Source organism: Dendropsophus ebraccatus, chromosome 15, assembly GCF_027789765.1.
Source record: "Dendropsophus ebraccatus isolate aDenEbr1 chromosome 15, aDenEbr1.pat, whole genome shotgun sequence".
NCBI lineage: Eukaryota > Metazoa > Chordata > Amphibia > Anura > Hylidae > Dendropsophus > Dendropsophus ebraccatus.
This window is the reverse complement of record NC_091468.1, coordinates 14,168,646-14,745,361: the sequence shown is the minus strand read 5'-3', so window position 1 is coordinate 14,745,361 and position 576,716 is coordinate 14,168,646. Positions and strand designations below refer to the sequence as shown.

The 576,716-nt window shown below is 44.0% G+C and overlaps 3 protein-coding genes and 2 long non-coding RNA genes across 15 annotated transcripts; 3 read left to right on the top strand and 2 right to left on the bottom strand.

Annotated features, from left to right (window-relative positions):
- The first annotated feature begins 33,683 nt into the window (after positions 1–33,683).
- On the top strand, positions 33,684–141,199 carry SYT14 (synaptotagmin 14). Of its 3 annotated transcripts, none has more exons than XM_069954313.1 (8): positions 33,684–33,737; positions 54,099–54,146; positions 74,124–74,276; positions 83,520–83,714; positions 108,606–108,877; positions 115,642–116,094; positions 131,697–131,886; positions 140,322–141,199. In XM_069954313.1, the coding sequence occupies exons 1-8, from the start codon at positions 33,725–33,727 to the stop codon at positions 140,633–140,635; spliced, it is 1,638 nt and encodes a 545-aa protein (XP_069810414.1). In that variant the 5' UTR covers positions 33,684–33,724; the 3' UTR covers positions 140,636–141,199. The 3 variants fall into 3 exon arrangements, with proteins under 3 accessions (XP_069810414.1, XP_069810415.1, XP_069810413.1); XM_069954314.1 differs by lacking the exon at positions 33,684–33,737 and adding an exon at positions 36,259–36,331; XM_069954312.1 differs by lacking the exons at positions 33,684–33,737; positions 54,099–54,146; positions 74,124–74,276 and adding an exon at positions 81,662–82,687.
- On the bottom strand, positions 115,581–117,698 carry LOC138773858 (uncharacterized). Its single transcript, XR_011360228.1, has 3 exons — positions 117,571–117,698; positions 116,026–116,088; positions 115,581–115,846 (listed from the first exon to the last, which is right to left on the bottom strand). It is a non-coding gene; the product is annotated as an uncharacterized lncRNA (long non-coding RNA).
- A 22,671-nt stretch (positions 141,200–163,870) lies between the features above and the next one.
- On the top strand, positions 163,871–227,705 carry SERTAD4 (SERTA domain containing 4). 3 transcript variants are annotated; one of them, XM_069954821.1, is made up of 4 exons: positions 163,871–163,978; positions 202,808–202,999; positions 212,916–213,028; positions 226,400–227,705. In XM_069954821.1, exons 2-4 carry the CDS (start codon positions 202,825–202,827, stop codon positions 227,123–227,125), a joined length of 1,014 nt encoding a protein of 337 aa, XP_069810922.1. In that variant the 5' UTR covers positions 163,871–163,978; positions 202,808–202,824; the 3' UTR covers positions 227,126–227,705. The 3 variants fall into 3 exon arrangements, with proteins under 3 accessions (XP_069810922.1, XP_069810920.1, XP_069810921.1); XM_069954819.1 differs by lacking the exon at positions 163,871–163,978 and adding an exon at positions 189,811–189,915 and having other exon boundaries at positions 226,400–227,704; XM_069954820.1 differs by lacking the exon at positions 163,871–163,978 and adding an exon at positions 198,982–199,331.
- LOC138774175 (uncharacterized) lies at positions 182,179–293,400 on the bottom strand. Its single transcript, XR_011360255.1, has 3 exons — positions 293,186–293,400; positions 271,361–271,437; positions 182,179–182,387 (listed from the first exon to the last, which is right to left on the bottom strand). It is a non-coding gene; the product is annotated as an uncharacterized lncRNA (long non-coding RNA).
- On the top strand, positions 290,321–563,192 carry HHAT (hedgehog acyltransferase). Of its 7 annotated transcripts, XM_069954815.1 has the most exons (13): positions 309,985–310,060; positions 326,351–326,471; positions 326,608–326,675; positions 331,431–331,544; positions 342,847–343,041; positions 348,599–348,811; positions 352,917–353,088; positions 364,559–364,709; positions 420,472–420,507; positions 455,405–455,606; positions 465,141–465,285; positions 532,976–533,134; positions 538,690–538,762. In XM_069954815.1, exons 2-12 carry the CDS (start codon positions 326,369–326,371, stop codon positions 533,083–533,085), a joined length of 1,509 nt encoding a protein of 502 aa, XP_069810916.1. In that variant the 5' UTR covers positions 309,985–310,060; positions 326,351–326,368; the 3' UTR covers positions 533,086–533,134; positions 538,690–538,762. The 7 variants fall into 7 exon arrangements, with proteins under 7 accessions (XP_069810913.1, XP_069810916.1, XP_069810918.1 ...); XM_069954812.1 differs by lacking the exons at positions 309,985–310,060; positions 532,976–533,134; positions 538,690–538,762 and adding exons at positions 290,321–290,364; positions 479,546–479,929; XM_069954817.1 differs by lacking the exons at positions 532,976–533,134; positions 538,690–538,762 and adding an exon at positions 563,116–563,192.
- The last annotated feature ends 13,524 nt before the right edge of the window (positions 563,193–576,716 follow it).

The following is a 576,716-nucleotide window of genomic DNA, read 5'->3' as shown; positions in this document are numbered from 1 at the left end:
AAAAAAACGCAACAGTGCCACTTTAAAGGGGTACTTTCTTACATATCAACTGGTACTAGAAAGTTATACAGATTTGTAATTTACTTCTATGTAAAAATCTCCAGTCTTCCATTTCTCATCAGGTGCTGTATGTTCTGCAGGAAATGGTGTATTATTTCTAGTCTGACACAGTGCTCTCTGCTGCCACCTCTGTCCATGTCAGGAACTGTCCAGAGCAAGTTTTCTGTAGGGATTTGCTGCTGCTCTGGACACTTCCTGACATGGACAGAGGTGGCATCAGAGAGCACTGTGTCAGACTGGAGAGAATACACCACTTCCTGCAGGACATACAGCAGCTGATACATATGGGAAGAACTGAGATTTTTAAATAGAATTAAATTACATATCTGTATAATTTTCTGACACCACCTGATTTGAAAGAAAAAGATTACACCTATAAGATCTGCTCCAAAACCTTGTCGGAACCCTGAACGTGTGAACACGGCTTTACTACGTATAACAATAAGTGACATGCACCTGCTGCTTGTTATGACTTAGAGGTAAGTTTTAGTATCCGTCCTTATACCATCATTGCTATTCTCACTTCCCTCAGCGTTCGCCTGCATCCTATTCCCCTGAGGAAGCCGCCACAGACAGGTATATTGCATTTCATAATGTCCCTGGGTTAATCCGAGGGCAGGTGAACAATTGCCCTGTATCTTTTGTTGAAGAGTAATTTCATCAAACGGCCTCTGTCTTTCCACCCAGAGCGGCTCAGTGGCTTACCTCTGATCACATTTCAGCTCTGAGGGATCGACCTCTGCTCAGCTCCTGTACTGGATGTAAGAGGTCACCTTACCTAAGAGCCGGGACTAAGCGAGATTACCTGCCGCTCAAGAAAAAGAACCTAATTGTCTGTGTCACATAGGAGAGCCGGACGGATAAGCCGTGTGATATGGAGTGAGCGGTGTGATTTGGAAGACGGTGCAAACAATTTCACTTAATGTAATTATAATAATAAAAAAATACTAATAACTATAATACAGAATTTTAAGATCTCGATGGCGGCAACTATTTAGTTCCCCCCCCCCAGAAATATTTGATTTTTCAATTGACCGGCCCATACAGCTGGCATCTTTCTTTTTACCATAAAATGTCATGTTTAAAAAAATATAATAATAATAAGAGAAATTGAAAACAACAAAAAAAATTAAGCAATTTTTGGGAGATTTTATATTTTATATTGTACGCTGCATGGTACAACCTGTTTATTCTGTGGGTCAGCACCATTAGGCTATGTTCACACAACGTTTTTTCAGCTCCATTCAAAATAACGTCCGTCATTTGGAGTCTAAAATAACGGACGTTATTTAGCTGTCTGGCCTCCCCTTAGTGCAATGACTGGTGTTTGCACATTATTCTAGTTTGGAATTACTAATTGGTCTTTGGGTGCGGCTTGAAAAGTCCATTGAATTTAATAGTAAAAACTGATAAAGAACAGTAGAAAAAGAAAAACGTCCGTTGTTTGCAAAAGACGTCCGAAAATAATGCTCATGTTCATTATTTTGACGTCCGCAGTAAAAACGTCCGTTGTTCAATGCATTGTGTGCATTGGACGTCCGTCTTCCCATTGACTTCAATGCATTGCTATTGCAGTCAGTTAAATCGTGGCACAACGGACCTTTTTTAAAATATCAAAATGGGCCGCCTTTTCTCTATTTTTGACGTTGTGTGACAATAACCTTACAGTGATGACACATTTATATTGTTTTTGTTATGTTTTACTACTTAAAATGTATTTACTTAAAAGGTTATCTCACAATTACAAGATATCAGGTCCAGAAAAAAAAAAGGCAGAATTTACGAGAACTGGATTCCACTTGAGATTCTGCCTGTCCTATTGCTTCAATGGGATTTCTCATGCTCCTCTGCTCTCCACTCAAAGAATTAACATGTTGAGGATAGGCCAACAAAAAATTTTGCCCGTTAAATCAAATATAAGGAATATGTGGTACTGCTGTAGTTATGTTACTTCCTTAAAAAAGCTGTATTCTTGCCAGTCAAGTCCCATCCCTCCTCCTTTAAAAGAGAAGTCCGGATTTTTTTTTTTTAATAAAAGTATTGTATTACCCCCCAAAAGTTATACAAATTACCAATATAAACTTATTATGGGAAATGCTTGCTCACTGCTGGGTTTGCTAACAAGTGGTTTGTATAAGTGGAGTTGAAAGAGGAGTTAAAAGAAGGAGTTACACAGTTTTTTTTGCACTGAGGATGATGGCCGGTGAGATGGGAGGTTTCATTCAGTGCGCAGTCTGCCGCATGTACGCACAACTGGAGCAGGAGTTCCAGGTTGAGTACCGCTGTGACAGATGTGAGCATGCTGCCCATCTAGAAGCTCGAGTTAGAGATCTGGAGAAGTATATTGCAACACTGAGGGAAATTGGCCACCTTCAGCAGGAAATTCTGCTCACTGAGCAGGAGGTTAGTGGGGTAGAGATGGAGGGTGGTGATATAGAGCAGGAGGCCCAAGTAAGTAGCTGGGTTAATGTAGTTAGAGGGACCAGTAAGGGATCCAAGAAAAGGAAGGCCACTTCTCCTACTATATGCCCAAGCAAAATTGCCAAGTTAGGTGATGATGCAAGGGCATCCGTGTCAGAAATGGCAGCTCTAGTGGATCCTGTTCTCCCTAACAGCCGGGGAACAGTCCAACTAGTAGTGGGCGGGATGGTATTGTAGGTAGGCCTAGACAGTTAGTGGTTGTAGGGGATTCTATAATCAGGAAGACGGATAGAATAATTTGTCGCCAAGACCGCCTCAACCGAATGGTTTGCTGTCTCCCTGGTGCCAGGGTTCGGCATGTGGTGGAAAGGGTGGATAAATTACTTGGGGGGGCTGGGGATGACCCAGCTGTCGTGGTCATGTGGGAACCAATGACAGGATACAAGGTAGGTGGAGGTCTATTAAAAATAATTTTAGAGAACTAGGTGCTAAGTTGAAGGGAAGGACCTCAAGGTTGTATTCTCTGGAATACTGCCTGTGCCATGCGCATCGCAGGAAAGACAGCGGGAAATTAGGGAGTTAAATGCATGGCTCAAGTCGTGGTGTAGAGAAGAAGGGTTTGGGTTTTTAGACCACTGGGCTGAATTTTCATTGTGGTACAAACTGTTTTCCGCAGATAATTTGCACCTTAATGGAAGGGGGTCCGCTGTGCTGGGGGAGAGAATCCTATAAGGGGTGGAGAGGTTTTTAAACTAGGGATGTGGAGGGAGGACAATGTAGTATGTAATATAGTGGCGGATAGGTTAGAGAGGGGACAGAACAATGAGGAGGGAGGAGAAGGGTCCTGTGGGGGGAGGATAAGACCAGTGCATAGGGAGATCCATATGTTGCGGATGAACAGTGGGGATGATTGTAGCCACAGTACTGTAATAAATCCTATTTCTTATAATGAAGCGGTTAAACTTGAGGGTAATATAAAGTGTATGGTTACTAATGCCAGAAGTCTAGCCAGCAAGATGGGGGAGCTAGAGGCCTTGGTTCTGGAGGAGTCCATTGATGTGGTTGGTGTGACTGAGACATGGCTGGACTCCTCACATGACTGGGCTGTCAATATTCAGGGATTGTTCAGAAGGGACCGGGAGGGCAGAAGGAGTATGTCTGTATGTCAGAAATGATATTAAAGTGAGTGTAAAAGATGCAATAGTGAGCGATGACTGTGATGATGTGGAAGCACTGTGGGTAGAACTACAGAGGGAGGTAAAGAGTGAAAAAATTATTCTTGGTGTAATCTATAGACCCCCCAACATTACTGAGGAGGTAGATGGCCAGTTGAACAGACAAATAGAGCGGGCTGCCCGGGAGGGGACAGTAGTGATAATGGGGGACCTCAACTACCCAGATATAGATTGGGGTCACGGTTCAGCTAAAACCACAAAGGGGGGGGGGGAATTTTTTAACCTCCTGCAGGATCATTTTCTTGGCCAGTTTGTGGAGGAGCCAACTAGAAGTGATGCCTTGTTGGATCTGGTTATTTCTAACAACGCTGAGCTGGTTGGGGATGTCACTGTCCATGAACACCTGGGTAATAGTGACCACAATATAGTGACTTTTAGCTTAAAATGTAGAAAAGAAAGACATGTTGGTAGGGCAAAAACTTTTAATTTTAAAAGGACCAATTTTCCTGGGTTAAGGGGACTCCCACCTAGCCAGAATCCTGCTCCATACTGATGAGGGGCAACACCCCGAAACAGCTGTATGTGGATGGTTACCTACCCTTGGTTTATCCCTTGTCATTACATTGACTTATAGGGCCACTTAATATGGTGGCTTTGGTGGTTTCCTAACAGGAGCTGCCCCTTGGCTGGGTCCTTAGCGGAGGGATATCTGGCTAGTCCTGTGTTTTGAGACTCTTCAATGAGGCTCCAAGGGCTCTTCATTTACTATAGATATGGTCCAAGATAAATTAAATAAACTCAATATAACCAAAGCTCCAGGGCCTGATGGATTACACCCCAGAGTTCTTAGGGAACTCAGTTCTGTAATTTCTCTACCCTTGTATGAAATATTCAGTGATTCTTTGCTTACTAGTATTGTGCCGAGGGACTGGTGTAAGGCAAATGTAATGCCGATTTTCAAAAAGGGCTCTCGAACTTCCCCAGGTAACTATAGACCCGTAAGCTTAACGTCCATTGTGGGGAAACTATTTGAGGGGCTACATCCAGGAATATGTAGTGGCTAATAGTATTATAAGTGATAACCAGCATGGTTTTACTAAGGATAGAAGCTGTCAAACCAACCTGATATGTTTCTATGAAGAGGTAAGTAGAAGCCTGGATGGCAGCGCGGCTGTGGATATCGTGTACCTGGATTTTGCAAAAGCGTTTGACACAGTTCCTCATGGACGTCCGATGGGTAAGTTAAAGTCGATCGGTTTGGAAAGTTTAATGTGTAACTGGATTGAAAACTGGTTAATAATCGTACCCAGAGAGTGGTGGTCAATGATTCCTACTCCGAATGGTCCCCGGTAATAAGTGGAGTACCCCAAGGGTCAGTACTGGGCCCCCTAGTGTTTAACTTGTTTATTAATGATATTGAGAATGGAATTAACAGCAATGTTTCTATCTTTGCAGATGACACCAAGCTTTGTAGTACAGTACAGTCTATGGAGGATGTGCAGATGTTACAGGATGACTTAGACACACTGAGTGTTTGGGCGTCCACTTGGCAAATGAGGTTCAATGTGGATAAATGTAAAGTTATGCACCTGGGTACTAATAACCTGCAGCATCATATGTCCTGGGGGGAGTTACTCTGGGAGAGTCGCTGATGGAGAAGGATCTGGGTGTACTTGTAGATAATAGACTACAGAACAGCACACAATGTCAGTCAGTGGCTTCTAAGGCCAGCAGGATATTGTCATGCATTAAAACAGGCATGGACTCTCGGGACAGGGATATAATGTTACCGCTTTATAAAGCTTTGGTGCGGACCCATCTGGAGTATGCCGTCCAGTTTTGGAACCCGATTAGTAAAAAGGACGTTCTAGAGCTGGAGAGGGTACAAAGACGGGCAACTAAACTAATAAGGGGAATGGAGCATCTTAGTTATGAGGAGAGATTAAAAGAATTACATTTGTTTAGTCTGGAGAAGAGACGTTTAAGGGGAGATATTATTAACTTATTTACATATATAAATGGCCCCTACAAGAAATATGAGGAACAGATGATCCGGGTAAAACCCCCTCAAAGGACAAGAGGGCACTGCCTCCGCCTGGAGAAAAAAAGGTTCAATCTCCGGAGGCGACAAGTCTTCTTTACAATGAGAACTGTGAATCTGTGGAACAGTCTACCACAGGATCTGGTCACAACAAAAACAGTAGAGGGCTTCAAAACCGGCCTAGACAAGTTCTTAGACCAAAATAACTTAAATGCATATGTATAGAACCTATCACCCCTCCCCCTTCCCTGTATCCATCCCCTCCTTGGTTGAACTTGATGGGCATGTGTCTTTTTTCAACCGTATTAACTATGTTACTATGTAAAGTGCTTTTTTCTCCGCACTTACTACTGCATCAAGGCTTCACTTCCTGGATAATATGGTGATGTCACTTCCTGGATAACATGGTGATGTCACTTCCTGGATAATATGGTGATGTCACTTCCTGGATAATATGGTGATGTCACTTCCTGGATAACATGGTGATGTCACTTCCTGGATAACATGGTGATGTTACTTCCTGGATAACATGGTGATGTCACTTCCTGGATAAAATGGTGATGTCACTACCTGGATAACATGGTGATGTCACGACCCGACTCCCAGAGCTGTGCGGGCTGTGGCTGCTGGAGAGGACATCACCATGTTATCCAGGAAGTGAAATCACCATTTTATCCAGGAAGTGACATCACCATGTTATCCAAGAAGAAACATCACAATGTTATCCAGGAAGTGACATCACCATGTTATCCAGGAAGTGACATCACCATGTTATCCAGGAAGTGACATCACCATGTTATCCAGGAAGTAACATCACCATGTTATCCAGGAAGTGAAGCCTTGGAAAAAAGCACTTTATAGGCATTTCCCGTAATAAGTGTATATTGGGGATTTGTATAACTGTTGGGGGCAATTGAATACTTTAATAAAAAAAATTTGCTAGACTTCTCCTTTAAGGCAGTTCTGATGACTGAATACAGAGAAGCAAGAGACCCACACCCATCACCCAGCGGCCTCCATAGAAATACACCAGCTTAGACATCTATGGCTAAAAAACATGAATACCTTACACTGCCAATCCATAAAGTAAAGCAAACATTGTTAGCATAAAACAATATAAAAGTCAAACAAACAGCACAGTAATGGGCAGAGAAAATGGAATAATTGCCTCTTTTCTATTCACTGTCAGTTTTCATGGCGAGAACACAACAGTACAACGATCCTCGTGCTGAAACGCTAGATACAATTGTTACAACCGTCACCGATCGCTGCGGGGTCCGCACATTGTTTTCCAATGCAGGCAATTATATTGTATCAGAATGTTAAATACTTGATCTATAGCTTTCTTTCTTATTTTTCATGTAGATGTTTTCAAAAGGAGAAGAATGCATAAAAGCATAAAAAGATGCATTGATTTTTTTTAATTATTAGCCTTGAACATGTAATATGCAAGGCCACACTAAGCGTGATGGTGGTAGCCCCCCGCCCCCACCTCTCGTGTATGAGTTTGTGAGACGCTGTATATCATGGTAGACGTGGAATCTGGTTGAAATTGTGTGGAGGCTTCTTGGCTAAATAGAAGTTGTATTGCACATAAACTAACACCGCTTTACTATATCTATTATAGGTCCTACTGGCAAGATCCTATTGGGTGTAACTAGAGCCACTGACTGACCCTCAGCTGCTTGGGTAGCTATCTGAGCCATCTGCTGTCTGTGGAGGCCCCAATAACCCTCAGCAACAGAAGAGTATATCACTACTTAAAGGCGCACTCCGGCCCATAAAAAAATTTGATATATTGCTGCCCTAGGGGAGAACATAATAAACATTCTATTCTTACCTCTCCACATGTCCTACAGTGGTGGATTCGTTGATGATGCCCAGTGATGTTGTGTCGGAGGATCGGCCGGTCACTTGCTAGATGGCTGAGTGGGACGCCACTCCGGTGGTGGTTGGCCCGAGATACATCCAGACCTTAAGATGTTACTGTGTGACGCCAGTGCCAATTGGGCACACAGATGTGGTGGCACACCTGTTTTTTCTTTTAAAAGGCCGGTTTTACCCTTTATCCCTGTGGACAGTGTCCTGCTGGGTTGCTACGGGGTCCCTTGGGTTAGTGTAGTCATGGTGGGCTGGAGTGGTGGAGCTGCCACTCACAGAAAGGGGAAACTTCCCTAGGCTGTAGTGTACACTGTGTCGGTGCAGGTTGAGGAATTACAGAGGCTCTTTATCATAAATAAGCTTGGTTTAACTTGAAAGGTACTGGTGTGCAGCAAGTTATGCAACTTCCCTTTGACAATATAAGTTACACTTGATAAAGCACTTGATAAGACACTTGACAGTACAATAACCAGATCTGCGACAGCAATACAGTGAGGCGTACAGTTGTGACTTAGTAGCGTGCTGAGAGATACAAGAACTGGAGTAGCAGAGAGGAGGATGTCGTGAAAGACCCAACCCAAGTAGTTCTGTGCTCTGCCGGGGTGTTGGAGGATGAGGTAGAAGAACACTTTAAAAGAAGAAGAGAATATTTGTGCCCATGTATTGACTTGTTAGTCTTCACACCACCTTATGCCCACTAGATTTGGGGGACCTGTCCTAGAGGGTGACACAAGGCCCAGACCTTGTTACCTGGGATGAACAGAATGCTGGATCAGTTTCTAGCTTACTGCTATCTGTGGATACTGTCCTGCTCTGTGACTCTCCTAGTCCACGGCGTAGGTTGAGGTTGTCTCTGACTTGTTCTCTCTTGAAAGGGGTTTAAAGGGGTAGTGCGGAGGTAAAGAATTATTGACAGAATAACACACATTACAAAGTTATACAACTTTGTAATGTATGTTATGTCTGTGAATGGCCCCCTTCCCCGTGTCCCACCACCCCCACCCGTGTACCCGGAAGTGTAGTGCGCTATACATACCTGTCACGTGCCGACTCGTCTCCGATCTTCAGTCTGCGATGCCGTCTTTGGACGGCCGGGCCGAATCCCTCCGAGCGTCCTGAGTGCCGGCCGCCCTCTTCAGCGTCATCAGATGCTCAGCCTTGATTGGCTGAGCACAGTTATGCTCAGCCAATTGTGGCTGAGCAGCCGATGACGCCGAAGACGACATCGCAGACTGAAGATCGGAGACGAGTCGGCACGTGACAGGTATGTATAGTGCACCACACTTCCGGGTACACGGGTGGGGGTGGTGGGACACGGGGAAGGGGGCCATTCACAGACATCAGATATCAAAAGTGCGCTGTGAGTGGGTGAAGAGTGCAATAGAAGAAGTAAAGAGAGAGGTGATAGGAGAGAAGAAGAACAGATTCCTATAGGTCCGCAGATCCATGTGACATAGAAACAAACAATAACCCTTTACACACTCCAGCCGTGCAGCATCTGAATACACATTCATCTATAACAGCGACATCTAGTGGCGAAACTTTATCACTACCTTCATCACCACTTTTGCTTTTTTGATGGGTGTAACAAATAGTAACACCCGTGGTGGGAAACCACACTACTGCAGGGCCTCCAGGTCCTTAATGCATTCAAGTGGGTGGGATAAGTTGCAATACCAGGAGCAGCCACTATCGAGGGTATGGCACTGTGCCTGGTAAGAGAGGAAAAGGACACAGAGCTAGAATAAGCACCACAGACCCTTTAATCAGCTGATCAGTGGGGCTGCCGGCCAGGAGTCAGATTCTAGTCAGGAATTTACCCAACTCAATTTTCCTCCCATAGTGGGAGGGGTAATAGTCAAGAAAGTATAGGGGGAAATAGAGTTGGACTGTATAATGACATTGTACCATATAATAGTAATCTACTATAAAATGACATTTTAATTCAAAGTGGAATGGAAAAAACTCTGCTCAATTCACTTCAATGGAACTAAGCTGCAATACTGCACACAAACCAGGGACCGAAGTGGTGCTGTTTCTGGATAAAAGCAGCTAAGTTTTTCTAATCCTGGATAACTATGCCTCATATTTGTTATAAATCTCATAAAAAATGGCATGCTCTTTATGTTCCACTGTAAAGGCTTATGAACCCACGGATCGATCGGCACCGGCACGGGGAAGCTGGTGCCGCGGTCCGTTTTTCGGACCGCTGCCCGGTTCCCGTGCACGGCGCTGTTCGATCCAGCGGTACCATTCATTCTAAGCGAGCCGCGTCATACAGGGGAGGGAATTCCCTCCCACGGGGGCGGCTGGATCGAACGGCACCGAAAAACGGACCGCAGCACCGGCTTCCCCGTGCCGGCGCCGATCGATCCGTGGGTTCAGGTTAAAGAGGATGTACCGGGTGGTACACCTCTTTACCGGGTGCTCCTATGTCAGCTTGTAATCCCCTGTAATCCCTGTAAGATCTGCTGGGGTGTAAGTTTTTTACATGTATCTTCTAAGGCCTCACAATGTTGTGCCTATAAGCCTTTACAGTGGAACATAAAGAGCATGCCATTTTTTATGAGATTTATAACCAATATGAGGCATAGTTATCCAGGATTAGAAAAACTTAGCTGCTTTTATTCAGAAACAGCACCACTTCGGTCCCTGGTTTGTGTGCAGTATTGCAGCTCAGTTCCATTGAAGTGAATGGAGCAGAGTTTTTTCCATTCTACTTTGAATTAAAATGTCATTTTATAGTAGATTACTATTATATGGTACAATGTCATTATATAGTCTAACTCTATTTCCCCCTATACTTTCTTGACTATTACCCCTCCCACTATGGGAGGAAAATTGAGTTGGGTAAATTCCTGACTAGAATCTGACTCCTGGCCGGCAGCCCCACTGATCAGCTGATTAAAGGGTCTGTGGTGTTTATTCTAGCTCTGTGTCCTTTTCCTCTCTTACCAGGCACAGTGCCATACCCTCGATAGTGGCTGCCCCTGGTATTGCAACTTATCCCACCCACTTGAATGCATTAAAGGGGTACTCCAGCGTGGGGGCACTTTTTTTTGGGGACCGGGGAGGAGGTGGCTGAAATAAAAGACGTCCACTTACCTCCCCAGTTCCAGCGGCGGGTCCCGCATCACTGCACTCCGGTGCCCTCTTCCTGGTCGCTTCCGGGTGTCTGACGTGGGCCCGAGACGTGACGTCTCAGGTCCGCTCAGCCACTCAGTGAAGGAGGCGGGATCCGTTTGAAGTCCGCTCGGATCCCGCCTCCTTCACTGAGTGGCTGAGCGGCCCTGAGACGTAGCGTCTCGGGCGGGTCAGACACCCGGAAGCGGCTGGGAACCGGGGACCGGAGCGCCGTGATGCGGGACCCGCTGCTGGAACCTGGGAGGTAAGTGGACGTCTTTTATTTCAGCCACCTCCTCCCCGGTCCCCCCAAAAAAGTGCCCCCACGCTGGAGCACCCCTTTAAGCTGCAGTACCAGGTACAGCCACTTACACAAATACAGCAATGTAGATTGGCTCTTTCTTTGCGAGGTTGACGGTCGCTGACCAGCACAGTGTTGTTTTTAGAGTAGGGAGAAAAGAGTAGTGCTCATGTGTGCCAGAAGACCTGCACGCCGTACGTGAGCGAATATGGTTTGATCAAACTATATACCAACATTCTGGCATTGGTTTTTGAATATAGCCGAGAGGCACTGATGTGAACAATGGGTGTGAGGTACAGCCACTCCTCTTTCTCTAGGTCTGTACTTCCTGGAGATTGCTGTTGAACTGAGCATGCCTGACCACCTAATGGGTCGTAGCCAAGGGAAACAGGTTATTAACCCCTAGACGACCCAGGACGTAGAGTTTCGTCATGGAAGTCTGTCACCAGACGACCCTGGACGTAACTCTACGTCCTGGGTGTTTCTCCGGCTATGAAGCGCGCTCCGGAGTGGAGCACGCCTTATAGCAGGTGGGGACGGCTGCAATCAGCAGCCGGGACCTCACCGGTAATGACACGCTGCAGCCATCGCGCTGCCGCGTGTCATTAACCACTTAAACGGCGCGACCGCGGCATTTAAGTGTAAGTGACAGGGGGAGTCCCCTGTCACTTACCGATCGGGACCCCCGCAGTGTGACTGCGGGGGTCCCGATCGGTAAAACGAACCACCGGAGGTCTCTCACCTGCCTCTGTGCGGTCCGATCGGCGATCTGCTACACTGAGCCTGCACAGGCAGGCTCAATGAGCAGATCGCCGATAACACTGATCAATGCTATGCCTATGGCATAGCAATGATCAGTGAAGGAATCAAACAAGTGTATGTAAAAGTCCCCCAAAGTTAAAAACACTAATACACTACCCCAAAACCCCTCCCCCAATAAAAGTTTAAATCACCCCCCCTTTCCCATTATATAAATAAAACATATAAAAATAAATAAATAAACATATAATATACCGTAGCGTGCGTAATTGTCCAATCTATTAAAGTATAACAAGCGTCATTGCGAACGGTGAACGGCGTACACGAAAAGAGGGAAAAAAGTGCGCGGATTACCGATTTTATGTTACATTATATATATAAAAAAATTCATAAAAAGTGATCAAAAAGTCCGATCTTCACAAATATGGTATTAATAAAAACTAGAGATCATGGCGGAAAAAATGACGCCCCATACAGCCCCATAGGGGAAAAAATAAAACTGTTATAAGCGTCACAATAGGGCCATTATATTATTAACTAATTGCCAAAAAAATAAGGATTTAATAAAAAAAATATATAACATTAGAGAATCTGTGTAACCTGCATATGGTTGTGTTCGGACTGACCTATAGAGTAATAGTATCATGTCGCTGTTACCATATAGTGCATTACGTAGACACAGGAACCCCCCAAACGTTACCATATTGCATTCTTTTTTACGATTTCACCTATTTATATCTTCATAAATAATATATTTGGAATTCCATCATACATGTTATGGTAAAATGAAAGACGCCATTACAAAGTACAACTATTCCTGTAACAAATAAGCCATTACATGGCCTTGTAGATAGAAAACTGAAAGTGCTGGAGCTCTTAGAAGGGGAGGAGGGAAAAACGAAAGCGCAATGATCAAAATTTGCGCGGTCCACTGGGTCATTTTGGGCCTGGTCCTCAAAGGGTTAAAACAACATAGATACATGGGCAAAAAGTAAATCTATATCTCATTTTCAGAAATACAGTACATTCTAAATCTAGTTCATTTCATCTAATGCATCAGTTTAGACTCAGGTTTTATAATGACACAACCCCTTTAAGTTCAGAAACCCCCCTTTAAATTTCCATTATGACAACATCAAGGTAAAAATAAAGGGAAAAGAGGCCTTAAAAAGGGTTATATATGTGTAACATAAAGCTGACTGTACTGTCATTTGCCGACGATCTTGTAAGCTCCAGCGCGGAGATGTGAGAGCTTTTTATGTGACTTTTTACCAGCTGCATTTCATCGTCTGACAAAAGAGCACAGAGTTTGGTGGAGAGAAAAAAAAAATATTTCATATTGATTGTGCAAAAGAATGAAAAATGTATTATTTCTCATGGCAGAATGACAATGGCTGATAATTTAGGCCTGGGATTATTAGGGTCTTATTATGTAAAGAATTACTTAAAATGCATGAGCCGATTTGTTCACAGAGGGGGGGGGGGGTCTTTTTCCTTTTTTTCCATTTGAAGGGAATTGCGGGAAAGCAGAGCCGATGCGGGATTTATTTATTCATTAGCCATTTATACGTGTTGGGTGTTTTGTAGGGAATGAAGATTTAATCAAATTCTCAATGACTATTTCTATGACCGACAAATTGTCTGTTGCTGATAATGTGTAAAAATAAAGGGGGATCTGAAGCGACATAATCAGGTGGTGGTATAGTCACAAAAGGGAGTGCTGGAGTCCGAACTACGTACTCTGGAACTGGACTGAGATCCAAATAACTAGAAAATCTATGATGCAGTTCCATTGATTCTAATGGAGCCGCATCATAAAGGGGAGGGGGTTTCCTCCCACTGGGGGTGGGTCAGCCCGCCTCCAGTGCTTCAGCCCGGGCCAGCGCATCGGTAATAGACCATCGTTGTGAGCGGGAAACAGGCCACAGTTCAAAAAAGGGACCGCGGCACTGGCTTCCCCGCAACAGCACTGTTCTATTCATGTGCAACACTTAAAGGACAACTCCGGCGGGACCCCCCCCCCCCCCAAAAAAAAACACAGACACACACAGACACAATACTCACCATCCCTCCGGTGACGATCGCCACTCCATTCGCCCGCCGTCCGCCTCACTGTCACCTGCGTCCGCCGTCCAGCGATGTCTCTTGCTTCCGGGTCCATGAGAGAGAAAAGGCTGCCAGTGCGCTTGCGCACCGGCAGCCTTTTCATTGGCTGGAGCGCAACACATGGCGTACAGCAAGCACAGCCAATCAGGGGTGAGCAAGCTGGAAGCCATGTGATGCGCTCCAGCCAATGAAAAGGCTGCTGGTGCGCATGTGCACCAGCAGCCTTTTCTCTCCCATTCACTCTCAATGAAGACGCCGAAGAGGAAGAAGACCCGGACCGCCCCCCCCGGCTCTGACGTCACCCGTCACCAGATGCCGCCCGGGAGAAGAGGACCGTGACGACCGTAATAGGTAATGTATACATTCTTTAACTTCCGGGGTGGGGGGTCGGGAGTCGGAAAGTGGGGGAAGGGGGCCAGACCGGATATTTAACCACATTACAAAGTTATATAACTTTGTAATGTGTGTTAAATAAGCCAAAAAAATTTTTTCGCCAGAGTTGTCCTTTAAAGCGATGATACTGATGGCACATTCCCTTTAAATAGGCCAGAGGGAAAAAAATTACAAGTGTGGTTGCAGTGTCCCAGAACGCAAGGACTACTACTCCTATCATGCTCATTTCTATCATTTAGTCCATGCTGGTTCTGGTAACTGTGCACACTGCAACTGCTGCTAGTTTTCCCCCTGATATTCCCTGGTTATGTGTATTCTCATGTATATCTTGGTATATATATACTCCTGTGTGTTATTATTACCTTGTACAGTGGTAAGCAAGGCTGCGGATCACGTGCCAGTGCCCTGTAACCATGGTTCCTCCAATGGCCGACTAGCTCTGGCCAGGAGCGACCATGTGACTTCCCACTTCCTGCTGACAAGGGAGTTCAGCCCCTGCTTTCAAGCAAGGAGGTTGTGTTGCTCTGTCCTCTCCCTCAGAAGGGGACAGAAGCGTCTCTGCAGCCTCTTCACCATAAGAAGAGTGACTGATTCTGCTGCTGCGTTCCAGTAACCGGCTGCCTGCCTATACAAGTGTCCGGAGTCATCTTCTCTCTCATCTGGGTGTCGTGCGGATATCTCTCTCATCTCTACAAGTACCCACAGCAAGTATTACTCCCAAGTTCGTCCACCCAGCAACGCTAGTTTCTTCTCATACTACTACTCCCAACATCCGGCACGTATCTCCGCAGCCTATGCAGCATCACTCCTGCACTAACTGTCTAAGCCTGCTATATACCCGGTTGCAACCAGAGGAACTCGTTACTACAAGTTACTTTAACTTTAATAAAACCGCTGTTACTGAACCCTGGCATTGGTGTCCACTAACTGGTGCCCTGACTAGGTGCAGCGAAGAATCGCATGCCCATCATCACCCGCAGATTCCACAGACCGGCCCTACAGCTGTGCCGCCCTCAGGCCTATACCGTGACAAGTATACACCCTGCAGCTGCCCCGGTCATTGCCCGTTCATAACAACAGCACTGCGGAAGTGGCCCCCAGGGGCCAGGGCATCGCATGGTGATCTCTCATATCTACAGTCAGTGCCCCATATAAGAAACAGTAAATTACACAGATTTCATAGAAATGCATGGACTGTAGGTAGCATCCCCAGTAGCAATGTCCCCCCTTCCTACGCAAGGTGGCATCCCCAGTAGCCACGTCCCCCTGCATGTAGCATCCCCAGTAGCTATGTCCCTTTGTAAGTAGCATCCCCTGTAATCAGGTCCCTCCTGTAAGTAGCAACCCCAGTAGCCAGGACCTCCATGTAGGTAGCATCCCCAGTAGCCAGGACCTCCATGTAGGTAGCATCCCCAATAGCCAGGCCCCCTGCAAGTAGCATCCCCAATAACCAGGCCCCCTGCAAGTAGCATCCCCAATAACCAGGCCCCCTGCAAGTAGCATCCCCAATAGCCAGGCCCCCTGTAAGTAGCATCCCCTATAATCAGGTCCCTCCTGTAAGTAGCCAGGACCTCCATGTAGGTAGCATCCCCAGTAGCCAGGACCTCCATGTAGGTAGCATCCCCAGTAGCCAGGACCTCCATGTAGGTAGCATCCCCAGTAGCCAGGACTTCCATGTAGGTAGCATCCCCAGTAGCCAGGACCTCCATGTAGGTAGCATCCCCAATAGCCAGGCCCCCTGCAAGTAGCATCCCCAATAACCAGGCCCCCTGCAAGTAGCATCCCCAATAACCAGGCCCCCTGCAGAGGTAGCATCCCCAGTAGCCAGGTCTCCCCTGTAGGTAGCATCCCCAATAATGTGGTTCCCTCTGTATGAAGTATCTCCTGTAGCCAGAACCCCTGTAGGTAATATTCCCAGTAGCCAGGACCCCCTGTAGATAGCATCCCCAGTAACCAGGGCCCCCTGTAGATAGCATCCCCAGTAACCAGGGCCCCCTGTAGATAGCATCCCCAGTAACCAGGGCCCCCTGTAGATAGCATCCCCAGTAACCAGGACCCCCTGTGGGTAGCAGGGGCGGGCTGGGCTGGGGGGCAGGGTGGCATCTGCCCCCCGGGCCAGTCTTCCTCAAGACAGTATGGGGCCGCACAGCTGTCACTCACTGACAGCTCGTTGAAGGTCTCAGGGCCGCCCTGCAGCTTCTAACCGCCCCAGCGCTATTTTCTCTGACACCTAAGAGTGCTGGAGGACCGGTCTGTGCTGCGGGCCGCCACTGAAGCTCCGCCCCCACCACGCCGTCAAGCCCCGCCCCCTCAGCAGACCCCTATGCTTTTAACTAAAGCCTATGAGGCTTATAGTTAAAAGCAAACTGCTGCTCTTTCTCCCTCCGGCCACTAGAGGCCGCTCTGTCCCCCCAGCTGTCACTACTACAGCCTGGATAGAGGAGCCGGAAGACAGGGAAGATGGTGGTCTGCACTCTGCAGGGAGCCAGGTAACATCTGTACAGGGGAGACCTACACAGCATCCCCTGCAGCCCCCCCATACATAGCATCCCCTGAAACCCCCCCATACACAGCATCCCCTGAAACCCCCCCATACACAGCATCCCCTGAAACCCCCCCATACACAGTATCCCCTGCAGCCCCCCATACACAGTATCCCCTGCAGCCCCCCATACACAGTATCCCCTGCAGCCCCCCTATCCCCACACACACAGTATCCCCTGAAGCTCCCCCATTCCCCCCCCCCCCCACAGCATCCCCTGCAGCCCCCCATCCCCCCCACAGCATCCCCTGCAGCCCCCAGTATCCCCTGAAGCTCCCCCATTCCCCCCCCACAGCATCCCCTACAGCCCCCCCATCCCCAAACACAGCATCCCCTGCAGCCCCCCATCCCCACACACAGCATCCCCTGCAGCCCCCCATCCCCCCCACAGCATCCCCTGCAGCCCCCATCCCCCCCACACACAGTATCCCCTGAAGCTCCCCCATTCCCCCCCCCCCACAGCATCCCCTGCAGCCCCCCCATCCCCAAACACAGCATCCCCTGCAGCCCCCCATCCCCACACACAGCATCCCCTGCAGCCTCCCCATCCCCCCACACACAGCATTCCCTGCTGGCCCCCATCCCGACACACACAGCATCCCCTGCAGCCCCCCATCCCCCACAGCATCCCCTGCAGCCCCCCATTCCCACACACACAAATAGCAGCCCCCATATCCCCCACACACACACAGAGCATCCCCTGCAGCTCCCCCATTCCCCCCACACACAGCATCCCCTGCAGCCCCCCCATCCCCCCACACACAGCATCCCCTGCAGCCTCCCCCCCACACACACAGCATCCCCTGCTGACCCCCATCCCCACACACACAGCATCCCCTGCACCCCCCCATCCCCCCCACAGCATCCCCTGCAGCCCCCATTCCCACACACACAAATAGCAGCCCCCATATCCTCCCCACACACAGAGCATCCCCTGCAGCTCCCCCATTCCCCCCACAGCATCCCCTGCAGCCCCCCCCATCCCCACTCCACAGTATCCCAGGGCCATCCACTCCCTTCCCCCCACCAACCAAGGGAAGCAGCCACACAGGATCAGAGGAGGACAAAGCAGGAACCAGGACAGATGAGAACTACAACCCCCACCATGTCCTCCTAACAGTTCATGGTGGGAGTTGTAGTTTTGCAGTCTGTGGACATTCAGGTGCAGGACTACAACCCCCATCAAGCCCTATTGGCAAAGCATAAAGGGAGTTGAAGTTCTGCAACAGATTAGAGGTTGACACAGTATAGGAGGGGGGAGCAGTGGCACAGTAGTACTACATCCCCCAGCATGGTGTATAGCAGTGCTTCTCAATTCCAGTCCTCAGGCCTCACCAACAGGTCATGTTTTGAGGATATCCCGAACAAAGGACACCTGTGATAATACCTGATGCGCCGAGTATGATTATATCACCTGTGATATACTAAGGAAATCCTCAAAACATGACCTGTTGGTGAGGCCTGAGGACTGGAATTGAGAAGCACTGGTATATAGGGTAGGCTGTACAACTACATCTCCCAGCATGATCCTCTGATGCTTTGGTAGAACTACAGTATGTGTGTATGTTGCTTTGTTTACTATGATTTTTACTAATAGGGGGTGTGCACATGAGGGGAAGGAGAATTGAACTATGGCTGGCCCAGTAGAAATTGCCCATACCCACAGGGGTATTGCTTGGGGGGAGGCATTGACAGAAAAGGTGATCATGTGGAGGGAAAAGTGAACTATGGTGAAAATACAGAAACCCCAGTTTCTCAGCATCTTGTATTGTAATCAGTATGATGGAGGTCACCCAGCTTTCTCACCATCTTATACTCAGTATGATGGAGGTCACCCAGCTTTCCCAGCATCTAGTACTTAGTATAATGAAGGTCACCCAGCTTTCCCACCACCTTATACTCAGTATGATGTGGTCACCCAGCTTTCTACCGTTCTTATACTAAGTATTATGTGGTCACCCAGTTTTCTACCCTTCTTATACTAAGTATTATGTGGTCACCTAGCTTTCCCAGCATCTTATACTTAATATGATGTGGTCACCCAGCTTTCCCACCATCTTATACTCAGTATGATGTGGTCACCCAGCTTTCCCAGCATCCTATATTCAGTATGATGGAGGTCACCCAGCTTTCCCTGGATCCTATACTCAGTATGATGAAGGTCACTCAGCTTTCTGCCCATCTTATACTCCGTATGATGTGGTCACCCAGATTTCCCTGCATCTTGTACTCAGTATGATGTGGTCACCCAGCTTTCCCACCATCCCACCATGCCTCAGGGAGCTGCACAGTAAATCTATACTGTGCAGCTGAAAACCATATTAGCACAATTGTGCTAATTGGTTCCCTTTAAAGAAGCACTCCGGCCATTACCTATTATTGCGCTTCCCATATCAGTGCACGGACGGTAAATGGCACCCCCGGCCTGTACTTCCGCCAGCAGCGATGTTCCGACAGTTCGAATAATGTCTCCAGCGCTTCTGGTCATTTGTGACCAGGGAATTCCTACTGCTCTGTGTGAAGGGGCCAGAAGTCTCTTTGTCAATGTAAGTCTATGGGACTATGGTTCCGTGTCAGTGCTGAGCCGTCCCATATACTTATACAGGAAAGTGACTTCCGACCCCTTCACAGTGAGTAGTAGGAATTCCCTGGTCACAAATGACTGGAAGGGCCGAATGTGTTATCCGAACTGTCAGAACAATTCCGCTGGAGGAAGAACAGGTCCGAGTGGCATCTACCTTCCTCGCACTGATGTAGGGAGCGTAATAATAGGTAAGGGCCAGAGTGGTACTTGAAGGATGGGCCGCTAGCCGGCTACTCATGGGCCACTGCTGTGTGCTTGCCCCCCAGGCTAAAATTTGCCAGCCAGCCCCTGGTGGGTAGCGTCCCCAGTAACCAGGACCGCCTGTGGGTAGCATCCCCAGTAACAAGGACCCCCTGTGGGTAGCATCCCCAGTAACCAGGACCGCCTGTGGGTAGCATCCCCAGTAACAAGAACCCCCTGTGGGTAGCATCCCCAGTAACCAGGACCTCCTGTGGGTAGCATCCCCAGTAGCCAAGACCGTCTGTAGGTAGCATCCCCAGTAGTCAGGTACCCTGTCCCACAGGTAGCATTTTATATCTGAAGCTCGAAGAACCTCCAGAGAAATATACATACATATGGTCGGATGACAGCAGCTCCTTTCACAAGTTTGTTATGTAAGGAACCATCAGCAGAGCTTCATTCAAGTCAATGGGACTGGCTCTTGTACAGTCAGATGGTCTGCACCCTTGTACAGTGATGAATCAGAGGTTGGACCCCCCACAATCATAAAGTGATACACATAACCGATGATGAGCAGGAGATATGTCTTTAAATAGTAGAAGAAGTAAAGCCCTTCACAGGTGTTACATTATAGCAAAGGGATGTAATGCCCCCCGCCAGGTTACCGATGCAAAGGTGTCGAGCACATTGTGGTTCATCTATTTACAGTCACACCATTCTCTTCTTACATCACCATTCACACTTGCTCTAGTTCCCATAGCTGCTGACACTTTCACAGCCAGCTATCCTGCTAATTTATGTAGCTTCACTGTAGCCAAATTACCCACCGGGTCTCAGGCAGGTTTCATTGGGTCTCACATACAAAGTCTTATATTGATGTATTATTATTATCATTATAGGGAAATCTGCCGCTCTGTTGTGTAATGTGCGCAGGCAAATGCTGTATACCCTGCAAATAAAATTTAATAATTCATTGTATCTAGGAAGCGATGCCGCTTTATGCATTTTAAGTAGAAATTATGAATGAAATATGACCTGAGACGCATCGGCCATCTCTGTTATTCAGATTACGAGGTCTCCACACTGGGTAATTCCTATAAGGTGATCATAAAGTAACTCCCATTGATCAGCTGTAATCTATGGGAAAATCTGACAGTAAGGGCCAGTTCATACTGAGCAAGTGTGGCGGAATTTCCTTGCTGAAAATTCTGCCCATAAAATTGTCACTGAGCCATTTTCCATTGAGTTCAATGGGATTTCCTCTCTGCAGTTCACCCGGTGGCATTTCTGCGGCGGATCTATTTTCCACCAGAAGGATTGACATGACAATTCTTCCCCTGACGGAATGCAATAGAAATCAATGGGACTTTGATTTTTTGCTTTGAGATTTTTCAGCGCGGAATCTTAAAGCAGAAAATCAAAGTCCCATTGATTTCTATAGGATTCCGCCAGCGGAAGAATTGTCATGTCAGTCCTTCTGGTGGAAAGTGGATCCGCTGCGGAACATTCTGTGAGCGCTGATTTCGGGTGTAACACTTTCTGCGCCAATTCCTCGCCTTTTGCGCAGTGTGAACGGGCCCTAAGTGTTCAATTTGTCTACAGTGCCACCACTGGTAAAGGTAAGCATTACAGATATTACATAAATTACACATCTAATATTGTATTTTTTTTTCCTTTATAAAATTGCCTGTCCACAGTATTAGCGGTCTCAAACGGTTGTAATGCAGAGAATTTCTGCAATGCCCATACCCAACGTTGTTCTGCTACATATAAAGCAGGTGTCAAACTTGCAGCCTTCCAACTATTGCAAAACTACAATTCCTATCATGCCTGGACAGCCAAAGTCAAAGCCCAGGCATGATGGGAATTGTTGTTTTGCAATAGGGATAGGGGATATCTAGCTGACTAGTTGGAATCTAGGGGGAACTCCGCTGAGAACAAGAATAGAGGCATGCTCGACTGCTGCTCCATTCACTTTCTATGGAATTTTCATACAATGGCTGACCACAACTTAGCAATGCTTGGGGGTCCCATAGTGAGTAGAGATGAGCGAACCGGGTTTGGGTTTGAGTCGATCCGAACCGAACGTTCGGCATTTGATAAGCGGGGGCTGCTGAACTTGGATAAAGCTCTAAGGTTGTCTGGAAAACATGGATACAGCCAATGACTATATCCATGAGTTCCACATAGCCTTAGGGCTTTATCCAACTTCAGCAGCCACCGCTAATCAAATGCCGAAAGTTCGGGTTCGGATCGACTCGAGCATGCTCCAGGTTCGCTCATCTCTAATAGTGAGTGAATGGAGTGGTGGCTAAGCATGTGCACTGCTACTCCAATAATATGAAGCATAAGGAAACTGTGGTTGCTAGCTGAGGTTGCTAGGCTTTTTGTGTGAGTGCTGGGAGGTTTGGTGAGTATATTGGAGGGACCTGGCCACTGGGGATTGTTCCTATAGGGGGGGGGGGTACAGATACTGAGGATGCCACCGGGAGAGGCCACTGGAGATGTTGCCTATAGGGGGGACCTGGTGAGTTACTACCTATGGTGGGGATCTGGCAACTAGGGATGTTACCTACAGAGGGGAACTAACTCCTGGGATTATTAACTACAGGGGGACCTAACTACTGGGGTTACTACTTATAGAGGAGAGCCTAACAAATGGGGTTTCTACCTACTGGGGGAGGACCTAACTACTGGGGATACTACCTACAGAGGAGGACCTAACTACAGGGATTACCAACTACAGAGGAGGACCTAACTACTGGGATTACTATCTACAGTAGGGTCCTAACATACTGGGATTACTAACTAGAGGGAAGGCCCTAACTACTGGGGTTACTACCTACAGAGGAGGACCTAACTACAGGGATTACCAACTACAGAGGAGGACCTAACTACTGGGATTACCCACTACAGAGGAGGACCTAACTACTGGGATTACCAACTACAGGGGAGGACCTAACTACTGGGATTACCAACTACAGAGGAGGACCTAACTACTGGGATTACCAACTACAGGGGAGGACCTAACTACTGGGATTATCAACTACAGAGGAGGACCTAACTACTGGGATTACCAACTACAGGGGAGGACCTAACTACTGGGATTACTATCTACAGGGGGGTCCTAACTACTGGGATTACTATCTACAGGGGGGTCCTAACTACTGGGATTACCAACTACAGGGGAGGACCTAACTACTGGGATTACCAACTACAGGGGAGGACCTAACTACTGGGATTACCAACTACAGGGGAGGACCTAACTACTGGGATTACTATCTACAGGGGGGTCCTAACTACTGGGATTACCAACTACAGGGGAGGACCTAACTACTGGGATTACTATCTACAGGGGGGTCCTAACTACTGGGATTACTAACTAGAGGGAAGGCCCTAACTACTGGGGTTACTACCTACAGGGGAGGACCTAGCTACTTGGTTTACTACCTACGGGGGGGGGGGGGGGGGGGGCTAACTACTGGGATTACCAACTACAGGGGAGGACCTAACTACTGGGATTACCAACTACAGGGGAGGACCTAACTACAGGGATTACTACCTACAGGATAGGACCTAACTGCTGGAATTACTTCCTACAGGACAGAACCTAACTACTGGGATTACTACCTACACAGGGTACATGGCTACTGGGATTACTACCTACAGGGGGTACATGGCTACTGGGATTACTACCTACAGGGGGTACACGGCTACTGCGATTACTACCTACAGGGGGTACACGGCTACTGGGAATGCTACATACAGGGGAAGGGGAGCCCAGGCTCGGACTGGCCCACAGGGGAGCAGGGGAATCCCCGGTGGGCCCTACCCCTTGGTGGACCCCTGGCACGAGGTGGGCCTCACTGTCTGACTTTCTACTAGAGAATGAAAACATATTCTATGCTATACAAGCACAGACAAATATATTTAAGGTACCATGTGTCTTCTTGACCTAACAGCATCTAACAGTGTCAGCAGTTTGAAACACGCATTACAGCTGACAGAAGTCTCGTAACAAATAACAGGCACTCAGGGGAGTGCGGGAAGAGAATAAAGAAACTATACTCAACAGCATAAAGAAACTATACTCACCAGACGGGTAACTATATTTTCTTTATTATTTTCCTGCACCCCCCTACCTACCTGAGATTTGTTAGTTTCATGGGACTTCTCCTTTCAAGAAACCTAAGTGGCACGTACTGCTGTTTCCATAGAGTGACTGACAAGTTACTGGCAGTGAGCGAGCATTGCTGGTCACATACACAGCTCTGTGCAAAGTTGCTATAGTAATGTGAAAGGTTTGGTGCTTGGTATATCTGGTGTAAGGAAGGTGGGCCCAAAAATCAAATTCCCAGGTGGGCCCAACGTACCCCGGTCTGGCTGGGCCAGTGCTCCCCCTAAAATCCGTAGGATAGGGGATAACAAGCTAAAAAAAATTTCGTTTAAATCAACTGGTGTCAGAAAGTTATATAGATTTGTAATTTACTTCTACTAAAAACCCTCAAGCCTTCCAGTACTTATCAACTGCTGTATGTCCTGCAGAAAGTGGTGTATTCTTTCCAGTGTGACACATTGCTCTATGCTGCCACCTCTGTCCATGTCAGGAACTTACTTTGGACAGTTCCTGACATGGACAGAGGTGGCAGCAGAGATCACTGTGTCAGACTGGAAATAATACACTACTTCAAATTACAAATTTCAAATTACAAATTTCTGGCACCAGGTTTTTTTAATAATTTCTTTTGTGGAGTATCCCATTAATACTGTGGACTATTTTACTTTTAACCCTTTGAGGACCAGGCCCAAAATGACCCAGTGGACCGCGCAAATTTTGATCTTAGTGTTTCCGTTTTTCCCTCCTCCCCTTCTAAGAGCTCTAGCACTCTCAGTTTTCTATCTACAAGCCATGTAAGTGCTTATTTGTTACAGGAATAGTTGTACTTTGTAATGGCGTCTTTCATTTTACCATAACATGTATGATGGAATTCCAAATATATTATTTATGAAGATATAAATAGGTGAAATTGTAAGAAAGAATGCAATATGGTAACGTTTGGGGGGTTCCTGTGTCTACGTAATGCACTATATGGTAAAAGCGACATGATACTATTATTCTATAGGTCAGCCCGAACACAACTATATGCAGGTTACACAGATTCTCTAATGTTATATATTTTTTTTTTATGAAATCCTTTTTTTTGGCAATTAAATATTAATAAAATGGGCCTATTGTGACGCTTATAACGGTTTTATTGTTTCACCTATGGGGCTGTATGGGGTGTCATTTTTCCGCCATGATCTCTAGTTTTTATTAATACCATATTTGTGAAGATCGGACGTTTTGATCACTTTTTATTGATTTTTTTTAATATATAATGTAACATAAAATCGGTAATCTGCGCACTTTTTCCCCTCTTTTCGTGTAAGCCGTTTACCGATCACAATGACGCTTGTTATATTTTAATAGATCGGACAATTACGCACGCTATGGTATATTATATGTTTATCTATTTATTCATTTTTATATGTTTTATTTATATAATGGGAAAGGGGGGTGATTTAGACTTTTATTGGGGGAGGGGTTTTGGGGTAGTGTGTTAGTGTTTAGAACTTTTTTTTTTTTACACTTTTGAAGTCCCTTTGGGGGACTTGTACATACATTACTTTGATTTCTACACTGATGAATGCTATGCCATAGGCATAGCATTGATCAGTGTTATCGGCGATCTGCTCATTGAGCCTGCCTGTGCAGGCTCAGTGTAGCAGATCGCCGATCGGACCGCATGGAGGCAGGTAAGAGACCTCCAGCAGTCCGTTTCAACGAACGGGACCCCCGCAGTCACACTGCGGGGGTCCCGATCGGTAAGTGACAGGGGACTCCCCCTGTCACTTACACTTAAACCATGCGGTCGCGCCGCGGCGTTTAAGGGGTTAATGACACGCGGCAGCGCGATCGCTGCAGCGTGTCATTACCGGTGAGGTCCCGGCTGCTCACTGCAGCCGGCCCCCACCTCCTATGAAGCGCGCTCCGCTCCGCTCCGGAGCGCGCTTCATAGCGGGAATAACACCCATGATGTAAGGTTACGTCATGGGTCGTCTGGGGACAGACTTCCATGACGTAACCCTACGTCCAGGGTCGTCTAGGGGTTAAACAACTCCTTTCGTACAGTAAATTCCGTTTTCCAGTGATCAACTAATCGGGTGATCACTGATTTCCTATGAAAGCCTGGGAAATGTTGGCACCTGGGAAATGGCACCCATACTGCCTGAAAGCCTAGGAATGGCACCCATACTGCTTGTCTTTACTCTGGGGGATTTCCAGGTAGGAAAACTGAGTGACAGGAAATGCTGGGAATTGTAGTGTAAAGACATTTCTGTGAACCCCAAGTGTCCCTCCAAAAAGATGGGAGATATGGAGGAAGGGCTGACTGCAAAGCATTATGGGGAAGCTTGATGTCACGTGTTTTCAGTCATCCTCATCATCATCATCAACTTTACAGCAATGGAGCAGCTTTATCATACGGCCACAGACAAAACATGGTCTGATTCGCCCATAGCAACCAATCACAGTTCACCTTTCATATCTTAACAAGCTCAAAGCTGAGCTTTTATTGGTTGCTATGGGCAAGTCAGACTGTCTAAGTTGTACATGGCAACCAATTACAGTTTAGCTTTTATTTTGCCAGAGTAATTTGAGAAACGAAAGCTGAGCTGTGATTGGTTGCTATGGGCCACATCAAACCATATTATTTAGTGTTCTTAGTGTGGCCTAACTATAAGCTGTTTGCTTGGTCACAAGTGTGTTTAGTGACCTCTGCAGTTAAGTGCATCGCCAGTCATTAATGGGTTAATGCTTCAGAGGTGTTTACCTGCAGTAACCATGGCAACCGTGCACCGTGATGACAAGAGCTTATGTCATAATGAAGGTTCAATAAAGCAATGCACCGCGCCCTGATCAGTGCCATCTTGGATGCGCCAGAGGACCTTGAGCTTGACTACTTTTCTGCCCCCTACCCTTGATGTAATTTGGAGGTTCTAGCAGGGGAAAAGGGGTGGTCTGCTTTAGACTACCCCTTCATCGATTCTACACCTAGAAGAGATACATCCGCCTGCCTAGCCATCAATAAGGTGACATATTTCAGCCAGATCTCTCTCAGATCCACTATATTATATTTATAGTATGATATTACCCTCTACGCCCAGAGGAGGGGCAACTCTCCAGCCATGGCTCCCTCGAGGTTTCCCCCACAGGGGTTTTTTCCTCGCCTGAGTGCTGAAGAGTGACTCTTCGTGAGTCGGGGGTCTGCTGTTTTCAGTGTCATGTAATTTTAAATAAAATTGGCACCCTTTGACACCTGATTACAATGTGTTGTGTCTTTATTTTGTGTTTTTGGTTGAACTTCTTATTCTTGGGAGTTGGGGATCCGTCACATATTGCAAAGTGATAGAGCTGGACCTCTGCCTGCTACACGATCTATCACCTGCACAATAAGCGCAAGTAGGATGGAGCATGTATGTGCGTATCCCTGGATTAAAGGGGCACTCAAATCTTGAAGAAAAAACATGCATTGCATTGTTTATACCTATATCTGCAAAGCTGCAAGGTCAAAAAGTAGCACATTATTGCAACATGGACACCACCATAAATATACATCATAGTGTATATACACAACCCAGTGGCTCTTGTGTGTGTGGGCAGCATCAGGGGCAAGGTAAAGTATTGCATCCGCACACACATACATCCAGGTGTGGCCTTGGTAGCTACACCCCTGCAAAATCCAGAGGATACAAAATGGAAAGTGCAGCTCTGGCCACACTCTGCATTGTGTGCTATGGTGAATTGGGATGCGGGCGCACACGGATTTCACAGCATATTTTATGTAAAAAATAGGTTAAAAAAATGTAGGTGACAAAATGCAAGAGCTATGGCCTTTTAAACATGAGGAGGGCTTGGTCCTTAAAGGGTTAAGGAAGCGCTACGAGGGGACGAGGACGGGTATGTATACTTTCGTTATTATATTCCCACACCCCCCTGCCTGCCTGAGATTTGTTAGTTTCATGGGACTTCTTCTTTCAAGATATTTATGTGGCACATTATGCTGTTTGCATAGAGTTACTAGCAGTGAGCCAGCATTGCTGGTCATATACAGTGTCGGACTGGCCCACCGGAGGATCCTCCCAGCTCAGAACTTGCAGTAACACTGACTGACATGTCATTTCTCACTGGTTCTTTATTGGTGGGCCCCAGGATAATTTCCTCTGGCAGGCCCCAGGTATCTACGTCCAACACTGGTCACATACACAGTGCTGTGCAAAGTCGCTATAGTAATGTGAAAGGTATGACGCTGGTTATATCTGGTGTAAGTAGTGTGGGCCCCAAGAATTAAATTAAATTCCCTGGTGGGCCCAAAGTACCCCAGTCCGACACTGGGGGAGCCTACATGGGAGCCACCTTCTGTGCATTGCATGAACAACCCATGCATTTCTTTATAATCTGTGTAATTCTCTAATTATCCTGTAGGGGCACTGCAGGGAAATGAAACACTTGCTACCAGTTTGCAGGTGATCACTAGATGATTTATCAGCAGGACGACTTAAGATCTTTTTATAGTCAGAGACTCTTCTAATGAAAATGGGTTATACGTAGTTGACATATTGGTGTTCAATACAAGAAACCTGGATGTTGCTGGCCTTATAGGACTAATACTGGTATCTCCACACTATGGATATCACTGCAGCACTGAAGACCCTCCCTATTATTTCATTATACATATATATATTTTTTAATATATAGAAAGGCGCACATGGGACGCATACGACTCTGGCCTGCACTGCTGCCCCCACTTCTGGGATTGCATGTGGTGACTTAATTTAATGAAGAAACATAAAAGCTTCAGTAAATATATGGAATACTGCTTACGGTGTGTTTTATTAATCACATTACAGATAGCATGTGTTGTGTGCTGTATATATGAGATTAAAACAGAGATGACACATCAATGTCTTCTGTGTAACCTTGCGGAGTGCCACCTCTAATCACATGTAGTCAGCGCTGTGAATAGATCTGCCCTTGTCTATAAGACCTGATCAATAGCGCAGATGTATAAAGGTAGAATACATAAAAGACACAGCACACATTCAGGTTTTCCATTACTGCTAAGGTTACATTCTTTAACCCTTTAGTTACTTGTACAGTACAGTGATGGCACTGGTGGTCGGCTGTGTCCATGCTATTATCAATGGCAGTCAGTTGTCCCTTATGGAAATGAGTGTGGCCGTATAGATGTCGTGTTCACATGTAGCACCTAAGGAGTTAGACAAATGAAGGGGACTCTCTTTGTCATCCCATCATCAGCCCTTGTGATATGATGCAATGTGCCAATAAGTGTTGTTAGCACATGAATTCTTAAAGTGTCATTTAAAATGTCGTTTAAATTTTTTTTTTGCAGAAATCAATAGTACAGGAAATTTTAAGAAACTTTGTAATTGGGTTTATTAGTCGAAAAATGCATTTTTATCATGAAAAAGCAGTTTGAAGCTCTCCCCCCCTGTCTTCATGGTTCTCTTATGGAGAGGGGAGGGGTGGATGGAGATGAGGCACCAAAACAGGACAACAAAGAGTTAATTTACAGATAGATCACGGGGTTATCCCCTCTGAAGTCAGCACTGTCCTCTCTGACCTCTGAATACTGGCTTTTACACAGGTCCTGCTGTGTAATCCTTTGTTCTCTGCTGGCGACTAATCTCCCTCCTCCCCCCTCCATGGGTTACACAGGGCTCGACTGATGTAAAAGAGTCGAGATTTCCTGATAATGAGCAGTGTATGAGGGGGTGGGGGAACCTGGGGAAAGTCTTTTTGAATGCAGATAGTGCCATTTTTGCCTAATAAACCCAATTACAAAGTTTCTTAAAATCGCCTGCCTGCTACACTTGCCTTTATCGAACAGGAATATCCAGAGCTAAAAACCTGATTTTATACTGATGTGCAAGCAGGCATACGTTGTACACAAAATCCACATGAGCTCCAAGCTGATATCTGAGGCTGCCGCAGGACATATGGGGAGGCGGTCATTTCATTATACAGGGATAAAAGGGTTATTGATATTACTATGAATAGGGGAAACCTTTTAGGGGAAGTCAAGCTTATTAATGGGGGTCTGAGTACCCCTTTAACATGATAGTTGTCTGTTTTATACCAGTGAATGGACACAAGCCCACTATTGCTCCATAAAGAGCACTTTATTACCCATGTTGTAGATAGGTGATAAATGTTATTAGTGTGCCAACCCCTTTCATGTCTTGCTGCTTGCAGAGTATGGAAAATACGGACATGGAGAGAAAGGAGCTGCTGCATCTCACACCTATGGCTGACAGTAATGCCTCTTGGCTACTTTAAAAGCCAACGCCAGGATTTTGATATATTATTTGATCAAACCATACTGCCCCATGTACCACGTGCACCTGGCCCACATGAATCCCTACACTAAATCAACACTGTGTCGGTCAGCGACTGCCAACCCCGCAAAGCGAGCGCAAGCAGGGAAGGGAGGCCACAGAATGGCCCTGCAACCCCAATGTCACAGGACCAAACCCCAAGGGCCTCCCCAAAACCAGCAGGCGCTGCCGGAAGAGAAAGCTGCCACCAAGCAACACAAGTGTGAACAAGGTCTTACTACTCACCACTGCACCATGTCCGTATTTAACTTTTCTTCCTTTTCTGAGTGGCTAGCACTCCTCCTGGTAAGACCCATGTGACCCCAATTAGCAGGAAGCACCTGTGCACACATGGTAAGTACCTCCTATTTTTCCCATTCTACTTGAGGTGCAGTGGTGAGCAGTAAGACCTTCTTCACACTTGTGTTGCTAGGTGGCCGCTTTCTCTGCCAGCAATGCCTGCTGGGTTTGGAGGGGGCTCTTGGGGTTTGGTCCTGTGACAGTGGGGTTGCAGGGACATTCGGTGGCCTCCCTTCCCTGCTTTGAGGGGTTGGCGGTCGCTGACCGACACAGTGTTGATTTAGTGTAGAGACCGGCACGTGGTACTGAGGCAATACGGTTTGATCAAATTATACACCAACATCCTGGCGTTGGTTTTTAAATGTAGCCGAGAGGCATTAGTGTCAGCCATCGGTGTGGGGTGCAGCAGCTCCTTCTCTCTATGTCCATATATACCGAGTATGTAAGCCAAGAAGTAGTGGTTAGCCATTATAAAGATATACACTGGGGATGGAGCCGGCTCAAAATAGCAGAGTTGCCCTATATAATATTGGGAAGATTGACCTAGGCCACTGGGCCAAGACACAGCAGTGCGGGGAAGGAGAAGTTTGGTGCACAGAGAAGTTGGGTACTAAGGAGCTAGTAATACACAGAAGGAGAGGCCTTGTATAGTATATTTATTAGCACATTGTAATTACCAGGTTACAAACCTGCAGGATTTATTTTTTTTCATAGATCTTGTTAGTAAAGGGAAAAAAAAGCCTGGGGTGTAAATGTAAATAGAGCTAGATATTGCTGATGACTCCAGACACCCGGCTCATTGTTAGGCACCACAAGGGGTGAAGAGGCAGGAAGAACAGATGGGGGACATAACACCTGCTCTTATAGCCTAGAGGCCACACACTAAGCAATGCAATGGTCTGCAGGTGAAAGATCCTGCACAGATTATTACATATGTCAAGAAGCCTAGGGGGAGAAGAGTAAAACACCTGCACATTCAGAGGCTGGAGAAAATGAAGCCTACAATAGCCCAAGATGTGGGTTGCAGATCTATGGGGTTTTTGTAAGTAGGGAATACAAATAATTGCTGTCCAGCTCCAAGTAGTAAAAAAATCTTTTCTTTATTGTAGCATATTAAAAACTGTACATGAGAGTATCATAAATGCCAACGCGTTTCGGAAAAGCTTCCTTAATCATGGCATGATTAAGAAAGCTTTTCCGAAACGCGTTGGTGTTTATGATACTGTCATGTACAGTTTTTAATATGCTACAATAAAGAAAAGATTTTTATACTACTTGGAGCCGGACAGCAACTATTTGTATTCCATATATGTATCGGGAGTCGGCCCGACTCAAGGTCTCGTGCTTCATGGTGGCTGGTGCCTGAACTTTTGGATCAAGGGTGAGCTGATATTATCCCTTTCTTCTCTACGTTTTTGTAAGTATGTGATCTTTTGGCTGGACCTTATTTAGTTAGAATACGAGGTGGCTGTATGGGAGACAATAGTGGTAAAACAATTGGAAAACAAGTCCATTTAACGGGGTTATCCAGGCTTGGAAAAACATGGCCACTTTCTTCCAATGTTCAGCTCCCGTTCACTCTGGGGGCTGAACATTGTCAGCTAGTAACTATGTTCGGGCCACTTCCCACTGGTACATGTTCATTTACTTGACCTCAATAGTTGAGATGATCGAACAGGGTCGAGGTTCGGCATCGGCATTTGACTCCCGCTGCCTTCCCGTTCCGTGTGGAAGGTGGAGACAGCCTGAGTACTGCCTGGAAACCAGCGATGGTTCGGGTTCGTACAAACCTCGGCTTTGTTCGATCATCTCTACTCAATAGTGCCTCAGACTATGCTATGCTGGCTGCAAAACCAATTCCACTTTAGGGTGGGTTCACATACAGATTTCTTGTAGATTTGTTGCAGATTGTGTCTTCCCTGTTGAAATTATTTGGAAAAATCCGCAACAAACTTCAGCGCAACTGCTATGTGTGAGCATTTCACTAGTGCCGCAAACAAGCACCGATCGGCCAGATCCACTCTCATTTGCAGAAACTTTACAAGGCTGAATCAACAGCCTATGAAGCTCATGGAAATCGCAAACACATTGCAGTTTTCAAAGGGAGATGTGCAGCTGACTAGTGATGGCTTAAATGTCCGCATCATAAAGGGGAAAATGGCAGTGATTTCTCAAAATTTGGAAAATTAGTCTTAATCCCTGGTTAGTTCAGTGGGTTTCTTGTTGGCTGAAGGATAGATATCAGATATTTGTTGTTAATGGTGTATATTCCCAGCAGAGACTGGTCACAAGTAATGGCCACAAGGATCTGTTCTGGGTCCTGTTCTTTTTAATGTTTGTAAGTGACATAGGAGAAGGTTTGGTAGGTAAGGATAGTGACATAGGAGAAGGTTTGGTAGGTAAGGATAGTGACATAGGAGAAGGTTTGGTAGGTAAGGATAGTGACATAGGGGAAGGTTTGGTAGGTAAGGATAGTGACATAGGAGAAGTTTTGGTAGGTAAGGATAGGGACATAGGAGAAGGTTTGGTAGGTGAGGATAGTGACATAGGAGAAGGTTTGGTAGGTAAGGATAGTGATATAGGAGAAGGGTTGGTAGGTAAGGTTAGTGACATAGGAGAAGGGTTGGTAGGTAAGGTTAGTGACATAGGAGAAGGTTTGGTAGGTAAGGATAGTGATATAGGAGAAGGTTCGGTAGGTAAGGATAGTGACATAGGAGAAGGTTTGGTAGGTAAGGATAGTGACATAGGAGAAGGTTTGGTAGGTAAGGTTAGTGACATAGGAGAAGGTTTGGTAGGTAAGGTTAGTGACATAGGAGAAGGTTTGGTAGGTAAGGATAGTGACATAGGAGATGGGTTGGTAGGTAAGGATAGTGACATAGGAGATGGGTTGGTGGGTAAGGATAGTGACATAGGAGAAGGTTTGGTAGGTAAGGATAGTGACATAGGAGAAGGTTTGGTAGATTAGGATAGGGACATAGGAGAAGGTTTGGTAGGTAAGGTCAGTGACATAGGAGAAGGGTTGGTAGGTAAGGATAGTGACATAGGGGAAGGGCTGGTAGGTAAGGATTGGTACCATTGATGAAGCATAGAGGTATAGTATATATATATATAGTATATACATGTTGGTGTATATACTATATATATATACTATACGGTGTGTGAATATGCATTGTTATTTTACACATAATAAAAGGTAACTAATATACAGCTCTTGTATAGAGTCACAGAGAGCTGCTACTGACAAGACTATAACCCCACTAGACACAAGACTAGAGAGACACGACAGTCAGTCAGTCAGTCAGTCAATCACATCCCTCAGCGTTCCTAGAGCCGGGCAGAGAGAGGCAGCGGCGCGTGGTTCATTCCTTATCACTCCCCCCCCCTAACGTGAGAAGTTGGTACGCTCCGAGCTGGAAGAATCATGGCGATAGATGGTAAGTAGGCCAATAACCGTCTGCTGATCGGCTCATTATCAAGTCATTAGGGGGGTTCTGAGCCCCTGCGGCCGCCACAGAGGGGGCAGCCCCGTGCCCTGTAGGCCGTGTGTGGCCCTGTGTGCCCGGCTGCTGCTGGGGCTGTACACTGTGTGCAGGGCGGCTGGGGCTGCTTCCTAGCTGTGCTCTGTGTGTGTTTACTGGGCATCCCCTAGTGCCCACTGGCTGGCTGATGTGACTGCTGCCAGGGCATGGCTGCTACTGGCTCCTATGAGAACTATCTGCATTATATATATAGATGACTTGTACTACTCCACCTATCAGGCGGCTGTCGGTGCATGATGGGACTTTATGGTGCAAAAAGTTGCCAAGCGGTTATGGGTGCTTGTGTCTTTTAGGGTTTTTTTGAGTTATGCAACTTTATTAGTATTAACATGGGGGTCAGCCGCATAATCTAATGGGGTCACTGCACCTTTAAGTCTTCAAGGTTTTGTTTGCATGTGTCTGTTCCTTAGGAGATAAGCGGTGCCAGATGTGTACGGAGTTTGTTATATCAGATAGATGGATGTTGTATGTATTACAAACCCTGGAAAATACAGACACCCTCTCCAGCTGTTGCAAAAATACAATTCCCATCATGCGCCATGATGGGAATTGTAGTTTTGCAACATTTTAAAGGCTGCCAGTTTGATCTCACTGCTTTTAGGATATGTTCACACACGGCGGATATGTTGCAGATTTGTTTTAACATTCCTATCAAAGTGGTTTGGAAAAATCTGCAGCACTCCTATGTGAACAAAGCCTAAACTTAGTCAAATCCTTCAACCATATCTATGGTATATCAGCTGGTTCCAGCTATTAACTGTATACCTTTGTTTCAAGATCTATAGGTGGTGAAACTGGGGAACAGATTACATTATAAATGTCTATGGTTGGAGTACCCCTTTAAGTCCCAGTCATTCCCTGATATAAGAATTTGTTCCGCCAAAAAGTGCCAATGACTCAGGGTGCCTTTAAACAGAGAGATTTATATGACAGATTTTTGAAGCCAAAGCCAGGAATGGATTGGAAAAGAGGAGAAATCTCAGTCTTTCCTTTATGACCTCCCATAGAGGTTATTACCCAACTTCTTAAAGGGAGAGTTCACAAAAATAAAAAAATCTTTCAAATCAACTAGTCCAAGCAAGTGCCAGGGATTTGTAATTTACTTCTATTAAAAAAATCTCAAGTCTTCCAGTACTTATCAGCTGCTGTATGTCCTGCAGGAAGTGGTGTATTCTTTCCAGTCTGACTGATCTCAGATGATGTCAGGAACTGTCCAGAGCAGCATATCCCCATAGAAATCCTCTCCTGCTCTCCAGGCTGGAAAAAAATACAACTTCCTGCAGGACCTACAGCAGCTGATAAGTACTGGAAGATTTGAAATTTTTTAATTGAAGTAAATTAAAATCTCTGCCACTTTCCGGCACCAGTTGATTTAAAGGGAATTTTTGGGGAGTGAACAACCCCTTTAATATCACCTGCTTCCCAACCATTGCATAAAACTAGCAGGTTCATTCATTCAGGTTTCTAGAAAAGTTGGGTGATGACCCTATAGAAGGTGCATCAAACATAGTTTGTATTAATGGGGTATTCCCAACATGAAAAGCTACAACCTGTCCTGTGGAACTAGCTGATGAGTGGGGGTCCGACCCCTTGAAAAAATGAATGGCGAGGCCCTGGCGCTCCATTGACTCTCTATAGGGCTTCTGAACATTCATAGGGGATGCTGGGATAACCTCTTAGTGATATAGGATACAGCTAGTTCATGTCAGTATACAGGATATATAAAGTATGACTGTTATAGAGTGTGCACAGTGATGGAAGCAGATTCACCCATGTTAAAGGAGTTTTCTTAATTGGGTTACCCCTCCATAGTCATCTCTTTCCTATATTTGTTTTCCTAGAAGTAGGAAGTGTATTATTACATATAGTATTCAATTTGTAATCTGTAGTTGCATAGTGTTTGCTATAGGGGGCGCTGTTTGCAGTAGCTGATGCTCTGACTCTCCCTTTGTGACAACCATGTGTCTCATAAATACCCCTCTAAATGTATCTGAGCTGTGCAGTTAGCTGCAGCTTGGCTTTCTGTCACCTGGGGCACAAGCTCAGTTTATTGACTTAAAGGGGTTATCCAGCACTACAAAAACGTGGCCACTTCCCCCCCCTCTCTTGTCTCCAGATTGGGTGGGGTTTCAAAATCAGTTCCATTGAAGTAAATGGAGGTTAATTGCAAACCGCACCTGAACTAAAGACAAGAGAGGGGGAAAAGTAGCCATGTTTTTGTAGTGTTGCACAGGAGACGCCGAGGAGGAGGGTATGTCTCTTACCTTTCTCTTCGGAGCCGTTGCGGGGGAGTTAGTAGTTTGCTCCATGGTCCAGTAAGACCGTTACGAGCACTGCCCGCCCACATAGTGCCAATCCGGCCCACTCCATTGATTGTAGCTAGTGAGGGGCGGGATGGCCGGTGCTATGTGGGCGGGCAGTTCTCCTAACAGTCTTACTGGACTGTGGAGCAAACTACTAACTCCCCCGCAACGGCTCAAAGGATGAAGGTAAGATACATATCCTCTTCCTCTGCGTCTCCTGTGCAATAGAGACATATCAGCAGGTTAGTATCATCTAACCTGCTGATAGTTCCCCTTTAAGTTTGTCTAAGTTCACACTGTATTTTTGCAGTACGTTTAATGTATCTGTTTAATGCAAAAAACGGATGAAAAAACAGATGCATTTGTGTGCAGATCTGTTTTTTTTCAGCGTACACAAAAATTCCTTATGCTAAAAATTACCATTTAAAAGTGAATCCATTAAGCGGACAGCAAAAACGCAGTGTGAACCCAACCTAAGACAAAGTGGCGTGTTGTTGCCCTCCTTAGTCCAGGCCCTGATATCCCCCACCGCTGTCGCCCCTGAGAGAAGTATTTTCAGTTTACATAACATATCTTGTGATCTCTGACTTGTAGACTTGTTGCAGAACTACAACTCCCCCCAGCATGCAGTAACAGCCAGCAGCATACTGGGAGTAGTAGTGATAGGTGTGAGTGCTGTGATACTATGTGCACTTTCCTGGAGATGTGGTGCTGAACGGACAGCTCCTCGGCCTCACTATGTAAGTCAGAGCGTTAGATGGGAAGTAGAGATGAGGGAACCTGGAGCATGCTGGAGTCCATCCGAACCCGAGCGATCGGCATTTGATTAGCGGTGGCTGCTGAACTTGGATAAAGCCCTAAGGCTATGTGGAAACATGGATATAGTCATTGGCTGTATCCATGTTTTCCAAACAACCTTAGGGCTTTATCCAACTTCAGCAGCCACTACTAATCGAATGCCGAACGTTCGGGTTCGGATGGACTCCAGCATGCTTCAGGTTCGCTTATCTCTAGTAGGGAACCTTGAATATCCTTGAAAAACCTTGTTGCAAAAACTACAACTCCCATCATGGCTGTCCAGGCATGATGGGAGTTGTAGTATTTGAACAGCTGGAGAGCCAAGGTTTCCTACCCCTGATCTAGTGCATTGATGCTGAACCTCCAGGCCGCCAGCCAGACTTCGGCTGTCCAGGCATGATGGGAATTGTAGTTTTGCAACAGGTGGAGGTTCACCACCATTGATCTGGTGCAGTGCTCCCTTACTTCAGGGGATTAAGGGTTTGTAATTTTACAACAACCTGGATATCCACAGGTTAGGGTATTGATCTAAAGCACCATGCCTGCAAAGATCCCACACGTGGCTCTCTATGGATCTGCTCCTGCATCTCAGCCCGGTTTACTGATGCTGCATGGAGAGCAAATAAACACACAATGTCTCCGGGGACAATACAGGAGAGTAATGTAACATGAGACTGTACCTTCTCTTCCTGATCGGAGGTACGGCAGGGTATATAGGATAATGTGTCCTCTGCTGAATTATGCTGTTATGGTAACAATGCCAAACCACCATGCAGCCTATATCTGTATAATATACACTTCAGCTTCTGCAGAACCTCTTTGTGAAGATTAAGGTTCCCATCTACTTATCTACCATTGGTTTATAAGAAACTTTTCATCCCTTTGATAAAGAGGGCCTGAGGTGTGTATTGTTGTAGATGGGAGACAAACCCCTTTCCTTAAAGGGGTTATCCAGGCTTAGGAAAACATGAACTCCTTCTTCAAGAAACAGCACCACTCCTGTCCTCAGTTTGGGTGTGGCCATTTTACTATTTTTTTCTAATCCTGAAGAACTCTTTAAGAAAGCAAAAACGTTAGATGTCAATCAGTGGCTGGCACCTAAGGCCGAGAGAGTGGCAGACAGGATAAGGATTACCCAGCGTCTTATTGACACCGTCGGATTGTGAAGGGAAAGCAATGTACAGACGCTCAGGATAATTCACATTAGGTTTCGCCTCATTGATTTATTTCGGGGATTAGTTCCCTTCATCAGATCAAGGAGATAGAACAGGCATTTACCGTCACTTGACCGGAGAGGGCAAAAGGGAGTAAAAATCTGTTTCCACAAAACACTGGGCGGGAGCAGCCGGTGATTAGGTTACATGTTAAAAAAGCAAAACAAAACAAAAAAAAAATCCAATGTGCAATTTTGTCAGTATTGTAGCACAGGGGTTGCTGTGGTCCTGAGGCTCTTCAGCCATTGCAAAACTACAACTCCTAGTATGCCTGGATCACTTTTTAATTTTTTTGGAATTTGGAATTTTTTTGTGTATATGCCGTTTACCGCGTGAGGCCGGGTTCTCACAACTTATTTTTTCAACACCGGACGCTATTTATTGAAAAAATACATGGCAGTGTTTTCTATGGAATCCCGGCCAAAGTGTATACACTCTGGCCGGGATTCCATACGGCCGCACAGGAAACTAACATGTCAGTTTTGTGCGTCCGCTATTCATTGAATTGGGCCACACAAGACTGACAGAGCAGACAATGTAAAGTGCGGCTCCGGCGCTACTCTACATTGTCTGCTATGGGTAAGTGGAATGCGGGCACACATGGAAGCGCCCGCATTCCAATTTGAAAGAAATGAAATTCATACACGGCAGTACCAGCCGGGATGAACTCTACAGACAGCAGCTGTTCTGTGACACCGCCGTGTCATACATTGTCATACATTGTGTGAACTGAGCCTGAGATTGGGGATGCTCTAATGTAATAGTTTGCCTAATTATGCATGTGATGATGCTTGTTTTTTTACATTTTCTTAATTTCAAAAAGGGGAAAGGGGGTGATTAAAACTTTTACTGTGGGAGTTTTTTTTATTTTTAAAAACATATTTTTCACTTTTTAAAGGGGAACTGTCAGCAGGTTAGATAAATATAAGATGAGGATGAAGGTATGTCTCTTACCTTTATCCTTAGCACCGTTCTGTGTAGTTTATAGTATACCACCCCCAGAGTGCCAATCCGTCCCCAGAAAACCCACCCCCTTCTAATGATTATCAGTAAAGTGGGCTGCCCAGTGGGCGGGCCGGATAGCTGCTCTGGAGGTGGTTGCCCTGTCCCCATGGCTCCAAACTGCCTTACCGGCCACAGGATTACACTACACTCTACACAGGAAAGGGACAGAGGATGAAGGTAAGAGACATACCTTCATCCTGAGCAACCCGGGAGCAGTAGGGAGCCATTAGGAGGTTAGATTAATCTAACTTGATAATAGTTCCCCTTTAAACCCCTCTAGGGACCTTTCATAAGTAATTGTCAGACCGCTATTTCTGATCTACAGTATGTAATGCTATAGCATTGCATAGATCAGTGCTCTGCTTATAGAGTCTGCCTAAGCTAGACCTCCGGCTTGTTAAGTGACCCATCAGCACCCTGCAGTCACATTGCGGGGGTGCTGATCGGACACCTGACAGGTGCAGCACTTGTCATTCATCCATTTCAATGCTGTGATTGCTTAAAATCTTGTCATTTAAATGGTTTAAAGGGGTTGTCCAGCAAAAATCTTTTTCTTACAAATCAATTGGTGTCAGAAAGTTATATAGATTTGTAATTTACTTCTATTAAAAAATCTCAAGTCTTCTCATACTTATCAGCTGCTGTATGTCATGCAGGAAATGTTTTTTTCTTTTCAGTCTGACACAGTGCTCTTCGCTGACATCTATGGCCAAGACAGGAACTGTCCTGATCAGGAGAGGTTTTCTATGGGGATTCATAGAAAACCGAAACAAAGTTCCTGTCCTGGCCAGAGATGTTAGCAGAGAGCACTGTGTCAGACTGACAAGAAAACACCATTTCCTGCAGGACATAGAGCAGATAATAAGTATGGGAAGAATAGAGATTTTTGAACAGAAGTAAATTATAAATCTACATAACTTTCTGATACCAGTTGATTTGAAAGAAAAGGATTTTCGCTGGATAACCCCCTTAAAAACTGCCACCCGCGGGATTGCTGGTGACAGTCACTAGCAGCGAGGGTCTGCTAGACATAGTAGCCCACCCCCGCTGTGTATGGAGCAGGCTCAGTTTTGGGCTTAGTTGGAACAATGGCATATAATCAATTAAATAGCAGGCACTGGTGATCACACTTTGCTGGCTATTTAAAGTGAGTGGCGGAGATGCACCAAGCAGGTGATGTAAGGGGCGGGTGAGAGGGAAGGCACACAGCAGAGAACACGGCAAGCTCTCAGCTTGCCGTCCTCCATGTTTTCTGAAGTGTACTTAAAGGGAACCTGTCACCCCCCGTGCCGGGGTGACAGGCTCCCGACCCCCCATTAGAGCCCCCTATACTGACCTAATCCCGCCCATAGAGAATGACAGGAGAGTCCAGCGCTCCGTCATTCTCTATGAGCGTTGGACTCATCTCTCAGCGCGCGCTCCAGGCTGCAGCGGCTGAGATCTTCATCACCCGACCACCTCCAGAAGCGGGACCCGGCGGGATTAGGTCAGTATAGGGGGCTCTAACGGGGGGTCAGGAGCCTGTCACCCCAGCACGGGGGGTGACAGGTTCCCTTTAAAGGGGTTGGCCACTTTATAGTAAAATTGCTCAGTGTACAGTATTAGTAAGTGTACTCACATTACTTACTGACAGCAGCTCCCTGTGTGCCTCATAGAGCTAATATCAGACTCCCCTCCTCCAGGCTGTACTGCCCTGCTCTGTGGTGTTTTTGTCCATAACATGGCTGACATGGAGAAGCATGTGACCAGGCCCCGCCCCCCAGTGTCCACCACTGAGCCTGTATATGTCTATGGAGAACACAGTGGACAGGGCCTGGTCACATGCTCCTCCGTGTCGGCCATTTTGTGGACTGAAACAAAACAGAGCAGGGCGGCTCAGCCTGGTGAAGGGGAGTCTGATTTTAGCTTTATGAGGTACACAGGGAGCTGCTGTCAGTATATACAGTGAGCACACTTACTAATACTTTGTACTGACCTATTTTACTATAAAGTGGCCAACCCCTTTAATGTTAAGCTGCGCTATTGCACAGTTTAAAGGGGAACTCCATATATTTTTTTTCTTTCAAATCATCTGGTGTCAGAAAGTTGTACACATTTGTAAATTACTTCTATTTAAAAATATCATGTATTCTAATACTAAGAAGTGGTGTATTCTTTCCAGTCTGACACAGTGCTCTCTGCTGCCACCTCTGTCCATGTCAGGAACTGTCCAGAGCAGGAGAGGTTTTCTATGGGGATTTGCTACTGCTCTGGACCGTTTCTGACATGAATTTGGTTTAATCTCGTCTTCCAGTACTTATCAGCTGCTGTATGTCCTGCGTGAAGTGGTGTATTCTCTCCAGTCTGACACAGTGATCTCTGCTGCCACCTCTGTCCATGTCAGGAACTGTCCAGAGCAGCAGCAAATCCCCACAGAAAACCTGCTCTGGACAGTTCCTGACATGGACAGAGGTGGCAGCAGAGAGCACTCTGTCAGACTGGAGAGAATACAACACTTCCCGCAGGACATACAGCAGCTGATAAGTACTGGAAAACTTGGGATTTTTTAAATAGAAGTAAATAACACATTTGTATAAATTTCTGACACAAGTTGATTTGAAAGAAAAAAAATGTTTTCGCTGGCATCCTGGTATCATATTGTTTTAAAGCACTCGGTATCGATAGTAGTAACAATATATTAGTGCATTGTGCCATTCCTCCTGGAAATATATGAATACATTGACATGTGGGCGTTACTAATCGTGCCAATAGGATGTGTAGTGGTACATAATCCATTCCCTAGGGTAGATGGACACAAGGATAGATGGCCGGTCTCAATGTCCTCGGTCAGGGTCGTAGCTCTTCCCAGTATATGTTGCATTTATTCAGTCTCTATATATCTTTGTGCTGACACAGCAGCTTTATGTTATTGCTGCAGTATTCTGTACACAGCTATAGGAAATCATTGCACTAATAGGAGAATGATAGAATTTCTCCACAACGCCTTCAGCATGTCTTCTGTGGAGAGTCTTCTAGTCATTGTGGAGTGTGGACCAATAGGTTTAAGCTTGATGCCTGTATAATGTGCTTATGTCTCATTATATGGTATATAGATATTTCACACATCCCATTAGTAAGACATCAAACTATATCAATTCATGACTAGAATAGTGGAGAATTGGCCTATTGGAAGTATTCTGTAATTCTGTTTTCGTGATTTACAGGGCCAGTATTATATTTTAGCCAGAGATTGCACTTAAAGGGGAAGATTGCATTTAAAGGGGAAGTCTGGTGTCAGACAGACAGAGGTGGGGAGGAGGTGGCTGAACATAACACCATGAACCTACCTCCCTGGCTTCAGCACAGGGGTGGCTGTCCCCCGCTCCAGTTCCCGGTCTCCCTTCTTGGAGCGGGGACCCGGGTTGTGATGTGTCAGCCCTGCTCAGCCAGTCAGCAGCCGATGCAGGACCTTGATACGGCTGCTGATTGGCTGAGCGGTGCTGACATGTCACGACCCAGGTCCCTGCTCAGTCCAGGAAGCGGCCAGGGGACTGGGAACTGGAGCGGGGGACAGCGGACCCCTGTGCTTTAGTCAGGGAGGTAGGTGCATGGTGTTATGTTCAATCACTTCCTCCCACCTCTGTCTGTCTGACAGTGGACTTCCCCTTTAAGGAAGAATCCATCGCATTGAAAGTAGACTCCAATCTGCAAAATGATTGATTGCTATATAATATGGGTGAAAGGATTTATTAGAACTAATTAGTTATTTGCTTAAACCTTAGCACATTTTAGGCTTAAAGGGATTCTCCAGGCTTAGAAAAAGAGCAGCTACTTTCATGCTAAACAGCGCTGCCCATGTTCTCAGGTTTCGTGTGGTATTACAATTCAGCTCAGTTCACTTCAATAGAAGTGAGCTGCAATACCACAACACTACTGAGCATGTGTGACCACTGATGCTGGATACGTTAGGTGGTCATTCAATGGGGGAATCGAAAAAACAGCAGGGGGCACCATACTAATTGTATAACTCTTTTATTTAATTATTGTGTGTATGATTGGGTGGGTGTGTGTGGGGGGTGACTGCTGGGATGCCCCTGCAATTTGGAGAATGGGGAACCCCTTTAAGTAATAACAAGAAAGGTTAGGAAGCCAAATCAGTACAAGCGGCTATATAACAACATGGCTTCTACAATGAGTTGATGTTTTTCCTGCACTGTATTAGATGCTGATTCCTCTATAATTACTCCTGCCATGTAAAACAATCATTAGGCGGCATTTGCATAATTGCTCGGGAGGTTTGAAATAAAACTTTTATTTCTTACAATAAAACGTCTGTGATATGAGAATTATTATTGGCTTGTAAGCGTGTTTCTTAATTCCTTTCCTATGCGTTGAGATTATCCCTAGGAAAGCCACTTTAAAGTGTAGTCTCAGTAGGCTGAATATAATTCCCATTTTTAGCAATGTTCGAAAGTTCAACTCTTAATAAGATGGAGAGCGGATATAGAAATGCTTTTCTGGCTTTCCACTGATTTCGAGGTATTTTATGTTGTTTTCTTGATTCCTTAGGAAAAAATTTGCTGGTTGCCCTTGGAAACAGACAACAAGCTTTCTGTTGTCAGTCATGTGACCTAATAGCTATGTTTTACCTGGGCTAGCTCTTACATCGCTCTGTTATTTGGGAGCTAAATACATAGATTTACATTGTTTTTTTTTTAGAGAAGAATTTGTCATCATTATATACATTTAAAAAAAACACTGAAGAGCCAAATATATTGGAATTCCCCTTAAAGGGATTGTCTGGGAAAAGAAAAATATTACTAGGTAGAGACAAGTGAACTTACAGTAAGTTCTGGTTTGCTGGAGCCTGAACTTTTGGAATTGGATTCCCGCAGCCTGAAGAAGATAGATGCAGCCAAGGGCTGCCTGATAAACTAATATACAGCCAGAGGCCAGGCTGTGCTGTTCTGCTTTGTGGTGAGGCTGTCCATAAGATGGCTGACATGGAGGAGCATGTGACCATGCACCGCCCCCCCCCCCCCCAGTGTCCGCCATAGGCAAATACAGGCTCAGTGATGGACACGGGGTGGAGCATGGTCACATGCTCCTCCATGTCGGCCATCTTATGGACAGACTGACCACAGAGCAGGAAAGCACAGCCTGGATGAGGGGAGTTTGATTTCAGCTCTGTGAGGTACACAGGGAGCTGCTGTCAGTATATACAGTGAGTACACTTGCTAATACTGTACACTGAACAATTGTACTATAAAGTGGCCAACCCCTTTAAATATATGGAATACTTGCCTTCCCAGTCATCTTGCCTTTGCTGTTTCATCAGGGGCACAGCTCCCCGCTGCTTATCACTCCCTGGAAACTTCTTGCAGGCATTTCTCACATGTTGACTTTTTTTCGGAGCAGGGGTCAGCAACAGGGAGCCATTGGAATGGCATCACTGAGGAGTTAGGCAGATAAGTGTCCATTATTTTTTTTAAGAAAAATGTCCTTTCCCTGGACAACCCATTTTAATGCATTCAGTAAGCCGTTTATTGTCTTTGTTCAGACATGTGAAAAGTTACTGATCACACAAGGTCTCATGCTGATCATAAGCCGGAGGCAGTGCTGTCACTCAAATATGAATCCTTCGCAGTTTACTTAAGGGGTACTCTGGAGAAAATATTTTCTTCATAATCAACTGGTTGAAAAATCTCAAGTTTACCCATACTTATTAGCTGCTGTATGTCCTGCAGGAAGTGTTGTGTTCTTTCTAGTCTGACACAGTGCTCTCTGCTGACACCTCTGTCCAGAGCAGCAGCAAATCCCCATAGAACACCTCTACTGCTCTGGACAGTTCCTGACATGGACAGAGGTGGCAGCAGAGAGCACTGTGTCAGACTAGAAAGAACACAACACTTCCTGCAGGACAAGCAGCACCTGATAAGTATGGGAAATCTTGAGATTTTTCAACAGATGTAAATTACAAATTTATGTAACTTTCTAAAACCAGATGATTTGAAAGAAAAAGATTTAACCCCTTTAAGGGAATAAGTTGCACATTCAGCTGGCTGGAGAGTGGAGGGCACTAGCTGTATCTTGGGATTGCAGTGGGTCTCAGTAATGATAGCCGATTCAATGAGGTCCACTTCCTACTATATACAATGAAATTTTGTTAGAAATTATTTTCAAAATTGTCTGTGGCAACACAACTCCCCTCACTCCAATGGAACTGAACTACAAGACCACAAAAAAACAAACGACTGGGGTGGTGCTGTTTTTGGAAGAAAGCAGCTATGGTTTGCCAATCCTGGATAACTCCTTTAAGTGCCAATTCATATTGTACCCATATTTAGGTATTTTAGAGGTTTTTTTTTATATTACTACTCCCCCCTATTCCTACAGATGATGGCTTGTTTTTTGTGGGACGGTTTGTAGGTTTTTTTCAACCACCATAGGTGAAGATTAAATTTTTATAGGTTTAGGAAGATAACTGGGAAAATGTCAAATCCTGCACTGCTATTATTTTTTTTATTCTATGATGTTCTATAATACATAGTCAGATGCTTAGGGCAGACCGGGAGACCTTTGTATGATTTTATAGTAGTCCATCTATGAGCATCTATCAGCTGACAGTACAGTAGTTACCCCCCTTCTGCAACCACCTGGGCATCAGAATCTGTCCCCAGGACATCCTCACTTTGTGGCTGTTGTAAAGAAGTTAAACTCGTTTTTAGAAATAAGGTAAATGATGGAGTAAACATGTAGGAAGGGTTAAGTATAGCAAATGGCGAATCATCCCAGGAAAACAGGAAAGCAAAGGCATCATAGGAAATGCAGCAGAGATTAAATTATCCACGGAGCCCTATTATAAGTAGACAGGGGGAGGACATCCACATATGGGGAACATTTGTTTTGTGTGTTGTATCCAGGGAAACTGGTGATTCCATCAGACGTGTTATTAGTCTGCTCCAGCCCACTGTGAAGTCCTCGGTTTTAAAGAGACGTCTTTTTAAGACGCTGTTCACATCTCATCCATCACAGATTTTGTCATTTTTCAGACTCGGCATGCGGCACTATTCTTCCAGTGAAAGCTATGGACACCAAAAGGGAACCTGACAGACCCCATTAAAACAAAGGAAGTTTTGGGGGGGAACTGTGAGTTAATTGGGGGCAATCGGTACATGACTGTCAGCTATCAACTATAGCTCCCAAATACTACAGGAACCAACACATCCATGCGTTACATAGACAACCTATTAATTTCAATAAACACCATGTAATGCTCCATTTCTCCTGTAGGGGTGCTATAGGGAAATTGTACACCTGCTGCAGATTATGCTGATGCGAGACTCTTTCTTATTAGATTTGATTTAAGATCATTCTATAAACTCTAGGACCTCAAGGTGTCTATACACAACAAACAAAACTCAACCAGGCCTGTAAACTTCGACAGGACTGGCTGATAATCTGTAGTATATGGGGTCCCCATATGAGATCCTCCCTGATGGCAAATGGGCAAAAGAAGTACCGTCATATTTAGCCGTCATCCAGTTGTACACAAAAGGAAAGTGGAGAATTCTCTCCAGTCTGACACAAAGCTCTCTGCTGCCACCTCTGTCCATGTCAGGAACTGTCCAGAGCAGTAGCAAATCCCCATAGAAAACCTCTCCTGCTCTGGACAGTTCCTGACATGGACAGAGGTGGCAGCAGAGAGCACTGTGTCAGACTGGAAAGAATACACCACGTGCTGCAGGACATACAGCAGTTGATAAGTACTGGAAGCTGAGTTTTTTTTTAAATAGAAGTAAATTACAATTTTGTAAAACTTTGACACTTTTTTCTACTAGAGTACCCTTTTAGGGTACGTTCACACTTACCGGATCTGCAGCGTATTTTCTGCTGCGGATCCGCAGCAGATTTCATTTAAATAACTGAACACAGCATCAAATCTGCACCATCAAATCTGCTGCGGATCCTGTAGGTGTGAACGCACCCTCAAATAACCTTTTAACTTACATAAGAAAGTCAGAATCTGCAACTGCAACAGAATCTGCAGCATTTCAGTGCCATGTGAACATACCCTAATCCAGTTATTTTAGATATATAAGAAGGAGCAGCTAATTCCTCCTTTTTCTTTAGGCCTGATGCCCATTGCGTTATGTCCAGTGTGGTACAAGACAAACCAGTACTAATCCCCCTGTATGGAAAAAAATAAATATGGATCAGAACAAATGGAATAATTCTTAAATGCAATACTTGCCTTATAATTGCCTTTTCTGCTACATCATCTGGGTCAATGAGTCACTCTAGCTCTGCATTTTCTCTTTCCCCATGGCAGCACAAAGACTCGAAACATCATGGTTCCCCATGTCTAACCCATCTGTGGTGGGGGTGAACAGTGACGTAGCTACCATAGAGGCAGAGTAGGCAGTTGCTATGGGGCCCATGCAGGAGGGGGGCCCGGGGGAGAAGGTAAGAGTGTGTGGTAAGAGTGTGTACTGCAGTGTGTACTGTAAGTGACCCAATGTTTACATGCATGCACCCTATAATAATTTTTGCTATTGGGCCCCGTGAATCCTAGCTACGCCTCTGGGGGTGAAGTAATGATACCTAGTTATTATCCCCCCCCCCCCCCCCTGGGACATTCGGTCCTTATATATGTGTCTATACTGTATATCATACAGTGAATGCAGGTGCACATGTCCCTCGACCCTCATTGTCAGAAAACGTATATAGTGGCCCATAAGTGTTATTTGTTTTGGGATTCTATGTATTTAAATAGGTTTTTGAATACTTTAAAAACTAGGGGGAAATTTATCAAATATGGTGTAAAGTGAAACTGGCTCAGTTGCCCCTAGCAACCAATCAGATTCCACCTTTCATTTTTCAAAGAGTCTGTGAGGAATGAAAGGTGGAATCTGATTGGTTGCTAGGGGCAACTGAGCCAGTTTCACTTTACACCAGTTTGATAAATCTCCCCCTAGATGTATTCACGCCATTTAGAGCAGGGATGGGGAACCTTCGGCCTTCCAGCTGTTGCAAAACTACAGTTTCCGTCAGGCCCGGACAGCCAAAGTTTTAGCTAGGGGGTTATCCGGGGTTTTTCCCCCCAAAACGGCACCACTCCTATCCTCAGTTTTCAGCCAATTTCCATTGAAGTGAATGAAGCTGAACTGTAATACCACTCACAGCCTGAGGACAGGGATGGCGCTGTTTTTTGCAAGAAATTATCTGTGCTTTTTCTAATTCTGGATAACCCCTTTGAAGTCAATGAGAAAACCCCCCAAAATATCTACAGTTAGTGAATTTACAATCATCAATTTCCTTGTGTATTCTTGATTGTTTTTTCTTTCCTCCGCAGCGCGTGGCTGAGGTTTCATAAAGTGTCCCTGTCAAATTATTCACGTTATAGAAGTATGACAAAAGTTTTGTTCAGGATCCCTCACTAATTACTAGAATAAGCCTGGAGAAGCGCCCGGCCGTGCACTTCACTCCCTGACTTGCTATGGTTCAAATCCAGTTGCAGGAGATGACCCCATAGACCAGGGATGGGAACCTTTGGCCCTCCAGCTGTTGCAAAACTACAATTCCCATCATGCCTGGACAGCCAAAGCAAAGCTTTGGCTGTCCAGGCATGATAGGAATTGTAGTTTTGCAATAGCTGGGGGGCCCAATGTTCCCCGTCCCTGCCATAGACTAATAGTGTGTTTACGCAGAGAAATTTATCTGACAGATCTTTGAAGCCAAAGCCAGGAACAGACTATAAACAGGGAACAGGTCATGAAGGAAAGACTGAGATTTCTCCTCTTTTCAGATCCATTCCTGGCTTTGGCTTCAAAAATCTGTCAGATAAATCTCTCTGTGTAAGCGCACCATAAGGGTCCTATTACACCTAGTGATTATCGGACGCACTTGGCCGTTTACTGGCTGTTCTGGCTGATAATTGTTTGGTGTAATATAACATGTTTTAAGACAACGATCAGCTGACATGCTCGATGTTGGCTGATAGTTTCGTCTTTCAGCATGTTCTTTTCAATCGACACCGATAGCAACAGTCGAGCAGGGAATAAGCGACAGCGAGCAGGGAATAAGGAGCAAGTGAGCGCTGACCTGACAGGTTAGTGCTAACTTACTCCTTAATATCGGCACGTGTGATAGTACCCCTAGGGCCCTATTACACAGGTTGATTATAGTGCTAAAAATCATAATCCCGTTTGAATTTGAACGATAATCGCTCTGTGTGAATGCAGGCAAAGATCACATTTTTTAAGTTGAACCTAAAATCATCGCTAATCGCTCGCTGTAATTCTATTGTTCGTTCATTTCTTGGGATCAGATGGAGTAAACAAGTGTAGTAACGATCGTAACTAATGACTATTGTTCTGTGTAATATGGGGAACAATTAGAGGTAGCCCTCGTTTACTATCGATAATCATTAAATTGTCACTGTCGTTTAAATTTTAAGAGGCTTTGTAATTGGGTTTATTAGCTGAAAATTGCATTTTTTTTATCATGAAAAAGCAGTTTGAAGCTCTCCCCCCTGTCTTCATTGTTCTCTTATGGAGAGGGGAGGGGTGGAGGGAGATGAGGCACCAAAACAGGACAACAAAGAGTTAATTTACAGCTACATTACCGGCTATGTCCTCTGACAGTCAGCACTGACCTCTCTGACCTCTGAATCCCGGCTTTCACACAGGTCCCGCTGTGTAATCCTTTGTTCTCTGCTCTCTGCTGCCAACTAATCTCCCTCCCCTCTTCATAGAACAGACAGGGCTCGACTGATGAAAAAGAGTTGAGATTTCCTGATAATGAGCAGTTTACTGGGGAAAGTCTTTTTAAATGCAGATAATGGCATATTTGCCTAATAAACCCAATTATAAAGTTTCTTAAAATTGCTTATACTATTGATTTCTGCAAAAAAAAAAAAAAAAAAATGACAGTGACACTTTAATCGTTAAAAATCACTTAGTCTAATAGGACCCTTAAGGCCCTATTCCACTGGACGATTATCGTTCAGATTATCGTTAAATCGTTCTAATCTAAACAATAATCGTTCGGTTGAAATGCAGTTAACGATTAATGACCGAACGAGAAATCGCTTGATCGCTTTATAAGACCTGGACCTATTTTTATCGTTGCTCGTTCGCAAATCGTTCGCATTGAATAAGACGTCGTTCAGTCGTTCGCAGTAGATACGAACGCAATAGCAAAGAAATAGTGAAGAAAAAACGATCGCAAATACGATCATAAGTAACGATTATCGTTCCATGGAAATGAGTGAACGTTTTCAGGTCTTTCGCAATAATGGTCGTTTGAGATCGTTAGTCGCTAACGATTATGCGAACGATAATTGTCCGGTGGAATAGGGCCCTTAGGGTATGTGCACACTATGGAATTTGCGTCGCTCGCCCCCCTGCACTCCCACGTGAAGTTCTGCCCGTCCCATAGGCTCCATTCTATGCTCAGGCAGATTCCGCCGTCCATCCAAAGAATTAAAGTGAATTTTTTTTTAGGTGGACGGTAGGTTCTGCCTGCGCATAGAATGGAACCTATGGGACCGGCGGAACTTCAAGAGGGAGCGCAGGGGGCGAGCAACGGAATCCGGTGGAAGTTATCTGTGTGAATTCTGTAGTGTGCACATACCATTAGGCTGAGTTTGTGCAGAGTAAAACTGGTGGAATTCTCCACCGTGGAATCCAGCCATCCAGTGTCATACTGGCAGTCTATGGGGGGCTAGCCCACCTCCTCTTTCAGCGGCTCTCCGCTCGGAAGAATTGACATGTCCATTGTTCCTTGCAGAGTATGACTCGGAGGCTGGTGGGATTCCGCAGCGGAGAATTCCTCCGCAGAATTTCGCTGGTTCTACTCTGTGTGAACTGGCCCTTACAGTGCAGCCTGTCTCCTACAACCTGATGGACTCTTGGTCCAGCAGAGAGTACATGTCTCCTAACTGATACCAGATTCCTTTCCCATGGGTACAAGGGATTAGGCTATATCCATTGACATCCACCTTGGATATGAGATACTTCCATGCATATTGGATTTTGGGTTCGTCCAACACTCATTAATGTGCCTGGGCACCTTTACTATTGATTTTGGTTATTACCCATTGTATATTTGAGGACCCCTGGTATTATGTGTATAATGATTGATGTTACGGCCCTGAGTCCTAGATCCCATTGAACATATGAAGCACATGTGACCGTACCGGGTTTGGGATGTGTGGGCACAGTTTGGCGGTACACTCATCTGGGCACAGCGGTGACATTGCACAGGTCCATGTGTTCCAGACACAGATGGCACTGCATTGTTTGTCTCGTACGCTCATCGCATGCCCTCCCCAGGGACACCCTCCTGTTGGATTCATACACATTTAATAGGGAGATGGAGGCCAAATAAACACCTCATTATGGCTGCTCTGGCTGTAGACATCAAACCCTCAGCTCCGAGCCACAGCGGCATACACAGGAGGATTGTGGGACTAGTGTGCCTTATTACACAGGTTTCAGGGCTACAAAAAGCCATTGTGTGTAAAGCCTTAGGCTCTCCTACTACAACTCCCAGCATCCCCTGACATACAGCCGCTCAGATGAATGACTGTCCATGTAATACAAGGGTGGCTCACGTGTGCCAAAATGGGATCTGCTCATACAGAGTGGCTCTGGCAGGTGACCCACACCCGGCACCGGAGTAAGTGGTGGCATATTGCTAATATAAGCCATGTATTGCTGATGAATGGCGGTATGATTCTTACAAGGAAGTAGCCTCCGCTAAGAGGTTATTCGGGATTAGAAAAAAGCACAGCTACTTTCTTGCTAAAACAGCACCACCCCTGTCCTCAGATTGTGTGTGGTATTACAATCCAGGTTCATTCACTTCAGATCACATCTATCTATCTATCTATCTATCTATCTATCTATCTATCTATCTATCTCCTATCTATCTATCTATCTATCTATCTATCTATCTGTCTGTCTGTCTGTCTGTCTATCTATCTATCTATCTATCTATCTATCTATCTATCTATCTATCAATTATCTATCAATTATCTATCTATCTATCTATTGGTACATTTACACAGCGATAATTTGCCCAATCGATTTTGAAGCAACAATTTGGTTTTTATAACGATCAGCGTTTAGACGAAGAGATAAATCATTAGAAAAATCGTTATTGTGATCGTTTAAGATCATCTCACACAAAGGGTGAATCTTTGAAAGACTGTTTACACGAAGCAATCTATGAATTTTTAGTAAGCAACCAATGACATGTTTGATAAGTCTCCCCCCATATCTATCTATCTATCTATCTATCTATCTATCTATCTATCTATCTATCTATCTATCTATCTCCTATCTATCTCCTATCTATCTATCTCCTATCTATCTATCTATCTATCTATCTATCTATCTCCTATCTATCTATCTCCTATCTATCTCCTATCTATCTATCTATCTATCTATCTATCTATCTATCTATCTATCTATCTATCTCCTATCTATCTATCTATCTATCTATCTATCTATCTATCTATCTCCTATCTATCTATCTATCTATCTATCTCCTATCTATCTATCTATCTATCTATCTATCTATCTATCTATCTATTATCTATCTCCTATCTATCTATCTATCTATCTATCTATCTATCTATCTATCTATCTATCTCCTATCTATCTCCTATCTATCTATCTATCTATCTATCTATCTATCTATCTATCTATTATCTATCTCCTATCTATCTATCTATCTATCTATCTATCTATCTATCTATCTATCTATCTATCTCCTATCTATCTCCTATCTATCTATCTATCTCCTATCTATCTATCTATCTATCTATCTATCTATCTATCTATCTATCTATCTATCTATCTATCTATCTGTCTTAGAATCAATCATCATTTCAATATTTTTTTTTCTTGCTTTCTTTAATCTTTCTTTCTTTCTGTCTGTTATGTTTTGGTGATTTCTCACCCTCTGGGTCATGCTCCGCCCCCTTTAACCCTGCACAGTAGTTTATCACTTTTGCCCGGAGTGTTCCTTTAAATGTAGACGTAAAAGTAACATATAGAATAAAAGCTGAGCTATGATGTATCATCCTTAGAGAAGAAAAAAAAAACCCTAAATAATGGCCATCTAAGTGTGTGGGTATGGATTTTCTTTGACGTTCACAATGAGTAATGACCCATAAAGTTTATGAGGTCATCGCACGGTATAGATTTAAGGGTGGTCGATAAACATAGACTTTTCTTTTTCTTTCATTGTTATAATTACAGTCGCATAGGACTTCAGTGTGCCCCTGTACAGCGGTGTACATGGGGGGGGGGGGGGGGGGCTGTCTGTAGCTATATACTAGCTACAATCGGTATTATACATGACAGCACTGCAGTAGGGACCTTGATGTCTTGTTATTGCTTCTGCCTTGGAAGAGTGCAGCTGTGGGTATAGAATTCTTTAGATCTAAAATGATATACACTGTGTAATACATGTTGTAATTGGTATGTGTGACAGTATTGTTAATTTTTTTTTTACCAGTTATTGGTGACAAATGACCTGACAAAGACTATGTTCAGTGTTTGAACCAAATTTGTTGGTCCAACGTATAAAAAAAAAAAAAAAAAAGTATACAGCTTTAGAAGATTAAAAATATTGTAAAGTTTTATGTCTGTAACCGCTATGCAGACCAGTGAGTCTCCATGGTTACAGACTACAAATGAACTCTTTGTAGTCTGATCTATAGCAACGCTTCCTTCAATGTGTCCAATACTTTTTGATATTATACCTTTAGCAGATGAGTAGGAAATTGGTACTTGTTGGAAAGGAGTAAAACTGCAGGACTACGCTGTTTTTTTTGTAGTCTGTAACTATGGAGACACATAGGACAGCATAAAATGATAACCAATGCCTGTAGAGAAACCCCTTTTTAATTTAACATTTTTTTTTGTGTTGATATTTTGTAGGTGGGGAGAGAACATGTGGAGTCCATGAACTAATCTGTATTAGGAAAGGTAAGTGTTGTGCTCTGGTTTCTCGTCAGAACATATAAAACTTTAAAACCACTCTGTACCCACAATCTGACCACCCCCAAACCGCTTATACCTTTGGATAGCTGCTTTTAATCCAAGATCTTTCCTGGGGTCAGTTCGGCAGGTGATGCAGTTATTGTCCTAAAAACAACTTTTAAACTGGCAGCCTCCTCCCCACCCTCTTCATCATTAGGAATGCTACTGGAACATTTTCTCCTGTCTGAACATTGATCCAGCCCATGTGCTGTGCTGACACAGGTGATGAATAGTAGAAAATCTGCCTGGAGCATTCCTAATGATGACGAGGGCGGGGAGGAGGGACAGAGAGGGTGTGCCACCCTAATGCATACACAATCTAAGCCCCGGCCGTTGGGCAAGGGGCTGCCAGTTTAAAAGTTGTTTTTTAGGACAATAACTGCATCACCTGCTGAACGGATCCCTGGACAAAGCTTGGATTAAAAGCAGCTATCCGAAGGTACAAGTGGTTGGGGAGTGGGGTGTCAGATTGTGGGTACAGAGTCGCTTTAAAACTTTCCCGTATTAAAAAAGGAACAAAACTGAGTTTTCTTGCAATTTTTGTCTGCTTAAAGAAAAAAAAAGAAAAAAAAAAAGAAGAAGAGATAAGTGCTTTTGACGTATACGTAGTAAATCCAGGCTTCTTGTACAATGTAGAATTTGGCTATAAATTAATGATCTAACCTGTTTCTTTTGTATTGTTTGTGGTCTATATTTGAGGTGGTGTTCGATCTTTTTTCCCCTTTCCAAAATGCATAACCTGAAATATGTTCCTGTATTTGGCACTGTAGTTATAGAGGGCAAACAGACGGCAAATGCAGCCGTATAAACGTTTGGGGACCCATAGGCATAAGTACATACACCAGTGATTCTCCGCCTCCTTGTTTGGTCATAGTGGAGTTGATATTTAGAGACTTTCCTAACCACGACCAAAGAGATTGGAAGCAGACAGGTCCAGTGACCTTCCTGTCCAAGTGTCCGATAGCAGCCGCACAGTTTGCCTCTACGGTACGTATGCTCTTCTTCACCTTGGTGTTGCCAGTACAGTAGGCATACCAGCAGCTCTCTAGCATTAGAAAAAAACTTTATATGTTGCAGAGAAGTCTGGGTGTTCCCCATCATTCCCTAAAGTAGGCTGCGAGAAGTGTGCAGTAATGCGCTTCATTCCTTGACACCCTGCCCTTTTCTTATTGCTGATCAAGAAGAGTTCCTTAAGGCCCTATTACAAAAAACGATTATTGGCCGTATTTGGCTGTTGCAAATAAGCGCATGTTTGCTCCTCTGCCTTGCACCGTGTAAAAGGGGCTTCAGACTTAGGGCCCTATTACACCAACAGATTATCTGACAGATTTTTTTAAGCCAAAGCCAGGAATGGATTTGAAAAGAGGAGAAATCTCAGTCTTTCCTTTGTTATCTGTTCTCTGTTTATAGTCCATTCCTGGCTTTGACTCAAAAAATCTGTCAGATAATCTGATAGGCCCTTAGGGCCCTATTACCTGGAGCAATAATTCAGCCGATTATCCCTCCAGACAACGATCACCCAATTAAATGATCATTGGTTCATCGTTTCTTTAGGCCCAGACCTAAAATCATCGGCCACCAACCATTGAACAAACAGTTAATACATTATCTGTCCACTTCCCCGGTCTTCTCCTGCACTCTGCATGCGTTCCCGCACTGTGACTGCAGCTTCAGAGCGGCCTCCCTGAGCTGACAGGCTGCTCAGCCAATCACTTGCTGCGGCGTCCCCGGCCGGTGATTGGCTGCGCGGTCTGTCAGCTCAGGCTACTCTGAAGCGGCAGCTACGGGACCAGGAAGCATTCAGAGCGCAGGAGAAGGCCAAGAGGTAATGTATTAACTGTTTGGGTAAGGGCTGCATGGACATTGCTAATAATATCCGTGCAGTCCTTGTCAAACAGTTATCGGACCATGTAATAGGCCCAGTAAATGAGCGCCCATCTAGCAGATCAGTGCTTTTTTACGATTTAGATCTAATAGGACCCTTGTGCAACAAGCCAGGGACTGAAGGACACAGCTGCGCACTTAGAGAAACTTGACTGATAAACTTAATGCAGTGAGTACTGGTTCTCATTGAGGAGAGTTAGCAAGAGTTTTACAGGCAGTGCTGCATGGGAACAAGTATGCAAATTAGCAAGGGATAAAGCTGTCTCTCTGTTGCCACCTATAGGTAGCTACCATGTCAGTCAATGTCCAATACATGGAAAACCCTTGAAAAATGGCCGATATCCCTCACTAGGTTACAAGAATCGGACATTGATTTACATGGTAACTAAATACATATTGCCCATATGTGAATACTTCCTAACCCAGGTAAAATTTTATGTCTTTAGAGGGATTTTCCTCTATGTCCTAAATGATGACAGATGTGATTGGGCGTCATTGTCCCGTAAAGCGAGTGTTGCATCGTGGTGGGGCAATTAGCAGGAGCGGAATACGATATTTCTTCACACCAAACAAATGGAGGATACAGCTGTTCTCGGCAAAAAGTTTCTCCTTTCTCCCTAATTATGTATCGTACGCCTGAAGATCTCCTATTGCTTGTAAAATTTGCGCTCTCGTCCCCCCCTGCGGCTGAGCTTTTCTTTGCATTATGCTTAATGGACTGGACTGTTCTCGCTGCCTTTCAGGGAGTGGTTTTCTTTCTTTGATAAAAGCTGACTAGTACATTCTGCTCTTGTGTAGCGAACCGTAGGATTATAAAAGGACCATACGATGCGTAACACTCTGCAACTAAACATAAAAGATCACCGCGTTCCTCAAACCTTGACCGGCCAACCAAATCATATTCATATTACAGATGTTTTACTCTTTAAATAAAATTACAACCAAATGGCTGAATTCTAAAGAGATTTAAAAGGGAACCTTCTTCAGACTTATTGTTTTAAGGTTTTAGTTTTAAGGCTATAGACAGTTTTGTACTATTATTTTTTTTTGTTGTTGTTGCTTAATGAATCATTTTTTCAAAATAGTTTCCAATAAAACATTCTTACTATTTTGCTACTGAGATGAGCTTTGTGGTTTCTCAGTATGAGAGATAACAGCAGAGAGGAAGAGGGAGCTATATGGGGCAGCTGGCTGTAGAGAGTTGGGAGAGCATACATAGAGGGTTACTCATACAGGAGATTACATAGAAGGCTAACATGGAGAGAAAGCGGAGCACCCACAGCAAACTGTAGAGGAGAAACTAAGCAAACTGTAATTAAAGATGTATAAAGTTCACACAATGTATGTTTTGTATAAATCATGGCCGTTGTGTTCAGCGGTGAATTGGGATGCGGGCGCACATGGGTGCAGCCGCATCTGAATTCACCAGAAGTGAAGATCATCCGGCTGGTAGTGCGGTACCAGCCGGGATGATCATCAGTAACACAGGCCGTTCTGTGACCCGGCCATATCACAGGACAGCCGGTGTTATACGTAGTGTGAACCCGACCTAAGGGTGTGTTCACACTAAGGAAAAGAGGTGGAAATTCCGAGCAGAATCGCCACCGCGGACTCCGCTTGGAATTCCGTCTGCCTTAGGGTCCTATTACACTGAGCGATTTTTAACGATTAACAACTAACGATTAACAATTGCAAACGAGATTCTTTATCGTTAACCTGAAATCGTTCAGCAAAATACACAGAACGATAATCGTTAGTTACAATCATTACTATGATCGTTATTGCGATCGTTACTATGATCATTTATTCCTTCTGATCCCAGAAAAACAATGAACAATGTGCAATTACACTGAACGATTAGTGAAAAAATGTGGAACTTGAGCGAACGAATGTTAAATTACAGCAAACGATTAGCGAACAATTAACGATAATTTTAGGTTCAGATCTAAACCAACGATTGACGACATACGAACGATTTTTCGATCGTTGCCTGTAATTACACAGAACGATTATTGTTGAAATTCGAACGATTTAACGATTTTTCGCACGATAATGTCTCAATGTAAGTATAGGGCGCCTCTGCTCTGTGCTGCTCTCCACTGAAAGAATTGAGGCACCTTATACTTAACATTGAGACACTGAGGTAAGCAGAATTCCGAGCGGAGTCCGCCGCAAAGATTGTGCTTGGAATTTCCGCCTCTTTTCCTCAATGTGAACGCACCCTAATAAGTACAAAGCAAATATAATTTTTTTTTTCAAATGTGTCCATAGCCTTTAAATTTCCATGTCATTGTTTCAATTAAAAAATGTACAATTTTGCCAGTTTTGAAAATTTTAACCCCATTTCCTGCTTGAGCTGTGTGAACTAAACTTGGGTGAGCATTTGTTATTATTATAGGGAGGAATACGCTACTTGTTATAAAGCCAGAGGCAGATAATGCAGGATTGCACCCCTACGGGTTGATGTGAAAATCTGAGCTCCACCTCCCTGACCTCTGCACAGGATGCAAAGCATGTCCGCACCATTGTACCATAGAAGTCAATAGGTTAGGTTACGACTTTGCATTTTTATGTCCAGGTACTCATGGTAAATCATTGGTATGTCTCAGTATGTGTCACGGCCGCGGCGGCGTCCCGTGCTCGGGGCCGCCGCCGCGACTCCTCTCTCCCCCATGCAGCAGCCGGTGTCCATAGGCAGGGACCCGGCGCTGCTGTTACTTCGGCCTCGGGGGGCGCCTCACCTCTCCACGCTCCTGTCCGTCGCTGTGCTGGCCGGCACACGCGTCCCCGCCTCCTAGGGCGCGCGCGCGCCGGCTGTCTCAGATTTAAAGGGGCAGTGCGCTCCTAATTGGTCATGCACACAATCACTCCCTATAAATTCCAGCCCTGCCCCACTGCAGGTGTTGGAGCCTCTACATGCTTCCCATAGCGTTTGGCCCAGCTCCCTGTTGTTCCTGATTCCTGTCTGCTACCTGGTCCTTAGTCCTTGTTCCTGATTCCTGTCCGCTACCTGGTCCCCTCTCCTTGTTCCTGGTTCCTGCTTCCCCGTTACACCTTAGTTCCTGTGTTCAGCCTGTCACGTGCGGTCTCACCTACAGACCATTGCCTGTACCTTCTCCTGCCTATTGCTCCTGCCACGCCTCGCCTGCCGTCACCAGCAACCAAGCCAGGGGTAGCGACCTGGGGGTCGCCTGCCGCAGCAAGTCCATCCCGCCTTGCGGCGGGCTCTGGTGAAAACCAGCGGCCCCTTAGACTCCGCTCCCTGGTGAGGTTAGTGCCATCGCTGGTGACGGTCCAGTGGATCCACTACTCCAGGCGTTACAGTATGTAACAAATGTAACAAAGACAGAATAAATAGTTATATAATCAAAACAAATTAGAAATAAAGGTGGTAGCTGATATACCCCATGGCCAAAAGTATGTAGATGCCTGAACACCATAGTCACATGAGTTTCACATCTCATATAGGAGTTAACATAGAGTTGATCTTTCCTAGTAAGAACAGCTGTTAATAAGGTTTTGTAGCATGGCAGTGGCAGAGGATGACTAGGCATTGACTTTACTGGGCGAAATCCCAGTGAGGGTTATTAGAGTGACCGTGGAGGGATTCCTATTGATCATTAGACTGGACATAGACTAATCCCCAGTGGGGGGTCATTAGACTGGCCATGGACAAATCCCTAGTGGGGGCCATTAGACTGGCCATGGACAAATCACTAGTGGGGGTGATTAGACTGGTCATGGGCAAATCTATAGTGGTGCTTATTAGACTGGACATGGGCAAATCCCTAGTGGGGGGTCCGTACACTGGACATAGACAAATTCCCAGTGGGGATCATTAGACTGGCCATGGGCAAATCTCTAGTAGGGGTCATTAGACTGGCCATGGGCAAATCCGTAGTAGGGGTCATTAGACTGGCCATGGGCAAATCCCTAGTGGGGGACATTAGACTGGCTATGGGCAAATCCCTAGTGGGGGGTCATTAGAGTAGCCATGGGTAAACTCCTAAGGTCATTAGATTGGCCATGGGCAGGTAGAAGTGGGCATGGCTGTAATATCTCACCACTTCCAGGAGTCTTCAACTCCAGACACGACACTGGGTCAAGTAGAATTGTAGCTTGTACCCTGCATACAATGTCAAGCACTGAGGGGCTGTAAGTGAGGGGTCTTATGCAGCCTGGGAGTGTACATAGACACATAGCCTCGACTACACACGTATATATCCACTAAAGCTGTCCGCCACGAGTTGCCAGCCTGTCACTTCGACCTGACTTTAAGCTGTTGTATATTATGAGTCCATGGCCGAAGGTCTAAATCTCACCTTACCAGCTGTAGGAAGCAGAAGCGCTCACATCCCTGCAGGGCATATACCTCATCAGATGACGTGCTCCTGCCATGACACATAATCCTTAAAATATGGCTGCCCTACCAGAACACCTATGCGTGGCCAGTCTTGCTACAACTCAGCCATTGTTGGGTTAAAAGCAATGGCTTAGCATCCTTTCCTTCCCCTTGGGATACCTCTAAAGCTGTTTCCAGAGGTGCACTTATTATTGGCATGTCTGGATTCGGACCAGCGTGATCAGTGGGTTAGTGCTTTTAGCGCTTTTATTGAAAGTCCAAATAATACTGCATGCGGCGCTGAGCGGGTTTTTTTTCTTACTGACAAAGCTTGCACGTGCCTATTATACAAATCCGCCGCTGCCTTTAAAAGTGGAGGCAAGAATGGCAAGCTGTTAGCTTATATAACCACAGCTGGCAGACCCTTACGTGCAATTACGATTATTTGCGGCACTGAGTCTAATACATGTAAATCTCCATGCATCGCTTAGTAGTAGAAGACATTTCTGTGCCTCTTACGCTATCCATGGAGTTGTGACACTTATTAGAATTGGCTTTTTTCCAATATACATCACTTTTCTATCTACTTTTTTTGTTCTTGGATTACCTGAAGAGCCATTTTAGGCTTTGATTACATGGTTATTAGCTCCCAAGATCCCTTCGATGCTATCGCAAAAACAAGTCTTTTCAGTTTAGACAACCATGTAAATGTTTTTGAAAATCAGATGTGGATAGAAGAAAGGAGAGGACTTATAGGCAATGGTATATAGGTCCCATAACCTCATCCCTTTGTGTCTAACAATCCTTTGAAATTCATTCATTCTAGATAGTAGGAAGCTGCTTTGAAGGTGGCTGTGGGCCATCCCTATCTTCTGGTTGCTCATATGATGTGTTCTTCTAAATTATTTTATTGTATAAAGTTTGATGCAACTGTGTGCAATGACTACTAGTGTTGTGCGGAAATGCCGAACTGTTCGGGTCGAAACGCATACTGTTGTAACTATTGATGGGTCTGCACTGAATATATGAAAGAAAATTATTGGTGAGTGCCGAGATTTTCTCTACATCGATCTGTGCTTGTCATCTGGAGAGCATCGGTCCATGGGAAAAGGCTCTTAAAGCAGTTATCCCAAAGGATATCTAGTAGAGATGAGCGAACCTGGAGCATGCTCGAGTCCATCCGAAGCCGAACTTTCGGCATTTGATTAGCGGTGGCTGCTGAAGTTGGTTAAAGCCCTAAGGCTATGTGGAAAACATGGATATAGTCATTGGCTGTATCCATGTTTTCCAGACAACCTTAGAGCTTTATCCAAGTTCAGCAGCCACCGCTAATCAAATACCGAATGTTCGGGTTCGGATGGACTTGAACCCGAACCCAGTTCGCTCATCTCTAATATCTAGCTTATCGGTTGTGGGGGTCTAATTGCAAGTCACTTGTTCCCCAATAGAATGGAGCGGCAGTACATATGCTTGGCCACTCTTCCATTGACTTTCTGTGGGACTTCTACACTTAGTCAAGTACAGGTCTTGGCTATGTTCAGAAGTCCCATAGAAAGGCAGTGGAACAGTGGTCAAACATATGTACGGCCTCTCTATTCTAGTAAAGTGCTGCATGCAAAACCACAATGTATATATTGTATTTCATAAAATAAAGTGCTAATACCTCCTATAAACCTCCAAAAAATGGCAAATGATAACCTATTACGTGACTATTGTCCCATTCCAAAATATCAGGAAACAGGCAGCATCCATCCACACAGCAGTGTAAAATAACAAATAGTATCACATAAGATATCACCCAAGATCCCAGCGGGCTGCTCCACACCAAACCCTACGCGTATCGTCACTCCAGAATGGTGACTTCGTCAGGGGCCAATTCTGGAGTGACGATACGCGTAGGGTTTGGTCTGGAGCAGCCCGCTGGGATCTTGGGTGATATCTTATGTGATACTATTTGTTATTTTACACTGCTGTGTGGATGGATGCTGCCTGTTTCCTGTTTTTTGTAAAGGATGAATTTATGTTTAATAAAATAATATATTTTCTGATTATCTGTGGGTGCACAGTGTTTTTCTGTTTTGTATAGTATATTCCACAATTGCAGAGATCGGAGGTATAAAATATTGCAATAACTGAGGATAGAGAACATTCCCACTATTTGGACCTTAAACAAAAATAAAAAGGGTAAGAGATGACCCCTTTAATATGACACATTAGACACCAGTGTTCCAGTCTTGGGTTATGGGGTTAACCAGCTCCTTTTTCCCACCTCGGCGGTATCCTTCTGTGTTGGTATTCTCAGTCGCCTATACTACATAGAAACTCCTGTTGACTCACAGAGACAGATTTTTAGCATCAAGAACAGCGAGCATTAGTAAACAAGTCATGCTAAAATTAATCGTGATCACAAGTACGGTACAGCGAGCCATCTGTTCCCGAGAAGTCAGTTTAATAAAGCCACTCAGAAGATCTGGGCAGAGTCACTGTGCCAACAAAGTTTCAGAGAAGACACAAGGAAGGAAAAGGAGTCTGGAAAGATAACTTCACTCGTTTTTTTTTGTGTCATTACAAGATGCTAGAGCAGTCATAGGCCACTTGGGACAAATTGACGCGATAAAACGATCATCAGCTGAGGATTGGACCTAAAATTGCCGGGCGCCGACAGCGCATTGCTATGTGTAATATTGATTAGAGATGATCGAACATCGGGAAATGTCAGGTTCGATCGAACGCGAACCTTCTAGAACCTTCCGCATTTGATTCCCGATGCCTTCCCGTTCCGTGGGAAGGAAGATACAGCCCAAGTACCGCCTGGAATACAGGGATACAGCCAAGGTAATAGGCTGTATCCCTGTATTCCAGGCGGAATCCAGGCTGTATCTTCCTTCCCCATGGAACGGGAAGGCATCGGGAATCAAATGCGGAAGGTTCTAAAAGGTTCGAGTTCGAACCTGACATTTCCCAATGTTCGATCATCTCTAATAGCGATTTGCGGCCGACGGCTTATGATTGCCCAAACACCTGATATCTTTCCTCACCCCACTCCCGCTCTTCTCTCCTGTGCTCCGCAGCTTCCCGATCCCAGTGGCTGCAGCGTCTAAGTGGCCTGTCAGCTGGTGGTCCTGGACAGTGATTGGCTGACGGCCTGTCAGCTGACAGGCCGATCAGACGTTGCTGCCGCCGGGATCAGGAAGCTGTGGAGCACAGGAGAGAAGACCGGGAGTGGGGAGAGGTAAGGTGTCAAGTGTTTGAGCAAGGGCCTCATGGACATTGCTAATGATGTCCATGCAGCCCTTACTGTCCTATTATCAGGCCGTCTAATAGGTCCATTAAATGTGTGTGCACATAACCTGAACCTGTATTCTCTCCTGTATGGTTTTCTCCTTAGCCTGTTAGTAAGCGGCGGTCATTTTTCGTTACTTTGTGGCGGTAATAATTGACAGCCGATGACGTGCTCAGACCACAATGAATTGAACGCTCCTTTAGGTAATTACATTAGGAAAGTGAAGGATACTTAGTTTCAGATGACTGTAGCTCCCGCTGTCAAGTTACATTTATGTATCAAGTGTTGTGAATACCAGGTGTACGCGGCATCTCGCTGTTATCAGACCGCGCACCTGGCTCTGCCGCACCATTACTTATGTGCAGGTCATTCGACGTGAACAGATTTTTTTTGGGGTACTTTAGACCACATAGGAAACTATAAGCACATAGGCTACATTCACACAGGAGGGATATGCTGCAGATTGGTACCAGGCAACTGTATACGCTTTTACAAATCAGATCCATGTTTCTATGATCCAAAGTTTTTCTTGTAAAAATTAAGGGGGTTGCAGATTCTTAAAGGGGCTATACAGGATTAAAAATTAATGGCTGTTTTGCTTTAGAAAGGCTATGACTTTAAAATGGCTATCACTCATGACTAGGGCTCTGGAGCTGAGCTGCAATACCAGACACAACCTGTAGACAGGGGTGCTGCTGTTTTTATAATAGTTATGCTTTTCCAATCCTGGACAGTCCCTTTAAGTCTGCAACTGGTAAGTTCTATCGCAGTTTGAGCAAAAAAAAAAAAAAAAAAAAAATTTAGCAGTTTATCCTCCTTGAGTTCAATGGAGGAAACACAATCTGTGCAGTGTTGCAGATTTTGCTGCGGATTAGGCCGGGTTCACACTACATCTTTGCAATTCGTTGTTTTCATCCGTTTTTGCAGAAAACGTATGGAAAAACGGATGCATTTGTGTGCCTCGATTTTGATCAGTTTTTTCCATTGATTTCCATTATAAAACGGATCGAAACATACCTGTTTTCTTTAACATACTTACAAAAGTACTTGACCTTAATTTTGTGTAGATTATTATTTTTTTTAAATAATGGAAATTAATGGAAAAATGAATTAAAACGGATGAAAATAAATGGTAGTGTGAGCCCGGCCTTACCTGCAGATCTGCAACAAAATCTCATTTCAATTTTTAATTTAAAAAAAAAAATCTCATAGGAAATCAGCAGGAAATTTTATATGGATTTGTCTTGTGGATTCCCCTGTATAAATCTGCAGCACATTTTACCTGTATGGAACTCATTACAGGACCTCCATCTTAGGACCCTGTGGGCACAGATTGTCTTTTATCACCCATCCCATAAACCATATGTTAAATGCCTTGCATATCATGCTCAGAGCTGCAGACAGAGTCAGATAAAACTAATTTCATTCTCCCAAGTTCAAGTCCCATAGTGGCCAGGCTGAGCTGCAGTATGCTCGCCTCTTCCCTCCCCCACTTTTCCCTGCCCTGAATGATAATGTACAAGGTTTCACAGCTTACAACACACTGAGCCTTGGACATTCAGGAGGGTGGGATAGAGAGAAGGCATGCATGCTGCAGCTCAGCACAACCTGTACGATAGAGCTGATAAGTCACATGTAACTTTAAAGCGTTTTCCATATCTCCTATTAGGAGATGTGGGTTAAAGGGGTTCTCTGGTGTCTGAAAGTTATACAGATTTTTTATTTACTTCTATTTAAAAATCTGCTGCTGTATATTCTGCAGGAAGTGGTATTTTCTTTCCAGTCTGACACAGTGCTGCCACCTCTGTCCATGTCAGGAACTGTCCAGAGCAGGAGAGGTTTTTCTATGGGGATTTGCTGCTGCTCTGGACAGTTGCTGACCTGGACAGAGGTGGCAGCAGAGAGCACTGTGTGAGATTGGAAAGAATACACCACTTCCTGCAGGACATACAGTGGCTGATACGTATGGGAAGACTTGAGATTTTTAAATAGAAGTAAATTACAAATCTATATAACTTTAAGTTGATTTGAAAGTTAAAAAAAAACAAAACAAAAAAAAGAGTACCCCTCTCCGTATACCAGTCGACTGCTTGTGAAATAAAATACAATAAAATACGGCAGAGGTAGATGTAAAGGTAAATACCTTGGAAATAATGTGTGTTATATTTTGCTGAATGGCTGATCACTCTGTAGTATATCTATTGTCAGCCCAGGCTCATTCTCCCTCTGACCATTGTCTAACCACAGTCAGCGCCAATGAAATACATTCAGGAAGAGGACGGCTGCTGGCGATCAGGTTACCACATCTCCCTTTGTTTCTGACGCTTATAATATACACGTTCTGGCAAGCAGTACCCATACAACACTAGAGCGTACAGTATTATAATGGATTGGGCTTCTTTAGACATACACAGCTGTGTTTTATATGGCATATGAATTCATATATCGAGCTATATCATATACAAAACAAGTCAGAAACAACGTATATAGAATAGCAGATCTATATATCTAAAATAGTGTTCATCAGCATAGAACATAGTAATCATTAGAATAAAAGAAAACAAGAATAAGAAAAAGAACATAACAGGCACTAATCTCATATAACAATGTATAAAGAATGAAAATGATTAAGAAGTATAGTATGGGCTGAGGGTCCTTGTATGCCATATTTTATGGAAGGAATGATAGAGTTTTTCCCATATGCTTTGGCTTCTTTGTACTTGTAGGTATTATTAATAGTCTGGGTAAATTTACACAAAATAGTAGTTGTACTGGTAATGGTTCATTATTACACATTTTATGGGAGTGCCCACTGGCCGGCAGATACTGGAAGGAGATCTCTGCCTTAATTGATACGGTTTTTCAATTCCATATCCCCCTAACTCCTCAGTGTTGGTGTTATTGGATATCCATAGAGATGAGCGAACCTGGAGCATGCTGGAGTCCATTTGAACCCGAACGTTCGGCATTTGATTAGCGGTGGCTGCTGAAGTTGGATAAAGCCCTAAGGCTATGTGGAAATCATGGATATAGTCATTGGCTGTATCCATGTTTTCCAGACAACCTTAGAGCTTTATCTAAGTTCAGCAGCCCCAGCTAATCAAATACCGAACGTTCGGGTTCGGATCGACTCGAACCCGAACCCGGTTCGCTCATCTCTAGATATCCATAAAATTTTACCAATTCATCGTATATTGCTATGTAAGATTGTAACAATTGCCAAACTAATATTAACAAGGTATTGGAAATCACCTAATATTCCCAAATTTTTGTCAATAAACTTTTGCAAACAAAAGTACAACAAGAGTACAACGAAAGTACAACAGATAAAACAGTTTTCACAAATGGAATGAGAAATAGAGCTAAGGTAAAGTTAAAGGGGTACTCCAGCGTGGGGGCACTTTTGCGCTGGGACCGGGGACGAGGTAGCCGAGGGAAAAGACGTCCACTCACCTCTCCGGTTCCAGGAGGCGGGATCCCGCCTCCTTCATTGAGTGGCTGAGCGGACCTGAGACGTCACATCTCGGGCCCGCGTCAGACACCCGGAAGCGTCCGGGAACCGGGCACCAGAGCACCGCGATGTGGGACTTGCCGCTGGAACCGGGGAGGTGAGTGGACGCCTTTTCCCTCGGCCACCACGTCCCTGGTCCCAGCGCAAAAGTGCCCCCACGCTGGAGTACCCCTTTAACAATAACGTAACATGTATTAAGATAGTATGTCTATCAAAATATGCATGAGGATATAGTGAGTCTCTATGTGATATCATCGTATGTGTAATTATAGCTTATTCATAAAACAGGTAAGAAAATAAACAGAAAACTTAAGGTGAAAAAAGTGGACTTGATGTCCATAACGACCACATCTCTCTAATTTATTTAATTGTATTGTTGTCATAGGCTGTAGCCTCCTCGTATTTATAAGTTATATTTAATTCTTGTATTAGTTCTGTTTTAGTTGGGATGTTGGAACAATAGAGGTTTTCTATGGGGATTTGCCGCTGCTCTGGACAGTTCCTGACATGGACAGAGGTGGCAGCAGAGAGCACTGTGTCAGACTGGAGAGAAAACACCACTTCCTGCAGGACAAACAGCAGCTGATAAGTACTAAAGTGCTAAATAGGAGTAGATTACAAATCTCTGGCACTTTCTGGCACCAGTTGGTTTGAAATAATTTTTTTTTGGTTAACATCCCCTTTAATAATCCAACATGCAATCATTTAACCCATTCTTGCCCAGATCCAGCATCAGAATATTAATTGGTAACATGTTTTTTCCCAAAGAAAAAGCTAAGAATTTTCAGGGGTAGTATACTACGATATATAATATTATACTACGATATAAAATAGTATACTACGATATATAATATTATACTACGATATAAAATAGTATACTACGATATATAATAGTGCACTACAATATATAATAGTATACTACAATATATAATAGTGTACTACGATATATGATATTATACTACGATGTATAATAGAATACTACGATATATAATAGTGTACTACGATATATGATATTATACTATGATGTATAATAGAATACTACGATATATAATAGTATACTACGATATATGATATTATACTACGATATATAATAGTGTACTACGATATATGATATTATACTATGATGTATAATAGAATACTACGATATATAATAGTATACTACGGTATATAATAGTGCACTACAATATATAATAGTATACTACGATATATATATAATAGTATACTACGGTATATAATAGTGTACTACGATATATGATATACTACGATATATAATAGTATACTACGATATATGATAATATACTACAATATATAATAGTATACTACGATATATAATAGTATACTACGATATATAATAGTATACTACGGTATATAATAGTGTACTACGATATATTATAGTATACTACGATATATGATATTATACTACGATATATATATAATAGTATACTACGGTATATAATAGTGTACTACGATATATGATATTATACTACGATATATGATATTATACTACAATAAATGATAATATACTACGATATATGATATTATACTACAATATATAATAGTATACTACGATATACAATACTCTATTGCCGTCCGCCTCCTTTGCACCCCGTATTACAGCTGCAAACTATACAAAGCTGGGAAGGCAAAATGCTAAAAAACTCTGCAGACAATGAGGAGCGGGCGGCATGTAACGTTCCCCGGCCTCTCACGTGACTTCCTTATTTGTACATCAGTCAGATAGGATTGCAGCAATGAAATCAATAATTAAAGCTTTAGTGACATATAGGCACCTGGCCATATGGTCACAGAGGAGGTGCAGAACGTCGCCTGGTAGCCACCGCCGTCATAAGACGCTGCTTGCCATCACAGGAATTGCATCGGGTTCTCTTTATAGCCCAGATATCGTTCTATTACGAGCTGATGGTCCTGCCTTGTATCATCAGAGCTGTGAAACACGCAGGTAAGGGGCAGCTGCTCTCCTCTGATGAAGCTTACCTGTCATCGTCTCATTGAATGTGCCTGCCGGCTATGAATTCACCTTATGTGCAGGTGTCGTCTTTTTGTAAGGTGGAATTTTACCACTTAAAGGGGGTGGAGGGGGGCTCCTCCTGACATGGGTTTATTCTATTCCATCCCTAATCAGGACAGGAGGGTCTCGGATAAGCCCGCCCCTCCCTTGCTTACTTAGGCTGTGATGCTTATAGGGAGGAGGGGGTATAATTTATTCCAAGGGAGGGGGGTAGATGGGCCGGGTCTCCTGCTCCCTCGGCCCATCGTGGTCACCTTGGCCGCCTCCATGTTGCATGTTTAATGAAAGTAATTGAGTGCTAAATAATAAAGCAGTTGCACTAGTTCTGAGTTGGTCTTACAGTAGTTATACAGCCTGTTTAGTAGGGTATAGAAATACAGAAGAAAAACACGGACTCCGCGTGTGGTGAAGGAAGCCGAGGAACGGACCAGGAGGGTGGATCCAGCAGCTCAGGGGTTTACAGTCCAATAAGTTTTTACTAAAGGGGCACTCCAGTGAAAATATTTCTTTCAGTTCAACTGATTTCAGAAAGTTATACAGATTTGTAATTTACCTCTATTTAAAAATGTCAAGTCTTCCTATACTTATCAGCTGCCGTATATTCTGCAGGAAGTGGTATTTTCTTTCCAGTCTGACACAGTGCTGCCACATATGTCCATGTCAGGAACTGTCCAGAGCAGGAGAGGTTTTCTATGGGGATTTGCTCCTGCTCTGGACAGTTCCTGACATGGACAGGGGTGGCCGCAGAGAGCACTGTGTCAGACTGGAAAGAATACACCACTTCCTGCAGGACATACAGCAGCTGATAAGTATGGGAAGACCTGTGATTTTTAAATAGAAGTAGAAGTAAATTAAATAGAAATAGAAGTAAATTACAAATCTATATAAATTCACAATCCATATGTACAAACAGCAAAGCGTTTCGGGTATATCTAAACCTTAATCATGCTACAGTAAAGATACTAGAAACACGTTTGGTTGGTGCTAAATACAGGGATATTCTTGAGAAAATCCTGTTTGGGTTTGTCAGCGATTTGAGACCGGGATGGAGGTTCAACTTCCAACAGAATAATGACCCAAAATATACTTCTAAAGCAACGCTCCTGTGATTTGAGGGAAACATGTAAATGTATTGGAATGGCCTAGTCATAGCTGAGACCTTAAAGGGGTACTCCAGCAGAAAAAAAAGTTCTTTCAAATCAACAGGTGTCAGAAAGTGCCAGAGATTTGTAATTTACTGTCCTGCAGGAAGTGGTATATTCTTTCCAGTCTGCTGCCACCTCTATCCGAGTCAAGAACTATCTAGAGCAGCAGCAAATCCCTATAGAAAACCTCTCCTGCTCTCCAGACTGGAAAGAATAAACCACTTCCTTCAGCACATACAGCAGATGATAAGTACTGGGGGACTGGAGATTTTTTGTTTTTATAGAAGCAAATTACAAATCTCTGGCTATTTCTAGCACCAGTTGATCTGAAAGAATTTTTTTTTCTGCTGGAGTACCCCTTTAATCCAATCAAACCTTTGGTCAGATTGTCCACCAGCCAAAACCAACTTGAAGGAGCTGGAGCAGTTTTGCTTTAAGGAATAGGCAAAAATCCCAGTAGCAAGATGTGGTGGCTCATAGAGACTTACCCAGTGTGACTTGTGTGATGTCCCACTGCGGGTGTTGCTATTCCTTACACCCCTTGTAAAAGTCTGTATGTGTTTGTGGTCTTGTTGTAACTGTAGTATTGCAGAAGATGACCACTAGATGTCGCTGTATAGTATAACCAAGGTCCAGAAGTTGCACAGCTGAAGTATCTCAAGGGTTTATTTGTATGTGTATATACCAGATTCTGTTATCCAGTAGGATCACTGCTTTCTTCTATCCTATTTTTTTTCTTTCCCCCTTCTCTATTGCACTCTTTCCACCCAACCACAGCGCATCTTACATGCTGGTTAGGAAGTTAGTCCCTTGGGTGAAGGAGGAGTTTTAGCCGAGCTTTGGTGGAGAAAGGACTCAGCTCAGATAGCTTTCCACCGTGGTTCTACCTGGGCCTTGACCCTCTGCCAGGTCCCCTCTACAAGTCGTTCGTAGTCAGTACTCCGCATGGGTAGGACGCAGAACCGTCAACTCTGACAACCTTCTTTCTTGAAGCACCACACTAGCTGTGTGATGCACTGTTAAGCCCTTCAAGAGAGGACAAGCCTACAGATAATCTCAACCCACGCTGAAGACTAGGAGTCACTACAGTGCAGGACAGTCTCCGCAAAAGAGCCAAAGAGCTAAAAACTCATCCCGGTGGAGCAAAGTTACTAGAAAGTCGAAAATTTCCATCTCACAACGCGGGTGTACTAATCCTAACCATTCTGCTTAACCCAGGTAAAAGGGTCTGGGGCCTGTGTCACCCATCAGTACGGTTCTGCCAAAGCTAGTGGGCATAAGGTCGTGTGAAGACTATAGGAAAGGGCAAACCGCAGGCACAGGTTGTTTGTTCTTCTTCTACAAGTATTCTTCTAAGCACTCCAACCTCCCGGCAGAGCTCATTACTAATTGGGTTAAGACTCTCACGGCACCCTCCTCTCTACTACCTCAGTACAACCTTATTAACTCTACTGCATCCTACTCAGCACTTATCCCACAGATCTGGTGGTTCTATGTTTGAGTATTTATTGGAATTGTATCAAGTGGGGTGTGCCGTCCCACCGCTACAACCTCATCCGAGGGCTTACACTTGCACTGTAATTGCCGCTAAAGGTGTCTCTACAAAGTACTGACGTTAGGGGGTGAATATGTCCATAAAATTACTTGAGAATTTAAACAGTAGTTCAGGAATATATAGATACTTACATTAAAAACTGTTGGGGGGTTTGTGTGACCAGCTTTTTTTTTTTTTTAAACATCCATTTTTAGGGTGCCTTCACACACCGGATCTGCAGCAGATTTGATGGTGCAGATTTGATGCTGTGTTCAGTTGTGTAGATCAAACCTGCTGAGGATCTGCTGCAGATCCGCAGCAGAAAATCCGCTGAGATACGATGTGTGTGAAACTACCCTAAAGGGTTTTCCTATAATGAAACCTAGGTAGGTAAGAAGTAGTTGTTCTGTGGTGTACCCCCGGATGATGTTGTAGCGGTGGGACGGCCGGTCACTTGCTAGGTGGAAGTGTGATGCCACTCCTTGTGGTGGATGGCCGAGATACAGCCGGACCTTAAGTATTTTGAGGAGGAGCAGGGCATGGCTAATCTTATGGGACGTATGCAGATTATTTCTTGTTCTAGTAAATTTAGGAACCCACAGGACCAAATGACACTTACTGCACAACCTCCTGCCATGTGCAAATAGATATATTCAGTATATTTGGCCCCCAGTGGAGAATTACTAAAATAAGGGGCAATCTCTTTCTCACCTTCAGTATGTTAAATCTAACATAACGTAATGCTAAAATGTAACTGTTATTTAAATGTTGTTTTTCAGAAATCAATGAGAATCAATAGTACAAGCGATTTTGAGAAACTCTGTAATAGATTTTATTAAGCAAAAGAGTTTCCTTCTGTCCTCACAAAGCTGTTTTTTTTCCCTCCCCCCTCAATTCATAAGAAGCAGGATTTCTGTGTCCATTATGTTCTATGGAGAGGGGAGGGGCCGAGGGGGATTAGTGAGCACAGAGAGGAGAAAAGACAGCCCTGCACAGCACATCATCCTGCAATCTTCTCTCACCAAGCTCCCAGACCAGTGCTGACCTTTCTGACCTCTGAATCCAGCGTTTTGCGTCCAGACAGTCTCTAAACTGTACAGCTGCTTCTCTGCTCACTCATCCCCCTCGGCGGCTCCCCCCTGCATAGGTTATAATGGACTCAGCAAACCTGTCTTCACTTTGCTCCTCTGTAATGAAGACGACTTTGCCTGATATTAAGCATATAAGTGTGTGTGTGTGTGTGTGTGTGTGTGTGGGGGGGGGGGGGTTAAGTACAGAAAGGCACTTTTTTGCCCTATAAAATTAAATACATAAAAAACAGCTACTTAGTAAGGCCATGTTCACATGCCATGAGACACCGGCCGTTCTGTGACCCGGCCGGTGTCAGAGAAGGACATCCCAGCCGGTACTGCAGTACTAGCCAGATGATCTTCACTGACGCTAAATTCGGATGCGGGCGCATCACTGTGCGCCTGCATCCAAATTCCCTGCTGCTCACAATGGAGCGTGCAGCTGGAGGCGCACGCTCCATTGTGTGAACTGACATGTCAGTTCTTTGCACCGCCGCTAGGGATCCCGGCCGGAGTGTATAGTATGTGTATACACTCCGGCCGGGATTCCATAGAAGGCAGCACTACGTGAGATACGTAATTATCACGGCCGTTGTTGCAAATTGGCAACAACGGCCATGATTATTACATAACTTATGTAGTGTGAACATAGCCTAGGTCTGTACACACACTAGTAGGCTCTTCAGAAGCACGGTCCACAGAGTTCTGCGTCACCCCGTACAATTATCACAAATGGTTTTCTGAGACACCTTCTATCTGCCAGATAGAATCTTTTCAGATACCAAGTCTATAATTGCCTTTAATGATAGAGTGTGTCATAGAGTACGTGTGATGAAATGATAGCGTTCAAGAAATCCACCGTAATGGGCTCTCATTTAGTCTCTTAATGCTCTTAAATCTGCAAAATAGTTCCACTTATTCTCAATGTTTTGGTCTTTTGGGGACAGTTTCACACCGGTGTATTACAGCCCCGTTTTTACACCTGTATTATGGCCTGACTGAAACGCGTGGTGGAAATATGCAGGCAAAAATGTGACCATAATCCCCCAGTGTGAACGCCCCCCACCCTAAGGGGCTGGTAATGATAGTCCTGACCTGATGATCTGCTCCTGTCTCTCCTTCCAGTGTCTCCAGAAGCTTTGGGGTTTCTTTCAGCGGTCGGCGTCTCCATCGTTCTCCTCCTACTACTTTTTTTTTACATCAATAAGAAGATGTGTGTCGGCAAAACTGGAGGGTTCCACAGAGGAAGCTCGGAGTTTGGTGCAAAGAATCATCAAGGTGAGATGCAACTTTGACGAATGGAAAGGCAAATCCTGCAATATTGTCACCTTATGAATTTAAAGTGTCACTGTCGTGAATTTTTTTTGCAGAAATCAATAGTCCAGGCGATTTTAAGAAACTCTGTCATTGGGTTTATTAGCCGAAAAATGCATTTTTATCACGAAAAAGCAGTTTGAAGCTCTCCCCCCTGTCTTCATTGTTCTCCTATGGAGAGAGCTAAATAAAAGACCAAAACAGGACAACAAAGAGTTAATCTACAAATACCTCACCCTTTAATCTCCTCTGACAGTCAGCACTGACCTCTCTGAGCTCTGATTACAGCTGTCACCCAGCTCCCTGCCTGTAATCCTCTGTTATCTGCTTTCTGCTGTTGGCTAACTCCCTCCTCCCTCCTCCCCTCTCTATAGGAACAGACTGGGTACGTCTGATGCAACAAGTCACAATTTCCTGATTTTTTGCAGTGGATGGAAAAGAGGAGGGAGGGGGGGGACCTGGGAAAAGGCTTTTTAAATGCAGAAAATGTTATATTTGGCTAATAAACCCAATTACAAAGTTTCTTAAAATAGCCTGGACTATTGATTTCTGCAAAAAAACAAAACAAAAAAAACTGACAGTGACTCTTTAAAGGGAATCTGTCAGCTTATATTTATGAAATGAGCTGCGGACACCGTCAGATAGGTGATGGGATGATGATACCAAACATACCTTTGTTAGTGTTAGGTTTATCATATATAATAAAATGATGACTTTCTTCCTGGACTTAAAGTGTCACTGTTGTTTAAACTTGTTTTTGCAGAAATCAATAGTACAGGCGATATTAAGAAACTTTGTAATTGGGTTTATTAGCCAAAAAATGCATTTTTATCATGAAAAAGCAGTTTGAAGCTCTCCCCCCGGTCTCAGGGGCGGATTAACTTTACCACAGGCCTCAGGCTGTTCACCAAGCTTGGGCCCCCACCCCACTGTGACTATGGCAGCACTAGATTTAGTCTTCCTCCTTCATAGTGCAGCCTGTAAAGGGCCTGTGGTGACATCATAGTCACATGTTAAGGTCCTTTAGTGTGTTCTTTAACGTTACTGAATTGTCTCCTGGCTGCAGTTTTGCCCTGATTTGTCCAAAATAGTGTTTAAAAAGCTGTGATTTAAAAAAAAAATCATGGCAGAATTGTAGCCAGGAGACAATACACCACTGAAAGTATGAGTCTGTTTGGACAGCCATGGGCCCCCCAGGAGCTCAGGGCCCCGGGCTACTGCCCAAAACGGGCCTTTTGTAATCCGCTTCTGCCCTGTCTTCATGGTTCTCTTATGGAGAGGGAAGAAGTAGAAGGAGATGAGGCACCAAAACGGGACAACAAAGAGTTAATTTACAGCTACATCACCGGGCTATCTCCTCTGAAGTCAGCACTGACCTCTCTGACACAGGTCCTGCTGTGTAATCCTTTGTTCTCTGCTCTCTACTGGTGACTAATCTCCTCCCTCCTCCCCCATCCCTTCTCCATAGGTTACACAGAGCTCAACTAATGTAAAAGAGTTGAGATTTCCAGATAATGAGCAGTGAATGAGAGAGAGGAGGGAGGGGAAAGTCTATTTGAATGCAGATAATGGCCTATTTGCCTAATAAACCCAATTACAAAGTTTCTTAAAATTGCCTGGACTATTGATTTCTGCAAAAAATAAAATAAAATAAAAAATATGACAGTAACACTTTAAAGTGGTTTCCCAATGAGCAGAAAAGGTCCTACCTGTTCTGCTCCCCGGTGCTGTACTTCTTCCCACTGGCTACTTGCATCAATCTTGTCTGAGGTATACTTCCAAGGCAGCCAATAGGAAGAATGGAATGGTTGGGAGCTAAACAGATAGAACCATTTCTACTCCCAGGATAACCCCTTTAAGTGTTAAAGAGGCGGAGCCAAACCACATAAATGCTGCAGCATTGCTTGCCTTATGGTTCCTCCCCCGTTCCCTGGTTTTTTTTTAATTTCAAAAAATTTTTCTTTATTTTCCATCACAAAAAAATTCCATTCCATATAATTGCCATAGGCACATCCCATCATAAAAACATTTCAGAATACTTTTATACTAACCCCAGTACCCTAACCCCCCCAATCCACCCTTTCCCAACCCACCCACCCCTATCCGACTCGAAAAGGAGGGAGAGAAGAAGAGATGTAAAAAAAAAAAAAAAAAAAATTGGAACCCCAACAGCGTGACCATCAGGTAGCTTCCTACTGTTCACTTTGAAGCCACTCGTGCCAACCCCCAACTAACTTCTGCCATTTCCTTCTCCCTTTATAGTGGAATAACTCATAATTACCAGTTTTAAATGCTAATCTTTTCCAGCGCTGGACCTGTGGCGGGGACGTATCCACCCAATTTCTAACAATCTCTACCCTTGCTAAGTGTATTAATCTAGCCACCAAGATTAAATTCTCATTTCCAGCCAGCGCCTCCATATCTCCCAAAATAACCAAACTAGGGTCCATAGGAATGTCCACTTTTAATCTTTTTCCTATCTCATTGGTTACTCCCCGCCAAAAGTCCCGCGTCAGGTCGCAATTCCACATTATATGAAAAAGGTCCACATCCTCCATACCACATCTCAAGCAGCCCTTCTTATTTCCATTCCCTCTCTGCATTTTATTTAATATTTTTGGAGTGTAATATAAACCATATATCAACTTTAGCTGAATTATTCTGTGATTGGCATTTAGTGAGATATTCATAACATTGCTGAGAATATTCTCCCACACCCCTTCTGAAATTTCCCCCACATAGTTTTCCCAGTATCTTTTATTCTTTGGTGCCGTTCTTTCCACCGTGATTGACATCAACCCTTTATAAAACTTGGCTACTGATCTCTTGTTACCTCCAATATTACCTCGGACCATCTCTACCAGACTATGTGACTGTACCTTATACATATCTCTGTCCTCTGACTTCCACCATGCATCATATATTTGTACATAATTAAAAAAAAACCTTTCAGACAAACCAAACTCATTTCTAAGAGCTTGAAATGTTTTTAGTGTTCCATTTTCAAATAACTGTGACATTACCGTGACACCCTTATTTTCCCATACTCCATAATTTTGTATCTTCACCAACTCTTTTAATCTTGCATTTTTCCATAAAGGAGTGTCAACTAAGACCCCCGTGATCCCCAAAATTTTCTTAAATATTTTCCAACTTTTTTGAAAAGCAATAAACGTGTAATTATGCTGATTATCTACATATTGTTTCTCTAAACATTGTACTAAGTTCAAATTACCCCTCTCCCATTGTGAAACAAAATACTTCCCCTTATCTGTTGTAGCCAGTTTTTTGATCCGTGTCATTTGGGCAGCCAAGTAATATAACCGAAAATTCGGTAGTGCCAATCCACCTTTATCACATGGCAGGCAAAGATAACCCGTTCCCTGGTTGATTGATATTAAAGGAGCCAACTCTCAATTCCTGCCTGATCCTGCGGCTCTTCAGACACCTGTCTCCGCCTCCTTGACGCCTAATCGTTTTATAAATTGTGGTAAACCGAGTAACACTAAAAAGATATGTTTCATATCATTGTTCTCATATCATAAAAATGGGCTGACAGATTCCCTTTAAATTCTTACATTTCCAGGAGGAATAACAGAGGGAGGTGGCAATACCCTGCTAATATTTCAGATGGATGTTAGGAAGAAGAAGGGGAAAATGGGAGAGAATATTACTGGGGGACTTTGCTTATACTGGGTTTGCTTGATGTATATTTCCATGTAGATGTATAGGTCTGCACAGTAGCTGTAGACACAAAATGGTTCAAATATTTTAATAGGGAATTTGGGAATTTAATAGATGGGGGGCATCATGTCAGGCTGTCAGTCAGGGTAGAGAGCTGCTCAAAAATGGTTATTTTTTGGAGGAACTTGTACATCTTTGAATTTCAGAGGGACCATGTAATACTTTCTTTGTCCTAAGGGGGGACTGTTAATGTTTACTTTTTTAGTTTTCACTTTGCAAAGTTATAAAATCATGTTTTACTTCTAAGCCCAATAGAGGGTGGGCTGAGCTGCAGCATGCACTCCTCCTCCTTCCCACACTCCTTCTGGATTAGTTTCTAGGACTGTACTTGTACATCAATCATCAGGTAAGAAAGAGGTGGGGGAGTCAGGGGATGTGCATGCTGCAGCTCAGCCCAGCCTCTATGACTCTTTTTTTTCTTAGAAACAATTTTATAAATTTTCCACAAATAACAGCAATACACCACCAGCAATATATATATGGTATAGTATGTAACAGTAAACCGGAGGAAACTTACTGATCATGGTATGAGAAACAACAAAAATAGAACCCAAGCCTGTGTGTCAAACTGCATAAAGCCTTAAAGGGGTATTCCACTCAAACACAACCCCCCACATATCGCTGCCCATGGTAATACCAACAACTCCTTCCATACTTGCCACCATCCACTCTGAGCCGGCCTCTATGACTCTTAAGCATAGAAGGAAAACTGGATTTTATAACTTTTCAAACAGCCATCAGCTAATAGACAACTATTGTGTGTTTTATCTCGGAGCATAATATACAGATGAGAGATTCCCTTTAAAAATAATGTATACCTTTTTCTCCAGAAATAGCGCCCCCTCTGCCTATAGGATTTGGTATTACAGCTTATTTTGTTTGGGAATATAAAAAAAAAAATACAACTTTCCCCCCCCCCCCCCACCACCACTGAATACTACAGGAATATGTAGGGTGAAATGAAAGAGAATGTTGTACTATGGAAAATAATAGGGCCCAGAAGCCTATAGACAGCAGCCAGCGTTATTAACAATACCTACCAATCGTCTCAGTATCCATTTCAGAATGGGAATAAAAATACTCTGATTTTCCATCCATACAATAATGTATAGCTGTGATTGGCACAGTCATTAGAATGTCACTTAGTTATGCTAAGTCGTAGCTCTGCGATGACAAAAGAACCGGCGCATTTTCCTTCTTGGTAAGTCATTCATCAGGGGACAATGTAACATAATTCTAGAGCAGCTTTTTCAGTAAGAGGAGAGGAATATTAAGTGCTAAAATTATAACATGCTCATTGAAACTAAGTTGTTCACTGTAAAACACCCTGGGACTATAGTAGGCTGATTTTATTTGTTGCTTTGAAAAGCGCATGATTCTATTCCCGAGGGAAAGGGAAGAAAAAAAAAATCATAGTGATTTTTGACTGTATGGGGCCCCTGACTTTTTCAATTGTAAAAAAAAAAAAAAAAAATAACAAAAAAAATATATATTTCAAATGAACTGGTGCTACAAAGTGACAGAGATTTGTAATTTACCTATATTATAAAATCTTAAGTGTTCCAGTACTTATCAGCTGCTGTATGTCCTGCAGGAAGTGGTATTATTTCCAATCTGGACAGCAGAAGAGGTTTCCTATGAGGATTTACTACTGCTCTGGACAGTTCCTGACATGGACAGAGATGGCAGCAGAGAGCACTTGAATATTCCGGAGGGTGGGGGAGAGAGAAGGCATGTATGCTGCAGCTATGGATAGCCTGTAGGGGTACTCTGGTGAACAAAATATATATATTTTAAATTAACTGGTGTCTGAAAGTTATATAGATTTGTAATTTACTTCTATTTAAAAATCTCAAGTCTTCCAGTACTTATCAGCTGCTGTATGTCCTGCAGGAAGTGGTGTACTCTTTCCAGTCTGACACAGTGCTCTCTGCTGTCACCTCTGTCCATGTCAGAGACTGTCCAGAGCAGTAGAGGTTTTCTATGGGTATTTACTACTACTCTGGACAAAGGTGGCAGCAGAGAGCACTGTGTCAGACTGGAGAGAATACACCACTTCCTGCAGGACATACAGCAGCTGTAAGTACTGGGAGTCTTTTTTTATAGAAGTAATTTACAAATCTCTGGCACTTGTTGGCATCAGTTGATTTGAATTTTTTTTTTACTACCCTCTTAACCTTCCCGAGGTGAGGTGGCGTTAATTATCAGGGACAGTTTTAGACAGAATGTGGCCATAGGCAAAATTACAGATGGGGCCCCAAATACTCTCAGCTTCAATGAATTCAGAAGGCGTTATTACTAGGGTCTGAAAATGTCACCCCAAGGTATACATCCTAAGTACTTTATTGTTCACAATTATCAAATACCACCGCTATATACCAGGACTAGGTATTATCACCATACATAAATGATTACTTCAATAATACCAATGGTACCACTATACAAGGCCCAGACAATACCGCCACGTCATAACCACTAAATACTACCACCATACTGGTTATTATTAAAAGTCACTATATAGCAATATTCCCCAGTTTGCCTTACCCTAACACCGGCCCTGTTAATAATGTATATATAACCTTAAAAACACCATCTAAATATCATTAATTGGGGTGCACAGTCCTAGACGGACCCTGACTTATTGGATAAATTGAAGGGCTAAAATTTTGAAAGGCTAATGTCCAACACAGTTCTTGTGGTATTGCACCATTAATTTTGGTTGGACAATAGCGGCGTAAATGTTTGATAGATTAAAGTTTATGATTACTTCTATGGTGTTCAGGCACTGAGCCCTGACTCCTTTAGTTTAGAAATCGAAATTTAAATTTAATTTGATTTGAATAATGGTTTCAAATTGGATTTCACCCTTAAAGGGGTTCTCCATGTTTGTCACACCCTTCTATTAGAAAGGATCCCGATACTAAGATGATCAAAAAAGTGTCCTCCTCCTAAGCAGTCAACTGTAATTTCGGATGAAACAAGTATTATATTTCCCTGCAGCACCCCCACAGGTGGAATTAAGTATTACATTGTGATTATTTACATCAATTTATTGTCTATATAGTGCAGGGCAGGACCTCCAGAATAAGAAATACTCATTGTAACTGCCCTTTTTTAAAAAATTTTATTGAATATTTTCTTTAACTGTTTTTATTTAAAGGGGCTTTGTCTGCTGGTTAGACAAATCTTACCCGCTGATAACCCCTATATAGGGCCAGGGACATTGATGAGAAAGGTATGTCTCTTACCTTCCTCCTTGGTTCCAGTGCCGCACTGTTAGTCAAGGTAAACTCCGCACCGGAGCACCCATAGGAGCACTGCTGTGTCATCAAGCCCGCCCCTTCTAATGATAATCAATGGAGGGGGTGGATAATGTGGCATTGTTCCTAAGGGTTCTCCGGAGCAGAGTTTACCCCGACTAACGGGATGGAAGACATACATTCCTCCTCAGTGTCCCCGGAGCTATAGGGGGCTATCAGGTCATCAGTATCATACAGGTCAAATGTAGATCTAACACCCAGTATCACTTTTACCAAAGAGACCATCATTTTTCCTCCGCAGAAACACGAGTGATCAATAAAGTGGATTGCTGAAAAAAAACGTGGAATTTTTTTTTTCCTATTTTCGTTGCCTATTTAGAAGGCCAGTTTGCCATAACTTTTCGGTCATATTATAGTAGAAGCCTCTGGCAATGGCTTTCTTCAGGAGCTTCCAGCACAACATCAGTCTTCCATCCATGTCTTCTATTGTGGACACATTGAGTAATGCAGTGGATGGTCTGGCCAGTGCTGTCGAAGAGGTAAGTTATACCGTGGCGGACTCTGTTACCGAGCAGGTTACCAGTATGATCCATGTACTTCGCACAGACGAGGAGGAAAACCAGATGAAGGAAGCAAATAATAAAGAAGAGAGTCAGATTACACAAGAAAACCCACAGTATTGCTATAGAAGTAATACTGATTCCGTACCAATGGATTCAAATGGGCACGAATCAACTCAGAATACGGTTACAACTCAACATAGGTCATCAGAAGGACTGAAGAGGGAAAGGAATCGTAGACATGACAATGTTCACGATAGTAGTCACAGTAGAGATCATGAAAATACAGAAGCATTGCCTAATAATATTGACTTTCCAACATCCGAGAGAGGGAAATATCATCATCGTTCCAAAGAGATGATACAAGACGGAGATCATGGAAAAGGAAGTCTCAATGGTGATTACCATGATGGTCATACCACTGAAAGATCAGATAGAAGAGGAAAATCCAAAACGACAAGTGACCATGATCCCAGAGAACGTACGAAAACAAATGATGGTTCAAAAACATTGAGGTCAAGATCGCCTAGAAACAATCGTGTATCATCTCCTCAGGGTGACAACTTCTTAGAGGAGAACGCAAACCACCCAAAGCATCGTAAACTTCCTAATATACAACAGGGTCATGGTGGCCAATCTAAAAAGCAAAGGAACCAGAGTCAAGACCGGGGAGAACATCACATCAGGGGAGAGGAGAGTCCATCTAGTAGAGGTCATGAAAGTAGAGAGAGAAGGACAAAGGAGAAGCAACCTCACAAGGGTAAGGAAAGAGAAGCAAACCCATCTGAAGACAAGAAAACACGACACAAAGGTAAACTGCTCCTCAGCTCTTCAACAACTCCTCAACGCTGTCCTGCAATTCTTCTTTCCCAGATTCTATCGTCTCCTGACTTTCTGACCTTGTTATACTTTTGATCGATAATATAGAGTGGGAACAAGAATTTTTTGGGAAGTTTTTACCTGCAATTCTTCTTTCCCAGATTCTATCGTCTTCTGACTTTCTGACCTTTTTATACTTTTGATCTATGATATAAAACAGGATTTTTTGGGGAAGTTTTTTCAAAAATGTGCTCGATATACTTCTCGTAAATTTGCTAAAATTGTAAATTATATATATATATATATATATATATATATATATATATATATATATATAAATTGCTACAATTTTTAATGTACAGTGTAGGTTGTATCATTGTAATGTCATCAATGAGATGACCAGCACTCACCAATAGGTTCTTGTTTGTTTATGTGTGTACAGCAGTACACGTTTCGGCCAAGCATGGCCTGATGAAGGGCATGCTTGGCCGTAACACTTACTGCTGTACATTTTGATGCATTCATGCACTGAATAATTGAACAAGAACCTATTGGTGAATGCTGGGTATCCTTCTCTACACATTTCTGGATATATCCACCACACTCACCACCAAACCCTTGGAGTGGTGGTTGGTAACCTAGACAATGAGCAGGGAGAAGAAGGGTAGCATATCAGGAGAAGGAGATTGTGGAATAAATGCATTTGCAAAATTATAGAACTTGACGAATACTATATGTATAACTTTATGAGTTGGAATGGAAGTATCCCTTTAAGAATTTACCACAATGAACTTTCTAGCAATGTGTTTATCTGTTTTTATTAGGCCGGGACCTCCATGGTTCATCGTCAGAAAGTGAAGATGAAGGGCTGGCTAAATACCATGAGGCAAAAAGCCGTTTACACGGCTCCCGACCTGCCTCAGACAAGCAACAGAACTATATGTGGGAAACCAGGCAGAAGTACAGCCCACTGTCTGCTGAGTATGATGGTTATAGCAGCGAAGTGTCTGCAGATGAAGGTAAGAATTCCAGTGCTATATACACAGCTTGTGTTATCTATCACTGGGTCATCCAGATTGACCTCCTTCCACAATATCTATGATATTCAGAGTGAGATCTCTAGAGCTGTGTTTGAGGAACTACTTTCTATACTGATCAGTGGAGGAAGACAGGAGAAGTAAGCTTCGGTAACTACGGAGTTACTAGGTGCTAGACTGCAATGCATGCTGGAAAATACAGCTGTTGCCTGGTCACATGGTCATGGAAACCATAGAAGATTGTCGGAAGAATAAGACCTGAGCTTTTTTAAGAGCACTTTTGTGACATAATCAAAGAAATCAATGAGATTAGTCTGACATGATTGGCCCGCAGTAAAGCAATGCTGGTTTGGATCCATCAAATTGTTGATTGTTAGGTGATCTAGAAGTGTTTTCAGCATATTTACTACTACAGATGTTAGGGTAACTGGCCTGTAGTTACTAGGCTCTTCTCTACTATTAATGGGCTCTTCTCTTCTCTGTGTTATGATACAGAAAGTGAAGAGACCAGAGCTGTAGAGAGGTGAACAATAGAGCTGTAAAATAATATACAAAGAGCATTGTGTAAATATAGACTAGACAGTCTTTATGGGCTATCTTTATCACAGTGTGTGACCATGATAACTGTACTGTGACCATGATCACATTAAGGGGAATTTATCAAGACCTGTATGCCGTTCTTATACTAAGCCCCGCCCCCATGCCCGCCATTCTAGGTAAATCTCGCACATCTGAGGCTTCTGTAAGGGTAGTATTCCATGGACCGATCAGGGCCCGATCAACGATATAAACGAGCGCCGATCTGCTAGATTACTGGGCCTATTCCACGGCCCGACTTTGTTTAGCGAGGGCTGCAGGGACATTGTTACCCATGTCCTTGCAGCCCTTGTTTCATACTTTACCTGTCCAGGCTGCAGGTTTTCTCCTTCTCCCGGTCCAGAGCCGCAGCAGCTTCAGAGCGGCCTGTCTGAACTGACAGACCGCTCAGCCAATCACTGGCCGCGGCGGTCCCGGCCAGTGATTGGCTGAGTGGTCTGTCAGCTCAGACAGGCCACTCCGAAGCTGCTGCTGCGCGCGGAACCAGGAGAGGAAGCGCAGGAGAAGCCCTGCAGCCTGGTGAGGTAAAGTATGCTGTTTTTAAATTTTCGGTCGCCTGCTGCGCACCAGTATTCCATGTAGCGATGCGCGGGTGGCGACCGCTGATTTTAGGTTTGAACCTAAATGAACGATCAGCCGATGACATGATCATCGGCTAATTGTTGTCTCTATTCAACGGAGCGATAATCGGACGAATTAGGCCGATTCCGCCGATTATCGCTCGGTGGAATAGGCCCCTAAGGCAGAGGCCAAAATCCGCACAAGCTCTGGAGCTGGTATACATCTTTTCCATAAATTAAGCCTGCTGCATGATAAATCAGCCATTGCCATGCACCCTGCCCGCCTTTTCCATTAAGTACGCCCAAGCACACGTTGATAAATTCTCCCCATTGAGCTATGGCGTCCCTGAGACTATTCTTCCTGTGCTGCTGTGTCACCTTGGTTTCAGCAGAATCTTTATATACTTCTAGCTTATTATCCCTAGGTTATCAGGTAATAGTTGCACTATGGGTATTCTGGCACATGTGAACGGTCCCTAACAGGGGAGAATACATCGCTGTAAACAGGTCCCTATTCTGGTACTGAGAGATACAGCGAATCCTCCAGAGCCTTGACTTGATGTATACAAGCATTAATAATTTACATCACATATCAAAGGTAAAGCGGCGGATTCTCCATCAAACCATGATGCATATGAACAACAGGGTCTTGGTATATCCATATGTGACATCCTAGGAGAGAACAGAGAGATAATGATGTGAGACTGAGATGGGATATAAGAGAGTGTCAGTCACACAGTCCAGGCTTTTTTCTGTATCTGTAAATTACATGTAAATAATGATTGAAGAATTGACGTAATCTGAAAGGACTTGAGATCTGTCAAATGCGACGAATAATCCCTGACAACCAGAAGTACAGAAGTGTTAGTAAATGTAATTGTCACGCGTACATTGAAATCCTTATGGATTCATTATGGTTGTTGCTTTTTTATTGTTAAAGGGTTAATGCAAGATTAAAAGTGATACAGCAACACTCTTGTCCTGAATTTTTCATTTCAGTTCCATTGAAGTGAATGGACATGGGGTGTAATACCATAAACAATCTGAGGACGGGGGTGGCGCTGTTTTTACAGGAAAGAAACTGTGTTTTGTCCAATCCTGCATAATCCCTTCAACTTGTGTTCAAAGCCTACTTGTGGTGTCTTAAAGGGAATGTGTCACCTAGATTTTCTTTTACTGATTTGAGTCAGATACTAAAAGGTGTTCTTTTATTCTAATCTGTTTCTATTTTCTGATTGTAATTTTTTTATTTCACCTTTTGTAAATTGTTTAGGGGGCGGCCATATTGCCTGGGCTGTTCTTTACAGAATTAGGGACATACTTTACAGCAAGACATAGACGACAATAGACAGAGTCTGTCCCCTTGAGATAATTCTGAAACATTACTGAGCTTTACAGGGTGTTGCTATTGTCTTCTCTATCTACTGGTGTCACATGACACTGCAATGCTTTACAGATCATTTTACAGCAGCCTCCTCTTATCACCAAAGACACAACAGGAAGTCTCAGCTTAATTTTAGCCCCAGTGGTAAGAATGAAAACTGCAAGATCTCAGGATTATTTTATAATATAGATAGAAAAATAAAAAATTTGAAAAAAATGTCACTATTCAAGTGGTGCCAGCCTCGGTGTTCTACAATTAGAAATTAGCGCAACTCAAGCATGTTATAGGCCATAGGCTGTATCCACGTTTTCCAGGACTCTCTAAGGCGGCATCCAACTTCTTCAGCCAGTAGAATTTAAAGTATTGTATTGCCCCCCAAAAATTATACAAATACCCAATATACTCTTATTACAGGAAATGCTTATAAAGTGCTTTTTTCCCTGCATTTACTACTGCATCAAGGCTTCACTTCCTGGATAACATGGTGATGTCACTTCCTGGATAAAATGGTGATGTCACGACCCGACTCCCAGAGCTGTGCGGGCTGTGGCTGCTGGAGAGGATGATGGCAGGGGGATGCTCAGTGTCCCTCCAGTGCCCTGTGTCCCTCAGTGTCCCCCTGCCATCATCCTCTCCAGCAGCCACAGCCCGCACAGCTCTGGCAGTCGGGGCGTGACATCACCATGTTATCCAGGAAGTGACCTCACCATGTTATCCAGGAAGTGACATCACCATTTTATCCAGGAAGTGACATCACCATGTTATCCAGGAAGTGACATCACCATTTTATCCAGGATGTGACATCACCATGTTATCCAGGAAGTGACATCACCATGTTGCCCCAGTCCTGCTGCACCTCCAATATGAGGAATTGTCCTCTCAACCAATCAGTGGCTACGGCTGTGTCCTACCTGATTGCTAACCCTGATCTCGAAAAGTGCTATTTTAGTCTATATCATTCTGCTCTGTAATATATATATATATATATATATATATTTTTTTTTTTTTTGTATTGGTTATATTGCTAGTAATATCCCCTCTTTGTTACTTACACGATTTCCTCTATTTCACCATCTTTTTCCCTCTGATCACTATGACTGCAGCACTTCTGAACGATTCCTCTAGATGGCCATGTAAAACTTCCTTTCACATCCGACCATTATCACGGCAATGATTCTTTTATACCCTGTCGTTTTGGAAGGCAGGAAATGCGCCTACACTTAGAGTGTATGCCCGGCCGTGTAATGGTAATGGCGCGCTGTATACTTCATCCCATATCAGTTACTTTTACATTCTAATAAATGTACACGCTTAATGTTTTCCCCTCATTACTGCAGGTACCAGTCATTTTTGAAAGCAAATGTTTCACATTCGGAATATGTAAAAATTTCTTGCAGTACGAACCAATGACTTAAACAAATCCTGAACTTCTGGATATCGCTTTTACAGTAGAAGCTTTAAAGATATGCATCGATTTTAGATATAATCAATTTCTATGTAAAGGTTTTCTTTAAGGGGCTGACCAAGAATACAAAAACATGGCTGCTTTCTTCTAGAAATAGCGCCACACCAGTCCATGGATTGTGTCAGGTATTGCAATATATTGGTATAAATGGATCTAAGATGCAATATCACCTGTGGACAGATATGGTGCTGTAGTTGGAAGGAAAGACACTATATTTTTCCTATTTCTGGAATCCCATGGAAAACATGGATATAGCTATAGGCCATACATAGGCCGTATCCATGTTCTTCAAGTGCCAACAGTTGCCTTCGCTGCTTATCTTTATTCCTTGTCGGTCTGTGTTCTGTGTGGTCTGGATGTCAGAGGGCTGGTCCAATCACACCCTGTACTGGTACTTTGACATCTCATAAGAAGTCCACTTGTGCTCTGGGACCTTGCTTGTCATGGTCTCTTGTAGCTTGAGCTGGCATTTATATTGGGCTGGATGACTTGGAATTCTGACCTCTTTGCCTGTCCTTCTGACCTCTATTTTGCCTTCTGTTGTCTCCAATTTGATCTGTATCTGCCTGACCATCCTTCAATGTATTTGTACGTTGTCTTGTTCTGCATCTCACCCAGGGAAGGAAATGATGCCCAATTGTCGCTTGCGGCCTAGCGCAAGACCGGCAAGTCGGCAGGGACAGTATTGGGAGAACTAGCGCTAAGGCTTACACTGTCTGTCCCTGTCTTCAATACTGTCTGTCCCTTACAAGGGTATTTAAGGTGTAACTTGAAGGAGGTGGACCTTATTGCAAAATCTGTCACTGAGCCCCTCAACTTTATATTACTGACCTCTTCAGATGGGGATATGAGACATTATGGCCCCCCCAGGCTCCCGGACCCAGCTTTAACCACACCTTCTGCACCCCCTATAGCTATACTCTTGACATTTGACATTAGTTTGGTAATAAAAATGAGCGAACGTGTCACGCCGTTCTTGACTGTTTATCGGGCCCCTGATCAACCATGCAAAAAATTTTACAAAAAATGGCATAACACCAGAGACCACAAGGATCAGGCATGTTACGTTCAACTGCCCGATCCTTCATTTCCCTGACATCTGCATTCGGGAGGCCTCTATGAACATCCTGGTTTTCCAATCCTGGTTTGGTTGACATTAAAGGGAACCAGTCATCTTTTCCAGGCTGTCCTAACCACAAGTCATCGGCAAAAGCTGCTGTTTACTGTCCTGTAATAGCGGTTCTGAAAGTGCTGACCATTTCTCGTTAATGGTCAACATAAGTCAAAACATAGCATTGGATGACTCTTATGGAAGCCATTGCCCACCCCGTCATCCAATTTGCTTCAGGTAGGTAGGGACTTCCGATGAATTCAAACATTTTCAGTTCTCAGTGACGAAAAAATTTGCAATCGGTGCTTCAGAAACCAGAGTGCTAGGCGAATGGAAATGTGTAATGCAACATCTCTTGGATCCTCCGAGTGACACCTGGGTAGGATTATATGTGACCACCTTTACATCTCTACCTGGTGCTTTAATGGAAATCTTTGTGCCTTAGGGTCCTATTCCACGGGCCAATGGGGGCCCGATCAGTAATGTAAACAAGCGCTGACCTGCTAGATCGGCGCTCGTTTACTGGGCCTATTCCACGGCCCGATAATCGTTTAGCGAGGGCTGCAGGGACATCGTTACCGATGTCCTTGCAGTTCTTGTTTAAACAGCATACTTTACCTAACCATGCTGCAGGGCTTCTCTTGCGCTCCTTCTCCCGGTCCCGCGCGCAGCAGCAGCTTTGAAGCGGACTGTCTGAGCTGACAGACCGCTCAGCCAATCACTGGCTGTGGCTGTCCCGGCCTGTGATTGGCTGAGTGGTCTGTCAGCTCAGACAGGCCGCTCCAAAGCTGCTGCTGCGTGCAGGACCAGGAGGAGGAGCGCAAGAGAAGCCCTGCAGCATGGTTAGGTCATGTATGCTGTTTGTGGAATCTTTGGTCGCCCGCCACACACCGCTATTCCACGTAGCGATGTGCGGTGGGTGCCTGATGATTTTAGGTTTGCACCTAAATAAACAATCAGCCAATGATACGATCATTGGCTGATTGTTGTCTCTATTCCACTGAGCGATAATCGGCCGAATCGGCCCAATTCGGACGATTATCGCTCCGTGGAATAGGCCCCTTACAGACAATTTATACCATACCCTATTATATATTATTGCCTATGACAGTGACAGGTTCCCCGTGATGAGTTTAAAATCTCTCTTGAACTGTCAAGCCTGTCTAACTTTAAGGGAAAGCCACATCTATTATTGCCACTCTATGGAGTAATGAATACTTCTTATAGATTATTATCATCTTTGTGAATGACTGTCAATCACACGGCGGCGAAATATATTAAAATCTATTTCACTCCAAATCCTTTTGTAGCGTAGAATGCCAGCTGCGTCCTTCAACGTAATGTATTATTTTATGTGTATTATTTTTACATTTTTGCACACTTTTAAGCCGGGATTGTTTCGTAGCGCGCTGTCAACGAAAATTACCTTTTTTAAAAAAAAAAAAAAAACTCATACAATATACAGCAAAGAAAGGAAATACTCACATTTTTTTTTTTAAGAACCTCCGTGCGAAGAATTGTACGCTTTCTGCTTCAGGACTTCAAACTCCGAATTTTGTCACTGTTATTATTTGCGCTAAAGCTATTATTACTGACACGATGGTTGGGAAAAACAATGGGATGATTTATTATTGTGAATGAAGGCTGCTCCTGGCTTTGAAGCCTGTCAATTAACAAGTGTCTTCAGCCCACGGAACGAAGCCATCTTCCGCCGTTTTGAAGGAATAAATATGAAGAAGTGAAATGAAAAATTCTACCCTTGGAAAAGACAATGAAATTAAAGGAATGTTACACTTCAATAGATTGCACAATTTCTGGTGGAGGAAAGAACACATTCAGGCATAAGGAGAACCTCGGAAGCTGTGTAGTGAGGGGATGAGCAGGCGTCTCGGAAGAAGGTGATGAAGTTAAGAGCTATAGGTGTGTTTGGATATGTGGATGAATGCATTCATGTCAGCTAGCCTCACAACAAATAGTTAGGCCCCTGTATTACTGTCGTATAAGAGGGATAAACTGGGATGTGGAATGTAAGGCATTGGTGTCTTTAACCCCCCCCCCCCCCCAAAAAAAAAAAAAAAAAACAGAACTAACCTTCCACTATACCCTGACCATGTTCTGGGCTGTGCCTGCTCCTCCTGCTTTATGTTACAGCCAGACGCTGGGCCCGGTGCCATCTCTTCGGCCCTGCAGGGCGACTCACGGCTTCACACTCCTACTCCTCTCCTCTGCTATCGGCGTGCGCACCCCAGCTCAGTTAAATTTAAAGGGCCAGTGTGTCCTTATTTGGCTGCAGCCTTTTACTATTTAAACCCTGGCTTACATGGCTGTCTTGTTGGAGCCACTGCATTGCTATGCATAGCGTGTGGTCCCAGCTCTCCTGTTATCCTGACAGTGGTTCCTGCCCATGGTTCCTGCCGTGGTCCCTGCCTGTGGTTCCTGCCATCTGTGACTAATGCACTGGTTCTAGCCATGTGCCCTGCTGTAATCCTGCCTGCCTCCCCCTACATGTCTCCAGATGCACCTCACCCGTCGCCGCTAGCAGGCCAAGCCGGCATGACAACCTGGGGGTCGCCTGGAGCAACATGTCCAACCCACCTTGCGGTGGGCTCTGGTGAAAACGAGCGGCCCCTTAGACTCCGCTCCCGGATGGGGCTTTTGCCATTGCTAGCAGTGGTTCAGCGGATCCACTATTCCTGTTGTTACACCCCATCTCCAGTGCTCATCACCTAATGGTGACGCCTAAATAACAAGGAGGCCCCTGATCAACCAGTCACTATCCATAGCCATGACCCACCTTACCCACCTTAGGCAGTGATTGGCTGAGTGGGCACTTCCTCGTTTCAAGACCAAGACCAGAAAATGGTGAGCGTCAGGGATCAGGTGCAGTAGCAGGGCATCGTAGTAGGTGAGTACTAGTTTTTGGGATAGGAGTTTTAGCACAGGGAATCCTCAGGCCATAGTCGTTGATGGCAGCCACTGGTGTCTTAAAGATAGTATTGAAATGTAAAGGGGGAAAGATTGGTTGTATAATAGGAGGTCAGGGTTGGCTAAATTAAAGCAGCATAGGTAAACAGATACAGGTCAGGCAAGCAACAATCTGTAAATGAAATCCATAAATGCTGAAATTGTAAAAGTAGCAAGACAAGTTTACACTAGCTGAAATGTAGCTCACCAAGCAAGCTGATGTGGGATAGTCAGAGTCAAATAGGGGAGTATGTTCAGTTATTGGTTGAATAGAACGCCCCTTTAAGAGAGAAAATGCAATGTGTATGTCTATAGCAGCTATTACACACATAGGAGTAGAGCAGATAACCGGGAACTGGGCATGAAGGCCATGTTGGAGGCCATGAAACTTTGGTAGGAGGCCAAGAGGGTCATTGTCCACCTTAGTCATCAAGTGACTTTTGTCCTGTTCCTATTCCAGAGGGTCTGACTCTTTGAGATCCTTATGTAAAAGAGACAGAACACAGGTTGAAATATCATGTTTGTTGCTTTTTTTTTTGACCCACGCCATAGAGTAAGATTTTGGGTCAATTGACTAAAACAAAAACTATTCACTTTAGGTCCTCGGTCTTTGAAGACCAGTACACAAAAAAGTAGAAATTGTAATCTCAGGCCATGTTCACATGGCGTAAGCCACCAGCCGTTCCGTGACCTGGCCTGTTCATGGAAGGGCCGATGTCAGAGAAGATCATCCCAGCCACTCCTGATGAATTGGGATGCGGGCGCATCCACGCGCGTCCACATCCCAATTCGCCGCTGCACACAATGGAGTGTGCAGCCAGAGCCAAACGCTCCATTTTGTGCACTGACAGGTTTTCTGCAGCCACTATTCAGTGAATAGCAGCTGCAGAAAACTGACATGTCAGGGATCCCGGCGGGAGTGTATGCTACGTGTATACACTCCGGTCGGGATTCCATAGACAGCACCACTAGGTAAGTTCTGTAGTAATCATGGCCGTTGTTGCAAATCGGCAATAACGGCCGTGATTACTACGGATCTTACGTAGTGTGAACATAGCCTTACCGTGTATTATTGTACTGACTTTTGTATGGCACTCAATCGGGTACTTCTTGCCTGTGTGAGAGTTTGACTCACTGTGACTTGTCTCCCGTTCGCTCAGAGCCTTGAGGTGGACTCGCTTGCCAATCATGTCATCCTATTTTAATGATTTAACAGCTGGAGTCTTTGACACGTTTAGCATCAATGCATTTATTGACACTTAACTGACACCAGTGAGGCAAGCTGCCGTCTTGGCTCTAGTAAATCTTGTTGCAAGTCTTATCAAAAGGAAATTGTAAGTTTTTCTGCTTTTCAGAGTTAGGTTGTGAAAAAAAAGGAGCCAAAGAGTGAAAAATAACTTTATTTTGAGAAACGTTACAAATAAATCACGGGAGGTGTAAAGCTTTTGCTTAAAGGGGTTGTCCGGGCATACTGGAATACTATCCATGGCCATAGTTTCCCAAAACTGGAATCCTATCTCAAGTCATACTCTCAGAAAACTGAAGTTCTATCCCCAGTCATACTGGACTGACTATGGACATGGGGTTTTTCAATTGTCCAGTGCCCAGCAAGTATTTTGCACAGATGCATCACTCACTTGATGTTAAAGTCCTCATAAACTTTTTTTCACACTACGTATATTTCAGTCAGTATTGTGGTCCTCATATTGCAACCAAAACCAGGAGTGGATTAAAAATCACAGAAAGGATCTGTTCACACAATGTTGAAATTGAGTGGATGGCCGCTATTTAATGGCAAATACAACGGCTGTTGTATTGAAATAATGTCAGTTATTTACTGTTATATGGCGGCCATCCACTTAATTTCAACATTGTGTGAACAGATCCTTTCTGTGTTTTTAATCCACTCCTGGTTTTGGTTGCAATATGAGGACCACTACACTGACTGAAATATACGTAGTGTGGACCCAGCCTTAGGGTAAAGACTCTCTAAGCTGGTTTTACATGGGAGCGTTATTATGGCCATAAGTCCCGATCTTGACGGTGCTTCTGATGACCCAGACTGACATCTGTTAGCCTGGTCAAGCCTGGATTTACATCAGTAACACGGAAGCAAAAAAGCATCCGTGATACACTTGTGTGGTACCGACCCTAAAGAAGACCTGCCAACAGCTGACTAGAGTAAATGCAGTGTACAATAGGGCTATTTCCCCTAAATTTGGCGATATTACTCTTAATTCAATCTATTGCTCCAGTGATATAAGCTTTAAAAGTTTTATGTAGATTAGGAGATAAAGCCCATAGGGTATCCCCCTGGGCTGTGGCCCAACAATGTTCAGCACCTTCTCTCCTTTGCTTACGTGCAAACTACTTCTATGTAAACTTTTGTATCCTAAAGAAATACGGTGGCTGCATCTCCTAATTTGCATACAACTTCTAAAGCTCTCAGCGCCGGAGTGACAGATTGAAATAAGAGTTATATCTCATGATTCAGTGTGAATAGCCCTACTGCACTCTGCCTTTATTTTAGTAAGCAGAAAGCTGGAAGACTCCATTTTATCATTTTGGGGGATATTTATCAAGACATACTCGTACACCAGACTTAAATAAAGCCCCACTCCATTTACCCAGATGGATTTTTGAAGAGATGCACCCCTCTCAGTAAAGCCAGTGGGTCCTGCACCTGTTGCAGGACTTTAGCAGAAATCTACACCTGACCTGGAGCAGGTGTAAATTTCTGCATGGTTTATTCTTGTTCCTAGGCATAAACCATTATAACTCCTTGGTGTTCGCCCCTTACCCCGCCTGCCCATCAGTCAAGCAAGTCGGTGTCCTTACAGTGGCATACGCCAGGAGTACATAGTGATAAGGGTGCCCCATTGCGCACAATAAGGTTGCATGGTGGCAGCAACTATTTGCTTGGATTTGCTAGTGCCTCTCTTTGCTATTGATACCTTAAAGATGACAAATAGCCTTGTATTTGGGCTTAGTTTGGCAAAAAGGTTCACTATTCCCTTAGGAGATTTACCTTAAAGGGGTTATCCAGCGCTACAAAAACATGGCCACTTTTTCCCCTTCCCCTCCCTTGTCTCCAGACTGGGTGTGGTTTCAAACTCAGTTTCATTGAAGTAAATGGAGCTTAATTGCAAACCACACCTGAACGAGAGACAAGAGAGGGGGAAAAGTGGCCATGTTTTTGTAGCGCTGGATAACCCCTTTAATAAATCACGCATGGAAAGGTTGTAGGGTGGTTTTCGACTGATCTCTCAATCTTACCATCTACTTGCACCCCGGGCTTAGCTGACCACTTATGTGTTCTGAATGGCGGCTTATCTTCCCAAGAACAAAAATATCTTGCATGTTAAAATTAAACATCTCCACCCTTCCAGGAGACCCAGGTACACACTAGATCACACTAGACACACTGACCAAACTTTCTTTTTTTCCACACAATATGGTTGACTGATCAAACCAAAATAGGTGTAAAACAGTGTGGCGTTCCACACTACATGGCAGAAGCAGCTCTGACACCCTATATAGAGTGATTTAGATAACAGGGCATAGCCGCTGCCATTGTATATTGGACCTATATACTCGTCCTGTTTATTTTGTATGGAAAAAGTGGATCTGGTCCCTTTCACACTTTCAGTAATAAATCTTTGCTTTTTCTAAGTGTGACACATACATGCAGCTGTTCATTAAGATTGTCTGTCACTGGTGTATATATATATATATATATATATATATATATATGAGGAGTGTATAGCAGAGGATGAAAAATATATTATTATCGGGGTTATTTGACAAGAGACAGAAAAAGTTGCAAAGAGTTGAATGATCAAGCGAGAAGCTGACAGAGACCGACACCGGAGAGGTCTTATCCCGTATGTACGGCCGGATTCTTGGGGATTAATGAATTCTTCAGTAATTATCACCAGCCAACGTCAGTGTAATATATACACCAGTATACTCCTATACGTAGCCTATGTGTACAGAATATTATGGCCAACAACAATTAATTTTCAGAATTATTGTGTTTCCATCCAGTGTTTTATGCTTTAACCAAATAAAAATTATTCACTGCAGTCTAAAAAATTATAAGCTGCACTGCATCCCAAATTCACCATAGCTGACAATGGAGCGTGCGGCCGGAGCCAGCACTCTCCACTGTGTGACCTGTTGGGCTTGTGCGGCCGCTATTCAATCAATAGCGGCCGCACAATACTGACATGTCAGTTTTTATTGCGGCCGCTAGGGATTCCGGCCGGAGCGTATACTATGGGCGACATGTATCATCCGGCGTACGGATGATTTTCGGCGGAAAGTGCCGATTTGCGTATTTTTTTATTCGCAAATGGCCGATTTGCGAATAAAATATTCGCAAATCGGCACTTTCCACCGAGTACGCCGGGGGGCGGGGAGGGGGTGTGAAGGGGGCGGAAGGGGGAGGGTGCGGACTCAGAGTCCGCGCGATTCACTATCCGTTCCGCCAAAAGATAAGCTGAAAACCTACTCCAGTCCTCAGCTGGCGTAGGTTTTCGGCTGTGCACACCGACGCGCACGGGATTTATGTAGAGGCAGACCGCCTCTACATAAATCCCCGTAGCGCCGGAAATGCGGGGACATTTATAAGTCTGGCGTAAAAAACGCCGGACTTAATAAATGTCCTCCTATGTGTATACACTGCGGCCCGGACTCCATTCATTCAAAGGCAACGTATCTTTTGTATTAATCGCGGCCGTTGTTGCAAATTGCAATAGCCTTATTCTGTTCTGTGCTGTGTCTGGAAGAAAGTGACTATGTTTTTGTAGCGCTGGATAACCCCTTTAACTTAGTATACTCTTTTAAGAAGTAGAGAGAAAATGGAAGGAAATATGACTCCAGTTTCCGACTACACTAGGTTTCTATGTAGTCTGTTACCAGGGAAACACATAGGCCTCCATAGAAGCTGGTTACACCATATAGACATTTTGAATCAAGACAAATTTTTTATTTTAGATCTATTGGAACTGTCAACCGTTGCTTACAATGATGGACCTTCCCTTTAAGGAGATGCTATATCAGGCCATGACCAATGTAATAAATCCTATTCCAAGCTTGGCCTTTGAGAGCCAAATTGGCACTGATGACTGATGACCAGGAGCTCATCTTTCAGAGTTTTGGTGAAAGTCCAAGATCCTTGACTTTCTAATAGATTAGAGAACTTCTCCAAATGATGAACTTCCCAATCTTTGTTACTTTTCATTTCACTGAAATAATGACAATCCTATAAATATCAATTTTGTGCGGAAGATTCTTTTGTACAAACAGTGCACTCTTGTCACTGCTACATTCTCTACAACAAGAAGTCACACCTCAGCTAATTTGAAGGCAGATTTAACTCGGCTTTAGAAGCCCGGGGATAGTTATTTGAATTATGCATGAGTGTCTGGTGCGTAGTTCCATTAGCCTGCTAGATAGTAATGTAAACATGCCCTGAATTTTAAGTATTTCATACAAGTGTCAGGTATAAAAATAGAGTTTGTGTCTGTCGTTGTGCTAAACCACGCCGAAGATTTACACCGTTACATATTTGTGGTTGTTACCGAGGAAAGATCATTAATGGTTTATTTATAGGCTATCTATGTAAATGTCACCAGATTAGCCATGTTTTATATAGGGTTTGGGTCTCAGCCTGACAATATAAGACACCTTCAGAGTAGTCCAATATGTCAGTAGCGTCATTTATTGGTATTTCTTGCGTCAGTATAGTCGTATGACATGGACAACCCCTTTGCCGTGGACAGGTCGCCCTGCCATAAGTCTATGTGATTAGAGGTTATCGACTGGAGGACCTCTTACTGAATACTTTATGATAGAATTTAAAGGGAAGGTTGAGTTTTGCCACCATTTTTTTTTTTTTTGCCATTGCATCTAAAAACAGAATGAAGAAACTTTGCAAATAGTTTAAATTTAAAATTGTCGGTTGTTTTTGTCTGCGTTTCCAGTGCAAGTCTATGGGGGGGGCATCTAGGGTCCTATTACACGGGCTGACTACGGCCCAATTGGCCTGATCTGCTAGGACCTATTAGACAGCCCAATAACTAGGCAGTAAGGGCTGCATGGACCTCGTTAGCAATGTCCATGCAGCCCTTGCCCAAACTCCTGAAACCTTACCTCTCCCCGCTCCCGGTCTTCTCTCCTGTGCTCCCCAGCTTCCTGGTCCTGATGGCAGTAGCGCCTAAGCGGTCTGTCACTGCCGCGGCCAGTAATTGGCCGAGTGGCCTGTCAGGTGCTCAGTCGCTCAGGCGCTGCAGCTGTCTATACTGGGAAGCTGCGGAGAACAGGAGAGAAGACCGGGAGCGGGGAGAGGTAAGGTATCGGGTGCTTGAGCAATCGTCAGCCGTACATCGCTATTACACGTAGCGATGCATGGTTGGCGCCTGACGATTTTAGCTCCAAACCTAAACCGATGATCGTTGTCTCTTTTACACGGAGCGATAATAGGCCGTATCAGGCCAATTTGGGCAATTATAGCTCCACGTAATAGGGCCCTTATCAAGGGCTTTACGCCTCTTTTTAAGTGAATAATTGGATTTTTTGGTCTAATGGTGCGTTTACACAGAGAGATTTTTCTGACAGATCTTTGAAGCCAAAGCCAGGCGTAGACTTTAAACAGAGAACAGATCATAAAGAAAGACTGAGATTTCTCCTCTTTTCAAATCCATTCCTAGCTTTGACTTCCAAAATCTGTCAGATAAATCTCTCAGTGTAAACGTACCATAAGTTCTATTTATGAACCAGTATTCGATGGGTGAGTACTGCCGAATAATAGATGCCGACTTACTCGACTCTCTCTGGCGGCTCCATAGGAATGAATGACGTGCCGTACCCGCAGCTCTATTCATAACAAGGAAGCTGGGGGGTCTGATGCAGAGATCGGCGGGTGTATGGAGGTCAGACCCCTGTTATCTTTTACTTTTCGGAAAAGTTTATTCTTCCCAGACAAAATCAGTACAAAACCAGTACAAAATACAAAAAGCATATAAAATAAACAGTTGATCAATGTTTTATGTTAATTGTTTGGGTAGAAGTAGTTTGTGCAATATCCAGGGTCTCTGCCCTATGTGGTCCACAGATTTCTATGTAACATTCTTCCGGTAAGCTGAACCCGTGGGGTTGATATAAAAAGTACAAATAAAATTGTATTTATCTTTGAAAACAAACAATAAAATAAAGTTTGTGGTTTGTGATAACGGCGAGCACTCCTCATTGTCTCTCCGCTATTTTATTAAATCCTGGAGCATCAAGCAGCGGTATTAATTACAAGGTAAAATACTGCCCGCAATAATTAACCTGACATTTCCCCGAAATTACACGGAAGGCGTCGGAGAAATTCACATCCTTTTTACTGCCGCATCTTAATCATTTAAGGAGACTACTATAACACCTTAATATGCCAGCAAATCAATGTTATTCTCCTTTGTTGTGTTCCATTGTAATGAATACGATCTGTTCTACATTCACATCAATTTATGGAGCGAGCGGAACTGGTTTAAATTAGGAAATGGAACATCGGAGACAATTGTATATTTTCTGTATCAGTCTGGATTCTGGTGACTGGTGTCAGATTTTGGATGCCAAGGATCTCTGTGTACTGTGGAAGGAGTCAGCAGTCATGTGCATGCTGGATATTGTAGTGCCAGAAAGCAAGTTATGCTTTCTTGCCAAAATTGGAATATTAAAAGGGGATTTCCAGGATTAAAAATACAGCTTGTTTCTCACAAAAACAGCTTTAACGCAATGGCTCTATTCACTTTACTGGAAGGGAGTTGCAATACCACATATGACCTGAAGACAGGTGTGACACTGGTTTTAAAAGAAAGCAGCTATATTTTTCCATTCCTGGATAATCCCACCTTCAGGACTACATGGGAACATCTCCAAAACCAAAGGCCATTAGGAAAAAGCTGCAGTATCATAACAAACATCCATTACTTACCCCTCTCCGTGCCCCATAAGCACCAGGTTACAGGCCCTGGGACCACCGGGAAGGCATTTCCCCTGATTTGGGATGTTTTCACCACTCATAGGAAAGTGCCTGCACTGGTGGCCCGTCCCCGTCACTGATTGGCTGAGCGGGCAGTCCATCAACAGGGTTGTAACATTGCTGACAAAGAAGATCCAAGAGCACAGCGGGGGTTTCGGGAGTGGCAAGCCACAGCTAAAGAGGACACAGGAGAGGTAATGATTGTTTATTACCTCCCCACCCCCGGCTGTAAATTTTTTTCACACGGCCGCACCTCTTCTTTAAATAATTAGCTCAATTTTAAAAAAGGACCATTCGATACATGGGTAATACTTAAAGCGAATGTACCTGATGGTACATTGGCTTTAGGTTCTTCACCCTATTCCAGGGCTAGACTTTGAAAAGTCCAGATACACTACACACAAGTTGTATGCTATATGTACATGTGACTTCTTTTATTTCAGTGCAAACCTCAATCCATACAGACATGCAAGAGCAGGCAGGGATTCCAAACACGTCACAGGATACATGACAGCAGTTTCGTGCGCATGTGCACTTCACCATGAAGCACAAATGCATGTCTGTATGGACTTAGGTTTGCACTGAAATAAAAAAGTCACAAGTAAGTACATATAGCATACAACTTGTGTGTTTTGTATCTGGACTTTTCAAAGGCAAGTGATAGGAAACAGTGGGTAGTTATTGACTGAATATGTAGAGTAACGGTGAGTGCCCTCTTTTTTGCTATATTTTACTGTACAATACAGAATTTTTGAGAACAGGTTCGTCTTGCTCCCTTACCCCTGTTATGTGTTAGGGCTAAGTGTATTGCCCTTTCTTTCCCATTAGTATAACACATTACCGCTCTAATATCCTGAGCTTTATTCCAGTTAATTGCAGTTGAGGATTTTGATATATAACCAGACTTATTAGAGGCTAACGCTTTCCCCCAATAGGGAGTCTTTAGTAATAATTTGCTATAAATCATTATGTAAATGCGGTTAATTCTGTTGTCCTTTGATTACTTGGCCCCTCAGATCTCACAGGGATCCCCGGCAGAACATTCTTTAGCATCGTTTTCTTTTTCTTCTTTAGACTTTTTAATTGGCTGCTAACGATCATCGTTAGATAATTAACTCTTATTCAGCTGAATAGCCATTACCTCTCGCTCTAGGCAGGTCTTGCTTACATGGGTATTACCTAATTTCCAACGTGCAGCGTTTCTTATCATCCATGAAGTCATTGATGTTGTCTAAGTGGCTGATTAATTGCAATTATGAGGCGCACTGTATACATTAAAGTAATTGGAATACAGCGCTAACACTTTCTGCTTCATTAATTTCGAGAATCTAAAAAAAAAAAATTTGGTCAAATTTTTGCCGTAAACTCCCGAGTCCGGAGAATTATTATCTCGTCTTTAAATGAAACGTTTGCCAGGTGCGGCATCAATCAGAGCACTTCAGAGCTGAAATTCTGATGGAGAGAACCTCGAGGACTTCACAGGTTTTCTCATTAAGTGCAAACACTGTTACACGTGTGAAAACCGCCTTGTTAGCCCATTTTCTGTATCGTTAGCTATCACAACATATTACATATTTATCGTCACTCATACCCAGGCTTAACTCTTTCAAGTAATTTCATTATTATTATATTTTTTTTGCAGGATAATTTGTTTTTTTAATTGCACCATTTTAAGGTATATATAATGTCCTAAAAAAGTTTTGTTCTTTTTTGGGGTGGAAAAAAACAGCAATTCTGCTTGCACTGTGTTTATAACTCAGTATACATGATGTTCCAGTGATGCATATTTCTTTTATACTTTTTTGTTTTAAAACATTTTAAAATAAAATAGTTGTTTTTTTGGGGGTGGGGGGGGGGGTTATTATACTGTCTTCTGGAAGTCTTTTTTTAATTTTATTTTTCTAGCTATGGAGCTGTTTGGGGGATTGTTCTTTTTTTTTCCAGGATGTGGTGGGGGAACATAATAAAGAAGTGATACTTATCTGTCCCCGTGCCCTAGCTGCACAGTGCCACCAATCATGGACCCTCCAGCTCTCGCAGTTCCTGCAATGTCACGTCCCGCTGAGAAATGTCGGCTCATTGGGGTTGGGGGACACTGCTGCAAGCACCAACTGGCTGAGTGTGCCCTTGCTGCCAGAAGCTGGAAGAAAATGAAGCCCAGCAGTGGACGATGAGTTGGTGATGGTGCACTACAGGCGCACGGAGACGGGTAAGTATCACGTTTTTATTATTTACCCCCTACCACCTGCTGGCCACGGGAATGTTAGATTTCCCCAGTGTTCTGCCATTATTCATAACCATAAGATAGGCTGATCACAGTTATAATACTTCTGTTTTGCATTGTATCCTTTGTCCGACCACTTAGATGCCACGGTCACTTGTAGCTGTAGCACCAAAGCAGTTAAATGCTTGGTATATGAGTTATCTCTGATCCTGGCCACTGTGGCCGAATATCCAATGGTGAAGGCTCACCTCTTGGTGAATTTCTCTAGATCATGGGTGGCAACAATGTTTACAGTGGATTACAAAGGTTTCTTCAACTGTAGTAGAGAGATGTTATTCTTTATGAGATGACTATGTATATTTTTATCCTATACTTTCTGTATACATTCCTTTTCAAGCTCTGTGCTGTGTTGCAACCTTCATTGCTTACTTGCAGGGGAAACAACTCCATCCTGGTCTGGTGATCTGTATGTACCCCAATAAATTGTGGAAACTGTGCGGGCTGCAAAGGATGCAATGTTTTTACGTACAGCGTATATCAGTGACAGTGAACCTTAGGCCCTTCACAAGACTAGCCAGATATCCCTCCTGGGAAGGACCTAGCCAAGGGGTGGCTCCTATAAGGAGACCACCAAAACAACCATATTAAGTGGCCTTTCATTCAATATCCAACTCAATTTAGAAGTCTTAAGATATGACAAGAGAAACATCAAAATCAGGTATCCATCCACAGACATCTGTTTCAAGGTGTTGCCCCTCATCAGTGTGGGGTAGGATTCTGGCTAGGCGGAGCTATGCCTAGTAGACCACCATGGTAAAACGACCAGTGATCTCAGGGAGACCAGCTAAAGAAGACACTGTGAGCTGCCATTAAAAGCGCTCAACACAGTGAAAACCTAGGTGCATTGCAACCACGGATATACAAATATGCAAAAAGAGTCCATGGAGCCTCAATTAAAAATCTTGGAACACAGGACTAGCCATATATCCCTCCAGGGAAGGACTTAGCCAGGGGGTGGGTCCTGTAAGGAGACCACTAAAACAACCATATTAAGTGTCCCTTTCAGTTAATATCGAACTCAATTTACCAGTTTAAGGAGATGACAAGGCGAGTACCAAAGCCAGTTATCCACCCACAGACAGCTGTTTTAGGGGTGTTGTCCCTCATCAGTGTGGAGCAGAATTCTGTCTAGGACCTTGCAGTCTGGGCAGGCAGCAGTTTGGTCATCTTTGTAGATTCTCTTTATCTATGGATGACGCATCAGTCGCAGGTGACCCTACCCTGCGGTCAGCGCCCTGTTTCTGAGATGCAAACTATTGATGAGGCTTCATCACCATGCACATGTCTCCGATCAGCCATGGTGAGAGTAAGGTGATTTCTTTGCAATTATCACCTCATTGATAGTCACAATGTGTCTGAGAGAAATTATAGCAGAAGCAAAGGTGTACTTAACATGTTTATGCGCTGCCTTTTGGCTACGTTCGAGCTGTGGCGCGATCATCTCTGTAACATTATGACATGATGGCACAACTGTAATTGTCGATATTTCAAAACACGTAGCCCTTGGTATCTCAATATGTTCTGAACTGTCTATGCAAAAAGCTAATGACCCGCACTAGTAATTTGTCCTACGGGCTAAAGTGTGACATCGCTATGGAGACTGCTTTGTGGTGCCCATAGGGGTTGTCAGCTCCTTTCTTAATTGCTTCAGCGAATGGGATATAAATACTGTATCTCCTGGGTTAAAGCTCTGCCACATCTACAAGACTTTTAGATGACACAGTAGCAGTAAAACCATACATAATTATATCAGTGAGCGTTGTGCATGGCCGGCAGGACCACGGGTCGTGCCGACACCCCTACAAGAGTGACAAGAGGTCAACAGGGCCCCCACCTACCATATACCATTTAAACAGTAGTGTCCAATACCTCAGTCCTTTATGTCTGTAACAGTGGCGGACATATGACTTGTGCAGCCAGTTCAGCTGCACAAGGGCCAAGGCTAACAGAGGGGCCCACCAGGCTTGGACTCTGAGCCTCAGCCTGGCAGGCCCCTCCACTGCCCTGGACCCCGCCTCATACGTGATATGTATCGTCCATCCACCCATGTTCCAGGCGCCTGATCAGATGTCTTGCCACCCGACAGTGCCGAAATGCCAGCAGCCATGAGCCTGCCCCGAGACGCACGCACCAGTGACGTCACCTGGTGGTTGGCGATCACAGCATAGGGCTGGAGGACCACTAAAGGGGACTGGTGAGATACTGTGTGTGGGGATGGGGGGCAGTCAATATGGGTAGGTGTGTGGGGATGTGGGGCAGCCAGGATGGGAAGAGTGTGAGGATGGGGGACAGCCAGGATGGGTAGGGTGTGTGAGGATGGGGGGGCAGCCAGGATTGGTGGTGTGTGGGCATGGGGGGCTAGCCAGGATGGGTAGTGTGTGGGAATGGGGGGCAGCCAGGGTGGATAGTGTGTGGGGATGGGGGGCAGCCAGGGTGGATAGTGTGTGGGGATGGGGGCAGCCAGGATGGGTAATGAGTGAGGATGGGGGCAGCCGGGGTGGGTAGCGTGTGTGAGGATGGGGGGCAGCCAGAATGGGTAGTGTGTGAGAATGGGAGGGCACCCAGGAATGTGGTGGCATGGTTTGCTTATGGGGGGCCCAGGCAAATTTTCTTACACAGGAGCCCTATGCGGTCTGTGTCCGCCCCGGTTTGTAACAAGATGTTGCTCGCTTACTGGCGTGGTTTAGGCCATATCAAGAACATTTTGTCTTCAGCATAGGGCAACGATATCCTCAAGAATTTTGATATATTCAGACTGATCCATGATCCCTCACATATAAGCAATAGGCCCAACACCCTGGTATGATAAACACCCCCATATTATGATTTTTACAGCACCTGCCTTCACTGTGTACAATGGCGAGCATTCAGTGTTTGGGGGTCGTGTGACTGTTATGCGTGCTACCCCCTATTGGATCCGAGACTTTGTAACGCGTTTAGCAGATAGTGAAGATCTCTATGTTTGTACGCAGTATTGTAAGATTCCTCCTACCTGTGTTAAATCAATAAAAATGTCTGTCTGAAACATTTCATTTTTCTGCAAATTATGAAACCAAAATATCATGGGTTTTATAAATTTTGCATTGCTGTTGTTTATCGGAGATAATGTTGCCCCTCTTACCCGTACCCCACCTACGCTGAGAGTGCCGGTTATGCTCCGTGGGGACGCATAATGGAGCTCATCCCAGTGAGTCACAGCCATTGTATTTACTTAGTGAAACAATCACAGTGTCAATCACAAAGTCTCGTATGTCTTTGGAAATCACTGAACTAGCCACTTCTGGTTCCCGGCAGCACGTTTCTCATCTTATAGGAGGACGGAGTGTAATACATCTGCATAATGGCCACATTTCTGGGAAATTAGAAATATCGGTTCAATATCCATTTATCTGCTATCTATCTATCTATCTATCTATCTATCTATCTATCTATCTATCTATCTATCTATCCATCTACCCATCTCATATATATTTGCCTTAGTAAAAGTAGTTTTTGTGGTGTAGCAGTCGGCAGTAGTGGATTATAATAGGGGCGTTTGGGGCGGCAGCCCGGGGTCCTGAGCTCCTGGGGGGCCCATGACCACCCAAAAAGACTTATACTTTCAATGGTGCACTGTCTCCTGGCTACACTTCTGCCATGATTTGCAAAAAATCTGTTTTTTTATGGCAATTTTGCACAAATCAGGACATCATGACATTATCTATCCTGTACTATGAACGCCAGGCTAGTGCTTCCATAGTTACAGTGGGGTCGGGGGGCCCAGGCTTGGTAAACAGCCCGGGGCCTATGGTAAAGTTAATCCGCGACTGCCAGTCGGTAACGCACTATTGGTAAGATGGCACTGGACACAACAGAAATGTTATAGTGATATTCCATCACGTTGCGACACCCCTGTAACCTCCTAGTTCTCTCATATCTGAACCCTCCTTTGCAGATACCGTTAACCCTCTCCTCATTGTAATAGGCAATTGTATAACTAAGCACAATCATTACTACCTCAGTTCTAAGCTGTAATTAAATCCCATTATTTCCCCCCGTTAGCCTGACGTCACGTCATCGCTGGATAACATCCTGAAGCTTCAGCCCCCAGTGTTGTAGGTGTCACTGCTTTTAGCTAAATCTGCACCAGAGAGCTGTCAGTCCACATCTGTCAGGCTGGAGTACCCAGAGATGACTGTCTCTTAATTGCTGTAGAAGTGACATTATCCATTGACAGCCTGTCCAAGTCTTCTCCTCCGCGTATTGGTCTCCCCAGCAGATTGCCGCACTATGAGTGACAGGCTTCTCGCTAGTTTCTATGGTTATGCAGATATCTCATAATCTCCTATTAGGACGGCATTTATGTACATGTGAGCTCTTCAGAAACATACGTATCTCCACCTATAATAAAGAATTTCAAGTCCTCCATCTTGTTTTCCTGTCAAGTTTATAAAAATCCTGCAAAAACATCTGGTTTTCAAGTTGGTTCGCAATTAATATGGCTGCCAGTATAGTGATGCTTGGCCATTCATGGCCCCGCATCTCATTCCTGGTCCCCATAATGGCTCCCCATCTCATTCCTGGTCCCCATAATGGCTCCCCATCTCATTCCTGGTCCCCATATTGGTTTCTCATCGCATTCCTGATCCCCATAATAGCTCCCAATACCATTCCTGGTCCCTATATTGGCTCCTTATCTCATTCCTGGTTGTCTCCATAATGGCTCCCCATCTCATTCCTGGTCCCCATAATGGCTCCCCATCTCATTCCTGGTCCCTATAATGGCTCCCCATCTCATTCCTGGTCCCCATAATGGCTCCCCATCTCATTCCTGGTCCCCATAATGGCTCCTCATCTCATTCCTGGTCCATATAGGGGCTTCCCATGTCATTACTAGTGCCCATAATGACTTCTCATCTCATTACTGGTGCCTATAATGACCCCCATCTCATTCATGTTCTCCATAATGACTCCTCATCTCATTCCTGGTCCCTATAATGGCTCCCCATCTCATTCCTGGTCCCCATAATGGCTCCCCATCTCATTCCTGGTCCCCATAATGGCTCCCTATTAAACTTCTGGGCCCTATAATGGCTCCCCATCTCATTCCTGGTCCCCATAATGGCTCCCCATCTCATTCCTGGTCCCCATAATGGCTCCTCATCTCATTCCTGGTCCATATAGTGGCTTCCTATCTCATTACTGGTGCCCATAATGGCTTCTCATCTCATTACTGGTGCCTATAATGACCCCCATCTCATTCCTGTTCTCCATAATGACTCCCCATCTCATTCCTGGTCCCCATAATGGCTCCCCATCTCATTCCTGGTCCCCATAATGGCTCCTCATCTCATTCCTGTTCTCTATAATGGCTCCTCATCTCATTCCTGTTCCCCAGAATGGAGCATCATCTTATTCCTGGTCTCCATAATGGCACCTTATCTAATTCCTGGTCCCCATAATGGCTCCCCATCTCATTCCTGGTCCCCATAATGGCTCCTCATCTCATTTGTGGTCCCCATAATGGCTCCTCATCTCATTCCTGGTCCCCATAATGGCTTATCATCTCATTACTAGTGCCCATAATTTCTTTCCTAGTTCCCAGCATGACTTGCTGCCCCTTTCCTACCCCTAGCATAACTTCTCCTCACACTCGTAATCCCTATCATGGTTTCCATTTCATTTCTGACCCCTTCTCATGGCTCCTTCTCATTCCTGGACACCAGAATTGCCCCTCATCCCTCATCATTAGTCCCCAGCATTGCTTCTCTCTCATTCCTGGTCCATAGCTTGGCTCCACCTCATTTCAAGTCCCTAGTATGTCTCACTTCTCATTCCTGGTTCCCTCTCTTTTTAGTTCTCCCAGCATTGCTTTCCTGTCATCCATGGTCCTAGGCATTTCTCCTTCTCTAATTTCTGGCCCCCAGCATGGCAGCAATGATGTGGGTTGCAGCCTCCCCATCTCCTGGCAGCCTCCCTCCTCATCCCTCCCTTCTAATTATCCAGCGTCTATGATAAGTCTCCTCCTTCATGCGTCATTTTGGTGATATAAGACAGTGTGGATCTGAATCTATACATACCAAGTCAAAACTGTGGTCATTTTAGAGAAATTCTTTGGTCAGATAATGGGGTGGTTTGCTTATCGAGGGGCAGCTTTCATAGATTACAATGGTAGGAAAATGAGTCTCCAATAAGTGTTCTAATTGGGAAGAGGGCTTTTCAAAGGGGTGGTCTTCTTGGGATGTTTCAACCTATATACTCTATCCCCAAATCGTAAGGCAGAGGCCACTCACAAAAAACACCAAAGGATTGCCCCTTTAAATGCAAATGAGCATACACATACACTGTAGAAACTCAGGATTGAAAAAAGTATTTTATTTGGGTGAGGAAAATGACCATTAAGCATATTGTTATCTGTCACATGAAATCTGGTTAAGGGGGTGGTTTTCTCTAAGAGGTATAGTGGTTTTATCAGAACTAATGGATCTACTTATTTGCAGCAAACAGCATCCAAAGAATGAGGAGGACACCGCCACTGGATGAGCTACAGCCGCCGCCATACCAAGACGACTCGGGATCTCCCCACCTTTCCTGTACCCCCTCGGAAATTGGGGACAGTAAATGTGAACTGTCCCATTGTAGCAATAGTCCCAGATACTCCTATAATAAGTGCCCCAGTGAGGGGAGTACGGGGCATGAAGTAGAGAGCTTCCAGAACAAAGGCTATGAAGAAGATGTTCCCAGCGATAGCACTGCTGTCCTGAGCCCAGAGGTACGTCATACTGTACTGTATGGGATAGTAGAAGCAACCTACTGCATGCCGTTATACTGGTATGGTACCACTGCATTTTGTTGTTTATTGCATATTGAGAGTGACCATGTGGGACTGAGTTATCATCTTGCTGATCAGCTTTTATTATCACCCAATGAACTTATCTATCACTACTTGAAAGCAAAAGGTGCCCAATGTTCTCAGTAGAGCCCTACTTCACCAGAATATTACTTCTGCAGACAAACTCATCTCGCCAGTGAGAGTCCACTCAGCCAATCAGTGCCCGGGGTGCTGTCCCATCTCAGTCAGGGATTGGCTGATTGGCTGTCACCATGTTGATTAGTTCATCTGCAGAAGTGGCAGCGGGTGTGGTCAGTGTTAGACTCAAAGACGCCGCACAAGGTCATTGGGGAGCTCAGAGAGGTAAGGTATATATGAGTAGATACATATAAAAAGTTTATAAGTGCCGGACGACCCTTTTATGGATTTTTGATGATTTTCTTTCTAATTTTCCATTTCTCTATCTATATTAGAAAATAATACTGAGATTTAGCAGTTTTCATTCCCACCACTAGGTCTAAACCAAAGCTGAGACTTCCTGTTCTGTCTGTGGGGATAAGGAGGAGTGATCTAAACCTCAGACCAGGCCCCCTAGACTAGATCATGGGACCAGTTCACACTGGGATCAGTTCACAGACCGACTCTACTTTTATGCAGGTTCATACCCCTCAAAGTAGTGTTGAGCGGAGAGGCTCTATTAATACTTTTGGCCTCTGCTAAACACTACTAGAAATTACAGCAGTGCATGGAATTGTGGGAGGAATAACTAAATTAAAATTATTAAGATCTGTATACATGGCTGCAATTTATGTATACATACTGTATACATGACACAGCAATCACTGAACTCAAGGAGAACAACAGGCTAGAGATATCTGGCTATCCCGTGTTTTGAGACTCGTAACTGAGGCTCCATGGACTTGTTTTGCATACTGTATACATGGCTGCAATTTATGGGACCTCTAGACTAGATACTTAAAGGGGTTTTCCATTTTCAGCAATCCCCCTTCTTTTTTTGGGGGTGGGGGGGAGAAGTTCCTCCACTAATAAGCTGTCCTGGCAAACCTAGCAATCTGCTGTGGTCTGTGGGAAAAACAAGCAGCAAGCGCTCGATTTCCCTACAGCGCCACCACAGGAGAAATTAAGCATTACACATTACTATTTAAAGTGATACTCCTTTACTCTCACCTAATTTTATCGGTTAAGAGTGCCAACTGGGCGGGGCTTCATGGCAGTTGGGCCCCACCTTCTGGCTGGGGAGAGGGCCTTACTGTCATGAAGCCCCGCCTAGGGGACATGGTCCACCGATGAAATGAAGCAATTTTAGAGCAGAAAGAGGACACAGACATGTGTTATACAGGTATACAGTACAGACCAATAGTTTGGACACACCTCATTCAAAGAGTTTTCTGTATTCTCATGACTATGACAATTGTAGATTCACACTAAAGGCATCAAAACTATGAATTAACACATGTGGAATAATATACTGAACAAAAAAGTGTGAAACAAATTACAATATTTCTTCTAGGTTATTCAAAGTAGCCACCTTTTGCTTTGATTACTGCTTTGCACACTATTGGCATTCTCTTGATGAGCTTCAAGGGGTAGTCACCGGAAATGGTTGTCACTTCACAGGTGTACCCTGTCAGGTGTAATAAGTGGGATTTCTTGCCTTATAAATGGGGTTGGGACCAATAGTTGTGTTGTGCAGAAGTCAGGTGGATACACAGCTGATAGTCCTACTAAATAGACTGTTAGAATTTGAATTATGGCAAGAAAAAAGCAGCTAAGTAAAGAAAAATGAGTGGCCATCATTACTTTAAGAAATAAGGGTCAGTCTGTCCAAAAAATTGGGTAAACTTTGAAAGTGATCTCAAATGAAGTTGCAAAAACCATCAATTGCTACAAAGAAACTGGCTGACATGAGGACCGCCCCAGGAAAGGAAGAGCAAGAGTCACCTCTGCTGCGGAGGAGAAGCTCATCTGAGTTACCAGCCTCATAAATCGCAGGTTACCAGCAGCTCAGATTAGAGACCAGGTCAATGGCACACAGAGTTCCAGCAGCAGAGACATCTCTACAATAACTGGTAAGACTCTGTGCAGCAGCCTTCATGGTAAAATAGCTGCTAGGAAACCACTGCTAAGAACAGGCAACAAGCAGAAGAGACTTGTTTGGGCTAAAGAACACAAGGAATGGACATTAGACCAGTGGAAATCTCTGCTTTGGTCTGATGTCTCCAAATTTGAGATGTTTGGCTCCAACCACCATGTCTTTGTGCGACACAGAAAAGGTGAACGGATGGACTCTACATGCCTGGTTACTACTGTGAAGCATGGAGGAGGAAGTGTGATGGTGTGGGGGTGCTTTGCTGGTAACACTGTTAGGTATTTAGGCAAAATTGAAGGCATACTGGGCCACCATGGCTACCACAGCATCCTGTAGCGGCATGCTATTCCATCCAGTTTGCGTTTAGTTGGACCATCATTTATTTTTCAACAGGACAATAACCCCAAACACACCTCCAGGCTGTGTAAGGGCTATTTGACCAAGAAGGGGAATGATGGGGTGCTACAAGATGGTTTGGGGTGAGCTGGACCGCAGAGTGAAGGCAAAAGGGCCAACAAGTGCTCAGCATCTCTGGCAACTCCTTCAAGACTGTTGGAAGACCATTTCAGGTGACTACCTCATGAAGCTCATCAAGAGAATGCCAAGAGTGTGCAAAGCAGGAATCAGAGCAAAAGGCGGCTACTTTGAAGAACCTAGAATATAAGACATATTTTCAGTAGGGATGGTCCGAACCTGCCAAGGTTCGGGTTCGTACGAACCCGGACTCTAGGCAATGATTCCCGCTGTCTTAAACCTTCGTGGAGAGGGTGGATAAAGCGGGAAGACCGCCTGGAAAACTGGGATACAGCCTATGGCTGTGGCTGTATCCCGGTTTTCCAGGCGGTCCTCCCGCTGTATCCACCCTCTGCACGAAGGTTTAAGACAGCGGGAATCATTGCCGAGAGTCTGGGTTCGTACGAACACAAACCTCGGCAGGTTAGGACCATCCCTAATTTTCAGTTGTTTCACACTTTTTTGTTAAGTATATAATTCCACATGTGTTATTTCAAAGTTTTGCTGCCTTCACTGTGAATCTATAATTTTCATAGTCATATTTTCATATGAAAATACAGAAAACTCTTTGAATGAGAAGGTGTGTCCAAACTTTTGGTCTGTACTGTATATATACTGTATCAAATGTGAAGCATCTAACCTTGTGGATGATGCGGAGAACCGTACATAGAGTAAGGGGTGTGAAGATATCACTTTAAAATTAGTGGATCTCCAGAATGGCAATGGCCTCCTCTATTAGCTATGGATTTCCCATACTCCAAACAGTAGTGCCTTTAATATCTCACACAAGGTGAAGTTGTTGGACGTAACCTTCTCAGACCATCAGCTTGGTCAATAAAGCATTGCTCTAGTACCAAACATTACCACTATTAAACAAAAGGTCCCGGCGGAGATTAGAGAAGTGATTAATAATAAAAATGTCAAACGTGAACTAAACGCATATCGTCATCTCCTTGTCTGGGCTCATCCAGTAGGGAGATCTGAATATGTTTTAATCAAGGCTTTTCTGCGTATTTGTTCCCCGGGCTCCATTGGGTAAATGTCAGCTGGTGTTTCCCGGCACAAATCACGCTCTTCACTCTGTAAATATTGACCAGGTTGGAAGAGAAATTAATCTCCAATGTTATTAAAATAATGATTAAAATGTGAAGTTCATCAGGAAACTTATAGCCAGGAACTCTTACGGTTTACTCTGTCCATAGCTGTTCTGTTATTGTGGACCCAGAGACGCACTTATCCATATTCACCATCAATAAGTATAAAGCAACCGTCTGCCTATAGAGATTAGATTTTTGATGGTTACGAGATACGGCTGTCTTTTTTTCTGGGCGAGTAGTATATCTGCTTGCTGTAGGGCGTACGTGCACACCTATCCATTCAATGGCTGTTAGTGCTACTTTGGTATTTACAACATGGCAGCCATATTTCTTTTCCACGTATTTTTGTTTTTGATAGGTGCAACACAGTTCTTTCCTGTGTGAAATTTTGAAGATCTCTGACTGTCCAGCAGGAAAATCAAATGGCAATCACTGTTATGGTGGCGGTTTTACCAAGGCTCTTTAGCTGTCAGTTTTATGGGGGGCACTGTGGAGTTATTGGGGTATTATGGCCGTCTCTGTTATGTGGTGCTGTGGCTGTTGGTGTTATGGCCGTCTCTATTTTGGGGCTCGGTAGTTGTTAATATCATAGTATTATGGCTGTCTCTGTTATGGGGCTCTGTGGGTGTTGGTGTTATAGGGGTATTATGGCTGTCTCAGTTATGGGGGGCTGTGGCTGTTGGTGTTATAGGGGTATTATGGCTCTCTCTTTTTTGGGGCGCTGTGGCTGGTGTTATAGGGGTATTATGACTGTCTCTGTTATGGGGCGCTGTGGTTGTTAGTGTAATAGGGGTATTATGGCTGTCTCTGATATGGGGCGCTGTGGTTGTTAGTGTAATAGGGGTATTATGGCTGTCTCTGATATGGGGTGCTGTGGTTGTTAGTGTAATAGGGGTATTATGGCTGTCTGTGTTATGGGGTGCTGTGGCTGGTGTTATAGGGGTATTATTACTGTCTCTGTTGTGTGGAGCTGTGGCTGGTGTTATAGTGGTATTATGACTGTCTCTGTTATGTGGAGCTGTGGCTGGTGTTATAGGGGTATTATGGCTGTCTCTATTATGGGGTGCTGTGGCTGTTGGTGTTATAGGGGTATTATGGCTGTCTCTGTTATGTGGAGCTGGGGCTGGTGTTATAGGGGTATTATGACTGTCTCTGTTGTGTGGAGCTGTGGCTGGTGTTATAGCGGTATTATGACTGTCTCTGTTATGGTGCGCTGTGCTTGTTAGTGTTATAGCGGTATTATGGCTGTTTCTGTTATGTGGAGCTGTGGCTGGTGTTATAGGGGTATTATGGCTGTCTCTATTATGGGGCGCTGTGGCTGTTGGTGTTATAGGGGTATTATGACTGTCTCTGTTGTGTGGAGCTGTGGCTGGTGTTATAGCGGTATTATGACTGTCTCTGTTATGGGGTGCTGTGGTTGTTGGTGTTATAGGGGTATTATGGCTGTCTCTGTTATGGTGCGCTGTGGTTGTTAGTGTTATAGCGGTATTATGGCTGTTTCTGTTATGTGGAGCTGTGGCTGGTGTTATAGGGGTATTATGGCTGTCTGTGTTATGGGGTGCTGTGGTTGTTGGTGTTATAGGGGTATTATGACTGTCTCTGTTATGGGGCGCTGTGGCTGTTGGTGTTATAGGGGTATTATGGCTGTCTCTGTTATGGGGTGCTGTGGTTGTTGGTGTTATAGGGGTATTATGACTGTCTCTGTTATGGGGCGCTGTGGCTGTTGGTGTTATAGGGGTATTATGGCTGTCTCTATTATGGGGCGCTGTGGTTATTAGTGTTATTGGGGTATTCTGGCTGTCTCTGTTATGGGGCGATATGTCTGGTGTTATGGGGGCCCCTTTGCTGTCTCTGTTGAAGAGTAACTGTCTCATTCCTTGCTATATTGGTATAATATTAGTTACCATCGATGTTGCTACAGGTACGAGTGACTGTGTCATATATTGGCATAGTGGCTAGTGTCATTAGAAGGTTTGGTGGTACATCATGGTAGTATGGGGCCATCATTCCTAAAGTCTATTCCTTGGGCAGTGGGTGAATTAGGGAGGTTGGGGTTTGTATGAACCCAACCATTGACTTTTGACTCCCACTGTCTTCCTAATCCATGGGGAAGGTGGAGACCGCCCAGGTCCGGCTTGGAAAACAGGGATACAACCTATGCGCTAGGCTGTATCTATGTTTTCCAGATGGGACTCTCCACCTTCCCCACAGACTGGGAAGACAGCGAGATTCAAAAGCTGATGGTTTTGGATTCGTACAAACTCGAACCTCAGCCGCTCGCTCGTCTCTAGTGAACATACATTTAACCCTCTATGGACATCATCTTATCAGTGTCATTGTAATGGTGTCTTTTACCAGCTGGTTACCACAGCTGAGCTCTATGCGTTGTTTTGTTGTATACAGTTCTTTATTATTATGCACATTTACTGCCACATTGGAGGTGAATCATTTACAGTTTCTCCAGGTTTCCACTATGTAACAATTCTCAGATCCTATTCAAGGTGCAAAACCTTCAATTTGCAGGAACGCCGCGATTGTAACCCTACAACATTACGTACTGTAACAGCACCTGGTGCATTCCTTCACACCCAGACATTTATTTAATAATTTTTCCCATTGACTCCATGTACTACGCTTCTGCCGAGTGCCAATCTCCATCTCCTCTGCAAATTCCCAAGTGATGTAAAACGTCCTGAGGCTATAACACTAATTCGGGCTATGCTTAATAGTCAATTCTGACAAGTTCTTAGCTCTGGGAAGAAGCTATAATATATTCTATGAATTTCTAGAAGGTTTATTTTCAGGTCTTGTTATCCGGTCATTGTTATCTCGTTAATTTTCATGTTTATGGTTCTTTCGAGATGTGTTATTTTTTTCTTTTTACCCCAAAAATTGACATTTGCAGACACAAAAATTGTATATTTTTTTTGAAAGATCTGAAAGCAAATGCAATAAATACATGCATACTCTTATTTTTTCCCTAGGATTTGTCAGCCAGAGGATCATCTTCACAGCTTCCTAAGTCTTTTGATCCGGAGCCAGTAGCTAAATACGGCACATTGGATGTAACTTTTGACTATGATTCACAAGAGCAGAAACTTCTTGTCACAGTGACAGCTGTCACCGACCTGCCCACACACAACAGGACTGGGAATAGTAATTCCTGGCAGGTCCATCTTGTTTTGTTACCTATGAAAAAACAGAGAGCCAAAACCGCCATTCAGAAGGGACCTTGCCCCATGTTCACAGAGACCTTCAAGTTTAATCATATAGAATCGGAAATGATTGCAAACTACGCCGTGCGCTTCAGACTTTACCTTGTGCGCCGTATGAAAAAAGAAAGGATTGTCGGAGAGAAGATATTTTACCTGACAAAGTTGAATCTCCAAGGAAAGCTGTCGGTCCCGGTAGTATTAGAGCCTGCGTACAGTCTGTCGGTAAGTAATATAGTGGAAAAAAAAAGAATGAAATAAGCAAAAACTCTTGGTAAGTTTTTACAAAATATAAAATTGGTTGGATTAACAATAATTTAACTTTGACAGGAAGCGATTGTAAAATCCTAAGTGCCCAACTATGTAAGAAGTTATAAAAGAAAAAAATGTTCCAAAAAGTTACAAATATTTATGTATGTATATGTAGACCATATCAGGCAAAACTATTCGGTGTAATGTTCTGATTCCTGCAATACTCAGAAACAGGATCAATTCAGATGGCACAGGTAACTTATGGTCTCCCCTTTTCCCAGGACTACAGGGTGGGTTGAGGTATGAACTGGTCCCAGGACTTTGGGGTCCTAAACTAGCCCAGTGTTTGATTCCCTGAATAGTAGGAGTGCATACAATGGAAAAAAAAGGAGGTAATGTTTGGTAGAGACAATGACTAAAAAGGTGCTAAAACACATTGAGGTCATGTTCACACAATGAAAGTTCAGTATTAATCACAGCCGTTGTTGCCGATTTTTAAGAATGGCCGTGATTAATACTGAACATACATTGTGCTGCACCTAGAGGGAATCCTGGACGGAGTGTATACACATAATATACACTCCAGCCAATAGTACTGGTGCTTGGCAGGTTGGCTTAGTCAGTGCTCCATCATACACAGGAGTCAGAATGTACACGGGGATCAGGTGCGTGGTCAAGGCAGGCGGCACAGGTTTGGTTTAGCAGTCTGCCTGGTCAGTATAGTATAGAACGGTTCAGGCAGAACTTCAGAACTTTAAACCAGGAAACAAGTACAGTTCAGGATACACAGACTAAGAGAGCACGCCAGTAAGAGTAAAAGGAACCAACAAAAATCAGGCACCGGTTCTGGGCAGCCTAAATCAGACAATGCCCAGCATAGATAGGGGAGAAAAATGCCCATAGGCCAATCCTGTTGTTAAGCCTGTCATATTTTCTATATTTAGTGAAGCCAATACAATATGGCGCTGACCTTCTAAACACATAGAGATGTTTACATTCCTTAAAGGGGTTATCCAGCGCTACAAAAACATGGCCACTTTTTCCCCTCTCTTGTCTTTAGGTCAGGTGTGGTTTACAATTAAGCTCCATTTACTTCAATGGAACTGAGTTTGAAATCACACCCAATCTGGAGACAAGAGAAAGTGGCCATGTATTTGTAGAGCTGGATAACCCCTTTAAAGATTACCTTAGTAAACACTAGTGCCATGTAACTAAATCTGTTCGCAACTACAAGAAAATGGCAGTGTTGGAGCAAGGCATGGAGCCAAAGACTAACTGTGCTCCGATCACAGAATGGAGTAGCTCTGGCAGGGGGCACAGAAGCGTGAGATATTGACCCACAGAACCCACCAGGACTACGTAAATAGTAGATTAAAAGGGTCATCTAGAATACAGCAAAGCTAATCAAACTAGTCAAAGCTGGTAACAAAAAGATCAGGCATAACTTACTCGTTGTTTCGTAGATCAATCAAATGCATAGTCAGGCTAGAGTTTATCCAGTAACCTACGTCTGGGAGGATGAGTATGTCACATTGTCGTGTAGTCAGAAACCTAGGTAAGCTGGGGTCAAAATCATTCAAGTCTGTTGGTCAAACAACATAAAATAAAATCACAAGCTGAAACAGGGAATAGGAATAATCTGTTATATGTGACAACAATGCTGATAAAAAGATGGGGAGTGATGGGGAGTGATGGGGGATGAAGACCATCCCTGTCCATTTGCCCTAAACAGACATCATAGATGGGGAGGGGGATGTTGGTTAAGTCAGAACAGAGAGCCGCTCTTTACTAGTTGTATTTAATGGATGGCCATTCTTTTAATACTGTAATTTTACATTTCTCTTGCATTGGTTGCTGCAGGAAAATAACTGGATAGCCGCTGCCATCTCTACTAACCAGTCATGTCCATCTGAACAAGCTCTAGTGTCCTTGCCTTTCTAAGTCTGAGCTCACTGCCAATCACTGGCCATGGCAGCCCTGGTCACGGGACTGGGAAGCCTGCAGAGCACAAGAGCACTGTTTGGGCAAGGGCTGCACAAACATCACTAATGATGTCTGTGCAGCCCCTACTAAATGAATATTGGGCCGGGTAATAGGCTCAGTAAACAAGCACCGATCTAGCAGATTGGCGATCGTTTACAATATCGATCAGGCCTTTATTGGCCCATGTAATAGGACCCTTAATCTCAGGTTATAAAAATTTCCAGTAGAATTTACTGTGCCTGTATGTTTGTGGGGTTATTTATATGGCTTTTATCACTGCTTTATGCCATTGAGCTTAGGGAAAGCAGTCATTTCGTGGCAGCCTTTGTACCTCTCCACGCTTTATTTCACCTCCCTGTCTTTTTTGGCTCGGCCTCGATCTAAGCAGGTCACATAAGCAATTTTAAAGCTCAAGATTTCCAACTGAGAAAATGTGAAAATGTGTCATTCTCCGTCAGTGACATGCCCAGACACTACAGCAGTCAAGGGAACAGATAACTGAATTACCTCTATCAGACCACTGTCAGCCCAGAAATGCATTATAAGTTATCATGTCAATCCCATTGCACTTGTCAACACTTCACTGTTTGAAGCTTCCAAAAGGATAGTGTGAATTCCCAGGCTGTACTGTACATGGAGGCTTAGGAATTGATCATAGCATCTCCGTCGGCTATCTTCCCCCTTTTTTTTTCCTTCTCCGTGGTGGGAATAAAATGAGTACAGCAAACACAAGGTAACCTCATCCCGCAGATGCTGACTTTCCAACCCCATGACAAATAAGTATCCAGAGTTCCGGGAAACAGTCAAAGATTGAATCCTATGCTTCTGACCTGATATGCGACCTCAATCATAGCTCACATGGGCCCAATGGACTTCTGTCTCCGACCATACAGATTAGTGCAGGAAGAGTTATCTACATTGAAGGGGCTGTCAATCTGCTGGAAATATAGATTTATGGATAATTCTGGGTGGCAGGCATAATGGTATGGCTTTCTTACATTGCTGTTGCCACTACAGTTCTATATGAATTCCCAGTGTAAGGAGTTAAAATGTAGTCTGTCTGTAGGGATAGTCTGTCATCAGAACTACAATTTGAAACAATTAAAGAGACTCTGTCAGTAGGTTTCTGCTGTCCTATCTCAGGGTAGCATAAACTAGTGACAGAGAATCTGAACAGAATGATGTATCACTTACATTGTTCTGTGCAGCTGCTGCAGAGATATCCTCCTAAATAATATGGACAATAAGTAGTCCTCTTCATTATGTGCATGTGCTCAGTAGTCCTGGATATTCATGAGATGCAGAAAACTCCGCCCACCAGCTGCTGATTGGCAGTTATCTATCCATGCTGTGTATAGGCAGTCAACTGTCAATCAGCAGCGGGAGGGTGGGGGGAGGGGTATGACAAGAATTCTGCTCCCATCTTCCCACTTGCGTGCTGTGTCAGTGTTGTGTCCAGCCCATTTTCTTTCTCTGTAGGCTTCCTTCCTGAAGTCATAGCCAGAGAGTGTCGAGTAAGTGTCCTTCCGGCTTACTTGGCTCATTACGGCATCTCCATAGGTATGAATAGAACTGAGAGTCACTTGCCATACCCGTGGCTCTATTCCTAACACAGAAGCCAGGGGGGCGATACAGAGATCACCGGGAGGCTCGGAGGTCCCCCCCCCCCCAAATTCCTTACTTTTCTTTTGTCCTGTGGATGGAGGACAAGTTATTTAAAACTTAAAAGAGCCATTCAAAAGTACATCTAGTCCTTCAAAAACAAGCCCCCATATGGCTCTGTTTACAGTAAAAAAAAAATAGACTGGAGCCTGACTGTGAAACTCGCTCTGTTGCCCCTAGCAACCAATCAGATTCCACCTTTAATTTTCCAAAAAGTCTGTGAGGAATGTAAGTTGGAATCTGATTGGTTGCCGGGGGCAACTGAGCCAGTTTCACTTTACTCCATGTTTCATAAATCTCCCCCCGAGTATCTACGAATGTTGTTTCTACTGAAAATTTAAAGGGAGGAGGAGATTACACTACAGACCCGTGGGCAGCAAAAGGTATTTACAGAAGGGATAGCTGCCCAGAACATTATGGGTGGTCAGAGATGAGAAGGAAGCCATAATTTAACTTTAAGGAACAGTTTGGCTCATCTCAACAGAGGGGCTCAGGCCAAGCTTTCTCAAATTCCTTATCCTGCACATAGGACATGCTAAGCCCCTCCCCCACTTCCTGTGCTGGTCTTGATCTACCCATTACTAGAGAAAGATTACAGAAGGCAGTGGAGTGCATATTTCTAAAGAAGTGAGCATCTAGCTGCCAATTTTTTTTTATTTTTTTTTTACAGGCTGTAATTTCTGGTAATAAAGTGATTTTTAAATATATAATAAATCATCAAATAGAGGAAATTATTTAAAGCAACAGTGCCCATTGAAAGGAGTTTCCCGAGAAAATGTTCTATATTGTAATTGCCTCAGGGCGGGGTACAAAAAATGCATACTCACCTGCCCTGATTCCCCCCCACCACCATACCAACAGACCAACAAAGAAGGGCCATCCAGAGAACTGAGTTTCGAAGGGCAGTGAATCTACATAAACCCCACTCAAAATTCAGCATTCTGGAGAAATGTTAAAGGGGTTATCCATCGCTACAAAAACATGGCCACTTTTCCCCCTCTCGTCTCCAGCTCAGGTGCGGTTTGCAATTAAGCTCCATTTACTTCAATGGAACTGAGTTTGAAACCCCACCCAATCTGGAGACAAGAGAGGGGGAAAAGTGGCCATGTTTTTGTAGCACTGGATAACCCCTGACAGTCCCACAGATTTTTTCGCTTTTTGAATGTTATGAAGTATATTAGTAAATGTACGCTACAATAGTTTTCATGCAGCGGAATCCCCAGCATGAATCAATGGTTAATACATCATAAATAAACCATACACATAGTCTAAAAGCATTTATAGAGGGATCAGTGAAAACTCTTAAGTAAAAAAAAAAAAAAAATCTCATTACAGCCCTTCAGTAAATAAATCCCGTGTTTCAGAAGCCACTAAGCTTATTCTTTGTCAATAAAAGAAATCACATTTGCATTTCAAAATTATTTCTGGAGTAAAACCTGTGTGTGACTGATTAGGCGAAAGCAAATAACATCGGCGCTCATCATCCTCCGAAGGCACTACAGCAGTACATTACAGGCTGCCATTGTGTGTGCCGCGCTGTAGAACAGCACTAATGTAATTAAACTACAGTCTGCCATGTAGAGAGAAGATAAGATGATTACCTCTGTATACAGAAAGCTCAAAAAAGAGTCCTTCAACACCATGAGCATAGGTGCCTACTTAAAGGGGTTGTTCACCCCCCCAAAAAATTCTTTCAATTAGACTGGTCCCAGCAAGTGCCAGAGATTTGTAATTTACTTCTATTAAAAAATCTTACGTTTTTCAGTACTTATCAGCTGCTTTATGTCCCGCAGGAAGTTGTATTATTTCCAGTTTGGAGAGCAGGAGAGGTTTCCTATGGGTAGACTGGAGAGAGTACACCACGTCCTATAGAACATACAGAAGCTGATAACTACTTGAAGACTTGAGATTTTTTAATAGAAGTACAATACAAATCCTTTGGCCCTTGCTAGGACCAGTTGATTTGAAAAAAATTTTTTTGGGGTGAGCAACCCCTTTTAAGGGGAATTCTGTAAATGTACCTTTTTTTAAGATGGTGAGGTTTTATTATTTCCCACCATTGCCACTATCACTGAGCAGTCTCCCCTGTTCAGTGCTTTTGAGTTTGGTGTCTGCACATGGCATTGACTGCCGACCCAAAACCCAGAAGCATATGGGGGAGTGAAGCTCTGATACTGGCAGTCGGGAGAAAGCAAGATAGGTGAGTATCAAGCTTGTTTTTTCACCACTATTATTATTATTATAATGGGCAACAGGGCCGTTTTAATACATTGGTGGGCCCGGTGCACAGCCCTCAAGAGTGGGCCCCCCCCCCCTTCGCTTTCGGCACATGGTATAACGTACTGAATTTGCCCCCACACTGTATCAAGATCCCCAATACATACAGTATTTACCTTATAACACTATTTCCACCATACAGTGATTACATATTACAAGAAAACTGCACTGAACTAAACAAAGATATCACCAATGATACCATTACATAATACCGCCACATCATGCCCCTTTCACTACAGACCCTATAACAGAGTGCAGTTACATCCAGTGACTCACCGGGGGCGTCTTCTCCGATCAGAGTCTGTCACCTTTTCTTTTTCTCTCCATCCAGCCTGGGCCACCTTGAAGTCTTCTCCTGGCTGTGAATATTCTCTCCAGAATCTGCCAAATATTTTAGGCTTCAACACATACAGTAGTTAGGTCCCTTGTTCCCCTATATAGTAGTTACACCCCTCTGTACCCCTATATACTTACACCCCTCTGTGCCTCCATAGTTTTAAGGTGTCCCTGTAGTAGATAGACCCTTGTGTGCTCCTCCAGTTACAGTATATACAGCCCTCCTGTGTGCTCCCCCATTAGTATATAGACCCCCGTGTGCTCCCCCAGTAGTATATAGCCGCTCTGTGTGCTCCCCCAGTAGTATATAGCAACCCTGTGCGCTCCCCCAGAAGTATATAGCCCCCCTGTGCTCTCCCTTAATAGTATATAGACCCCCTGTGCTCTCCCCAATAGTATATAGCCCCCTTGCTGTGGTCTCCCCCAATAGTATATAGATCCCCTGTGCTCTCCCCAATAGTATATTGCCCCCTTACTGTGCACTTCCCCAATAGGATATAGCCCCCCTGTGCTCTCCCCCAATAGTATATAGCCCCCCTGTGCTCTCCCCAATAGTATATAGCCCCCTTGCTCTACGCCCCCCCGTGTGCTCTCCCCAGTAGTATAAAGCCCCGTTGCTGTGCGCCCCCTCCCTGTTCTCTCCCCAATAGTATATAGCCCCCTTGCTGTGCACTACCCAATAGTATATAGCCCCCTTACTGTGCGCCCCCGTGTGCTTTCCCCAATAGTATATAGCCCCCTTGCTGTGCGCCCCCCCGTGTGCTTTCCCCAATAGTATATAGCCCCTTTGCTGTGCGCCCCCCGTGTGCTTTCCCCAGTAGTATATAGCCCCCTTGCTGTGCGCCCCCCGTGTGCTCTCCCCAATAGTATATAGCCCCCGTGCGCTCCCCCTCCCATATAACATTAAAAAAAAAAATTATACTCACCTGGGTCCACGCGTTCCTCTTCTCTTCCCTCTTGTGGCCGCACTGCAGCGGTCACAAGAGGCCGCTTTCCCCTTACCCTGGTGCCAGTGCCCAGTGATGTCACTCAGCTCCGACACCAGAGGGAGAGTGCGGCCTCTTGTGACCGCAGGAAGTGCAGCCACAAGAGTGACTGACAGGGAGGGAGCCAACAGGCTGAGAGGCTGGTGGCCGGAGCCCTGTGTGACGGCACTGGTCGCACATCGCAACGGCCGGCATGCTCGGAGGGGCCCTTTAACCAGTGGGCCTGGTGCACGTGCACCATGTGCCCTCTGGTTAAAGCGGCCCTGATGGGCAATAATGAAAACAAAAGTTAATTCCCTGAATACCTCCTTTCTGATGGCATACCCCTGGTCTCTGCCATCACCTATGACTGCAGCTATTCAACCAATCATCCCTGTCCAGAATGATTGACAGCTGGAGGGGGCAGGGGCTGAAGATACAGCCGATATACTGCTTGTGATCTGTAAACTGACAGCACAGATATATGCATATCTCAGAGCCCAATATATAATACGTATCTGTGCTGTCAGTTTCAAGGGTTTCACAAACGATACAGCGATCGTTTGTGCCGCCCATGCACTTAATTTATCCTGTAAGGGCACTGCAAAGGAGCCATTTGCCCCCACGGCCGAAAAATCTTTGGCTCAGATTTATCAAAGGGTGTAAAATATACACTGGTGTAAACTGCCCACAACAACCAATTACAGCTCCTTTTTCACTTCACCAGAGCTAAAACCTGAGCTGTGATTGGTTGCTGTGGGCAGTTTACTCCAGTGTATATTTTACACCCCCACCTTTGTGTCTTAAAGGACCCCTAGAACCGAGCTTTAAAATAGCACTTAAGTTAACATATTTCAGTAGGATGGGAGCATCTGCCTGCAGTTAGGTAGCATGATCATCCTGAAACCTTCTCCTTAAAGGGAAACTGATGTGTTAAATTTACAGTCTGATCTGCAATCATCATATTATAGAGCAGGAGGAGACAAGCAAATCAATAATTTTTTTTGTGGAGAAAAAATTAGTGTGACTTGTAATTTATTGATTAAAATCTCTGCCCCGCCCACTGGACTCTTAAGGCGAGAATGAGCAGAGATTTCAATCAATAAATCAAAAGCTGTTCTGAATTTCTGCTCACTAAACTATATATCAATCCGCTCAGCTCTTCTTCCTATATACAATGATACTGACCGATCAGATTGCAAGTTCAATGTATCAGGTTCCTTTTAAGTCCATTTTTTCTTGTTTTTAAAGGAAGATGTTAGCTATTCTTTTGTCTATTTGGTGGATTATAGACTTTCTGTCTTCTACAACAATGTGTTTAACCCTATTTATTTCTCCTATTCCTCTCATCTCTCATGAATTTTGCATGAACCTTTCACCAGTCCTGCCACCGAGTGTTTATATGCCTATATATTTTATTTATCTGATTATATTTTGTGTTGTATTTAAGTATTCAAGATTCACAGAACATTTTTTTTTGCATTGTTGGGTTCCCGTCCTACATTCGAATCCATTTTTTTTCTATAATTGATTTATGTATGAATAATGCAGTGTCAGATTATGGCGCATACAAAACAGCGGCTTTAGCAATCTGATTTGTATTTTAAGCAGCTGTTTGAAACACATAACAGTCGCCTCCGACTGCAGAATTGCTTGTAATGGTGGCATAATATCTTCTCCGTTAGAGCCGCATGGGTCTTCAAAAAAATAAAATCCAGTTATTTTATTAGAGTCAGTGTTGGGAGGATTTTTAAGATCTATCCACTTTTTATTTCGAATCAAATTGAAGTGCAAATTGTGACGCACATCGGCCTTTGTAGGACCTAAAAACTTATAAATCTGATGCTTTCCCAATGCTATAGGATTTTATGTTTATAGAAACGAAACATGTATGCAACTTAGCTGCCCCCCGAAGAAGGAAAACCATCTCTAAGACCACCATTAGGTAGCTACAATGTTCAACCCATGAAAGTGCCTTGAGACATGACTAGAGAGTATAAGCAAAATATGAATGTCCAAAGAGAAGAGATGTCTATGTGTAGACAGCTTACTTTATTTAAGAGCCAATGTACATACTCTATCTCCCAAGTCTAGAAAAAAAAAATTGTGCACAAAAAGATCACTAGGATGTGGTTTATCGCAAGAGGTACCCCCACAAACATTCCATTCCCGTCTTGGTCAGAAGTCTCTAGTAAGTGTCCAGGATTGATCTCCACCTTTCGCCAAAGCTTAGGGAGAACCACGATCTTCTGGTAATTAAGGAGCACAGATCTGATGGCGTCTGAGCTCAGAGACCCGGGGTAACAGAGAGGTCAGGAACCTTATGGCCACACATACCTCCCCTAGACCTCCAGGAAGGACATCCCAGAAGAGCACCGCACCGAAAAATCCTAGTAACAAACACACATGTAAAGTGAACATACAATTAGCAGAAATAATTAATATTTGATGTGTGCATGCAGAATTGCCTGGACATTGGACAGGATCTATAAAAATTCCCTTTAATAGTCAGCAACCAGAGGACCAGGCAACTAGAGATGAGTGGTAAGAAGCCTTAAAGGAGAAGTTCGGCATTTTTATAAATTTGGCAGGGGGGGATTTGATTACAAGTACGAACTTACCTCTTCCCATGTCCCTGGTGAGTGGCTGAACTGGCCTCGGGACCCCCACCGGGCTGACACGTCACGACCTGGAAGATGGACTGGCAATTCATACAGTCAGTGACTGGGATGGGACGCCGCTCCAATCACTGGTTGGCTGAGCGGCCAGTCCATCAGCCATGACAGGCCTTTTCCCCCGAGTTGTGACATCATCACAACTTGAGGGAAAATGCCTTTCAGCAGGGTTCCCGAGGCTGGTCCCGCAGCTAACTGCAGGCACGGGGAGAGGTACGTTTATACCTTGAAGCCAAAAGCCCAAGAAGCAAAATGCCTCCCTGCATCAAGCCAGCTTTGTACTGATGAGGGGCAATAACCTTGAAATACTCTATAAATGGGTAAACTTTCCTTATGGAAAGATGCCAGGCCTGGTTTACATTCCCAATCATGTCCTAGGGCTTCTTATCAGAGTTTATAAATGGGTAAACTTTCCCACTGGAGAGATGCCAGGCTTGGCTTACATTCCCACTCATGTCCTATGGCTTCTTAGAGTCAGACACTGACTAATAGGTGGCATCTGAGACCTGCTTTATATATCCTCCTTCTCCAAATTTCTGGTGGAACTTAAACTGTCTATAAGTCACTCTGTGTCTTTGTGATGCTAAGAGTAATATATCCATTAGGTCCTGCAATATAAGAATTCTTTTGACGATAGAAGTTTTTATAGTTTATTTTTATCAGTTAACAAAATGCAAAGTGACTGAACAGAAGAGACATCTAAATGAGATCAGTATATGAGGTGACCCCGCTTCGGCATCAGTTGCACGCAGTGTATGAAGGAACTCGGCAGGGAGGTTGTTCCAAACATTCCGGAGAACTAAGCATAGATCTTCTGTGGATGTCACCGACCCTTCCGTCTTTTCATGTAATATAAGACTGGATAATGATGAGATCAGGGGGCCATATCATGACTTCTAGGACTCCCTTTTCCTAATTATGCTGAAGATAGTTCTTAATGACATTGGCTGGATGGTTGGGTGGTTGTCCTGCTGCAGAATGAAGGTAGCTCTTGTTTGTGATCGTTTATCATTAATTATTAAAAATCGCTTCATCTAATAGGACCCTAACACTATCAGCTGCATAAACAGCCAACAATGGTGGATTTAAAGGGCCACACACCGATCATTCGTGCAGTCTGGCTGCACAGTTGGCCGATCACCAAGATCGATGCTCATTATCTGCAACTTGTTGGCCCTTGCAGACCAGTCGGTTCTTTATGGTGGAATATGAGTCCTCCAGGTATTCGTGTTGCCATTCTTTACTATGGGTCCTAAACACGGTCCTCCACAAATTCTTTAACAAGATACTTAAAGGGGTATTCCGCTCAAACATAACTTTTCATATGTGTAAATGGATAAACTCCACAAACTCTTCAGCTTTTGAATAAAACTTCATAAATTTTATTTCATCCTTTTAAAATTCCCCAACGCGTTTCAGACCGCAAAGGTCCTTAAAGGGGTTGGCCACTTTATAGTAAAATTGCTCAGTGTACAGTATTAGTAAGTGTACTCACTGTATATACTGACAGCAGCTTCCTGTGTACCTCAGAGCTAATATCAGACTCCCCTCCTCCATGCTGTGCTGCCCTGCTCTGTGGTGTTTTGGTCCAAAAGATTGCTTACATGGAGAAGCATGTGACCAGGCCCCGCCCCCCAGTGTCCACCACTGAGCCTGTACATGTCTATAGAGGACACAGGGGGCGAGGCATGGTCACATGCTCCTCCATGTCGGCCATTTTGTGGACTGAAACAAAACAGAGCAGGGCCGCCCAGCCTGGTGAAGGGGAGTCTGATTTTATCTCTATGAGGTACACAGGGAGCTGCTGTCAGTATATACAGTGAGCACACTTACTAATAGTTTGTACTGACCTATTTTACTATAAAGTGGCCAACCCCTTTAATCATGGCTCTTAACAATCATATAACTTTTCATATGTTGCTGCCCATGCTGAGACTAACAATTCCTTCCATACTTGTTATTATCTATTCACTCTCCTTCCCCCAGTTCTGAGCTGCTGCTTTCTGCTGAAGACACAAAAATCTGTGTGTGAGCTTTTCTCTCCATCTCCCCCTCCTCCCCCCTCCCCTCTGAGACAGCTGATGTAAACAAGTCCCTAACTGCAACTTTGTAATGTTGGGAGGGATAATGACAGTGAGATCATTAGAAACTTGACCTTAGATTAACCCTCCCGACATTACAAAGAAGCTACAAAGTTTTTTGTTTCTTCAGACAGCAGCAGCTGAGAACTGGGGGAAGGAGACTGAACAGATAATAACAAGTATGGAAGGAATTGTTAGTCTCACAGCAACATATGAAAAGTTATGTGAGCAGAGTACCCCTTTAAATTAGTATGTAAATCTATTAAAAGTGACGGTATTCTCTCTCTCTCTCTCTCTCTCTCTTTCTATATATATATATATATATATATATATATATATATATATATATATGACGTAGTTCAATAATTATGACCAACAAAGCTTTTCATTCCTGGCGGATCTCTTCCCATGTTTTCCCAGCATTATGCAGAACAACAACTTATAGAGTATATTCCTTAGTAAGTACTCCAGACTTGGAGGTGAGAAGCTCTGTGACAGTCACGCTGCTCTCTAATCTGAGTGTAGGCAGCGGGATTTTAGTAGCCACATCAAATAAAAGCCACGCTCTGAATAATTTATGGAAAATGTTAAGGCAAGATAAGCCGTGCACCCTGTGGACAGGTTTTTCTCGTAAGCTCTGCATGTCACCGAGCTTACAATACATTGCTTTGTTTTGGGGCTAAGGAACACCAACCAGATATCAGTCATAAGATACAAAATGATCAAGTCGCGGAGGTAGACGGGTTCAGCAAGTGGGAATTAGCGAGGCATTGTGAGTACCCATAGGCGTCCCTCTTACTCTATTAATCATTACCCAATATGAACCTGGAGTTTTCTCCAAAGAGGTTTTTACCGCAGGACGAGAAAAGTTGATGGTAAGAAAATAAGCGTCTCCGATGCCGCTAATGATTGTTTGTTTCCAAGGAAGACAACTGCAGGAATTGTGATCTGGGCTGTCCAGGGTTATCATGTGTATGGAGTCATTATACACCGGCTCTGACTGACGCTGCCTTTGTTCCACCTGTCTCATGTAATGTCAGGTGATAGACAAGCGTTGTTGTTTGGAATTTCTATTTTGCGACTTATGAGTAAACATTATCCATATCGAATTGTTATAGAATGTATTCCAGCCTATGTTACAGCGGAATATATCAGGATTTATAGGCAGATTTAAAGGGACACTAACTACATACAAATCTGTCGGTATTTACTTGTAGTTTTTTTCACGTTGATTCAATAACCTTTCCGCTCTGATCCATTCCTTTTATTATTATTATTTGGTGCAATATGGCGTCCCCCCCAACCTCTTCTGTGTCGCCTACTTATGTACGCATAATGCAGCGACGTATCCTTTCCCCGGGCCGCAGACCTTGTGCTCGCATAAGGCGGATCTAGAGTTGAAAAAAAAAAAATTGACAAAACAGATCGGGCAGCGAAAGTTGAATGCACCCCAAAGGGGAACTATCAGTAGGTTAGGCAAATCTTACCTGCCGATAGCCCCCTATAGCACAGGAGACACCGAGGATGAAGCTATGTCTCTTACCTTCATCCTCGGCAGCATCCTGCGCAGTTAGATGTTTGCTCCATTGTCCTGTAAGACCCTTAGAAGTACTGCCCACCCCCATACTGGCGATCCATTATCCATATGAGGGCAGGCAGTGCTTCTAACAGTCTTACTGGACTATGGAACAAACATCTAACTGCACCGGACGCTGCCGAGGATGAAGGTAAGAGACATAGCTTCATCCTCGGTGTCTCCTGTGCTATAGGGGGCTATCGGCAGGTCAGAGTTGCCTAATCTACTGATAGTTCCCCTTCAAATGGACCTAATTTATTATACCATGGGGGAGATTTATCAAACATGGTGTAAAGTGAAACTGGCTCAGTTGCCCCTAGCAACCAATCAGATTCCACCATTCATTTTCCAAAGAGTCTGTGAGGAATGAAAGGTGGAATCTGATTGGTTGCTAGGGGCAACTGAGCCAGTTTCACTTTACACCATGTTTGATAAATCTCCCGCCATATGTTAATTCCTGTCACTGGCCTGGTGCACAACATATCCAGGATCCATTGAGGCCTCTCTAGTGTATCCTCTCTATGGTGCTATTCTCCGACTGCAGGGCATTGGAAGGCTCAGTGGATTTGTGGTTGGCTAAAGGATAGACATTAGAGGGTCGTTGTTGATGGTGTATATTGGGGATAGGGTATAAAGGACTGTAACTAAAATGATGTAAGAGCCTTGGTGGACAATAGTATTCACTACTTGTACTAGTTTTTTTGTACATATATTTTTATTTTATAGAGAAATGGACAAATCAAATAAGAAAGAATAGAAAAATCCTCTACAGAAATTCACATAACAGTGCATATTAGGCACGCCGCAAAGTCTGTTCCGAAATCGTCTGCTCTTAGAGGGCAAACATTGCCCCTTAGTCCATCAGGAAGAGGTAGTAAGGCTAGGTTCACACTGCGTTTTTGCAATCCAGATGAAAAAAAACGGATACATTTGTGTGCATCCGTTTTTCCATTGACTTCCATTGTAAATAAAAAAACGGATCAAAACGGATCCGTTTTTTTTTAATGGACACAAAAGTAGTGTCAGCTACGTTTTTTATTCCGACAAAAAAAAAAACGGATTCATTTTGATCCGTTTTTTTTTTACAATGAAAGTCAATGGAAAAACGGATCAAAACGGATGCACACAAATGCATCAGTTTTTTTCATCCGTTTTTTGTAAAAAACGGATTGCAAAAACGCAGTGTGAACCCAGCCTAAGCAGTATGGTGCCAATACTATATAAGAGTCATGAGCGGGTAGCAAGCCCCTACCCGTATAGCAATTTGGATGAGGAATATGAACTGGTAATCCAGCAATATAACAGAAAACTACATTATGTACAAGGAGTATCCATGAGTTAGTAAGTGTGCATACCTATAACAGAGGAAGAGGAGGAATGAAATCAGGTGCAATACTTCCCAGCAGTGGGAATATTTAAGGTGACACCGCTGTGTTAATGCTATGGGATGGTCTTTATGGGCACTATATGGGACATAATCTGCAGGGTGAGAACACAGGGCTATGACCACACATATGTGACCTGGGACCTATAGATTAAAAATGATCTTGGTCTTAGGCTGGGCTCACACTGCATTTTTGCAGTCCATTTAATGCATACGTTTTATGGAAAAAACAGATGCAACTCTGTGCAATCCATTTAGATCCGTTTTTTCCATTGACTTCTATTATAAAAAAAAAGGTTCAAGGTTTTGCTTTTTTTTAGCATATACAAAAACGTGGTTGACCACCTTTTGTGTACGTTAAAATAAAATGGATCTGTTAAATGGACTGCAAAAATACAGTGTGAACTCAGCCTTATAGATGGCTGCTGGATATCAAAATAATCTGTAGATATTGGTGCACCAGTCATACCATGTGCCAGTATTACCGCCCTATCTTGAATATTGGCATCCAGTTCTTTGATAGTCCTGGCACAGAGTCCTCGCTTCTCTTCCCCCTCTCCATCCCCGGTTCATGTCACGCAGCATTAATGTTTGTTCTGCACAAGGAGCGGCAATCTGATTTATTTGTCTTTGCAGGGCTGTGATTCCCAGATGAGTATGTCAGAAGTGTCATGCACAGAGAGCACATCCTCCTGTCAATCTCTGGTCCACGGAGCGGCTCCTGAAATCCTCATCGGCCTGCTTTATAATGCCACCACTGGCAGACTCTCCGCAGAAGTGATAAAAGGAAGCCACTTCAAAAACCTGTCAGCCAACAGACCCCCCAGTGAGTGCAATGCCGCTCTGTTTCCTCCTTCTTAATGAGTTTTCCTGCTATGGGGATCACGCTCAGCCACTGTACACTTTATATCTTCATCAAATAAAGTCGCCAGCTTCCCTTCACTAATATTTCCCTCCTTCTTCTATTAATGTTCAGTCGTTATTATTAGTGTAGCTATATATATATATATATATATATATATATATATATATATATATATATACAGTGGTGCCTTTGATTACGAGCATAATTGGTTCCAGGACCGTGCTTGTAATCCAAATCCACTCTTAAACCAAAGCACATTTTCCCATAAGAAATCATTGAAATGCAGATAATTGGTTCCACACCCCAAAAATAATGATTTATTATTCTGAATAACATGTAGAACAGATGAAACAAACATTTAGAAACAGCAGAATACGTGATATTATAAGTTACTGTATAGTATAGCAATCAGCATGTGATGTATAATGTATAGTAACTGCATAACCCTGATAACACAGCAGCAGTTTGTAGATACAGGGTGGAACTGCAGATCCCCATAATGCAGTAGTGTAGTACAACAGGCTAGAATAGAGAAGCAGGAAAGCTGTCAGAGGTCACATGACAGCAATGGGGAAGGGGTGTTTGTTCAGCATGGGAATATGTGGGCACAGTATAGCAGCACTCTCTGTCAGAGTACAGCGCTGTAGACCCCGCTATACAGACCATACCCCTCCCTAACTCACGCTCCCACCCAGTACAGGGAGCTCTTAAACCAAAGCGATGCTCTTAAACCAAGTCACAATTTTGGAAAACTGTGAGCTCTTAAACCAAAATGCTCTTAAACCAAGTTACTCTTAAACCAAGGTACCACTGTATATATATATATATATATATATATATATATATATATATATAATGCATTTACTTTTTAATTTTCATGATGAAGATATAGAAAAAAAACTTAATTTTTTATCTTCTCTGGCCCGGGCTTATTACCCCATCTTGTATACTATATACTTTATCTGTGATCCTGAACTTCTATGTTGTCTCATAAGTATCTAGAAATATGTGAAATCTCCTTGCATGTGCCTGACCCTAGAATCAAAAGCGTTTGCATTTTCCAAAAATAAAGTAACTTTACCAAGTTACTAAAAAAAAATAAAAAATTTGGGTAACAGGAAACATGGATTACAAACTTACCAAGTTAAGTAATGATGCAGAAGACTAGGCAGTAGGGATGGTCCGAACCTGCTTCGGTTCGGGTTCGTATGAACCCGAGCGCTCGGCATCAGATTCCCGCTGTCTGCACGCTCCGTGGAGCGGGCGGATACAGCGGGAGAACCGCCTGGAGAACTGGGATACAGCCTATGGTTATGGCTGTATCCCAGTTTTCCAGGCGGTCCTCCAACTATATTCACCCTCTCCACGGAGCGGGCAGACAGCGGGAATCATTTCCGAGAGTTCGGGTTCGTACGACAGGTTCGGACCATCCCTACTAGGCAGACTTGTTATTCCGGACCCTGGGAGAAGAGCTGACAGTGGCCAGGCTTTCCTGTGTTAGGCTGGGTTCACACTTTTGGTACTTTGGTCGGGGTTTGTAGCCAAAACTTGGAACGAGAAAGAGGAAAAATAAAGTGGAAAATACTCCCTGCAAGTCAGTGTTTGACTCCGTTGAGAAGCCTTAAGACATGACTGGTGATTGAATAAGAAAAGCCAGACACATCACTTGTGGGAGCAATGCTATACTCTCATTTATCTAAACTATTTACATGCGTCAGTCCTGAGACTTGCTGCAATTGCTAGTTATAATCTGGTGAAGTATGCGGTAGTGCACTTCACTCCCTGACCAGCTGCAAGATCTAACTCATTCGCTCCCTTATAGTCTCACCCTTGTAAGGGCCGTATTAGATGGCCCAATCACTATAGTTAGGGATGGTCCGAACCGAGTTCGGTTCGGGTTCGTACGAACCCGAACCCTCGGTAATGATTCCCGCTGTCTGCCTGCTCCGTGGAGCAGGCGGATCCAGCGGGAGGACCGCCTGGAGAACTGGGATACAGCCATAGCCATAGGCTGTATCCCAGTTTTCCAGGTGTTCCTCCCGCTGTATCCGCCCGCTCCGCGGAGCGGGCAGACAGCGGGAATCTGCTGCTGAGCGTTCAGGTTTATACGAACCCGGACCTCGGCAGGTTCGGACCATCCCTAACTATAGTAAATGAGCGCCATTCTGCTAGATTGGTTCCTGTTTACTGAGCCTATTACAAGGCTCGATTATTTTACCTGTAAAACTCCTTTAAAGGGGTGGTTCACAAAAAAAATTCTTTCAAATCAACTGGTGCCAGAAAGTGCCAGAGATTTGTCATCTACTTCTGTTAAAAAAATCTCCAGTCTTCCAGTACTTATCAGCTGCTGTAAGTCCTGCAGGAAGTGATGTATTCTCTCCTGTCGTACACAGTGCTCTCTGCTTCCACCTCTGTCCATGTAAGGAACTGTCCAGAGCAGGAGCAAATCCCCATAGAAAACCTCTCTCCAGCTCTGGACAGTTCCTGACATGGACAGAGGTGGCAGCTGAGAGCACTGTGTCAGGACATACAGCAGTTGATAAGTACTGGAAGACTGGAGATTTTTTAATAGAAGTAATTTACAAATCTCTGACACTTTATGGCACCAGTTAATTAAAAAAAAAAAAAAAATAATAATTTTTTTTTGTGAACTACCCTGTCAAACCCTGACTTACAGGGAAAGCTACCTCCAAAAGGACTTTGTTCATATGCTTCTTTATTTATGGCGCTCTCTCCAAGAAAAAATATTACTACTTTGGTCACAAAATGAGGACCAAATACATAACAAAATACTAGCCATGACCCCAGCCCTATAGCCCCAGCCGAAGCCTGCTAGGTATAACTAAGCAGATGCCTGTGCACTCACATACGCCATGGCTTTGTTGCAGCATTATACCAATTTTTTTCCAAAAACTGCTGCAAAAATTTGTCAAATTTGACTACAAAAAAATAACCAAAAAATAAATAAAGAAACAGAATAAAAACATTAAAACTCCATCTGTTTGATAGCCACATACGTCGGACCACATAAGCTAAATGCTAAATTAAGTTTATTTCAGGCTAAAATAAATGGCATGGCTGTAGAGCTTAGGTTGTGGATCTGTTGTACATGTAGCCCAGGGAGCACACGCCATGTCTTGCACTCACGCTTGCTCTCCGTCTTCATGCTGGGCTTTTAATGTGCGGCACGGTGTATGATCATAGTGTCGGGAGGGTTTGATGTCACTTATAGGGCAGCTTTCCTCCACGTCCGTATTTCTCAAATGACTTCAAAGTGTTCTCCAAGCTGTGATCATACACTGTGCCGCACCTATTAGAAGTGCAGCATTAGCACAGTGCAAGAACCCCCTAGAGACATGTCGTGTACCCCCTAGGGAACAGGTAAGTCAGGCTGACAATCTATGCCTCAGACTATGCGACAGACATTAGGCTGATTAATAGCCAATCCTTTTCATTATTCACCTTTTGTAGCAAAAATAAATAAATGAAATAAAACTGAAAATGCAATTTGCAAATGAAAAAAAAAAACAACAACATATACATATGTGTCACCAAACCAAAGGGGCACTCCAGCGGAAATCTTTTTCTTTCCGATCAGGTGGTTTCAAAATGTTATATAGATTTGTAATTTACTTCTATTTAAAAATCTTCCAGTACTTATCACCTGCTGTATGCCCTGCAGGAAATGTTGTTTTCTTTTTAGTCTGACACAGTGCTCTCTGCTGACACCTCTGCGCGGGACAGGGACTGTCCAGAGCAGGAGAGGTTTTATATAGAAATTTGCTGCTGCTCTGGACACTTCCTGACACAGACAGCGGTGGCAGCAGAGAGCACTGTGACAGACTGGGAAGAAAACAACATGTCCTGCAGGACATACAGCAGCTGATCGGTATAGGAAGATTTGAGATTTTTAAATAGGAGTAAATTACAAATCTATATAACTTTCTGAAACCAGTACATTTAAAAGAAAAATATTTTCGCTGGAGTACCCCTTTAAGATATTGGTGGGACTGGTTCATCATCTAATGTACAATGTGGTCTCCCAACTCTCCCCCAATAGCAAATGTTGGGGGAAAGAAGGATTGGGCATGTTGGATTTCATCTGCCCGATCCTTTTTTCTAGGGGAGATAAGAGGAGTCACATATTGACAGCAACTCCTCTCCTCTCTCGCCATTAGAACACGGGGAGCAGATATGGGTATGGGAGGATCGGGAGACATAGGAGCATTTGGCCATTAGCCATCTTATGTGTACTGGTAGCTTAAATAGGTATTCCTTTTTCATAAAGATGGCTTCCCAGCCGCCTCTGACCTGTTTGTGCCCGTAAAGCTATTAAAGTGTGAGAGTCATACCGTGACTATGTGCACAGCTCCCACTATAGTAACATAGGTAATAACGTTGAAAGAAGACAAGAGCTCATCAGGTTCAACCTAGGGAAACCCTACTGTGTTAATCCAGGGGAAGGCAAAAACCCCTATAGGGCAGATGACAATTGCCCCATCACAGTGAGAAAATTCCTTCCCGACTCCAATGGCATGGTCACTTGGAGTTAAAGTGTCACTGTCGTGCTTTTTCTTTTTTTGCAGATACAGGTGATTTTAAGAAACTTTGTAATTGGGTTTATTAGGCAAATATGCCATTATCTGCATTCATAAAGACTTTCCCCAGGTCCCCCCCCCCTCCCTCCTCTCTCTCATTCACTGCTCCTTATCAGGAAATCTCGACTCTTTTACATCAGTCGGACCCTGTGTAACCTATGGAGAGGGGAGGGGGGAAGAAGGAGATTAGTCGGCAGCAGAGAACAGAGAACAAAGGATTACACAGTGGGACCTGTGTGAAAGCCGGTATACAGAGGTCAGAGAGATCAGTGCTGACTTCAGAGGAGATAGCCCGGTGATGTAGCTGTAAATTAACTCTTTGTTGTCCTGTTTTGGTGCCTCATCTCCCTCCACCCCTCCCCTCTCCATAGAAAACAATGAAGACAGGGGAGAGCTTCAAACTGCTTTTTCATGATAAAAATGAATTTTTTGCTAATAAACCCAATTACAAAGTTTCTTAAAATCACCTGTACTATTGATTTCTGCGACAGTGACACTTTAAACAAACTGCACAACTCTCGCACTATAGCTATTTTTGGTTTCCCAACTACCAAACAAGCCAGAGGGAGCCAGGAAGTCATCTTTATGAAATTGGAGCACCCCTTTAAAGGTATTTTCCAGCATTTAAAAAAAATATATATGTTGCTGAAAAAAAGAAAAAAAAGCTTTCCTACCCCCCGTCCCCCTCTGGTCCTCAGCAGCTCCCACTTACCTTTTTCTGGTCCCCTGATTTCCTTTCTTGCTATTTCTAAGGGCTAAGCTCAGTGCAGGCCCTGTCCGCTCAGACAATCACTGGACTAGACAGGACACTACTGCAGCCAGTGATTGGCTGAGCAGCCAGGTCCTTAACCATGTTCTTATCACGGGGGGACCCGAAGAAGGCAAACAAGAGTTGTGGGGGACCAGTGAGATACCAGGGGTAGGGAAGTATAGCTATTTCTTCTGTTTTTAGTCACAAATAAACTTTTAAATTGACCATCTTTCATGTGTTCTCATAGTAATGTTCCTACCCTGGCACCTGTCACTTTTCTTCTAATGTCTATGACCCTCTGTCTTTGTTCGTGTATACCCAATGTGAGATAGTAGAAACCTTGTGTATGTAATGGAAGATGTGATGAACACTTGACACCAGTTATACTTCCATAGCTAATGCTAATTCACGATCATTGATTATTTCCCTATAATGTTCTTCTACTTCTATTCTGTTCCACTTCAAGTTACAAAAATGTCTTCCTGTAGACTCTTTCAGAGCCGAGACAGTCATGTCATGGAAATGCATGACCTCTGGTGCTGAAATGGTTGCGCTTTAACCTTTAACCCTCTCTCACCCAACTATTGTCATTATTTCTTTTTCTGCTCTCCACCCTCTGTTGTCAGATGGACTGTTCTGTTGTCTAAAACACTTGATAGGTGGACAGGTTTATATAATTCGAGGTGAGTTCCGTAGAGGCTAGCTTTGGATGTTGTCTTTCTCATGCAGAGGAGAACTTGCAGTAAAGCTGTCCACCATATTGTCTTGTCTCCTTCCTTTTATCTGTGGTTCACCAGATGGGATTGTGTATGGAACTGATCTCTGCCGATGGATGACAGTTTGCAGAATGGACGGAGGAGAGTAATCTGATGTAACACTGCTTTGTAACGCTGGCCATAAGCCGGTACTTGGTGCTGGATCCATAGATCGATCCAGGCCAGACTTAACCGTCATTGATCCAGCGATTCACTCTACCAGATTAAGAGTCAAGAAGGATCTTTTTTATAAAATAAAAATTGGCTTCAACCTCATGGGGTTGTTTTGACTTCCTCTGGATCAACGCTGCAGAATAGGCTGAACTGCATGGGTACATATCTTTTTTAGGCCTAGTATCAAAGCAAGCTATGGCAGGACCACCTAAAGCATTTATTCATCTGACGGCTATCTTACATATGAACGTTCAGCTCAGCCTAGTGTTCATTAGAGATGATTGAACAGCGCTAATGTTCAGGTTCGTACGAACTCGAACCATCGGTATTTGACTCCTGCAGTCTTCCCGTTCCGTGGGGAAGGTGGAGAATACAGGAATACAGCCCGGGCCACAGGTTGTATTCCTGTTTTCCAGGCGGTACTCGGACTGTCTCCACCTTCCCCACGGAACGGGAAGACTGCGGGAGTCAAATACCGAAGTTTCGAGTTTGTACGAACCTGAACATCAGCGTTGTTCGATCATCTCTAGTGTTCATGTGTTCTAAATGTAGAGAGGTGGAGGGTAAGATAGTACTGGATTCGTCTGGCAGCATCTTATCTGTCTAAAACAAAAAGATCAGGCAATTGAAAGTCAGAATGACTGATCATTTTCTTCCCCAATGTCATCTGTTAGTAGAGGTGGGTGAAAGTTTTAATCGGTTATTGGTTTCTTGCCTTAGTTGGTATGGTGTGTTGGCCGGTACTTGACTGAAAACCCCCATACACATTAGAACCTTGCCAAAATCGGTAGGTTCTGCTAACTTTTTTTTAATGTTTTTGGAAGCCTATGGTCAGGCACCAGCCAACAAGCTACAACTCTTTCTCCTTGGACCAGTTATACCCATATGAACTAAGGAAATAAGCTACTGACTGGTTGAGGTCTTCAGAGCTGACCTGCCCAATGTTTTGTTCTTGCTTAGAAAACTGATGGCATTAGATAGTAGAGACATTCGGAGCTCACGTTGGCCACTATTATTGTAGATGTTTGAAGAATGGCCCCATCTAAGTGCTGCCGATAAACCATCTTTTCTATTTACCCTCGATCACTAACCATTTTGGATGTGATATCAATTGTAACTCCGTCTCATGTTCCCAACACTTAATAATATACGTCATTTTCTGCAAACGGCTAATAATTCCCGAAACCCATATTGTGTAGTGACATTGTGCATAATGCTGCTTTGAAGAGGAGCCAACACAACGGAGTTCCGGCCCCTCCACTTACCTTTAATGGCTTTTGTACTGTTTGCCACCAAAATGACTGGATTTTTTTTCATATATTTCAATTGCCGCATATCAAATTATTACGTTGAAATTTTCTCCGTCTGTCGAATGAATTTTCGTACATTATCCGCACTAAGATTGGAGACAAATGTAACAAAATTGCAGTCTGGATGCATTCAAGTGATGCTTGGCTCCCGATCTGATGCTTTTTAACTCAATCAGAGCCGGAAAGGGTCGGCAGTACGGAGCAGTGTGCTAGGCGGAAGACTCCTCCTGTCTTGAAAGGGTTAAAGCCCAGATCTGTGGTGCTAAACCGCATCCATGCAGAGTGTTCCTAGTCAGTTCCCATATTTGGCATCACATTCTCAGCTCTTCTGATGTCACCATTGCACTTCTGCTCCTTAACCACCACCCCCCACCTTCCCCCTTCCCTCCATCAATCGTTCTCATTCCCTCTGTTGATGTCTTTTTATTCTCCAAAAACTCAGTGGTATGCTTCAAGTGTTGTGGCTAGACGAAGCTTGCTTAGTGTTAGCAATGCTATATTATTTGGCTTAGTGCAATGATTTAAGAACGCAAGAGGATTATGCGGTATACCATATATGCAAATGCAATACTCAAAGCTTATTACAAGTCGAGACTAGTTTTTGATTTTTATTTTACATTAAATATTTAACGCTTTTTTCCTATTGAATTTTTTTTTTAAATCTTTTCTATAGAGCTGAATAAATTGCATTTGATTCAGGTGACTGGTATACTCCATATCCTGCTCCTACACTAATGCATTGACTGATGATGTGCCCGAGCGCCGGCGTGCCTGCTGCGATTCCTAACCGTCCTATTCGTTTTTGTAGATACCTATGTAAAGTTAACTCTGCTGAACTCCATGGGTCAGGAAATGTCGAAATGTAAGACATCCATCCGACGAGGTCAGCCGAACCCCTTGTACAAGGAAACCTTCATTTTCCAAGTGGCCCTCTTTCAGCTCTCTGATGTGACTCTCATATTGTCCGTCTATAACAAGCGCAGCATGAAGCGCAAGGAGATGATAGGTTGGATATCCTTAGGTCTGAACAGCTCGGGCGATGAAGAGCTTAATCATTGGACTGAAATGAAAGAGTCAAAAGGACAGCAAGTATGTAGATGGCATACGCTGCTGGAATCGTAATTGCCATCGGTAGGTCTCTCGTGACTCAAGAGAGCTCATCTGCTCTTTGAAAGGACAGGATGTAATTTAGCCACCTGCATAAGATTGCTCCTTGCAGGTAATGGCTTTGACATGCTGTGGAAAGCTCAGTACACACCAGAGATGAGGTTTCATGCCGCAGTGTGTATTCCTGTGCATCTGAGCGGAGATGGGCACAGGACGTGAGCAACATGAAGCTGGATTTCTAGATATTATTCCAAACACTTCTTAGGTGCTTTTCTTATTTTGTCTTGATTAAACTGTTTTGTACAATGTTCTCACCAATTAACCTGACACTTTTTGGCTCTGTCGTAGAGGAGAGTAGGGTAAGACCCTTGTTTCATTAACAAAAGTCTTATTTCTGCAGTCAGATTTGTTATTTGACTACATCTTCCATGGTGCTTGGGGTACATGGAGTACCTTGGAATGTGTAGTCTAGTAGTAGCTATCCCTGGTGTTCAATAAGTAACTTTGCTGTCCAGCAGGTTTGGGCAGCCAAGTAAAATTGACATGTTCTCCTTTAAATTTGTATCCCTTCAGTTGATTATTTGGACTCCCTCCCATGTTGACCATGGGTTACATTAAATTATCATTGAAAGAACTCTTTGGAAGTGCATATGTTAATAGCTGGAGCCATAGGTCGAAAGATGGAGATGGTCTTAAGTTACCACCACATGGAACAGTATAAAATAAACAAACACATCACTGATGCCTATTAATGTTGGTGAGGTGTTTGTCCATGGTGGGACAGCTTACGTGTATCCAGTCGGGTGTTGTGCTACATATGGCCCACCCTGGCCTGGACCATTGAGCTGTAAATATAAGATTATGTAAGACTAAATGTAATTATTTAGCATTGGGGCCATCTAAACAATGATTAAGGCTCTGCACACATATGGAGCCACCTCAGATGCAACAAGCTTGATCTATTGCATCCAGTGTCCCGTCCGGTACCCTATAGGCTTAAAAGTGGCAGAGCATTCGACCTTTGGCCCTCCTTGCATGCTCGCACCGGATCAAAAAGCTCTCTGTGCAGCTTTTTCCGATCCAGCTCAACCATGTTGGCAATCAGCTATGGATTACATGTGGATTACATAAACTTAACCTAAGGGTCCTATTACAAGGCCCAATCATTTTAGTAAATGAGCGCCAATCTGGTAGAATGGAGCTCATTTACTGGACCTGTTAGACGGCCCAATAATTGGGCAGCAAGGGCTGCATGGACATCGCTAACAATGCTCTTGCCCGAACACCTGATACCTTACCTCTCCCGCTCCCGGTCTTCTCTCCTGTGCTCCGCAGCTTTCCGGTCTCGGTGGCAGCAGCTGTTGCCGGGACTTCGAAGCTGCGGAGCACGGGAGAGAAGACCAGGAGCGGGGAGAGGTAAGGTATCATGTGTTTGGGCAATCGTCAGCTGTTGGCTGCTCATCACTATTACACGTAGCGATGAGAGGTCCGTGCCTGTCAATTTTAGGTCCAAACCTAAACCTACGATCAGCTGATGATCATTTCATTGGCTGATCGCTGTCTCTATTACCGATTCGATTATTGCTCCGCGTAATAGGGCCCTAAGGGATTACCGATCTCCTGTCTACAGCTGGGCTCAGTCGAAGACTTTTCACAGTAGATCCCGTAACAGTGGCAAGTTGGATATGGAGAAGAGATTACGTTATGTCTAGAAATACAATATGCCCTTCTTCTCATCAGATATAATTGATACGGATATCAGCCGTACGATATCTTATGTTAAAATATGAAGCACAAATAAATATATATTATATGTCTACATAGATCCATAGAAGATATTTTCGGACATTCATTGAAAAGTAAACTAAGAACCTGAAAGATATTATTGAGGCAGCTAATGTGTACATCGGGCTTGTCCAGTTTGGATGACCCATTCTCTTATTAAGCAGGTAAGGAAACTAGTCATGGGTGGTCCTTTGTCTGGTAATGCCCCTGCTGAGCTGTTTTTAGCAGAAGGAGCTCTACAGAAGGTATCAATTACATGATGGTTATTGATAAAATCCATAAACATCCATACAAGGTGGTTTACAATAAACTCCCATTGCCGAGAGCTGTACCGGATGTGGCTCTTTGTTCTAGTAAACTGAGCAGGAGGCCATCTTAACATGCTATGGTTGGCCATGGAAGAAGAGTGGTCCAGAGGCAGATCACCTTTAATGTCCCATCCATAACACTCAGACCATATGCTGGAGTTTAAGTGGATACTCTTGGAACAATAATCAAATAACAGGAAAAAAAAATCACCAGCACTGATGGCTTTAATGTCTTCATGTTCAAGTCGGAAGTTGGACTCCCCTTGCATGTCCATGACCCAGTGTACTATACTGTATGTTGTCTGTAAAGCTGAGATTGTATGTTTGATGAAACTGGTGAAAAGTATAAAATTAGGGCTCTTACTTGGATTTTACTGTGAATCGTTCTGAGGCGGCGGCCATTTTGTATGTTGCCCCCCATGATGGATCCTCTCGAAATTTGTTTATTACAGTCTTATTGTCATTTTTGTACCATGCCCAGACATAAAGGTGTGCACATTATATTTGTTACTTGAGCTGAATGTCCAGTATATTGTGGAGGTCTGGGGAAAGTTTTTGTCAAATATATATAATGTATAATGTTGATATATGTGGGGAAAAAAAAGTTTTCAAAATGTGATGAAAAAATTATGAAATAGAATTCTGGAGATTGCTTAGAAAGGCGATAACAGATATATGTTATAAATATTTTAGGACCCACTGTAATATTAAGGCATAGTGAATGTTGTATCTGAGTTAGGAGGCCTGAGAGGGCAGTACAGAAATACTTGTCGGTGTCCTAACTAGAGATGAGGGCAACTTTAATTACTGGTGGCTGAAGAAGTTGGATAGAACTCTTGGGAGTCCTGGAAAACATGGATCCATCCATAAGCCATAGGCTGTATCCAAGTTTCCCTAACTCCCTACTGCATCCAACTTCTTCAGCAACCGGTATTCAAATGCCGAAAGATCAGACTCGAGCGTTCTCCAGTTGCCCTCATCTCTAGTCCTAACCGAATAACCAAAAGAGCCTAACCAAATAGAGTCCACCTTCCCCTGCCATCGCACTTTCCAATAAGAAGCAACCACCCAGCCCATTGAATTTGAATCTTAGTTGTCTATACAGACAGCCTGAGTTTTATAAATTTAGTCTTTGTCCATGTAAAGGAAGGAAAAGATGTGGATATGTAAAAATATATGGACATAAAGGGGTTATCCATATGGCCATCAATATTAGATGAGTAGGGGTGTAACTGATTACACCCCCACCGGTCAGTTGATTGAAGACATCCTGTTGTTTCGGAAAGCATTGCATCTTCTTCATTGTTTTCCAGATGCAGCGCCATGCTTTTAGTAGTGGCTGAACCTGGTATTACAGTTTAGTCCTATTCAATTGAATGAGACTAAGCTGTAGGGAGCTGTAAAGTACAGAGCAATGTGGTCCCTCCAATCATCTGATTAATGCAGTTGGGGTCCCACCAATTGAATATTGATGGCCAATCCCAAGGATAAGACCCTTAAATGCACAGAATTTTTGGCCCCTTAATCTCAGCACATGTACAGTGATATTGCTCTATTCATGTAAATCGAAGGCCTTTTCAGCAGCTGTGATCGATCACTGCATACTTTATCGAATGTATCCATGTTGACCTTGTGATTCCAAGCAATGTAAAACCAAACAGCACAATTGCCTTGTTTCTCATTGGATGTAAAATGTTTCTGTTCCAAATTTGCCATTTGTAACTAGGTTCACATATTGATTGAACATTGAGTTGCAGCATTAAGGGGGAGGATGGCTTCTCTACTGCTACCAATGATTGTGGCAGGAACTGCAGGGCTACTCAAGCATTGGTCTTGACACATATCGCTAATGCTGCGGCATGCACATACTGTGCCTGCCACAATGATTTTTCTAATGCATATTAATATTAGAACAGACATTACACTTGGGGAAGCAGCCTGTGTCAGTAGCGCTGCAGGCATAGCACAGTGTAGTAGAGTCAAAAGGAATAAATGTCAATTATTGCTCACTCTACACTGTACTGTAGCACTAGTGGCACAGACAGTTCCCCCCAGTGTAATGTCTATTCTAATGGTAACATGTATTATATAGACATTGGGGGAGGCTGCAGCACTAGTGACATAGACAGCTCCCCCCTGTGTAATGTCTATTCTAATGGTAACATGTAATATATAGACATTGGGGGGGGGGGCTTAGTATCTGCAGGAAGCAGCACTGGCTTAATGTGACAGTTTCAGGATGAGGGTTTGAGCAGCCATGCAGTTCCTGACACAGCCCTATTACAAAGTTATATAACTTTATTGAAGAAATGTAAAAAAAACGAAAACAAAAAATGATGAACAACCTATTTAGTTTTATTTTTTTTTTTTATTACGAAATTGTATTAGGATTGGGAATGCATGCACTTGGCCAATCTCAGCAAGTACTGTATGCGAGGCCGGAGTAATAGCTGTCCTGGCCACCTTTAGAATGAAGAGACAGCAGCACTCGCCGAGCTCTGCGGCTTCCTTTCATTCCTTGTATAGTGATGATACACTGGGCTGTGTTTCCATTCCCTGCACAGCGGGTGGCTGGCAGCGCCGCTGCACAGGAGGGAGGCAGTCAGAATTCTGAGGGAACAGCGGCTGACTCTAAGTGATAGCATTTGTCATCAAAAGATCCTCAATGAAATTAATCGAGACCTTACTGAAAACATTTCTCTGTGTTCTGAAAAAAATGGTGGAACAAAGAGAATTTACAAGATTATAATTAAAATGATAGAAACCCCTGAGAAAAGCAGATGAGGCTGAGAACATTTATCCTGTTTCGTCTCCGTGTCTTTCAGTGCCTTTAATAACTTGTGAATGTGGGTGAAAGTACTTTGGGCCTTGTTTATAAGAACAAGTGCAGGCAGGAAGGGGAGGAGTTTACTGTAGCAACCAATCAGAACTCTGCTTTCATCCTCTAACCTGCAATGGGAGATTGTTGCTATAAGCAACAGGTCCCCTGTGTACTCTAGTGCATATAAGTGAGGCCATAATCCCTTTAAGGTCTAGGAGGTCCCATGGCATGAATGTAGGGATAATGTTAGCATGGCATTGGCTTCCTAGGTGATCGGACATGTTCTATCATTGAGTAAGCTCATTTTAGAAAGATATCCCTTATCCACAGGGCAGGGGGCAACTAGTGGATGGGTGAACAACTGAAGAGAGGACAGTCTCCAAATGAATGAAGCAGCAGCATATAAGCATGGCCAGAATATCTGTCATCCTCTATGGGGCCAAGCTCAGCTCTTGGCAATGCTCGGAAGCCCCTATAGAGAACAAATGGAGATATGTTTACTTAGAATTTTCCTACGTTTTCTGAAAAAGTGGGGGTCCCAGCAGTCAGACCCCCTCCGATATGCTGGGAATCCTCTATACCGTGCCCTATTTATATAGGGACGATATTTTTTTGTGTTCTCTGGATCATTGGATAGGAGATACTTTTCTGAAATGAGAATTTAAAGGGGAACTATCAGCAGGTTAGACGAATCTAACCTGCTGATATATCCCTATTGAACAGGAGACGCCGAGGATGAGGATATGTCTCTTACCTTCATCCTTGGCACCATTCCCATGCACTTGGTCATGGTCATTTACCATAGAGGTTGAGTGAGACTGTTTCGAGCACTGGGTCACTGTTAGGAGCACTGCCCGACCCTATAGAGCCAATCTGCCCCCAGTCGGCCCACCCCCTTCTAATCATAATGGTTCGGGTCATCCGGGGGAAGGGCGGATTGTCGCCATAGGGGCGGGGCAGTGCTTCTAACGATCTTACCAGACTGAGGAGTAAAAGACTAAGTGCACTCAAATGGCGCAGAGGATGAAGGTAAGAGACATTCCTGCGCAATAGGGACATATAACTCCCCTTTAAGCTGACTTTTTGCCTTTTTTTTTTACTATTAATTGACAAGATTTGTGTCATGTGGAATGACTTCTATGTGTTGCACTGATACTATACAAAGTGATTGTTCCCTCTTCTTCCCTTGCTACATTCCCGCTGCTCATTGTGGGTTAACGTGCCGCGGCTTATAAAGAATCGCATTACAACGACAGGAATCCTTCATGTCAAAACATTACAACTCGAGATAATTAGAGACATTAAAATCATGTAAAAACCTGGAATGTAATATCCAAATTGTGTTACGGTTTACTAAGGTGTCACCGCCACCAAGTTGATACCTCATGTAAAAAACATGCAATAAACCTATAGGATAATAGGAACAATGTGAGAGGAGGGATGTGCTACTGCACAAACATGGATTTCATGGTGCGAAGAGCATTTACAAAGCAAAGTTGCTAAATTGAAAGGCGCATTCCCATCTGATCCCGAGAACCAAGGGACTAAAACAATGCAGGGAATGGCAGCTGAAGTGTTGTGGATCCCTGCACAGTGGGTGGTCGGGAGCCAGGCTGTGCAGGTATAACCTGTGTAGGGGCTGCTGCACCAAGCCAGTGCTAGAACCCCACAACCTTCTGGGTAGTCAGACTCCCACAGGAAGTGATGTCACATACTGTTTCAGGCTAACCATGAGCTGAGATCCCCAACTTTCAACACTTTTTTAATTTAATTTTTTTTAAATTTAAGATTTCTTTGTGCTTCTTTGTTCCTATAACTGCATGTATGGAAAGTTGTAAAAAAAAAAAAAAGTACCAATTTTCCATGCTATTGATATTCATCATTGATGTTAATGGGGAAAAAATAGCAAAAAACATTAAGGCCTACCTGTCATTTTATGTTTTTGAGTATAAGCAGCATGGAGGACATAATAGAGCAGTACCGAGTAGTCTTCGCTATGAAGAAAAATATTATACTCACAATAAACAGTTGTGCAGTATTTTTGCTTCTCTCTTTACTCACTCCTCCCATCTACCTCCTCGCCCATCTAGTCTCCATAAACTTGTATAGCCAGCATGTAATCTGATCCCTAAGTGAACTACTAATTCATCATGTTGAGACAAGACAGAACCAAACAATTTTTTTCCGTGTCAGCCAAAGTTTGGGAGGTGGCTAGGACAGAGAGAAAAGAGGCTTGGTAAGAGGATAATGAGGCACTTTTTTATGGTAAGATATATTACAAGGTTTTTCACATTCTTGCTCATTATAGATTTACGCAAAAGTTGCTATTTAAACACTGACTAGGGTTGGACTGAGAATAATCTGGGCCCAACAGCAGTATAGGCTATATACTCTCAAAACCCTTTAAACTGTATGTATGCATGTATCAAAAGAGCTGGGGAGGAGGTGGCTGAACATAACAACATGCACCTACATCTCCGCCTCCAGCGCTGAGGTCCACTGTCCCCCGCTCCAGTCCCAGCTGCTTCCTGGTTTGAGTGTGGACCCGGGTCGTGACGTGTCAGCCCTGCTCAGCCAGTCAGTAGTTAGGTCCCGCCTCGGCCGCTGACTGATTGAGCGGGGCTGACACAACCCAGGTTATGTTCACCCACCTCCTCCCCGCCTCTTTGTAAAAAAAATAGGTCAGAGCCCGGACTTCTCCTTTAACTCTATGACAAGGGCCAAGGGATTATACAAAGCTCTGCAGTATTTTAAAGGGCTATGGACATCCCTAATGTTCAAACTCCATGGGAAAAATGCAAAAGGAACCTACCCTAACATTGACTCTAATGTGAAAAAAAAACAAACTCTGCAGGACACTGAACATCAGGGACCGGGTGCAGTAACTCAGCATACGTGGGGTTAAAAACTCTAAGTGTCTTACAGCATATGTTTACAATTTTTACAAACTTACAAACTACACTACAATTTTTTACAAACCCCGCTGCTTAAGATTGTCTGGCAATTTATGTCTTTTTAGCAATCTCAAGAGCTGCACTTAAGGAAAGAACTGTTAGGAAGTTATAGGCGGCTGGGAATAATGGTTCTAAGTACAAGGATGCGACACTTAGACTCGTCACATATGTAACACTTCATGCCTTCCGAGAGACAGACGCTCCCGTAGAGTAATGCATAGTTTCACCCTTGAACGTTATTTTTCTTTTTTTTTATCTCAATACAATAGACATAGAATATTGCGAATGTCCTGAGATACTTTGCTTTACTTACTTTATAGAGCAGGGGCAGGGAACCTTGGCTCCCAGGCTGTTGCAAAACTACAACTCCCATCATGCCTGGACAGCCAAAGCTTTGTTATAAACAGTCTTTTTTGCGGTCGTTATATGGTCGCCATTCGTTTGGTTAAGAAAGAAAAGTGGATGTTTTTTTCCCCCCAAGAAACTGAAAGATTTCTTATTACACAAAGAGATTAGTGATTTATCAGCCAAAGACCAACTATCATTTTTTGATTTGCTAAAGGATCACGATCGGCGACAATCTAACGATCTCGTGTTCGACGTGCGTTCGCTTAACCCTTTTACACCTAACGATGATCGCTAGAGGTCGATCCTTTTGGAAGGATAATTGCTTCGTGTAATAGGTAAAGTGTATGATGGCCTGGAACCAGCTTACCCCTCTTCATAGATAGAGATGATCGAACAGCGGAAAATCTTAGGTTCTATAGAACTCGAACCTTGTTGAACCTTACGCATTTGATCCCTATTACCTAGGCTGAATCCTGGAATTCCAGGCGGTGCCCAGGCTGTCTCCTCCTTCCCCACGGAACGGGAAGGCACCGGGAATCAAATGCGGAAGGTTCTATAGAACCCAAGATTTTCCGCCGTTCGATCATCTCTACTCATAGAGAACACAAGAACATTCGGCTGTGCCAAAAACACTACGTAAAACTATGGCCGTAGTTCTCGCCGCAGAACTACGGCCGTAGTTTTGCAGTGTGTAACATAGCCTAATTTGTAATGGGATCCCGGCTGGAGCGTACACACATCGTATGCGCTCCGGCTGGGATCCTATGCGGCGCCGGAAAAAACTGACATGTCAGTTTTCTGCGGCCGGAATTCAGTGAATTCCGGCCGCAGAAAGCCCTGTCAGTTCACACAGTGAAGTAAGCGGCTCCGGCCGCTTCCTTCACTGTGTGCTATGGGAGGCTCTGATGCGCCCGCATCAGAGCTCTGCGGCTGGACAGATCATCCGGCCGGTACTTAAGTACGGACCGGGTCACGGAACGGCCGGTCTGATACGCAGTTTGAACTTAGCCTAAAAGTGTATGGCAGCCTTAAAGGCAGTCTGCTGGTCCCCCCCATTTATCAAATAGGTTGTCAACAGCCTGAGATTTCTTGTACTACTTCTTAAACCCAAGAACAACGAAAGATAAGAGGGTCCATAATAGAAAGTAGGTGATGGTCACACCACCACTTCTCCCCCTCGTTTTGACCTCTGCACAGCTGCACAGAGCATGCTCACAACAGTCTCCCATTGAAATTATTGAATTATTTAACATTAGCTAATTCACTTGTTTGGTTTATTGGGGGTGTTCCCTGACTCCTCAGTGCACCGCCGCGCTGGCTCGTTCAGCGCCTCCTACTTATGTATATTAATATAAGTATTGATGTCTCCCCCCTTGGCCCAGATCTCGCACATGTGGAGTAACACTAGCCTGCCATTATACTGGCACAGTTACTGAGTGAGATCTGGCCCGAGGAGGGAGACGTAACTACTTTTGCATATATGAATATGCCCCAGGTCAGGGGACAAGCTAATTTACATAATACCTTTGGATAAAAATACCCCCAAACCTCCTCGGAGGACCAGTGCTGGAATCAGCATCTTTTTCCCTACAGTTACGTACTTACCAACCTGCTGTTAAAAACCTCCCTTTTAAGTTTGAAAGTTTTTAATTTTTAATTTTTTTTAATTTTCCTAATCTAATGTATTTTTGGTATGAGTACAAATAATTTAGAGTGCCTAATTTGTTTGCTGCATTCACATACATTGAGTTAGTAAGAACAGGAGACTCGAGTCCACCACTGTAGTAATATTTTATGGCATTGATACATTGTTTTTGGTCAGTACCGGCAAAATGGGTAACTTTTTTTTTTAATAAGATCACATAGAGCGGCATATGGGTTTTTATTTATAAAGATAGCAGTTAAAGGGATAATCATATTTCATGTTGTTAGCCCTAATCCATAGGATAGGGATAACAAGCTGATTGATGGAGGTTCAACCAACCAACCCAAGAGTGAAGACACAAGCATCCCTGCAAGAATGGAGATGATCGAACCTGAGATTTTCCGATGTTCGATCATCTTTACTCACTCGGCCTGCACGGCCACCATGATCCATGCTCCATTCCCTCCATATGGGAAATAGAAAATTGGAAATGTTCATAGTGGCGCCATAGAAAATGAATGTGTGGCGAGTACTCCATCCATAGCGGGGACAAGTGCATCCCTGTTCTCAAGATAGTAGGTAGAGGTCCAGGTGATTGGACCCCCAATCATCAGCTTCTTACCCCCTATCTCAAGGATGGGAAACCTTCGGCCCTCCAGCCTTTGCAAAACTACAATTCCTATCATGCCTGGACAGCCAGCAGCTGTCCAGGCATGATGGAAATTGTAGTTTTGCAACAGTTGGAGGGCCAAAGGTTTCCCATCCTTGCCCTATCTTATGAATATGGGACAAAAAGCTAAGATGGAGATGGAAGACTTCTCCCTCAACTCCCAACCTCATGTCATGGAAAAGTTTCCAAAATCCCTCTAACACTATGAAAAATTCTACTAACTATACTACTGATACAGTCCATGCCCCTCCCTTTTTTAGGGGCACTTATTTCTATAGATGATCATTCTATACACAAGCTTGTCTTACTACACTTCTCTATTATACATTCCAAAAATAAAACCTTGTACACTGCCAACGCTTCCGAGAGAGGAACGATGGATGTAACTGGGTGGGCGGGGGAGGGGAAGAAGTCTTCACGAACATCAGTGGGGTTCACTTTTTACAAACGAGCGAGCTACAAAGTCTAAATATTTAACAAGTGAGCGTATGAGAAGCGGAAATAAGTGCGAGGAACGCGTGCAAATCTTACCGTGTCGGAGTGAATGTACGTTTTATAGTTTTCTAACACCAGAGTTTTCGCTCTTCTTCTCTCTGTGTAAAGCGAGAAAAGTTTTCTATTGTATTATTTCTATCGAACGACTGTTTAATGTTGAACTTCCTTTGGCGACGTATGCTGCAACCGCGCCTCTCTCCTATTTATGTTGATTGTATACTGCACATGGAAAATGCTACACCTTGGCTTTCTGAATATCATTACTCAAGCTGTAATATTTGATACAAAGATATTTGGACATGACTGCTTTAATAAACTCAATTTTTAGTTATTAACCAAGACAATGGTGGACTGTTTATTTGTTATCAACATTAATACATAGTTGACAAAACTAGAGATGAGCGGACTTTTCGGATTTCTGGCTCGTGAGAACGGGAACGATCAGCGTCGGATTCCCGCTGTCTGCTCGCTCCGTGCAGCGGGTGGATACCTCCTAAGGGACACCTAGAAAACTTGGATACAGCCAATGCCAATGGCTGTATAACAGCTTTCCAGGCATTCCTTAGGAGGTATCCACCCGCTGCACGGAGCGAGCAGACAGCGGGAATCCGACGCCGATCGTTCTGGTTCTCACGAACCAGAAATCCAAAAAGTGCGCTCATCTCTACACAAAACATCATCCTCTGATGTCACAGGAGCTTTAAGAAAGTGTCACTGTCGTCTGGGAACACTTTGGACTTGTCATAGAGACATGTCAAAAGTTTTGATTGCAAAAGTATGCTGGTTGACCTCAGGGAGATCAACCAAAACACTGCAGAGACACCATCACGTGTCTCGACGTCAGTGTATTCTAGAACATTGCCCCCTGGGAAGTCAAATATGCAAAAGAACACTGCAGAGACGCCATCACGTGTCTTGACGTGAGTGAGCTAGCCAGACCTTCCTCCACGAAGGAACAACCATGCCAAGGAATGTCTCCACTCAAGGAAACCACCCAAGCAAGGTATCCTTCCACAGACAGCTGTTTCGGGTATTTGCCCCTCATCAGTGTGGAGTAGGTTTCTGGCTAGTGGGAGCACATGCCTAGTAAGTGCATGCAAAAGGATTCTGGTTGACCTCAGGGAGATCAGCCAGAACACAGCAGAGACACTGAGGTCAACCAGCATCCTTTTGCATGCACTTACTAGGCATGTGCTCCCACTAGCCAGAAACCTACTCCACACTGATGAGGGGCAAATACCCCGAAACAGCTGTCTGTGGATGGATACTTTGCCTGGGTGGTTTCCATGATTAGAGACATTCCTTGGCTTGGTTGTTCCTTCCCGGAGGAAAGCCTGGCTAGTTCACTGACGTCAAGACACGTGATAGTGTTTCTGCAGTGTTCTTTTGCATATTTGACTTCCCAGGGGGCATCGTTCTAGAATACACTGACGTCGAGACACGCAATGTTGTCTCTGTGGTGTTCTGGTTGATCTCCCTGAGGTCAACCAGCATCCTTTTGCATGCACTTACTAGGCATGTGCTCCCACTAGCCAGAAGCCTACTCCACGCTGATGAGGAGCAAATACCTCGAAACAGCTGTTTGTGGATGGATACCTTGCTTGGGTGGTTTGCTTGATTGGAGACATTCCTTGGCTTGGTTGTTCCCTCCCAGAGGAAGGTCTGGCTAGTTCACTGACGACGAGACACGTGATGGTGTCTATGCAGTGTTCTTCTGCATAAAAGTTTTGATTGATCCGGGTCCAAGTTTTCAGACCCATACTGATCAGGAGAATGATCAGGAGAAGATCACACTAAGCACGGTTCTTGCGCATCTTTGTGTCATGTGATCAGTCAGTCTCCAACTGATTGCCTATGTAAGTCTATGGACCCCGACTAATATCACATGACTCAGAGCTGGTAGAGGATCGCACTTAGCCCGGTCTTCTTATGGCTTGTTCTTCCGATCAGTACGGGTGTGAAAACTCAGATCCTGACCAATCAAAACTTTTGACATGTCTCTAGAACATATCAAAAGTTTTTACAAACGACAGTCACACTTTAACTGGATCTTGTCTTTAGCCCCCTGAGTGATGTCACCATCTCTGACCAGCCCGTCCAGCTTACATCACCATCTCCCTGTCATATGTATATCTATCTATCTATCTATCTATCTATCTATCTATCTATATATCTATCTATCTTTTATTGGGACATTTAGAGAGAGTGAGGGGTGATTACAGCATGCTGCCTTGTGCTGAATAATGCAGCAGGTGCTGAAGCCTCACTGACTGTTTTCTTGTGCACTAGCCTGGCTCTATGCACTGGAGGTGGGCCCATCGCCCCAGTGTAATGATTTCCACTCCTCATGTTGACTCGTCTCTATTAGAATCAAGCAGGGCCACATCACCGAGGGGAGAAAATATCGTCACACTAGGGGCACCTGGCCTGCCTCCAGTGCATAAAGCTGGGCTAGTGCACAACAATAAAACACCGCCCATTGCAAGAACGGGGCGGCATTCTGAATAAAGAACCAAACCACTGGGATCACCACCCTGGGGGTAAAAAGTCCTAAGGTTTTTAAAAGGTCAACATCTAAAACCCTCAAGTTTCCATGTAGAATTTAGACATAACATTTTGTACCAAATCTCAAATTTTACCATTTTTAATTGTTCGACTAAACTCTATGTGAAAATTACCATCAGGTGCCCAGATAGATGAGGCATACGGGTGCATAGGGCAGCTCAGTGTCATTCAGTGGAGTTGACAGGTTCCTTCCCATATTTAGAGACTCTAGACAGCAATATGATCCGCTATGACCTTCATCGATCAAATGGGACACACACAAAAAAGTAAGTAAAAGTTTTTTCTTCTTCTTATTATTATCTATAAAAATTATATTATTTACTATTATTATTTTATATATTTATATATTATTTTATATTAATTTTGGTTTAAATTGAAATTTAGAAAATATTATGCCTATCCAGGTAAATTTAAAGATGTAAACGGGCCATAAGTCATGGGCGCAGTACCCAGCCTCCCATACAGCTGTTGCCAATGTATCTCTTTCATTATCCCTACAAGTGAAATGGATTATCCGCCGCGGTTGGTGTTTTCGGTTGTTTCTGTGTGTGTTTACTTGTTCATCCATGACAGACTGCCATACCGTCATTATGCTCTAATGGGCACTGCCCCAAATGGGATGCTTGTCAGCCGCCAGGCTTGTGACAGGAGAAAACGTATTTGTAGAGCCGGAGTCCAAGACAAGGAGGGGGGGGGGGGGAGGAAGCTATGGTGTGTAGTGAAATGCGCCCAAGCTGCCACTCACTGTATAATAGATTTTATTTTCCTTCTGTTATTGTCTCCATCAGTTGGATCCATTCTCTCCGCCTGGCTATCTGCACCGGGAGCTGTGAGGATACAATGCCATCAATCAGACATACAGCATACACACATCGCGGCAGATGGAGACTTTCCTCATCATTTCTACAACACACATCTTGTTCATTTGTGACCAATTTCTTCTTCTTGGGAATTAAAAAAACACAACGAGTTCGAGAACAAAAACAAGATGAAAATATGTTGAAATTATTTCCTTGGCAAAATGATCCACAGGAGACTTGGGGATGCCAAGATATATTTTTAAACTCCAATGATATTCCACAATTCATTATCACATTTGTAATGTATGTATTGTCTAGCAGCTCATATCATTAGTTTCCATATATAACGTTTTGGAGAGACAAAAAACGCTGGCGGAGAACTAAAAGAAAAAAATTCCCAACTTTTTAGAGCTCAGATAGACAGTGCAGATAGGGCACCAATAGCACCATACTGTGCTCAGATAAACAATGCAGATAGGGCACCAATAGTACCATACTGTGCCCAGATAAACAATGCAGATAGGGCACCAATAGTCCCATACTGTGCCCAGATAAACAATGCAGATAGGGCACCAATAGTACCATACTGTGCCCAGATAAACAGTGCAGATAGGGCACCAATAGCACCATAGTGTGCCCAGATAAACAATGCAGATAGGGCACCAATAGCACCATATTGTGACCAGATAGACAGAGCACCAATAGCACCATACTGTGTCCAGATAAACAATGCAGATAGGGCACCAATAGCACCATACTGTGCCCAGATAAACAATGCAGATAGGGCACCAATAGCACCATACTGTTCCCAGATAAACAATGCAGATAGGGCACCAATAGTACCATACTGTGCCCAGATAAACAATGCAGATAGGGCACCAATAGCACCATACTGTGCCCAGATAAACAATGCAGATAGGGCACCAAGAGCACCATACTGTGCCCAGATAAACAATGCAGATAGGGCACCAATAGTACCATACTGTGCCCAGATAAACAATGCAGATAGGGCACCAATAGTACCATACTGTGCCCAGATAAACAATGCAGATAGGGCACCATACTGTGCCCAGATAAACAATGCAGATAGGACACCAATAGCACCATACTGTGCCCAGATAAACAATGCAGATAGGGCACCAATAGCACCATACTGTGCCCAGATAAACAATGCAGATAGGGCACCAATAGCACCATACTGTGCCCAGATAAACAGTGCAGATAGGGCACCAATCGCACCATACTGTGCCCAGATAAACAGTGCAGATAGGGCACCAATAGCACCATATTGTGACCAGATAGACAGAGCACCAATAGTACCATACTGTGCCCAGATAAACAATGCAGATATGGCACCAATAGTACCATACTGTGCCCAGATAAACAATGCAGATAGGGCACCAATAGCACCATATTGTGACCAGATAGACAGTGCAGATAGAGCACCAATAGTACCATACTGTGCCCAGATAAACAATGCAGATATGGCACCAATAGTACCATACTGTGCCCAGATAAACAATGCAGATAGGGCACCAATAGTACCATACTGTGCCCAGATAAACAATGCAGATAGGGCACCAATAGTACCATACTGTGCCCAGATAAACAATGCAGATAGGGCACCAATAGCACCATACTGTGCCCAGATAAACAGTGCAGATAGGGCACCAATAGCACCATACTGTGCCCAGATAAACAATGCAGATAGGGCACCAATAGCACCATATTGTGCCCAAATAACCTGTGCAGACAGAACACCAATAGCTCCATACTGTGCCCAGATAAATTGTACAGACAGAGCACCAATAGGACAACCATCTCCTTGTCATTGGTATTGTGACAGTTTTCTTGTGTCCAGGAAGTGATGAGCAGCTGGGACCTGGCACAGCAGTGGTAGGGGATGGGGGCAGGTGAGTACAGTTTTTTTTTTTTAATTTAGCCCAACGTGCACAAGAACCAATATACCCCTGTTGCAAATAGTTAAAGTGACTCTGTACCCACAGTCTGCCCTTTCCTAACCACTACCTTCGGATAGCTGCTTTAAATCCAAGATCTGTCCTGGAGTCCGTTCGGCAGGTGATGCAGTTATTGTCCTAAAAAATACTACTTTTAAACTTGCAGCCCTGTGTCAAATTGGCGTGGCCTAGAGTGTCTGTGCCCAGGCTTGCACCGCCTCTCTGTTCCTCCTCCCCACCCTCTTCATCATTAGGATAGCCCCTGCGCAGGTTTTTTACTATTCATCACTTGTCTGAAAACTGCACAGGGGCCTTAACAATCCAGCACATGTGCAGTGTTCTTACAGGTGATGAATTGGAGAATACCTGCCTGGGCCATTCCTAATGGTGAAGAGGGCGGGGAGGTGGGACAGAGGGCTGATGCAGGCCTAGAGCACAGACACTCTAGGCCACACCAATTTGACACGGGGCTGCAAGTTTAAAAGTAGTTTTTTAGGACAATAACTGCATCACCTGCCGAACGGACCCCAGGACAGAGCTTGGATTAAAAGCAGCTATCTGACGGTACAAGTGGTTTGTGGGGGGTCAGATTGTGGGTGCAGAGTCACTTTAAGCACATAACTGTTGTGTAGGTCTAAGCTTATGTCTGTGTTATTATTGCTTAAAAGGAAGAAATCGGTGACTGGCAATAGTCAGTGGTCCCACAAACCTATTTACCTGGGCTGTTGGTGGAAACGCTGTCAATTTAGAGGCTTTGGGAAATGATTTCTACCTGGCAGATGATGGAAATTGGGTTTGGCATAAAGCTAAACTGAGTAGTGGAATCTAAGGGGTCACTCTGTATTCACCCCCCCCCCTTCCCCGGACAGGGATATGACTTCCTGGCTGAGAAGCCCCAGGTTTTTTTAGCCTGTTCTTCCCAGTCCACAGTAGCAACATCAGAGGAATCCAAGTGCAGCATCGTAGGAATAGATGAACAGGCAGATGTCAGTCAACATGGGAAACAGGCTTGGGTCAAGACAGGCAGAGCGCATTCAGTATCAAAAAGAGCATTGGTGGTGCCGGTCTAGGGAGCGAAGAGCTGTAAATCCTTGCTCATCCTATAGAACACGTACGCATTATATAAGGGGGTTATCTGCTTTGGAGAACTACTTTTCAAATATCCTCTTACATAAGCCATTCTGAGTTAAAGTGGTTATCCAGTGTTAGAAAAACCCGGTCACTTTCTTCCAGAGACAGCACCGCTCTTGTCTCCAGTTTGGGTGGAGTTTTTCTACACAGTTCCATTGAAGTGAATGGAGCTTAACTGCATACCACACCTGAACTGGAGACAAGAGTAGTGCTGTCTCTGGAAGAAAGCGGCCATGTTTTTGTAGCGCTCGATAACCCCTTTAATGGTGATAGGGTCCTGTTCAGCAGAAAGTGCATAGAAAGAATTCCTCCCTCTCTCTGACACTTCATGGCCATGTATTTGTAAGACGGCTCATACAGTAGATTTTACTTGACTTCTCCTTTGATGGAGCTGTAGAAATATTTACCATTATGTTCTCTGTTTCCTAACAGATTACCCCTGATCGATCAGCGAGGAACCCTGTGACCAAGTAACCATCAGGGAAGCATTCTATAGTAATACAGGATTGTCCAAAGCACATGACTTCTTCAATTGGTGTTAAAACCCCAGACATGATGATGTGATTAGTCCCAGTCTCTTCCTACCTAAAACCTACCGGACAAGACAGTCAGTGAAACAGTCCAATAAAGTGAAAGGTAATAGTGTTTGTCCACTTTGCATATGTCTTACAACAAACAATTCAGTGTGTCCCATTGCTGGAACCCCAGTGAATCTAGCTGTAGGTGTTTGAGTTCTCTGCAGCACCACCACAGGACAAGTGAAGTATAAGGCCGCGTTCACACAGTGTAGGACAGTGGCTGTTCTGTGACACGAGTGTGTCACAAACCGTCCGCTGTCTGTGAAGTTGATCCCGGCCGGTACTGCAGTACTGGCCGGATGAACTTAATTTCTTACAAATTTGAATGCGGGTGAATTTGGGTGTTCCCACATTCCAATTACTCATAGCACACAATGTAAAGTGCACCCGGAGCCGCACTTTACATTGTCTGCACTGTCAGTCTTGTGCAGCTGCTATTCTTTGAATAGACGCTGCACAAAACTGACATGTCAGTTTTTTGTGCGGCTGCATAGAATAAGAGATGATCGCACATCGGAAAATCTTAGGTTCGATAGAACTTGAACCTTGTCAAACCTTCCGCATTTGATTCCCGATGCCTTCCCGGTCTGTGGGGAAGGAGGACACACCCCGGGTACCGCCTGGAATTCCGGGATACAGCTTATTACCTATTACCTAGGCTGAATCCTGGAATTCCAGGCGGTACTCGGACTGTCTCCTCCTTCCCCATGGACCAGGAAGGCATCGGGAATCAAATGCGGAAGGTTCAACAAGGTTCGAGTTCTATAGAACCTAAGATTTTCCGATGTTCGATCATCTCTACATGGAGTCCTGGCCGGAGTGTATACTGTGTTGGGGCCGGGATTCCATAGACTTCAATGCGATCAGCAAATTCATTAAATAACATCAGTGGTTGCAAAACTACAACTACGGCCATTGTTTGATGAATTTTTATGTTGTGTGAACTTAGCCTTACACTGTACCATTTGAAATCAGTGGTCTGCTTGTGTAATACATGGACATCCTGGGTCCTCCAGAGAAGAGACACTCTTTGTAGCCGTTCCCTAATCACTTGAATATATGATCTAATTCTATCCAGCCCTGGCTAAAATTTGACAGGCAGCAGAAGCCTCTCCTGGTTCCCACGATGAGCAAATGACCGGCTCCAGGACCCCCGATAGAAGGCATTTTTTCCCCGAGTTGTGATGATGTAACGATTCAGGGGAGAATCCCCGTCCCGGCTGATGATCAGCCTGCTCAGCCAATCAGTGACTGGAGTGGCATCCTTCCCCAGTCACTGAGTGGCTGAGCAGCCAGTTCATCAGCCAGGTCGTGTCCTCGCCACTGGTGGAGATCCTGAAGGCCGGCGGGATCCGACGCTGAAGAGGCACGGGTAGAGGTGAGTTAGTACACTTTTTTATGTTCCCCCCTGCAACTGCATTTTGAAAAAAAGTTTAAATGGGCAGAGTTGTCCTTTAACCCTTAAAGGACCCGGCCAATTTTCATTTTTGCACTTTTGTTTTTTCCTCCTCGTGTATAGTGTGCATTTTTCTACCTAGAGACCCAGAGGAGCCCTTATTTTTTGCGCCACTACTTTGCAATGGCAAATTTTTGTGTAAAATATGCCGTGAAACCAGACAAAAATTATATGTGCGATAAAATTGAAAATTGAAAATAGTTTTTACGCCGTTCGCCCTGGGGTAAAACTGACTTGTTATATATGTTCCTCAAGTCAGTACGATTATGTCGATATGTAACATGTATAACTTTTATTTTATTTTATTTGGTGGCTTTTAAAAAACTTAAACATTTTTTTTTTTAAAATATGTTCCTTAAAATTGCTCTATTACCATGCTTATTACACTTTTATGCTTTGCTCTATGGGGCTGTGTGAGGTGTCATTTTTTGCGCCATGATGTGTACTTTCCATTGGTACCTTGTTTGCGCATATGCAACTTTTTGATCGCTTTTTATTACGTATTAAGTTTTCTAGATTTGATGCGACCAAAAATGCACAATTTTGCAATTAGGATTTTTTTTTTGCGCTTACGCTGTTTACCGTGCGAGATCAGGAAAATAAAACTTTTTTTTACACACATTCTAGAAGTCCCCCTGGGGTTAAGGTTATTCCTCCTGGGGGGCTGCATCTAAATACCTAATTAGCAGACACGGCGATCAGACCGTGCCCGCTAATAGCCGTGGTCCCGGACTGCATATAGCACTGGGGATCGCGGCGGTTCAGAGCAGGGCCCTGCTCTGAACTCCCCAAGCCACGCCAGGACGTACATTTACGTCCTTGGTCGTCTAGGGGTTAAAGGTTTCTCTGGCAAAATTCTTTTTTTCAAATGGAATATGGATTTGTAATTTACTTCTGTTTAAAAATCTCCAGTCTTCCAGTACTTATCAGCTGCTGTATTTCCTGCAGGAAGTGGTGTATTCTTTCCAGTCTGACACGCTGCTCTCTGCTGTCACCCCTGTTCGAAACAGGTATTGTCCAGAGTAGATGAGGTTTTCTATAGGGTTTTTCTCCTACTCTGGACAGTTCCTGTCTTGAACTAAAATGTTAGCCGAAAGCACTGCGTCAGACTGGAAAGAATACACCACTTCCTGCAGGACATACAGCAGCTGATAAGTACGAGAACACTTGAGATTTTTAAATAGAAGTAAATGACAAAACTATATAACTTTCTGAAACCAGTTGATTTGAAAGGAAAAGATTTGCGCCGGAGTACCCCTTTAAGTCAGAATGAGCTAAAAGGCTTTAAACATAGCAGGAGGGTAGTCAGCCAGTGTGAACATCATTCAATGAAGACAAAAAAACATTTTTTTCCCCCTGATTTTATTTCACAGAATCCCTGATTCCAATGTCTATAGGGGAACACGGCAGAATAAAATAATGTCCGACGTAGAAGTTGTTTTGTTTCATTCTCGGTCCTTATTTTCCCAGTCCAAGCCAATTTATACATATAAAGAAAACGGCATTCTTCCCATCCATCCCTCTCAGATAAAACGGAATAATAAATGAAACCAGCGCCACTTGTCAGATATCAAAGTGTTACGTTAATTTCGAGTCAATTACAGCCTTTCAATCTCCTTGCTATGAATTAATCAGATGTCTCCCAACTGGAAGATGTTTTTATTTCACAATTATTTTGCATATAATTAAAACATTTATTTTGCTATTAAAGAATAGGAAAAGAAGTCATCACCTTTATGGTGCGTTCACACCTACAGGATCTGCAGCTGATTTTCTGCAGCAGATTTCATTTAAATAAGTGAACACAGCATCAAATCTGCTGCAGATCTGCTGCAGATCCTGTAGGTGTGAACGCACCCTTAAGAAAAGCCGGATTTCCAGCCTCGCAGGTGACATTGCGTTTGTACATCCTAAGGCTATGTTCACACTACGTATGAGGCTTAAGTACCGGCCGGATGATCTTTCCGGCCGCAGAGCTCTGATGTGGACCGCTCGCTTCACTGTGTGAACTGACAGGTCTTTCTGCGGCCGGAATTCATTGAATTCCGGCCACAGAAAACTGACCTGTCAGTTATTTGCGGGGCTGCACAGATCCCGGCCGGAGCGTATACGATGTGTGTACGCTCCGGCCGAGATCCCATTCCCATCGGCAACAACGGCCCTAGTTTTACGTAGTGTTAACATAGCCTAAGGCTGGGGGAAACTTCTCAAACTTTTCTAAAAAATACAAGATTGGGTTCCATATAAAAAAATTTATGTAAATAACGTGACCTGCAGCTCCATTCATTGGAGCAGCCAATAAGTGCCAAAAAGTGGAATTTTTTTTTTTTTTTTTTGACACAGTATAAGATAATTTATTCAAATACTAAGAGATTGTCTTGTATCATGTTTGTTTGCTTTTTGATAACTGATATTTTACACATAATTGAGATTTTGGATATATTTTACACACTATTTACATATTGATTTCGGGGTTTTTTTTTATTCATTTTTCACATCTTGATATCACTTTATTTATTTTTCACATGATTTTTTTCACATTTGCACTTTAATATGCACTTTATTATTGATCATGGTTATAATATACATATTCATTAATTGTATATACATATATCGTTTGTTTGTTTGTTTTCTGCAGAAATCAATAGTACAGGCGATTTTAAGAAACTTTGGGTTTATTAGGCAAATATGCCATTATCTGCATTCAAAAAGACTTTCCCTAGCTCCCCCCTCCTCACCCACTACTCATTATCTGGACCTGTGTGAAAGCCAATATTTAGAGGTCAGAGAGGTCAGTGCTGACTGTCAGAGGAGATAGCCCGGTGATGTAGCTGTAAATCAACTCTTCGTTGTCCTGCTTTGGTGCCTCATCTCCCTCCACCCCTCCCCTCTCCATAAGAGAACCATGAAGACAGAGGGGAGAGCTTCAAACTGCTTTCTCCTGATAAAAATGCATTTTTCGGCTAATAAACCCAATTACAAAGTTTCTCAAAATCACCTGTATTACTGATTTCTGCCAAAAAAATTTAAATGATAGTGACACTTTAAATTATATTGGGGCAAAGTGTTGTGTACCTCTTCCTCCTGTTTGTGCCTAGTTACCTGGTTATGCGCATGCCCGCCTCCACTCACAGACTTCACTGTCGTGGTTGCTCAGCAGAATGGCGTCGCTCATACCGATCATGTGACTATGTCACGCGACCGGGAGTGCTGACGCACTTCCGGAGAGCGATCCGGCTGTTGTAGGAAGTAAGTGTGCAGCGATCATGCGCTATTACAGCCACAGGTGGTTATTGATATGTTGCTTCACCATTGGAGGATTGGATTCCACTTTTCATTCCTTATAGACCCTTTGGAAAATGTAAGGTGGAATCTGATTGGTTGCTAGGGACAACTGAGCCAGTTTCACTTTACACCATGTTTGATAAACCCCCCCTAACGGCTCCGGTAGTCACCCTGATAGTGGGTGTTTACAATCTAAGCTGTTTTTGGTTAATAAACATGCGGTATGATGTATAATGTAGAGACACCTGTGTTATATTGTTGTGCTATGTATGGGATTTGTAATAATGTATGGTGTGCTGCTTCTTAGCTGGAGCTGCTGCACAGTACATTGTATGTTAAAAACAACTGCTTGTTAATAAAGTTACTTCAGTAAAAAAAAAAAAAAAAAAGTTATTCTCCAATCATGGAAAGTTATGATGTCAAGTGGCTGGTGAGGCCGGCGACCAATGGCCACCATCACCGGAGCTGTAACCAAGTCTTGTGGTCTCTGAGGGGCCATTTTATGCCCAGACGCCTAATGGACGGCACAGCTCCCCAGTACATCCCAGACCATCTACTGGTAAGTATTACTGGTACACACCGCACACAGGACAGCGGAGGGGACACTGATCACTGGGGGCGGCCATGTAACTAGCTGATGTCTATAAGACTGATCTGTACAGGACATTAGTGATGGCGGCCATGAAGATCTGTGAGTGTCCAATAAACCGCAGCCAGTAATCTGTAGTGTTATATGGCCGCCATTCAGATCATGTCTAGCTCTCTAATCTGGCCCATAGAGTAATATGGAGATGTCTGCAGCCGCCTCAATGACAGATTGTGCTGCACTATACAGACTGGATATTAGAACGTATAGGGGGAGATTTATCAAGCAGTCTTATAGTAGCAATGGCCTCTGTTGCCCTTAGCAACCAATCACAGCTCAACCTTCAGGCTTCCATGATAAAATGAAAGCTGAGCTGTGATTGGTTGCTATGGGCGACAGAGGTCCAAATAAGGGGGCTGGGGCGGGGCTGGGCTGGGAAGGGCGCCAGGAGGGTCCGCGTTAGGGGGCTGGGTGGGCATGGGCTGGGTAAGGCAATGGTAGGGTCCACACTAGGGCACTGGGGCGGGCCTGGGCTAGGAAGGGGGCTGGGAGAATCCGTGTTAGGGGTGGGGTGGGCCTGGGCTGGGAAAGGAGCCAAAGGGGTCCACATTATAGCAACAGACAGGTAAATTAAGCTTTGGGATGGGTAATCGGGCTAGGGTGGAGGGGCTCCCTCATGGTGCCTTCACCTTGATGTGGTGAGGGAGCTTGCGTGCCTTGATGATCCGAAGAGCTAAGCTGGTGGGAGTAAATACTCCTGGCGGGGTCACCCGTGCCAGACAGGTCAATGGGGAGAGGCCAGACTAAGCAAGGCACCCGGAAGAAAGGGCTGTTGTCCTAGAGATGTAAAAAGAAAAATAGAAAGTGTATGCGTGTGAACATAAATGGTTTTAACACATTAATTACCATCTGTTAATAAATGGTTATGTACCTGAGTACATGTATGTGAATAGGTTTAACTCCATTTCTACCAATTGTCACCATCTGGTAACTGTAGCAAAGTGCAAATGAATAACTTTACAGTGCATTATACATACGGATTGCATATAGGCTCCATCCCAAACTTCTCAGCTGAATTACTCATGTATCATTCTCATATTCTCCATAGATATATATATACAAAATTGTTGGGTTTTTTTAGTTGTTTTTTTTTTATGTACTGGGAGGCAGGGTGGGAAAATCTACTCCTATAGTGGTCAATGGGAACTGAAACTAAGCCCCGCCCCTCATTCCTTATATTCCCACCCCTGTTCTATGTACCGGCAGCTATTGGCCCATAATCCCGGGAAACCTGGAGATAGGCTACATCAGCGTAAAGGAGGTGTCTACATAGCATACAAGTTTAACCCATTCCTGGCGGCATAATAATGTGGAAGAACTTAATCTCAATGGAGGCTGCCATGCACACAGGCAGTGTGCACCCTGCTTATACAGACGGGTGCCCTGCAGCACAACAATCAGGGAATCCTTCATCCAGCCACACATAATCTACCATACTGGGCCACTACAGTAGTTGACAGGGGGAGCGGCACTTTACATGGGGGGATTCATAGGAGCGCAGTGCACACATAAGTCTGGTGTTCCAGAGCCATCTGGGCATGGACCGACCTTTGGCTTGTCTGCCATAGTTATATTAATAAACTCTACATACAACACTTGATACCAGTGGTGGGGAACTTGTGGCCCAACAATTCGCATCAAGCTGGAGGCCCACAGGTTCCTCACCCACCACTGCTTTATACGGGGCGTATAAATGGGTGTATTCCTAATTAGATCTTGTCTTATTAATATCCTTTATGTTTTTTTGTTGTTTATTGATTCCTCTTTTTTTTTCTTTTTGTCTATGTGAAACAATTATATCCCAAATTTCTTTCCTCCCTGCTATTCTGCATATCCAATGTCATATCATTTTGTCCTTTTATTTTTTATAATTTTTTTTCCGTTTCCTTTTTTTTTTTGCGCAGAGCTTTCAATTCCCAAAAATACATTAAGGGTGAAATGCTTTAACAGTCTCTTGTGAATGAAGATGCAGCCAAGCTTTTCTTCAACAGCTGTCATACAGTTCTTATTTTCCTCCTCTTTTCTAGACATATTGCAATTAACATCCCACTCACTTTTTTGTCTGAAAATCTCTACAGTACTACCGTCATGCAGCCTGGTACAGAAATAATAGAGGGAATTAATGCGGGCTTTTAACTCCCGGGAAGTGGATGGAAGCCTATAGGACCGGCTTTCAGAGAGCTGTGTGAAAATTGGCTACGGTAAAGTGCATTGGTTGAGTCCCTCGCTGCGAGGTTGTGAACAGGACATGTTCCCGGCAGGTCCTCTGAGCCGGGGCTACTTAAAAACAGCACTTCAGTCACTCGAGATGTATGAAGTTCCAAGTGGTGCTGTCTATAAAGCCGTAACCCGCTGTGCCCCTCAATAAGCAGCTGTAAATTGTGTTTGGCGTTAATGTGATTTATAATATGCAGACGGGGCTGTTTATCGCAAGACGAGCGGAGAAAACATTGTCCTTATTCGCTTGTTTTCTTCCTTCTGACATTCTGTGCTGCTGCTGAGGGGTCGGGGTGACGGAAAAGCAAAAAGCTTATTTAACCCCTTCTTGCACCATAATACACAGACCGATGGTCAGTGTAAGTGAGCTCCGATCTGCTAGATCGGCGCTTGCTTACGGAGCCTATTGCACAACTCAATAATTTTGCAGCAAGGGCTGTACATATATATATATATATATACATATATATATCTATATATATGTATATATATCTATATATATATTGTTAGCGATGTCCATGCAGACCTTGCTTTGGTGTAAAATAACAAACGTTAGACATACCTGAACCTGCTCCCCAGAGTTCTCCTGCTCGCTCCTCACAGCCGCTGCTGAAACTTCTGAGTCGGTCTCTGAAGTGACAGGCGGCTCAGCCAATCACTGGGTGTGGGCCTGTCCCGCCTCAGCCAGTAATTGGCTGAGCGGCCTGTCACTTGAGAGTCTGACTCAGAAGTTTCAACAGTGGCTGCAGGGAGGGGGCAGAAGCTAGAAGAACACCAGGGAATGTGGATAGGTAAGTATTAAGTTTTTTTTTTTTTTTTTTACTTAGTCATCAGCCATCGACCTGGCGGCCGGTGAATTTTAGGCTGCATTATACGACACAACCAGCTGGCTGATCATTGTCTTTATTACACAGAGCGATAATCTGCCGAATTCACCTGATTCTGTGGATTATCGCTCCGCGTAATAGGGCCGTTAGGGGCCTTGTGCACAGGTAAATTATTGTCCGTAAGAATGCTCGTTTCTGATCAGCCGGCGATCACTGATTCGTCAGTCGATGCAACCAATAAAAGAATTGTTTGTTGGAAGCATCTACCAGTGTGAACAGAATAAGTGCCACCGCCAATAATGGATGGAAAATTGTCTAATGATTGTTTCTGCCTTCGTCTATATGAGCACGTACATGGCCCTGTTAAAGGGCGTCAATCGCCTAATTGGTGCACGTAAATGGGGGGCTATATGGGCCGTTACCCCATCCTCATGGGGCAGAGAGCTAGAGTAATAGGAGACTTTGCCATATACCTCCACATAGGCAAATAGAGGCATATATTGTCCATAGAATTCCACATAGAGCACAGTATTCGTCTTCTTACTGGAGGAAGTAGCACAGAAGACCACGCCATTCCATACAGATATCCTAATGTATCCCAACCTAGCAAAGGCCTAAAGAACATAGCATCCATTTTACCAATAAAATCCCATGGATTCACACATATTACACAAAACAATTTAAATCCTATGTGCAGTAATGTGACCCCCCCCCAACACACACACACACATATTATATTATATTATATTATGCCCCCGTAAGGGTAACAACACCAATGAACAATGTAAAATAGAAAAAAAAGTCAAAATGAGTGCACGGTTTACGCCCCCAATCTGCTATGCGTGGGGATTAGAACATCAGTCAAAAAATCAAGACCTTGTATTGCTGCATGAATGCAAATGACAAAAAGTTTTGGAACACAGAGATGAAAAATCAAAAATTTTTAGTGTGGTCCTGAGGGGGTTAGTTAAAGGTGTAGGGCTCGGATTTCATGATATTGATGTCAGGGGATAATTAGCATACCTTGCCCCCGGCACTTATGGGGACTTTGCAGTTGTACTCAAGGAGATACTCAGGGGAGTCTCCAACTTTATTGAGAAAGTTCTTTTGTTCTTTGCAGTTTTCCTTTTGTGTCTGTAGGGCTCTTTAAACACTTTGTGCTATCAAAGAGACAGAACATTAGACGGACAGGATGACATCGAGGTCATCATCAGACTCCGGGGCAAATCTACCGGCTTCCCAGCTAATTTTTACATATAAAAATGTTACTTCTGTCGATCAACCAGTGGATGGAAGGCTACAAAGTCTGTCTATCTATTTATTATCTATCTATCTCCTATCTATCTATTTATTATCTATCTATCTATCTATCTATCTATCTATCTATCTATCTATCAATCTATCTATCTATTTATTATCTATCTATCTATCTATCTATCTATCAATCAATCAATCAATCAATCATCTACCTATTATCTATCTATCTCCTATCTATCTATCTATCTATCTATCTATTATCTATCTATCAATCAATTATCTATCTATCTATCTCCTATCTATCTATCAATCAATCAATTATCTACCTATTATCTATCTATCTATCTATCTATTTATTATCTATCTATCTATCTATCTATTTATCTATATATTTATTTATTATCTATCTATCTATCTATCTATCTATCTCTATCTATTTATTATCTATCTATCTATTTATTATCTATCTATCTATCTATCTATTTATTATGTATCTATCTATCTATTTATCTATATATTTATTTATTATCTATCTATCTATTTATTATCTATCTATCTATCTATTTATTATCTATCTATCTATCTATCTATCTATCTATCTATTTATCTATATATTTATTTATTATCTCCTATCTATCTATTTATTATCTATCTATCAATCAATCATCTACCTATTATCTATCTATCTATCTATCTATTATCTATCTATCTATCTATCAATCATCTACCTATTATCTATCTATCTATCTATCTATCTATCTATTTATTATATATTTATCTATCTATCTATCTATCTATTTATTATCTATCTATATATCAATCAATCAATCAATCAATCATCTACCTATTATCTATCTATCTATTATCTATCTATCTATTTATAATCTATTTATCTATATCCTATCTATCTATCTATTTATTATCTATCTATATATCAATCAATCAATCAATCAATCAATCATCTACCTATTATCTATCTATCTATCTATTATCTATCTATCTATCTATCTATTTATTTATTTATTATCTATCTATCTATCTATCTATCTATTTATTTACTATCTATCAATCTATCTATCTATCTATCTATCTATCTATCTATCACCTATCTATTATCTATCTATCTATCTATCTATCTATCTATCTATCTATCTATCTCCTATCTATCTATTATCTATCTATCTATCACCTATCTATTATCTATCTATCTATCTATCTATCTATCTATCTATCTATCTATTACCGCCGGGGCACCCCTGCATACAGAGCCTGGTTGTTGGGCTCTTGGGGCGCCCTTAGTGTTGAGCTGGTGCAGATGAAGCCAGATCACCAGGGAAAGAAAGAATAAGACCAGAGAGCAATGGAGCTCAGCAGGTAACTTTAACTTTCTACAATAGATCCCCCACAAATGACGCCATGAATCTAGAACCAATGTAATAAATATAGCAGCTGGTGGTGAGGATGGTGCAAAGTGAACCTGTGTACTGTAAGTCAGTAGTTGTTAGGAGTTATTTTGTCCTCTGTCCATACCCAACGGAAGGTCCACAAAGTTACCGGATAGCTTAAAAGTCCTTGACTAAATGTTACCTTCTCATGATAGGTGATGTAATACTGGCTCTTCCACTATGGTCGAAGCATAGGGCAAACCTGCTACACCGGGGGTCTCTAGAAACTCCCTGCCAGTCCCGGGAATCGTCCTCGCAGTCTGAGTAGGTTCCAACAACATTCCGATAGTTCTGGCTCTTTACTTCTCCTATCCTCCTCTTCTTTTTCCTTCTCCTCTCCTCTCATTTAGGTAGCTAGGTAACGAAGCTTAAAAATCTACACTTTTCCTAGGTTAACCCTGCGCCCTACCTGGAGGCTTCTGCATGCTAATTAGATGACAGAACGGCTTTTGCAAGCTAAAGATGTGTGCGGGAAGTCCAGGTGACTTCTGCCCCTCAGTGAGGCCGCATGGGCAGCTGAGACGTGCCAGGATTTATGTAAAGGCGTGCAACTCTACATGTGGTCTTAATGCATAGACATGGCTTTGTTATCCCTTTATTGCCTGTTTTCGGCTTCTTGACCACCTCCATGGCCACAAATAGGCCAGAGGGGCTGGAAAGCAATCTTTACGACATGTGAATACCCCTTCAAAGCGAATGCACCACAAGGTACATCGTTATGAGCTTTTTGCGCCGGTGGCATGGTCCATCGTGCGCACATCGATGGTCTATTCCCAAGTGACGGCCAGGCATGAAGCACTGAGGGTGCGCCCGCCCCAGTGTGACGAAACCCACTCCCCTCTGTGACGCAGAGGGAGGAAAGAGGGCAGGCCACCCCCTGCGCTACATGTCCGACCAGCGCTCAGGAATAGACCAGCCATGTGCATGGGATCTGGGCAGAGATTAAAAAAAAAAGACTGTGCCACCAGCATCCCCGCACCGCCTCGCCACCAGTCTGTTAATGTAAAGAGCCCATTGCGATGTACTTGTTGGTACATTCGCTTTAAGGGAGAGTGCGCCAGCACAAAATGCCCAAATCTTATTGAGAGACAAATATTAGAAAATTATTCTAAATGTGCCAGTCCAAAAAAAAACAGTCCAAAGTCACCAATTTTTATTTTTTATTATTTGCAAAAGGTGGGGGAGCACGGAAGCACGGAAGGTGAGTATAGTTTTTTTTCTGCATATCAACTGCCTGCGAACAATTATAGAAAAAAATACTCTGAAGACAAAACTCTTTAAATGTAAAAAGAAGTCAAATAAAATGTTTGGATACGTTAGGTAAAAATGTTTTTTTATTTTTATTTTTTATAAAGTACACAATTGATATTGCTGAACCTGTAGTATAGAATGTAAATGTTATCTCTCCCGTATAATAGCAGCTAAGTGGGATAGATAAAGTGTTCCTTGTATCTGGAAGGAGCTGTGAGTATATTATTGTGATGTTGTATATATATTCTCAGCACCTATAACAGGTTATATCATGTAAATCCTTCATATTGCTCCTTTTTGTCTGTGATTTTCCAGGGTATGTTACCTGGTTCTATGTTTACAGTGGGCATTGACACGGGGGTAGGGGTAGTGAATTGCTGCAGACATAGACTCTAATGCTACGTTTACACGGAGCGATAATTCGCTCGATTGTACGATTAACGATTTCGAAGTAACTATTTTTTTTTTTAGAACGATCAGTGTTTATATGGAACGATATATCGTACAGAAAATTCATTTTGCAAATTTTTTGCAAATGATGAACGACGATTTAAGAACATGTTCAAAGATCAAAATGAACGATTTCTCGCTCGTCGTTCGATGCGTTTACACGTATGATTATCGTTCGAATTCGATCGTTCCGTGTAAACGTAGCATAAGGGTGGTATTACACGGGATAATACCTGTAAACGAGCAGCGATCTGCCAGATCACCGCTCGTTTACTGGGCCTATTACACAGCCTGATAATCGTTAAACAGCCCTTGCATAACTATATACATTACCCATCCACGTTCCAGGGCTGCTGCTGCGGTCTTCTTCTCCCCGGGTCCCGTGCACTGTAACGTCAGAGTGGCCTGTCAGCTGACAGGCCACTCAGCCAATCACAGGCCGAGACCGCCGCGGCCTGTGATTGGCCGGGCGGCCTGTCAGCTGACAGGCCACTCTGACATTACAGTGCGCAGGACCCGGGGAGAAGAAGACCGCAGCAGCAGCCCTGGAACGTGGATGGGTAATGTATATTGTTAGTCGCCGCCCGCGCACCGCTATTACACGTAACAGTACGCGGTCGGCGCCCGACAAAAATAGGTGAGAACCTATATCAACCATCAGCCGATAATCGTTGTCATTGGCTGATCGTTGTACTTATTACATGGAGCGATAATCGGTCGAATCGGGCCGATTCGGCCAATTATCGTTCCGTGTAATAGTACCCTAAGAAGCCCTTAGTTTTCATTCTTCAATCACTGTACAGGAATTTCGGAAGGTCAGGACAGGTGGACTTGATCAACATGGGTTACAGACATAGGGTCAGCGCAGACAGCGATTCATAAATGTAAGAGTAAGGGTCCTATTACACTGAGCGATTTTTAACGATTAACGACTAACGATAAGCGATTGCAAACAAGATTGTTTAACGTTAACCTTAAATAGTTCACGATATTACACAGAACGATGGTCGTTAGTTACGATCGTTACTATGATCGTTTACTCCATCTATGATCGTTACTATGATCGTTTACTCCATCTGCTCACAGCAAAACAATGGACAATGTGCAATTACACGGAACGATTAGTGAAAAAATGCGGAACTTGAGCGAACGAACGTGGAATTTCAGCGAACTATAAGTGAACGATTAACGATATTTTCAGGTTCAGATCTAAATTAACGATCAACGACATACGAACGATTTTTCGACTGTTGCCTGCAATTACACAGAACGATATAACAATTTTTCGCATGATAATTGTCCTGTGGAATAGGGCCCTAAGTTTTCTTTTTTTGTTATACTGCCAGGCAGGACACCTTCGGAATACCCCTCTAAGGGCTACTACCCAAAATGATACATAAATCTCCAAGCAAAAGGGTTGTAGCTATAGTGTAGGCATGGGGAACCCTCAGCACTTCAGTTGTTGCAAAACTGCAATTCCCAACATACCTGAGCAGCCAAAGCCATACCTTTGGTTATCCAGGCATGATGCGAACTGTAGTTTTGCAACAGCTGGAGGGACAAAGGTTCCTCATTCCTCCTATAGGTGGATGCAAAGATCGCAGTCACCCCGGGGACCACGTACATAGTCACATAGATAAGGGCCCTGTTACTTATCTTGCATTGCAGGCCATGATTTTTACTTAAAGGGGTACTCTTTGTCATTTACTTGTATTTAAAAAATCTCCAGTCTTCCAGTACTCCTCAGCTGCTGTATGATTTGCAGGAAGTGGTGTATTCTTTCTAGTCTGGCCCAGTGATCTCTGCTGCCATCTCTGCCTATGTCCAGAGCAGCAGCAAACCCCCATAGAAAACCTCTCCTGCTTTGGACAGTTCCTGACATGGACAGAGGTGGCAGCAGAGAACACTGTGTCAGACTGGAGAGAATACACAACTTCCTGCAGAACATACAGAAGCTCATAAGTACAGGAAGAGTTGAGATTTTTAAATACAAGTAAATTACAAATCTATATAACTTTCTGATGAAAGTTATTTAAAAAAAAAAAAATTAAAAAATTCGCCGGAGAACCCCTTTAAGCCTTTGCCAAAGAAGCCTCCTTCTCAGAAGCGTATTGGGCCCCTGCTGCTCTAGTAATATGTAGGGGAAGAGCGGTTTCATTCCTCTAATATGGTTTACATAGATATATCCCTAGCAAAACAATGAGCCATAATGATAATGCTAGGCTGCAGTAGACTTTCCATTGGATGTGAAATCTGTCCTGAGACATTAAGGGTAATGTTTGCAGGCAGCGAATGTAACAGATGCTTAATGGCGAGTTAACGCGGCTGTTTGCGACTTTTAATACATAATGCACATCAGCCGCAGAGACTGTAAGCCGTTCTCCCGCCTGCCCCTACATAATGAACCCTCTCTTATCACAGACCATCAACATAAGTGTATAGAAAATGTGACAGTTCCAACATGTATAATTTCCAGGAGTGGGGAAAATGACGAGGAGGATGAGATTCACTTAGTCGGCTGGAAACCTTTGATGATGTCCTCCAAGTTTTCTAGTGCTGTTTTATATCCACTAGAGATGCACAGAACTCCATTCTTCTCCTTGCATTATAATAAGTGATCTGCGCAGAATGTTCCATTACCTTGTCAGGCTCTCCCGGGCGGCTCCGCTCACTGACTGTCATTATAATTGAGTCGAAAGGTCCCTGACTTTATCATAAAGTCGGAAAAACACAGACGGGGGATGTCAATGGGAAGAGGACGTTAGGAGACTATGAATTCACGGATGCCGAGAAGGACACGGGATAATTCGCTGGCGGTCAAGGTAAATTTAACTTTAGGGAATCCTATTAAGTTGATATTTAAAGGGATTGTCCACTGTTTGTTGAAAGCCTCATTGACTGGATCACAGAAACCATAGAGATCATCTGTGGGAAGATCTGGCAGCAAGAGTTCACCTGCCCTACAGCACTTCCGCAGGAGAGATGAGGTATTACAAGGTACCAATTAAAATCAATGAGCTGTCTGTGTAATGCAGGATATGTCAGGTCCTCCAGAGAGAGGATTGCTCTTTGTATTAGGGGAGACAACTCCTGTAGGGGTATGGATATTTAATATTAAGTGAATTGGACAATTGTATGACAACATGGCTCCCTAGGATGGATACATCATTAAAGGGTTTGTTCACTATTTTTTTTTCCTTTCAAATCAACTGGTGCCAGAAAGTGCCAGAGGTTTGTAATTTACATCTATAAAAAAAAAAATCTCAAGGCTTCCAGTACTTATCAGTTGCTGTATGTCCTGCAGGAAGTGGTGTATTCTTTCCAGTCTAGAGAGCAGGAGAGGTTTTCTATGGGGATTTGCTGCTGCTCTGGACAGTTCCTGACATGGACAGCGGTGGCAGCAGAGAGCACAGTCTGTGTAAGGGCCCTATTCCACTGGACGATTATCGTTCAGATTATCGTTAAATCGTTCGAATCTAAACAATAATCGTTCGGTTGAATAGCAGTTAATGACTAATGACCGAACGAGAAATCGTTGATCGTTTAATAAGACCTGGACTTATTTTTATTGTTGCTCGTTCGCAAATCGTTCGCATTGAATAAGAAGTTGTTCGGTCGTTCGCAGTAGTGATGAACGCAATAGCGACGACAAGACGACCCCAAGAACGATAAGTAACGATAATCTTTCTATGTAAATGGGTGAACGATTTCAGGTCTTTCGTAATAGCGGTCGTTTGGATCGTTTATCGTTAAGGATTATGGGAATGATAATCGTCCCGTGGAATAGGGCCCTAAGACTGGAGAGATTGCACCACTTCCTGCAGGACATACAGCAGGTGATAAGCACTGAAAGACGAGATTTTTAATAGAAGTAAATTACATATCTCTGCCACCATTTAATCTAAAAGAACTTTTTTTGTGAACCACACCTTTAAAGGCCCTATTACAAGGAACAATTATCGGCCATATTTGGCCAATATCGGCCGTTGTGGCCGATAATCGTCCCGTGCAATAGAAGGCAATAATCAGCTGACATGGGAGTATTGGTGGATGTGTATTTCTTATTTAGTGTGTCTCCCCCCCCCCCCCAGAAAGCGCAGTTATACAGTATTATATATTATATTCAGCAGGGGGCACAGTGGGGGCCTATAATAATATATTATCCAGGGGGAACAGAGCTCATTATAATCAGGCACAATGGGTGGACAGCATGGCTGTATTGGCATCTGGGTCACTCTTACAGGGTGAAAAGCCGATTTTAAGAAATAAACAAAGTGAGGGAACTATTTTAATCAGAGGAAACAATACAATAATATCTAGACCAGACAATGCTCTGTGAGCTATACAGCCTGAACCCCGTACTGATACATTGTACATAGCTAGTCCTGTTGTCAGCTGAGACGTTGATACAGGTGTATCCAGTATAGACAATGTTCTGTGAGTCAAGCATATAGGCAGCAGCTGCCTACAACTCTCTGCTAGTTTGCTAATGTGTTGTGCCACCACAGGTGTTACTAGCTGGGACACCCCCAAAAGCCTGGTTACTCAAAAGCCAAGCGGTAATGAAGTCATGTATAAGTTTTGCCACTAGATGTCAGTAGTATGTATGTTCATGTATATATGTTGCACAGCTGTAGTTTTATAAGGGTTATTGTCCTATTTGTGATCTGCACACCAATGAGAGCTACTCTTTCCTTCCACATATCTCTATCTTCCTTTCTGCTCACACTCTCTTCTCTACCACCACTCACAGGAGTTGTTACATACACCCTGTAGGAAGTTTCCACATGGGCAGAGGAAGTGTAGATGCACACTTAGTCAGTTTATCTTTGATTCTCAGTGGAGCAAGAAACGCAGATCAGGCCTCCCTGCTGAGCTCTGCCAGGTTCCCCGTCCAGGACAGACCAGCTGTAGTGTACAGACACGTATGTAGAACAAAGAGACTTTCTTCTTTCTAGCAACACTTATCCTCAAGATGCAGTGCTAAACACTTAAAGAGAGGACAATTCAGGGATCACCCCAACTCATGCCGTGAACATCTCTAAAAGTGCAGGACAGTATCCTAAAGCAGAGGAACTGATCTGGATAAAGCAAAGCAGCCAGGAGCCTACGTACTCTATCTAGCAGCGCAGGTGAAACCAGATAACTTCGGACACCTTGCTCAACTCAGGTAACTAGGGCTGAGGCTTGTGTCACCCTGATAGGACGGGTACCCTGACACTGCAGGGCAAAAGGTTGTATAGCGACAAAGGTCGAAACACGGACACAAGTATTATTCTTCTCAAGTATTCTACTTCTTCTAAAGTTCCGACAGAGCACATTACTAAATTGGGTTGGGACTCTCATGACCTACTCCTCTCCACTCCTCTGAATCAATACAGATCTAATGAAGTAAAGTCTGTATCAGTCACGTCCTATATTGTTCATCTGTACTGCCAAAGATTACACAGTAAAGAAAGAGTTTATTTATTCTATTGGGACTCAGTAATCATTGTACCAGCACCTACACACAAGCTACACCGTCCTTGGGTATCTCCCTTTCTGTGGGAAGCGGCACTGACAACCCGGGTGGGTCACATCTCCACTCCGGTCCACTGTGATAAGTGTCCAAGGGACCCATCACAGTCCGGCAGGTGACCAACCATTGGGGAAAAGTATAGCCAGCCACAAAATAACTAAAAGCACCCTATATTGGTCTATCATACATTTAGGGATGGGAAGGGGGGGGGGGGGGCAAATTCTAATAACAGATAAAAAAAAAAACAGGTCCCTGAATCCAGTCTAGTCCTGTATATGAAACTAATGTAAATTCTTCCTTTTTCATAATAAAACCCGCCTGAGCTTCCCGATCCATCATCATTTCTCATCCGGCCTTAGAGACCAAACAAGTGAAAAAAAAAATTGGCAGAATTGAAGAAAAGTTATAAAACAAGTAAAAATAAAACCAGCCTAGGTAAGCTGTCTGTGGCGGGATAATGAATAATGCCCGGGCCACCTCCTCTGACCTTGTGGAAGCCATCCATCATAACCTTCCCACCATCATCCTCATAAATGTTTTATCGGGGGAGGGAGAGTTCCTAAATGTAAGATTAATTATTGAGCTGTGACCTAATAACAGGGGGAAACGATTACAGAACATTTCATGTAAATACATTCAGCAACAAGGAAAAGTTCCAATTAAAGGGGTACTCCGGTGAAAATATTTTTCTTTCAAATCAACTGGTTTAAGAGGTTTATATAAAGTTGTAATTACTTCTTTTAAAAAATCTCGAGTCGTTCAGTACTTATCAGCTGCTGTATGTCCCACAGGAAGTGGTTTATTCTTTCCAGTCTGACACAGTGCTCTCTGCTGCCATCTCTGTCCATGTCAGGAACTGTCCAGAGCAGTAGCAAATCCCCATAGAAAACCTCTCCTACTCTGGACAGTTCCTGACATGGACAGAGGTGGCAGCAGAGAGCAAAGTGTCAGACTGAAAAGAAAACACCATTTCCTGCAGGACATACCGCAGCTGATAAGTACTGGAAGATTTTAAAACAGATGTAAAATACAAATCTATATAACTTTCTGAAATCAGTTGATTTGGAAGAAAAAGATTTTCGCCTGAGTTCCCCTTTAAAGGGATTTTTCCATTAGCCCCAAGTGTTAAGAAAATAAACTTTTTAGTAAACCTGCCTTCAGATTTTGCCACTTTTTCCTCACTGTGGGTGCTCAGTCACCTGCCACTTCTATTTCAACTATTGGCTGATGATGTCATATGAATAGGCCCACCAACCACACTCTACTGCAGTGACATCATACGCAATGACATCACTACCAAAACTCCTAGGCCCCAATGCAATGGGAATGTAGACTAAGAGCAACAGTCTCTGTACAGCTCTGCAGAATATGTTGGTGCTATAAAAAAACAAACAGCCAGTAGATGTCAGTGTGGAACTCTGCTCTAGGTCTATGAATCTCTTTATTAGTTTATTAGAAGTCAATGTTAATATTATTGAAGTAATAAAATTAAAGCATCTTGTCCTAAAAAAAAAAACCTCAGATAAAATAGTGAGTCTTTGGTTCATCAATATGGTCTAGTCATACAATGAGACATCCGCTGTTCCCAAAATGTGTGAGAGCCGTCAGTCACTAAGTAGGACCGCCCACTTGACTACTTAGCAAAGAATGAGCAGAAATTTACATGAATAAATGACAAGTTATCCTGGAACTTATCCCCAAAAGTATATATCAATCTCTTCAGCTCCTCCTGCCTGTAGATTAGACGTTTTTTAAACATGACAGGTTCCCTGTAAGACATGTAACCATTCATAGCACATTAAAAAAATTAAAGCAACTTTGCAAATAATTTTTATTAGAGAAATCTGTGGTGTCAGGCAGGTGTTGTTGCCTGTGTCAGCTCAGCCAGTGATGTTATAGTCGTGACGCCAGTGCTAGCCCAGCACACAGGTGTAATGTTGGTACCTGCTTGTTGTATGGCTGGCTGTACTGCTCCTAAAATGGTCGGTGACCTGACGGGTTGTTGCGGGTCCCTTGGACTCTTGTCACGGCAGTCCTGAGTGGCAACTGACCCACCCAGACTGTCGGTGCTGCCACCCACAGAAAGGGGAAAAATAACCCAAGGTGCACAGCGCTGTGTGTATAGAAGATGACAGAGTCCCAATAGAATAAAAAATAGAACAGCTTTAGTGTCAGACTTTGCAATATTACAGTACACGTTTCACAAAATAGATAAATCTTTACACAGACTTTAGTGCTTGACCTTTTGTGCTTGAGGAGGTGCTTGAGAAGAAGTAAGAGAGGTAGTTGTAGCGGTGCTTGCAAGGTAGAGTGGAGTAGAGTAGAGAAGCATAGAGGAGAGGAGTTAGCCAGAGGAGCCCTAACCCAGTGTAGCAATGTACTCTGACGGAACCTGGAAATACCTTAGTAGTGAAGTGTTTACTTGTATTTGTGTATGGACTTTGGTCTGACCACCTTCTGCCCCCTGGTATTGTCAAACCCGTCCCTGTAGAGTCCAGGATGTCCAGGATGTCCAGGATGTCCCAGTTGCCTGTTGTGCGCGGTAGGATGCTTAGGCCTTCAGTAGTAAGTGCTTTGTACTTTAAGGCTAGGTCCTCTTGTTTCAAGATACTGTCCTGCTCTTTCTAGACATATTCAAGGTCAGGGTGTTCGATGGTGATCTCCCGCTTTAAAGTGCTTAGCACGGCATAATAGATAAAATAGTAGTAATAAAAGAACTGGTTGTCTTCAACTGCATCTGTACACTGTTGTGTCTAGACTACACTGAGCTTGTTGTTCCTGACAGGGGTCCTGGCATTAGGCAGGCCCTCGCTTAACTACAGCAGGAACCGTGTTTTTTGTGTCTTTTCCCCCTGGGAATCTGGATAAGACTGAACTGCACTTCCTCAACCAGGCTCCTCCACAGGCTTCTGTAAGCCTACTTGTGAGTGGTGGGGATGAGTGTCTGCAGAAGTAAGAAGAAAAGAGAGAGGTCAGAAGTGAAGAGCACCTCCCATTGGTCACTAAAAAACACATGGTATACACAAAACATTAACCCAATTCTGACTTCAGCTGTGCAATTCATAGACATATAGAAAATACTGACACCTAATGGTGAAACCTTAGAATAACTCATCACCACTTTAACCTGAGAGAAAAGGCTTTTTGACAGGTGCACAGAAGAGAGAAAAACACCTGTGGTGGGACACCACAAATCTATGTTTTGTGTATACAGCTCCTATGGAGATCTATATGCAAAACAGGAGCCCGTGGAGCCTCATTGAAGAGTCTCAAAACACAGGACTAGCCAGATGTCCCTCCGGGAAGGACCCAGCCAAGGGGCAGCTCCTGTGAGGAAGATCTATGAAGATCAATGCGTCGCCATGGATACAGACTGTAAACAAATCCCTGTGCTGTCCTTTACAACCATTCCCAATTCAGTATATGGATCTGTGACCTGTGGTGGAGACAAGCCTCAGGGGCCAGGCCCTCAAAAATGTATATATACTGGATTCTAGACGGTATACTACTCTGAGGAGGCAGAAGATGTCTCACTCTCAGACAGCAGGGTATTTGACGTTACACAGTGCCATGTATTCACATAAATCTAAGCATTGTTTTTAACTAAACTTAAGGCGGATTCATACGAACCAGTGTAAGTGTAAAAAGAAAGAAGTCGCTGTGCCAAAAACAACATCTGCACATCAAGAAATCAGTATAATTACTGCCATAGTGTAGATGATGACACAATCCACTCCTCTCTCTCTATCTATCTATCTATCTATCTATCTATCTATCTATCTATCTATCTCCTATCTATCTATCTATCTATCTATCTCCTATCTATCTATCTATCTATCTATCTATCTATCTCCTATCTATCTATCTATCTATCTATCTATCTATCTATCTATCTATCTCCTATCTATCTATCTCCTATCTATCTATCTATCTATCTATCTCCTATCTATCTATCTATCTATCTATCTATCTATCTATCTATCTCCTATCTATCTATCTATCTATCTATCTATCTATCTATCTATCTATCTATCTCCTATCTGTCTATCTATCTATCTATCTATCTATCTATCTCCTATCTATCTATCTATCTATCTATCTATCTCCTATCTGTCTATCTATCTATCTATCTATCTATCTATCTATCTATCTATCGGTGCATTTACACAGAGAGATTTATCTGACAGATTTTTTAAGCCAAAGCCATAAACAGGGAACGGGTCATAAAGGAAAGACTGAGATTTCTCCTCTTTTCAAATCCATTCCTGGCTTTGGCTTCCAAAATCTGTCAGGTAAATCTGCCTGTGTAAACACACCATATCTATCTCCTATCTATCTATCTCCTATGTATCTATCTATCTATCTATCTATCTATCTATCTATCTATCTATCTATCTGTCTGTCTATCTATCTATCTATTATCTGTCTTCTATCTATCTATCTATCTATCTATCTATCTATTATCTATCTATATATCTCCTATATATCTATCTCTCCTATCTATCTATCTATCTATCTATCTATCTATCTATCTATCTATCTATCTATCTATCTCCTATCTATCTATCTATCTATCTATCTATCTATCTATCTATCTCCTATATATCTATCTCTCCTATCTATCTATCTATCTATCTATCTATCTATCTATCTATCTATCTATCTATCTCCTATCTATCTATCTATCTATCTATCTATCTATCTATCTATCTCCTATCTATCTATCTATCTATCTATCTATCTATCTATCTCCTATCTATCTATCTATCTATCTATCTATCTATCTATCTATCTATCTCCTATCTATCTATTATCTATCTATCTCCTATCTATCTATCTATCTATCTATCTATCTATCTATCTATCTATCTATCTATCTATCTATCTATCTAACTATCTAACTATCTCATCTATCTATCTATCTCCTATCTATCTATCTATCTATCTATCTATCTATCTATCTATCTATCTATCTATCTATCTTTTCTCTCTTTCTCTCACAACCTTGCTGGAGCCAGTGGATAAAGTCTTGACCACAGACTGAGCATTATAACAAGCACAAAGTCCACGGCACTTCTGATATCAGTGCAAATACAACTTTTTATTCCATAGTAATTCAGGTAATACAATAAACATGAGGAACACAATCATATCACCGGCAATCCTATCACCATTTTTATGTGTGACAATCTGAACAACAGTACAAGTATATATACAGGTGCAATTAGCAGGCACCAATCTTGATAGGTAATAACATATGTCAGTCATGGGTGATATAGCCAGCAAAATTAGGCGAGGGTCCTCCAACTCATGGTGAGTGGTCTATCCGTGTTACAGCCCTTAATAACTATATACGTCTACAAGACAAAAGAAAGAAGAAACAAATAATAATGAATATCATGTATAATAATTACAGCTATGTTGTTTATATTTCCCCTAATGCACTATGGAGACAAGCATTATGCAGAGCATGGCATCAAGGTACAGCTATGGGATCCTACCAGACTTGACCTTGTATTCTACATTTAATCCATACATACATAGCATTTCCAATTCATTTATCCAACAAAGTTTTTTCCTCTTCAAATGAGAAGTCCGGAGCTGGCAGGGGGGGATACTGCTTACAAGTACGAACTTACCTCTTCCCGTGCCCGCTACGAGCAGTGGTACAGACCTCAGGACCCCTGCCGGAAGGAGTCATGACTCCTGTCCTGGTTGATAGCTGTCCTGGTTGACTGGCTGCTCAGCCAATCAGTGACTTGAGAGTTCTGCCTCAGTCATAGACTGGCTGGGCGACCAGTCCATCAGCCAGGTTGTGACTTGTCAGCTCTGAAGATCCAGTGTAGGTCTTGAGCCCAGTCCCGCTGTTCACCATGATCACGGGGAGAGGCAAGTTAGTACTTATTATCAAATTCCCCCTGCTGGCTGCCGAATTTTAAAAATTGCTGTACTTCTCCTTTAATAATAACCGTCTATTTCCACCTCCATCCACCATCTGTCCTAGTTTGCCGTTAATATTTCTAGAAAAAAAAACAAAAATAATTGTCACTCTGTAGGTGATGATGAACGTAGAAGGGAATGAACCCCTTGATTCACAATAATGAATCACAAAATCAAAAATCTCAGCACTCACCAGTAGAATTACTTGTACTTTATTTATCTATCCAACATATAAGCAAAAAACAGGACGCGTTTCGTCTCAATGCCAGTAGCTGAAAAAGGGATTGAGCTGAAATGCGTCCCGTTTTATGCTTATGTTGGACACTTAATAAAGAACAAGCAATTCTACTGGTGAGTGCCGAGATTTTTTGTAATTTAATGTTTGTGGCATTAAACGTAAAAGGGAAGGATATGGGGAGATTGTTGGAATTCTGTAGTTGTCCTGTCATTATTTTTAATGATGTGCCAATACTTGTTAATATTTCTACTGATCCTGTCTGAAAGGTGAGAATAAGTAAAGGCAAAGGATACCCGTTTTGAGTCCAGCACCCTATCCTTCCATTGTAGTAATTTATCCCCATGCGTTGCCTTCACCTTATTGTTATACTATTCTAACTGTAATGCAAGGTAACCTCTCTCTCTGAAGTCACCTGTCATTCTGTCCAGAGTCGTGTCTAATTGGTTTTCTTCCCTAACTATTCTACTTGTCCGCAACCTTTGAAGGGATTTTTTTTTTTATCCTTGGGGGATGGCTTTTGCAATGCAGGGTATTGTTGCAATCAGCGCCCTTGATGTACATGTCCGCCACCAGTTTGTCCCCCCTTATGGTCGCAGTCACGTTCAAATAATGAATAGTCTGAGTATCATAAGTCAATGTAAATTCTATACTCTCATCAATAGTATTTATATTCCACAGATTGCATCGTCAATGTAGCGTCACCACCTCAGGATATGCCTGAAGTGGTGGGCCACATAGGCCGACTGTTCCTCCAAATCAACCATAATCAAGTTTGCATACTACAAGTTCAAGAAGCCTAAGCACAAAGTCCTGTTCTATGGGAGAAATACAGATATTACTGAATATGGATTCTCGTCCCAAGACTATGGGTCTCCCTTGTGGATTTATTTTGTTTTTATGGATTTTAGGTAGAAAATATAATATGACCTCTGATATTTTACTATCAGATATTCACTTAGTATCTCATCTATGATGGTAACTTTGGATAACCATTCAGCTTTAGATACACCACCCGATCACTTAAAGGAGTTATCCAGCATTTAAATTTTTTTTATATATATATTGCTGCCAAGTTGGTAAATATGTTATACTTACCTCTCTGTGCTCCCCCGGTGTCCCGATGTGGCCTCTCCAGTGTCCCCTGCTGACAGCCTGCTCAGCCAATCACTGGCTGAGATAGGACAGCGCCATGGCCAGTGATTGGCTGAGCGGGCTGTGACTCCAGAGACAAATTCACCTCTGAAGTAGCGGAGCTGCAGTCAGCAGGGGACACCAGAAAGGCCACACCGGGACACTGGGGGAGTATGGGGAGGTAAGCATAACATGTTTATTATGTTTACCAACAGGGCAGCAATATATAAAAATGTTTTAAACGCTGGATAACCCCTTTAACTGATGATATGCCTCCTCTAGATATTAACCCCTGTCCATGATCACCATGGTGCCACCTTTATCAGCAGGCTTGATTACCAATTTGTGATCATGGACCAATAAGTTAAGAGCTTGAATGTTAAATTCGGAAATAGTACATCACCTTCATCAGTGTTGGATTGAGGTACCTTGGGTCCACCAGGGAATTTGATTCTATGGACCTCCTGTGTCCTAACTGTCAGCAGCAGCACACAGAGCAGTTGGAAGCAGCCTGAGAGGAGGAGGTGCGGGGAGGGTCCCAGGGAAGAGGAGAGGGGCTGCACTGATTCTGTACACTACATGCTGCTGCCTGTCACCCCAATCACTCCCTTCCTCTATATAGTAAGATGAAACTTTAGGTTACTATATACAGGCAGTAAGTGACAGGCATGTGCAGCAGTGCTGAGGGATTATATGTCATCCTGGAGCTGCTAAACAGGGAGTCCCACCTCCTGCTCAGGGGCCCATCAAGGGGTAGGGCCCACCCGGGGATTCCCCTACTCCCCTGCAGGCCAGTCCAAGCCTGACCTTCATCAAATAGCTTTGGAAGATCAGCCGATGACAATGATCATTGTAGAGACATGATGAAGGGTCCCACGTTTCAACATGGAAAAAAAAAAAAAAAGAGTATAAAAGCAGTACCTAATGTGTCAGTACCTGACGTGACCATGTTAACAGTTTCAGCAGATTGCCTAATAAGCAGCATCAGAACATCACCTCCCAAAAACAGCAGTGTACCCCTCATGAACATAGCGGTTTTCAGTTCTGAGAAGTGCGCCCCATCTGTGTGCAGGTTGTGAGTGAAATTGCAGATCAGCCCCATTTCCTGCAATAGAGTTGGGATGCAATACCAGATACAACCCAAGGAGAGGGGAGGCGCTGCACACATCCTGAAGAAGACTGCTGTGCAAAGCAGGATAAAAGGCAAGTATGGCATAACCCAGAAAACAAGAACAATATGAGAGTGCATATTAATGTGACATACGCTATATTCTCTATATGGTGCATTTATTAGGAGTGAGGACTTAAAGTGTCACTGTCGTTTGATTTTTTTTTAATTTTTTGCAGAAATCAATAGTCCAGGTAATTTTAAGAAACTTTGTAATTGGGTTTATTAGGCAAACATACCATTATTTGCCTTCAAAAAGACTTTCCCCATCCCCCCCTCCCCTCTCCTCTCTCTCATTCACTGCAAAATATCAGGAAATCTCGACTCTTTTACATCAGTTGGGTCCTGTCTGCTCTATGGAGAGGGGAGGAGGGAGATTAGTCGCCAGCAGAGGGCAGAGAACAAAGGATTACACAGCAGGAGCTGCATGAAAGCTGCTATTCAGAGGTCAGAGAGGTCAGTGCTGACTGTCAGAGGAGATAGTCGGTGATGTAGCTGTAAATTAACTCTTTGTTGTCCTGTTTTGGTGCCTCATCTCCCTCCACCCCTCCCCTCTCCATAGAGAACCATGAAGACAGAGGGGAGAGCTTCAAGCTGCTTTCTCATAATAAAAATGCATTTTTTGGCTAATAAACCCAATTACACAGTTTCATAAAATCGTCTGGACTATTGATTTCTGCCAAATAAAATTATTTAGAGTGCAATATTTCAATAGAAGTCATGTAGCATGAAGGGGCAGATTGTTCTGTAGAACTGAAGACAGAGAACTAAGTGCATGGGACTGGCGATGCTCTGCACAGGACACGCAGAACATCACTTCTGGGTCATCATGATGCCAAACATGATGGACAGCAGACACTACAGATGCCCTCTTGGCTGCAGGACAGGCTACAGATGGATGGTCACTGGCCACCAGCTTCCCTATTAAATACATTACACAGCAGGATGGTGGATTCCAGCTCTTCACATTCATCCTTCTATAGTAATGTGCTGTATACATAGAAATACACAGCTATAGAGAGTTCAGAAAGAGGTGAGTTTAAAGAGGAACTACCATGGTGTTCAAGGCTTGTAGTTTATACTGTAATCTATTATTTGTGGAGTTAAAGAGGTATTCCACTTGAACAAAACTTTTAACATGTTACTGCCCATGGGGAGACTAACAATTCCTTCCATAGTTGTTATTATGTATTCAGTCTCCTTCCCCCAGTTCTCAGCTGCTGCCTTCTGCTGAAAAAAACAAAACAAAACATAAAAATCTGTGTGGGAGCTTTTCTCCCTGCCTCCTCCTCTTCCCCCCTCCCTTCTGAGACAGCTGATGTAAACAAGTCTTTGACAGGCGTTATCTGCAACTTTGTAGCTATAACCCCCTCCCGGCATTACAAAGAAGCTACAATGTTGCAGATAAAGCCTGCCAGGGACTTGTTTACAGCAGCAGTCTCAGAAGGGAGAGACGGAGAGAAAAACACACACAGATTTTTGTGTTGTTAGCGGCAGCTCTGGACTGGGGCAACTTAATACATAACAACAAGTATGGAAGGAATTGTTAGTCTCACCATTGACAGCAACATATCAAAAGTTATTTTGAGTGGAATATCCCTTTAAGTCTTATATTAAAGTTTCTTTAATCTACAGAAAGTAGGCACTAAAGGACAATGGGAAAGTGCCAGGAACTGCAGGGGAGGGGTCAGAAGTGGGAGGTGGGGTTTAGCTTAGGCAGGAGGAGGGCCTTTAGCTAACTTGTATAGAGGCAAAAGAGAGAACACAAGCTGTGCTGGAGAGGGACAGGTGTAAGGTTGCAGCATTTCCTTCTGCCCGGCATTTTTTTATTTTGCCCGGATAACCCCTTTAAGGCAGTTTGGGATTAAATGTCGACACAAGTAAACAATATATGTTGCCAAGTATGATATCCATCTTGAAAAGAATAGTTTTGTTATTACTCATTAGAGCGAGATTCTAAAACATGTTCTTTTTTCAATTTGTTTCTATTTTCTGTTTGTAATTTTTTTTAAATTTCATATTATTTGTATATTATTATGGGGTTGGCCACCTTGCCTGAAGTTCTGCTCTGCTCTGTTAACAGCATTTAGAAAGACGGTTTACAGCAACAACATGGACATAGAAAGCTAGGGCTGACTCATTGACTTCTATGGGAGTGTTGTGGGCATGCTTTGAGACTTGTGCAGTGGTCATTCTGCTTTGCTTTGGTTGTCCAGGCATGATGGGAGTTGTCGTTTTGCAACAGCTAAGGGAGAACCAAGGGCCCTATTACACTAAACGATTATTGTGCGAAAAATCGTTATATTGTTCAAAAGTTCTGTGTAATTGCAATCGTTCGTATGTTGTTGATCGTTGATTTAGATGTGAGGGTCCTCTTACACAAAGCGATTTTTAACGATAAACGATCGCAAACGAGATTGTTTATCGTTAACCTGAAATTGTTCAATATATTACACAGAGCGATGGTCGTTAGTTACGATTGTTATTGTGATTGTTACTATGATTGTTTATTCCTCCTGATTTCAGCAAAACAATGGACAATGTGCAATTACACTGAATGATTAGTAAAAAAATGTGAAACTTAAGCGAGTGAATGTGGAATTACAGCAAGCAATTAACGAACGATTAACGATAATTTTAATCAACGATTAACGACATACGATAGTTTTTCCGAACGTTGCCTGCAAGTACACAGAATGATTATCGTTTAAATTCGAACTATATAACGATTTTTCGCACGATAATCACCCTGTGTAATAGGGCCCTGAACCTAAAATTATTGTTAATCGTTCGCTAATCGTTCGCTGTAATTCCACATTCGTTCGCTCAAGTTCCGCATTTGTTCACTAATCGTTCAGTGTAATTGCACATTGTTTATTGTTTTGCTGGGATCAGAAGGAGAATACGATCATAGTAACGATCGCAATAACAATCATAGTAACGATCGTATCTAACGACCATCGTTCTGTGTAATATGGTGAACGATTTCAGGTTACACCAAACAATCTCGTTTGCGATTGTTTATCGTAATGCTGCGTTTACACGGAGCGATAATTCGCCCAATCGATCATTTAACTATTTTGAAGCAACGGTTTGGTTTTTACAACGATCAGCATTTAGACGAATAAATCATTAGAAAAATCGTTCGAAAATTGGTAAGAAAAATCGTTATTGCAATCGTTTGTAAGATCGCTTAAGCCCATCTTTCACTTAGGGTGAATCATTGAAAGACTGCTTACACGAAGCGATCTGCAAATTTTTAGCGAACGACAATTTGAGAACATGTTGAAAGATCAAAATGAACGATTTCTCGCTCGTCGCTTGATCGTTCGCTGTGTTTACGATTATTGCTCAAATGCCATCGTAATTGTGAAAATTTAAACGATAATCGTTTAGTGTAAATGCAGCATTAGTCGTTAATCGTTAAAAATCGCTCCGTGTAATAGGACCCTAAGGTTCCCTTCCCCTGGGCTATAGGATAAGAAAGTTGAGTATTCTCTGCAGCCTGTACTATCTGCAATTCTCCATAGAACTTACTAGCTCAAGATCTCTGCTTACTGTGAGCCAATACAGACCTCCTGTTCACACAGTGTAAGGCTATGTTCACACTACGGAAGAGATTGGCCGCAGTGTTCTGATGCAGGCGCATTAGAGCGCGCTCGCATCAGAACTCCCCATAGCACACAATGAAGCAAGCGGCCAGAGCCGCTCGCTTCATTGTGTGAGCTGAAAGGCCATGTCAGTTCTTTGCGACGCCGTATGGGATCCCGGCCAGAGCGTATACTATGTGTATATGCTCCAGTCGGGATCCCATAGCAGATAAGGCAGTGTTCCACACCGTACACTTTTACAAAGTGTGAACATAGCCTAACACAATAAGAGCAATCAGGACCGGAGAGCCATTACTATAGCAAATTCAGCTCTGCTACATCGGAGAGTGCAATTTTAGCAGGTAACCTTGCGAATAATTTTAGGAAAGGCAATCAGCATCTGGCATGATGAAAAAGTGCTGGAAATGCTAGTGCCACCTCTTCTCCGGGCAGTGCCTTGTAATGCCACCAGGTGCCAGCAGTCACACCTCCTTGGTCTGGAGGAGGGAGCACATGAAGCTTAGTGCACGGTTGAGACACGAGGTTGTCATATTTCCTTTCTAACCCTGGGGGCACACTGTGAGATCTAGAGGGAAATGTTAAACAGGATTTACTGGTTTCACACGCTCGCTGCTAGACTATAAGCCATCATTTCATTACCATAACGTCTGCTGCAAGTCACAGTGAGCATAGCAGCCGTAGCCGCCACCGCAGCAGCAGCAGCAGCCAGGGGCTCACAGATGCCAGCAAAGGACTGGGGATTTACACTCTGGTATCCAGTCATCCATCGCTCAGGACGCAGCCAGGACACAGCTCCGGTAAGGCGACGGGCACCGAGCGGGAGGCAGACGGTGGGCATTGTGTTCGCTGGTGCAACAAAGCACCCCCGTGCATCCTAGAAAACTTTGTACAAGGCTGTGTTCACATACAGTATTTCCGTCAGTCTTTTTTCAACCAAAACCAGAAGTGGCAAAATTCTAATGGAAAGATTTGCCCACCTAATAACAGTCCTTGTGATAACGCTAACTCATCGATCACCGCCGCCATGGCATTGTTTCGGATGCCCACTTTCTATTCTTTGCAAAAAAAAAATTTAAAGTGATGCAAAGAATCGAGTCTATCCGAATATTTTTTTTTAAAATCGTGTTACGGAGTGCGGATATGTCGGTGATTTTACCAGAGATAATTATTCCCCCCCTCCCTCCCCGGAGTCTTTAAGCCTAGCCGGCTGTGGTGACAAAGGGGGGAAAGTGGCGGAGGTCTTGCGTGCAGGGGGTTAACGTGATAATAGTGGTAATTGCTGTTTGGAATACTAATTGTCTGTTATGGAAGGGAGAGCGTATGATTGTGTATCCAGGGATCGTGTCTGTGCTTGTGCGATGATCAGGTCAGAACATAGCCCTGGGCTGGAGGAAGGAGCAGTCTGTTCCCAGCAGTCTGCAGAGCTGCCAGAAAGGTCACTTTAGGTTGGGCAGATGAATATTTTAGTGTTTATGACATACCTTAGGGTTACCTCTGCCAGCCACAGGGATGGGGGAGACTGATGGAGAGGATGCACATCTGCCCATATGGATCTCCTCTATACCTCACCTGGGATATTCACAGTAATGCACTGCGGTCATCTCTATTGGTGATGGGGGGGGGGGGCAATATTAATACTTGGGGGGGAGGAAATTTATTACTACTTATTATGTTAAATGTTTTATGTTTCTAGGATGTAGGAGTTATCCTTTGCCTTTTATGCTGGTCAAAAACCTCAAGTTTTTTATAAAAACACAAAAAAACACTATTTATGGAATAATGGAATAACCACTTTTTCAAAAACTTTTTATGTTTTTTTTTTAGTTTTTTACTATTATAAAAAAAAATTGGTGTTTTATTATTTTGGATGTTTTTCCCCTTTTTATACATGTATCCCCTTCCTGGTGAGGTCAGAAATTCCTTTTTTTTTTTTTTAAATAACTTTTTATGATTTTTATGCTTTTTCTTTTTTTTCTACTATTATAAAAAAAATGGTGTTTCATCATTTTGGCTATTTTTTTCTCCCCTTTAATTTTTTTTAAAATAAATGTATCCCTTGCCTGGTGAGGTCATAAATCCCTTAAAAAATTAATGCTTTTTATGCTTTTTTTTAAAAAAACTATTATAACATTTTTAGTTTTATCAATTTGAACCCCCCATCCCCCTACTTTATGTCTTTATACATGTATCCTCTCCCTGGGGAGGTCAGAAATCCCTTATTTTTTTAACTTTTTTATTAACTTTATGCTTTTTTTTAAAACTATTAAAACAAACTGGTGTTTTATCCTTTAGGTTGTTTTTCCCCCCTATTTTATGTTTTTATACATGTATCCCCTCCTGGGTGAGGTCAGATATCCCTTATGTATCGTACTTGATATGTTTCTCTTGTACTTGCACATATTGGTGTTTGGATACAGTGTACAGTATGTTGGGGGACGATCTCGGTGGATGAAGAAGGGGGCAGATAATAAATAGACGTTAGAATGATCTGGTCTTTATTTTTGTAGTGAGATGATGTTGTTGCTGGTGACAGTCGTCATCCCACAGGGCATTGAGCAGGGAGATGAGAGCGGAGCTGTAGGATGTCGCTGTGGACTGTCTATGCCGTGAGGGGATGTAGAATGCAACACTTTGTGACAGCAGCATCCAGTTATAAAGGGAAAGGGCTATATACACCATGTGACATCACCGCGCCCATTATTATCATCATCCAATCACGGGGACCATTATATAGACTGCGTGACATCACTACTCATCAATATCATCCAATCACAGTGACCTGCTATATAAACTGTTTGACATCACTGTACTAATCAATATCATCATCCAATCACAGCAACTGGCTATATAGACTGTGTGACATCACCGCGCCAATATTACCATCATTCAATCATACTGACCTGCTATATAGACTGTGTGACATCACCGCACCAATATTATCATCATCCAATCATACTGAACTGATATAAATAGACTGTGTGACATCACTGCACTCATCAATATCATCATTGCATCCAATCACTCTGACCTGCTATATAGACTGTGTGACATCACTGTATTAATCAATATCATCCAATCACACTGACCTGCTATACAGACTGTGTGACATCATTGTACTCATCAATATCATCATCCAATCACAGTGACCTGCTATATAGACTGTGTGACATCACTGTACTAATCAATATCATCCAGTCACAGTGACCTGCTGTATAGACTGCGTGACATCACTGTACTAATCAATATCATTATTCAATCACAGTGACCTGCTATATAGACTGTGTGACATCACTGTACTCATCAATATCATCATCCAATCACACTGACCTGCTATATAGACTGCGTGACATCACTGTATTAATCAATATCATCCAGTCACAGTGACCTGCTGTATAGACTGTGTGACATCACTGTACTCATCCATATAATGTTGTATGCAGGACATGAGGACCATCACCTGCCACCAACCCCGATGTTCCTTTCCGCGGCCATCACTTGTAAATTAGATGTACAGGTGCACATACTCTGCTGTCGCCTGTCACCATACCATATGCTCTGTCCCTGCTGTGCTGTACAAGTGTGCTGTGGTGAGCTCCCCCGGGTGGCCGGAAGCCACCATACTGTACGCTGTCCCTACAGTGCTGTACAAGTGTGCTGTGGTGAGCTCCCCCTGGTGTCCGGAAGCCACCATACCGTACGCTGTCCCTGCTGTGCTGTACAAGTGTGCTGTGGTAAGCTCCCCCATGTGGTCGGAAGCCACCATACTGTGCGCTGTCCCTGCTGTGCTGTACGAGTGTGCTGTGTTGAGCTCCCCCTGGCTGTCACCTGTCACCATACCATACGCTGTCCCTGCTGTGCTGTACAAGTGTGCTGTGGTGGGCTCCCACTGGTGGCCAAAAGCCACCATACCGTACACTGTCCCTGCTGTGCTGTACTAGTGTGTTGTGGTGAGCTCCCCCTGGTGGCCAAAAGCCACCATACCGTACACTGTCCCTGCTGTGCATGTGATGTGAATTCTTCTTCATGGAAAAATAAGACATTCCTGAAAATAAGACCTAGCACATTTTTGGGAGCACAAATGAATATAAGACACTGTCGGATTTTCGAGGAAACACGGTGGATGAAGATTTTTTTTTTTAGTCTTTGCGGCCTTCTTCTTGCACAGTGTGAACATGCCCCAACCTCTAAAAAGACTATCAAAGACTAGTCTGTGCAACGTTGCCCTTCACCCCCCATCCGCTCAGCAGTAGATAACCACAACCCCCAATATTTCCCTCCCCGGTTACTGTATCATTGCCGGTTGGGGGTCATTACACAAGTCAGACCATCAGATAACCTTCACACTAGCAATGAATGGCGGCATTAAGCAGCAGGTTGCATAAGCGAGCGCCCATAAACCGGCTATACCACAAGCAAACACATTTATGAGCCAAATGTTGTCTATCTGTTTATATGCAAAATAGATTGATTGAATTTCTCGCCTCCTTCTGCGCACCGCACAGCGACGTCCTTGTTCTCTATATGGACGTGTCACCTATAGAACCCTAACCTATACATTGAGCTTAGCTATAGGCAGGGATGCTACAGGCTTCAGGTCAGGGATGGGGAAGCTGCCGCCCTCCAGCTGTTGCAAAACTACAATTCCCATCATGCCTGGACAGCCGAAGGCTGAAGGTGATGGCAGGCTCCCTGCTCATCGCCCGTAGCTCTTTCCTATGGCTTTAGCTGTCACAGACGTTAGAACCATATGTTATACAGATCTGCAGCTACAGGAAAGAACAAGCAGAGGGGACGCACATGTTTTATATAGGATCCCTGAGGTGCCTGCATTTCAGCTGCACATATCCATGTACTTATATATATATGTATATAGTCACTCCACACTCCATCATCCTGTCCAGATGTTCACCCTGATGTGACTCCCCGTGAATGTATATTGCAGATGTGCTGACCTATTGTCATATACTTCTGCAGGGGGAGGAGGGGAGGGGGGTGGTATGTGTCATGGCAGCCAGGAATAGCCAACAAGCCACCATGCCTACAGCCGCACCACTGTCTTTGTAGGTCTCAATCACTACGTTTGTAGAAACGGGCGTAACTAGAATTCATAGGGCCCCATGGCGAAATAACGAAGCCCCCAGGGAAACAAACCGGCAGCAATACTTAAAGCGATTGTTCACCAATTTTTTCTTTCAAATCAACTGGTGCTAGAAAGTGGCGGAGATTTGTCATTTACTTCTATTTAAAAAAAAAACTTCAGTCTTCCGGTACTTATCAGCTGCTGTATGTCCTGCAGGAAGTGGTATTTTTTCCAGTCTGGAAAGCAGGAGAGTAGGGATGGTCCGAACCTGGTTCGGGTCGGGTTCGTACGAACCCGAACCCTCGGAAATGATTCCCGCTGTCTGTCTTCTCCGTGGAGAGGGTGGATACAGCGGGAGGACCGCCTGGAAAACTGGGATACAGCCATAGCCATAGGCTGTATCCTAGTTTTCCAGGCAGTCCTCCCGCTGTATCCACCCGCTGCACGGAGCGGGCAGACAGCGGGAATCTGATGCTGAGCATTCGGGTTCATACGAACCCGAACCTCGGCAGATTCGGACCATCCCTACAGGAGAGGTTTTCTATGAGGATGTGCTGCTGTTCTGAACAGTTCCTGACAGGGACAAAGGTGGCAGCAGAGAGCACTGTGTCAGACTGGAAAGTATACACTACTTCCTGCACAGTATACAGCAGCTGATAAGTACTTGAAGACTGGAGCTTTTTTTTTTTTTTTTTAGAAGTAAATTACAAATCTCTGGCACCTGTTGATTTGAAAGAATGTTTTTTTTTTTTTTTTTTTGGTGAACAACTTTTATATGGTATGGATAATGGCGCCAAATAACCCACACAGTACGCCAATCCCTACAAAAGAAGAGGCAATAAATAAAAAGGGGCTAAAAGAGAGATGGTCTTTGTTGCCGATAGCAACTAATCACAACATAGATTTTATTTAAAATCTTGAAACACATTGATTGCTGTGGGGAGATTTATCAAACATGGTGTAAAGTGAAACTGGCTCAGTCGCCCCTAGCAACCAATCAGATTCCACCTTTCATTCCTCACAGACTCTTTGGAAAATGAAAGGTGGAATCTGATTGGTTGCTAGGGGCAACTGAGCCAGTTTCACTTTACACCATGTTTGATAAATCTCCCCCATAGTTTTTATTTATATTTGTGCACTTTGTGGGCCCATCAGTATCAGGATACCACGGTGCTACAGCTATAGTTATACCTGTAAGACAGGGATGGGGAAGCTTCTGCACTGCAGCTGTTGACAAACTACAATTCCCATCATGCCTGGAGCTTAATTGACAGTTTTGGCTGTCCAGTCATGATGGGATTTGTAGTTTTGCAAAAGCTGGAGGGCCAAAGGTTCCCCATTCCTGCTCTAAATCCAACATGGCCAATCGTATCTTCGCATGTATTTAGGGAGTTGAGAGGCCCAACAGACAGATTCCATCCGCCCGCACGAAAAACTGACATGTCAGTTCACGCAATGGAGCGTACGGCTCCGGCCGCACGCTTCATTGTGTGCATCGGTGAATTGGGATGCGGGCGCACACGGGTGCGCCTGCATTCGAATTCACCAGTAGTGAAGATCATCCGACCGGTACTGCAGATGACTGGTTTCAGAAAGTTATATAGATTTGTAATTTACTTCTATTTTAAAATCTCCAGTCTTCCATTACTTATCAGCTGCTGTATGTCCTGCAGGAAGTGAAGTATTCTCTCCAGTCTGACGCAGTGCTCTCTGCTGCCACCTCTGTCCATGTCAGGAACTGTCAGAGCAGGAGAAGTTTTCTATGGGGATTTTCTAATGCTCTGGACAGTTCCTGACATGGACAGAGGTGGCGGCAGAGAGTTCTGTGTCAGACTGGAAAGAATACACCACTTCCTGCAGGGCATACAGCAGCTGATAAGTACTAGAAGACTGAGATTTTTAAATAGAAGTAAATTACAAACCTATATAACTTTCTGAAACCAGTTGATTTGAAAGCAAAAGATTTTTGCCGGAGTACCCCTTTAACTAGTACTTGGACCCTGTATACTCCAATGGCCGGTGTTCCTGCATTACTTCCCGTCATGGAGGGTCTTAGTGTTACCAGACAGTGTAGCGGTGAAAGGGTTGATTCTGCGGACATACAGTCTTGCTTGGCTCTGGTCCCGCTCTATGTGTGTGCATTTCTCACACACATACAGTCCGCAGACTAAACCCCCACTAATCCCTCTGAGAAGACCGTCTGGCAATAAGGAGAACCATTCTTCTGAGGGCTCCTGCAAAGCTGGCCTCAATTTCTGAATGTTGCTGCCAATACATCTGACTCACTCCCATGGAATCCTACCTTAGGTTTTTTAATTCCCCTAGAAGGAGAACTTGTATAAGAAACATATAATACAATTCGGATACAGAATGGCCGCCCTATTGACATATATGTTCCTTTCTAGTAGCGTTTCATCCACTATAACAATCATTGCAACTACTTCTTTGTATAAGGTCATCCAGAAATAGCGCCGCTCTTGCCTTTAGGCCGGACGTAGTATTGCAGCGTAGCTCCATTCAAATGTATGTGTTACCCTATGTAGCCTATAGGTGGCACTGTTTGCTCTCATAGACTTTGATGAAACAATCCATTGATCGGACAGGACGGTACATTTGCTGATACTCTAGAAAAAAAGTTGTGACAAATGACAGGAAACAAAACCAGGGATGTGTCGCAGCTTTTTATGTAGTAAGATGATGGTGGGGGAGTGATCTCAGACCACCGCTGATTTGCAGAATGAAAGGGCTCTATAAAGAGCTTAAAGGAGTTGTCTCACCATGACAACCTCTTTTCAGTTTTAAAGCTGACCTGGTAAAGCCCTAATTGTTGTGAGCCCGGCCTCGAACCCCCCCAATCCCCCCCCCTTCCCCCCCGTTTGGGATCAACCTTCATCACTGGAGGAAACTGCAGCCGTCTCAGAGGAAATTGAGACTTAGGGCCCTATTCCACCGGACGATTATCGTTCAGATTATCGTTAAATCGTTCGAATCTAAACGATAATCGTTCGGATGAAATGCAGTTAACGATTAACGACCGAGCGAGAAATCGTTGATCGCTTTATAAGACCTGGACCTATTTTTATCGTTGCTTGTTCGCAAAACGTTCGCAAATCGTTCGCATTGAATAAGACCTCGTTCGGTCGTTTGCAATAGATTGTTGTTGTGTGTTGTGAAGTGTTGTTTTATTTTCAGTCTGACACAGTGATCGCTGCTGCCACCTCTGGCTGAGTCAGGAAACCCTGTGAATCCCCATAGAAAACCTCTCCTGCTCTAGACAGTTCCTGACTCGGCCAGAGATGTCAGCAGAGAGCACTGTGTCAGACTGAAAATAAAACAACACTTCCTGCAGGACATACAGCAGCTGATAAGTATGGGAAGACATGAGATTTTTTGATAGAAGTAAATTACAAATCTGTATGACTTTCTGATATCAGTTGATATGAAAGAAAAAGATTTCCACTGGAAAACCCCTTTAAATCCATTACAGGGACTCTGCTAGAGGGACATAGGTGCTGAGTACCAATAAGCCTCTGTCCTGGTCAGATTATCTAGATACAGGCATAGGGCAGCATGGAAGGCCTGGCCATGTATAGGGATCTATATGGAGCCTTTACACCTGGGTCCAAGAGCTACAACTAGATCCTATAATGTGTCATCATTTACACATTAGCCCATGAGCTATACCATTGCATTACGTGCAGCATAAGTGTGTGTTCACACGTAGTGGATAGGCTGCAGATTTGTTGCAGATTTTAACATCCCTGAAGTTAAAGGGGATCATTTAAGATTTTTTTTTTTAATTACATGCAACTTATAAATGATATTGTTTACACAAGGTGGATAAATTAGAAATTTCCTAAAGATCAAATTTAAAGGGTTAGATAAAAAAAGATCTTTCAAATCAGAAAGTGCCAGAGATTTGTAATTTACTCGTATTAAAAAAAAAAAATCTCAAGTTTTCCAGTACTTATCAGCTGCTTTATGTCCTGCAGGAAGTGGTGTATTCTTTCCAGTCTGACACAGTGCTCTTTGCTGCCACCTCTGTCCATGTCAGGAACTGCCCAGAGCAAGAGAGGTTTTCTATCAGGATTTGCTACTGCTCTGGACAGAGGTGGCAGCAGAGAGCACTGTGTCAAACTGGAAAGAATACACCACTTCCTGCAGGACATACAGCAGCTGGAAGTACTGGAAGACTGGAGATTTTTTTAATAGACGTAAATTACAAATCTCTGGTACTTTCTGACACCAATTGATTTATTTGAAACAATTTTTTTTAATGAACTATCCTTTTAAAGGGGTTATCCAGAATGAGAAACTTTCTCCTAGAAACAGCGAGGTTGTGCTAAGAAGAAGTCAGCTGCAATACCCCGCACAAACTGAGGACAAGGGCGGCGCTATAGTTAGGAAGAAAGAATCTTAATCTAATCCATGATAATCCATAGCATATCCGCCAGGTGTGAACACGCTCCGTAAGTTCTAAAAATACTTCAATACATGAAAGTATAAGAAAGTTTCAATAGCTTAAACCCTACTGGCGGCCGCCTCGACTCTCTAAGACTTTGCAGTTTTGCGTTACAATAATTTGTTGTGGAAATGCAGGGCGAGCCAGCGAGATGTAATGAGGCTTGGTGTAAAGGAAGGTGCGGATGAGAGGGGAAGAGCGAAGCCGGGGGGGGGGGGGGGCAGCACAATAGGCGAATGTAATGAGAGAGGAAGATACGGGAAGAAGGAGGCTGTGAGTCGGATGACTGCCTCCCAAACCCTGCTCCTGTTTAATATTCCGCCTGCTCGCCTCATATTGTGCTTGGCTCCTGTGGGATTGGAACTCACGTCTCGAAACCCAAGCCAATTTTCTGTCTTAATCTCACAATGTTTTGACTGGAGGCAGATCCAGTTTTAGTCCGAGTGGAAACTACCAAAGCGTCGCTCTCCGCTCTTCCTAAGGAGACGGATGGAGAGAAGGGATCTCCGGCCGCTCGCGGAATGACATACCAGTGACCACATGGAAAGAGAGGGGACGCTTAAGTAAATCCACCGAGATCTCCCGGCTGCTTGGATTATTCGGACAAGAATTTTTTCTTTTTTTACTGATCTCATTTATTATAATTTTTTTTTACCTGGATATTGCAAGAGGTTAGTGGGGAGTGGGATGGCGGTAAGATGCTACTACTACTCTCACCGTTTCCTTACACTATGGATGTTAGCATTGTCTATATCAGGGGTAGGGAACCTTGGCTCTCCAGCTGTTGCAAAACTACAACTCCCATCATGCATGGACAGCCAAAGCTTCGCTTTGGCTGTCCATGCATGATGGGAGTTGTAGTTTTGCAACAGCTGGAGAGCCAAGGTTCCCTACCCCTGGTCTATATAGGGTAAAACAGGGCGACTAACTTTTCAATGACAACAAATAACATAAGATCAGTCAAATGTATATAATGGTGCTCAATGTGTTGTGTGGCTCGACAGCGGTTGTAAAACTACAACTCTCAGCATGCCAGTTGGGGAGTTGTAGTTTTGCAATAGTTGGAGGGCCACAAGTTGAACATGATTGGTGAATTGTACATGTAAAAAGTTCATATTGTATAAGATCAGTGAATGTATATATTATATAATAGTGACTGTAGCTACTCCGGCAAAGCTGCAGCTCTCAGACAGCCAATGGGAGTTGTAGTTAGTAGTTGGAGAGATACAGGTAGAACATCACTGCTGTGCAGGATTAGTGACTAGTATATCTTGTATAAGTATACGTTGTATAAGAGCGGTGACAAATATAGGTGGCGTTCCCACTGCAGTCCGGTTAACGTATCCGCTTTATGGGCGGGAAAAAAAACAGCAGCATAAACGGATGCAATTGTGTGCCATGTGTTTGGAGACGTTTTTTCATTTAAAAAAGCGTAGCGTACGTAAAAACATTGTTGCCCACGTTTAAAGGCAGCCATTATAAAATGATCTAATAAAGCAGTGTGAACCCAGCCTGATAGTTGGACGTCCTGTTGCAAAAACTACAACTTCCGGACATGCTGGGCATTGTCGTTTCCCAGGTTGGAGGCCATTGCTGAATAAGATCAATACATTGGAGATGCTCAGTCAAAAGCATAGCAAAGATAGTAGTCAATGGACAAGGTAGCAATTTTTAACGATTAACGACTAACGATAAATGATCGCAAACGAGACTTGACTCGTTAACTTGAAATCGTTCACCATATTACACAGAACGATGGTCGTCAGTTACGATTGTTACTACAATCGTTATTACAATCGTTACTATGATCGTTTACTCCTTCTGATCCCAGCAAAACACTGAACGAGTAATAAAAATGCGGAACTTGAGCGAACAAATGTGGAATTACAGCGAACGATTAACGATAATTTTAGGTACAGATCTAAACCAACGATCAATGACATACGAACGAATTTTCGATCCAATTACATGGAACGATTATCATTTAAATTCCAACGATATAACGTTGTTGTTTTTTCACGATAATCGTACCTTGCAATCGGGCCCTTACATATGGGAGAGCCTTGGGAAGAGGAGCTTACAATCTACTGTACATCATTGGTCCCAACAGGGAGTTGGAGCCTGAGGTTGGAGACAACTAGTCTACAGTATACTAACTTTATTATTATTGTTATTATTTATTTAATTAATTATATTTTGTATTTTTATTTTTTTATACGGTAGTAAATTTTTTTTCAGCATATGTATGTTTTATAAAAGTAGCCATTCTCTTTGGTAAAGCAAATGGACAAGTACTAAGCCTTACCCATCACAATGCACAAGCAATGCTGGGAGTTGTAGTTTTGTAACATCTGGAGAGCCAGAGCTTGGTAACCATACATTTACAGTATATTCCAGGGGTAGGGAACCTTGGCTCTCCAGCTGTTGCAAAACTACAACTCTCATCATGCCTGGACAGCCAAAGCTTTAGCTTTGGCTGTCCAGGCACGATGGGAGTTGTAGTTTTGCAACAGCTGGAGAGCCAAGGTTCCCTACCCCTGGTAAATCCAATAAGAAAGTAGTGTTGTTTAATAGTAATGCTCACCTAGGTGAACAAATAATACATATGTAGCAAAGCTAGGAATGTGCAAGCAATGCTGGGAGTTGTAGTTTTGAAACAGGTGACTTACTATAGTTCGGAGAATGGTGATCTACAGTATAGGTAATAGGGAGGTGGTGTTGTAGAACAGCTAGTAATCCTTATGGACAAGGACTGCACATATCTTAATACACAAGCAATGCTGGGAGTTTGGCAACAACTGAACAGTCGCAGATTGGAGAACAGTGATTGGCCATATATGTTGTATTAAATACAGTCACTCTCTCTGGTAAAGTCAATGGACAAGTACTGCAGATGTAGCAAAATTGAGTTATTACATTAACAAGCAATGTTGGGGGTTGTAGTTCTGCACTTATTGGAGTCCTCTGATCCGCATTATTCATATTGTAAAGGTACTGTTATATGGAAGCTATCCTTTCTCTAGTACAGGGGTAGGGAACCTAAAGCTAAAGCTTTGGCTGTCCAGGAATGATGGGAGTTGTAGTTTTGCAACAGCTGGAGAGCCAAAGTTCCCTACCCCTGCTCTGGTAGAATCAAGTACTACAGATGTCACAATGCACAATCAGTGCTGGGAGTTGTAGTTTATCATGGTATAAGTTGGAGACTTGTGATATGCAGTAATTGTAATCCAAAAGTACTATTGTATTGAAAACGTAGCACTGCTGGGAGTTGTAGTAGTAAAACAATTGAAAAGTGAAAATATAGGTAAGCAAGGCTAAGTTATCGCAATGCATGATCAATGCTGGGAGTTGTAGTACTGCAACAATTGAAAATTTAAAGTATAGGTAAGCCTGGCTAAGGGCTGTATTTCATGGGACGATTATCGTTCGCATAATTGTTAACGATAAACGATCTCAAACGACCGCTATTGCGAGAGACCAGAAATCGTTCACCCATTTACAGGAAAGGATAATCGTTACTTACGATCGTTCTTGCGGTCGTCTTGTCGTCGCTATTGCTTTCGTCACTACTGCGAACGACGTCTTATTCAATGCGAACGAGCAATGATAAAAATAGGTCCAGGTCTTATTAAACGATCAACGATTTCTCGTTCGGTCGTTAATCGTTAACTGCTATTCAACCGAATGATTATCGCTTAGATTCAAATGACTTAACGATAATCTGAACGATAATCGTCCTGTGGAATAGGGCCCTAAGTTATCGCAATGCACAAGTGATGCTGGGAGTTGTAGTACTGCAACAGTGGAAAAATTAAAGTTTAGGTGAGCAAAGCTAAGGTATCTCAATGTACGAGCACTGCTGGGAATTGTAGTACTGCAACAGCTCAAAATTTTAAGCATAGGCGCGCAAGGCTAAGTTATCGCAATGCACAAGCAATGCTGGGAGTTGTGGTATCACAACAGATGAAATGTTACAGGATGCAAGCAAGGCTGTTATTATAACAATGAAGTCAGGACAGAGTTAGATGACACATTCAGCTCTGCTACATCCAGTGTTTTTCACCTTCACACCATAGAGGGCACTGCTAATGTTCTTCTCCCTGGATGCCAGCTGGCCTGATACCTACATATTGTTTTCTATTCACAGATTGCTGGCTATAAGAGATGACTGTGGTTCTGTCCATGAACAGATTCTGCAACCCCATTACCTCAGAAGGTACAGCAGAGATTGCAGAGTACAGGGCCGTCTGGGAGACCGAGCACCCGGGCAAGGCAAGCGGCTCGTCCAGCTCTCTCCATGCCCAGCACCAGGAGTACAGACTATGTGACTCTGCTGCAGGTAGGTCTCAGCAGCATTAATGTATTACAGGAGGTTTTATGGTCTTTGACTTTGTCTACGGTAGCCTGCTGGGAGTGATAGTTCAAGTGTAGCCGTAAAGCGACAATGTGCCACTATCATTATCGCCATGGCAACGGTATTTCAGCACATTGCTTTCTGATCATTCATTTTCATTAGGAAAAGTTTCATTGATTAAACAAAAATTATCCCTTACTAAAGAAAGGATAGAGGGTTCGCCCATGGGCCGCCTTGATTATCGCCAAGGTGGACGTCAGGTGCTATACATCGATCAGCCATAACATTAAAACCACCTAATAATGTGCTCTGACTCATCAAGGCTCGGCCACCATAGACACGTGATGTCCTCTGTGCTATCAGCAGTTGTGAGGTGAGGACCCCATATCGCTGTGATGTCCCCTTAAGTATCAGCATCCTGTAAGGTGTGAGGTGAGGACCCCATATCCCTGTGATATCCCCTTAGGTATCAGCATCCTGTAAGGTGTGAGGACCCCATATCCCTGTGATGTCTCCTGTGGTATTAGCATCCTGTAAGGTGTGAGGACCCCATATCCCTGTGATGTCTCCTGTGGTATCAGCATCCTGTAAGGTGTGAGGTGCGGACCCCATATCCCTGTGATGTCTCCTGTGGTATCAGCATCCTGTAAGGTGTGAGGACCCCATATCCCTGTGATGTCTCCTGTGGTATCAGCATCCTGTAAGGTGTGAGGACCCCATATCCCTGTGATGTCTCCTGTGGTATCAGCATCCTGTAAGGTGTGAGGTGCGGACCCCATATTCCTGTGATGTCTCCTGTGGTATCAGCATCCTGTAAGGTGTGAGGACCCCATATCCCTGTGATGTCTCCTGTGGTATCAGTATATCCTGTAAGGTGTGAGGTGCGGACCCCATATCCCTGTGATGTCTCCTGTGGTATCAGCATCCTGTAAGGTGTACGGACCCCATATCCCTGTGATGTCTCCTGTGGTATCAGCATCCTGTAAGGTGTGAGGACCCCATATCTTTGTGATGTCCCCTGTGGTATCAGCATCCTGTAAGGTGTGAGGTGCGGACCCCATATCCCTGTGATGTCTCCTGTGGTATCAGCATCCTGTAAGGTGTGAGGTGCGGACCCCATATCCCTGTGATGTCCCCTGTGGTATCAGCATCCTGTAAGGTGTGAGGACCCCATATCCCTGTGATGTCTCCTGTGGTATCAGCATCCTGTAAGGTGTGAGGACCCCATATCCCTGTGATGTCTCCTGTGGTATCAGCATCCTGTAAGGTGTGAGGACCCCATTACCCTGTGATGTCTCCTGTGGTATCAGCATCCTGTAAGGTGTGAGGTGCGGACCCCATATCCCTGTGATGTCTCCTGTGGTATCAGCAGCAGATCCTGTAAGGTGTGAGGACCCCATATCCCTGTGATGTCTCCTGTGGTATCAGCAGCAGGTCCTGTAAGGTGTGAGGTGCGGCCTCCTTGTTTCTCCAGCACATCCCACAGATGATCGATCAGATTGAGATGTGGGGAATCTGAAGGCCGAGTGATCATCTTGATCTCTTTGACTTGTTCCTCATTCTTGAACAATGTCTGCAGTGTGGCCCCCGGGACATTATCCTGCTGGCTGCTACCATTAGGGGGCCCCACTGTCATGAAGGGGAGGACTTGTTGTGTACAATGGTTAGGTACACAAGGTCCACAGCAGAACATTGCCAATCACACTGCCTCCGCCATCTTGTCTTCTTCCCATAGTGCATCCTGGAGCCATCTCCTCCCCAGGTAATTGACACACACGCACCTGGCCATCCATATAATTCATCAGACCAGACCAGACTTTCATCCATTGCTTAATGGTCAAGTTAGGATACCCATTGTAGACATTTTCATCAGCAAACAGGGGTCAGCATTGACTCTAAGTGGTCCGCGGCCCCCATGTTAAAGCGGTATTTCAGGAAAAACTAACCTTTCCCTATCCCCTAGATAGGGGAAAAATAGGAGATCGCAGAGGGGTCCAACCTCTGTACCCCCACCCATCTTTGTATTGGGCCCTGGCTTCTGTATTATGAATAGAGCAGCAGGTGCAGCATGTAACCGGTGGCTCTATTCATTCCTGTGAAACGATGGAAAGAGCCAAGTACAGCACTCTTTTCTGGCATACTCAGCTCCTTACGTTTCTCCTTACGTTTCTCCAATCTTCCGTTGAAAGGGAAAAGTTAATTTTTACCGGAATACCCCTTTAAGTAAGCTGTGATCCGACACAGCAGCTCCTTTGTGGGATCGGACCAGGTTAGGGCAGGTTAGCCTTTGCTCCCCACAAGCCTGGTTCCTGGTTCGCCAATTCTCCTTTCTATGATGACTTTAGGTAGATACTAACCACTACGTCCTGAGAACACCCCACAACACCCGCCGTGCTGGAAAGGCTCTGACACAGTCTCTACACATCACTGTTCGGCCTTTGTCACAGATTCTTACCATTGACCATTTTTCCTGCTTCCAACATCAAGAAATGACTGATTACTAGCTCCTAATATATCCAAGCCCTGACAAGCATCAATGTGGCTTTAAAGGGATATTCTAGGGAATTTTTACTTTCCTTTATAATAACTGGTGGCAGAAATTATCAGAGATTTGCAATTTACTTCTTTTAAAAAAAAACTCCAGTCTTTCGGTACCTATCAGCTGCTATATGTCCTGCAGGAAGTGGTGTATTCTTTCCAGTCTTACACAGTGCTCTCTGCTGCCACCTCTGTCCATGTCAGGAACTGTCCAGAGCAGCAGAAAATCCCCATAGAAAACCTCTCCTGCTCTTCAGATTGGAAAGAATACAACTCTTCCTGCAGGACATACAGAAGCTGTTAAATACTGGGAGACTTGAGATTTTTTAATAGAAGTAACTTACGAATCTCTGGGTGCGTTCACACATACAGGAGCTGCGGCAGATTTGACGGCGCAGATTTGAAGCAAATCAAATCTGGGTCATCAGATCTTCTGCTGATCAGCTGAACTCACCCTTAATGTTACGGCTGATCGATATACATTGCATAGGATACAACACATCAAGGCTCCTCGGTGACAAGTCGGTCCTATAGAATAACCCAGCACAATAAGACATAGATAAAGTGCTGCGCTCATCTCCATAGTTACCCGTCATCTGATAAGTCTGGATCTAAGGTTGGATCCCGATAAATATAATAACGGTGTCTTTCCCTCCTCCCAGACAGAAATCATAGAACAAACAATAATACGCGGTAGGTGACAGGAATGGATGGCGTGTATTATGGAGCGCTCATATACTGTCATTATCACATTTTCCAGTTTATTTTTTTTCAATAGGACAGACTATATTATATTATAGACATTTCGAACAATATAACAGCGAACACTGACATGCTTTGATACATTTTGATTAGCGGTAAAGTAATATATACAATCATTTCCATAGAAAGAGAACCTTGTTCCATGTTCTAGGCTCATGGAGGATTTTCCCGCACAATCAGTAAAACCTCAATGAACATAAAAGCTTGACGGTGACATGAGGAGATAAGCGGCTGCTAGTCATGTGACGCTTATTACAGCACAAGTAGATATAACCTGTCCTACCAATTTATTGTCTATGGCCTGTGTGAATCCTATGTCCACCTTTGCAGCCATTGCTGGTATTGTTTCAATGCATCTAAAATGAGAAATGCTTCCACTTTCTGCATAGTCTCAATTTAAAATAATCCTTACCATATTGTGTATACCTATGTGTCTCCATGGTAACAGACTACAAAGTAGTCTGACCGGCAGATACAATCCCTTCTATCTGTTCCTTACTTCTTATTAAAGGAGAGGTCTGGTGATTTTTAAAATCCCGGGAAAATTAATTACAAGTACTAACTTACCTCTCCCCTTGCCCATGGTGAACGAGGGACCGGCCTCGGGACCCCTGCCAGAAGGTATTTTTCCCTGAGTTGTGATGACATCATGACTCGAGGGGGAAAGGCCTATCTTGGCTGATGTTCTGACTGCTCAGCCAATCAGTGACTAGAGTGGTGTCCCGTCCCTGTCACTGACTAGCTAAGCGGCCAGTCCATCAGCTGGGTCAGCTCTGGAGATTCCGGGTTCCCCAGCAGGGGTCCCAAGCTACGTTCCTACTCCTGATCAAATTCCCCCCTGCCCCTGCCGGCTGCCAGATTTTAAAGATGGCTGGACTTCTCCTTTAAAGGGGTACTCCGGCCTGGGGGTATTTTTCAGTTATGGCCAGGGATGGGGTGGTTATGGACGGCGGAAGTCACTTACCAACCCCATTCCAGCGCTGGGTCCCAGATCGCACCACTCGGTACCCCTGTCCCGCGCCGAGGCGGGACTTTGCTACGGCCGCTGAATGGCTGAGCTGCCTTAAAACGTCACGTCTCATGCGGCAGCTCACACCAGGAAGCGGCCACGGGACGGGTGTACTGGGCGGCGCGATCCGGGACCCGGCGCTGGAACCGGGGAGGTAAGTGACCTCTGCTGTCCATAACCACCCCATCCCCAGCCATAGCTGAAAAATACACCCGGGCCGGAGTGCCCCTTTAAGGCAGGGCTCCTACCATGATTTGTAAATATGTCTGGAAATTACATGTCCCCTGCTGGACAGGCCACATTCATTTCAATGGCCTGAGCATATTCAGCTAGTGACCACGGTCATTTTCTGAGATATATCAGAGTTTGGTCTTGAACTGAATAGTCCTGCAAATCACTCTTCTCAGCCTGAGGCACAACTTGGAGTTGGTATATGACCAAAACCACTCACTAGCAGACTACACTCAGCTGTTGAAATTAATGGTGCCCTTTCCCGTCCAAGCATGGATAAGTTTTTCGGACACAAATTATATTGTGAATAATTTTGTGAAATTTTTCACAGGAAAGTGGATGAATAAGAAGAATATAGTATGACAGCAGTATCAGACTACACAGGGTTTGTTTGTTGTCTGTTACCATGGAGACACTTAAATATGCATAGGAGCTGGAGACACATAATAATGGGCTGTTTTAAAGGAGATTAAAATGGATCACCTATTCACAGGACGGGTAATAAGTATCAGATCAGGACCCTACTAATCACAAGAACGGGGGTGCCTTATGCCATACAGTGCCATACACACAGACGGGCAAATTTACATTACAAATGAAGCAAATCACTTCCTTTGCTCTGTAGTTGGCTTACACGCCAGCTGCCTTTGATCTCTGTGACGCTCCCTGCCACTCCACCCCAGATGTCTGGAAAAGCTGGATCCAGTCCAGGGCTTCTCCCACTTTCCCAGGACGGGATCCAACTTTTCCAGACACCTGGGATGGAGCAGCATCCAGATGAAAGGCAGCTGGTGTATTAACTGACTGCAGAGCAAACAAAGCTATTCGCTCATCTCTACATAATGCCATACAGTGCCACACATACACTGCCATACAGTCCCATACATACTGCCATACAGTGCCATACATATACTGCCATACAGTGCCATACATACTGCCATACAGTGCCAAACATATAGTGCCATACATATACTGCCATACAGTGCCATACATATACTGCCATACAGTCCCATACATACTGCCATACAGTGCCATACATATACTGCCATACAGTGCCATACATATACTGCCTTACAGTGCCATACATACTGCTATACAGTCCCATATATATACTGCCATACACTGCCATACATACTGCCATACAGTGCCATACATACTGCCATACAGTGCCATACATATACTGCCATACAGTGCCATACATACTGCTATACAGTCCCATATACATACTGCCATACAGTGCCATACATACTGCCATACAGTGCCATACATATACTGTCATACAGTGCCATACATACTGCCATACAGTGCCATACATACTGCCATACAGTGCCATACATATACTGCCATACATATACTGCCATACAGTGCCATACATACTGCTATACAGTCCCATACATATACTGCCATACAGTGCCATACATACTGCCATACAGTGCCATACATACTGCTATACAGTGCCATACATATACTGCCATACAGTGCCATACATATACTGCCATACAGTGCCATACATACTGCCATACAGTGCCATACATATACTGCCATACAGTGCCATAAATATACTGTCATACAGCGCCATACATACTGCTATACAGTCCCATACATATACTGCCATACAGTGCCATACATACTGCCATACAGTGCCATACATACTGCTATACAGTGCCATACATATACTGCCATACAGTGCCATACATATACTGCCATACAGTGCCATACATACTGCCATACAGTGCCATACATATACTGCCATACAGTGCCATACATATACTGTCATACAGTGCCATACATACTGCCATACAGTGCCATACATATACTGCCATACAGTGCCATACATATACTGCCATACAGTGCCATACATATACTGCCATACAGTGCCATACATATACTGCCATACAGTGCCATACATACTGCCATACAGTGCCATACATATACTGCCATACAGTGCCATACATACTGCCATAGAGTGCCATACATATACTGCCATACAGTGCCATATATATCACGAACCGGTGAGAATGGAACGGCTGCACATCCCATCTATGGCTGATACTAATGCCGCTAGGCCTATATTAAAAATCAACACCAGAGTGTCTGTATATGAATTGATCAAGCCATATTGCCCCGTGTACCACCGCGCAGGTCCTCTGGTCCACACGGGTCCCTACGCTAAGTCCACACCGTGTGGTGTGAGGTGCAGCACTCTTTTTCTTCCCTGAACCGCATTTTGTTTCTCTCTTTTCTCCGTGTATTGCACTCCTCCTGGTGAGACCCACATGACCGCAATTAGCAGGAGACACCTGAGTGCACATGGTTTTAATCCCTCCTGTATTTTCCCATTCTGTCTGCAGAAGCTATGGTGAGTGCAATACCTCATCCAGACTTGTGCTGTTTGGGGGCGACCTTCTCCGCCGGCGGTGCTGGCCGGGTTCTGGTGTGGTGTTTTTGGGTCTGGTCCTGTGGCATGGGGGTCGCAGGGCCGTCCCATGGCCCCCGTTCCCTGACTGTGCACGCCTGCGGGGTTGGTGGCCACTGACTGGCACGGTGTGGACTTAGTGTAGGGACCCATGTGTATCAGATACCGGCACGAGGCACATGGGGCAGTATGGCTTGATCAATTCATACACAAAATTCTGATGTGTTTTTTATTTAGCCTAGGGGCACTAGTATCAGCCATAGGTGTGAGGTGCAGCACTCTTTTTCTTCCCTGAACCGAGTGCCATATATATACTATATATATACATATATATATATATATATACTGCCATACAGTGCCATACATACTGCCATACAGTGCCATATATATACTGCCATACAGTGCCATGCATACTGCCATACAGTGCCATACATACTGCCATACAGTGCCATACATATACTGCCATACAGTGCCATACATACTGCCATACATATACTGCCATACAGTGCCATACATATACTGCCATTTAATACTCAACGATCTTAGAAAGACCCATAGTGAGAGACTAGAGTGAAGACTAAGCATGCTACTGCTCCATTCACAAGGTAACAGGGCCACCCCATAGTCTTTATCAGTGAGGGTTCCAGCAGTCGGCCCCCACTGATATGGTTTAAACGATGACTCCTTTTAGTAATTGTTACCATTGTTATTTAATTTTTTTCTTTTTATGCATCAAAGCAATAACAGCAGTGGTGGCAGAAGTGGTCATGCCCTCCATTACTGCCAGAGCCGCTTCCTATAACCGTGCACTCTGCTCCATATCCCTGAGAGATAGGGAAATTTATCAAACATGGTGTAAAGTGAAACTGGCTCAGCTGCCCCTAGCAACCAATCAGATTCCACCTTTCATTCCTCACAGACTCTTTGGAAAATGAAAGGTGGAATCTGATTGGTTGCTAGGGGCAACTGAGCCAGTTTCACTTTACACCATGTTTGATAAATCTCCCCCCCATGGTCTCTATCTGCTGAACCCTGCCATAAGATCTCATCCATTTCGTGCGCCATTTATGTTAGTGAGAGTCCCTCCCTTATATAATCTGCTTTACTCTTGAGATATATATATATATATATATATATATATATATATATATATATATATATATATATATATATATATATTGTACATTGAGATTTAGAGGCTTCAGGTTTTGGTCTTTTAGAAAATAAACTAGAATTTACAGAAAGATTCGCAGATGTAATGAAAATGAATGATTAGAGAGTGACATGCACGTCTCAATGGGGATTCTCTCTATAGAAGTACATTGCATAACCACAGGATACGCTATATATATATCTGCTAACTGCACTGCCCACCCCTGGGACCCCCCACCTATCTGGAAAACAGATGCTCCCTATGCTATATCCAAGTGGGAAATGTATAGAGACATGAACAGCGGAGGCCTCACCAGGTGGAGCCGGGGGTCACAGTATATATATTCCCCAGATTGGGGGGGGGGGGGGGTCTCAGAGGTTGTTCTGGTACAGTATATACAGGTATATGCTGTGGAAAATCCCTTTAAGGGTATAAACCCACACACCGTATATGCAGCAGATATACGCTGCATATACGGTGTGTGGGTTTATACCCTAAGGGTGTGTTCACACCTACAGGATCTGCAGCTGATCTGCAGCAGATTTGATGGTGCAGATTTGATGCTGTGTTCAGTTATTTAAATGAAATCTGCTGCGGATCTGCTGCGGATCCGCAGCAGAAAATATGCTGCGGATCAGGTAAGTGTGAATGTACCCTAAAGAGTGTTTCTCACCCCCAGAAACAGTAAGGGTGTTCTATATGTCGGAGGTGCATTCCCTAAGGTATATCGCTGTATAACCTGATGTTACTGCATTGTAGTGAGTTCCATCCCTACACTGGTACATAATAGCCCATCATCATCCCAGTAGAACAGAGCGTAACATAATCATCTGGTGAGCACCCTCCACCTTGTTCACTAGAATATGTGGAAATAGACCGATTCACACTATACATGGGCAAGGAAGTTATCCAGTGTTCGAAAAACATGGCCACTTTCTTCCAGAGACAGCACTGCTCTTGCCTCCACTTTGGGTGTGAGGTTTTGCAACTCCGTTCCATTGACGTGAATGGCGCTTAAAGGGGTACTCCGGCGAAAAACCTTTTCTTTTAAATCAACTGGTTTCAGAAAGTTATATAGATTTGTAATGTACTTCTATTTAAAAATCTCAAGTCTTCCCATACTTATCAGCTGCTGTATGTCCTGCAGAAAATGGTGTATTCTTTCCAGACTGACACGGTGCTCTCTGCTGCCACCTCTGTCCATGTCAGGAACTGCTCAGAGCAGGAGAGGTTTTCTATGGGGATTTGCTGCTGCTCTGGACAGTTCCTGACATGGAAAGAGGTGGCAGCAGAGAGCACTGTGTCAGACTGGAAAGAATACACCACTTCCTGCAGGACATGCAGCAGCTGATAAGTATGGAAAGACTTGAGATTTTTAAATAGAAGTAAATTACAAATCTATATGACTTTCTGAAACCAGTTCATTTGAAAGAAAAAGATTTTCTCTGAACAACCCCTTTAAATGTTATAGATAGAAAACAAAGGTGTCACAACCTGTACAGTATAACAAAAACTCCCCTCTATTTCTCTATGGTATGGCGGCCATACAGTGATGGGCAATCTCATCCCCATTCTATCCAGTATAAGATTTATCAGGAGCGCAGTCATACGACAGGATTGACATTTCCGCTGCTGCGTGTTCTCCCCGCACTGTATTACACTCCAAGATGTAAAGTATAAGATCAATGTGTGCCATGATATATTCTGTTGTGTGTGAGGAAACAAAGTTATTGTGTTTGGAGAACCTCAGGCGAACTGCATATCATCTGTCATATCTGATTTATTACCACAGAATCACATTGCAGGGGAATTTCACATCCAAAAACAGCTTCCAAGAGCACTTACTTTAAAAGGAAATATGTAGAAGAGGATTATCATCTGCCGCTCAACAGCTGTAGTCATAAAGTACGTTTTGTTTAGTCTGTTTTACTTATTCTCTTACATCACAGTGATTGCCGCTTTTATGCTTGCATTACGCTTCCTTCCGCTATTCTTATGACGCTAATAAATTATGTCACAGTTGTGTATATTGCATGGTATCATATTGGAGATCATAGATAGATAGATAGATAGATAGATAGATAGATAGGAGATAGATAGATAGATAGATAGATAGATAGATAGATAGATAGATAGATAAATAGATAATAGATAGATAGGAGATAGATAGATAAATAGACAGATAGATAGATAGGAGATAGATAGATAGATAGATAGATAGATAGATAGATAGATAGATAAATAGATAATAGATAGATAGGAGATAGATAGATAGATAGATAGATAGATAGATAGATAAATAGACAGATAGATAGATAGGAGATAGATAGATAGATAGATAGATAGGAGATAGATAGATAGATAGATAGATAATAGATTAATAGATAGATAGATAGATAGATAGATAGATAGATAGATGATAGATAGATAGATAATAGATTAATAGATAGATAGATAGATAGATAGATGATTGATAGATAGATAGATAATAGATTAATAGATAGATAGGAGATAGATAGGAGATAGATAGATAGATAGATAGATAGATAGATAGATAGATAATAGATAGATAGATAATAGATTAATAGATAGATAGATAGATAGATAATAGATAGATAGATAGATAGATAGATAGATAGGAGCTGATTGATAGATAGATAGATAGATAGATAGATAGATAGATAGATAGGAGATAGATAGATAGATAGATAGGAGATAGATAGATAAATAAATAGATAGATAGATAATAGATAGATAGATAGATAGGAGATAGATAGATAGATAGATAGATAAATAAATAGATAGATAGATAATAGATTAATAGATAGATAGATAGATAGATAGATAGATGATTGATAGATAGATAGATAGATAGATAGATAGATAGATAGATAATAGATTAATAGATAGATAGGAGATAGATAGATAGATAGATAGATAGATAGATAGATAATAGATAGATAGATAATAGATTAATAGATAGATAGATAGATAGATAGATAGATAGATAATAGATAGATAGATAGATAGATAGATAGATAGATAGGAGATAGATAGATAGATAGATAGGGGGCTCCCAAGTAAAAAAGCCGTTTTGGTGGACATCCCATCCCATCATGATAGATATTGAATGGAATAGCTACCATGTAAAGCTACATTTCCCCTGCAGACATGGATTCCTCTGACAATAACAGCCGGTTCACAGTTGAAACTTATAAAGGGGTTGTCATCACTAGATAAGGCTTTAAAATGATTAATTACAATTTTTAGTTGTGGAGGCCCCCCCCCCCCCCCAAATACACACAGATACACACAGCATACACTTAGAAGACTAGACAGCTCTGCCCAGTAGGATATCAGATATATCAGTATGTTATTTCTGTACTCTTTATCACTCTTTGCTCCCTACTATCACTTAAATTTTTCCATCCCTCAATTTTGAAACCCAACAGATACATTCTCCCAACAAAATACAATATGTGGGGCAGATTTATTAAACCATAGACCAAGCAGTCCTGGAGTGGGCTGGTGGCTTAGTAGCCTATTCCATCAATGTATAGCATCTTTGGGCCCACTTGTCTATATACCACCTATTACTTAATGTCACTAATTGGCTTCTAAGGTTTGGGGCACAGTATCTGCCCCAGATAATTTTAAAGTGACTTTGTACCCACAATATGACCCCCCCAAACACTTGCACCGTCGGATAGCTGATTTTAATCCAAGATCTGTCCTGGGGTCCGGTCGGCAGGTAATGCAGTTATTGTCCTACAAAAACAACTTTTAAACTTGCAGCCCTGTGCCAAATGGCTGTGGCCTAGAGTGTCTGTGCCCTAACTTTGCATCACCCCTCTGTCCCACCTCCCCACCCTCTTTCCTATTCCTCTGCAGTGGAAACTGCACGGGAGACTTGACGATCCAGCCCATGTGCCGTGCTGACACAGGTGATAAATAGTAGAAAATCTGCCTGGAGCATTCCTAATGATGAGGAGGGCGGGGAGGAGGGACGGAGAGGTTGTGCCAGCCTAATGCACAGACACTAGGCCACAGCCGTTGGGCACGGGGCTGCCAGTTTAAAGTTGTTTTTTAGGACAATAACTGCATCATCTGCCAAACAGACCCCAGGACAGATCTTGGATTAAAAGCAGCTATCCGACAGTACAAGTGGTTTTGGGGGGGACAGATTGTGGGTACAGAGTCACTTTAATAAACATGCATCAATAAGAAAAGGACTGATTATTATTAGGGTTAGTCTGGGTCAGGTAGACAATTTGGGGGGTATTGGTGATGAATGTTTGTACACATTGCACCATGCTGTCACCTAACCACCTGCATGTTATATCCTATATTATGCCATGTTCATAGTAACTCGTTTCAGCCATTTGTGTTACTACTTTTGCAAAAACATCATTGACTACATGTACTAAAGTGTCAACATTTTGCTCAATTTTGTGCATTTAGTAACAGAAACACCCAATACTGGATTCTGGTAAAATGATGTAAGGATGATATGTAGCCACTAGGCAGGCAGAACATTTTTTGTTTGTTTGTTTTATATTTATTTAGTTTTTCCCCCTCATTGTTATTTAGCCACAAACCAGAGATGAGCACAACTCCTGCATGCCCACGTCCGTCTGACCCTGGGTTTGGACTTCTGGGTTTGGATGGGCTCGAGTATTCTTAAGTTGCGCTCATCTCTGCCACTGACGTCCTAACGTCTTTATACAGACTAGATGTAGCTTTGCTGGACATTGGTTAATGATCCTTAGGCCTAAGCTAGTGTCGCTTAACTTTTAAGGCTATGTTCACACAACGTATATTTTCGTAAAATCACGGCCTTTGTACAGCGGACATGATTATTACGAAAATATACGTTACCTTTCCTTCTATGGGATCCCGGACGGAGCATATACACTTAGTATACGCTCCAGCCGGGGATCTCTTGCGGTGCCGCAAACAACTGACATGTCAGTTTTTTGCTGCCGTTATTCATTGAATATCGGCCGTAGAAAACCCTGTCAGTGCACACTGTGGAGCAAGCGGCCTGGCCACTTGCTCCATGGTGTGCTGTGAGGAGTTCGGATTCGGGCGTGCACAGATGCGCCCACATCAGAACTGTGCGGCCCGAAAGATCATTTGGCTGATACTGCAGTACCAGCCAGGATGATCTTTTCAAAGTCCGGCCGTTCTGTGACCCGGCCTGGTCACGGAACGGCGGGTCTCATACATAGTATGAACATGGTCTAGTACTGCTTATTTTATATATGCATTCTTCTTCTATTAATTGTGCCTTTGGGTCCATACAAGGGAGAAATGTGATGTGTATTTGACCTCATGAGCTCTATCCACTCATTGCAGCATTGTTTGCCTTTAAACTGTAAATTGCTTCAAGGGATTGTCTCATGAAGTCATCCCTTTTTTTGTATGCCTTGTTTGCTTGCTTTGGTACAGACTCCAGCCTTCCTTGTATAACATGGATGACTATTCTATATCTGAATGGTGGTCATGTAATGCTACAGCGACTACAAGAAGGGGAATGTCTGGGGGGATGTGGCTTCTCCTAGTAAAATCAGCTGTTTGCTGGGAGTACTGCTTGTAGGAGGTTGTCAAGTGTAGGGTCCTATTGGATAAGATATTGTTGAGGGTCCCAACTGTTTGGTTAGGCCTAGGTTAAATATGTCTGATGTTCCAGCATAGTTCTTAACGTCACAGGTTCTGTTGTCTGATTGTCCACCAGCCTCCGTGTCACACTGGCAGTCTATGGGAGGCTTGCGTGCCTCCTCTCTCCGTGCGGAAGAATGGACAATTCTTCTAAGCAGAGAGGCGTGGAGAGAGGAGGCGCGCGAGCCTCCCATAGACTGCCAGTGTGACACAGAGGCTGGCAAAATTCCACCAGTTTTACTCCATGTGAACTCAGCCTAAGAGTATAAACACTGGAATATCCCTTAAGCAAAAAGGTCCAATACTAGATCCAATGGGGGCAATAGATGGCAAAGTAAGGAAAAACATTGTAAGGAAAAAACTTTGGGGCATGTTCCAAGTCAGACAACTCTACCCATGTGTAGACAGCTGTTTCGGGTTATTGCCCCTTATCAGTTCAAAACGGTTGTCTACCAATGGGTAACCTCTCCTTCTGGTGAGATGTATCACTTGGCTTAAAGGAGAAGTCCTGTAAAATTGAAAAAAGGCAGGTGGGGGGGTGCAGAAAAATAATAAACAAAGTAAACTGACCCCTACCCATGCCCCGAGGGCAATTTTACAAAATGTCACCTTAGTCTTGGTCTAAGGCTTCTTATCAGAATTAAACACTGACTTGAATGAAAAGCTATCTCCATAAGGTGGCGTCAGAGAGCTGCTTTGCATATTCTTTTTCCCAGAATTCTCAGTTGAGCGCAATTGGCCTATAGGTCCCAGCCTAGAATTCCAAAGAAAATTTGCATTTTTCAGAAATGTGGAGATTTTGTGCGCACATTGGTGGGGATTCGATATCCCATTCTTCAGTCAAAAAAATCAGGAAAGATACTGTGGACAAGTCAGCTTCTAAAAATTGCCTGTGTATGGTTGTGGTTTTCCAATTAAATCAATAAGACGCTGATTTGATTTGAAACGTGCATTCCAATGCTCTTGAAAAATTTATTTAGGGCCCTATTACACTGGCCGATACTGAGGAACAAGTGACCGCCGACCTGTCAGGTTAGCGCTTGCTTGCTCTTCATTCCCTGCTCCCTGTCTGTACCACTACACACACACACATAAGGAGGAGCGGGGGACCGCGGGGTGCAGCGGGAGGGGCTGCCCAGACGATCATTAGTCATTCGGATGGCCCATCGAAAATATCGGTAGTCTGCGTCCGCCACTCCTATTACACGGAGGGATGGCCCGCAGACTGTCACTATTGTAATCGTTGTGATAGGTCATGTTTTAAGACAGCGTTCCATTGCCTTTTAACATGACCTATTAGACCATAATATCGGCCGGTAATTGGCCAAGTACGGACGAAAATCGCTTGGTTTAATAGGGCCCTTAGTGTGGACAACCCTCATTATGGCTACACAGTCTGAATACTTGTGGTTGTCTTAATGGAAAGGTCCAGTGAGAATTATAATTTTCCGGCAGGCAGGGAGGAACCTAATAAACAGGTGCTACATACCTCTCCCCATGTCCGGGACTCTCACCAGGCTGCTGGATCTCCTTCTGAAAGGATGTCACGACTTGGCTGATGGACTGCCTGCTCAGCCAGTCAGTCAGTGTGGTGGGACACTGCTGCAGTCACTGATTGGCTGAGCAGGCACTCCATCAGCCGGGACGTGACAATATCAGTACCTGAAGGAATATTAATTCCCGAAGGGGGTCCTGGAGTCTCTGACACGGCGTTTGGGGGGACACAGGGAGAGGTAAGTAGAGCTTGTTTATTATGTCCCCCTGCACCCCCCCCCCCCCACACACACACACACACACACACACCACCCGTCTGCTGGCTAATTATTATTTTTACCGGACTTCTCCTTTAAAATGTCACTGTCGTGTTTTTTTTTTTGTTTTTTTTGCAGAAATCAATAGTACAGGCGATTTTAAGAAACTTTGTAATTGGGTTTATTAGGCAAATATGCCATTATCTGCATTCAAAAAGACTTTCCCCAGGTCCCCCCCCCCTCTTATCCACTGCTCACTAGGAGGAAATCTCGACTGGTTTACATCAGTCGGGGCCTGTGTAACCTATGGAGTGGGGAGGGGGGAGGAGGGAGATTAGTCGCCAGCAGAGAACAAAGAATTACACAGCGGGAACTGTGTGAAAGACGCTATTCAGAGGTCAGAGAGGTCAGTGCTGACCTCAGAGGAGATAGCCTGTTGATGCAGCTGTAAATTAACTCTTTGTTGTCCTGTTTTGGTGCCTCATCTCCCTCCACCCCTCCCTTCTACATAGAGAACAATGAAGTCAGTGGGAGAGCTTCAAGCTGCTTTTTCATGATAAAAATGCATTTTTCGGCTAAAAAAACCCAATTACAAAGTTTCTTAAAATCGCCTGGACTATTGATTTCTGCAAAAAAAAAATAATAAAAAATTAAACTGCAGTGATACTTTAAACTCTACAGTAATCTTTTATGGGCAATAACATGTTGCCATAATACTGTCCACATCAGGACAAATCCAAATAGCTCAGTGAGCGGTGACCTTGTATGAAAGGTCACCACTTTACCAAAAAATTCCGGATACTGTTAGGCAATGCACCCTGGGAAGTGAATGCACATAAAGTCTTTCCCAAAACTCTAAAGCTGTTTTTAAGAATCTAAGATCCATCCACTGGTGGGTACTTGGTGTCAGTCAATGCCCGAGTCTCGCTCTTCTACATCCCAGGTGGGTCATTGACTTTCGGCTTGACATCTGTGTCTGGCATGCATTCAAATAATTGCATTATCTTTCTTGTCGCATCTGGCAGACAGTAATGTATAGATGGCATTATATTCACAAAGGGGCACAACACTGGCAGGTATGACTGCCAACATTTGGTTTCTTAACTGCGGCCCTTAGGGACTACGATCAGATCTTTCGTAAATTAAAAAGAGTGGCATAGAATCAAGAAGCGTAATTGGACCCAGTAGTACCTATTAGTGCCGCTGTCTCTGCGGATTATGGCTGTAGTTACTTTCAGTATCTGTTATTTTTGTCGCGTAAGATATGGAATAGAATACAATAAGAATAAGACAAAAAATTGAAGGAAAACTACATGTATTTCAACTGTTAGAATTTTTTTTTTAATAAAATTGTTAATTTAAAATACGATCATGCAATGCATGCTGGGAGATGTAGTTTCCTAGGCCGATGCCATGATGTAAAACTGGGATGATTTGTAAAAGTCTGAATCTGGGGCTAGGAGCAGCATAAACAAGCGGGAAAGGTGTCAAAAAAGGTGCGAGTGCACCTATATGCTTTTTGTGCATTTTACTTTTTTCTTTATGGGCTATCTGGAGTTCCCCTTTAATCCTAAGTTAGGGTTAGATTTTGTAGAGTTAGGGTTAGTGCCCATATCATAACCTCAACCCCTACCTCTTATATATAATTGCTACAAGGGTATCTGCTATTTTAAGCACCTCTTCTGAAAAAAGTTTTGACTTTGCATTTTTGAGAAATTCACAGTGAAACCTTTCTCCCAGAAGCACTCAGTTTTTTTTTGTTTGCTCCCCAGCTGCAGGCTGGCATGTATACTCACCCATGATTCTGGTGCTCAGATGCTGTTCAGATCCTGCTGGTGCCTACGTTACCCCTCTTCTTACCCCTCTCTGGTCACTAATTGGCTAGCGGGAAGGTCCTCAAGTGACACAGACACAGGAAGTGCAGCACAGGGGGTAACAGGCACAGAGATAGCAGTTGGCTCGCTGCCGCCGCTATTCAACGTGGCTGCAGCGAGCGGGTGAGTGCTGGATGGGCGGCGGGGAGCTGCGGGGGGGGGGGTCTGCCCGGGTGATCGCTGATCGTCCGGGCAGCCCATAGGATACAGCAGCGTCTGCTGCCGATGTTCCTATTCAATGGAGCGCCGGCAGCAGATCGCTGCTATATCAGTCACTTGTTTTTCAACATGTTGAAAAACAAGCGACTGCAACGATCAGCCGACATGTACGATGTCGGCTGATCGTTGCACTCTATTCCAAGGGACGATTATCGTTCGTAGCGGCCGATATCAGCCGAATACGAACGATATGCGTTCCGTGGAATAGGGCCTTTAGTACTCGTTTGCTCCTTGTTCCCCGCGGTGGCAGCAAGTGGGTAAGTGTAGGGGAGGCCACGGAGAGCTGTGGGGAGGCTGCCCGGGTGATCGCTAGATCATCCGGGCAGACCATAGAGGATAGCTGCGGTCTGCTGCCGCTCCTATTCCCTGGAGCGATGGCAGCAGATCGTTGCTATCACAGTTGTTTGTCTTTTAACATGTTCAAAGACAAACGACAGCAACGATCAGCCGACATTGTTCATGTTGGCTGATCAGTTGCCTTCTATTACACGGGACGAATATTGGCCATAACGGCCGATATCGGCCTAATGCGGCCAATAATCATTCCGTGTAATAGGGCCTTTAGACTGCACAGGGATTCCCTCAAGAGGAAAGGAAACACCCAGATGTCGATTTATTCATACATTTCCAGGAGGAATAACAGAGTGACAGCACAGAGCAGATCTTTTTTTCCTAAAACAGACAGGACAGGAGGGTAGAGAGGTCCTCTTCAAGTTACCATCTCCTTGCTGGGTACAAAGGCCATCGTCTAGTGGAAGAGCACCACACATACACACGCATATACATACAGCGCTTGCTCTGTCTCTTCTCGTATTGCTGAGACATCACAGACTTCTGTTTCGAGTTTGTTGAAAGAATAACAAATGAAGTGAAGACTCAGATTTCCGAGGCCATCTCTCCGATTACCTCAGCCCTGGTGTGGCCGGAAATGTTTCATTTCTCCGCCGCAGTCCTGCAAGTACTTACGTGGTAAAGAATTTTCCATCTCGTTCTATGGCACCTTATGTGTCATCTTTGGCGCAGCGCCATCTTTCATAAAGTCGTCTGAGTCCAAGTTATTCTTGATATTTGCCAGAAGTCTTTGTGCTTTTTTGGGGGGGAAATACAATGACTTTTTATAGTTTTTTTTTTTTTTTCTAGACTCCGACTGAAGTTTCAATCCTTTGTCTAAATCCAAGTTCATGTATTCAGCAAAGTTGCAAGTGAAGGTTTACATATATGCCTGTGATTTATAAAACATAATGGTGCATACTTGTCATTTATTCCATATGCCTCAAATGTTCAAGGCCGCAAAATGCAGGAATGAGAGACGGGGTGATGTCACCAGCTGCAGACATTTCATCTCCTCTACAGGGGCAGCAAATATAAAGCTGTTTACCTTGGAAAGATTTTGGCACAATTATTGCATTCAGGTTTCTTTGTGAATGTATGTACATAAAGGACTACACTTCTGCTTACGCCAAAGGCCCTATTCCACAGGCCGACTGTGAGGAGCAAACGAGCGCTGTCAATGCTCGTTTGCTCTTCGTTCCCCGCTCGCTGCCACCGCCATTACACACAGCAGCAGGGAGCATGTGAGTGTGGAAGGGGCCGCAGGGAGCTGCAGGGGGCTGCCCAGGTGATTGATTGCTAGATCGTCCGGGCAGCCCATAGAGCATAGTGGCGTATTTCACGGAGCGACGGCAACAGATCGCTGCTATCACAGTTGTTTTGTCTTTCAACATGGTTAAAAGACAAAAAACAGCAACGATCATGAGATGATTATCGTCCGTAAAGGCCGATTTCGGACGAATACGGTCGATAATCGTTCCGTGGAATAGGGCCTTTAGTCACCCACCCAGTAGAGTTCCAGATCACACTCCTTGCATGACTTTCCCTTCTATTCCTGGTCCCCAGCAGGGCTTCCACCTCATTGCTGATCCACAGCAGGGCACGCCTCTCATTCTTGGTATCCAGTTGAGCTCCCTGCTCATTCATAGTCCCCAGTATGACTTTCCCTTTCAATCCTGGTCACCAGCAGGGCTCCCTTCTCTTTCCATGGTCCCTAGCATGACTTTCTCTTTTATTTCTGGTCCCCAGCAGGGCTCCCTTCTCTTTCCTGGTCCCCAGCAGGGCTCCCTTCTCTTTCCTGGTCCCCAGCAGGGCTCCCATCTCATTTCTGGTACCCAACAGGGCTCCCTTCTCATTCCTGGTACCCAGCAGGGCTCCCATCTCATTCCTGGTACCCAGCAGGGCTCCCATCTAATTCCTGATCCCCAGTAGGGCTCCCATCTCATTCCTGGTACCCAGCAGGGCTCCCATCTCATTCCTGGTCCCCAGCAGGGCTCCCATCTCATTCCTGGTACCCAGCAGGGCTCCCATCTAATTCCTGGTCCCCAGCAGGGCTCCCATCTCATTCCTGGTCCCCAGCAGGGCTCCCATCTAATTCCTGATCCCCAGTAGGGCTCCCATCTCATTCCTGGTACCCAGCAGGGCTCCCATCCAATTCCTGGTACCCAGCAGGGCTCCCATCCAATTCCTGGTACCCAGCAGGGCTCCCATCCAATTCCTGGTCCCCAGCAGGGCTCCCTTCTCTTTCTCGGTCCCCAGCAGGGCTCCCTTCTCATTCATAGTCCCCAGCATGACTTTCATTTTCATTCCTGATCCCCAGCAGGGCTCCCATCTCATTCATGGTACCAAGCAGGGCTTCCATCTCATTCATGGTACCCAGCAGGGCTCCCTTCTCTTTCCTGGTACCCAGCAGGGCTCCCATCTCATTCCTGGTACCCAGCAGGGCTGCCATCTCATTCCTGGTACCCAGCAGGGCTCCCTTCTCTTTCCTGGTACCCAGCAGGGCTCCCTTCTCTTTCCTGGTACCCAGCAGGGCTCCCTTCTCTTTCCTGGTACCCAGCAGGGCTCCCATCTCATTCCTGGTACCCAGCAGGGCTCCCATCTCATTCCTGGTACCTAGCAGGGCTGCCATCTCATTCCTGGTACCCAGCAGGGCTCCCTTCTCATTCCTGGTACCCAGCAGGGCTCCCTTCTCTTTCCTGGTCCCCAGCAGGGCTCCCTCTCATTCCTGTTCCTAGAGATGAGGTCAGCGCACACCTCTGCCTTTACTACTTTTCTATATGATACACTAAATTGATAAAATTTATATAAAATATGGGGAAATCTTTCCTGAGCTTTATGCTGCTGTGAAGTTAAAGGGGAACTAGCAGCAGGTTAGACGAATCCTACCTGCTCATATGTCCCTATTGCTCAGGATGAAAATATGTCTCTTACCTTCATCCTCTGTGCCGTACCTGTGCTGTTAGTCGTTTGCTCCACGTAAAACTACAAATAGTGTGCATATAGAAATCATTGGGCACTAATTTTGTTCATAATTGTGGATCGGCAATTATGGCCATAACTAAGGGACATGTGAATGGGGAAAATGGGAGTCTGCTAACCATGTTCTGCACACCAGACAAAGATTTAATGGAGAAGATGGGGGGGGGGGGGGGATGTGTGTAGTTCTCTTCATTTAGAGACGGCTTCCCTCCAATAGAAAGGATATATATGTATAATCACAGGGGGTCCAACTGTGCAGTTTTGAGAATTGGTTCCAGAGTTACCCGTAAGAATGACCACTGCTCTGTTCCTCCAGAAGATTTGGGACCCTGTTTATGAGATCACAGGGGTCCCAGTGGTCAGACCCACCTGTGATTATACACTTCTCCCCTATCCTGAGGATCAGGCATAAGTTCTAATGGTGGGACAACTAATGTAGGTCTATTGTAATCCCAAAAACAGTGAACTTGATTCAACCCTTGCCATGATGTAGGTCCCACTAGTTATTGGTGACCTAGCATGGAGGAACAGGGGTAAGAAGACCTTCTTACTCCTGATAAATGGGGGTCCCCAATCTAACAGACATGTATAGCAAATCTTGATGCCCTTGGTCTAAGTTGCACAAAGACTATAGGATGGGAAGCAAAAAGCACAGGCGAGTACATGCGAGAGAATATTTAACTTATGGATGTTCATATCATTTTCCGAACTTGTTCAATAAACATTTTGGGCGACAGGTGTAGATTTTCGCATGCTCTTCGCCAGTTTCCAGATAAATTAGGCGCTGGAGGAAGCCACGCCAGCCCATCAGGCAAGTGAGGCTTCGGCCTGGAGTATGCTACCGATAAAGTAAGAACCTGTGCTTTTTCCGTGGTGTACACCGGTGACGGAAGTTTGATAAACGTGTCCCTTTGTGCTATATGATCGTACAATATTGTCACAGTTCTCTAGTTTCTTAAAAGTTTTCATGTTTCTTATAATATCGGCCCTTGTGCCCTTTACGTGGCAGGGGGTTATAGCTTAGGGAGTCTTCTGGGTCAAACTATTCATCCTGGGTAAAAAGTATGCAAAGCAGCTCTGCTGTCTCTCTATGGCCACCTATTGGAGTTAGCCTCCTTATATTGTAAGCCCCAGTGGGTACACAGGCTCATGGGAATGATTCTATCATATATAAGAGCTGCGTTACATTATTATGGTCAATCATATAAATGGCAAAAACTATTTTGGTTTTATGGTCAATTTCCTTTACTTCAGTATCAACAGAGGATGCATTTTATCGTAATTCCTCAAAAGCTTTCATCTATTTAAGGAAAGGGAGAACTACTGAATACACACGCTGCTTTTAAGCTGTGAGATTGCTAGAGTGGAAAAATGCTCTTCATTGTATATCTAATGGGGGAAAGTCGCCATTATATTACACATTCTGTGGCTAAAGTGGTAGTAAAAGACCAAAATGATCCCATGGTGGCTCCCGATAAGCATAGTCATGAGGCGGGAGGGATTATATAGGAGGAAAGAGAGGAAAAGAGAAGAGATGCATGCAACCAGGCATGGGTAAACTACAGTCGGATTTAGTGCCCCCCCCCAAAAAACAAACAAACAAACAAACAAACAATCAAGCAGTCAAATGTGAATGGGGGCTTCCAACTGTCCACTGATGGTAGATGTTGGGCAAATGAGAAACATGAATGGGTCTTTTCTTCTGACGGGACAGCAGTTTACAGGCAGATATCTTAATCTTTTGTGTGTAGCCGGTGCCAGGAGTAATCGATATTTACTGAACTTTGATAGATACATAATGGGAATCACCCACTGGATCCACAGGAAAGAAGAATGATATTGTTTTCTGTAAAGACAGGGTTGGCCATACAGATTAGACAGCTATCGGACATCTATGGGTGACAGCTAACTCTCCTGATTGCATGTTTGGGGGGGGTTCCTACCAAAGGAATCTTATTTTTTTTTGAACAAATGGATCTGATGTTAAATTCTAGCCACCTGATCCTTATTTCCCTTATCACTGCCTGATTCATACCTCAACTGCCTGATCCTTATCTCAACTGCCTGATCCATATCCCAACTACCTGATTCTTATCTAAACTGCCTGATCCTTATACCAACTGCTTCATCCTTATCTCAACTGCTTGACCATAATCTCAACTGTCTGATCCTTATCTTAACTGCCCAATGTTTATGCCCCTTAACATTTTGCCATCGGGGAGAATAAATGGGCCCTATGCACATTAGATGACCAGCAAACCCTACCAAAATCAAATGGTTCAGCTGACCCTTACTGTATCTAATATGCATGACCAGCTCTATGTTGCAGTAGTTGTGTTTAGTGTTTATTTTTTAATAGTTTTTTTTTTAGGTAGTAGTAGTTTTGTGTAGACATTGCAATAAATTTTTCAAATTTGATGAAATCTCACCTATGGTTTCTCTTTTTTGTTGTGATTTAGAATGTATCCATCTTTGAAGAGAGGGCCCATGTCCTTTACATGTCCTTGGAGAAATTAAAGTTCATCGATGATCCCGAAGTGTTCCTCAGAAGATCGGTCCTGATCAACAACTTGATGAAGAGAATTCATGGCGAGATTTTACTGCAGAACAACTGGTGCTTCTCAGCATGCGCCCTGAGTGGAACGTCCGCGCAGGAATGGTTTGTGCCCCAGGATTGTCCCTATCGGAAACGCCTTCGTATTGCCAAGGACGACAGTAGCCTTCAGACTTGTTGTTTTTACCAGGAATGTGGCAGCCATTATCTAAACCTCCCATTCGCCGTTAACACCAACGGAGGGCACATTGCAGCTTCCTGTTCGTCTAGTAGCTCTTTGCCTTTGCCAGGATGCTCCCACCATATGGATTACAGCATGACAGATGCTCCTTTATACAGGAACAGCATCCAGGGGCCTTCCTGTGGGGGGTTTGTTACCAATTCAAGGTCTCAACACAAGTTAAATTTGCACGAGGAATCAGCCGAAGAAAAGCGAGGCCCGCACAGCTTTAGCTGCGAGGCCTCCAACGGGAGTGGCACTACGCTTGAACGCAAAGGCCGACTTTACGATTTTTTGGCAACTGGTTGCAATGACAAGAGTAGCCTAAGCGAACCGTGGAAAAAATCTCTCAGGAAAAAGGAGGTTTTTCCAGGTAATAAACTTTGCTGCAGCAAAGGAAACAAGATGTGAGCGCCGCAATGACTTGATCATTCTTTTCGTTATTTTTGTTGTTGCCTAAAAGTGGGGTTCTGTTCTGCAGTGGAAATGGGGTTTTTGTAGCTTTTTATGGTGATAATGAAACGTTCCCTATGCAAAAAGGGATTTCTGGTATGAAACAAACGTCAGTGTTTTAATTTGTGTAATATAGTTTATAAAATGTATTAGATCACATTTACAGTTATCATTTTTTTTTGGTACTGTCCGTGATTTGGGCTTATGCTATGAAGATGGATTCATAGTACTATACTGTGCCTCATGTACATCAGACAAGTCTTCACACTTGCCTAGAGTTTACAACTGGATGCCGACATACGCACATACTAGATATGTGTCCGAGGACCCAGTTGGACTGTTGGTCTTCTTATTGGGGACCTTCTTTTGCCATTGGAGGTAAGGCCAAGGGCATGAAACAAGCCTTATCTAGGTGCATCTGAGATCCAACCCTTCTAGAACATTTTTTTTCTAAGAGCATTGGAAATGTATTTTTCTCCTCATCTGCATTTACGCTGTAGTGACCTTCATTTCACTCGTAATATTTGTATTAAAATAAATATTGAGCTTACAATGTAGTCATTTATTTCATGCCAACAAACCTATATAGTAGGACGGAGGTGCACTCAACACTTACCGAAAACTTTACTGACATGGACTTACACCAGGGATCAGGGTTGGGACTCAGGAGTGCAAGCGGAGGGCAGTACAGGCCTGACCATTTATTTGGATATCATGATCAGGACCTTAAAGGGTCACGGCCACAATGCTTTCTCGCATGCATGTGGGAACACATTATGGCATTGACCAGGCTGTCCTTGAGGTTATCAAAGTGTGGACTTTAACTTTAGGCTCCCTAGCTGTCAAAGACTAAACTATGATATCCCTAATGGTGCTAATCACAGCAAATTCTTCAGTAGGAAGGATAGGAAAAACCCTTTTGGAGGAAACCTCTAAGGAACCATGGTTGAAAGATTTAACGTCCATTGGACTTAGAGGGTTAATGCCAACCAATGACTCGCCATTAGCCCCCTCTGTCTCCAAAAGTAATACTGTGATGGTGAAGGTAAATATATTCATATTGTTTTTGTAGCTTTTCAAATGAAACAGGGTTGATTAATTGAGACTTGAAAATGTCTGTCCTAATGTTGGTTTCTTCCAGAAATGGCTTTGTATCGTGGCTTAGGAAGCACAGCATGTCAATCTCAGCGATCGGCCCTCGTTTGCGTCCTTGCACGGCCACCATCTAAAAGGACCCTGTCAAAGATCCACCAAACACAACTATAGGTGCTACAACTAATGTTTCTTTTAGCTGGGATAGAAAGCTTTAAAGGCCAGGCAATGCTCCCTGCAAAAGACTCTTTCATGACTTGGACATTGACAGGATAGCTACCTCTAATAGGTGGCACTTAAAGCGAATGTACCATCAGGTACATTTGCTTTAAGTGTTACACATGAATAGAACGGCGCCAGAGCGGGGAAGCCACGGTCCTTTTGAACGGCCTGATTCCCGCGCACAGCAACGGTCTTTTACTGAGCACCAGCCCAGGCTGACGCAATGGAGGCGGGCTGGCCCGTCCCCAGTGCGTTAGCCTGGGCCAGTGCTGGCAGCAATCTATTCATGTGCAACACCAAAAGCGAATGTACCTGATATTGCATTCGCTTTAAGAAAAAGATGTACTGGACAGGAGCAAATGGGAAACGAAGGTAGCAGATATGACGGATGGTATAGTGCATGCAGCCAATGGGACCCATGTCCACTTGGAGGTAATGGAAGGAGTTAAATGGAGATTGTAGAAAGACCATGGAAATATAGGGAGCAGAGTAGTCCCTGAATATTATAGTCATACTCATGTCCAAAACATACTTGCCGCTGAGGGTAGTTGTGGCGGCTCGGGTCCTATGATATGTTTGGATATGGGGTCTTATGGTTAGTGGTGCACCCTAAGTTGTTGCTTTTCCTAGACCCACTTTCTCACTTCTTCCATGAGCCAGTTGGCAGCAGTCAGCTGCCCCATAGATAATGCACAGACGGCCCACCGCAATATATCGAATGTTATTACAGTAAAGGTTGAACTTGGAAGAAAGACCTGTACTATTTCCCAGATACAACCGCGCCAGGGCTGGGATTCTGCAGGATGTAAGTCGGCCTAGTGTTGATTTGTGGTTTTCGCTAATACACACAAAGGCCATTGTTTGTGCCTGCCTGGAAACGGCTCTTAAGAAAACCACATATTTGTTTTTCTATTTTCAACATTTTTTTACAGACCACATGTCCTTAAGCCTCGGCGAGGCAACTTCTGAGGCCGACTTTGTACGCATTCCAGCTTCTTAATGACGGGAGACATTATCCCTCTTCCACTTTATCTCCTTATTGCAATGAGAGGATTTAAATAGAATTTTATGAAACCCTATAATGTTATATAATGATATAGTGACTAACGCAACATGTTATAAAATATTACACTCTCTGAAGAGGAAAAGGACGAAAATGACTCTGAGCTCTTCTAGTATAAGACACTGAAAGAAGGAATTGTTTCATTCCATTTGTGAATCTGTTGGTCTGCTCCTCCCCTGCTCCTTTGCACCAGTTTTTCCCATAGACTGGACACAGTGGTGCTTTCTTAAAGGGGTGTCCCATCTCAGCCAGTATAGTTACACTTGTAGGACTCAGCAAGTTAAATATTTTTGCAAATACAATCATTCACTAACCTTTTCTTCTGATATGCTGCACTTTCCTTCCCATTGTTGACAGCTCATTGTCTAAGAGACCACCACTCTGCTCTAAAAGCAGTGGTCTGGCTTATTATTTATTATTATACAGACTATATATATATATATATATATATATATATATATATACTGTATACATACTAAGCCATAATAAGCCAAATAAACCTTGGTGCATGACCCAGGCTTCTCTGTTGCTAAGGGCCCTATTCCTCGGGACAATTATCGCTCGCATAATCGGTAACGATAAACTATTTTTAAACGACTGCTATTGCGAACGGCCTGAAATCGTTAACCCATTTACATGGAATGATAATTGTTACTTATGATCGTTCTTGCGGTCGTCTTGTCGTCAATATTGCGTTTGTTGCTACTGACGACGAACGAGCAACAATGAAAATAGGTCCAGGTCTTATTAAGCGATCAACTATTTCTCGTCCGTTTAATCGTTAACTGCTATTCAACCGAACGATTATCGTTTAGATCCGAACAATGTAACGATAATTTGAACGATAATGGTCCCGTGGAATAGAGCCCTTAGTCCCCTCTGCCCACCTCGGTCCATGCCCCCTTGTGTCATTGTGCAGGGGGGGGGGTAGCCAGATCCATGAGAAACAGCGGCTGCTGCTTATTGTAGAGGTAAATCTACAATGAGCTGCAGCCTGTTTAAAGTATCACATTTATATCTTTTTGCATTCTTGAATGTCTCAGACTTCTTACTCTTGCTATGGGCAGGTATACAGCAGGACCAAAAATTACACATAATAAATCTGGCCTAAACTACATCTCTGCTGGAGACCGAGTCATCGCTTCTCACTGTTTGCCAAATTTGGCCACCAACATGAGCGGTAAAATGTTTCTCTTCACCACTTACAACATTTTACTGTCACGGTTTACGTTGCAGTCTGATGTAAAACTGCCTCATAGTTGTGGAGCATCATAAAAGCAGCTTATACTCATTCAGGATATCAATGTAAACTGAATGTTACCTAAGGGTGCCTTCACACGTACCAGATCCCCAGCGGATGTCACGCTGCGAATTCGCCGTGAAATCTGCTGCGGATCCAGTGCCATTCATCCCTATGAGAGCACATACTTGCAGCAGGATTGACATCCCGCTGTGAGTATGTGAGTTAACCGCCTGCAGCCCGCTGCCAAGAGCATATATCACCTGCTCTGCGCCGCGATTGCATGTGAGGCTCCCGACTCCAGTCTCGCTCAGCCAATCAGTACTTGGCAGCACTGATTGGCTGATGGGACTGGAGCCGGGAGCCTCACATGCAGCCACTGCGCCGAGCAGGTAATGTATGCTCTTGGCGGCGGGCTGCAGGCGGTTAACTCACATACTCACAGCGGGATGTCAATCCTGCTGCAAGTATGTGCTCTCATAGGGATGAATGGCACTGGATCCGCAGCGGATTTCGAAAGCATGAAATCCACTGCGGATCTGGTACATATAAAGGCACCTAAGAGGGTATACCAGCCCTCACCTATTCAATAGATAGGTGATGATCTGTGGGGATCCGACTACTTAGACCCCTACTGATCTCTAGAACATCTGCATATCTATCTATCTATCTATCTATCTATCTATCTATCTATCTATCTCCTGTCTATCTTCTATCTATCTATCTATCTATCTATCTATCTCCTATTATCACTATCTATCTACCCATCTATCTATCTATCTATCTATCTATCTATCTATCTATCTATCTCCTATCTATCTATCTCCTATCTATCTATCTATCTATCTATCTATCTATCTCCTATCTATCTATTATCTATCTATCAAACGACGCTTGAAAAAGACGACGGAGGTCGTTGAAACGTCGCTATCCGACACTTTGCTGTGCTGTTTCACTATGGAATAAATCACATTTATTTTTGACTACTTTGGAGTGCTGTGGAGATTTCTGCTATATACAAAGTCAAGTCGTGGTCTCGACTTCCCGCAGGCACCCATTACACCTTGGGTGGTGCTGCTCCAAGATTCAAATTATCGATCTATCTAGCTACTATCTATCTACTATCTATCTATCTATCATCTATCTATCTATCTCCTATCTATCTATCTATCTATCTATCTATCTCCTATCTATCTATCTATCTATCTATCTATCTATCTGTCTCCTATCTATCTATCTATCTCCTATCTATCTATCTATCTATCTATCTATCTATCTGTCTCCTATCTATCTATCTATCTCCTATCTATCTATCTATCTATCTATCTCCTATCTATCTATCTATCTATCTATCTATCTATCTGTCTCCTATCTATCTATCTATCTATCTATCTCCTATCTATCTATCTACCTATCTATCTATCTCCTATCTATCTATCTATCTATCTATCTATCTATCTATCATCTATCTATCTATCTATCTATCTATCTCCTATCTATCTATCTATCTATCTATCTATCTATCTATCTGTCTCCTATCTATCTATCTCCTATCTATCTATCTATCTATCTATCTATCTCCTATCTATCTATCTATCTATCTATCTATCTATCTATCTATCTATCATCTATCTATCTATCTATCTATCTATTATCAATCTATCTATCTATCTATCTATCTATCTATCTATCTATCTATCTATTATCTATCTCCTATCTCCTATCTATCTATCTATCTATCTATCTATCTCCTATCTATCTATCTATCTATCTATCTATCTATCTATCTATCTATCTATCTGTCTCCTATCTATCTATCTATCTCCTATCTATCTATCTATCTATCTATCTCCTATCTATCTATCTATCTATCTATCTATCATCTATCTATCTATCTATCTATCTATCTATCTATTATCTATCTATCTATCTATCTATCTATCTATCTATCTATCTATCTCCTATCTCCTATCTATCTATCTATCTATCTATCTATCTATCTATCTATCTATTATCTATCTATCTATCTATCTATCTATCTATCTATCTATCTATCTCCTATCTATCTATCTATCTATCTTCTATCTCCTATCTATCTATCTATCTATCTATCTATTTATCTATCTATCTCCTATATATCTATCTATCTATCTATCTATCTCCTATCTATCTATCTATCTATCTATCTATCTATCTATCTATCTATCTATCTATCTATCTATATAAATTATTGTCCATCTGACCTTCATACACAGGTGGTAGTTGACCTTCTTATGACTTACTGACTTTTTCTTGCCTTACTGGGCTCAGTACCTGGAAATAATTTGCCCTTAGTAACCTAGAAGAACTTCTCTATAAGTTGTGTTCACTTTTCATCAAGATTCCAAAAAGATTACTCAAAAAGAAAGGAAACAAAGAAACATAATTACCATAAATTGCTCTAAGCAAACGCATTAATGAAAAAAAAAAAGAGAGAAGTGTTTCTATCAACCTCGCTATCACACTCTGTACCTAAAAACACCGGTGACAAAGTGACAGCCAAGGATTATACATCCATTACATGTACAGTTTTTTTCTTTTCTTTCTGGCGCCGTCTCTCTTTTTATCTCCATTTCCTATATATTGTATAATGCACAGTTATTCTGGCAGTTTTTGAGTCCTGAAAAAAAAAAAAAAAAACAATAAAAGGGATTGAAGGAAAAACATAATGATGTCTAATAAACATGCTCTCTCGAGGTCTCTATGGCAACTGGCTGTTGCCGGAGATATTTTATATAATGAGGATCTCAAGACAAGGGGCGCACTTTATGTCAATTTTCTTTTAACTCCTTATGTCAAAGAGGCAAATATTTGACTTTTGAAAAATTTTGGGGATATATACATATATATATGGAACCCCCATCAATTGGCTATTACCAGCAGGGTTTGACCAAATGAGCACCCTGCTAGTGAAGACTGTGTGCCCGGGTCATTTGTATAGGATCTGTTTCTTTGGATTATTGCTTTTTTCACAAAGGGAGTATTATATTTCAGCTTCTTGGACCCTATTGGAGTATTTTATATTCTTGGAGTATTTTAATTTTTCAGCTCACTGAGAGATCAGGTTACGGAGGGGGGGGGGTGTAGCTGGTGAGTAACAAAAGCAGATAAATAAACAGAGAATACAGAGACTTATAGTGAGTATTAGATTACACAAAAAACAATGCTTGATTCACAGTTTAAGTACTGCCCTATAATATCCTCTATGTTGCTGCTACTTCTGAGGGTGTGCTATAGAGATGTAGGAAAGCAGATTTGTTTCTCTTGATCATTGCTTTTCCACAAAGGGAATACTATATTTCAGCTTCTTAGACCCTATTAGAGTATTTTATATTCTTGGAGTATTTTCATTTTTCAGCTCACTGAGAGATCAGGTTACAGCTGCCCATAGATGTCTATGGAGGGTGTGTGTGTAGATAGTGAGTAACAAAAGCAGATAAAGAGACTGTAGAAAATACAGAGACTTGGATTATTAAATTAGAGTATTAGATTACACAAAAAACAATGCTTGATTCACAGTTTAAGTACTGCCTTATAGTATCCTTTATGTTGCTGCTACTTCTGAGGGTGTGCTATAGAGATGTGGGAAAGCAGATTTGCTTCTCTTGATAATAATTTATTTTCCACAAAGGGAAAATTATATTTCAGCTTCTTGGACCCTATTGGAGTATTTTATATTCTTGGAGTATTTTTTTTTTTAAATTTACTGAGGGATGAGGTTACAGCTGCCCACGGTGATCTATGGAGAAGGCACAGAAAGAGGGGGAGGAGCTGGTGAGAAACAAAAGCAGATAGAGATATTGCAGAGGATACAGGGACTTATAGTGAGTATTAGATCACATCAAACAAACCAATGCTTGATTCACGGTTTAAGTACTGCTCTATAATCTCCTCTATGCTGCTGCGACTTCTGAGGGTGTGTTGTAGAGATTTAGGAAAGCAGTCTACTTTCTATGGCTGCAGTAGAAAACAGGTAAAAAAAATACCATGTACAGGTTCTGCTCCTTATACACACACAAGGTTTTTTAAAAAAAAAATCACATATGCTTAACATATTTAAAGTTTCAAAAGCAGAACATTTAAGCTTAATCTCTATGAATTGCCCCCAAACAGCCAAGTATGTCCACACAGTGCTAATTTATATTGCTATATATGAACTTTATGCTTTTCTGCCATCTAATGGCTACAATTGTAGACCCATGTGAGCAAGGCCCCATTCAAAAACCATTGCTTCATATATATGTAGAGTTTGCACGTATGTGTGGGTAACATCTCCAGCTCTGCCCCCATGTTAGCTGGTTTACAGCAGTTTATATTGTGAGTAGCCAAGAGCAGAGTAGGAAGCTGTGAGGTGTTCTCTGCCTTGTCTTCTCTTTAGCGAGGCCAAAAGCCTGTCCCTGCGGCCTCTCTACTGTGGAGGACCAACCTCATCCTCTATACCAAGGAGGACCAGTCTAAAGGCCTAAAGGGAATTCAAGCTTCCACTTCCAAAAATGAGAAATTACAAAGTGAGAGAGGTACCATGCCATGTCTCCATACAGACCTGCATCCCGCATAGGAAACTGCAACACAGTGAATGCTATATTCCTACAAAATTTACCTGCTGGAAGCCAACCAGTGAAGATCAATCTAAGGGAAGCACTTCCGCCCTGTTTTCTTTATTTCCAATGCTCACTTACTTTTCCTACCTCCTCACGTGTACCACAGTATAAAAGATTGTTCTTACAAAGGGTATTAAAAGGGTGGTTAACCCAACAAAATTTTTTTGCAAATCGACTAATGACACAAAGTACCAGAGATCTTAAATCTTCCAGTACTTATCAGCTGCCGTATGTCCTGTCCAGTCTGAAGAGCAGGAGAGGTTTTCTATGGGGATTTGCTGCTGCTCTGGACAGTTCCTGCCATGGACAGAGGTGGCAGCAGACAACACTGTGTAATACTGGAGAGAATACACCACTTCCTGCAGGACATACAGCAGCTGATAGGTACTGGAAGACTGGAGATTTTTTAATAGAAGTAATTTACAAATTTGAAAGAAAAATTAGAACATCCCCTTTAAACTCTTTTTTGGCCATTTTTCGTTTTTGCGCTTTTGTTCATTTCCTTCTCGCCTTTTAAGATCCATAGCGCCTTTATTTCTTTTCTTACAGGGCTGGTTGGGGCGTAATTTTTTGCAAAACAATCTCTAGTTTTAATTAGTATAATATTTGTGTAGATGGGAAATTTTGATTGCTTGCACTCTCTTATCGATTTTCCCCATTGAACACGCAGGAATAATATTGTTATATTTCCCTAGATAATTACGCAAACTACGCTATATACATATATATATATATATATATATATATATATATATATATACAGCGGTGCCTTGGATTACGAGCATAATTCGTTCCGGGACGGCGCTTGTAATCCAAATCCATTCTTAAACCAAAGCAAATTTTCCCATAAGAAATCATTGACGTGCAGAAAATTGGTTACACCCCCCCAAAATAATGATCTAATATTCTGAATACCATGTAGAACAGATGAAACAAACATTCAGATCCAGCAGAATCTGTGATATTATAAGTTACTGTACAGTAATGGAGAGGATGGGAAACACAAGGGCTGACAGAGACTGCAGGGAGCATGAAGGAATGAGCAGGGCAGATGTGGGCACATACATGCAGCGCTCTCTGTCCGGGGAGAGAGGAGTTACAGCTATGAAGAGATTACCTCCACAGTCCTGTCCCCTGATGTAAGCCCCAGCCTGAAGTGGATCTGCTATGATTTGGAAGGTGAGGGAGACTTCCTGGGTCAGAGTACAGGGCTGTAGACCCTGCTATGCAGACCATGCCCCTCCCCCACTCCCCCTCCCACCCAGTACAGGGAGCTCTTACACCAAAGCAATGCTCTTAAACCAAGTCACAATTTTGAAAGACTGTGAGCTCTTAAACCAAAACGCTCTTAAACCAAGTTACTCTTAAACCAAGGTACCGCTGTATATTTTTATACTTGTTTTATTTTAAAGATTGTAAAAGGGGGTGATTTACACTTTTATTGGTGGAGGGGCTTTCTCATAGTTTTCCAAAATTAAAAAAAAAAATCACACTTTTTAAGTCCCTCTAGGAGACTATTACCTGCAATCATTAGATTGCACACGCTGTTCAATGCTATCCCATTGCATAACATTCACCAGTATTATCTGCGATTTTCTCATAGAGCCTGCTTGAGGCAGACTGTATTAGATGACCACCGATCAGACTGCCCAGAGGTATGAAGATTACCTCCACCAACCTATTGGGACCCCCGCATTCACACTGTGTGGGTTCTGATTGGACGTTCAAAGAAGCTCCTGTTACTGACACTTAAAAGCCACAGTTTATGGATTAATGGCGGGCAGCAGCAAGATCACTGCTGTCTGTCATTAACTCTGATGACCCAGCTGCTAATAGCAGCCGCCCCCCCCCCCCCCCCTCTTTGTGGACTGAGCTCAGCTCCTAAGCTCGCTTCATGGAACCCATGCGCACTATGGCATAGCGGTACGTCATTATGCTGGAACTACCATTCACCAGACAAGTAACATGGGGTGACTGAGAAAATTCTGCCACTGTTCCCCCCCTTTTCATGTACATATATATAGGGGAAGGCAAAAGTCTCAGGACAGCCAATTAATTAATTAATTTATTTATTTATTTATTATTATTATTTATTAATGTCTGATATCCCAGAAAGTAATGGGGGAGGGGGACTATCTTTTAGGTTACGTCTGTAACATGGCCGCCATCTTGAAAACTGCCATATTGGATCAAGAGCAAGTTTTCCAATCGGAAAGTGGTCATGTTAAAAAAGACCAGAATTGCCTCAGACATTATATATAAGTTATTAATACAGAAAGTGCTAACAACAATCGGGAACGTTCAATGTGATGCACAGCTATTTAATGTGTTCAATGTGCTGTCCATGGTGCTGAATACAAAGCAACTTTCTGGGTTGATAACTTTCGAAATAAGTACCCTGTACATAAATGATTCACTTAGTATTAGTTGTTGCTTTCTATTTGATAATTCCTGGAATCCTTTCCATCAGTTGGGTCATGTGATCTCAAGGTGACCCTCTGGAAATTACATGTGTTTCTGTGTTCTTAATGAGGTCCTCATCTCAGCCAGTGGAACTTCTTATATGATGAAGCTGCATGGACTGTTCCACACAAGCTGTTCCCAGGGAAAGACTGGAACTTTCATCACAGTTACTGAAGATACAGCTGCTGTCATACAGTTATGATGGATTTAGGGTGCGTTCACACCTACCGGATCCGCAGCGACACCGATGACACTGTTTCATGTGTCATCATGTGTCCTTCCATACTTGTTATTATCTATTCAGTCTCCTTCCCTCAGTTTTGAGGTACTGCTTTCTGCTGGAAGCACGAACTCTGTGTGTGAGCATTTCTCTCCGTCTCATCCTCCTCCCTCTCTCTTCTGAGACAGCTAATATAAACCAGGCAGGCTTTATCGGTAACTTTGTAGTTTCTTTGTAATGCTGGGAGGGTTTTTCTGAGGTCAAGTTGTTAATGAACTCACTGTGATTAATCCTCCCAGCATTATAAAGAAGCCACAATGTTGCAGATAAAGCCTGCCAGGGACTTGTTTACATCAGCTGTCTCAGAAGGGAGGGAGAGGAGGGAGAGACAGGGAGAAAAGCTTACACACAGATTTTTTATGTTTTCAGCAGAAAGCAGCAGCTCAGAACTGAGGGAAGGAGACTGAATAGGTAATAACAAGTATGGAAGGAATTGTTAGTCTCATCATGGACAGCAACATGTCAAAGTTATGTTTAAGCAGAATACCCCTTTAAGGATGTGAGAAACTTATTATTTACTATTACTAAATGATTCTTTGTAATATTTTCCTTGGACTTTGGTCTGTTTATATTTAGTGCAATAATTAAGAAAAAAAACCCTCTATTTCTGGACCAGCAGAACATTAAACCAGCTGTTTTACTGGAAACAAAGTGTAGATTAGTTCCACTGCGGAGATTATCTAAATTGTGTAATGGTATAATTACAATAATTAATGAACAAATTATAAATGAGAACAGCCTTTTCACTTTTCACTCCATAAACACAATCACAAGGAGTTTAATATATTGACAATCTGCACTGGTTGTTTACTATGTAGCTTATTGTGGGGAACGGTAATTGAGATGAATTTGGCGCTGCACTGGGCCCTGTCCACACCTCGCAGTATTAAACAATAATTATCCCTAATTGCTGCTGATCCTGCAGGTTATGACTCCGCACCCTGCACGCAGGACATTCCTTGGTCTTCACGTACCTGTCCACATAGAAACTGAATCTGTAAACCACAAACATCACAAAGCGCACAGATACCTTTCCTTCTATTCTTTGGTATCACTAGGCCGAGGCTGTCTTGGTGTCATTTCTTCCACTGGCTACAATACATTATTTTTCAAGGTACCGACTCCCTTAAAGTGTCACTGTTGTTTCATTTATTTTTTTTTGCAGAAATCAATAGCATAGGCCATATTAAGAAACTTTGTAATTGGGTTTATTAGCCAAAAATGCATTTTTAGCATGAAGCTCTCCCCTCTGTCTTCATTGTTCTCTATGGAGAGGGGAGAGGTGGAGGGAGATGAGGCACCAAAACAGGTCAACAAAGAGTTAATTTACAGCTACATCACCGGGCTACCTCCTCTGACCTCTGAATACCAGCTTTCACACAGCTCCCACTGTGTAATCCTTTGTTCTCTGCTCTCTGTTGGTTACTAATCTCCCTCCTCCCCCCTTCCCTCTCCATAGGTTACACAGGGCTCGACTGATGTAAAAGAGTCGAGATTTCCTGATAATGAGCAGGAAATGAGAGAGGGGGGGGGGCCTGGGGAAAGTCTTTTTGAATGCAGACAATGGCATATTTGCCTAATAAACCCAATTACAAAGTTTCTTAGAATCGCCTGTACTATTAATTTTTGCAAAAAAAAAAAAAGGGAAAGGGTTGGGGAAGGTGGAGGCATGCATGCTGCAGCTCAGCCCGGCCTCTATGACTCTTGAGGTTAGAAGGAAAACATGATTTTATAACTTTGCAAACATCCTATCATTTGTTTTATTTTAAGAAGTTGCAAACTATAACTTTTTTCTTATTTCTTGCCAAGTTTGAGGGGTGCGAGCAAAACGTGGCGCAAATTAATCAACAGGTAGGAGCCTTTTAGTACATTTGCTGCAGTATAAACTCAATTTCCCTCACTTGGAACGGTGTAAAACAAACCAGTCTTCATTGTGCTCAGAAGAATACAACTATTATTTAGACATGGGTCTGACTAATTGAGCTCTTATATGGTTAATAATTGTCTTGCCATATCTTCTGAAGCCGTGTGACATTAGGCATGAAACTCATTTCCTGGCCCAAATTATAATATAATTGGTGACAATAAAAAGGCAGAACAGATAATTGGAGCCTGGAGCACAAAGTGATATTATTGGTACAAAAGGTTGGGAAGAAAATAGAAATTGTCATGTTTTTCTCTTTCTTATTTCAAGACAATGATCCCTCCTGAATATGGAGAACCCTCTCATTGTGTTCGTCTTCATTTTTAGGTGGTGGGAGGGGGGAGGGGGGAGGATTCCGTATAGATTAGATGTGAAGACAAAATAAAAATCAGATATAAGTTCAGGGGTTCAGATGTGGGTCATACAGCTGCATTGTGGACGGACCCTTCATGGTAGGTCACTATAGGGATCAGATGCTGAAATGTGGCCGAGCTAATGTATCCCCCTAATGTTTCATGTAGAATGAATTACAAGTGAGAAGATTATAGAAGATTGGAAGCTCCTGTGTCTTTTTTGGATCGGGTAGTCCGCTATTGCTGTAGCTTAAAGGGACTGTATGCACCAACCCACCCCACCAATCCGCTAGTACTGTTTGATGAGAATTAAAGGGGTAATCCAGTGCTACAAAAACATGGCTACTTTCTTCCAGAGACAGCACCACTCTTGTCTTCGGCTTGGGCGGGGTTTTGCTGCTCAGTTCCATTGAAGTGAATGCAGCTTAATTGCCAACCGCACCTTAACCCCTTAACGACATAGGGCATATATTTACGCCCTGATGCCGTTAGGGACGTTCAGAGCGGGGCCGCGTGGCGACCCCGCTCTGAACCGCGGCGGTCCCGGGTGCCGCTTGTAGCCCAGGACCGCAGGTATTAGCGGGCACGGTCCGATCGCCGTGCCCGCTAATACAGTAATCAGATGCAGCTGTCAAAGTTGACAGCTGCATCCGATTTCCGGACGCAGCGTCATCCCTGGTGTCTAGTGGGGAGATCGCTCCTCCGGGATGCTATCCCGGAGGAGCGATCTCCGTAACTGAAGCCGGCCGGGGACTGCTCCAAAATGGCGCCGTCCCCGCCTCGGCACTCGTTTACTTCCGGCTGCAGCAGCCGGAAGTAAACGAGTGCCTATCTCATGGATCTCTGCAGCATATCTATGCTGCAAAGATCTCTATGAGAGATCAAAGTGTATATACTAGAAGTCCCCCAGGGGGAATAACCCTAACCCCAGGGGGAATAACCCTAACCCCAGGGGGAATAACCCTAACCCCAGGGGGGCTTCTAGTATAAGTGTAAAAGTAAAAAAAAAAAGTGTTGTTTATAGTAAAAAGCCCCCTCCCCTAATAAAAGTCTGAATCACCCCCCTTTTCCCAGGTTATTAATAAAAGTAAATAAATAAATAAATAAATAAACAAACATGTTTGCTATCGCCGCGTGCGTAATCGCCCGAACTATTAATTAATCACATTCCTGATCTCACACGGTAAACGGCGTCAGCGCAAAAAAATCCCAAAGTGCAAAATTGCGCATTTTTGGTCGCATCAAATCCAGAAAAATTGTAATAAAGAGCGATCAAAAAGTCGTATATGCGCAATCAAGGTACCGATAGAAAGATCACATCATGGCCCAAAAAATGACACCCACAGCCCCATAGACCAAAGGATAAAAGCGCTATAAGCCGGGGAATAGAGCGATTTTAAGTGACGTATATTTGTTGACAATGGTTTGAATTTTTTACAGGCCATCAGATACAATAAAAGTTATACATGTTATATATCGTTGTAATCGTAACGACTTGAGGAACATATATAACAAGTCAGTTTTACCCCAAGGCGAATGGCGTAAAAACACATTTCCCCCAAATAAACAAAATGTGTTTTTTTTTTCAATTTCACCACACATTGAATTTTTTTCTGGTTTTGCAGTGTACTTTATGCAAAAATTCAGCCTGTCATTGCAAAGTACAATTAGTGACGCAAAAAAAAGGGCTCATGTGGGTTTCTAGGTGGAAAAATGCAAGTGCTACGGCCTTTTAAGCACAAGGAGGAAAAAACGAAAACCGAAAAATCGAAATTGGCTCTGTCCTTAAGGGGTTAAAGGGGTTATCCAGCGCTACAATAACATGGCCACTTTTCCCCCTACTGTTGTCTTCAGTTAAGGTGCGGTTTGCAAGTAAGCTCCATTTACTTCAATGGAACTGAGTTTCAAAACCCCACCCAATCTGGAGACAACAGTAGGGGAAAGTGGCCATGTTTTTGTAGCACTGGATAACCCCTTTAGTCCTTACCGGTTGTGTCTTTTAAAATTTGCCCGGTGTCTTGGTTAGAGAAGAAAAGATCTTTTAATCTTCAGCGCTGTGTCATACTGGCATGGCCTAGAGTGTCTGTGCCCCAGGTCTGTGACGCCTCTCCTTTCTCCCTTCCCATCATTTGGAAAACACCCCCAGGCATTTCAATTAATCACTTGTCTAAACATCACACATGTGCCATAGCAAAAGGAGAGGCGTGGCAGACCTGGGGCACAGACACTCTAGGCCAGGCCAGTATAACACAGTGCTGCAGATTAAAAGATGTTTTTTTCTCTATTTTAAAAGACATGACCCATAAGGATTTACTCTCATCAAGTGGATGGTACTAGTGGTTTGGTTGGGTGGGTTGGCAGATACAGAGTCACTTTAACACTAGAACTCAAAGGTTACCCATGCCCGATTCGGGAACTTGAGCCCATAGGAGAAAAGTTGCCCTTATGCCTGTCTGACTCTTGAGGTACCACTTATAGTCTATCTCATGGTCTGGTAGTCTCTTGTACTCAGTGGAAGAGGGATGACAAACTGTACTTGGTCCAGTTTTACAGTTCTCAGTCAGGCTGTGGTGAGGCTCATGGCCTAGTACTCATGGCTTCCCCTGGCTTCAGTTTCTGTGGCTCTGATGCTGCTCCCACTCTTCGGGCTGACGCTGACACTGCTCAGGCATCGGTGGTCCACTATGGCTGCCAGTAGTACCAGGATCAGAGACTAGGTGCCCTCTAGATCCTCCTCCCCCTTTATCCTGCTCCATGATGTGGAAGCTAGACGCTCCACAAGTATGGTCCCAGTGTGAGCAGCAATTAGTCCTCAAGGACCAGACAGAGTCAGTGCAAGGCATTAGGGAACAGGCTGAGTGTATGTGGTCAGCAAGTCAGGTCATCAGCAGGAGAGTCAGCACAGTACCAGGGATGAGACGGTTATCGTAGTAAGGCAGGTGACGGGTCAGGGCAGGCGGCTTCAAAGACAGGTCAGACAATCCGCACAGGCAATAGGCGAGGCAAATGGCACACACAAGGGTAATGCAGAACAGGAACAGGCGAGGATTCACAAAGAGTCAGTAGAATAGCAGAAACGCACCTTTGCTTGGTATACAGCAATGCAACAACACTCAGGCAAGGGGTATGGGTGGAGAGACTTTGAAACGGTGCAGGTGGAATTTGATTGACAGGAGGCAGCAGCAGGTAAAGACAAGCTGGCCCTATAAATCCAGAGCATGTAGCCATATGCGCACCCTAGTGGCCAGAGGTGTCATTGCAACACGGATCAGGAGGAGGAAGCAGATGCTGGGAGACACATGGAAGCTATCAGAGACAAGAAGCCCCAAGAAGCCCCAAGAAGCCCCAGCAGCTGAGAGTAACATCCAGTGGCGTTACAGTCTCCATATGACTATGTACAGACTTTGTAACCTTTGCACATGATGCAAATGCACATCCACATACATTTTATTGCATGATCCTGAAGTTACAGGGTGTCCATTACCGCTAATATCAGGACTGTGACGGCTGTTGTATAAAATCCTAACGTTTCTAGCAGATGTGGAGGTAAATAAAGCGGAGATTACATCTAGGTGTCCAGATGATCCCCTAATGCGGAGCATATAGAAGAATGGACCATGTGGCCGGCGCTGACTGCAAAGTGGAAACACATCATTACTAGATAAAGGTTGGAGGCGTCTCAGGGGCCCGATCATTTCTAGGAAGGAATAAAAAGTGGTTTCATTGAAGATGATTTTATTGACCAAATGGATCCGCTCCAGTCGCTTCCTAATTCATCCATTATAGCACAACGGGGCCCCGAAATATCATCATGATGGGTATTAATAATTAATATGGTGCCAACATAGGCTATGGCTCTGCATTTTATCCAGCTTATACTCTATAACAGACAATAAGAACAGAGACATTTAGGGCTATTACAGCCTCATTGCACTGCAGTACATAACTATATGATTGAGCCTGGGGGTTGCGAGCTAAGAGTCTAATTCCCACCCTTAGCCTCATATCCCCCCCGTATCAGAAAGTGCCAGAGATTTGTACTTTATTACTATTAAAAAATCTCCAGTCTTCCAGTACTCATCAGTTGCTGTATGTCCTGCAGGAAGTGGTGTATTTTTTTCTAGTATAACACAGTGCTCTCTGCTGCCATCTCTGTCCATGTCAGGAACTGTCCAGAGCAGCAGCAAATCCCCATAGAAAACCTCTGTGCTCTGGACAGTTCCTGACATGGAACATAGAAAACCTCTCCTTCTCTCCAGACTGGAAAGAATTCCCCAACTTTCTGCAAAACATACAGCAGCTGATATGTACTGGAAGACTGGGGATTTTTTAATAGAAGAATATTACAAATCTTTGGCACTTTCTGGCAATTTTTGGTGAACTACCCCTTTAATAACGATGCATCAGAGCTGTACAGATGGTACAAAAGGGGCAGCAGAAAATTAAATTGTTGCAAATTCAAGGGGCAGCAGCAAACTCGATTGAAATTCAATTGTCATCTTCTTAAAAGTACTCATTTCAATGGATCTGCACAGCAGAGGCCATTTTTTTTTCATGGCATTATAGTTGTAGTATTTGTGATACTGGCCCCACAGATCCATGGACTACTGTCTATGTAATGGGGTGCTAAAGATAGAGGATGGTACAATATGTCCACCAATAGCACATAACAGGATCCAAGATGCACAAAGGAGGCAAAAGGCCCTGACCAGTGTCTGTTTGGGGCTGCACATTTTCCTACCTGATTTCGGCTGGAGAACAGAGGTCAGAGGTTATCAGTGCAGTGAAGCAGAGATCTCCTTCTCTTCTGCTTTTTAACCCTTTTTTTTGTGTTGCAGCATGTATGTGAACATTGGGTCACTTTCACACTGCAGTACATAAAGGGGTTAAGCAGAAGGACACAGGCTGGCTCTTACCTTCTCCCCCGGGCCCCCCTGCTGCACGGGCCCAATAGCAGCTGCCTCTATGGTAGACACTGGTTGGAGTTAGTAGTTCCTCTGCATCTAACTGGTAAATCCAGGGTTAACCTCAGCAACGGTTACAGCAAAACCCCATTGAGCTGACTTGCAGATCTTTGTCACATCTGCAATAGTCATCTAGTTAAGGGATTATCTAACCGAAATTCCCATTTCCCCTGTTATTCTGGTGACCTCATTTTGCTCCAAGCCCACACAGTCCGCCCCGGGGGTCTCCGGTGAATTCGGCATGGTCTGTCACCGGGGAAGACTCTTCATATGGAGCTTGGAGTGTGTCAAATCTTCCTGTCTGGAGGATGAGCTGCGTCTTGTCCGGCTCACCACACCTAGTAATTGAAGAAGAAATGACTTGTATGTGAGGCAGGAATTTACAGGGTGTGACCTTCTCTATAGATTTACCAACGGTGGGAATTTTTAGAGGCGCTGCCCTGTTTGTAGCAATGTGCAGACCATTGTTCCCATCTGGCTTCGCAGTGGGCCGTGCGAGGTCTCTACATGATGACTCTTGCGCTATAATAACATAATTGACAAAAGCAGAATTTTTTTTTTTTACAGGGTTTATCTTTCTTATTGTTACTTAAAGTGAGCTGTCCAGAAAAAAAACATGGCCGCTTTCTTCTAGCGCCATACCTGTTCACACCTTGGGTGTGATGTTGCAGAGTAGTTCTATACCTATCTATAAGGCTGAGTTGCAGTTTCATGCCCCACACATAGTAGCCTCCTTGATATCCTCATCCTGGACAATCCCTTTAAAAGGAGATTTAACCTTTAACCCCCATAGTGGACTGGTCATGGATATACAGTTACATCCAGGGGATTGCATGTGCCTGTCCCACCAGTTGCAGTTGCTGGCTGTGATATACAGCCCATATCCTCCTGTTAAAATGACCATTTAACCCCTTAGATATAAAAAGAATAAAAGTACGTCTCTACATTCTGGAAGCACAGACAGATATATGATAGGTACCATGTGTCTCCTTGCCCTATAAGCTAACAGTGTCAGCATTCTTCAATGTAAATTGCAGCTGACAGATTTCCCTTCAAAAAGAGGTATTAACATCTCAACTAAGGCTAGGTTCACACTGCGTTTTTGCAATCCGTTTTTTTCATCCGTTTTTTGCAAAAGTAGTGTCAACAGTACTTTTGTGTCCGTAAAGAAAAAAAACGATCCGTTTTTCCATTGACTTCGATTATAAAAAAGACGGATCAAAACTGGTCGGTTTTTTTTTTGACGGACACAAAAGTACTGTTGACACTAAAAACGGATCCATTAAACGTATGCTGAAAACGCAGTGTGAACCTAGCCTAATACAGTTGAGGTACCATGTTATCACCAGTTCACTGTTTTTAGAGCAGAGAGGTGGTCGGTAACCTACACAATGAGCAGTCTTCCAACTTATCTAAAAACTTATTAGCCGCTGGCCGCACATCTCTCCGTGGGTGATGCACAGCTGACGGCCGAATAAAGCAAGAGCTGCTCTAAGTCTGGGTTCACACTACGTATCTGCAATCCGTTTTTTTGTGAAAACATATGAAAACAGGGATAGAAAAACTGATACATTTGTGTGCATCCGTTTTGGTCCGTTTTTCCATTGACTTTCATTATAAAAAAAAAAGAAATGGGTCAAAGCGCATCTGTTTTTTTAACGTACGCAAAAATCTGGTTGTCTTTGTTTTTGTGTACGCTTAAAAAAACATGCGTTTTAATCCTTTTTTTTATAATGGAAGTCAATGGAAAAACAGATTGAAATGGACACAAATGTATCTGTTTTTTGTAAAAAACGGACGGCAAGTTTAGACTAGAAATTGGGCTTTCATGTCTACTATGGATAAATGTTCCCTCATAGTCAACACCAAAACTCCATCCACCTCACTACGTGATGAGTCTTCTTCTTCTCTGTCCACTTTATGAACACTTAGTAGCCGAAAGAAAAAAAAATTGGATTATTTTCACGGGCTGCCCGGAAAGACGGAATCATTTCACGTCTGGGTTTGCTTTTTATGGACAAGAGAATGGTAAGAATGGATCTGATTAGTGAGGGGAAAAAAAAACTACATGCGGCAGATCAAACGAGCAAGCGAGCCACGTTTCCATGAGCCAAGACGTACTTAGTGAGCGGAGAATGTGTCTGTGCTGAAATTCTAGGAAAGACATAAGCAATGCCAGCCAATAAGAGGTGGACCAAAGAGATGCGTGTCCTCAGAGTCAGGTTACAGGTGAGTCAGTCTTATATGGAGAAAAGATTACACAGATTTCACATTGGCCCAAGTGGGATACAGACTCAAGATTTTGGTGGTCGGGTTGTGGCGAGAACGTCATAAGCCAAGGAATTGGATGAGAAATCAACGTTCATATTACGTCCCAGTCCGCAGTGATGAGCCAAGGTATTTGGGACCCCATGTGATGTAAAGTATGGAATTATTAATATGATAAGAGCAGGAGTAAGGGTATTCTTCCTGACACAGTGCTCTCTGCTGCCACCTCTGTCCATGTCAGGAACTGTCCAGAGCACAGTGGACAGAGGTGGCAGCAGAGAGAACTGTGTTAGACTGAAAAGAATACACCACTTCATGCAGGACATACAGCAGCTGATAAGTACCAGAAGGTTTGAGATTCTTAAATAGAAGTAAATTACAAACCTATATAACTTTCTGACACCAGTTAATTTGAAAGAAATCAATTTTCACCGGATTAAAGCATGAGGCGACATGGAGGCTACATCATGAATACATAGGGGAAGAGAATCTATAAATCTTTAAAGCTTTATTGATCCATATTAAAAAAGTCAATATGTTACAGACGCATTTTGAATGCATGCAAGTGCCCGAAATGCGTCATGGCTTACAAGCTTTTTTTAAAATGGATCAATAAAGCAATGAAGATTTTTTTTCTGTGGATTTAAAGGTAATTTTACGCTTATGATCAACTTGTTATTTACAAAAGTAATTCCGTATTACACAGCACAATCTAGAGGAAGAAGGGAGCACCGACCTGTCAGATCAGCGCTTGCTTCCTCTTCATTCCCCTCTCGCTGGGGAAGGGGGGGGGGGGAGAGGACTTGGGGAGCTATGGGAGGGGCTAAAGTTAGTGTCGTTATCGTGGTTTTGCAACCTGTTGCATATCGGCTGATCGTGGTCTTTTAACATCACCTATTACACCAAATGATTATCAGTTGGAACGGTCAGTAATCGGCCAAGTGTGTCCGATAATCGTTTGGTGTAATAGTGTGGTAGACCACCGTGATGATGTTATGACAGGTGGTTGGGACAGCTTAGCCAAAGATGTAAGTGTTTGATGCCAGTGTTAGTCCAGCACACAGGTGTGATGTTGGTATCTGCTTTGTATAGTTGCTGACCGTATTCCCCAGAAATGGTCGGTGACCTGCTGGGTTGTGATTAGAGATGAGCGAACTTTTCAAAAGTTCGTTCCGACCGGACTTCCGGATTTTTTTGAAAAGTTTGGTCCGACCAAATTTCGGATTTCTTCGGGTTTCATAGTCATCTATATGATACAGGGGTTGTGTATTTGGTTGAATTTAGGGCTCTACATGTCAGTAACATCATTATCTTTTCAATATGTCAGAGTAAATTTTTTTTTTTTTTTAAACTTCGATTTTCTCCATTACAGGGTCTATGCAGGAAATTCACCATTACAGGGTCTATGCAGGAAAAAGGTCACAAATGCAGTGAAGGAGCAGCAGTAGTCATTGGAGGCCAGTGGAGGTCCAGCAATAGTCATTTGAGGCCAGTACAAAAGCAGCAGTAGTCAACATGGAGGCCAGGAATCAGCAACAGTAGTCAACATGGAGGCCAGGCAGGAGCAACAGTAGTCAACATGGAGGCCAGGCAGGAGCAACAGTAACCAACATGGTGGTCAGACTTTTATGCTACACACATGCACCAGGTATATTTGTCTCTCAGGATAACACGTATGTCCTATACACTATCACAAGGATCCAACTATAGGACTTGTATATCTGTATAGCACTTTTTGTTTGTTTGTTTTATGCTACACACAAGCACCAGGTATATTTGTCTCTCAGGATAACACGTATGTGATAGACAGTATCACAAGGGTCCAACTATGGGGCTTGTATATCTGTATAGCACTTTTTTTTAGAGTTTTGTGCTACACACATGCACCAGGTATATTTGTCTCTCAGGATAACACGTATGTCCTATACACTATCACAAGGATCCAACTATAGGACTTGTATATCTGTAGAGCACGTTTTTGTTCCGTCCACCCTTTGCTCTCCTATGCCTAATCTATCTATCTTTGTCCCTCTCTATTTTTCTCTCTCAATCAGTATATGTTTCTCCTCTCCGCTTTCCTAATCTTTTGGTCTTTTCTTTTCTACAATATCTTCTCAGTAGTCAGTAGTACAGCAGCACCAGCAGCGTTTTGACAATGACGAGCTGTGTGCAGTAACAGTCTCCTTCCTCTCTCTCTCTCTCTCTGCAGACTGTGTCATGCGGTCATGTGACCGCTCCTCTTAAAGCAATACCGACGTCACACAGGGGGTGGGCTACTGCAAGATCCCTGATCATTGGATGTGTTCCAGGCATCATGGGACTCGGACTTGCAAAAATCCGAACCGTATCCCATACCGGCCGAACCGGTTCGCTTATCTCTAGTTGGGCTCTTGTCACGGTAGTCCTGAGTGGCAATTGACCCACGCGGACTATCGGTACCGCCACCCACAGAAAGGGGGAAAAAATAACCCAAGGTGTGTAGCAGATGTGTATAGGTGCTGGTGCTGAGAAAAAGATGACTGAGTCCCAGTGATGTAAAAATATAACAGCTTTACTGTACAGTCTCTTGGACAACACACTTAGCAAATAGATAAGTCTTTACACAGACTTTAGTGCTTGAACTCGTTTGTGCTCAGGATATGCTTGAAGAAGTGGAGTAGAGTAGAGGTAGTTGTAGTGGTGCTTAAAGAGTTGAAAGTAGAATAGAGCAGCAAAGAGGAGAGGAGTTTGTCAAGGGAGTCCAAATGTAGTAATGTACTCTGCCGGAACTTGAAAGAATACTTGAGAGTGAGAAGTTTACTTGTACTCGTGTATAGACTATAGTCTGATCACCTTCTGCCCTACAGTGTCGAGGGACTAGTCTTTATAGGGTGATACAAGCCCCAGCCTTGGTTATCTGGGTGAAGCTAAGCTTCTGAGCCTTCCCGGTTACCTGCGCTGCGAGATAGGACACGTATACCCTCTGGTAGCTTTGTCCTATGCAGGCTAGTTCTGCCCTGCACTTTTTAGACTGGTTCATGGCGTGTGCCTGAATGTTCCCAGACTCTTCTCCTTCCGTAGTGTCTAGCACTGCATAGTAGATATACTAGGAATACTGAAAGAGCGGATTCTCTCTAGTTGCATCTGCTTACACACGTGTCCTAGACTCAACTCTCTAAACACACTGTCTTACTGACTTGTCCCGGACCCAGGCCCTGGCTTGGCTACAGCAGGAACGTCTGCTCTGTGTGTCCTTCTCCCACGAGAATCTGGGTAAGAACTTATGTTACACCTCCTCCCACCAAGTAACTTCCTACAGGTGCTAAGTAAGGGACCCTGTGAGTGGTGGAAATGAATGTCTACAAGTGAAAGAAGAAGAGTGATAGGCTGGAAGTAAAGAGCATCTTCTATAGGTCAGCAAAAGCACATGGCACACATAAAACAGTAACCCTTTGTCAACTTCAGCTGTGCAATACATTAGAGCATATATCTAAAATACTGACATCTAGTGGCGAAACTGTCAAATACCTTCATCACCACTTAACCTGGAGTAAGGAGCTTTTGCGACAGGTGTTCAAGAACACCGCGGTGGGACACCACAATAGGGCACTTAGTGATTCTGTATCATTATCAATACCACCTCCCCCTACAAGTAATTTATTTAACTGCATATGGTATATATAGACTGTATTCTTTACTAGCTATAACTATTTTAGCATTGGGGACGGGTAATAAATCACAGCTTCCGGTTATACTCATGGTTGCAGCTGTGGCTTGGTCCCAATGGAACTATGGAAAAAAAAAATCCTCGCCAGACCAACATCCCGGGCACCTATGAACATCTGTGAGAATTTAATCTTTCTTCTACAAAACATTTTTTATAGGTCGTGGAGACTAATAAAATCAAGACTGACGTAGGTGTGGCAGAAAGCCTTACTGGAGGAGAAAAGTATGATGGATGTCAACCAGGATGGAGGCCTCAACTTCAGATCCCCAGCCAGAACATCCACAAGTCTCTCTTACCTATATGATCTTATATTGGGGTTGTTTACAGCAAGAGTCCACAGGATAGTAGTAAAATCATACACCAAAATTCACAGGGTAGTAGCAAAATCCACACCCACATCAAAATACACAGGAATATGAATACAAATGTGTTTTGGGACCAATTTATCCATCGGACATTCTCATTTCTTAAAACCAGGAAACTTCAGATCTTTATTCACGTCTTTGTGGAACAATCTTTAAACTTATGAAAAAGAACAGGAAGAAAAGTTATAAGACTTGTGGATAGTAAAGATTGTGGTCACCGTTCCCTTTAGTGGTTGTACTGGAATACAGTCTCTGAATACTTTTGAGTGCTTTAGTGTTGCTGGTGGGCAGTGAACGCTACCAAGGACCCAATTACTCGCGACGATTATCATGCAAATTATCGTTATATCGCTCAAATTTAAAACATTGAACTGCAGTTTCTATAATTCCTCCACATGTGACCTGATACCCAGACACACCCACACGACAACCTTTGTATTTGGGACATGAGTACCAGGACACTGCAAGTGTGATGTCCCACCACGGGTGTTGCTATTAGTTACACCCTTCGTAAAAACCTGTACTTTCAAGAGTAAGGGGTAATGTAGTAGTACCAGAGTTTTGCCACAAGATGTTGTTATTACAACAGCTGTAGTACCCAAAGGGTTATTGTTTGCTTATGTACCACATAGATACGTACACCAATGAGAGTTCTTTCTTGTTTTCACCTTTTCATCTCTCTCTCTCTTTACTTTTCCACGCACACTCCACACCCACTCAAAGCACAGATTACACCTGCTGTAGGAAGGAAGTCACATGGGTAGAGGAAGTGTAGGGTCTTTTGCCTTTGGATTCTGTAGAAGGATGCAAGCTAGAACGCTCCCTACAGCAGTCAAGTTGGTCAGTCTCAAGTGTGCAGTCTAGACGTAGACCTGAGCACATGCAGCTAGACACAGTTTCTTCTCAAGTAACCTCACTCCACACTGTGCAGTGTTAAGCTTCCACTAGAGAGGACAAGTCAGGGATCATCCTTACCCCCGCCGTGGACAAAGAGAAACACAGTGCAGGACAGTATCCACAAAGAAAGTAAAAGGAACTGATAAGGATAGAGCAAAGTTGCAAGAAACCTATGAACTCTATCTCGCAGCACAGGTGTAAGCAGGGAACCCTCAGCATACCGCTTATCCCAGGAAATAAGGTCTGGGGCTTGTGTCACCCTCTAGGACGGGTCACTCAACACTGGTGAGCAATAGGTGGGGCAAAGACCAAAGAGTCAAAACACAGGCACAAGTATTCTCTCTACTCTCAAGTATTCTTCTCTTTCTACCTCCGAAGTTCTGTCAGAGCACAGTACTACTTGGGTTGGGACTTCTTCTTCTTCTCTACCACTCATCACGCAACTCAGTCAGCACAACTGTATCACTCCTTCTACTGTCAGTGCAGATCTGGACTACCAAGTATTAAGTAACTTATCAAGTGTAAAGTATTGTATCAAGGCAAAGCTGTATTATCTGCTGCCTACCTCAAGTATCTTCAGAGTAAACGAGATTATATTTATGCTAAAGAGACTCTGTGAATCCTTGTCAAGCACTGACAGAGCACTCCTTGGGTCATCTCCCCTTTCTGTGGGTGACAGTACCAATAGTCCGGGTGGGTCACTACTCCACTCCGGACCACCATGATAAGTACCCAAGGGCAACAGCCCGGTAGGTCACTGTCCACAGGGGAACAAGGTATAGCCAGCCCAATAAAATAAAAGCAGGTGTGCCACCATACCTGTGTGCCCAATGGGCACTAGCATCACAACGGAATACCACCGGGCAAGGCTATATCTCGGCCAACCACCATAGGATTGGCGTCACGCTTAACCATCTGGCAAGTGACCATCCGTACCTCCACACCGGGGGTCACCACACAAGGAGGTTTTTTTTTTTTTGCAAGTTCTATTCAGGTCAAGAATCACTGTGAATCTTTGTACATCACTGCAGAATATGTTGGCGCCTTATAAATATTCCTATACCTAGGAGATACGCTGTCTCCATGCCTTCTACTACAGTCTTCGTGCTCATATGCACAGAGTCCTTATGGAATAAGATCTCAGAGTTCATTCAGCAATTCTCCTAAGCATGTGTCCTATGTAATGGCACCTGCTTATTTGCTCTGCAGAGTTTGGCAGGATCAGGTTTCAGTAGGTAGGTTTGGCTCTGCCGTCTCTGCACACTGATCCGGGCCTAGCTGTTCCCGCTCAGTGAGTGCACGGCTTTTCTTATAGTGACAGGAAGCGGCGAAGGCGGCAGGCGCTTAGAATCTACCTTATCAAATGTATTTGATTTCTAAAGATTAATTGCAATCATTAATCCTCTTTTGTAATTTTTCACTCCATTTAACTGATATACAGTACATTAAATAAGCATTAACAAAGCAATTAGGCATTCTGCAATCTGGAAAAAAAAAAAACTACCCGCTAGAATTATTTTCTTCTGTATTTTTTTTCCCCTTTTTTTTTTTTTTGCTCAGCAGGTGCTTAATTTAAAAGGGTTTCTTTTTCAATTATTCATCCGCAAGTGATTCAGATATAATTTAAATAGAAACTAGTACACTATAGCTGTGCGGAGTTTAGAACAAAGCTAGAACAAATTGATTAGAAAAGTCATGTAGGGCTAGATAGCTACCGGGGTAGTAGGTAAGCCGAAAAAGACTTGGAAACAATCCGAAGGCATGTATAGTCACCTAGACACTGTAAGGGTCCTATTACACTGAGCGATTTTTAACGATTAACGATTGCAAAGGAGATTATTTATCGTTAACCTGAAATCGCTCACCATATTACACAAAACGATAATCGTTATTGCGATCGTTACTATGATCGTTTATTCCTTCTGATCCCAGAAAAACAATGAACAATGTGCAATTACACTGAACGATTAGTGAAAAAATGTGGAACTTGAGCGAACGAATGCGGAATTACAGCGAACGATTAACAATCATTTTAGGGGCCTATTCCACAGGAGCGATAATCGGCGCTCGGTGGAATAGAGAGAACGATCAGCCGATGATCGTGTCATCGGCTGATCGTTCATTTAGATTCAGACCTAAAATTGTCGTTCGCCAACAGCGCATCGCTACGGATGAATAGCAGTGCACGGCGGCGACTGACGATTTTAGCAGAACCAAACATTACCTGTCCGGGCTGCAGGTCTTCTTCTCCCGGTCCCGCGCGGCAGCATCGGCTTCGGAGCGGGGCTGTCTGAACTGACAGACCGCTAAGCCAATCGCTGGCCGTAACCGCGGCAGCCAGTGATTGGCTGAGCGGACTGTCAGTTCAGACAGCCCCGCTCCGAAGCCGATGCTGCCGCACGGGACTGGGAGAAGAAGGAGAAGACCTGCAGTCCGGACAGGTAATGTATGAAACAAGGGCTGCAAGGACATCAGTAATGATGTCCCTGCAGCCCTTGTTTCACAATCATCGGGGCCGTGGAATAGGCCCAGTAAACGAGCGCCGATCTAGCAGACTGGCTGAGCGGGCCTGGAACGTCACATCTCAGGTCCCCTCTCAAAGAAAGTGGCCAGGGACCAGGAAACTGGAGCGGCAGTATGAGGCCACCAGCGCTGGAGTCGGGAAAGTAAATACATGTTATTTTTCATCATCTCTTCATTAGAGAGTGTATTCATTTTTCTGTTTTGTAGGATTAAATTTAGTTCTAGCCGCCTTATTCCAAGATTCATTTATATCTGCTAACACTGATTGTGTAAAAAATGTATCTTTTTTTTCTTAATCTGCATCAAATCTACTACGTGCACCTAATTTATCAGGTACTCTGTCTATGTTAGACATTGCAGTTTTACTTTTCCAACTGACACCAAAAAAGTCCATCTTTAGTCTCAGTTCTACAGAATTTGTAAAAGTAAATTTCAAAGTCTAATTTTGATTGATCGAAGGTGGGCATGAAACCCGAACCCTTGTTCAATACACAATGCTCATGTTTAGTTCGTTATCTGTCCAAAATGTTAAAGAAGTCCAGCGAAAATTTTTATTAAAGTATTGTTGCATTGCCCCCCCTAAAAGTTATACAAATCACCAATATACACGTATTACAGGAAATGCTTATAAAGTGCTTTTTCCCCTGCACTTACTACTGCATCAAGGCTTCACTTCCTGGATAACATGGTGATGTCACTTCCTGGATAACATGGTGATGTCGCTTCCTGGATAAAATGGTGATGTCACTTCCTGGATAACATGGTGATGTCACTTCCTGGATAAAATGGTGATGTCACGACCCGACTCCCAGAGCTGTGCGGGCTGTGGCTGCTGGAGAGGATGATGGCAGAGGGATGGTCAGTGTCCCTCCAGTGCCCTGTGTCCCTCAGTGTCCCCCTCCCAGCATCGTATCCAGCAGACACAGCCCGCAAAGCTGTGGGAGTCAGGTTGTGACATCACCATGTTATCCAGGAAGTGACATCACCAGGTTATCCAGGAAGTGAAGCCTTGATGCAGTAGTAAGTGCAAGGAAAAAAGCAGTTTGTAAGCATTTCCCGTAATAAGTATATATTGGGGATTTGTATAACTTTTGGTGGGGTAATACAAAATTTTAATAAAAATTTTCCCCGGACTACTCCTTTAAGTACTAGGTTATCCCTTTCTTTTACTTCTTTTTCTTCTTTTCTTTCCTCTTGTCGTGTCCTTGTTCTTGTCTGTCGAAACTGTTGTCTGTTATTCCACTTTTTTTTTCTATGTTGTCTGTGTGTGAATCCTTGCCTAATCCCCTTTGGTTGCGTCTTTCCTCCGCACATGTATACACTTTGTTGAGCAGGTCGTCATGATAGGAGATGAAAAGGACCAGTCCTTATTCACCATCTTTTTATTATTTCTGACCACCACCATCATCAGTCATCTGTGTCATCTTCTCCAGTTCCTGTTGTATACTTGGGAAGAGGTCTTCTTTCTCTTGTAGCCACCGTAACCACCGCTACTTCCGAGACCAACTTGTCTCAAGAGTGACACCCAATCACTGGCCGTGGAGCTGTTCCGCCTCAGTGATTGGCTGAGCAGGCTGGGACAAGTCTGGGATTAAATGGTGGCTACAGGCAGCTGGAGACACCGGCCACCACATCAAGACACTGGGGTTGGGGGGTGCGGAGAGGTAAGCATAACATATTTGTTATGTTTCCTTTTATGTCAACAAGATGTAAAAAATGTGCTAGCGCCGGATAACCCCTTTAAGGAAGATATCTGTGTTGTATACACATGAGTGTTTAGTAAATTTAGATGGTTTGACCAGGTGAGCCAGTCAGAACTCAGCGGATCGAGCTCCATTACGTCCATTATTGAAATATTTTTGGTATGAAGAAAGTCAATGACTTCAAAGGGTCCGAAAAGCAGTAAACAAGTGATGTAATAATCCAGATTTGGTTCTTTACAGTAATAAGATTCTATTTCTCATTGCTAGTTTGGCACAAGGTTCACCCATATATACAACCCCCAATTATACAGAACTGGTGAAATAAGATAACCACAATTAACCTGGGTCCTGCACATTGAATGGGGGCGCAGACAATGGCCGACCCTTCCCAGGCCTGACATCATATAAGCTTTTATGCTATTTATTTATTTATTTCCGTCTGGAAGTAAAATCGGCTGATGGCGCCATTCTCCTTGTAAAACAATGCCATCTGTTCCCTGGTGATAATAGATTTTATACAACTGGTAGGACTCCAAGCCTAGCTCTTTCCAGTCGGCATTTCAGCACATTAGAAGAGGAATGGGTCATTAGGAGCGCGATAGATATGCCAACAACTATATAATGGACCATCTATGGCACCACCAAGACAGCCATGCAAACATACAGTATTCTACAGTGTAAACACTCAGACAAAGTAATGAAATAATGTGACATTAAAATATTTTTTCCAGGAGGGAAAGTCAACTGGGACTAAATCATTTCCTCATGCTTAGGTCTTATGCACAACCTGTAATTGTATGGAGATGCAATGCAGAACTTACAGACTTCTATGGGGCCTTAGTGTACTTTCATATACTTCCTCTACAAAAGGCAGCATGTGATAAGTCTGACAAGGGAATGGAAGGGTAAGTATTACCAGAATATTTAATATTTACAATATTTGATTTTAAAAATTGGTGGTGATTGTCTCTTCAAAATCTGTCCTTAAAGGAGTCCTGCCAAAATGAATAATAAAGTATGTATACTTACCTGTCCCAGTGCATCCGCAGTGCTGCTTTACAAGCTCACTGACCACTGTAGGGCTCCAGTGTCATCATGATCCGGTGGGAAGGGCCTTCTCAGCCAGGCAGTGACTGCAGCAGTGTCCCGTCCCAGTCACTGACTGGCTGAGTTGGCATTATTGAGCTTGGTCGTGAAGTTGCAGGAGGCCAGCGTGAGACCTGAACTACTCCCCGTGCCCCCAGCTTTTAAGCTGGAGTCCCTCCCAGAGTCCCGCTGCTCGCCCACCTGGTCCCACCTCCCGATTCTCACACCAGGAGCTGCTGGGAGGCTCAGGCTTGGCCAGAGTTCCAGGAGGCCGGCAGTGTCTGTGATTGGTAATGCAGCGCTCGCCGATGCATTGCCCGCAGATTGCTGTTGAGTGGAGAAGGTAGCGGAACAACCAGCGTTGCCTAAATCTGCCCCCGACATTCATCTGAAAGCTTCTAAAAAAGACTCTCTCTTACTCTGGAGGACTTGGCATGTCCATCAACAAAAAAGTCCACTGATTTTAGTGAGTGCTGAGTAACATTTATGGGCCTTTTACACAGGCCAATTATCGTTTCTAGAAACGCTCCTTTGGCCGATAATCATCCCTTGTAAAAGTCACAACAATCAGCCGAGGACCGGGAAAATGGCCAATCCTTGGCTGTTCGCAAATTTTCAGCCAGCTTTGAAATGTACCATTATCGGCTGCACATCTTTCTGAGTAAACAGGGTTACGTGGGGCCGATAACGATAAAGGGAAACCGAGAGCATAGCAGTATATACTTATATCAACGCTTCTTGTGATGCTCTCCCGTCCTTGGCCGATGCTGTATCCGTGCTGCTTGTGATCTGACAACCTCCTCCAGAATGATTGACAGATGGAGGAGGCGGGACCTGAAGATACAGCCAGCAGTCAGAGCACTGGGGACCCGGATGCTATATCACAAGCAGCATGGATGATTAAAGGACAAGTGCCATTAAAAATTTTTTCTCAGTAATTGAAGCACATTACAAAGTTATTTAACTCTGTAATGTGCTTCAATCACCTATCTGCCTCCCTTCCCTGTCTTTCCCCCCTCCACCCCCCAGCAGGAAGTGTAAGAAAACTCACAGATACCTAATTACTGTCGACACCAAGCTCTTCTCTCGGCTTCTTCTTGTGACGATCATCAGCAGGAGGGCTGGGCTAGCTCCTGTTACACCAGCCTCCCCCTCCCCTGCCTTGTCAGGAGACTCTGCTTGCTGAGCTCCGATTGGCTGAACAACTGCAGGCCATCTGAGTCATGTCACTTGCTTATCTTCTCTCCGACTGACTCCCAGCACATAGGCAGCCCCCCCCCCCCCCATCTCCTCCTGCTGCCGAGTGGACTCAGTGAGTGAAGGATTCATGTCACTAGGGAAGATAAGCAAGAGACATAGACTCAGATGGCTTGCAGTTGTTCAGCCAATCAGAGCTGAGCAAGCTGAGTCACCTGACAAGGCAGGGGAGGGGTAGGCTGGTGTAACAGGAGCTAGAGCAGCCCTCCTGCTGATGACTCATCGTCACAAGAAGAAGCTGAGAGAGGAGCCTGGTGACAACAGTAATTAGGTCTGTGTGAGTTTCTTACACTTCCTGCTGGGGGGTGGAGGGGGGAAAAGATAGGGAAGGGAGGCAGATAGGTGATTGAAGCATATTTCAGAGTTATATAACTTTGTAATGTGCTTCAATTACTGGGAAAAGTTTTTCATGGCACTTGTCCTACTTTACTAATGGTTCCCATACTAATTGAGGGACTTTTCTTTGCGAGTCACGGAAAAAAATAATACTGCCTGTGTCCACCCATGACTCTGTAGATGACCTTGCTTCTTCTTCACACTAACTTGAAGACGGTGAATATTTTGTCATTTAATTATATTATTACCATCACTATAAAAGCCCCCACCGTCCAAAAATTCTCATGGAATTCAGTTTTTTCAGTGTTTTTTTTTCAATGGTATTAGAGTACTATGATGTCCACTGTATACCGTGCCCCCAGTGTAAATTATAAACCTATTAGAAGTCCAGACTATACAGAGGCATACGGCCAATGATTACATTGATGCTAAATTTCTCATTTCTTTTCCATGGAGAGGGCCTCAGGTTAACCGGCTTAGCTTTGAATTTCGCTTCTGTGATTTTACAATCAACTCCAAAACCACTTGACCACTTCCTCTTGTGAAAGGTCCATACCATTACCTCAACCATAAACATGCCCGGGCAGAGCGGGACACAGTCTGGCTTTGTAACGGGGTGTCTCTGAGACATGTTATGCCTCATTGACAGTTTTAAAACTGCTTTCATGGGCTGTTTGTTGAATCTGGCTTACGCAACGGAAGACTTACCCTGATGATAGGAGCGTGCTACATGAAAGAGACTGTTTTACTGGTGAAGGCTGGATAATAAGAACCAATGTGTTTACTAGAGACCAGAGCCCGTGACCTCAGACCCCCCCCCCCCCCCCATCCGACCCCCCATTGTCTCTAAGCTACACATAGTTTTATCGTTGTAAGTGGAGATTTTATTTTATTTTTGCTACTGCTGTTTTTGATGTAGGTATGTAGGTATGTTGCATTCCTTCAAGGGATTTTCAAGGGTTTGTACATGGATGGCTGACACAAACTGATCTAAGTGTAAGGAGTGAACCTATTGAGTCACTATTGGCTGAATAAGAGGTGAGAGTCTGAAGGGGCCAATGTACATAATAGTAAAGTCGGCCATGTCTATTGAATTGAGCTAAATAAACCCATCTGTATGGGAGAGGGCCTCTAGGAAAAAGAGGATCAGGTGTGTTGAATTTAAGCTCCCAGTTCTTTGTATTCAGGGGAGATAAGCTGCTGCCAGACGCATTCAATGGCATGCTCAGTTCAGTTCGGGTATGAAGAGGATGGAAGGAACAGGGTTGGCCCAGTGAGCATTCATCCAATTGAAGGTGTATGACCACCTTAAAGTGATACTGTCATTTGTAGTAACTTTTGACAAGCCATCATATCCCAGCAGGTGTCTGAGACCCATATAATATACACACTCACCGCCACTACAGTGTCATCTGTTTCATCCCTGCTCTATCCATACATTTCATTAATGTATCTGGGTCATGTGACTTCTGATAAACCACCATCTTGACTTTCAGATTGCAAACTGCATCCTCTCCCTTTCAAATCTGCTCTCAATCCCATGATGCATCAGCACAGCATGGGCAGACCAGACTCTGCTGAGTAGATTCATTAGTAACCGGTGACGGTGTGCAGATGGTAATCCATGTAAAATCAAGCAGAATGAAGCAGAATGGATTTGGAGCAGGCAGTGATTAATATGTGTTCACGGGTGTCCCTGATAGAGATGAGTGTGACTCAAGCATGCGGGAGTCGGAACGCTCGGCATTGGAATACTGGTGGATGACAAAGTTGGATGCCACCCTAGAGAGTCCTGGAAAACATGGTTACAGCCATAGGCCATATGTTGTATCCACCAGGACTCCCTAAGGCGGCATCCAACTTCGGCAGCCACCGCTATTCCTCTCTGCAAAAAATGGGCCACCTTGGCTTGTAGTAATTGGTGCGTCTGCTGTCCTGGTAGTTCTGCCTGTCCTTCCCCGCCATTATGCAACTCAATTTCTTCCCATAGGATCTGTTGCTGTGTTATATCCCAGAGCCATATGGAATATAGAGAAAGGCGGTCGGAGCAGACCAGGAGAATCCCGTCTGCCTTAGCAATGTGTGGGGTGAACCTGCCTCCACATAGGAAAGAAGATGTTGGCAAATAAGTGCGGAAACATTTGGGTGAAATGATCCAGAATGAGAAGAGTCCACACCTAGCGAAGGAACACCCATCCAATAAATAGATGAGGCCCCTGGACTCTTCGCACACACACACACACACACACACTGCTTGTGTTTGGGGCACAATTTTGTCCATTGTACTCATGGATCCTTTATATGATGCCATTTCTGAACTCTATTTTGGCATTGAATGGTTAATGGGATAGTTCACATTGGACAATCCATTTTGTTAAAAAGATTTTCAGTAAATAGCCCAAACACAAGGCACTGAGACCTTCAGTGATCAGCTCTAAAGCTATATTCACACAGCGTAAACATACGGCCATTGTTGCAATCGGCAACAACGACCGTACTTTGAACGTAAAGATACGCTGAATGGGATCCCGGCCAGAGCGTATACACATAGTAGATGCTCCGGCCGGGATCCCAAGTGGCGCCGCAAGGAACTGACATGTCATTTTTTTCTGCGGCTGCTATTCATTGAATAGCAGCCGTAGAAAACCATGTCAGTGCACACTGTGGAGCGAGTGGCTGCAGCCGCTTGCTTCACAGTGTGCTATGGGAAGTTCTGATGTGGGCATGCGGCGATGCGGCCGGATGATCTTTATGGCCGTAGAGTTCTGATGCAGGCGCATCGGCGCGCGCCCGCATCAGGACTTCCCATAGCAGTACCGGCCGGGATGATCTTTGCAGAGACCGGCCGTTCCGTGACCCGCCCGGGTCACGGAACGGCCGGTCTCTTACGCCATGTGAACATGGCCTAAAGTGGTAAGACCCTAGCAGCAAGTGTTCAGGTTCCCTGCAGCACCACCCAGGTGAAGTGAAGCATTGCACTGTGCCCATTGAAATTACACTGTGCCCCCTGGCACAATGATGAAGAACCTTTTTTGAAGAATATTTTAATGTTGGGCTGGGCTCACACTGTTTTTGCAACCTGTGTTTTTAAACCGTTTTATACAACAACAAAACGGATTAAAAATCGAAGGCATTTGTGTGCATCCGTTATGATCCGTTTTTCCATTGACCTCCATTATAAAAAAAAAAAGGATAAAAAAAGGTTCAAAATGCATCCTTTTTTTTAGCGTACAACAAAAATGTGGTCAACCACGTTTTTGTGTACGCTTAAAAAAGGATGCGTTTTGATCCGTTTTTGATTTTTTTTTTTATAATGGAAGTCAATGTAAAAATGGATCAAAACAGATGCACACAAATACATCCATTTTTTTCCCCCTTTTTTATCCGTTGTTTGCATAAAACGGATTGCAAAAACGTATGACTGGTAGAATATTGTTGGTTCTGTAAGAGAATCACCAGAAGATTGGAATAGAGGAAGGAGAAGGTTCTGAAACAAATCAATGGCTGGAAGATGTGTTGGTAGAAAATGATCTAATGCCATATCTGTCCCATTGTGTTATACAGAGTACAGGGCGTGATGACACAGGGATCCTCTCTTTGATCTCCTGACTGTTTGTCTCATGCACCAACTAGGTATCATACAATGTAGATGCAGTCTCTCTTTATTGATGTCTTTCTGGCACTAGAAAACATACGGACGATCGGCGATGGTCCTAATCGTCTGGAGTCATCTGATTGATCTACTAGGAGCATCGTTTTTACCTGCACCTGGTATTAAAACCCGTTTACTTTCTAGTGAATAAGACTGAGCTGTAATACCAGCTACAGCCACTACCTAAGGTATGGAGCTATGCCTGAAAAACAATGACAAAGACAAAGCCCTTGGTAGAGCACCGTGGGCCCTTCAATCATTTGATCAGTTAAGGTGCAGAGAGTTGGACGCCAACCAATAGGCCAAACTTGGAGAACCCCTTAAGGGTGCGTTCACACCTACAGGATCCGTAGCAGATCCGCAGCAGATTTGATGGTGCACATTTGATGCTGTGTTCAGTTATTTAATTGAAATCTGCTGCGGATCCACAGCAGAAATAAGCTGCGGTTCCGGTAGGTGTGAACGTACCCTAAACAGGTAGTCTAGAAAAAAAAAAATGTTTTGAATCAACTAATACCAATAAGTTATACAAATTTGAAAATTATTTCTATTTTTTTTTTTTAAAACTTCCAGAACTGTCCAGAGCAGGAGGGGTTTTCTATGGGATTTGCTGCTACTCTGGACAGTTCCTGACATGGACAGAGGTGGCAGCAGAGAGCAATGTGTCAGACTGGAAAGAATACACCACTTCCTGCAGGACATACAGCAGCTGATAAGTAAACAGAAGTAATTTACAAATAACTTTATAACTTTCTGGCACCAGTTGATCTCAATTTTTTTTTCTCCTCAGAGTACCCCTTTACATATAGAGGTAAAATGATAAAACTGTATATTGTACCATTAACATGCATATACTATAAAAAGACTGAGGCCCCCAATGCTATAATGGTACCAGGGCCCGGCCTACTATTTGTCATCTTTAATATTGGTAGATGGCGTTTGGGGCCTATCTCGCACCATGGACACCATGAATAACCCTGCACCCCCTATAGCTGCGCCCTTGGTAATAAAGGGACCCAAATGATATATTAGCAGCTGTCACTATGCGCCTGTCAGATCACTGTGTTACTATGGAAACAATTCCTTCTTCTAGACATGACATTAGACAATACCCAGGCAGAATTTTACTTTTATGTCGATCTTTGATGTCTTTTATGTATCAATGAGCCCTCATTTCTATTGAATAGTGATGATACTGTACTATACCTACAATAATAAGCAGCAGGAAACAATGGGATAGCGACAATAATAAACATATCAAGATTTATAAAAAAAAAAAAAATTACAAGAAAACATAACACATAAAATCTGTAATTAGGTTGTGTAATGCAGATAAGAAACAGGAATTGATGGATTTATTCTAGGTTATTACTATATATTTCATGCTATAGGGGTCACCTGGCTATAAGATGATCAGTAGGTATTTCCACACGGGATGTCATCACTTTTAGGCTATGTTCACACTACATAAAACTACGGCCGTAGTTTTTGTGCAGTGCAACACAGCCTATTGAGCAATGGCATCCCGGCCGGAGCGTACACACATCGTATACGCTCCGGCCGGGATCTGTGCGGCCCCGCAAATAACTGACAGGTCACTCGCTTCACTGTGTGCTATGGTAAGCAATACTATGTTTCCGCCCGCTCGTCCTTGCACCGCCTCCCTCTCATGTCTGTAAGCGGCCGCCCCCCACATACGATGTTACTATGAGTCCTCTTCTTGGCTTCTGTGCCTTTAGCGATCGTATCCCGCGCAGGCACAGTGACGGAGAAGGCTGGTCACGTCACTGCGCCTGCGCGGGATACGATCGCAACAGCACAGAAGCCGAGAAGAGGCTAGTCACGTCGCAGGCGCAGTGACGTGACCAGCCTTCTCCGTCACTGCGCCGAGAAAGGACTCATAGTAACATTGTATGCGGGGGCAGGGGGCGTTGAACGGGCGCTGACAGACATGAGAGGGAGGCGGTGCAGGGGACGAGCGGGCGGAAACATAGTATGTGGGGGGCGGGTGCTGACAGACATGAGAGGCGGTGCAGGGACAAGCGCGTCACTACTACAGGGCGTGGATGACGTGCAGAAGACACACCACAGAGGTGGCGCTGATCTGCCAACGTCACTGCAGCATCTCTGGGGGTCAAAGTTTGTTTTTTCTGCATCATGAAAGTGCAACCAGCGTGGCCAAACATATCTGCTGAAAGGACTTCACATAGCTACAAAAGGTATAAGTAGTTGGGGGGGGGGGGGGGTAGCACAGTGGGTACAGAGTCGCTTTAAAGAAAATGTGCCACCAGGTACATTGCCTCTGTTTTTTTTTTTTTTTGTTTTTTTTTTACATTAACAGACTGGGCATTGGCCAGCCCGCAGAGCGCTGGAGATCGGCCCGCCGGCCCCCAGAAATAGACTCGGAAATAGACCGCCATCGTGTGCAGGAACCGAATGGCGGTTCAAAAAGAGGACTGCTCCTCTGGCATCCCCATGTCGGCCCGCCTGTTAATGTAACCAAAAAACCAAAGCAATGTACCTGGTGGTCCATTCGCTTTAAAATCCCCAGCTTTAGTATATTATAGTGTAGTGTCTCAGTACAGGTTTTGCCAATAAGCTTCTATTTCACCTGTCAAAAGGTATCTCTGTCAGGTGTCATTTTCTGGGATGATGGCCGTTGTTTTACACTATCACCACTTGGTGTCTCTCTCTCCCCTACTCTCGTAATCTCAAGAATGGGGACCCTGAAATCCTTGCAGAATTCAGCTGTGGACTCCATTTGTCTCTCTCCAGCAGCTCCATAGCGAATGAGTGAAACTGAGCAACGCATATGTGGTCCAGAGCTCTATCCTGAAGGGATTTGGTAGTCCTTGACCTCTGCCCTTGCCTAGTAGCCTAGCGGCTTGTACCACCGGCGGCGGCTGCACTCATACCTCCCGTCTTCTCATTGTGGTGTCCAGCCTATTCTGTTGCCTCCTCTGTCACCCAGCAGCAAGTCTCTTGTCCCCACCTCCTTGGTTAAATTTAAAGGGCCAGTGCACCATTAATTGCTGCAGGTCATTGGCCTCTAGTATTTATTCTAGCCTCTTCCTCTCTGCCCCACCAGATCTTTAGTGCCTCTAGCCTATCAAGAAAGCGTTCCCCTTCCTATTGTTGCCGTTCACTGTACCATCCCTTTTGCCTAGTTTCCTGACTACATTCTACCTGTGCCTGCCCTGACCTGTCTGCCTGTCCCTGACACCTGTCTCACGTTTCCTGTACCTCGTTCCCCTTCGGCTGCCTCCGCAAAAAAGTGGTAGCAACCTGGGGGCCACCTGCCTTGCAGCGGGCTCTGGGGAAAACCCTCAACTCTTTAGACTCTGCTCCCTGGTGCGGCTTATACCATTGCTTGTGCTGGCTCCACTACCTTAGGTCATTACACCTAGGCCAGCATTATTGGCGCCCTCTGATACCCAGCACCCAATCCTTACCATGCCTTTGGTCAATAGAACCAAGGTTCTACCAAGGTTTGGCATCTTTGGGTTATGAGAATGTTCCTCAGTCCTTGCATCCATGGTGTTATCAGTTTCCCCAGCATCCTGGACTTCCACTAATGCCTCCATCTCCCATCAAGTCAAGAAAAAGTAAAAAAAAAAAAAAAAAATTCAAAAAGTTTTCCATCTCACTTCAATCTGAGGCTCTGCTAAATAGTTTAACCTTGATGGGACTGCCAGGACATGTGCGGAAAGGACAGAAAATAATAAGTTGCGTTGTAGAAAGTGGATTTGAAGTTCGTCGTTCCAGAAAAGACGTTTACTCAGAAACCCCCCCCAAACATTCCGGTTAATAGATCCCACGCCTGTATATTTGCCAAGCGCCAAAGCCTATCCCTGCAATGAGAACAGCAATAGAGTGTTAAAAAAAAAACAGTCCCAGCAGGAGGGCGGCCCGCGACGACGTCGAGTATAATTGTGCAAACACAATTCCTAATTTGCTTTCATTATGGTGCACATCTCCTATAGCCTCTCGAGAGTCAAAAAAGAAAAAAAAAAAGGCTCCTCGGGCCATGAAGAGAGTTGAAAATCAGTTCTATCCAAGCTCATAAAATGTAATGGTAGGCCGCTCCGGCTTACACCATTGACCTACATAATTGCAAACAACTTCTATAAATGGAAAAGCTGTTAGTTAAAGTATCTAGACAGGAACGTTTTTTTTGTTTTTTTTTTCTCCAGTTTTTTTTTCCTTTCCCCTCTTCACAACATCTGCGTCCAGAGGGAAAGAAAAGCTATGTTTGGACTGGCCTTTTTCCATTTAAAAAAAAAAAAAAAAAATCTGTCTAAGGCGAAGCGAGTTACAAGTTACATAAACATTTCTCCTCTTTTCATAAATTGGCTGCAGTCTCCGAACAATAAGGTTACTGTGGAGGGAAAACCGCAGACACGTCCCACATCTGCTGGACAAGCAGCAAATCTCAACTGTGGAATCATTCTTTGAAAACGCCAGAAAGGAAGTCCAGGGTCTTAAGGCGAGACTTTTCTATGTTATAGTTGGAGGAGTTCCCCGCTTTGCTTTCTGTGTAGCTGGGTTATTATATAGCCGCCTTTATGGACGAGAATATCCCCGGCGATGCTGATGCAAGTAAAGGGAGCGCTTTTACGGCTTCCCTATCTGGATATTTTTGTATGTTAAAGGGGCACTCCGGTGAAAATATTTTTCTGGTTTCAAAAAGTTATACAGATTTGTAATTTACTTCTATTTAAAAAAATCATAAGTCTTCTTATACTTATCAGCTGCCGTATGTCCTGCAGAAAGTGGGGTATTCTTTCCAGTCTGACACAGAGCTCTCTGCTGCCACCTCTGTCCATGTCAGGAACTGTCCAGAGCAGCAGCAAATCTCCATAGAAAACCTCTCCTGCTCTGGACAGTTCCTGACATGGACAGAGGTGGCAGCAGAGAGCACCATGTCAGACTGGAGAGGCTACTTCTCTATAAACCAGGGATGGGGAACCCTTGACCCTGCAGCTGGCGCAAACTACAGTTCCTTACCTGCCCAGACAGCCAAAGCCTCCAGGCATCATGGAAAATGTAACAGCTGGAGGGCCGAAGGTTCAGCATCCCAGCTGTAGACAGCTGTTTTGGGTCGTTGCCCTTCATCAGTACATAGGAGAATGGTGGCCATTGTTGTGGGACCAAAGGTTAATGTTTCTCCTTGAGGATAGCATCATAAAGAGCATAAACTCTCAGTAGAGCATGAATATAAATCTCTACACATTTTTATAAAGCTTTTCCTAAGGAGAAAGAATACCTAATAACCATCAGAACAGCTGGCTACAGATGGGTAATGTCAACATCGATTTCAATGGAAAGGTAGAATTAATAAGTTGCTTCTCATATCCTCTTTCTTAACAGAATTCTTCCCAGAATGACTTATAAGTCTCTATATGTCTTTATGGCACTCTCTGCAAGGAGAAACATTATCTATGGCCATGTAGACATGTGCCAGGCTTTTGGCCTAATTTCTGAAGAAAAAGATCCTTAGAACATATATATAAATAAATATATATATATATATATATATATATATATATATATATATATATAAATATATATATATATATATAATGTCCTTTCAACTCTGATTGTTTTCAGCTGGATAATGGAAAAACTAACATAGCCGCCATCATGTCTCCCATAAAAGTTTTCCTCCCATTTCCTTGACTTCTGAAAGCTTCTTTATTCTCATGATTAAAGCGAATGTATCACCAGGTACACGGCTGTGCTTTTTTTTACCTTCATAGATCGGTGCCGGTGCTGTAGTCCTTTCTTTTTGTAGTGTCTCCAGGTTCCTGTGCTCGGCGCTGTTCTTTTTGGGAGCACCAGCCCACCGGGGAGCACTGGAGGTGGGCCCGGCGGCCCCCAGTGTGATGAGACCCCCTCCCCTCTGTGACGTGGCTCCATTGGAATCAATGAAGCTGCATCACAGAGGGTGGGGTAGAATGCCACACTGGTGGCCGGCAGGCCCACCTCCAGAGCTCCCCGGTGGGCTGGTGCTCCCAAAAAGAACAGCGCCGAGCACAGGAACCTGGAGACACTACAAAAAGAAAGGACTACAGCACCGGCATCGATCTATGAAGGTAAAAAAAAGCACAGCCATGTACCTGGTGATACATTTGCTTTAAAGGAGAAGTCCGGTGAAAATTTTTATTAAAGTATTGTATTGCCCCCCCCCCCCCAAAAGTTATACAAATCTCCAATATACATTTATTACGGGAAATGCACATAAAGAGCTTTTTTCCCTGCGCTTACTACTGCATGAAGGATTCACTTGCTGGATAACATGGTGATGTCACTTGCTGGATAACATGGTGATGTCACTTCCTGGATAACATGGTGGTGTCACTTCCTGGATAACATGGAGATGTCACTTCCTGGATAAAATGGTGATGTCACGACCCAGAGCTGTGCGGGCTGTGGCTGCTGGAGAGGATGATGGCAGAGGGATAATCAGTGTCCCTCCAGTGCCCTGTGTGTCCCCCTGCCATCATCCTCTCCAGCAGCCACAGCCCGCACAGCTCTGGGAGCTGGGTCGTGACATCACCATGTTATCCAGGAAGTAAAGCCTTGATGCAGTAGTAAGTGCAAGGAAAAAAGGGCTTTAGAAGCATTTCCCGTAATAAGTGTATAATGGTGATTTGTATAACTTTTGGGGGGGCAATACAATACTTTAATAAAAATTTTCTCTGGACTTCTCCTTTAAGCAGTTCTCAAGAAACGTGTCAAAGCTGTAACGACGGCCATATTGGTTGTTACCAGGCTTTTCACACAGATAGCCACTAGTGAAGCCCATGTCATTGCTGTGTATCTATGACATCATGTCTATGCTTGAAACCCCGGCCATAGGCAGGCACTTACCATTTATTGTTTCTATGTTTCAGCTCAGGATAACTTCCATATTGTTGTTGTCATCATAATCTACGTGCGGAAAGTGTCTTTAGAGACTCTTGGGTGCAAACACTGTAGTAGAGCCATCATTTTCACAGTGTGTGTGATATGGTGTATTTGCCATATGGTATAGTGAGATAACACCATACAAGATAATTATGCAGTTATCCCGACCCTGCTGTGCCTACGTATGTGCCCAGATTGCCCACAGGCCTCCGGGTCAGATCGCTTCTGCTTTCTCTAGCTGTACCGCTGTACTCCAGGCATCTCTAACTTTTTTTTTTACACTCTTTAAGGTGATTATTTGCAGAACAAGAGAATTCTGCAGCCATTATGTCATCCAGTAACTCGGGGACGGTAATGGCGTTACATATGTTTTTACTTACTTGGCAGCAAGAGTTTGCAAACCGAGACCACATACAAGTATGGCTATGTAATGTGTTATTGTTACCTAGAATGTCCGGCATAATCAAGCATATTCTAAGACATATGTATAACAGTAACGTTTAGTGGGGTCTTCATCCCACCTTCATCCTACCTGGACCCTGCCTTGTCGTCTTCATCCTACCTGGACCCTGCCTTGTCGTCTTCATCCCACCTTCATCCTACCTGGACCCTGCCTTGTCGTCTTCATCCTACCTGGACCCTGCCTTGTCGTCTTCATCCTACCTGGACCCTGCCTTGTCGTCTTCATCCTACCTGGACCCTGCCTTGTCGTCTTCATCCCACCTTCATCCTACCTGGACCCTGCCTTGTTGTCTTCATCCTACCTGGACCCTGCCTTGTCGTCTTTATCCTACCTGGACCCTGCCTTGTCGTCTTCATCCCACCTTCATCCTACCTGGACCCTGCCTTGTTGTCTTCATCCTACCTGGACCCTGCCTTGTCGTCTTTATCCTACCTGGACCCTGCCTTGTCGTCTTCATCCCACTTTCATCCTACCTGGACCCTGTCTTGTCGTCCATTGCAGACACATGTAGGTGAGGTGGTTAGAAGTGTGTATTGCATCTTCTACAGGTCTTTAAAAGCTCAGCCAAAAGCTGAACCAACCACCTTGGGCCAAGACCACTTACAATGAATTTGTTGCAGATTGTGGCAATAGATGGACGTTTCTCCACTTTAGGCCTTCACAATCCTTGGCTTCTAGTTATAATCCATTGGCTGCTTAAAAATGAACATGGTATGTACATCCATTCTACGCTATGGTTTTACAACCACTAATAAGAACAGAATATACACTTGACACGGTCAAATACCTTCAATAACTGTTGTCCAAACGTTCATCTGGCCGTCCGCTTTCTTTCCCGATCTCCATGTGTTCATGTGTTGTTAACTGACAGAGAAGGGGTAAGAATAAAAGGGGTCAGCAACTGAAATCCAACATGCCTGATCCCCTGATCCCAGGTGCATTATTTTACATTTAGAAACATTGAGCTGTAGTTTCCATTGTTTAGACCACTTATCTAGTAAAGCTAATACATTTTCCATATTACTGACACCTCCAGGAATATCAACCCTATTGCACACTTTTGTGCTATCAGCCAATACATACAATGTACTGATTCTCTTTATGGAGATCCAGATGAAAGTCCTTGAAGTAATGCTCTCTAAGAAAAGTGTGCAAAATAGCTCTCCTCCTGAAGGAAGAAAATGGCCTCTCCAGTGGCTACCCTATTTTCTACACAGGGCATGGAAACCTGACTTGGATTATCAGCCAAACCTAAGATGTCCGTCTATGGAGCCCTTTGTTTGGTTTTTTTTGCTCCTCATTAGATCATAGTAGGGTTGGCTGTATGATTATGTAGTTTACTTACTGATGTCATATCCTATTTTCTTATATCTTGTACCTCAATACATAGAAACATATTAAATCAGAAGGTTGGGCTCCCATAAAAAAGAACACTTTGTTCATACCATTGGGTTAGACCCAATCCAAAAAAAAAAAAAAACCCCCAAAAAACATAAAAATTAGCTAAGCGTTCCTTTAAGTATTTGCAAAGGTTAAATTAGGTTTCAATAATTTTTGCTGCCAAATCTCATGCCTGCCCACTCTTTAGTCCAACTTTCCGACCTCTGAGTCACTGTCTGAAATCAAAACAAGCAGCTGGACCTCATAGAAGTTAGCGCTGTGAGAAAGTATGGCTCAAAATGGCTCCCATTGTTCGGGCGTAATTTTATACTGCGTGCTTAATATCCTCAGCGATTCACAGAATTCTCAGAATTGTGCAGCTCTGTCAACCCTGGGAAACACAAAACCCAATGTACATGGTAGGAGAAAGTGTTACAAAGGAATCCTTGAATTGGCCATTGTGTACAGGCGTACACTCAATAGGGCGGATAACCTATATATTATACAATGAATAAACTGATGATGACCTGATGATGCTGAATCAATTGCTTTCACACCATTTGTATATTGCCTAACCACATCCTGCCCCCTCCCTACCCACTAGTTATGCCATTCCTGGGAGTTTGTTCCCAGTTTGTCTGAATGGTGGAGCAGGGGTAAGATGACGGGTATCCAATTACCTAAAAGCCCCATTGCACCGAGTGATAATGTGCCCAAACAGGCCGAATCGGCAGATTATGGCTCCATGCAATAAAGACAATGATCAGCCCAAGAAACAATCATTGTCTTTTAACATACTGAAAAATCATCGGCCACTGACTGCGTATCACTACTGATGCCTGGCTGACGACTGATAAATAAATAAACTTAATACCTACCTGTCCCGGTTCCCCGGTCTCCTTCTGGGCTTCTCCCCACTCCTCGCAGCCACAGCTGGAACTTCTGAGCCGGTTTCTGAAGTGACAGGCCACTCAGCCAATCACTGGCCAAAGCGTTGTCCTGTCTCAGTCAGTGATTGGCGGCCTGTCACTGAAGAGAAGTAGAAGTTTTCGGGGCGGCCCCTGACAGTGGGGAAAAGCTAAAGGGCACAGAGGAGTGTGGACAGGTAAGTAAAATACTTTATTTAATTTTCTATATACAGCAAGGGCTGCACGGACATCGCTAACAATATATATAAACAGCCCTTGCTGTACGATAGTCAAGCAGTGTAAAAGGCTCTGTAAGCAAGCACCGATCTAGCAGATCAGCGCTCACTTATCCAGAATATTGGACCATGTAATACGACCCTAAGGTGGAAATAAGGAGTGGGGTGCAAATTATACATGTCCGAATAGTGAAACAAAGATCTAACTTTTTCACTTTGACTGTGGAACCCACTATACTGTGGCCTAACTGAATATTTATTTATATTATTTCTGGATGGATAGATAGATAGATAGATAGATAGATTAAAGCGAATGTACCATTACCTTATATATATTATGTACATTACCTTTTTTTTTTTCCAGTATTAGATCAGCGGCGGTGTGGGGATCCCTGTGACTTTGTCTTTGAAACACCGCCCCGTTCCCGCACTCTGTGCCAGTCTTTGGCCATGCACTGGCGCAGCTCTATGCACTGGGAGCATAGAGGGGAGGGGAGCCCACCCCAGTGCATAGAGCTAGGCCAGTGGATGGTCAAAGAATGGCGCCGAGCACAGGGACCAGCCAGCGTTTCAGCAAAAAGGACCGCTCCACCGGGATCCCCACACCGGCACTGATCTGCTTTAACTTCACCCAATCTGCAAGTTCACCCAATGACAGATATGTAGTAAGCCCTGTGCACACAGAGCAAGAGCGGCGGAATTCCGGAACATGTTCATTCTTCAGTGCGGAGAGAGGAGCTGCACAAGCCTCCCATAGACTGTCATTATGACATGGAGGCTGGCGGCATTCCACGGCTCTTGCTCTGTGTGCATAGGGCCGTAGGGTATACCAGCAGAACTATACCTAGGTAAATAGATATGCGGAATGGATATGTGGATCACTTTCTATTTCTTTCAGACTGGGACACTAAATAATAATACGTCCTGGTAAGAAGTTCTGGCCCAGGGACCACCTAGGATTGCCCTCTAGTGCTGAGCCAACTTGCTGAACTGCTGGCAACATTCCCAAATTTGAGCTCTCAGAATTTGACTCCCGACGTCTCGAAAAGTTGGATGACGCCCTAAGGAGTCCTTGAGAACACGGATACAGCCTACCCCTAACCTGCCTTTTTTTGGATAGAGTTTGCCTAAAGCATGTAACACTTGTTGCCCAATTCCTAAGATTGTCCCTTTAAGATCAGGACTGTTTGCAAGTATCCCATGGGTGGTGGGGTGTGTTAAAAATAAAGGCTCTAGTGGTTGGCCACCATGGGACAGTAAATTAACAGTTGTCCATTCAACGGCCACTCTTGCCTAACTTCAGGGACATACTCAGAAACTTTTGCACTTGGCACCAAAATGGGGGTGAGGGGGTCAATTATTTTATTAACCATTTTATTTTGCCAATTTGGTACATGACCATGGCATGTGATGGGTTAAACAGCCAGGATAAGAAGTTTCTCAGGTTCTGGCAGTTTGTGTGGGAGCTCGGCTGTCAGTAAGACCCCAGTACAATCGAAGGTGGCGATCAAGCCCTCTTAGCGACCACTGAAAACACATGGGTGGTCACTAAGGAGTTAATAATAATAATAATGTTAAATCTAAAATAATTTTAGGGCACTAAGGCTACGGTGCTGAAAAGGTTAAGCTCCCTAAATGAAACCAAATCCTACGCTGGACTTGATGCTCTGAGACCCAAGATGAGCTTGTTCCATCTGGCCCAACGCAGCAGGGTGTGGTGGAACATTCCTGCGGTCTATGAGCAACTGATTCTGTCCTCCTGGATTGTGCAAACTTTATTCTTAGAATTAACCAGTCAGTTTTATGACATTAAATCAACACGATTTTAGTTGTGATTGTGAGAGATATCGCCCAGTGTTACAACCACCATGTGGAAAGAGTAGGCCGGTGCCCGGCAGTCACAGTCACGGTGGAGTCTTTATTTGCAGGAACAGTCTAAACCATGGAAAATGAATATATACAATGTAGAGTCTGATATTGTGATCATGAAAGCATTCTGCATGCCTTACTCCTACGAGAACCTTGAAATATACTGTAAATGTGAAGGGGTTGTCCATTTCCATGTACTCTATTAGCTCCTTGCTCTGGAGGTCCTGTCCCTCTGCTGCATTGCCCAGACAGCCCATTGATTTGAACAATGTGTAATACCTTATTTCCCCTGTGGTGGCAGTGTAGGGAAATGAAACTCCCAGATTTTACAGGCTACAGCTGATTACAGAGGGTCCAAATAGGGGGAGAGGGCCCTTTGAACTCCTTTAAAGGGGTATTCCCATATGAATTAATATAGTTGTACTTGTCAAGATAAATACAATCATTTAGCAAACTTGTCTCCTTCCCCTGATATGCTTCTTTTTCCCCTTGTCGACATCTCGTCGTCTAGTTTACAAACCATCACTCTGCTCTAACAGCAGGTGTCTGGCTCGTATAGTATACATATTTATTTAAATTATACAGTATGTATACACTATGGGGTACATTTATAAACCCTGCTCCCGTGGCGTACGCCAAGGAGAAGGCGCAGGTTCACCCCTTCTCCCTGGAGTATGCCTCCCCTATGCCCCAGTCGCCTAATGAGCGGGTGAGGGGGTGTGAAAGGCAGAGAGGAGATTTGGCCTCTTCTTGCACCTCATTTATCATGATTTACCCCGGCTTACAGCTCTACTACATACTGATACATACATTCAGACAGACACACAAATTTAATACAGATTGTCCCTACTTATTGTATCTATAAAGCACTATAAAGTGTAAAAAAGTGCATCTTATAAAGCAAAAAATATAGTAAATACTGTGCCTCCAGAAAGGAATAATAGTAAATACTGTGCCTCCTGAAAGGAATAATAGTAAATACTGGACCTCCTGAAAGGAATAATAGTAAATACAACAAATAAATAATAGCAAAAACAGTAGAGGGCTTCAAAACCGGCCTAGACAAGTTCTTAGAGCAAAATAATATAAATGCATATGTATAGAACCTATCACCCCTCCCCCTTCCCTGTATCCATCCCCTCCTTGGTTGAACCTGATGGACATGTGTCTTTTTTCAACCGTATTAACTATGTAAAATACTGTACTTCCTGAAAGGAATAATAGTAAATACTCTACCTCCTGAAAGGAATAATAGTAAATACTGTGCCTCCTGAAAGGAATAATAGTAAATACTGTGCCTCCTGAAAGGAATAATAGTAAATACTGTGCCTCCTGAAAGGAATAATAGTAAATACTGTGCCTCCTGAAAGGAATAATAGTAAATACTGTGCCTCCAGAAAGGAATAATAGTAAATACTGGACCTCCTGAAAGAAATAATAGTAAATACTGGACCTCCTGAAGGGAATAATAGTAAATACTGGACCTCCTGAAGGGAATAATAGTAAATACTGGACCTCCTGAAAGGAATAATAGTAAATACAACAAATAAATAATAGCAAAAACAGTAGAGGGCTTCAAAACCGGCCTAGACAAGTTCTTAGAGCAAAATAATATAAATGCATATGTATAGAACCTATCACCCCTCCCCCTTCCCTGTATCCATCCCCTCCTTGGTTGAACCTGATGGACATGTGTCTTTTTTCAACCGTGTTAACTATGCAAAATACTGTACTTCCTGAAAGGAATAATAGTAAATACTGTGCCTCCTCAAAGGAATAATAGTAAATACTGTGCCTCCTCAAAGGAAGAATAGTAAATACAGGGTCTGTAGCGCGAAACAGGCGTGTAACCTGCACCTACCTGGTGTCTGCCTTTTCCATGTCCACGCGTTATTGAAACAAAGGAACCTGCACAATAATTTACACTTGTGAGTGTTAGAATCCAAACTTTTCTGATTTTTATTTTTTTTTATTTGTCCCTTCCCAGTTCCTGTACAGTGAGCAGCATAGATGGATTTAATTATAACTATCCGAAGGGTGTGTTACCTTACAGTCTGACTTTTGGGCAAGAGTTGGGGGACAGAGTATCCTTTAGGTTTTCACCTTCTTTTTACCCTGCTCCAGGATGTGTAAGCCAGACCAGAACTTAGAAAAATACTTTTATTCTACAGTATAAAGCAGGGGTGGGGAACCTTTTCCATGTCGAGGGCCGGTCGGGCATTAATAAAATCATTCGAGGGCCGCATACCGTGTGCGGCAGTTAGTAGCGTGGGTTTGCAGCACCCAGGGCAAGGCAAAGTATTGTTTCCCTAGTTCCCCTGCTATTGTAGTTAACCCCCAGTGATGCCCTGCTATTGTAGTTAACCCCCAGTGATGCCCCTTGTAGTCTAGTTAACCCCCCAAGTCATGTCCCTGGTAGCCTAGTTAACCCCCCCAGTGATGCCTCTGGTAGCCTAGTTAACCCCCATCAGGCATATCTCTGGTGGCCTAGTTAACCCCCATCAGGCATGTCCCTGGTGGCCTAGTTAACCCCCATCAGGCATGTCCCTGGTGGCCTAGTTAACCCCCATCAGGCATGTCCCAGGTGGCCTAGTTAACCCCCATCAGTCATGTCCCTGGTGGCCTAGTTAACCCCCATCAGGCATGTCCCTGGGGGCCTAGTTAACCCCCATCAGGCATGTCCCTGGTGGCCTAGTTAACCCCCATCAGGCATGTCCCTGGTGGCCTAGTTAACCCCCATCAGGCATGTCCCTGGTGGCCTAGTAAACCCCATCAGGCATATCCCTGGTGGCCTAGTTAACCCCCATCAGGCATGTCCCTGGTGGCCTAGATAACCCCCATCAGGCATGTCCCTGGTGGCCTAGTTAACCCCCATCAGGCATGTCCCTGGTGGCTTATTTAATCCTCCATCAGGCATATCCCTGGTGGCCTAGTTAACCCCCATCAGGCATGTCCCTGGTGGCCTAGTTAACCCCCAAATAAAAAAAATAAACATCCCACTCACCTTACCTCCGTTCCCACGCTGCCCATGTCCTCTTCTGTCCCGGGTCCTCTGTGCCGGTCTTTCTCCTGCAGGCAGCGCGCGATGAAATGACGTCATCGCGCGCGGCCCGCAGGAGACTGAAGACACGCGCCGCTCTGCTGGGGAAGAAGCCGGCACAGACAGCATCCTCCGGTGTCCGGCAGCTGTCACAGACACCAGAGGATGCTGTGTATGCCGGCTCCTTCCTCCTCCAGAGCGGCGCGCATCACAGGGGAGCTGCGGGCCGCGGGCCGCATCGGGAGGTCTCAGGGGCCGGATGCGGCCCGCGGGCCGGAGGTTCCCCACCCCTGGTATAAAGAGTCGAAGAGGCTTTCCTGAGCTCCTGAAGTGCAGCAAGTTGTAATAGCTCCCCCTCCAATACCTGACCCTTCTTGGGACTCAGCTTCCAGGTGTCAATCTATCTGGGGGCAGCACAGAGAGATATATGAAAGTTACCATGTGCCTCCGTGATTAAAGGGATAGTGCTGCATTTTGTTATTTTTCTTTTTTGCTTAATTTACACACATTACAAAGTTATATAACCTTGTAATGTGTGTTAATAAGCTGTCGGGTTTTGCAACTCAGTTCTTTTGAAGTGAATGAAGCATAATTGCAAACCACACCTGAACTGGAGATAACAGCGGTGCTGTCTCTGGAGGAGAGCGGCCATGTTTTTCTAACACTGGATGTGGATTACCCACAGGATAGGTTATGATTTGTGATTGGTGAGGGTCCGACCATTGGGACCTCCACTGGCTACAAGAACATCAGCGCTGAGTATTTGATGAGTGAGTAATTTACTCCGAGAGGCCTTTAAAAGGACATTTGCCCTGCAGACTCCGAGTCTCAGACATGTGTTCATAGATCCTACTGTGTTAGACACCATGAAAAATTATCTATGCATTTTCTATGCCGCTACCAGGGTCCCACGAACTCCCGAAACCTGAGCGCTGCCAGTGGGAAATAGATTCAATGGGCTGAGTAACAGACCTGATGTTTCATTATGTTCGGTCTGTGGGATTAGACCAACAACTGCTCTGCATTCAGCAAAGACAATGGCATCACTGAAAACCATCTATAAATGTGATTATTATTTTTCTTCCTTCACTTTTCCTCCGGTTCCTGCAGCTGCCGGACGGTCACGCTCTGGGACTGACATATTTCATATGTTCAGATTCAGTCCGGGACGCTGGAAAAAAAAAAAAAGCATCGGGAGAAACTGTGCTGCAAACAATTACTGACACTTAAAGGGACCGTGACCTTACAAAGATTTCCTTACTCTTCAGGGTTAGACTAGAGTATTAGAGGGTCCTATGGTGGCCCAGGTGCTCATGTAAACATGGTTCATGGTAATCGATGATATGCTCCATCTGTTAAGCATAAGGTTCATATCCAGTATTTATGTATAGATATCTTAAAGCTCCTGGGCCCCAGTGCAAAATATGTAGCAGCTTCCCCCCGCCCCCCCCTTTACATAACAGATCATTTATAGAACTTATCTTAGCAGTGGTCTCCTAGGTCCCTTCTGACACCAGGACTTGGGTCTGTGCGCCCCCATACTTACACCCCTTGTTTATAGGATTCTACCTACACAGGTGTTGGCCCCTTACTTATTACTATCCCCGGAGATGGGTATTCTTACTATCCGCCTCCATGCCGCTTTTAACCAAGAAGCCTTATGCATGGCATAAGGTTCTTGAAGTGAAACTGCGCATGCCTTGGTTTCTGAATTGTAAGTACTGTATAGTGCTCGTTCCTTCCCAGGTTCCCCTCGTATATGGCAAGGGTATAGTATGGAAAATGCTCAAATTGGAAATATTTTATATACCCACTGGGCACACCGTGAAAAAACGAGTTACAATTCGAATGCCAGCACATGCTCACTTAGCCTCCAAGAACAAGGCTTCCTCCGTGTCATGTGCTGCCAAGGACAAGAGTGGCGCAGCAACAGGCAGAAGTATAATTCATCACCAGGAGGTATGGTTTATAGTGTTAAAGGGGTTATCCAGCATTAGAAAAACATGGCCACTTTCTTCCAGAGACAGCACCGCTCTTGTCTCCAGTTTGGGTGCACGTTTTGCAACTGAGTTCCATTGAAGTGACTGGAGCTTTAATTGGCTGGAGACAAGAGCGGTGCCGTCTCTGGAAGAAAGTAGTCATGTTTTTCTAATGCTACATAACCCCTTAGCATCGGGGTGCTCAATTCTCAAGAGGGCACCTGGTGTTGCTCGGGTAAAGGTGCCCATACACCTTCAATAACTACTGGCATCCCGTCGGAGTTCTAATGTGTCTTGTAGAAACCGATTACCTTTTTTCAGTCAAATTTTTGTATATTTCATTAACACATCCCTTAAACGGACGAAATATAAAAAAAATTAGAACAAAATTTTTTAATACAGTACATTAACCAGGCACCCTCCACTCCGCTAAGCAGGGCAGAAAGTGGCAGAAAGTGTTTCATTCCTCTGCAGCGCCACCACAGGAGGAATTAAGCATTACACAGTGTCCACTCAAATGAATGTGCAATTCAGGACAGGAAAGGTCCTCCAGAGTGAGAGACGCTCTTTGTAAGCACTTATCCTGAATAGAGCAACCTCCTCTATTAATTCAATTATAAAAACGACAACTATGGACCCCCTAGTGTTGTGATGATTTTTTCCCATTATTATTATATTTTTACACAAAATCATCCGTGAATTAATGTTCATTTTTTTTACGAATTCATTGCGCCCTACCCCCTCTCCTTTTCTTTTTGTGACCCCAGGTTGGGGCAGTATAATAAGAACCAGTTTACCTATATGAGACTAACAAGCTACCCTGGAAAGTGGTAATAGAATTAGCTTTTATCCTTTTCCAAGGGCATACATACCACGTTTCCTGTCACCACTCTACATACCTAATACAAAACACGTGCTCCGATGAAGACAGGCTCAAGTGGTTCCCAAAACCTTGCATCTGGAGTACATTTTGTAATCTGAGGACATAAATGAGAAAAAGATGCAGCACAACGCCTCGAAAACCCTTTCGGCACCAGATTCGGTCTCAGCTCTAATGACTGCTTAGAATGGTCTCCAACCTGTGGCTCTCCAGCAGTTGCGAAACTATGACTCCTGAAGGTTGGGAGTCGTAGCTTTGCAACGGCTTAAGGGCCACAAGTTGTGGACCATGGGCTTAGACACTTAGGGTAGGGTTCCTGGAGATTCGACTGGAGCCGTAACATCTCGGAAGGTCTGGTAGGACTTGAGATGGTCTTATGAACTGTGTGCCTTGGAGTAAGATCTATCACTGAATAGCTGAGAGAGTGAGGACCTGCCCAGGACTTTATTGCTCCCTCTATAACTCACCACCTACCAGATGCATGGGTTTGCAGAACAGGTCTTTTGTAATTTTCCAATAAAGTTGAACTTTACGATATTAGTCAGAAATGACGAAACACGGAACAAGGAGTTTAATATAGTCTCAGCGGATCACTTATGAAGTGTTCATTGAGGAGCCGCACAATGACTTTGCTATGTTTTTGGATTGATCTCAGCCTTGAATTGCCCAAAAGTTACTCAATGTCTACCATACTAAGTACTTAATTTCATCCGAGGTCGATAACAAGGTCACTGTTTGTGAAGAAAATTATACCAAAAGTTACTGATTGCACCAGGTCTCACTCCCAAGATCCACTGTAATCCCAAGATGGGCGCAAGTGCGCCCAACTCCCTGACCGGCAGGGACATACAGCCCAAAATCACAGCAACACTTTAAAATCAATGTAATAAACCCCTTAAAGGGAACCAATCACCTCCCTGATAGAGAGTGAGTTGGCCCCAGTACCTTATAGCTGCCGGGATCAGTTCCCTGAGGCTCAGGACTGCAATTTTAGAAAATCCATGTTTAAGGGTCCTATTCCACGGGCAGAGGAGGGCCCGATCAACTATGTAAACGAGCGGCGATCAGCTAGATCGCAGCTCGTTTACTGGGCCTATTCCACAGCCCGATGATCGTTGAGCGAGGGCTGCAAGGACATCGTTACCTATGTCCTTGCAGCATCATACATTACCTGTCCAGGCTTCTTCTCCGCGCTGTCTTCATCCCCAGGTCCCGCGCGCTCTATCTTCAGAATGGCTGGTCAGCTGACAGGCCACACTCAGCCAATCACAGGCCGTGGCGGTCCATCAGCTGACTGGCCATTCTGAAGATAGAGCGTGCGGGACCTGGGGATAAAGACAGCGCGGAGAAGAAGCCTGGACAGGTAATGTATGCTGCTGCTTGTCAAATCGTCGGTCGCCCGCCGTTCACCGCTATTCAACCGTAGCAATGCGCGTGGGGGAACGATGATTTTAGGTCTGGCCCTAAATGAACGATCAGCCGATGATCGTGTCATCGGCTGATCGTTCATTTAGGGCCAGACCTAAAATCGTTCTCTCTATTTCACCGAACAATAATCGGCCGAATCGGGCCAAATGGGACCGATCCGGCCGATTATCGTTACTGTGGAATAGGGCCCTAATGTTCTGTGCAGATTCCCGGTAACTAGGCTTAAGGGCAGAGCCACAGCGGCATTTAGCTACGTTGCCTCCGCCCTCTTCCCAGCTACTCATGCTTGATTGGCAGGGGTAGAGCTGCAGTCAGGCAGGGGTAGAGCTGCAGTCAGGCAGGGGTAGAGCTGCAGTCAGGCAGGGGTAGAGCTGCAGTCAGGCAGGGGTAGAGCTGCAGTCAGGCAGGGGCAGAGCTGCAGTCAGGCAGGGGCAGAGCTGCGGTCAGGCAGGGGTTAACATTTTCCGGCGTATAAGGCGAACCCCTGACAATTTGCTTAAAAGTCAGGGGTCGTCTTATATGCCCAGTCGCCTTATACGCCGGAAAATAAGGTATCTCTCATTTTCATATCTATCTCCTGTCTATCTCCTACCTATTGGTGCGTTTACACAGAGAGATTTATCTGACAGATTTTGAAAGCCAAAGCCAGGAATGGATTTGAAAAGAGGAGAAATCTCAGTCTTTCCTTTATGATCTGTTTCCTGTTTATAGTCTGATCCTGGCTCTGTCAGATAAATCTCTAGGTGTAAACGCAACTTATCTATCTATCTATCTCCTATCTATCTATATCTATCTATCTATCTATCCATCTCACATCATATCTATCTGTTCATCCAAAGGTTCTATTTCATTTTTATTGTGACTAGAATTTCCTCCTCAATGTGAATCCACTTTCCAGACTCTCTTCCTCTTTCTCCGTTAAGTGACTTTTTTTTAGATATATAAAACCATTACCAGGGTGATTTCTAGCCAAGACATTACAGGCCCGGAATGATTTTCCAGATGCCTAATGGTAATTCACTACTTTATGTGTTTTACTGGAAAAAAAAGGGACCAATCTGCAGTTTACAAACAGAGAGATAAACACCATGTTTGGGAACGATGTGCGAGGAGAAAGTAAGAGACAGTCAATAATGGAAACCTATTACAGGGTGAAGGGGATCAATGTTCATTGTGATCAGAGCCGAGTTTCCTTACACAATAGTCATGAACTGTTCTACCAGACGGAGACGCAGCCGCAATCAACCTGAAAAAGAGGAGGTTCTAACAGAAACAATAAGGAGAAAACTTTACATGGCAAAAACTGTAAATGAGTCTACAAAAATTTAGGCCTCAACTCTATGGATGATTATCAACAAACCCTTCAACCTGCCAACACCCCTATGACCCAATGACTCCCATTATGGACATTGCAGTACTTTCCATATTTTCTCCGTAGACTTCTTTTTAAAAATCTCAAGACTTCCAGTACTTATCAGCTGCTGTATGTCCTGCAGGAAGTGATGTATTCTTTCCAGTCTGACACAGTGCTCTCTGCTGCCACCTCTGTCCATGTCAGGAACTGTCCAGAGAAGCAGCAAATCCCCATAGAAAACTTATCCTGCTCTGGACAGTTCCTGACATGGACAGAGGTGGCAGCAGAGAGCACTATGTCAGACTGGAACGAATACATCACTTCCTGCAGGACTTACAGCGGTTAATAAATATAGGAAGACAAGATTTTGAAAGAAAAGTAAACGTTCTGAAACCACTTGATTAAAAAAAAAATCCTTTAGGCTACCCCTCTAACAAAAATATAGTAATAGGAGTTGTATAGACTGTTCAGTGGATGGCTCCTTTTCTAGGTCATGGAGTGGAAAAAGTTTAAATGCTCCCACACATTATTTATGCCCCCTTTGCACCAAAAATGGAGTGGTGTATGCGGCCCGGTGCAGACAACATGATGAGATGATATGTCCAATGTGCACGGATGCTGAAGTCTTCCTTACTGCTTGAAGACCTCAAGCCTACACCAGCCTACAGCTGACGGCCATGCTCCCACAGCGTAAGACACCGTTCTGAACGGCTAGTGTCAGAGAAGATCATCCCGACCGGTACTACAGTACCGGCTGGATGATCTTCACTGCCGCTGAATTAGTCAGCGGGCGCATCAGTGTGCGCCCGCATCCAAATTCTCCGCTGCACACAATGGAGCGCGGCCATAGAAAACTGACATGCGCCGCTAGGGATCCCGGCCGGAGTGTATACTATGTGTATACATTCTGGCCGGGATTCCCTCAGCTGCAGCAAGTTCCGTAGTAATCACAGCCGTTGTTGCCGATTTTCAACAATGGCTGTGATTACTACGGAACATACGTTGTGTCAGAGCCGTTTTAATACATTGGTGGGCCCAGTGCACAGCCCTCAAGAGTGGGCCCCCCCCTTCCCTTTCGGCACATTGTATAATGTACTGAATTTGCCCCCACACTGTATCAAGAGCCCCAATACATACAGTAGTTACCTTATAACACTCCTACCACCATACAGTGATTACATATTACATAAAAACTGCACTAAACAAAACAGAAAGATATCACCAATTATACCATTACATAATGCCGCCACATCATGACCCCTAACACTACAACCCTATAACAGAGTGCAGTTACATCCAGTGACTCACCGGGGGCGTCTTCTCCGATCAGAGTCTGTCACCTTTTCTTTTTCTCTCCATCCAGCCTGGGCCACCTTGAAGTCTTCTCCTGGCTGTGAATCTTCTCTCCAGAATCTGCCAGACAAATATTTTAGGCTCCAACACATACAGTAGTTAGGTCCCTTGTACCCCTATACAGTAGTTACACCCCTCTGTACCCCTACATAGTTACACCCCTCTGTGCCTCCATAGTTTTAAGGTGTCCCTGTAGTATATAGACCCTCATGTGCTCCTCCAGTTATATACAGCCCTCCTGTGCGCTCCCCCATTAGTATATAGCCCCCCTGTGCACTCTCCCCAGTAGTATATAGCCCCCCCTGTGCTCTCCCACAATAGTATATAGCCCCCCTGTGCTCTCCCACAATAGTATATAGCCCCCCTGTGCTCTCCCACAATAGTATATAGCCCCCCTGTGCTCTCCAACAGTATATAGACCCCTATGCTCTCCCACAACAGTATATAGCCCCCCTGTGCTCTCCCCCAATAGTATATAGCCCCCCTGTGCTCCCCCCAATAGTATATAGCCCCCTGTGCTCTCCCCAATAGTATATAGCCCCCCTGTGCTCTCCATAATATATAGCCCCCCTGTGCTCTCCCCCATAGTATATAGACCCCTGTGCTCTCCCACAATAGTATATAGCCCCCCTGTGCTCTCCCACAATAGTATATAGCCCCCCTGTGCTCTCCCCCAATAGTATATAGCCCCCTTGTGCTCTCCAATAGTATATAGACCCCTATGCTCTCCCACAATAGTATATAGCCCCCTGTGCTCTCCCCCAATAGTATATAGCCCCCCTGTGCTCCCCCCCAATAGTATATAGCCCCCTGTGCTCTCCCCAATAGTATATAGCCCCCCTGTGCTCTCCATAATATATAGCCCCCCTGTGCTCTCCCCCATAGTATATAGACCCCTGTGCTCCTCAATAGTATATAGCTCCCTGTGCTCCCCAATAGTATATAGCCCCCTGTGCTCCCCAATAGTATATAGCTCCCCAGTGCTCCCCCATAGTATATAGCCCCCTGTGCTCCTCCATAGTATATAGCCCCCTGTGCTCCCCAGTAGTATATAGCTCCCCTGTGCTCCCCAGTAGTATATAGCTCCCCTGTGCTCCCCCATAGTATATAGCTCCCCTGTGCTCCCCATAGTATATAGACCCCTGTGCTCCCCATAGTATATAGACCCCTGTGCTCCTCAGTAGTATATAGCTCCCCTGTGCTCCCCCATAGTATATAGCTCCCCTGTGCTCTCCCCCATAGTATCTAGTCCCCTGTGCTCCCCCATAGTATATAGCTCCCCTGTGCTCCCCCATAGTATATAGCCCCCTGTGCTCCCCAGTAGTATATAGTCCCCTGTGCTCCCCCATAGTATATAGCTCCCTGTGCTCCCCCATAAAATATAGCTCCTCTGTGCTCCCCCATAGTATATAGCCCCCTGTGCTCCCCCATAGTATATAGCCCCCTGTGCTCCCCCATAGTATATAGCTCCCCTGTGCTCCCCCATAGTATATAGCCCCCTGTGCCCCCCCATAGTATATAGCCCCCTGTGCCCCCCCCCATAGTATATAGCCCCCTGTGCCCCCCCCCATAGTATATAGCCCCCTGTGCCCCCCCCATAGTATATAGCTCCCCCTCCCATATAACATTGAAAAAAACAAACACTGTTACTCACCTAGGTCCTCGCGTTCCTCTTCTCTTCCCTCTTGTGGCCGCACTTCCTGTGGTCACAAGAGGCTGCACTCCCCTTACCCTCGCGCCGACGCTCCAGTGACGTCGGGCGCTAGAGGGAGAGTGCGGCCTCTTGTGACCACAGGAAGTGCGGCCACAAGAGGGACTGACAGGGAGGGAGCCAATGGCTCTCTCTCTGTTAGTGTCGCTGCTGCTGCAGCGCTGAAGCGCCACAGCAGCAGCGGGCGGGGGCAGCGGCGAACGCCGGGGGGGGCCCTGCAGGGGGCGCCATGGAGGGGTAAGTAGATTACCCATCCATGGCGCTCCCCCCTGACAGGCTGGTGGCCGGAGCCCTTTGCGACCGCATTGGTCGCACATAGCAACGGCCGGCCTGCTCGGGGGGGCCCTTTTAACCAGTGGGCCCGGTGCACGTGCACCATGTGCCCTCTGGTTAAAGCGGCCCTGCGTTGTGTGAACATAGCCTACAAGTGGATGTGATGAGGCAGGGAGCTCAGACTTCTCTGCTCTGTCAGAGTTATCAACTAGGCTTGTATCAATAGGGCAACAATAGGCCAGAAAATGGACATAGTGGGCCATGAAGCAGACCAGCCAGGACAGTTCTGTTTGATCAAGAACGGGAGGTCTACTTAAAGCGGTTATCCAGCATTTGGAAAACATGGCTACTTTTTTTTCCCAGAGACAGCACCACACTTGTCTGCCGTTTGGGTGCAGGTTCTGCAACTCAGTTCCATTGAAGTGAATGGAGCTTAAAGAGGATGTACCACCAGGTACATGCTCTTTAACCTGACACAGGGATAGATCGGCGCCATCACGGGCAATCCGTTTTTTGATCCACGGCCCAGTTCCCGTGTATGGCGCTGTTCTGTCCACGGGTCCCGGGCCAGTACTCAAGCACCCGAGGCGGGCCGGCCCGCCCCCAGTGGGAGGGAATTCCCTCTCCTGTATGACGCAGTTCCATTGGTTCTAACGAAGCCGCGTCATACAGGTGGTACATCCTCTTTAAATGCAAACCAAACTTGAACTGGAGACAAGAGTGGTACTCGCTGCTCCATTAGCCATAGTGGTCTGACCACTAGGACCCCCACTGTTCCCAGGAATGGAGGTCAATTGCCCACCTATCCTATGAACAGTGGTCAACTGCCCCCTCCCAATGAATGGAAGTACTGTTCCTAGGATCAGTGGGGGTGCCAGCAGCCACACATGGGTGCTGCCGTTCTATTCATACAAGGGACAATTGACCTCCATTCTTGGGATCGGTGGGGGTCCAAATGGTCAGACACCCCTGATCGCCTATTATCTGATCTGAACTGATTACTGATCATCAATTTACCCCCTTCCTGTATATAGAGGATAATGTCCGAGTATGTATGTGAATGAGGCCTAGACCCCACATAAGACTATTGTCAAGAAGACCCCAGACCTCTCCAGTCTTCTCCCCCTCGCAGCACATGGCTGGGGGATTACTTCTAGAATGTTTCCTCCGGTCGCACTGGTTAAAAAAAAAAACAACCCATAAATCTTTCCATAGTGTTCTGTATTCACGGCCGCACCGTGGAGGTTTTCACCTGGTAGCAATTTGCATCCAATAATGACCTAATAACAAGGCTAAAAAGACAGTATGATATAAATATGCAAATCACCAGCTATATGTAAGCACATAGATCACTAAAGTAAGTACCCCCCCCCCCAAGGAGCCTTACTGTAAATCTCAAGCATCCAGCAGCCACCCAGGGAGACGGCCGCCTCCAGCTGGGGGCATATTGCAGAAATCAGATCCTGGACGGCCTTCTGGTCTCCTGCCAGAGCTGCGCTACTTCCCTGGTCCCCACTGAGCCAGAATAAAAGCCAGACCACAGGGATATAATGGGAAAAGGAGGGAGATTCTACTTTAAAAATGCACTTACATAACCTCCACATCTTGAGAACCTGAAACCGCACCAGGATTTTCCACTGCTCTCTTATGTTTACTTTCAGTGCTGATTTTATTTTTTTTTCTCCCAGACAATTTCATTACTTGCCCATTAACCATTTCAGCTTTAGAATGGAAATGTATATATTTAAGCAATTTAAAGGGATACTCTGGCAAAATATTTTTTTTTTCCTTTCAAATTGACTGGTGTCAGAAAGTTATAGAGGTTTACAATTTATTTCTATTTAAAAATCTCCAGTCCTCCAGTACTTACTGTGCTTCCCTGTAAATAAGACAGCGTCTTATATTAATTTTTGCTCCCAAAGATGCTCAGTGTCTTATTTTGAGGGGATGTCAGAAAGAAGAATACTTACCATAGTGCTCAGTAGATGCTTGCTGCAGTGGGACCCCCGGGCGGACCGCGACCTCAGGCGTGTGACGTGATTCTTGGAGGGATGTGCGACGGGACCTGACCTCAAGCGTGTGGCAGGACATGAGGGCCATAGACCTGCAGTATGCCTGCGAAGGGGCTGGTGGTGAAGGGTGGCAGAGGGTAGTGGAGGCCTTATTTTTAGTGGAGGCCTTATTTTTGGGGGGGATGCCTTATTTTTAGGGGATGCCTTATTTTTCGTTATCTTATAAATCTTCCCATATGTCTTAGTTTCAGAGGATGTCTTCTTTTCGGGGAAACACAGTATCAGCTGCTGTATGTCCTGCAGGAAGTGGTGTATTCTTTCCAGTCTGACACAGTGCTCTCTGCTGCCACCTCTGTCCATGTCAGGAACTGTCCAGATCAGTAACAAATCCCCATAAAAAACCTGTCCTGCTCTGGACAGTTTCTGAAACGGACAGAGGTGGCAGCAGAGAGCACTGTGTCAGACTGGAGAGAATACACCACTTCCTGCAGGACATACAGCAGCTGATAAGTAATCTCCAGTAACTTACAAATTCTTTTGAAAGAATATTTTTTTTTGGGAACTACCTTCTTAATAAGGCATTTCCCAACAAGGCCTGAATGGACATTGCCAGACTAGACAGTGACAACCCCCCCACTCCCCGGAATTGACATGTTTACTCCCATAGTCCTTTATGAACCAGACATCTGTGCACTGTGCACATTGCGTATATGTCTGGTTAATAGAGGACTAAACTGAGGTTTTCATCCGACTTATATACAGCACTGACAAGTATTGGTCCAAACAACTTTTATTTTTACCCATGTTAATGCGGGAACAGATCTCTGCTTTACGACAATGCCAGATGATTACACAATACAGTGCCTCCCTGACAAGAATTTCTACTACAAGAACACTGATGGCAGCCACAAATACCAACAATTATGTGCGATTGCCGCTCTATAGACGGACTGATGGCAGCAAAAGAAACCTGATTGGATCCTCATACAGACAAATTACCAGATTAGAGAAATACACTGTACTTGTTTTTTGCTGCGAGAAGGTGAATGTCGGGTTGAATAGAGGCTGGGAAGTTTAGAGGGATCAGAAATGTTGTTTGTCAACTGGATTTTCTTTCCCTCTATATCCTTTCTGTATATATAATTTTCTCTCTACAACTGTGCTGAGTGGGCGTGGTCCTAATGTGAAGATGGAGAACTGTGCTGACCAATCAGAGGTCTTTAATTGTTGCTTCTCCTCCCCTCTCACGGCATGAGGCTCATACACTGCAGCATCATCTCCCTCCTTCCTCTCCTCTATCCACATTTTTCTGTTATAAAGCCACTGAAGAAGAGGAACATAGTGACTAAAAAGTTCAAGATACTGAAGGTGAGAGGAATGATACTTTCCTGGTATTAGATAGGTTAGAACACTGCAGAAATTTACATATTCTACTAATTTATGAAGAAAAACAAAAAAAAAAAATAGTTAAATTTTTTCTACTGTCCCACTTTCTTGCCACCATGACAGTGACATTCATTCACAGCATCATGATTCTATATGATTTAAAGGGGTTTTCTGGAATTAGTAAATTGTTTTTAAAGGGGTATACCACTCAAACATAACTTTATATATGTTGCTGCCCATGATGAGACTAACAATTCCTTCCACACTTGTTATTATCTATTCAGTCTCCTTCTCCAAGTTCTAAGCTGCTGCTTTCTGCTGAAGACACAAAAATCTGTGTGTGAGCTTTTCTCTCCGTCTCCCCCTCCTCCCCCCTCCCTTCTGAGACAGCTAATGTAAAAAAGTCCCTGACTGGCTTTATCTGCAACATTGAAGCCTCTTTGTAATGCTGGGAGGTTATAACCCTCCCAACAGGGACAGTTTTAGACCCTGGGCAAAGTTGAAGGCGGGGCCCCAAATGCTGAAATATTGTAGCAACAATTTAAGGTCCCCATACATTTTACACTTTTGTCGGTGGTACCTGCTGCTCGTGGTGGGTTAGGCCATCAGTGTAAGGTGTATGAGGCTCTCTGGACAGTCCTCTGAAATTATGTCAGTGGACATAGGGGGTTGGGCGTAATGGAAAATCAATGCCCAACCTCTTTGTTCTCAGAGAGATAAGCCGCCATCACATAGGTCTGACCACTTACCCCTTCCATAGAGAACGCAGGAATACTCAGTTGTGCCTAACATTTCTGTGTATGGGGAGGACGGGACCTGATAGGAGGATACTTGTACGCTGAAGGATTGTTCAGCCAGCAGTTATTGAAAGTGTATGGGCACTTTAAGGGCCGTATTACGCAGCCTGATATTCCGGATAAGTGAGCGCCAATCTGGTAGAATGGAGCTCGCTTAGACCGCCTACAACATTGTGCAATATATATGTTAGTCTCACCATGGGCAGCAACATATCAAAAGTTATGTTTGAGTGGGATACCCCTTTAAGGGTCATGAATCAGTGTAAGTACACACAGAGCATTGCTGGCTACATCTAATACAAGAAAGATTCTGAATGTCACATTTGTCAAGGCCAGCTAGTAATAATCCATATCATCAGCAGACTATATAATGTATGTGAATGGTACATACATAATATGTACAATGTAAATGGCTTCAGATAACTCAACCCTTTCACAATATTACAGAGCAAACTCCCTCCAGCCATAGAGATATCATTCACTCACTTACTAGGCCGTGAACTCGGATCTTGGGTTTGAATTTAGTCCATTGAAATTCAAGATGCTGTTCAGCAAATCAATACAATTATGCAGCGAGCTCACAATCAGCGGCGGGGGATCGCAGCCATGCGCCTCCACCGACCTCTGGTACAGATTCCAAATCAACTGGAATTTATATAGGAGAAAAAAAAATAGTCAATATGCAGATGTTATTCCAGGCTGGAGAGAGGATGCGGAGCGAGCTGGATGCAGTCACAGATACATAAGGCCAATCTAGTGTACACGGAGTAAGGCCGCAGCCACTGTATGGAAAGACTGGCCAAATAGTCAGTCATGGGCTATGGTTACACATAGTATTTCCGTCGGTTTTTCAACCAAAATCAGGAGTGGAACTGACAGGGCAAAATTATAATGGAAAGATCTATCAGTATCTGTTTTCAACCCACTCCTGGTTTCGGTTGAAAAAACAGACTGACGGAAATACTACCGTATTTTCCAGCGCATAAGACGACTTTTTAACCCCCAAAAATCTTGTTTTCTTATACGCCAGGTATGGTCACCCCATACGGTGGGGGTTCAAGGTGGGAGATGGTCTAAGTGTATTCTATGTTTTCCCCACTAGGTGTCACTACTGTGTTTCTCTGTAACTTATTTTGTGCACAGCTGAGGAAAGTATTGGGTTAACAGTATTATGTCACATGTTGTTCTCCTGTCCAGTTGTAGGTTCAGTTTTCCTTCCTTTTTCTGTCCTCTCCCTTCTCTCACACACACAAACCCCCACTAATCACAGGGAAGCTTAGTAAGCCCCTAGGAAAGGAGTCTAGGTCCTGGTGGAAGGAGTTCAGTTCAGTCTAGTCTAGTCTCAGAAAGTGGAGAAAGAGCAACCAAAAAATACACAGTTCCTGCTGCAGTCAAGCCAGGGCCTGGCTCTGACCAGGACCCTTTGTTGGGGACCCAGATACTTACTTATTTCTTTTTCTAAGCAAGCAACCACTAGCTTGGAGTGCTAGACCCCCTCAGGAGGAAATGGACGTCCTCTGAGGAACACTGTGCCCACACCAGGGATACTAGTCACACAGTACAGGGCAGTGACCTGGATCCAGTTAGGCACTGACCCCAGTGGAACAATGCACAGCTATCCTGGAAAGTTTTGTGAAGTCTGATGATTCCAGCGCAGGGACCTGTGGCCTCGGACTACCCTCACAGGACGGGTACCTCGACACTGTAGGGCATTAGACAGTTCAGTAAACGTGAGTACGAGGATCTTCTTTACAACACTTCTTCGCTCTCCTGTCTTCTGTATCTGTTATTGTTGTTGAAGCGTAAACTTATTTTCGTGTTTTGCACTGAAGTATCAAGTAAAGGGACGATATTCTGTTTAAGTCATTAGAATCTGTCTATTAATTTGCAAAAACACACCAGCGAATACTTGGGTTATCTAACCTTCAGAAACGGAGCCCATCTGACCAGAGGTAACATCACCACTCCAGGCTACTGTGACAAGTGCCCAAGTGACCCTCACTTACCTTTCCAACCAACTCGGTGCTCGCACGCCGCAATAGAACATCTTTAGGTCACTGGGTCCTGTTTCCCTCCTCATCCATAAGCTTCTGGGCTGTCTGCAGCTTTAACAGGGCAGGTATCCAGTGTAATCACTGCCTTGATTGTGAAGGGTTAATTATTCTCTCATCGTATATATAAGACTGACACGTAGGGACTAAAGCCACTCAGCCTACTGCGCCCAAGTGCAAGAACTCCTGATTCACTGTAACCGCCAGCATGACGCCAGTCACGGTAATCACCGGCTCATTTCCAGGAGAATCTTAAAAAGAAGAAAAAGAAGATTGGCCAGGTGTTACTGTCACCTGTTGGCAAGACGCTGTGCACAATCTGTGCTTAAAGGGGTTAATATTAATGGAGGACAGCCTTCTTCCAGATACAGCGCCACCCCTGTCTGTAGGCTATGCATGGTTTTGCAGTCAGCTCTTGAGTGACTGCAAAAACATTTTGGATTTTCGGATTGAATACATTCTGGACTTGACACAGATTTATACACGGTAAAACACTTTCTGGGTCGGGTGAAGATTGGTCAATTACTTCAATTTGAAAAAAAAAACTCCAGTCTTCTGGTACTTATCAGCTGCAGTATGTCCTACAAGAAGTGGTGTATTCTTGTATTATTTCCTGCCTGACACAGAGCTCTCTACTGCCACCTCTGTCCATGTCAGGAACTGTCCAGAGCAGGAGAGGTTTTCTATGGGGAATTGTTACTGCTCTGGACAGTTCCTGACATGGACAGAGGTGGCAACAGAGAGCACTGAGTCACACTGGAAAAAATACACCACTTCCTGCAGGACATACAGCAACTAAAAAGTACTGGAAGACTTGAGTTTTTTTTTTTTTTGTTACTATTGTAACCTATTATTACTTTCATGCTTAGAAAAGTTGTTAGAACAAAATAACAAACACATATGTAGGAATATAGAATTTAGCAATCCTTCCATCCCCCATCCTTTCATCCATACCCCCCTTTGGTTGAACTTGATGGACTATGTAACTACATATAATTGAGCAGTCCCTGTTTCATTTTACCAGCCCTGACAACCTTAACTCACAAATCTGTCCCTATTCCTAAATAGCATCATCACTCACGTCCATGGACTACACAATAAACAGAGATGTATAGTGCATCAGTGCTTAGGGTAATATAGCAGGGACTCTTATCAAAGTGACAGGAGTCCCTGTCTCCATGTAGTCATGGTACCATAGACACTTTGTACTAAGCAAGAGGCATACACTGTAAATGGTAAATACCCAGACGCAGAGTGCACAACACAACTGGGGAGTGATGCAATACGTTACTACTTTGTACGAACAGTAAGCAGCAATGCATATAGCACATCTCAAAATGACTCAAAGTGACAATTCCTGCAAAACTAGTCCCTGCTCCTCTACCTGCAGGATAGTGCAAAAATACATTATGCAGCAATGAAAAATGTAATGCTACTTACTCTAGAGAAATAGGGACGTCTGTCAGAATAACAGGTGTCCCTGCTATATTTCTTGCAGGACATTGGAAAATACTCACCCACTCCCTGCTCCTCTCTATAGCCTGAAGCAGTTTTTCCTCTGCAGTTTGGCTCGGATTTACAGCTCTAAACTGGGTGTAGTATTGCGCCCTTGTGTGAACCTGGCCATAGTAGGGAATATAAAGGAAAGTTCAAAATCTTTAAAGTATTTTGGCAAACACTGTCTGGGAAATCTTGTGTCATGGCAGCGAGAAGTGGGAGTAGGTCTGGGCGAGGCACCTTCTCCTCCACAAAACAGGCCGATCGCTCCGTGGATGAAATAAATAATGAGGCAATGAGTCACAGAATAATATGGACAGGAGTCTAGCGGAATGGACTACAAGCTGTCCATGTCTGCATTACTCCCTATAAATTCTATAACATTTTCTCATGAACTAGGCGTACACTATGGACGGGCGACCGCACCTAATGGGTTTTGTTGGTCATTGGAGTTTGTGTGTCTTTTATATGTAATATTAAACATTTTCAGCGGAAATACATAATGGAACATCTTATCTATAACCCGCTATGCCTAATGTCAGTGTAGAGTGAGCTCGGGGACACTGGTTGTTATACATATGTGGATACGACGTTTGTGCCTGTTTTTTGCTGTTTATCAAGTATGTGTTCTATTGTGGTTAAAGTGGACATGTCACTTAAAAAAAAAAAAAAAAAAAATTCTTACTAGTCATAGTGTTCAGACCCCGACTGACTGCTAGGACATGTGGGGAGAGAAGCTTGAGGCTGAGCACTTCTCTCACTGCTATCTGTGCTTATGACTAAGATGATTCCATTGACTTACATTGGAAGTCTGTCTTGTAATGTGGCAAAGAGAGCAGGGAGAGAACGCACTTAGCACCTTGTCCTAGGGATCGGTGGGGATCGACATGTTAATTTAGATTTTTTTTTTTCGTAATAGTGCCCATTTACTATGACCTACACTATTGCTGTCGTGTACACGTACATCTGAATATAAGACGGCTGCCATTCAGAGGCCATGTTCACATGGCACATAAGACCGGCCGTTCTGTGACCCAGCCGTGTCACAGAACATCCGGTGTCAGAGAAGATCATCCCGAGCGGTACTAACCTTAATTTCTGTTCAATTGTGATGCGGGCGCATCAATGGAGCGTGCAGCTGAAAACTGACATGTCTGTGCAGCCTCTAGACGAATAGCGGCCGCACAAAACTGACATGTCCCTAACTGTCCCTAAGACAAGCATAGGAAGATTCTGAGACAAAGAAGAGACTGAACAGTCCTGAATTAAAGGGTTTTTCCAGGCAAAATATACTCATGAGCTATTGACAGCTATCTACTGTTTTCCCAGATCACACTATGCAAGATATAGAAACAAGGAGGACACAAGAATAAACCAGGAACTAACTGGATTGATTGGGAAGAAAACTAGGCTAGAACAAGGTAATGGGGAAACACAAAGCATACAGATATGCAGAGAATACACTATAATCCGCACTGCACTGCAAACACCAGGCTAACCAATCAGAGACTCCAAATGACAATCCCTGAGTTGATCAGTCATGATGATGAAATCCAGGCTAATTTATCAGTGGAATAAGAATAATAATATTATTATTAACAAATCCTCAGTAAATCTAGAAAAAGATTTGCACCAGCAATGCTGAGATTTTACCTTTCCCATTAAAGGGGTACTCCAGCAAGTATTTATTTCTTCAGTGCATACAGCAGTTGGTAAGTACTGGAAGACTGGAGATTTTTTTTAACTAGAAGTAAATTACAAATCTAGTTTACTTTCTGAAACTAATTGATTTGAAAGAAAAAGATTTTCGCTGGAGTACCCCTTTAACTCCAATGAGGAAATCCATGACAAAAATGAATGCTGGAGTGTAGATTCAATGTCAGTGCATTTATCCTTAGATGGCGGAGTCTCATGGGAACGTTCATGAGAGGTTACTAAGACGCCGGGTACATGTGAATCTCCTCGGCATATGTCTGGCTTCTGCGATCACACCACATTATCACCTCCTAGCTGCTAATTTCCCAGTGTGATCACTGGTTATTGATGTTTTCTCTTTCCAATTCAAATTACATTACAAGGCGGCAATGATACAAAGTAACCTTACCGAGGACTTTATTAATATGATGTGACGTGCACCATGGCGGAGAGTTAGCAAACCTCCTGCAATGGGACCGAGAAGTGGCCATGGGCTTGCAACGTCCCACCTTAGTAAATAAAAACGCAACGACTTTATTTGGCAAAATTTTGGCTGCGGTATTTGTTAAGGTTACTTATATTAAACCAGCAATACATAAATAATAATGGAATAAAATATTCATTAAAACTAACCAAAATAAACAACCATAAACTAAATCCATCAAACTCAGGAATTCCACTGGCAAACTGTCCCCCCCAGCGTGCGCTGGGTGACCGCTACCAGGCAGGACAGCCCAAGGCTAAAACCGCTTTAAGGGTAGTGCGGCGCTAAACAATTATTGACTAAATAACACACATTACAAAGTTATACAACTTTGGGCTATGTTCACACTTTGTAAAAGTACGTCTGTTGTTGCCATCGGTATACGTCGTACACATCGTATACGCTCCGGCCGGGATCCCATACGGGGCTGCAAATAACTGAAATGTCAGTTTTCTGCAGCCGGAATTCAGTGAATTCCGGCCGCAGAAAGACCTGTCAGTTCACACAGTGAAGCAAGTGGCTCTGGCCGCTCGCTTTACTGTGCGGTATGGGAAGCTCTGATGCGGGCGCGCGCTGAGGCGCCGGCATCAGAGCTCTGCGGCCGGGCGGATCATCGTGATGATCCAGGCACGGAACGGCCTGTCTGATACGTAGTGTGAACATAGCCTTGTCGCGGCTGAGCAGCTGATGACGCAGCAGAGGGCGGGCGTCACGAGGGACGGTCGGAGCGGTTCGACCTCCCGTCCGAAGATTACATCATTGTCGCAAGATGGCGGACGGGGGTCGACACGCATCAGGTGAGTATAGAGCACTACACTTCCGGGGGTGGCGTGGGTGGGGGGAAACACAGGAAGGGGGCCATTCACTAACATAACATACATTACAAAGTTGTATAACTTTGTAATGTGTGTTATTTAGTCAATAATTGTTTAGTGCCGCACAACCCCTTTAAGGCTGTCCTGGCAGCCCCAATACTGCAGCCCTCTCAACAATGGACTGTAAATCAGTGTTGACGATGTCCAACTCCAGCTCGGACAAACCCTTCCAGATCGACATGCCGAAAACTAACCCCATATAATCTCTGCATAAATTTGGCTATGCCCCGATTGATTCATCTGCGGATTTTGTCCAGAAAGAAAGATTCTCTAGCTGAACAAATCCACCGCGGCACAATTTCCAAATAACATAAACGAGCCTGAGGAAAAAGAGCACGGAGGGAAAATACAATCCCTCAATGTCAGCCAACAGTGCAATCGTACTCACCGTCCCCAGGTCGTTATCTCCTGTATGTAACACTATCACTGCAGGAGAATCCCAATCGGATGGTAAACTGCATATAACCTCCATAACGGATCTAACCCGCAAGCCCCCAACCCCTGGCTCTCTTATAGGCCCATGTAATAAAGGAGTGCCCTATAAACCACACCACAGCCCTGCAACCTGCAAGGATATTATAAAGACAGATTAGGACGGATGTAAATAAGATAGGTGCCCCAATGCGAAAGCTGTGAGGAGAGAAACCGGAGCCGGCTAAACTTCTAAAAATTTAGCCAGGATAGCCCTGAACTGGTAAGCAGTCACAGGAGAGCCATCCTCATGAATAAACAACAATCCTGCACCCACCGGCCTCACCTCTAGATAAGTACGTAACATAGAAACTGGGAAATATTGAGCCCCTGCTATCACATTTAGGCTATGTTCACACAACGTGAGAGACCAGCCATTCCGTGACCCCGGCCGGGTCACAGAACGGCTGGTCTCTGCCCAGATCATCCCGGCTGGTACTTAAGTACTGGCTGGATGATGTTTCCGGCCCCAGCGTTCAGCGCAGCATCAGCGTACGCCCGCATCAGAACCTCCCACAGCACATAATGAAGCAAGCGGCCGAAGCTGCTCGCTTCATTGTGTGAACTGACAGGGTTACCTACGGCCGCAATTCATGGAATTGCGGCCGCAGAAAACTGACATGTCTACGATGACTACGATGTGTATACGCTCCGTCCGGGATCCCATAGAAGCAGAGGCAGTGTTCCACAACGTGAAAAGTACGGCCGTTATTGCTGATGGCAACATTGCCCGTACTTTTACGTAGTGTGAACATAGCCTTATACAAACAACCGCCATCTTGGACTTATGAACACACAATAAAACCCACAAACCCGGAAATGAGATATCTGACAATAACATGGGGAGGGGGGGGAGAGAAACGACTAGTAGGAACCAATTCCGAAAGACGGAAGGCCCCAAAGAAAGCACAGGAAAAAAGGATGCACAAACTTGGGAACAAGCAATTAAAATCTGCTGCAAAAAGCTGTAAGAAATAGGCCGTCTAAAATCCGGATGCGACACTTGCCTTCGGTACCCTTTTAACATTTGTTTAATCTGGAACCAAGAATTAATGGGCCGACAATTATTCCATTTCTGAAAAAAGGAAACACTGGCCAAAATCTTAGCAACAGAACCAGCCGATAAACCTTCCTCCATAAGGGAAGACAAAAATGTTATCGCTAACAACAACAACAACAGACAAACAATGTGCTGATTTGAAATCACAAAAACATTGCCATTTCCACCAGGATCTGAAATAACATTCCCAAGTTTTAGGGACAACTGAATTTTTGAAATAGCGAGCCACTATTCCCATACCAACTCCCGTAGATGCTGGGGGCAATCCAGATCCTCTTTGTCAGCCCAAGGAACCAGGTCCCAAATTCTGTGAAACTGACGGCGGGATAAAGAATCGGCAACCAGATTAGTGCAACCGGGAACATATTTAACTCTTAACCGGACATTTAACTTAAAACATAATAAAACCATACAGTAAGTCGCAGGAGTTTCACCACAGGGTCCGAGCTAGAGGACAGACAATTGATTGCAAAAAGCACTGCTTTATTGTCTGTGCTGACTAATATCCTCTTATTCCTAAATTCTGAACCTCAAACCACTAAAGCTACAACAATCGGGAAGAGTTCTAACAATACTATATTCTTAATTAACCCACCTGAAACCCAGGACGTGTGCCAAGGATGCGCACACCAGTGCTCGTTGGTAAATGCCCCAAAGACCCATCAGCATCGGTATATAGACCCATCGCCTCAGACTCCACAAAAGGAAGACTGCCAAACTGAGTGACCATTAAGCGCCTCACCAACACTCTTCCCATCAGAATGACACTAATAACACTAAACACTAATAAACCTAAAATCACCCGGGTAGCCCCCCCTGCCGGACTCACCCGCTTGCTGCTGCCGCGTGGAATAGTGGTGGCAGCGAGTAGGGATTGAGGAGCAAACGACCGCTGACGGCACTTGTTTGCTCCTCATAGTCGCCCCGTGGAATAGGGGCTTTAGGCGCCAGACCTAGAGGAGAGAGCCTAAAATTAGGGAAGGGTGGGGGAAGAAAAAGGCCCTTCCACCCTCTCTTACGCAATCTCCTTGTTAATTTTTTCAAAAACAATTGCTTTATTTTGTTTCACTGAAATCAGGTTGTCAACCAAGGTGCACCCAGAGCCAAGAAATTCTGGAACGTAAAACCCAACAGAAAATCCATCAATTAACAGTTTAGCTATCCGTTGGTCTGGGTGCATCTTTAACCAACCCAGTAAATTTGCCAGGTTCACTGGACTCAACGCTCTTGCAAACCGCTTTCTTGGTGGAGGTGGGTTGCTGATTAGATTGATGCGCTTTTTTTAAACATCTGGCTGCGATCCACTGCAGTGACAGCACTCATGTCTATATTTACAAGCTGCTCCCCACTTCCCCCCATTGAACGCAAAACAAAATCCTTTCCAAAATGGCGCCCCCACTGCATTGGATCGAGCAGTTCCATTCTGCCTCTGGGGAAGCATCAGGTTCAGCCAGAGGCCAACATCCTTTTGCCCCCAGCGCACAGTAGGATGTACCGACAGTTTCTGGCGGAACATTTCGTCATACATGTTCCAAGCCGTTCCGCCGGAATGCCGGTACACTTCAAATATGATATTGAGGTGCTGAAAAAACAGCGGACAGCGCTCAGATGCCTTTTCCCCCATTAAAGCAGCGAAAATACAAAAGCCTTGCAGCCAATTATAAAAGAACTTAATCACCGCAGGTTTCTTCCTGTCGTCCTCCTTTTCGGATTTCATATCCTTAACATAGGGCAACAAGGAGAAAATATCGTTGCGCCATTTTTTTTCTTTAGTTGCCAGATACAGGTGGTAACCCAACGGAGACACATGGCAAACCATAGCCTCTTTCAAGCAAATCTGAGAAACACCTGTCCTAACACCAATATAATTAGCAGACTGCGACTGAGCACCGACCTTTTCTTTACAGCAGGCCTACCCTCAGCCCCTCTAGTGGCAGGTGAAGGATGACGCCTCTGTTTCTTTGCTCTCCGTAATCGGATGCGAATGTGACCTCCTCCGGTAGCACCTCTTCCTCCGAGGTAACCGCAACCATCCATTCAGCTACGGCCTCTGCCTGGTGACTGGTGCTGGCTCCATGGGAAGGCCCAGGACGCTCCTTCTCATCCGCTTCCGTGCCGGGCTGTCCCATAACAACTGCTGACTCCATGTCAGGCCCTGACATTAGGCACTGACGCAGACATTCCTCGCCACACCTTGCCATCACTGGATCTCCCTTGGGAAAACTGCCCAGCAACAGCACCTGGGAAGAAACTTCCAGAGAGGTAAGTACCAAACCGCCCCCACCAAAGCTGGGGATGGGAGAAACCATTAGCAACCATCTTGGGTGTCTACAGGTTGCTGCACTGCGGCGTGTTTTGTTATTGCAACCTTATGGACACATGTTCGATGGACTGAAGATACAGTATATAAGAGGAAACTCAGATCCCAACAGTTAAAGCGGTATTTTTTTTAAATATAACTTTTGATATGTTGCTGCCCATGGTGAGTGAGACTAACAATTCCTTCCATACTTGTTATTATCTATTCAGTCTCCTTCCCGCAGTTCTGAGCTGCTGCTTTCTGATAAAGGCACAAAAATTACTATATGAGCTATTCTCTCTGTCTCCCCCTCCCTTCTAAATCAGTCCCTGACTGGCTTTATCTGCATTTTTGTAGCTTCTTTATTATGTTGGGACGGTTATACTGAGGTGATGACCTCACTGTGATTATCCCTCCTGGCTAGAGATGAGCGAACCATCAGACTTTTGGTCCGACGGCATCTTCGCTCCATTACTATGCCTGCGATCCCAGGTGCATAGTTGCGCTCCCGGGAATCTGCAGGCAGGATCTTCCAGGGAATTCGAGATACATTCCCTGGATTTCCAGGGAATGTATCTTGAATTCCCTGGAAGATCCTGCCATCTCTACTCCTGGCATTAGAAAGTTGCAGATAGGGACTTGTTTACATCAGCTGTCTTAGAAAGGAGGGGGGAGGAGGGGAAGACAGAGAAAAAAAGCTCACACACAGATTTTTGTGTTTTCAGCAGAAAGTAGCAACTGAGAACTGGGGGAAGGAGAATGAATAGATAATAGCAAGTATGGAAGGAATTGTTAGTCTCGCCATGGGCAGCAACATATGAAAAGTTATGTTTGAGTGGAATATCCCTTTAACTCCTTTAGTACTACAATTAAACAAGAACATAGCACTGTACAAGAGAGGGAACTCTCTTTCCACTGTAATTGGTGATCTCCATAGATACAGTTAGGTACAGGCTGGCATCATCTGGGGACCTAACAAATTCCCCTTAGGACTGCCTTATACATATATATATACCTGTGAAATATATGTCTATCTCTATGCACTGCCAAGAAATAAAACCAAAGTTAATATTTGAAACAAAAAAAAAAGTATTTAAAAAATTTACACAAATCTATTTTATTTGATAAACTATAATATAAAACATCCCTGACTTATTTGGCGTCCCTATGTATGTAACAATCTATGCTTTAAATATATCAGCTAAATTGAGCTCAATGGCACAAAAGTCTGGGATGCAAAGAAACACAAAATATGGTATTCAAACCTTAAAGGGGCCCAGGTTTTAAGAGGTTAATTAACAATTATTTTGCCTATGATCAAATATCATTGGAACAAACCATACAGCAGCCTCTGCTGACACCTAGTGTTACTTTAGTAGAATGCATCTAAAAATGAACACTTGTCTGAGGTTTTCGGGAAAGTGGAAAAAAAGCAAATATGACTTATTCAGTTGATTATATTGGGTGAACAGTAGTAATTCATCAATACAATAATACATGTATTCATCAGTATTTATACCTTTAAAAGGTTTATCCAGAGCGCTACAAAAACACGGCCACTTTTTTTTTTTTTTCCAGAGACAGCAACGCTCTTGTCTCTTTAGTTTGGGTGCAGATTTTATAACTCAGTTCCATTGAAGTGAATGAGGCTTAATTGCAACCCACACCTAAACTGGAGACAAAAATGGAAGAAAGTGGCCATGGTTTTATAGTGCTGAACAACCCCTTTAAGTGCTTAAAGTGTAACTACATTCCTTGCTGCTGGCACGTCTGTTTGGACGCGCTGAGGGCGGAATTCTTCCGGCAGCACTGTTGACTGCATTGTGAGTGTAAATAGTCAATGGCACTGCTGGATGAATTCCGTCCTCAGACATGCCGGCAGCGGGATTTTGACAGCGTATCCTGCCACCAGTAAGTAATAAAAGTTACACTTTAAAACACTCACATACTTTCTTAAGAATTTTAAAAAACTTGCATGGTTTTGTTACATCAACCCCTTGGAGTGGTGACAAGGTTATATTAGTGTTCTTACTGCTGTTATTGAGCTAGAGGGGGCGGGGCTAGAGCTGGACTGTTAGCAAACACTCACACAGGAACTTTCTTTATCTTACTTCTTTGGCCAATCACAGGACAGCACATACCTCTCTTGTTATGGCATGATATAGTACTGATGAAAGTGCAGAGGACTGAATACGTTGTCACTTTGCACACTATACACTAGTATAGAAAGGCATATGTGAGTATTGATGTATTGGCTTTGCAAGGTGCTTTATAAGATGGAAGGAAAACAGTGACAGGATCTTGGCTCGAGATGAGCGAACTTACAGTAATTTTGTGGCTCATTCCAGAACGCTCAGCATTTGACTCCCAGTGGCTGGAGAAGATGGTTGCAGCCCTAAGGAGTCTATGGCTGTCTCCATGTTTTCCAGGACTCCCTGGGGTTGCATCCATATCCAGCTACCGGTAATCAAATGAAGAGAGTTTGGGTCCGGATTAACCCAAACAGTGACTGTACCACCAGGCCCAGGCTGACGCACTGGAGGCGGCCGACCCACCCCCAGTGTGAAGAAACTCCAGCCCCTCCATGACGTGACTCCATTAGAATCAATGGAACCCAATCATAGAGGGGCTGGGGTTTCCTCCCACTAAGGGTAGGTCGGCCGCCTCCAGTGCTTCAGCCTGGGCCTGGTGGTACAGTCACACTACATAAGATGCCCTGGTCTAAGCAGTACACTGCTGTAGATAAATGACAAGGTATAGAAGGCTGCCCACCAGCTTTATGGGTGGTGAGTTGAGAGGGGAGCCTTTGATCCAATAATCCCGACAAACTGCTAGAATGAATGAGCACTCCGCACTCCGCGCCTGTGACTAAGATGGTCCCATGGACGGACATTTGGTATCAGTTTTGGTCAAGTAACAAAGAACACACTTAGGGGGGATTTACGAAGACCGGCGTACTTGTACTTATATTAAGCCCCACCCCTTTTGTCAAAGCAGGATTCACTAAGAAGCGTATGCCTCTTAGTGAATCCGGCAAGCCGGGCGCCCGCCGTACCAAATCTACACCTGCTTCCAGCTTGCAAGCAGGCGTAAATGATGATAAATGAGGCGCGGGAGGAGGCCACGCTTCCTCCCTGCCTCATCGCGCTCCCGCAAGCTCCGCCAGCCCGCCCATCGGGCGAGCAGGGCGCACCGGAGGCAGACGCTAGAAAGTTTCCATTTTACCAGAAAATTTTAAACCGGGTAAAGTAATTACCACAGAGGATGATACAATATTACACAGGAGGATAATATATTACAGAGGGATTTGGAGAAGCTGGAGGCTTGGGCTGAAAAATGGCAGATGAAGTTTAGTGTGGCTAAATGTAAGGTTATGTACTGCTTGAAAAAAATAGAGGAGTAAATTGCACCTTTATGAAATCACCATGTCCAGTTATGAAGCAACACTGATGGTGAATCAGCTTCTCCTGCTTTTGTGCACATGGAACAATTAACAGGTAGAAATGATAAATGGCAAATAGCAGGACACCCACTATAAAGGACAGATTCTGCAGGTGGCAACCAGATAGGGACTTGTTTACATCAGCCATCGGGGAAGGGAGGGGGGAGGAGGGGCGAGACGGAGAGAAAAGCTCACACACAGTTTTTTGTGTCTTCAGCAGAAAGCCGCAGCTCAGAACTGGGGGAAGGAGACTGAATAGATAAAATATGGAGTATGGAAGGAATTGTTAGTCTCACCATAGGCAGAAACATATTAAAAGTTATGTTTGAGTGGAATATCCCTTTAAAGGAGTAGTCCAAGATAAAAATAAGATTACGGGGGTCTGACCTCTAGAGCCCCCAGGGATCTTTGTTTTGAATAGAGCTGTAGGTAAGGTGCATGACCTGCTGCTCTATTCATTCCTATGGAGCTGACGGAAAGAGCAGGGTACAGCACTCGGCTTTCAGACAGCTCCATAGGAATAAATAGAGCAGCAGGTTATGTGCCTTGACTACAGCTTTGTTCAAAACAAGAGAGCTGTGCCCGATACAGAGATAATGGGGGTATGGAGGTCAGACCCCCTGCAATCTCTTAGGCCTTATTCACACGTTCCCGTGAAATTGTCCATGGTCGCGGATCTGCAACCACGGACAATTTTAGAGACCATTGAAGTGAATCATGCTCATGCTCCCCTGCCATCTCAGCCGCCGGGCAGCAGTGGGGGCTTCTGCTTGAGGATCCGTGACAGATCTTGTGAATGAGGAATGGGGGGGGTTACAGGACCAGGACAGGTTATCAAGCTTGGGGCCATTCAGCTTAGAAAAAAGACGTCTTAGGGGCGATCTGATTACAATGTACAAATATATGAAGGGACAGTACAGAGATCTTTGTAGTGATCTTTTTACTCCTAGGTCTGTAACCCCGACAAGGGGGCATCGTCTACGTCTAGAGGAAAGAAGATTTCACCATCAGCACAGACGCGGATTCTTTACTGTAAGAGCAGTGAGACTAGGGAACTCTCTGCCACATGATCCTGTCATGGCTAATTTATTAAAGGGGTTTTCCAAATAACTGTTCTCCCTGCTGCAGTGACATCGGTGGGTGTCACTATCTGCTGCAATGGTCACTTGCGATCATAGTGAGGGGCTCCTTCTCTGTGCCCATTCTTTCCCCTGCAATGCTGTGTTGGGGGCCAATGGATTATAATGGCAGCCGGGTAACCAAGGTCCCCAGGTTCGCCAGGTCTGTAGGCCATACCAGAGGTGGAAAGTAGTTTTCTTGGGGGTTGGAGCTCAGCAGGGGCGGATTAACTTTACCATAGGCCCCGGGCTGTTCACCAAGCCTGGGCCCCCCGACCCCACTGTAACTATGGCAGCACTAGCCTGGCGTTCACAGTACAGAATAGATAATGTCATGATGACCTGATTTGTGCAAAATTGCCATAAAAAAACTGTGATTTTTTGCAAATCATGTCAGAAGTGTAGCCAGGAGACAGTACACCATTGAAAGTATAAGTCTTTTTGGGTGGTCATGGGCCCCCCAGGAGCTCAGGGCCCCGGGCTGCCGCCCAAAACGCCCCTATTATAATCCACTACTGGAGCTCAGGCCCTTACATGTGTCTCAAGTCTGTAGAAAATCACAATCCTCAGAGCTGAAGGTTACACTCCATACTGGTGACTGGGTGGTTGTCCCCGCTGCGGCCTCTGCTGACCTTTACACCAGCAACAGTGGCTCAAGGCAGACTATGCCTGATGCTGTAATGCCCCAGCAGAAGCCTGGACTATAGAGCGGGGACTATACAGCGCCACCTGCAGGCAGATCAGGAGACTGGTCAGCTGTATCCCTGGAGGAGATCCTGCAGGATGATGGGTGTAGTGCCATGTCAGGGTATGTGCACACTGAGGAAAAGGCGAGGAATTCAGCTTGAAATTCCTCCCGTAAAATATGTACAGAGCAAAGTCCCATTGTGTTCAATGGGTTTTCTGCTCTGTTGTTCACACTGCAGAATTTCCGAGCAGAATTTTCTGCTGTAGATCTGCTAGAGGAATCCTATAGAAGTCAATGGGGGGCTTAAATTCTGCTTAAATTCTGCCTGAAAACTTTCTGCTTCAATTCCTCGAGAATTCCTCAGTGTGCACATACCCTAAGGGAGTAAAGTGCAGAGGACTTGTGTCCACAGACGGGGTATTGGGAACACTATAGAAGGCCGAATAACCTCTGCTCTGCTACATGCTGAACCTAAAACACACACAGCTCTGCTACCTGCTGCACCCACACAGCTCTGCTACCTGCTGCACCCAAACACACACAGCTCTGCTACCTGCGTACACACACACACAGCTCTGCTACCTACCTGTATACACACACACAGCTCTGCTACCTGCGTACACCCAAACACACACAGCTCTGCTACCTGCTGCACCCAAACACACACAGCTCTGCTACCTGCTGCACCCAAACACAAACAGCTCTGCTACCTGCTGCACCCAAACACACACACAGCTCTGCTACCTGCTGCACCCAAACACACACAGCTCTGCTACCTGCTGCACCCAAACACACACAGCTCTGCTACCTGCTGCACCCAAACACACACAGCTCTGCTACCTGCTGCACCCAAACACACACAGCTCTGCTACCTGCTAAACCCAAACACACACACAGCTCTGCTACCTGCGTACACACACACACACACACAGCTCTGCTACCTGCTGCACCCAAACACACACACAGCTCTGCTACCTGCGTACACCCAAACACACACACAGCTCTGCTACCTCCGTACAACCAAACACACACACAGCTCTGCTACCTGCGTACACCCAAACACACACGCAGCTCTGCTACCTGCGTACACCCAAACACACACACAGCTCTGCTACCTGCATACACACACACAGCTCTGCTACCTGCGTACACCCAAACACACACGCAGCTCTGCTACCTGCTGCACCCAAACACACACAGCTCTGCTACCTGCTAAACCCAAACACACACACACAGCTCTGCTACCTGCTAAACCCAAAACACACACAGCTCTGCTACCTGCGTACACCCAAACACACACAAACAGCTCTGCTACCTGCGTACACACACGCAGCTCTGCTACCTGCTGCACCCAAACACATATACAGCTCTGCTACCTGCGTACACCCAAACACACACACAGCTCTGCTACCTCCGTACACCCAAACACACACACACAGCTCTGCTACCTGCTGCACCCAAACACATACACAGCTCTGCTACATGCTGCACCCAAACACACACAGCTCTGCTACCTGCGTACACCCAAACACACACACAGCTCTGCTACCTCCGTACACCCAAACACACAGCTCTGCCACCTGCTGCACCCAAACACATACACAGCTCTGCTACATGCTGCACCCAAACACACACAGCTCTGCTACCTGCTGCACCCAAACACATACACAGCTCTGCTACCTGCGTACACCCAAACACACACACAGCTCGACTACCTGTGTACACACACACAGCTCTGCTACCTGCGTACACCCAAACAGACACACACAGCTCGGCTACCTGTGTACACCCAAACAGACACACACAGCTCTGCTACCTGCGTACACCCAAACAGACACACACAGCTCGGCTACCTGTGTACACACACACAGCTCTGCTACCTGCGTACACACACACACACAGCTCTGCTACCTGGGACACACACACACAGCTCTGCTACCTGCGTACACCCAAACACACACACACAGCTCTGCTACCTCCGTACACCCAAACACACACACAGCTCTGCATACACCCAAACACACACAGCTCTGCTACCTGCTGCACCCAAACACATACACAGCTCTGCTACCTGCGTACACCCAAACACACACACAGCTCTGCTACCTCCGTACACCCAAACACACACACAGCTCTGCATACACCCAAACACACACAGCTCTGCTACCTGCTGCACCCAAACACACACAGCTCTGCTACCTGCCTACACCCAAACACACACAGCTCTGCTACCTGCTGCACCCAAACACACACACAGCTCTGCTACCTGCGTACACACACACACAGCTCTGCTACATGCTGCACCCAAACACACACACACAGCTCTGCTACCTGCGTACACACACACACACAGCTCTGCTACCTGGGACACACACACACACAGCTCTGCTACCTGCTGCACCCAAACACATACACAGCTCTGCTACATGCTGCACCCAAACACACACAGCTCTGCTACCTGCTACACCCAAATACACACACAGCTCTGCTACCTCCGTACACCCAAACACACACACAGCTCTGCATACACCCAAACACACACAGCTCTGCTACCTGCGTACACCCAAACACACACACAGCTCTGCTACCTGCGTACACACACACACACACAGCTCTGCTACCTGCGTACACCCAAACACACACACAGCTCTGCTACATGCTGCACCCAAACACACACACACAGCTCTGCTACCTGCTGCACCCAAACACACACAGCTCTGCTACCTGCGTACACCCAAACACACACACAGCTCTGCTACCTGCTGCACCCAAACACACACAGCTCTGCTACCTGCGTACACCCAAACACACACACAGCTCTGCTACCTGCGTACACCCAAACACACACAGCTCTGCTACCTGCGTACACACACACACACACACACCTCTGCTATCTCCCTGTATATACACACACACACAGCTCTGCTATCTCCCTGTATACACACACACACAGCTCTGCTATTTCCCTGTATATACACACACACAGCTCTGCTATCTCCCTGTATACACACACACACACACAGCTCTGCTATCTCCCCACCACCCTGCAGCCGCCCAGCTCACACACACACACAGCTCTTGTCCAGCAGGCCCCGCCCCTATATGGGGCTGATCACATGACGGTGACGTCACTCCGCTCCCCGGTAGTCGGTCAGTGTAGGGTGTGTAGTGTTTCTCAATGAATGGAGGGTCGGGTGTCAGGTATGTGATCGGAGGGGGGCGACATCTGTACCGCGGAGCTACCGGGGCAGCAACTGCAGCGGAACAACCAATCCCGGCATGCACTGCTGAGCGAGGCATGCTGGGAGTATAGATGGGGGCGGGGGACACGTGTAATGTAGGGGGGGGCTGTATATTAGGGAAGGTCCCCAGCTGTAACCGGGGGCTGCTGATACTCCCATCATGCACTGGCAGCCATAGGCTATGTGGGCATGCTGGGAGTTGTAGTTTCAGGTTCAGATTGCTGCTACAGGTCAGAGATAGGGAACCTTGGCCCTCCAGCTGTTGTAAAACTCCAGTTCCCATCATGCCTGGGCAGCCAAGCTTTAGCTCTAGCCGTGCAGGCATGAAGGGAGTTGTAGGGGGATTTGCAGGGAGTCACAGTAGCAGATCAATGGGGAAAGTCAAATCGGTGTCAATCTAGTGTGTATTAACCCTTAAAGGGGTTGTTCACCCCAAAAAAATTCTTTTACATCAACTGGTCCCAGCAAGTGCCAGAGATTTGTAATTTACTTCTAAAAAACAAAACAAAAAAAAAACCTCCAGTCTTCCACTACTTATCAGCTGCTGTATGTCCTGCAGGAAGTGCTGTGTTCTTTCCAGCCTGCACAGTGCTCTCTGCCAAATAACTGCTTTAGGGTGCGTTCACACGTACAGGATCTGCAGCAGATTTGCTTTGTATCCACAACTTCACATCTCCTGCAGATCCTGTATGTGTGAACCCAATATCTCACATGCTGCAGCACAGAAAAGGTTAAAGGAGTATTCCAAGAAGAACTAACTTGTGGTGTGACTGCCCCCTTCAGCTGCCTCCCCCCCCCCCCCCGTGCCAGCAGCCCCCAGTGGACACTCCCACCCCCTAAAGACCCCCCAAACTACCCCCATCACAAGCGCCAGCAGCCCCGTCCACAGCACATAGGACAGGGCTGCTGGCACTTGTAGTGTGGTCACTTGTGATGGGGGTAGTTTGGAAGTCTTTAGAGGGTGGGGGTGTTCACTGGGGATTGCTGGCACGGGGGGGGGGAGGCAGCTGAAAGGGGGCAGCTGCACCACAAGCGCCAGCAGCCCCATCCTATGTGCCGCGGATGGGGCTGCTGGCACTTGTGATGTAGTCCTATGTAGTCTTACCATTTCATTTCTCCATTCGGTGCGCCCCCTGCTGGACACTTCATTGGAATTACAACTGATTTGTGACGTCACGTTTTTTTTTAGGAGATTTGCAGCCTGCCTGACATACTGCACGGAGTTGTCTTTTAAAGGAGTTATTTGGCACTTTAAAATTTAACAAAGAGCCTATGCTTACCCTCAATTCTAGTGTGTCTGTGCACTCCGAGGGAAGTGATATCAGATAAATAACAGTATCATCTGCACTCTTGCTCCAATGTATGCCTATTAAACCATCTTTAGTAGTAGAAGCAGAGCCCCCTTGCTCCCCTGGCATTCTTCTGCGGTGTTTTTCTCCCCCACTGGTCGCAGCCGCCACCACTTCCAAGTAGAACTTGTCTTGTTAGTGACAGCCCGCTCAGCCAATCACTGACTAAGACGGGACAGTGCTGGGTCCAGTGATTGGCTGAGCTGGCTGTCACTAACAAGACAAGTTCTACGTGGAACACTGCAGAAGGACGTCGGGGGAGTGCAGAGAGGTAAGCATGGGCTCTTTGTTATTTTCCATATGTCTGATTTTAATTTTTAAGCAGCGGATAATCCCTTTAAGTATCAGGACAGTACATTTCTGCTTCATCATCGCTCCTGCACTGCTGTCCACTGCAACCGAGTTCCGTTTTTTTAAAATCTAATTTGCTATTTTCAAAAAAACAAAAACAAATTGGCCTTAAACGCCACTATAATGTGAAAGAACGCCTCTAAGATAGACAACGTGTTTGTTTTAAGGATTTCACTTCAAGGATGAAGGTCCATTAAAAAGAAACTTTTGTCACAGAGAGATATCAAACATTTTGATTAAAGGAAAACTCTGACCAAAATCTATTTTTTAATATGTTATTACTAGAGACGAGCGAACCTGGAGCATGCTGGAGTCCATCCGAACCCGAACTTTCGGCATTTGATTAGCGGTAGCTGCTGAAGTTGGATACAGCCCTAAGGCTATGTGGAAAACATGGATATAGTCATTGGCTGTATCCATGTTTTCCAGACAACCTTAGAGCTTTATCCAAGTTCAGCAGCCCCAGCTAATCAAATACCGAACGTTCGGGTTCGGATCGACTCGAACCCGAACCCAGTTCACTCATCTCTAGTTATTACATAAGCAAAGTTAGACAAATTCCTAATGTACACTGATTATGGGAAATGCATATATATTGCCTCAATTTAGTAGATCAGGCAGGGTTCGATTTCTCTAAAAAAAAAAAAAAAAAAAAGTGATGTCACGACTCGCCTGTATTTACATAAAGTGTCCAGCAGGGGGCACAGTATATCTAGACATTACATGTAAAAAATAACAGGGCCATTCCTGTGCTTTCTGCACAAAATTCAGCTACCCAGCTTCTTTATTGACGCTGGCAGCATTGTCTGTTTACAGCAAACAGGGAGTGACCTTCTTAAAGGGGTTATCCGGGATGAGAAAAGCGGCTGTTTTCTTCCAGGAACAGCGCCTCTTTTGTTTGTATGTGGTATTGCAGCTCAGTTCCATTTAGTGAATGGAAAAAAGCCGTAACAACCTAAGGACAGGGTTGGGCTGTTTTTGCAAGAATGCGGCCATGTTTTTCTCAGGATACTGTACCTCTCATTTTATTTGTGGCAGGATGCAATTTAAAACTACCAGCAACTCCTTAGTCCGCTGCTAAAGCAAGCAGTATACATGATTGCCAGAAGTCCCATAGACTTGCATTATAAATACCTGATACCTGGCCTAGGGCCTATACAGTATAAGGAGTCACAGGGTTCAAAAACACTGATGCAGAATATGAAGTATACAACTATAGGGCTTGTGTATCAAAGATGAGCGACATGCTATAATATGACCACTAGATGGTGCTAGAGAGACATGACTGGAAAAAGGAGATTGATACAATGTAACAAATATTACAGATCTCATAATCCAAACTAATATCGCCATCACATGCCGTCATGTCGCCTTTGTACTTACCAGTTCTTATCTATATTATCCCTGTTTTTCTCTTCTGCTCCACCCTCTGAAAACTTTACAAGTAGAGCAGCTTTAGCTCACCCGCTGTTATCCCACATATCAAGGGTGTCAGGTCAAGTCGTCTTGTGATACACCCCCAAGTTGTTGCTGAATGACGTCGTCTTATACCTCCTAGTGGTGCCCCCCGTGGTCGTGGAATTAACACACTGGATAAGGGTGGGTTCACACTACGGAATTCTCGCGGACAATGTCCGCGGAATTCCGTCAGCTGTCCGCCCGCACGGGCACGCGATTTTCCGCTAGCTCCATAGACACCATTCTATGGGCCGGCGTATTCCGCGATCCGCTGAAAGAAGCGACATGACACTTCTTTCAGCATATAGCGGAATACGCCAGCCCATAGAATGGTGTCTATGGGGCCGGCGGAAAGGCGCCCAGATGTGCGGGCGGACAGCTGACAGAATTCCGCGGACATTGTCCGTGAGAATTCCGTAGTGTGAACCCGCCCTAAAGGTTTATTTTGACAGGATTATGTGGCAGTAATGACTTTTGGTGCCATAACAGGGCCAACCATACAGTGACCCCATAACACTGAGCACATTACAGGGCCAACCATACAGTGACCCCATAACACTGAGCACATTACAGGGCCAACCATACAGTGACCCCATAATACTGACCACATAACAGGGCCAACCATACAGTGACCCCATAACACTGACCACATAACAGAGCCAACCATACAGTGACCCCATAACACTGACTAAATAACAGGGCCAACCAAACAGTGACCCCATAACACTGACCACATAACAGAGCCAACCATACAGTGACCCCATAACACTGACTAAATAACAGGGCCAACCATACAGTGACCCCATAACACTGACCACATAACAGGGCCAACCATACAGTGATCCCATAACACTGACCACATAACCGGGCCAACCATACAGTGACCCCATAACACTGACCACATAACAGGGCCAACCATACAGTGACCCCATAACACTGACCAAATAACAGGGCCAACCATACAGTGACCCCATAACACTGACCACATAACAGGGCCAACCATACAATGACCCCATAACACTGACCAAATAACGGGCCAACCATACAGTGACCCCATAACACTGACCACATAACAGGGCCAACCATACAGTAACCCCATAACACTGACCACATAACAGGGCCAACCATACAGTGACCCCATAACACTGACCACATAACAGGGCCAACCATACAGTGACCCCATAATACTGACCACATAACAGGGCCAACCATACAATGACCCCATAACACTGACCAAATAACGGGCCAACCATACAGTGACCCCATAACACTGACCACATAACAGGGCCAACCATACAGTAACCCCATAACACTGACCACATAACAGGGCCAACCATACAGTGACCCCATAACACTGAGCACATAACAGGGCCAACCATACAGTGACCCCATAATACTGACCACATAACAGGGCCAACCATACAGTGACCCCATAACACTGACCACATAACAGAGCCAACCATATAGTGACCCCATAACACTGACTAAATAACAGGGCCAACCAAACAGTGACCCCATAACACTGACCACATAACAGAGCCAACCATACAGTGACCCCATAACACTGACTAAATAACAGGGCCAACCATACAGTGACCCCATAACACTGACCACATAACAGGGCCAACCATACAGTGATCCCATAACACTGACCACATAACCGGGCCAACCATACAGTGACCCCATAACACTGACCACATAACAGGGCCAACCATACAGTGACCCCATAACACTGACCAAATAACAGGGCCAACCATACAGTGACCCCATAACACTGACCACATAACAGGGCCAACCATACAATGACCCCATAACACTGACCAAATAACGGGCCAACCATACAGTGACCCCATAACACTGACCACATAACAGGGCCAACCATACAGTGACCCCCATAACACTGACCACATAACACTGACCACATAACAGGGCCAAACATACAGTGACCCCATAACACTGAGCACATAACCGGGCCAACCATTCAGTGACCCCATAACACTGACCACATAACCGGGCCAATCATACTGCCAACCCCATAACACTGACCACATAACAGGGCCAACCATACAGTGACTCCATAACACTGAGCACATAACAGGGCCAACCATACAGTGACCCCATAACACTGACCACATAACAGGGCCAACCATACACTGACCACATAACAGGGCCAACCATACAATGACCCCATAACACTGACCACATAACCGGGCCAACCATTCAGTGACTCATAACTCTGACCACATAACAGGGCCATCCATACAGCAACCTCTTAACACTGACCACATAGCCGGGCCAACCATACAGTAACCCCATAACACTGACCACATAACCGGGCCAACCATACTGCCACCCCATAACACTGACCAAATAACACTGACCACATAACAGGGCCAACCATATTGTGACCCCATAACACTGACCACATAACAGGGCCAACCATATTGTGACCCCATAACACTGACCACATAACAGGGCCAGCCATACAGCAATGACCCTATAACACTTACCACATAACAGGGCCAACCATATAATGACCCAATAATACTGAACACATAACAGGGCCTACCATACAGTGACCACATAACAGGGCCAGCCATACAGCAATGACCCTATAACACTTACCACATAACAGGGCCAACCATACAAAGACCCCATAATACTGAACACATAACAGGGCCTACCATACAGCAACCCCATAACACTGGCCACATAACAGGGCCAACCATACATTGACCCCATAACACTGACTAAATAACTGGGCCAACCATACACTGACCACATAACAGGGCCAACCACATAGCTATGACCCTATAAACTGACTACATAAGGTAACATTCACATGTGTTGACCTGAGTTACTGCATATATTTCAGGACATTTATATAAAGTCTTTATTCCCCCCCCCCCTCCATCATATAAATAGCACATAAATGCTGTGCGGTATGTATGGAGACTTCCCCGTGTAGAATGACCCTGCAGGGGCCTCGGCAGAGCTTGTGTCCCTTAGCAGAGCCGTCTGGATTATCTTCTAGTCAATAGCGCTGTTTATTTTCTGTCTCACCTGCTGCATTGTGTTTCCTGCCCGTCAGTTTCCCGCAGCGCCGGCCCACTCACGGCTCCATTCTCTCCCACACCTACACACGTTTCCACTTGCCCCCCTCTCGCCTCCTTCCACCTAGTTTCCATCTTTCAGGCCCCAGTGTAACAATACTCTCATCTCATTCTGGATTCAGCGCCTCAGCATCACTATGGTTGTCACTATATACGTAGATACTGTATAGATGAGAGACGTACGGGTATGACCCCCGCAGTGGCTGGTCCCCTCGCCCTCCATACGCACAGCTAGTATGTAAAGAGACGGTGCAGGTGACTGAGAAGGATTATGGCGTATTTACAGGCGCCATTTTTGTGGGTTTTTAATGCAACATGGCAAAAAATTCATTTTCTTTTTGAAGTCAATAGAGACACAATGGTGGAGATTTATCAAACATGGTGTAAAATGAGACTGGCTCAGTTGCCCCTAGCAACCAATCAGATTCCACCTTTCATTCCTCACAGAGTCTTTGGAAAATGAAAGGTGGAATCTGATTGGTTGCTAGGGGCAACTGAGCCAGTTTCACTTTACACCATGTTTGATAAATCTCCCCGTTGACTACATCACAAAACAATGGATGTACTGATATTATACACTGTGGGATTGGGATTTCTGTAGATCCCACACACTTTGCTTATACTGTAATATGCTCCACATATTCCACAATAAATCTGACGCTTATAATATCTGCTTTGTGTGAACATACCCTTATAGGTGCAAAAAAAAAGTATTTTTTTTCTTTGGTCTTAATTAAAAAATTCTACTTTGTTTCTCCTTTCCAGCCTGCATGTTCTCACATATAGTTGTTTCTTATAGAGTGAAGCCTTTTAGAAGAGCTTCCTAATAATTTGGTCTCCAGCCCTATTTCTTCTTTTCTGAATTATTTTCTAAGATGAAAACCTCTCCTGCTGTCCAGACTGGAAAGAATACAACTTCCTACGGGACATACAGCAGCTGATAAGTACTGGAAGACTTGAAAAGTTTTAATAGAAGTAAATTACAAATCTCTGGCACCAGTTGATTTGAAAGAAATTTTTGGTTTCAAACGATTTTTGTCTATTTTTTTATGTTTTAAATATACATCATTCACTGTGCTGTAAAAATAACATTTTCCCCTTAAAGCGCCACTATCAGCAGGTTTAGGCTAGTGAAGCTGCTGATATGAGCCAGCCGCTCTTTCTCTCAGGATTCCGGGGCTGTACATCTTATTGCTGTGGGCAGGGGTGTAGCTAATGTCTCCTGGGCCCTGGGGCGAGAGGTCAACTTGCCCTCCCCCCTCCTTTCACGACCAAGTGATGCTTTTGGTATATATATATATATATATATATATATATATATATATATACTCCAAGACAGATATTACCAATAACACCAGCATATAGGAAGAGAAAATTTTATCACCATAGATATTACCGCCATACTGTTACTGACCAAATCCTGTACACTGAGACCAACATTACCAGTATATAGGAAGGAAATATTACCGCTACACCACACCCACTACCATCACCACCATATTGTTACTGACCAAATCCATACTGAGACCAATAAAACACAGTACCAGATAAAAGTAACAAATATTACCACCACATACTGACTAACACCATCGCTGCTACCGACTAATACCACCACATACTGACTAACACCATCGCTGCTACCGACAAATACCACCACATACTGACTAACCCCATCGCTGCTACTGAATAATCCACTGTACACTGATCACTATCACTTCATCCAGTCATATAGAGGCTGACCCAGCCCTACACAGGCTCTGTACACCATATACATTACAGTGCAGTTATATCAGGTGACTCACAGGGGACGTCTTCTCTGATCAGAGTCGTTTTCATCTTCTTCTCCATCTGCCCTGGGTCATTATGAGAACTTCTCCGAGCCACGAATCCACAGAATCTGCCAGACAGACATATTAGGCTCCTTACTCTGGCACCATCCTCATCTCTCTACTAACTGCACATCTGTATTGGCCCCTTTATGCCCTCATTTAGTGGGTAGGCTGACACTATGTGATTCCCCTTATAGTATATGCCCCCCTCTATGTAGCCTCCTTATAGGCCCTCTCCCCCCCTTACTTATACCCCCTTATTGATGGCCCCCTCCCCCCCTTATAGATGGCCCCTCTCCCCCCTTATAGATGGCCCCCTCTCCCCCCTCCCTTATAGATGGCCCCCTCTCCCCCCTCCCTTATAGATGGCCCCCCTTACTTATACCCCCTTATAGATGGCCCCCTCTCCCCCTCCCTTATAGATGGCCCCTCTCCCCCCCCCATTTAAGATGGTCCCATCTTCCCCCCTCCCTTATAGATGGCCCCCTCTCCCCCCTCACTTATAGATGGCTCCCTCTCCCCCCTGCTTATAGATGGCTTCCCTCTCCCCTTTCTTTATAGATTGCGCCCTCTCCCCCTCCCTTATAGATGGCCCCCTCTCCCATCTCCCTTATAGACGGCTCCCTTTCCCCCCTACTTAAAGATGGCCTCCTCTCCCCCCTCCCTTATAGATGGCCCCCCTATCCCCCCTGCTTATAGATGGCCTCCTCTCCCCCCCTCCCTTATAGATGGCTTCCCTCTCCCCCTCCCTTATAGATGGCCCCCTCTCCCCCTCCCTTATAGATGGCCCCCTCTCCCTTTATAGATGGCCCCCTCTCCCATCTCCCTTATAGACGTCTCCCTTTCCCCCCCTACTTATAGATGGCCTCCTCTCCCCCTCCCTTATAGATGGCCCCCCTATCCCCCCTGCTTATAGATGGCCTCCTCTCCCCCCTCCCTTATAGATGGCTTCCCTCTCCCCCCTTCCTTATAGATGGCTTCCCTCTCCCCCTCTTTTATAGATGGCTTCTCTCTCCCCCTCCCTTATAGATGGCTTCCCCCCCCCCCCCATTATAAATGGCTTCCCTCTCCCCCACCCCCATTATAGATGGCCCCCCTCTCCCCCCCTTCTTATAGATTGGCCCCCTCTCCCCCCTTCTTATAGATTGGCCCCCTCTTCCCCCCCTTATAGATGGCCCCCCTTTCCCCACTTCCTATAGATTGGCCTCCTCCTCCCCTCTCCCCTCCAGTGCATAGCAGATAACAAAAAAAACAAAAAAAAACAACTCACCTGCCACCCACTCCCCCGTCGAACCTTCTGCCTCCTGGTCTGTCCCCGGCTAATGCGCGGCTGCGGGGGGTGTCCTGTCCTATCCCCGGCAGCGCGCGCATCAGAGAGCTCCCCGTGCACCGGGGCTGGGACTTCCGGCACAGGAGCGTCTCTGACGTGCGACCGGCGACCACTGCGACCTTGGTAACTACGCCACTGGCTGTGGGGTCCGGTATACTGGCATTTTCATATAATTACTGATATGCTAATGAGCTGGTTCAGAGCATTTGAAGCGTTCCCCATCCCCCGGGAACATATTTAAACTATGGACCGGGGGGGAGGGCAACTACAATATAGTAAGTAAAGACAGAGTAGATGGAGAGCTGGGCCTAGATTATGGAACTGGGGGTGGAGCGGCGGGAGGGGTTAGAATAGTCACTAGTGATAAAAGGAAAGGGAATATGGACAAATATATTAAATGTATGTATACTAATGCTCGAAGCCTCACTAATAAAGCTGAGGAATTAGAACTCATAATGGTTGAAGAGAAATATGATATAGTGGGGATAAGCGAGACATGGCTGGATGAGAGTTATGATTGGGCCGTTAATATCCAGGGTTACAGTCTATTCAGAAATGACCGTAAAAATAAGAAAGGGGGAGGGGTCTGTCTATATGTTAAATCATGCCTTAAGCCTATTCTGCGGGAGGATATATGTGATGATAATGTGGAGTCTCTTTGGGTAGAAATAAGGGGAGGGACAAAGAATAATAAAATTCTTATAGGAGTGATTTATAAACCGCCAAGTACAGTGGAAGAATCAGAAAATCTTCTTATAAGACAAATAGATGCGGCAGCGAAGCAGGGGGAAGTCATTATTATGGGGGACTTTAACTACCCAAATATCAACTGGAAAGCAGAAACCTGCAGCTCCAGGAAGGGAAGCGTGTTTTTGGAAATAGTAAAAGATAATTACCTTTCCCAACTAGTACAGGAACCAACAAGAGGGGGGGGGCCTTCTGGACCTGATCTTAACCAATAGGCCCGACAGAATATCAAAAATAGAGGTGGGGGGTCACCTAGGTAATAGTGACCATAACATAGTAAGTTTTCAATTATCCTTCAATAAAATAATTAGCAGAGGGGCTACAAAAACATTACATTTCAGGAAGGCTAATTTCCAAAAACTAAGAGAGGACCTTGGGAACATAGACTGGGACAATGCCTTTAGAAATAAAAGTACACAAGAGAAATGGGACATATTTAAGAGCATCCTGTGTAAATCGTGTGAACGACACATACCATATGGGAATAAACGTAGTAGAAATAAGAGAAATCCAATGTGGTTAACTACAGCTGTAAGGGGTGCAATAAATGATAAGAAACAAGCATTCAGACAACTAAAACAAGAAGGTAGTGGGGAAGCATTGAGCAAATATAGACAGAAGAATAGAATGTGTAAAACACAAATAAAAGAAGCAAAAATAGCAACAGAAAGAAGGATAGCCACAGAAAGTAAAACAAATCCCAAAATGTTCTTCACCTATATAAATAACAAAAGACTTAAAACCGAAAATGTTGGTCCCCTCAAAAATAATCTGGGTGTAATGGTGGAGGGGGAAGAGGAAAAGGCCAATCTACTAAATACATTCTTCTCTACTGTATTCACAGAGGAGAATCCCATAACAGACGATATGACTAGGGATAATGTTAATCCTCCCATAAATCTCACCTGCCTAACACAACAAGAAGTGGGGAAACGCCTTAAAAATATTAAAATCCATAAGTCACCGGGCCCAGAAGGTATCCATCCTAGAGTTTTGCAAGAATTAAATACTGTGTTAGACAGACCGTTATTCCTATTATTTAAAGATTCTATTACGACAGGGATTCTTCCACAGGACTGGCGCATAGCTGATGTGGTACCAATATTCAAGAAGGGGTCAAGGAGTGATCCTGGAAACTACAGGCCCGTAAGTCTAACATCTATAGTAGGTAAAGTATTTGAGGGGATTGTAAGAGATGCTATACTGGAGTATCTTAATGAAAATAATCTTATGACTCAGCACCAGCATGGATTTATGAGGGATCGGTCCTGTCAGACTAATCTGATCGGCTTCTATGAAGAGGTAAGTTATAGACTGGACCTGGGGGAGGCTGTGGATGTTGTGTATCTGGACTTTTCAAAGGCATTTGATACTGTGCCGCATGAAAGGTTGGTCTACAAAATGAGGATGCTGGGACTCGGGGAAAACGTACGCAAATGGGTAAGTAACTGGTTGTGTGATAGAAAACAGAGGGTGGTCATTGATGGAACATATTCAGATTGGGTTTTAGTTACTAGTGGGGTACCACAGGGGTCAGTGTTGGGTCCACTTCTTTTTAATATTTTTATTAATGATCTTGTAGAGGGGCTACAGAGCAGAATCTCCATTTTTGCAGATGATACTAAACTGGGTAAAGTAATCAGTACAGAGGAGGATAATATCATATTACAGAGGGATTTGGAGAAGCTAGAGGCTTGGGCGGAGAAATGGCAAATGAAGTTTAATGTGGATAAATGTAAGGTTATGCATTTGGGCCATAGAAATAATAAGTACAGTTATGTGCTAAATAATAAAACACTGGGTAAAACTACTTCCGAAAAGGACCTGGGGGTATTGGTGGACAGTAAACTCAACTTTAGTGATCAGTGCCAGGCAGCAGCTGCCAAGGCTAATAAAATAATGGGATGCATCAAAAGAGGTATAGATGCTAAAGATGAGAACATAGTTTTGCCTCTTTATAAATCACTGGTCAGACCACACATGGAATACTGTGTACAGTTTTGGGCACCGGTATATAAGAAGGACACAGCTGAACTAGAGCGGGTGCAGAGGAGAGCAACAAAGGTCATTAAGGGAATGGGTGGGTTACAGGACCAGGGCAGGTTATCAAGCTTGGGGTTATTTACGCTAGAAAAAAGACGTCTTAGGGGCGATCTGATCACAATGTACAAATATATGAATGGACAGTACAGAGATCTTTGTAGTGGTCTTTTTACTCCTAGGTCTGTAACAATGACAAGAGGGCATCCTCTACGTCTAGAGGAAAGAAGATTTCATCATCAGCATCGACGCAGGTTCTTTACTGTACGAGCGGTAAGACTGTGGAACTCTCTGCCACATGATGTTGTCATGGCTGATTCAGTAAATAAGTTCAAGGGAGGCCTGGATGCTTTTCTTGAAAAATATAATATTACAAGTTATGGGCATTAGATTTCTGGTGATACGTTGGTCCGGGGATTGTTCTGGTTGCCATTGCAGTCGGGGGAGGGGGGGGGGGAGTTTCTCCCTGTGGTGGGGCGTTTGTCTTCTGCCCCGTGGGGGTTTTTCGCCTTCCTGGATCAACACAGTAGGATTTTCCTAGGTTGAACCTGATGGACTCTTGTCTTCTTTCAACCTTATTTACTATGTTACTATGTTACTATGTAACGCCCCAAATGCTCTGTACTAGGTCATTAGCATATTGAGAATCATCAGAAAACGCAACTATACCGGACCCCACAGCAATAAGATGTATAGCCCTGGAATCCTGAGGTAAAGAGTGGCTGGCTCATATCTGCAGGTTCACTGGCCCGCACCTGCTGATAGTGCCACTTTAAGCTGTTGTGCTCAATGTCACGTGGCAGCTGCAAAGGCAAATACAGATAAAAACCTAAACGTATCAATTATTACATGTGGAGGTTCCATCATCAATATCGGAAGGGTTCTTTACAGTTATAGTAGACAAACTATAGAATGCCCTGTACCAGGAGTATATAATAATACAGTACTGATATCATGCCTATATGATGATATATAATATAATACTGATATCATGCCTATATAATAATACAATACTGATGATATGCCTTTATGATAAAATAATAATAATACAATACTGATATCATTCCTATATAATAATATAATACAATACTGATATCATAGCTATATGATAGTATAATAATATAATACTGATATCATGCCTATATAATAATATAATTATACAACACTGATGTCATTCCTATATGATAATACAATACTGATAATGTGCCGACATAATAATATAATGAAAAATAACATTGTGGGTTATAAATAATTTAGCTTTTAATCAGGTTTGTGTCATAGACAGATTAGCAGGCCTTATGGAGCCTAACGTGTTGACTTTCTCTAACAATGAAGAGTAATTTACGACACCTTTTAAGTCCTATAGGACATGTAGATGAGAGGGGGGAGGATATGATCCTTCTAAATGAAATACAGAAGCCAAACATTGGATTGACAACCATTAATCCTGAATCCCCCCCCCCATGCAGATGACAAGGTGACCTATCTCTCCTCATCAGTCCTTGTTTCGCAATGTCATCAGTCAGGAGATGGGAGAATTGTGTCCTCGGAAGGGATGAGTGCTTGAGATCTTTGGTTCTGCATTTGATTGCTGGTGGCTGAAGAAGTTTGATGCAGCCCTATGGAGAACAGAAAAACATGGATACCATACAGTGCTATGGACAGTCTGGATCCATGTTCACTCACCGGCCACTTTATTAGGTACACCATGCTAGTAACAGGTTGGACCCCCTTTTGCCTTCAGAACTGCCTCAATTCTTCGTGGCATAGATACAACAAGGTGCTGGAAGCTTCCTCAGAGATTTTGGTCCATATTGACATGATGACATCACACAGTTGCCGCAGATTTGTCGGCTGCACATCCATGATGCCAATCTCCCGTTCCACCACATCCCAAAGATGCTCTATTGGATTGAGATCTGGTGACTGTGGAGGCCATTGGAGTACAGTGAACTCATTGTCATGTTCAAGAAACCAGTCTAAGATGATTCTAGCTTTATGACATGGCGCATTATCCTGCTGAAAGTAGCCATCAGATGTTGGGTACATTGTGGTCATAAAGGGATGGACATGGTCAGCAACAATACTCAGGTAGGCTGTGGCGTTGCAACGATGCTCAATTGGTACCAATGGGCCCAAAGAGTGCCAAGAAAATATTCCCCACACCATGACACCACCACCACCAGCCTGAACCATTGATACAAGGCAGGATGGATCCATGCTTTCATGTTGTTGACGCCAAATTCTGACCCTACCATCCGAATGTCGCAGCAGAAATCGAGACTCATCAGACCAGGCAACGTTTTTCCAATCTTCTAATGTCCAATTTCGATGAGCTTGTGCAAATTGTAGCCTCAGTTTCCTGTTCTTAGCTGAGCGGAGTGGCACCCGGTGTGGTCTTCTGCTGCTGTAGCCCATCTGCCTCAAAGTTCGACGTACTGTGCGTTCAGAGATGCTCTTCTGCCTACCTTGGTTGTAACGGTTGGCTATTTGAGTCACTGTTGCCTTTCTATCAGCTCGAACCAGTCTGCCCATTCTCCTCTGACCTCTGGCATCAACAAGGCATTTCCGCCCAAAGAACTGCCGCTCACTGGATGTTTTTTCTTTTTCGGACCATTCTCTGTAAACCCTAGAGATGGTTGTGCGTGAAAATCCCAGTAGACCAGCAGTTTCTGAAATACTCAGACCAGCCCTTCTGGCACCAACAACCATGTCACGTTCAAAGGCACTCAAATCACCTTTCTTCCCCATACTGATGCTCGGTTTGAACTGCAGGAGATTGTCTTGACCATGTCTACATGCCTAAATGCACTGAGTTGCCGCCATGTGATTGGCTGATTAGAAATTAAGTGGTAACGTGCAGTTGGACAGGTGTACCTAATAAAGTGGCCGGTGAGTGTATATGCGAATGGCTGGAAGATCTGAGGCTCTTTCACACAGGCAGATTACTGGCCAGGAACGTCCTTAGAAACGATAATCGGCCAGTGTAAAAGTGACAGTGATCAGCCGAGGAGTGGGATAACGTCTGATCCTCTGCTGATCGCATCTTTTGTACTGTGGAAAAATACATTGCTATTGGCTGCAGAAGGGGAACAAATATAACCTGCTGATAGCTCCCTAGTGGACGTGGAGTGCTGAGGATGAAGGTATGTCTCTTACCTTCATCCTCGGCGCCGTTCCCGTGCTGTAAGCTGTGAAATCCTCTGGCTGGTAAGCCGTTAACTGGCTGGGGGTGGATCGTCATGAGGATGGGATGGAGCTATGGCTCCCTGTGGCCCACCCCTTCTAATTATTTTCAGTGGAGAGGGAGGTCCAGATCGGTTCTCAGGGGCCAGTTGCCCCATCCCCAGTGCTCCTAACAGCTTACCGGGCAGAGGATTTCACAGCTAACAACACAGGAATGGTGCCGAGGATGAAGGTGCCCTGTGCACTAAGGACATATCAGCAGGGTAGATTTGTCTAACCTGCTGATAGTTCCCCTTTAAATAGCCACACAAAGGATACAGTGATCGTTTGTGCGGCCTGGCTACTTGGTCGGCACTCGTTTGCAGCCGTGATTATTTGGTCTAAAGGAACCTTCATACAAGACTACAAGAATTGGACCAAATTTATTCCTATAACTAACTGATCGGTGAGGTCTGACTACCGGGACGCCTACTCATGAGTTGACCCTCATGAGAATGGAATGACAATGTGCAAGCTCACTTACCGCTCCAGTCAGCGCCCAACAATGTTCAGAAGCCGCCTAGAGAATGGATGGAGCAGCGGTCAGCCATGTGCGCTCCCGCTCCATTCACTCCAGGAACCTCAGGTCCTATGATTGGGGGAGGTTTATTGATCGGTCCCCTACTGATCAGCTAGGTGGATAACTTTGAATTTTCGGATGACCTCTTTAATGTCTGACCTATACACATGTCTCATTTATCATTCTTATCGCTCATTAAATTAAATTTTTTTTGTCTGAATTGTCAAAAAAAATTCAAAAAGAGGCTGACGCCCCTGCTTACTGCTGAAGTTTTTTTTTTCTTTCAGGCCCCTTCGAGCAGCACCATGAAACATGAGCCGCTGCCAAAATCAGAATACTACACCTACCTGCTGCTATCACTGGGAATTCACTTCTATTCTTTTTACAAAGTCTACTTGTCCTCCAGAGGTAACGTCACATTTTAAGTAAAAAAAAAGCATTTTGGTTGCACTTAGTTTTGTACAATTCTTCTCCGATTTATGGTGTACGCATACTTTTTAAAAAAAATAAAATCTATATATTTTTTCCTTTCTCTTTTCTGCAGACTATGAACAGATTATAGAGGAGGAAGTCGGTCTAGAAGGAGATACTTCTTTTTGGGGTCTAAAAAAGGTAACTCTCCTTGTAGGATTATGACATCACTCTCCATGTAACTTTTTATGTTGCAGTTTGCACCTAAGAAACATTCATCCTTTGCAGCACATCTACTATATGTTTTACATAACTTTGTGCCATGCCAAACAAGGGGCCACAGCCTAAGGGAAAGGATGTGTGGCCTAGATGAAAAGGGGTATGACATTGGGGCAACTTCAGCATCTAATAAAGTGGCAGAATTAAGGTGCACATTTACAGTATTGGGAGAGGTAGATGGCTTGTGTAACAGGTGGGGAATAGATGGGGAGGGTACTGGTAAAACAAGGAGCCAAAGATGTTAGAGTGGCAAACTCTTCAGAGAGGGGTTGTGGCTGGAAGACGTCTTCATGGCAGTCTGGGCCAGATGAAAAAAGGAAAGTAAATTACTGAAATCACTGGATGTAACTGCACTGTAATCACTCATAATTACAGGTGAGCACAACTCAAGCGTGCTCAAGTACCATTGACTGAAGAAGTTGGATACAGCCATAGGGAATCTGGGAAAACACAGATACAGCCATAGGCCATAGGCTTTATCTATATTTTCCCAGACTCCCTAGGGCTGTATCCATCTACTATTACAGCCACTGGTATTCAAATGCGGAATGATGGTACTCAAGCATGCTCAAGTTGCACTCATCTCTAGTCTACTTTATAATATATTTAGTTTGCTAAATAAAATCATCACCTTTACCTGTAGTGAGGCCATTTTACATTTCTATGGTAGTCACTGGATGTGACTGCACTGTGATCGCGTACACAGACTACAGAGCCTCTATAGAGCTTATTAAAATGCATCTCAGCAGTGTGAAACATACATTATCAGGTTGGGGGTCAACTCGGTCCTCAGATATGTTTTGGCAACCCCTGTATTAGCTACGCCTCTGGCTCGGCTGCATCTGTATGTACATCTGCCAGATCAAGATGTTAGAATACAAGCAGCTCATTAGCCGGCGCTCTCCACGTTAGTCTTTTCATTGTCCTCCCCTCGCCATTGTTTACCTCTTATTGGCAGCTTTGGTAATTGTTCCAGATGTATCACACATAAGTGAATTAGTGCAGACACCCCCCCACCTCCGGTGCTGTACTCAGCATATGACTGTCATGCATGGCCTGTCGGTGCCTCGAAGGTTGCAGGTTACTAAGTTTCATTGGTTCTGCTAATGAAATAAAACTGGCTGAACAGTCCGGGGAAGATCATTAAGCAGGTGAAGCGTCAGCGCGGCTGTTCTTAGCGATAAGCTTCAGGCTCAGATCAGGAGAATACACTCCGTTCATAGGAGAAGAACAATGAAAGAAGAGGAAGGCCAAGGAGGGCCAGGTCTCATGACGTTTGGGGTGTATGCTGGCATGTATGCAATAAGATATGCCAACCTCAGTGCATAGTCCAAGTGGCCTATTAAGTTTAATAGAGCACCAACATCCATTACTTTTTGTACATTGTTATGGGGGCGGCCATATTGCCTGGGCTGTTCTTAACAGCATTTAGTGACATGCTTTAAAGCAAGCCTCATAGATATAGATGACAATAGACCAGTGCTTCCCAACCTTTTCGCACTCCTTAGAAAATTTTTTTACCTTGGGGCATCCCTACTAAATAATGTTCTACACAATATAAAAAACGTCATTTAGTGACTCACAGGTGACGTCTTCTTTGATCCGAGACGTTACTTTCCCTTTTCCTCTCGATACGGCGAAGACCACTGTGACGATTTCTTCCAGCTACAATTAATCTCTTCAGAACCTGGCAGACAGACATCTTAGGCTCCGCACATTTCTAGCAACTTGCTTCCTTTTCTCCCTCCTATAGCCTCCCAAACTGCTGTGTACTCCGACACAATAGTAATGCCCCCTGATGTGCCCCCTTAAACTAATTATCCCTCCTGCTTTGCTCCCTCATAGTAATAATGCCCCATGCTGTGTACCTCATACAATAATAATGCCCCCTCATGTGTCCCTTATACTAATAATGCCCCATGCTGTTCCCCCATATAGTAATAATGCCCCCTTATGTGCCCTCCATATAGTAATAATGCCCCCTAATGTGTCTCCATATAGTAATAATGCCCCTTAATGAGCCCTCCATATAGTAATAATGCCCCCTAACCAGCCCTCCATATAGTCATAATACCCCCTACTGTGCACTCCATATAGTAATAATGCCCATGCTGTGCCCTCAATATAGTAATAATGCCCATGCTGTGCCTCTTATACTAATAATGCCCCATGCTGTCCCCCATGTAGTAATAATGCAAACTGTTGTGCCCTGCATATAGTTATAATATACCCCCTAGTGTGCCTTTCTTCATAATAATGTCCCCCATGCTTTCCACCTCAGTATAAATGCCCCCCTCCCTGCTCTGCCTCTAGTAATAATGCCCCCCATGCTGTCCCCCTCAGTATAAATGCCCCCTGGCTGCTCTGCCCCTAAAAATGATATCCCCCATGCTGCCCCCCTCAGTATAAATGCCCCCCGCCTGCTCTACCCCTAGTAATAATGTCCCCCATGCTGCCCCCTCAGTATAAATGCCCCCCTGCCTGCTCTGCCCCTAGTAATAATGTCCCACATGCTGTGCCCCCACCTGCTGTGCACCAATAATAATAAAAAAAAAACATACTCACCTAATCCGGGCTGTGTGACTGCAGGGAGCAGCTCTCCTTGCTCTTTGGGCTCCATCTTGCGAGCCACGGGGACGGCTGGAAAGGTCACATCCCGACGTCCCATATGCTGCTGGCATTAAGTGCCGGCGGCCTATGGGATTGAATTTAGGAGCAGGACGCTGACAAGTCCTGCTCCTACATTCTGTTCAATTGAATGTTCCGCCTGCTCACTGTGCGAGCGGGTGGAACATCAAACTGATCGGTATATCCCTAAAAGCTGCGCGGGCGCAGCTGCTAGGGATATTAAAGTGACAGTGTCACAATTCCCACCGGGATCCTGCGGGGCTCCTGGCAGGTTCTCCCGGCACCCTAGTGTGGGAAACGCTGCAATAGACAGACTCTGTCCCCTTGAGATGAATGTGAAACATTACTGAGCGCGCTCTGTGACCTTTAAAGAGGTCACTCCACATGGAGCTGCTATTGTCTCCTCTATCTACTGGTGTCACATGTCGCTGCAATGCTGTACAGATCACTTTACAGCAGCCTCCTCTTATCACCACAGACACAACAGGAAGTCTCAGCTTAGTTTTAGCCCCAGTGGTGAGAATGAAAACCGCACAATATCAGGATTATTTTATACTATAGATAGAAAACTAGAAAATTAGAAAAAAATATCTTTAACCCTTAGGCGACCCTGGACGTACCCTTACGTCCAGGGCCGCCTCCCCGCACTCATGTAGCCCGGGATCGCGCCTATTAGCGGGCACGGTCTGATCGCCGTGCCCGCTAATCAGGTAATCGGAGGCAGCTGTCAAAGATGACAGCTGCCTCCGATTACCGGCTGCATATGATCGGTGGTGGTATAGTGGGGAGATCACTTCTCCGGGACGTTGTCCCGGAGGAGCGATCTCCGATACTGAAGCCGGCCGGGGACCGCTCCAAGATGGCGCCGTCCCCGACTCGGCACTCATTTGTTTCCGGCTGGAGCAGCCGAAAGCAAACGAGTGCCGATCTCATGGATCTCTGCAGCATATCTATGCTGCAGAGATCTCAATGAGAGATCACAGTGTATATACTAGAAGTCCCCCAGGGGGAATAACCCTAACCCCAGGGGGAATAACCCTAACCCCAGGGGGAATAACCCTAACCCCAGGGGGAATAACCCTAACCCCAGGGGAAATAACCCTAACCCCAGGGGAAATAACCCTAACCCCAGGGGGGCTTCTAGTATATGTGTAAAAAAAAAAAAAAAAGTGTTGTTAATAGTAAAAAGCCCCCTCCCCTAATAAAAGTCTGAATCACCCCCTTTTCCCAGGTTTTAAATAAAAGTAAACAAATAAATAAATAAACAAACATGTTTGGTATCGCCGCGTGCGTAATCGCCCGAACTATTAATTAATCACATTCCTGATCTCGCACGGTAAATGGTGTGAGCGCAAAAAAATCCCAAAGTGCAAAATTGCACATTTTTGGTCGCATCAAATCCAGAAAAATTGTAATAAAAAGCGATCGAAAAGTCGTATATGCGCAATCAAGGTACCGATAGAAAGAACACATCATGGCGCAAAAAATGACACCTCACACAGCCCCATAGACCAAAGGATAAAAGCGCTATAAGCCTGGGAATGGAGCGTTTTTAAGTGACGTATATTTGTTAACAATGGTTTGAATTTTTTACAGGCCATCCGATACAAGAAAAGTTATACATGTTATATATCGTTTTAATCGTAACAACTTGAGGAACATATATAACAAGTCAGTTTTACCCCAAGGCGAATGGCATAAAAACACATACCCCCCAAATAAAAGAAATGCGTTTTTTAATTTCAATTTCACCACACCTTGAATTTTTTTCTGGTTTTGCAGTGTACTTTATGCAAAAATTCAGCCTGTCATTGCAAAGTACAATTAGTAACGCAAAAAATAAGGGCTCATGTGGGTCTCTAGGTGGAAAAATGCAAGTGCTATGGCCTTTTAAACACAAGGAGGAAAAAACGAAAATGCAAAAATTGAAATTGGCCGGGTCCTCTAAGGGTTAAAAATATGTTTAACATAAAAACAATATTTATACAATAAGTCATTTTCTAGTGACACATTCCCTTTAATAACCACTGCCTGTACTTTTCTATAAAGGATGCATCCGACTTTGAGTGGAGTTTCTGGATGGAGTGGGCTCGCTCCTGGCTGATTTGGCTTATGCTGGGACATGCGCTACTATCACAATTTGCCAGAATTTTCTTTAGAAAGGTATGTGCCTTCATGCGTTCTTTTCTATATTACTATATTCAGTCTGATTCCCACATGTATACATTTACTTTACAGAAACAGACTACAAACAGAGAACAGGTCATAAAGGAAAAACTGAGATTTCTCCTTTTTTCAAATCCATTCCTGGCTTTGGCTTCAATAATCTCCGTCAGATAAATCTGTTTGTGTAAGCACACCATTACTATTGTCTTCAAAGTTTCAAATGTGCCCGGTGCCTTGGTTAGGGTAAAAAAAAATGATCTTTTAATCTGCAGCAGCCGAGTCAATGAGGTGTGGCCTAGAGCTTCTGTTCCCTAGGCTACTCCTCATTGACTCGTCTGCTGCAGATTAAAAGATCATTTTTTTACCCTAACTAATTCAACGGGTGCATTTTAAAAGACAAAGCTAGGAAAGAACTAGGGTCCTATTAGACCATGCGATTTTTAACAATAAACAATTGCAATTTCACCATACCACACAGAATGATGATCCCCACACATGAGGAAACGATGTAGAACTACACTAAACGATTATTGAATGATTAGTGAACGAATGCAGAATTACAGTAAACGATCAATTGAGTGGTTAACAATGATTTTGGTGTCAGCTCCAACGATGAACGATTTCTCGTTGGTTGTTTTCTTGGTCCCTGCATTTATACGAAACAATTATCGTTTAAATTCTGACACTATGACAATAATTCGCTCTATAATCGCCCGGTATAATAGGGCCCTTACTGTCATACAACCGACGGTAGTGGTTTGGGGGGATGGGGGGGGGTTGGTGCATACAGTATCGCTTTAATATCTTTGCTCGCTATCAGTAGATTGATGCATTTTCTGATAACATTTGCTATCCCAGTTCACTGGCACCAATGAGGTTTTGTTACAATGTATCAGTGCAGATAAAGAGGCACCTCTGGATTTTTTTTTTACTGCTCAACATATAGTTAGTCAGCCAATACATAATACAGCTAGTATTGCTTTATTTAGTTGTTCTGGAATAATTTCCTTCAGTTGTTTTTGTGATATCATGGTGACCCCCATATAGTTACATAGTTAATACGGTTGAAAAAAGACACATGTCCATCAAGTTCAACCAAGGAGGGGATGGATACAGGGAAGGGGGAGGGGTGATAGGTTCTATACATATGCATTTATATTATTTTGGTCCAAGAACTTGTCTAGCCCTGTTTTGAAGCCCTCTACTGTTTTTGCTGTGACCAGATCTTGTGGTAGACTGTTCCACAGATTCACAGTTCTCATGGTAAAGAAGGCTTGTCGCCTCCGGAGATTGAACCATTTTTTTCTCCAGGCGGAGGCAGTGCCCCCATGGAAATTACAGGTGTTTTTGTGCTTTCAGTGAGGTGACCATCTCAGCCAGCAGAACTTCCTGCATAAGGTACCTGCATGGACTGTTCTATACAAACTGTTCACAGGGGGAGGCAGAAACCTTTACTGGAGTAAGGGTATGCTCACACTAAAAGTAAAATTGTCAGAATTCCACATCAGAGCTCTCCGCCACGGAATCCTGCGTGCCTCAGTGTCGAATGGCGGCTTGTCGCTGAGGCAGAAGGAATTCCGCCAGTTTTACTTAGTGTGAACATAACAGTGACTTTAGTTGAGGTACATAACATTAACGGTCGTCCTTCTGCTGAGCACCTTTTAATATGGCCGACAGCCAGAGATGGATGACTGATCTTCAAATGGAGATTTGTGTTGTTATGAGGGGTGGCTCTTTGTAGGGTGGATCAGTAGTGAACCACAGACCAGTGGAAGGGACGTTTTTTAGGGTTATCTGGGCCGGGTCGTAAGCCAGATTGTTTCGGATCCCAGAAGATATTAGGGGTCGATGAATACTGCATGTGTATAGCTCAAAAACAGAGTGTAAACAGGATGCTGGATATAATGCAAATCAGACAATTATTTTACCCCTACATCTGCAGTAGAAGCTGATGCGGGTGGGCTGCGGGTGTGCTACGGGCTGCGGGTGGGCTGCGGGCTGCGGGTGTGCTACGGGCTGCGGGTGGGCTGCGGGCTGCGGGTGTGCTACGGGCTGCGGGTGTGCTGCGGGTCCACATGTGGATCAGATCCATTGTAGTTCAGGTTCAGAAATAAAGCACTGGACCAGTGTAGATTCTCCAAAATATTATTTTTTTTTACAAAATTATTAGAGATGAGCAAACCTCGACCACGCTGGGGTTTGTCCAAACCTGATTGTGCAACATTTGATTGCCAGGGGCTGCAGACGTTGGATGCAGCCCCAGGACACAACCACACAACATCCTTTTTCTGGATAGCCATCATTTCATAACCAAATAATGTCCATTATTTTAAAATAATAAACATTATTTCTAAATAACGGACATTACTTGGTGGTGGATTGACAGCCATCCAAAAAAGATGTGTGGTCGCCCTAGGGAGGTCCGGAAAACATGAATGCACCCTATGGCCTATGGCTGTATCCATGTTTTCCAGGCAGCCTTAGGGCTGCATCCAACTTCTTCAGCCACCGGTAATCAAATGCTGCACGTTTGGGTTTGGACGAAGCCTAGCATGCCCGAGGTTAGCTCATCTGTAATAATTATAGGTTCAGTAGGTTGCCTGCAGTCCTATGTAAAACACACATGATGTGTTTTATCAAATGACAAACTCACCTCTGCTACATCTGAGCACAAGGTCACATGTTCCTGCCAATGGATTTCTCCTCTTTTTAAGACTTCAGTCCCTGTAACCACTGGGTATAAATTATAATGATATTCTGGCATATGCTGTATGTCGTAGCTGCTGACACCCCTGGGGTCATCTACGCGGTAGGAATTTCACATCTGTGCATTAACCAGATTGAGGGTAAGCATATAAAAGGAGGCTTACCAATAAAACACTGCATAGTAAAAGTATTTTTACAGCCAGCGTAGTTTTACTGCAGGAGAGAAGCTCTTCTACAGTTCTCCATATCTCTTCTGTATAGCAGCGGCCAATGGCGTCATTGTCAGCGACTTTACTGTAGTGTCTTATATTATATGGTAAAAGGCAGCTGATCTGGTATTCAGAATCTGTACTGGAAGAAACTATCCTGGTAGGAGTGATACAGTCTAAGGCTGGGTTCACACTATGTATATTTGAGGCTGTATTTGTTCCTCATGTCAGGTCTTCATAGAAACCAAAACCAGGAGTGGATTGAAAACACAGAAAGGCTCTGTTCACACAATGTTGAAATTGAGTGGATGGCCGCCATATAATGGTAAATAAGGGCCATTATTTCAATATAACAGCCGTTGTTCTAAAATAACAGCAAATATTTGCCATTAAATGACGGCCATCCACTCAATTACAACATTATAAGAACAGATCCTTTCTGTGTTTTCAATCCACTCCTTGTTTTGGTTGCTATGAGGACCTGACATGAGGACCAAATACTGCCTGACATATACGTAGTGTGAACATAGCCTAAGGGTACGTTCACACTTATCGGATCCGCAGCGTATTTTCTGCTGCGGATCCGCAGCAGATTTAATTTAATTAACCGAACACAACATCAAATCTGCACCATCAAATCTGCTGCGGATCCTGTAGGTGTGAACGCACCCTAAAAATAAAATCTAAGGGGGAGATTTATCAAACATGGTGTGCAGTGAAACTGGCTCAGTCGCCCCTAGCAACCAATCAGATTTCACCTCTCATTTTCCAAAGAGTCTGTGAGGAATGAAAAGTGGAATCTGATTGGTTGCTAGGGGCGACTGAGCCAGTTTCACTTCACACCATGTTTGATAAATCTCCCCCCATGTTTGATAAATCTCCCCCTAAATGTTTTCGCAATTTTCACTTTTTATCTAAGATTTAACATTGTTACATAAGGGTGACCATGGGGGTCTGATTGCTGAGACCCCCTGCCAGTCACCAGGATCAGTGAGATATGTCCCTGCAATAAAGAGAGTAATGTGTGGCTGTCTATGGAGCCGCACTCGGAAATTTGTGGAGGGTGGATAGAGAATAAAGGACGTATTACACGGGCCGATGCTGAGGAGCAAGTGAGCGCCAACCTGTCAGATGAGCACTTGCTTGCTCCTTGTTCCCCACTTGCTGTCAGTGCTATTACACGCACCAACAGGGAGAGGGGGGCCGTGGGGAGATGCGAAGTTTGATCGTTGCCTGCAAAACGATTATTATTTAAATTTGAACTATATAATGATAATTCGCATGATAATCGTCCCTTGTAATTGGGCCCTAATCTGATCTAAGATTTGGGTCCCTTTTCTCAAAATCATGGGGGCCCATCGGGTGTTTAGGTGTTGTTGGTTCTTAGTGTCCATTTGTGAAGGTGTGCTAATCTCATTCTGCTGATTTTTTTGTACCCTGATCCATACCAATGTGCCAGTGAACAGCCCAGGTTGTTGACCCAGTGTACTGCCAGACTGGACCCTCTTGTCTGTTTTGTCTCTCCAGTGCTGCACCTACTTGCATTGCCCAATGGTGCTATGCATTGGTACTACCTGGTCTGCAGGGCCAGCCGCAACCCACATGGTGACCACTATTGTGGAGTAACCTGGTGCCCTTTAGCAGCAGAAGTCCAGCTTCCCCATCCCAGAGCGGGAAAACCTAGAGGATACCTAGGACCTTATTATACAGAGCGATAATCGGCCAAATTAGGCTGATATCGCTCTGTGTAATAAAGACAACTCTCAGCCGAAGAGCCGATCCTTGTCTTTTGGCAAGTTTAAAAATAATCTGAATGAATGTGTGTATAAAATAATAAAGCTATTACTTACCTGTCCAGGTTCCCCCCCGGTGTCCTCCAGCCTTGTCTGTGTGATTCCCCTGTCAACACAGCTGCAGCTCTCACTTCTGGTCCCGTCTCTGTTCAAGACGGGGTTGCACCGTGGCCATTGATTGGCTGAGCGGCCTCTCACTCGAGAGACGAGACTAGAAGTGAGAGCTGCAGCTGCGGAGACGGGGAATCCCACAGACAAGGCCTGAGGACACTGGGGAACGTGATCCGTAATAGCTTTATTATTTTACACCAAAGCAAGGGCTGCATGGACATCGCTAACAATATCTATCTATCTATCTATCTATCTATACAGGATATCTATGCACGATAATCGAGCCATGTAATAGGCTCAGTAAATGGACCTCAGTCGGGGATATCGGCCCGCGTGATACGGCCCTTAAAGCCACTGCTGAGGAGGCCCGAAGTCAGACCCGTTTGTGTTAGCGATATTATTTTACCACTGTACGGCCGTATTATTTCTACACCTTATAATACCAAAAATAGTCATTATGAGACAGTATGACGCCTTATAAACTATGTTTTACAACAATAAATTGACAAGTAGGGTTTTTAGCAGCCTTTAATACCTGCCATATCTCAGTGTTATTGAAGTCTGATCGCTATGTCCCCACTGATCACCACAATGAAAGGGTCTCTCATGTTCTTCCAAGCTTCTGGCCCTTCATCTTCTAGATCAGAGATCTTTGGATCCTCAATCTTGACAGCGCTCCCATAGACCCCAGTACTTTTTATGCCATGTCAAACTATAGTAAAATCTGGGAGTGTCTCAAAAGCCAAAAAGAAAAAAAGTTTTGACATCTGATTTTTCAAACAAGAATCTAAAGTCTCCGTCTGGTCCCTGATGAGATGCACAATATGATAAGCGTCCTAATGATTACCTGCGTACAAAGAAAGGAGAGCGATTGCGAATCAAGCCTTCATTTCCATTCTGCTGATTTGCCGCCGCGTTGACCCAACATCTCTTTAAGCTTGAACATATACGATTCTGGCGGAGAATTAGGAGGTGATTTCACTATCGTTTATGAAGCCGCGTGTTGTACCCGGCAGCTGAAATCACAGAGACGGCAGGAAAAAAAAAAAAAAAAAAAAACGAGAGCGGAACGTAAAGTAAAGGTTAATTGAAAACAAGAAAACCAATTTCCAAAGCCGAACAAGTGGAAGACAAAGTAATTATTACGGAGGACGTTATTAGAAAGTAAAAAATAGAAAACATGTTAGCGCGCCGGCAGCCATCTCCGCGCACATAATTTCTGAACTAATCATCTATGGAACAATGGAGTTGTAGTGTTCGTAGAGAAGGATTGGCATCACTACATGGCCGGCCATGGTTCATGAGCTATGTTATTAAGCCTTTCGCTTTCATCCACCAGTAGACCGAGACTGGGAGCGTCCTCCATCCCCCTTAGGAAACCCTCATCTCTATCCCATATAGAGGGACAGCCCGTCTTCCATCTCGTGAGTTACAGGACCGCATGGACTCGTTTTTATGTGGTTCGGGTGATGAAGTGCGTTACATATCTGCTGCAGAGCTAGTAAACGGCCTTGACTGCCGAAGGGGATAGCAGCGCGTTCGTATCACCGCTACGTGTCACAAAGCTGCCAGTCAGCAGATATCTCCTCATATAAAATTCATTAGGTATAGCAAGTGAATTGCCTCTAAAGAGGGATACTCGAGGACATTACGAACTCCGTCTTCTGTTCCTCATCACAAAGCATTGTCGAGATGCTACCTACTTCTCAGGATAAGCTCCATAATCTGAATTTGTGCTTTCCAAAAACTTTTGGATATTTAGTCTTTGATCCGTTGTGTTGGTCACGTGGCCAAGAGAGAGAGAGAGAGAACGGTTTTAAAGGCCCTATTACGCGTAACGTTTAGAGATGAGCAAATCGCCCATCTAAGCGATTATCGGCCTGAAGGGTCCGTTCGGCCAAGTGATGCCGATAATTGTTACTAGAGATGAGCGAATCACCCGTCTAAATGAAGAGCTTTGTTAGATTGGCAAGTGGCTTATCAGCCGGCTGCCTTTCAACTCTGTTCTGCTCCACCCCGATTGTTGGGAAAAGCTGGATCCAGTCCTGGGAAACTGGAAGAAGTTTCCCAGGACTGGGACCAGCTTTTTCCAGCACCTGGGGAGGAGCGGCACTGAGTTGAAAGGCAGAGCCTGATAAGCAGTTTGCCGATCTATCAAAGCTCTTCATTTAGACGGGTGATTCGCTCATTTCTAGTAACGATAATCGATTAGTGTAATAGTGTATGTTAAAAAGCCACAATCCTGTCCGCGACATTCTGCTACTTGTCACTCCATGCAATAGGAATGACAGCAGCAGACTGCCACTAAATTCGATAGGCAGCTCAAGCTCCTCCTTGCTTGCTGTCTGTGAATGAGGAGGAGACAAGCACTGAGCTGACAGGATGGCGCTCGCTTCCCCTGGAAAATCGTCCAGTGTATTACGGCCTTTAGAGTGATTAGAGTATTCTTTCTCGTTACAGTTTTTTAAGACGGTACCATAATTTCAAGAAACGATTGACGTGTCCTCAGATCGGCACCCTGGCAGTGTCATTGCAGGAGCGCTGATCGGCCTCCATGGCAGCTGGAGATCTTCTAAAGGCCTCTGTGCTGCACACTGGGTGATCTGCTCATAGCAAGCATCAATCAGATCAGTGCTATGCAATAGAATAGCATTGATCAGTTTAGGCAATCTAATGCAAGTCCCCTTGAGGAACCTAAAAACTAAAAAAAAATAATATATATATTTGGTATCCCTGAATGCAGAATTGTCCAAACTAATAATATTGTTGATCCAGCATGGAGAATGGTGCACATGGGAAGGAAGGTTATGGGAGGTTATTATGATGGTGACAATAAAAACTACAGATCACACTACAAAAAGTGAGACCCCCACCCCCCACACACACACACAACACATTAGATTACTACAACTACAACTAGATTAGGGGTAGCTCACCAAAAATAAGATCTTTCAAATCAACTGGTGCCAGAGATTTATAATTTACTTCTATTAAAAAATCCTATGTCTTCCAGTACTTATTAGCTGCTGTATGTCCTGCGGGAATCGGTATATTCTTTCCAGTCTGGAGAGCAGAAGAGATTTTCTGCTGCTCTGGACAGTTCCTGACATGGACATAGGTGGCAGTAAAGAGCACTGTGTCATACTGGGAAGAATACACCACTTCCTGCAGGACATACAGCAGGTGATAAGTACTGGAAGACTTGACATTTTTTAATAGACCTAAATTACAAATCTCTGTCACTTCCTGGCACCAGTTGATTTGAAAGAAAAAAAAATTGGTGAAAAACCCCTTTAATAAATTCCCCTCCAGGTTTGGTTGGTCTGCAGACGTGGCTGATGCCGCCCTTGCTGCAGGAATTCCCTTGGTGATCCCCTAATGGATTCAATTAAAAAAAACGCACTGAGTGCCCCATAAACCTTCATTGCTATGTGTTTTACTGGGGAGACATAGATGAGGACACAGCCATTACTTCTCCCTCTTTTCCCACCGCACAGATGGGTTTTTTTGAACGCCGCCTATAGCCGGCAGGCATGATTATAGAGCCGCGGTTCACACTGGTCCTGATCGCTGCCATTTGCATCTCTGTCTTTGTTCTGTCGATGAGGAGATGAGGATAAATGGAGAGCTCCATAGGGAGGATCTCCTCCTCAGCGCGGTGTATAGAACAGTCAGAAAGTGAAGCCTGGAGCAGAGGGATCTGTTAAGGAGTTGTATATATTATCCCTGGGACGAGATGAGAAGACAACGTTATATCATTATTAGAGATGAGGGAACCTCAGGCGTGCTGGAGTCCATCCGAATCCGAACGTTCGGCATTTGATTAGCTGGGGCTGCTGAACTTGGATAAAGCTCTAAGGTTGTCTGGAAAACATGGACACAGCCAATGACTATATCCATGATTTCCACATAGCCTTAGGGCTTTATCCAACTTCAGCAGCCCTAGCTAATCAAATGGCAAACGATCGGGTTCAGATCGACTCCAGCATGCTCCAGGTTCGCTCATCTCTAATCATTATACCTGCACAGAGAGCCCACAGTGTTCTTCATATTAGTCCTGTTGTGGTGTTGCCTTACATACTTACTGTACTTATGCCTTTTGCTAGTTTTTAGCCATTTAACATTTACATGGCCGCACCAGGGAAACAGCAGATTACATGCTGGAGAGTCCCATGAATAGCGTCCCTGACTCTGTGTTCTGGTTTACAGTGGGTAAAGGGGTCCTGGACCTATCTATCTATCTATCTATCTATCTATCTATCTATCTATCTATCTATCTATCTATCTCCTATCTATCTATCTATCTATCTATCTATCTATCTATCTATCTATCTATCTCCTATCTATCTATCTATCTATCTATCTATCTATCTATCTTCTTTCTATCTATCTATCTATCTATCTATCTATCTTCTATCTATCTATCTATCTATCTATCTATCTATCTCCTATCTATCTATCTATCTATCTCCTATCTATCTATCGATCTATCTATCTATCTATCTATCTATCTATCTATCTCCTATCTATCTATCTATCTATCTATCTATCTATCTATCTATCTATCTATCTATCTCCTATCTATCTATCTATCTATCTATCTATCTTCTATCTATCTATCTCCTATCTATCTATCTATCTATCTCCTATCTATCTATCTATCTATCTATCTATCTATCTATCTATCTATCTATCTATCTATCTCCTATCTATCTATCTATCTATCTATCTATCTATCTATCTATCTATCTCCTATTATCTATCTATCTATCTATCTATCTATCTATCTCCTATTATCTATCTATCTATCTATCTATCTATCTCCTATCTATCTATCTATCTATCTATCTATCTATCTATCTATCTATCTATCTATCTCCTATCTATCTATCTCCTATCTATCTATCTATCTCCTATCTATCTATCTCCTATCTATCTATCTATCTATCTATCTATCTATCTATCTATCTATCTATCTATCTATCTCCTATCTATCTATCTATCTATCTATCTCCTATCTATCTATCTCCTATCTATCTATCTATCTATCTATCTATCTATCTATCTATCTATCTATCTATCTCCTATCTATCTATCTCCTATCTATCTATCTATCTATCTATCTCCTATCTATCTATCTATCTATCTATCTATCTATCTATCTATCTATCATCTATCTATCTATCTATCTATCTCCTATCTCCTATCTATCTATCTATCTATCTATCTATCTATCTATCTCCTATCTATCTATCTATCTATCTATCTATCTATCTATCTATCTATCTATCTATCTATCTATCTATCTATCTCCTATCTATCTATCTCCTATTATCTATCTATCTATCTATCTATCTATCTATCTATCTATCTATCTATCTATCTTCTATCTATTATCTATCTGTGGTGAGCCCCCGCGGTGCTATGGCGGAGGAACAGCCGGTCACTTGCTAGATGGTAGGATGTGACGCCACTTTTGTGGTGGTTGGCCGAGATGTAGCCGGACCCTAAGACGTTGTTGTGACGCCAGTGCCAATTGGGCACACAGGTATGGTGGCACACCTGCTTTTATTTTAAAGGGCCGGTTACACCGTGTTTCCCTGTGTTCAGTTACCTGCCAGGTTGCTACGGTGTCCCTTGGGATGTGATCACGGTGGGCCGGAGTGGTGTAGTGACCCTCCTGGACTATCTGTACCGCCACCCACAGAAAGGAGAAATGTTCCAAGGATGTAGTGTAAACTGTGTTGGTGTGGGGCGAAGAATCACAGAGTCTCTTTATCATAAATAAGCTCTTATTTACTTTAAAAGTACTTGTGTGCAGCAGAACATATAACTTTCCCTTGACAGGGTTCTTTTTTCTTGAGAAAGCACTTTATAATACACTTCATAATACACACGGTAGTACACTTGACAATACAGGATCCAGTTCTGTGACAGGAGTATAGTGAAGAATATAGTTGTGCTCACCAAGTTGCGTGTTCAGAGGTACAAAGGAGCAGAGGAGCAGAGAGGAGGATGTCATGAGAGTCCTAACCCAAATAGTAATGTGCTCTGCCGGGATGTTGGAGGATGGGGTAGAAGAATACTTTAGAAGAAGAAGAAGTAAAGAATACTTGTGCCTGTGTTTTGACCTTTCTTCGTACCAACTTATGCCAGTGTCGGGTGACCATACACTTTCCATACTTTCCATACATATTTTTCACATGGAATAAACTCACAAGCTTTTTTCACTACCAACGAGTGCTGTGGATTATCTCTTCCTCTATCTATCTATCTATCTATCTATTATCTATCTATCTATCTATCTATCTATCTATCTATGTAATATCTATCTATCTATCTATCTATCTATCTATCTATCTATCTATCTATTATCTATCATCTTTCAATAATGCTGTATGTATTCTATACTGTACAATAACTAGTTTTATTACCTGTACTGTTGTGTATTATTACATCTTGGGCTCCTCTCTCTTCCAGTATCACCCCTGGCTCCTGATGGTATACGGCATGGCGGCGTGCTGGCTGGTCCTGGGGACTAAAGGCTTGGCCACCATATTCCTGAATACTGCTATATTCTATGTCACCGCGCGGATGAAGCTTCCCGTTATCACATGGCTGAGCTCAGTGCTTCTGCTCTTATTACTGCACAGTGATTCAGTGGAAGATATCCAGGTAAGAGGCTATACGGGTATACAGAAGGACAGGGTCTGTATATTATGGGATTATTATATTCCAGGTGAGGGACCACCCTGATGACTCGTGGTTTAGGCAGCATGAAAGCCATGACAGGTTCCCTTTAAATCACAGCCTAAGGCTATGTTCGTAATAATCACGGCCGTTGCTGCTGATGTGCAACAACGGCCTTGATCACTAGGTAACTTACGTAGTGCTGCCCTCTATGGAATCCTGGATGGAGTGTATACACATAGTACACTCCAGCCAGAATCGCTGCAAAAAACCTGAAATGTCAGTTTTCTGTGGCCGCTATTCATTGAACGGCCGGTGTCTTACGCCATGTGAACATGGCCTTAAGCTAAATGTAAAGCAGCTCAGTATCTGTCAGGATCACACCGGGTATCTTGTCCTTACACAGATGTCACCGTCTCTCCAGACACACATAACGTTATCAGATTTTTCAGATAGTTTTCGCTTTGTCCTTTGACAACGTCCGATCTTCACATTCGTGTCACATAAAGCTGGCGGGATATAAATAACTAGTGGGTAAAAGCAATTTCTATTGCTCACACAACGCTGTGATTTTCAGCATTGCCGACGCATCCACCATACAGCGAGACTTCATCAGATCGTGCTGTGGATCATAACTGGCACGGTGCATGGTTGTCAAATGGTTCGTATAAAGCAGGGATGGGGAAGCTGCGGCTGTCCAGGCTTTGGCTGATGGGAATTGTAGTTGTCCAACAGCTAGGGGGCCGCAGGTTTCCCCATCCCTGCTCTAAAGCAAACCGGTCACCAGCTTCCTATATCACAGCGTTATCCTGAGAGCCCATTACAGAGTGATACCTGATCAATAAAGTTACAGCAAAAGTTAGTGTATATAAAGCGTAAAACGTATATAAAAGGGCACAACTAATTATAGTCAAATCCCCTATTTCCCCAGGATTGGATCCAGCTTTTCCCGCCATCCTGGGAGGAGTGGCAGTCAGCGGCTGAAAGGCTGGCGGTGTGATAAGCGGAGCGCTGATCAAACGAATCGATTCACTTTGTTAAGATGAGCGATTTACTCATCTCTAATCAAGACCCCAGACCTCTATATTTATATCAGACCCCAGACCTCTATATTTATATCAGACCCCAGATCTCTATATTAATATTAGACCCCAGACCTCTATATTAATATCAGACCCAAGACCTGTATATTAATATTAGACCCCAGACCTGTATATTAATATCAGACCCCAGACCTGTATATTAATATCAGACCCCAGACCTGTATATTAGTATTAGACCCAAGACCAGACCTCTATATTAATATCAGACCCAAGACCAGGCCTCTATATTAATATCAGACCCCAGACCTCTATATTAATATCAGACCCCAGACCAGACCCCTATATTAATATCAGACCCCAGACCTGTATATTAATATCAGACCCCAGACCTGTATATTAGTATTAGACCCCAGACCAGTCTAAATATATTGATTACCCTTTTGGAAAAGTGTCGGGGACCAAAGGACAAGCTGTCACGGTTCAGTAGCTGTATTCTATATCTCAAGGGGGATACCACCATACACAACAGATAGTGGGTCAGCCCTGATGAAATCGGGGGGTTAGGCAGATATTAATCTGCACGGCCACTTTTAGAGAAGCCAGGCCTGTAGATCTTGGTACATCTGTATGATATAGCTTTGTATGTGTGCATCATAAAGTAAGACAGGTCATTGTTACTCTGTATGTATAGTACTATGTATAGAAAGCTTTATATACCTAATTCCAGAAGACCCCTTTAACAGCATCTTAACCAGCATGAAATCTCACCGGGCTTATTACGTACGTGTAGTTTTAGCCGTAGATAATGTGGTTACTAAAGCACAAGCAATTTTCCTTTATACTGTAAAGCTGGTCGCTGACTGGCTCCCTGCCGGGCCGTATAATGCTGCGGTTATGCTTCCCCCTAGAACCGGTGACTCCTGTAGTAGTGCAGTGTGAGCGGCCGGGCACGCGGCTCTGGGATACATACAAGATCTGGGCTGTTGTTATTAGAGTTCAGGTTGTTTTCTTCTCAGTCTCCTCCCTTGTAGCAGAAAATAAACTTAGTCATAATCTAAGGATCAGCGAGATCAGCGGCCGGCCGTAGCCTACAGCTGTAATGTGATTGCCGGCCATTCCTGTGCTGCCAGCTTTTCTAGCATCACACAATTCTGTCAGCAACAATGTTAATTAATGTTAATAGTAATGTTAGTAAGAGGGATTCTGGAAGAACTGAGGTTACGTGATGCCCTCACCTACTACATGCCATGGTCATCAGTGGGCCGGAATCAGTAGTCGGGGGCCCTATAGGACTGACCAGAATTCATTTAGAAGTTGATAAAATATATATATTCTGTGCATTAGTATCAATTGTAACGTGAGTAAGACTCTCCATTTGAAGTTGCTTGGTTCTGTAGGTTTAATTTCTTCTCTTTCTTTCATCCCTGTCTCCTTCCTTTCTACTTTTCTTTTATTCCCTTCATTTCTTCCCCTCCTTCCCTCCTTCCTTCCTTCATTCTTTCCTTTTTCTCAAGTAATTCTTTCTACCTTCCTCCTTTTTCCTTCTTTCCTTATGTTCTTCTTTTTCTCCCCATTTCTCTTTAACTTCTTCCTCTCTCCTCTTCCTTCCTCCCTTCTTACCTGCCTTTCTCCCTCCCTGTTTTCTTCCTCCTTCCCTCTGTTTCCTTTCTTTCTCCCTGTTTCCTTTATTTCTTCGTACCTCCCTATGTTTCCTTCCTCCCTCCCTCCCTCCCTGTTTCCTTCCTTCTTTGTTTCCTTGTCACGGCCGCGGCGGTATCCCGTGTTCCGGGCCGCCGCCGCAACCTCCTCCTGCCCCATGCAGCCGCCGGGGTCCTTGTGCAGTGACCCGGCGCTGCTAGTTCGGCCCCTGTCTGCTCCTGTCTCTCACTGTGCCGGCCGGCGCGCGCGTCCCCGCGCCGGCTGTCTCAGATTTAAAGGGGCAGTGCGCTCCTAATTGGTCCACATGTCAATCACTCCCCTATAAGTTCCAGCTCTGCCCCCTTCCAGGTGTTGGAGCCTCTACATGCTTCCCATAGCGTTTGGCCCAGCTCCCTGTTGTTCCTGACCTTAGTCCTTGTCCCTTGTTCCTGTCTTCAGTCCTTGTCCCTAGTCCTTGCCACCTGCCTTCCCATTGTTCCTGAGTCCTGTCCGCCACCTGCGATCACGTCTACAGTCCTCTGCCTGCACTATCTCCTGCCTACTGCTCCTGCCACGCCTCGCCTGTCGTCACTAGCAACCAAGCCAGGGGTAGCGACCTGGGGGTCGCCTGCCGCAGCAAGTCCATCCCGCCTTGCGGCGGGCTCTCGTGAAAACCAGCGTCCCCTTAGACTCCGCTCCCTGGTGAGGTTAGTGCTATCGCTAGTGACGGTCCAGTGGATCCACTACTCCAGGCGTTACATTCCTTCCTTCCTTGCTTCCTTCCTTCCTCCCTCTGTTTCCTTCCTTCCTTCCTTCCTTCCTCTGTTTCCTTCCTTCCTCCCTGTTTCCTTCCTCCCTCTCTTCCTTCCTTCCTTTCTCCCTGTTTCCTTCCTCTCTTCCTTCCTCCCTCTGTTTCCTTCCTTTCTTCCTTCCTGTTTCCCTCCTCCCTCTTTTTTCTTCCTCCCTCTGTTTCCTTCCTTCCTTCCTCCCTGTTTCCTTCCTTCCTCTGTTTCCTTCCTTCCTCCCTGTTTCCTTCCTCCCTTCCTTCCTTGCTTCCTTCCTTCCTCCCTGTTTCCTTCCTTCCTTCCTGTTTCCTTCCTTCCTCTGTTTCCTTCCTTCCTCCCTGTTTCCTTCCTTCCTCCCTGTTTCCTTCCTTCCTTCCTCCCTGTTTCCTTCCTCCCTTCCTTTCTTCCTTCCTTCCTTCCTCCCTCTGTTTCCTTCCTTCCTTCCTCCCTGTTTCCTTCCTTCCTTCCTCCCTGTTTCCTTCCTCCCTTCCTTCCTTCCTCCCTGTTTCCTTCCTTCCTCCCTGTTTCCTTCCTTCCTCCCTGTTTCCTTCCTCCCTTCCTTCCTTTTTTCCTTCCTCTGTTTCCTTCCTCCCTTCCTTCCTTGCTTCCTTCCTTCCTTCCTTCCTTCCTTCCTTCCTTCCTTCCTCCTTCTGTTTCCTTCCTTTCTTCCTTCCTCCGTTTCCCTCCTCCCTCCGTTTTCCTTCCTTCCTCTGTTTCTGTCCTTCCTTTGTCACACACAAACTTTTCATGCTAACGCCCTCTTCCTCTCTCTTTTATTTTTCCTTCTTCTGTCCCTTTGCTTTTCTTTGCTCCTTTTCTTTTCTCCCTTTTATCCTTTCGCTCACACCTTTCTTTTTTTTTCTTTCTTTCTTTCTTTCTTTCTTTCTTTCTTTCTTTCTTTCTTTTTCTTTTCTTTCTTTCTCTTTCTTCCTTTCCTTTTTATTTCTCCCTTTTTGCCTTCCTTCCTTCTTCCTCTTCCACTTTTTTCCTTTCCCTTTCCTTTTTCCCTTTACTTCCTCAATTTCCGCTTTTCTGTTCCTTCCCTCCCTTCTCTTTCCCATTTTCTTTCCTCTCATTCTCCCCTTCCTCTCCTCCTTTTCTCTGTTTTCTTCTTCCTTTCCCTAATCTGCCCTCTTTCCTTTTTTCCCTTCCTCTCCTTCCTTTTCATGACTTGCTAATCCTACCTCCGTTTTCCCATTGTAGTGTTCCCATTTCTTTACAATATATTTGATTCTCCTTCCACTTCCATCATTATTGTATGTGGACCTGAAGCAACCCTGCGGAAGACCTAAACCCTCAGGAAAAGTTCATTTCATTAACTCATTTATGATGCTTCATTTTTTATCCCAGAGCTGCTTTAAAGCATTATGTTCGTTTAAACAGGTTTCAGTCATTTGGGATCTGAGTGTTCAGGCCTCACACGGTCTCTGAGAAGAGCGACATGTTTAAAGTTTTCTTAATGACACTTAAAAACATTTGATGGTTGCCCTTAGAAACAGACAACGGTTTATCTTTACTCTGTTGTCAGTCATGTGACTCTATTGTCCCAAAATGCCCTCCTGCCTGGTAATTGGAAATCAGCAGAATTGTGAATGTAGCTTTGGATTTAAAGGGGAAGTATCAGCAGGTTAGAGGAATCAAACCTACTGATATATCCCTATTGCACAGGAGTCTTCAAGGAGGAAGGTATGTAGTTTTCTCCATGATCCGGTAAGACCTTTAGGAGCACAGCCCCGCCCCCATAGTGCCGAACCGCCCCTGGCTGGCCCGCCTTCTAACGATGGTCCGGATCGTTGATATGTGGGCGGGCATTGCTTCTAACAGTCTTACCGGACCGTGGAGCAAACGACTAACTGCACCAGCACAGAGGAAGAAGGTAAGAGACATACGTTCATCCTCGGCGTCTCCTGTGCAATAGGGACATATAAGACAGGGTTAGATTTGTCTAACCTGCTGATATTTCCCCTTTAAATTGGAAATTTGGAAACAGTATCATGTCCATAAAACAGAGTATATGCAGTATTTTGCTGCTGTCAACTCGCTTGGGATCTGATTTTCTCGTCTTCTTGTTTCCAGCGGGCCTGGTACGACAGTGAGAATGAGTTCTACCTCCTGCAGTTCACACTCACTGTGCGCTCCTTGTTTTACACCAGTTACTGCTTAGAGTACAGCAGTCAGCAAGCAAGTGATAACGTCCATTTCTCTTTCCCTTCATTGGTGCTGTACACGTTTTATTACCCCCTCCTCCACAACGGACCGATTATCACCTACCAAGACTTTGCTGATCAGGTGAGTGTCATGTTATTGTACAATGTCTGGATATAGAATGCACTATATATATATATATATATATATATATATATATTGCAGTCACTTATGATCTGCTCTTCAATGGATCACAACTAGAGGTGAGCCAACTTACCGAATGCTCGGCAGGATACGGCCATAGGCTGCATCCATGTTCTCCCGGACTCCCTAGGGCTGCATCCAACTTCTTTAGCCACAGGTATTCAAATCCTGATCGATCGGACTCGCTCGCATTCATCTCTAGTCATAAATCTATAGGCTATGTTCCCACTCCGGGAACATATGGGGGAAGGCGGCCATCTTGTTAAAGGGGAACTATCAGCAGAGTAGATGAATCTAACCTGCTGATATGTCCCTATTGCACAGGAGACGCTGAGGATGAAGGTATGTCTCTTATCTTCCTCCTTGTCGCTGCTCCAGTGCAGTTAGCCGTGTGCTCCACTGTGTTTTGAGACCGTTAGGAGCACTGGGGCGGGAGGGGGCATTAGGAGCACTGCCTGCCCCTATATCGGCGATCCGCCCCTGGCTGGTCTGCCCCTTTCTAATGATAATGAATAGAGCGGGCTGGCTGGGGTTGGGCCAGATCAGTGCTATGGTGGTGGGCCAGTGCTCCTAACGGTCTCACCAAACTGTGCAGCTCACGGCTAACTTCACTGGAAGGGTGCTGAAGAGGAAGGAAAGAGACGTACCTTCCTCCTCGGCGTCTCCTGTGCAATAAGAACATATCAGCAGGCTAGATTCGTCTAAGCTGCTAATAGTTCCCCTTTAAATAGACGGCCGTTAGTGGTGATCATGATCAGTATTACCGGACGTCTATTTTATGAGACGGCCACCTTCCCCGATATGTTTCCGAAGTGGGAACACAGCCCTAAAGTGGAGCAGCTCTCCTGGCATGTCTGTTGTGCTAAGTAATCATATCGCTATAAAAGAAACAATTCTTAGACTCTTATATTGTTAGACTCTTTTATTCCTCCTGGAAAGATATAAATAAATTAAAGTGTTTAGAGATTTCCTTCTATTTAAAAATCTCCAGTCTTCCAGTACTTATCAGCTGCTGTATGTCCTACAGAAAGTGGTGTATTCTTTCCAGTCTGACACGGTGCTCTCTGCTGCCACCTCTGTCCCTGTCAAGTACTGTCCAGAGCAGGAGAGGTTTTCTATGGGGATTTGCTGCTGCTCTGGAGAGTTTCTGACATGGACAGAGGTGGCAGCAGAGAGCACTATGTCCTAATGGAAAGAATACACCATTTCCTGCAGGACATATAGCAGCTGATACGTACTGGAAGACTTGAGATTTTTAAATAGAAGCAAATTACAAATCTATATAACTTCCTGACACCAGTTGATTTGCAAGAAAACATTTTCCGCATATCTTGTAATGCTTATGTGAGTGCTCAGATTTTAGCCTGAACCTTTCACGTTGCCGCCGCTCCCCGTACCACCTAAATTACACTTTCTGTTCTCTCCGTTCCAGATCTGTTGCTATGACAAATAATTTCATATACATTTCTAATGTGACAGGAGTAAGTGTGGGTGTTTAGTAATGTATCCGGCAGAAGAGAGAACTTTCTGTGATATCATTTGAGATTATGCAGAATGACATACAGCTGGGTCCCGCTTCATCCACGGGGGTGTCTGTGCCATGTGATAGCTCAGCCTCCTGGGATAATTATATAGTGAGCAATTATTAAAGTCACACTAGCATGAGATATCAAGATAAATGATTAATCTTATTACATCTTACTAGGTTAGGACTGCATGGCCCCTACAGTGCAGAGTACACCCCTTAAAGGGGAACTCCGGAGGAAATCACCCGGTGTCAGAAAGTTATACAGATTTGTAATTTAATTCTATTTAAAAAATCTCTAGTCTTCCAGTACTTATCAGCTGCAGGAAGTGGTGTGTTCTTTCCAGTCTGACGCAGTGCTCTCTGCTGCCACCTCTGTCCATGTCAGGAACTGCTCAGAGCAGGAGAGGTTTTTTATGGGGATTTGCTACTGCTCTGGACAGTTCCTGACATGGACAGAGGTGGCAGCAGAGAGCACTGTGTCAGACTGGAAAGAAAACACCTCTTCTTGCAGGACATACAGCAGCTTATAAGTACTGGAAGACTTGAGATTTTTAAATTGAAGTAAATTACAAATCTATGTAACTTTCTGAAACCAGTTGATTTTAAAGAAAAAAAAAAATCGGACAGGTGAGGCGCTGTTTCTGGAAGCAAATAGCCACTAATCCTCCAGAACCCTGTGACTATTGGGAGCTGATCCGGCAGATGACAATGTATTGGTCACAGATCAGACCTGCCATATTCCAGTCACACGAGGCTCTAGTGATGCATATGCATTAGCGGTACGGTGCTTTTACATATTAATGGCGTTATGTAGTTTGATCCTGATACAAGCGTTTACATGAAAAGAATGGAGACGTCCCGGCCTTTGTGAAGGTTAGAGCGTGAGCTCAGCGCCGCTCCTCTCAGCTGCCGCCTATACGTCACTGTTACATATGGTCATTCTCTTGTCTCAGAGAACCGCATTGATGTTTTCCAAAACCGATACAAACCGCTTACATGTGAGCGTACAACGGATTTATTACTAAAGGGGGGTGGGGGTGGGGGGTGGGACCGAACCTAGGAGGAGAAGAGGTTGCAAAGAGCCCATTTATAAAATTACATCTGAATATGCAAATACAAAAGACCAGAATATAGGGGCAAAGGCGGAGTATATGATATATATATATATATATATGTTATATATATACTGCAAGATATATGTAGGATAATAGGCCAGCAGCTACATGAGCAGAATTACAGTCTGGGGGTGGGAGGGTTCTTTAAATTATGTGGAGAAGGGGTGTCATACTCACATACACCTTACGTTGCACTTTTATTACACCTCCTATATACAATCTCCCCTTCTGCACCGCCCAAAAGTTTAATAGTGCCCCCTAATACTGCCCTAATAAAGTAGTTTCCCTCACACAGTACCTTACCCCATTATTTAACTCACTCAGTAGGTAATCCTATAATGGTGGCCCATATAGTGGTCAGCCCCCTTTAATAGTGCCCCATATAATAGTAAGCTCCCCTCAATAGTGCACCATATAGTAATCAGCCCCCCTCAATAGTGACCTATATAGTAATCAGCCCCCCTCAATAGTGCCCCATATAGTAATCAGCCCCCCTCAATAGTGCCCCATATAGTAATCAGCCCCCCTCAATAGTGACCCATATAGTAATCAGCCCCCCTCAATAGTGCCCCATATAGTAATCAGCCCCCTCAATAGTGCCCCATATAGTAATCAGCCCCCCTCAATAGTGACCCATATAGTAATCATTACCCCCAAATTGTGCCCCATATAGTACTCAGCCCCCTCAATAGTTCCCCATATAGTAATCAGTCCCCCTCAATAGTACCCCAATTAATAGTCAGCCCCCCTCAATAGTTCCCCAAATAATAGTCAGCCCCCTCAGTAGTACCCCATATTATAGTCAGCCCCTTCAATAGTACCCCAATTAATAGTCAGCCCCCCTCATAAGTTCCCCATATAATAGTCAGCCCCCTCAATAGTACCCCATATAATAGTCAGCCCCCTCAATAGTACCCCATATAATAGTCATCCTCCTCAATAGTACCCCATATAATAGTCATCCCCCCTCACTAGTACCTCAATTAATAGTCATCCCCCTCAATAGTTCCCCAAATAATAGTCAGCCCCCTCAATAGTTCCCCATATAATAGTCAGCCCCCTCAATAACACCCCATATAATAGTCAGCCCCCCTCAATAGTGCCCCATATAGTAGTCAGCCCCAATAGTGTCCCATATAGTAAAGCCTCCCTAATAGTGCCCCATATAGTGGTTAGTCCCCACCCATGCCGTCATTGTCTTTATCCACCATCAGTGATATTGAAGAAAGACCTCCTGTCTGGAGTACCCCTTTAACGGGAAGCTACCTCCAAAAGGTGCCGCCAGGTGATAGCAGACCTATACCTAGCAGATGTAGACCTCTACAATTACAATCTAATGTGTATGGGCGGCATAAGACATTTAGCAGAAGGATTGACAATGTGTTTTTTTTTTTATTGCTAGATCTTTGCTCAGAACACAAGATGGCCGAATTTTACATTGTCCGGCTTGTTGGCGGATGTATGTCGCCTTGTCTTGTGGTGGTTTCTGGCAGAGCTGATGATTCACACCATGTATATGCACGCAATGTACAGCAGCTCCGCCATACTGGAGCACGCCTCATACTGGACCCTCGGTGAGTGATCACTATTACATCTTTTGTTACTATCCGTGTTTTTTTTTTGTGGTATGTTTGTGGTTTTTTTTTAATGCATGGTCTGTGGATGTCTTTTATTTCTGGCATTTTATAAACCTAAACACAATGAAAATTTAAAATGTAAAAAATGTATAAATTCCACAAAAAATTCTAATGAAAAAATTTAGATTAACTATTTCAAATGCTCCTGAATTCTGGTGTCATTTGCACAAAAACTCTATGTAACATGACAAATGTGGTGAATATGTAGACTGTCTAGTCTAGGTTTTCACTGCCTAAGTACCACCTGATATTTCTAGCAACCCCATCAAGAAGCTTAGTACAGTGATGGCGTATAGAGGGAGATGGCACTGGATTGTATCAAAATGACTACTATATTCGGCCCGTATAAAAGTGACTTCGATCAGCTGAGGGGGAAACAACTGATCCATGGCTCAATGTATCTTTAGAGCAGGCTTCAAAATTTATCATCATCAGCCGCACATCTTTCTGTGTAAACTTGGGACGTGAGCCTGATAACAATAAAGTCAAACTGTAAGCACAGATGGACATATATCCATGCTGTCAGTTTCTAGACCACACAGCAATGCATACTTACCTAGTGCACTACTGCTGTGATCTGGCATCCCTGTTTCTCCAACTCTCCTGTCCAGCTGCTGTATCTTTAGGCCCCGTCTCCTACAGAATGAGGCAAGGTCTGAAGACATAACGTCTAGACTCGAGAGACAGAGAACAGGATTCTGGATCACAGCAGCAGGGCACTAGGTAAGTATGCATTGCTGTGTGATCTGGAAACTGACAGCATGGATATGGATGTCATCTATATATATATGTCGTTCATGCAGCCCAGCCGCTTGATTTCTCATGCCATGTAAAGGCGTTGAAAACAAGCGTCGATATTGCTGATCGGCACTTGTTTGCGGCAGCCCTTGGCCGAGAAATCGGTTTGTGTAAAAGGACCTTAAAGGGGTACTCCATTGAAAATCTTTTTCTTTCAAATCAACTGGTTTCCGAAACTTATATAGGTTTGTAATTTACAAATATTTATAAATCTCAAGTCTTCAAGTACTTATCAGCTGCTGTATGTACTGCAGGAAGTGGTGGATTATTTCTAGTCTGACACAGTGTTTTCGGCTGCCACCTCTGTCCATGTCAGGAACTGTCCACAGACGGAGAGGTTCTCCATGGAGATTTGCTACTGCTCTGGACAGTTCCTTTCTTGCACAGAGATATCAACAGACTGAAAAGAATCCACCACTTCCTGCAGGATATACAGCAGCTGATAAGTACTGGAAGACTGGAGATTTTTAAATGGAAGTAAATTACAAATCTTTATAAGTTTCTGAAACCGGTTGATTTGGGGACAAAAAAAATTCACTGGAGTACCCCCAGATAGAAAACCTTATTTTCTTCTACAATCCAGATATCAACCTGGGCAAGTGTATTAAGGTCCACATATGGGTCTGATATAGTCAGGGCATATTACCATCACTTTATGATCACCGTCATAAATGGAGAGGCACTATTGAACGCTCAACGTTGCTGAATTAGTGCTGTGACCCCATTCATTTCTAGGATCGGAGGGGTCCCAGAGGTCAGAGGTCACACCCCCACTAATGATTATATACCAGCAATATGCTATCACTTTCAGAGCTGGGAACCCTCTAATAGATGGCCCAGCCTGGTGCTCTGCTATGTGCAGATTAGAGAGCGGCACAATTTGTGAACATGATGGGGACGATTGTTTGTGCGGCAGGACTCTTCATTTTCTCCAATTGCCTCTAATATTAATAACCTAAAAGGCGCTGATTATTTTGTCTTGGGAAAGTAATGTGTCTGTAGCGATCAGTTACCCGACCACTCCATCAGGAGTCACTGGCGGGAGAGGAAGAAGGACCGGCTGACATTTGAGGCAGAAATATGCGGCATTGATGAATGTGGCGAATTACACAACGGAAAACGCCGTCCGGAGATAAAATGCCGCCATTCCCTGACGCACTCATTAAGGTGCTGGGAAAGTGGGGTCACATTATTCCTGAGGGGCGTCTCCTTAACTGAGTTGTCCACTTTAAAGATTTTTAAGTCCTTCAAGGTGTTTCCATTCCCGATCATTTCATACATCATCCAGGAGGTCACATCTTTGCTTGTGTCGCGTTCTAGAACTTTTACCATTGCTGCAAATTAACAGACCCCATCATTCATTTTAAAGGGGGGACAGGGCTTTATTTAAAGGGGTATTCCACTCAAACATGACTTTTCATATGTTGCTGCCCATGGTCAGACTAACAAGTTTTTTCATACTTGTTATTATCTATTCAGTCTCCTTCCCCCAGTTCTGAGCTGTTGCTTTCTGCGGAAAACACAAAAAACTGTGTCTGAGCCTTTCTCTCTGTCTCCCCCTCCTCCCCCCTCCCTTCCGAGACGATTGAATTAAACAGGTTCCTATCTGCAACTTTGTAGCTTCTTTGTAATGTCTGGAGGATTAATCACAGTGAGTTCATCGGCAACTTGACCTCAGATTAACCCTCACAGCATTATAAAAAAGGTACAAAGTTGCAGATAAAGCCTGCCAGGGACTTGTTTACATAAGCCATCTAAGAAGGGAGGGGGGAGGAGGGGGAGATAGAGAGAAAAGTTCACACACAGATTTTTGTGTCTACAGCAGAAAGCATCAGCTGGGGGAAGGAGACGGAATAGATAATAAATATGGAAGAAATTGTTAGTCTCACTAATGGCAGCAACATATGAAAAGTTTTATTTGAGCGTAATACCCCTTTAAGACTGGCGTAGGAATACACCAGTCTTGCACACAAATTTTTTCAACTTTGCCTAAACACTACACTTAAACCACGCCCTTTTATACTGAAGCCACACCCATTTGTCGGAGGAGGCACAAAAGTGTCTAAAACACAGAATAGTGGCAAATGTTTGACTTTGTCACACCTGAATACTGGCATGCAATTCTTTTGCCTTTTTGTCCTTATGCCTGGATCCTTATTTTAAATGGGTAACCGTCTCTTTAAAAAACTTCTAACTTTCCATTGTGAGCGTCTGTCCATTCGTTTTAGCCATCAGCAGAGGTCTCAGCACCCAGACCCTATGACGCTATGAGATATATCAAACCTCACTGACATGGCAGAAGCTTCTTAAAGAGACAGTACCCTTTAAATACATGGATTTTTTTTTATTACAATCTTTACACCAAAATCCACACTGGTAATTCTGCTCCAAATCTATGGCAAGCCCACATTATATGGAGACATTCTGCATTTCCGACCCCTGTCAGTATTTGTCTTTGTTGTGATTGACAGCTAGTCGGGCTGGTTTGGTGTTTTATTGGTACTTCATTGATCTCATCACATTTGCATTGTCCTCTATACGGGCTGTATACATCATGTGTCAGTGGGTTTTATATAAGGTGGTGGAGTGTGCAAATCCAGCCTGGTAAATAATTGATCATAAAATATTGATTAAGACCTTTTTAATCAGCCGAAATCCTCCGGGGGACATCGGGGGGCCATGGTTTAATTTGTGATTGTCTTTTGAAAAATTATTAGCACTTGTTTATTGTGCTTCCTAATCTAGTTTACTCTGAAGCCGTGCGTCTTCCTGTTAATGGGATATGTATGGGGTTCCGTGGCTTTTGCATTGTTCTGCTGAAGACACAAAAATCTGTGTGTGAGCTTTTCTCTCTGTCTCCCCCTCCTCCCCCCTCCCTTCTGAGACAGCTGATGTAAACAAGACCCTATCTGCAACTTTGTAGCTTCTTTGTCGGGAGGGTTATTCTGAGGTCAAGATGCCGATGAACTCACTGTGATTAACCCTCTCAGCATAACAAAGAAGCTACAAAGTTGCAGATAGGGACTTCTTTTTATCAGCATTCTCAGAAGGGAGGGGAAGACGGAGTGAAAAGCTCACACAATTTTTGTGTCTTTAGAAAGCAGTAGCTGAGAACTGGAGGAAGGAGACTGAATATATAATAACAAGTATGGAAGGAATTGTTAGTCTCAACATGGGCAGCAACATATAAAAAGTTATGTTTGAGGGCAATACTCCTTTAATAAGATTGAAAAACCACAGGACTGACAGCTCCCGCCTATAATCCTGCTAGGTTGATCCACAAGACTAAAAAAAATCCGTGGGAGGCAGATGGCAACTGTCCCATACTTGGGGAAATTTCCTTCCAGACCCTCAAATATGGTAATCAGTATTAAAGGGGTTATCCAGTGAAAATCTTTTTCTTTCAACTGGTTTCAGAAAGTTATATAGATTTGTAATTTACTTCTATTTAAAAATTTTAAATCTTCCCATACTTATCAACTGCTGTATGTCCTACAGGAAGTGTTGTATTGTTTTCAGTCTGACACAGTACTCTCTGCTGCCACCTCTGTCAATGTCAGGAACTGTCCAGAGCAGGAGAGGTTTTCTATGGGGATTTGCTCCTGCTCTGGACAGTTCCTGACATGGACAGAGGTGGCAGCAGAGAGCACTGTGTCAGACTGGAAAGTAAACAACATTTACTGCAGGACATACAGCAGCTGATAAGTATGGGAAGACTTGAGATTTTTAAAATAGAATTAACTTACAAATCTGTATAACTTTCTGAAACCAGTTGAACTGAAAGTAAAAGATTTTTGCTGGATAAGCCCTTTAACCCCTGGTATGCTGGGGTATCAGGGTTATTATACGGCTCTATTTGGTATCCATCTCATACAATCTCCGCAGCTTCCTCTTATCAGGTACTCTAAATATATTTACTCTAATTTTCCACTGAAGCACAATCACTAAGCTGAAGGTCTAGTTCTCTGTTTGGTAATTCAGCCCTGTGCTTCCCCGGTCGTCCTCTAGGTGGCAGCAGCTAGTTACTTATCTCCTATTGTACGGTTACGCTTTGTTGGATATATTGTATTGGTCAAATCTCTATTTTCAGAGTATAAAGTCTTAGCCAGCGTCGCAGCCAGGGTATTTCTGCTGTTCTAACACTGATGTTTCTGCTTTGCCTTCTGTGAATATCAGGATCTTATGATCAGAACAGCTTCAGCTTATTTACAGTAATAAAGAGAATGGAGAAAATAAAGGTTTTATTATTTAATTTAGCCATTTTATATTAGTGTTTTTACCATGTATTTCATTCTTGGAGCTAGTCCTTAAAGGGAGATGAGCGAACCTCCGAACCCGAACTCTCAGCACCAGTTTATATCATTCTTAGTTTTTTTTTTTATTCAATTGTCCAGGATGGTGAAGGGGTTAATGGCGATTATCATAGGTAAGATGAGATATCTATAATGACATTTTATTTGGTGTAAATAGGTCCAGAATTTTTATTTCTAATACTGATGCCAGGTATACACCAGAATACCACCATAAAGGTGTCCCAGCAGATCTCTCTGTGTATCGTTTGAAGTTAATGCCATATTGAATTGCTTAGTTCAGTCTTGCTTTTGTCTCTGGGACCTTGTGTCTGTCTTTTCTTCTGCAAGAGCTAGTTTGTAGATCAGGGTTATCATAGGGATATTTGCAGGGACAGTGATGGTGTCACTTCCTTTCCATCCTTGCACATTGACTTCTGCACAGGTCACAGAGCATGCTCACAACATTCTTTTATAGAAGTCAATGAGTCACCTTTAGCAGGGATGAAGAACCTCTGACCCTCCAGATGCTGTAAAACTACAATTGGTCCGTTACACACAACAATGCTTTGGTTGTCAAGGCTTCATGGGAATTGTAGTTTTGCAACAGCTTGAGAGAGGAAGGTTCCCCATCCACTCAAACAAAACTTTTTATATATTGCTGCCCATGGTAATTCCATACTCATCTATTTAGCCCCCTTCCCCCTTTAGTAGCTACATACTACTGGGAGCAAGGGTTTAAATGGGTATTCTGCTCAAATGTAACTTTTCATACATTGCTGCCCATGTTGAGACTAACAATTCCTTCCATATTTGTTACTATCTGTCTCCTTCCCTCAGTTCTGAGCTGCTGCTTTCTGCTGGCGACACAAAAATCTGTGTGTGAGATTTTCCCTTATCATCTCCCCCTCCTCCCCCATCTATTCCCGAGACAGCTGTTGTAAAGAAGTCCCTGGCAGGCTGTATCTGCAGCTTTGAAGCTTCTTTGAAATGCTGAGAGGCTTAATCTGAGGTCAAGTTGCTCATGAACTTGCATTGATTATCCCTCCCGACATTGCAAAGTTGCAGATAGGGACTTGTTTACATCAGATGGCGAGAAAAAGCTTAAACATAGCTTTTATGTCTTCAGCAGAAAGCAGCAGCTCAGAACTGTGGGAGGAGACTGAATAGATAATAATATGGAAGGAATTGTTAGTCTCACCATGGGCAGCAACATATGAAAAGGTACATTTAAGCGGAATACCCCTTTAAACCCTTGCTCCCAGCAGCCTGCAGCTGTCAGAACATGATGGGAGTTGTAGTGTTGCGACAATCGGCTGAGGATATATAGGGTTGAATGTAAATTCTTGATGTAATAAAGCTTTATACATTGTTGCTGTTGTTATAGATGCAGGTGTCAGTGCTGCGGAGCTCTGTTACAGCGCGGCCGCCTCCTCCTACGTATGGCGGTTGGGATAATGTTCTCCGTCTCCATCTTTATCTCCACTGCCAGGCAGACCATTAAGCCCCGTAAAATCTAACTTCACACAATGGAAGTCGGCAATATTAAAATGTAAACTAATAATCCTCCCTGCAGGATGACCCGTGGCCACAGCGCTCGAAATACGTCCGGACGGAAATTCTATTACATTTGCAGATTCCTTTAAACTTAGCGCTCCACACATTTTATCAGCCGCCTCCGAGCAGGAGTTTCATGAAATGTTTGTACATCAGAGGAGATGAAGACGGGTGACAGGACATTCGGCAGACCTGGTGTGTCCGCTGCGGCACTGCTGGGTCGCTGAACGTGCGAGGCGGACTGTACGAGTCTTAAAGGGACTGCGTCATCTAAATTTTCCTAATTTGTTTCTATTTTCTGATTATAATTTTTTTTTTGTGTATTATTATAGGGGTTGCCATATTACCTAAATTACTGTATCACTTAAAGCGTCACTGTCGTTACATTTTGACGTGTCATAGAGACACGTCAACAGTTTTGACCGGTCCGTGTCCGAATGTCAGACCCGTACCGTTCGGGAGAACAAGCTGAGAGCGGGCCACGCTGCAGCAGAAAAAAAAGTTAGAAAAAAGAGTTGGACGTAGTGTCTTCCCCTGGCTTGTTCTCCTGCAAACACGCAGACCTGGACACCTGTTCATCATGCAGGTTTTAGGGTCAGTTCACACTGAGGAATCAGCGCCGTAATTCCGAGCAGAATCCCTGTCGTGTACTCTGTTCAGTTTAAGGTATAGGGCCTCCTCCTCTGCTCCTGTGGCTCTCCGCTCAAAGAATTAACATATCCTTTGGGTGGAGAGCCGCGGAGAGTGGAGGCACCCTATATCTTACATTGAGGCGCTGAAGCAGGCAGAATTCCCAACAGATTCCACAGTGGGGATTCCACTCGGAATTTTGGCACTGATTCCTCAGTGTGAACTGACCCTTACACCAACTGAGGGCAACTAATCTTTACTAAATATATTATCAGCTGTGCAGCTTACCAGAAGACAATGCTCTTTATTATGTAACAATTCAGTCATTATAATATCACTGTGTGGTTACAGAAGTTCTAATGCTGTGTGACAGGAGAGCTGATCATACAATGCAAGCACCACCAGGATTCTCTGCTGCTGAATGTGGACATGCAGCAGCTGTACATATACGCAGTGAAGAGAGACACCTAGTGGCAATATGTATAATCCTGATTAAAAATTAAAAACGTTAAAAATAATGTTGATTTCTTACACATAAAAAATTTGCTACAGTGAATCTTTAACAATATTTTACTTGTCTGGAGTACCCCTTTAAACAATTACAGTGACCACTACAATGACTAGATTGTCCTTGTTATGTGTGAACGTGCCGGGTTCTCCAGTGTAAGAGCCATTGTTTGTAGTCACTTGGGCTAATGGATGGGGGTCTTGTATAGGGACACAGAAGCCAGAGCCCCCCTCTCATTGCTGCCTTTGGATCGCCAAAATTGCGTTTGGAAACACATTTGCATGTTACCTTTAATTTTTTTTCTCCCAGCCATAAAGAGAATCTTATTTTAGCAAATGCAAGATAATAAGCAAATCTCATTACAGGGAATGAGCGTCCGGCCATTACAACCGGCACAAGTGAATTGCTTTTATTGACTGCTTCATGTCGTAAATAATCCGATGAAAGTTACACGTAAGTCGCCCATTGACTGAAGTCATTGCAGGGTGGCGCCGTGTTACGTGGATGATCCGTTCTCTGAGAATCCTCGTATAGTCTGGAGATCTCCGTTTATACGTGCCTTTGTTTTATATGCTGATCTGGCATTTTGTAGTCTATAGCAACATAGTGAGGGAGCATATAGATTACTGGTGAGAACAGAGCCAAAGGGGGGTCAGCTGCTATAAATGTCACTGTCCTACAGCCAGCAGCAGAATCCTTCTAGATGTGCAAAGTATAAAAGGAAGGTAAAGGGCTACTGCAATGTCCTTGTACCCATGTGCCACTGTTAAGGGTATATATGTATACATAGGTCAGCACTAGAGATGAGTGAACCGGGTTCGGGTTCGAGTCCATCCGAACCCGAACGTTCGGTATTTGATTAGCGGGGGCTGCTGAACTTGGATAAAGCTCTAAGGTTGTCTGGAAAACATGGATACAGCCAATGACTATATCCATGATTTCCACATAGCCTTAGGGCTTTATCCAACTTCAGCAGCCACCGCTAATCAAATGCCGAACAATCGGGTTCGGATCGACTCCAGCATGCTCCAGGTTCGCTCATCTCTAGTCAGCACTGATTTTGAATACACTACAAGGTAATATGAGGATGTTGGTGTCTTACTACATTTTGGTCACTAGATGTCACTAGATGCTGTTCTATCACTTTAAGCACATGCTGAAGGATGACATGTAAAGGGTTAATGGTGTATGTGACTATCTACATGTCTCTCTGCCACTTGCTTAGAGTTGGCTTGTCGTCCAGTCTCTGCCAAGGTTACCTCACTAAGAGATACTTTTCTATCTCGCCAGGTTCCTCTCCACCAGTACCACATTGCCCAAAAGCTTATAAGTAGAGGTGGAGTGAACTCTGTGCTCAGAACAGGAGAATAGTACAAGTTAGTTCCTGCTAAAAGTGTCCTGCTAAAGCTTTGGCTCAGGGAGCGTTTACCAGGGTCTGGCCATCTGGCCAGACCTTAGATGCTGACAGCACAGCAGGGACAGTGTACGGTATGGCGGCTTCCTGCCACCAAGAAGATCTCACCACAGCAAACTTTTACAGCACAGCAGGGACAGTGTACTGTATTGCGGCTTGCTGCCACCAGGGGGAGCTCCCCACAGCACACTCGTACAGCACAGCAGGGACAGTATATAGTATGGTGGCAGGCAATGGGATAACTGCAGACTGTGCGCAGCTCTACATCTGTCGATAGGGGACAACAAAAACTTAGCTAGATCTTACTTCCGGGGGAGGCCTTATATTTACCAATTCAGCAAAACCTCCACTAGGTCTTATTTTCGGGAAACGGTATCTGTAAACTCTGTATTGTAGAGATAAGGGAGGCTGCTTTACTGTATGACGCCCTGTTTTGCTGTATGAATATGTATCCCGAATATCGATCTAAATGGTAATGAAATACAAACAAAGTCATCTGTTTGTGTTTTTTTCCCCCTCCTATCCTGCTTCATTACGATGAGAAAATAATAAAACGTTCGGCCTCCGATACGCTGCGAGAAACACAAATCAGCCAACCTAATGGCATTTTACAGAGAGCGGCGTGCGGATCGCGGCCGCCGAAGACAAATATTAGCTGGGAAGGCTGATGATTGCTTCCATAATGCTGTGTTACCGACTCGCTCCACAGTCACAGTCGCGCAGTTTATTATTGGCGTGCGTAAAGTCAGGGCTGTTTACAATGTTATTTTCCATCCATCCCAATGAGTCTCATTGTGCCGCGTGTACGGATGGAGAAGGAGTAATTTCCCTGGAGGAAGATCCACTGACGCCTGTTGTCGAGTGAATTCCGTCACTGTACATGCGTGCAGGACATGCGTTGCGTGTTTCATGCCTGTATGTAGCAATCATAACGACGAGGAAACCTCGGGCACGCTTGATTTTTTCCGAACCCGGATGCTCTGCATTTCACATCCAATTTCTTAAGCGTTCGGGTTTCGTAGGAACTCAAGTGTGCTCGAGGTTCACTGATTTCTATCGGCTGCCCATCTCGCCTGCCAGGGGAGGAAAGGATCAGACATGTTGTATTTCGACTGCCCAATCCTTTTGTTCTTGGAAAGATAAGCTTTTTCCTCTCCTCCCCTTTCAGAACACAGGCATTCTAGTGTACATGTGTATGGAAAGACCAGAAGAGAAAACTGAATCCTTGGCTGACAACTTTCTTATGTGTATAGCCAGGCTGAGCTAAAAAGGCAAAAAAATAAAAAAAAAATCTGTACTCACCTACTGCCATCCCTGGTGCTGCTGCTCCAGTAACACCCGATCCCCGCTGCTCAACACTTCCTGTTCTCCTCTCAACACACGGAAGTGGCTGCTCAGCCAATTACTTTCCGAAGCAGATCACTGCTGCACCCCGTGATTGGCTGAGCTGGCACCTCCTTGTGTCTAGAGGAGACCCGGAAATGTTATAAGAGCTTTTCTCTCTGTCTCCCCCTCCTCCCCCTCCCTTCCGAGACTGATGTGTTGAGCTGAAGTAAACAAGTCCCTGGAAGGCTGTATCTGCACCTTTATAATACTTATATATATATATATATTATTCTGAGGTCAAGTTGCTGATGAACTCACTATGATTAACCCTCCCTGCATTACAAAGTTGCAGATAGGGACTTGTTTACATCAGAAGGAGAGAAAAAGCTCATACACAGATTTGTGTGTCTTCAGCAGAAAGCAACAGCTCAGAACTGGGGAAGGAGACTGAATAGATAATAACAAGTATGGGAGGAATTGTTAGTCTCACCATGGGCAGCAACATATCAAAAGTTTTGTTTGAGTGGAATACCCCTTTAAAGAAAACTTTTGTTATGTCATAGAGACATATCAAAAGTTTTGATTGGTTGGAAGTCTAAGTGTTTAGACCACGGCCGATCAGAAGAACGAGTCAGGAGAAGTCGGTGTGCAGCGTGTTTCCTCCTGGCTCTGTGTCACATGACCTAGACCGACTTTCGTTTCTATGGGCCCGTCTAGGTCTCAGACACAGAGCGTCCAAAGTGTCTGTAAAATGTGCACATATTAAATTGGCCGAAAACTGATAAATTTAAAAGTTGCATAAACTTTTTAACACCAACATCCAAGTCGAAATAAACAGAAACCCTGTTGTTTTATATTGTATTTTCTGCTTCTTTTGTCTTCCAGGTGGCCTGGCCTTGGCACAGGTTCTCTTCTTTTACGTCAAGTATTTGGTCCTGTATGGCTTCCCAGCTCTCATTGTCCAGTTGGATGGTGTGAATCCTCCGGCCTTGCCTCTCTGTGTCAGCACAATGTACAGCTTCACCACTATATGGAGGTCAGTGTCTTTTGTTAATGTTCCTTTCTTCTTGAACCTCACAGAGTATTGTACGATGTTAATACAGGATGTGAAGTAATCCCCGTCCGCTGAGCTTACACTCTCATTGTCATACCTGGTGCTGGCGCTGCGCTTCCTTTATCTTTTTATCAAAAACTTCTTTTATTTCACATATAACAATAAAACAAGGCGAAAATTGTGCAACTCAGAAATGTGATTAATGGTCATTTCTACGTACATGGAAACGATGGATATGTTTTCCTGTATGAATGTTGGTATATTAAAATAAATGAGAGTCTAAGTAACTATCTAAGTATAGGCCAGGCCTGCAAGATGGAAACCACTGCTGCTTAAAGGGCGTTCCATCTTATCCCTTATCCATTCGGGGATAAAGCACCAAACATAATTCAGACCCTAGATCGCAGTCTGGGGTCTGAATTCTCTCTGGAGCGTGTCCACAGTAGGACAGCCCCGATAGGCTTCCCTGTACCCCCTTAGGGCCTTATTGCATGAAGCAATGATCTGGCCGATTCGGCAGACTATCGCTCCATGTAATAAAGACAACAATCAGCCAATGACACAATGTCCCTTGCTGGTGTGTGGAGGACACACTACCCCCTGCTGGTTTGATGATGTATGGAGGTCATACTGCTCCCTGCTGGTGTGATGATGTGGGGACACACCGTGCCCTGGTGGTGTGATGATGCCGGGAGGATACACTGCTCCCTGCTGGTCTGATGATGTGGGGAGGACACATTGTCCCCTGCTGGTGTGATGATGTGGGGCTGGCACATTGTCCCTTGCTGATGTGATGATTGGGGAGGACACATTTCCTCCTGCTGGTGTGGTGATGCAGGGAAAACACAATGCCTTCTTCTGTTGTTATGATGCAGGGAAGATACACTGCCTTCTGGTGTGATGATGGAGGGAAGACATACTGCCCCCAGCTGGTGTGATGATGTGTGGAGGACACACTGCTCCCTGCTGGTCTGACGTTGTGGAGAGGACACACTGTCCCCAGCTGGTGTGATGATGTGTGGAGGACACACTGCTCCCTGCTGGTCTGACGTTGTGGAGAGGACACACTGTCCCCTGCTGGTGTGATGATGTGGGGAGGACACAGGAGAGGTTCCCTGATCAGAGATTGAGAACTTCCCCATCCCTAGTATAGGGATTCTATAAGATTGATGTGCCGGAATGTGGGGTTTTTCTTACATGTAGATTTCCACCATTAGACGCCGATGTCCCTGATTATGAGATCTCATTAGTCGCCAATCTCTCCAGCTGCTTTGTCCTAATAGACGGAGAAGGTTGTTGCTGTCCGACCTTCATTGATATTGGTGCGGCTCATCACACTCTTCCAGATAAGTACATGGTGGAACATGGCGTGCTTCCTATGGGGAGGGCAGAGGTGGCGGTGGGGCGCCAGGGGCCGTCATGTCGGTAAAGAGATAATGTATTGTGTGTTATCAGTCCTTCATGGGATATCATCATCCTGCATAGTAATCCTGCAAGCTGCACTATCTGCATACACAATAGCATGGTACTATAGCTGGAATATAGAATACAGAGCTGGAGAGAATAGCATAGCGCCTATGAGGATATTCATGGGTTTCATTGTTTCATGTGTTAATTCAGTAGCTTCATGGCTGACTATAGACAATACACAGCCATGTAAATAGGTCCTACATCTGATGAATATAGAGCAGGCAGATCTTTATTATCCTTCTGATTGAAAGCTCCATATCCTCTGCAAGGATCCAGTGATATATTCCTGCAGCCACCACTAGGGGAGCTGATGAGTTAACTGAATCCTGTGTTATTTTTTAAATTAGCACATGAATACCCTGCAAAATGCTGCCCCTAGTGGTGGATGCTGGAGAGAGTATTTTGTAATTCAGGCCATGTTCACACAGTGTATTTTTTTTAAGACAAGAATGGCCGTTGTTGGCGCTTTAAACCAAGCCTGTTCATACAGCAGCTGATAAGTACTGGAAGACTTGAGATTTTAAATAGAAGTAAATTACAAATCTATATAACTTTCTGGCACCAGTTGATTTGAAAGAAAACAACAACACCTTTAAGTAGTGTTGGAGCTATTTTTTGTATCCTTTCTTCCCAGAATTTCCAGTGTAGCAGGAATTGCCTTTAAAGGAGAAGTCCAGCAAGATTTTTTTATTAAAGTATTGTATTGCCCCCCCAAAAGTTACACAAATGACCAATATGCACTTATTATGGGAAATGCTTATAAAGTGCTTTTTCCCTGCACTTACTACTGCATCAAGGCTTCACTTCCTGGATAACATGGTGATGTCACTTCCTGGATAACATGGTGATGTCACTTCCTGGATAACATGGTGATGTCACTTCCTGGATAACATGGTGATGTCACTTGCTGGATAACATGGTGACGTCACTTCCCAACCCTGACCCTAGACTGGTTACCCTAACAACCCCACCACCCCAAAACCGGTCATTTTAAAAACTCCTCCACTCCTCATCTGACCTGTGGTTCATCACCCTAACCACCCCCACCCTGACTGCTCACCCTAACATCCCCACCATAACCGCAGACTAATGACCTTACCACCGCCAGCCCTCCCCACCCTGACCACAGATTTGTCATCCTAACTTCTCCAAACCCTCCCCACCCTGACCCTAGACTCATCACCCTAACACCCCCACACCTTCCCGCCCTTACCCCAGACTGGTCACTCTAACACCTCCACCACTCCTCACCCTGACCCTAGACTCGTCACCCTAACACCACCACCCCTCTCCACCTTGACCCCAGAGTGGTCACCCTAACACCTCCACCACTCCTCACCCTGACCCCAGACCCGTCACCCTAACACCCCCACCACTTCATACACTCACCTGTAACAGTTCACCCTGCCCCTCACCACAGACATATCACCCTGCCACCCCTCCCTCACCCGATTGGTCACCCGGACAGCCACCCAAATCGGTCACCCTATTATCCGCCACTGACTGTATAAGTTTGTGTACCCCCCATAATTTTATACAAAGGAATAGAACATCTTTCCTGCATAGGTTAAAGCCCAGGATGTGCTGTTCAGCTCGCTTTGATTCTCTGCCCACACTGCTATTTTATGAATAGGCTTTATGAATGCTTCAGCGCGCGCGAGGTGAATGCGGCATTTGTTTAGAAGGACGGCACTTGCAAAAAGCCTCTAAATTGCAAGTGGCTTTTTCCAGCTGTGCTAGATAGGAATCTAAAATTTTCTTGGGACTGACTCAACCGAGCGACAACTCCCACACATCGACGGAGAATGAAAGCCCGGTAATGAATGCGTAAGCCGTCGCGTTATACATTGTATCCCCCCGGACAACTACAGAACGCAAAGAGAGACGTAATATGACTAATTGTTCCGCGGTTAACGTTTACTAATCTGATGTTTTCTATGGATTCGAGTTTTATGGAATAGAAGGGTTGTGCGTCAATCACGGTGATTTACTGTCAGCATCACAGCTTTTAGTTTGTATGAGTGAGATCGCTTAGTATAGTCATTATTCAATGAAGTCATTGAAATAAGAACAAAGTGTTAATAAATTATAGCATTACGATGGTTACACAATGGTATGTTCCATCCTGGCCATCTCCTGGTCATCTGCCGGGAAGTAGCCAAGTTTCAATGACTAAAGGTCCCCATATACCATAAGGCCCCATTACACTAAACCTGGCCGATTACCCACTGTTCAGGACGATAGTTGTTTAGTGTAATAGGACATGTTGAAAGGCAACGATTAGCCAGCATGTACAATGTCGGCTGATCGTGGTCTTTCAACACTTAAAAATCAAGAAGAAAAATGGAAATTGGATAAATTAGAAAAAAGTGTTAAGAAATTAGAACACAGTGGCATGTTCCATGTTGGTTATCTCCTGGTCATCAGCATTTTCCATGTTGGTTATCTCCCAGTTATCAGTATGTTCCATGTTGGATATCTCCTGGTGATCAGCATGTTCCATGTTGGATATCTCCTGGTGATCAGCATGTTCCATGTTGGTTATGTCCCAGTCATCAGTATGTTCCATGTTGGATATCTCCCGGTGATCAGCATGTTCCATATTAGTTATCTCCCAGTGATCAGCGTGTTCCATGTTGGATATCTCCTGGTCATCAGCATGTTCCATGTTGGATATCTCCTGGTGATCAGCATGTTCCATGTTGGTTATCTCTTGGTCATCAGCATGTTGCATGTTGGATACCTCCTGGTCATCAGCATGTTTCATGTTGGTTATCTCCCAGTTATCAGTATGTTCCATGTTGGATATCTCCCGGTGATCAGCATGTTCCATGTTGGTTATCTCCCGATCATCCGCATGTTCCATGTTGGTTATCTCCCGATCATCAGCATGTTCCATATTAGTTATCTCCCAGTGATCAGCGTGTTCCATGTTGGATATCTCCTGGTCATCAGCATGTTCCATGTTGGATATCTCCTGGTCATCAGCATGTTCCATGTTGGATATCTCCTGGTGATCAGCATGTTCCATGTTGGTTATCTCTTGGTCATCAGCATGTTGCATGTTGGATACCTCCTGGTCATCAGCATGTTTCATGTTGGTTATCTCCCAGTCATCAGTATGTTCCATGTTGGATATCTCCCGGTGATCAGCATGTTCCATGTTGGTTATCTCCCGATCATCAGTATGTTCCATGTTGGTTATCTCCCGATCATCAGCATGTTCCATATTAGTTATCTCCCAGTGATCAGCGTGTTCCATGTTGGATATCTCCTGATCATCAGCATGTTCCATATTAGTTATCTCCCAGTGATCAGCGTGTTCCATGTTGGATATCTCCTGATCATCAGCATGTTCCATGTTAGTTATCTCCTGGTAATCAGCGTGTTCCATGTTAGTTATCTCCTGTCATCAGCATGTTCCATGTTGGTTATCTCCCGATCATCAGCATGTTCCATATTAGTTATCTCCCAGTGATCAGCGTGTTCCATGTTGGATATCTCCTGATCATCAGCATGTTCCATGTTAGTTATCTCCTGGTAATCAGCGTGTTCCATGTTAGTTATCTCCTGTCATCAGCATGTTCCATGTTGGTTATCTCCCGTTCATAAGCATGTTCCATATTAGTTATCTCCCAGTGATCAGCGTGTTCCATGTTAGTTATCTCCTGTCATCAGCATGTTCCATGTTAGTTATCTCCTGGTGATCAGCGTGTTCCATGTTAGTTATCTCCTGGTGATCAGCGTGTTCCATGTTAGTTATCTCCTGATCATCAGCATTTTCCATGTTGGAGATATCCTGGTCATTAGCATGTTCCACGTTGGTTATCTCCTGGTGATCAGCATGTTCCATATTAGTTATCTCCCGATGATCAGCAAGTTCCATGTTGGTTATCTCCCGGTGATCAGCATGTTCCATATTAGTTATCTCCCGATGATCAGCAAGTTCCATGTTGGTTATCTCCTGATCATCAGCATGTTCCATGTTGGTTACCTCCCGGTGATTAGCATGTTCTATGTTGGTTATCTTCTGATCATCAGGATGTTCCATGTTGGTTACCTCCTGGAGATCAGCATGTTCCATGTTGGTTATCTCCTGGTCATCGGCATGTTCTATGTAAGTTATCAGGTCAAATGTGGTGAAATTGTGATTACAACATCTAAGTGTTTTCCAGGCCACATGATCATCAGGATCTGGATAGGTTTCTGTGGTAGCAGGGGGCATAACGAAGCCCTTTGGGTATGTCATGTATTTGCGCCTAATAGGCCGTACCTTTGGCAGGTCTGGATAGGTTGTTTGTCAGTCAATGTTAACAGGCATAACACACTGCACTATAGTGTATTACATGAGCAATTGGGAAATTGCATGTAAAACTCCTCTTTTGAGACCGATTAAAAGTAACGAGCAAAGTTTAGCAAAATATAATTTTATTATATTAAAAATAAAATCCCACCTGTCCTATCCATAACAACCAGAACTATAAAAGTATCTCATTATTTAACCCATTTAGTGAATACTGTAAAAATAAAATATAAAAAGACTACACCAAAATAGCTGTATTGTGTTAATTTGCTTTAAAAAAAATGGAAAAGAAAGCAATGTACAGTACACTAAAAAGGAGGCCTTAAAATACAAATATTCCTGAGAAGAAACAAGCCCTTGTATGGGTATGTGGCAGAAAAATAAGCAAGTTATGGCTCTTGGATGGTGAAAAACAGAAGAAAAATGCTACCACCCCCGAGCACCGATCCTCCCCCCATTGATGATCATTAGAAGGGGCAGGCCAGCGGGGGGGCCTTAGCCCCGTCCCCGCGCAGCGATCAGCTCCAGCTGCCCTGCCCCTTCTAATGATTAATAGTGGGGGGCGGGCTGGATCGGTGCCCTGCCCCCAGTGCTGATAATGGCTTACCAGGCAGAGGATTTCACAGTTAACAGCATCGTCACGGCGCTGGGGATGAAGGTAAGAGACATACCCTCATCCTCAGCACCCAGTGCCCACTAGGAAGCTGTCAGCAGGTTAGATTTGTCTAACCTGCTGATATTTCCCCTTTAATGTTGTTTTGTTTTCTGAATGCAAAATGAAGCACCTTATTAAATAGTCTTTATTAAAAATTTCCTACCATTTAGCTGCTACTTAAGGACAAGATAGATCCATCAGATAGACTTTCAGCTCTTTTAGTGTTAAAGATAGTAGCGAGGAGGGAGAGGGCGTAACAAACCTGCTCAGAATCCATTGCAAATCCACAGGCTGTAGATAGAGAAGAAAGCAGAGACAAGGCAGTATGAGGGCTGCATACAAACATTACAACCTCAGCGAACTATAGAGGTTTAAAAAAAAAAAAGACCTGTAAAGAAAGTGTTGTTTTTTTTGCACAATAATAGTAACAATAAAGGTGCAACACAAAATAACAAACAGCTTCTCCAAGGCACCCATAACCTCTACCATATTTCATCCCTTCTAATTGTTCCTCTCCCCATATTTATGTTTGTTAACCGTTAAAAGTCGATGAGATGGCTTTTATAGATGTGGTGTCTTTTTTTTCCTGTAAAGATTAATGTCCGTCACCTTTCACCTAATCTACCGAATCAATAAACGGATCAATTTGGTCAGTTTGACCAAGAATCACTCATTCCTCATTGTCCCTGTCCGTGCTTTCATTAACCCTTTCTTAGTGGTGGCTGTAGGGAGGCAGGATGTTTTATATACATTTTATATCTACAGTCTCGCAGGATATTTGTAGCCAGAACCTTATAAAGATTTAGGCTATGTTCACACTACGTAAAAGTATGGCCGTTGTTGCCGATGGCCGCAGAAAGCCCTGTCAGTTCACACAGTGAAGCGAGCGGCTCCAGCCGCTTGCTTCACTGTGTGCTATGGGAAGCTCTGATGCGGGCGCGCGCTGATTCGCCTGCATCAGAGCTCTGCAGCCGGAAAGATGATCCGGCTAGAGACCGGCCGTTCCGTGACCCGGCCGGGGTCACGGAACGGCCGGTCTCTTACGTAGTGTGAACATAGCCCTAAAGCATAACTGTCATTTTTCTGAAAACAATAAATATCTATAGTACAAGCGATTTTAATAAACTCTGTAATTGATTTTATTTACCAAAAGAGCTGAACTGAAAAAGCTGTTTTTCTAGGTCCTCCCTGACTTCAGAAAAAGCTGGATTTCTGTGTCCATTATGTTCTATGGAGAGGGGAGGGGCTGAGAGGAGTGAGTGAGCACGGAGCAGTCCTGCACTGCACAACACCCTGCAATCTTCTCTCAGCGGACCTTCATGTCTCTTCTTCCTGCTCACTTATCTCCCTCGGCCCCTCCCCCCTCCATAGGATATAATGGACACAGCACAACTCATCTTCACTGGCTTCGCTGTAATGAAGACGGATTTGTCTGATAATGCAAGTGAGGGGGGAGAAGCTTGGAAATTGCTTTTTGAGTACAGAAAGAGGCTTTTTTGCCTAATAAAATCTATTATAGAGTTTCTTAAAATCACTTATACTACTGATTTCTGGAAGAAAAATATGACAGTTACACTTTAAGAAATAAATCATAAGTTGGGACCTAAAATTGATATGTGAAAGAGAACATGTTAGTGCTTCCCTCTCTGCTGGCAGCTTACAGATTATTCCTTGCAGCATGATGCCAGCACTGTGAGTCCAATGTATTAGTTGTACTCCTGCCACCCTCCATAATGGGGATGTGGGTGGGGGGCACCTTACAGTGCTGGCATTGTGTTGCATCGAATAACCTAATAACTTGTATGTTCTTGAAAACTAAAATATACCACTTTTTTCCATTTCCATCTAATGGGCGGGTAGAGGATTCGTCACTGCATAGTAGGGAGGAGGCATGGCCTCCTGCGCTTAAAGGCGTACAATGACATTTTTTTTTCTTTCAGATCAACTGGTTTCAGAAAGTTATATAGATTTGTAATTTACTTCTATTTAAAAACTTCCAGTCTTCCAGTACTTATCAGCTGCTGTATGTCCTACAGGAAGTGGTGAATTCTTTCCAGTGTGACACAGTGCTCTCCGCTGCCACCTCTGTCAGTGTCACGAACTGTCCAGAGCAGCAGCAAATCCCCATAAACACTGCGCTCCTATTCTTGATATTGCAGCACGGCCCATCGATGAGATAACTCTTGGAATCTGTTGGCGCTATGAAAATAAATATTATTATTATTATTTTAGATGGATACACGTTACTGGTCAGAGAAAGCAGAATAAATGGGTTCCCTTTAATAAGTAGAAATTCGATTTAAAATTAATGGGGCAGATTTATCAAACATGGAGTAAAGTGAAACTGGCTCTGTTGCCCCTAGCAACCAATCAGATTCCACCTTTCATTCCTCACAGACACTTTGGAAAATGAAAGGTGGAATCTGATTGGTTGCTAGGGGCAACTGGGCCAGTCTCACTTTACACCACTTTAAAAGGAGTCTGTACCCACAATGTGTGGGTACAACTTTTAACAACTTAAAATGTATGCTCACTTTACAGAAACTTACACATTTCTGGGTGATACAACTTTAGTAATTGCTTATTGGAGAATCCATTTGATATGTGGGTTTAATATAAAATTGATGCTGCGCGGAGCTTTGACAAGCGTTTTAATAATATACACATGGCAGATAAATGTTCAAAGCTTTGCAAATGCTAAATATTTTACAAGGCAGCTTGTGTATTCAGTGAAGAGATCTCCCCATCTCAGACTCCATTGCCTTCTGCTTCCCCTGCTCGGCATCGGCTATATACATCAGGTTTCCTTTAGGAACGCAGACAATTGTGAAGCAAATGGATTTTACTTTTATATATGTAAAAGACCTAATACTTGAATTTTAACATCTGTGACACATTGTATTCGTTTGTATCCATCTGTTTGGTTTGAGAATCCTTATAGGGCGCTGTCATTGACAATAAATAATGATAAATCAGCAGGGGAGGTGATAGCCTACATCTTTGCTATTAACTTCATTTATTTTTTTGCCTGTTTTCTATATGAATTACAAGGCTATACATTCGGCCACTAGGTGTCTCACTTACTGGAAAGCTGCAGTCCAGGCCCCATCACTAAGGCCATTAGGTCTTTAGTAACAGCAAAAAAGAGACCAAATGCAGGAAGTGATGTCAGGTTCCTCTCAGTGACGATGAATGCTGATTGGCCAGCGGCTGGGCGTGCCCCTGTGTATAGTTCTCTATACACCTTAGACATAAGTCTGTTCACCTGAGGTGTATGTCCACCAATAGATGATTTTAGTGAAGATATGGGTCAGCCATGATGGAAAATTGCAGCCGACCCCTTTACTTTAGAAGTAATAAGCCTCAGAGAATTTTGTACTACTATTTAATGAACAAGTTGATCTATTACAACTAATGGAGCTAGAACAGAAGGGCACTAGGGGCACCAATGTTAATATCCATGGCATCCTAATCCAGCATATTAGGGTGGAAGCCCTAGACAATCTTCAATATATGATGGAGAGAGATCTCCGTAGATTATAGGAAGTGTTGAGCGAACTTCATTAAAGTGTTCGGTTTCGGCAACTTCTCCGATCCCAAACACTCAGCAACTCCCTGGGTCTGGAGTAGGTGGATGCAGCCCAAGGTACATATACTATTACAACGCCTTGTTCTCCCCCCCCCCCCCATGCGTGGATTTACTACTGTAGAGCCGCGGCTGGTATCTAGACTGCGCTCTACTCACATACTGTATATATGCTGAAGGGGTTGTGGCTATACACAACCTGATCAGGTGAGCCTTCCATTGGGGTCATATTGTTGTCTTACTGGGACAGTCCAGTGAATACTTGTGCTTAAAGGGAATGAGTCATCAGACAATGACTTATTGTATAAATAATGTTTTTATGTCAAACATATTTTTAAAGAATTTTTGGTGAATTCTTTCTATTTTTTTTTTCCATTTTTGTATCTATATTACAAAATAATCCTGAGATCTTGCAGTTTTCATTCTCACCACTGGGGATAAAACTAAGCTGTCACTTCCTGTTGTGTCTGTGGTGATAAGAGGAGGCTGCTGTAAAGTGATCTGTGCAGCATTGCAGCATCATGTGACACCAGTATATAGAGGAGAAAATAGCAGCTCCCTGTGGAATGACCTCTTCACAGGTCACAGAGCGCGCTCAGTAATGTTTCACATTCATCTCAAGGGGACAGAGTCTGTGTCTTGTTGTCTATGTCCATGAGTCTTGCTGTAAAGCATGTCACTAAATGCTGTTAAAAACAGCCCTTCATCCTCTGCACCATGTCCATGCAGTTTTTAGTTTAATACCGTGTCTAGTAAGGCCGTTTGGAGCACTGGGGGTGGGACTACCGCCCACAGAGCACTAACCTCTTTTTTTATTTTAATTTTTTTTTATATATATGTCATGACAGGTACTTTAAGCTTTTCTAAAGCTGTAGAGAGAACATGAACAGTTTGTAAGTAACAATAATAATAATTAAAAAGGAAATACGGTATAAATGATGAATACAATAAATAAATTAAATATGGAATATATTTAAAACTACAAGGATAACATTCTATTTAAATACATACATTACATACATTTTATATGAATTAGAAATGAATTATTTTCAGTCATTCTCAGACCTGGGGGCCCATCTATGATCCCAGCATTATGTGGTCGCCTGCAATAAGACGCTCCCTAACTGCTTACTACACATTGGGTGGGAGGTCATGTAATTTAGAGAGGTTGATTGAACTTTGGGGGCAGACATTCAAGTCTTTCCACAAAGATCAATGGAGTCATTTGGCTTTTTTCTAGTGGTACAACGTATTTCATTATGTTCTGAAGAAGCCGGCTGTGGATCAGATAATGTGCAGTGTCAGTAGAAACAGTGTTGGAGCTTCTTGTGTCACATCCATTCGCCCATCTGTATGCAGTCGACCAGACTCCTGACAAATCTGTATACATGCTTTTATATTCTCTATACAGTATACAGATTTTTAATACAGGCTTAGCACACATATACATGGTGAATTTCGTATACCAGTGTCCGAGCATTAAAGGGGTACGCCAGCTAAAATCTATTACTTTCTGATCGACTGATTTCATAAAGTTATATAGATTTGTAATTTACTTCTATTTAAAAATTTCAAGTCTTCCAGTACTTATCAGCTGCTGTATGTCCTGCAGGAAGTGGTGTATTCTTTTCAGTCTGACACAGTGCTCTCTGCTGCCACCTCTGTCCATGTGAGGAACTGTCCAGAGCAGTAGCAAATCCCCATAGAAAACCTCTCCTGCTCTGGACAGTTCCTGACATGGACAGAGGTGGCAGCAGAGAGCACTGTGTCAGACTGGAAAGAATACTTCACTTCCTGCAGGACATACAGCAACTGATAAGTACTGGAAGACTGGAGATTTTTACATAGACGTAAATTACAAATCTATATAACTTTAGTTAAGTACTTGAGAAACTTAGATACTTTATAAATTGAGATGTTTTATAAATCAGCCTTTCGCTGGCAGAATAATCTTCAAATATCACAGCTTCTTGCTGGCGGAATATTGTCTCTGAATACTTTAGAAACTGAAGGTAAGGTTAGGTTTGATTTACCTTACTGTGGTGATACTAGTCTGCCTGTAGAGTTGGGGTGGCGTGGGACCCTATCTAGACCCTTAGGTACTCAGCTGTGGGAGCTTTAGTGAAGAAGTACCTACTCCCACAGGTATGAACATCCGCCTATTGCTGTCAGTGGGGTCAGAGTGACACAATATCGGTGATGTAGGTCTCACTATTTGGTAGAGTTCGCCAGCTGGAAGACCCCTAAGGAAACCTAGCAGTCAGCAGTAGAGCCTTCAGCTTTAGCTGTGCTTACCTAGCTACTGACATTTTCACCTGTCTAGTTATCAGACTTGAAGAAGAATAGCCGCCCAGTGTGGATAGTGTTGTCCCATGGCCCATTGTTATTGCAGCCTCACCACTTTAGACTCTGGCTGGACATGGCTAGGATAAAGGTACTTGGGAGAAATAGGAAGGTAGTCTTTTGCATAAAGTCCTGCACAGGGAACCAGGCCGCCAGGCCAGGCCCTGGAATAGGCTACAGCAGGAGCTCCCTCTTGGTATACTTTCTCTCTTGAGCACACTGACTATAATCTTGCCCAAACTACTTCCAGGGGCTCTAGGATTGGGCAGGAACTTACTAAAAGGGACTAAACTAAAGCCTGCACTAGACTAGAACAAAGAGGAGGGAGCAGTGTGAGGTACCCAGCTTAAGCATTGGTTACACAAACATTAGCATACAGTGGCATACACATGAGAATAGATACATTCACGGTTAACCCGTTCAATACCTTTCTCTACAGCTGTGCTAAGTATAAGAAATAAAGTGGTGGGAGTGCAGAACGCACAACCTTCACCCAGAGCTTAGAGACAAATGTGCTGAAACACCAGCGGCACACCTGCCTTGGGTCACTGCACTAGTGTGTGTGATCCCTATTAGCCAGCTGTGCAATGGCAAAAACCGATCCATTGCTTGTGTACTAGAGGAACTGGGAGGAAGAACTGAGCTACTGAGCATGTGTGACCGTCAGCACCAGACACGTTGGGTGGACGTTCCGAGAGAAAAGCAGGAGAACAACAGACGGGAGAATTTTTTTTAAAAACTATTCCAATTTAGAAGCATATGCTTTTGTCTGATAATATAAAGAAATGTCGTATTTAATCGTGGGATCTTCCCTCGGAGAAAAAAAATAACAGTTGTGGTTTGACTGAAAATGATGAAATATTAATAATTTAAGCGTTCTGTATCTTCTCTTCTAATAGATTCCTAGGGATATGTGTAAAAGGAAGAACTCTCTTTATTCCTTAGGCAATAACATTTTCTTTGTGTTAAACAGGGCTATTGATGGGTTTAAGTGATTTTACATGCGTCAAGTTTGCTTGTGGTGAATGATAATGTGAGAGATTTAAAGGAGAAGTCCGGCAATTTATAAACTCTGGCAACCAGCAGGGAAATGGCGTATTCTTTCCAGTCTGGAGAGCAGGAGAGGTTTTCTATGAGGACTTCCTACTGCTCTGGACAGTTCCTGACATGGACAGAAGTGGCAGCAGAGAGCACTGTGTCAGGCTTGGGAGAATACACCACTTCCTGCTGGACATGCAGCAGCTGATAAGTACTGGAAGCTTTGAGATTTTTTTAATAGAAGTAAATTATTAATCTCTGGCACTTGCGGGGACCAGTTGTTTTAAAAGTAAGTCATTTTTGGTGAACAACCCCTTTAATTATTTCTGCCAAGTTTCTTTGGAGGATTGCAACACTTGGATTTTTTTTTAACAATTTCCATAGCAGACAACTCCTTTAAGGCACAAAGAAATTTTCAGTAGCAATTTACCAATCCCAAATGTATATGCTGGAGACACTGCCAATATTGGATAACTCACTGAAACCACATATACACCATTTAACTTAAAGTCATATTTTGTCAATACCTTCAATATTCAACAAATTTTTCTAGGAATTATGTGTGTGTGTATATGTGAGTGACAATATTTCCAGCCATTATATAACTTTTATATGGAATTTTTCGCCAGTTTTCCCCTATACAGGTTCCATCTTTAGTTTTTGGTTATCCCTTAGCTAGTGGGTGTAGACGAGTTGCTTTGATGTCTCCCATACACTGCACACACTGAAAATGTGATCTCTGTGTCTGTATAGCACACTGAGAAGCAGCAGCAGCATGGAGGACATTATAGAACAATACTAAGCAGTGTAAGCTGGTATTTCATCTTAAGGATCAGATATAGCACCTAGAGGCAGGGTTACTCCTACATAGACCTCCATGTGCAGTTGTATCCTATCATAAGCTGATCCGTCTCAAGATGAAGTTGAGTAATTTTTGCAGCATGACTAATGAGGTATTTTCTCTTATAAGATATGTTACAAAATTTCTTATGTTCATTTGTACTACTGATTTATTTAAAGCTTGTTGAAAGCTTAGTGTCCATTTTAATTCAGCTACATACCATGAGATGCAAATCTTGATCATGCCTCAGATTTTAAAGGGACACTCCGGAGAACATAATTGTCGAGAACTGTCCAGAGCTTTAGATGGGGATTTGCTGCTGCTCTGGACAGTTCCTGACATGGACAGAGGTGGCAGCAGAGAGCACTGTGTCAGACTGGAAATAATAGACCACTTCCTGCAGTACATACAGCAGCTGATAAGTACTGAAATATTTTTTTAAATATAAGTAATTCACAATTCTATATAGCTTTTATGCACCAGTTGAATTCTGTTTATCCATCTACAGTAATGTCTAACATATAATAAAAACACTTGCAAATCATTTAGGTTCCCCTCCCTCAAAAACACGTTACAATTTCTGCGAATCCAGGCGTCCATTGTTATGTATGATTGTTATGTTCCTGCTAGGCCTAAGACAGGACATAAAAGCCTAGATTCTTAGGTGACAGCTTTATTATGCCCGTGTTTACCGCTCCACTTCTATGCATATTAAGTCCCCGTTTCAGCCTTCATATGACGACCCCCGGAGACATACACTTATTAATTTCCATGCAGGTGGGGATAATAGTTATCTATGTGGAATAATATCATGTTTATCTGATTTGACTTCTTGCTTGAAGATCCATTGAAGTAGTAGAAATCCCCCATGGCAAGTAGAGAATGATGGGTCAATTTCAATTATCTTGAAATACTTGCACATCTCCAGCCCCCCGCGCCTCCTGAATTATGATGGCCTTCTCTTCTCCACTTCAGCTCATGAATCACCTCTACCTCAGGGGGCTTTGGACTCTTATTTCAGCTTTGTCATATGTTGGAAAAACAATAAGTAAGAGGAAAGATGGAAGCTTAGCTGTAAAGAAAGGTCTAGAAGTTTGAGAAGAGACACGCGAGCAACTTTTATTAAAAGGAAGTTGTGATGTGAATATCCTCCCTTGAGCACCGTTTGTCATTTTTTCTATTCAAATAAGTGTACCTGCGGTTATGATTTTCAAAATCTAAATCAGCAGGGGATGGGATATAGCAATTTACATTTATTATTATTTTTTAGTTCTCATGGTTTGCTGGAGTACCCCTTTAATTAATTTCTTTTAGTGATCAGGTCTTATAACAAAGCTATACTTACTTGTATCCAGGTCCAGTCTCCTGAAAGCTGCTATATAACAGCTATAGTTACTGTATCCAGGTCCAGTCTCCTGAAGGCAGCTATATAACAGCTATAGTTACTGTATCCAAGTCCAGTTTTCTGAAGGCAGCTATATAACAGCTCTACTTACTGTATCCAGGTCCAGTCTCCTGAATGCAGCTATTTACCAGCTATACTTACTGTATCCAGGTCCAGTCTCCTGAAGGCAGCTATATAACAGCTATACTTACTGTATCCAGGTCCAGTCTCCTGAAGGCAGCTATATAACAGCTATACTTACTGTAACCAGGTCTAGTCTCCTGAAGGCAGCTATACTTACTGTTTTCAGGTCCAGTCTCCTGAAGGCAGCTATATAACAGTTATACTTACTTGTATCCAGGTCAAGTCTCCTAGATGCAAATATATAACAGCTATACTTACTTGTATCCAGGTCCAGTCTCCTGAAGGCAACTATATAACAGCTATACTTACTTGTATCCAGGTCAAGTCTCCTAGAGGCGGCTAAATAACAGCTATACTTACTTGTATCCAGGTCCAGTCTCCTGAAGGCAACTATATAACAGCTATACTTACTGTATCTAGGCCAAGTCTCCTTAAGGTAGCTATATAACAGCTATACTTACTTGTATCCAGGTCCAGTCTCCTGAAGGCAGCTATATAACAGCTATACTTACTGTATCCAGGTCAAGTCTGCTAGAGGCGGCTATATAACAGTTATACTTACTTGTATCCAGGTCCAGTCTCCTGAAGGTAGCTATATAACAGCTATACTTACTTGTATCCAGGTCAAGTCTCCTAGAGGCGGCTATATAACAGCTATACTTGTATCCAGGTCAAGTCTCCTCAAGGCAGCTATATAACAGCTATACTTACTTGTATTCAGGTCAAGTCTCCTAGAGGCGGCTATATAACAGTTATACTTACTTGTATCCAGGTCCAGTCTCCTGAAGGCAGCTATATATCAGCTATACTTACTTGTATCCAGGTCAAGTCTCCTAGAGGTGGCTATATAACAGCTATACTTACTTGTATCCAGGTCCACTCTCCTGAAGGCAACTATATAACAGCTATACTTACTGTATCTAGGCCAAGTCTCCTTAAGGTAGCTATATAACAGCTATACTTACTAAATCCAGGTCCAGTCTTCTGAAGGCAGCTATATAACAGCTATACTTACTTGTATCCAGGTCCAGTCTCCTGAAGGCAGCTATATAACAGCTATACTTACTTGTATCCAGGTCAAGTCTCCTAGAGGCGGCTATATAACAGCTATACTTACTTGTATCCAGGTCCAGTCTTCTGAAGGCAACTATATAACAGCTATACTTACTGTATCTAGGCCAAGTCTCCTTAAAGCGTAACTGTCATTTCTGGGTCATTTTTCTGAAAACATTAAATATCAACAGTTCAAGCGATTTTAAGGTTTTATGTACTAAAAGAGTTTCCTTCTGAACTGTACTGAAAAAGCAATCTCCCAGCCTCCCCCCTCACATCAGAAGCTGCAGGATTTCTGTCTCCATTATGTGGCTATGGAGAGGGGAGGGGCTGTTAGGAGTGACTGAGCACGGAGGATTTCTGCAAAGCACAACACCCTGCAATCTTCTCTCAGTAAGTTCATAGATAACTGACCTTTCTGACCCCAGAATCCTGCGGTTTAGGTGCCCAGACAGTCTACAAACAGCTGACCTTCATGTCACCTCTTCCTGCTCCCTCATCTCCCTCGGCCCCTCCCCCCTCCATAAGGATAGAATGGAGAGAGCAGAACCCGTCTTCACTGGCTTCTCTGTAATGAAGACGTGTTTGCCTGATAATGCACAGATAAGAAGTCAGGGGGGGAGGCTGGGAGATTGCTTCTTGAGTACAGAAGGAGGCTTTTTTGGCTGATGGAACCTATTACAGAGTTTCTTAAAATCGCTTATACTACTGATTTCTGCAATAAAAAAAAACATGACAGTTACGCTTTAAGGTAGCTATATAACAGCTATACTGTGCACGTATGGAACAATTAAAAAACAGAAGCGGATACAACAGAGAAGAAAAGTGCAAGTCCTCCCTTTATATTTTCCATCCCAATTTGAATCCACTTCTGGCTCTGGCACAAAAACTGTGAACATAGCCTAAAGAAAAACTAAGAGCATGTAAGAAGACTCTAATCTGCTGTCATTTTCCTACAGGGCCGGGGATCCTGAGAATAGAGGTAGTTTATGTTTAGTGCCATTGTCGTTAACGCCGCCATTTTATTAATATATTAATTAGGCTGGTTGGTACACTAGGGGTGGTACTACAGCCCTCAATACACTGATCCGCCCTGACACCCAGCTCATCCTAATAATTATCAGAGTGACATCATTGCAAGGACCTGTAAAAAAAAAACTCATCTAGCTGTCAGTACGGATCAGTGTACTGCGGGCTGTAGTACCACCACCAGTGTACCAAACCACTTAATTAACCTATTAATAAAATGGAGGATTTAACAATAACAGCGTTACAAAAACATGGCCACACGACTCTTGTCTCTAGGTCAGGTGTGGTTTGCAATTAAGCTCCATTCACTTTAATGGAACTAAGTTACAAAACCTGCCCCCAAACTGGAGCTAAAAGTGGTGCTGTCTCTGGAATAAAATGGCCATGTTTTTCTAACCCTGGATAACCCCTTTAAGTCACATTGGAGAGTATAGCTACCCTGTGTCCCTGAAAATAAGACCTAATCTGAAAATAAGACCTAGTAGAGCTTTCACCAAATTGCTAAATATAAGGCCTCCCCCCGAAAGTAAGACCTATCAAAGTTTTTGTTTGGAATCATGCCCGCCAAACAGAACACCAGGACATGCAGCTGGGATTCTTTTTAGCCCGCCACTGTTGTCCCCTACCTTCACCGTACATTGCAGAGCAGCTGCATGCAGGACATGAAGACCGTCACCTGCCGCCAACCCTGATGTTCCCTTCCGTGACCGTCACTTGTAAACTTGCAGGCAGCGCATCAAGAGGCCTTTTGCCTGCAGCCATCCCCATTGTCCCCTACCGCCGGATGAAGAACTGCACACAGTCTGCCCCTATCCCGCCTCCTGCCACCAAACCATACGCTGTCCCTGCTGTGCTGTACGAGTGTGCTGTGGTGAGCTCCCCCTGGTGGCTGGAAGCTGCCATACCATACTCTGTCCCTGGTGTACATGTGAAACGTGAATTCTTCTTCATGGAAAAATAAGACATCCCCTGAAAATAAGACCTAGTGCATCTCTGAGAACAAAAATTAATATATGACACTGTCTTATTTACGGGGAAATAGGGCATCTATATAATCCACAGCTACAATACCATTGCAGGAAACCTGTTCCCTTATATCCCCCTCTCCCTTTTAGGCACATTGAGTTGTGTCCATGCCCTCCAAGTTATTATAATTCAGAATTAATCCACCAGTTATTTTTGGCATCTTGTATTGTTACATTTTACAAAAATAATGAAAAATGAATAAAAATAGCTTGAAACGCATATTTGTGTCATCTAAGTTATATGGGACATCTGTAAGCAAAACCTGTCTCTCCTTGTCGCCTACTAGTGAAGTTTGGACAAGTTGTCACTTTCGCGACTTTTGTTCCGATGCTGCGCGTCTGACAAAGCTGTCAAGGGACAATGGACAGCTCAGCTAGAGCGAGGCATCATTGTCACCAAACATGCAATGCAAAGTAGTATATCCCAGAGGACTCCATTTACCTGTCAGTCCCCGCATGTCTCCAGGGATTGTGCAGACTCAGTGTTGGCTGTTTGATTACCCCATGTACCAGTTATGTGTCAAGATGGGAGAAGTAGCCTGTGCAGTCGTAGTAAAAAAAAAAAAAAAAAGTTTTCTTTTATATTTTGTTTTTTGTACATTTAATTTTTTTTTCTTTAGAAGAATTATTACCGGAATTATCCCGTTTTAGTTGAGAAATTAGTAGCCCCCAAAATAAGAAAATAATTTAAAATGACTAATTAGTGGGTTATTTCCATCTCAGCTCATATAATTATATTTGTAGGGCTAAACAGATCGACGTATTACTTACATCATTCTGTTCAGCCGTTCTCCTAATAAGCAGGAGAATAGGATTCTTACCACATCCCTCCTCCCGCTCTCCAGCTGCTGATTGACAAGTGACTGCCTATACACAGCATGGATAGATAACTACCAATCAGCAGCTGGTGGGTGGAGTTTTCTGCTTCTCATGAATATCCAGGACTACTGGGCTCATGCACATAATGAAGAGGACTACTTATTGTCCATGTTATTCAGTAGGAGATCTCTGGATCAGCTACACAGAACAATGTAAGTGATACATCATTCTGTTCAGCTTCTCTGTCACTAGTTTATGCTACCCAGAGATAGGACAGCATAACTAAAGCCAATAACTAGCTATGACAATGGGGCTACAGCCTGTAAGTACATAACGGGTCCTCTCTGCAGAAAACAGGATGAGATACAGGAGAGAGCCAGGAGCTTCAGCAAGAGACGTCTTCACACTGAGAGAGTCGGGTTCCACAGGTAGTGGTGTTTTTTTCTCTAGTCTGAACAGCAGGAGAGGTTTTCTGGTTCAATGTTTTTATTAGGTTTCTTAAGAACATATTACAAAAGAGAAAATCTATAAGCACTGACTTTAGTGCCAACAGTAAAGTTAACATGTTTGTACAACAAGCTAACATATGGGTACAGGAGAGGTTTTCTATGGGGATTTGCTACTGCTCTGGACAGTTCCTGACATGGACAGAGGTGGCAGCAGAGAGCACTGTGTCAGACTGGAAAGAATACACCACCACCTGCAGGACATACAGCAGCTCATAAGTACTGGAAGACTGGAGATTTTTTAAAATTCTTTTTCTGATACCAGTTTGAAAGAAAAATTTCCACTGGAGTATCCCTTAATGGGGTATTCAAAACCCAAACATATTTTTTCCCCTGTCAACCGGATAGGGCTAGCTGGCTGCTGAGAGGGCTTATGAATACTGGGACCCCCCTTAAACCTGAGAACATAAACAGTGCCTTTCTTTCATTCTGGGGACATAACCTTTTTTCTATTACGTGGAGCCACTCCCCAATATTGTATAATTATTTGACTTTACCCCATACGGCACCAATGGGAATTTTTTTCTCTCCAAATTCTCGTTTCCTTTCCATCTGTTTTTGAATAAACATCTCACAACGGGTTTCTCTTTGTCCGCTCCTTTGGGCCCTTAATGGTCCGTTATTATGCCAAAGTCTGATCCCGATGAACGTTCCTCTAGTAGATTTATGGGCAGGGCAGGTGTTGGACCTTTCTTTACTTCTATACTTTATGGATCATTAATTTACTGGATTTGGACGACCCCCTTCTCAGATTATAGATCATGGGAAGGAAAGTTCATCAAGGCGAAGGTCCCGGCAAGGCAAATCATTTATAGATCTCAATGGTCTTTAACACCTTAAATAGGACCCAAGGGGCTCTCTAATGCCGGTCACCTCTGGGGCCACAAAGTACATTGGATGTCAATATAGTGGAGACGACCACGTGGAATCCTGCCTGATGAACAGACTGTAGACTCAATGACGTGATTGGATTCCATTTTCATTGATATCATTATTCTTGGTTTTGAGTGGTTTGTGCCTGAATTCTCATTGATGGCACAAAAAAAAAATATATATATGTGTGTACCAAAAAATGAGGTTGCACTCAAATACACATGAAAAAAAGAATCAATTAATTGTACTAAAAAAAAAAAAAAAAAACACAAAAAGAAAAAACAGGACACATATACACTAAAAACTGTATATAAAAAAACCAAAACAACCACATGGGGGGAACTCACAATAAAGAAGAACCCCCAGGACTCCCGTCCAGATGGTCACACAGTACATGATAATAACAGTATAAATAAAAGTGCTAAACAAGTACAGTATATATATATATATTATATATATTATATAGTGCATGGTGCTTTTTGAAAAGATGGCATCCTGGGATATCCCCCTTTAATATCTGCAGTTATGGGGGTCATTGGTTCCTATGTAGTAGAGACAGAGCATTGGTATAATATGTTTTTTTTTACCAGTACCCATTCAGGCTATTAAGGGGGTCTTCCATTTAACAACCTTATACGCAAAGAGCAAAAGGTAGCTACAAAGTGCATCTATTTTTCTGGAGGACCCAACCCGTCCATGCATAACATAGACAGCTTACAGACTTCAGTGTGCAACTTGTAATACTTCATTTCACCTGCGGAGGAGCTGCAGGGGAACTAAACACTGATCACTGGGGATCCAAATGCATAACCATTTTAAAGGGGATTGTCACAAAAATGTTTTTTTTTCTTTTTTCAAATCCAAGTCAGGTACCAGTTAATTTAAAAATGAAAAAACATTTTTTGTAAACAACCCCTTTAAAATGGTTATGCATTTGGATCCCCAGTGATCAGTGTTTAGTTCCCCTGCAGCTCCACCACAGGTCAAATGAAGGATTACATGATGCACACTGAAATCAGTAAAGGGGTTGTTCACAAAAAAAAAAAATCTTTCAAATCAACTGGTATCAGAAAGTGCCAGAGATTTGTAACTTAAATCTCAAGTCTTCCAGGATATATCAGCTGCTGTATGTCCTGCAGGAAGTGGTGTATTCTTTCCAGTATGACACAGTGCTCTCTGCTGCCACCTCTGTCCATGTCAGGAACTGTCCAGAGCAGCAGCAAATCCCCATAGAAAACCTCTCCTGCTCTGGTCAGTTCCGGACACAGACAGAGGTAGCAGCAGAGAGAACTATGTCAGACTGGAGAGAATACACCACTTCCTGCAGGACATACAGCAGCTGATAAGTCCTGGCAGGCTTGAGTTTTTTTTAATAGAAGTAAATTATACTTTCTGGCACCAGTTGATTTGAAAGAAAAAATATTTTTGGTGAACAACCCCTTTAACGTTTATGGATCGTTGTAACTGTAACAATGTTATCATATAGCCTCTCATTGGTGTAACTGGTTACTGAATATACTGTACACCATCCATGATTGGTTCCAAACTTTTGACATTTACAACCGCAGAATCTGTTGCCCAAAGCTTTATCATGAAACTTTTATATGCTTCTCAGTGTTGCATAGCTAAACTTTTACCCTCAATAGATCCTAACAGTAATGTGTAATCGACATTGATTGGACATTGCCCCAAAGGTTGCTGTTCCCCTCCCTCCATTATAAGTAGCAGCAAATGTCAGGCGAGTGCATACAGCAGAATAATACTTTCTGATTACTTAAGTATAGGGTTAGCCGCCCGTACAATCTGCAAGGTGCGGACTATCAATCATTGCACTGCTGGTCACAGGTTACACCAAGCCTAGTATGATGGAAATCATGTGGTTGGGGGGATACATAGAATTATCGGAAATTCTCCTTCCCTATGTGCTGCACTAAGGATTCCGATTTCTCCCTTACAGGGTTACTGTTAACCCCTTTAAGCAGGGGTAGGAAACCTTGGCTGTCCAGCTGTTGCAAAACTACAACTCCAATCATGCCTGGACAGCTTTAGCTGTCCAGGCCTGATGGGAGTTGTAGTTTTGCAACAGTTGGAAAGCCAGTGTTCCCTAGCCTTTTTTTAAAGGGAATCTGTCAACTCTGTATCATGCTCAGAGATACAGACGTGAAGAGATGAGTCAAATGATACTTGTCTATTCCCAGATGGCTGTTTGCAAATTTATAAATTAATGTTTTCCTTCCAAGCATAAGAGCTTAGGCTGAGCTGAAGCATGCACACCTACTCCCTCCTCCACTTCTTACTACCCATACTGAAGCATGCACACCTGCTCCCTCCCCCACTTCTTCCTGGTTGAATGATGTACAGGGTTTGGCTTCTAGCTTCTATGTCTGCAGCTCTGAGCATGATATAGGGCTTCCAAAGACTGACCTGGACCAAACCCGAAGACAGACACGACCACTCCACGATTCCTGAGCACACGTGACTTTCAGTGAACGAGACCACACCAAACGGACTGTGTGTATAGAATCCAATGATGCACAGGCTTCCGAATTAAATTGTGTTAAACTTTAAATAAGTTTCCACTCCGTATTCGTACTCCTTGAATTATCTTAGGGCAGTCCTAAGGCTTTTTGTTCAGCCCATGGCTTTGTCAGCCCTGCAGTTATTGCTATTTTAATGACTTTAAAGGGAACCAGTCACCAAGACAATGCTATCTAAGCTATCGGCATCATGTTATAGAGCAGGAAGAGCTGAGCAGATTGATATATCTCATTTGATGATAAGGAGTCCAGTGGGCGGAGTCACTCAATGGACTGGATTCTGTAGAGATTTTAGTCCGCGCTGAAGAATGAACATGTTCATTCTTCAGCGCCGACAGAGCAGGAGCGCGCACCTCCCATAGACTCCCATTATGAGCGGGAGGCTAACGGCATTCCGTGGCAGACAATTCCGCCGCCGAATTCCGCTAGTTTTGCTCAGTGGGAACGGGGCCTAAGTGTTATAGTGGACTTTTTTTTTACCAGCCTGAAGAGTCATAGACCTTTGATGCTTTTTCCTGACTACTCCCCCCACCCTCTCCCTCCTTTATGGACAGCTAGGGTGTCAGTAACAGCATGCATGCAGTGAGCGTGTGAGGTCCGGTTAATACAGGGACATATAGGGACATATACAGGGACATAAGCCTCCAGCTTGGATCTGGCACTACTCTCCACCCATGCCCAGAATTTGTAGGCTTAGTATTAGCCCGGGAGAGGCCAGTGGACAGTGTAGGGTCCGTCCCTCTCTGACCTCACCTTATCGTGGTGGGATGGTACACGCTATATGATCATATTGTATGCTAAGAACCTCATTTTCTCTAGAGATGTAAAAATAGAGAAGACCAGCAGCACTCACAAATTCCCTGAACCAGAAGTGAAAGTTGATATCATACACAAGCTGATAGCGATGTTTCAATGCCTTTTTCGGACATTTTCAAGCTATATTTAAAGGGTTTGTTCACTACAAAAAAAAGCAGAAAGTGGCAGAGATTTCTACTTTACTACTATTAAAAAATCTCCAGTCTTCCAGTACTTATTAGCTGCTGTATGTCCTGCAGGAAGTGGTGTATTCTTTCCAGTCTGACACAGTGCTCTCTGCTGCTACCTCTGTCCATGTCTGTCCAGAGCAGTAGCAATCTCCATAAAAAAAACTCTCCTGTTCTCCAGACTGGAAAGAATACACCACTTCCTGCAGAACATACAGCAGCTGATAAGTACTAAAAGAGTGGAGATTTTTTGATAGAAGTAAATTTCAAATCTCTGGCACTTTCCCCATCAATCAGGAAAAGTTTCTCTTTTCTGCTGTCAATAATCTCCATCTTGCAGCCCTATAGACGGATAATAAAGCCTCAGGATGGAGATCGCCGGGAGCCGGGGGTGTACAATGCGCTCCTCTGCCCTTCTCCTAATGCAGACCGCTGCCTTTCATTATCTCGCTTACATGTACATTGTTAACAATTGTTTCCTATATGAAGGTCATCAACGTATACATTAGATGGTAATCTCCAGTGTGAGATAGAGTTGTGAGGATTCACCGCAAGGAAATGACTATGAAGCTCTGGAGGGGATGAGGAGAGATCTGTAATCTATAATTATTTACCAATGAAACGTTCTAAAATAACTAAAATCATAGATATTAGAAAAATCCGATTAAGCCAAGATCCCCTAACATCCTATAAAAGCAAAAATGTTAACAATAAAGGGAATGTGTCGTCAGAAAATCACTTATTGTATGAATACAGTTTTTATGTAAAACATATTTTTTAAGAATTTTTGGTGACAAATTTTTCTAATTTTCCATTTTTCTATCTATATTATAAAACAATCCTGAGATCTTAGAGTTTTCCTTCTCACCACTAAAACTAAGCTGAGACTTCCTTTTGTCTCTGTGGTGATAAGAGGAGGCTGCTGTAAAGTGATCTGTAAAGCATTCCAGCGTCATGTGACACCAGTAGATGGAGGAGACAATAGCAGCTCCCTGTGGAATGACCTCTTCACAGGTCACAGAACACACTCAGTAATGTTTCACATTCATCTCAAGGGGACAAAGTCTGTCTATTGTTGTCTATGTCCATGAGTCTTGCTGTAAAGCATATCACTAAATGCTGTTAAAAACAGCCCAGGCAATGTGGCAGCCCCCATAACAATGTACAAAAGTGAAATAACTAAAAATTACAGTCAGAATATAGAAACATATTAGGATAAAAGAACGAGTTTTAGTACCTGACTATAATCAGTAAAATAAGAAAAAATTTAGGTGACCCGGCCATTTGAATAAATCCACAGCCGGCAGGGGGGGAACTAACAAACATTCATTAATCAACTCTTCCCATTGCGCAAAGCGCCGGTTCACAGGCTCCGGGACCCCCACCGAGAGGTATTTTCCCCTGAGTTCTGATGATGTAATGACTCGGGGGAAAATGTCCATTATAACGTTTTCACACCTATTGTCATGGTTGACCTTTCTCTTTTTTTTGTGTCAATTATGTAAAATGTATAAAATTTTGCACAGTACTTGTTTTAAGGGGCTTGTGCAACATCTGTTTAGTGGAGTTGTTCTTATCTTCTGATATCATACGTCTGTAATCGTAATCTTTGGTCCATACAACAAGTCATTCTCTGCTCCTTCGCTGCCATTTTTTTCTCAGGTGAGATAAGCTTCCAGCAGATCTGTCTGGCAGAAGCTTTCTCCCGTCTTATTCTTTATAATTCATGAGTGTTTGTAGAAGGATCGGGACAGCTGTCAGGGCTATATGAAATGTTTGGCCATCTTAGGATCACTCTTATGCTTTACTCCAATATATTAGGCTCAAAGCAACCAGGGAGACCCACTTTAAAGCAACTCTGTACCCACGATCTGTCCCCCCCCAAACCACTTGTACCTTCGGATAGCCGCTCTTAATCCAGGATCAGTCCTAAGGTCCGTTCGGCAGGTGATGCACTTATTGTCCTAAAAAACAACTTGTAAACTTGCAGCCCTGTGTCAAATTGGCTTGGCCTAGAGTGTCTGTGCCCTAGGCTTGCACCACCTCTCCATCCCTACACCCCGCGCTCCCCATCATTAGGAATGTCCCTGGACATGATTTCTCCTATTCATCATTGGTCTGAACACTACACAGGTGCCTTAACAATCCACCACATGTGCAGTGTCGAGACAAGTGATGAATAGGAGAAATCTTGCATAGGGCGTTCCTAATGGTGACGGAGGGGCGGTGCAATCCTAGGGCACAGATACTCTAGGCCACACCAATATGACACAGGGCTGCAAGTTTACAAGTTGTTTTTTAGGACAATAGCTGCATCACCTGCCGAACGGACCCCAGGACAGATCTTGGATAAAAAGCAGCTATCCAAAGGTAAAAGCGGTTTTGTGGGGGTTAGATTGTGGGTACAGACTCACTGTAAAGAAAAGTCCTGTACACAACTGTATAAGAATCTGTTACCCCGCTGTCTGTATACCCCTAGTCTATAGGACACGATCAGTGTCAGCCAGAAGCAGAGCAAAGTGTGTCTTCTAGTATAGGAAATAATTATACCTACCTTATACATTGTATGTTCTCTCTGGGTTTGTGCGGGTTTCCTCCGTGCACTCTGGTCCCCCCCCCCAAAAAACAAACAAACAAACAAACAAACAAAAACCATACATATAGATCAATTTAGATTGTGAGCCCTAATGTGGACAGGGACCAAAAGTTAACAAACCATGTAAAGTGCTGCAGAATCAGTTGGCGCTATACAAATAAAAGCAATATTATTACTATTATTATTATTACCATTATTATTAGCCCTTTACATTTGTAATCCCATCCATAGCTCACCCTGGTGCCATAAAAACACCTGTGCTGCACAAGTGTGGGTAAAATAATAAAAAAACAAAAACTACTCCTTCACTATGGTGCCATCATATGGTGAGTGTTCACACACAGATACTTTACTGTATTTTTTTGAACGATCGGAAAACACAAACGTATTTATGTATTTCGCGGAACAACAATGGAGAAGAGGAGCAAAACACTTCAAAGAAAAGATGCGGCAGCGTGGTTATTTTACAAAACTATGTAAGAACTTCCCGTTCTTTATAAACTGTTGGCGTATCTTTGTACTGTTAGGGCTGTTTGCGCTTTTACACGACTTGCGGTATTATTCCTGAATTATTAAGGTCTGGGTTTTGAGGCCATTTGCTGTACTTGCATGGTGCTACAGGATGGCTGCCGAGCTCGGTAATCTTTATCCCATCACAAAACCATTTACTGAAACGTTGAACAGCAATGACTGAGCGATGATGATGAATTATACATGAGGTGTCCAGCACTGCTTCTAGTCAGGAATACCAAGTGGACGGAATTGTCAGTGACCACACACTTTTTTATATGTGTCCACCTTACACAGTAACCAGATGTATAGCGCCTTTGTTATTATGTTTTTTGTTGTAAAATGAAATGAGCTTGAATGGGTTATCTGGAATTAGCTACTTTTTTTTGGATAAACAGCGCCACCCCTGTCCTCGGGTTGTGTAAAGTATTACAAATCAGCTCCATTCCCTTCAATGGAACTGATCTGCAAAACCCACATCTAAAGCACAGGAGAGGTGCTGGTTTTGGATAGCTCATTAGTCTGTTTCGTCTCTATGCATCATAATTCTGATAAGTCATAAGGAACCTGATATAGACAACTTTTTGTAAATTTTTTTTAACCCTCCTTTAGTCTCCTACTCTTCTTCCTCAGTTTTTTTGTATAGCTGTGTTCACACAGTCAAAATGACGGACGTTTTGATTGGACGGCGGTTATATAAAGTCATACTGTGACCCCCCCACATACACACACACCCATACTCTGTGGGGGAGATTTATCAAACGTGGTGTAAAGTGAAACTGGCTCAGTTGCATCTGATTGGTTGTTAGGGGCAACTGAGCCAGTTTCACTTTACACCATGTTCGATAAATCTCCCCCTGTGTGGTTCTCCGCTCCATCTACAAGCTTAGATGCTGCACATACCATATATACATGTATAAAACGTATCTGCTTCTTCTTTCTGCTCTGAAATCAATTCATTTCATCGGTGAACAGTGTCAACTAGGCAAGGCTTTAACTGTCATGAAGCCCCGCCTAGTTGACACTGTTAACCGGTGAAAAGCAAGAGTAAAGGAGGTTACAGTATCTCTTAATTGACAATAACGACTGTTATTTTAAAACAACGGCCATTATTATATAAATATCGTCTATTATTATTTGGTGATAAATGACAGCCATCCAATGAAAACTTTTGACAGTGTGAACACAGCCTCAGACTGTAATGCAGAGCACTGTACAGCAGTATGAGAGCCCCATGCACTGTGTGGCCCTAACGGTTGTATCACCGATACTTGTGTATTGATCAGTCTTCAGAGGAAACATAAACGGACTAACTAATAAATCTGCCTAATTGAGTTGTTTGCTGCAGTTTTACACCTCTTCAGCTTCACGCGTCCTAAAGAACCAAATTACATTGATCTTGGGAAAATCCCCGACATCCAACTAAAACTGATGTAACATGTAACTACTGCTGAACGCTGCAAATAATTCCATTACAAAGACTTTTTCCATATATTAATGATTATATAAAGCTAAGTATAGGTAATACACCGCTATAGCAGCCAGTAACATCGGCACAGGTGGCAATGTCTAATGACTGCTGCTTATCACAGTCTCCTAAGGCCACTTAAAGGGATACTCCAGCGAAAAGCTTTTTCCCAGTAATTGAAACACATTACAAAGTTATATAACTGTGTAATATGCTTCAATCACCTATCTGCCCCCCTTTCCTATCTTTTTCCGCTCAACCCCCCACCAGGAAGTGAGGTAAACTCATTCTTACCTAATGACTGTTGACCCCAGGCTGCTCTGTGGATGCCATTTTGTGACAATGACATCATCAAGAGGGATATGCAAAAGAACACTGCAGAGACACCATCACGTGTCTCGACGTCAGTGAACTAGCCAGACCTTCCTCCGGCAAGGAACAGCCAAGCCAAGGAATGTCTCCAATTAAGGAAACCACCTAAGCAAAGTATCCATCCACAGACAGCTGTTTCGGGGTTTTGCCCCTCATCAGTGTGGAGTAGGTTTCTGGCTAGGGCAAAAACCCCGAAACAGCTGTCTGTGGATGGATAGCTTGCTTAGGTAGTTTCCTTAATTGGAGACATTCCTTGGCTTGGCTGTTCCTTCCCGGAGGAAGGTCTGGCTAGTTTACTGACATCAAGACATGTGATGGTGTTTCTGCAGTGTTCTTTTGCATATTTGATTTCCCAGGGGGCAAAGTTCTAGAATACACTGACATTGAGACACGTGATGGTGTCTCTGCGGTGTTTTGGTTGATCTCCCTGAGGTCAACCAGCGTCCTTTTGCAGGCACTTACTAGTCATTGCTCCCACTAGCCAGAAACCTACTCTACACTGATGAGGGGCAAAAACCCAGAAACAGCTGTCTGTGGATGGATACCTTGCTTAGGTAGTTTCCTTAATTGGAGACATTCCTTGGCTTGGCTGTTCCTTCCCGGAGGAAGGTCTGGCTAGTTCACTGACGTCGAGACACGTGATGGTGTCTCTGCAGTGTTCTTTTGCATATTTGATTTCCCAGGGGGCAATGTTCTAGAATACACTGACCTTATCATCAAGAGGGAGGCGGGTCTAAGCCCTGTTATACCAGCCTCCCTTTGTCAGATGACTCAGGTTGCTCAGCTCTGATTGGCTGAACAAGATGTATTTAACAGTATTATAGAGTCAGTAATGCCCCTATTTCACGAGTCGTCTAGAGGAGCAAACGAGCGCTCTCAGCGCTCGTTTGCTTCTCGTTCCCCGCTCGCTGCCGCCGCTATTCAACGCGGCTGCAGCGAGCGGGTGAGTGCGGGAGGGGCGGCGGGGAGCTGCGGGGGGGCTGCCCGGGTGATCGCTGATCGTCCGGGCAGCCCATAGGATACAGCAGCGTCTGCTGCCGATGCTCCTATTCAATGGAGCGATGGCAGCAGATCGTTGCTGTATCAGTCGCTTGTTTTTTAACATGTTGATAAACAAGCGACTGCAACGATCAGCCGACATGAACAATCTCGGCTGATCGTTGCACTCTATTCCACAGGATGATTATCGTCCGTAGCGGCCGATATCGGCCAAATACGGACGATAATCGTTCCGTGGAATAGGGCCTTTAAACATCACAGGAGACAAAGTGCATCATGGGAAAGCCCAAACCAGGAAGTGAAGAAAAAGGAAGCCACTAACTGGAGCTTCAGAGACCTGCAAACTGCGGGAAGTTCAAACGGAGAGGGATGGTAATGCTGCATTTACAGGGAACGATTATTGTTTGAATTTTCGCAATAACGATCGCATTGGAGCGACAATTGTTCCATGTAAACACAGCAAACGATCAAGCGACGAGCAAGAAATCGTTCATTTTGATCTTTCAACATGTTCTAAAATCGTTGTTCATTAAAAATTTGCTGATCGCTTTGTGTAAGCAGTCTTTCAAATATTCACCCTATGTGAAAGATGGGCTTAAGCGATCTTAAAAACGATCGCAATAACGATTTTTCGTACGAATTTTTTAACAAATTTTTTTAACAATTTATTCATCTAAACGCTGATCATTATAAAAACCAAATTGTTGCTTCAAAATTATTAAACGATAGATTGGGTGAATTATCGCTTCGTGTAAACGCAGCATTAGTATAAAAACTATGATTGATTGACTTTTTTTTTTTTTTTTTTAAGCACTGGAGTACCCCTTTAAAAACTTTTTTAAAACCATAATTAAACCCTAATAAAATTTGAAATTAAAAGAGTAAAAAAAAATATCAGGAACTGTCCAGAGCAGGAGAGGTTTTCTATTCAAATCTCTTTTTATTAAAACAGTTGTGTTTAGGAAGCATATAAACACAAGGCACGACAGCAAGGAAGGGTGGGGGCCACACAGCCCAATTACACAAACATAGATCTGTACATAGTATTGACTGGGCAGAATCAGTAAATAACAATCAGCAAATAAACGTAGGCTGAAAAAATGGGCTCTGGGCCTGATGAGACAGGCTGGGCTCGTGTGGGCTTTAACAGGGGGTGAGTAAAAACTGGGTAGTAGGACAAATGACCGGGGGGGGGGGGTAAAGGAGGGGGGGAGGGCAGGGTATCTAAGTGATTGTTAAGAGCCAATAGTCGGGCTAAAATGAGTGCGTAATAGTGTAGTCCATGGGAGCCAAAGACATGTATGTTTGTCATGTGAAAGGGAGTGCCAGCTACAGATCTCCTCCAGGCGCCATACGTCCTCTTTTTTCTCAGTCCACCTAGTCAGGGGGGGGGGGGGAAATCAGTCGACCTCCAGTACAGGGGGATCATCATTTTGGCTGTTGCTAAGAGGTGGGTGACCAGATCATTTTTCTTGGGGGTGAAGTGAATGGAGGGGGCCCATAAAAGTATCAGTTCAGGGGTGAACATTGGGGTAGGGCCAGGCAGTTGGGTAATTAGCGAGAGAACTTGGTCCCAGAAGGGACGGATGAGTGGGCAATGCCACCATATGTGGGACAGAGTCCCTCTGTCATTCAGACAGCGCCAACATAGATCAGTGGGAGAAATGCCATGATCATATAGGAATGCTGGAGTCCTATACCAACGGGAAAACAATTTGAAGGAAGATTCCTGGATGCAAATGCACGGAGAAAAGCCATGAGAGTGGTTCATAATAAATTGGGACTGACCAGACGTAAGGAGATCTGCAGCTCCCGCTCCCAGTCTCTGAGACAGCTCGGAAGTGAGCCCTCTGGGGACGGGGGGGGGGTAATGAGGCCGGCATATATTCTGGAAAGGGGCCTTTTAGGGTATTGTGGGAATAAGACCAGCCTCTCTAACCAGTTGATGTCCCGTAGGCCCACTGAGTGAGTAGCATAGGAGTGGCACACATTGTGAACATGTTGGGACTGAAAGTGTTTACGGGGTAATAGACTGGAGACGTTTAACGGCTCATGTCGCCGAGTCAGGTCCCTAAGATGGTATTTAGACAAGTGCTTCCATAGCGGAGGAGGAGGGTGGAGGGAGTTAGAGGTAAGTGCAGGTAAGAGGTGAAGAGAGATGAGGGGTAAGGGAGTGGAGAAGGCGACATCTCCATCACAAAGATCTCTCAACACTGATAGGGTAGCAGCAAGCAGAGGGCAATTGGGCAGGGAGGAGGGGCTTAATAGGTGCGGATTCCAGAGTAGCAGTTCCCTGGCAGTGGATAGTAAAGATAGCTCCATGTCGATATGGGGGGGGGGGTCTAATGTGTGAGGTAGCATATCTGGCAAGGGACAACCATCTGGTGAGATGGGAAGCTTCGTAATATGTCCTGAGATCTGGGAGGGAGAAATTGCCACAAGACCTAGGAGGCGTCAACTTATTATAGGCTATTCGGGGTTTACCTGAGTGCCAAAGAAAACTTGAAAAAGTTCTGCGTACACTAGTGAAATAGACTTTAGGAACATGGATAGGCAAGCATTGAATGAGATAGAGGAATTGAGGCAGAATATAGGCTTTCAGGTAGTTCCTCCTCCCCACCCAGGACATAAAAGGAAGACGGAAGTCCGCAAGTGAGGTAGAGATCTTAGTAAGGAGGGGCGGAAAATTAGCTGAGAATAATTGGGCAGGGTTGGGGGGTATGTTAATGCCGAGGTATTTGATGCCCCTGTCTGGCCATAAAAAGGGGAAATGGGCTTTTAAAGGAGAAGTCCGGCCAAAATTAATTTTTGATATGTTGTTACTTATGAAAAGTTATACAAATTTCTAATGTACATTAATTATGGGAAATGCACATATACTGCTATTTCCCTTAATTTAGTAGATCAGGAAGTGTTAGAAATATCTCTGAAGAAGTGACGTCACGACCCAGGGTGTAATTCCTATGGAGTGTCCAGCAGGGGGCGCTCTCTATATAGAAGTCTATGGGACTTTATTGTTTCTATGGGTTTCTATGTAATGTAATGTAATGTAATGTAGTGTACAGTGCTTTATTGAATGAATACATCTATGGAATACTTTGTGGAGCAAGTGTCCTTGCTCCCCAAAGTATTGCATAAATGTATTCATTCAATACATTCAATACACAGTAAGCCCGCCGATCCGCCGCATTTCCGCCGATCCGCCACACGCCGATCCGCCGCATTCCCGCCGATCCGGAGCATATACATTGAACTACAGCTCCCATCATCTGCTTCTAGTATGAACAGGTGATGGGAGCTGTAGCTGGGTAATGGATATGACATGCCGCCGGGCGCAGGGGGGAGCCGCTCAGTACACAGCAGCTCTCCCCCCTCCTCCTCCTCCTTCCGTGATAACTTCCGCCTATACCAATGCTGACTCCCTGCCTGGCCGCCGCTCTCCGCTCACATATACCGGCTCCCGGCATCAGCGCGGACACCAGGATGCATCGGGAGCCGGTATGTATGGGGGGGAGAGCGGAGAGCGGCGGCCAGGCAGGGACTCAGCATTGGTATAGGCGGAAGTTATCCCGGAAGGAGGAGGGGGGAGCGCTCCTGTGTACTGAGCGGCTCCCCCCTGCGCCCGGCAGCATGTCATATCCATTACCCAGCTACAGCTCCCATCACCTGTTCATACTAGAAGCAGATGATGGGAGCTGTAGTTCAATGTATATGGTCCGGATCGGCGGGAATGTGGCGGATCAGCGTGTGGCGGATCGGCGGGAATGCGGCGGAAATGCGGCGGATCGGCGGGCTTACTGTGTATTGAATGTATTGAATGAATACATTTATGCAATACTTTGGGGAGCAAGGACACTTGCTCCCCAAAGTATTCCATAGATGTATTCATTCAATAAAGCACTGTACACTACATTACATTACATTACATAGAAACCCATAGAAACAATAAAGTCCCATAGACTTCTATATAGAGAGCGCCCCCTGCTGGACACTCCATAGGAATTACACCCTGGGTCGTGACGTCACTTCTTCAGAGATATTTCTAACACTTCCTGATCTACTAAATTAAGGGAAATAGCAGTATATGTGCATTTCCCATAATTAATGTACATTAGAAATTTGTATAACTTTTCATAAGTAACAACATATCAAAAATTAATTTTGGCCGGACTTCTCCTTTAAGTGGGAGATCAGGGAGGCAGGGGCAGAGATATTCAGCGCCTCGGACGTAACATAGTTAACTTTGAAGTCCAAGACTAGGCCGAAGTCTCCAAAAATATCCAGTAGGGCTGGGAAGGCCACTTTAGGGTTAGTAACGAATATTAATAAATCGTCAGCGAACGCTGCTGTGGTGTGTACAAGGGAGCCGATCTTAAGGCCTACCACTCTGGAATCCGCACAAATTTTTTGAATCAGGGTCTCCATGATCAGTATGAAAAGGGAAGGGGATAGGGGGCAACCCTGGCAGTTACCATTAGGAATGTGAAGTATTGGGGACAGGGTGCCATTTATTTTCAATTTAGCATATGGGGAGGAGTATAAAGAAAAGATAGCGGTGACAAAAGAAGGCGGGATTCCAAATTTTAGGAGGGTGTGTTTCATAAAGAGCCAATTGACTCTATCAAAAGCCTTCTCGGCGTCAGTGCCGAGAAGGACCAAGGGGGTCTTAGAGCTTTTAGAAAACTGTGTGGCAGCTATCACCCTACTAGGGTTGTGTTTACCCTCTCGTCCCGGGACAAATGCCGTTTGTTCCTCTCCAACTAGAAAAGGCAAGAAAGTGTTTAATCTGGAGGCCAGTATCTTGGCCCACCATTTGACATCAGTGTTCAGGAGGGATATAGGGCGATAGCTGCCACACAGTTCGGGGTCCTTCCCCTCTTTGGGGATGATGGCAATATGTGCCTCCAATGCTTGCTTAGGGAGGGGGGTACCCGCCAGAAGGGAGTTACAGAGGGTTAAGAAGCGGGGGATCAGGATGTCTTTAAATTTTTTATAATATAGGATAGGAAATCCATCAGGGCCTGGGGCTTTACCTGAGGGAATTGAGCCTAAAACCTTCTCCACTTCCTCCAGGGTGATAGGGGCTAGCAAGGAGGATTGTTGAGGGGTGGAAAGAGAAGGGAGGGTAAGAGAGTTCAGGAAGGAGTTTATCAGTGACAGGTGGTCAGAAGGGGTATCGGTGGTAGGAGGGGGCCGTAGGTTATACAGAGAATGATAAAAGGCAGAAAATTCTGAAGCAATGTCCTCAGTCCTGATGAGAAGAGAGCCAGAGGGGGAGCGAATGGCTCCAATATGAGATTGAGTGGCTCTCTCCTTCAGCAGGAAAGAGGTTAGGCGGGAACATTTGTCCCCATGTAGATAAAACTTACATTTAGGGTAGCTTCACACGGGCGGGCTCGCAGCGAGATTCTCGCTGCGAGCCCGACAGGTCCTGTCAGTTTCCATAAACTACATACTTGCTGCGGACCGCAGCGAGTATGTAATTGTACCGCGCTTAACCCCTTCTACTCCCGCCGGCTCCCCCGCTGTAAGCAGCATACATTACCTGTCCTTGCTGCACGGGTCCGGCGTCCTGCTCTCCCGCCCGGCCAATCAGTGGCTGCGGCTGGGCAACACACTAATTGGCCGGACGGGAGAGCAGGACGCCGGACCCGAGCAGCAAGGACAGGTAATGTATGCTGCTTACAGCGGGGGAGCCGGCGGGAGTAGAAGGGGTTAAGCGCGGTACAATTACATACTCGCTGCGGTCCGCAGCAAGTATGTAGTTTATGGAAACTGACAGGACCTGCCGGGCTCGCAGCGAGAATCTCGCTGCGAGCCCGCCCGTGTGAAGCTACCCTTAGACTTCAGGAAGGCTCTGGCCGTCTGTGCATTTAGAAGGTCTTTTACCTGATTGCGCAAACGTGTTAGGTCGGCCAAGGTTTGGGTGACTCTCGACTTTTTATGTAGAGATTCTAGAGTGGAAATTTGGGAAAAGAGAGAGTTAAGCAATTAAATTTTTTATTTTTTCTTAGTCGAGGCTAAAGCAATGAGTTCACCTTGTAGTACTGCTTTGTGGGATTGAGGGGCGGAAATTTCAGGGGAGTCATTCTCGGCAAAGAACAGTTTCAGTTTAGTTTGAATGCTGTCTATACAGTAGGGATCACTCAGCAATGTTTCATTTAGCGACCACTGCATGGGCCTATGTTCAGCGGAAATATAGAGAGCGTGCACTCTACTGGTGCATGATCAGATATGGTGATGGTACCTATGGCAGCAGAGGTCACCCTTTGGCAGATCCTTTGAGACACAAATAAATAGTCTAGCCTGTGGTAAGAGTCCCTGGGGTTAGAATAGAAGGAGAAGTCACGACCAGTAGGGTGGAGCAACCTCCAGGCATCAATAAGATGTAAGTGCGATAGTTCCTGTTTCAGTTGGCCCAGTTTGCGGTAGGAGACATGTGAGGAAACAGAGGTGGAGTCCAGCGCAGGTTCAAGGACCGTGTTGAGATCTCCTCCCACAATGCAAGTACCTTCTGCAAAGGTGGCGAAAATGCGTAAAGTGTCACAGATCCAGGGAATAGGGTCAGCATTGGGGGCATACAAGCAAGCAAATGAAAACTTTTCTAGTGCAATAGTGCCTTTAACAAAAAGGTATCTGCCATCGGGGTCAGTCTGCTGTACAGATAGAACAAATGGGAGGTGTTTAGAGATACCAACACTAACCCCCGCTGCGGCCTTGTCTGGGTGAGGGCAGTGAAACCACTGAGAGAAGGCAGCAGTGGGCATTTTTGGAATGTTGGCGGCTCTGAAATGAGTTTCCTGTAGGAAAAGGACAGAAGCCTTTTGAGCCTTCATGAGTCTAAGTATTTGGGACCGCTTTTGCTTTTGCGGTACGTTCATACCTTTCACATTATAGGAAATGCATTTCAGATTAGCCATACTCATTTAGGAAAAAAAAAGATAAAACGGCTCCCTCGAGGGGAGTCCACAGATCCCTGGCCATGGAAAGACAATACAAGGGAGAACAATACAGTGACAAGAGGGGGTAGGGGTGGGGGGGACAGGAGGGGGGGGAGACATACAGACAACTTATATATACATTGCAATATGACCTGAGGACGGAGGGTCATCAGTAGCCAAGTAAAATAGTGCAAAAACAGCCTCTAGCAACAGAGGTAAATAGGGAGGGGGGGAAAAACAACCAACAGCCTAGTACTACTGCCTACTAGGGGGCCCACAAACATGTAAGTGCAAACTTAGAAAGAAATATAACATGGGGGGGTAAATCGGGTAATACGAGCTATACAGATCCAGAAGGACTGGATGAGGAGGCACAGCAGAGCGTCCAGGAGTGATCATCCATCTCCCTGGATGCGTCGGTCCTTTTTCTGTTTAGGGGATTTGGCTTTACCCTTAACGGACCAGGACCCGGGGTCTGGAAGAGCTGGGAGCCCGGACAACGGGGGCTACGACAGCCAGGAGGGGATATCCAATGGTTCCATATCAAATTTTTCCCAGAGCATGGCTAGATCAGAAGGTGTACGGACCGTAAGCATCTTGCCGTTATTCGTTATGCCCAGGCCAAAAGGGTAGAGCCATCTGAAGGGAATGTTCTTGGATCGGAGAACGTCTAGTAGTGGTTTAAGCAAGCGGCGTTTGCTAAGAGTGGAGGCCGCAATATCTTGGAAAATTTGGTAGTCAAACCCCTCGATGGATAGGGTTTTCTTTTTCTCAGGCTGCTTTAAGTATGGCTGCAGCATCCGGATAGGCAAGCAGTCCGCATGACAACATCTCGGGGTGGCTCACCTTGGGCCGGTTTAGCACGTAGGGCCCTGTGGATGCGCTCAATTTTGACAGAATCCGCCCTGTCAGCGCCAAGTAGGTCGCAAAAGATGGCGGTGGCTAGCTGTGGCAGGGCCTCATGCGCGTACGACTCAGGAATGCCGCGTAAACGGATATTCTTCCTCCGATTACGGTTTTCTTGGTCCTCTATGGCTAGAATGGCGTCGTTGAGGCGAGCACCATAGGCATTAAGGCTGTTTGCTACTGCAGAGCTATGGCGTATGATGTCAGACTGCTGGTTCTCCACTTGCTCAGCACGGAGGCCAATGTGCTGGACATCAGAGCACTGTGTCAGACTGGAAAGAATACACCACTTCCTGCAGGACACACAGCAGCTGATTAGTACTGAAAGACTGGAAATTCTTAAATAGATGCAAATTACAAATCTCTATAATTTTGTGACACCAGTTAAGATATACATATCATAAGATATATACATTGGTGCCTTGGATTACGAGCATAATTGGTTCCGGAACGGCGCTTGTAATCCAAATCCACTCTCAAACTAAAGCAAATTTTCCCATAAGAAATCATAGGAATGCAGACAATTGGTTCCACACCCCAAAAATAATGATTTATTATTCTAAATAACATGTAAAACAAATTAAACAAACATTCAGAAACAGCAGAATATGTGATATATAAGTTACTGTACAGTAATGGAGAGGATGGGAAACACAAGGGCTGACAGAGACTGCAGGGAGCATGAAGCAATGAGCAGGGCAGATGTGGGCACATACATGCAGCACTCTCTGTCCGGGGAGAGAGGGGTTACAGCTATGGAGAGATTACCTCCACAGTCCTGTCCCCTGATGTAAGCCCCAGCCTGAAGTGGATCTGCTATGATTTGGAAGGTGAGGGAGACTTCCTGGGTCAGAGTACAGGGCTGTAGACCCCGCTGTAGACCCAGTACAGGGAGCTCTTAAACCAAAGCAATGCTCTTATACCAAGTCACAATTTTGAAAAACTGTGAGCTCTTAAACCAAATGCTCTTAAACCAAGTTACTCTTAAACCAAGGTACCACTGTATATATGTGTATTTTGCTTACCCCCTTTAAGCCTAGGTCTTATGTTGAACAGAGAAGCATTAATATTGAAGATCACATTTAGAAACCTCAAGGCTTTGTAACTTTTTTTTTTTAGATAAAGAATCGACAAATTGTCATTATCACAGAGAACTTGTTTCCATGCAGCTTATTCCTTTCTTCCAATTAAAATCAGCAGGTATTGTCTGTCTCCATGGCTCCCATAAACCTCGCCTATACCATTCTATCCAATTTAGGAGCCGATCCCTTACCTCCGGCCGTTCTACGTCTAGCATCCCGCACATAGCCCACTGGCTGACGCTTATATCCCCATGTATAATGGGGCACTGTTTGTGTATGCAGAAATCATTTACATTGTAAAACGCAAAGCACTTGAGTGTGGTATAAGAGATGCCGACACCATTAAAAAAAAGACAACGCCACGGCGAAAGCGTAGTAAGCAAGAAAACGCCATCTGGACAGAAAACTCATTTGCCTCTTTCTACCTTGAAGACCTGGAATGATTTACAATGAATTGGTGTCTAATTTACCGATATGACACCCAGAGCTGTATTCAAAGTGCAGCCTGTTTACTAGTAGCTCTGGCTTCACAGCCATCTAGATGCCAGCCATTTCACTGCCTGGAGGATAGGTTCTGCTGATGTTCCGTGTGGGAGATGTAGTGTTTATACCAAATGCTGGTCAATAAAAGGAAATTACCCACAATTCACTTTAGGGTAGAATGTACTATTGTGTCAGACTGGAGAGAATACACCACTTCCTGCAGAAGTGAGTGAGCCAAAGAAAAGCCACAACCAAGGAAGGAGGCAGGAACTAAAGTTGTGTCTAGAAGTCAAGAGAACATTCAATAACTGATGGTTGAATGATCATTCGGCTGACCGTTATCTCTCTCAGCTTACCCCCATATACATGAATGTTCAGCATGGCTGAGTGTTCATGTTTTCTATATAGGGAGAGTATACTGCCACCAGACTGCTCTGGCAGAGCATGGGTACTACTACATGAGCCGATGGGGGCCCGATAATAACTGTAGACGAGTGCCGATCTGTTAGATCAGCGCTAGTTTATTGGGCTTATTACACGTCTCCATAATCGTTTAACAAGGGCTGCATCAACATCGTTACCGATGTCCTTGCAACCCTTGCTTAAACTGTATATATTACCTATCCATGCTGCAGAGCTCCTCTTGCGGTCTTCTTCTCCTCGAATCCCGCGCTGCAGCTCCAGAGCGGCCTCTCTCAGCTGACAGGACGCTCAGCCAATCACTTGCCACGGTGGTCCTGGCCTGTGATTGGCTGAGCGGCCTGTCAGCTCAGACAGGCCATTCTGAAGCTGCAATGCGCGGGACCCGGGGCGAAGAAGACCGCAAGAGGAGCCCTGCAGCATGGATAGGTAATGTATACAGTTTGGAAATCGTCAGCCGCCGGCCACGCACCACTATTACACGTTGCAATGCACGGTCGGCGCCCGACAATTATAAGTCCAAACCTATATCAACGATCAGCCAATGATCGTTGTCATCGGCTGATCGTTGTGTTTATTACACGGAGCGATAATCGGCTGGATAGGGACTATTCAACCGATTATTGTTCTGTGTAATAGGGCCCTATTGCGCCCAGATTAAATGGTTTGAGCGGTGAAAATCCATCATGTCCAACCCTCCTCTCCGTCGGTGTAGAGTTTGGAGGCAAATATAATATGGGAAATAGGAATGGCTAGAGGCTGGACGTAATGACTAAGGGCCAGCAGGTTTAATGAGAACTCCTAATGACCTCTTCGGTATTGGACGGGGTAAAGAGTCGCCATAGTATTAGAGATGAGTGAAGCAGCCGGAAATTTGTTTCGCTAGCTTCATGAATTTTCGGTCAATCTCGTTAAGATTCATGAATCGAATCTTAACGAATTTAATTAAAACAGCCAAAACTATAGTAGCTACAATACTGGGACTATTACGGAAGGACGGATTTGTTAAAGCATGTTGTTGTAAAAGTGTCAAAAATTGGAAAATCACAATTAAAAAACGTCAATCAGCAAGTCACTTATCCAATTTCCACCATTCCTCTTTTCTCTGTCCCTATATCTCTCTGTTAGTCTCTCACTGCTCTGCTGTAACTGCCTGCTACCATCCTGCTCTCTCCTCCACACACAGCCGACTGGCCACCTCCGTTACCAAACCTCCTTATATAGAGGGGGAGGTGCTGACATCACAGTGGGGCCTGCAGCTGATTGGACGGGCGCTAGGCATTATGATTAATCCCTTTCTCCCGCCCAGTGACGCTCCAGACACCATGTGCGGCTGCCATTTTGTTTTCTTGCAAAATTTCCTTAACAAATTGGCGGGAATTTGCTTTGCTCATCTCAACATAGTTTGATATGAAGCCAATGGGTAGGTAGAGGTAGCCGGACACTGTTGGTTCCTGACCACGTAAGCTCACCGAGCTATAGAAAGATAAAGTAGTTCTTAATCCCCTAAGATTTTCCACATCCCACTTTTGTCACTGTAACAGCCCATTAACTTTACATAGAGTCTCGTCCCACTTAGTCCTGGAGTACCAGTGATAAAGTCATGACGGAATACCAATGATAAATCCTGCTACAAAAATACTAGTGAATAAATAATAGCACTTAATAATTTAAAATTAAAATCTCTTTGCCCCAATTCACTTTAATCCTAAATTATTAACTGCTATATTTTATTAATGTTCTGTGCGTAGCACTCACCCGCTGACCACACCATATTGATTTTTTTACTTTTTTACTTTCCTTAATTAAACGAAACTTTTAAGTGGTACTTAACCTAAAATACTATATTTAATTTTACTCAAGTCATTTCCAGTTCAGTTGAGTTGTCCACTGTCCCTAATGGAGAGGTCTGAGTGCAAGAGCCCTGTATCAAGAGCGTCCCTTACTCTGGAGGACCTGTCCTGTTGTACATTACACAGACAGTCCATTGATTTCGGCACTATGTAAAGTTTAATTTTCATCTGTGGTGGAGCTTCAGGAAGATTGAACACGTATTGTTTTTTGTCAAGGAACCTTTCTAACAAGTAGGGATTGTCCATAGTGAAAATCTCCCATCAGTCAGGGTTTTCTGATTAGTTTGTTGGCGAGTCCATGTTTCCAACCGCTGTCACTAAAGGTTGTATCGAAGTTCCATGGTATGTCCAAGCCTTTACCTTTCTCTTATATTTGGATAGTTGTTTGATACAGGGGCATAACTATGAGATGTCTAGAGGTGCAGAGGCATTAGCTTCCAAGTGTCAGAAGATCCCACCAGTAATACACATGGTAGATGGGGCCCTCTTACACATAATGCGTTAGGGTCCAGTAGCTGGATTTGAATCCAGCCTTACACCTCTGGTTACATGGCTGAAGCTCTATAGGTTCTTGGGTTGGTGAACCTCTCTAGGTGTTATACTAGGTTACACATATCAACTGCTAACACCTGGTCTAGGAGTGTTCCAGACTTTGTCCAAAGTTAGAAGTCTATGGATGGGCAACAGCAGCAAGAAGTTCCTCACTCAGGAGAGTGGTCAAAAAGTCACCAAAACTGGACAGGTGATGTACTGAGGTTCTTAATAAAATGATTATTTTTTGCTAAACAATGGAAATAGTAGAAATTATTTGGCAGAACCCTTATAAAACTATGGATCCATCCTGCATTGTGCCAACATATCAAGTTCATGGTGGTGTATAATGGAACACAATGGGTTCTGTAATACCTACTTGATTTTTGTTGCTGATCACCATGACCTGTTTTTACATTTTCTGATGGTTCCTTCCAGAAGAATAGCCCAACAATTCATGTGATCTAAAGCAGGTTCCATGAACATGAGGATGACTTCGGTGTTCTCCAATGGCCACAGAGTCCACCCCAATCTTAATCCAGTGTAAAGCAGCAGATCCTAAACACCAATGATCAATGGATATGCTTGGGTGATATTCTGCATGGCACATGTTCTGGTGATGGCATAAGCAATAGCTTCACTGGCACGTATCGCCCCATCATGTGGCTGGCATTTTTGAAGTTGGTTTGAAGAGGAAGTTACATTACGATACTGACTGCTCTTTGACTTCCAATGTTCACTAGACCATAGTCTTGTGTTGTGAGATGTTTCCATTGTGTATTTTATTGTAACAGCTATAGCGATTGTGTGGTCGGCAATGTACTTGGGGATCTTCTTGCTATTACTTAAGAGGTCACGTACCAGGTTCTTCATGTTATTTGGGAAAGTCGACACTATTCATCTTGTCAAGTAGTTTTGATCATCTCATAGCATTGTTCTGCTCTTGAGTCGAGTGTGGTTCCCATTGTTTTATTCTGGACTGTATAATTGAATTATACTTTGGTTCCATAAGTGGCACTGGGCTAATCATCCTCCCGGACCATCTGTTCTTCCTAGAATCCATTGCCAGACTTGTTCTGCCGCACAGATGCCTGGCTACAAACCTCCATTCATGTTCTTCTGTTGAATCGGCAATGCATCAGTCTTACTCTTTTCTCTTGAAAGCTGAAATATGACTGAGCGGTACCGAGGACGAGCGCTGCTTAATTACAAAACCAATAGAATAAAATGTGGATGTGCCTACGTAAAGCATGAGATGAAGGCAACTGTATAATGGAAGGGCGTAGCTCCACAGGTTTTCCTCTTACCATATGTTATATCATATTGCCACCAACAGATTTAAGATCCAAAGCCTTTAATTGATCATTATTAACCTAATGAGATCTGAAGCTGGAAGGTTTATATAGTGATTGATTGCCGGGCTTGTATGACTGATTATCATAATGAGTTTCTACCCTGCCAAATAATGAGCTAGGAGCGCTCTGTTATGATGTGCAAAAAAAGGTACAATATGTACAGTTTTTGTGCTTAGGGGTTTTTGCAAAAGTTTAGGCACCCCAATTTACATTGTGTTGTTAAAGGGGTTATCAAGTGCTACAAAAACATGGCCACTTCCTTCCAGAGACAACATGACTCTTGTCTCCAGCTCTGGTGCGGTTTGCACTTAAACTCCATTCACGTCAATGGAACTATAACCCCACCCAAACTGGAGACAAGAGTGGTGTTGTCTTCTTAAAGGGGTTATCCAGCGCTACAAAAAATGGCCACTTTATTCCAGAGACAGCACCACTCTTGTCTCCAGTTTGGGTGCAGGTTTTGCAACTTAGTTCCATTGACGTGAATGGAGCTTAATTGCAAACCACACCTGAACTGGAGACAAAAGTCATGTGGTCTATGGAAGAAAGTGGCCATGTTTTTGTAGCACTGGATAACCCCTTTAAGAAGTCACTGCAGCCATTACAGGGAGCAAACCTGAACTTTGAATCATACCTTCTATTTTGGTCATGCAACATGAGTTGGCAGCTTGTCAAATGTCCAGGAGGCGGGCTCCACTGCTAAGAGCTTCCTGTATTGAGTTTCCTTAGTTTCCTGTATTGAGTTTCCTTAGTTCCTCCTGTCAGCTATGATTGACAGCTCTAGCATCAAATCGGGAGACTGTTAGTTAATACAGTTATCTGGTAATACAGAGTTTAGGGCAACTAATGAGAAGAGCCCGCCTTCTGGACACTTGGCACAGCAGTGCCTGGGGCATCAACATTTTTCTGCAATTCAAAGTACTTTTATACTTCCCTCCCTCTTTATAGAAATACTGACCAACTCCATTAAAGAGAGTCTGTCCCTTTAAGCATGTTATAGCCCAGTTAATAGTTTCTATAATAAACCAAAGACATAGGCATCAGGTTTTGCTATATGAACAATAGAGACATAAGTCAGAGTGATGGGGCAGGACCAAGTCTCCTCCAAGAGTCCTTGTAAGAAAGATCTCTCCAGATAACGCTGCATGTTATCGACTGCTGAACATTGACCTGCAGATGGCTTTAGCTCGCTCCTGTCATTCTTTAGGTGACTTATGTTCATTTTGTTTGTGGTTTGATTTGTTTTCCTATTCTAGTTGTTGTTCCATTTAGTCGTAATTTACATTGAGTAACTAGGGGTCATCTCCCGTGACATTGCTATGGAGATCATCCATTATAATGCCAATGGTTTTCACCTTCAACATCTTTTTTTTTTTTTTGCTATAAGTTTATTAGTTACGATAGAGGTAATGATGGCAGCAGCAGGAGAGGGGTGTACTGATCTTGTGGGAGAAAGTGACCTGCCCTCTCCTGTGGTTATACGAGTGAGAACAGGACTGTATCTGATTGGACCAGTGTCAGGAATTAAGGCCCTAATCCATGGAACTATTATCAACCGTATTTGGCTGATATCGGTCCTTACGGCCGATAATCATCCCGTGGAATAGAAGGCAACGATCAGCCGCCATCGTTAATGTCGGCTGATCATTGCAGTCGTTTGTCTTTCAAACATGTTGAAAAACAAACGACTGTGATAGCAGCGATCTGCTGCTGTCGCTCCATAGAATAGGAGCAGCGTCAGCAGACCGCCGCTATCCTCTATGGGCTGCCCAGACGATCTAGTGATCACCCGGGCAGCTCCCTGCGGCCTCTTCCGCACTCACCCACTCGCTGCCGCCACGTGGAATAGCGGTGGCAGCGAGCGGGGAACGAGGAGCAAAGGATCGCTAATAGCGCTCATTTGCTCCTCACCGGCCCGTGGAATAGGGGCTTTAGGTAGAATAGAGCGTATTTTAGCCAATCAGGTAATAGAAATGTTTACAGCAGCAGGAGAGGAGTGTGCTGATCTTATGGGAGATTACCTGTCCTCTCATGGGATGCTGGTCTTTAAGACAGGCCTGTATGTAGTGGGGTGAATGTCAATGCAGGCATACAATGCCCTTTAGCTTGTCTGATTATTGATAGCAGCAGGAGATGAATATGCTGACCTTGTGGAAGGCAGTGACCTCTCATTCCATGTGATCATGTAAGAGAAAACAAGACTGTATGGAATAATACCAATGTCAGAAATCTTATGCCAATAGAGCACCGTTTAGTAAATCTGATCATATTAATGATGACTGCAGTAGAAGCGGAATGTGCTGATTTTGTAGGGGGCAGTGACCTGTCCTCTCATGGGATAATGTATATGAGAATAGGGCTATAATAGAATACACTTCAGCTTATCGTAACATAAAACTATTGATGGCAACAGAAGCGGATTGTGCTGATCTTGTGGGAGGCAGTGACCTTTTCTCCCAGTGGGAACAGGACTAAAGTCAGAAATTGGGTGGCGGTAAGGCATCTTTTAATAAATCATATTATAGGAATGATGACTGCAGAAGGGGAGGAATATACTGATCTTGCTGTAGGAAGTGACCTGCCCTCTCATCAGATGATAGTTATGAAGGCAGGGTTGTATGTATTAAGGACAGTATTATGGCAGTAATAGAACACAGTTTAGTCAAAAGAAAGGACTGTTTAAAGCATCAGAAGCGGATTGTGCTAATCTTGTGGGAGGCACTGATTATATTAGTGACAACAAGGCCGTACCTCATCTCACTACAAATCTCAGCTATTGGGTAGGTATAGACCACCCTATAGCCCATGGGTAGGGAACCTTGGCTCTCCAGCTGTTGCAAAACTACAACTCCCATCATGCCTGGACAGCCAAAGCTTTAGCTGTGGCTGTCCAGGCATAATGGGAGTTGTAGTTTTGCAACAGCTGGAGAGCAAATGTTCCCTACCCCTCCTTTAGCCAATGAGATCATTGGAGTAGTATACCGATGACCATGTAAAATAATGTAAAATTCCATTAATTAAAAAAAAAAAAAAAAAAAATCTCCCTATCTGAAGGTTTTCCCCTGGTTTCCATTTGTATTACTTCTCCTTCAGAGCTCATACACTCTTCAGTTTGCCTGTTTGTGTTGTGTCTGTAGCTCGGATACACAACACCGGCAATAAGAACCATTATCTCCCAATTTAGGGATTAAACACGAGGACGCAGGACACAAGACGCGGCTCCGCTCAGCCGCACGGGCCATAAACATTTGCTGGCATCGCCTGGAGACGTTATGAAAATGATAAAACAAACGTCCGCGGAGAACCGTCGGCTATTCTTACGCTGGGAATTTGGAGATGTTATTGAATCGATGAAAAGCAATTGAATTTTCAATAAAGTTTTCTAGTCGCTGAAAGACTGATATGTGTCGGGGTTAAAAAGCCGCTGATTACAAGATCACTGATTTCCCTGGATGAAATATGTATTCAGCAGGACTTTACAAATGAAAGGAAAATATTTCAATGATGGGCAACGTACGGAAAATCAATTGACTTGGAGTCTGGTGGCAAATAATATTTACTGAGATGACTTTCATTTTTTCCCTGTGTATGCGGAGGAAAAACCAAAAAACATAGGGGGAGATTTATCAAACATGGTGTAAAGTGAAACTGGCTCAGTTGCCCCTAGCAACCAATCAGATTCCACCTTTCATTTTCCATAGAGTCTGTGAGGAATGAAAGGAGGGACCTGATTGGTTGCTAGGGGCAACTGGGCCTGTTTCACTTTACACCATGTTTGATAAATCTCCCCCATATTGTTTAAATAGAGTGTTCAAATTATTCTGCATTGACTACACTGTAACGTCTCTGCTCTGTAACCACTAGATAATATGTGTAACATTGCTGGGCGACACTCGCCAGCAGAAGCGCTGTCCTGTGCGCTCCTCTAGTTGTCCTGGGGCTGCTTGTGTCTTCTGCTGTCTTCTTCCTCCTTCTGCTGCAATGACACCTCTGGCCACTAATACACTATAGGGCAGGGGTACTCAACAACTTTTAGTGAAGGTGCACTTACGGGGTCTATAGTCAGGTGAAGGTCCGAGCTGAACATCGTTTCACAAACGTTCAACTATTTACATACAGAATTGCTGCTTATTAGCGGGAAAACTGGCATTTTTTCTCTCTCCCCAGCCCTTTGATATAAGGTACAAAGGGGGTGAATGCCCTGGTTGTATATAGCCCCCCCTGTTGCTCCCCCAGTAGTGTATAGCCCCCCTGTACGCTCTCCCCCAGTAGTGTATAGCCCCCTGTTGCTCCCCCAGTAGTATATAGCCCCCCCATGTGCACTCTCCCCCTGTAGTATATAGCCCCCTGTGAGCTCCCCCCAGTAGTATATAGCCCCCCGTGCTCTCCCCTGTAGTATATAGCCCCCTGTGAGTTCCCCCCAGTAGTATATAACCCCCCCTGTGAGCTCCCCCCAGTAGTATATAGCCCCCCTGTGAGCTCCCCCCAGTAGTATATAGCCCCCCTGTGCTCTCCCCCTGTATATAGCCCCCCCTGTAAGCTCCCCCCAGTAGTATATAGTTCCCCTGTGCTCTCCCCCTGTAGTATATAGCCCCCTGTGAGCTCCCCCAGTAGTATATAACCCCCCTGTGCTCTCCCCCTGTAGTATATATCCCCCTGTGAGCTACCCCCAGTAGTATATAGCCCCCTGTGCTCTCCTTCTGTAGTATATAGCCACTTGTGAGCTCCCCCAGTAGTATATAGCCCCCCTGTGAGCTCCCCCCAGTAGTATATAGCCCCCCTGTGAGCTCCCCCCAGTAGTATATAGCCCCCCTGTGCTCTCCCCCTGTATATAGCCCCCCTGTTAGCTCCCCCCAGTAGTATATAGCCCCCCTGTGCTCTCCCCCTGTAGTATATAGCCCTCTGTGAGCTCCCCCCAGTAGTATATAGCCCCCCTGTGCTCTCCCCCTGTAGTATATAGCCCCCTGTGAGCTCCCCCCAGTAGTATATAGCCCCCTATGCTCTCCCCCTGTAGTATATAGCCCCTTGTGAGCTCCCCCCAGTAGTATATAGCCCCCCTGTGAGGTCCCCCCAGTAGTATATATAGGCCCCCTGTGCTCTCCCCCTGTGATCTCCCCCCAGTAGTATATAGCCCCCTGTGAGGTCCCCCCAGTAGTATATAGGCCCCCTGTGCTCTCCCCCCAGTAGTATATAGCCCTCCTGTGCTCTCCCACAGTAGTATATAGCCCCCTGTGATCTCCCCCCAGTAGTACATAGCCCCCTGTGCTCTCCCCCTGTAGTATATAGCCCCCCTGTGCGCTCTCCCCTTATAGATGGCCCCCAGACAAAAAAACTAACAAACAACAACTCACCTAGCACCTCACTCCCCCGCTGCGCCTGTCTTCTCTTCTCCTGTCGGTCCGGCCCCCGGCTTATTCGCGCTCTCTGGGGATGTCCCGGAGATTCCCCAGCAGAGCGCGCACCAGTGACCTCAGTGTACGCCGCCGGCCTGTACTTCTGGTAGAGCACGCCGACGGCATACACTGAGGTCACTGGTGCGCGCTCTGCTGGGGAATCCCCGGGACGAGAGCGTGTATCAGCCGGGGGCCGGACCGACACTGCCCCCAGCCCCACAGGCGTACTGCAACCTAAGGACAGTACGCCTATGGGGCGGGAGGCAGTGCGGTGGGGAGCGGGACCTCCTAACTGCCCCGGATCCGGTCCGTCCCGGAACGGAACAGATCCGGGGCGGTTAAGAGGTCTGACCAGGGGTCCGGACAGCTGGCCTCCGCGGTCCGGGTTCTGACCGTGGTCCGCCAGTTGAGGACCCCTGCTATAGGGTAAAATGAAGGTAAAATACAGTAAAACTTTTCCCTTAAAATGTAACTATCATTTCTTGCTTGCGGCAGGATACGCTGTTAAAATCCTGCCACTGACATGTCTGTTTGGGTGCGTGTTGGGGATGGAATAGAGCAAAAAATGATAGTTGCACTTTAAGGCCACGTTCACACAATGTGAATTTTCTATTAATCACGGCTGTTGTTGCCGATTTACAATTTACCCAGCCAGAGTGTAAACACACGGAAAAATGATAAACGCCCCCCCCCCCCCCCCCGTAACACCTCCTCTCCGCCCCACTGGCGCAGGAGACGCAGATGGGCCTGAGCGGCGTAAAAATATTAGCAAATTATCAATTTGTGAATAGTTTATTCGCATCAGGTCCATCTGCACCAAAAAAAGGCATTTTAGCCTTTTAATAAATTTCCCCCTAGTATACACTCCGGCCGGGATCCCTAGTGGCCGCAGCGAAAACTGACATGTCAGTTTTGTGTAGCCGCTATTCATTGACCAGCGGCCGCACAACACTGACAGCTCACACAATAGAGTGCGGGGCTCCAGTCGCCCACATCCAAATTCAGCACAAATGAAGTTCATCTGGCCAGTACTGCAGTACCGGCCAGGATGAACTTTACTGACCCCGGCCTGTCACAGAATGGCCAGTGTCTCACATAGTGTGAACCCAGCCTAAAAATTTGCTCACACATGGTATTTCCATCATTCTTTTGGTCAGTATTTTTTTTTTTTTAATAACGAGTGGAACAGGGAAAAGTTATAATAGAAAGATTTTCACAGCTTGACTACGACCACATAATTTCGGGTTTTTTGCCTATTGATCACAGTAAGAGCTGTTATTTGGGCTCGAGCGGATAGTCATCCAAAAAAACGGTTGCCAATTTGCCAAATAAAGAAGTTGTGTAGCTGGGCTCTTCTATGTTTTCAACCTACTCACGGTTTTGTTTGAAAAAAGACTGACGGAAATACTATTTGTGAACATAGCGAGGAACAAGGATCAAGCCACCCACCATCTACAGTAGCGGGGTGCTCTCATGTCTAGGGGACCTGCATGACCCTATAGTGCAGCCCCATTCTTACCAACTTGGTAAATGTTCTGGAGAGTATCTTTTGGGTCCCTGGGTCCACTCCAACCACGTGTGATCTAACCGAGAAATACAAGAACTGATGACCCTGACGGTCAGTTGCTACCGTGCGTTCTCCTGAAAAGAACTGAGCGATTGCCATTAGTAAAGTGCCCAGCCACATTTATCTCGAAACTTTCCATGTTTTGGAATCTCCAAAGAATTTGTCTATTTAATCAGAACCTCATTAGTTCTTGCCATACGCAGCATATAGACCACCTGAGATGTCAGAGAATAGTAAAGTACATTGACGATACTCTCTAGGCTCCTCATTACAGAAGCTTACCTGCTGCAGTTATCTTATTACTTAGTAATCTCACTTGGGGTTCGGTAGTCTGTACTTTATAATCATTCAGCCTATAATTAAAACCAACCTTCCCTTCCTGATCCTGTGATAGACCTGTGGTTATACACAGCAGCCAATCAGAGGAGGCCGAGCTGCAGACGAGGGAGGGAGAGTAGGGACCTGAACCAATCAGGGGGCAGGAGGCGTTTTGCCAAATTGTAATCATGGGCCACAGCTCTGTTATGTTGTCATCCATGTATATGAGAGCAGGAGGCCTTGTGCACCTTCACCTGTGTGTACAGCAGTAATGGAAGTAGGAGCTATGGGGATGGCTGAGATCTGGGGATTAGCTATAAAACAGCCAAGGAGGAAGCACTAAAGAAAACAAATATCAAGTTAGCAGCAACTTATATATTATATATATATCAGGTACATATATATTTTCAACTCACAGTTGGGCATTTACTATATGACTATGTTTACACACTGTAAAATAAAAGCGAATTATGGCCGTAATTTTTATGATACAAATATTAAAAAGTGTTTTCAATATAATAATGCACTCCACTTGAAGTCAGTGGGAAATTTTTCAGCAGTGTATGACCGTCCTTTAATAAACATGCTCATAATTTACCTCTTTTTTTTCCAATTTCGGCAGTTTTTTTCAGCTTTCATGCTCCTGATTTCATAGTAGGAAAATGCACCCCAGTATCTTCATAGCACAGCCTCTAGACCAGCAGCATGGAGAACAGTATAGAGCAGTACTAAGCAGTATAACATGTAAATCCAGTGCTGGGAGAGATACAACACAAGCTGCTGCAGCTTTATGTTGTTCCTCTGCCCCTGTGTATCTCCAGCCACCCTGCCCCCCTTTTCCATAATACTTCTTTGGACTGGTGCGCTAATCCACCTGGATACAGATTTGGTCTTGGTTCAAACATAGTATTTCCAGCAGTCTTTTGGACAGTATTTTTTTTCAATCAAAATGAGTGGCACTGACAGGGCAAAATTATAATTGATAGATTTGTACAGTTTCTGTGTTTTTATCTCACTCCTGGTGTTGGTGTTGGTAAGAAAAAAGACTTACCAAAAGACTGATGAAAATACTATGTGTAAACATAGCCTTGAGCTGTTTTTTTTTTTGCTAAGTAGTTATGCAATTAGGGGGATTGAAAGAGCAAGAAAGAAGCCAGAAAAGTGGCAAAAGAGGCATTTTTTTCGGATAAGATATATTACAAAGTTTTTTTTTTATATTTGCTTGAACTACCAATTCATGCAAACTTTACAGAATGTGTAGCGTCTGTTTAAGAGTTTCGCAGGATAGTATTCAGGTTTCTATGGGTGTTTTATGCATCATATCAAGACCAGACCTTGATGGCTATTTGTGTCATGCAGTAGGAGTTCCAAGAAGTTGCCCTCTCCTATAGGCTCCGTTCATCACTGAATTGAGCGCTTTCACTATCAGCCGGTAGTGTTGTCGTTTGGCTGGTCTCCCTGAGATTAGTGATCTGTTTCTCTTCTGGCTCTACTGGGCATTGCTCCCACCTAGCCAGAATCCTGCTCCACACTGATGAGGGGCAACACCCTGAAACAGCTGTATGTGGATACCTGACCTTGGTTTTTCCCTTGTCATTACATTGACTTATAGGGCCACTTAATATGGTGGTTTTGGTGGTTTCCTTACAGGAGCTGCCCCTTGGCTGGGTCCTTCCCGGAGGGATATCTGGCTAGTCATGTGTTTCGAGACTCTTTAATGAGGCTCGACGGGCTCTTCTTTTGCATATTCAATGCACCTAGGATTTCACTGCACTGAGCGCTTTCACTAGCAGACGGCAGTGTTATCGTTTGGCCGGTCTCCTTGAGATCAGCAATCTGTTTCTCCGTTCACACGGAGTAAAACTGGAGGAATTCCACTCCCGTCAGCCTCCGTGTCATACTGGCAGTCTAATTGACATGTCCATTCTTCCGCGTGGAAAGAGGAGGCGCGCGAGGCTCCCATAGACAGCCAGTATGACACGGAGGCTGGCGGGATATGTAACTGATGAATTCTGTTGACCTTTGTTGAGTACAATAAGATATCTACGAAGCAGTGAAAAAAAAAAAACCATTTCAATTGGTGTGAGTCCTTTGGGCCTGTACGTCAAACAGTCAAAGCTAGGACCCTTATCATTCACAATGGTGCCCAAAGTCACAGACTCACACACAGAAGGGCAGTAATCCTCCGCTAGCCGAAATCTCACCCGTGTCAAAATAACCTGGACCAGTCACTTATACCATCAGACTAGTTGTTTCTCTGCATTACACACCATCATGTGTGATACAGAACACACAGCAGCATCTATCTGTAGAATAACACATAATGCCATGTCTCTAATGGATTTTTGATTTCTCTGCTCCATTAAAAATGTAAATGACGATATATATGGGACGTGGTGACATATCATCACAGAACACCCTCACACTCCTGCTCGTCATTTGTCATCGCTCGTGGCATGTTGTCATATTATATACCGGCTCATATACTTCTTCTTATACTCATTTATCAACTATCATAAAGGGCTAAGAGTTCTGCACTGTAAGTGTATACATCCCGGAACTTGACTATATTTGCTCAGTTAAAGGGGTACTCCAGTATCAGTAAAATGTATTCAAAGTCGGATCACAGAGGGGAGACATCCCCAGTGCTCCGATGTGTGCCGGGGTTTCGTGAATAGACCGGTGCCATTCAACTGGTTGGCGGTATCCTTGCCCTGGCGCTGTTCCTTTAATAATAATATACCCAAAGTGATGAACGTGATGGTACATTCAAAAATATATATTGTACATAAAATATTACCCCAAGATATATAACTTACTTTTATAGTGTTATCATTAATAGTACTGGCCTTAGAGTGGTTTTTCATGATTCACCCCCGATGTTGTGTGGTTTTGTCAGTATTGTATTGTCTCCAGCTCCCCTACTCCTCCCTCTCTCTGGAGACAACACATCATTCTCTCCTATCTCAGGAACTGTGGCCAGATATTGTCTATGAGTTCAAGCTCCACCCCCTGAGTGATGTCACCACCTGTGATCAGTCCCTCCACCCTGCATCATCATCTCGCCAACATATACACATATACAGTGGTGCCTTGGATTACGAGCATAATTCGTTCCGGGGCCGCGCTTGTAATCCAAATCCACTCTCAAACCAAAGCAAAATTCCCCATAGGAAATCATTGAAATGCAGACAATTGGTTCAACCCCCCAAAAATAATGATTTTATATTCTGAATAACATGTAAAACAAATGAAACAGCTGAATATGTAATATTATAAGTTACTGTACAGTATAGCAATCAGCATGTGGAGTAAAATGTATAGTAAGGGCATAAACCTGAAATACAGCAGCGGTTTATAGATACAGGATGGAGCTGCAGATCCCCATAATGCAATAATGTAGTGTAGTACAACAGGCTAGAATAGAAAAAGAAGCATGGCTGCTGTCAGAGGTCTGTGTGGTCACATGACAGCAATGGGGAAGGGGGGGGGGTGTTCAGTATGGACCAATCAGGACTGACAGACTTCAGGGAGCATGAAGGAATGAGCAGGGCAGATGTGGGCACATACATGCAGCACTCTCTGTCCGGGGAGAGAGGGGTTACAGCTATGGAGAGATTACCCCCACAGTCCTGTCCCCTGATGTAAGCCTCAGCCTGAAGAGGATCTGCTATGATTTGAAAGGTGAGGGAGACTTCCTGGGTCAGAGTACAGTGCTGTAGACCCCGCTATGCAGGCCATGCCCCTCCCCCACTCCCCCTCCCACCCAGTACAGGGAGCTCTTAAACCAAAGCAATGCTCTTAAACCAAGTCACAATTTAGAAAAACCTGTGAGCTCTTAAACCAAAAAGCTCTTAAACCAAGTTACTCTTAAACCAAGGTAGCACTGTACTTATCTTTATTGGGACATTTAGGTAAGAATAAGGTGTTGCTAAATGATGCATCAGCAAGAAGAGCAGACAGGGAATAAATGCAGCAGGTACTGAAGCCTTCCTGGTAATAATCAGTGCCTATGGCTGTATCCATGTTTTCCAGGACTCCCTAGGGCTGTATCCAACTTTTCCAGCAACAGGAGTGAAATGCAGAGCGTTTGGGTTTGGATGAACCTGAATGTTCAGTAACTTTGCTCATCTCTAATCGTATTTATGATTGTGAAGTCGTGGTGTGAACAGCCCCTATTAACAGATATCAGGGAAACCTTTTCTTTAAGCTTTTGTAGGAAGCGATCAGTACAGATTTCCTCAAAAAATGGGGAAAGCAGAGGAGGCATCCATCTTTGATCATGTCGCATATACAGAAGGTGTTCAGTAAATGTAAGTACACATTGTGATGCTCATTTTTCTGCCTCTCTTTATTTACAGGTGTTTCGATGTCGGCCTTCATCGTTTCCTAGTGAGGTAAGCCGAAAATAAGAAGAACAAACACTCAGTAGAGGTAAACTGTTGACTTTGTGTTTAGTCTCCATGTTACGTAGTATTTGTTCTTGGCAGCCGGACCACATGGCGCTGGCAGCTGAAAGGGGGGGGGGGGGGTTCGCTAAAATTAATGGAGCCATTTCTCAATCTTGAAACACTTATGTACTGTATTATTTTGTATAGAGAATAATCCACAGCTTATATAACATATGAAACCTGCCACCCCCAACAAGGATAATGTTATAATTCTGGACTGCTCAGCTTTCATTATACTCTACTACAGAAGACAAACATGGGGAAGATTTATCAAACATGGTGTAAAGTGAAACTGGCTCAGTCGCCCCTAGCAACCAATCAGATTCCACCTTTCATTCCTCACAGACTCTTTGGAAAATGAAAGGTGGAATCTGATTGGTTGCTAGGGGCAACTGAGCCAGTTTCACTTTACACCATGTTTGATAAATGTCCCCCAGTGTGTATGAGGGTGGGTTACTTCTGTATTTTATCCAAGGAGTCCAGAGATATGAGAGGCACCGGGGTCCTGATACCTCAGGGGGCTCAAAAGGTCTCTCTACCACATAGAACACTAGAATTATACATGTCACATGGTAGGTGGGGGACCATTTACACACTTAGGGCCCTATTCCACAGGACGATTATCGTTCAGATTATCGTTAAGTCGTTTGACTCTAAGCAATAATCGTTCGGTTGAATAGCAGTTGACGATCAACGAGCGAATGAGAAATCGTTGATCACTTAATAAGACCTGGACCTATTTTTATCATTGCTCGTTCGTATTGAATAAGACGTCGTTCGGTCGTTCGCAGTAGTGCCGAACGCAATAGCGACGACATCAAGACGACCGCAAGAACGATCATAAGTAACGATTATCATTCCATGTAAATGGGTGAACGATTTCAGGTCTTTTGCAATAGCGGTTGTTTGAGATCGTTTATCGTTAACTATTATGCGAACGATGATCGTCCCGTGGAAAAGGGACCAAGGTTAACGAATGTACTTTTGTGGATCTTTTAGGCATAGAGCTACACTATAATTTTTTTACCATTGTTGAATAATTTTAAAGGGGTTGTTCACCAAAAATGTTTTAGTTTCAAATTAACCGGTGCCAGAAAGTTATATAGATTTGTAATTTACTTCTATTAAAAAAATCTCCAGTCTTCCAGTACCAATCAGTTGCTGTGTGTCCTGCAGGAAGTGGTGAATTCTTTCCAGTCTGACACAGTGCTCTCTGCCGCCACCTCTGTCCATGTCAGGAACTGTCCAGAACAGGAGCAAATTCCCCTAGAAAACCTCTCCTGCTTGCCAGACTGGAAAGAATTCCACTTCCTGCAGGAGAAAAAGCAGCTGATAAGTACTAGAAGACTATATATATATATATATATATATATATATATATATATATATATATATATATACATAATTGCCAACATTTGAAATTTTTTTTCAGGGACACTTTAGCGTTAAAAAGGGTGTAGCTTATTGTGGGTGTTGTCTCGGTGGGGTGTGGTCCATCAATCAATTTTCCAGTTTGAATTTACAGTCAGAACAACACAAAAGGAGCATTACACACCCCAGTATTAGGTCCCCAGTTTATTACACACCCCAGTATTAGGTCCCCGGTATATTACACACCCCACTCAGAGCAGGCTGAGACTTAGAGATAGCATTTTACTGACTGACTGTACATACTGGTAGTTTGTACCCATATGATGCAGCTGCACCCCATATCATCATACTACAACCCCCTTCATCCTACTGCCCCTCCATCATCATACTACAACCCCCTTCATCCTACTGCTCCTCCATCATCATACTACTACTCCCTTCATCCTCCTGCCCTTCCATCATCATATTACTACCCCTTGATCATCCTCCTGCCCCTCCATCATCATACTACTTCCCCCTTCATCCTCCTCCTGTCCTTTCATCATCATACCAGTACCCCCTTCAGCTTCCTCTTGTCATTTCATCTGTATGTTAAACAAAAAAAAAACTATACCTACCTCACCAGTATGGTTCCTCTAGTCCTCTCCCTGCTCTGCATGAGTGACAGCACTTGCGCTGGAAGGGGGCGGGACTTCCCGCGGTGGGAGCGGAGCTGCCCGGGACATACCCGGGACATGGTTTTGCCCGGACTGTCTCCTCAGTATCGGGACAGTCCCGGCAAACCGGGACTGTTGGCAACTATGCATTTACATATATATAATATATATATATATATATATATATATATATATATATATATATATATATATATGCATATCCGTGCTGCCAGTTTCCTGTTAACAATTTTCGGCACCAATTCTTTTGTTAATTAACAGAAATAGGCAATCACAAGAGCGAAATGCAATGCTTGTAAAGTGCAGCAGCCGCTTCATTCTGCATTCACTGCAATGGGGATGTACTGTATACAGGCTCGGACTGGGCCACCGGGGGGCCGGGGAAACCCCCGGTGGGCCCCGAGCTGGAGTCGGCCCCCCCGCTCCTAGGGGGGCCGGGGGCCGCGCCTCCCTTTTTAACTGGAAGCGATCGCAACAATCGCTTCCAGTTAAATGTAAGGAAGTGTTCTGATTGACAAAGCGGGAAGCCGTAGGCTTCCCACCCTGTCAATCACTCTTGTGACCGCAAGCAGAGATTTGCTTGCGATCACAAGAGTGTCGCAAGCTCCGTTGCGAAGTGCCGCCAGCGCCATCACTGACCTCAGTGTGCGCCGCGGCGGCTAGGACTTCCGGTTCATGGAGCGAATACTGGAAGTCCCAGCCACCGCGGCGCACACTGAGGTCAGTGATGGCGCTGGCGGCACTTCGCAACGGAGCTGCTCACCTGTCAGGAGAAGAGAGAAGAGGAGTCCGGCGTCCGACGGGGGAGCGTGTGGTTAGGTGAGTAGTCTTGTGTTTTGTTTTGTTTTTGTTTTTTATCAGAGGGGGTAAGATAAGGGGGGGGGCTGTATACAGGGGGAGGACAACATAGGGGGGGGTATATAGAGGGGGAGGAGAAAAAAAAGGGGGGTTATATACAGGGGAAGACAACATAAGGGGGGCTGTATACAGGTTGGAGGACAACATTAGGGGGGCTGTATACAGGGGGGACAACATAAGGGGCTATATACAGGGGGGAGGACAACATAAGGGGCTATATACAGGGGGAGGACAACAGAAGGGGGGCTATATACAGGGGAGGACAACAGAAGGGGGGCTATATACAGGGGAGGACAACAGAAGGGGGGCTATATACAGGGGAGGACAACATAAGGGGGGCTTTATACAGGGGGGGTACAACAGAAGGGGGGCTATATACAGGGGGGGACAACAGAAGGGGGGCTATATACAGGGGGGGACAACAGAAGGGAGGCTATATACAGGGGAGGACAACAGAAGGGGGGCTGTATACAGGGGGAGGACAACAGAAGGGGGGCTATATACAGGGGAGGACAACATAAGGGGGGCTTTATACAGGGGGGACAACATAAGGGGGGCTATATACAGGGGAGGACAACATAAGGGGGGCTGTATACAGGGGGAGGACAACATAAGGGGGGCTGTATACAGGGGGAGGACAACATAGGAGGGCTATATACAGGGGGAGGACAACATAAGGGGGCTGTATACAGGGGAGGACAACATAAGGGGGTATATACAGGGAAGGAAAACATAAGGGGGCTGTATACAGGGGGAGGACAACATAAGGGGGGCTGTATACAGGGGGGGAGGACAACATAAGGGGGGCTATATACAGGGGGAGGACAACATAAGGGGGCTGTATACAGGGGAGGACAACATAAGGGGGCTGTATACAGGGGAGGACAACATAAGGGGGGCTATATACAGGGGGAGGACAACATTGGGGGGGGCTGTATACAGGGGGAGGACAACATAAGGGGGGCTATATACAGGGGGAGGACAACAGAAGGGGGTCTGTATACAGGGGGAGGACAACATAAGGGGGGCTATATACAGGGGGAGGACAACATAAGGGGGTCTGTATACAGGGGGAGGACAACATAAGGGGGGGCTGTATACAGGGGGAGGACAACATAAGGGAGTCTGTATACAGGGGGAGGACAACAGAAGGGGGTCTGTATACAGGGGGAGGACAACAGAAGGGGGTCTGTATACAGGGGGAGGACAACAGAAGGGGGGCTATATACAGGGGGAGGACAACATAAGGGGGGCTGTATACAGGGGAAGGACAACATAAGGGGGGTATATACAGGGGAAGGACAACATAAGGGGGCTATATACAGGGGAAGGAAAACATAAGGGGCTATATACAGGAAAGGACAATATAAGGGGGGCTGTATACAGGAAAGGACAACATAAGGGGGGCTATATACAGGGGAAGGACAACATAAGGGGCTATATACAGGGGAAGGAAAACATAAGGGGCTATATGGGGCAAGGACAACCTAAGGGGGCTATACGGGGGAATAGACAACATAAGGAGCTATATGGGGGGTAGGGATGGCCAACATAAGGGGGCTATCTATATGGGGGGATGGATAACACAAGCGGGCCAGTTATAAGGGGGATAACACAGGGAGCCATCTATAAGGGACACTGGTTGGGGGCAATTTATAAGGAGGACAACACTGAGGAGGCATCTATAAAGGGCACTACACAGAGGGGGACAACAATGTATAAGGGTAAATATACTGGGTGCGGTGTGTATACAATAGGGCATGCACAGAGAGGGGCATCTACTTTAGTGGACTACACAGAGGGGTCATCTATAAGGGGACTACACAGTGGGGGCCATATACTATAGGGCAGGAATAGGGAACCTTGGCTCTCCAGCTGTTGCAAAACTACAGCTTTAGCTGTGGCTGTCCAGGCATGATGGGAGTTGTAGTTTTGCAACAGCTGGAGAAGTTGCCTACCCCTGATATAGGGAATGCACAGAGGTTGTCATCTACTGTAAGGGGATTACACAGAGGGGGATCTCTACTATAGTAGAGGCACACAGGGCCATCTATATGGAGAACTGAACAAGGGGCCATCTACAAGGTGTGTACACTATATATATATATATATATATATATATATATATATATATATATATATATACATACACACACACACACACACACACATACATACACACGCTACAAATAGTCAGGGCTAATCACTGAGAGAAGGTGTAAAGGGGCCAGTACAGATGTGCAGTGTGTAGAGAGATGAGGATGGTGACAGAGTGAGGAGCCTAATATATTTCTCTGGCAGATTCTGTGGATTCGTGGCTAGGAGAAGTTCTCATAAGGGCCCAGGGCAGATGGAGAAGAAGATGAAAAGGGAAGAACTCCGATCAGAGAAGACGCCCCCTGTGAGTCACTAAATCTATGTGCACTGTAACGTATATAGTGTAGAGCTGGGGCTACCTCTATATGACTGTATGAGGGGATATTGATCTTTTGTTCAGAGGATTTTATTCAGTAGCAGCGGTGGTGTTAGTCAGTATTTGGTGGTGTTAGTCAGTATGTGGGGGTATTATTTGTTACTTGTAATCTGGTGTGGTGTTCATTGGTCTTAGTATACCAGATTTGGTCAGTAACAATATAGTAGCAATGGTTGTGGTGTTGCGAAATATTTCCCCCTTGTATACTGGTAATATTGGTCTCAGTATACAGGATTTGGTCAGTAACAGTATAGCGGTGATATGTATGGTGATACTATTTCCCTCCTGTATACTGGTTTATTGGTAATATCGGTCTTGATAGACAGGATTTGGTCAGTTACTATATAGCGGTAATATGTGTGGGGATATTTGCTCTTTGTATACTGGTGTTATTGGTAGCTGTATGACTTGTATCTAAGTATACAGCGTTATCATACAAAAAAATTGTCTTATAGCCTAATTACACCGGCCAATAATCGGTAACAAGTGCTCCTAGGAAGTCTATTCAGCCGATGATCGGCCCATGTAAAAGTGCCAGAGATCTGCTGACATGCAAGCAAATGTCCCATAGTCGACTGATTTGATCTTTTGTGCGGCTAAGATCATTGCTGTCGGCTGCACATCACCTGCCCTGCTGATTAGCAATCATTTGCAGCCCTATGCTGCCCCATATCATGCCGTGTTAATGGACCCTTATTAATGTTACCATAGATAAGTGCGGTGGCAGAAGGGTGGGCCCCAAGAATGATTTCCCCTGGTGGGCCAAGGCACTCCAGTCCGACACTGACTGTATATGTCCTATAGAAAACTAGTGTAGGTGACTGCCCTGTGTGGGTGCTACAAAGCGGACAAGTGGTTTTCATCCAGATTGTTTTGATGTTTAGTTACGAGGACCCTTTAAATCAGCAACTCGTCTGAGAAACCCGCCGGCTGATACAAGCTCCCGCCTCCGTCTGTTATGGAGACAATGGAGAATAATCTCTTTAATGTATCATTTTCCAAGCAGCCGTCACAGTTTGATGCCAGACTCCTATGTAAAATTGTATCACAAACCGATCACTGTCTAATTGTCATCACACACCTCAACAACAAAGCCGCTGCAAAGCCGGGACAACACATGAATATGGAGGAGCTCTCTTTGTCTAGTCAGGAATTAGCGCACGCCACGATTCACACCACTAAACCGAACCAGTTTTATGAAGCCACTTCATAGATTCCCTCACTAGATGCTTCACATATCCGTGGCCGCCAGGTGCCAGATCTGGAGGAAGGGTGTAGTGATCCCACAACATAGAAGTACATACTGCAATACATTTTATCAGTGGGGCAGAGGTAATTCCTGGAATTAAAGGGGTACTCTGGGGAAAAAAATTATCTTTCAAATCAACTGGTTTCACAAAGTTGTATTGATTTGTAATTTACTTCTTTTAAAAAAATCCCCGTTCTTCCAGTACTTATCAGCCGCTGTAATTCCTGCAGTAAGTGGTGTATTCTTTCCAGTCTGACACAGTGCTTTCTGCTGCCACCTCTGTCTATGTCCAGAAGAAGGAGCAAATCCCCATAGAAAACCTCTCCTTCTAGATTTGTTTCAGTTGTGACAAATCAGGTACTGAAGGAGGCCACGCCTCCTTTCCACCTAACCACACCCCTCAGACAAACAAGGCGTACATCGAGGGAAAAGGCGCAGACTTTTGCGTAAACCAGGGGGTTCATGCAAAAGCCTGCATCTTTTCCCTGACACTATTAAAGGACAACTCCCATGGGACCCCGCCCAAAAAACACAGACACACACAGACACCATACTCACCATCCCTCTGGTGATGATCGCCACTCGATTCGCCCGCCACAGGATCTGCAACAGATTTGATGGCCTAGAATTGATTTGCTTTGAATCTGCAGCTTCAAATTTGCACCATCAAATCTGCTGCAGATCCTGTACATGTGAACGCACCCTTGAACACAAGGAGGAAAAAACGAAAATTGGCTCCATGGTCCGAAAGGAAGTGAACAGTATGTGTAATAGGGTTATGAAGGGGGAGATTTATTAAACATGGTGTAAAGTGAAACTGGCTCAGTTGCCCCTAGCAACCAATCAGATTTCCCCTTTCATTCCTCACAGACTTTTTGGAAAATGAAAGGTGGAATCTGATTGGTTGCTAGGGACAACTAAGCCAGTTTCACTTTACACCATGTTTAAAATAAACTCCCCCTTCATAAGGCCGGGTTCACACTACGTAAAAAACACGGCCTTATTTCATAACAACAATCGTTATTTAGCAAATTAGTTGTTTGCGCAAATACGGCCGTTGTTATGACATACGGCCGTGTTTTTTAGAGTAGTGTGAAAATAACCTAACCCTATTATACATACTGTCCACCTACTTTTCAACCACACTTTTCAACCTCTTAGTAAATCCGGCGTGGGTCATGGGGTTGGGGATTTATGTAAGACAAGGAAAAGGAGACGTGTGCTAAATGTACAGTATACCTATAGTAGCTGAGAAGGGAATATCCCTTTAAAATCTTACCTAGTCTCATGATGGGAGTTGTAGTCGGAGAACACTGTTCTAATGACATGTGCGTTAGCTGGTTTAGTACCGTTGTGTCTAGTCAGTTTCCAGGACAGGAATCGTCTATGAATAACAGAACAATAGGAACAGACTGGAATCCCAGATTAAAGGCACAAATTTAGCAATGTACCATATCACCCGGCGCTCACATGTTTATGGTGTTTCCCCCCCCCCCCCCCTCCCGGTAGACGTCGTGTTTGTCGCATCGCCGCGGCACTTTAAACGATGAGCCTGCTATTTTAATGTCCACATCAGCTGGGTGTCTGAGAGATGTCTTTCCTGTGCAGATATCAGCAGGTCTGCAATTTCCCGTAATGGAATCGTGAAATTGGTGCTAATTACTATATTTCATACAGAGGAGTTTGAGGCGTTTGAAGTGCGGCAGAAAGTCGGGATTATTATTCTTTGTTATACTTTAGCAATTAAGTTCTGCCACACTGATTGTGTCCGCGACACGGAAGGGTTTGTTCTCCATCCAAATCCCAAGGAATATAAACAATATGTTTTTTAGAGACTTAGGGCTCGTTCACACAGAGCAAAAGCAGCTGAATTTCTGCGCTGAATCAGTGCTGAAATTTCAGCCGTTAAAATAAGTGCAGAGCTAATTTCCATTGTGTTGAATGGAAATTCTGCTCTGCAGTTCACACGGTGGAATTTCCGCACTGAACTAATCCGCTTTCCGCCAGAAGAATGAACATGTTCATTCTTCCGCTAGCGGAAGCCTATACAAACCAATGGGACTCTGATTTTCTGTTTCAGCGCGGAATATGCGCGTACTCAGCGCGGAATACAAGCGGAAATTACGTGCTGAATCAGCGCGAAAATGTGGAAAAAAGGGGGGGATGAGGATTCTAGTATATATTCTGGTATAGTCTAGTTTACTTGCCAAATACTCGCTGAATTTCAGCGCTGAATGCATGCGGATTCAGCGCGGATTCCTCGAGTATTCCGCGCTGAATTTGTCAAGAGCTGATTACGAGCTGAACACTTTCATAGCGGAATAAGCAGGGATTCTTCTACATTCTGCTTATATTCTGCTCGGAATTCAGCGTCAGTTGATTTCAGGCGGAAATATTTCCTCGCGTAATCCGCCCTTTTGCTCTGTGTGAACGTAGCCTTAAAAGGGAATTCCTGAGTTTGTATAGTCAAGGTAGGCACTGTTTACTGCTTTCTAGTGCTTTTTGCACGGTCATTGACGTTCTTCTCTCTTCCTCCCTTATTACCTTATTATCTTCTCACACCTATCTACAGTTTTCTGTATAACAGGTCACTGAGTGTGTGTGTGTGTGTGTGTGGGGGGGGGGGGGGCAAGAACTTACAGTATGTCCCCCAGGGAGTTAACTTAACACCCTGTAGGCTAGACTGTGCTCCATTGGAGGAAGTTAAACCTAAGCCCCTATTACACATGCCGATGTTGAGGAGCAAACGAGCGCAGTCAGCCACTATTACACGCGTTGGCAGCGAGCAGGTGAGAGCTGGGGGGGGGGGGGGGGCGCGGAGAGGTGCGGGGGGACTGCCAGGGTGATCGCTAGATCATTCGGGCAGCCCATAGAAGACAGTGGCGGTCTTCTGCCGCTGCTCCTATTCCCCGGAGCAGCAGATCGTTGCTATCCTGGCCGTTTGTCTTTCCACATCGATAATCGTCTCGTGTTATAGAAGACAATCAGATCAGCTGACATGCACAATGTTGGCTGATTGTTGTCTTTCAACATGTTGAAAACACAACGATCAGGATAGCAGCGATGTGCTGCTGTCACTCCGTGTAATAGGAGCGGCGACAGCAGATAGCCGCTATTTTCCGTGAGGCTGCCCAGTTGATCTAGCGATCACCCGAGCAGCCCCCCCCCCCAACCCGGCTCTTACCTGCTTGCTGATGGCGCATGTAATAGAGCCAGCAGTGACCGGGAAACAAGAAGCAAGCGATCCCTTACCTGACAGGTCGGCACTTATTTGTTCCTCTGCATTGTCCTGTGTAATAGGGGCTTACTCCCCTCCCCCATTGGAGCACTGTTTGGCACACAGCGGGTTAACTTAACACCCTGGGGACCAGCCTGTCACCCCCTTGGGTCCCCCACCCCTACAGAACACAGTCTTGCCCACAAGGGTTAACTTAATCCCCTGAGAGGCAGACTGTGACTTTTTTGGCCCCAAAAATGCCACACACAAAAAAAAAACATACATATAAGCTATGAAGTTTTTTTTAGTGGACAGAAGAACTTCAATTGAAGTCTACGGGAGAAAAAAAGTGCCCCAAATTTCCAAAAAAAAGCCACACCCTCAGCTTGCTGCATTTTGAGAAAACTGCCACAGAGCCTCAAAAATGCCACCCCAAAAACACCAAGTATGTATGGCATTTACTAAACTTCCAATCAACCTCCAGCTCACATCTGGCCACTGGAGTTTTTTTCAAGACTTTAAAGGGGTATTCCACTAAAGAGCTAGAAAAATGAAAGTCTCCCAAACCTAACTGGTCTTACTAACCATTTCCCCCTGAGTATTTTGAGCCATATCCCATCTTTTTAGCTGCCACTGTTCCTGAGCTACAAGTTTTAAAAGCTAGTCTATTTCCAAGATGGCGCCGGCCAGAAAACTAGATTTCCCAGCATTTCCCATAGCGTCCGGATAGGGACTATTATCGTTCCGTGTAATAGGGCCCTTACCCTGGGCTACATGTCCATCTATATAGATAGATTAGAAAGAGAGAGAGATGAGATAACTGTTTCCTTTTCCCTATACTGCTCAGGAGGCTGTGACTGTTCTTTTGTTTCTCCACCCCTTGGCCAGGTGCTTATTGGTGTGATGTCAGTGGTGGGCGGAGTTAGAGATGAGGTGTTACTGCTTGCCTTTCAACAGAAGAGACCAAGTTGCTGTGACTTTGGTCCCAGAAGGGAGGGGCAGGACAGAGGAGCCGAGACCATGTGGACCAGGAAGTGAAGTGTGAGGATGTGCTGCAGACAAATGGTCTAATTCATGTAATAGAAACCTATCACAAACAAGCTTAGATTATGGGTGGGGATTAAACAGGGTTAAATTTTATTCAGTAGAGTACCCCTTTAACCCTTAGACGACCCAGGGCGTATAGTTCCGCCATGGAAGTCTCTCCCCAGACGACCTAGGGCGTAACTGTACGGCCTGGGTGTTTCTCCAGCTATGAAGCGCGCTCCGGAGCGGAGCGCGCTTCATAGCAGGTGGGGGCTGGCTGCATTCAGCAGCCGGGACCTCACCGGTAATGACACGCTGCAGCGATCGCGCTGCCGCGTGTCATTAACTCCTTAAACGCCACGGCGTTTAAGTGTAAGTGACAGGGAGAGTCCCCTGTCACTTACCGATCGGGACCCCCGCAGTGTGACTACGGGGGTCCCGATAGTTAAAAAGGACCGCCGTAGGTCTCTTACCTGCCTCCGTGCGGTCCGATCGGCGATCTGCTACACTGAGCCTGCACAGGCAGGCTCAATGAGCAGATCGCCGATAACACTGATCAATGCTGTGCCTATGGCATAGCAATGATCAGTGTAAAAATCAAAGTACTGGATGTAAAAGTCTCCCAAAGGGACTTCAAATGTGTAAAAAAAAAAAAGTTAAAAACACTAACACACTACCCCAAAACCCCTCCCCCAATAAAAGTTGAAATCACCCCCCTTTCCCATTATATAAATAAAACATATAAAAATAAATAAACAAATAAACATATAATATACCGTAGCGTGCGTAATTGTCCGATCTATTAAAATATAACAAGCGTCATTGCGAACGGTAAACAGCGTACACGAAAAGAGGGAAAAAAGTGCGCGGATTACCGATTTTATGTTACATTATATATAAAAAAAATTATAAAAAGTGATCAAAACGTCCGATCTTCACAAATATGGTATTAATAAAAACTAGAGATCATGGCGGAAAAAATGACACCCCATACAGCCCCATAGGTGAAAAAATAAAACCGTTATAAGCGTCACAATAGGGCCATTTTATTTATAATTAATTGCCAAAAAAAAGGATTTTATTTAAAAAAAATATATAACATTAGAAAATCTGCGTAAACCTGCATATGGTTGTGTTCGGACTGACCTATACAGTAATAGTATCATGTTGCTTTTACCATATAGTGCATTACGTAGACACAGGAACCCCCCAAACGTTACCATATTGCATTCTTTATTACGATTTCACCAATTTATATCTTCATAAATAATATATTTGGGGTTCCGTCATACATGTTATGGTAAAATGAAAGACGCCATTACACAGTACAACTATTCCTGTAAAAAGCAAGCCATTACATGGCATTGTAGATAGAAAACTGAAAGTGCTAGAGCTCTTAGAAAGGGGAGGAGGGAAAAACAAAAACACTAAGATCAAAATTTGCGCGTTCCACTGGGTCATTTTAGGCCTGGTCCTCAAAGGGTTAAAGCAGTGTGAATCCAGCCTTGGAGTGGAATCCACATTCACGGCACCATGCCGTTACCGAGCCTTTGTTAGAGTGAAGTTACATAAAGTATTTTTTTAAAAAGACATTCTGTCATATATTTCTATCTAAAACTATTTTTTGTGTTCCTGCGTGCGTCACCTGCATTTTCTTTCTCGTGAACTACGGGCTCGAACAACTTCATAAGAGCGACTACAAAGCTTTTTTTTATGTTCTTTTAACAATCCCGACTTCTTCAAAAACCACAATACAGGAGATGGACGACCCGGAGGAGCCGCTTTATATGTTTATTTTGCTATTAAATAATTCCCAGCTTACGTAACCAACTGGGAGCATTATTTACCCTCCAAAAATAGAACTCTTATGAACCCGGTGGAAGGTAATTCAATTTCCTATACAGAGTAATTGTAATTAGAGCAACGTTTGTGGAAAATCATGGAAGTGCAAACTAGAGGATAATATTACCCGGAAAATTATTGTAAACTACAAGATGTACAGATATCGTTTTTATTTGTCTTTGAAATTATCTGTATAAGAATATTATGTTTCCTTACACTGGATAATTATTTGGGTGATTTAGTAAAAAGCAGGAGAGGCAGTAATGGGGTCTGGTAGCTGACTATCTGGGTCATGGTACAGTGGGTTGGGGGGGGGGGGGTACAGTGTGCTGTTCACAGTATGGGGTCACAAAAATAGCCAGGGTCAGATTGGAGGGGTGCAAAATGGAGATGAGCGCAGTTGTTTAGCATTTGAATACCGGTGGTTGCTAGGGAGTCCTGCGGGAACTGCTGCTGCGCCTCTTCACCCCCCTCCTTCTTATGGACTCTTGCTCCATGCCTGGAAAGTGACCCCAACCAACCACCCTGCCTTTCTTTGACCTTTCCACAATATTCTATTAACACCCGAACTGGAGAGAATGGAACGGCTGCACATCCCATCTATGGCTGATACTAATGCCGCTAGGCCTATATTAAAAATCAACACCAGAGTGTCTGTATATGAATTGATCAAGCCATATTGCCCCGTGTACCACCGCGCAGGTCCTCTGGTCCACACGGGTCCCTATGCTAACTCCACACCGTGTCGGTCAGCGACCGCCAACCCCGCAAAGCGTGCACGTGCAGGGAAGGGAGGCCATGGAACGGCCCTGCAACCCCAATGTCACAGGACCAGACCCAAAAAGCCCCACCAAAACCCGGCCAGCACCACCGGCGGGGAAGGCTGCCCCCAAACGACACAAGTATGGATATGGTATTACACTTACCATTGCTGCTCTCACAGAATGGGGAAGACATAAGGTCCAGACATGTGAGCACAGGCATCTCCTGCTAATTTTGGTCATGTGGGTCTTATAAAGAAGTGCGAGCTGTTCAGAGAGGGAGAACTGTAAAACACGAACTGGAGAGAATGGAACGCCTGCACATCCCATCTATGGCTGATACTAATGCCGCTAGGCCTATGTTAAATATTAACACCGTCACTGCCTCCTATTCCAGTCTATACCCAGTCATGCTGAGCCTACACTAGGCTGCGCCCCGCTCCATCCCTAGTATGCTTTTAAAGGGAAACTATCATCAGTTTAGGACCATAGGGCCAGGGATGCTGAGAATGAACCTCATTTTCTTATATTTATCCTCAATGTCATTTTCGTTAAACCTTTGGTTCAATTAATATGTAAATTAGAGGGTTTGGTGCCCGGGGGGGGGGGGGGGGGGGTTGTACTACCTTCCTCATTACACTGATCCTCCCTTCTGCCAGCTGCATCTTCATTATTATTGGAATGACTTTCATCATTGCAGTAGAGCGTTGGATGGGATTGGGGGGGGGAGGCGGATCGGGGTACTGAGGGTTGTAGTCCCATCCCTAGTACACCAAACCACCTAATTTACATAATAACCCCTTAACAACAGAGGATGTACATTTACGCCCTTGGCGTCTGGGCTTTCACACATTTGGGCATAAATGTACGCCCTCTCTGGAAATAGAACTATGAAGTGAGCTCATACCCCAACCAGCCCTGCGGGTGATAAAATAAAAAAGCTAAGGCGAAGAGGAAAAAGCAAAAAACGCCAAAATGAAAATTGTTGCGGTCCATAAGGGGTTAATTAAACTGAAGATTTAAGGAAAACAACGCTGAGGATGAAGCATAGAAAAGTACTGACATTCTCAGTGTCTCCTGCCCTATGGGAACATAACAGTTGACCTGCTGTCAGTTTCCCGCTAAATGCTGATCCCTATTCCCATTATTCTCATTAATTTGAGTTATTAAGAGTAACAGTGATCAGATTGACACGGTGGAGTTGGTGACCTGGGATTCTTCCAGCCTCATACTGTACCTCCTCAGTCTTGTTTGATTTTTTTTTTTGTCTCCCTCTTTTCTTTTTTCTTCTTCTTTGGACACCCGTTTAGCCAGTTTAAAGAAGTCCGTCAATTTTTTAAAATTAAAGTACTTTATTGCCCCCCAAAAGTTATACAAATCCCCAATATACACTTATTATGGGAAATGCTTATAAAGGGCTTCACTTCCTGGGTAACATGATGATGTCACTTCCTGGATAAAATGGTGATGTCACTTCCTACATAACATGGTGATGTCACTTCCTGGATAACATGGTGATGTCACTTCTTGGATAACATGGAGATGTCACTTCCTGGTTAAAATGGTGATGGCACTTCCTGGATAACATAGTGATGTCACGACCCGACTCCCAGAGCTGTGCAGGCTGTGACTGCTGGAGAGGATGATGGCAGGGGGACACTGAGGGACACAGGGTACTGGAGGGACACTGAGCATCCCCCTGCCATCATCCTCTCCAGCAGCCACAGCCCGCACAGCTCTGGGAGTCGGGTCGTGACATCACCATGTTATCCAGGAAGTGAAGCCTTGATGCAGTAGTAACTGCAGTGAAAAAACACTTTATAGGCATTTCCCGTAATAAGTGTACATTGGTGATTTGTATAACTTTTGGGGGGGCAATACAATACTTAAAGCGGAACTGTCATGTTTTTTTTTTATTGCAGAAATCAGTAGTATAAGCGATTTTAAGAAACTCTGTAATAGGTTTTATCAGCCAAAAAAGCCTCTTTCTGTACTCAAGAAGCAATCTCCCAGCCTCCCCCCCCCCCTGACTTCTTATCTGTGCATTATCAGGCAAACACGTCTTCATTACAGAGAAGCCAGTGAAGACGGGTTCTGCTCTCTCCATTGTAAGCCTATGAAGGGGGGAGGGGCTGAGGGAGATGAGGGAGCGGGAAGAGGTGACATGAAGGTCAGCTGTTTGTAGACTCTCTGGGCACCTAAACCGCAGGATTATGGGGTCAGAAAGGTCAGTGCTTATCTATGCACTTACTGAGAGAAGATTGCAGGGTGTTGTGCTTTGCAGAAATCCTCCGTGCTCAGTCACTCCTAACAGCCCCTCCCCTCTCCATAGCCACATAATGGAGACAGAAATCCTGCTTCATCTGATGTGAGGGGGGAGGCTGGGAGATTGCTTTTTCAGTCCAAAAGGAAACTCTTTTAGTACATAAAACCTATTACAGAGTTTCTTAAAATCTCTTGCACTGTTGATATTTAATGTTTTCAGAAAAATGACCCTGAAATGACAGTTACGCTTTAAATAAAAATGTTCGATGGACTTCTCCTTTAACAGAGTGCTGTGCATTCCCCTGTTTTGGTACTGGATTTGAAAGAAAGGGGCCATGTTTTTTCTAACCCTGGACAACCCCTTTAAGGGTCTATTCACACGTACAGACTCGCTGCGTAAAACTCGCACAGAACTCACATCAAACTCGCATGAAAGTAGCTGCATTTTTTGTGGTGTTGAACTTGCCTGTGAAAATCAAAACTCGCATGTAAAAATCGCACACCAAACACGCAGCGAGAATACACATACATTTTTATAGTAATCAGTATCGCTGTGAATTTATGTGCGAGAAACTCACAGCGATAAATACGCAGCGAGTCTGTACATGTGAACAGACCCTAAAGGGGAACCAGCTGTTTTGTTTCCTGTGCAATATTGCACAGGAGACACTGAGAAGGGAGATATGTCTCTTACCTTCCTCCATTTTCTAGAAGGTATAGATCTAGTTTGCAGGAAGCATAATCACCCACATTAGTATGTATATCTATCACAAAGGACCAGTCTAAGGGCCGTATTAAACGGGGCAATTATCGTTCGAAAAATCGTTCGGATTTAAATGATAATCGTTTTGTGTAATAGCAGACGATTAAACGACCAACGAGAAATCTTTGGTCATTTGATAGAATTCGGACCTATTTTTATTGTTTGATCGTTTGCAAATTATTCATACATCGTTCGGTGTAATAAGAAGTCATAGCTGAAATGTACGCAGTATCGACAACAAAACGACCGCAAGAGTGATTATAAGTAACGATCATCGCTCTGTGTAATTGGGCGAATGATTTCCATATCGGTCGTTCAAGATCGTTTATCGTTAATCGTCAAAAAATCGCTTTGTGTAATAGTACCCTAACACTGTGACTAGCACATTTCATGTCCTTACATTCCCTCTTCTCAGACTAAGAGAATCAGATCAGCTTCAAATGAGTCCCTGTTCAGTAAGGAAGAATCAGCGCTCAGCTCCTCTCTCTGTGACGCCGATAAACAAGATAAAACGCCGGGCTCTAATTAGCGTGACACTCATGTCTATGTAGACTGATGGCGCTCTGATCACATAGCACACATTGATGAGACAGTACCCCCCTCTTTTCTCTTCTTGAGTTTAAAGCCAGAATTTCTTCTGAAAATTATATTTTGCTTTTAAAATGTAAACACAATTCTGTCAAAATTTATTTTAGGATTTGTGCAGTGATATTTTTTTTTAAATATATTTTTGAATTTGCTCTCCCACTTTATGAGCTATTTATATCTGGATGGTATTAATCATTGTATGCAAATAATATGCAAATGAGATGGTAGAAAACTTACTCTAATGTCACCTTAAGGTAACTATCCTGTACATTCACCCCACTGGTCTGATATCCAAGGCTCTTTAGTAGGTTGGACATTAAAGGGGTAGGTTGGACATTAAAGGTTAGTAGGTTGGACATTAAAGGGGTATTCCATTGAAACATTACTTTTGATATGTTGCTGAGACTAACAATTTTTTCCATACCTATTACCTTTTCAGTCTCCTTCCCCCAGTTCTGAGCTGCTGCTTTCTGCTGAAGACACAAAAATCTGTGTGTGAGCCTTTCTGTCTGTCTCCCCCTCTTCCCCCCTCCCTTCTGAGACAGCTGGTGTAAACAAGTTCCTGGCTGGCTGTATCTGAAACTTTGTAGCTTTTTTGGAACACTGGAAGGGATAATCACAGTGAGGTCATTAGTGACTTGACCTCAGAATAACCCTCCCAGCATCACAAAGAAGCTGCAATGTTGCATATAAAGCCTGCCAGGGACTTGTTTCCATCAGCTGTCTCAGATGGTGGGGGGGGGGGGGGGGAGAAGGGGGAGACAGAGAGAAAGGCTCACTCAGTTTTTTGTGTCGAGCTGAAAACAGAAGGAGACTGAATACATAATAAGTATGGAAAGAATTGTTAGTCTCTCCATGCACAGAAACATATCAAAAGTTATGTTTGCGCAGAATACCCCTTAAGCTTTGGCTGTCCAGACATGGGCAGCAAAATATCTCACAATGGGCAGCAAAGTATCAAAAGTTATGTTTGAGTGAAATACCCCTTTAAGTTTAATTGTTATACCGCACCAGGGGTGTTGCTGTTTTGCACTCCTGAATAACCCCTTTAGAGCTGTAGCAGCCACCAACTGTATAGGCTTTGGGCACTCCTGTTGGCATGGGCACTATGCTATTGTAGTGCGGTCACGATCATTGTGATGTGGCCCGACATCTGCTGCACTTCTGGTGGTCCCGACTGTAAAGTAGTGCTGCTGCGATTACGTTGGCCACTGTTTTATCAGCACCATGGTGTTGCGTTTCAGCAGCTTGTGCAGCAGATTGCTCTTCACCTGAACAGTCAGATGGAAACATTTTGTGCCGTCCATTATTTATTTGCGTGGTCATATCTGTCGTGCAGGTCTTTACACATTCACAATTCCCGCCCGGTGATTTTCCTGGGAGAGGAGCACATGTGCCGGAAGCCTTGTGTACACTGTATACAGACTGTGCGTGATTAATATGTATCTGAGATTTCCGATGAGCAGATGATGACCAGGAACATCATGGCTGTAGCGCTGTATATGACTGTAGCCCACTGATACTTCATGTAGTCATCTCCTATTTCTTACAGCTTTTCCGATGGCTTCAAACATTTTATCCTTGAAAGCTGCAATGGAGTTCATCTGTAGATATGAGTGATCCTCCAGCACGCTGTGTCAGCAGGAGGACAAGGATTTAAACACTTCTATAGCACATTGCGGGAAATTTATCAAACATGGTGTAAAGTGAAACTGGCTCAGTGGCCCCTAGCAACCAATCAGATTCCACCTTTCATTTTCCAAAGAGTCTGTGAGGAATGAACGGTGGAATCTGATTGGTTGTTAGGGGCAACTGAGCCAGTTTCACTTTACACCATGTTTGATAAATCTCCCCCATCTTCCGTATTTATGGACTATGCACAGAATGTGTGAATGGCCCCTTAGGGCTACATCCAACTTCTTCAGCCACTGGCAGTGACGTCCAGGGGCCAAACCATGCACATGTGATCTTGTCATGCAGCTGCCCATCAATTTGAGGCCCACTTGAGGTTACTTCTATGGGTCCCTGAGTAAAATGCAGCTGCAGGGACGTCCCTGAGTACACGCACTATTCTACTGTTGAGAGCCGCCTGACCTGCTGAGTGCCGCCTGACCTGCCTTGTCAGACGTGCTCCCTGTGTCAGAAGACGCAAGAGGAGAGTGTGCCTGCGTCGGGACGGCAGCAACGGGATGGCGTGTGTGTGGGGGGGTGAGTCCCCCCCCCCCCAACTTTTATTATCATCATGGGGGCAGTCCCGTCTTAACAGCATTATGGGCCCCTGGGCAGAGGTGCGAATTGGGCCCCCCCCGCGGCCACCTCCATCAAAACCCCTCATCTCTGCATATAGTGCCCCACATAGTAGCCAATGCCCCCATATAGTGCCCCCATAGTAGCCAATCCCCCCATAGTAGCCAATCCCCCCATAGTAGCCAGTGCCCCCCATAGTAGCCAGTGCCCCCCATAGTAGCCAGTGCCCCCCCATAGTAGCCAGTGCCCCCACATAGTAGCCAGTGGCCCCACATAGTAGCCAATGCCCCCACATAGTAGCCAGTGCCCCCCATATTAGCCAATCCCCCCTTCCGAACAGAAAAACAACAAACCAGTTACTCACCTGTCCGCCGGCCCCAGCAGCTGATGTCTCCCGGCAGTGCGCACTCCCGCCATTCTCCGGGCACAGGCAGCGGGGTACAGAGAGACTGCCTGTGCCGAAAGTGTCCTGCAGCCTCTATCATGAATGATAGAGGCTGCACAACACATCCAGGACACAGGCAGCGTCTCTGTACCCCACTGCCTGTGCCCGGAGGATGACGGGAGACATCAGCTTCTGGTGCCGGCGGACAGGGGGGTTCCGGGACCGCCCGCCCAGCCCGCCCCTTTTGCTGCCTAGCTGAACCGATCAGAAGCCCAGGAAAATGCTGTTGATTGCATTTTCCTGGGCTTCTGATTGGCTCAGCTGAGCGGCGATAGAAGGGGCGGGCTGGGTGGGCGTAGGGGGTCGCTCAGGGCCGCTCACTATACATATGCATAGTGAGCGGCAATAGAGGGGGCGGGCGGGACGGCTTCCTTGCGGTGCTCGGCACTGCTTGGGAGCCGTCTTCGCTTTATAGGACGCACTTAGTTTTTCCTCCCACTTTGGGAGGAAAAAAAATGCGTCTTATAAAGCGAAAAATACGGGTATGTCACAGTGGGCAGGGGCCCCCTAGGACGCAAGGGCCCCCGGGCAGCCGCCTACCATGCCCAATGGATAAGACTGCCCTGCATGGGGGCCATGTACTGAAGGTGGAACTATACAGGAGGGGGCCATCTACCAAAGGGAGAACTACACAGGAGGGAGCCTTCTATTAACATGGGGGACTACACTGGGGACCATCTACTAAAGGGGGACTAAACAAGGAGTCATCTTCTATAGTGGGACCTACACAGGGGGCTATCAACTATAGAGGGATTACACAGGAGGCTATCTGCTATAGGGGGGCTACACAGGATGCCATCTACTATAGGGGGACCTACCCAGGGGACTATCTACTATAGGGCAACATGGGCGGATGGGTGGACAGTCCAGGGACTAGGATACATTTAATCTGACCCTGGTAATCAAATGCAGAGAGTTTAGGTTCGAACGAACCTGAACATGCTCAAGGTTCACTAATCATCTGTCACCAGCCATCTCCCAACACCCCATTATTGGCCTACTGTTTCTGTATATCATGGTCTATCTTGTGATTTTCCTTTGCTTCATTTCATTGCTCATCTATATATTTATATTGTAATGCCTCCTCACTCCCCATTCTATCTCTGTCCTTGAGTCCTGCTTTCAAATCTTGCTCCATACAAATCGTATCTAGGGGCGAGATTTAGGGTTCTTTTACTCTGCCTCAAACCTTTCGCTCAGTTGGGCCCCCAGGAATGATCAATGCATTGTTTGTGTGGCCATTTAAACATATTGCTACCGGCCATTCATCCCCTGTTTACACAGGGAGATGTGCGGCTGATAGCTATATATTTTAGCGCTTCCTAAAAGATGCGATCAGCCAAGGATCTCGGTGTTTTCCCGCTCCTCGACTGATTTCTGACACTTTTGCATGGGACTGTTACCTTCTGAAGAAGTGTTTAGCACAGACAGATATATAAAAGTCACCATGTCTCTCCTTGTCCTACCATAACAGTCCTAACAGTGTCATCAGAATCTGAATTGCAGAGGACAGATTCCCTTTAAAGTGACTGTACCACCAGGCCCAGGCAGAAGCACTGGAGGCGGCCGACCCACCCTTAGTGGTAGGAAACCCTAGCCCCTCTATGATAGGGTTTCATTGATTCTAATGGAGTCACGTCATGGAGGGGCTGGGGTTTCTTCCCACTAAGGGTGGGTCGGCTGCCTCCAGTGCTTCAGCCTGAGCCTGGTGGTACAGTCACTTTAACAAAAAGGCGTGACTAGGGGGGATGTAGAGTTTGTGGTTCCAGCTAGACACCGTATACTAAAAGGACCTTAAAGAGTTATCCAGGCTTAGAACAGTATGGCTGCTTTCAAGGGACAGCTCCAGGGTTTTGTGGGTCCTTGGACAACAGAGCCCCAATGGGCCACTTTGTGGAGCAAATCACGTGGCGACAGTAAAACCAGCATCCACTGACCCATTTAGAGGTAGGTAGCAGTGGTACACAGGCTCTTTGCATTGTATAAATCATGGGTCTCCAAACTGCGGCCCTCCAGCTGTTGCAAAACTACATTTCCCATCATGCCTGGACAGCCAAATCCAAAGCTGGAAGTTGTGGTTTCGCAACAGCTGGAGGGCCGCAGTTTGGAGACCTATGGTATAAATGGTTACAGTACAGTTACATTCAGTGACTCACTGGGGGTGTTTTCTCTGATTGGAGTTGCACACCTTTTCTATTCATTTCCACCTGGATCGGGCCATCAAAAAAGACATCACCTGGCTACAACTCGCAGAATCTACCAGACAAGTAGTAGTAGTTAGGAGCCCTGATAAGCATCCATATAGTAGCTAGGCACCTATCTGTGCTCCTATATAGTGGTTAGGCCCCTACGTGCCTCCCAATATAGCACTTAGTCAATCAGTTATTACCGCCCCTCCCCCCGGTTGTTGTTTCTTGTAGAGGTAATCCCCCCTGCTAGCCCCCTAGGTAGTATCTCTCATGTAGTTAGCATCCTTCAATATGTATTTCCCCTGTTAGCCCCCCTAATAGGTAGTATATCCAGTAGATACGAACTGGAGAGAATGGAACGGCTGCACATCCCATCTATGGCTGATACTAATGCCGCCAGGCCTATATTAAAAATCAACACCAGAGTGTCTGTATATGAATTGATCAAACCATATTGCCCCGTGTACCACCGCGCAGGTCCTCTGGTCCACACGGGTCCCTACGCTAACTCCACACCGTGTCGGTCAGCGACCGCCAACCCCGCAAAGCGTGCACGTGCAGGGAAGGGAGGCCATGGAACGGCCCTGCAACCCCAATGTCACAGGACCAGACCCAAAAAGCCCCACCAAAACCCAGCCAGCACCACCGGCGGGGAAGGCTGCCCCCAAACGACACAAGTATGGATATGGTATTACACTTACCATTGCTGCTCTCACAGAATGGGGAAGACATAGGGTCCAGACATGTGAGCACAGACATATCCTGCTAATTTTGGTCATGTGGGTCTTATAAAGGAGTGCTAGCTGTTCAGAGAGGGAGAATTGCAAAACACGAACTGGAGAGAATGGAACGGCTGCACATCCCATCTATGGCTGATACTAATGCCGCCAGGCCTATATTAAAAATCAACACCAGAGTGTCTGTATATGAATTGATCAAACCATATTGCCCCGTGTACCACCGCGCAGGTCCTCTGGTCCACACGGGTCCCTACGCTAACTCCACACCGTGTCGGTCAGCGACCGCCAACCCCGCAAAGCGTGCACGTGCAGGGAAGGGAGGCCATGGAACGGCCCTGCAACCCCAATGTCACAGGACCAGACCCAAAAAGCCCCACCAAAACCCAGCCAGCACCACCGGCGGGGAAGGCTGCCCCCAAACGACACAAGTATGGATATGGTATTACACTTACCATTGCTGCTCTCACAGAATGGGGAAGACATAGGGTCCAGACATGTGAGCACAGACATATCCTGCTAATTTTGGTCATGTGGGTCTTATAAAGGAGTGCTAGCTGTTCAGAGAGGGAGAATTGCAAAACACGAACTGGAGAGAATGGAACGGCTGCACATCCCATCTATGGCTGATACTAATGCCGCCAGGCCTATATTAAAAATCAACACCAGAGTGTCTGTATATGAATTGATCAAACCATATTGCCCCGTGTACCACCGCGCAGGTCCTCTGGTCCACACGGGTCCCTACGCTAACTCCACACCGTGTCGGTCAGCGACCGCCAACCCCGCAAAGCGTGCACGTGCAGGGAAGGGAGGCCATGGAACGGCCCTGCAACCCCAATGTCACAGGACCAGACCCAAAAAGCCCCACCAAAACCCAGCCAGCACCACCGGCGGGGACGGCTGCCCCCAAACGACACAAGTATGGATATGGTATTACACTTACCATTGCTGCTCTCACAGAATGGGGAAGACATAGGGTCCAGACATGTGAGCACAGACATATCCTGCTAATTTTGGTCATGTGGGTCTTATAAAGGAGTGCTAGCTGTTCAGAGAGGGAGAATTGCAAAACACGAACTGGAGAGAATGGAACGGCTGCACATCCCATCTATGGCTGATACTAATGCCGCCAGGCCTATATTAAAAATCAACACCAGAGTGTCTGTATATGAATTGATCAAACCATATTGCCCCGTGTACCACCGCGCAGGTCCTCTGGTCCACACGGGTCCCTACGCTAACTCCACACCGTGTCGGTCAGCGACCGCCAACCCCGCAAAGCGTGCACGTGCAGGGAAGGGAGGCCATGGAACGGCCCTGCAACCTCAATGTCACAGGACCAGACCCAAAAAGCCCCACCAAAACCCAGCCAGCACCACCGGCGGGGAAGGCTGCCCCCAAACGACACAAGTATGGATATGGTATTACACTTACCATTGCTGCTCTCACAGAATGGGGAAGACATAGGGTCCAGACATGTGAGCACAGACCTCCTGTTTTTTTTCCCATTCTGTTTGCTGCAGCTATGGTGAGCGCAATACCTTATCCAGACTTGTGCTGCTTGGGGGCGACCTTCTCCGCCGGCGGTGCTGGCCGGGTTCTGGTGTGGTGTTTTTGGGTCTGGTCCTGTGGCATGGGGGTCGCAGGGCCGTCCCATGGCCCCCGTTCCCTGGCTGTGCACGCCTGCGGGGTTGGTGGCCACTGACTGGCACGGTGTGGACTTAGTGTAGGGACCCATGTGTATCAGATACCGGCACGAGGTACATGGGGCAGTATGGCTTGATCAATTCATACACAAAATTCTGATGTGTTTTTAATTTAGCCAAGCGGCACTAGTATCAGCCATAGGTGTGATGTGCAGCACTCTGTTTCTTCCCTGAGCCACATTTTGTTTCTCTCTTTTCTCCGTGTTTTGCACTCCTCCTGGTGAGACCCACATGACCGCAATTAGCAGGAGACACCTGAGTGCACATGGTTTTAATCCCTCCTGTTTTTTTTTCCCATTCTGTTTGCTGCAGCTATGGTGAGCGCAATACCTTATCCAGACTTGTGCTGCTTGGGGCGACCTTCTCCGCCGGCGGTGCTGGCCGGGTTCTGGTGTGGTGTTTTTGGGTCTGGTCCTGTGGCATGGGGGTCGCAGGGCCGTCCCATGGCCCCCGTTCCCTGGCTGTGCACGCCTGCGGGGTTGGTGGCCACTGACTGGCACGGTGTGGACTTAGTGTAGGGACCCATGTGTATCAGATACCGGCACGAGGTACATGGGGCAGTATGGCTTGATCAATTCATACACAAAATTCTGATGTGTTTTTAATTTAGCCAAGCGGCACTAGTATCAGCCATAGGTGTGATGTGCAGCACTCTGTTTCTTCCCTGAGCCACATTTTGTTTCTCTCTTTTCTCCGTGTTTTGCACTCCTCCTGGTGAGACCCACATGACCGCAATTAGCAGGAGACACCTGAGTGCACATGGTTTTAATCCCTCCTGTTTTTTTTCCCATTCTGTTTGCTGCAGCTATGGTGAGCGCAATACCTTATCCAGACTTGTGCTGCTTGGGGGCGACCTTCTCCGCCGGCGGTGCTGGCCGGGTTCTGGTGTGGTGTTTTTGGGTCTGGTCCTGTGGCATGGGGGTCGCAGGGCCGTCCCATGGCCCCCGTTCCCTGGCTGTGCACGCCTGCGGGGTTGGTGGCCACTGACTGGCACGGTGTGGACTTAGTGTAGGGACCCATGTGTATCAGATACCGGCACGAGGTACATGGGGCAGTATGGCTTGATCAATTCATACACAAAATTCTGATGTGTTTTTAATTTAGCCAAGCGGCACTAGTATCAGCCATAGGTGTGATGTGCAGCACTCTGTTTCTTCCCTGAGCCATATCCAGTAGATAGTCAGTAGATGGCCCCTTCTGTAGTCTCCCATTAGTAGATGCCCCCCTGTGTAGACCCCCTTTAGTAGATGGTCCCCTGTGTAGTCTCCTGGCTCTTTTCTCCCCTCCAGGTCTCCATCAGGAAACCTGCAGCAACAATGAAGCGTGTGTGGGAGGTTTTAGTTTTTAGTGCACTGCGGCACTGCAGCTGCACATCACCTAAAGACCCATGAATTGTCCAGTGGGCCTCCAAACAATGTGAACCTGCAGTGAGATCAGATGTGGGCGGTTCAGATGGCCGTGGGACCCCCAGAAGCCTCGGGCTCTGGTCAGCAGCCCAAACTGCCCACATTATAATCCACCACTGGTGGGCCCCTATAGACGCTGTGGACCCTGGCACTTGCCCTAGTAAGCCTGATGCTGACACTGGCCCTGCTGCTTCCTTCCAGAAACAACCCTTCTCCTGTCCTCAGTTTGGGTGTGGCATTTTGCAGCTCAGTTTTATTGAAGTGAGTTGAGCTGAATTGTAATATCACACACAACCTGAGGACAGAGGTGGCGCTGTTTTGTAGCTACAGTTTCTTTAAGCCTGGATATCCCCTTTAAAGGTCCCTCTGCCCTATTTGTGGAGATTAATAGTATAAGTAACAGATCATAGCTGTAAGAGATTGTGCATCTAGGCCTCATGTTCTTCACAGTCTACTCCGAGGGGATACACTGATAAGGAAAACTGTGAGCCTGTCACCATGGAATAGACATCAGGGATTGTATAGATCTTCTAATGCCAGGAGTTTTCTCAATTAATATGATGTATTACTGTATAGGGAGATCAGAGTCCTGAAATTGTCTCTGCTGTCAGTGCAAATTATATTTGTAGGAGCTCCAGGCGGAGTCGTTTTTTTGGTGAATTATTATATAATAAGTAAACAACCATAAAGAATTACATCTCAGTCATGACAAAAATGACAACAATTCACATAGATGTATAGGCTAAAACTGGCAGCATATGCTAACAATTATAGTAGAGACACACTGAGCGCCATAGTATGGAGCCCCGCACTGTATTATGGGTTACAGAGATTCTCTCACCTCAGAAAGCTCTTCTTAAAGGGGGAGTTCAGCTCCAAAAAAAGAAAAACCTTTCAAATCAACTGGTGCCCAGGGTGGTGGTGTATAGCTGAGCTAGATGGTGGTGTACCTGAGGCACTTGTCACGGTGGCCAGGAGTGCTATGCGCTCACCCCTGGATACACCAACATACACTTTTTTAGTATAGGTGTAGGTGTGAAGAAAATCAGAGTCTTGGTTGACTTTGAACAGGAACCAATTTGCTGTAGATCCTTCATCACAGTACAGAGTAAAAAGTTATCTCTTTTAACAGGGGTGCAATATATACATTCAATCCCTTGAGCTGGGTACTTAGACCTGAATACAGCTATTTAAAGGGGTATTCTGAGCTGGGGGGCTTTTTTGCCTATGGCCGGGGAGGTGGATGAAGACAATGATGTCCCCTTACCTCTCCGATTCCAGCGCTGTGTACCCGATCGCACCGCTCCCGGTTCGCGCTGCCCGGCTGCTTCCTGGTCTCTGATGCGGGCTTGAAACATGACAAGCCCCTGCAGAGACCAGGAAGTGGCTGCGCAGCGTGAACCGTGATTGGGCGCGATCCGGTACACGGCGCTGGAATCGGAGAGGTAAGGGGACGTCATTGCCTTCATCCACCTCCCCGGCCATAGGCAAAAAAGCCCTTCCGGCCCAGAGTACCCCTTTATTTTGAAAAGTCTTCGGCTATAGTAGCTTGGCTAGCTTTAGGAGAGGAGTGGACTGAGGGTTACTTCAGGGTTATTGGGGGGGCTCTACCTAGACCCTCAGGTACTCAGCTCATGCCCATGGGTATGAACGTCCACCTTTTTGCCGTCTATGGGCACATAGTGACATAAAACAGGAACGTAGGCCCCAACTTTGTGGGTGAAGCTAGCCGTCGGGAGGATGAATAGAGAGCAGCTGCCCAGTGTAGGTAGAGTGCTTCCCTTTAGTCCCTGGTCACCTCAGTCTACTTAATGTGCTTTTAGCCAGACATGGCCAAGATGGAGGTGCTTGACAAGAAATACTAAAGAAATCCTTGGCTTGGAGTCTTGTACAGGGGAGCCATAGCAGAAGCTCCCTCACAGAAATCCTCACAGCAACTCACTAGATCTCCCTCAGGGAATAAACTGCTCCCTGATTGGGCAGAAAACAACTGGAAGGACTTAACTCTGGTCAGTGATTGGTGAGATCACTTGAGGTACCCAGCTCATTGATTGGTCAGGAGAATATCACCTCATACCACAGTGGCAGTTGGTCAGTTAACCCTTTGCGAACAATGTCCTTCAGCTGTGCATACAGTACATACAATATAGTGACATCTAATGGCAGAAAATAGGAAGTGCAGGCAAAAATAGAAAACACAGGTATTAATAGGAAATATAGTACAGATGCCCTTCACCCAGAGGGTCCTATACAAAAGTAACTTACTACAGGTGGGCAAGAACATAGTAGGGGCCACAACCGCTCTGGGACACTGCATGTGTCCTGTAGGAAGTGGTGTATTCTTTCCAGCCTGGAGAGCAGGAGAGGTTTTCTATGGAGATTTGCCACTGCCCTGGACAGTTCCTGACATGGACAGAGGTGGCAGCAGAGAGCACTGTGTCAGACTCGAGAGAATACACTATTTCCTGCAGGGCATACAGAAGCCGATAAGTACTGGAAGACTGGAGATTTTTTTTTTTTATAGAACTAAATTACAAATTTGATCCGATTTTTTTTTTTAACTACCCCTTTAACTAGAGAGATTTCTAAATAAGTTAAAAAAAAAAACACTGATTCTATCAATTTATATTTCTACCAAGGAGTAGTCCTGAAAGCCCTCTCTATTGTATTCCTGAGCTTAGTAGTTCTCTCAGTGCATCAGTTTGCAGGCAAATAGGCGGAATATAACTGAGCAGAAATATCAAATATACAGTCTAGGAATCAGTAACTTTTATCCTATTTACTGATGACTTTGGTTTTGGTGGTTTTGTGTATACAGTGCCTGTGCCAACTTATGTGTCTCTGTTAGAGATGAGTGAAGTTGCCAAAATTTTGGGTTTGCCCAAACCTGAATAATTGGCCTTTTAATCCCGCTGCCCGATACATGGATACTAAGCTCATCTATAGTCTCTGGGGGAGATTTATCAAACTGGTGTAAAGTGAAACTGGCTCAGTTGCCCCTAGCAACCAATCAGATTCCACCTTTCATTCCTCACAGACTCTTTGGAAAATTAAAGGTGGAATCTGATTGGTTGCTAGGGGCAACTGAGCCAGTTCTACTTACACCATCTTTGATAAATCTCCCCCTCTATGCTTAAAAATAATACTTTTGCGTTTTTACAATTAATTACTAAAGTGGTACATGTCTTTCTTTCAAATCGACTGGTTTTAGAAAGTTTTGTAATTTACTCCTGTTTAAAAATCTCAGGTACTTATCAGCTGCTGTATATCCTGCAGGAAGTGATGTATTCTCTCCAGTCTGACACAGTGTTCTCTGCTGCCACCTCTGTCCATGCCAGGAACTGTCCAGAGCATTAGAGGTTTTCTATGGGCATTTGCTGCTGCTCTGAACAGTTCCTGACATGGACAGAGGTGGCGGCAGAGAGCACTGTGTCAGACTGGAGAGAATACACCACTTCCTGCAGGACATACAGCAGCTGATAAGTACTGAATGGCTGCCATATGCAGCACTGACTGTTCTTTCTTGAGAAATTACTCAAAATAAATAAATAAATAATACATTTCCTGAATCTGTGAATTGCCAAAAGGTTGTGGAAGGAGCGAGGGCCCTTTCATGCTGGTGTTGGCGGCGGGTACATCCTTATACCAAGCTGAGTGATTACACATGGTGTCTCCACTAAAAGCTACTTCGCCCTAACACAGGGCCCTTCTACACATACGAATGTTAGTTTCTGATCATTGCCCAATGTACACATGCTCAGTAAAGAAACAGTAAAATGTTTGTTTGTTGTTGACAATACTTTTATGTGGGCATAAAATTATTGTTTGTCTGCAGCGTATTCCCTCATGTAAACAGGGGCGTGCAGCCGCCAATAAAGTGAAGTGGTCTGTATGAAGAAGCTCTTTGGAACGTGAAACTAAAACTAATTGATCGTCATGTTGTAATCGGCTTGGTATACTGATGTCGCCAACACCAGCAGGAAAGAGCAAAATCACAGTCACCATAATGCGGCCCTTGCTCCTGCCACGACCTTTTGCCCATTAGAGGACCCTACTGTATCTTAGTAGGCTTCTGATTTAGCTGGGGCACAGGTTACATTTAACCACCTCAGGTTAGCTTGATGACCCCCTCCAGCTGTTGCAAAACTTCACAAACTTAAAGGGGTATTCCTCTCAAATATAACTTTTCATATGTTGCTGAGACTGACAGGTGAGACTAACAATTCCTTCCATACTTGTTATTATGTATTCAATCTCCTTCCCCCAGTTCTGAGCTGCTGCTTTCTGCTGAATCTGTGTGTGAGCTTTTCTCTCTGACTCCCCCTTCTCCCTCCTACCTTCTAAGATGGCTGATGTAAACAAGTCCATGACAGGCTTTATCTGCAACATTGTTGCTTCTTTGTAATGCTGGGTGGGTTATTCTAAGGTCAAGTTGCTAATGAACTCATTGAGGGGGATTTATATTAAGCCCCATCCCCTTTTCCCCGGCAGGATACACTAAGAGGTGCACACCGTACTAAATCTACACTGGCTTTCAGCTGGTGTAGATTTGGATCATGATTTACGCCTGCGAGCAATGAGGCGCGGGAGGAGGCCATGCCTCCTCTCCACCTTATCACGCCCCCCCAAGCTCACCCAGCCTGCCAATCGGGCAAGTGGGGCATAGGGCAGGCATATGCCAGGGAGAAGGGGCGAATCTGCACCTTCTTCCTAGTGTACGCCTCGGACGGACCCTTCATAAATGTCCCCCTTTGTGATTAACCCTCCCAGCGTTACAAAGAAGCTACAATGTTGCAGATAAAGCCAGCCAGGGACTTGTTTACATAAGCCGTCTCAGAAGGGAGGGGGGAGGGGCGGAAGACAGAGAGAAAAGCTCACACACAGATTTTTGTGTCTTCAGCAGAAAGCAGCAGCTCAGAACTGGGGGGAGGAGACTGAATAGATAATAACAAGTGTGGAAGGAATTGTTACTCTCTCAAAGTTATGTTGGAGCAGAATACCCCTTTAAGCTTTGGCTGTCCAGGCATGATGGGAATTCTTGTTTTGCAACAGCTGGAGAACCAAAGATCCCCTAGACCTGGTTTAACTGGTGAGGCCAGATGAAAAATATAGGGGAGCATGGTAGGCATGCCACGCGCTATGGACCAAGTTAAACAGTCATGAAGCAATGACAAAAATCTGAAATTCGGAACCAGAAAAACTCAATTTACAGGCAAAAAAAGAAAACAAATCACTTTCATTACCAAAAAGAAAAAAAATCAGAGCTTGAATCCAGCCTATATAATAACATTAGTACAAAATCATCTGTTAGCGGATTACTATTTATAAAATATAGAAAACCTTGGCAGCACAATAGACGGCGGGGCTTGGCGTTGGTGCGCGCTCGTGTCTCATCCCGCTCCAGTTCCCCAGACTCTTTAATATGCCTCGCACTCTTCTGTTTTTCATATTTGGACGCAGATTAATGTAGCATAATTATCTAAGAAATAGAAATTGTGGCAATGCGAATTCTGTTTGGAGCCGTGACAAAACTAATTACTTGTGTTGTGAGCTTCATTAGGTCGCCCGTCTCAGTGCGTCTGCGCCGGCGCTCGCCTCTCGCACAATAGACTAGAACCTATTATGGAGGCACAGTGAAGGAACGCCGAGCAGCTGAGGCTGATTAGTATTGATTGGAATTTTTCCTTCTTAATTATTTTTCATTACAACTCTTAAAGCTCCTGCAAGCGTTTTGATAGGATTATCCTTTTTACCTCATGGCTAGCAATGAGAGGATTTCCATACTAGTAAAACCATCGGGGATAAGAGCCAACAAATGCTAAGCTGTTAGTTTAAGTGGAGAGCAAGTCGGTGGTGTTGGTAACCGCAGAATCCACCTTCGAGGGCGGGCTGCTTAAGGTCCTATTAGACGGCCTCATCAATAATGTAAATGTATACTGAGCCTATTACACAACTTGATAATTATTTCGCAAGGGCTGCACGGACATCGTTAGCGATGTCCGTGCAGACATTACCTTAAATTGTTATACATTACCTCTCCACGCTCCCGGTCTTCTCCTGCGCTCTGCTTGCTTCCCGGTGCCGTGGCTGTAGTTTTAGAGCAGGTCTCTGAGCTGACAGGCTGCTCAGCCAATCACTGAGTGGGACTGCTGCAGCCTGTGATTGGCTGAGCGGCCTGTCAGCTTAGAGACCCACTCTGAAGCTACAGCCACGGCATCGGGAAGCAAGCAGAGGGCAGGAAAAGACCGGGAGCATGGAAAAGTAATGTATAACAGTTTATTCAATCATTAGCCATCAGCTGCACATCACGATTACATGTAGCTATTACACGTAGTGGTGTGTGGTCATCGACTGATGATTTAGTTGTCAGACCATTTAACACGATCAGCCGATGATTGTTTTAATCGGCTGATCATTGTCTCTATTACAAGGATCGATATTCGACCACCTCCTCTTGAATAATTGACAAAGGGGAGGGCGGCCTGAGGAACTGAGCCCGTGCAGGGAAAGACCCGCCTCTGTGACACTGTCAGCACCTGCCCGCTCTCTGGCTGCTGCTGTGTCATCAGGCCACAGGAGGGTCACAGACCCCGCCTCTGTGACACTGTCAACCCAAAGTAAAGATTCTTTGTATCGAAGATGATCACACTGCATCGCTAAAGGTAAGTATGCCCTGCTGGTGTGATCGCCATCTGGAAACTGGCCGCAAGGATATATGCATGCAATGGGGGCAGGAAGTGCTCCTAATGGTCTTGGTCCGGACTGTGGAACGAACAACTAAGGCTGGGTTCACATTGCGGTTTCTCTATCCATTTAACGTAAATGTTTTATGGAAAAAAAAAACGGATAAAATTGTGGGTTATCCATTTAGATCCGTTTTTCCATTGAAGGAGAATTCTGGTAAAAATTTTTATAAAAGTATTGTATTACCCTTCAAAAGTTATACAAATCACCAATATACACTTATTACGGGAAATGCTTAGAAAGTGCTTTTCCCCCTGCATTTACTACTGCATCAAGGCTTCACTTCCTGGATAACATGGTGATGTCACTTCCTGGATAACATGGTGATGTCACTTCCTGGATAACATGGTGATGTCACGACCTGACTCCCAGAGCTGTGCGGGCTGTGGCTGCTAGAGAGGATGATAGCAGAGGGATGCTCAGTGTCCCTCCAGTGCCCTGTGTCCCTTAGTACCCCCTGCCATCATCCTCTCCAGCAGCCACAGCCTGCACAGCTCTGGGAGACATCACCATGTTATCCAGGAAGTGACATCACCATGTTATCCAGGAAGTGACATCACCATGTTATCCAGGAAGTGACATCACCATGTTTTCCAGAAAGTGACATCACCATGTTATCCAGAAAGTGACATCACCATGTTATCCAGGAAGTGACATCAACCATGTTATCCAGGAAGTGACATCAACCATGTTATCCAGGAAGTGACATCACCATGTTATCCAGGAAGTGACATCACCATGTTATCCAGAAAGTGAAGCCTTGATGCAGTAGTAAGTGAGGGGAAAAAAAGCACTTTATAAGCATTTCCCATAATAAGTGTATATTGGGGATTTGTATAACTTTTAGGGGGCAATACAATACTTTAATTAAAATTTTCATTGGACTTCTACTTTAATTTCCATTATTTAAAAAAACGGATCAAAATGGATGTGTTTTTTTTTAACAGACACAAAAATAGTGTTGACTACGTTTTTCTATCTGTTAAAAGTAACCAATTAAAAATGGATACGTTGAACGGATTGCAAAAACGCAGTGTGAACCCAGCCTGACTGAAACGAAACAGCGCCGAGGAGTAAGGTAAAAGATATACCTTCCTTCTCGGCATCTCCTGTGCAGATTCGTTTAATCTGCTGATAGTTCCCCTTTAATTAGTTATAAGTGCAAATATTTATTATGTTAAACATTGGATACAGGGAGCATTGATTTAGATCAGATTGTGGTCATGCCCCTTTAAGCAATGGAATCTTTTTGGAAAGTAGAGCTTTACCTTGAAGGGAGATAGAGATGTTCATCTTTAACAAGGATTAGGATTGGTGCATTTAATTAGAACTTAGCGGCCACTCAGGGACTTCCCGGTTTTCGCTGTGTGGGAAACGCAGATGCTCTTCGCAAACAGATTCCAAAAAGTGCCGAGTATTAAATGCAGACGAGAAGAGCAAATAATATACAGTAGCTGAAAGCTTCATTTCCCTGAACGTTTCGCCGCCGTCTACGCTCGGCAGTGTACAGTGTTATTAAAACCTAATCGCTCTAATCTGCTGCGTCTCTCATTACCGGTCAAGTTTCCTGGGAAAGTTAATCAAGCAATTTATAAGCAACGCTCCTGAGTTTTGCATCTATTTCAACTTTTTGAATTTTTTTTTTTTTGTCCATTGTGTTTTGTTATAGAAGGGTGTTCATGCAGATCAGACATGAAGTTTTACATAAGGGACATGACAAACAATTATTCAATAAACTGATGCTGCTATTAGTACAGAATTGTATGGAGAACCATGTAAGTCAGTCCTCCACAGCTGTTGCAGAACTACAATTCCCATCATGTCTGGATAGCCAGAGCTGTCAATATTAGTTGATTTGGAAATGTTTCTTTCAAATCAACTGATGCCAGAAAGTGTTAGAGATTTGCAATTTACTAGTCTTCCAGTACTTATCAGCGGCTGTATGTCCTGCAGGAAGTGTATTATTTCTGCAGAGAAGGAGAGGTTTTCTTTAAGGATTTGCTCCTGTTCTGGACAGTTCCTGACATGGACAGAGGTGGCAGCAGAGAGCACTGTGTCAGACTGGAAAGAATACACCACGTGCTGCAGGACAGACAGCAGCTGATAAGTACTGGAAGATGTGAGTTTTTTTTAATAGAACTAAATTACAAATCTCTGGCACTTTGTGGCACCAATTGATTTGAAAGATTTTTTTGGGCTAACAACCCCTTTAACTTTGTTTTACTAACATGAATGGTTTATTCAATCGGTTATTGATCAGTTATTGTGTCTTTCTGCAGGTACGTTTACATTCCGATGGGAGGCTCCCACTCGGGACTTGGATCTATGCTGCTGTCCACTGCATCGACCTTTATATTTGTAAGCTACTGGCATGGAGGCCACGAGTATCTCTGGTACTGGGCAGCTCTCAATTGGATTGGCATCATTGTTGAATATGGACTGAAAAAAATTCTCGCTTTACCTTTTCTCCAAGACAAAATTGTAAGTATTAAATAATCTTCAGTTTGGTTCTTAAAAGTTTTTTAGGGCCCTATCAATCGCATGTTCGTTAACGATTAGCGATCTCAAACGACCGCTATTGCGAAAGACCTGAAAACGTTCACTCATTTCCATGGAACGATAATCGTTACTTAGGATCGTATTTGCGATAGTTTTTTCTTTGCTATTGCGTTCATATCTACTGCGAACGACCGAACGACGTCTTATTCAATTCGAACGATTTGCGAACGTTTTGCAAACGAGCAACGATAAAAATAGGTCCAGGTCTTATAAAGCGATCAACGACTTCTCGTTCGGTCGTTAATCGTTAACTGCATTTCAACCGAACGATTATCGTTTAGAGCGATTTAACGATAATCTGATTGATAATCGTCCGGTGGAATAGGGCCCTTACTTTCCCCCTATTCCTTACCTATCCTGGAAACGGTGGAAAGAACGATGCACTATACTACACATGCATGGGCAATGCTATCTTTATTCTATATGGGGTTGGATGCTGTTGGTGCTGAACTCTGCAATATTCAGCAGCCATATAGAGAGTAAGGGCCCTATTCCACCGGACGATTTTCGTTCAGATTATCGTTAAATCGTTCGAATCTAAACGATAATCGTTCTGTTAAAATGCAGTTAACGACCGAACGAGAAATCGTTGATCGCTTTATAAGACCTTGACCTATTTTTAGCGTTGCTCGTTCGCAAATCGTTCGCATTGAATAAGACAACGTTTGGTCGTTTGCAGTAGATACGAACGCAATAGCGAATAAATAGCGAAGAAAAACTATCGCAATTACGATCATAAGTAACGATTATCGTTCCATGGAAATACGTTTTCAGGTCTTTCGCAATAGCGGTCGTTTGAGATCGTTAATCGGTAACGATTATGCAAACGATAATCGTCCGGTGGAATAGGGCCCTAATAGCCCTATTTCACGAAACGATTATCGTTCATAGACTCGCTCCAACGACCGCTCGTTAACGAGCACTTAACGATTTTTTTAAGCGAACGATAACACATAATACGTGTGGGAACGTGAACGATATCTGTAGTGTAACGATTTTTTGCAGTCGTTACATTGTTACATGGTTGTTTAAAACGTGGGGAAATGTAGGTAGACATTTCAAGAACGACTGAAAGATTTTTAATTCAACGAAAAGATTAGCGAATTATTGTTAAAAGACCAACGATTTTTTTTTCGACATGTTGAAAAAAAATAGTGAACGACTCAACGACGATTTCGCTGTTGTCGTTCGCTCGTTTACAGCTATTCCACAGAACGAATATCGTTAACGAGCGGTTGTTTGAACGATTTTATGAACGATAAACGTTCAAAAAAGTTCAGTGGAATAGGGCCTTAAGGGTCCTATTACACAGAGCAATTTTTACCGATTAACGATAAACGATTGCAAACGAGATTGTTTATCGTTAATCTGAAATCGTTTACCATATTACACAGAACGATGGTCATTGGTTACGATCGTTACTATGATCTTTATTGCTTCTGATCCCAGCAAAACAATGAACAATGTGCAATTACACGGATTTGAACGCTTATTGAATATTTATCGAATATTCACGAGATATTCGTACGAATATCGAATATTCGAATACCTCACTATTCGATCATATATCTATTCGATCAAACAGTATTCGCTCATCACTATATACTATATACCAGCATTGTGGCCATCCATCACAATCCTGCTGTAATAGTCTGGAACTGAGAACAACATATCTGATAAATAAGTAAGAATATCACTGACCTCCTTGTAGTAGTCTCCTTGTTATTCCTCATTAGTCAGCCCCTGTATAAAATGCCTATATAATGTACATTACCCAAAAAGTCTAAGTATGCAATAAAGTATAATAGTAATAATAATAATGGGTGCTGCTGTATCCAATGAATCTCACATAATCCGTCTAGAGTCAGTTCTCCGTGTATAGCTAGTTCTTCGGGGAACTGTTAAAATGGAAATGATCCGGTTAATGGAAAACTTCTAGTAGACAGGACGCAAGAAAATGTAAGCGTCTCCTGCAAATGAGTGTAAATGAAATAGAGATGATGGAAGTTATATATATATATATATATATATATATATATATATATATATATATACACACAGCGGTGCCTTGGATAACAAGCATAATTCGTTCCACGCTTGTAATCCAAATCCACTCTTAAACCAAAGCAAATTTTCCCATAAGAAATCATAGAAATGCAGACAATTGGTTCCACACCCCAAAAATAATGATTTATTATTCTGAATACCATGTAAAACAGATGAAACAAACATTCAGAAACAGCAGAATATATGATATTATAAGTTACTGTACAGTAATGGAGAGGATGGGAAACACAAGGGCGGACAGAGACTGCAGGGAGCAGGAAGGAATGAGCAGGGCAGATGTGGGCACATACATGCAGCACTCTCTGTCCAGGGAGAGAAGGGTTACAGCTATAGAGAGATTACCTCCACAGTCCTGTCCCCTGATGTAAGCCCCAGCCTGAAGTGGATCTGCTATGATTTGGAAGGTGAGGGAGACTTCCTGGGTCAGAGTACAGGGCTGTAGACCCCGCTATGCAGACCATACCCCTCCAAAGCACCGTACACCAATGCAATGCTCTTACACCAAGTCACAATTTTGAAAAACTGTGAGCTCTTAAACCAAGTTACTCTTAAACCAAGGTACCACTATATATATATATATATATATATATATATATATATATATATATATATACAGTATATTCCATACAGTACCGGATTTACAGCTTAGATGCCTGGTAAGTTACGCTGGACTCTCATCCATAGCAGATGTCAAGGGAGAGGTCGTCCCCGTGCCGGCGTGATGACATCATCATCTAGTAAGGGAATCCCCATCTAGCAGCCTAGAAGTGAATAATGGAGTGCCGTAGCTTCCCCTCGCCGTTCTACTTCACTGCTACATCTGTGCTCGTTTACTGAGCCTATTAAACGGCTCGATAATCATTTAGCAAGAGCTGTATGTATGTATGTGTGTATATATATATATATATATATATATATATATATATATATATGTATTGTTAACGATGTCCGTGCATCCCTTGCCCTAAACTGTTAGTCCAACAAGAAAGAAAAAAGTGATGGCACTGCCTGGCTCTCCACTAGATGGCACTATCTCAGGCTGGGTCCGGTATGTGGTGGTGCTCAATCCGAAATAAACATGCTGTATGAACAATGAATAAAGGATAAAAAGAGGCACTCACCAGCAGTGTATTCAGACCATCCGGCTTTTATTGCTGTGCGCAGGGGGAGTGGGGGAGACAAGGTGGGTGACCGCAGTTTCGCGGCTTAGTGCCGCTTTGACGCACTAAGCCACGAAACTGCGGTCACCCACCTTGTCTCCCCCGTTCCCCCTGTGCACAGCAATAAAAGCCGGATGGTCTGAATACACTGTTGGTGAGTGCCTCCTTTTATCCTTTATTCATTGCCTAAACTGTTAGTACATTACCTTTGCACACTTCCGGTCTTCTCCCGCCCTCTGTTTGCTCTTAACTGTCTCTTAACTGACAGGCCGCTCAGCCAATCACTGTGTGGAACCGCCAAGGCGAGTGATTGTCTGAGCTGTCTGTCAGTTCAGAGACCGTTTTGAAGCAACAGTCGCGGCGCCGGTAAGCGAACAGAGGGCAGGAGAAGACCCCGGAAGTGTGGATAGGTAATGTACTAATAGTTTATTCAATTGTTAGCCGTTGGCCGTACTTCACTATTACATGTAGCAATGCACAGTGAGCCAACGATTTTGGTGTCAGACCTAAAGACACAATCAGCTGATGATCTTGTCATGAACTGATGATTGACTTCATTACATGGAGTGGTAATCGGCCACACCAGCCTGATTCACCCGATTATCGCTTCGTGGAATAGGGCCCTTAGGCGTTTGGCTTCCATAGTAATTCATAGCTCATGGATGATGGACTGACTGATGTCACATTCTTTATATGACCACAGCATTTTAGGGGATAACAGCTGAGATCTGAGTTACCCATGGTCCTGGCCAATGCAGGCAAGTGGGAGGCGGCATCAACAAATCATGGTGTGGGCACAATAGTTCCTAGTTCTATTCTATCACAACATTGTAAGGCTGGTTTCACACAGCGTATAACAGCAGCCGTTTTGTGACATGGCCGTGTCATAGAACGGCCGCTATCTGTGAAGTTCATCCCTGCAGTATCATTTCTTTTTAATTGGAATGCGGGCGACAATGTGAAGTGCGGCTGTAGCCGCACTTTACATTGTCTACTCTATCAGTCTTGTGCGGCCGCTATTCGATGTTTTTTTTTATGTGGCCGCAAGGAATCCCGGCCGGCAGGTCGGCATTCACTTCCCACTTAATATCGTGCCGCATAATATGGCCTTAACACCTTTATGGGAGCTCAGATTTCTATTTGCACATCTATAAGTATATTACTTCCAGTCCCCCAGGACTGTACAAAGCAAAGGGGCGACACTAAGTACACACAGTAGAACGTTTCTTCTATGGCAACAATTTTGTCTGTATATTATATCCTGTACCATTAGAATATAACGTGAATAGAAACTTCATGGCAGAAAAAGACCACATGAACCTTCAGCGGTATATCCATTGGTAAGCCCTACTGAGCAGAAGTCCTTAAGGAGAAGCATTGATCACTTCTCTATATCCCATCATGCCATGCCAAGACAGTAAGGGCTTCTCTGGGGAAAAAAATTCTAATTATTCAATAAAAAAATATCCCGTTTCTCAACCTCTTCCCTTTTTCCACCCCCGTAAGTAATGTCATGTTGTATTGTTATTAAAAAATGTATAAAAACATAAAAAAGTCCGGCTTCCAGTACTTATCAGCTGCTGTATATCCTGCAGGAAGTGGTGTATTCTCTCCAGTCTGACACAGTGCTCTCTGCTGCCACCTCTGTCCATGTCAAGAACTGTCTAGAGCACATGACATTTTCTATGGGGATTTGTTCCTGCTCTGGACAGTTCCTGACATGGACAGAGGTGGCAGCAGAGAGCACTGTGTCAGACTAGAAAGAAAACACCACTTCCTGCACGACATACAGCAGCTGATAAGTACTGGGAGACTGGAGATTTTAAAATAGAAGTAAATTACAAATCTATATAACTTTCTGACACCAGTTGATTTGAAAACCTTATTTTTTTTCTCCGCTTGAGCAGACATCCTATATACTGGAGCCACATGGTCTTCGGTTCTTTATTAGTGAACCTGTATACGTCTTGTTCTTCATACAAGAACTCCCTGATGATTTCATATTTGTCTTGGTTGTTGATAGCCGGGCTGGAGGAGGGGGAAGACATAAACTAGTGCACACACAACCCAGCACCTTCAATATAGCGGAGCTGTAAACCGTTTGATAGGATATTGTAATTGTTTTCAGTGCGGCAGAGTGACATATAAAGGCAGCAGGCAGGCGCCTCTAGAAATGGACTTTCTAAGGTGAAAATTGGAGATCAAAGATTTGATATTGATTTTGACTCTCGAGAATCGTTCTTTACCATATGTTGTAGGACGTTATTATCAGAGCTGGATGAGAGTTTGTACTGGTTCCTGGGCACGTGGTTGGGTAGAAGCAGTACTGCAATGATGCAGCCCCCATAGTAGTACCATCATCTGCTGATACTGGAAAGTTTCTATAAATTAGTCTTTTACTTTAACATAATCTGAAAAAGAAACGGCGCCACTTCTGTCCATGGCCTTTGTCTGGTGTTGCAGGCCTATTCAAATGCAGTACCTGACACAGCCCTTTAAGCATGGGTGGTGCTGTTTCCCACTTTCCCTACTTTCAGACCACCTTTCAAGGGGTTTTCTTATCAATTTAAGATTGTTGGGGTTCGACACTGCTGTTTGCATCTACAGAGAACTGAGCCCAAAGCAGACAGCGCCATACAGTGTATAGTGGTCTTTCTGGGTTATTGCAGCTCAGCTTTTACTGAAATAGAGCTAAGGCTGGGTTCACACTGTGTTTTAACAATCCCTTTTTGCAATCCGTTTTTTACGGATAGAAAAAATGGATGCAAGTGTATGCATCTGTTTTGATCTGTTTTTCCATTGACTTCAATTATTAAAAAAAAAAACGGATCAAAATGGATCCATTTTTTTCGGAGACAGAAAAAATGTGGTCGACCTCATTTTTGTGTCCGCTAAAAAATGCGGATATGTTTTGATCCGTTTTTTTTATAATGAAAGTCAATGGAAGCACAGATCAAAACGGATGCACACACTGGCATCCGTTTTATCAATCCGTTTTTCATCCGTTTTATCAATCCGTTTTTCATCCGTTTTATCAATCCGTTTTTCATCCGTTTTATCAATCCGTTTTTCATCCATTTTATTGCAAAAAACGGATTGCAAAAATGAATTGTAAAAACATAGTGTGAACCCAGCCTAACTTGCAGTTACCCAGCTCCACCACTATACGCTGTATAGCGCTATCTGCTTTCAGCTCTCTTGTCTGTACACGTGGGCACCCCTGCTCGGTTTGCGTGAGCTGATCGGTGGTGATGGGGGGTCAGATGTCAGCACTTCACCAATCAAATATCGATGGCCTATCTTAAATATAAACCACCAGCGTGGTCTCATTATCAGTGGAAATAGAACAGGACAATTTATATTGTAAGGAATTCTTTATTATTGATCTGTCTTGTGGTCCTCCCTCAACACGGAGCATGGTCTATTGGGGAGGGTGGGTCTGTATTTGCCCCTGGGCACCTGAGAGCTTGTGTCAAGGGCAGCACTTAAAGGAGAAGTCAGACGACAAATTTTTATTAAAGTATTGTATTGCCCCCAAAAAGTTATACAAATCCCCAATATACACTTATTACAGGAAATGCTTATAATGTGCTTTTTCCCTGTACCTACTACTGCATCAAGGCTTCACTTCCTGGATAACATGGTGATGTCACTTCCTGGATAACATGGTGATGTCACTTTCTGGATAACAGGGTGATGTCACTTCCTGAATAAAATGGTGATGTCACGACCCGACTCCCAGAGCTGTGCGGACTGTTGCTGCTGGAGAGAATGATGGGAGGGGAGCACTGGAGGGACACTAAGCATCCCTCTGCCATCATCCTCTCCAGCAGCCACAGCCCGCAGTCGGGCCGAGTCGGGTCGTGACATCACCATGTTATCCAGGAAGTGACATCACCATGTTATCCAGGAAGTGACATCACCATGTAATCCAGGAAGTGACATCACCATGTTATCCAGGAAGTGACATCACCATGTAATCCAGGAAGTGACATCACCATGTTATCCAGGAAGGGACATCACCATGTTATCCAGGAAGTGAAGCCTTGATGCAGTAGTAAGTGCAGGGAAAAAAAGCACTTTATAAGCATTTCCCATAATAAGTGTATATTGGGGATTTGTATAACTTTTGGGGAGCAATACAATACTTTAATAAAAAATTTCCCCGGACTTCTTCTTTAAGTAACTAAAAATGCTTCTGATGTAGCTGCGGCTGCCATGTTGATTTCTAAGTACTAAGGAGGTCACTAACAAGCCATATTTCCTAGATCAAAATTGAAAAAGAAATTTCATACAGTGTATGCAAAAACGTAGCTATGGGGGTGCAAAGGGTGCAGTCACACCCAGGCCACATGATCACATAAGAAGACTTTAAAAGGGAAGTCCTATGAAAATTTTTAAAAAAAGCAAAGCAGGCAGGGAGAATGCGGGAAGTTAATAAATAATGTATACTTACCTGTCCCCGTGCCTCCATTGTGCCACTCTTGTGGCACGCTGGTGGCCGCTGTGGTTTTTTAAGTTTCAATTTGGGTATGTACGTGGCATCCCACCCCAGTCACTGATTGGCTGAGTGGGCAATCACTCAGCCAGGTGCATGATGTTGCAGCTGGAAGAGCTACAGGAGGCTGGTAGCACGAGGATAGGTAAGTATACTTTGTTTATTATATGTGTGTGTGTGTGTGTGTGTCCCAGTCTTTCTGCTTTTTCTATTTCATTATACTTCCCCTTTAAGATTACACCTCAAATCATTGCTGTTATTGAAAAAAAAAAAAAAAACTACAAATCTGCAGACACTGAACCATCAGGGGACATCCAGAAAACATAAAATTCTGCAGCTTTATTTCTAACTGGACTGAAGTTCTCTGGTTGAGACCCACTAATAGATCCTGATATACAGTAGTCCAAGATCAGCGGATGATAAGTAAAGACTAATATTTGCACACTTACTCAAAAGCAGAGTTATCTGGAGACCTCACGACACTATCTCCATGAGGTTGTTTGTTCCCGGCACATGTCATATCCGCACTGACCGTGCCAATAAAAGTGTTTAATCACCTTCTCAGTGTGGAGTACATGAGAAACATGTCGGATCTGCCTAATTGTATAATTACTGAGGACACTAGCATACTAAAAAGGTGACACATTGTACATTGTAAGGCCAGCGGGGTAAAGATCATTAATGCACAGATACTTTCTGTACAGATACTACTATATTGCAGTATAGAAGATGTAATAAAATTGCCTGACTACCTCATTAGATGGTTGCTGCTCCACAGCTATTCAGAGAGCGCAAGAATAAGAATCAAGAAACCAATTTAGAGTTTCTGGCAGCAAAACAGCCTAACGTTGAAAATATGAAGGGCCAACAATGAACAAAAAATAAAATTATTGTTCAGTTATCACTACGGTACACCCTCAGAGGCTGTAGCAGCATGGAGGACATTATAGAACAGTACTAAGCAGTGTAACTGGGGCAGTCATTGAGGTGAGATTTAACATTTACTACCAATGGCTCTCCTTTCCATTTTTGACAGCCACAGCCACTTCCCCTTCTCCACCTATAAACTTCTATAGGCAACTGTCTTGAGATTTGAACTGTTTTTACAGAATGAATCATGAGTGATAATGCATTATTGCCTGATTGCATTTCCGTATCCATAGAGACTTGACCTTTCAGATTACTAAACGATCTGATCCAGAAGGTCCGTTCGTGTCAAATACTTTTTAAACCACGTTTGGGGGGGGGGGGGGGGGGGGGAGCAGGGAAAGTATACTTGCCGTAACTGTCTTCTTTCTGTCTTCATTATGGTAGCTCAGTCAATCAGCTGAGGCGGGTCTGCAGCCATTGATTGGCTGAGCGGACTCTGCTCAGCCAGTCAGTGCCTGCAGCGGTGTCCTGCCTCAGCCGCTGATTGGCTGAGCGGCAATATTGAAGACAGGTGGAAGACTGGTAAGTATAAGCGGTAAGTATAATTCCCCTGCTTTGCTCCCCACCAACAGACACAGTCTGGCCCCCAAGGGGTCAACTTAACCCCTCCTCGGGGCCAAACTGTCACTTTCGGATTAACCAGGTACCCTTGGCTGTGGAGGTGGTGGGGTATCTGGTTAAGTACTCAAATATTTTGGTGCTTGCCCATCTCTACTTATGACCTGTGTATTCTTCTATAGACCTAGATGCTATACCTACAGTTACTGGCTAATTCTGCATCATCCTTTTATGTGTTTACAGGATCAGAACTTGTCACCCAAGACGTATCGCCGGCTTCACGCTGCTTTTGCATCTGTTTCCACTGCTCTGTTGATTCTAACCAACCTTGTGTTCCTCGGAGGGGAGCAGGTTGGTAAGATATACTGGGAACGGCTGTTTGTACAAGGTGAGCAGCTCATAAACGTAATTTTTCAATTAAGCATTTACATATTCCCATGCTTCTCTCCGCGCAACAATTCCTCCTGCAGGAAATTAACATCTCGCATAGAACTGGAAAATAGCGGAAAAATCTCCGACAAAGCAGTTTTACTAATGGCTCCACGTGCCGTCTTCACAGTTACCCGAGCAATGTCTAATGTATAATGATGTTAAAAATGTCAGGACTAACCGTAGTCACAGCAGATGAGATCTCCAATTCATCATCGAGGACTGGGCTGTGATGAATCACTTCTTACATTTCTTACCTGAAAAAAAAAATTCTAAAAAAGTTTTTTTTTTAAATAGTTTCAACGGCCTTTCCCACTTATAAAATCATATTTTGGGGCCATGTCACCAGTATATGTTAGAATTTATTAGGATTAATGGAGTAAAGTTTCTCCTTGAGAAGAGTACCAAAGAATATGTGGAGAATTATTGAGAATGTATATCCTCCACCCTGGTATATGTTGGTGCTCCCAGAGACACCGATAAACCTAAAGTAGTCTTCTGCTCTATTTTTTTTAAACAAAACCAAATGTAGTCACTCCTAGACTATGATTGGGCTATAAAGTCTATGGCTAGGCCGCAGCCAATCTGTGATATACAGTAGTTCACAATACCTTTGGGATAGCGTTCTAGCTTACACTGGCATCATATTTTCAAACATGGAGGGGGAGATTTATCAAACATGGTGTAAAGTGAAACTGGCTCAGTTGCCCCTAGCAACCAATCAGATTCCACCTTTCATTTCTCACAGACTCTTTGGGAAATGGAAGGTGGAATCTGATTGGTTGCTAGGGGCAACTGAGCCAGTTTCACTTTACACTATGCTTGTTAAATCTCCCCCAATGTGTAGGACATCCAAGTTATCTAAGGGCCCTATTACACAGGTCGATGCAGCTGATTATCGCTCCATGTAATAGAGACAACGATCAGCCAATGACAAAGATCATTGGCTAATCGTGTCCTTTAGTCCTCACCAAAACATGAGGATTGTGCAAAAAAAATAAATAAATAAATAACCGTATACATGCTCCATGCTTCCGGCGTTGTTCTGTTCTACTTGCTTCCTGTAGCCACTGCTGTAGCTACGGAGCGGTCTCTGAAGTGACAGCATACCTCCCAACTTTTGCAAAGAGCAAAGAGGGACATGTGCGCCGCGGTCCCCATAGCCACGCCCCCATAGCCACGCCCCCATAGCAAACCTCCATAGCCACGCCCCCATAGCAACCCTCCATAGCCACTCCCCTACAGTCACCACATGCTGCTGACTGAATAGTGCCCTATACAGTATCCAATCCCCCATTATAGTGCCCCACATAGTATCCAATCCCCCATTATAGTGCCCCACATAGTAGCCAATCCCCCCATATAATGCCCCACATAGTAGCCAATCCCCCCATATAGTGCCCCACATAGTAGCCAATCCCCCCATATAGTGCCCACATAGTAGCCAATCCCCATATAGTGCCCCACATAGTAGCCAATCCCCTCATATATGCCCCACATAGTAGCCAATGCCCCCATATAGTGCCCCACATAGTAGCCAATGCCCCCATATAGTGCCCCACATAGTAGCCAATGCCCCCATATAGTGCACCACATAGTAGCCAATGCCCCCATATAGTGCCCCACATATTATCCAATCCCCCATATAGTGCCCCACATAGTAGCCAATGCCCCCATATAGTGCCCCACATAGTAGCCAATCCCCCATATATGCCCACATAGTAGCCAATCCCCCCATATATGCCCCACATAGTATCCAATCCCCCATATATTAGCCAATCCCCATATAGTGCCCCACATAGTAGCCAATCCCCATATAGTGCCCCACATAGTAGCCAATCCTCCATATATGCCCCACATAGTAGCCAATGCACCCATATAGTGCCCCACATAGTAGCCAATCCCCCATATATGCCCCACATAGTAGCCAATCCCCCCATATAGTGCCCCACATAGTAGCCAATCCCCCATATAGTGCCCCACATATTATCCAATCCCCCCATATAGTAGCCAATCCCCCATATATGCCCCACATAGTAGCCAATGCCCCCATATAGTGCCCCACATAGTAGCTAATGCCCCCATATAGTGCCCCACATAGTAGCCAATGCCCCCATATAGTGCCCCACATAGTAGCCAATGCCCCCATATAGTGCCCCACATAGTAGCCAATCCCCCATATAGTGCCCCACATAGTAGCCAATCCCCCATATAGTGCCCCACATAGTAGCCAATCCCCCATATAGTGCCCCACATAGTAGCCAATCCCCCATATAGTGCCCCACATAGTAGCCAATCCCCCCATATAGTGCCCCACATAGTAGCCAATCCCCCATATAGTGCCCCACATAGTAGCCAATGCCCCCATATATGCCCCACATAGTAGCCAATCCCCCATATAGTGCCCCACATAGTAGCCAATCCCCCATATAGTGCCCCACATAGTAGCCAATCCCCCATATAGTGCCCCACATAGTAGCCAATCCCCCATATAGTGCCCCACATAGTAGCCAATCCCCCATATAGTGCCCCACATAGTAGCCAATCCCCCATATAGTGCCCCACAGAGTAGCCAATTCCCCCATTTCTGTGGCCCCAGCAGAAAAAACAATAAACCAGTAACTCACCTGTCCTCCGGTCCCAGCAGCTCCTCTCCCGGCAGAGCGCGCACTCCCGTCATCCTCCGGGGCGGGCAGCGGGGTATACAGACACTGACTGTGCCGGAAGTAATTCATGATGGAGGCTGCAGGTCACTTCCGGTACAGTCAGTGTCTCTGTACACCGCTGCCCGCCCCGGAGGATGACGGGAGTGCGCGCTCTGTCGGGAGAGGAGCTGCTGGGACCGGAGGACAGGTGAGTTACTGGTTTATTGTTTTTTTCGCTGGGGCCACATATAATGCGGGACACTGGGGGCCGTTCCGGGACCGCGGGACAGCACCCCGAAAACGGGACTGTCCCGCGAAATCCGGGACGGTTGGGAGGTATGAGTGACAGACCACTCAGCCAATCACTGCCCACGGTGGTCCTGGACAGTGATTGGCTGAGCAGCCTGTCAGTTCAGAGACCTGCTCTAAAGCTACAGCAGCGGCTCCGAGAAGCAAGCAGAGGGTGGAAGAACACCTGGGTCACAGGGAGGCAGCGGAGGAGAGCTGGAAGGCGTCCGATCACCGGCAGAGTTGATCAGGTAGCAGGGGTTAAAATGAGAGGCTTTCTACCCAGTACAGTATCAGGATGGGGGCACAAGGGGCCTTCTATTAAGAAATCTTTTTCGTTTACCAAGTTACAACTTTTTTTAAATTATTAGATTGTCTTGCAGAAAACTCTGAAACCAAGTAACTTGTAATCCGAGGTTTGACTGTAATCATTAAAATCTATTCCCATTTGCATATGAGTCAGCGTGCGCTGCAGATAAATTGGCTTAATGGGCAGCGAGCTGGCAGATGGATGGCGTTTACTGTTGATAAATGGAAACTTCTAAATTTTTGCCCAAAAGATGCAAAACATTTGGAAAAAAAAGTCTCTGCCCTTCTCTTGATATAGGAAAAAATGGTCTGCGATTTTTTTGTAGAATCAGTGAAAGTAAATGAGGTTTAGGACTTCGCTCATGTATGGATTTGGCAAGTAAGACTAGGGCCTGCTTACAAACAGGCCGCTATCACCCTGTGTAATGGGGCTAGCAATCGGCCAATGAAGGGGCAAATATGTACTTGCTGTCCGGTCAGGTCAATAAAGCTGTCAGCTGCAAATATCCCTCTACAATAGAGACTGTGTCGCTGATAGCAGGGCTGGGGGTATGTTCACACATGTCAGAGTTTCTGTTGGGTGTAATTCACGTTCTTAACTGCTGACCCTATTAGAACACTGTTAAGACAGGAAGACACATGGTACCTTTCACATATCTATCTGCACTCCCAGAATGTAGAAAAATGCTTTTATGCTGTAGTGTGAAGAGTCAAGGAGGCGTTCCCAAGCCCCCGAAGTGCAGAAATCTGTAGCACCCCCTTACTCCAGCTTGCAGCAGATCAGGAACTTGAAAAAGTTTCTTTGACTCCTTTAACCAAAGAATAAAAGCATTTTTCTACATCTTGGAAGCACAGCAGAATGTATGAAAGGTACAATGTGTATCCCTGACCAATGTGTATCCCTGACCTAAGAGTGCCACCAGTTTGGAACAGGAATTACAGATTCCCTTTAAAGCAGAAGTCTGACAGGGCAACACAAATTAATTTTGGGGGAACATAATAAAGAATGTGTATTTACTGCTCCCCGTGCCTGTGCTGCACCCCGTCCTGCTCCAGGACACTCGTCGATCTAACAGTGAAATCAACGTACCATCTTCCGACCAATCACAGAGCTGAACTGGTAAAATCGCCTTAAGATTTCCTCGGACAACCTCTTGAAATGTTCACGAATCGCAATATATTTTCTCCACAAAATAATTTGGAAGAAATAAAAAAACTTGCGTAGCCTCATAATCCTGAGGGCTTTGACCGTTCAGGTGAATATTTTTAACTTCTTAAACCTGAAGCAATGTGATTTCTTTACCTACTGAGCTTTACCTTCAGCTTTAATAACATGTACTATTCCTCATGTCACTTGGGAAGCATAAAATCGGCTTCAGTAGTGCAGTAAAGCATGGCGTAAGTACAGGGGGTTATGGTAAAAGGGTTTTTTATTTTATGTTCAGAGAGTAAAGTACATGACGCCAATTAAAATATAAAATATTCACAATGTCTTAGCTACTTATTCATATTTAGATTTTATCCTTAAGCTATGCTCAACAACACGCGAAAGGTTAGAACATTTCACAGAACCCGATAAAGAACAGAGAGCAACACATAAACTACCCGGGTATTAATTCTTCATAGTCCATTGAATTTTCAAACAATTAAATCACAAAATGTGCTAGGGAATTTTGATGTACAGTATAAGATCCATCCAGCTAGGCCGCCATTACTTTTTGACCCATCTGGTAGTGAGGAAGATAACAGCTGAAACCCGGCTCAGAATTGTGGATTTACTGATAACTTTTTGCATGTTTAAATGAAACCTCACAGTAATGGAGTCCAGTGATTTCAAAAATTTTACAACCGTCAGACGAGAACATAATAAACAATCATTACTTACCCCTCCCTTGTGCCCATGAAGCGCCAGTTCACAGGCCCCGCTGCGAGTTCTGATGACGTTACCACTTGGGGGGAAAATTCCCGTCCCAGCTGATGGATTGAGCGGTGTCCAGCCCTAGTCACTTAACTGGCTGAGCGGGCAGTCCATCAACCATTGTGATGTCAGCTGTGCAGGAGTGGGGGTCTTTTTGTGTTGATTCTAACCGTGATCACTAGGAGGTCCCAGCTTGTTCTCATAATCAGTGGGGGTCTCAGCAGTAAGAAACCAACTGATCAAAACTTTTGATTTCCCGTGGGGTCTTCTAATTTTTTTTTTCAATTATGACTGTGGCCATTTAAGGCCCAAGAGAAAGTAAGAAAGTCTTCACCTGGTCTTTATTAATATTATTATTATTAGTATTATGAATTTGTGCATTTACGTTATAACGGCCTATTTGCTTTATACATGCTTTGGCTATACCTTCCGAGTTCGGCAGGGCTGGTAGACCATCTACTTTGTATGGGGTCCTCCCAAATGCCTGATACTGTTGAGTAAGGGCCCTATTCCACCGGACGATTATCGTTCGCATAATCGTTAACGATTAACCATCTCAAACTACGGCTATTGCGAAAGACCTGAAAACGTTCACTCATTTCCATGGATTGATAATCGTTACTTATGATCGTATTTGCGATCGTTTTTCCTTCGCTATTTCTTCGCTATTGCGTTCGGATCTACTGCGAACAGATGCACAACGCCATCATGTGGTCCTCAACGTCAGTGAGTTAGCCAGTCCGGGTTGTTCCTTCCCGTTAGAAGGTCTGCCTAGCTCACTGATGTTGAGAAACACATGATGGTGTCTTTGCAGTACTTTTGAATATTTGATGCTATATAAGCAACAGGACATTAATGAAACAAGTGGACTTGGGGACTGAGATCCAGAGATCGACTAAACACACACACAAAAAACCTATTGGATGGAGTGCCAACTATACGCACAGTTCTGTATGAGTCTCTCATTGCGTGATGCTAATGTGCCATCTCTAGGCTGCAATAGGCGCACATATTTATACTCACTGTATCCAATACACTCTACACATTTCTCATCAATCTGCTGCCAGATGAATCCCAAATCTCGGCATTTTCATATCAACAAACACCTACGTGGCCAAATCCAGGCGACATCTGCCAATGTTTTTGTAGCAAGTATCATCAGCCAGAATTATTTCAATACTTAATTATTTTTTATTCATCACTTAGGAGCCAGACACAGGTAATTTGTTACTAGTTATCCTGCAGGTATAAAGTCAGGTGTAGATGAGCCCTAGAGTCATCATATCAGGATTATTTTTCATATATTTGCATCCATGTCTTTTATGCATCTATTATATTACCACAGCTTCTGAGGCTTTGCCTGATTAAGGTTGTTTAAGAGAATCTGTCGGCAAACTATATTATGTGTGGGTGCTCATTAGTCCTCATTATTCATGAGCACCAGCTCCCACTGATTGGTAGTTGTCTATCTTTCTATACAATCTATATACACTGTGTATAGGCAGACAGTTGTCATTCAGCAGCCAGAGGGTGGAGGGGGTGGTGCGACATGAAGCCCATTCTCCTGCATAGCAGGAGAACGGCTGAACAAATTTTTTTAAAAAAAAGGGTTAAACAACTTAATATACTGTTTTCTTTTTAGATTTGGCATCCAGGCAACCTGTGATTGCCCAGCATCTAGGATGGAGATAAAAATGGACATGCTCATATATTCTGAATAGACTGATGCTGGACCCGCACAATAAGAACTTCAGGTGGATCCAGAACGCACCAGTCTAACACTGACAACAATGGTTATTAAAAATAAAGTGGATAAAATTTGGGTAACTGAGTGTCTATGGTGCCCAATTCCAAAGTTGTTTTAATGCCATCTGGTATGGGTATTGAGTCCAAATTAAGAGGTGATAGAAGGAACCGTACATTGCTTTTGGCAGATGTTTACTAAGTGAGCAAAATGTTCCATCTGCAGCCAACAGAAAACAGTGCGGCATTGGGTTGCCAATAGTTTCCTTTGCTAGAAGTGAACATTAATTTGGCAAAATCATTTAGCTAGTGTAAGGTAATTGAAAGTATCACCAGGATGATTGATGATCCAAAACCTCAGATTATCACTTGACTTTCTATATAGACAACCAGCCTGGTCATTTATCATCATACATCAAATAACGTTTAGGTATCCAATGGCTTGACCAAAACACTTATAAACATTTGGTGACTGTAGTGTCACGACTAAGCTGCAATCAAGGCTAAAACGCGTCTAGCATATGGGTGAGTCTTCACTTTGTCTATATGTATTTTTAATCAGAATTTTGCTTTAACAAATTGGATTTTGGTGCTGGAATGTCCTCTTTTTGCTCTGTCTATTGTTGTCTATGTCCATGAGTCATGCTGTAAAGCGTGTCACTAAATGCTGTTAAAAACAGCTCAGGCAAGATGGCAGATGTACAAAAATTTAAATTAAAGAAAAATTACAGTCAGAAAATAGAAACGGAATTAAAAAAAAAACATAATTTTTTGTTCTATCTGAATCAGTGAAATTTAACAACCTTAAAATCACAAATCCTGCTTGAAATCTAAGTAGTTCATGGGCAGCTGATTTATCATAGGAGTAACCCAGGTAAACAATATTATTACATGACATTGTCCAGGTTACCCTGTTCCTTATCACTTTGCACGCTTCGCCCTCTTTGCTTTGTTGCTGCCGGCTTGCGGTGCAGCAGAGGCTGTCGTCAGCTCCTGGCAGGTGCAGTCTTGGCAAAGCCTCTGAGCCACTTTGCAGAATCAGGGCTCAGCGAGTGCTAACTGTTGTTCCAGCGGATTGTGCCAGCTCAACTCTTCTTGTTTATTTGGACACTCTTTGTGGTCTTTTTCTCCGGTGGATGGCTGCCAGTGTTACTTAAGCTGTAATTTAGCAATTGTTAACACTTTTGTCACCATAATGTGAGCTCGACGTCATAATTACGACTTTCAAAAGCAAAGTTTCTTTGGCTTGACACCTAGCGTTCACTTTTACAGTTTATATTGTTGTTTGTGTTTTCTGATCATGTTTTTTAGAGAGAGAGAGAAGTGAGAATTATAGAAACAGATGTATGAACATTTTGTACTGTCGTAGGCTTGGGAAATTGATGCAAGTATAATGCAGTTATTGGAGAGTTGAGCCAAGTGTTGCAGACTTTAAAGTGAATGTTTGGCCAGCCTGCCTGGATAGGTCGGAAATGTTGTGCCATTACGTCATGGCCATTCATAGAACTCAACTAAGAAAACCCCCTTTATGGAGCTAAAATTACCTTATTGAATTTTTACAGAATTTGAGTCTGGAGGAGGTGTGCCATGCTGTGGCACTGAAGCAGCTCAGCCCCGCCCCTTTGACACTTGGCTGAGAAAATAGGGGATTTTATAGGTTTGGGAACTACCATTATCATGGTAGGAGGAAGTATAGAATGAAACCTGAACTATCACACAAATAGTGCTAACTGTGTATGATGTCTCCTCTATAATACTTGTTTAGGCTAAGTTCCCACAACGTGAAAATTCATTAAAGGGGTGGTCCCACTCTTCTCTCCACTTCAGGTGTAGTTTGCAGTTATGCGCCATTTACTTAAATTCAACAGAGTTTGAAACTCCACCCAATCTGGAGACAAGAATGGGGCAAAAGTGGCCATGTTTTTGTAGCACTGGATAACCCCTTTAAACCATGGCCGTAGTCGTAGATTTGCAATCATGGCCATTATTTAATGAATTTACCGATCATATTGTCAGTTCTGTGCAGCAGCTCTTCATTGAACAGCAGCTGCACAAGACTGACAGAGCAGACAGTGTAAAGTGCAGGTCTGGCTAATTGGTTATTTGGAGTGTGGGCACATCCCAATGCACCCACATTCCAATTAAAACGTACACTGAACAGCCACAGGCTTACAGCGTGTGAACCCAGCCCTAGGCTGTGTGGTTTTGGTGGTTTCCCTACAGGAGCCACCTCTCGGCTGGGCCCTTCCCAGAGGCATATCTGGCTACTTCTGTGTTTGGAGGTTTGTAATTGAGGTTCCACAGGCTCTTTTTTTGCATATTCATGTTTCCAAGGGTTCAATGAAACTAGGATTTCACTGCATTGAGCTCTTTGAGATCAGTGATCTGTTTCCTGTACGGCTTTTCTAGGCATTGATCCCACCTAACCAGAATCCTGCTCAACACTGATGAGGGGCAACACCCTGAAACAGCTGTATGTGGATGGATACCTGGCCTTGATTTTTCCCTTGTGATTACATTGACTTAAAGGGTTACTTAATATGGTGGTTTCCCTACAGGAGCCACCTGTCGGCTGGGCCCTTCCCGGAGGGATATCTGGCTAGTCCTGTGCTTTGAGACTCTTAAATGAGGCTCCACGGGTCTTTTTTTGTATGTTCCTATAATGTCTCCTTCTGGCCATTTTACGGCCATCTTTTTAGATGGCCTTTGTTTTGGTGTAAAAATGTGGCTGTATTATGCAAATGATGGCCATCATATGCATAAACCTGCCGTGTTTTGGCACTAAGAAGACGAAGACTAAGGGCCCTATTCCGCGGGCCGAGCAACGATGTAAACGAGCGCCGATCTGCCTATTTCACGGCCCCGATTATCGTGAAACAAGGGCTGCAAGGACATAGTTACCGATGTCCTTGCAGCCCTTGTTTCATACATGTCCGGGCTGCAGGTCTTCTTCTCCCGGTCCCGCACCGGCTTCAGAGCGGAGCTGTCTGAACTGACAGACCGCTCAGCCAATCACTGGCCGCGGCGTTTCCGGACAGTGATTGGCTGAGCGGTCTGTAAGTTCAGACACCCCCGCTCCGAAGCCAATGCTGCCGCACGGGACCGGGAGAAGAAGACCTGCAGCCTGGACAGGTAATGTTTGGTTCTGCTGAAATCATCGGTCGCCGCCGCGCACCACTATTCCACCGTAGCGATGCGCTGGTTGCGAACGGCGATTTTAGGTCTGAACCTAAATGAACAATCAGCCGATGACACGATCATGATCACGCTGATCGTTCTCTCTATTCCACAGAGCGAAAATTATCGCTCCTGTGGAATAGGGCCCTAAGAAGTCCTAAAAGATGGGTCGTAAAATGGCCAAAATAAGATGTTGTGGGAACATAGTCCAAGTTTGACTTGCTGTAGGCAGTACTGAATTGATCTCAGCTGCAGTATCAGTCACCACTTATGGACAAGAGTGGCACTTTTTCTGAAAACAAAAAAGCATAGCATCGTCTATTCTTTTGGGTGTGGTTTGGGCTGTCTATGTTGAGCAGATTGTTACTTGCTAAGTGTTCAGGACCTTGTATGTGCCAGGTTTGGCAGATAACTTATTTCTTCAGTGAGTTAGGCTCTGTATACTTTCTGCATGCCTTGCTTCCAAATTGAGTACATTTACTTCTTACCACACTGAAGGACCGTGTGCTATTCTGCTCCTAACCGTTACCGTTTTCCCCCCTCCTTATTCTGTTGTCATCAGGCTACCAGTTTTTATGTGATTTTTTGTTTTTCTATTTGTTACTTATGTGTTTTATATAATGTGATTTAATATTTTTTTTTATTTTACTTTTTACTATACCTCCGTCTTTGCTCTATTTTTGGTCCGTTTTTGGTTTGGTTTAACGTGTTTGGATGTGGGAGGTTTACTCTTACTTATTTTGGCCTTTTTTGGTTTCAAAATCTAATCTTTTGCAGCCCTTTTAAGTCTACAGCAACGTCCTATCGGGGATATGTAGTGGGATTGTCACCTTGTTGGGGCCGCTGCATTATGAGAGGTTCATATACGGACTAGTGTAAAGCATTGTTATGGGGAACTAATGGCTGCCAAGTAGTAACATAACATAAAACTAGCCTGATATTTTTATAAAACAACGCCAGGAACCTTCCCCTCCCCTAATGGCAGAGGACAAGTTAACACTGATAAATACAAGAAGATAAATGAATGTCGTAGATGAAATGTTTTGTCGGAGAGAACATAAGTCAGTGTTAGCGAGACAGGGACTTATCACCGGAACACAGACCTCGCCGCTCGCCATCACTTGTTTTATGTAATTCTCAGAAGACGGGGACAGCTGGATTGTTTGAGGATCTTAGATGTGTTTGTGTTGGGAACGAGAGAGGAAAACACATTTCCTGCCATGCGGCTGATTTTCTCTAATTGCAGATCAGTATTGGAAACAAACAGAAAAAGAAATGGAACGGCTTCAGTGCCGATTCGGCGTCAGGGATTACTTCTTATTCCGTAGTTTTTCTTCCCGATGACTGATACCCTTTGTCAGACATTGCCGGTCACAGAATGTCCAGGATCTGGACCTATTTTTATCGTTGATCGTTCGCAAATCGTTCGCATGTAGTAAGACGTTGTTCGCAGTAGCATCGAAAGCAGTTGCAACGACAGGACGAACGCAGTAACCATCATCGTTCCTTGTAATTGGGTGAACGATTTCAGGTCGTTTGCTCTAGCGGTCGTTCGAGTTCGTTTATCAATAATTGTTGATCGTCAAAAAATTCTTCATGTAATAGTACCCTAACCAACAAGGCCCATTGATAATTATACAGTTAGGGCCAGAAATATTTGGACAGTGACACAATTTTCGCGAGTTGGGCTCTGCGTGCCACTGCATTATATTTGAAATGAAACCTCTACAACAGAATTCAAGTGCAGATTGTTACGTTTAATTTGAAGGTTTGAACAAAAATATCTGATAGAAAATGTAGGAATTGTACACATTTCTTTACAAACACTCCACATTTTAGGAGCTCAAAAGTAATTGGACAAATAAACATAACCCAAACAAAATATTTTTTTTTCAATATTTTGTTGCGAATTCTTTGGAGGCAATCACTGCCTTAAGTCTGGAACCCATGGACATCACCAAACGCTGGGTTTCCTCCTTTTTAATGCTTTGCCAGGCCTTTACAGCCGCAGCCTTCAGGTCTTGCTTGTTTATGGGTCTTTCCGTCTTAAGGCTGGGTTCACACTATGTATATTTGAGGCTGTATTTGGTCCTCATGTCAGGTCCTCATAGCAACCAAAACCAGTAGTGGATTGAAAACACAGAAAGGCTCTGTTCACACTATGTTGAAATTGAGTGGATGGCCGCCATATAACGGTAAATATCTTCCATTATTTCAATACAACAGCCGTTGTTTTAAAATAACAGCAAATATTTGCCATTAACCCTTAGGGGACACAGCCAGTTTTCATTTTTGCGTTTTCGTTTTTCCCTCCTCGTGTATATAAGGCCATAGCGCCTGCATTTTTCCACCTAGAGACCCAAATGAGCCCTTATTTTTTGCGCAACTAATTGTACTTTGCTATGGCAGATGTAATTTTTGCCTAAAATGTGCTGGGAAACCAGAAAAAAATTATATGTGTGGTGAAATTGAAAAAAAAAAATGTTTTTTTTTTATTTGGGGGGGGGGGTTGTTTTTACTATGTTCGCCCTGGGGTAAAACTGACTCGTTATATATGTTCCTTAAGTTGTTACGATTACAACGATATGTAACATGTATAACTTTTATTTGATTTGATGGCTTGTAAAAAATTAAAACCTTTTAAAGAAAATATATGTTCCTTAAAACCGCTCCATTCCCAGGCTTATAGCGCTTTTATCCTTTGGTCTATGGGTCTGTGTCAGGTGTCATTTTTTGCCCCATGATGTGATCTTTCTATCGGTACCTTGATTGCGCATATATGACTTTTTGATCGCTTTTTATTACAATTATTCTGGATTTGATGCGACCAAAAATGCGCAATTTTGCACTTTGGGATTTTTTTGCGCTGCCGCCGTTTACCGTGTGAGATCAGGAATGTGATTAATTAATAGTTCGGGCGATTACGCATGCGGCGATAGCAAACATGTTTGTTTATTAATTAATTTATTTATTTTTATTTATAAAATGGGGAAAGGGGGGTGATTCAGACTTTTATTAGGGGAGGGGATTTTGTGTTATTAAAAATACATTTTTCTTTTACTTTACACATATACTAGAAGCCCCCCTGGGGTTAGGGTTATTCCCCCTGGGGTTAGGGTTATTCCCCCTGGGGTTAGGGTTATTCCCCTGGGGTTAGGGTTATTCCCCTGGGGTTAGGGTTATTCCCCCTGGGGGACTTCTAGTATATGCACTCTGATCTCTCATAGAGATCCATGCAGTATAGTTATACTGCATGAATCCATGAGATCGGTGTTCTATTACTTTTGGCTGCTGCAGCCAAAAGCAATAGAATGCCGAGCCAGGATCAGCGCCATTACGGAGCAGACCCCGGCCCGGGATGGATGCGGGGATCGCCCCCCCGCAATCGCGCCGCAGGGGGGCGATCCCCCCACTAGACCACCAGGTATTGAGATGAGCAAGTATTTAGAAGCAGCTGTCAACTTTGACAGCTGCTTCTAAGTACTTAATTAGCGGGCACGGCGATCGGACCGTGCCCGCTAATAGCCGAGATCCCGGGCTACACGCGGCACCCGGGATCGCGGCAGTTCAGAGGGGGGTCGCCGCGCGACCCCCCTCTGAACTCCAATAGCGGCACGAGGACGTTCAATAACGTCCTGGTGCAGCTATGGGTTAAATGACGGCCATCCACTCAATTACAACATTATGTAAACAGATCCTTTCTGTGTTTTCAATCCACTCCTGGTTTTGGTTGCTATACAGCCTCAAATATACGTAGTGTGAACCCAGCCTGAGTCTGGATTTGTTTTTCGGCAAATGTAACTCTGGCCTGTCTATTTTTGGAATTGATGAATGGTTTGCATCTAGATGTGAACCCTTTGTATTTACTTTCATTGAGTTTTCTCTTTACTGTTGACTTAAAAACAGATACACCTACTTCCCTGAGAGTGTTCTGGACTTCAGTTGATGTTGTGAACGGGTTCTTCTTCACCAAAGTATGCGGTGATCACCCACCACTGTTGTCTTCCGTGGACGCCCAGGCCCTTTTGAGTTCCCAAGCTCACCAGTCAATTCCTTTTTTCTCAGAATGTACCCGACTGTTGATTTTGCTACTCCAAGCATGTCTGCTTTCTCTCTGATGGATTTTTCCTTTTTTTCAGCCTCAGGATGTTCTGCTTCTCCTCAATTGAGAGTTCCTTTGACCGCATATTGTCTGGTCACAGCAACAGCTTCCAAATGCAAAACCACACACCTGGAATCAACCCCAGACCTTTTACCTACTTCATTGATTACAGGTTAACGAGGGAGACGCCTTCAGAGTTAATTGCAACCCTTAAAGTCCATTGTCCAATTACTTTTGGTCCCTTGAAAAAGAGGAGGCTATGCATTACAGAGCTATGATTCCTAAACCCTTTCTCCGATTTGGATGTGGAAACTCTCATATTGCAGCTGGGAGTGTGCACTTTCAGCCCATATTATATATACAATTGTATTTCTGAACATGTTTTTGTAAACAGCTAAAATAACAAAACTTGTGTCACTGTCCAAATATTTCTGGCCCTAACTGTATATATATATATATATATATATATATATATATATATATATATAATATATATATTCATATTCAATCCCCTCCTCTTGTCTGATGCCTACTTCATTCTCTGCTGACTGTATGGTCCACCTGACTGTGGCTTTGCCTGCTGATTTTGTACTACGACTTCATCATCTCCCAACCATAACATAACCATGACATAATCGTTGCTTATGTGGTCAACTCCAGGTGTGGTGAACCCTTGTGGGGACTAAAGCTTAAGAATTTACAGTCCTGTATCCCAAAGCCATACAAATCCAATATCGATGGATCAGCTTTTGAATAACGGTGGCTGAAGAAGTTGGATGCAGCCCTAGGGAGCCCTGGAGAACATGGATACAGACATAGACCACAAACGACTGTATCCAACTCCGTCAGCCACAGGTATACAAATGCCGAGCCATCGGACTTGAGTGACGCAAATAAATGAATGAAAAGTCGTGTGTAACGTAGAGAAGCGGTTGTGTACTGCAAAGTTTTGTCCCTTTTTTTCCCCCAGTACTTGCATCTAATGTAGGGCCAGTCACTAGGAACAACTGACCCCCAACTTACACAATAACTTTATTTATACACAATTATATTGTCCAAAAATAAAGTTTGACTTATGAAGCAAAAACATCAAACTGCAGTTTTGTTTAGTTGTTGTTGAGAAGATCGCGGGGGTCATACAGAAATGACAAGCTTGCAGAAATGCCCCGCAGACCATACCGAGTCCGTTTTTAGAATCAATTTCATTATTTATAAGAGGTTTCAGTACATTTTTGACATAAAAAATTCACCACTTTTGTAGAGGCCGGCCAGGTGTCCCAGGGCTTTCAGCTATAATGGGAAGTTACGTAAGACTGGGAAATGTTGAAGGAGAAGTCCGGCCAAAATTATTTTTTTATATGTTATTACTGATGGAAAGTTATACAATTTTCTAATGTACATTAATTATGGGAAATGCTCATATACTGCTATTTCCCAAAATTTAGTAGATCAGGGAGTGTTAGAATTCTCTCAGAAGCAGTGACGTCACGACAAATGGTGTAATTCCTATGGAGTGTCCAGCAGGGACGCACTATATATACAAGTCAATGAGTACCATTGACTTCTATATATAGTGCGCCCCTGCTGGACACTCTATAGAATCAATGGATGTGTGTATGTAATGTAATGTTATGTACTGTACTTTGTGATTGAATACATTTGCAGGGCACCGAACAGGGAGGGAGAGAAGTGCCATCTACTTCCTCCCTCCCTCCCTGCTCAGTGCTGGGCACATATACACAGTACTACTCCCCCATTATCTGCAGATAATGGGGGAGTAGTACTTGTGCTATCTATCCCCATCACATCGCCGCCGCTGCTGCTCAAACAGGGGCTGCTTTTCATGCCCCCTCCTCCGCTTGAAACGAACTATTGCGCCGCTGACTCCCCGCCGCCCGCGCCGGTCCTCACACTATCCTGCCGCCCGCGCCGGTCCTTACACTACCGCGCCGCTGACTCCCCGCGCTGCTCCTCACACTACCCCGCTGCTGACTCCCCGCGCCGCTCCTCACACTACCCTGCCGCCGGCCGCCGCACTCTGCTCCTACATACCGGCTCCCGGTCCGCCCTCCATGCCGGCCGCGTCAGCCCTCCCCCACCCCGCAGGGAGCACCAGGAAGCATCGGGAGCGCCGTGGGAGGACTGACGCGGCCGACATGCAGGGCGAACCGGGAGCCCGTATGTAGGAGCAGAGAGCGGCGGCCGGCGGCAGGGTAGTGTGAGGAGCGGCGCAGGGAGTCAGCGGCGGGGTAGTGTGAGGAGCAGCGCAGGGAGTCAGCAGCGGGGTAATGTGAGGAGCGGTGCAGGGAGTCAGCGGCGGGGTAGTGTGAGGACTGGCGCGGGCGGCGGGGAGTCAGTGGCGCAATAGTTCATTTCAAGCGGAGGAGGAGGAGGCATGAAGAGCAGCCCCAGTGTGAGCAGCGATGTGATGGGGATAGATAGCACAGGTACTACTCCCCCATTATCTGCAGATAATGGGGGAGTAGTACTGTGTATATGTGTCCAGCACTGAGCAGGGAGGGAGGGGGAGGTAGACGCATGGGCCCCTCTCTCTCCCTGCTCGGTGCCCTGCAAATGTATTCATTGAATACATTTATGGGATACTTTGGGGAGCAAGGACACTTGCTCCCCAAAGTATTCCATAAATGTATTCAATCACAAAGTACAGTACATAACATTACATTACATACACACATCCATTGATTCTATAGAGTGTCCAGCAGGGGCGCACTATATATAGAAGTCAATGGTACTCTTTGACTTCTATATATAGTGCGCCCCTGCTGGACACTCCATAGAAATTACACCATTTGTCGTGACGTCACTGCTTCTGAGAGAATTCTAACACTTCCTGATACACCAAATTAAGGGAAAGAGCAGTATATGAGCATTTCCCATAATTAATGTACATTAGAAAATTGTATAACTTTCCATCAGTAATAACATTTAAAAAAATAATTTTGGCCGGACTTCTCCTTTAAAGGGGTTCCATCATCTTTACAAATAAAGTTTCATAGTCTTGAAAAATGTGATAAGAAAATTAAAAGTGGTATTCCCATCTTGACTAATACAGTTATTCCTGTTGGACTCGTCAAGTTATATGTTTTGGGGCATAGATTTATTTAGCGAACTTGTCTCCTTCTCCTTATATACTGCTCTTTCTGTCCTATTGTTGACAGCTTGTTGTCTAGGTTACCGACCAAGACTCTAAGGGTCCTATTAGATGGGCCACCGACGGCCCGATCAATAATGTAAATAAGGGCTGATCTGCTAGATCGGCACTCATTTACTGAGCCTATTACACGGCTCGATAATGGTTTAGGAAGGGCTGCATGGACATCATTCGCAATGTCTGTGCAGCCCTTGCGCTAAACTGTTCATACATTACCCCTCCATGCTCCTGGTCTCCTCCTGCCCTCAACTCGCTTCCCGGCGGCTGCAGCTTCAGAGTGTCCTGTTTGAGCTGACAGGCTACTCAGCCAACCACTGGCCAGGACCACCACGGACCACCACCTGTTTTGGAGCTGCAGCCACCAGGAAGCGAGCAGAAGGCAGAAGAAGATCAGGAGTGTGGAGTGGTAATGTATAAAAGTGTATCTAATCATTGGTCGCCAGCCACCCATCCTTATTACACATAGCGATGCTTGGTCGGCGGCTGATGATTTTAGGTTCAGACCTAAAGACATGATCAGCCGATGATCGTTGTCATCGGCTGATTGTTGTCTCTATTACACGGAGCGAGAAGCAGGTTGATTCGTCCGATTATGAATCCGTGTAATAGTGCCCTAAAAGCAGTGATCTGGCTGGTATATATATATATATATATATATATATATATATATATATATATATATTTAGCTGTAAAGTAGACTTATATAGTTATGGTGTATACATACTCTATAATATAAATATGTATACTACAGAAATACCAACCAGGCCACTGCTTTTAGAGCAGAGTGGTGTTCGGTAACCTAGACAATAAGCTGTCAACAATGGGAGGGAAAGAGAAGCATATCAGGAGAAGGAGGCAAGTTTGCTAAATAAATGTATCTGCAAAAATATCAAACTTGACAATCCTACAAGTATAACTATATTAATTAAGATGGGAATTAAAGAGGTACTCCGGGCTGGGGGCCTTTTCTGTGAGCAGCCGTGGAGGGGATGGATATATAGTCCGCCGGTCACTTTCCTCCCCGGTTCAAGCGGTGGGTCCCCGATCACGCCACCCCGTTCTCCCGTCCGGCTGCCGCTTCCTGGTCTGAGCTGCGGCTTGAGACGTGGCGTCTCAAGGCAGCTCAGCCATTTAGCGGCCAAGGCGGGACCCCACTACGACCGCAGCCGCAGCTCAGACCAGGAAGTGCCAGATAAACGGGAGACTGGGGCGTCGCAATCCAGGACCCGGTGCTGGAATCGGGGAGGTAAGTGACCGGCGGCCTCTATATACACCCCCTCCCCGGCCATACACTGAAAATGATCCCAGCCCGGAGTACCCCTTTAAGTTGAGAAAAAATCTCAGTACCCGAAAACTTCATTGCACTTATGTATACTATATAGAGTTGAGCGAATCTCAAGCACGTTCAGGTCTGTTCGAACCGGAGCATTCTGCAGTTAACTACCGGTGGTTGCAGAACTTGGATGCAGCCCTAAGGATGTTGTTGTAAAATAACGGACGTTGTTTACCATTAAATGTTGGCTGTCCAATGGCTGTCTTATTGACGGTATGTGAACATAGCCTATAGCTGTGTTTTTTTAGGACTCCCTAGGGCTGCAGCCACCCGTGATCAAGTAGCCCACACTGGGGTTCTGGATACTCAGTTAAATGTTTTTGCTTTTAAAGAATGATGAAACTTAGGGGGGGGGGGGGGGGGGGGTCGGTAATGTTTATTGTGCTAAAAAATTTCTTTGCTTTACTGTCATTTTATCTTCTAATTTCCCCGAAAAGCTTTGACCAAAGCAGGAAAAGAGTCATCGGTCGAAGGTGGTTTTAGTGGTAATGTCTAATATCCGTCCGCCTTTAGAGGTATCTTAAGCATTGGAAATACTTCAGAGTGACAGCCAATCTCTCTCCCGTAAACATTGTGTGCACTCGGCTTAATTTAAAGGGTCGGAATACTGCGCTTTATGACACTTTAAGAAAGCGACAGCAGAGCGGGCGGCTCAGATGTTTATTTTATTATAGTTTTGTGGCTTCAGGGATAGCACCATTGAGTTGAAGTGGATACTTTATGTCTTGCCGAAGGGCCTGGCGGTTTAATGCTCTGTTCCATTAGGTTAAAGAATAGAAGCGTGATACAGTCCGTACATGGAACATATTGTTGCTGAGAAGATGTTCACCTTAGAAAATAGAAGAGGTTGTGCTTATCGGGGCTCATGCATACATATCATCCATTAAGGCTCAATACACAATAGCGTCATCGCTTATCTCACTAACAGTACCATGACAGCTTTACAGCTACTATTGCATCCACTCATGAATACAAATGTTTACTATTGCACTTTAACCCTTTAAGTAAAACAGTGGATTGGACCAGGCCAATTTTCATTTTTGCATTTTAGTTTTTTCCTCCTTGCCTTGTGAGAGTTATATTGCTTATTTTTCGACCTACAGGGCTGTTTGGGGACTTTTTTTTTGTGCCATGATCTTTAGTTTTCAATGGTACCATACATAGAGGGAACATTTTGATTGCTCTTTATTATTTTTTTTCTGATATATAATTTATCAAAAATCAATAGTTTTGGCACTTTTTTTTTTTGTTTATGCCGCTCATCGTATGGGAACACTATTGTTATATTTTATATAAGATATATAGTATGTTTATTTATCTGTGTTTTATATTTAAAGTGACTCTGTACCCACAATCTGTCCCCCCAAACCACTTGTACCTTCGGATAGCTGCTTTTAATCCAAGATCTGTCCTGGTGTCCGTTCGGCAGGTGATGCAGTTATTGTCCTAAAAAACTACTTTTAAACTGGCAGCCCCGTGCCCAACAGCCATGGCCTAGATTGTGTAGGCATTAGGCTGGCACAACCTCTCTGTCCCTCCTCCCCACCCTCCATAGCATTAGGAATGCTCCAGGCAGATTGTCTCCTATTCCTCACCTGTGTCAGCACGGCACATGGGCTGGATTGTTAGCGCACATGTGCAATGTTCAGACAGGAGAAAATGTTCTAGGGGCATTCCAAATGATGAAGAGGGTGGGGAGGAGGGACAGAACGGTGGTGCAAAGTTAGGGCACAGATACTCTAGGTTACGGCCGTTTTATACAGGGCTGCCAGTTTAAAAGTAGTTTTTTAGGACAATAACTGCATCACCTGCCGAACGGACCCCAGGACAGATCTTGCATTTAAAGCAGCTATCCGAAGGTACAAGTGGTTTTGGGGGGGGGGGGGGCACATTGTTGGTACAGAGTCGCTTTAAAATGGGAAATGGGAAAGAAACTGATACAGACTGCAATACAGATGGTTTTTCACGGATCACGGTGCTTGATAGTTGACTTAAAGGGGTCTTTTTCAACTGATATCAGAAAGTTATATAGATTTGTAATTTACTATTATTAAAAAATCTCAAGTCTTCCCATACTTATCAGCTGCTGTATGTCCTGCAGGAAATGTTGTTTTATTTTCAGTCTTAGACTGTTCTCTCTGCTGCTATCTTTTGCCGAGACAGGAACTCTGTCTCGGTTTTCTATGAATCCCCATAGAAAACCTCTCCTGCTCTGGACAGTTCCCGTCTCGGCCAGAGATGTCAGCAGAGAGCAGTGTGTCAAACTGAAAATAAAACAACATATTCTGTATGACATACAGCAGCTAATAAGTATGTGAAGACTGGAGATTTTTTTAATAGAAGTAAATTAAAAATCTATATAACTTTCTGATATCAGTTGATTTGAAAGAAAAAATTTTTGCTGGACAAAAATCACTGCATGTGTGAATAAGTCCTAATAGTTCACTAGCATATATGATACTTTGTAATGTATGCTATCAGTATCTTTGCTTTCCAGCATCCAGTAGTCCCCACCGTAATTATACACATTAGTCATCAAAAAGTTTCTCTATGGTGAAGAAAGTGCAAATAGATAAATAGAAGGGGGTGGAGGAGGGAGATGCAGCTGCAGTTTCTCACCTTTGATCAAGGGGAGGAGGAGACTCCATAAAGACTGTGTTTAATAAGTTTTTGCCTCCAAAAAGGAAACAGTCAAAAACAAACCCAGATATAAAGTGACTTTTCCGACCAGTTCCAGGTGTGTCTACGTACAATATGAGGCTGTTTTCCTGATTTCCCGGGGACATCAGGATTTTCAGTATAAATATTTCAAGGCATCAGGATTTACAAATGAAAAAAAAAACTATTTCTGTGGCCGTCTCTGATTCGGAGGAATGTTGGCGTGAAAGGGAAATTACTTACACGCTTATTTTTGCTTTACCCCGGGCGATACAGATTGCCCTACTTTCTCCATGCTTATTCCATGATACTGAGCCAATGGGCACTTTGGTGCTGGGTTATTCCAAGTATTTAATGAAAATCTGTGACAAGTTGGTAGTTTAGAAATATGAGATAATTATAATAATAAGCGAGGTCTTCCCGGCGGTATCGCTAGTTACGTCCTCATGGAGATTACTTATTTGTTACATTTATGATTATTTGCAAACACATCACTATTACAGCGGATCTATTTCTGGTGTCAGTGCGAGCGTCCGATCGGGAGGGAATAGGTATTTTTTTATAAATTGATGCAGTATTTTCATGTACAAATGTGTTTTAATACTCCCAGGAGCCATAGAGAAAGGTTGTAAGTCCTGATTTCCTGTCCCATTCATAGAGAAAACTTGAGAGTCCTACTTCCCCCATTCCTACTCATAGTAAAAGCCTGTGAGTCCTTTCTTCCCCTCACCTATAGAGAAAGCCTGTGAGTCCTGCTCCCCCCCATCCATAGAGAAAACTTGTGAGTCCTGCTTCCCCGCACATATAGAGAAAGCCTGTGAGTCCTGCTTCCCCGCCCATCCATAGAGAAAGCCTGTGAGTCCTGCTTCCCCCACCCGTCCATAGAGAAAGCCTGTGAGTCCTGCTTCCCCCACCTGTCCATAGAGAAAGCCTGTGAGTCCTGCTACTGCCCCCCATCCATAGAGAAAGCCTGTGAGTCCTGCTACCGCCCCCCATCCATAGAGAAAGCCTGTGAGTCCTGCTTCTCCACCTATCCATAGAGAAAGCCTGTGAGTCCTGTTTCCCCGCCCATCCATAGAAATAGCCTCTGAGTCCTGCTTCCCCACCCATCCACAGAGAAAGCTTGTGAGTCCTGCTTCCCCTCACCTATAGAGAAAGCCTGTGAGTCCTGCTACCGCCCCCCATCCATAGAGAAAGCCTGTGAGTCCTGCTTCTCCACCTATCCATAGAGAAAGCCTGTGAGTCCTGCTTCCACCATCCATAGAGAAAGCCTGTGAGTCCTGCTTCTACCATCCATAGAGAAAGCTTGTGAGTCCTACTTTCCCCATCCATAGAGAAAGCTTGTGAGTCCTGCTTTCCCCATCCATAGAGAAAGCGTGTGAGTCCTGCTTCCCCCCCATCCGTAGAGAAAGCTTGTGAGTCCTGCTTCTCCCATTCATACAGAAAGCTTGTGAGTCCTGCTTCTCCCATTCATACAGAAAGCTTGTGAGTCCTACTTTCCCCATCCGTAGAGAAAGCTTGTGAGTCCTGCTTCTCCCATTCATAGAGAAAGCTGTGAGTCCTGCTTCCCCCCCATCCGTAGAGAAAGCCTGTGAGTCCTGCTTCTCCCATTTATAGAGAAAGCTTGTGAGTCCTGCTTCCCCTCACCTATAGAAAAAGCCTGTGAGTCCTGCTTCCTGATTCTTGTGTCTTCAGTAGAACACAGCAGATCAGAACTGGGGGGAGGAGACTGAATAGATAATAAAAAGTATGGAAGGAATTGTTAGTCTCCTCATGGGCAGCAACATATGAAAAGTTATATTTGAGCGGAAGATCCCCTTCCTGCTTGAGCAGGGACCAACGTGGGCCCCCGATAAGGCTGCTGACTGTCTAAGCGGGGCTGACACGTCGCTACCCGGGTCCCTGCTATGACCAGGAATGGGATCTTCCGCTCAAGTTTTTATGTGTTGCTGCCCATAGTGAGGCTAACATTTCCTTCCATCTTTTGTGTCAGTATTATAATCATCAGTAGTCGCACACATCTTTCTGTGCAAACAAGAATGTGCAGGCGACTATTGTGAAGTTAAAGGGGTTATCCAGCGAAAATCTTTTTCTTTGAAATTAACTGGTTTCTGAAAGTTATACAGATTTATAATTTACTTCTATCTAAAAATCTCAAGTCTTCCCATAAATATCAGCTGCTGCATGTCCTGCAGGAAATATTGTTTTCTTTTCAGTTTAACACGGTTCTCCCTGCTGCCACCTCTGTCCATATCAGGAACTGTACAGAACAGTAGCAAATCTCCATAGAAAACCTCTCCTGCTCTAGACAGTTCCTGACATGGACAGAAAGCACTGTGTCAGACTGGAAAGGATACACTTCCTGCAGGACATACAGCAGCTGATAAGTACTGGAAGACTGAAGATTTTTAAATAGAAGAAAATTACAAATCCATATAACTTTCTGAAACCAGTTGATTAAAATTTTTTTCACTGGAGTACCCCTTTAATAGGCAGCACAGATAATTGACTGAGCCTTGTAAAGCCGCTGCAGTCAAATCCCAATCTCGCTGATCGGCGCTCGTTCTTGGTGCAACATTGGGCCACGTAAAAAGACTTCTAGTTATTGGGTTTTCTATGGCAGGAACCTCATAGTTTCTTCTGTACGGCATGGACGGAATATCAATCTTTTCTCAATTTTTTTCTATTTCGTTATGATGTTCTCAGAGAAAACTAATTAAACCCATTAAAGTTGTTTTACTCGTCGCACATTGAAATCTCCTCACAAGCCGCATCAAACATATTAATAGGACAAAAGGAATTACAAAGCTGTTTCCCCGATACGGTATCAGCCCGCTTTTATTTACAGCTAAGCATATTGCATGAGATTGGCAAACATATGACACCAGCTTCCTTCCCGTTTCATCTCAGACTTTAGGCTTTTATGAGAATCTTAGGAAGCGCATCTTCTCTTTACGTGTTTTCCTAATGTTTATTCTCAGACGGAAAGCGGTTTATGTGATAGCTGGAAGGGATTAGACGCTTGGTTTGCTGCACACATTGTTTGACTTATTTGCATTCGGTTGAAAGTTTTAAAATCCTGATTTATTTTTTTTGGTTTTTTTGGGCATAGTCAGCCGCAGTTTGGAAAGTTTCTTGCATTCGCGCGTTTCGAAACTAGACACAATGTTGGGTGAGTATGCGGGTAAAAATGTAACGTAGAGTTAGGAAGTTTAGACCAAGGTCTATAATTGAATCCCCCGCAGTGCTCCTGTTTGAGTCTCGGGGTCTCTGCTCACTGACAGACCATTCAGCCAATCACTAGCTGCAGTAAGACAGCTCAGTGATCGGTGAGCAGGGACCTGGAGACTCAAGTAGGAGCACAGTGGGGGAGTGCGGGCAGCAGCAAAATAGTTTAATAAGGTGGTCACTACAGTCTGGTAATAGAATGAAAATCCACTGCAAGAATACAAGGCCATACAGAAAGGGCCCTATTACACAGAGGGATGATCTGCCAGATTAAGCCGATTCGGCACATTATCGCTCTGTGTAAGGCTATGTTCACACAATGTCCAAAAAAGAAAAAAGGCGTCCGCTTTTTGTGTTTAAAAAGACGTCCGTTATTGCATTATGTTAAGTGACCTAAATAAAATGCATTGGAGTCTATGGAATAACGGACGTCTTTTTCACACATTGTATTGAATAACGGATGTCTTTTGAGGCGGACGCATTCAATACAATGTGTGAAAAAGACGTCCGTTATTCCGTACACTTCATTGAATTTAATTTAAGCCACTTAAAATGATGCCGTTACGGACATCTTTAAGAACAAAAAGCGGACGCATTTTTCCTTTTTTGGACGTTGTGTGAACATAGCCTAATAAAGACAACGAACAGCCAATAAAAAATGATCATGTCATTTAATCCTGCCTAAAAATCATTGGCACACCAGCCATGAGTAATAGCGATGTGCAGCAGACGGCTGATGAATGTGTAAAAAAAATAAACTTTATACTTACCTGTCCACCCTCCCTGCTGTTCTTCTATCTTCTGCCGGCTCCCTGCAGCCGCTGCTGGAACTTCTGAGCCGGTCTTTGAAGTGACAGGCCACTCAGCCAATCACTGGCCGAGGCAGGACAGCACTGTGGCCAGTAAATGGCTGAGCAGCCTGAAACACCAGCAGCGGCTGCGGGGAGTTGGCAGAAGCTAGGAGAACGCGGGAAGGAACAGGTAAGTATAAAGTTTTATTTTTTTTTTTACGCTCAAGGCAAGTGCTGCACAGACATTGTTAGTTCTATACATATATATATATATATATATATATATATATATATATATATATATATATATATAAATAAACAGCCTTGCTGCACGATTATTGAGCCGTGTAATTGGTTCTGTAAGCGAGTGATGATCGAGCACCTAAATCCACTTTGAACTTGGTACGTGTGAAGGCACCTTTAAAATGATTTGTATTGTTATTTAACACTGGTTAAGTAAACACAGTAGTGGAGATTTTTATTGTCCTAAATTTAGACAGAATAAAACTAGGCCAAGCAGGCGGGATCTGTGCCAGATTGATCGTAGTGCCGTATGCCGTATGATAAATTTAGCACCTTTCAAGACATTTTAGATACATTTATCTTCCTTACTTCACCTCATGGCTGGCTTACTTTACCCCTATATTTGGTGCCAAAATAATGAAGATAGGTCTTAAAGGGGTTCGCCATAATTAGAACAATATAGCTTTTAAAAACACTTCCTCATCTGGTTGTGTGCGGTATAGCAACTGGGCTCAATTCACTTCAATGAAACTGAGCTGTAATACCACAGACAAACTGAGGACAAGAGTGGCGCTGTCTCTAGAAGCTGGAAGCAGCTATGTTTTTCTAATCTTGGATAACCCCTTTTATATATCTGGCATATTTTACAAATCCCGTAATCACTCTAAGATATATAACTTAATGACTTATAGTGTTGTCACTAATATTACTGAGGTAAGCGCCTTTTGTGGCATTTACCCCTGGCAGGAAGTTGAAAGTAGAAGAACTACAAAATATGTATTGTCTCTAGCTCCCCCTCTCTGTAGAGAACGCATCATCCACTGATGTCACATGACTAGATCTTGTCTCTGAGCTCATAGATGCCGATGTATTTAGGGATGAGCGAACCTTAAGTACTCTCGAAAGGCCGTACACTGTATCTATGTTTTCCAGGACTCCCTAGGGCGGCATCCAATGTCTTCAGCCATCGGTATTAAAATACCAAACCATGGGACTCAAGCATGCTCATGCTGCGTTCATCTCTACTACATATCAGAAACCAAGATGGCTTTGCAGAAGACATGTTTATGTGAACTTTGGGGAAGAGTTATCAAACATGGAGTAAAGTGAAACTGGCTCAGTTGCCCCTGGCAACCAATCAGATTCCACCTTTCATTCCTCACAGACTCTTTGGAAAATGAAAGGTGGAATCTGATTGGTTGCTAGGGGCAACTGAGCCAGTTTCACTTTACTCCATGTTTGCTGAATCTCCCCCAAAGTTTAGTATTTCTTTAAGCGTGTTGTCTGCTTCAGATGGTTTTTTTTTTTTTGAATCACTAAATTCCTCCAGCATAGTCCGGCTGTAGTGTGTTCTCTGGTAAATGTCACTAATCTGGCAATAAGTATTCAGTCCCCGCATCTAAATCACAGGAGAATTACATGGTGAAATTTAGTGTGAATTCTGTGTATTGCATAGACTTGTTGGGTCATCCAGAAAGAGAGATGTTCTCTGTAGCAGATAGCTGATGAGGGGGCCGAGAAGGAATAACCCCCCCCATCTATTTCAGTCCTTTTGTTCCTGGTTGTTGACTCCCTCTGAATGTGCCAGTACCATGCAGACAGGGGGTATGGAGGTCTCCACTTGAATTTGGAGGTCCATGTTTTCCTAAACTAACATACAATTTTATTTTATTTATCTGGTATGGAACGATGCACGAGGAAACCCCGCAACACTCCAGGGTCTCATACACAGGACCAATTCTAACTCACAACCAACATATTAGCGGCTAAATAACAGTCTATAAAACTGTGGATGGTCTGTATAATGGGGAGCATTACCCCTGCCCTGGACCCTGACAATCACCCACCAGCCATTGTAAGCATCATGGCCTTGACTGGACCCCCCATCGATGTATATCCTACTGAACGTCAAATGTCAAAGGAATGAAGGGCCATGAATTAAACCACTGCCCTGGGTGTATTTCAGGGACTTATCTTTCTTTCTGTATTAAACATTATTTTTATAAAGGAGTTGAAGGGTGATTCCAGGCAAAACAGATTAATGGCCTATCCAGCAGTTCGGTAGCCACACTACACACTGAACAGGGCTGGAAGCAGATGGCTCCATTCACTGTGTAGCGGCGGTAATGCCTAACTGCAGATCTCCAGTATTCCAGTACTTACTAGCTGCTGTATGTCCTTCAGGAAGTGGTGTTTTCTTTCCAGTCTGACACAGTGCTCTCTGCTGCCACCTCTGTCCATGTCAGGAACTGTCCAAGGCAGTAGCAAATCCCCGTAGAAAACCTCTCCTGCTCTGGACAGTTCCTGACATGGACAGAGGTGGCAGAAGAGAGCACTGTGTCAGACTGGAAAGAATAAACCACTTCCTACAGGACATACAGCAGCTGATCAATACTGGGAGAGTTGAGATTTTTAAATAGACATAAATTACAAATCTGTATAACTTTCTGAAACCGGGTGATTGAAAAGAAAAAGATTTTCACCGGAGTACCCCTTTAGGGTGCCTTCACACATACCGACTCGCAGCAGAAAACTCCCTGCGAGTTTCTGCTATGCACCAAGGTCCTGGAAGGCCCCTATCACTACATACAAGCAGTGGTCTGAAAGACCGCTGCATATATGTAAATGCATAACCCCTTCGGCTCCCGCACCGCTGTCTCCATACATTAGCTGGCTCTGGCTGCACGGGGTCCCGGGGTCCTGCTGTGCCGCCCAGCCAATCAGTGGCTGCAGCTGGGCAACACACTGATTGGCTGGGCGGCAGAGCAGGACCCCGTGCAGCCAGAGCCAGGTAATGTATGGAGACAGCGGTGCGGGACCAGTGCGGGAGCCGAAGGGGTAAAGGGGGCGGCTGCATTACATACACGCAGTCTTTCAGACCACGGCTTGTATGTAGTGATAGGGGCCTTCCAGGACCCCGGCTCATAGCAGAAACTCACAGGGAGTTTTCTGCTGCGAGTCGGTATGTGTGAAGGCACCCTTAAGATAACGTTAAAATAAAAGCAAGAAATGACATCATTCGGTAATGAAAATTTACCATTTTCATGTTTTAATATATTTCTAATTGTCCATGTAGTCGAGCAATTATCTTTTTTGCCTCCAGTTGCCCAAACTGTAAAGCAAATGAGATTTTTTTTTGGAACCAAAATAGAACATAATGTGCAGCGTTACAGAGGAGAAAGGAAGAACATGTTAGCTCCTTCTCTCCTACATTATAGCGATTACTATTGATAAAGGACGCCTAATTCCGCGCATAATACAAACCTATTTTTAAAAGCAGGTCACTTAAAAGAAAGACAGATTTGATGGAGTTTCTGGAGAATAAAATGTGCTTTTTTTGTCTGGGAGATTTGCCTCTTAAATTGTTCTTTTTCACAATAGTACAAAAAAGCTGTTAGAACCAACAAAATAATAGGTCACTGCAATCCCAAAAGGCAGCGATTGTGCCGGAGGCAGCGGTGAAATATTCCGAACGTTCATAGACAATTGGCCATCAAAGCGAATCTACTTTATCATGTAAATGCTCGTACATATAATTGTTTGAGTCCGACATTTAAATATCACAGATTTGTCGAGTGACACCGACCCAGTGATTAACAATTAGCCAACTAGCCAAAATTTATAAGCAGTGGGGTGCCCCCTAGTGGTGGCAAAAAGGGGTACTCCAAGGGGTACTCCAGTGAAAATGTTTCTTTCAAATCAACTGGTTTTAAAAAGTTATATAGATTTGTAATTTACTTAAAAATCTCAAGTCTTCCAGTACTTATCAACTTCTGTATGTCCTGCAGGAAGTGGTGTGTTCTTTCCAGTCTGACACAGTGCTCTCTGTTGCCACCTCTGTCCATGCCACCTCACTTGCTCTGGACAGTTCCAGACATGGACAGAGGTGGCAGCAGAGAGCACTGTGTCAGACTGGAAAGAATACATCACTTCCTGCAGGACATACAACTGCTGATAAGTACTGGAAGACTTGAGACTTTAAATAGAAGTAAATTACAAATCTGTATAACTTTCTGAATCCAGTTGATTTGAAAGGAAAATATTTTTTGCTGAATAACCCCTTTAATCTCATGAACAACTGATGGGGGGTAGGAGGGTACAGAGGAACGGGGAAACCCTGCTCAGTGAGCCCAACCTAGAGCTACACAAGATCGCCGTCGGACAAGCCACGATCTCTTCCGATCACGCCATATACATATACCCATACACCCCCAGCATGCAGGTGTTATGAATAGGCAGAGGAGGGAAATCTTTGTTAGACATATACATATAACTTTGCGGTGTGTAAAATTAATAATCAATATATTTTATTAGATATGCATTAGAAAAAAGGTCCAGAAAAAAATATCTAACCTTCACCAGATAGGGATATCAAGTGTACAGTCACTTGTTTGTTTGCAGTAGGGCATCCAGCCCATGCCATCTGAAGCTATATAGTAATGGAACAGTGACAGCCAAACATCTGTCACCAAGGTCTCAACGTGTTTCCCCCTCGTCCAGGTTCATCAGGAGACCAGTGATAATCAAAAGACTCTAATAGCCGAGAAAAGTCCCAACTTATCAACTAACAAGGTGCCAAATGATATCAAGAGCACAGTCAGTCCGGTTGATGGGTAACAAGCACTATGCGATGGACTGTGAATTGAGCCACTTTCGAGACCTCGTTTTCATCTGATGGAGATGCTGAGGATAACCACCTACATGTTCTAGCGTCTGTTGAATATGCCCAATTTTGGGACATTCTCCCAGGGAAATCTACTTACCATGTGACATGCGATGCGTTCCGCCGCATGTCATGCTGAAGCGCATTATGGAGGCTGTCTAGGTACCAAGAGGTTGTGCGTGCACAGGAGAACTCTCAATACATTGGAGCGCAGATAAACGCATATTCATGATACCGGGGACAGTCAGTCGTCAGTCCTCAGTATAAGCAATTTCTGTCGAATTCTATGCCTTAGTGAGGGTACTTTGTACATATCCCCTCTGTTGGAATCTCTTCTGGAGACTCCTTGATTGAACGTGGAGCTCCTTCAACTCCAATTACAATGGAACCTGTTATGTGTGTCAAACTGACTCCCCCATGGCCTCAGGAAGTATTCCACTGCATGTAGGCCCCTATCATGGGGAATAGAACTATATAGAGCCTCTATGTTGATCCTTGCCAGCTACACCTATGGTTCCAACTCCAAGGATTCAATTTTGGTTAGGAGGTCCGTACTGTCCTGGGTGAAGGATGGTAGGGCTGTAACAAACTAGTGAAGGACCTTATCAGAGGCTTGAGTTCTGCATGATAGAGTCAACCCCTGAAACTATGGTTCTGCCCCAGAGAGGGTTCATGCCCTTATAAACCTTGGGGAGCCCATAGAAGGTGACAAGCTGTGGTGTTTGAGGAAATTTATCCTTTAATTTAAACTGAAAATCATCTAGCTGTCAAGACCGTTCTGTAAGATACCCTTAACTTTGCTAAGGTACTAATCGGTAGGGTCTCGTTGAAGAATCTTGTAGCACGCCCCATCACTGAGGATCTTGAGACACATAGTTCGGTACTGTGTATGATCCAGTAGGACAGGATTGCCCCCCATGTCCGAAGGTTTTATAATAATGGTATCATATTTCTCTAGGATTAACAATGCCCTAGTTCTTCAGTAGAAAGATTATTATGAAAACCTCTTCTAGGTTATAGCTTATTCAATTTTTTTGCTTACCATTTCCAAAAATATGTCCAAATGTTCGGTACTTTTAATGGAGGCCAACCTTCTGCTATGTGGTTGAAGGTCAGTAAAAGGATCCTCTCCTCCTGTTTCTCTTCAATAATTGTACATCAGGTAAATCCTTAAAGGGGTTATCCAGCGCTACAAAAACATGGCCACTTTTCCCCCTACTGTTGTCTCCAGTTCAGGTGTGGTTTGCAATTAAGCTCCATTTACTTCAATGGAACTGAGTTTCAAAACCCCACCCAAACTGGAGACAACAGTAGGGGGAAAGTGGCCATGTTTTTGTAGCGCTGGATAACCCCTTTAACAGGAAGGACAGCCATCATGGTCTTTATTAAGTCATTAACCCAAGTGAACTGGTTGAAGGGACAAATAATAGGCCTTTCCTTAATAATGTCTATTCTATTGGTGTCAATACTCAGTGTTAGGGCCCTATTCTACGGGACGATTATCATTCAGATTATCGTTAAATCGTTCGAATCTAAACGATAATCGTTAGTTTGAATAGAAGTTAACGATTAACTACCGAACGAGAAATCGTTGATCATTTAATAAGACCTGGACCTATTTTTATCGTTGCTCATTCGCAAATCGTTCGCATTGAATAAGACGTCGTTCGCAGTAGTGACGAACACAATAGCGAAGACAAGACGACCGCAAGAACGATCATAAGTAACGATTATCGTTCCATGTAAATGGGTGAACAATTTCAGGTCTTATGCAATAGCGGTCGTTTGGATCGTTTATCGTTAACGATTATGCGAACGATAATCGCCCCGTGGAATAGGGCCCTTAGGTTGATAATCTGCATCGTATCATCAGAACCTAATGTCTTTTGCATCCACTTTTTTCTAACATCACTTGTGTAGACTGAGGGAGAGCCATGATAGCTGGAGTTGTAGTTTGTAAGAAAGTCCCCCACGCCACCCCCCAAAAAAGTTGTTAAGTCTGTGTGGTGGGTGGCACATTTGGACAATCGTGGTTCCTTCCTCCTCCTCCTAAATGGGACTGTGATTGGTAAGTAGATGAGGATGGTCCATATCTCCTGTAACTGTAATTTCCCCATCCTAGTCTCCCCCTGTTTCGGATACGAGTAGAGCCTCTGCCCCTGTTTGATACCCCAGCTAGGCCTTCCTTATATATTCCCTCAGTATCCGAGTGTTCTATATCTGATGATGACTTCTCTGACTCAGTATTAGGGGCTGCCGGTTTGGTACAGAAGTTATAGGCCCCTTTAGACTTAAACTCAGTTAGGCCTTACACAAACTGATGGTGCTTACGCTTCTTCAATGGTGTCTGATATTTCTTGACAGATGTCTAAAGAATCAGTTCTCTACGTGCAAAGTCTGGATCGGAGCTAAGACCCGAGACTTTGTCTATCAGTTCCTTCAGTTGTCTAGAGGTGGTTTCGAAGATGACCCATCCCTCCTCCAGCAATAACTTCATAAAACGTACTGAACTTTCCACAGACTCTATTTCCCGCTTCTCCAGTAATTGACTTGAACTGGATCGTGAGGCCGGTGAGATGTGGAGTTTCAGTCCCTGTGGAACATATATTATATTTTACCTAAAATATAATTTTCCTGTAGTAATATACTTTATTAGATATGCATATATTAAGTCTGTAGTTACTCATTGATCCACAGTAGGGCATATTCATATTCCTATACACCCACACTCCTAAAAATCTCTAGTCTTCCAGTACTTATCAGCTGCTGTATGTCCTGAAGGAAGTGGTGTATTTTTTTTCCAATCTGACACAGTGCTCTCTGCTGCCACCTCTGTCCATGTCGGGAACTGTCCAGAACAGTAGCTAGACCCCCCATTCAGCCTGCCCCCTCTAATGATTATCAATGGAGGGGGTGGGCCAGATCGGTGGTTTGTGGGATTGCAGCCATGCCCCTGGTGCTCCTAACGGCTTATCAGGCACAACTAACAGCATGGAAATGGCGCTGAGGATAAAGGTAAGAAACATACCTTCATCCTCAGGGCCCTTTGCCCACTAGGGAGCTATCAGCAGGTCAGATTTGTCAAACCTGCTGAGAGTTCCCCTTTAATTCCCTGTTGTTTCAAGTACTCCATATACAATGGATGATCGTTGTTGGGATCATTGTGTGTATGCAGTGGTGATCATTGGGTGTCAATGTATGGACCCCTGCCAAACATCTAGTTATTACTTCGGCTATGGATAGGTCATAACTATTAAGCTTGGAAGAACCCATTTAAAGAGGTTTTCTAGGACATTCATATTGATAGCCTATCTTTAATGTGTCCAAACCCCTTAGAATAAAGTGGATGAAAGTGCACGATTTCAACCAAAATAAATGTTTTAGCTAGCCAGTGAGACTGTTATCATCTGAAGAGAAGTCAGTCGTGTTGGAACTTTTCACATAATAGTTGGCCGAAAAATCCTTCAAAAAAGATTGTTTGTTCGCCAACAATCTTTCGGGAAATAATATTCTTAGAACTTCCCTAGAATATTCCCAGAAAGATTCTTCATCCTTTGTCCGATGTGATTGATAATGTATGGGCAGTTTGAACTACTCTAACGCCCAGCGTGGACTAAAACCTGTATGGCTGTGTCTATGAGAAGATTGCAACCTATATCTATCTAATGGGTGTGGATAGATAGAATACTAAATATCTGATTGGCAGAGCCCAATTTCCGGACCCACGGCCAATAAGATAACTAATGCGATAACCTTGTATTACATTCCATCAACAACAAATACATTGATATAACATAAAAAGAGGAATACCAGAATAAAATGAGCAAAATATAGGAGGAAAAAAGTTTTACCCCAAACTTGTGGACCAACTACTCATGCAGTAATATGTTGATTATGATTGTCTTGTATAATACTTGTTAGTGCTGCGGCGGTGTATCGTTCTTTGGGCCGGACGATGTCTCACCGCGGTTTCTGCACTGCGTCTTTCCATCCGGTGTGCGTCACCTAAAGCGCATGCGCAACTGCTTCCACAGATTTAAAGGGGCAGTACTCTCTTAAATAGTTAGAAACAAGGAGACAGCACATCTAAGGTGAAGATTTAATATCACCAGTTCGCGACATTTTGATATAAAAAAAGCCTTTCTCACTGCTTGTTTATGCTGAAACATCGCAAACTGGAAACTTGGATGTGCTGTCTCCTCGTTTCCATTGGATTGTCTACCAACTTTGGGCTGGTTTAGTGAGACGTGCACCCATCTAATACCTGATACTTTTTCTGTGCTATTGTACTACAAGTGTGGACCCTTAAATAGTTAAGCACTCACACACTCCCCTATAAAGCTTGCACCTGTCCTGGCTCCCCGTGTTGGAGCCCCTGCATTGCTACCCATAGCATTGAGGTCCCAGGTCTCCTGACCGTAATTCCTGCTTCCTGCCCAGCCTCCTGCCTCTTGTCCAGGGGTCCAGCTGTGTTTCTGCCTGCTGTCCTTTCTACGTGTCTCCAGCTGCACCTCGTCTGCCACCGCTAGCAAGCCGAGCCAAGGGTAGCAACCAAGGGGTCGCCTGCTGCAGCAAATCCAGCCCACTAAGTGATGGGCTCTGGTGAAGACCAGCAGCCCCTTAGACTCGGCTCCCTGGTGCGGCTTACGCCATCGCTAGTGGCAGTTCAATGGATCCATGGCTCCAGTTGTTACAATACCCCAGATCTCCATCATTTTACTAAACTACATGTCTACAGATTTCAGGACACACTTGTCACCTATTCTGCTGCCGAGTTGTCGCCGTTTTTCCTGATAGATTTTCCCCTTTGTAGTGTTGCACACAGATTTTATTTGCAGATTTATGGCAAAAATCTAAAGCTAAAACAGAAAAAGCCCCCTATCTATTTCCCTCCTAATCCTTTCTATGCCTAGACAGCACAGTGCCAGCAATACTCCCATTCTGCTAATCCCATTGGCCATCATAGCAAGTCGCCTTTATTCGGAGTAATCCCCCAGCAGCTGCCTTACCCCCGCTTAATATGACTAATAACAAAGAGCCATAGATTACACTCAACCCGGCTGCATATTGAGATAAATCGGCATGACAATGAAATATATTCAAATTTTGCTGGTCTGGATCTCGGCATTCCAGGGACCCCATTCTGCTTTCCTAGTAATATGTTATAATATAATATAAGAACTCATAATAATAAGTTCTTCACCAACCTTTGGTTTATTGCATCAGTAATGACTCCCCCCCCATGTAATCTCCCTCTTCCATCTAATTCCCACTTCTTCCTCTCCCATCTATTTCCCTACCGCTCTGATGTTTCGTCCACATGCCGTGTCACTTGTTTCCAGCCTCTTTGATGTGGCCCTGTGGGGGGGATACGTGTGGCGTGGCTCAGACCTGTCATGTACTCTGGCAGTCCTACATTACCGCACCAGCAGGGAGTTATCACAGACACCTTGATGTGTCGCTGTTCCTGGAAGGTTTTCTTCTCCGTGCTCTTAAATAAAATAATGGCGGCTCTCTTCTCTCGTACTTATCTGCAGCAACACACGATGCTACAACCTCCCATGTGTCCACGCTATCTCCGCTGTTAGCACCAAATGCATTAAAATACATCAAAATGACTCATTGACCCGGTCTGGGATCAGCGCTTCTGTATCTCGTCTTAAGGGATCTCTGATTTTACGTAGAGTGATCAAATGCGATGTGGGATTCCACTGCTTTTCCTGCTTTGTCTAATATTGTAGTTTTTTTTTATCACTGAATAAAAACGAATATATCCTTTAGTTTTTTGCACCGATTATCTAGATATTGAAACATGTTCTTGTTTCTAATCAGTTTTTTATTTTTATAATTTATTCTTTATTACATTTTGTACATTAATTTGGGGGCAGCCATTTTGCCTTTTTAACAACATTTAGAGATATTGCTTTACAGCAATTCCTGTGAACATAGACAACAATGAACAGGATCTGTCCAAATCGATACTGTTCTTAGTATAGGAAATGTCTGACATGTTGGCAGTATGAACATCATATTATTTGACTGGGATCACCAGTCCATCACCAGGGACAACTGCCCTAGAGGTATAGCATGCATCACTCTTGGGTATTTATGCCACATGTTAAACACCTAGGATTAAGAAAAATAAATTGATAGCCTTTTGGGTACCATCAGCACCCCCCCCCCCCCATATACATATAGACATGAAAGATTCCTCCTGTATTTAGAACCAGACTCCTCTTGTGGTGGCATGTCCCCATAAGAACAAAACGATTGGGCAGTTTAAATTAAACATGGCTGATCATTCTCCCACAACTACACAGTTGACCAGATCTGCTTACGTTGATAGATTATGCTATCAGGTACATTGCTTTAAGATTTTTACATGAATGCGCCGGCGCAGGGATGGCTTTCCTTTTTTGAACCGTGGCCCTGTTCCCTACGGTGTCGGTCTATTCCCAGACACTGGCCCGGCGTGAAGCACTGGAGGCAGGACCGCCCACCACCCCCAGTGTGACGATACCCCCTCCTCTCTGTGACGCAGCTCCGTTGATTCTAATCTATCAATGTAAAAATCTTAAAGCGATGTACCTGATGGTACAGCTGCCACCTCTACACTACCTATAAGCTACGTGCCTGTGTAAAATTCCTTTTAGACGGCCATCTACTAAGGCAAACCAGTGTCGATCAGCAAGATCAGGGCTCGTTTGCACTCGTGCTGCCAGGCCTCACCAATTGTTCCGGTATCATTCATACGGCCATTTAAATATATTGCTGTCAACTGCACATCTTAAAGGGGTACTCTGGGCTGGGGTCATTTTTATTGTACAGCTGGGGAGGGGGTGGATATAGAAGGCGCCTGTCACTTACCTACCCAGTTCCAGCGCCGGGTCCTGGATCTCGTTGCCCTGTTCTCCCGTCTGGCCACAGCTTCCTGGTCTGAGCTGCGGCTTGAGATGTGACGTCTCAAGGCGGCTCAGCCATTCAGCGGTCATAGCGGAGTCCCGCCTCGGCCGCTGAATAACTGAGCTGCCTTAAGACGTCACGTCTCAAGCCGCAGCTCAGACCAGGAAGCGGCAGCCGGACGGGAGAATGGGGCCGGCGCTGGAACCGGGGAGGTAAATGACCGGCGCCTTCTATATCCACCCCCTCCCTGGCCGTACATCGAAACTGACCCCAGCCCGGAGAGCCCCGGGAGATGTTAGGTATATTTTAGCCTAGCACAAAAGATGCGATCAGCCAAGGATCAGGCGTTTTTCCGCTCCTCAGCTGATCACTGACACTTTTACACGGTTATCGGCTGAATGAGCATTTCTACCGACACTCATTGCTGATAATCGGCTCATGTAAAAGACCCCTAAGACCACCTCTCACCCTATTGGACCCTATGTAACACTTTTGGCAGCCTACATAGTAGTCGTTACGCTCTATCATCCCCCGGCAGAAAGCAGAACAGCATGATTCGGCACTGAGAGACTCCATATGTTTGTGTAGAAAATAAAGTAGAGCTATTAAACATATGAGGCTGATCTAGCGTCAGGACACAATAATTATTTGCCAGCTGAGGTGCCAGACGCTGCATTGACGACATACTTTGTGTATACCATAAATTTTATAGGTTCCATAAACATCAAATGCCATTGTGTTTGCTGGCAGAGTTTTTTTTCCAGTAGGTTGTGTGCCGCGCCATCACCCGCTTCCCCTATGTAGTACAAGGAGAGAAGAATTAGGGTACACCATGCAGTGAAAGGTTAGTATTAAAGGGGTTATCCAGCGCTACAAAAACATGGCCAATTTCTTCCAGAGACAGCCCCGCTCTTGTCTCCAACTTGGGTGGGGTTTTGCTGCTCAGTTCCATTGAAGTGAATGGAGCTTAATTGCAAACCACACCTGAACTGGAGACAAGAGTCGTGTTGTCTCTGAAAAAAAGTGGCCATGTTTTTGTAGCACTGGATAACCCCTTTAATAATTTATGTACAAGAAATCTCTAGATGTTGTTCTTCAGAGCTGAGATCTCCCTGCAGTCCCTTCTGGCTCTTTGTCTCTACAGAGCTTGTTCTGGTGACCAGGATCTCCAGAATTACATAGGACTCTGGTTTTTGGATATGTTTTTGGATAAGTTGCCCAACTAAGATGTTAGGGCTGTTGACTGTTGGACTAAAAACAAGTTGTAAAGTAAATTCCTGAATGTAACGTCACACTGTCATGTCATGCTCTTCATTTGTCTTCATTAGCCATATATATATGGCTAGCGATGTCCATGCAGCCCTTGGCCTAAACTTTTATACATTACCTCTCCATGCTCCCGGTCTTCTACTGTCTTCTGCTTTCACTCCCGTCGCTGCGGCTGTAGCTTCAGAGTGGCCTGTCTGAGCTGACAGACCGCTCAGCCAATCGCTGGTCAGGATCACTGGGACCAGGAGTGAAAGCAGAAGACAGGAGAAGACCGGGAGACGTAATGTATGAAAGTTTATTAAATTGTTAGCCGTCAGCTGCGCATCGCTATTACATGTAGCAATGTGCAGTCAGGGGCCGATGATTTTTGGTCCGGACCTAAAAACACAATCACGATTGTTGTCATCGACCGATTGTTGTCTTTTGACGTTCTTGGTACAGTACATGTTGCAAGTTTTTTTACACCCAAGACCCCATTTTCTGCTGTTGGCCTTTTGGATTCCATTGGTCATAACTTTTCTATTTCTGGCTATTGTAGTTTTACAAGTTTTCGCCTTAGCTGTCCAGGCATGATGGAGGCCCGTAGGTTCCTTATCCCTGCATTAGCGACTCTCCACCTCCAGTGTCGGATCGGGCAGTAGATCGTAAATGTAGGGACCTTTTAAGTAAAATTTTTTCTTCACTAAATATCCATCTCTTACAAATTTAAGGAAGAACGATAAATAGCAGGCGACAATGTCACCATAGTAGCAGGACTACTTGGTGTTGTGACAGCTGCAACTTGACATTATCTGCTCTAAACATTGTTAGATGAAGACCGGCCTTTTACTTGCTGGTTGTCTTCCCACATCAATTTCTTATTTCAGCTCTCGGGGGGATATCTTTTCTCCTTGCAGAGACCACCAGCTGGCATAGGGAGCCTTTCAATGCTCCCTTGGGAATAGGTATGCAAATCTTAGCTTAAAATCAATTTTTCTTATTTTTTTATTCTTCCCTTTTTACTCCATGCAGCGAAATCCATCAGGTTTGTACGTAGCGGAGATAATGCAAAGTCTTTATCTGTCATCTTATTAGATGACAGATAAATCCGGCTGTGACAGAAGCCGTCTATCCCGAAAGATAAAACTAATTAGAAATTAAGCCGATTGCGAGATGAAAAGTGATATTAATGTAGATTTTGTTTGATCTCAGTTGGCAGAGCACTTAGACTGTACAATGACTTTATTTGGGATCTGACGTAAAATCTGAGAATGTTCTCGCTAAAAGATACAAGTTGGAAATGTGACACTTGACTATGACCAGATGACATCACACCTCAGCTAAAACTGATTGGCTAGTTGGTGTTCTATCTCCGCCCACTTGACAAAATCTCATGATTTCTGTGTTAAGGGGGAACTCTGACATCAGTTAAATAAATGCTGCAGAAGCTTATAGCATTACTTACCTGTCTGCTCCAGTTCTGAAAATCCATTTGTTTTAGGGACTTTGGCTGTGCTCCCTGGCTGAGTACTTGATCAGAACTACAATTCCCATAATGCATTGTTTTCCCTTAGTTCTTTATCACAACCCTCCCACCCTGCCTACTCCCCTCCCCCAGCACTCCTGCCAGTTTTCCGTCCAAAGCTGTTGCAGAAAATCTCATTTCAATGTAGACTGTTGCACACCCAGTGAGCTCACAGCTCTTGCTGCATGCATTTCCTGTCTGCTCTTTCTGTAGCATCATTTATCACAAGGCAGCTTACTGTAATCACACCCTCACTCTCCCTAAATGTCCAAATACATACACTACCGTTCAAAAGTTTGGGGTCACATTGAAATGTCCTTATTTTTGAAGGAAAAGCACTGTACTTTTTAATGAAGATAACTTTAAACTAGTCCTAACTTTAAACAAATGCACTCTATACATTGCTAATGTGGTAAATGACTATTCTAGCTGCAAATGTCTGGTTTTTGGTGCAATATCTACATAGGTGTATAGAGGCCCATTTCCAGCAACTATCACTCCAGTGTTCTAATGGTACAATGTGTTTGCTCATTGGCTCAGAAGGTTAATTGATGATTAGAAAACCCTTGTGCAATCATGTTCACACATCTGAAAACAGTCTAGCTCGTTACAGAAGCTACAAAACTGACCTTCCTTTGAGCAGATTGTGTTTCTGGAGCATCACATTTGTGGGGTCAATTAAACGCTCAAAATGGCCAGAAAAAGAGAACTTTCATCTGAAACTCAACAGTCTATTCTTGTTCTTAGAAATGAAGGCTACTCCATGCGAGAAATTGCTAAGAAATTGAAGGTTTCCTACAACGGTGTGTGTACTACTCCCTTCAGAGGACAGCACAAACAGGCTCTAACCAGAGTAGAAAAAGAAGTGAGAAGCCGCGTTGCACAACTAAGCAAGAAGATAAGCACATTAGAGTCTCTAGTTTGAGAAACAGACGCCTCACAGGTCCCCAACTGGCATCTTCATTAAATAGTACCCGCAAAACACCAGTGTCATCATCTACAGTGAAGAGGCGGCTGCAGGATTTTGGGCTTCAGGGCAGAGTGGCAAAGAAAAAGCCATATCTGAGACTGGCCAATAAAAGAAGAAGATTAAGATGGGCAAAAGAACACAGACATTGGACAGAGGAAGACTGGAAAAAAGTGTTGTGGACGGATAAATCCAAGTTTGAGGTGTTTGGATCACAAAGAAGAACGTTTGTGAGACGCAGAAGAAATGAAAAGATGCTGGAAGAATGCCTGACGCCATCTGTTAAGCATGGTGGAGGTCATGTGATGGTCTGGGGTTACTTTGGTGCTGGTAAGGTGGGAGATTTGTACAGGGTAAAAGGGATTCTGAATAAGGAAGGCTATCACTCTGCACCGCCATGCCATACCCAGTGGACAGCGCTCGATTGGAGCCAATTTCATCCTACAACAGGACAATGACCCTAAACACACCTCCAAATTGTGCAAGATCTATTTACAGCAGAAGCGGCAGCTGGTGTTCTATCATAGGTAATGGAGTGGCCAGCGCAGTCACCAGATCTGAACCCCATTGAGCTGTTGTGGAAGCAGCTGGACCGTATGGTGCGCCAGAAGTGCCCATCCAACCAATCCAACTTGTGGGAGCTGCTTCTAGAAGCGTGGGGGGCAATTTCTCCAGCTTACCTCAACAGATTAACAGCTAGAATGCCAAAGGTGTGCAATGCTGGAACTGCTGCAAAAGGAGGATTCTTTGACAAAAGCAAAGTGTGATGTAAGAACAATGTTACTTCAAATACAAACCATTATTTCTAACCTTGTCAATGTCTTGACTCTATTTTCTATTCATTTCACAACGCATGGTGGTGAAGAAGTGTGACTTTTCATGGAAAACACAAAATTGTTTGGGTGACCCCAAACTTTTGAACGGTAGTGTATATAGGTGTGTAGATGTGGTAAAGTAGGCTGGAGGGGCTGGTCTGAGATGGTGATATCACTCAGGGAGTGGCGAAAGAACTCAGAGACAAGATCCAGCCAAGCCTCCTGTGACATCAGAGGATGATGCATTGTCTACGGAAAGAGAGAGAGGAGTCTGGGAGCTGGAGACAATGCACATGCTAAAGCTGATACTATCAGTGATAACTCTGTATTAGTTATATGTCCCAGGGGGGGATAGTTTTAGGTATGTTCTGTTGTGCACTACCACTTTTGGATGTCCTTTTTGGACTGCTCTTCACGTAGGTCAATAGTGCTTTAGACCTGGGCATTCGGCTCCTAAAACACCATGAAAATAATTGAAGAAAAGGATCTGGGGCTCTAAGCCATATCACATATTTGAGTCTTGATACCTTTTCGCTTTGGCTTTTTATTTAGATTACTTTGTTATTTATTTCTGATGCATCCATTTTGTTACGTTACTGCCGCTATGCAACCAGCAGGAATCCTTTCCTCCTACGACAATTAAGGGAAAATCTCAGAGGAAGATGTGTGCGTCAGCAAGGCGGTAGACTACATTTGTATAGAAACCTTAATGTACTGAAATGAAAACCCAGATTTTGCAATATCATTTCATAAATAATGCTCCGTGAGTTAGATGGGTGTTAAAAGGGCTGTAAAAGATCCGAAAATACGGAATGCTTGTTGTGTGCTGAATCAGCACGACTATCATCCACAGGCTTTGGGCCCTATTCCACCGGACAATTATCGTTCGCATAATCGTTAACGATTAACGATCTCAAACGACCGCTATTGCGAAAGACCTGAAAACGTTCACTCATTTCCATGGAACGATAATTGTTACTTATGATTGTATTTGCGATCATTTTTTCTTCGCTATTGCGTTCTTATATACTGCAATCAACTGAACGACTTCTCATTCAATGCGAACGATTTGCAAACGTTTTGTGAACGAACAAAGATAAAAATAGGTCCAGGTCTTATAAAGCGATCAACGATTTCTCGTTCGCTCGTTAATCGTTAACTGCATTTCAACCGAACGATTATCGTTTAGATTCGAACGATTTAACGATAATCTGAGCGTTAATCTTCCAGTGGAATAGGGCCCTTTGTCTAGTATTGCAGCTCTGCCTCAATCCAGGGCTGTAATATCTGGCATAGACAAGAGTGGTGCTATTTATGAGTGGAAAATTGTAGAAATAAAATAGTAAAGAAGACTATAGGTCATGCCCGACTGCCCACCTTTTTCCATACCAGGACCAGCAATAGGGGGTACAAAAGTAGCAGTTGCAACCACGTCCTAGTGCCTGAAGAGATATTTAGGAGGAGACCAATGGAATAAATGGTACATTATAGTTGGGGGACATGTTCAGACCCATCTCTTCCATTGGGCAGGGTAGATGACTGCCCAGGAGGCTATGACTTATAGGGGGCTCCTCTGTCAATGTAATTCTCTCTTGTAAGAACGGGGCTACAGAACTCCCCCCCCCCTCCCCTCCCGCACTTACTAGAGGCTTTGCTTTACAAATCACTGCAATGAGAGCCCGACAGACCCACTATTTCATAATCATAACTATTGTGTGTGTGCCGGGTGGGGCCTCAAAAGCAGTGAGAGTACATTTTGTATCGTAAGTACTGTAATTGTATTGGCTAGGGGCGGTCCAGGGAAAAGAGTAGGGTGGCTTTAGATGTGTCGGGGAAGGTGGGAGGAGTCGCAAGGTTGGCGGGGTTTGGTCGGGGGTGTCCCAGATCAAAGCTCTGCCCATAATGCTATTAAAGAAAACCTTTCACCCCTGCACCCAGGGCAGAGCCTGCATGACCCCCCCCCCCCGGTAGAGCCCCGGATACTTACCCCGTCCAGCAAGTCACACTCCAGAAGCCGGTCCCCCCCCGGTGTAAGGTGAAAGATTTCCTTTAAGACGGCCCTGGACATCTTACAGATTTTTTACAGGGGTCCAAGATTGTCAATTTACTCTTTTGATTGACTTACTGGAAAGGGTGGACGTAGACGTTAAAATTATGGCCCTTAAACCCAAAATCACATTTGTTGGGGTAAAAATTTGCTCTTTGTATGTTTCTTCAAGCCAACATATCACTTGTTATCAAGCAAAAGAGTCTTTACGATAGTTTTCTTTAGTTTTCTTTCTTCTTCGAGATTTACATTTCATCAAAAGCCTTCATAGGCTTCGATTCACAGACGTTAGGTTGATTTTTTTTTCCCATTATATCTCCTACGGTTTGGGAACAACGCTCTTCTTGTTTTAGTTCCTGTGCCTGTTCTCACATTTCGAGGGCTTTAAATCATGGAGATAGGTGTTTTTCCTTCTCTTTGACTTACTCCTTGTCATAAAATGCTTGGTTAGTTTGGAACATTTTCAGCAGAACTTATTTCAGAAAACAGATTGAAAAATGTTTCACACTGAGAAGTACCTAAATGTAAAAGTAAGAAAGTGCGTAGGTGATGCCTCCAGATACAGACTCGCAGTCCTCGGATCAGGCAGCATCTTCCTAATGCCCTTGACATTATCCTATTTCGTCAATAGCCATTTTGTCCTTGGAAGAAATCAAGGTCACGACGGTCACGCTGGATAGATGGTAGCCAAATAGAAAACACCCCAATCATCCTGTCTGGGTAATTACTCCCTCCTCCACAGTCTGAGATCGACTTTTTGGAGGCAGAGAATTGTGCATAGAGCAGGAGGTGAATTGAAAATTACAAAAAGTGCCCATGCATCATCCACACATCAGGCACATGGAAGTTTTTTGACATTTACTTCTAAGTATTAGATTTATTTCTTTGGAAATATTCCGGACAACTCTTTTGTGAATACCCCATTAGTATATAGACCAATGTGAACATTGTGCATGTTCTGTGCCCTATCCATCTTTACCAAAATATCTACTTACTTGGCATTACCTGGCAGCAATTCTGAGATCCTCTTAACATCTTCTGCTTAAGTACAGGGTGAAATATGAAGCCTACGTGCACGCCTCTTAGTAAATCCAGCCGGCTGTGGGTCCGACCCTGCGCCTGGCATACCAAGCAGGTGTAGAGTTAAATCATGATGTACACCTGTGAGCAGGCATAAATCATGATAAATAAGGCACAGTAAGAAGCCACATCCCTCCCTGCCTCGCCACGCCCCCAAGCTCTCCCATCCACCACTTGGGCGGGCAGGGGATACGGCAGGCATACACCAGGGAGAAAGGGCGAATCTGCCCCTTCGCTCTGCCATAACCTTCATAAATGTCACCCTATATTTTCCAGTACTTAGCTACCCCCAGGATTTACAGTAGGGTCAAACAATGTAGGAACCAAATAGTTTCAAGAAAAAATAAGTAAAAGCGCCTATCAATGGAAGGAGGTAATAAATAACAAGAATAGAAACTCACAAATCGATCATAGAAAGAAAACGACAATAGGATGAATGATGACATGGAGGAATGATGAAGATAGAGGATAATGAATCACTAATTCTTTCCCTAGATCTATCCCTGATCTATCCCTTACACCAGACATAACCAATTTCTGAAAAACTGAATGCCTGACTCTTTCCCTAGATCTGACCCTAAACAAAACTGACCCTTGCTGTCCCTGATAACTCTGATAGAAAAACTGACCCTATCTAGCTATTCCTGAATCTTTCCCTAGATATGTCCCTAAACACTAACACTAGACACCCTCCTCTATTAAACTGCCCCTTAAACAAACAGAAGAGGACTCCAGGAACCAACAAGTACTGGTACCGGGTTGTAGAGGCCCTCACGCCGTGTCCGGTTCGGGGGTTGGTCTTTCTCCCAGTGCCGGGATTTTGAAGAAAAACTACTTTTTTTGCTGCTGCGGGGTAGGTAGTCAATTTGGTGTGGCATAGAGCATCTGTGCCCTGGTGTTCAAAGCCAAGATTGGCCTAGTTGTTAAGGGGTTTAAAGGTGATATGCTGGAACCACTATAGAGGGCGTGGGAGCTCAGGGTCCTTTTGCATAGCCCAATATGGGGCCATGCAAGAACGTGAACAAGTGCCAATTAGCAAGATTGCAGTGCCCTTACACGCCACAATAATTCAGTGGCCCAGGATGCACAAACAATCCTTGTGTACGATCATTCATGCAGCCATCAAAATTGGCAGCACACGTATGCATATATCCGTGCTGTCAGTTTCCAGATCATACAAGCAGTGCATACATACTTAGTGCACTGCTGTGTGATCCGGCATCCCCCTCTCCGGCTCTCTTGTCCTGCACTCTGGTCTGAAGATACTGTTGGATCACACAGCAGCGCTCTAGGTAAGTTTGCACTGCTTGTATTCCCACTCCTCAGCTGATGGCTGTCCAGTGGTGTACCAGGGAGGCAGACCATGCAGCTGCTATGGGGCCTGGGCCCCTCTGGCAAAGTGTGGCCTGTCTCCATTATGCTACAGCACTTACTGAGATCCGCAGCCCCTGCCCGGACTGAGAAGGGCCCACAGCCCCCGCCCTCTCCCTTGACTCAGAGCGACCCACAGCCCGCCCCCTCCCTGGACTCAGAGCGGCCCACAACCCCGCCCTCTCCCTGGACTCAGAGCCGCCCACAGCCCCCGCCCTCTCCCTGGACTCAGAGCGGCCCACAGCCCCTGCCCTCTCCCTGGACTCAGAGCGACCCACAGCCCCTGGTCTCAGAGCAGCCTGAAGCCCTGCCCTCTCCTTGGACTTAGAGCGGCCTGATGCCCCCGTCCCCTCCCCTAGGGCACAGCTACTCAGAGCACAGCTCCACTGCGCGGGGGCCGTGTCGGGACAGCTTTGTACGTTGGGAGGTCCAATACAGTTTTTTGCTATGGGGCCCCATGTATCCTAGTCTGTCACTGGCACATTCATATGAGCCGATTGTCGGCCAGATGAGTGTTTCTAGCAACGCTCCTGGCTGATAATCGTCCCTCATAAAAGGCTCTTTACTCTCTGAAGCAGGAACGGGGAAACTTTAGCCCTCCAGCTTTTGCAAAACTACAATTCCCATCATGCTTTGCTTTGGCTGTCCAGGCATGATGGGAATTGTAGTTTTGCAACAGCTGGAGGGCCGAAAGTTCCCAATCCCTGCTCTATAGTCTTCACTGCATAACAGAAAGCTCCTGAGCTTACTCTAGTCGGTGCTGCAGGTAACCAGCATATCATCATTAAAACTACATTCATGCAGAGGATTTGGATCTTTGTATCAGAAAAACAAAGCTCCAATACCCAATAGAAGATTAATTTGCGCAGCCTTTGATCACTGACTCGAAGCCTGGGAGTTTTCTGGAAATAATGTGACACAACCCTTACAAGAATTTTGTAAAGATGATGAATGCAGTTTGGTAGAAAAGTTTAATGGACTGTTCCCATGACAACCGCTGCCACATCGGATCTTTCTGAACTAATACTTTAAGTGCCGACTGCCAAAGGCCGAGGACCCGCTCCTTACTGAAATATAGTATAGATATAATTGTCTCCTCTTTTGTTCCAGCGGTCTGCAGAGTCACCGTTCTCCCGTTCCAGCAATCCTCTCATTATGTGTTTATTTTTTATGTTTTTGCTTTTGTTCCCTTTTTTCTTTTAGTTTGCTCCCCATTAAAATTTAAAATCACGGCGTCCGTATGCGATTTGGTTAGAGGCGCTCGGGGGGCCGTGAAGCTGAACATTTGCTTACTTCAGAGGAAATCTCGGGAAGTCGAAGCTTCTCTTTGTCTTCAGTGACTCGGCAGTAATTTATTTAATTATTCAGCTTGTTTCTCCTGTTTAAAGGTCTTCAAGTGAAACCATTTCAGTCCGCACTTTCTGCCTTCTCAGTCGCTTCTCGGATAGAGCGGTCGGGCCACGTGGGCCTTTTGCCCTTATTTAAAACATAAAACTTTAATGTCACTTATCAAGGTGATAGAGGTGAACAATTCTTTCAGATGTGTCAGCGCCGGCTCTGCATTATAGAGATCCCAAGGACTTTGCTTAATTGAAACCATGAGAAACTTATATTACTTTACAATATCTATTATATGTTGACTGGCAGCAGTAAGGCCTTATTCACACGTTCAGTAAAGTTGTCTGTGATTGCGAATCCGCAACCAGGAATCAACTTGTTGCCCATCGATTTCTATTGGGCTGTTCACACATTCTGGGCTTTTACAGATCTGCAAAAAATAGGACATGTCCTAGTGCGGATTGAAATTTCAGCACGGATTAGCCAATAGAAGTCACGGATGTCAAAGCGCGAACTATGCGTATACGGATGATATTTCACGGATCTCAGAGTATTAATAACGGACCTGTATGTGGCCCTGAAAAATCACTGAAGGGGTGAATAAGGCCTAAAGGGCGACATGGGCCTCTCTGCTGCCACCAATGTGGATATGAAGTCCGGCTCTCGCTGCCATAAGGGCGGGACTTGATGTGTGCAATGGTTAGGTAGGTGTCACAGTTACATCCAGGACATGATGCCAGGACACAAGGGGGGAGATTTATCAAACTGATGTAAAGTGAAACTGGCTCAGTTGCCCCATCAACCATTCAGATTCTACCTTTCAAAGAGTCTGTAAGAAGTTAGAGGTGAAATCGGATTGGTGCCAATAGAACTGAGCCAATTCTTCTTTACATCAGTTTGATAAATCTCCCCCAAGGTCTCCAGCAGAACATTGCCCTTCATACTGCCTCCGCCATCTTGTCTTCTTCCCATCTTAGTGCCATCTCTTCCCCAGGTAAGTGGCACACGCACACACACATGCACACATGGCCGTCCACATGAAGGAAAACAAGATCCATCAGATCAGGCACCTTCTTCTATTGCTCCATGCCTAGTTCTGATTTTCCTATACCCATTGTGGGCACAGTGGGCAGGAGTCAACATGGGAGCTCTGACCAGTCTGTTTCTATGGATCCCCATTCGGAGCAAGCTGGGACCCTTTTTGCTCTGACACATTTCTATCATGGCAAATAGGAACTTTGCCAACAATTTGCTCCACACTAGCTATTTCAGGCTATTGGTCCAGATGGGCTAGCCTCATTCCCCACATATAATAAACTTTATGCCCCCCTGACCCGCTCAAAAGTTGCTCTTCCTTGCAGGGCCGGCTCCAGGTTTTTGGGCATCAGAGCCTCAGGCCCCTTCGGCCTAAGCAAATCCAGCATCTCATTGGCTCTCTCCCGCTCTGCGAGCACTAGTGCACTGGGGGGAGACAGCGGCCTCTTGTGGTTGGAGGCAGAATATACATATTTGTTTGCAGACAGCGTTTCCAGCACAGTGTCCGGTGGACCCCCTGCCTGTGTGGGCCCCTTGAGGTGCTGTGGGCTCTGGTACTTGCCCTAGTACTGACTAGTGCTGACACCAGCCCTGCTTCCTCAAAGTACTTTTAGTTAGTACTATATATCAGAAACACCCCACAAAGACCGTCCATGTTGGAGACCCATCCTGTGACCCAGTTGTCAGTATTGTTTATGACCCTGACTGATCACTTGCTGCCAGGTATATCCTTCCCCTTAACAAACTTATTTACATTTATTTATTATAGTTAAAAGTAAAAAATAAAAGTAAAAATTGCTCGATGTGTATAGTATGCAATCATAAGAAATAAGAAGTGTGCTGTATTCATTACCTGCCGAGGAGCCGTAATGTCACACACACACAAGGAAGAACATTCTTGTAAACTGTATATTTAGCTCCTATCACTTGTGTTATCTTAATTAAAATTAGCAAAAAGGCAAAGTAGATTAGTGTAAGCTGGTATCTAAATACGGGTAAGTACGCCTGGGTAAATAAAGACGCTTTATATAAAGTGGCTCCTAGGTGTCATTCCTCCCAGCTGTAATCAGGCTGAGATAAAGCAGTATATTCATCCTCCACGTTCCGGCGCCGGAGCTAACGCCATATGATTGAACTGAATGGAACCTGTTACCATGGCAGATACTTGCAGACTCATACCGTATCGTTTTTTTTATATGTCTGTGCTGCAAAATGAAACTTTGGCATATATCTAAATAATGAAAGTGGTATCCACCTTGCTTCCTTTTTGTCGCCTGCAGGATTTCTGTAAATGCTCAGAAACCTCCTATTGTCTAGTGTAAAATGTTGAAGAGGAGAGAGAGGTGCAGCTGTAGTACTCTACTTCTGTGTATATGCTAGATTGCCTGCTGTGAGAGTGTGTAGGGGGTTCAGCTGCAGTACTTTACCTATGCGTATATGCCAGACTGCATGCTGCAAGAGGGGAGGAGAGGGATGCAGCTGCAGTACTCTAGCTTTGTGTATATGCTAGACTGCATGCTGTGAGAGGGGAGGAGAGGGATGAAGCTGCCGTACTCTACCTCTGTGTATATGCTAGTCTGCATGCTGTGACAGGATATGCAACTGCAGTACTCTAGCTTTGTGTATATGCTAGACTGCATGCTGTGAGAGGGGAGGAGAGGGATGCAGCTGCCGTACTCTACTTTTGTGTATATGCTAGACTGCGTGCTGTGACAAAAGATGCAACTGCAGTACTTTACGTCCGTGTATATGCTAGACTGCATGCTGTAAGAGGGGAGGAGAGGGATGCAGCTGCAGTACTCTACCTCTGTGTATATGCTAGACTGCATGCTGTGACGGGAGATGCAGCTGCAGTACTCTACCTCTGTATATATGCTAGACTGCATGCTGTGACAGGAGATTCAACTACAGTACCCTACCTCTGTATATATGCTAGACTGCATGCTCTGAGAGGGGAGGAGAGGGATGCAGCTGCAATGCTTTACCTCTGTGTATATGCTAGACTGCATGCTGTGAGAGGGGAGGAGGAAGAGTAACTCATAGGGTAGCTGAAATGATGTAAACAATATTGTAACTGTTAAGTGCACCAAGAAGAACTAAGCCTCGGCTTGAATGACAGGTCTGTTCCTATACTCTAAGTCAAGAGAGACCTATCAATCATGCTGGGTAGGAAGAAGCCAAGTAGACCGACTGCCAGCCACAATCCTAAATTAAGGTGGAACGGTCAGCAGTAAAGCAGGGGTGTAAATAAGCCCACAGCTAGATAGGAAAAGTCATCAGGATTTCGGGCACACCTTTTATATTTTAATATAAGCCTTTCTTTATTATGCAGATAAGGCTCAAGTGCCCAGGAGGTGTTCCCCTGCATGGCAAGAGCTCAGGCAATACCAGATCATCTCCTCTTTAACACTGCCTCCCAGCCTGCAGGCATACACCTAATTCATTTGACTGACACCCACTAGATAAAGCGGACATAGGCCAGACTTATCTGGGCTCTTGCCTTGCTGGGAAACACCCCCTGGGCATTTGTGCCTCATTGTCATAATAAAAAGGCTTATATCTCCCCAATGTAAAGGACGATTGAAGTAAAAAATAAATTCCCAGAGTCCCAGTGAGAAGCACTATCTAGCCATCAATAAATTTGTAATTTATTAGTTAAAGGGGTTGTTCACCATTTTTTTTTATCTTTTCAATCAATAGTACCAGATATTTGTAATTTACTTCTATTAAAAAATCTCAAGTCTCCCGGTACTTATCAGCTGCTTTACAGGAAGTGGTGTATTCTTTCTAGTCTGGAAAGCAGGAGAGATGTGGGGATTTGCTACTGCTCTGGACAGTTCCTGATATGAACAGAGGTGGCAGCAGAGAGTACTGTGTTAGACTGGAGAAAGAATATACCACTTCCTGAAGGACATACAGCAGCTGATAAGTACTGGAAGACAAGATTTTTTAGAAGTAAATTTAGATTACAGATCTCTGGTACTTTTTGGCACCAGTTGGTTTGATTCCTAAACTTAGGTAGACTTAGAGTTGTCTTACATTGTCTTTTAGTTATGTGACTCTAGGTGAGTTGTAGCAGTAGTGTTGACTTACATTGTCTTTTAGTTATGTGACTCTAGGTGAGTGTAGCAGTAGTGTTGACTTACATTGTCTTTTAGTTATGTGACTCTAGGTGAGTGTAGCAGTAGTGTTGACTTACATTGTCTTTTAGTTATGTGACTCTAGGTGAGTGTAGCAGTAGTGTTGATTTACATTGTCTCTTAGTTATGTGACTCTAGGTGAGTTGTAGCAGTAGTGTAGACTTACATTTTTTTTTAGTTATGTGACTCTAGGTGAGTTGTAGCAGTAGTGTTGACTTACATTGTCTTTTAGTTATGTGACTCTAGGTGAGTGTAGCAGTAGTGTTGACTTACATTGTCTTTTAGTTATGTGACTCTAGGTGAGTGTAGCAGTAGTGTTGATTTACATTGTCTCTTAGTTATGTGACTCTAGGTGAGTTGTAGCAGTAGTGTTGACTTACATTGTCTTTTAGTTATGTGACTCTAGGTGAGTTGTAGCAGTAGTGTTGACTTACATTGTCTTTTAGTTATGTGACTCTAGGTGAGTTGTAGCAGTAGTGTTGACTTACATTGTCTCTTAGTTATATGACTCTAGGTGAGTTGTAGCAGTAGTGACATGGCAGACTTCCTAGAGGGACACTATCCGGTATGTATGGTACTTTGCTGTAAGGGGAACCTTGGAATCAGTTGCGAGTGCTTGGAAGACTGGCAGAAGAAACCTCTACTCACAATGAAGACTCTGTCTAGATGAGACACGGTGCGGTGCACCCAATAGGATGGGCACCAGGCGGAACACTGGTAGGAGTTGACCTTCAACCCTTGGCCGAAAGGATTCAGCAGCTTGCAGAGGGGTATGCAGGCATGAAGCACTTCTCCAACCTCTGACTGGAAACTGGAACACTGCGGATGGCAGGACCTTGAAGACTTGTTGAAGATGATCCCCTCAGCGTGGACATTCTGGTTCCCTCACTCTGATGTGCTTAGAAGGATATGCTAAGCTGTATCCGGAACAGAAGAAACTGGAACAAAGAATAGTATGTCCTGCAGGAAGTGGTGTATTCTTTCCAGTCTGACACAGTGCTCTCCATGTCAGGAACTGTCCAGAGCAGTACAGGTTTACTATGGGAATTTTCTAATGCTCTGGACTGTTCCTGACATGGACAGAGGTGGCAGCAGAGAGCACTGTGCCAGACTGGAAAGAATACATCACTTCCCGCAGGACATACAGCAGCTGATTAGTACTGGAAGCCTGGATATTTTTAAATAGAAGTAAATTAGAAATCTATATAACTTTCTGAAACCAATTGATTTGAAAGAAAAATATTTATGACGGAGTACCCCTTAAATGATCACCTTTCACACCACAAGCTGACGTCCCTGACCATCAGCTCTGTTCATCATTCCTTGTTTTTAGTTTATTCCTTCGTGCTTCCCTGTTCTCGTGGATGGATACAGATAACTGTGTATCACAATCACCCCCATTGCTTCTTATTACAGTAGTTCAGTGAGTCAGTGATGACAAGCATGAAAACCTCCGTCCATATGGATCCGGCTACAGCTTTGTGTTCATTTTGGAAGAATTCATGTGTAGGAGAAGCGATGAGAATGCGATTGTTTCTATTCCAGAGGAGCTCAGTGTGGAACGCCGATCGCTGCTGATTTTAAGACCTTCCGAGAACGGCCCGTAGCTTTATCTAAGAATAAGAAACTGCCTGCAGCGTGGCGTGCTAAATTTACTCTCCAAACACAGCTCCGCTCCTGCAACATTGATCAGCAAATGAATGCAAATCACCTCCCGCAGCTACAACATTACAGGCAGCTCTTTCGCCGTGATCTATTTCCTTGTGTTTACACCTCTTTAACCAAAGAACAGGTCTCGGAAAGTAATAAATTACAGGAGGCTCTTGTTTTATGTTACATACTGGTTGGATACTGGTTACAGGAGTTGCTCACAATTTTTTTTTCTTTTAAATCAAATGGTGCCAGAAAGGGCCAGAGATTTGTAATTTACTTCTATTAAAAAATCTCCAGTCTTCCCGTACTTATCAGCGGCTGTATGCCCTGCAGAAAGTGGCGTATTCTTTTCAGTTTGACACAGTGCTCTCTGCTGCCACCTCTCTGCCTGTCAGGAACTGCCCAGAACAGTAGCAAATCCCCATAGAAAACCTTTCCTGCTTTGGACAGTTCCTGACATGGACAGAGGTGGCAGCAGAGAGCACTGTGTCAGAAAAGAAAGAATACACCACTTCCTGCAGGACATACAGCAGCTGATAAGTACTGGAAGACTTGAATTTTTTTTTTGTCCTTAACTACCCCTTTAACATAGGAATACAGTGACACTCCCACTGCTGTGAAGGACACTCAGTTCAGATGAAGATAGAACAGAGGGCACTACAGATGATGAGCTCTCTGTTTGTAAAATAAAAACTTTTTGTTCAAAAATTCACCAATAAGTAGTGTAGCCATTGAAATCATCCATACAAAATTTCAATATGTTCCCCTTGGTTTTCATCAGCTCTCATAACCAGTTAAAGTCAGGCTATACTATGCTAATGACTTTCAGATCTAACGTTGATGCAGGTGGATGTGGTCCTTCAAGAAAGCCCATATTCAGAAGTCACATGGGGTGAGAGCGGGTGACAGAGGAGGCTAATCACTTGTGCATCTGTTAATTTATGCCTTAATTTGAGCAAAAAAATACAGTTACTAATACAGCGCCACCTATCGACGACTTTTTTGAACGTCTACAATCTACAATCTTTAATGGGACATTTAAGGAGAGTGATTGCAACATGCTGCCTTATGATGAATGATGCCACAGAAAGAGCAGGCAGGGAGTGAATGCAGCAGGTGCTGTAACCTCACTGACTGCAATAGTAAAATTAGACATTCTGCAACAGCATAGGGAGCTTAGTATGGAGGGTTGGAGGACTATTATGTACAGCTGAGGGAAAGCAATGCATTCTAGGAACAACTGTTCAACCAGGATGCACATAACTAAGGCCTCAAAACAAATGGATTTTTGGTGGTTTCAAAAATGAAGCATACAGATAAGCAATGCCAAATGCTTCTGCAGTATGTGTAATTTTGTGTGATTAACCTCCTCCCGCCGCTGCACTGTAAATTAATGTGGCTGCAACCTATGCCTGATGCTGCCGCGCCGTTAATTCAGATCGAGGATAACATCAGCCGGGGACCCGCCACAACTCTCAGCACTGGAGCTGCGCTCCGGTGCTGAGGGTTGACCCTATAGATACTGGTCAGCACGACCACAGCATCTATAGGGCTCCAGACAGAGAATTCTCCCTCTTCAGAGGGAGAATTCTCTGTCAGGTGTCCATCGGGGCTCTGCGAAGTGATCGCAGAGCCCCGATGGTGGCCATGGAAACTGGCGGTGGGATTCTCTTTCAAAGTAACCAATCACAGCAATATCGAATCTAAACCGCTGACAGACTTAGAGCGGTGACTAGTCACGGCCTTGTCTTCACCCTGATGCCTAGTTAGCGTAACCCATGCTAGAATATAAGTCCTGCACCTAACGTTACCAAAGCAGCCGAGGAAGATATGGTAGGAAAGCACAACAATTGGCTGCTGCAAGTACCTTTATCTGTAATATTGCTGTGATTGGCAGGTTAGTCAAATCTATCCTGCTGATATGTCTCTATTGCACAGAAGATGCCAAGGAGGAAGGTATGTCTTTTACCTTCCTCCTCAGCACTGTTCCGGTGCAGTTAGTAGTTTGCTCCATGGTCCAGTAAGACCATTAGGAGCACTGCCCCGCCAGCATAGCACTGATCCGGCCCCAGCTGGCCCGCTCCATTGGATCGACACTGTGGGTGGCGGGCATTGCCCCTAATGGTCTTACTGGACCTCTCCCAGTACCCAGCACCCAGAGCAGAGCAGCATGGATTTAAAGCCCCGCAGGCTGAGCAGGTGCCGGACGATCCTAGCAAATCGCTTCGATTGGTTCCGACTGTAAATTTTCTCATTGATAATTTTTACAGGTTTCTTTTCATCTATTACATCTACAAATCCTTTTTGAAATAATCCCTGATTCTAGCTCATAGCTCCCAATGTCATATAGCTAAATGGCCAAGAGCAGTTGCGGCCTCGTTGAAGGACAAGATTCACTGGTCATGGTTGTCATTGGCGACTGGCTGGAAAAAAATTTTTTTTGTGGCCTTGGGATCTGTATTACTTCCAGAGACTGTACAACATATAATTACTTTTGTATTTAAGCTATTACGAGAACATATTATTTCCATCTTCTGGTGTAAGTAGGGGTGACATACTAGGACTGGCTGACCCTGACGTGCAGCGCGTGTTAAGAGCTTTCAGTCCTTATTACAGACAATGCCGTATCATAATGTTTTATTGCAGATATCATCACTACAGAGCGAATGGAAAGGTTTTCTGCACTTGTCGCTTCTTAGAAGTACACGTTCTGAGACGAGAAGGGGCAGGTACCACATTGTGATCATGTGCGGGTGACACCACGTCAGCATGGGATGTCTAATACCCGTACAATGTGGCTCTTGGACATTGCACACAGACATGTATTTTGCCCACATATGATTTTCATGATGGTAACCATCTCCAATACAGAAGTGGAAATGCCCTCTCTCCTCCCCAGACAACCTCTTTAAGCTTTATTAATGTATTATTTTTGGTCCCACAAGTATAAATTGACAGTGCTGTAGATATACAGCTCTAGGCGTGAAAGTAAGGGCCCTATTACACGGAACGTAAATCGGCTGAATCTGCGCTTTCCGCTCGATTATCGTTCCGTTGATATAGATTTGGACCTACAATTGTCGGGCACAATTGCTATGTGTAATAGCGGTGCACGGCCAGCGGCTGGCGATTTGCAAAGTGCATACATTACCTATCCATGGTCCAGGGCTCCTCTTGAGCTCTGCTTCTTCCCGAGTCCCACGTGCTGCAACTTAAGGGCAGCCTGTCTTAGCTGACAGGCCACTCAGCCAATCAATGACCAGGACCGTCGCCGCCAGTGTATGACATCTTGTTCTGGCTGGTCCAGATGAAAGCTCAGGACTGAGAGATGTTAAAAAGCACAAAAAGTTATTCCTTTAATTAAAGGAACCCTCTGTATACACTGTGTTAGGCCTACCACAGGGCCCTTGGGGGCGGAGCCTGACACAGGAGACATGATCCACCCCCGAGGACCTGCACTAGGTAGAACGTCATCTGAATCTTTTGGCCAATCACAAGACATTTCAGCCACTCTATTTTTCACGTGACTAATGGAAAATATAAAGATGTCACAGAGCTGTTCTTCATCGTGAAATCCATAGGGCACCAGTTATAGAAAACATAGATGAAGGTATATCAGAACCTGTGCAAACGGATAGTTTCATCCTCTTTACTGCTAATAATTGTGCATGTAATCTGCTAATAGACTTCACTACTGCCCCCTAGAGGCCCCATCATTTGGATCAGTAATATTTTTGTCAAACTGTTTTGATTTTTTTTTACAATTATTCGCGGAATGAATAAAGCTTTACATCGGGAAACTCCGCGCATGTTAAGTAATGGTTTGTGATCCAGATAGCAATCAAATCCCATATGATATCTGCTCAACAGTTTCATCTCTGTCTCTAGACAAAGGCAATGGATAACCTTCAATGCAGACGATGACTTGTCATTCTCTCCGCATCTCCGATAAGCGGCTTCTGTCTGCATCATATAAAGAATTAGCTAATTATGTTCTTTATCCACATTGTGGAAATCAGCGTGACTGAGGGAATGTAATTGTACCGTGTCTCCTCACACACACTGTCCCTATCCAGATCTGTCATAGACTAGGGGAGACACTTCTCCTTGAGTTTAATTATATCTATACGGTTCTTATTAGTTCACCTGCTTGCCCTGTTAGGCACCTTGCCCTGGTCTAGCATTCCCATTCTCTGCTCTCCATGTGCAACCTTGACAAAACACCCGATGACGTCACCCGCTGACCCATGTGATTTGTTCTTTTATCTCCGGAACCTTTATCAGTGTTTTCTGACTTCTTTCAGTATTTCTTTTGTATTTTATAATTATTTTTTTGTTTCCTCTCCATCCTCACTGTGGCTACTAACGTACTACCTTGGATTTAAACTTAGGGCCGACTGTTGCTCTGTCTAATAGGGACAACAATCAGCCAATGAAACAATTATCAGCTGATCGTTTCTTTAGGTCCAGACCTAAAATCATCAGCCGCCGACCGAGCATCGCTATGTGTTATAACAATGCATGGCCGACGATTAAACAAATTATTATACATTACCTCTCCACTCTCCCGTCTCCTCCTGCCTTCTGCTCTTTTCCCGGCATTGTGTGCTCCAGCTTCTATAAGCAAACAGGCTGCTGAGCCAATCACTGGCCACGGCGGTCCTGGCCAGTCTTTGGATGATCGGCCATTATCTCAGAGAAGCTACAGCACGTGCGGGCTGCACGGACATTGTTACAATGTCTATGGAGCCCTTACTAAACGATAATCCAGCCCTGTAATAGGCTTAGTAAACGAGCACCTATCTAGCAGATCGACACTCCTTTACATGATTGATCGGCCATCATTAGCCCATCTAATAGGACCCTTAGTCTTCCTTGCTGAACTATAACTACTCTGGCCACATCTCAGATCTTCTCTGGTCCTTTTGCCCAGTTCTTAACATTTGGCTCCTCTGACTAGCTGATGACCGTAAGCAATGCGGGACCATCATCTTGTCCTATGGCATAGTCAAGAGGAAAGGGACGTCCATAAAAAATTGTGAGTGTACACCCAACAAAGCTCACATGATGTGAGAGAAAGCAGAGGTGTAGGCCTAAGTCAGCCACCAAAATGCGAGTCAATGGGAGGGTAAATTGTGATGGAAGGTCTGGGAGAAGAAGTGAGAAGGCTAGGTCCAAAAAATGCAGTCATGGAAAAGCCAAGTATAAATCTTAAGTCCCATTGATCCAAAGTAAGTGTGAGTTAGAGGGAGCACTCTAGGCCCATAGAGACACTATAGAAAAAAGAAACTACTGTGTATGGGAGCCAGAAATTGATTTGTTGAGCGTCAACCATAACTGCCTGTGAGTCTGGAAGTGTGTATTAAGGCCTAGATAGTAGTTGTTGTTTTTTCTGGCTTCACGAGGTCCACCATGTTCCTTTCTCTCCATGTCCGTATTCCACCATGCTCCTACACCTGCCATACTATGTCTTGTATTGATGATGACAGCAGAATATGTCATGGATACACAGTCTTAGCTTTTTTACCCCTGTTTTTTGGGTCAAGCATTGTTAACTAGTTTTAAAGCTTTGCTTGTTGGTTCCTCCATCTCTTGTATTAATGTGGCTAACCCTTCTCTCAGGTGCCATCACCTACCCATCTCAGCGGCTGGCCTAATAGAATAGCAGTAGTTTGTTCCTGTTTAAGGTCCTGACCTGTAATATATTGTATAATTACCATATAACTACAGCGATAAGTGCTGCTCAAGGGGGAGGAATCAGTCAACCATCAGTGTACAAGCCCTTAAAGACACAATAAAGCTGTGGTGAAAAAACGTCTCTCTATAATAGTAGTTAAAATAAAGGGGGGAACTATGGGGGTAACTTTACCCCCCTATAATGTAGCTGTGCCCCTACCCACTGTGTGAGGTTTCAGTAGGAGTCAATGGGACCATATTGTGCTTCTGTGTCTCAGGCTTCATACCAATCGAAGATAACAAAAAGTCGTGGCTTGCTTCATCAGACATCATGTATTACAAAGGTAATGATGCTGGTGAAGAATATCCCTTGGTGGAAATAGAAATTGAGAAACATGCCAGAATTGTAAAGTGCTGCGGAATCTGTTGGCGCTATATAAATAAAAATTATAATTATTATTATTATTATTATTATTATTTGGTCAAAAGCAGGTTTTTACTTTTTGAACAAAATGAATGACAAATTCCGCCCAATTTTTCTATTACTGCATCCTTATCACCCTGTACTATGAGACTAACACTTTATTTTTTTGTTATACTGAAAACAGTAAAAAAAAGTTAAAAAAAAAATCCAAAATGGTGGCATTAAAAATGCAACTTGTCCTTTTTATTTATGTAAAAATTAAATTAAGAGATAAAAAAAAAAACAACAAAACAAGAAAGTATGCTCCAAGATGGAAACAGGTAGGGAATTAAGAATTCTGTTATGTTGTATTTTACAAAGGTTGGATGACAACCCATGGAAACATCTCTGGTGCTCATGGGGACTTATCAGACTCTTGAATGGCTAAGCTGCCAGTCTTGTATCTCTACCTACGGTAACTAGGATTTAGAAACAAGTAAACCTTGAACACGATTGGGTTTGTCCAGACCTGAGTGCTCTGCAGAACGTTTGGGTTTAAACCAGAGCGTGCTAGAGGTTCACTCATCTCATTCATTTCAAAATGTTTAGTGAGAATTGTGACATCCATATTGGTTCGCACTCTTCACAAACTTTTCTAAAAAAACATTATAATAAATAAATGAGCGAATTAAGTTAACAAAAGGAGAAAATGTCAATGACCCATGTTTGCTAAGAATTATTTTATATTAGGAGAAACACCCTTTAAATTTTATTCTAATAATATATTAGGGGAAACAAACTTTACATTTCATTCTAATAATATATTAGGGAAAACACCCTTTAATTTTTTTTACTACTACTATTTTAGGGGAAACAACCTTTAAAGTGTCACTGTTGTTATAAAAACTTTTGACATGTCAGAGAGACATGTTAAAAGTTTTCATCGGTCTTAGGGTCCTATTACACGGAGAGATTTTTAACAATTAACGACTAACAATAAACGATTGCAAACGAGATTGTTTATCGTTCACCATATTACACAGAACGATGGTCGTTAGTTACGATTGTTACGTTTACGATTGCGATCGTTACTATGATCGTTTATTCCTTCTGATCCCAGCAAAACAATGAACAATGTGCAATTACACTGAACGATTAATAAAAAAAACGCGGAATGAATGTGGAATTACAGCGAACGATTAACGATAATTTTAGGTTCAGATCTAAATCAACAATCAACGACATACAAACGATTTTTTGATCGTTGCCTGCAATTACACAGAACGATTATCGTTTAAACTCGAACGCTATAACGATTTTACGCACGCTAATCGTTTGGTGTAATAGGGCCCTTAGTATGAGTGTTCACACCCTGACCGATCATGAAGACGAGCGGGGGGAGGACTGCACTGGGCTCATAGATTTTTGTTAGGAGTCCAACTCATCGTGTGACACAGACCTGGGAGAGGGATGCACTGCAGAATGGTTTTCTCCCTGCTCGCTCAGGGTCTGAACACTCAAACCTGGACTGATCTCTCAAATGTCAAATGTTTTTTTTTTTTTTTTTTTAAACTGTTACATTTTACATTTCATACTACTACTTTATTAGGTAAAACACCCTTTAAATGCCTTACTACTCGATATAGACAAATGAGATTTAAGAAATTCCCATCCAATCTGCCGCATTTATTTTCCTCATTAGTTCAAGAAAATCTACAGATGAGATGAAATGAGATGTCCCATCCCCCCTCACTATAATCTGCAATTGACTTGTTAAGGTGGATAAGTAATTAATTGTTCCACCTTAATTAATCTCTTCTGTTCTGGCCTCACTCACTTAGCAATCGGCCACCCGGTCAGGTTGATATAGACTGACGTTAATTGACTTATTAATCACATCATCCTGCAGTAGATGTGGACCCGGGTTCTCCTGTGTTACGAAACCTATAAACTGCGCTCTCCGTCAGACGTAGAAATCTATAGCTGCAATGCCTTCTGGGTATTCCAGCGGCACTCTCTTCATTGCTTTCAATTGATGCTGCAGGTCAAGGTTTGTTAACTCATTTTATGGCTTCACTTGTCAGGTATTCCATTTCTCAGGAGCAGATTAACAGCTGAATAGTCATGAAAAGGCTTATTGGGCTGATTAGACGGCATTTTCTGGATTTTGCCGAGAATCCTGTGACACGCGGCCGTGATAGATGCCACAGAGGGCTAGAGATGAGTTATCGATGTTTGCTTCTCATTCATACAATATTGGTATTATGCCACGATCACATGAACGAATTGAGTGTGATCTATGTTATTTGTATAGCAATTACCATATTTCTACAACCTTTATTATTGCTCAGATGAAATTACAAGAAGCATCTCTCTCTCTCTCTCTATAAATATATATTGCTTATAGGATTAAAATTTGCACCATTTTTTAGGTTATAAACGTTATAACAATGATCGGAAAGGTTTACATAACCGGTAAATAATTTATAAACTTTTTGGTAAAATTTTTCAAAAACATTAAAACATAAAAATTAAAGCGTCCTACTTTAGACGTTCCTCACTGGCAGCCTTCACTGTTGCGTTTCTTCTTCTGCGACCTACTATGTACTTGCATGTGTGCTGGCATTCTATCCACTCCTGTTCACATTGATGGGAAGGGGGGGGGGGTGCAGGACTCAATTTAATGGGGATGGGGCAACCCTGATTCCTGGTGGAATTGTGATTGCTGTGATGGTAATAATTATGAAGCCATTTAAAAAAAAAATTGGTTGGTTCCAAGGGTGGAAAGATGTTGTCCAGTTTGGTCACTTACTCCCACTTTGTAACCAAAATGGGGAGTTGCTGTTAAGTATATACATAGTACATGGTCACTCATACATTTTTGTGGATTCCATGAAGAAGTATGTTGTCCCTTGAATCTTCCTCCGGCCGTGGGTGGGGGTGGGGGGTAGTTATTAAGAAACTATTAGGGCACTGTTTTTAATAAAAAGAGAGAAAAAAAAAGAAAGAAACATATGTAGATTATAGAAGCCCTGAAGGTTTTTTCTCCTATCTTTGGGCTTGACGTCTACCATATAAATGATTGAGAAGCAGAAAATGATTTCTAGACAGATAAAACCAAAGAGAAGTTGCTTAAGTTGCCTATACAGGTTTTACAGGTGCCATATTTGGTTGGGATTGGCCCAACCATTTATGGGGTACATTTATGTATTGTGTCTAGCCAATAGCAAATGTCAAGGGAAAGATGAACAAGACATGTTGGATTTTCATTGCCTGACCCTACTATCCTTGGGGAGATCAGTAATTGTCTGTCAGCTGCCTTCGCACCTCTTCCACTCGTGATGGGGGGGGGGGGGGGGCAGGGGACAGGAAAAAAGGAAAAAGCTCTTTCAAAAGGACGCTGGTTGACCTGTCTCGACTTCAATGAGCTAGCCAGACCTTCCTCCGGGGAGGAACAACCAATCTAAGGAATGTCTCCAGTCAAGGAAACCACCCAAGCAAGGTATCCATCCACAGACAGCTGTTTCGGGGTAGCCAGAATCCTACTCCACACTGATGAGGGGCAAATACCCCGAAACAGCTGCCTGTGGATGGATACCTTGCTTGGGTGGTTTCCTTGACTGGAGACATTCCTTGGCTTGGTTCTTCCTTCCCGGAGGAAGGTCTGGCCAGCTCACTGATATCGAGAAATGTGATGGTGTCTCTGCAGTGTTTTTTTTTTTGTGTGTCTGCAGTTCAAATGGGTTCCGTCTAGGGATGGTCCGAAACTGCCGAGGTTCGGGTTTGTATGAACCCGAACGCTCGGCATGAGATTCCCGCTGTCTGCCCGCTCCGTGCAGCGTGTGGATACAGCGGGAGGACCGCCTGGAAAACTGGGATACAGCCTATGGCTATGGCTGTATCCCAGTTTTCCAGGCGGTCCTCCCGCTGTATCCACCCGCTGCACGGAGAGGGCAGACAGCAGGAATCATTGCAGAGAGTTCGGGTTCGTACGAACCCAAACCGAACTCAGTTCAGACCATCCCTAGTTCCGTCAATGAATGTGTGGCACAATTTTTGAAAAATGACTAAATACCTGACCTTTTTGACTAAATCAGGTCAACATTTTATTAGAGACGGCTTCTTATAATGATCATGAGCTCTTAACCCCCTACAAAGAGTTGATTTTGTCGAGGTACCCTGTGGACAGCCGGTTATTTTTCCTGCAGCTGCCACTATAGGAGAAATGTGGTATTACATGGCGGGATTCTATTCCATACGTCACATGGGACCTTTTGATCAACAAAGACCCTTTCTAACACCCTGATGAAGTTTGTTCTCCAACCGTCTCTGTTTGATTCCTCCATGTTTTATGACTTTGCCTTGATCTACCTCCACTTTGCAGTTTCCATATTTCCATATTTCCTACATAGAAATGAGATAGATTCATTAAAGCCACCGATCGCTCACATTTAAATCAAGAGCTCGATAAACAGAATATGGTTTGCAAATATTCTTATCTTCTGCGGAACATCTGCTGCTCCTCAGAATGTTTAATACATGTCTTTTCACTTCTTCACATTTAACTTTTTTTGAAAATTTTTTTTTTATGTTGTACAACCAAATGTCTTCCATATTTTACCAATATGTAATGAATATGTCTGCTTACTTCAGGTTACAGAGTCTGAAGTTTTAGGAGTTGTTCACCAAAAAAAAAAAAAAAATCTTTCAAATCAATTTCTGCCACAGATCTGTAATTTACTTCTATTAAAAAAATCTCTTCCAGTCTTCCAGTACTTATCAACTGCTGTATGATCTGCTGGAAGTGGTGTATTCTTTCCAGTCTGACACAGTAGTCTCTGCTGCCACCTCTGTCCATGTCATGTCAGCAAATCCCCATAGAAAACATCTTCTGCTCTCCAGACTGCAGCAGCTGATAAGTACTGGAAGTTTTTTTTTTTTTTTAAATAGAAGTAAATAACAAAGTTTTTTTTAACTACCCCTTTTAGGATATTAGTGGATATTTTAATTTTCAATGCAGATCAATAAAGTGTGCCTTTAAATGTAGGATTAACTTTTGTTCATGTATCTAAACACTAAACCACAAAATATCATAATTTAAAGGCGAATATTATCAGTTAAAGAGGCCTGTCTCGGAGAGTGATTGGCTGAGTAGCCGTCAACCTTTCTCAGCCTGTGATTGGCTGAGCAGCCAGCAACCTGTTAATGCAGAGGGGATCCCGCCTCCTTCACTGAGTGGCTGAGCGGACCTGAGACGTCACGCCTCGGGCCCGCGTCAGACACCCGGAAGCGGCCGGGGACCGGGCACCGGAGCGCCGCGATGCGGGACATGCCGCTGGCACCGGGGAGGTGAGATGACGTCTTTTCCCTCGGCCACCTCGTCCCCGGTCCCAGCGTAAAAGTGCCCCCAAGCTGGAGTACCCCTTTAAAAAAAAGAATGAAAGATCAACCTCAAAAGCACTTCTGTGTATTTGAAGCAAATGAATACTTTCCCTGCAGCGCCACCACAGGAGAAATGAGGTATTACACAATGCCAGTAAAATCAGTGTATGTAGAAAACATGGGCATGCTGGGTCATCCAAAGAGAGGCGTACTCGTTCTAGTTGCTCTTTGCTCCTCCTAATTAATAGAATTTCCGATGTGATCTCCAAGTGAAGAATCAAATGAGCTTTCAATAAATAAATGAGAATATTTGAATTCTCATTTTTCTACATCTCGGCTACATTCTTCTACATGTCGGCCTCTTATCCCGGTCTTAGCTGGTATCTCCCTCGCTGGCAGGCAGATGATGAGGTTGGCAAACAGCTCTATTTTAATTAATTCTAACGAGTTGCTTTGGCTTCTTTCTAATTAGGACGAGAAGTTCTTAATTGTCCTGATTAACACGAGTGATGAGAGTCCACACTGACAGGTTAGAGACGCAGTGTTAACGCCGGGACTGACTGATGACTGATTTGCCGCCATTGTTGTTCTGATGGTGACGATGGCACTGGCCATTTTTCTTGAAGAAGATGTGAATTTTATTGTTTTTTATGATGTTATTCTTCTACGACCATAACTCGAGTCTTTATTACTTAGAGGCCAGAGGTTGTCTTATGGCCGGAGTCCAGATTAATTCCTTGGCACTGGTTACGACAACATCATTTAGAGGTGAATTCGTAATGTATTTCTAATTACCATCTCATGTATATTATCTTTATTACACAGAAGTCAATCTCCCAGCCTCACAGGGACTTCCATTAATGGGGATACGAGAAATTAAGAGCATGTATATGGTACTGAGATTGACACTAAGGATTCTATTACACCAAATGATTATCGGTCGTACTTGGCCAATTTTTAGTTGATAATCATTTGGTGTAATAGGACCCCTAGTGGCAATCTGAGTACCATATACAATGTTCTCCTGTTAAAGGGCAACGATCAACCAGCATGCATGATGTCGACTGATCGTTGTCTGTCAGCAAGTTCTAAAATCCAGATAACAATAGCGACCATCTGCTGCTCCATGTAACAGGAGCGGCATCAACAGACCGCCACTCTCTTGAATGGGCCACCCGAATGATCTAAAGATCATTTGGGCAGCCCCTCCTGAAGCTACCCCCCCCACACACACACACACACACTTGATGTCTCTGTGTGTAATAGCACCTGACAGGTTGACTCTTGCTTCAATACCGTGCTGTGTTATAGGGCCCTAAGCCCCTGCTTAAAGGGAATGTGTCACCCACTTAGAGCGAGATACTGAAGCATGTTTATTTTTCCTAATCTGTTTCTATTTTTTGATAGTAATTTTTATTTTATTTTTATTATTGTGAGGTAAGGGATTTTGCCTAAGAATTCTGTACAGCCTGTAATAATATGCTTTCCAGCAGACTGAAAATAGATTTAAGCTGCCTTTCTTTTATTGGAGAGTCCTAACGATCACATATTGTGAATGGCCTGATCCCATCTTATCTATATACTGGTGTCACCTTTCACTGATTGGCTGAGCCTTCCAGCAGGGGTCCCGGGTGAGTCAGGCGGCACATCGCGGACACGGGGGGAGGTGAGGTATGCTTCATTGTTACTCTCTCTCCTGCCACCTGTAAAGTTAGATGAGGCAGCCTTAGGGCTGCATCCATCTTCTCTAGGCTGCGGGAATCAAATGCTGATTATTATTATTTATTTATAAAGCGCTCTTAATTCCAGAGCGCTATACAATAAATATAGGTAACAAGCAAGAACATTACAAGAGCAGAAAAAATTACATGAGGGCAAAAGACATACTGGTACATGGGGGAAGAGGACCCTGCCCGCGAGGGCTTACAATCTATAAGGTACGAGGAGAGAAACAGGAGGTAAAGTGCAGCCAGTCAAGTGTGATGCAGAATTATTATAGGTTGTAGCTGAATTCTGGTATTAATTCTGCTTTCACACTTAAATGGCTCACTTAGATATTGGGTTCGCTCATCTCTACCAATAATCTTCTGTATGTTCCGAACCTTTTTGTTTGGTCTTTATAGACTTTTCAATTGTCCATTAGTCTGGCTCATTGAGTGGACAGTACGTAGCAGTATACAGCTGTAAATACAATGTATACTTGTTTATTGGCTCGCTAGTGTCTTTGTATAAGGAGATAACCAGTTCACCACTGAATAGGAGTAATGACGCAGAACAACAACCAACCTCATTGAGTGATCATTGAGCTCCCGTTGTCTTGCTGAGGTCAGACATGTCACACATGAGTATTCCTGCTATTTAAAGAGTGATTTCCATTATACGTCAATAAACAAAGTTACAGTCATCATTTTCAAATTTGTCTACTATATTATTCTATTTTTTATCTAAATATATGTAAAGTGTAGTTCCAGGAGAAAGACAATGAATTGCCAGAAGCAGTTAGCGCCATTCATTGTGTAGTGGTGGCGGCAGGTAACTGCAGCGCAGAACCCACAGAACTGGATGGCGGCTGCACTGCAGTTACGCAACACTACCACTACACAATGAATGGCGCTAACTACTTCCAGCTGTTTATTATGTATAGTCTGGAACTGCCGAATAGCTCAACAGCGGAGGGTGCCACATGTTGGTACCTTGACACTGTATATAGTCCATCAATGTAAAAAAAAAAAAAACCTTGAACAATTCTATTATCAAATTTTATAGAGGTCAAAACACTATTTTTTGGATTTAAAGGGTACCTATTATTTGATGCCAGCAGAATACACTGTAAGAATCTGTACGCAGTCTGTTCAAGCGTGTGGCGGAGACGGAATTCTTCCGAAAGCGCATTTCAGAAGAACTGAGAAGAAGAATCAGTATTGTCACAGCCTATCCTGCCGCCAGCATGAAATGGTAGGTACCCTTCGAAGGGTTTTATCTAAGATTAGCTGATCATTGGGGAGTACTTTGCTCGGCCATGTTCAATGTTGAACGGTGCTTGAGCATAAGTGCCACCAGACAATTCATCTGGGGGATAAGGGATCTCTTTCCTCTGCACCAGTATGGTTCCCAGTGGTTGGACCAACTAGGTCACTTTTGACCTGGAAATAACCCCTTTAAATCCTTTTTTTCAACAAAATTCTTCTCTAAGTTCTACTAAGGCGCAGGTCTCATTCCTACTTGCAGTCTTTATTGTCTACGTTATTAGTGCTCTAATCTTGCAACTTCCAGACCCCTGTGGATCGACCAAGTAATAACCCTTCCTGAGCCACAAAGAGATAACCCTTCCTGGAACCCCAAGTGATTACCCTTCCTGGGCCACCAAGTGATAGCCCTTCCTGGGCCACCAAGTGATAACCCTTTCTTGGCCACCAAGTGATAGCCCTTTCTTGGCCTCCACGTGATAGCCCTTCCTGGGCCGACAAGTGATAACCCTTCCTGGGCCACCAAGGGATAACCCTTTCTTGGCCACCAAGTAGTAGCCCTTTCTTGGACACCACGTGATAGCCCTTCCTGGGCCACCAAGTGATAACCCTTCCAGGGCCACCAAGTGATAACCCTTCCTGGGCTGCCAAGTGATAACCCTTCCTGGGCCAATAAGTGATAACCCTTCTTAAGCCGCCAAGTGATAACCCTTTCTGGGCCACCAAGTGATAACCCTTCCTTGGCCACCAGTTGATGACCAGAGCGGTTGTCAATTTCTAGATGATTCCTACCTGCAACAAAGCTCTTGTACAAATTGCTCCTCATGTTACAAAAACTTAAGAAAAAACTTTAAGTATCTTCCTGTTCAGCTTCTTATCAATGTCTCATCATGATTTCTGTGAGATCTTATTAAGTAAATCAGCCAAAATCCTACTTGACACGATGCATCTCATACAGTATATAGTTCCCTGGTGCTTGAAGGACTTTTCCATTGGGATGGCCTTCTCCATCATCACTAGAGCGCGGTCTTCATCACGCTGCAGATTTGTCCATCACCGCTCCCTCGGCTTGCCACATGGCTGTAGTTCGGTGTCGGAGTGAATCATCTTTCTTCTATCTCTGCAGACTCTGTGATCTAATCCCATCCAGCAATAACCAGATTTATCCCCATATAAATGTCATACTGCGCACACAAACAAGTTGATCCTACTGATTGATGCCAAATCTGTTTTTCCTAGAATTTATCTGTGTTCAGTACACGGCAGTCGCCAGTCAGTTAAGCCGTAAATAGTATTTACAGCAAATCAGAATGACTCAGCTAAGATGGCGCTCTACTATGTGCAGGGATGCCTATGTTACAGCAGCGTTCTTCAACACTAGTTCCCCTAATGGCTCATGTATTTGCAGCAAATGATCACTTACCCTGCAGCGCCACCACAGGAGAAATTAAGTATTGCACAATGCCAATAAAATCGTTGCAGGGTGTAAAATATAAACTGCCCATAGCAACCAATCACAGCTCTGGTAAAATAAAAAAGGAGCTGTGATTGGTTGCTATGGGCAGTTTACACCAGTGTATATTTTACACCCTTTGATAAATCTGGGCCTGTGACTCCAGCAGAATAGTGAGTGCAGCTCTGGAGTACAATACAGGATGTAACTCAGGATCTGTAATGTAATGTATGTATACAGTGACCCCACCAGCAGAATAGTGAGTGCAGCTCTGGAGTATAATACAGGTACTATAATGCTATAAAGCGACTCGGGACCCACAATCTCTCCCCCCCCCCAAACCGCTTGTACCTTCGTATAGCTACTTTTAATCCAAGATCTGTCCTGGGGTCCATTCGGCAGGTGATGCAGTTATTGTCCTAAAAAACTTGTGTCAAATTGGCGTGACCTAGAGTACCCATGACCTAGGCTTGCACCGCCTCTGTGCTCCTCCTCCCCGCCCTCTTTACCATAAGGAATTCCCTAGGCAGGATTTTTCCTATTCATCACCTGTGTGAACACTGCACATGTGTTGGATCGTTAAAGGACAACTCCCACAAAAATTTTTTTTTGCTCATTTAACACACATTACAAAGTTATATAACTTTGTAATGTGGTTAAATACCCGGCCTGGCCCCCTTCCCCCACTTTCGGACCCCCGACCCCCCACCCCGGAAGTTAAGGAATTTATACATTACCTATTACGATCGTCACGGTCCTCTTCTCCGGGGCGGCATCTGGTGACGACGACGTCAGAGCCGAGGGGCGGTCCGGGTCTTCTTCCTCCTCGGCGTCTTCATGCAAAGTGAATGGGGATGAAAAGGCTGCTGGTGCACATGCGCACCAGCAGCCTTTTCATTGGCTGGAGCGCATCACATGGCTTCCAGCTTGCTCAGCCCTGATTGGCTGAGCTTGCTGGAAGCCATGTGATGCGCTCCAGCCAATGAAAAGGCTGCCGGTGCGCAAGCGCACTGGCAGCCTTTTCCATCCCCTGGACCCGGAAGTTGGAGACATCGCTGGATGGCGGAAGGCTGCGACGGAGAGGCGGACGGCGGGCGAATCGAGTGGCGATCGTCACCGGAGAGATGGTGAGTATGGTGTCTGTGTGTGTCTGTGTTTTTTTTTTTTTTGGGGTCCCGCGGGAGTTGTCCTTTAAGGCACCTGTGCAGTGTTTAGACAAGTGATGGATATTAAAGATGATGCCCAGGGGCGTTCCTAATGGTGATGGAGAGGCAGTGCAAGCCTAGGGCACAGACACTCTAGGCCACGCCAATTTGACACAGGGCTGCAAGTTTAAAAGTAGTTTTTTAGGAGAATAACTGCATCACCTGCCGAAAGGACCCCAGGGCAGATCTGGAATTAAAGGAAGCTATCTGACGTCAGCTGATCGTTGCTGTCATTTGTCTTTCAAAATGTTGAAAGACAAATGACCAGTTTACCAGGGATCTGCTGCCGTGGCTCCGCGGAATAGCGATCACCCGGGCAGTACCCCCGCAGCTCCCCGCGGCCCCCCTGGCTCTCACCCGCTCACTGCCGACGCGTGTAATAGGGGCTTTATATTTGGACCTACATTCTAGTCTACCTTTTTTACCTGAAATTTCTAGATCTGAAACTGCAGTCGCAGAATCCTTTGTGAATATTGCTGGCAGAAGAAATGATCTATAGATCAGCAAAGACTTTCTATAATTAAGCTCCATGACATCAATTCAAATCTTGTAAGAGAGAAGTAATTCATAGTGCGCATTACCTTCTTCTTAGAAGTCACCTTGAGACAACAGAGGATCCGAACCTCGAAACTTTCATCTGCTTAAGGAGGACGGAGTAATGAGCTTAACCAGTCTGTTAAATAATGTAACTTCTGCTTAGCGGCCGGGCGACTGCTGGAGAAGAATGGTTAATAAAGTTGTTTAAAGAAAACCTGCATATTCAATTTAAGGATTAAGGCTTAATATTAGGCAAGTCTATTAAGGAAATGGGGTCATGTTCAGTCCTGAGCTGGAGGGAAAGCCGTACATTTGTATGCAAGACATTGTGCAAGCTAAGGGAATCTATATACTAATATAACTTTAATTATTGTACTGAATCTACCGGAGACGCTCCATCAAATATTCATTATAGAGTTATATAGATATTTGTCTCAGCTGCTTATGTTACTGCCAAAGAAAGATGATGACTACTTTCTATCAGAACAGCGCCACCTTTGTCTGTGTGCGGTACTGCAGCATGAACTGAATTGGGGCCAAGCTGCAAAAACAAACGTAATTTGTGAATAAATGTGGTGCCGTATCTGGGAAAAGGCATCAATCTTTGATGAATTTCATATATCACCTTTCTTGGGCCTGGTGAAGATAGAAGGCTGTTTCCATACCGCGTCATAAATTTATAGTGAATCTCGAGCATGGTTTGGTTCGTCCATGCAGCATTTGATTATCGGTGGCTGAAGAAGTTGGATGCAGTCCTAAGCCTACCTGGAAAACATGGATACAGACATAGGCCATATGTGGTATCCATGTTTTCTTGGACTCCTTTGGGCTCCATCCGACTTCTTTAGCCACCGGGAATGCACGCTCGGGTTTGGAGGAATTACGCTTGAGGTTCACTTATCTCTAATGGAATCCAATTACAATGGCTTGGATTGTAGATAACTACAGTTGAATACCGATGGGATGCCAAGCAGCCGGGGAAGGGGAAGATACAGGTCCCAAGGTCTGCCATAGCTATTAGTCAAGAATGTCCCACCTAAAACTACCAATATACATTAGATATATGTTTGCCAATTGCAGGTGGAGCAGTCAACCATCAAATAAAGGCCCTATTCCACGGAACGATTATCGCCCGTTCATGTCAGCTGATCGTTGCTGTTGTCTGCCTTTCAAACATGTTGAAAAACAAGCGACTGTGATAGCAGCGATCTGCTGCCATCGCTCCGTGGAATAGGAGAGGCGACAGCAGGCCGCCGCTATCCTCTATGTGCTGCCCGGATGATCTAGCGATCACCCGGGCAGCCCCCCCCACGCAGCTCCCCATGGCCCCTCCCCCACTCACTCGTTCGCTGCTGCTGCATGGAGTAGCGGCGGCAGGGAGCGGGAAACGAGGAGCAAACGAGCGCTGTTAGCGCTCGTTTCCTCCTCACTGTCGGCCCGTGGAATAGGGCCTTAAGTACAGAGGCCTCTTGACTCTCTTGAAATGGAAAATGTTAGGGGAGATAAGGATCAAACATGTTGGATTTTGACTGCCCAGTCCTTTGTTTTAAGGGAGATAAGCCACTACTAGAGGAGTTTGGCATTGGCTTTCTTCCATATCCCCATTGAGAGCACATGTATGGGAAGATGGGATGTGTGTATGGTGGGTTGGGAAAGACAACTGTGAACCTAATGAGCATTTGGCCACTAACTATCTTATGTTTGGCCACCAGCCAAAACCTCCTCAAAGGACAAAGAAGCACTGCTTCCATCTGGAAAAAAAAAAGGTTTAGTCTCTGGAGGGGACAAGTCTTCTTTACCATGAGAACAGTGAATCTATGGAACAGTCACCCCAGGGTCAGATCACAGGAAAAACAGTGGAGGGCTTCAAAACCGACTTAGACAAATTCTTAGAATGAAATAACATTAAAGGGGTTTTCCGGATAGGTAAAATATATGATGAATCATTTCCCCTCCTAGAGACTAACAATTCATTCCATACATGTCATTACCTTATCTGTCTCCTTCCCTTAGTTTTGAGCTGCTGCTTTCTGCTAAAGACATAGAAAACTGTGTGAGAGCTGTTGAGTCTGTCTTTGCTCTCAACCCCCTCCTCCACCCTCCCTTCCAGGTGGCTGATGTAAATAAACTGCAACTTTGTAGCTTCTTTGTAATTTTGGAAGGGTTAATCTGAGGTCAGGTTGCTGATGAACTCACTGTGATTAATCCTTCCAGCATTACAAAGTTGCTACAATATTGCAGATAGGGACTTGATCAGCCGTCTCCGAAGGGAGGGGGGAGGAGGGGGTTAAGAGCAGAGACGGACTCAGCAGCTCTACATTGATGACTGATCATTCTGTGGTTTTGCAGGTTGGCCCTGGATTCCTCTCGTGATATTCGGCTGTCTTTACTGCTTTGCTCAGGTGGGAATCGAATGGAGTCAGTTTTTGTACTCTAGACATAAAGTCAAGTTTCCGCTCTGTTCAAGAACTTTGTCAGGCAAGTGATGACTTCATAACATACAAGTCACTGGATCTTCAAGAAGACGAGCGATGAACCATGGAACCATGAAGTTCCATCTATAGTGTACAGATTTTTTTTCTTTTTCATAATAAAATTATTTACTTTTTTATTATTCTTAATTGCTTCTTCACCTTTTTCTTGCTTAATTTTAGCCCTTATATAATGAAAACTTTGGTGGCCATCTCAAAAGAGTTATCATTGTTGAGCTTATATTATGTGGAGCACATCTTCAGCCACAACACTGTCATAAAATTTTTATTGCAGAAATCAATAGTACAGGCGATTTTAAGAAACGTTGTAATTGGGTTTATTAGCTGAAAAATGAATTTTTATCATGAAAAAGAAGTTTGAAGCTCTCCCCCCCTGTCTTTATGGTTTTCCAAAGGAGAGAGAAAGTAAAAGCAGCAAAACAGGAAAACAAAGAGTTAATTTACATTCACATTGCAGGCTCTCTCCTCTGACAGTCACCACTGACCTCTCTGACCTCTGAATAGGGCTCTGATTAGCTCCCCCCGAGCAATCCTTTGTTCTTGGCTCTCTGCTGACAGATCCGACTGATGAAAAAACAGTCCAGATTTCCTGATTCTGAGCAGTGGATGACAGAAAGGAGAGGAGGGGGGACCTGGGAAAAGGCTTTTTACATGCAGATAATGGCAGATTTGGCTAATAAACCCAATTACAAAGTTTCTTAAAATCGCCTGGACTATTGATTTCTGCAAAAAAAAATTTAACAACAGTGACTCATTAAGGAAATAAAATCAAAATTAAATAAAATCAAAATTAAATAAAATTTTAAATCAACTGTTGTCAGAAAATTATACAGATTTGTAAATGACTTCTATTTAAATATCTCAATTCTTCCAGTACTTATAAGCTGCTGTATGCCCTGCAGGATGTGGTTTATTCTTTCCAGTCTGACGCAGTGCTCTCTGCTGCCACCTCTGTCCATGTCAGGAACTGCTCAGAGCACACCAGTATTCTCCAGGATTTACCCCTTTAATATTGTGCTGGCATGTTGCCAATGTCTCTAATAAGATAATATTCTTCTACATTATAGAAATATTCACTTTCAGAAAGTTATTATATAAAGTTTACCAACCAAACAATGCAAACCATTACCAATGTCATCAGCATGCCTCTTCTATTAAATATCGTCAGGGAAAAAAGTGAATCCATTATTAAAGTTCTCTGTGAGCAAACAAGCAGCTCAGCTTTGCTGAGAATATAATGTGTACATCTCTGACATTTACATACATTCACTTTATAAAAGCAATACACAGTCTATCTGATCGCTGCGCTCCCTGTGAAGAGGCCGCCAGTAACCTTATAATAACAGATAACGTTCTCCAGGTACAAAGCGAACCCGGCCGATAACGTATAAAGACTGCAGATATAAAGGTAGGAAGAGGAGGGGATCCTGTCACCCCAAACCTGAAATTACATCTTGTATAGGATTAGGAAAACATGGCGCCACATCTGTTCATAGGTTGTGTCTAGCATTGCCGCCCAGTCCGCTAAAGTGAATGGGGATCAGCTGCAATATAACAGCGCTTCTCAAACTGTGAGTAGCTGGCCCCTGGTGAGGCGCAGCTTACAGTACGGTGAGGCACAGGGTCCCTGCTTGTGCCCGACATCAGCGCACAACAGATGGAACGGTGGGCTAAGGAGACAGGAGTGCTGCACTGTGGTTCTGGTTTACAGATGGAGCAGTATGTATAAGTGCAGTGTGATGTTGGTTTTATACAGGTGGAGCAGTGTGTTTTGATGCAGTGTGCTGTTGGTATATACAGGTGGAGGAAGTATTTATTTGTGCAGTGTAGATTGGCTTATACAGATGGAACAATATGTATTGTTGCAGTGTGGTGTTGGGTTATACAGCTGGAGCAGTATGTATTGGTGCAATTTGGTGCTGATTATCTGGGACTATATGTGCACTGCATGGCAGTATCTGGCGCTGCATAGTAGTATGTATTTGTCATAAGACATGGATTGCCAGGTGAGGCCTTAGAACAAAAAGTTTGAGAAGCCCTTGAATATAATATACAACCTATGGACATGTGTGGTGCTGTTTTGGTTTCAAGCAGCCACATTTTTATAATCCTGTACAGCCCACTTTAAGTCCTGAACTTTGTGGTCATGTAGACAAAAGGAACAGTTAAAATAACACTGGAAAGCCGTGTTCTTGACTCTGTACATTGGTGCAAGAAGTTCCTATAAATAATGTCTTAATGTATAAATAGTGTCTTTTTTCAACCGTATTAACTATGTAACTATGTAATACAAGTAAGCAGCCACAAAGGGGTGTGGTCTATCTAAGAGGGGGAGGATTTTAGATGCTCCTGGGTGGTCCCAAGGCATAGATTAAATAGGCACTGTCACGTGAAAGAACTTTTGATGTGTCAAAAAGTTTAATCAGTCAGGGTGTGGATGTTCAGATTCTGACTGATCACTAGAACAAGCTGGGAAAACCGGTGAAATTTTTTATTTAAGTATTGTATTGCCCCCCAAAAGTTATACAAATCACCAATATACACTTATTACGGGAAATGCACATAGAGTGCCTTTTTCCCCGCACTTACTACTGCATCAAGGCTTCTCTTCCTGGATAAAATGGTGATGTCACTTCCTGGATAGCATGGTGATGTCACTTCCTGGATAACATAGTGATATAACTTCCTGGATAAAATGGTGATGTCACTTCCTGGATAACATGGTGATGTCACGACCCGACTCCCAGAGCTGTGCAGGCTGTGGCTGCTGGAGAGGATGATAGCAGAGGGATGCTCAGTGTCCCTCCAGTGCCCTGTGTCCCTCAGTGTCCCTCTGCCATCATCCTCTCCAGCAGCCACAGCCGCACAGCTCTGGGAGTCGGGTCGTGACATCACCATGTTATCCAGGAAGTGACATCACCATTTTATCCAGGAAGTGACATCACCATGTTTATCCAGGAAGTGACATCACCATGTTATCCAGGAAGTGACATCACCATGTTATCCAGGAAGTGACATCACCATGTTATCCACGAATTGAAGCCTTGATGCAATAGTAAGTGCAGGGAAAAAGCACTTTATAAGCATTTCCCATAATAAGTGTATATTGGGGATTTGTATAACATTTGGGCGGCAGTACAATACTTTAATAAAAATTTTCGCTGGACTTCTTCTTTAAACGCTTGCTCTCCCAGCCCTGTGCTACATGACTAGTGGACTCTTAATTTTTTGACAGGTGTCCTTGAATAATGTTGGCAACTATGTGTAAGTACCTGTTTATACTGTACGTCGTATAGATCAGGTAGATATGGGGTAGGGAACCTTTGCAAAACTACGACTCCCATCATGCCTGGACAGCCAAAGCTTTAGCTGGAGAGCCAAGGTTCCCTACCGCTGTAGTAGATACACAACGACATGGTATAAAGACGCCAGGTACAGTTTCTAATTTATTTCACTGTGTACAGAAATATTAATTTCTTTGGGAAATATCTAATCCCATCATAGACATTTCAGCTGTGAAGATTCTGATGGTGTTCCATCAATTATTTGCTGTATCTGTACGACTCTCCATTGATTTCTTTTGGGACGCATTAACCAGCCATTGTGTAAGTTATTATACATGGATTCTGCATATATGTTCTTACATCATAGTTACTGTACATAATCACTGAGCAGGCTAATGAGACTGTGCTGGCTGGATTTCATTGTATTTCTATGGGAATATATAGGGAGGGATGTTATCATAGGATTGCTAGGTTATGAAGAATTAAAGGGGGACTCTAGAGAATTTTTTATTTTTTTCAAATCAACTGTTCTCAGATTATACAGATTTATAAATTACTTTGATTTAAAAATCTTAAAAGGGGAACTATTAGCAGGTTAAACAAATCTAGTTCTCTATTGCTCCCAGGACGCTGAGGATGAAGGTGTGTCTCTTACCTTCATCTCTTACCTTCATCCTCGGCACACGCCTTCCACCTGTCACATTCTTACCGGGGCAAGATTTCTCCTTTAAATTTGTCTAACTTGCTGAAAATTCCCCTTCAAGTCTTCCAGCACTTATCAGCTGATGAATGTTCTGCAGGAAGTGGTGTATTCTTTCCAATCTGACACAGTGCTCTCTGCTGCCACCTCTGTCTATGTCAGGAACTGTCCGGAGTAGCAGCAAATTCCCATAGAAAACCTCTCCTGCTCTGAACCGTTCATAACATGGACAGAGGTGGCAGCAGAGAGCACTGTGTCAGACTGGAAAGAATACACCAATTCCTGCAGGACATACAGCAGCTGATAAGTACTGGAAGACTTGATTTTTTTTTTTTAAATAGCATTTTGTTCCTCTGGAGTACCCTTTTAATCACGGGCATTGTCTCCAGTACTCCTGTTAATTGGCAGATAACTTGCGTAGACACAATATTATAGTTTTATTTAAGGCCTGTTTGGTGTAGCAATCTGTACCCTGTATGCTATATATGAGGTGAATACAGATGGGATGGTACCACATAGGGCTTCATCCATCATTAGGCCCCGTCCTTACTTGCGCCATGTTGCAAGACGAGCAGTGGTCACTGATGATGTCACATTGGCTGGAAATTGAGATTTCATTTTACCCAACACTCACTGCCTAAGGGTATGTGCACACTACGGAATCCCGTCGGAAAAGGAGTCTGGCAGCTGCGCACGTCTCCGCCTGTGCCATAAGACCAAAATCTATGGGACTTCTCCAAGAAAATTGCATATATATATATATATATATATATATATATTGTATGATGGACTGTATAAGGGGGTGTTCTTCATATGGGGGTGCCCTTGCTGTGTTCCCCCAGTTATTATATATTGGTCAGTAACCTCTGATCTCACCCTTTGGCTGTATCTGTTACTGTGTGTATGGAGGTGTTCGCCCGTTTTATGTTTTTTATTTGATGATATTTTTTCCATGGTTGTCAACAGAGGAAAAGACCAGGTTGTAATTCTAAAAACCTGCAGCATCCACTAAAACCATGAAATGTACGAGTGTAGAGGGAACGTCATATATTCTCGTTCTCTTTTATCGCCCATGTAGGAGCTGTGATAGGTGTTCTTGACTGAAGTGATCTCTAACTTTTTCTATATATTATACTTGTATCCCATATACTGTATACACATCCATCAGCCATGACATCAAAACCACCTGCCCAATACTGAGCAGGTGCCTCTTCTGCTGCCCGCACAGTTCTGACCCCTCATGGACTCTTAAAGTGTCATTGTTGTTTAAAAAGTTTTCAGAAATCAATAGTACAGGCGATTTTAAGAAACTTTGCAATTGGGTTTATTAGCTGAAAAATGCATTTTTATCATGAAAAATCAGTTTGAAGCTCTCCCCCCTGTCTTCATTGTTCTCTTATGGAGAGGGGAGGGGTGGAGGGAGATGAGGCACCAATACAGGACAACAAAAAGTTAATTTAAAACTACATCACCGGACTATCTCCTCTGAAGTGAGAGTCTGACCTCTGAATACGGCTTTCACACAGCTCCCACTGTGTAATCCTTTGTTCTCTGCTCTCCGCTGCCGACTAATCTCCCTCCTCCCCCCTCCCCTCTCCATAGGTTACACAGGGCCCGACTGATGTGAAAGAGTCGAGATTTCGTGATAATGAGCAGTGAATGAGAGAGAGAAGGGGGGATCTGGGGAAAGTCTTTTTGAATGCAGATAATGGCAGATTTGCCTAATAAACCAAATTACATAGTTTTTAAAATCGCCTGGATTATTGATTTCTGAAAAAAATAAAAATAAAATGACAGTGACACTTTAAGGTGTCAATAATGAATAGACTTAACCATAAACCAAGCCCTGGGGTGAGCCCTGGGGTCTCTTAAGGCCCTGTTACACAGAGTGATAACCTGTCCAATCAGGCCGATTGCTCCATGTAATAAAGACAATGATCAGCTGAAGAATTGATCAGCGGCTGATCGTTGTCTCTTAACCTGCTGAACAATCAGACTGACAACTGTTGAATAAAATTTATACTTACCTGTCCATGCTTCCCGGTGTCTTCTGGGCTGCTGCCCGCTCCCACAGGGAACTTCAGAGCCGCTCTCTGAAGTGACAGGCCGCTCAGCCAATCACTGGCCGAGACAGGACAGCACTGCGGGCAGTGATTGGCTGAGCAGCCTATCATTTCAGAAAGGGGTTCTGAAGTCCCAGCAACAGTTGCAGGCAGAAGCCAGGAAGACAGCGGGAAGCTTGCAGAAGCATCGGGGAGCGTGGACAGGTAGGTAAAAATTTATTATTTTATTAAATGCAAAAGCTGTACGGACATCGCTAACGATATATACACACGAGTATATACAGCCCTTGCTGCATGATAGTTGAGCCGTGTAATGGCTCGGCAAGTGAGTGGCGGTCTAGCAGATTAGAGCTCGTTTATCTGTAGCTTTTGGTCTTTCTAGTCCCGCTCCCTCCCATCTCCCTCCTCAACCCTTTCCTCTTTGCATGGGCAGCATGTGATCTGATCTCTCAGTGAGCCACTAGTCTATCTTACAAACACAGGACAGAACTGGGCTGGGTTTTTTTTGTATCGGATTTGTTCTTCTAACACATCCTAAAGATAATTAATGGGATCTGGGGAATTTGGTGGACAAGTCAACACCTTGGGAGATAGTAACCACCACATACACCCCACAAGAACTGTCGTTCTGGAGATCCTCTGACCCAGTCATCTAGACCGCTAACTGGTCATTGCCAAGGAGATCCTTATGATTGTCAATTTTTTCTTATTTTTAGGCAGTTGTTTTACTAGTATGGATGATGAGTGTGCGCATATACATTGGGGGATATATATATATATATATATATATATATATATATATATATATATATATATATATACTGTATACTAAGTCACTGTATCAGTTTCAAGGTATCAGAGTGCTGATGTTTTTCTAGTTGACGCTTTGTGTCTTCGAATACAGTTGCTGGTATTACATGTTGAAATTGATTGTGCAGCTAACGTCACTTTTTATGATATTACACCGAGCTGTGTCCTTCAGATGTTTCATGGACACATAAGTTAATCTCTCTAATTCATTTATACATTCTCTCGACACACAATACAGTTGAAGGTCTGTAAAGGGCTTGACGTCTTATGACCCAAGGTTGTCTTAGATGCGTGTGAGCTAGAATGCTGATGAAGTCTGTAGACATTCATGTATATAACAGACATATAACCTTATGGGTGGCATATCGTAAAAATATTATAAAAACTACTATCCATGCACAGATCAGTGAATCAATTCAGTATGTGTCAAATTCTTTCTGATTTTGAAAATCCAGCGATTCTACAAATCCAAAACTTTTGAGATTAATTGCAGACAAATCTCTTAAAGCTGCAGAGCTGCAGAGAAGGGGTTAATACTATAGGGGGAGCTTCACAGATGGGTTAATACTATAGAATGACAGCATAGAGGGGGTTAATACTATGGGGGTTTAATACTCTGTGGACTGCACAGAGGGGTTAATATTATGGGGGAGAGCTGCACATACAATAGGGGTTAATACAGCTATCTGTGCCCCCTAAAGGGGGAGCTGCACAATGGCGGTTTACACTATGGATGAGCTGCACAGAGTGGGTAAATAATATAGGGGCTGAACAGAGGGTTTAATACCACTGCCTGTGTCCCCTAAAAGGGGAACCGCACAGAAGGGGTTATTACTATGGGAAGACTGCACAGTGAGGGTTAATATTATTATTATTTTATAAAGCGCCCTTAATTTAAAGGACAACTCCCGCGGGACCCCCCCCCAAAAAAAAAACACAGACACACACAGACACCATACTCACCATCCCTCCGGTAACGATCGCCACTCCATTCGCCCGCCGTCCGCCTCACCGTCACCGCCGTCCACCGTCCAGCGATGTCTCTGATTTCCGGGTCCTGGGGATGGAAAAGGCTGCCAGTGCGCTTGCGCACCGGCAGCCTTTTCATTGGCTGGAGCGCATCACATGGCTTCCAGCAACCTCAGCCAATCAGGGCTGACAAAGCTGGAAGCCATGTGATGCGCTCCAGCCAATGAAAAGGCTGCTGGTGCGCATGTGCACCAGCAGCCTTTTCCGTCCCATTCACTCTCTATGAAGACGCCGAGGAGGAAGAAGACCCGGACCGCCCCCCGGCTCTGACGTCGTCGTCACCAGATGCCGCCCGGGAGAAGAGGACCGTGACGATCGTAATAGGTAATGTATATATTCTTTAACTTCCGGGCGGGGGGGTCGGGGGTCCGAAAGTGGGGGAAGGGGGCCAGACCGGGTATTTAACCACATTACAAAGTTATATAACTTTGTAATGTGTGTTAAATAAGCTAAAAAAAAATTTCGTGGGAGTTGTCCTTTAAGAGCGCCATACAAGCGATAGGGGTAACAAACAGGAACATTACAAGATCAAAAACACATTACATGAAGGTAAATGTCAGACTAGGACATGAGGAGAGAGGACCCTGCCCGCGAGTAAGGATGAGGGAACCGTCAGACTTTTGGTCCGACGGCATCTTCGCTCAATTGCTATGCCTGCGATGCCTGCGATCCCGGGTGCATAGTTGCGCTCCCGGGAATCTGCGTCCGGGATCTTCCAGGGAATTCAAGATACATTCCATGTACCTTGAATTCCCTGGAAGATCCCGGACGCAGATTCCCGGGAGCGCAACTATGCACCCGGGATCGCAGGCATTGCACTGGAGTGAGTGGCTTTCGGACCGAAACTCCCAAAGTTCCGCTCATCTCTACCCACGAGGGCTTACACTTTATTAGGGGAGCTGCACATAGAGGGTTAATACCATTAGGGGAATGCACAGCCAGGCTGATTGCTATACAGGGCTGCACAGAGGAAATAATAATGGAGGACCAACCAGAGTGGGATAATACTATAGGAGAGCTGCACAGAAGGGGTTAATACCGTAGAAATTCTGTACAGAGGGGCTGCGGGCTGCTGCTCTGCTATCATACGTAGCTGTATTATACGAAGCTGCTCACCATTCCCACGGGAATTTATAGGCTCCTGTACTGTGTCAGAGCCCTCCTGCAATGTAATACAGGTGCATGTGCTGTGTGCAGGGACTTTAAGGCAAAGTGGGCAAGGCATGGTATTGCATTATATAGGAGGCAGTGTATACTGTAGGTCATGTACACTTGTGTATGGGTATGTATAGTGTAAAGTTATGTTGTGGTATAAGGTTTGTATTATATGGGGGCATGTAGATTAACTGTATCTGTGTGCATTGCATACACATGGGGGGAGCACATACAGACATTGGGCAGTGCACTGGATAGTAACATGATATGCCTTATAAATTCATATATTGTACATACCACTATCTAGTCTAGGCAAAGGTTAGACTATTGACCATGTATGTATAGTTTAGAGTTATAGGATATGTTAAAAGGCAATGATCAGTCAACTGATCGTTGTCTTGAAGCATATTTTTAAAGAACGTTCAGCATAGCGATAGTCTGCTTACCACTGCTACGTCAATCCGACAATCTTTAGATACTCTGTGTGAACAGCCTCTTAGCCTTAGTCAGCAGTAAGACGAGGATGGACTGTGGCTGCTGGCATTGATCACTGTGTGGGAAAAGAGTGATTGTAATATGGCAGGTCACCCTCAACCATAATTTTTGTCTGGGGCCTCCACCAACCTTAATCCAGCCCAATATGCTGCTTGGTGTTGCTGGTAGAGATATTCCTCTGTAATACATTCAGTTTAGCCTCTGCTGTAAAAGATTCCCAGAGACTCGGAGATCTGAGGTCTAGTGTCCTGAGGTACATTTTTACAGTTATGTTGTGGCACAGTCCTACATGAAGGACTTATGAAAAAAGATAGGTGTGAGTGTTGCAAGAGAGTCCTGCAGGACTGTTACCTCTTCTGACTTGCCAAATTTTTCCTGTCTTCATTAGGATTATATACTTGAAATAGAGACAGGTGCTTGAAGTAGAACTTCCCTCTCAGCATGAAATGTAGTCTTGGATAAAAGTCCCTGACTAGAGATGAGTAACTTGCTGAACGTTCCGGTTCTCATGAACCCTAATGATTGGCATTTGAATCTTGCTGCCTAGAGAAAGTGGATGAGCCACAGGCTGTATCTAGAAATGAGTGAAGCAAATACGGCAAATAAAAATTTGCTGGAAATCACGTTGTCAATTCGCTTTGTTCTGCAAATTAAATTCACGCTGAATTGTTAGGAAAATTTGCAAAAAAAAAGGTGGCCGCACATACTGTCTGGAGCATCGCTGGATGGGAGAAAGCGCCCGTCCAATCAGCTGCAGGCCCCTCTGTGATGTCAGCACCTCCCCGTCTATATAAGGAGTAGAGAGCAGGATGGCAGCAGACAGAGCAGAGCAGGGAGAGACTAACAGAGCGATACGGGGATAGAGAGCAGAGGAATGTAGTGACTGGCTGATTGACTTCTTTTTTTTTTTTAATTGTGATTTTCCAATTTTTTACACTTTTACAACAACATGCTGTAACAAATTCCCCCTTCTGTAATAGTCCCAGTATTGTAGCTACTAAAGTTTTGGCTGTTTTAATGAAATTTTTTCGAGAATCTTAACGAGTTTGACCAAAAATTCGCAAAGCTCGTGAAACAAATTTCTGGCTGCTTCGCCCATCTCTAGTTGTATCCGTGTTCCAGGCAGCGGGATTCAAATGTTGATCATTCAGAATTGTACAAATCCGAACTTCCAGCAAGTTCGCTCATCTCTATTTCTGACTTCAGACAATGTCATGATTCGGTAGGCAGAGAAGGCAGCTGCGTAAGGTGTCGAGAAATTCGAGAAAACGAGACACTCTTCTATTTACAGAGCAAAGCCAAATGTGGAGTTTATTAGAGAGTTATCTGACAACTGCCAGGGTAAAAGGATTGCAGTGAAGAAAAAAAGACTAGTCAGGTCCTGGCACCACATGAAGTGCGGAGCGGCAATGATCCCGCTGCCTCCGTACAGAGTCTGTGCACATCGCTCTGCTGCGGGTTACCAGTTCTCATTTCGGCACAGTGTTTGCCCTATTTCTGCTTTTAATCTAATTCTACTCCGTAAAGCTCTCCTATGGGACGTAAATAACCGAGCTCCTAAAGCTGCCAGCTATTCAACGTTACTTTTCCGGTTAAATACGAGGACGATGGGGAATTCATGGGCATTTCACGTATTTTTAAAAACAAATCCCAGTGGTTAACAGATGTTCTTGTTTCTTACGTACAATACACCGAGCGGGAGAATCGAGATTATTGATTGCACGGCGGCCGCTATGGAGCAGATACACAGCCGCCGCTTCTCAATTTATTTCCTGAGCCATCGCCAGGCACAGTATTAATGGTGGAAGTATAGTGTGACTTGGCAGCAGGAAGCAGCGGCATTTCCACTGATAGATCACTCCTCGAAATGAAGAGTCATTATTGCCCCATTAATCAACCCTAACAGCATCCCAGGAACTCATTACCATGGGAGGACTTCCAACATGGCGCACCGAGCCACCGGATCATGTAAGGGATTCTGAGAACATAGGGTTAGCTATTGATTAGCATTATCTATTATACGACTCCTCTATCCAGGATCAGATGGGTGCTGGGTCATCTGGGGAATCTCAGCTAGTCGTATAAGAGAGCTGATGGCCAAATGTTATTTCTCTAGATTCCCTCCATATACACTTGGCTCCGCTGGAGGGGTACCTCCCAAAAGCAGGGGGATCAAACCGTTAAAGGGGTTGTCCAGCGAAAATCTTTTTCTTTCAAATCAACTGATATCAGAAAGTTATATATGTTCTAAAGCCCCCGGCCCCGATTCAGCCATAGGCTATGTTCACACTGCCATCGGCAACAACGGCCGTACTTTGTACGCGTGGAGTAGCCTCATGTTCTTCTATGAGATCCCGGCCGGAGTGTATACACATAGTATACGCTCTATCCGGGATCCTTTGCGGCGCTGCAAAGAACTGATATGTCAGTTTTCTGCGGCCGCAATTCAGTGAATTGCGGCCTTAGGAAACCCTGTCAGTTCACACAATGAAGCGAGCGGTTCCGGACGCTTGCTTCATTGTGTGCTATGAGAGTTCTAATGCGGGTGCGCATCAGGACACTGCGAATGAAGTACCGGCCGGGATGATCTTTGCAGAGTCACAAAACAGCTGGTCTCTTACGCCATGTGAACATGGCCATATACTGTATAACTACCTTAAAAAAGACAAAAACAACAGTCTTCTAGACATTTTTAATATAGACCAAAGTTCTGACTCCATAATAGACCCAGACTCGGACAGAGGTGGCAGTAGAGAGCACTGTGTCGGACTGGAAATAATACACCACTTCCTGCAGGACATATAGCAGCTGATAAGTACTGGAAGACTGGAGATTTTTAAATAGAATATTGTCTGAAACCAGTTGATTTAAAAAAGGTTTTCGCCGGAGTACCCCTTTAATGGCCACACGTTTGAATAAAGAATTACATAACTCTCATGTAGTAAGGTAACCTAGTCATGGGTCCATATACCCAACATGATATATAAACGGAGGTGAGACAATCCGTGTAATCTATCCTGCATGCAGAGGGTGAACTTTCCACGGACCCTTTCCATAATTCTCTTTTTCTGATTTTCTTATTATTTTGCCCTATTTTGCCTTTAAAGCGGCAGACATAGCTGGCAGCGGCTCATATACCACTGGAGCTTCTACTATGATTATTACATGATATTTTGGTGACAAACCGCGCTGCCCTGAAAAATGCAATTTCACGGCCAAATGCACTTAATTCCGTTACGTGAAATATCTGTTACTTACACCTCTCATAGGCGAGGAGAAGCCGCATGAATATTCCAGATGATACATACTGTCCGTGGTGACGGAATTAATGTCTCTACATTCCCTTTGCGGAATACAGATATAGATGTTATGTCTTTGCCCTATGTTAGTGTCATAGTAATACTGTGCGTGCGGCCGTACTGTACATAGTCACATTATTCACCAGAAAGTAAATCTGCCCATTACTGACAAGTCATGAAACAATCTGCTCAGCCAGCTATGAACCAATATCCCTGGTTTTCGTAGACCCGACCCTTCCTTGCCGTTCTGGTGCAATGCTTAAAGTGTCACTGTCGTACTTTTTTTTTTTTTTCCAGAAATCAATAGTCCAGGCGATTTTAAGAAACTTTGTAATTGGGTTTATTACGCAAATATGTCATTATCTGCATTCACAAAGACTTTCCCCAGGTCCCCCCCCCCTCCTCTCTCTCTCATCCACTGCTCATTATCAGGAAATCTCGACTCTTTTACATCAGACGAGCCCTGTCTGTTCTATGGAGAGGGGAGGAGGGAGATTTTTCGGCTAATAAACCCAATTACAACGTTTCATAAAATCACCTGTACTATTGATTTCTGCAAAAAAACGTTAACATCATAGTGTACGACACCATGTAAGCGTCAAGTTCTTTGTGGGCCACTGCTGCCACTTGCCTCCTCTCTCCTGCCCGCAGGGTTGTCATTGTTGCCGCAGTGGCCCACCAAAACTTGTGGCCCATACAGCCAGGGCAAATAACATGGTAACTAATGTAACACAATGGAAGACAATAGAAAACACACATAGGAAATCTATTTGGGGAGTTTTGTGACAGGATGAAATAATAAGTTACATGAATTGATTATAACATTGATATATTTTTTATATGATATGATTGATATAATTAGAAAATTGATTTTTAAAATATAAAATTATATTTCATACCCTAATAGCCCAATATTAAAAAGTAGGCATAAAAATAGTAATATAAAACAAAATTTAACATATTGAAATTAAACTTAAAAATAAAAACTTCAATAAAAAAAAATAAGAAAAAGAAAATAACTTAAAGGAGTTGTTCACCAATTTTATTTTATTTAACCCCTTAAGGTCAAAGCCAATTTTCGTTTTTGCACTTTTGCTTTTTCCATTTTATGTTTAAAAGTCCACAGCGCTTGCATTTTTTCACCGAGAGACTTATATGAGCGCTTATTTTTTGCGAAACCAATTGTACTTTGTAATGACAGGCATTATTTTTCCATAAAATATGCTGCGAAACCGGAAAAAAATCATTTGCGCTGTCAAATTGAAAACAAAAACGAATTTGTTTTGATTTCGGGGAGTTTTGCATTTACGCCGTCCGTCCTATGGTAAAACTGACTTGTTATGCATGTTCCTCAAGTCGTTACGATTACAACGATATATAACATGTATAACTTATATTGTATCTGATGGCTTTTAAAAAAATCAAAACATTGTTAACAAATACACGTTCCTTAAAATCGCTCCATTCCCAGGCTTATAGCGCTTTTATCCTTTGGTCCATGGAGCTGTGTGAGGTGTCAGTTTTTGCGCCATGATGTGATCTTTCTATCGGTACCTTGATTGCGCATATACGACTTTTTGATCACTTTTTATTACAATTTTTCTGGATTTGATGCGACCAAAAATGCGCAATTTTGCACTTTGGAACTTTTTTGCGCTGATGCCGTTTATCGTGCGAGATCAGGAATGTGATTAATTAATAGTTCAGGCGATTACGTGTGCGGTGATACTAAATATGTTTATTTATTTGTTTATTTATTAATTTATAATTATAAAATGGGAAAAGGGGGGTGATTTGGACTTTTATTAGGGGAGGGGATTTTTTATTAATAAAAACACTTTTTTACTTTTTTTTTTACTGTAACTAGAAGCCCCCCTGGGGGGCTTGTATATACATAGCACTGATCTCTCATAGAGATTAATGCTGTGTATATACACAGCAAAGATCCATTAGATTGGTCATAGATTGCTATGGCCTGCTGCAGGCCACAGCAATCTATTGCCGAGCCGGGATCAGCGTCATTCCGACGCTGAGACCCGGGCCGACCAGAAGAACGGATCTCCCCCCCCGCGATCGCATCGCGGGGGGGAGATCCGTCCCACTAGACACCAGGGATGTGATGTCTGAAGCCCTTCAATGCAGCTGTCAGGTTTGACAGCTGCATTGAAGTGCTTAATTAGCCGGCGCGGCAACGGGACCCGCGCCGGCTAACAGAGGCACTGCCCGGCTGCACGTGTCAGCCGGGATCAGCGCCGTTCAGAGCGGGGTCCCGGCGGGACCCCGCTCTGAACACCCCCCGCGGCGCCATGACGTATCAGATACGTCATGGGTCGCTAAGGGGTTAAACAACTGGTGCCAGATGTGTCTTCCAGTATTTATCAGCTGCTGTATGTCCTGCAGAAAGTGGTGTATTCTTTCCAGTCTGACACAGTGCTCTCTGCTGCCACCTCTGTCCATGTCAGGAACTGTCCAGAGCAGCAGCAAATCCCCATAGAAAGCCTCTCCTGCTCTCAAACCTGGAGAGAATACACCACTTCCTGCAGGACATACAGAAGCTGATAAGTACTGGAAAACTGGAGATTTTTTTTTTTAATAGAAGTAAATTACAAATCTCTGGCACTTTGATTTGAAAGATTTTTATTTATTTATTTATTTATTTATTTATTTATTTATTTTGCTGAACTACCCCCTTAAAACATTAAAATAAAATAAAAAAATGAAATAAAAAAGAAAAATTATATCATTTTAAAGGTTAAAACAAAATGTAAATAAATAAATAAATTCAAATGTAATAAAAATAAATACAAAATAAATAATTTTAGAAAAAAGTTGTGTAAAGCTGTGTAACAGGCAGTTTATAATCATCTTGTGAATACAAGGACAGTCCATGTATCCTCTATGAGCCACAGTAGACACTAAAAAGCATTGGCTCTCAGTCTGCCAACATACTAGGCTGCATTCACACTACCAGAAGAGGAGCCTCCTTTGAATTTTTTAGATTTGACAGGAAGAATAGCACAGCACGCACAGCTATTTTCCTTATCAAAATGACAGCTAAAATCCATCGGACCCCATAATAAGTCAGTGGGGTCAGACAGCTGCTGTTGGTGTCCACCATTTGGTAAGTCCAGCACTGCTGTCATACAGTAGTCATGGTGTGATGTCACTAAATCCTAACATACCCAGGATTTTAAATGATTGACCATATGTAATACCATATTTCACCTGTAGTGGCCACTGTAGGCAACAAGAACAGCTAACAGCAACATTCCCCAGCACAATCAGTCGATCACAGGGTTTGAGAGCCAAACTAGGTAAATTTTAACTTTAAATTTAGGGTTAACAAGATTTTGCTTCCAAATACGGTTCCTGAACTCAGTGTGTGATCTATTCATTTTATATTGCAGTGTATTTCCAGTCTATAATGATATCATTCACTGCGTATTTTGCGTCTAGCCTGTGATTAATCATAAGTGAATGGTATTAGAACTCACATGTTGTCTGTAGGTAGAGCAGGTTCTGCTGCCGTAAGCCGAATCATCGGGGGATTCTCAAGATTAAAAACTGGCTTATGGCTGTTTGAGTGAAGAACACTGCAGGGATGGGTGAGATTAAGCTGGGAACAAGGAAAAGACTGGAAACTAGAAATGAAAACACAATGAACAAAAAAATTCACAATAAGAAATCATACAAATGAATTAATATTGGATAAACACAGATGCTTTCTGCCAAAAACAGCGCCATGCCTGTGCTCAGGTTGTGTGTGGTATTACAGCTAGGCTTCGTTCACCTTAAAGGGGTACTTTGATATAAAAAAAATTCTTCCAAATCAACTGGCTTCAGAAAGTAATCTAGGTTTGTAATTTACTTCTAATTAAAAATCTCCAGTCTTCCAGTACTTATCAGCTGCTGTATGTCCTGCAGGAAGTGGTGTATTCTTTCCAGTCTGACACAGTGCTCTCTGCTGCCACCTCTGTCCATGTCAGGAACTGTCCAGAGCTGGAAAGGTTTTCTATGGGGATTTGATGCTGCTCTGGACAGTTCCTGACATGGACAAAGATGGCAGCAGAGAGCACTGTGTCAGACTGGAGAGAATACACTACTTCCTGCAGGACAAACAGCAGTTGATAAGTACTGGAAGACTTGAGATTTTTTAAATAAAAGTAAATTACAAATCTAGATAACTTTCTAAAACCACTTGGTTTGAAGGAAAAAAAAAGATTTTCACCAGAGTGCTTCAATCAAACTACATGGCAATTTCACACACAAACTGAAGAGAGTCTATCCAAACCTGAGCATGCGTCATTTGGTTAGTGGTGGCTGCAGAGGATGAATGTCGCCCAAGGAGTTGGATGTAGCAGCGAGGAGTAGGTACTGTGATTGGCCAGACAACTAAGGGAAAGAAGGTACCTGTGTGTGCACTACTATACCATATCCTGTGCATCTGTGATGGGATTAACCCTTAATGATGATTAATTTTTTTATGTATATTGGAAGAGATTTATCAAACATGGTGTAAAGTGAAACTGGCTCAGTTGCCCCTAGCAACCAATCAGATTCCACCTTTCATTCCTCACAGACTCTTTGGAAAATGAAAGCTGGAATCTGATTGGTTGCTAGGGGCAATTGAGCCAGTTTCACTTTACACCATGTTTGATAAATCTCCCCCGTTGTATTTATTCAGAATTTGTTTGTAGCCATCACTGATATATGTTTCATAATGCATTAAGGAGATCATTTCCACCATTTTCACTCGGATTTACAGAATCCTATGTTGGTAGGAGATTTAGTTGCCATAATCTCTATGATACTATGGGCACTGCTAAAAGTCAGTAATAGGACTATCCAAAGGGGCCTAGAAGAAGTCACCAATGGCAGCATGCAGCGCACACCTCATATACCCAGGGTCCCATCTCCATCTAGAGGTCCCGGCTGCCATTAGAAGCTACAGGGTCTCTCAGTAACTTCTCCTGATGAAGACTGTGCCGTATTAAGGGATGATTCCATGTGGAACGAAGGTAATAATTTCCCCTATAGCGTTGCAGTGTTCATTTTACACGCATACATTTACATAATGAGCGACTTCATTTGTTTTGCCGCATCTTTATACTTGAATTTTGTCATGGAACATAAGGAAATCAGAAAGATGTTCTATTATAGAGACGCGCCATTTCAGCCATGTAATTAGGATATAATACAATCCCCATGCAGTGGACCAGACGACAAGACAATGGCTCCGGGTATACACATAAATAAGGCGTATGGGATAACCCTGTACATCCATGGTATGGTATGTTTATGGTATATACCTTGTCATTTTGATGGGTGGGGGATTGAACCCAGAAACCCTCTGAGATGGAGAGGTGGAAGGCAAAGAAAACAAAACAAGACGGCATTTCTCCTGCTCCTCTGGCTGTGACACCAATAATCACATTGCTAAAGGTCCCAATAAAGATGTATACGTGCTGGGAAACTGGGAGAAGTTTCCAGGACTCCATCCAGCTTTTCCAGGCACCCAGGGAGGAGCGGCACAGAGATCAAAGGAAACCGACTAACAAGCCAATGGCCGAGTCTAGCGGAGCTTTGCTGGTACTGTAAATTCACTCATCTCTAGGTACAGTGAGTTAAAGGGGAACTCCGCCCACCCCATAAAAAAATTAAATGCACAAAAAAAGCATTTAGGTGCCGATCCCTGGCCGATTGTTTGACACTTTTCCTACTTGTCTACCCTGCTCCCAGCACCAGATTCAAACTTTTATAAAGATTGCCAGTTTTATATAATTGTGCTAGGAAACTACATCTCCCAGCATACATTGTTTCTCCAAACCAACTGACTTCCGGGGACCCACCCCTGTAGTATCTGCCCACCACTGGCCTCATCTGCTTTTATTTTGCACAGTAAACACATTATCTATCTATCTATCTATCTATCTATCTATCTATCTATCTATCTATCTATCTATCTATCTACATAGGTAGATTACAGAAAGAGAGATAAAACAACAGTGTCTCCTTTCCCCTATACTACTCAGGAGAGGCTGTTGTTTCCCACCCTTGGCCAGGTGATCACTGTGTGATGTCAGTGGTGGGCGGGGTTACAGATAAGGTGTTACAGCTTGCCTGGCAACAGAAGAGACAGAGATTATGTGACCTCTGTCTCAGAAGGGAGGGGGAGGGCAGATGAGTGGAGACAGAGAAGAGCAGAAAGTGAGGATTTTCAGCAGCTTCAGGGTGTGAGTCAGGATGTGCTGCAGACAAGCGGCCTGATTCATGTAATAGAAACTACCACTAAAAACTACCCTAGTCCTGACATACCCTGTGGATATACCATACATGCCCCGGATGGGAATAACCCTTTAAAACCAGAATTCCAACGTATTTTCCTCTGTTAATCGCAGGCTACACATTGTAAGAGTACCTCATAGAAGAATCACAGATTTCTTTTTCTTACAAGGTTCTGTGATGAGAAACAAAGGACATGGCGGAGAGGATGTGAGACATAAAGAAGGATTCCAGCCATGAAGGGAAGCGGCTCCTCTCGGCTACAGAGAAGTGCGGATTGTAGGCCTCAGGAGGTGGCCGCCTTCTTATCACCACTCTCCTTCCCATTCATTAGGCTTAGAGCGTCCTCCTCGGCCTGATGATCACTAAGCCGATGTAGTCAATAGGCAGAAGGAAGTAGGAGCCTCTTGTTGCTGAATTAAACATCACGGAAAACAAAGTGTCAGATGAGAACACTTCTTACCGACATCCGGAATTGTAACTACAATACCTGGAAGGAAATACAGCATGTCATTTGGCATGGTTTGCAGTTATTAAAGGGGTACTCCGGGTGAAAATCTTTTACTTTCAAAGGAACTGGTGTCAGAAAGTTATGTAAGTTTGGGATTTAAAAATCTCCAGACTTCCAGTACTTATCAGCTGCTGTAAGTCCTGCAGGAAGTGGTGTATTCTTTCTTTTGACACAGTGCTCTCTGATGCCATCTCTGTCCAGAGCAGGAGAGGGTTTTTTTTTTTTAATGGGGGTTTGCTGCTGCTCTGGACAGTTCCTGACATGGACAGAGGTGGCAGTAGAGATCACTGTGTCTTAATGGAAAGTATACACAACTTCCTGCTGGACATACAGCAGCTGATAAGTACTGAAATACTTGAGATTTTTAAATGACAATTTTATATAACTTTCTGGCACCGGTTGATTAGAAAGAAATGTATTTTTGTCAGAGTACCTCTTTAGGTGGATTGTATGAGATTAGAAAGTACATGACTAAAACACAGCACCACCCCTGTTCTCAGGTTGTGTGGGGTATTGCAGCTCAGGTCTGTTCATTTGAATAAAGCTGAGCTGTAATACCAGACACTGCCAGTTGACAGTGTCTAAGACCTATTTAGAAAGTTAATACTTAGGCTATGTTCACATGCTGTACAAACATCGGCTGTCCTGTTGTGAATGCTTGTTGTTTAATGCTACCCATGGCTGTAGCATCAAACAATGGCTGTTCACGGCGGAATGGCCGTTGTTGTTATGAACATAGCCTCAGATGGTATTGATCCTGTGTGTTGTAGTGTAGACGGCCATGGTTAAGCTGCGGTGCGCTGTCAGTTTGCCAGCCTGTCTATTCTATGCCGTCTTTCTGGCGCACACATACATTGTGTAGGATGTCAGTGGTATAAAGTAGGATACAACACTCCAGCTATGAAGGTGGAGCAGCTGAGACGGCGGCTGTCACGGCTGGGGATGTCAAAATACAGAGAGTTCTCCCTAAAACATCCAAACTTTCTTCAGAACTGTCAAGACTGGAAGCATTGATCTAGCGTCTGGCACGGCATCGGCTCTCCGCTTTGATCTGTGCCAAGAAGAGAAGGAAAACTTACTGAAAGCGTCTCATGTAGTTATTTGTTCTTTATTCTTGTTGTTTTCTTCCTAACCACATAAAATAGACATAATAAACAGCAGATCACTTTAAAGGGGTACTCTGGAGAAAAAAGTTCTTCTCTGGACAGTTCTATTCTGTCAATATGTTTTTTTAGGCAAGTAGGGATGAGCAAATTTTCTTTTTACATGGAAACAAAAACACCCCCCACACCCCACATTGAACATTTTATTAAAAAAGAAAAACACACTTGTCACATAGTCCACAAAATATAAAGTAGTCCTCAGGATACCGAATTCTGGAAAACAAAAAAGGAGACACACACACACACAAAAAGGCAAAAGCAGAACACTTTGTCAGGTGTTCTGCTCCTTATGGTATGCAGCATCTGTACAGACAGCGGCTTACAGTCTAGCACCAAAGAGGTTAATTAGGGATGCTTTACAGCCGCACTTAACTCTGTCCACCTCAGCAAGGAAGGGGTTAATTTACTTAACCCTCTTCCTTGCTGGGTTGGCCACAGTGAGCACAGCACAGTTAATAGGGTACTGTCTGGCCCCCAGGGGGTTAAGTGGGAATGCTATGGATCCTCACTTAACCCCCTTGAGGTCATACTGTTTAGTCTGGCGCCCAAGGGGTTAAGTGGGGATATTTTGCGTCCCCATTTAGCCCCCCCCCCCCCCCCCGAGGGCCAGAGTCTTCCCAAAATGCTGTGTTGGGCTCACTGTGCCCACCCCATCTTCTTCATTCTGCCAATCAGTGGCTGAGGCGGAACTCCAGGAGTCTCTGCTCAGCCAGTCAGCAGCTGCTGTGTTGTCCTGCTACAGCTGCTGATTGGCTGATTGATTGCAGAATGAAGAAGGTAGAACCACACACCGGGAGGCTAATTCCCCCCCCCCCCCCCCCCCCCCCCCAACAGAGCACAGTCTGGCCCCCAAAGGACGAACTTAACACCCTGGTTCCCTATTGATTTCGATGGGGACCGGGTTCAGGTTCAATCCAGGTTCCGAAACCAATTTTTCAAGCTTGGCTAAATCCGGCAAACAGCCTCCCTAATTGGAAACAGTATTCCAGATGGTCTCGCTAGAGCTCTATACAGCAAGATCACAATCTCCCTCTTCTTACTGGTTATATCTCTAGCTATACAGCCCAGAATACCATTATATATACAGCCCAACATACCAATATAAATATATATATATATATATATATATATATATACAGCCCAGCATACCATTATATATATATATACAGCCCAGCATACCATTATTATATATATATATATATACAGCCCAGCATACCTTTATATATATATATATATATATATATATACACACAGCCCAGCAAAGCATTATATATATATATATATACACAGCCCAGCATACCAATATATATATATATATATATATATATATATATATATGCACAAGCCAAAAAGACAGAAATGGCTGCACATCGCACCCATGGCTGACACGAATGCTTATTCAGCTACATTTAAAACCCACATCAGAAGTTAGTATATAATTTGGCCAAACCATATTGCCTCATGTACCACGTGCAGGTCTTCTGATACACATGAGTCCCTAACCAAAAAACATCACTGTGCCGGTCAGCGACTACAATCCCCGCAAAACGTGCGCAAGCAGAGAAGGGGGGCCACGGAATGGCCCTGCAACCCCATTGTCACAGGACCAGACCCTAAAGGGCCCCCCCGAACCCCGCAGGCGCCACCGGCGGAAAAAGTGGACGCCAAGCAACACAAGTGTGAACAAGCTCTTACCTCTCTCCATTCCTCTGCAGGTAGAATACATATATATTAGGGATAGTCCGAACCGAGTTCGGTTCGGGTTTGTACGAACCCGAACCCTCAGCATGATTCCCGCTGTCTGCCCGCTCCGTGCAGCGGGCTGATCCAGCAGGAGGACCGCCTGGAAAACTGGGATACAGCCATATCCATAGGCTGTATCCCAGTTTTGCAGGCGGTCCTCCCGCTGTATCCGCCCGCTCCACGGAGCAGGCAGACAGCGGGAATCTGCTGCCGAGCTTTTGGGTTCATACGAACCCGAACCTCGGCAGGTTTGGACCATCTCTGATATATATATATATACAGCCCAGCATACCATTATATATATATATATATATATATATATACAGCCCAGCATACCATTAAACATATATATATATATACAGCCCAGCATACCATTATAAATACAGCCCAGTGTACCATTATATATACAGCCCAGTGTGCCATTATATATATACAGCCCAGTGTGTATATATATATATATATATATATATATATATATATATATATATATATATACAGCCGAGCCCAGATATTTCATGGTAAGCAGAGATAATAAGCTGTTGACGTGTAGAGGAGAGAATGAGGTTACTATGATTGGGTGGGGTATACCAGAGGACAAGTGCAGCATGGGAGAAGTGTAGGACACATAAGGAAGGACATTAGTGAGTACGAGTCTAGACAAGATATTTAGAAGGTCACAGACTTGTGGATGATGGGAAAATTAACTCTGAATTATATTCTAATAAATAAAGTATAGGCAGTCGGTGCAGAGACTGGGATATAGCAGAAGAAATAGTGCAGTATATGGGAAGGTCAACATTGCTGCAGTCTTCATGATGAATTGGAAGGGTTATTCTAATGTCAAGAAGCGATGAGACCCTGGATTGCTTTTCAGTTTGTCAGTAAGGAATGGTATATAGCGGTATATACCCTCAAAAGGAATTATAGAAAACCCACAAAGATTCCCGGAGAACACAAAACCCTTTAAGGACCGAGCCAATTTGCTGTGAAACAAAAAAAAAAAATTATTTGCACAGTAAAATTGATCATTTTTATGCTGTTTGCCTTATGGTAAAACGTGATCTATGTTCCTCAAGTACAGTTAAAATCATAGGCGATTTATATAACGTTCATTTTATCTGACGCGTTTAAAAAAAATGTAACCTATTTTTATAAAAAAAATAAATAAATGTGTTCGATAAAAGTGCTCGATAACCATCCTTATAACGCTTTATTTATTCCTCTTTGGGGCTGTGTGTCATTTTTTGTGCCGCCCACGATCTGTACTTTATATCGGTATCTTCCTTCCGTACATGCGACTTTTTGATCACTTTTTATTAAAATATTTCTGGAGGTGATGTGACCACAAATTAGCAATTTTGTGATTTGCCGGGTTTTAGCACTTACACCATTTACTACATGATAATTCCATTGTTCCGGCGATTCTGCATGCAGTGATAGCAAATATGTTAAAAAAAAAAAATATATATATATATATATTAATTATTATTATTATTATTTATTTATTTATTTTTAAGTAAGGAAATAGGGAGGGGGGTGATTTCAATTTTAATTATGGCATAGGTTTTTTTTCTAAGAAAAAACTTTTTTTTTTTTTTTTTTTTTACAATGTGTAGTCCATGCTAGAGGACTTCTATAAGCAGTACAATGATTGCTCATAGAGATAATTGCAGTACATGTGTACTGCATTGATATATGAGGCCCGGACTGGTAAATATTACTGATTGGCTTTCTACTATTGCATTGCAGGAGGCCAATCTCCCCATTAGACCACTGGGGAAGGCTCCTGGATTCTAGGACACTGGCTATGCGTCTATGAGATTGGGAAGAGAGATCAGGATGCAACCTCTGTAGAAAGGTCATGTCCTGGAACAATAGATCCGTCTTGTTAATTTTGGGAAATTTTGAAAAACATTTCTCCTTATCAAAAAATAGTTGGAAACTCAGGACCATCTGATCTAATGATATCATTGTTGTTAATGGGTCTGTGCATTATCATATACCCCATTAGGGAGTTGAGTGATTTATTCAGGATCCTCATCTCTTGGTCACACAATTATAAAGAGCTTCTCTCCCTCTGGAGGACCTGAGCACTGAGCGCTGTGTAATGCCTCATTTGACCTGTGGTGGCACTGCAGGCAAACTAAACACTTACTGCTAGTTTTTCCCACAATCTATACAGCCCAGCACTGATACAGTCAGTCATCTACTTATTGTACAAGTAACAAGTAGGGATTGTCCAGTGTAGAGAAGCCCATTAATAGACCACAAGTCAAAACTGTTCACAACTAAAGACTAGTGATGAGCGAATACTGTTCGATCGAATAGTGAGATCTTCGAATATTCGGTATTCGTGCGAATATCCCGCAAATATTCAATACATATTCGATAAGCGTTCATATCCCCCAGCTTCCGGTTTCACCCTCCAAATGGTCAAATAGATGTTTTTCACTAATCGAATACTTGTTCCCATAGACTTTAATGGGATCGAATATTCGATCGAATATTCGAATATTCGTGGGATATTTGTACGAACATCGAATATTCGAATATCTCACTATTCGCTCATCACTACTAAAGACATTGTAAACTGCAACATCAAGTCAACCTGGGCCACAAGCTCTACAGGTTTGTCTACAGGTTTATTCGGCCGACAGCTTTCTCTTCTGATCCTTCCCGACACTTGAACATTTGGCTTGGATGAACATTGATGTGTTCTCAGTGGGGTAGAAGAATAGGACAGGGGTCCTCAACTGGCGGACCGCGGTCCGAACCCGGACCGCGGAGGCCAGCTGTCCGGACCCCTGGTCAGACCTCCTAACCGCCCCGGATCCGGTCCGTCCCGGGGCGGTTAGGAGGTCCCGCTCCCCACCGCACTGCCTCCCGCCCCATAGGCGTACTGTCCTTAGATGTCAGTACGCCTGTGGGGCTGGGGGCAGTGTCGGTCCGGCCCCCGGCTGATACGCGCTCTCTGGGGATGTCCCGGGGATTCCCTAGCAGAGCGCGCACCACAGACCTCAGTGTACGCTGCCGGCCTGTCTTTCCCGGAAGTGCAGGCCGGCGGCGTACGCTGAGGTCACTGATGCGCGCTCTGCTGGGGAATCCCCGGGACATCCATACAGAGCGTATCAGCCGGGGGCCGGACCGACGGGAAGAGAAGAAGACAGCCGCAGCGGGGAACGAGGTGCTAGGTGAGTTATTTTTGTTATTTTTTTTTTTCTGTCTGGGGGGCATCTACAAGGGGAGAGCGCACAGGTGGACTATATACTACAGGGGGAAAGCACAAGGGGGGCTATATACTACAGGGGGAAAGCACAAGGGGGGCTATATACTACTGGGAGGGACCTCACAGGGGGCTATATACTACTGGGGGGAGAGCACAGGGGCGCTATATACTACTGGGGGGAGCTTACAGGGGGCTATATACTACAGGGGGACAGCGCACGGGGGGGCTATATACTACAGGGGGAGCTCACAGAGGGCTATATACTACAGGGGGGAGCTCACAGGGGGGCTATATACTACTTGGGGGGAGCTCACGGGGGCTATATACTACTGGGGGGAGCTCACAGGGGGCTATATACTACAGGGGGAGAGCACAGGGGGGCTATATACTACTGGGGGGAGCTCACAGGGGGCTATATACTACTGGGGGACAGCGCACAGGGGGCTATATACTACAGGGGGAGAGCGCACAGGGGGGCTATATACTACTGGGGGGAGCTCACAGGGGGCTATATTCTACAGGGGGAGAGCGCACGGGGAGGCTATATACTACTGGGGGGAGCTCACAGGGGGCTATATACTACAGGGGGAGAACGCACAGGGGGGCTATATACTACTGGGGGAGCAACAGGGGGCTATATACTACTGAGGGAGAGTGCACAGGGGGGGCTATACACTACTGGGGGAGCAACAGGGGGGCTATATACTACCAGGGCAGTCACCCCCTTTGTACCTAATATCAAAGGCCTGGTGAGAGAAAAAAAAATGCCAGTTTTCCCGCTAATAAGCAGCAATTCTGTATATAAATAGTTGAACGTTTGTGACAAAGTAACAAAACACGTTTCCTACTGATGTTCAGCTCGGACCTTCACCTGACAATAGACCCCGGTAAGTGGACCTTCACTAAAAGTTGTTGAGTACCCCTGGAATAGGATCAGGCAGTCGGAATCCAACAAGCCTGACCCTTCTCTTTTCGTCACTTGTGGAGTAGGAATCGGGAAGCTCTAAGAAGTCAACAGGTTTGCCAACTTTTTAATAATGTGTATGGGCACTTTAATGGGGTATTCCACTCAAACATAACTTTTGTTATGTTTCCGCCCACGGTGAGACTAACAATTCATTCTTTACTGGTTATTATCTATTTTGTCTCCTTCCCCCAGTTCTGAGCTGCTGCTTTCTGCTGAAAACACAAAAATCTGTGGGTGAGCTTTTCTCTCTGTCTCCCCCCTCCCTTCTGAGACAGCTGATGTAAAAAAGTCCCTGACAGGCTTTATCTGCAACATTGTAGCTTCTTTGTAATGCTGTGAGGGTTATTCGGGGGTCAAGTTGCTAATGAACTCACTGTGATTAACACTCCCTGCATTACAAAAAAGCTACAGTGTTGCAGATAAAGTCTGCCAGGGACTTGTTTACATCAGCTGTCTCAGAAGGAAGGGGGAAGGAGGGGGAGACAGAGAGAAAAGCTCACACACAGATTTTTGTGTTTTTATCAGAAAGCAGCAGCTCAGAACTAGGGGAAGGAGACTAAATAGATAATAACAAGTGTGAAAGGAATTGTTAGTCTCACTATGGGCAGCAACATATAAAAAGTTATGTTTGAGTGGAATACCCCTTTAACCACCCTTGGATTGACAAACATAGCGTACATGAAAATAAATAACCAGTAAGAAATCACTTCTTCAGCGTGCAAATTAATGTATAAAATAAGATTTATTTGCTCTTTTTTGCAGATCTATATACATTTATACATTTTCTTCATGCTTCAGACCAGTTTTTTTCAAAGTTCAAGTCATGTTCAATAATACACAAGCAGCTTTAGTGTATAAAATATTTTATTACTATCATAAATAAAATTAAACTTTTTTTTTCCAATTCTTTCATTTTTTTATTTTCAATTTTTTTATTTTATTTTCTATTTTTTTATTTTTTTTTACAAATTTTTCTTTGTGCTTGTTTAAAAATACCAGCATGGAAAGAGGACACATACACGTGTGAACATCCAGAAACGGGTAACAGAACACATGATCCACATCCCCAGCGGGGGGCGCATTTGCAGAAGACGGTAATCACACCACACCTCACAATCTCTGTATAATATCCCTGGAGAATAATGCACCGTGCCAGATGTTTGGTGGTCTTCACAAAAGGGGACTGACGCACATGTAATAGTCAAGAACAAAAACGACCAAAGTGGTTGTGTCATTATGGCTAAGTAGACGTATCACGGAGCGGAACAAGAATACATTGAAAAGTACATTCAGTACGATATCACTCATCCAGCTCTGCCAGGCTGCTCTTCCCCGAATTGTCTCTCGTAATCATTGACAGTGAGGTGAAACTCGGCCCCAAGCACAATGTATAAACTTGTATAAGACTTTGGGGGGGGGGGGGGGGGTACTGCGTAGATATAAAACATGGGATAATGTGTCAACAATCATCTGATTTTTTTAAAAATCAAAGTTCTTGTCCAAAGCTTAAATAAAAAAAACCCCTTAATTTGTCCAGACTTAGGCTGGGTTCACACTGCATTTTTGCAATCCGTTTTTTTTGCAAAAAACAGATGCATTTGTGTGCATCCGTTTTTCCATTGACTTCCATTGTAAAAAAAACGGATCAAATCGGATCGTTTTTTTTAACGGACACAAAAGTAGTGTCAGCTACGTTTTTGTGTCAGTCAAAAAAAAACGGATCCGTTTTGATCCGTTTTTTTTTTTTTTACAATAGAAGTCAATGGAAAAACGGATCAAAATGGATGCACACAAATGCATCCGTTTTTTTCATCCGTTTTTTGCAAAAAACAGATGAAAAGAACGGATTGCAAAAACGCAGTGTGAACCTAGCCTTAGAAAAACATGGACACTTTCCTCCAGAAAGGGTTTTGCAGCTCAGTTCCATTGAATAGAGCTAAATTGTAATTCCACGCACAACTTGAAGACAGGGGTGGCGCTGTTTTTGCAAGGAAGTCTCTGCGTTTTTTCCAATCCTGGCTAATCCAGTTAAAGATTCAACGCTACTGACTGCTCGTATTATGACATTTTATAGGGGGTTCTTCAGGATTAGAAACACATTGCAGCTTTCTTCCAACTTGTCCTCAGGTTGTGTGTCATCTCTTCACGTTACCAGACAGCCAGGATTGGACTATATGATTAGGAACTGTAGTCCCAAAAAAGTAGTAGTAAAGTTGATTATTTGTAAAGTTGTTTAATTATTTTTCCTTTTTTAATTTTTTTTATTTTTATTTTTATTATTTTGCATGCACTGGAGCGATAAAAACCTATGCCAATGTGTACATAGCCTTAAGGAATACGTAGACTGTAAATGGCAAACTTCCTTTTTATTACATCTACTGTTGATTTAGATTTTGAAAGTTATAACGACAGTGACACTTTAAGGGGAATTATAAGCAGGTTAGACCGATGTAACCTGCTGATAGTTCCTTATTGCACATGGGGATATGTCTCTTACCTTCATCCTCGGTGCCGTTCCAGTGCAGTTTTTATATAGTGCTCTGTACGGTGAGGCTGTTTGGAGCACAGGCTGGATCGGCGCTCCGGGGGGAGGGCAGTCCTCCAAATCGTTTTACCCTATGGAGCACTATGTTAAAACTGCACAGGAGCGGCGCCGAAGATGAAGGTAAAAGACATATCCGCTGATAGTTCCCCTTTAACAATGTTAGTTGAGATGGGAATACCCCATAAAATCTTATCTTTCATTTTGATATGTCCTGAGCAAATCTTCTGTATTCTCACACTTCTCCATTTATGCTACATGGTGACTGGACGTTACTGCTCTTCTAAAATCAACTTATTTCTATGGATTATAAATATTTGCAAAAATTACTGTTGCCTTAGGGCCCTATTCCACGGGACGATTATCGCTCGCATAATCGTTAACGATAAACGATCCAAACGACCGCTATTACGAAAGACCTGAAATCGTTCTCCCATTTACATGGAAAGATAATCGTTACTTATAATCGTTTTTGTGGTCGTCTTGTCGTCCCTATTGCGTTCGTCACTACTGCGCACGACCAAACAACTTCTTATTCAGTGCAAACGATTTGCGAACAAGCAACAATAAAAATAGGTCCAGGTCTTATCAAACGATCAACGATTTCTCGTTCGGTCATTAGTCGTTAACTGCCATTCAACCGAACGATAATCGTTTAGATTCAAACAATTTAACGATAATCTGAACAATAATCGGCCGGTGGAATAGGGCCCTTAAGAGTGTGCGCCAACTGGAGAGTCACTTCTTCAGCTCTCCGTATCATCCCACATTTACGCTTTGTTCGGCGCCTATATTCTCAATAGGGAAAAAACACTGCCAGGCACCTCTGGGAAAAACATATCTCGGTAAAGACGAAATGATCTGGAGAAAGTAAAACGGGCTCTCGCTTATTGTCCACTCAGGATACAGGGACTTGTACATTTTCCTCCTTGCCCCACTGGCCAATTCTCTTCTCCAATTAAGTTCTGCTGGAGAATCCTGTATAGATTCTTGTCGCTAAAGGGATAAAACCAACCAAGGTCGGGTTCTCTGAGGGCTCCATTGTAAGGCTATGTTCACACTTTGTAAGAGACCGGCCGTTCCGTTCCGTGAATTCCCTGCTGCACATAATGGAGCATGCTGCTGGAGCCGCACGCTCTATTGTGTGAACTGACAGGGTTTGCTGCGGCCGCTATTCAATGAATAGCGGCAGCAGAAAACTGACATGTCAGTTTCTCGCGGTGCCGCTAGGAATCCTGGCCGGAGCATATACAATATGTATACACTCCGTCCGGGATTCCCTCAGCCTTCAGCATAACGTAAGTTCCATACTAATCATGACCGTTGCAACAACAGCCGTGATTACTACGGAACTTACGTTGTGTGAACATAACCTAAGTATGTATGGGATGGGACAATGCCTTTTTATAGACGTAACAATTTACATATTTTTGGATGTGCATAACATCCCCACCATGTTGATTAGGTACCTGGAGGATTGTTACATTTAAAGGGGTACTCGGGTGAAAATCTTTTTCTTTCAAATCAACTGGTATCAGAAAGTTATATAGATTTGTAATTTACTTCTACTTAATAATCTTAAGTCTTCCCATACTTATCAGCTGTTGTATGTCCTGCAGGAAGTGATGTTTTCTGACACAGTGCTCCCTATTGCCACCTCTGTCTGAGACAGGAACTGTTCACAGCTGAAGAGGTTTTTTATGGGGATTTGCTACTGCTCTGAACAGTTCTTATCCCGGACAGGGGTGGCAGCAGAGAGCACTGTGTCAGGACATACAGCAGATGATAAGTATCAGAAGACCTGAGATTTTTTTTTTTTTTAAAAGAAGTAAATTACAAATCTGTAACCCTTTTGAAACCAGTTGATTTGAAAGAAAAAGATTTTCGCTGGAGTATCCCTTTAATACCACAGCACTCCCAACCCTATTGGGACTATGAAGACTACCCATTATATATACACACACATATATATATAATGCCTCAGCTTATTTGGTCAAGAAATTTACTATGCGAGTCTAAAGACTTTGCCTTTCATCATATTAGACTAAAAATAAGCAAAGCCACGAGCCACAAGCTATAATCAGTTCTGTCGGACGGATTGATGTTGTCTCGGCTTTAAAACAACATAATTCTATCTCAAAGATCAACTAAGGAAAATAAAATGATACGTAGATGAAATTACTTTCCCTCCGCCGTCATTTTTCAAAGGAGTTTTGACATTCTTTTTTCCTGAAGAACTACTTTTACTCCAGGCGGTGACTGCAAAGAGTCAGAACTCAATGGATGAATCGGAGAGTTGGACCCATCAGTCACCGCGAATCTCAAGGCAAAATACTGCGTTTTTATTGCAGAAGTCTGTCTGCTGAGATTTATGGAAGCTTCCCGGACGTCTGTGGGCCTCAATGGATCATTTACTTGAGAAGCAAATGAATCAAAAAGTAACAGTAATCAACTCTATTATGTGGGTTGGAGCGGGGGGCTCAGTGTCAGGTGGAGGCTGGGAAAGGTGGTCACTTTTCTTAGTCAAGGTCCACCGTGATCGCCGTTTAGTGTATCCTTTGAAGGTACAATGAAGTTATTACAAATTATTATTATGTTTTTTGACAATGACAACTGAAGAGAGGTAATGAGATAAGGTATAACCAAGGCTATGTACACATCACTGGTGGCAGCTCTGCCGCATATCATTGCAAAAAGAACAGAGCATAATAGACTGGACCCATTGTAGCCCATTATAAGTCAATGGAGTGCATCATACAATGGATCCTGTATAGCATCTTGGCTTTAACAATGGAGATGTAAAAAGGGTGTGGCTCAGGCTAACAATAAAAGGGGTGCGGCTTAGGCTAACAATAAAAGGGGTGTAGCTTAGGATAACTATAAAGGGGGGGTGGGGCTTATGATAATCATAAAATATGTGGGGCTTAGAATAATCGTAAAAGAGGTGAAGTTTTGGATAACCATAAAATGGGTGGGGCAAAGGATAACCATAAAAGGGGCGGGGTGTACGATAACCATAAAAGGGGTGGGAAGTAGGATAACCATAAAAGGGGTGGGGATTAGGATAACCATAACAGACGTCATGCGTAGGAAAACCATAAAATGGGTGGGGCTAAGGATAACTATAGAAGAGGTGGGGCTTAGGATAACTATAGAAGAGGTGGGGCTTAGGATAACCATAAAATAGGTGGGGCTTAGGATAAGTATAGTATAGGATAACTTTAAAAGAGGTGGGGCTTAGGATAACTATGTAAGAGGTGGGGCTTAGGATAACTATAGAAGAGGTGGGGCTTTAGATAACCATAAAATAGGTAGGGCGTAGGATAACAAAAGGGGTAGGATTTAGGATAACAAAAAGGGGTGGGGCTTAGAATATCAAAAAGGGGTGGGGTTTAGGAGAAACTTTAAAAAGGTGGGGCTTAAGATAACCATAAAAGGGGTGGGGCTTATTGCGACAAATCTCTATCCATGTGCTCCACCACTGTAAGGCATTCAAGCTCGGACAATTGCTCCTTTATGACTATAGCGACTACAGATAAATCCATTGTGGATTCGGGGGGGGGGGGGATGTCTTAAATGAGATACGTTCATCTGATGGGCTGAGCGACATTAGAATACATATGGAGGATCATCACATGTTGGACATCTCTCAGATCATCGGCCCATTGATCAGACTGTTAGGAGGAACATACATACAGGAAAATACAATCTCCAAGACAAGACCCCAAGAGCAACAGGACCAAGGGAACACGATACAAATGCAGAATATTCAAGTCTTCTAATTCTCAATAAAAGAGATGGAAATGAGAAGTGATGGAGTCCGGGGAGGTGAAATAGCAGAAAAAATAGCAGTTTGGTATTTCATAAAAAGCCACTTAAATCCCTGCACTAAAAACGTCATATTGCAACTGCGACTGGCCAGAAAGCTCAGGATCTGATCTCCCTACAGGAATAGGTCACCATACACATATGTACAGGAGATTTACAGCTATATACACTCTCAACAATAGATTTACTCTGAATAGTGCTGTAACAAAATATTTTCAGGCACAGTGAATCCCTGCCCCATAGAGCTTACAATCTAATTTTTGGTGCCTGATGCACAAATATATAAAGTGACTTAAAACAATGTCTATGAACAGATAGGAGAACTCAGCGTTCTCTGTATTATGTGTATCGAAATCCAGAAGTTTGCTTGTTTGTTTCAGGATGTTGTTTATTGATCTTGTGCATCAATCGTGATTGGCTTAGAAAGGGTGTGGACCCATTTTTCACAGTTTTTAGACACCATGGTAGATCTAGATAGATAGATAGATAGGAGATAGATAGATAGATAGATAGATAGATAGGAGAAAGATAGATAGATAGATAGGAGATAGATAGATAGATAGATAGATAGATAGATAGATAGATAGAAGATAGACAGATAGATAGATAATAGATAGATAGATAGATAGATAGATAGATAGATAGATAGATAGGAGATAGATAGATAGATAGATAGATAGGAGATAGATAGATAGAAGATAGATAGATAGATAGATAGATAGATAGATAGATAGGAGATAGATAGATAGATAGATAGATAGATAGATAGATAGATAGATAGATAGGAGATAGATAGATAGATAGATAGATGGATAGATTATAGATATATAAATAGATAGATAGATAGATAGATAGATAGATAGATAGATAGATAGATAGATAAATGTAGAAAAGTCCACAGCACTCCAGATGTATGCCAAAATCGTGAGGTGGTTTATTCAAAAGAACATGTAGAAATAAACCACCTCACGATTTTGGCATACATCTGGAGTGCTGTGGACTTTTCTACATTTATCTACGTTTGGTCAGTGGTCTCTGACCTGGATCTGCTGGCACCCGCTACTACCTGCAGGCAAAGTGCTGCTGGAACTTTTTTATTTGGATCTAGATAGATAGATAGATAATAGATAGATAGATAGATAGATAGATAGATAGATAGATAGATAGATAGATAGATAGGAGATAGATAGATAGATAGATAGATAGATAGATAATAGATAGGAGATAGATAGATAATAGATAGATAGATAATAGATAGATAGATAGATAGATAGATAGATAGATAGATAGATAGATAATAGATAGATAGATAGATAGATAGATAGATAGATAGATAGGAGATAGATAGATAATAGATAGATAGGTAGATAGATAGATAGATAGATAGATAGATAGATAGATAATAGATAGATAGATAGGAGATAGATAGATAGATAGATAATAGATAGATAGATAGATAGGAGATAGATAGATAGATAGATAGATAGATAGATAGATAGATAATAGATAGATAGATAGATAGATAGATGGGAGATAGATAGATAATAGATAGGAGATAGATAGATAGATAGATAGATAGATAGATAGATAGATAGATAGATAGATAGATAGATAGATAGGAGATAGATAGATAGATAGATAGATAGGAGATAGATAGATAGATATTCTTTAGTATAATCAGCAGCACATCACAAGGACTTAGGGTGCCAGATGTATCCTCCAACCACGAGGTGTATATATATATGTAAAGTATTCCACCGGCACTCCAGATTAGATGAAAAAAAACCACTTTGATTTATTCACTCATCACTGTATACTCACTGAATAAATCAAAGTAATCTGGAGTGCCGGTGGAATACTTTACATAGATAGATAGATAGATAGATAGATAGATAGATAGATTATAGATAGATAGATAGATAGATAGATAGATAGATAGATAGATAGGAGATAGATAGATAGATAGATAGGAGATAGATAGATAGAAGATAGATAGATAGATAGATAGATAGGAGATAGATAGATAGATAGATAGATAGATAGATAGATAAATAAATAGATAGATAGATAGATAGGAGATAGATAGATAGATTATAGATAGATAGATAGATAGATAGGAGATAGATAGATAGATAGATAGATAGGAGATAGATAGATAGATAGATAGATAGATAGATAGGAGATAGATAGATAGATAGATAGATAGATAGATAGATAGATAGATAGATAGATAGGAGATAGATAGATAGATCTGCAGCATGAGCCCAACGCTCTTCAACATCTACATCAACGAACTGGCAGCAGCTCTGGAGGACTCCTCAGCCCCCGGCCTCTTTCTGCATGACCGTGAGGTAAAGTTCCTACTGTACGCTGATGACCTCCTGCTGCTGTCCCCCACAGAGAGCGGCCTCCAAGAAAGCCTGTCAGTCCTGGAGAAATTCAGCAATACATGGGCACTACCCATCAACTCTAAGAAGACCAAAGTCATGGTGTTCCAGAGGAAGGGTCAGAAAAAAGCCTCCATCTCCTCCTCCTTCACACTAAACGGGTCAGTACTGGAGAACACCAGCAGCTACACATACCTGGGCCTGGAGCTTAACCAATCAGGGAGCTTCAAGTCTGCAATAGAGGTCCTCAAGGGAAAAGCCAGCAGAACCTTCTATGCCATACGAAAGCGACTGTACCACCTCAAACCAACAGTGAGGGTCTGGCTAAAGATCTTTGATGGTGTCATTGCCCCAATCCTGCTTTATGGCAGTGAGGTTTGGGGTCTGACCACTTACCCAGACCAGTCAAAATGGGATCCAAGCCCAACAGAGATCTTTCATCTGGAGTTCTGCAAGTACCTCCTCCAGGTCCATCGCAGCACCTCCAACATGGCGTGTCGGGCAGAGTTGGGCAGGTTCCCACTATGGTTCCAGGTACAGAAGAGGGCGCTTTCATTCTGGGCGCACTTACAGAGAAGCAACCCAGACTCCTATCACCACAAAGCCTCCCTGAGCCGTGGAGCTCAATGTGCCCCCCAACAGGGCATCCACCACCAGTCCAGCCAAACCCCACAACATGCCCTGACAAAAGCCCAAATAAAGGGGGCGATAGAGAGATACCAGGGGCAATATACAGAAGAATGGAGGAGAGAAATAAGTAACTCCCAGAAACTCACCATCTACCAGTCACTGCAGAGAGACTACACCATGGCGCCATACCTGGAGAGGTTGCACCACCCCAAACACAGGCAGACCCTAAGCCTCTATAGACTGAGCGCCCACAGCCTGGAGATAGAGACGGGGCGGCACAGACAGACATACAAGCCGCGGGAGAGCCGACTGTGCCGGCACTGCGAGCAGGGAGACCTGGAGGATGAGGCCCACTTCTTGCTACACTGCAGCAAATACTCATCCCCCAGGGTCACCTACTTCCAGAGACTCTCCACCATCATCCCGGACTTCACCTCCATAGATGAGGAGAGGAAACTCCACATTCTGCTGGGGGAAGAGGAGGCCACCATGGAAGTAGCGGCCCAGTATGTCTCCACCTGCCACCGGCTGAGAGGATTATGAGATACCATGGACTGTTATACGCCCTATTATCCCCCAATCCTGCCCCTTACCCCATATCCACCCTGCTCCCCACATGACCCCCCCCCCCTCTCCCCCACACTCCATCTATTATACTCTGTTGCTTTGGCAATGCTAAATGTTTATTTTGGACCTGCCAATAAAGCTTTTTTGAATTGAATTGAATTGATAGATAGATAGATAGATAGATAGATAGATAGATAGATAGGAGATAGATAGATAGATAGATAGATAGGAGATAGATAGATAGATAGATAGATAGATAGATAGATAGGAGATAGATAGATAGGAGAAAGATAGATAGATAGATAGATAGATAGATAGATAGATAGATAGGAGATAGATAGATAGGAGATAGATAGATAGATAGATAGATAGATAGGAGATAGATAGATAGATAGATAGATAGATAGATAGATAGATAGGAGATAGATAGGAGATAGATAGATAGATAGATAGATAGATAGATAGATAGATAGATAGATAGATAGGAGATAGATAGATAGGAGATAGATAGGAGATAGATAGATAGATAGATAATAGATAGATAGATAGATAATAGATAGATAGATAGATAGGAGATAGATAGATAGATAGGAGATAGATAGATAGGAGAAAGATAGATAGATAGATAGATAGATAGATAGATAGATAGATAGATAGATAGATAGATAGGAGATAGATAGATAGGAGATAGATAGATAGATAGATAGATAGGAGATAGATAGATAGATAGGAGATAGATAGGAGATAGATAGATAGATAGATAGATAGGAGATAGATAGATAGGAGATAGATAGGAGATAGATAGATAGATAGATAATAGATAGGAGATAGATAGATAGGAGATAGATAGATAGATAGATAGGAGATAGATAGGAGATAGATAGATAGATAGATAGATAGATAGATAGATAGATAGAGTAGATAACCTGGGATGTGTTCATTGAAAAGTGGTCCAATATGATGAAACTTATTTCTGTGATCTTTGGTATATTCTTACATTATGACAATGATATAAATTGAAGAATATACATGAAATCAATTCAGACTGGATAGGTGGAGTATTTGGCCTATCCGTAGCCGTACCGGCAGCCATAACCACTGACAGAGAGGACACAGCAGGAATTGTCTGCAGTAGAAAGTGGTAGAACATCATGGACTCCGCTACCAGTTAATAGAAAGGGTTATTGTGAGGAAAGACAAGAT

Bases quoted from the DNA above. Each gene is read 5' to 3' on its own strand.
- SYT14 (XM_069954312.1), top strand. From the start codon at position 81,748: ATGGCTTTCTTCAGGAGCTTCCAGCACAACATCAGTCTTCCATCCATG. The intron at 108,878-115,641 runs GTACGTCATACT...TTTTTTCCCTAG, and splicing joins CTGCTGTCCTGAGCCCAGAG to GATTTGTCAGCCAGAGGATC. The intron at 116,095-131,696 runs GTAAGTAATATA...TTGTCTTTGCAG, and splicing joins AGCCTGCGTACAGTCTGTCG to GGCTGTGATTCCCAGATGAG.
- SERTAD4 (XM_069954821.1), top strand. From the start codon at position 202,825: ATGACTGTGGTTCTGTCCATGAACAGATTCTGCAACCCCATTACCTCA. The intron at 203,000-212,915 runs GTAGGTCTCAGC...TTATTACCACAG, and splicing joins ACTATGTGACTCTGCTGCAG to AATCACATTGCAGGGGAATT. The intron at 213,029-226,399 runs GTACGTTTTGTT...GTTGTGATTTAG, and splicing joins TCAACAGCTGTAGTCATAAA to AATGTATCCATCTTTGAAGA.
- HHAT (XM_069954812.1), top strand. From the start codon at position 326,369: ATGAAACATGAGCCGCTGCCAAAATCAGAATACTACACCTACCTGCTG. The intron at 326,472-326,607 runs GTAACGTCACAT...TCTTTTCTGCAG, and splicing joins AGTCTACTTGTCCTCCAGAG to ACTATGAACAGATTATAGAG. The intron at 331,545-342,846 runs GTATGTGCCTTC...TCTCTCTTCCAG, and splicing joins CCAGAATTTTCTTTAGAAAG to TATCACCCCTGGCTCCTGAT.